This window comes from Globicephala melas, chromosome 5, assembly GCF_963455315.2.
Source record: "Globicephala melas chromosome 5, mGloMel1.2, whole genome shotgun sequence".
Lineage (NCBI taxonomy): Eukaryota > Metazoa > Chordata > Mammalia > Artiodactyla > Delphinidae > Globicephala > Globicephala melas.
In genome coordinates, this window is record NC_083318.1 from 75,577,013 (window position 1) to 76,152,021 (window position 575,009).

The 575,009-nt window shown below is 40.8% G+C and overlaps 8 protein-coding genes, 1 long non-coding RNA gene and 4 pseudogenes across 31 annotated transcripts in view; 6 read left to right on the forward strand and 7 right to left on the reverse strand.

Moving 5' to 3' along the window:
• Window positions 1-10,595, forward strand: part of PAICS (phosphoribosylaminoimidazole carboxylase and phosphoribosylaminoimidazolesuccinocarboxamide synthase) — a 52,902-nt gene extending 42,307 nt beyond the window's left edge. For all 3 annotated transcript variants that reach the window (XM_060299395.2, XM_060299396.1, XM_030880625.2), the window contains 2 exons: window positions 807-965; window positions 5,952-10,595. In XM_060299395.2, coding sequence (XP_060155378.1) covers window positions 807-965; window positions 5,952-6,118 — 326 coding nt within the window. In that variant the 3' untranslated portion in view covers window positions 6,119-10,595. The remainder of the gene's footprint in view (window positions 1-806; window positions 966-5,951) is intronic.
• Window positions 10,596-12,760: 2,165 nt separating this feature from the next.
• Window positions 12,761-40,252, forward strand: SRP72 (signal recognition particle 72). The gene is made up of 19 exons (XM_030880629.3): window positions 12,761-12,918; window positions 15,012-15,132; window positions 17,153-17,276; window positions 18,556-18,699; window positions 18,776-18,887; window positions 20,438-20,469; window positions 21,739-21,863; window positions 21,957-22,014; window positions 24,310-24,441; window positions 25,314-25,442; window positions 26,777-26,849; window positions 28,816-28,880; window positions 30,161-30,256; window positions 31,120-31,223; window positions 31,351-31,428; window positions 31,657-31,794; window positions 34,253-34,290; window positions 36,728-36,887; window positions 37,698-40,252. Exons 1-19 carry the CDS (start codon window positions 12,810-12,812, stop codon window positions 37,873-37,875), a joined length of 2,016 nt encoding a protein of 671 aa, XP_030736489.1. The 5' UTR covers window positions 12,761-12,809; the 3' UTR covers window positions 37,876-40,252.
• A 178-nt stretch (window positions 40,253-40,430) lies between these two features.
• Window positions 40,431-59,864, forward strand: ARL9 (ARF like GTPase 9). The gene is made up of 4 exons (XM_030880631.2): window positions 40,431-41,415; window positions 44,228-44,390; window positions 47,055-47,230; window positions 58,677-59,864. Exons 1-4 carry the CDS (start codon window positions 41,134-41,136, stop codon window positions 58,854-58,856), a joined length of 801 nt encoding a protein of 266 aa, XP_030736491.1. The 5' UTR covers window positions 40,431-41,133; the 3' UTR covers window positions 58,857-59,864.
• A 3,805-nt stretch (window positions 59,865-63,669) lies between these two features.
• Window positions 63,670-121,581, forward strand: SPMAP2L (sperm microtubule associated protein 2 like). Its single transcript, XM_030880638.2, has 9 exons — window positions 63,670-64,183; window positions 80,476-80,506; window positions 91,372-91,437; window positions 93,572-93,700; window positions 97,072-97,209; window positions 105,191-105,302; window positions 117,607-117,738; window positions 119,639-119,814; window positions 121,447-121,581. The coding sequence occupies exons 1-9, from the start codon at window positions 63,763-63,765 to the stop codon at window positions 121,559-121,561; spliced, it is 1,320 nt and encodes a 439-aa protein (XP_030736498.1). The 5' UTR covers window positions 63,670-63,762; the 3' UTR covers window positions 121,562-121,581.
• LOC115865661 (small ribosomal subunit protein uS17-like) lies at window positions 73,578-74,051 on the reverse strand (annotated as a pseudogene).
• A 1,717-nt stretch (window positions 121,582-123,298) lies between the features above and the next one.
• On the forward strand, window positions 123,299-407,903 carry LOC115865665 (RE1-silencing transcription factor-like). 12 transcript variants are annotated; one of them, XM_060299400.1, is made up of 16 exons: window positions 123,299-123,346; window positions 125,251-125,340; window positions 129,353-132,678; window positions 139,335-139,499; window positions 140,884-141,173; window positions 142,124-142,189; window positions 145,413-145,657; window positions 148,024-148,156; window positions 156,174-156,324; window positions 207,704-207,829; window positions 208,855-208,915; window positions 211,988-212,052; window positions 305,974-306,109; window positions 391,459-392,362; window positions 396,378-396,461; window positions 402,276-407,903. In XM_060299400.1, the coding sequence occupies exons 14-16, from the start codon at window positions 391,468-391,470 to the stop codon at window positions 404,225-404,227; spliced, it is 2,931 nt and encodes a 976-aa protein (XP_060155383.1). In that variant the 5' UTR covers window positions 123,299-123,346; window positions 125,251-125,340; window positions 129,353-132,678; window positions 139,335-139,499; window positions 140,884-141,173; window positions 142,124-142,189; window positions 145,413-145,657; window positions 148,024-148,156; window positions 156,174-156,324; window positions 207,704-207,829; window positions 208,855-208,915; window positions 211,988-212,052; window positions 305,974-306,109; window positions 391,459-391,467; the 3' UTR covers window positions 404,228-407,903. The 12 variants fall into 12 exon arrangements, 10 of the variants coding, with proteins under 10 accessions (XP_060155383.1, XP_060155384.1, XP_060155387.1 ...); XM_060299401.1 differs by having other exon boundaries at window positions 208,858-208,915; XM_060299404.1 differs by lacking the exon at window positions 207,704-207,829 and having other exon boundaries at window positions 129,353-129,681; window positions 132,496-132,678.
• Window positions 165,398-199,567, reverse strand: HOPX (HOP homeobox). Of its 5 annotated transcripts, none has more exons than XM_060299408.2 (3): window positions 199,060-199,567; window positions 172,327-172,483; window positions 165,398-166,195 (listed from the first exon to the last, which is right to left on the reverse strand). In XM_060299408.2, the coding sequence occupies exons 2-3, from the start codon at window positions 172,468-172,470 to the stop codon at window positions 166,118-166,120; spliced, it is 222 nt and encodes a 73-aa protein (XP_060155391.1). In that variant the 5' UTR covers window positions 172,471-172,483; window positions 199,060-199,567; the 3' UTR covers window positions 165,398-166,117. The 5 variants fall into 5 exon arrangements, with proteins under 5 accessions (XP_060155391.1, XP_060155393.1, XP_060155394.1 ...); XM_060299410.2 differs by lacking the exon at window positions 199,060-199,567 and adding an exon at window positions 173,143-173,301; XM_060299411.2 differs by lacking the exon at window positions 199,060-199,567 and adding an exon at window positions 172,952-173,085.
• On the reverse strand, window positions 305,734-312,410 carry SPINK2 (serine peptidase inhibitor Kazal type 2). Its single transcript, XM_030880643.2, has 4 exons — window positions 312,353-312,410; window positions 311,294-311,337; window positions 306,541-306,650; window positions 305,734-305,779 (listed from the first exon to the last, which is right to left on the reverse strand). Exons 1-4 carry the CDS (start codon window positions 312,408-312,410, stop codon window positions 305,734-305,736), a joined length of 258 nt encoding a protein of 85 aa, XP_030736503.2.
• Window positions 389,585-390,104, reverse strand: LOC115850671 (EKC/KEOPS complex subunit TPRKB pseudogene; annotated as a pseudogene).
• An 18,175-nt stretch (window positions 407,904-426,078) lies between the features above and the next one.
• On the reverse strand, window positions 426,079-432,798 carry LOC115865669 (nitric oxide-associated protein 1-like; annotated as a pseudogene).
• LOC132597359 (uncharacterized) lies at window positions 432,503-469,102 on the forward strand. Of its 5 annotated transcripts, none has more exons than XR_011377485.1 (6): window positions 432,503-432,767; window positions 443,583-443,654; window positions 453,327-453,430; window positions 453,566-453,753; window positions 454,494-454,643; window positions 466,982-469,102. It is a non-coding gene; the product is annotated as an uncharacterized lncRNA (long non-coding RNA). The 5 variants fall into 5 exon arrangements; XR_009564025.1 differs by lacking the exon at window positions 432,503-432,767 and adding an exon at window positions 433,193-433,323; XR_009564023.1 differs by lacking the exons at window positions 432,503-432,767; window positions 466,982-469,102 and adding exons at window positions 433,193-433,323; window positions 465,580-466,168.
• LOC115865707 (polyadenylate-binding protein 4-like) lies at window positions 448,684-449,803 on the reverse strand (annotated as a pseudogene).
• Window positions 469,103-498,268: 29,166 nt separating the features above from the next.
• LOC115865670 (ragulator complex protein LAMTOR2-like) lies at window positions 498,269-498,682 on the reverse strand. Of its 2 annotated transcripts, XM_060298773.1 has the most exons (2): window positions 498,455-498,682; window positions 498,317-498,373 (listed from the first exon to the last, which is right to left on the reverse strand). In XM_060298773.1, exons 1-2 carry the CDS (start codon window positions 498,680-498,682, stop codon window positions 498,317-498,319), a joined length of 285 nt encoding a protein of 94 aa, XP_060154756.1. The 2 variants fall into 2 exon arrangements, with proteins under 2 accessions (XP_060154755.1, XP_060154756.1); XM_060298772.2 differs by having other exon boundaries at window positions 498,269-498,682.
• Between the last annotated feature and the right edge of the window lie 76,327 nt (window positions 498,683-575,009).

Consider the following 575,009-nt stretch of genomic DNA (forward strand, 5'->3'; position numbering starts at 1 on the left):
GTAGGAAACAAAGGAATAACTTATGAATTTATGAAAGAATAAAATATTTATGAGGTATGTTTAAAAATATTGAAGGGTCTTAAATATTTCAGTACTATATTATTGAATTCAGTTCCTCAACTCTTATTTCAAGAAATGTCACTAAACACATATATGTGGAACCTAGAAAAATGGTACAGATGAACCGGTTTGCAGGGCAGAAATCGAGACACAGATGTAGAGAACAAACATATGGCCACCAAGGGGGGAAACCCGCCGGGGGTGGGGGTGGGGGTGTGATGAATTGGGCGATTGGGATTGACATGTATACACTGATGTATATAAAATTGATGACTAAATAAGGACCTGCTGTATAGAAAAAGATAAAATAGAAAAATTAAAAAAAAAGTGTCACTAAACCTCTAGTCTCTATTAATTGTATCTCCCATACCCTGTTGGTTGAAAGACACCAGGACAGATGCCGCTTCAGGTGGTGTCATTCTTTGCTTCAGCGAGCCAAAGTAGCAATAGTGGAAGGGGCCTTTGAACCATTCCCTCACTCACGCCCTGGTGTTATACCTTCTTTATACTACAGATCTCAAAGATGGCCCAACTTCTTGCTACTTCATTACTTGATATACAGTAAGTGGCAGAGTGAACCTTATATTTTGAATATATATTTAATAATAGTGTCAATATAGTGCTTTTTCTGGAGACTACTGTTAAAGAACTCAAGGAGTTACTACACATGGACCCTTTTTTTTTTTTTAACCTATCTTTAAACCTCTTGAGTGCTTAGCCTAATTATAAACTTGTAATTTGCCTAGGGGATGGCATTCCTACTGTATTTGTGGCAGTGGCAGGCAGAAGCAATGGTTTAGGACCAGTGATGTCTGGTAACACAGCATATCCAGTTATCAGCTGTCCTCCCCTCACTCCAGACTGGGGAGCTCAGGATGTGTGGTCTTCTCTTCGATTACCCAGTGGTAAGATAATTGAATTTTTAAAAAACGTTTATTAAAAAGTTTCAACTATGCACTGTAATAGAGAGAATAACATTATGAAATCTCACATACCCATTACCCAGCTTCAGAAATTAACATCTTGTTGCATCTATAGCCCTCTCCTGCTGGATTATTTAAAGCAGATCTGAGAAATTATGGCATTTTATACTTCAATATTTACGTATGTCTTTCTAAATGATAAAGACGCTAGTTTTAAAATCATAATGATACCATACTCACACCTAAGGAAAATTAATGGTAATTTCTTAAAATCTAATTTCCAACTAGTGTTCATTTTTCCAGTTGTCTCATTTGTTTTTACAGTTTATTCAAATTAAGATCCAACATATCCCTTATATTGCATTTAGTTGATATATCTCTAAAGTCTCTTTTTTAGTTGTTCTGTTTTTGTTTTTTGGGGGGTTTTTTTGCGGTACGCGGGCCTCTTACTGTTGTGGCCTCTCCCGTTGCGGAGCACAGGCTCCGGACGCGCAGGCTCAGTGGCCATGGCTCACGGGCCCAGCCGCTCCGCGGCATGTGGATCCTTCCGGACCGGGGCACAAAGCCGTGTCCCCTGCATCGGCAGGCGGCCTCCCAACCACTGCGCCACCAGGGAAGCCCTAAAGTCTCTTTTAATCTTCTTTCTTTTTCTTCCTCTTTCATTTCTCCTATAGAATTTTCCGCATTCTGGACTTAGCTGATTACATTCCTGGGTGTTGTTTAACATGCTCTTCCATCCCCTATTTTCTGTAAAGTGGTGGTAAAATCTGTAGTTAGATCAAGTTCATATTTGGTTTTGGGTTTTGTTTTTTTCCCCACCCAAGAATACATCATTCATGGTATTTTGTTGTTTGTTTTGTTTTGTTTTTTGTAAATGTGATTGTTACTTCTGTAGAGGAAATAAAATATTTAAAACTTAGGTATTAGAATAATTAAAACCAAGGAAGTTTCATCAGTTGGCTGGCTGAGCAGGATCTCATAAAATAACAATATTGTTGTGTGCTCATCATGGTCCAAGATAATGATCTGATCTATAAGGCCTGAGTGTCAGTACTGTTTCAGTAAGAGTCGATTTGCTTATCACTTAATATACCTCATATTTTTCTCACAGTCGTGTAAGTGTAAATCCGCTCTTGATACGTGTTAAGTAAGTGTGCCCTCTGACATGTTCCCATATGGACTGGCTTCTCTCTAGGCCTGCTGCACTGCTCGTCTTAGGATCTCTCTCTACAGCATCCTGGACATTCATTTTGCCTTTCTCTAGTCTTGGATCTCCTGTTTCCTAGGTCCCATATCTTTACCTTCTTGGTTTACTTTTTGTTGGAGAGCATTCTAGTGAACTTTCTGAGGAAAGGGTACAGAAGATAAACTTTTTGAGACCTTGTATACCTAAAACGTTTTTATTGCAGCTCAGTCTGATTTGATAATTTAGGAATAGAATTCGAGGTTGAAAACTATTTTCTGTCAGAATTTTTTCTTCTTTAAATTTATTTATTTTATTTATTTTTGGCTGCATTGGGTCTTTGTTGCTGCTTGTAAGCTTTCTCTAGTTGCAGTGAGCAGGGACTACTCTTCGTTGCAGTGTGCGGGCTTCTCATTGCGGTGGCTTCTCTTGTTGCGGAGCTTGGGCTGCAGGCGTGCGGGCTTCAGTAGTTGTGGTGGGCAGGCTCAGTAGTTGTGGCTTGCAGGCTTTAGAGCGCAGGCTCAGTAGTTCTGGTGCATGGGCTTAGTTGCTCCGTGGCATGTGGGATCTTCCCGGACCAGGGCTCGAACCTGTGTTCCCTGCATTGGCAGGCAGGAACCACTGTGCTATCAGGGAAGCCCTGTCAGAATTTTGAGGTTATTACTCTGCTGTCTTCTAGCTTCCAGAGTTATTGAGAACTCCAGGGCCCTTCCACCATTCTGGTTCTAGGTCATTTATGAATTTTGTTTCTTTCTGGAAACTTCTTGGATCTTTTATCAATCCATTATTCTTAAATTTCACGAAGATGCGTCTTGGTGAGTCTGTTTTCTTCCTGGGCTTGTAGTGGGCTCTTTTAATCTGGAACTTTGATTCTTTAGTCCTGGGAAATTTTCTTGAATTACTTAATAATTTCCTTCCGCCTCCATTTTCTTTCTTCTTTCATTTTTGGATTTACTTTTCACCGCCTTGATTTCTATTTTGTTTTCTTATTCTTTCTTTTTTTAATATTTATTTTATTTTTGGCTGTGCTGGGTCTTAGTTGTGGCATGCAAACTTCGTAGTTGCAGCACGCAGGAACTTCATTGTGACATGTGGACTCTAGTTGCAGCATGCATGTGGGATCTAGTTCCCCAACCAGGAATCGAACCCGGGCCCCCTGCATTGGGAGCATGGAGTCTTACCCACTGCACCACCAGGGAAGTCCCTGTTTTCTTATTCTTGTTGCCATACTTTCTGGAAGATCTCTTCAACTTTACATTTCAACCCATCTTTTACATTTCAACCCATCTATTGAGCTTTTCATTTTGAATGTGGTATTTTGAATTTCTTACAGCTCTTTTTTGTTCTCTGGTCTCCCCCTACCACCTCCCCAAACATCCTTTTCTTGTTTAATCTTTGCAATAACCTCCTTTATCTCTCTGAGCTTATTATTGTTCCTTTCATATTAGTTCCTTTCCATAGCTGTTTGCTAATAAGCCTTGGCTGTTTTCTCTTGTTTAAGAATGGCACTGTAAAAACCAATTGGAGGGAGTTCCCTGGTGATCCAGTGGCTAAGACTTCACGCTCCCAATGCAGGGGGCACGGGTTCCATCCCTGGTCAGGGAACTAGATCCCACATGCATGCCGCAACTAAAAGATCCCACATCCTGCAATGAAGATCCTGTGTGCTGTAACTAAGACCTGGTACAGCCAAATAAATAAATATAATTTTTTTTTAAGTGTCATAAAAAACCAATTGGAAGCTCTGCAAGTGGGTAGGGCTTGTCAAAAGTGGCCTCCACTGTGAGTGATCTTGTAGGGTCATTCTTTGAATAACCCCTCACATCAGTGTCTTTGATCTTTTCTCATGTGTTGGCCAGAATTACCCAGAGAACATTTTTAGTCTCAGTCTCCTGCCTGAGTTTGTTAACATGTGCAAACTTAATCCCATGTTTTCACTGTGGCATTCCTTACTTCACCTGTGCCCGGTTGGCACAGAAGTCTGGACTAAAGTCTGTTTTGCCTCCAGAAGAATTTAAAACTCTGCCATGGTGCAGAAGGGGCCATTGTTCAGGTACATAGAGTGGGGAGGAGGATCTGATGGCCTTACTTCTTCTTGACTTTCACTCAGTCTTCTTCTTTTTAGCCCCATTTTCAACCTGATTCCTCCCCTAAAAGGTATCTGGTGTCACCAGTTCCTCAACCTTTGAGTGGGTTCTGTAATGTCAGGCTGCTTCTCATCTTTCCCTGCTTCTAGTTAGGATTAAATTTTCTTGGTCTGCTAAGTTAGTTAGTACTCCCTTTGCCAAAATGTTATTGCTGTTATCTCTTTGTTTGTGTATGTTTATTTTCTTTATTCCCTTTACTGTTGTTTTTATAGGTTTCAGAGACACATACATCTTGTGACTAATCTATCTTTAGCTAGACTGATCTGATTATATCAACTTCCCAAGTTAAAAATCTATAACTATAGATGAAACTATACCCAAATTTATGCCAGAGGAATAGTATAGATATTATTATCCATGGAGCTTAGAAAAAGGAATTTTGAGCAAATATGTGGCAGTTTTTACCTAGTAATATCCAGGGAGAGACAGAACCTAGAATATTTTTAGATTCTGATCATTAGAATTGGGGAGAATCTTTTGAGGAGTGTTTTCACAGTGGCCTGTGTAAGATCCTGAAAACTTCGTTCCTCTTGCTCTTATGGCATGCTCACCAGGTAACTTAATTTTTTGCTAATTAGGTTTTCTTGACATCAGAAAGTGAGTCATGGGCAGTAGGCACAGGTACTTCAGTTGTTAGAGTGGAATGCTCTACCTAGTTTATTACTACTACTACTACTACTACTACTAATGGTTGACATTCATTGAGTATTTACTATGTGTCAGGCACTGCTCCAAGCACTTTATCTGTATTAACTCACTGAATCCTCACATAAGGTAGCTACTAGTTATCATCCCCATGTTACAGATAAGGACACTAAAATTAATTTGGCTGATGTTGGTTATGTAGTAAGTAGCAGAGCTGTGTAAATTGATTTATTAATACAAATTAAATCTTGTGATTTATATTTTAGTCTGTTCTTATTGGGGATAGTGAGAGTCAAAGAGCCTGATGAATTCCAAGAGTATTTAGGGAAATTGGATCTTTTGGATCTATAACCTATTTAGTCCTTGACTCTAATGACACAGACATAATAGTACCACCTCGAGAAACTGCCTGAGCAAACCTGTGGTCCCCGAGGAAGTTACTTTCTAGTCTACTGTCTTTTAGATCTTATTACTATTGAATTTATTTATAATATTTCTTAAAATTATTTTATGGATTTGACTTTTCCACTGCTTAAAAATGTTAGAATAATTCAAGTGCAAAAACAAAAGGAATAACTAGAAAATTACCAAAATAATTAACATACCTCAGGTTTGTCTAAGAACAGATGATTCTACCTCATTCCTTGTTTTATTTCTGTTGTGTTTCACCAGGGATTTAAAGGGATAATGTATGTGAAAAGAACTTTGAAAAAAGGTAAATTTCTTTGCAAGTGGATTCAGTGAGAAGAGTGATAGTTGTATATAAAATATCTGTTCCTGGCTGATAAATATTACTTATCATCTTATAATCACTTTATCACTCTAAAGAGTAAAGATGGAAACTCCTTCTACAGATCTTACTTCAGACAAGGATAATATTGTAGCTGTATTGTCTGTGGCTAACAGGGCTTCTGAGAGTATAAAATAGTTGGGTAAGTGGTATTTTCATTATTAATTTACAGCTCAATTTTCTGTCTTTTCTTTTATGAATAGGTCTTGGCTGTTCAACCATACTTTCTCCAGAAGGATCAGCTCAGTTTGCTGCTCAGATATTTGGATTAAACAACCATTTGATTTGGGCCAAACTGCGAGCAAGTGTATTGAACACCTGGATTTCCTTGAAGCAGGCTGACAAGAAAATCAGAAAGGGCAATTTATAAGAAAGAACATCATTGCATTGTTTAGGAGAAAAACTATAAATTTCTAGTTTAGCTGCAGAAAAAAGAAATCAAGCAAGATGAAAAGATTTTAAATCAATCAGAGAAAACAAAATTTAAAAGTGAATGAATGCCTCTCTAGATTCGTGAATTAGTAGAATAAATGTACATATTTATTAGTATTTCTTTATAAGTAGTGAAATTAGTATACATTTAAAATTAATCTCTTACCCACATATGGTCAGTTAGGTAGGCAGTATAATTAAATATATTTCTTAAATGATAATAATGTTCTATTATAGAGCTCTAAAGTTACTACTTCCTACATCTGAGTCCGTAAGTTTTAGAAACTTAAAATGGTTGTATCTTAGGGTGGTTAAGAGCAATATAGTCCTCTTTCACATTATGATCTTTACAAAACTCTAGGGCATGGTTTTTTATTTGCAGTCAGTATGTCAGAAAATGATGTTGTATTTATCTCTAGCTATAGCTAGAGATGATGTTTGGGTTTGATATTGCCTTTTTTAAGAAAAGCTGAGATTGACTCTGGGGGTAAGAAAGACATGAATTAAGATGAAGGGGCACTGTGGAAACCATGGAGAGACTTCTGAGAACTTCTCTGTTAAGTGTCAGGGCAATTTCCCATGGAAAAGAAATAGAGTCACCTTTGCCATTGCAAATGAGTTAGTAAATCTTACTTGGCTCTGTAGGTCATAAAATTCTTTTAATTCTGATAACACATATTTTAGCCAGACTAACAATCCCCAACCTACCATCATTATCAAAAATTGGAATCTCCCAGTTAATACCCATAACTAGTTTCTTTCTTGTAATAGTATTAAGTCTAGTATACCCAGCAAAATGCACTTCTAAAGGAGCAGTTGTTACTGAGAGGTATGATAGTTCATCATGAGTCTATAAACCATATTTGGAAATATCAGTGTTACATTACGCAGCCTTGAGGATTTTATAGATCATGAAACTTTAATCCAGGTGTCTATGAACGCCTTAAGCTTACATGTAAAATTTTATGTATATGTTCACTTCTATGAGAAGGGGGCAATTAGTTTTTACCCAAAAGATGTGTCCCCCCCCCCAAAATGTTAAGAATCTCTGCTATGAAATCTTGACAAATCAAGATGAAATCTTGACACTGGCCTACCCAGTCTATGCTTTTTCACTTCCCTCTCAACTGTTAGCAAGCTGGCATCTCATCACTGCCTTCACCTGATCTCTGTGCGGTATGACTGACCTAACTTCCTTTCTTGGGCTATACACCAAGTTGTTCCAACCTCAATCTTAATCATTCCTCATATTTTACACTTTCCCTTAAGTATTGATGTTTTCTACTATTGAGTTCATTGTTTACAAATAATGGTAGGATAATTTTAATTCTTTACAGTGAATGTCTGTAGACTTGTATTTTCAGCTGTCCATTTCTGTCTGAATGGTCTAAACTTAACTCATCTTCCACCAAGCCTATATCTGGCTGCACTCACTGTCCCAAATTAATTTTATCCTTGATGTTTTTCTCTGACCTTTCATTTCTAACTCATCACCAGGTCTTGAATTTACCCTGTTTACCCATCCACTGTACATAAACCTCAAGCAAGGGTCAAATTCTGTATTAGCCTGATCTAGGTCTTTTTTTTTTTTTTTTTTTTTTTTGGGGGGTACGCGGACCCCTCACTGTTGTGGCCTCTCCTGTTGCGGAGCACAGGCTCCGGACGCGGAGGCTCAGCGGCCATGGCTCGTGGGCCCAGCCACTCTGCAGCATGTGGGATCTTCCCGGACCGGGGCACGAACCCGTGTCCCCTGCATCGGCAGGCGGACTCTCAACCACTGCGCCACTAGGGAAGCCCTAGGTCTTCCTTCTTAACCCAACCTTTTTGAGGTTGATTGTCCAAGGACTTACAACAAAAACTCTTAAATAAATTTCTTTTGCAACATAGACTCCTTTGAAAATATGAATGCTGTTGACCCTCTCCCTAGAAAATTGCACAGTATGTTTACTAACAGGTTCCATTTGTTCCTGGGTTCCTTGAAGCCTATCCATAGTCTGTAGGTTAAGAATTGCTGTTGTAACCCATCAAGGGAACTTGCTTTCCTCTTTTTCAGACTGTTGCATATCTGTACGTTTAGTTCTTAGAATGTTCTCATTTGTCATTAAAATCTACTTGTTAAGTTACTAGAGCTTCATCTTCGCTTTCTCCATGAAACCTTCCCTGATAAACCTTCCAGCTACAGTGGCTACAAATACTTTCTCTGTTGGATTGTAAGCTCCCAAAGAGGAGAAAATGTAATTCTACAGTTTATTTCCCTTACATTGTCTTATGCTCTGATGTGCTAATGTCTGTTAGAAATGGGGGAATTATAAAAATCATGTACTGCTTTATTTTCTAAAGTTAGATCACAAGAACAATTAAAAAGATTCAATTTTAACATCTTTGAACTTGGGCTTCATAGTCTCTGAATAGTCATTGGCTGCTACTTCAACTCTTCTGTCCCTACCTAGCAAAAGCTCCACCTGTTTCTGTGCAGTACATAAAAATTTCAAACACTGATTGAGACTCATAGATAGGACTGACCTTTATCAATGGTCATTATTAGTTTCTTAATAGAGTACATATAACCCTCAGTAGTATAGTTCATCAATGCTAGAGTAAATACTTTTTGAAAGTATTTTAACTGTTATAAAAAGTAATTTACACAAACCTACCTGGTTTGCCATCTTTGGGTGTTTATACTTTCTGTGGGCTTATAGTTAAATAGAGGAAGAAAAATTGTGTCCGAATAACGCTGTACTTAAACTTTATATCTTAAAGCCACACTTAGAATTGCTTTAATGCCTCCTGAAATTTAAAACAAAGCAGCCAAATAAAAGGCAAGGATAAGCTCTTGTGTGAAGCTTTATTCATTCATCCATGTGTGAAATACATGTTTTGCCTTATTTTATTCTAGGCCCTAGGAAAGCAACACTGAACAGAGACAAGGCCCTCGCCCTCACAAAATTTACATTTTATTGGGGATAACAAACCATAAAAGATAAATCAGATAGATTCAGGGAAGTATAAGTGCACATGAAGAACAGCCAAGGTGAGAGGACAGTGATGGGGTAAGAGGAAGGTTTTTAAGGAGAGCAGGGCAATGATGTAAAAGAGGAAGCCATGCAAAGATATGGGGAAATAGTTTCCCAGACTAAAAGAACAGAAAGTAAAATAGCTTTGCCTTTTTGAGGACCTGCAAACATGCTAATATTGCTGGAGCTCTGTGAGCAAGGGTAAGAGTGGAAGGAGATATTGATGTAAGCAAAGGCTAGATAACTTAGGGCCTACAGACCACACTGAAGTGTGTCAGGAAAAACCATTGGTAAGTTTGAGCAGGGGCTGACATGATGTATTCAACAGGTTTTAAAGTATTCTCTGGCTGTTGTGTGGATTAGAGGAGAAGCAAGGAGATTAGTTAAGAAGCTACTGTAGTCCAGTTGAGAGAAGATGTGACCTTCAACAAGTTACTTAAATTTTTTGTGCCTCAATTTCCTTGTGTGTAAAGTGGGACTAATACTACCCACCTCAGGGTGATTGAGAGTTAAATGAGTCAATATATGTAAAGTATATCCTAGCACATGAATGCATTATGTAAAAATCTATTTGGCTGACTGTATAGAATGAGTAGAGTTGATTCCATGAAAATTACCTTGAATTTGATATTCCCTTCAGCTGATTTAATTTCTAAAAACAGGAAAAAAGGGCAGAGTCAGCATAATGTGACTTAAATAAAACATGACAGGCCATAGAACATCCACAATTTCTCCCTGCCATCTTCAGCCCAGCAGTCCTTGGAAAGCCAGTGGAAACGCTTACTTTTAATGGTGCCTTTTGCATTTAACTCCTCACAACCTCAAATACTTGGGGTGGGGTTGTTAACCCAGCACTGTGGTACAGTGAAAATAGCAGTAGAATGGGAATGAAAAGATTTCCTTGGGCACGTTTCTCTTTGAGCTTCAGTAACTCCTTGCACTCTGTCCTCAATCCCTCTTACCTTTCCTTACTTTTCTTCGTAGAATTTATTACCACCAAACATGGTATATATTTATTTATTGCCTCTCTCTCCCAACTAGAAAATACATTCCATGAGTACACTAGGTTGTCTTTTTGTTGTTAATTGTATCCCAAGCGACTAGTACTGATATAATGCCTGACATTGGCATTTAGAAGGTACTCAATAAATATTTGTGTAATGAATATATGTACAAATTCCCATAGGTATGGCAACATGGAACCATACATAACTAAATATTAGAGGAGTATAACATGCAAGGGGAGTAGACAGTAACAAAATATCATAAAGGACCTTACATGCTAGGCTTTGTAGTTTGGATTTCATCCGGAGGATAGAAGAGTGACATCAGGTATATGCTTTAAAACATCACTCTGGGGCTTCCCTGGTGGAGCACTGGCTAAGAATCCACCTGCCAATGCAGGGGACACGGGTTCGATCTCTGGTCCGGGAAAATCCCACATGCTGCGGAGCAACTAAGCCCGTGAGCCACAACTGCTGAGCCGGCGTGCCGCAACTACTGAAGCCCATGCGCCTAGAGCCCGTGCTCCGCAACAAGAAAAGTCACCGCAATGAGAAGCCCATGCACCGCAACAAAGAGCAGCCCCCACTCGCTGCAACTAGAGAAAGCCTGTGCGCAGCAACAAAGACCCAATGCAGCCTAAAATAAATAAATTTATTTTTTAAAAAAATCACTCTGGTTTGGAAGACACCTGTTTCAAAAGGGGCAAATTAAATCCATACATTTATATCTTGTTTGCCACAAAACCCCATTAAAAATGACAGAAGAAACAGAAACACAGGAATCCACAGCAGAAGAATTCTGAGGAAATTTCTAGAAGCTACAAAGTATATGAGATCAGACTGATACAGAAACCAAAACTGTGAATCCTTACATAAAGTCAATATTCTGAAAAGAGAGAAATGCACTACTAAGGCAGTGGTTCTTAGCTTTTGGAGGGGGAGAGGGGAGTTAGTATAAACACCTTTGGAGAATCAAATGGAAGCTACAAAATCTTTCCTCAGAAAAATTCTAATAAAATTTTGCGTATACCAAATGTCTTCCCGAACTCCTTTAAACCCTCTGAAATCCAAGCATAATTAGCTTGAAATACATGACAGTTCCACAGCTAGTAGAAGTCCACAGCCCTTCTCATGATTTTTACTAATTCACAGAGATTATAACCTCCTGAGCTAGAGCTCACTGGATCATTACTGCTGTTTCTGCATTGTACATATTAACCAGACATGAAATGTGCCAGGCACCATAGGATATAGCCATGAGCTGGACATAGTTTCTGCTCACAAGGAACTCACAGATTAAGGGAGAAAGAAGCAAACACTCAGTTAAAAAGTTGAGTACCAACTATATGCCAGGGAGTGTGCTAGATCCTAGGGATGCTACAGTGAGCAAGGCAAATATAGTCCTTGGCCTCATGGAAATTACAGTACATCTGGAGAGAGACAGGCCTTAAACGATGAGCAGTGCTCAGAAGTAGAGAGCTCCATAAGACAGTGTAATGGGGAACCTTGCAGTGTCTGCAAAGTCAAAGAGGTAACTTTTAACCTGGAACCAGAAGGATACAGAAATATTGAAGGATGAAAAGGAATTAGCTAGTTTGCTGAGAAAGAGGAGGGGGGAAGAGGCAGGAACTGGTAGGATCGTGACCAGAAATGAGCCTGCAGTAGGCGTTCAATAAAATGTCCTGTCGTTCTCATCAAGAATACTCGGTAGGTACTCGGTTTGGACAAGCACATCTTGATATTTAAGGTCTTACAAAAACTCTAAATCCCCTATGTCTCTGTGTTACTTGAGTGCTTACTATGACAAGGTGCAGGAAGTATCGTTTATCCCTAGAACAATTATATATTATCCCTATTTTACAGCCGGGAAAACTGGGACTCTGATAACACGTTCACAAGTCAGACATCTAGAGCGTCTGAACCTGGGTATTCTCACACCAAAACACATCACCCTTCCAGCCTTATTGCCAACTGCTCCTGAAATGCAGCCCAAAGGGTAGCCAGGGGGTTTTCACCAAACGTGCTTTGCACTTGGAGATTCTTTTCTTCTTCTTTGCCTTTCCTCATATTCGCTTCTCTGAACTTTACCCAGAACCAACCCCAGGTTTTTCAAGATCCCATTCAAATACCAATTCCTCTATGAAGTATTCCCAGGCAGCAAGAAGCCGTCTCTCTCCCCCTCCCCTTCTCTCCCACTCCTTCAGATGACCCCCTACGGTTTCTAGTTGGTATTTTACCACGCCATAGACCTGTTATTTATTTTCCATAGACCTTCGCCCAGCTCTGCCTCTAGGGACCTGGACACTTCTCCGCCCCCAGCGGTCGCCCCGGAAACGCACGCTGTTTTTAGCCGAATCTGTTTGGTGAATCCTTTTCAACCCCTTCCCAGGATCCGACGCCTCGTTCCTCCAGACCCGCTTCTAGAAAGGAGTATCGACTCAATCTTCGCAAATTTCTAGGTACGAGAGTGAAGACTGCGGCCTTTCACGCCAACTCAGTATTAAAGACGCTTCCGACTGCGAAACGCTTAGCAACCATCGGCTTCCTTCTCCTCTTAGGCACCTCCGAGATCCTCTTCCGGGGCAAGAGGTCGCCCCGCCTCTCCTCCAAGATGGCGAGCGGCGGCAGTGGGGGGGTTTCGGTACCTGCGCTCTGGAGTGAAGTGAACCGTTATGGCCAGAACGGCGACTTCACGCGCGCTCTCAAAACCGTCAATAAGAGTAAGTGTCCCGGCGGGCGCCGGGGCGGGGGCGGGCCCGGGCAGGTGGGAGGATGCAGCCTCCTTCCGTGGCGCGTGACCACCTCCGAGCAGACAGCGGGAGGGGAGACCCCAGCCGCCCGCTGCTAGGGCCCGAATGCCCAGTGGGCGCGGGTCGCGGTGCCTCAGCTCCCCACGGCCAGCCCTGTGTCCTGGGTAGCTTAGAGCCACGTGTACTTCCGTCTCCCCCTCCCTCAAAGCAGAAAGCGAGGGAAGGATTTAAAGAGACCGCAGCTCCCGACGTCTCTTCCAAACTGCTTTCTTATTTTACTCCGTTGTTTTCACGCCTTATTTCGCAAATACTCCACATTGCCTCCTTTTCGCTTTCCTTATAGCGGAGTGATCAAGATAGTATTGCTGAGGGAGCTTTTTCTTTTGGGTCGCAGCGGGGGGAGGAACCTGGCTGGGACACGTAATTTGGAAGCTGGCGCTGACAAGTGGAAGCTGTACAGACTCGGGGTAGAGGGAAGGGCTGGATCTGGATGTCAGGCCTGTCATTCCCACAGATAGAATCCCTCCAGCGTCCTTAGACCAGAAAATGTGTGTGTGAAAGCGCTAACATTTGCAATAACGTTGCAAAGATAAATGTTAATCCTGTTTTTTGCCCGGTAACTGATCATTTTGAGTGAACTGTCTTCGGTGTGAGGTTCAACTCATTATATTCTGTTATCCTTTACTGCCTAACTGTAATACGGCCATGCTTTTTAATGCTCTCTGTCGTGCTAAATTCTTTATTGAAGGTGTTGCCTGTATTTGTTAGGTTTGGAAATGTAATTACCAGGACAGGGTTTGACTGTTGAAAGAAGTAATAACATACATGGTATGTCTGTAACGTACAAGTGTGAATTTTCAACAAACTATTGATGGGTTAATGTGAAAAGAAATGATTGTGCCCACAGTGCACTTTTGGTGATTTCAGACATTGAGGAAAACAGCTACTAATGACAATTATTTGATTGTTAAACTTGTTTTGAATTGACTTTGGCCTTTGCTAGGCCTGCAACCAATATTAATCAGCAATGTAGTAAGTACTGTGCAGGAATTGTTTAATCAGCAAGGGCTGTCAGTTCTCCAATATATATATATATATATTTTTTTTTTTTTTTTTGCGGTACACGTTGTGGCCTCTCCCGTTGCAGAGCACAGGCTCCGGACGCGCAGGCCCAGCGGCCATGGCTCACGGGCCCAGCCGCTCCGGGGCTTGTGGGATCTTCCCGGAACGGGGCACGAACCCGTGTCCCCTGCATCGGCAGGCGGACTCTCAACCACTGCGCCACCAGGGAAGCCCTCCAATATATATTTTCTTAATTGATAGAAATTACTCTGATTCTTAGACTGAGATTTGAATTCCTATAGTTGCCCAGGAGCAAGGGGAGTGATCCTAGTCATTTTGACACTGAACAGCTGTTTAGCATTGAAATTTGGCCACCTGACTCCTTCCTTGCACTTCTCTTTAGTTATATTCCCTGAAAAGGGAAATTTTGAATGGTGTTTGGAAATATTGCCAGCAAAACAAATTGTGTTTGTATACTTTACAGCTTATAGATTTTTTTCAAAATATTCTCATGTAATTTTTTTAATAACCTTGTAAAATAGGTAATGCTTTCATACTCGTTTTGCAGATCAGAAAGTTGAGATTTGGCAATCAAATGACTTGTCCAAGACCTCAAGGCATTTAGTGACAAGCTTGTACTCAAACCTAAGTCATTTGCTGCCAAGTTTTATATGAACTTTTTTCTTTCCCTGTGAAGTAATGAAATATGTAGGATATAGCATGCATTGCAAGATGAAAAAGCAGTAGAAAACAACTTCATTCTTGCTTCTTTATCTCACTTTACTTTTTTGGTACATGCATCTTGGGAAGCTGTCTCACTGGAAAGTCTAACTTAACTCTCCTTATTGTCACTTCTTAACTTAAAAATAAAGATCAGTCATTTAAAAAAATGTTTTGACTAATCATTTCTGCTGCAGTAAAATTGGAAATGTAGTTTCCTGAGATGGGAAATGTGGAAAGGGAATGGATTTAAAAATTGCTTTCCTAAAATTGCTGTCTAGTACTGCAGATCAACAAGGATGATGTAACTGCCCTACACTGTAAAGTTGTGTGCCTTATCCAGAATGGAAGTTTCAAGGAAGCCTTGAATGTCATCAATACTCACACCAAAGTGTTTGCCAAGTAAGTGATTTAATTAGTTGTTTGTGCATGTTTACCATAGCTATAACCATTTCCCTGTTTTTTTCCCCACTATTCAGTGATTTTTGACCTTTTACTTTCCTTCCCCTTTTTTCCTTTTGCCTGCCAATGGTGCTTCTGAAACTGGAAAGAGCAATAGTAACTTTTGTTCTTTTCTGCTTTAAGGAACCTTTTCCTTACCCTGTCTTCCCTTTGAACCACTAAGAAGGGAAACTGGAGGGATGTGGGGCATAAACAAGAGTTGCAAGATTTCTTGGAGGACATAGGGAGAACAACTCAGCAGAAGTTTAATTTAAAAAAAAAGAGCAGAGAGGGCAGAACATACAGGGTAGGGATGTATTAGTCGAGGCCTCTAGGATGGTATGGCAGTCTTAGCCTGACCTCTGTGCCTGCCTCCTTTGAGAATTGTTTAGGTGAGTATGATTTTAGGCCAAGATCTTTCAGTGTCAGAGTTCTTTAGCAGCCTTTAGAATATACAGCAGTTTTTTTCAATCTACTTTTTATTTTTTTATTTATTTATTTTTGGCTGCGTTGGGTCTTCGTTGCTGCGTGCGGGCTTTCTCTAGTTGCGGCGAGCAGGGGCTACTCTTCGTTGCAGTGCACCAGCTTCTCATTGAGGTGGCTTGTCTTGTTGTGGAGCACGGGCTCTAGGCACGTGAGCTCAGTAGTTGTGCTCGCGGGCTCTAGAGCGCAGGCTCAGTAGTTGTGGTGCACGGGCTTAGTTGCTCCGAGGCATGTGGGATCTTCCTGGACCAGGGCTCGAACCCGTGTCCCCTGCATTGGCAGGCGGATTCTTAAACACTGTGCCACCAGGGAAGCCCTATAGCAGTTTTTTATTATTCTTAATCTTTTTCATTTATTTATTTAATTTATCATTTCATGAAACGTGAACTTATAATCTGAATTGGTACTGTAATTTCATTTTTCTTTACTGTTATGCCTAAGCCCCAAAAGAAATGTGTGTTGAAATGAAGGTTGCAGCATATTTATTGTTTAATGTTTATAAGGTACAGAACAGTATATTGTATACTTCCTTTTGTATAAGAAAAGGAGGATATAAGAATTTCTATGTGTATTTTTTTGTATATGCAAAGACAAACAATAGATGGAGAAACAATGAATAAAAATAGTTACTTGTAGGAGGTGAGCGGAACAGAGTAGATTTGAATAACAGTGGGAGTAAAACCCTTTCAATGTATACCTTTTTGTTTTTTTTTACTTGGGCCAACTGCATGTATTACAGATTAAAAACAAATTTTTAAACTTTATTAAAAATAAAAGGGTAATAAAAGGGACACTGCTTTCTACTAGTAAACATGTTTATGCTAAAATTCAGTGTTTTGATTTTTGGCCATTTTGTGAGAGAGGGAAATTTTCAAATAATCTTTTGTTAGGTGAATAAAGGATGTTGCCATTTGCTTGATGTTTATTTTTCCTCACAGATTATGGTTGAAACTTCAAAATGTTTCATATGTGACATTAATGTAGATGAATTTTTAAGTCTGTGTATGTAAGTAGTGTTTTTGTAGTTGTCTGTTTACCAGTTGTTTGATTACAAGTTCTATGTTCTTTTAAGATTTCTAGTTACTTTTTCTTTGCTAATTATTTGCTTCTTGACAAGTTAGAGTAGCATTATATGGCTTATCATAGGTTCTTAAATGGATTTAAGAAACTTCTATAACAACCCATTTAAAACATGTTCAGATTGTCTTTATATCTGAAACAGTTTTTAGCTAATTCAGGATTTCATTCTTATATATTCGTTTCAAAGGCCAGTAATTCTAATAAGAATATCCATGAAAGCAAGAGAGCCTAGGGAAATAGATGTAATATTTTCTGCCACTTACGAGCTGTCTGATTTTAGACAAGTCGCTAACCTTTGTCATCTGTTGTTAATGGGGATTAAATAATATGTATCAAGTGTGCTTAGAGCAGTGTCTGGCTTACAGTGGGTGCTCTGCAGTGTTAGCTAATAATCAGACATTGGTTTTTCCTTTTTCAGTAACTCTCTTTCCTTTGAGAAGGCATACTGTGAGTACAGGCTGAACAGAATTGAGAATGCCTTGAAGACAATAGAAAGTGCCAACCAGCAGACAGACAAACTAAAGGAGCTTTATGGACAAGTGGTAATTACTGCCTTAAAATCCCTGTTTGACAGTCGTCCTGCATGAACGTGATTCTACCTATAGCAAGGAGCAGGGATGAGGAACCCCAGCCCATCCTGATGCTCCATAAAACTTGCCACCAAACCAGTGCTTGAGGTTTGAACATATTCCCTCTCCTTGATCTTCATATGAACAATTGCATGTATAGTGTTCTGTGAACAAATGACTTCCTAAGGGTAATTGGAAAATTAAGAACTATCCTATGAAATTTGGACTTTTTAGTTGGAAAGATGAAGGCCAGTAAGCTTATATACTTACACAGTTTTGAAACAGTCTTCTTAGTTTTTAACTGATATTTTATTCTAAATGTAAAATAAAGAAAATCATGATGAATAAGAATTTGGATGAATTCAGATGGTTCATGAAATCCCTGGAAATATCTTATTCTAAAAGAAATTTGAGACATACAATTAAGCCTAATGTAAAATAGGGTTATTTATGATAAGAGGACAGAAATGTTATATTAGAACTAGCAAAACCCTCTTAAAATTTTTTAAAATGTCAGTTTAGGGCAAATAATGTATTGAATATATTGTCCGCAAAAGGTAGTGTGAGTTTAACAGAGATTTGGGCAAGTTCATGGATTGTAGGTCTATAAAGAACTTTTCATGTAAACTGGGTTAGCTTAGGGTAGATTCCAGCATTTTGATATTGATGAAGGGCACCCATCTCTGTCATACATGTAGACTAATTGACTCAAGTGGCAGTTCTTATCGCCCTTTAAGAACAACTTGAATGAAATAAGCAAGAATTATGTTGTGTATACTTGATACTACCCTATACAATAGTTGGTTTCTGGAAAAGAGAAATGAAGATTCAGTATAATGAACTAGGAAATAGTAAGTCCTTTTGTTAACATCTAATTTTGTTCCTGTTTACTGGGGCTTAGTAAACTTGTGGGATTGTAAGTCAGATTGGTTGATTTCTACAGAATGGTTTTCTTTCACAACCCACTTAGGCACTTACCTCACCTCAAGATGGGGGTCAATACAATGGCTTTTCTAACTGAATCATGCCTACAAATATGCAATATAGTAGAGATTCATTGCAAGTAACTTTTGGGAAGTATTAGTAGCATACAGAACTAATTGAAAAATTGTAAAGGAAAAACAATTAATTGCCCACGTTATGCTGAGTTAGGTTTCTTACATGGTGGTTCCAAAAAAGGGGTTATATGGTGTTAGGGATGTAACACAATATTTGTCTTCTCTGATTTTTTACTTGCTATTTATCTCTTCAGTTGTACCGATTAGAACGCTATGATGAATGCCTGGCTGTGTATAGAGATCTTGTCCGAAACTCTCAAGATGATTATGATGAGGAGAGAAAAACAAACCTTTCAGCAGTTGTTGCAGCTCAAAGTAACTGGGAAAAAGTGGTTCCAGTGAGTATCTCTGTGTACTTACACAGCCATGACATAATATTCCTGTCTAGTGTTTGACTGGTATTCTCTGTGACAGGAGAACTTGGGTCTCCAAGAAGGTACACACGAACTGTGCTACAATGCTGCATGTGCGCTGATAGGACAAGGCCAGCTGAACCAGGCAATGAAAATCCTGCAAAAAGCTGAAGGTTGGAAGTTTGTTAAAATGATATGTAAATGTAATGTGCATATAACTTTGCAAAGTATTTCCAAAAGTTAAAAAGTTAAAAACTTTGGGAAGTTTTTAAATGGAAATTATTGATGCAGTGGAAATTTCTCAAAATCCATCTAGCCTTTCTCTTGGGTTCTTGACTGTTGTCTCTCCTCTGTTACTATGTTATTCCTAAGCCAGTCTACTTGTCCATTTTCAGCCACACCAAACCTTAAGTTTGAGTTTTGAGGAGTAGGTTTTTGAACAACTTACTGTGAATGTTAAATGTAAATTAACCGAGTTAGTAAGCATTCGGTAAATATTATTATCATCATTATTATTGGTATTAAACAAGTACACAAATATAGTAACAATATGGTGTGCCACATTTATGCATTGATAACACTATTCAAGCACATTTTAACTCCACTTAGTATGTTTCCATATACAATATCTGCATGCTTTGAAGCTCTTAAGTGAAAAAGAAAATAATTTATTAGAGAACTTATGTCTGGTCTCAACTCCTGAAACATTTCGACTTTCTTCTCCATACATTTCCCTTGGAAGCTATAAAAGTGATGTTGTAGGGACTGCGATGAATGGTGGGAAGGAAAAATGGTGAAACGGGGTCTGTTTTATTCTTAAATATTGATGGTTAAAATAAGGGCAGAGGTTAGAGCATCATGAGGAGAAAAATATGTTTAATAATGATAATTTCTGGATCATACCCAGTATTGACAGTGGTATGGGAGGACATCCTCATATATTGCAGGTATGAATGTAAAAGTAGTAGAGGCTTTGCAGTGGGCAGTTTGGTGCTGTAGCAGATTTTGAAATTTTCATACCCTTTGATCTAAGAATTTCATTTTTAGAAATTTAAGGAAATAAGGGAATAATTAGATAACATCCATACAGATATATATATATATATTTGAATTTAATTGAAGGGATGTTCATAAGAACAAAAATTTAGGAACATGAGTTTCTGTCCTATTAGAAGACTTTATTATAATGACAGAATAGATTACCATGCAGTCATTAACAATAATCATGTTAAAAATAATAATGTAGATGTAAATGTGTTGTAACTTAAAGATGTCCACAGTATATTAAATGGGGGAAGGGAAGTTTCAAAATAGTAGACTGTCCCACTTTCATTTAAAAATGTAGCTGTGCATTTACATTAAAAAAAATAGCTGAAATGCTACAGTGGTTATCTTTGGGTGACAGGATTATTGTCCTTATTTTTATACTTTTCTATAATTGATTTTTTGCAATCAACATTTGTTACATTTATATATTTTAAATTCCCTTAAAAATTTTTTTTAACATAGGGATTGCAAGTGAAAGAAAATGCCAAAGAGCTAGAGTAATCAAGGATTGATAATATTTATGTAATATATTTGATGTTAACGATAAATTCCAAATTTGCTTGTTATTAAAATTATCTTAAATCTTCTCCCTAAGAATTTAGTTCTTGTTCTTTGGAACATGAAAGAAACGAGAGTTACCCAGCAATGTTAATTTTAAAACCATTTTCTCCTATAGATCTTTGCCGCCGTTCATTATCAGAAGACTCTGTAAGTATTCCACTGTGGTTAAACCCAGATTTTACACTTCTGCTAATATAAATTTATAGGAGCCTTCTCTGTAGTATTTACTGACTTTTTGAAATGATATTGATTCATTAGATAAGAATCACAGAAACCCTCTTGACCAGTTATTTGATGGACTCTCTTAGGGTGAGAAATGACAATACAAAATTTTATATGCCTTATGCATTTCATTTTAAATTCATATAAATTCATTCTCCTGTTTTAGATGTAGGGCTCAGGTCTTTGAGTAAGGTCCTATTCATAGGAATTCCATGCATATTCCTTACATAAACTATACATAATCCAACAGTCATGATCTCCAGGGTTTTTTCCTTAAGTATAACAATACTTTAAAGACAGTTGTGAATTAGTTTCATTACAGAGTCCTTTTTTTTTTTCTTCATTTTCTGGCTCATACCTAATTAGATCGTAATTTTCTTTAGGAACTCAACCTTTGTCAAATATTTCTGAGCATTCAACATAGTTTTCATCGAAGCAAGTCTCTTTTCTCATGCATAGTTCTTGTCTTACTGCAATACTTAAGTTTTATCATTTCTTTATCAAACACAACTGGCTTAATGGGATTGGAAACAAACAAGTCTGACCTGGTCAACATATGCTTACCAGGTGAGAGTAGGAGCGCCTGGTATGGCAAAAAAGAGCAGCCTCCTAGCCTTGAGCATTCTCTCTACGTGGGCATCAGTCAACCTCTCCAAAGGAATGGAAAATACAGATTGATCTGGGGTATCAGTTAAGAGAGCTGCTACTTTAATTACAGAATTAGTTTCAGCTTTTGAAGTTCTTTGTACAGTGATAGTTACTAGTTAGAATTTTGTAGTCTTTGGATTAGAATTATTTTAGAATTAAGAGTGAAGCATTTTGAAAATGTGTTTCTTATGAGAAAATTGTTTCCAGAATTTAGGGGTATTGTAAAAAGTTAAACTTGTATGCTGTTTTTCACATTTTTTTTTTTTTTTTAGTCTTAACTTTTTAGAGAATAAAAATGATCAGTGAATGGTATTCCTGAGCTTGTCGCCATGTCCTTCCAGAATTTGTCTTTTTGCCATTCTCATTTAAGCTTCCCTCTTTTGGTGCTATTCCTAAATTTTAACAAACTGACTTTACAGGAAAATTCCTGAAAATTGTATGTCTTCTTTAGGATGATATATCTTCTGAATGTTTGGATCACTTGGTTAATATGTGGATCAATTTGGAGAACTCACAGGAAAAAAAAATATTTCTTTTTCTGCTTAGGATGGGACTGAAGAAGACCCACAGGCAGAACTGGCCATCATCCACGGGCAGATGGCCTATATTATGCAGCTTCAGGGTCATACAGAGGAGGCTTTGCAACTTTACAATCAGATAATAAAACTAAAGTAAGTGGGTTATTAAAATGAAGTGTCTTTTATAGGGTATGAGTTTTCTTTTTAAAGGTTTATTCCTTTTTGACTGGTGCTTTTTGTTTGCAGACCAACAGATGTAGCACTGCTAGCTGTGATTGCAAATAACATCATTACAATTAACAAGGTATGGAATATCCATGGTTTTCTTACACTATTTTTTGCTGGAAGCATATTACTCCAGCCTTGTTCTAGGATAAGTTTTTCCATGACAGAGTCCAGTTGCAGCAAAATCACAATGGAGAGTTTTATTTAACTCGCATAATGATTCTGCAAGGTATATTCAAATAATAAAACTATTTTGTAGTTACATACCCTGGACTTAAAAATCTTACCCTTTTCCCATTGTTTTTTAAAGTTATTATTCTATATAATTATAATATTAATATAATTATAATATTATTTCCCATTATTATCATTATATGGAGAATACTTATTAGAGAAATAAGTTGTTTGGACTTTGATTTCTTCATCTAGTAAGTCTGAATACAAGTTTTCCGTATATAGTTTTTCTCTTTCCAGTGGTTTTTATTTTGGGGGAGAGGAGGCATGGGCAGGTTCTCTCTCTTTCTCTGCCCCCCACCCCGCCCGCAAGCCCTGTGTAAACTATTACAAGCATGTATGTAAACAATCCTAAAGAGTACTGTACTAGTCAAATTAACCACCTTTTGGAACATTGTTCTAATGGGAAGATATTTCAAGTTCAAATTTGAAATTCAAGTCAATAGAAAAGTAACATTTAGGTTCTTTTGATAGGCTATGTGATTTTCCAAGTGCCAGCTTATTTCATCCTCACAATTATCTTTTTAGGTGGCAGTACATGTCTCCAATTTATAGGAATGTAATCTGAGGCTAAAAGGAGTTAAGTGATTTGTATAAGATCACAGCCACTAAGAGGTAGAACTTGGATTCAGATTCTAGTCTCTGACTCCAATGCACTCTCCTTTCACGCCTGTGTGGTATCTCTCTCCCCCTATAGCAGAAATTCAGAGGGTTCTCAGATGTAGGATAATGGCATTAGGGGGGTAATAGATATAGGATGTTGTAGGGCATTGGCATGGTTTAGGTTTCCAAAAATTGATGCTGGCATTTGACTCTTAGCAGCAAGATGTACCTGCCTATGTTTATGAACAATTTGAAATGCCAGTGAGGACAAATTGTTTTTATCCGATATATAATGGTGGGGAGGAGAGTATGTGAAGTACTAAATATCTCAATCTAAATGTATTTATACACTGAATTTTTCTTCAGTTAACATTTATTTCTAATTTTTTATTCAGTATGGTGCTGGATGCAATAGGAAATGCAAAAATAAATATGAAACGTCGTCTTAATCATTACATAGTATAAAAAATTCTAGTGTTGAAAAAAATTGTGCACATTTAAATTTCTTGTTGTATACTTGTAACTACAGTGTTTGGTGAAGGAAGATCTGGGTTGGCTAATTTGAATAGAGCCTTGAAGGAGGGATATGGTTTGAAGGTTAAGCAACAGCATAAGCAAATGACTTATGGAGGGAAAGTGAGAGAGCAAAAGATATGAGGATACATACATGCTGGCTAGTTAAGAAAAAAAAAAAGGTTACATTGAATAATAACCAAGGTGTGGGAGACCTTGAAAAATCAAAAATGTTAATAAGTGTCATGGTAGTAAAGTTTAAGAGAAGTCTGGCAGTGGCATGCATGGTGAGTTTAAGTACTAAAATAGTGACATAGGAGTACCAACTAGAAATATGGTTTCTTGAGGATTGATTTATATGAAAGCCAGTTTCTTGCTGTACATTTAAAATAATTTCACATTGGTTTGGAGCTTCACAGTTAAAAGCAGAATTTATTTTAGATTTCTTCTTTGCCTCCTTTTAGTCTTTAAACTAGTAGAAGACATGGTTTAAAAAGCACAATGGTAACACATATTTGCAAATAATATTTAACAAAGTTAGAATACTGTGCACATAGTAGACACTTAGATGCCCTTTTTATCCTTCTCAGGGTGCAGTGTGACTTAATTGTCTTCCATTCTTATTCCATTCCATTTGCTTATGTATGATAATATGTCAGAGAGGAATAAGTTACTTTCCTCATTTGTCATCTAAATTCTAAAGATAGTTTGTAGATATTACAAATTTAGGTATCGTTGTAGTCCTAATTTCCACTGTAAGATTTGTGCAGTCCCTTTGTACTTTTCATCAAAAAGCTAAAGAAAGCAATTAATAGTAGAAAGATAAAACCAAACCAAGAAACCAAGCCAAATTTATATGTACCTTAGGAGCATAGGCACCCCAGCCAGGTAGGTGTATTATCTTCCAAGCTCTCTTGTTGTGTTTACATAAAATAACAAAATGAAAGAGGAATAAGGCCTTGGAGTGTTAAAAGAGTTGAAGTCTGAGATTGCTGTTAATGGTGAATGAACTTTTCTTTGTCAGGACCAAAATGTCTTTGACTCCAAGAAGAAGGTGAAATTAACCAATGCAGAAGGAGTGGAGTTTAAGCTTTCCAAGAAACAACTGCAAGCTATAGAATTTAACAAAGCTTTACTTGCTATGTACACAAACCAGGTAGGCAACAGACCTCTGGTTCCCCTGGCTAAACCTTTTGGAGTATGGCACATGAGGCATAATGGGTGTATCAGTCCAGTCTGTTTATATTTTTGCTTATATTTTGTCTTAGACTCATGTAGTCTTCAGAAGGTCATGTATCATAGATTTTATCTGTTAAGTAAGTAATTTGCCCAGTTCTTTGTAAAGGTCTACAGTGGTGGCTTTTAAGAAGAAAACACTATTCACGGCTGTAAATGAGAAAATTCTCTCATAACCTTATTTCTAATTTCTCTGAATTAAAGGAAAAATCATCAAAGATGCTGATCGTGATTATAAATGTAAGATCCGTCTCTTTAGTTTGTGCATAATCACATCAAGTTATAAATAAGAAGGGCAGTTCTAACTCCAATATGTGTAAATTCTAATTAAATTATGATTTTGTACTCTTCTAGAGCAGAGGTTTTCAGTGGGGGACTGAGAGGCAGTAACATTTTCATTATTTAGAACTGAGTCAAGTTGTTCCTAAATACTGTAGCAAGAAATACCTATACGTTTTGTTGCTTTGAAGCAAAGGCTGACACTTGATGTGTTCTGGGTTTTTTTAAACAAAATTCTGCAATTTAAGCATCCAAATGAATGTTTAGGACTTATTCTTTCCTAAATGCTTTAAGAACTCATAGCTTACATTCAGTAAATGGAAATCTTTTTCTTTCAGGAAAAACTTGAGGGTACTGTAAACCACCTCTCTTACCCTAGGTAGTTCTTCACTTACTATTTTGTTTCAGCTGGTTTCCTTCCACCTCCCCATCCTTTTTTCTTTTTGGTCATTCACTTAATGTTTGATTTAATTAACCGGCTTGTTTTTGTGGGGGGGGAATACTGTCTTCTAGGCAGAACAGTGTCGCAAAATATCTGCCAGTTTACAGTCCCAAAGTCCTGAGCATCTCCTTCCTGTGTTAATCCAAGCTGCCCAGCTCTGCCGTGAAAAGCAGCACACAAAAGCAATAGAGTTGCTTCAGGTAAAACAATTACTTGCATTTTTAATGAGATGTCAGGTAGTTGTAGCCTTGTTTTATTTTCATTATTAAAATAATGTACAAGCTTGTAAATTTCATGGGAAAACTAATAGGTAATATACCACTATACACATGCCAGAGTGTCACTTTAGTTAATTCTTGGGCCGCAGCTTTGTTTTATATAAATTTGCATTAGTAAATGTTTGCTGTAAACTCCGAAGAATGCTTTTCATTTGGAGATTGATGTAACACTAGTTAACGGTTTGTTTTAGACTTAAAATACCAGAACATGCTTAGCCTCTTTTTCAATAATGTATTTTCTAGTAAGTCCCAATCCAAAACCTCAAACAATTACAGAGATACTGACTTGGTTTTTAATTAAGCTAAACCAAACATTAAATCACATTCGAATTTCCTGAGAGTAGACTACGTTGGAAAGTTGGACAGCATAAAATTAGGACCATCCTGAGAGGCAAAGTTGCCAAGCAGGGATCCTCAGTAAGGAGTCGTCTTTTTTTTTTCTGAGTATCTGTCTTTAAAAAAAAAGAAAAATCTATGTAGTAATTTTAATTATTGTTTCTCTACTGGTGACTTCCTAGAGACTTGACATTATTGCAGTTTCTTTCAGAGCACAATTTTTTTTTTTTTTGCGGTACGCGGGCCTCTCACTGTTGTGATCTCTCCCATTGCAGAGCACAGGCTCCGGACGCGCAGGCTCAGCAGTCATGGCTTACAGGCCCAGCCACTCCACAGCATGTGGGATCTTCCCGGACCAGGGCACGAACCCATATCCCCTGCATCGGCAGGCAGACTCTCAACCATTGCGCCACCAGGGAAGCCCTCAGAGCACAATTTTAAGCAAAGTGGATGTCAAATAAAATTTTTCCAAATTTAAAATTTTGACCTGAAACCAGAAGTTTAATGTTTCAAAACTGGATTTAAAATTTAATGAGGGGACTTCGCTGGTGGCGCAGTGGTTAAGAATCCACCTGCCAATGCAGGGACATGGGTTCGAGCCCTGGTCCGGGAAGATCCCACATGCTGTGGAGCAGCTAAGCCCACGTGCCACAACTGCTGAGGCCCGCGTGCCTAGAGCCCGTGCTCCGCGGCAGGAGAGGCCACCGCAGTGAGAGGCCCGTGCACCGCAGGGAAGAGTAGCCCCCGCTCACCTCAACTGGAGAGAGCCCGCGCACAGCAACAAAGACCCAATGTAGTCATCAATTAATTAATTAATTAATTAATTTTAAAAAAAATTTAATGAGGCTGAAATAAGTAATTAGAATATGTGCGCTTAGTTGTGTAAATGTGATTTTTTTTCCCAACTAAAAAAATTCTAGGAATTTGCAGATCAGCATCCAGAAAACGCTGCTGAAATTAAGCTGACCATGGCACAGCTGAAAATTTCCCAAGGTAGTCATGATTATTTCATTATGATTAAAATAACCCTGTTAATGGAAACATATGATTGGAATGATTCTGAAATAGTTGTGGACTATGTGATTTTTAAAAATTTTTGCATAATAGTGAAGCATAATGCTGTTTCAAATATGAAGCTAGATTGTGTGAACTCCAACATATTTAGTAATGTTAGGAGGCCTTTTCTTGGGTTAATTCCTAAATTGTTAGAATGTTTCTCAATCCATGCTTTGAAAGTCTGTAGAAGCATAGAATTCCTCTGTTCTATACTTGAATTTCCTGTGTACGTCATGTGTAGAAATGCTTATATCTGTCACTTGGTAGTATTTGCATGAATTAAGAGTTACTTTGCTTCCTAGTTTTCAAATTTTCTTAGCCCTTTATTCTTAATTTATACTCTATAACCCATATCTTTGGTAGAGAAGAGGCAAGGAAGTTTAATGAGAACTTGTGTTTTTGAATCTTACAGAGAACTGACAGTTTTTTGTTTATAATTTTGAACCAGTGTTGAGTATCTAGAGCTGTGTTGTCCCTGTCTGGTAGCCACTATCCATATGTAGCTATTCTAAGTTTAAATTAAAATTAAACAGAATTTATTTTTTTAAAGATTTATTTATTTTATTAATTTATTTATTTTTTGGCTGTGTTGGGTCTTAGTTGCAGCATGTGGGATCCTTCATTGCAGTGCACAGGCTCTTTGCTGTGGTACACAGGCTTCTCTTTAGTTGTGGTGTGAAGGTTTTTTCTCTCATTTAGTTGTGGCACACAGGCTCCAATGCATGTGGGCTCTGAGTTGCGGCATGCGGGTTCCAGAGGGTGTGGGCTCTGTAGTTTCCAGCACGCAGGCTCTCCAGATGAGGTGCGCAAGCTCAGTAGTTGTGGCGCATGGGCTTAGATGCCCTGCGGCATATGGGATCTTAGTTCCCTGACCAGGGATAGAACCCGCGTCCCCTGCATTGCAAGGTGGATTTCTTACCATTGGACCACTAGGGAAGTCCCAAAATTAAACTAAATTTAAAATTCAGTTCCTCAGTTGTGCTGGCTACATTTCAGAAGTTTCATTGCCACATGTGTGTAGTTGGACAGCATAGATAGAGGCTGTTTCCATCATCACAGAAAGTTCCATCAGACAACTCTGGTGTAGACCATACATTCTCAGTGGAGGTGATAATTGGTTTGGTGCACAGGATTGAAAAAAATCTTAGATATTGTGATGGCTAAAATGAAAAGTTCATGGGTAGAGGGGAGAGGAGTTGGCAATTAGGAAAAAACAATGTCTAAAAAGGCACCTCAGTGGGGTAGTAATGAAAATCAGGTTGAGACCTGATAGCTACCCTATTCTCACATTTCTTATCTTCCTCCTTTGTTTCTTTTTCCTTTTCCCACCTCTCTTTCTTCTTTTTCTTGCTTTCCTCTGTATCTTCTTTTCTCATCCAGTTTTCAGTTTATTTTTGTGAGGATTATTTATCATACTAATATTACTGAGAATGAGTCTGTTACATGGTTATTGTTTTGTTTTTAAAGACTTTGGAAGGTTTGTTGAGTAGGTTTGCAATTGAGGTTTGCAATGAGTAGAAAATCAGACTTTAACATTGTAGGAAACTATCCATTGCACTCATATCTACAGTAACAATTTCAAGGCCTTTAGGGAAGGACTCCTACCTTTTAAGTTACACTCTGAAAAGGGAGAAATAGAACTCAACGGATTGGGAGCTGGGAGACTTTTTTTCTGGTAGCACCTCTGCCATTAACTTTGTGGGCATAAGCAAGATATATTGTTTCTTTAGGATTTAATTTCCTTTGTTTGTAAAATGAATAAATAGAATACATTATTCCCAAGGTCCCAAAGCTTGAGTGTTTAGAGATGTTACAAAATATGACTCTTAAATTTTTTATCTTTTTTTTCCTCCATGAGATGCTTTCTTCAATGTGATGCTGATTTTGTTTTTATTCTATTAAGGTAATATTTCCAAAGCATGTTTGATATTGAGAAGCATAGAGCAGTTAAAGCATAAACCAGGCATGGTGAGTTTATAACTAAAATATTTTAAGACTGAAAAAGTAATGGAATTAATAGTTCATTGGTATGTCTGATATTTGTTTTCACTTTAATTTCTGCTTATTTCTTTATTCAAAATGTAGAAGTTGTAGTTAAAATAATAGCTTTCTGGTGTAAATTTCATTACATTTTATGCTCTGCTTTGCATTGATTTATTATTTAGTCAAATGTGTCAGGAACTGTTTAGGCCTTATATTACCACTTGAAAGCCAACCTTAAATATCCTAAGACATATATAGGGAATTTCTTAGCCTATTATTTTATCATGTCTTCAGTGTGATTTCTTTGAGTTAAAACAATTTGGTAATAATGGCCTACGAATTTAGTTTTTAGTTCTCTGATTATTCAAGCATCACAGGTTTAGATCACTAATATAGCTGTGAGCACATCTGTTTCGAAGTAAAAACATTCTGTAGTGGTGGTATGTACATTTATTGTACAGGGACTGTTTCATTTTCCAACACAGCTTGTTTACAAATGGCACTCAATAAATGTATAATAGTATTATGGTAGTGTTTTCTCTTTTGAAGAATCATACTTTAAGACTGGGCTGTGATTATGTTAGAATCAAATATAATATCTGGCTAACAATAATGTTTCATCTAGGTTGTTGGATTTATTGGCATGAAAGTTGTTCAGATATTCCCTGTTTATCCTTTTAATATCTGTAGGACATTTTGTTCCTATTATCTTTTTTTTCTAATTAGTCTAGCCAGATGTTTGTTAATTTTATTGATTTTTCTCAATGATCTGGCTTTTTGTTTCTGTTTCCTTTTTGTCCTCATCTGCCTATGGCTCCTCCCCCTGTCACTCCACTCCAGTTACATGGCCCTCTTTGCTGTCCCTCCAGCACACTAGGCAAGCTTTCATTGGCTTCATGTAGTGGAGGCCACATGCAAGTTTAGCCTCTCTAGTGTGTGTACCTCAGTGATCATATAAACTAATTTTCTAAGTGCTTCTTCTCAACTTCTGTATTTACCTTGTTGTGTACTGGTAACAAACCATTTGTGAATGAGCTTTAGGGGAGGTATTTTTTTTACAGATAATCACCTTTGTGTTTGGAAAACACCATTGTTGTTCATGGTATTTCTAGTTATGCATTAGCAATTTTTATGATGAATTAGGTACTAGTACAGAGCCTAGCAACCTTTATTTGCTGTTTCTTTAACTTTATTCATTTTCAAAAAGTTTATTCTGAGAGAGAAGGAGGAATTCTGTTCACTAATTTATACCTTTGGCTGGGTAGGTGTCTGCATTAGTGACAATGTACAGCCATGAGGAAGATATTGACAGTGCCATTGAGGTCTTCACACAAGCTATCCAGTGGTATCAAAACCGTCAGGTAAAAAGATGGAGTAAAATGTTATGAGGGTACATTTTTGCATAAGAATAAAAAGCTGCAGCAGTGAACTCAAAATTAAGAATTGAAACATTTCAACTCACTGTTTAAAAAATGGAATGCTGTTAGACTGTCACTCAGTTTTTATGTATACCAGATCCAGATAATGTTATTAGAAGAAAGAAATGGCTACCAAAAAAAAAAAGCTCAGTTATATTTTCTGAAGCTCCTTCCTGAGTGTATGTATGTGTGTTTGTGTGTGTAATCTCAAGAAATAAGAATATTAATTGTACGTGCTTGTGTATAAGACAGCTCATCTTTAGTGGCTAGAGAGCCCATGGATGGTAGTACTTGGTACAACAGCAGTACGTAGAATAATTGTGTATCTCTATCTAATAGGAACATCTTCGTTTTTTCCAGTATGGGTCTTTGCATAGGCATTATCCAACTTATAGATATACATACACACAGGGGGCATTAATACTGTTAGCACTATTAGCAGTGAAGAGATATCAGTGTTCTAGGAAGTATTGTGTCAAATTAATGTTTGAGAACGATAGTGACGTAACTTTAAGATTTGGTTATGCAATATTTCTAGTTGTAGACAAGACAATCTAAATAGAGATGGGTTGTATACCAAATTCATAAATTGGTCTTCACTTGTACTAATTTGTCTTTCCCTCTGTGTGTGTGTGTGTGTGTGTGTGTGTGTGTGTGAATTTCTTTTTGTTGTTTCGTGCATTCAGTAAAACTTAAGATGAGAAATCTAATGGGTAGGTCCATTTTAAAGATATAATGAATATAACTTCATTGACTTGCTAGATATTTAGCTTAAAACTTTTTTTCTTTCTTTATTGAATCTATAGCCCAAATCTCCTGCTCATTTGTCCTTGATAAGAGAAGCTGCAAACTTCAAACTCAAATATGGACGGAAGAAGGAGGCAATTAGTGACCTAGAACAGCTATGGAAGTAAGCTCTGAAAGGTGGAGGTGCAGAAATCCAAGTTTTATTTGATATGAGGGAGTTATTTTGCTTGTTTATGTTACTTTCTCCAGTTTTATAAACTGTTTAGTGACTTTCTTATTTCTTCTTTTAGACAAAATCCAAAAGATATTCACACCCTGGCACAGCTTATTTCTGCTTACTCACTTGTAGATCCTGAGAAGGCAAAAGCGTATCCTTTTGATTGTTCTAGACAGCTCCCAAGTAGTGCAATAAATCCCTTCCCTTACCTGTTTTGACCAGGGCTTTTTTGTTATAAATTTCAACAAACAAAACCCCTCCTCTAACTAGTAAAAGCAAAAATGAGAATTTATTGATCAATGTGCCTGAAAAATACAGTGATAGATCCAAACATATATATGTATATATATTGTGTTCCTGAACTCTTGTTCTATCCCAGCCTTAGTAAACACTTGCCTTCGTCAGATAGTATGTCTCTAAAAGTAGATGTTGAGGCTCTTGAAAATTCTCCTGGTGCTACGTACATTCGGAAGAAGGGTGGAAAAGTTGCTGGAGATAGTCAACCAAAGGAGCAAGGGTAATGTTTTTCATTGTAACATTCACTAATGCTGATTTTAAGTTATATAAGGAATAAAAAATGCACTCTTGTAAAAATTCTATGTGAATAAAGTTTAAGTCCACTTTGTTTCTTTTCCCTTCTCTTGTGTTGTGCCCAGCTTTTTGTCCTTGTTTCCCCTCCTCCTCCCCACCCACAATTTACCTCTGATACTAATTTAGTGTGTTTACTTCCAGATCTTTTTCTTTGTGTTTGCACACAGAGCTGATGTAGAAATACTTTCCTTAGATTAGATTTTTTTTATAGAAATGGGATTATATTGTATTTAACTGTCTTCGAATTTTCTTTCATTTTAATAAGTCTTAGAGATTTTTCCATATTCTCAATGTAGACATATTTTATTCTTTTTATGCATAGTATTCCATAGGCTGGATGTGTCTTACTTTATTTACCTGTGAGATATTGATGTACATTTAGTACATCATTTAGAATTCTAGACCAAATTTCAGATAAGGTTTATTTTGCTGATTTGGAGGAAAGTTAGCCAGCTTCAATAACTTACAAGAAGTCAAATTCCAATTCTTTTCTTGTTCTCGTACATTGTCATCTCAAAAATAGCAGAGGCCTACTAAATAAACTATTTTAAGATTCTGTTTTTCACTCAGGATGAATAGAGAATGGAAGAGATATAGCACTTCCCCAGTTTTGTGACTTTCATAATTTTTCAGTTTTCTCTTTTTTCTGAATGACTTTTGAAATCTGATTTTTCATAATTAAAAAAATATATATATCAGCAACAGTATATGATTGACTTCATTATGAACTCTGTGTTTGTTAAAAAGGTATTACCATCCTCATAATAGATTTTTAAAAGTTAAATAAGAAATTACAGTCTCAGAGATATTGCATTGTTCCAATTTTCATTTTATCATGATCCCAATTTCAAGCCTTATCAAGAACTCCAAAGTAATGAATTAAAGCCAGGTCTTAGGAGATTTTCATACAATGTGTATTTAAATATTTTCAGGATTTTTTTACCTTTTCCAAAACAGGGTTGGGTAATTAGTAAGAACATACAGTTCTTTTCTAATCCTTTAATCGTCTTTATCTTTTCCATTAGACAATTATTAAGATGTACATTGACTTTAAAGCTTCTCAGTTTCAGCACAGTATTTTCATTAGGCATTATTAATGTCTTTCATTTTATGTTGACTTTTGGACACATAAAAAGGTGTAGTTTCTTTTGAAGTTAAACACTATGTTGGTGACGAAAGTAAATCATTGCTGAAAAGAACTTCAGTCTAACAGAAGGAAATATACTTAAGCAGTAATTGAAATAAAGGTTGCACGTGCTGTGATTGTGCAAGCATAGAGGAGTACACCAGAGCGAATAGTCAGTCCTTCCTGGGGACGGTGGGAGGTTAGGAGAGGCTTCATGGAGGAGGTGACTGTGTTGACTCTGGAGGAAGATGAGGATGAGATGGGCAAAATGTGAGCAAAGGCAAAGAAGTAAGAAATGGCAGAGAGTCTTAGGAAATTGCAGATATGGCTGTGTAGTATGATTTGTAGGGAGACAATTCAGAAGACTGTTGCATAGTCTGAGTGAGAGATGAAGCTCTAAAGTAAGATGCTGTATGTTGCATTTCTTATTCTTCAGGGTACCCTAAAAGAACTTTCACAATTGAATGACTTGGTAGAATGAAATTTGGGCAGACATTGTTGCTGTCTTATCTTTTTGGTTCACTGTTTCATAGTTCCCGTAGAGGTATATCACATGAGTGTATCCAGAGGGATTTTTTTAATGTCTTCCTCTTTTCTACTGTAGCTGTCAGAGTACTTAATAGTTATTTTGAAGTATTCCCCTGACTTTTTATGCTCTTTAAATACCTTTATTTATTTTTTGTCAGTGTACTTAATAAAGATTTTACTTACTTAAAAAATTCAGTAAACTCACAGGGTTCAAAGCCTGAAAGATCAAAAACGTACAGTCTTCCTCCCACCCCTGTCTGCCCTCTTCCCACCCAAGGCCACAACCAATGTTACTTGTCTTGCATATCCTCCCAGAAATATTCTTTGCATGTATGATACCTTTACATGTTCTTCTGGCAAAGAGTTTAAATTATCTGTTTTCTAGTTTTGCCAAATATAAGGTAACTTAGCATAGAACTATAGATTTTTATGCTTGTACAGATTTCTTACCTTTTTACATAGACTTAATATGTGCCAGTGTAAATGGTATCTATTTTCTGAAAACAGTTGTCACCCCTCTTTTCTAAAGTACCTTCCAAAAAGTAATGGTGTTTGAAGCTTGACTAAATTTGATTAAATTAATAAACCAACTGGTTTATTAGCTTTGGTGAGGTGACGCCAAATCTTAAACACCTTTATGACAAAGTACCCAGCTCACTCTTTTGCACATGCTTAATGCTCTATAAATATTTTATCGCAATGATGATAATGATTTTTCTTCTCTTTGTAGACAGGGAGATTTGAAAAAAAAGAAGAAAAAAAAGAAGGGTAAGGCTTTTTTTTTTAATCTTTAGATTTCTTTCTATAAGGTAAAAGCTTGAGTTTGGCCTTACATAGAAATCTTCAGACATAAACTCTCATATCTTTGAAACTGAGTTTTGTCTTGACTATAGCTAACATTTACTTAAATTTATAACTTTAAAGAGTGCAATTCTGAAGTTTACGAGTGCCTGAATTCAAATTGTTGCTCTAGTAACATTGCTCTTTGTCACTGTGACTGTGAACAGGTTAACATACCTTCCTGAGTTTTTCATTTGTAAGATGGAATATGATAGTATGTACCTCATAGGATTAAATAAGATACTACATGTAAAGCTCTTAGAACAGTGCCTGGCAACAGTAAGCTCTTCTACATTAGAGTGCTTTTGGCTACAAGTACCATAGAACTCCGTGAAACTGGCTTAAGAAAATTTACTGTTTATGAAACTGGCAGTGTAGAGGAAGGTTATATCAGGGTTAGTTTATCCAGTAGTTGTATCTCTTTGTTCTGTACACAAAAATGAATCCCACTAGAGTAATCAGATGTTTGTTGGAAACAGAGCCATATACTTGTTATTTATATCCAGCAGGATGTAAAGAGAGCCTCTGCATTTGGCAAGCCCATTAATGGGAAAGCCCATTAACCTGATTGGGCCAGTATAGGTCAGTGTCCAGCCCTGAACCATTAACCAGAGGAATGTCATGCATTGACTGGCTTACTTATTTTAATCCATGGCAAGAGAGGGTGGAATTACCATGCTTGGCTTCAACTAGTCAGAGGATATCCCTGGAGCCACCTCCCTGTTCCCGAGTCTTTGGGAAATCTGTGGTATTAATCAGTTTGCTTCTTGATTTTGCTTACTGTAAAATCAAGGATTCAGGTTTCCCAAATCTGCTAAATTTATTACCACTCCTCCATCTGTTTTCCAGCTTCTAGAATTTTACTGAAAATATCTTTTCTACTATTCTTCCTTTTAATGGGTTTATTACTATTTTAGTGGAGTTTTGGATAGTGCAGAAGCCAGTGTTGCATTCACTCCACTGTCTTTACCTACAAGTCCTACTAGTTCTTCACTTTTATCACTGTACTTGGAAATTGGTAAAAACTAAAGTATTTGTTTCATGTTGTTTTATTTATTAGTAATACTGCCAGGAAATAGCTGATAACTGTAGATATCAGTAATCTCCAGTTTCAGTTTTTCTGTTTTCGTGGTTTCCAGATGAGTATTTTTTTTAATTTACAAGAGATATGTTCATTATAAAAACAAAAGAAAATAAAAACAAAATAAAGGTAAGAGACTTCTGTCATTATAGAATGGCATAAAGAATGGAAAATTCCCTACCCCAAATTCATTCTCCCAGAGATAATTACTTAACTTTTTTTGTATATATAAACACATACACATTTACATGCTCAATTAATATTTTTACAAAACTGATATAAACAAATCAGGATAATTTGTTTTAATCTTCTACTTTAGACTATATTGTGCAGACATTTTTCCAAATTATTAAATATAGATGTATTTCATTTTTTAACTCAGTTTTATAGCTTGCTATAGTGTGAGGATACTATATTTAATCATTCTCTTATTGATAGACATTTAAGTTAATTTGCTGTTTTCAAGAATATCACAGAGAGTATTCTTAACACATATATAGCTTTGTGACTTAGGAGTTTCTGCAAGATAAATTTCTAAAAGTATAAATTTTGACTGGTACTGCCAATTATTTGCTTTCTACAGAGGCTATACTAGTATATACTTCTGCCATAGTGTTTGAGAGTTGCCCACTATCTCACAAACACTGCATATTACACTTTTTAATATAGAATTTTTTATCCTTTAATTTTTTTTTTGGTGGGGGGGGCCACGCTGCACAGCTTATGGGATCTCAGTTCCCTGACCAAGGATTGAACCCAGGCCACGGCAGTGAAAGCCTGGAATCCTAACCACTAGGCCACCAGGGAACTTGCCTATCCTTATTATTTTTAATTAGTGAGGTCATGCATCTTTTCACATAGTTAATGACTTTTATTTCTCTTGGCTTACTCTAATTACAGCTATGCCCATTTTCTTTACATGATTTACCTACTGATTATCAAGAACTCATTCTATATTAAGAATGTTAATTCGCTCTGTTACATAGTACGCAAATGTTTTCTTGTTTTGTTATTTCTCTTAAAAATTATCTTTTACCAAATGAAAATTTAAACTTTTTTATACAGATACATCTATGAAATCTTTTTATGCCTTCTGAATTTTGTGTCATGCTTAGAAATAAGTCCTTTTTCCGCTGCTAGATTATACAAATAAAACTTGCTCAGATAAGTTTATTTCAGTTTTAATGTTATTTATTCCCAGGTTTGGACACAGTGTTTAAACAAACTATCTCGAAAACATTATGGACAGATCTCTCATTTCTTTATCAATTAATTGTTAAACAGGAAAACTGCCTAAAAATTATGACCCAAAAGTGACCCCAGATCCAGAAAGATGGCTACCAATGCGTGAACGTTCTTACTACCGAGGAAGAAAGAAGGGTAAAAAGAAGGATCAGATTGGAAAAGGGACCCAGGGAGCAACTGTAGGAGCTTCATCTGAATTGTAAGTCATTGCTTCCCAGTCCTCAGGGCATAGGTTGCTTCTTTCTGAGATTGACTCAGGGTCATCATTAAGAATTTTTGAGTTATGTTTATAGTATGAGAAGTATAGTCAGATATCTTTAATAAATGTTTTGTAATATGCTTATGTAAAGGAAAGAAAACATGCTGTTTCTGGCTTGGTTGTATTGTAAATACTAGAATTGTAAGATTGTATTGCAGACGTTAGGATTACAGTACCTTCAAAAGGAAACTATATACACTGAGTAATTCAACTAACTAAATATCTAGAGAAACAGATATAAATAAATAATTTGACTAGAAAGCAGAATTTAAAATGTTACTAAATCAGTTATTTCTACATGGAAGGATTATAGGTCGTTAAAAGGTTTTTTTCTTTATTTTCTAAGCTTTCTAAAAATTGACATGTACCATCAATTACATTTTTAAAAATTATAACGCAGTAAAAATTTTATTCAAAAGAAAAATGGATAGGGAGTTGGGGAACGCACCTTAAAAGAAAATGTGTGTGGGAACTTCCGTGCAGTCCAGTGGTTAAGACTCCGAGCTCAGAGGCACTGCAGGGGGCACGGGTTCCATCCCTGGTCTGGGAACCAAGATCACATGTGCCAACCCTGATCGGGGAACCAAGATCCCGCATGCCATGTGGCGCGGCCAAAAAAGAAAGAAAGGAAGAAAAAGAAAATGTGTGTGGGAGATTGTGAGAGGTGAAATCCATGTACATACATTTTTATAGCCTTTTCCTTTGTTGAATATATGAATGACCAACACTTTCCTGATCTGATGATTTCAGGGATGCCAGTAAAACTGTGAGCAGCCCACCCACCTCCCCACGACCTGGCAGCGCAGCAACAGCATCTACATCTACAAGTAATATCATACCCCCAAGACACCAGAAACCTGCAGGGGCTCCAGCAACAAAAAAGAAACAGCAACAGAAAAAGAAGAAAGGTGGAAAAGGTGGCTGGTGATTAGAACATTCTTTTTGTAGGCTATTTTTAAACTAGTCTCAGTGACACTGGGAACATAATAAAGGTAACACAGCAAGAAGCACAGAGCTGCTCCCTCTCCCATCCCCACATTTTCATAAAATTATTTTCTTGTTCATCAAACAGAAAAGCATCTTCCTCAAACTCTGCCCAGTCAGACTTGGCCTACTTGTACCACCTTGCTTTGCACAGATGAGGAGGAGTCAGAATAGTTGGGCATTTACCCACTTTGATATCTGTTGCATCCTTTCTCTCTGTGTGCTGATCTGCTGTTTTTTTCAATTTCACAAACAAGGCATGTTATCCAAGGTTTCCTAGGATATAAACAGAAACTACTTCTGTTTCAACTAGAGTGCAAAGATATTTGTTCTATCAAGTCCCACTTTAAATTATGTCTTAGGAGGCCTTAGGAGACTGAAAGTGGAGTCTTCTGACCATTCCAAATATCTACTTAGAAATAGCATGTAATAAAAAGGGACCTTATTAATATACTGGTATTTTTCAGTTCACTACATGAGTGGCCACAGGAAAACTAAATTAAATGTCTTGATTATTCTGACTGTAAATTCTCTGCCATGTGATACTGGAATATGGGATGCTATATATATATATATATATATATATATATATAGTAATGAAAAGTATGTGTATGTATATACATATATACACATGTATATAAATTAGGACTTTTTTGTGCCCCCATGTCATTTTCAAATTATGATAACATTATGCTGATTTAGCACTATTAAAGATCTCAAGGGAAAGACATCAATGTTGCAAGAAGTTGACTCTTAGACCCAGTGCTCTGAGGTCAGATGGATTTGACAGAAATCAGAAAGATTTAAACAGCCCCTATCAAGAGCATGAACATTGACTTCCTACATAGAGAGGAGGTTAATACCAGAGTTCAGGAGTAGGCAGTATTAAAGCTTAACAGAACTGTTGGCCCAACTGATAGGTCTCAAATGATTCCTCTTTCTAGTTGGGGGTATGACCATTCACTACCCTTCTCAAAGTAATGAAGTATTGTAGTCAGTGTGTGGTATCAGTGTCGCTCTGTTCTTGCCTGGCTTATGAGTCACCTTCCCATTGAACAGGTGTGAGACAGACACACTGGGATGCCTACACTTGTTAGTATTCCTTTTATGCTGCCCAAGATAGCATTCAGTTTAGACTTATGAGTATTTCCTTGTGATCATATTGCTCTGTCCTTGTTAATAAAGTGCTGCTGTGTTTGACTCTGAACATATCTACTGAAACTTCTTCAAAGAGTTTTTTAAAAGGCTTTCCTCCTTTACAAGAGTAAGAAATGTGGTGCTGCCTTTCTGTTTAACATAAACTGTGGTAGCATCTAAACAAGAGACCTTCATATATGAATGATTTATTATGGCATTATACTTTTTGAGCTCTCAGAACAGTCTTTTGGTAAGTGACAGATATTTATTCCTTCTGAATATAAACCCCATTACAAAAATAATTGTTAGTAAATTTATGATTTTAGGATTCCATTAAATTTCTGTGGTGAAGGATAATAATTTTTTAGGTTAACTAAGCTACAGAATTTTGGTGAAAATTATCCGCCAATGAAAATTTTGACCCAAGGCACACAGAGAAATTTATAGTTCTCTAAGTCATTGTAATTGCCAGTCGTTATTATCAGTCATTATTAAGCAACTGAAACCTCAGTTCAAATAAATTGTAATTGTCAAATGAAATGTAAACACCTACATTAACTTTCTAGTAATTATTCTTTTGGACAGGTCTTTAACCAATGACCTATATACTTTGTGTATGTGTGTCTGTGTGTGTGTGTCTGTGTGTGTCTGTGTGTGTCTGTGTGTGTGTGCATTTATAAAAGTCAATATGGATACATCCATTCACTGTAGCACATTTTAAAATAAAATAATCTAGCGGTGAGTATGGATTAAGGTGTTCTGGGGTGTTGGCGTTTTACAGAGGACTTCTGTTAGTATATCTAAGAATTTTTTAAGCTGAGTATCTAAAATTATCCCCTGCCTCTCCCCCCAAAACGGGAAAACTAAACTAATGGGATTGAGAGAACCCAGTTTTAACTTGACTGAAAATTCATCATGTTGATATCTGTATGTAAACAAATTGAGGAGTATACATTTTTTCAGTTTTTAAGCATAACATTTTCAAGACTGCTTGGAAACTGCTAACCTTAAGAACTACTTAAAAACTGTTGCATCACTGAAGCTTTCTGAAACCTGCAGTTCATTCATTGTTTCCTTTAAGCCTGTTTGAAATGTAGATCTGATGAAGGTAAGTCAGTTTATTGCATTAAGATAATTTTGTTAGATTGTAAACTATACTGAAGGGTCCAATTTAACAAAATAATAAAAAAGAACCATCCATATACTTCTCAAGCAGTGTAAGCAACGTTACACCACCTTTGCAAAGCCCCGTGGGTACCTAATTTGTTACATATTAGATCATTGGGAGAGACTAGGCTATTTTGTTTAGTTGTGGTTTTAATACATGGTATTACCAGTATCTGTGATCCTGGCAGACTAATCTCCAGAGAAATTTTTTTAAGTGAAATGTAACAGATTTAAAATAAGGGAACCATTCACATTCCTGTTTTTCCTTAAGCATCCTGGATAGTTTCTCTAGACGCTGCTGGTGGACTTAAACAGGACGGAGGGCGGAGAGATCCCTAACTTCACTCTCCAGGCTTGTGACTACTGACGAGGGGAAGGCGGGGCATCCTCTGGTGCGCCTCAAGCGTTCTCCGGGTCGGAGACACGAGGGCTGGGCGGGCTCAGGGAGGAGGCGGGAGAGGTGAGAGGCTAAGATCTGGGCGTCTCGAAAGGCCTTTCTGAGACACCCTGCTCAGCCCGAGGGGATCTCCCGAGGAAGTGGCACCTGGGGACGATTTTCCTGTTTGACCAGACTTTCCGAGCTCCCGCGGCCGGGCCTCCCAGACCCCTCGCCTGGGCTCGACCCTTCTTCTGGCTACCCGCGCCTTACCCTCTCCAATTCGCCTACCGCCCCAGGGCTCGGCGAATCCGCTGCGCGCAGCCCCCGGCGAGCGAGCGCCGGACTGCAGTCGTCGCCCCTCGGGACTGGGGTGCTGGCGCCGCGTGGTGACTGCGGGGGAGTTGTACGCTGCGTGGACCTGCGTCTCCTCCTTGCGCCTCCCGCAGGGGCCACTCCTGCCGGGACCCCGCACCGCAGCTCCAGCGCGGGCGCGTGGGAGGAGGGAGGGAAACAAGGGTGATGGGGATGGAGAGGGGGAAAGTGAAGAGAGAGAAAGGAAAGGAGCCGGAGAAAGAGAAAATACGGGAAAAAGGAAAGGAGGAGAAAGATAAAAAGAAGGAGGTGGAGAAGGAGAAAATTAAGGAAAAAGAAAAGGAAAGGGGGAGGGAGGAGAAAAGTAAGAGTAAAGAAGAGGAAAAGAGGAAAGGGCGGGAGACGGAGAAGGGGAAGGAACAATTTACGGAAAAAGACGAGAAAGAGAAGGACAACAGCACGTTGGCAAAGCCGCCGCTGGAGCTGCCGGTAAGAGACGGGTGCCTCAGACCCTCACCCAAGGCCGTTGTCAGCGTTCTGGCCAGAGCGCTGGCTCTCGCGCCGGAGGGAATCCGGTCTCGTGTGCGGGCTTTGTAACCGCGGATGGAACAGGTGTGCCAAGCTGCGAACGCCATCTCCCCAGCCCCTTGCCCGCTCTCACCCCTAACCCCGACCCTGCGTCCAAGGTCTAGGTCTAGTGTTGAGGAAGGTCAGGTCTCGTCTGGTCTAGTGTTGAAGAGGAGGCTTTAGTCGGGTTCACGGGAGCGCGGGGAACAGCCCTCTTTCCAGCCCCATCTCTGTCAGACGCCCAATGCTAGCTCCCAGTCCGCCCACGACACTGAAACCAGTCCCAAACCCTCACCACACATGCGCTCTCTCTCCCAGTCTTTTCTGTTTCGTAAGTTCCATGTGGGAAGGTGCAGGGTTCCTGAATTTGTGCAGGATGTGTTTTGGGTCCCTCTGGACATTTTCTGTGGGCGCTGAGGTTACTACTTCCATTGTTTTCAGACCACCAGCGCCCAGAAGGGACGGGCACAAAGGTTTAACTGAGAGGTCTCAGAAACCAGGCACTGCAGTCACAAAAGGACATACACCTATGATTCCACGTATATGATGTACCTAGAGTAGTCAGAATCGTAGAGAATAGAATGGTGGGGCCTGGGGGAAGGGGGAGTGCGGAGTTTGAGTTTAATCTTACAAGATGAACAGTTTTGGAGATGGATAGTGGTGATGGTTGCACAATATTATGAATGGATTTAATATCACCGTATGTTAAAGAATGGTTATGATGGTAAATTTTATGTTGTGTATTTTACCACGATTTAAAAATTGAGGGGGAAGAAGGAAAAACAGGCATTATTTGGATCAGCTCAGTGGGCTCTGTGCTCCTGGAGTTCCTGAGCTCACAGCTGCTTTCTGGTTCTAAACAATGTGAATTATTAATGGAGATTTGATCTCTGGTAAAACACAGGCTACATAGGTTCACATATAGTTAAATGAATAACTTTTGCAAGGAACAGTGGTGTTGAGAATCACATTTCGGGTCTGAACTCCTGTTTTACGGTAACCCCAGCTTTTCTTAAGAGATTATAAATATGAGGAGGCTTGTATTTTAGACTAAAAAATAAGCAAAATGTAAAGCATCAGTGACTGCAGAATTTCTAGGGGTTTAGGAGCAGCGATATGGTTGGAAAGGGAGTAGGGAACTGTTTTTATTCACAAAATTTCATAGGATCTAAGGTGCCATTATTTTAGGTAACACAAACAAAGAAAAAAAATGCTGCCAACCAAAATATGACACACCATAGATTGTAAAGTCCTCATTTCAGAGATGTTAAAATGTGAAAAAAAAACAAACAGAAAACAAACAGCATCTTGGAACTGATGAAATATGTTGGGATAGCCTGAGTAGAGCCATTGGTGGAGATAATGAGGGGGACACAGTCCACATCTTGCAGCCAGTTCTTGGTGGCATCATTGCTTTAAAACATCCCCTTCATGCATCAAGTCCCTCTTCCTTACCATCACTCTCTCAGAATGACACTATGACATTTAGGTGTGGGTAAGAGGGAACGGGGAGGAAGTGGGGATGGAGAGAGGAAACACCTATGGAAATACCTTTTGCTTTAAGAGCCATCAAGAATTCACTCCAAAAACAAACATTCTGTTATTCACTAGACAGGTTTATTAAATGCTGCCCTGTACACAAGACCCTATTAGACCAGACCTTAAACCATCTTACTTTTACATAGATCTTATATATTAAAAAATAAAAAAAGAGGTGGGAGGTGGGATAGACATTTAGTGCTGTTTAGGATCACTTTTTTTTTTTTTAAAACAGAAATCCAGTCTAAGTCTAATGTCAACATTTAGTGTTCAAGCAGAAATGTATAAGATTATTATTTTTAAACCAATGCCACTGAAGACATTTATTAGTGTTTTTTATGCATGAGAAATCTCTTTAGTAGGCTGTTTGAGAAATAGAATTCCTCTGAGTAGTCTGGCTGGATTGTTGCTCATTTATTACTGTTTACATTAAAGTTTGTATCCTAAAAGTCACCTTTCTGAGCACTCTGAAATTTCTATTTCTGTCTTCATACCAGCCTGCCCTTCTTGCCCCTCAATCACTTGTCATAAAATTTTCTAAGGTTGGTATGTTGGTAGAATGCTTCTTCCTAAAGTTTACATCTAGTTCATCAGGTTTTAGCATCAGATTTTTAAATACTCAATTATGATTGGAACAGGTTTAACAGTTTCTATAATCTTCGCCTTTTCATTTATGAGGGTAACCTTGCCCTAAGAGCTTTTAATCTAGTGATTCAACTGGGAAGACAAGACAGATTAATAATATGAGACCTTAGATGCTTACATGCTGAGTGGCAAAGTCAATATATGGAACAAGTAGGCCCCAAGACCCCATACAACAAATTGAATTCTGTTGCAGTCTCCAATAGACATGAACTCAGGAAGCAAAGTGAAGTCTGAAAATTGACCCTGAAGATTTATGGTACCTCCCATAAATCCTGATATATATATTATATATATATATATAATATATATTTGATAGATTGACCAGGAGTTGGGGGATGGAGAGGGGGTATACAATTAATATCACATAACTGATGGCTGATTATATAAAATACAAACTGACTGGTACAGTTTGTTCTAGACCTATTAAATGTTTTGCGATATTTTGTCCTGGTTTACAATTCCACAATATTATTGGCAGGCACACTGCCAGGAGTCAGGAAAACCAGGGCCCTGATAGCATAGGTTTATTGACTTATCTTTTGTTTCACAGGAGAAAAATAAGCAGATCCTAGTGCTGGGCCTGGATGGAGCAGGAAAGACCAGTGTTCTCCACTCTCTAGCTTTAAACAGAGTCCAGCACAGCGTGGCACCAACCCAAGGTTTCAATGCAGTGTGCATCAGCACTGAAGACAGCCAGTTGGAGTTCCTGGAGAGTAAGCTGTCTTTCTCAGTAGTTCTGGGGATAACCGATAGCCTATAGCCACATTATTGTTATACCTTAAGCCAGATTTAATGTTATCAACATTGGGTCATTGTGAAATGAAACACTGGGTCAGATTTTCCTAGACTTTCAGAATGCATGTGTAGTTTAGTGCTTGGGTACAGTGTGGGAATCACTTTCTGTTCTTTTCATTTTCTTCTTTTTGCAGTGGTGGTGATAAAGGGGAGTTGAGGGGAAGGCTTTTGCACCCCTCCTATAACAGCCTCCCTCCTCCCTTACTACCCCAAATATAAATGCAATCTAAGTAAATACAGTGTGTTTCCTTCTCTGCAAATGCAAATAGAGGTAACCTCCAAACCTCTTGTAACCAGATGGCAACCCAGAAACCCCTCCTCTAGCAGTTCTGGAGTCACCACCTCTCAAAATATTGCTGTACCCCAAAGTTGCATTAGATCCTCTTGTCTCCTCTTTACACTCTCTCCTCCTAGGATGATTTCACCTTTCCTCTTGACATTAAATACTATCTATATGCTAATGACTCCCAAATTTATCTCTCCAGCCAAACATATCCAGATGTTGCCTGACATCTCTACCTGGCTGTCTCACTGGCCTCTCAAGCCTAATATCGTCAAGACAAAATGTTTGATATATCTCTGTATCTGTTCCTTTCCCTTGTAATCCAACTGGTCAGTAAATGTCTCCTCACCCATCAACATGCTCAAGCCAGAAAACTGGGAGTTTTCTGTACCCCCTTTTGTACCCCACCTCCAGCCTGCTAGTAAAATGCTATGAATTTTTGCTTTCATTCAGTTGCGAAGAGAAAATGGTGGGCAGAGAAATTGGTAAGCCTGCAGGCAAATCTTTATGATAAAAGCATTGTTAAGAATAGAGTTTTCAATTTCCCCAGAAGCTATGGAAGAAATAATATTTTTAATGAATTGGATGGCTAACAAAAGTCTCAAAATATAAAAAGTGAAAAGAAAAATGGGAAGGAAAGGAAAGGGAAGGAAAAAAAGAAAGGGAGATAGGAAAGAAAAAGAAAACTCCAATTTGGGGGAGAAATGGACAGATCTGCCGTTGGAGTGAGGGGTTTCAACATATCTTTGTCAATTATTAATAAGATCAAGGAGAAAAAATATCCGCAGAGATATATAAAATTTGAACACAGTCAACAAGTTCGATCTAGTGAATAATATAAAATTGTCCAAAAAAAAAAAATATATATATATATAAAATTGTCCAATTAGACAATTTTAGCCACATACAAAAGTTAAAATTCACGTTCTTCTCAAACACTCACAGAACAATTACCAGCAAAGACCGCTTACTGGGCCATACAGCAAGTCTTAACAAAGTTTTCAAAGAGGATGCATCATACAAACTGTGTTCTCAACTACATTGCTGTCAAGTTAGAAGTTAATACCTAAAAGATAGCAATCCCTGTGTAGGTGAAATGCCATGGTGTTGCCAAGAACATGGGGAACGACATGTTCATCTTTAAACTACATGTGTTAAAACCATATGAATTACTTGGATTATACACATTCTTTAAAAAAATTAAAAACACAAAATACTTCAAAGAATGACTAGCCTGGCTCTCCATACAAAAGAAAACAAAGACAAATCAACACCCTGTCCTATTCGTTTTTTAAATGGTATTGTTAAGTCCCTATAACAGGAGTCTGCACACTTTTTCTGCAGAGGGCTCGAGAGTAGCTAATGTAGACTCTGTGACCGCATGGGCTCTGTGCAGCTACTCAACCCTGCAGTTGTACTGCGAAAGCAGCCGGAGACCATATGTGCACATATCTATGTGCCTGTGTTCTCATACAACTTTATTTGTACTGAAATCCAAATGTGATATAATGTTCATGTGTTACAAAATGGTATTCTTTTTTTCCCCAAACATTTAAAAAGGTAGAATCCATTTGTTGTTCGTGGGCTGTACAAAAATAGGCAGTGAGCCAGATTTAGGCTGTGGGCCATTGTTTGTCATATTCTGTCCCAGGAGAAAAATAAAAACTGAATTCATTGTGTATGTATTATTATCATTCCAAAAAGTCTCTTCTGGGAAGAATCAGCAGAATGAAATAACCCAAAGGAATTTTTTCTGAAGCAAGTATTCCTGAATGCCCACAGGATCATATTAACTCTTTGTGCAAGATTAAGAGAGGAAATTAGTTCTGGGATTTTGACAAAGGAAAAAAGTTGTGCAAGTGAGGCTAGCCAATGACATTTAAATCAGTCCATTTAAAACTTATTTTAGAGAAATATGTGTTTTAACCCACCACCCTGAATTATTTTAGTATCCTACTCCCATTCGCTGAGCTATACCTGACAGGCAGACATTGGCCATCATGGCTGCTGTGTATAACAGATCAGGAGGCATCCACTGTAGTACAAATTTAAGATCTTTATGCTGGTCCTTTGTGTTCCAGAATGAGTGACCCGCTTGTGGAGGGTAAATATTCCCACCAATCATTTCCCCAGTAACATCGCTGAAGTTGTTTGAAGAATTGGGTAGAGTCTCACAGAGGTCTTTTATTAGAATATGTATCCAGTGTTCAGGAATTATCAAAATGTGTCTTTCCTGCCCCCCTCAGTGGACTCTCCTGAGGTTTGTGTGTGTGTCTTCCTTCTCTACTGTTCTTTGTAGTTGGTGGCAGCAAACCTTTCCGTTCCTGTTGGGAAATGTACCTGTCCAAGGGATTGCTGCTAATCTTTGTGGTGGATTCAGCAGATCACAACAGATTACCTGAAGCTAAGAAGCACCTTCATCAACTAATTGGGACAAATCCAATCCTTCCTCTGGTTGTGTTTGCAAACAAACAGGTAAAAATTGGTGCAAATATAAATTGTACTCAATAGTTTTATTATTAATACAAGAAGTAGAAATGTCTACTTTTAATAGCAAGATATTCAATAATATGTTGTATGTTCAGTTCAGTTTATACTATTAGATCTATTGGATTATACAGTCAGCCCTCCATATCTGTGAATTCAACCACCTCTGGATCAGGAAAAAAAAGATTCTGGAAAGTTCCAGAAAGTAAAACTTGTATTTGCCACACACAGGCAACTATTTACATAGCATTTACATTGTATTAGGTATTATAAGTAATCCAGAGATGATTTAAAGTATATGGGAGGATGTGCATAAGTTATTTGCAAATACTGTGCCATTTTATGTAAGGGGCTTGAGCATCCTCAGATTTTGGTGTCTGCTGGGGTCTTGCAACCAATCCCCCTCAGATACCAAGGGACAGCAGTAAATTCCTTGAGAACAGAGACTATCATTCACCTTTGTGTCCTTTGTAAAACCTAGCATAATGCCTTGTACATAGTAGGAATTCAACAAACACCTGTTGAATTTATTTTTTTTAATTTAATTTTATCTATTTATTTTTTACAGAGCAGGTTCTTACTAGTTATCTGTTTTATACATATTAGTGTATATATGTCAATCCCGATCTCCCAATTCATCCCACCACCACCCCCACTTTTCCGCCCTGGTGTCCACATGTTTGTTCTCTACATCTGTGTCTCTATTTCTGCCCTGCAAACCGGTTCATCTGTACCATTTTTCTAGGTTCCACATATATGCATTAATATATGATATTTGTTTTTCTCTTTCTGACTTACTTCACTCTGTATGACAGTCTCTAGGTCCATCCATGTCTCTACAAGTGACCCAATTCCGTTCCTTTTTATGGCTGAGTAATATCCCATTGTATATATATACAATATCTACTTTATCCATTCATCTGTTGATGGGCATTTAGGTTGCTTCCATGACCTGGCTATTGTAAATAGTGCTGCAATGAACATTGGGGTGCATGTGTCTTTTTGAATTATGGTTTTCTCAGGGTATATGCCCAGTAGTGGGATTGCTAGGTCATATGGTAATTCTATTTTTAGTTCTTTAAGGAATCTCCATACTGTTCTCCATAGTGGCTGTATCAATTTACATTCCTACCAACAGTGCAAGAGGGTTCCCTTTTCTCCACACCCTCTCCAGCATTTATTGTTTGTAGATTTTCTGATGATGCTCATTTTTACTGGTGTGGTAATACGTCATTGTAGTTTTGATTTGCATTTCTCTAATAATTAGTGACGTTGAGCAGCTTTTCATGTGCCTCTTGGCCATCTGTATGTCCTCTTTGGAGACATGTCTATTTAGGTCTTCTGCCCATTTTTGGATTGGGTTGTTTTGTTTTTGTTTTTATTTTGTTTTTGCGGCACGCGGGCCTCTCACTGTTGTGGCCTCTCCCGTTGTGGAGCACAGGCTCCGGACGCGCAGGCTCAGCAGCCATGGCTCACGGGCCCAGCCGCTCCACGGCATGTGGGATCCTCCCGGACCGGGGCACGAACCCATATCCCCTGCATCGGCAGGCGGACTCTCAACCACTGCGCCACCAGGGACGCCCGGGTTGTTTTTTTTTTTTAATACTGCGCTGCATGAACTGTTTATATATTTTGAAGATTAATCCTTTGTCCGTTGATTCGTTTGCAAATATTTTCTCCCATTCTAAGGGTTGTCTTTTCGTTTTGTTTATAGTTTCCTTTGCTGTGCAAAAGCTTTTAAGTTTCATTAGGTTCCATTAGTTTATTTTTGTTTTTATTTCCATTACTCTAGGAGGTGGGTCAAAAAAGATCTTGCTGTGATTTATGTCAAAGAGTGTTCTTCCTGTATTTTCCTCTAATAGTTTTATAGTGTCCAGTCTTACATTTAGGTCTTTAATCCATTTTGAGTTTATTTTTGTGTATGGTGTTAGAGAGTGTTCTAATTTCATTCTTTTACATGTAGCCGTCCAGTATTCCTAGTACCACTTATTGAAGAGACTGTCTTTTCTCCATTGTATATCCTTGCCTCCTTTATCATAGATTAGTTGACCATAGGTGCATGGGTTTATCTCTGGGCTTTCTATCCTGTTCCATTGATCTATATTTCTGTTTTTGTGCCAGTACCATATTGTCTTCATTATTGTACCTTTGTAGTATAGTCTGAAGTCAGGGAGTCTGACTCCTCTAGCTCCGTTTTTTTCCCTCAAGACTGCTTTGGCTATTCAGGATCTTTTGTGTCTCCATACAGATTTTAAGATTTTTTGTTATAGTTCTGTAAAAAAATGCCACTGTTAATTTGATAGGGATTGCATTGAATCTGTAGATTGCTTTGTGTACTATAGTCATTTTCACAATATTGGTTCTTCCAATCCAAGAACATGGTATATCTCTCCATCTGTTTGTGTCATCTTTGATTTCTTTCATCAGTCTCTTATAGTGTTCTATGTACAGGTCTTTTGTCTCCTTAGGTAGGTTTATTCCTAGGTATTTTATTCTTTTTGTTGCAATGGTGAATGGGATTGTTTCCTTAATTTCTCTTTCTGATCTTTTATTGTTATTGTATAGGAATTCAGGAGATTTCTTTGCATTAATTTTATATCCTGCAACTTTACCAAATTCATTGATTAGCTCTAGTAGTTTTCTGGTGGCATCTTTAGGATTCTCTATGTATAGTGTCATGTCATCTGCAAACAGTGACAATTTTACTTCTTCTTTTCCAATTTGTATTCCTTTTATTTCTTTTTCTTCTCTGACTGCTGTGGCTAGGACTTCCAAAACTATGTTGAATAATAGTAGTGAGAGTGGACATCCTTGTCTTGTACCTGATCTTAGAGGAAATGCTTTCAGTTTTTCACCATTGAGAATGATGTTTGCTGTGGGTTTGTCATATATGGCCTTTATTATGTTGAGGTAGGTTCCCTCTATGCCCACTTTCTGGAGAGTTTTTATCATAAATGGCTGTTGAATTTTGTCAAAAGCTTTTTCTGCATCTATTGAGATGACCATATGGTTTTTCTCCTTCAATTTGTTAATATGGTGTATCACATTGATTGATTTGCGTATATTGAAGAATCCTTGCATCCCTGGGATAAATCCCACTTGATCATGGTGTATGATCCTTTTAATGTGTTGTTGGATTCTGTTTGCTAGTATTTTGTTGAGGATTTTTGCATCCATATTCTGTTTTTTGCATCAGTGATATTGGTCTGTAATTTTCTTTTCTTGTAGTATCCGTGTCTGGTGTTGGTATCAGGCTGATGGTGGCTTCATAGAATTGAGATTGGGAGTTTTCCTTCCTCTGCAATTTTTGGAAGAGTTTGAGAAGGATGGGTGTTAGCTCTTCTCTAAATGTTTGATAGAATTCACCTGTGAAGCCATCTGGTCCTGGACTTTTGTTTGTTGGAAGATTTTTAATCACAGTTTCAATTTCATTACTTGTGATTGGTCTGTTCATATTTTCTACTTCTTCCTGGTTCAGTCTTGGAAGATGATACCTTTCTAAGAATTTGTCCATTTCTTCCAGGTTGTCCATTTTATTGGCATAGAGTTGCTTGTAGTAGTCTCTTAGGATACTTTGTATTTCTGCAGTGTCTGTTGTAACTTCTCCTTTTTCATTTCTAATTTTATTGATTTGAGTACTCTCCTTCTTCTTGATCAGTCTGGCTAAAGGTTTATCAATTTTGTTTATCCTCTCAAAGAACCCGCTTTTAGTTTTATTGATCTTTGCTACTGTTTCCTTCATTTCTTTTTCATTTATTTCTTATCTGATTTTTATGATTTCTTTCCTTCTGCTAACTTTGGGTCTTGTTTGCTCTTCTTTCTCTAGTTCCTTTAGGTGTAAGGTTAGATTGTTTATCAGAGATTTTTCTTGTTTCTTGAGGTAGGATTGTATTGCTATAAACTTCCCTCTTAGCAGTGTTTTTGCTGCATTCCGTAGGTTTTGGATCATCGTGTTTTCATTGTCATTTGTCTCTAGGTTTTTTTTGATTTCCTCTTTGATTTATTCAGTGATCTCTTGGTTATTTAGTATATTGATTGCCTCCACGTGTTTGTGTTTTTTACGTTTTTTTCCCTGTAATTGATTTCTAATCTCATAGCATTGTGGTCAGAAAAGATGCTTGATATGATTTCAGTTTTCTTATATTTACCGAGGCTTGATTTGTGACCCAAGATGTGATCTAGCCTGGGGAATGTTCCGTGGGCACTTGAGAAGAAAGTATAATCTGCTGTTTTTGGATGGAATGTCCTATAAATATCAATTAAATCTATCTGGTCTATTGTGTCATTTAGAGCTTCTGTTTCCTTATTAATTTTCTGTCTGGATGATCTGTCCATTGGTGTAAGTGAGGTGTTAATGTCTGCCACTATTATTGTGTTACTGTCGATTTCTTCTTTTATGGCTGTTAGCAGTTGCCTTATGTATTGAGGTGGTCCTATGTTGGGTGCATATATATTTATAATTGTTATATCTTCTTCTTGGATTCATCCCTTGATCATTATGTAGTATCCTTCCTTGTCTCTTGTAACATTCTTTATTTTAAAATCTATTTTATCTTATATGAGTATTGCTACTTCAGCTTTCTTTTGATTTCCATTTGCATGGAAAATCTTTTTCCATCCCCTCACTTTCCGTCTGTATGTGTCCCTAGGTCTGAAGTTGGTCTCTTGTAGACAGCATATATGAGTCTTGTTTTTGTATCCATTCAACGAGCCTGTGTCTTTTGTTTGGAGCATTTAATCCATTCACGTTTAAGGTAATTATCGATATGTATGTTCCTATTACCCTTTTCTTTATTGTTATGGGATTGTTATTGTAGGTCCTTTTCTCCTCTTTTGTTTCCTGCCTAGAGAAGTTCCTTTAGCATTTGTAGAGCTGGTTTGGTGATGCTGAATTCTCTTAGCTTTTGCTTGTCTGTAAAGCTTTTGATTTCTCCATCAAATCTGAATGAGATCCTTGCTGGGTAGAGTAATCTTGGTTGTAGCGTCTTCCCTTTCATCACTTTAAATATGTCATGCGACCCCCTTCTGGCTTGTAAAGTTTCTTCTGAGAAATCAGCTGTTAGCCTTATGGGAGTTCCCTTGTATGTTATTTCTCGTTTTTCCCTTGTTGCTTTCAATAATTTTTCTTTGTCTTTAATTTTTGCCAATTTGATTAGTATGTGTCTTAGTATGTTTCTCCTTGGGTTTTTCCTGCATGGGACTGTCTGCACTTTCTGGACTTGAGTGGCTATTTCCTTTCCCATGTTAGGGAAGTTTTTGACTATAATCTCTTCAAATATTTTCTCAGGTCCTTTCTTTCTTTCTTCTCCTTCTGGGACCCCTATAATGAGAATGTTGTTGCATTTAATGTTGTCCCAGAGGTCTCTTAGGCTGTCTTCATTTCTTTTCATTCTTTTTTCTTTGTTCTGTTCCATGGCAGTGAATTCCACCATTCTGTCTTCCAGGTCACTTATCCATTCTTCTGCCTCAGTTATTCTGCTATTGATTCCTTCTAGTGTATTTTTCATTTCATTTATTGTATTTTTCATCTCTGTTTGTTTGTTCTTTAATTCTTCTAGGTGTTTGTTCTTTAATTCTTCTAGGTCTTTGTTAAACATTTCTTGCATCTCCTCGATCCTTGCCTCCATTGTTTTTCCGAGGTCCTGGATCATCTTCACTATCATTATTCTCAATTCTTTTTCTGGAAGGTTGCCTATCTTTACTTCCTTTAGTTGTTTTACTGGGGTTTTATCTTGTTCCTTCATCTGGGACATAGTCCTCTGCCTTTTCATTTTGTCTATCTTTCTGTGAATGTGGTTTCATTCCACAGGCTGCAGAATTGTAGTTACTCTTGCTTCTGCTGTCTGTCCTCTGATGGATGAGGCTATCTAAGGGGTTTGTGCAAGCTTCCTGATGGGAGGGACTGGTGGTGGGTAGGGTTGGGTGTTGCTGTGGTGGGCAGAGCTCAGTAAAAGTTTAATCAGCTTGTCTGCTGTTGGGTGGGGTTGGGTTCCCTCCCTGTTGGTTCTTTGGCCTGAGGCATCCCAGCATTGGAGCCTACCAGCTCTTTGATGGGGCTAATGGCAGACTCTGGAAGGGCTCACGCCAAGGAGTACTTCCCAGAACTTCTGTTGCCAGTGTCCTTGTCCCTTGGTGAGCCACAGCCCACCCCCAGTCATCTGCTGCAGACCCTCTAACACTAGTGGGTAGGTCTGGTTCAGTCTCCTATGGGGCCACTGCTCCTTCCCGTGGGTCCTGATGCACACATTGCTTTGAGTGTGCCCTCCAAGAGTGGAGTCTCTGTTTCCCCCCAGTCCTGTCAAAGTCCTGCAATCAAATCCCGCTAGCCTTCAAAGTCTGATTCTCTAGGAATTCCTCCTTCTGTTGCCAGACCCCCAGGTTGGGAAGCCTGATGTGGGGCTCAGAACCTTCACTCCAGTGGGTGGACTTCCATGGTATAAGTGTTTTCTAGTTTGTGAGTCACCCACTCAGCGGTTATGGGATTTGATTTTATCGTGATTGCGCCCCCTTACCATCTCAATGTGGCTTTTCCTTTGTCTTTAGATGTGGGGTATCTTTTTTGGTGAGTTCCAGTGTCTTCCTGTCGATGACTGTTCAGCAGTTAGTTGTGATTCCAGTGCTCTTGCAAGAAGGAGTGAGCACACATCCTTCTACTCCACCATCTTGAACCAATCTACCTGTTGAATTTAATTCAGTGAACATTTATTGACTTTTGAATTGATTTCTACAAAATATTTGCGTGTTTAATATGTATAAAGAAGTGGTTTTAGATCAATTAGCCTGACCTGAATTTATTTCACACACATGCATTAAAATATTAAATGTTCATGAAGAAATTGGAACCCTTGTGCAGTGTTGGTGGGGATGTCAAATGGTGCAGCCACTGTGAAAAACAGTATGGCAGTTCTTTAAAAAATTAAAAATAGAGTTTTCATATAGTCCAGCAATCCACTTCTGGGTATATAACCAATAGAATTGAAAGCAGGAACTCAAACAGATATTTGCACAGCCATGTTCATAGCAGACTTATTCACAGTAGCCAAAAGGTAGAAGCAACCCAAGTGTCCATCCACAGATGAATGGATAAACAAAATGAGATATATACATACAATGGATATTATTCAGCCTTAAAAAAGGAAATTCTGACACATGCTACAACATAGATGAACTTTGAAGACATTATGCTAAGTGAAATAAGCCAGTCACAAAAAGACAAATACTGTATGATTACACTTTTTTAAAAAAAATTATTTATTTATTTTTGGCTGCACTGGGTCTTCGTTGCTCCGTGCAGTCTTTCTCTAATTGCGGCGAATGGGGGCTACTCTTTGTTGCGGTGTGCAGGCTTCTCATTGTGGTGGCTTCTCTTGTTGCGGACCACAGGCTCTAAGCATGCAGGATTCAGTAGTTGTGGCACACGGGCTCAGTAGTTGTGGCCTGCGGGTTCTAGCGCACAGGCTTAGTACTTGTGGCGCATGGGCTTAGTTGCTCCATGGCATGTGGGATCTTCCCAGACCAGGGTTCGAACCCATGTCCCCTGCATTGGCAGGCGGATACTTAACCACTGCGCCACCAGTGAAGTCCCTGAATACAGTTTTGTGAGGTCCCTAGAGCAGTCAAATTCATAGAAATGAAAAGTAGAATAGTGGTTGCCAGAGCCTGGGGGAGGGAGAAACGGGAAGTTATTGTTTAATGGGTACAGAGTATCAGTTTTACAAGTTGAAAAGAGTTCTGGAGATGGATGGTGTACAACAATGTGAATGTACTTATTTGTACACTGAACTGGACACTTAAAATTGGTTAATATGGCAAATTTCTTTATGTGTATTTTACTACAATAAAGAAAGTTAAAAAAGGTATTAGACATCTATAGCATTGTACAGGCATACCTCATTTTATTGCACTTTGCAGATATTTTGTTTTTTACAAATCAAAGGTTTGTGGCAACCCTGCATCGAGCAAGTCTATAGGTACCGTTTTCCCAAAAGCATTTCTCACTTCATGTCTCTGTGTAGCATTTTAGTAATTCTTGCAATATTTCAAACTTTTAAGATTATTATTATATTTGTTACGATAATCTGTGATCAGTGATCTTTGATGTTACTATTGCAAAAAGATTACAATTTGCTGCAGGCTCAGATGATGGTTAGCATTTTTTAGCAGTAAGGTATTTTTTAATTAAGGTATGTACTTTTTTTAGACAATGCTATTGCACACTTAATAGACTACAGTAGTGTAAACATAACTTTTATATGCACTGAGAGACAGAAAAATTCATGTGACTAGCTTTATTGCAGTATTCTTTTTTTTTTTTTTTTTTTTGCGGTACGTGGGCCTCTCACTGTTGTGGCCTCTCCCGTTGCGGAGCACAGGCTCCAGACGCGCAGGCTCAGCGGCCGTGGCTCACAGGCCCAGCCGCTTCGTGGCACATGGGATCTTCCCGGACCGGGGCACGGACTGGTGTCCCCTGCATCGGCAGGTGGACTCTCAACCCCTGCACCACCAGGGAAGCCCTGCAGTATTCATTTTATTGCAGTAGTCTGGAACCAAATTTGAAATATCTCTGAGGTATGCCTGTAATGCTAAAACCTCTCTCTTAATTGCTAGGGTTGCCAGTCATAAGAGAGCTCAGTTCCTGCCATTTCTTCCACTACTTCTATGGATGAATATTTATGGAAGTAAACTAAATAATTACAAATGATCTAAAAGTAGGAGCCTATATTAAAGTCCAGCAGAGATGCTAGTCCAGCAGATTATTTCTAAAAGAAAAGCTGGAGATTTTTTTTTAATGAGCATCTTAAGTACCACAAACTGTAAAGATTTAGAGGATCCTGGTATATTTAAGTAAGCTGTATAGTATTCCATTGCATGAATATACCACGGCTTTACCATTTTCTTGTTGGATATTTGGTTTATTTCCAATGTTTTATTGCTAAAATCAGTTGTACAGTGAATCTTCATGTATGTGTCTCCTCGTTGATGTGTACCAACATTTCTCTAGTGCATGAGGAATTGCTGGGTTTTGGATTTGTCCATATTCAACTTTGCTAGATATTACCAAGTTGCTTTCCAAAGATATTGAACTAGTTTATTTTTCCTACCAGCAGTATATGACAGTTTTTATAGCTCCACATCCTTGTCAATACTTGGCTTGTCAAACTTTCATTTTTGCCAGTCTCATGGGGATGAAATTTTATCTTATTATTCTAATTTGCATTTCCTTAATTACTAGTGAGCTTGAACATGTTTTCAGATGTTCACTGGTTATTAGTTTCAAATTAGTTTCATTCTTTGAAATGAACTTCCACATTTGTGAATTATCTTTTAATATCTTTCCCCAAATTCCTGTTACGGTGTTTATCTTTTCTCCTTTGAGTTGTAGGAGTCTTTTGTGTCCTTTGGAAAAACTTTTGTCTGTTACATACATTACACATATCTTCCACAGCAATCTATTAGCTTATGATTTTACTTTGTTTATGGTTCTCTTTTTAATGCATAGGTTTTCATTTTTTTAAATAAATTTTTTATTTTTATTTTTGTCTGTGTTGGGTCTTCGTTGCTGCACACAGGCTTTCTCTAGTTGTGGTGAGCGGGGGCTACTCTTTGTTGTGGTGCTCCGGCTTCTCATTGTGGTGGCTTCTCTTGTTGTGAAGCACGGGCCCTAGGCACGCAGGCTTCAGTAGCTGTGGCACGCGGGCTCAGTAGTTGTGACTCATGGGCTCTAGAGCACAGGCTCAGTAGTTGTGGCACATGGGCTTAGTTGTTCTGTGGCATGTGGGATCTTCCTGGACCAGGGCTCGAAACTGTGTCTCCTGCATTGGCAGGCAGATTCTTAACCACTCTGCCACCAGGGAAGTCCCAGGTTTTCATTTTTAATAGACAAATTTAGCAATACTCTCCTTTGTGGTTTATATCTCTTCATCAAATTGAATAAACAGAGCTATTTGGTGTCAAATTTATAACTTTTACTGGGGTTTAATAATAAAAGGTTTGGATATTCTAGTTTAAGTGTAATGCATCTTGGGTGATGCTCCTTGGCCAAAGTAATTTATTTTTTTGTATGACTCATTGGTTCAAGTTATTACATAAGTATTTTTAAAACGTCGACTTACTATCTTTACTCTTTGAGTGATGATCTCTATTAAGGCACAGTTATGTAAGTGTGGAATGCATCTGATATTTATCCCTGATGTGCTTTTATCATTACAAGGAGCCCCTCCTCCCACGCAACACCCTCCTTCTATTTTCTTCCTCTCCAATTCCATCAGTGACTTTTTTTTTAACTTGAGACATTGTCCACATGTTACTAGATTCATTAACACAGTTGCAAAATTCACTGCGGGCTCTAGGAATAAGTGAATTCAGGTTTCAGACAGGCAATATATTGGGAGGACCAGAAAGGTAATCATACCACATCAGGAAAAGTCTCACAGGCTCCCAGTTATGGAATTTGATAGGTTCATATTGGTACAAGAAAAAAATGACACAATATTGGACTATTTCCAGATGATGTCCTAAAGCTATGGGAAAACACTATGAAACAACAAAAAGCCAAATACAAATGCAATTTTAGGAGTGAAAATACTTAAACTTTTGCAAAGGACTTAAAAACTATAACTGAATCTGTGTATGTATTTAGGAGAGGGAATGTCAGAGGTCATTTGCATAAATAATTCTTGATGTGTGAGAGGCAAAGAAATATGTTTTGACCTTGGCATTTTGACCTCAAGGAGGTTTTGACCTTGGCATGCAGCATAAACACATGCTTTCTGTCTCCTCATTTTAATCTCTCCTCTCTCTACCTCTCCCAGTGGGTTTCTGTCCTTTAAGCCTTCCCCGCTTCTCCATCTTGTCCTTTTTCCCTCCACCTGTCCCTCCCCTCTTAGCCTCCTTTACCCACTACTCCATTTTCTAAATTCACTTCCTCCCTTATCCCTTCTCTGTCTCCCTCCATCCCTCCAAATTTGATCCAAAATTTTTTGTTCAGTAGAAATAATGGTTGCAAAGGAAAACTCACATTTGGCAAATGCTTAATCAATAAAATATGATATGGGCAAAAACCAATTAATGAATCAAATTTCTATTGTTAAGACAAATTAAAAATAATATTAGGAAAATAAAGATAAAAATGGAAAAACAAAATTAGAAGCAGATAGATTGCACTGTTTAGGAAATTGATTAAGGTATTATATCGACTTAACTTCATTCCAGAACATACTTTTTTGATGATAACTCATAAATGCTGATATAATTCCAATGAAAATCATTATATTCAAACAATCATTAAGATCATAGTAATGGGATTACAGTATCCTCCATATTAGAATGAAGGTGGGGTCATTGAGAGCAATAAATGAGAGTAATAAATGTATCTATCCAAAAAGATTGCAAAATAACCAACTTTTTCTCAATTCTTTTTTCATTCTTGGTGAAGGATCTTGAAGCAGCCTATCACATTACAGATATCCATGAAGCTTTGGCATTATCTGAGGTGGGAAATGACAGGAAGATGTTCTTGTTTGGAACCCAGGTGACTGAGAATGGCTCAGAGATACCCTCCATCATGCAAGATGCCAGAGACCTGATTGCACAGCTGGCTGCAGACATGCAGTGATCAGGCCTAGGCCCACTGTGAGGCTCATGATTTGAATGTCACCAGGGAATGTTTAGCGGCAGGCTGGAAGCCAAAAGTTTCCACTTTCCAATAAAAAATAAGGCATTTCCTATTTTCTCAATGCAGGGCATATACACATATATAAGATAATGTTAATTGATTAAGAGGATCTCTATTTATATTTTGAACTTTAAAAATATTGGTAAAACAATGTATTTAGAGGGATTTGGATTTTTTTTAAATTTTTATTTATTTTTGGCTGTGTTGGGTCTTTGTTGCTGCATGCGGGCTTTCTCTAGTTGCAGCGAGCGGGGGCTACTTTTCGTTGTGGTGCATGGGCTTCTTATTGCGGTGGCTTCTCTTGTTGCGGAGCACGGGCTCTAGGTGCACGGGCTTCAGTAGTTGTGGCACATTGGCTCAGTAGTTGTGGCTCGCAGGCTCTAGAGCGCAGGCTCAGTAGTTGTGGTGCACGGGCTTCATTGCTCCATGGCATGTGGGATCTACCCAGACCAGGGCTTGAACCCACATCCCCTGCATTGGCAGGTAGATTCTTAACCACTGTGCCACCAGGGAATTCCCGGGATTTGGATTTTTAATCAACCAAATTAAAGTGAACAGTAGGAAGCATTCATTCCATTTGTAGTTTCTCAATGAAATGAGATTTACATTAAAATATTTTAATAACTTTTCTCTTTTCAAGTAAAAATCCAGGTGTCTTTCCTTTAAGTGGATCCGTAGGGATCCACTTAAAAGTAGGGAAAGAAATATCAGGATAGGGCAATAAGAAAAGTAAGCACTATCAAACCCACATAGAAATATAAATTAACAGCATTCAGAAAGATTTAGGAAAGGCTTCTTTTTAAGAAACGATTGCACTAAAAGAAGAACACCGTGAGGATTTGTTTTTTAAATGCTTGTTATTTAGCTTTTTTATATAGATAAGCTTTCTTTACTAGAAATATTTTGTAAGAGTGATAACTCTGTTTACCTACAGACATAAATCCATCTTCGAACCTTAGTGTCCTGTCTTGATCTTTTTTTTTTTTAAAAAAAAAAGGACTTCCAGTTTTGAGCCCAGCATGTAAGAAGCTTGGAAGCCACCACTCCATTCTAACAAGTTAAAAAGCTGAACAGACTGAAAAATCAGCATTGGAGGGAGCAACAGGAGAATACAGAGATTAACAATTTACCAGAGCAGAGACTTATAGTGGGAAACTGCCCATGGGAACCCCAGGGTAGAAAAAACGGAACAGTGACTGATGAATTGCTGGTTGCTCCAAGTGGAGTAATCTGAAAGTTAAAACACTCTAGGGGAACCCAGTCATTGGAGGGGCCCCCAATTATTTGAGATTTACCTCCAGAACCTCGACCAGATTCCTATAATAAATATTGGAGAGAAATCCCCTGGTGCTTCCAAGGGAGGGGAAAAATTTTTTTGAAATATGCCAGAGCACTCTGTCCTTCTTAACAAGGCCTGCCCTCAGGGGAAACTAGTTAACCAGAGCCTAGCCTGCTGGGTTATTACCAGAGCCTAACTGACCTGGGGGAAATACCCAACTCCAGCCCACTCTAGACATTCTGTTCCACCTAAAAGGGCAGAAAACTAAGACTTAAGTTTGCAGTCCAGAGGCACTTAGTCTCTAAAAGACTAAGACCTAATCATAGGACTATAGAACGCTCCCCCTCCCCCGCTCCAACCTCACCACCACATTACTAAAGGCCTGTTTACAGCAGCTCCTTTTACCCAGTACATCATGCCTGGCTATCAAGAAAAACTACAAGACATACTAAAACACAAAACATACAGAAGAGATACCACAAGCACCATACAGAAATGAAGAATGTGTTTAGTGGGCTTGTTAAAAGGCTGGACATAGCTGAGGAACGAATCTCTGAGCTTGAGACTATCTCAATAGAAACCTCCAAAACTGAAAGTCTAAGAACAAAGACTAGAAAGAAACAGAACAGAATATACAAGGACTGTGGAACAACTACAAAAGTTGCAACATGTGTGTAATGGGAAACCAGAAAGAAAGAAAAGAAAGGAACAGAATAAATATTTGAAACAATGACTAAGAATTTCTCCAAATTAATGTCAGACACCAAACCACAGATCCCAGAAGCTCAGAGAACACCAAGGAGGACAAATGCCCTCCCCCACAAAAAAACAACAGCAACAACAACAAAAAACTATAGATAGGCATATCACTTTTAAGCTGCAGAAAATCAAAGTTGAAGAAAAAATCCAGAAAGAAACCAGAGGAAAAAACACCTTACCTATAGAGGATCAAAGATAAGTACATTAGGCTTCTCAGAAACCACACAAACAAGAAAAGAGTAGAGTAAAATATTCACAGTGTTGAGAAAAAAAAAACCGTTAGCCTAGAATTCTGTACCCTGTGAAATCCTTCAAAAGTGAAGGAGAAAAATTTCTTAGACAAAAATTGAGGGAATTTTTTGCCAGTACTTCTTTGTTGCAAGATATGTTAAAAAGAAATTCTTTGGACAGAAGGAAAATGATATAGGTCAGATATTTGGACCTACATAAAGGAAGGAAGAACATTGGAAAAGGAATAAGTGAAGGTAAAATTAAAACTTTCATTTGTCTTATTCTTAATTGATCTAACATTAGTTTCTTCAAAATAATAATAGCAACATTATATTTGACTATGTATGCTTATATGTGTGTATAAATGTTATGACAGCAATGATACAAGGGATGAGAGGGAGGAATTTGGATTATTTAGTTATTATAAGGTATTCACATTACCTGTGAAGTGGTATAGTGTTATTTGAAAGTAGGCTTGGGTTTGTTGTTAATGTATATTGCAAACTCTAGGGCAACCACTAAAAAAAATAAAAGAAGTTATAACTGATATGCCAAGAAAAGAGAAAATGAAATCAAATAAAATGCTCAATTAAAACCACAAAAGGTAGAAAAAGAATGGAAGACAAAAAGAGAAACAAAGAACAAGGACAACAGATAGAAAACAGTAAAAATATGGTAGCTATTAATCCAACTAAATCAATAATCACTTTGAAGGTCAGTGGTCTAAATGCACCAATTAAAAGACAGAAATTTCAGAGTGGATTAAAAAATAAAAGATCCATAAACACACGTCTTGCTTACAAGAAACTCACTTTGAATATAAAGAGACATATAGATTAAAATTATGTGAATGAAGAAAGATATAACACTAATCAAAAGAAAGCAGGAGTAGCTATATTAATTTCAGACACAGAAGATTTGAGAATAATGAAAGTTATCAAAGATAAAGAGGGGAATTATACCTAAAGCACAAGCAACAAAATAAAAGGTAAGTGGGACTACATCAAACTAAAAAGCTTCTACACAGCAAAAGAAACCATCAACAAAATGAGAAAACAACCAATGGAATGGGACAAGTATTTGCAGACTGTATATCTGATAAGGGGTTAATATTCAAAATATATAAAGAACACATACAACTCAATAGCAGAAAAAATAAAATAAGAAACGGAAAAGGACCTGATAGACATTTTTCCTGAATAAGATCTATAAATGGCCAACATGTACATGAAAAGATACTCAACATCACTCCTCATTAGGGAAATGCCAGTTAAACAATGAAGTATCCCCCCAAGCCTATTAGAATGGCCATCATCAAAAAGACGAGATAACAAATGCCAGCTTGGATGTAGAGAAAAGGGAATCTTTGGTACTCTTGGTGGGATTGTAAATTGGTACAGCCACTGTGGAAAACAGTATGGAGGGTCCTCAAAAAATTAAAAATAGAACTACCGTACAATCCAGCAATTCCACTTCTGAGAATATATCCAAAGGAAATGAAAACACTAACTCAAAAAGGTATCTGCACCACCATGTTCCTAGCAGCATTATTTTCAGTAGCAAAGACATAGAAACAACCTAAGTGTCCATGGATGGGCGAATGGATAAAAGAATTTGTAGTGTATATATATGTATATACATGCATACAAACATGCAAACAATGGAATATTATTCAGCCATTAAAAAACAAGGAAATCCTATCATTTGCAACAACATGGGTGGACCTTGAAGGCATTATGCTAAGCAAAACAAGACAGAGAAAGACAAATACTATATGATCTCACTGATGTGTGGAATTTAAACAAACACCAAACCCAGAAAAAGGAATCAGGTTTGTGGTTATATGGATTGGGGGGAGGGGGTCGGTTAGAGGAAGGTGGTCAAAAGATACAAACTTCCAGTTATAAGATAAATAAGCACCAGGGATGGAACCTACAACATGATGACTCTAGTTAACACTGCTGTATGCATTATAGGAAAGTTGTTAAGAGAGTAGATCCTAAGAATTTTCATCACAAGGAGAAAAAAAATTTTTTTTTATTGTATCAATATGAGAGGATGGATGTTAACCAAACTTATCATGGTAATCATTTCACAATACATGTAAATCACACCATCATGCTGTACACCTTAAACTTATACAGGGATGTATGTCCGTTATTTCTCAATAAAACTGGAAAAATAATTTTTTAAAAGAGGGGAATTACATAATAAAGAGGTCAACTCTGCAAGATGTAATGATCCTACATGCAAGTGTATGCGCTTAGAAACAGACTTAAAGTAAGGGAAGCAAAAACAGCTGATCAGGGAGCCTGCCCCTTTTCTCTTTTTCACCTGCCTCCTCTCTAAGGGGCGGGGCCCCAGGTGGGCCCCCGCAACTTGGCGCGTCGTCTTGGCAACGGGAGAACGTGCAGGGAGGGGCCCAGAGGCGGGGCTTGTTACGCGCTGCCGCGTCGCGTCTGAGTTGGGCGCGCTGGGGCGGGGCGCGCGGAGTGCGGGCCGTCAGCCCATCCTCTCCCATCTTCTAGAAGGCGAGCAGCCTCCGGTCGTCGCCCAGCGGGAGCTTCTGGGCCGCCAATGGAGAGCCAGGAGTTTTCGGGTTCTTCTGGGCTGTCCGATGGGCACGACATGGCAGAAATATCCACTCGCTCAGAAGCCCTCCACAAGCCCATTGTAGTCAGGATATTTGACGTGCTCAACCAGCCTGGGGAGTCCGAGGAGCCGGGGTTAGCCGAGGAGGCCGGCGAGCAAGACCAGCCAGGCGAGTCAGAGGGGTGTGCAGAGTCCCACCAGATCCCCAAGCCCCACAAGCCCTATGAGCTCTACCAACCCTGTGAGCCCCACAGGCCCCCCAAACCCCATGCACCTTACAAGCCTCATCCACCCCGCGAGCCCCACAAGCCCCACGAAGTCGAGTTGCTTCCCAGAGCTGGCGTGATGATCTCCCCGTCTCTGCTGACCAGATCCCCGCCACGGCTTCTGCCATCTTCCCTGAGAGGTAGGTGTTGGGGGTCCCTCTGGGGGTTCTAATGGGAAGGTTTGCCTGCAAGGAACCTTTTATTTTTTTAATATAAATTTATTTATTTATTTATTTTTGGCTGCACTGGGTCTTCGCTGCTGCGCGAGCTTTCTCTAGTTGCGGCGAGCGGGGCTGCTCTTCATTGCCGTGCGCGGGCTTCTCACTGTGGTGGCTTCTCTTGTTGTGGAGCACCGGCTCTAAGCACGAGGGCTCAGTAGTTGTGTCACGCGGGGTCTAGAGTGCAGACTCAGTAGTTGTGACTCACGGGCTTAGTAGCTCCACGGCACGTGGGATCTTCCCTGACCAGGGCTTGAACCCGTGGTCCCTGCATTGGCAGGTGGATTCTTAACCACTGTGCCACCAAGGAAGTCCCCCCCCCCATTTTGTTTTAAAGGAGGATAACACTTGTGTCATTTACCTGCTGTTTTGCAATGCCCTGTCTTTGGACCTCAAGAAGCTCTGATGGGAAATTGAGACTGGTGATGAAACAATCTCTTCACTCTGCTCTCTCTCCACCTGGGGACTTGCTAGCTGTCCTTGATTAGTCACTGTCACTAGCTGTCCTCGATTAATCACTGTCACTTCTTTTTGAAGCCCTTCTTAAGGCTTCTCTACAGTTAGTCATTGCAGTCCTCTGGGTTGCCACTTTGAACATACCTCTATTATAGCACTTAAGATTTTGGGTTATATCACTATCCTTTTCCTCAGCTAAGGGGAGGGATCCTTGAAGGGAGGATAGTTTTCTCAGTGTTTAGCACATGGTGGTGCTCAATAAATGCTATTACATTGTTAAAGATGTAGTAACAAAACACTCATTGAACAAAAATTCAAACAGTATGTTTACTAAGTGCTTGCTGTATGTTCAGTCATCAACAAGTTCACAAGCTAACAGGGCTGATGGGACTTGGGTATAAACATCCAGCTCACTTATGGCCTCTCATTGATGACTCCACCCAGAACAATTCCTTGTCCACACTGGGCTTCCAGTTCCTTGGCTGACCACGTTTCATCTCATTTTCTCCTTGACTTGTCTTTATCAGCCTTGATTCTATGGTCTGTCATGTCAGTTGCTTACTTACAACATCTTCACCTCCCCATTGGCTCTTTGGCTGTTCACCGTACTTCTCCTGGGAGAACCTCAACCCTGGTTAAGCCCACCCATCCACCCTCTACCTACACCTGAGCATCTGACTCTTCCTGTACAAAATCACACAATCATACTGACTGCTTTTATTTCAATTTCATAACCACAGATCTCAGCTGGTCACTTGGCACTGCCTGGCAAGCCCACTTTATTCACCTAATAAATTAGTTCTCCTAATCTGTGAGATGACTAAATGCCTTCTTTACTCTACTCCAGCCTTCACACCTTTGACCCCAAACAGCTGAAGACTTTGCCTCACACTTGAGAAAATAGAAGCGATGTCATGAACTCCCTTATTTTCTTACCACTAATCTATTGCCTTACTCTAACCTGCACCCATGGATTCTGCCTTTTCTCATATTTCAGGGAAGAACTGTGCCTCTTTTTATGAGTGGCAAAAGCCTCCACTTGTGCTTTGGATTCCTCTCTTGTCTCCTGAAGACCTTTGCTCCTGCAGTTATCCCCTCTCTCTCCTAACAGCATCAGTCTCTCTCTTTCTAATGAATCAGACCCATGAGCATACACATGTACTCTAGAATCTTCTATCTTTTTTTTTTTTTAACATCTTTACTGGAGTATAATTGCTTTACAATGGTGTGTTAGTTTCTGCTTTATAACAAAGTGAATCAGTTATACATGTACATATATTCCCATAACTCTTCCCTCTTGCGTCTCCCTCCCTCCCACCCTCCCTATCCCACCCCTCTAGGTGGTCACAAAGCACCGAGCTGATCTCCCTGTGCTATGCAGCTGCTTCCCACTAGCTATCTATTTTACATTTGGTAGTGTATATATGTCCATGCCACTCTCTCGCTTTGTCCCAGCTTACCCTACCCCCTCCCCATATCCTCAAGTCCATTCTCTAGTAGGTCTGCGTCTTTATTCCTATCTTGCCCCTAGGTTCTTCATGACCATTTTGTTGTTGTTTTTTAGATTCCATATATATGTGTTAGCATACAGTATTTATTTTTCTTTTTCTGACTTACTTCACTCTGTATGACAGACTCTAGATCCATCCACCTCACTACAAATAACTCAATTTTGTTTCTTTTTATGGCTGAGTAATATTCCATTGTATATATATGTGCCACATCTTCTTTATCCATTCATCTGTTGATGGACACTTAGGTTGCTTCCATGTCCTGGCTATTGAAAATAGAGCTGCAATGAACATTGTGGTACATGACTCTTTTTGGACTATGGTTTTCTCAGGGTATATGCCCAGTAGTGGGATAGCTGGGTCGTATGGTAGTTCTAGTTTTAGTTTTTTAAGGAACCTCCATACTGTTCTCCATAGTGTCTGTATCAACTTACATTCCCACCAACAGTGCAAGAGGGTTCCCTTTTCTCCACACCCTCTCCAGCATGTATTGTTTGTAGATTTTAAAAAATTTTTTTATTTTATTATTTTTTTAAAATTATTTTTTGCTGTATGCGGGCCTCTCACTGATGTGGCCCCTCCCGCTGCGGAGCACAGGCTCTGGATGCGCAGGCCCAGCGACCATGGCTCACGGGCCCATCCACTCTGCGGCATGTGGGATCCTCCCGGACCGGGGCATGAACCCGCGTCCCCTGCATTGGCAGGCGGACTCCCAACCACTGCGCCACCAGGGAAGCCCCTGTTTGTAGATTTTTTGATGATGGCCATTCTGACTGGTGTGAGATGATATCTCATTGTAGTTTTGATTTGCATTTCTCTAATGATTAATGATGTTGAGCAGAATCTTCTATCTTGAAATAACCCTTAACCCCATGTCTTCTTCAGACCCTTCCTTCTCACACCATCAGCCCCATTTTTCTGCAAGTCACTGCAGAGCTTGTCAAAAGAGTTATCTGTACTCACTGACTCCTTTTTCTTGCTTGCCATTCTCTTCTCTACCCACCTAGTTAGGCGTCTTTCTCCTCTACTCCACTGAAACTGCTCTAGTTTACTGTCTTTCTCCCACCGCCAACCCTTTTGTCTCCTTTTTGTGTGGATATTTCAGTATAGGTGATCCATTTGCCGCCTTAGTTCTTTGACCTCTTCACTTTGAATGATGGGATCCTTCACTGCATCTTAGATACCCACTGCATTAGCCTTTGATAATGTCAATTGCTGTAGCACTTCCAAAATGTCTGTTTCAAGCACTCTAATCTCTAAGCACATCTATCTTTCCAGCTCACTTACTCCTCCTTGTACCCTCTCAATTCTTCAGCTTCAAAGGGACCTCTAATCCACTGATGCTATCAACTGTTCATTATATACCACTTACTACCTTATGTCCTTCTGTCTCTCCTTACCTTAGTCCATAGTCTACCAATGGAATCACTTCCTTGCAAGTATTAGCTCCCTTGTCTCTCCCTCTTGTCATTCTTGCTTAGTTAAATCCAATTCTTGCCTGCACTTGAAAAGATGCAAAAAAAAAAAAAAAAAAAAGATGACAAGGGAAAACAAACAACTATGTTGACTGATCTTTAAATCCATGACCTTGAACTTCAAGTGTGCTTTCATTGCTCTCAGTGATTGTGTGGCAGTCATACTACATTTCCCTAATCAATTCATTTGCTAACAGGGAACCTACCAAACTACCAGGATCTATACATATATACTCTACCTTTTGTCCTGTTAATAATAGGCAAGCTGTCTTTGTTCTTACCAGAGGCCATTCTCTCAACCTGTATGTTGAATCCTATTCCACCTAATTTTAAGCTCTTTGCCCCTAAAATTAGCCCCTCTCTTTCCCACATCATTTTATTTCCCTCTCCACTGGATCATTCCCATGAGCACATGAACATGCAGCAATAACTCCTATCTTGAAGAAACCAAACCTTCCCTTAACCCCATGTACCCCTCCAGATACCACTCCTATACTCTGCTCCTTTTTAGAGGAAAATTCCTCAAAATAGTTTATGAGTTATTGTCTCCATCCTCTCTTCCCATTCTCTTGAGAACCGACTTAAGCTTTTATCCCCTCTACTTAGCTGAAGTTGCTCTTGTTGAGATCACAATGACCTCTACCTTGCCAAATTCAATGGCTAATTCTTCATCCTCATCTTACTTGTTTGACACATTCACTCCCTGTTTCTTGGAAGTCTTTCTCTACTTGACTTCTGGGATACCACTTCATTGTCATCCTACCTCATTGAATGCTCCTGACTCAGTTTCCTTTGCTAGATCATCTTTGTTTTCCCAGCCTCTAGGTTGAAGTGGGCGATAGCTCAGTTCTCTCAGATTCTTTAGAACTTTCCTTGCTCCCTGGATGATGTCATCAGTTCTGTGGCTTTAACTGCATGCTGATGACTTCCCAAATTATCTCCAGCCTCCATTTCTTTCTTGAGCTCCAGAGTTTTGTAACCAATTGTCTCTTTAACAGCCCTACTCGAATATCTAGTAGAAATGTAAAATTTAACATATCCATAACTGAACTCTTACTTCTGCCCCCAAACTTGCTCTTCCTCCACTGTTCCCCATTTTAGCAAATGGCACCACAATTCATTCATCCAGGTGCTCAGGTCAAAAACCTTGGAGTCATTCTTGACACCCGTTTTTCCCTTACACTTTGCCTCCAAGCCATTAGTAAACCCTAATTTTGAAATATGTCATGACAATGACCATTCTTTTTTTTTTTTTTTTTTTTTTTTTTTTGCGGTACGCGGGGCCTCTCACTGTTGTGGCCTCTCCCGTTGTGGAGCACAGGCTCCGGACGCGCAGGCTCAGCGGCCATGGCTCACGGGCCCAGCCGCTCTGCAGCATGTGGGATCTTCCCGGACCGAGGCACGAACCCCCGTCCCCTGCATTGACAGGCGGATTCCCAACCTCTGCGCCACCAGGGAAGCCCGACAATGACCATTCTTAACATCCAAGCATTCATCACCTTTGTAAGCCACTATCATCTCTTGCTTGGTCTGCTTCAGTAGCTTCCACTCTTGCGACATTCATGCCTTCCCCACATCATTTCCACCAGTTCATGGTTCATGTGGCAGTCACAGGGATCCCTTAGAACATAAATTACGCACAACTCTCCTGCTCTCACCTCTCCAGAGGGAGTTCTCATCTTGCAGAGTTTGTAGTCTAAAGTCCTAAGTAAGCCTACAAGGCCCACATGATCTGACCTGCCTCTCCAGCCTCGTGTCCCACCACTCTCCCCACTGCCTCTGCTCTCCAGCCACGTGGGCCTCCTTGCTCCCACCTCGATCATTCCACTTGCTTTTTCCTCTGCCAGGACACTCTTCCCTCAAGTATTTGTCACCTCCTTATAAAGGTGTACCGGATCACTCTGCCAAAAATACACTCTTTGGTCTGCTCATGTTTTTAAAGTCCCACACTTTTGTATTCAGCTGCCTACTGGACATCTTCATTTGGATGTATCATAGGCACCTCAAATATAATATGCTTTGAGACAGAAGTCTTGACTTTCCTCCCAATCTTGTTCCTCCTTTGGTCTTCCAACTGAAGACTGAAGATTTCCCCCCCGCCAAAATCTATTTCTCCCTGATTCCTTTTTCTTCACCCTCAAATCCAATGCATCCAATGTAAGTTCTCTTTGTTTTCTTTCCAGACCATTTCCTGAATTCATTCATTTCCTCTGCTACTTGCGGTCATTTACGGTCATCATCCCACTCATCCTGCTTACAGTCATTTCTCACCTGGATTTCTATGTTCTCCTCCTGAGTAGTCTCCCTGCTTCTGCTCTTTTTCCCTTTCAGGTCTTTACTACCTTAGCCAGAGGGGATATTTTAAAAACCAAATTGGATCACATCTTTCCCTTACTATATTATCCTTCCTGTGGTGTCCCATTGCTCTTAGAATAAACCCAAACCTTTTGTAGGGGTCTCTAGAGCTCCACGGGCTCTCTGACCTAACTCCCTACCACTTTCCCTACTGCTCACTCTGCCCCAGTCACACTGGCTTCTTTTCTCTTCCCCTAAAAGGCCAATCCCATACTTGGTCCTGCTTCAGAATCTGCATGGGTGGTTTTCTCTCCCTAGATGTTTATTGTTTTCCTAGGACCATCTCGTGGTTAATTCCTGTTCAGATCTCAGCCCATGTTTTTAAAGGGTGGGAAAGCCTACCTTTTAGAGGGCCTTGCCTGTCTGTGCTGCCCCACAATAGCCCCCCTGAAGTCCCGGTATAGAAAGTTTTCAGACTTTGCTTTAGAAAGGACTACTTTAAAGCTTCTATCTTCTGAATTTATCTTCTAGATTTTCCTTGTTAAAAATTCCAGTAAGTCTTTATGTTAATTCAATAAGCAGCGAGTATATTTATATATTATTTACATAAAATAATGTAAACATTAGGCCATATGTAGTCAGCATGTCACCATGCCCCTCTCACTCAAACATTCCTTCATATGAAAGACGTTTACTGAGAATATACTAAGGCACTCTTCTGTGTCCTGTGAGGGTGTTGAGATGACTGAGACATGGCAGTTTTGGTTGTGTGCACATTTAAAAAATGTATATTGTAGAGTAAGTTCCATCATTCTAACACCTTACTAATGTGTCGTCACTAATCATCACTGTCACTCTTAAACTTTATTGAGCACTTACTATGTTCAGGGCATAGGCACTGAGCTGTAGATGAATAAGACGTGGATCCCATCCTTGGACTGTCAGTGTGGTTGGGGAGGCCAAACACATCCTCAACACATCCCTGGCATAGAAAGTAAAGTGGACTGGAGTATGCTATAGGACCGTCACTTCATTTTTCTGAGTTAAATGGCAGTACTGACCTCTTTTATGGCTTCTGTATTGAATCATAATTAGAAATGTCTCTTTCTACTTCTAGGTGATGAAAGAATTCACCATGGGTTTTCTTTTCTTAAACATTGAAATCTTTGATCCACTAGAATTTATCCTGGTGTATGGTATGAGTTATAAACCCAGCTTTCTTAGTGCCTACTCAGTTGCCAGTGCTATCTTGACACAGATGAAATCAGGTGAAAATGAACATGAAACATATATTTGAAACAAGAGAAAAAGCTCACAAAAATGCAGACCGAGGGGGTGTGAGAGGAGACACAGCTTAGTAGTTAGCTTGGTGATGTGATATTTTTGAGCTCTAGTTTGCATGGAGGTCCCAGTTTTTGTTGTTGTTGAACCAGACGGAAGGGCTTGCCCTCTTCCTGCCTCTGCCTTCTCACCCTCAAGCAAAACCCTTTCCCACATTCTCCTATCTCTTGCCCAAATGACCCTGAGCTAAGGCAGTGGGGAGCTGTGCCTAGGAGAGGATTGAGGAAGAATGAATAGTAGTAATGATTATATAGCTTAATCTGTCATGTCAGAGAACATCCCAATGTTTGTTTACATGGTCATACCCAGCATAGACCTGGACTGCTTTAAGACCGGTCTTCAAAACCATAGTGTACCTAAAAACAAGCACAAATTTTACTTCAGAAAGCTTTGAGAAATAACCTAGGTCTTACCGAAGTACCTTCAAGGGAATTCTACCATCTAACACAGAGCAAATCCTGCTGAAATGTTCTTGAGGCACATCTCTTCCCAAGTCCCAGTCACCATGTCAGCTGTTCCCCACAAATACCTTTCCTCTTTCTCTCAAGCTGCATCTTGCCTCTCTCTTGCCCGCCTGTGCCCCCTAGTTCTGTCCTGAGAGGTGTTCCCTGCCTTTCCTTTATAGGTCAGTGGTATCCCATTCGTACCTGAGGCTGAGCAGCTCACACATGGGCTCCTTAAGGAGGCAGGGTAGAGGGCAAGTGGAGAGTAGTTATACTTTGACATTTCATCCTTATCGTGTTACAAAACGCTTTACTTCTACATGCAGCGGGAATCCCCGTGTAGGAGTGCCTCAGTCCCCATCAGGGAACAACGGCTTTTTAATCATGCTTCCTCCCAGCAGATGGCAGCCTTCCCCAGCAGATGGCTTGGAGCACAAGCCAGATCATCCCACTGTTGGCTCCAGTGGCAACAGGAGCAGTGTGGTTTGTTTGCTGCGGAATAAAATACAAACATCTAAAGGGCATAACACAGCCATAACGTTCTGATTATCTCTTAAAGGGAGATGCTATTCATCATTCTGCTCAGAATCCTTTAGAGGCTCCTTCCTGTTGGCCTTATAATAAGAGCCAAACTCCTCCAGGGCTCATTGTGATCTGGCCTCACCACAAATCCTGCTCTCCTCTTCCTTGCTCCCTTCCCTCCAGCCACCCTGACTGCTGTCTTGCTGCGCCTTTCTCTTAATTTCACCTCAGGGCCTTCACACTTGCTGTTTCTTGGTCTGAAATGCTCTTCCTCTCTCATTTCCCTTTCTCCCCTCTCCTATATCTGGCCCTTTCTTGTCTTTCATTTCCACAGGTAGAGTGTCACTTCCTCCGAAGACTGCCTCCCTATCTCCCTAAACTAGGTGCCCCCTTCCTTCCACGCAGTGAACGTCATGCTAGTTTATCTTCTTCCGGTGCTCACCACCGTCTGAAATTGTTCACCTGCTTATTGTCTGTCTGTCCACCTGAAAGGCGAGCTGCTTGAGGGGAGGACAGGGACTTTATCTTGACCCTTCTCTAGTCCAAAGCTTAGAACGTCGAGGTGAATTCCGCCTAAAAGTCATTCATACGGACGTGGTCTAGATTCACCCAGTCGTCGTTATTCAGCTCACAGCAACTTAGGTCCATTGAGTGTCCTACGTATTTAACACCATCTCATTTCATCTTTAAAACGACCCTTTGGTGTAAGTGCTATTTGTGTCCCCACTTTACAGATGAGGAAACTGAGGCAGAGAGGAGGTAAGTGACTTGCCAAAGGCCACACACACAGTAACAGAGCAGAGATTGGGCCCAGGCAGGCAATCCCACACCCTGCTCCACTTCACCACCACACTTCTACCTGTGCTAGGTGCTATGGGTGACAGGGGAAGTAGATAGGAAGATAGTGAGGGGAAGGAGCTCAGCACAGTGCTTGGCACATTGTAAGTGCTCAATAGATATTATAGTGTTTTGTAAATAGTGGGCCTGTCTATTCTATCTATTCAACTGTGTACGTTTTGTGCTGTGAGGACTACAAAATAAAGCAGTCTTTCCTCACATCTTTACAAGCTTAGGGAAATAATATAGACATAAACATAACAAAATATGTAGAGCCCAGATGAGTGATGTGGCCTTCAGTCCAACCATAACCAGACACTCTACCTCTACATACAATTATCTCCCATTCTTGTACCACCCTGCAAAGTTTTGTTTTGTTTTTTTTGACTGGGAAAATAATTTTATTCTGTTTGGCACAGTGGGCAGGGGTCCAGTCTTAGAACTTCTGGAATTGCATGTTGGTGCCAGCAGCCTTGGAGACCTTCACATTGAAGCATACCGTCTTGCTCAGGGGCCATCCCTCACCCACTGTGTAAATGTCGCCGATCTGGATGTCCCTGAAGCAGGGGGGAAGGTGCACGGACGTGTTCTTGTGGTGCTTCTCGAAGTGGTTGTACTTTCGGATGTAGTGGAGGTAGTCTCGGCAGATGACAGTGGTCCTCTGCATCTTCAACTTGGTCACCAAGCCAGACAGGATCCTCCCTCAGATGGAGAAATTACCAGTAAAAGGGCATTTCTTGTCAATGTAAGTGCCCTCAGTGGCCTCCTTCGGTGTCTTGAAGCCCAGACTGATGTTCTTGTTCTATTGCGGGAGCTTCTCCTTGACAGTTTCTCCAAGCAGGACCCTCTTCTTATTTTGAAAGATGGTCAGTTGCTTTCTGTAGACACGCTCAGTCTGAATGTCCGCCATCGTCCAAGCTGCCTGAAAAAAGGTTCTGCAAAGTATTTTTGTCCTCAATTTACAGATGAGGAATCTGAGACTCGGCATTTGTCTGTGGGCATGTAGTGGTGGGACCAGCATTCAAAACCCTGTTAGTTTGATCCAAAGCCTGTGAAATACTGCAGTGGCTATACAGGAGAAAAGAATGGAGAATGGAGAAAAGAAGCACTGCTGTTACTCTCTAGGAAAAAGGAGCTGGGAAATATTTTAGGAACAGGGAGTGATACTGGAGTTGTACTCAGGAAGATCTGCCCCAAGGATGGATTGGATGTTTGAAATCCTGCCCCTGCCCCCAAAGAAATGTGAATGCTTGAACACTGCCGTGCCTGAGTCACAGCTCCACCCACATACTGGGGATTTCAATTTGAGCACATAGTAGAAGAGGGAGCTTGATGCCACTGGAAAGGGCACTAAACTAGGAGGTTAGTTCTGGTTTTGTCATAGCTGCATGTCTGTTTCCTTCCTAGTGAAATGAGGATTCTAGTGCTGAGAATCTGGCTTTTAATACAGCTGCTTAATTTGATACAGCAAGATGTTGCCAAAATGAGATTACTATATATTCTTGAATATAAGGAAATTTGGAAAAACTCTAGCCAATTTGAATAGATAAACTTTTAGGAAGAAAGATAGTTAGACAAATGTTTATTTAGAAAGGTGTTAATGTATATTAACACCTATAAAATTAAAATAACATTAAAATCAATGATATAATTTAGAAATAGTTCTTATTTCTAACGTTACATTTCATGGAAAAGCCGTTTTATTCAACTTTTTCACTTGCATGCTTGACATCACTAGAGTTACCTTTTGAGTAATTTAACACTTTTTCCAGGAAAATCATTTTTATTTCTTAAGTTATTTGAGATAGAAAATTTAAGAGTTTTATTATAGAAATTTTCAAACACACCCAAAATAGAGAATGTTATAGTGTACCCCCGTATACCCATCACTTAGTTTTAATAATTATTAACATTTTGCTAATCTCACTTCATCTAGGTATTCTCTTACCAACCCTTCCTACCACACACACACACACACACACACACACACACACACACACACACACACACACACACATTTTGGGGCTTCCTGTAGGACAAGTTTTTTTGTTTGGTTGTTTTTTTAATTTATTTATTTTTCATACAGCAGATTCTTATTAGTTATCTATTTTACACGTATTAGTGTATATATGTCAGTCCCAGTCTCCCAATTCATTCCCCCCACCCCCTGCTCTCCCCCCTTGGTGTCCATGCGTTTGTTCTCTACATCTCTGTCTCTATGTCTGCCTTGCAAACCAGTTCACCTGTACCATTTTTCTAGCTTCCACATATATGCATTAATATACGATATTTGTTTTTCTGACTTACTTCACTCTGTATGACAGTCTCTAGGTCCATCCACGTCTCTACAAATGACCCAATTTTGTTTCTTTTTATGGCTGAGTATTTTTTTTTCTTGAAGGATAAATTTATTAATTTATTGAACAAATACTTACTGTACCAGGCATTGTACTTAACAGCACCGTTCCAGAGCTGCCTTGTTAGTCTGATTCTGCCTTTGCTGGGGAACCTGTCATCTGCTTGTGCAACATCACTCATGGGCCTCATCAGACAAGTTGTTTTAAAGAAAATACTAGACACCATTTCATTTTGCCCATAAGTATCTTATATGTCTTTCTCATTGCTAAGGACTTTAAAAAACCCATAAATTATCATGCCATTATTTACACTTAAAATTTACAATTATTCTTTAATACTGTCTAATACCCGCTAAATATTTAAGCTTCCTTAATTGTCTCAAAAGTGTATTTTTACAGTCGGTTAGTTTGAATTAGCCCTCACACAAGGGCCACACATCGTCTCTTCTCTGTTACTCTTTTTTTTTTTTTTTTTTGGCCGCACTGAGTGGCATGTGGGATCTTAGTTCCCAGACCATGGATGGAACCTGCACCCCCTGCAGTGGAAGCACAGAGTCTTAACCACTGGACCACCAGGGAAGTCCCTCTGTTACTCTTTAACACCTACCCTAATCCTCTCTCCCTTTTTCAAACACGTTTGTTAGAAACTTTGGGTAAAATATACCATATTCTGAATTTAATTTGTTCTTTGTGACGTCTTTAACTTGCTCTTCTAGCTCCCCTTTTTTTTGCAAAGCATATAGATTAAGAGGCTTGCTTAGACTGAAAATAGTTTCAAGCAAGAATTTTTCATAGGTGGTGCCACGCTTGGGGGCATACGCTGTCAGGCTCTGACGTTTGTGGTGGTTCTAAGATTGATGAGTGAGTTCAGGTGAGGTTGGCTCAACCCCTCCATGGTAAAGTTCCCCATCCACCTTTTACCAGGTGGTTTCAGCAGCCAGTTTCGTTCTTTGCCTAGATTCCATTATATCATTAGGGATAAGATAGGCACCTTTTGAACCTGTGTTTTATGCTGTCACTAGAAATTATGTAACAAGCCATCAGAACCCATTCATGTAATGTAACAGAACTTTAAAAAAAATTCATTCTGTAGCTGTACTTTTATCTGCACAATACAACTACCTCATTCTTTGTGTTTCTATTTTGCTTTTTAAAATGATGTTTAATTATTTAGAGCAACATCCAATGCTTAGGATTACAAAAGCATATCCCCAAGAATAATTATTAAATCTGTTTTAAATTTCTTTACTTCGTCCCTCTTTTTAAATACTGATTTAAATTTAAATTGTAGGGAGAGCTCTATAATTATTTTAGCATTAATTGAAGTTGTTTCAGGCTGATATGTTTTCGTTTCTCATTTCTTTGTTGGGAAAATAAAGTAATTGAGAAAGTGTCTCATAAGATGAGATTTATAAGAACTTGCATGCAAGGTAACCTCGTTTCTGAGGAATAATTTTTGGGAACAAAATCTTTCCTTATACTCAGTTATTTATGGTGCTCTACTGAAAACTTCTTATTTTTTAAAATTTGTCATGGTTTCATGAAACGCATATATCAAGAGTAAAGTTTAAAGAAGGAAGAAAACTAAGAAAATAGGATTCTCTTCACCTTTTCATTCTCAAGTCCTATAATTTATTTTGTGTGTGTATAACACCGTTGAGACCTCACAAGAGAAGTTTCTTTCAGATTTCAATATTAGGAAAAGTTGATGTTTTTTGCTTTCAATGGTAGAATTAGAATGTTCAGAAATAACTGTACAAGGCTTTAATTATACATTCTTCCTTTTGTTTCATTGTATTTTCCTTTCTCTTCTCCCTCCACTATTTTTCTATCTCTCCTTGAATTTTTCATCTTAAAACAGATAATATCCTATTGTAGTGTATGCGTTTATGTAAGCAATCTAAAATTCATTTAGAAATGAGGGGAGGGTATAAATACATAAGGAAACCAATGAAAATACATGTGAGTACATGATCACAATTAGGTTCTCATTTCATTAATTTTCATAGGTGGAATCTTTAATAGTAAATTATTGGGTTGGCCAAAAAGTTCGTTCAGGTTTTTCTGTAAGGTGTTGGAGAAAAACCCAAATGAACTTTTTGGTCAACCCAATACTTAAACTTTACAATTACTGAAACTTAACAGTTTACTTAAACTGTTTTTTATTTACAGAAATTTAAGCATTTAAAATTAATTAATCTTAATTTTTAAATTTTTAGGATTATAGCTATGATTTATTGTGTATTTACTATGTTTTGGGCACTATGCAGAGTGCTTTACATGTATTATCTTGTTTAACTTTCAGACAGCAACCTTTTGTTTTACATGACCGTGAGAAAACTAAGGTATGGAGAGCTTTAGTAAACTTGCCCAAGATCAGAGGTTGGAGCCAGGATTTGGTTCTAGGCAGTCTGATTCCAGAGCCAGTGGTCCTATCCATTAAACAATATTATAGTATTCCCTAAAGCTGTTTGCTTCAAAAAATACCAGTGCTTGTCCCACCCCCTGAGGTTGTGACTTAACTGGGCTGGGACCCAAAATTTTTAAAAGATTTCCAGGTGATTCTAATGTGCAGACAAGTTTGGAAACCATTGTAATACTGCTTTGCTTGGGACGTAGCTGACACAATGGCCACCTGAGAGCTATTCCTTCCTGCCAGTTGATGAGATAACATCAAAAATGTGTTTCTAAAATGAAGCATGAAAGCTCTACCTGTGGGAGAAATTATAGCATGAAAGGGCAAAAGGAAATAGCATAATTCATTCGTATTACCAGCATTTGTAGAAGTTATTTTAGGATTAACTCAGTGTTATATTGACTCTGACTTGTGTATATAAAGCTGGAAACCAAGCTTGGTGATGCATCAAAATCCACAAAACAAGTGCTGTATCTTTCATGAGGGACAGCATGACTGTGTACAAGGGCATTTTTGTAGACTACCCTCCCCTCTTCCTTACGTCTGAGTCAGTTTAGCCTTAAAAGGAGACTAATAGAAAATAGCCGAACTCAAAATTTTCATTTACTTTTTTTTTTTTTTTTAAGGTCATAGCCTATCTCCTAGTGGGCTGTAAACTCCTTGTAAAGAGAAACCAACCGTATCTTATAAATTTTGTTCTCTCAACTTTGGCACCAGGCTGCACATACTAGAAACCCAATCAATACCTGAGTACTGTGTTTCCTACAGTGCTCCTACATTGATGCACTAAAGTTGTAACTAATAATTCTACCATTCATCTACTGTCTGCATCTATTATATGCAGGGTGTTTTACATACATGTCACTAATCTTTACACACACCTACCCATTATCCTCCTATCTGAGGAGAGGAAACTGAGTCTCAGAGAAGTTAAGGAATTTGCCCAAGATTGTACAGCTGAGTAAGTAACAAAACTGGGGTTTGAGCCATGTCTGTCTGATGCCAGAGCACACCCACTTTCCTTTACCCCAAACACTCCAGAGGGTGGCCTCCCAGACGTGATTAAAAACTCCCAAGGTGAAACTGTCTGGAACAATTTGTCATAATGAGGCCTATTATAATAGGCCTTTGGATAATTTGGCCTGTATGATCGCCTATATTTTCCCATAGTAAAAAAAAAACTTCTAAACATAATTTTTTTTTTTTTTAAGATTTACTTTTATTTATTTTTGGCTGCGCTGGGTCTTCGTTTCTGTGTGCGGGCTTTATCTAGTTACGGCAAGTGGGGGCTACTCTTCACTGCTGTGCGCGGGCTTCTCATCGCGGTGGCTTCTCTTGTTGCAGAGCACGGGCTCTAGGCGCACAGGCTTCAGTAGTTGTGACGCACAGGCTTCAGTAGTTGTGGCACACGGGCTCAGTAGTTGTGGCTCACGGGCTCTAGAGTGCAGGCTCAGTAGTTGTGGCACATGGGCTTAGTTGCTCCACGGCATGTGGGATCTTCCCGGACCAGGGATCAAACCCATGTCCACTGTGCCACCAGGGAAGTTGCTCTAAACATGAATTTTAATTTGCTTCCATTTTGTCTGTTTTGAATAGTTCAGGTGTATCCAGCTTTCTACTGTTAAAGATACCACCAGTAACATTTTTGTGCATAAATCTTTGCCCACAGTTGGAATTATTTCTTTAGGGTACATGTTTAGAAGTAGAATTGGATTAAGGAGTATAAGCATTGCTGACTCGTACTACCAAATTATTTTTCACAAAGTGTACTGATTTAAATATCCACCAGCAGCATGCAAGTACTCATTTCATCTTACCCCTCCAGCATTGTTTTTTTTTTTTTTGCTGCTCCTTGTGGCCTGTGGGATCTTAGTTCCCTGACCAGGGATTGAACCTGAACCTGTGCCCCCTGCAGTGGAAGCACAAAGTCTTAACCACTGGACCACCAGGGAAGTCCCTGCATTGTTATCCTTTGTAAAAAAATTTTGCTCGTTTGATAGTTTTTAAAAATCTCATTTTTTATTTGCATTGTTTTGATTACAAGCAAGTTTGAACTTTTTCTTATGATTATTAGCCCTTTGTGTCTCCATAGATGAATTCCTCTTCTTTGTCCATTTAACTTTTGACACCTTCCTTAGTGTTTTCCTTATTCATCTATCCTTTTATACTCTTCAGTTATTAAGACTATAAAGCCTTTATCATTTTACCAAATATTTCTCCAAGTTTTTGTTCTAAGTTTTATTTTTTGACACACAGAAGTTTTGTTTTAAATATTTTAATCTGTATGTTTCCTCTGTATCTTCTGTCACCTTTAATGCAGATTAAAATCCAGTGATTAAGTAGGTATTCTCTTATTTTTGCTCTAATTCAATTTTTTTTAAATTTAATCTTTGATTTACCTGTGGTTTACTTTGATAAAGTAGTGTGATATATTTAATTTGGTCTTTCCCCTAAATAGTTACTTTTCCTAGCTCCTTTGTTTATTGATTTGTGATGGCTATTTTTATCATATATTTGATTCTTACTGAATCTAATTTTTGCTTTTACTTTTCTTTTTGCAGATCCTAGTCCCTGTGACTTTGTAAGGAAATGGTAAGACTATAGATATAGTACCATTTTCCCAGACTTTACTAGCTGAATGGGGCACTCAATCTGGGGCATTTGAGGTGAAAGCCTGTCTTGGGGGTTTTGAGAAGATTCCTATGCTTTCCCTTTGTCATAAGCCCTTTTCTCATGGTAATTCCTGTGGGAAAAAGGAAAGAAGAGAGATGAAGTGATTAAAATGAAGATTTAGGAGAACTCTTCTTATATTCACTCAGTGCTTACTTGTTTGCTCCATGCTATGTGTGTCACATAATAGGGCTGAACCTTTAAGGGACTTGGGATTCTGCACTGACAATCTCATGTCATAGATTTTGTGAAGCTCCAAGTTAATGTATCCCAGTCTCCTCTTGCCTCTAATTCAAATTCAGTAGTTAATGAAATTTCAAGAAAGTGACCTCTATGAAAAAAAAATGTGTGTATGTGTGTACATACAGTGTATAAACTAGATGCCTCCTGAAAATAGATGCGTACTCTTGGTTTGGCTAAGATATACTTAGAAGAGGTAACAGAATAGAATCATTAAAGAGAAAATACCAAGGGTTCATATCAATGGCTCATATAGATGAGAAGTAAATAATATCAGATTTTATTTTATTTTATTTTATTTTTTTGCGTTACGCGGGCCTCTCACTGTTGTGGCCTCTCCCGTTGCGGAGCACAGGCTCCGGACGCGCAGGCTCAGCGGCCATGGCTCACGGGCCCAGCCACTCCACGGCATGTGGGATCTTCCCAGAACGGGGCACGAACCCGTGTCCCCTGCATCAGCAGGCAGACTCTCGACCACTGTGCCACCAGGGAAGCCCAAGAGAGTGTTTTTAAAATGTCTTTGTTTTTACTGTTATACTACTTGTTGCTTTTGTTTTATTGCTTAATTTGGTTTGATTCTGTGAGAAAATTGTTCTATCTCCATTTTCTATCCCTGTCCCAGTCCTCTCAAACAATCTTGTTAAACAAATGTGCTGTACCTGATTGTTACAAAAGAAAATATTTTCTGAATATAAACAAAATAGTCAAGTGTAAAAGAGCATTTTGACTGACAGAGAGAATTATTTGAGTTACCCAATCAATTCAGACCTGAAATCATTTCCATAATTGTTGCTATATAAACATATATTTATTGCTCTGCACCTAAGGTAAGGATTTCCAAAACTTTCTTAGCTGTTGTCAAACTATAGGAGACTAATTATCAATGAAGACATGGAACAGCAAGGGAATCCTTATTAAAAAAAAAATTTGCCTTCAAGAGTTAAAATCCTTCGACCACATTTTCTTGTTTCTGCACAGGATCACAACTAGACATTGTGAGGTAATATAATACCTGAGAGAGAAGGGAAGCCTGCCTTAAGATGAAGAGATGTAGGTTGCAGATGTAGCTATGGTGACATAATACACAATAAGTGAATGAAAAGGAGAGATATTAATCAGACCTCCACATAGGATTAGCAGATGTTAATGAGATAATTTCCAATAGAAGTAACAATCCAATTTAAGTATCTATAGGAATAAACGAGGAAACTGTCAACTGTCTTGTGTAAAATGGTACATTAAAAGAATATTGTTTAGCTGATGAAGAAAAGGTAGGGAGGGAAATCTTGGCTTGGAGGTGATGATGGGAGCCAGAAGCTGACTTGCTTGCAAAGATTAATATATAATAAAATGTTCTGTCTGCACTAAGGCTTGCTGTTTTCCTCTACCAAGCCACCTCCCCTGGAGTTGGCTCAGGCTGTCTCAGCAGGGCTCAAACAGTACCTGCATGTCAAAACCATTGTTTTATTGAGTAAGGGTGTAGTTTTTGGGGGTTTTTTTTCCTTCTGGCAATGGACAGTGTCTTCATTGTTTCCTGACAGTAACATGTCTTAGGGATTGCATTGTATCAATTACATAGCAGATCTCAAACTTTCACCACGAAAGGATCTTTTGGTTATCTCAATCCACCACCACGATTTCATGTTTGGAAATATTTTTTGTTGTTATTGTTCATTATATTTGTTAACTTTAAAAAAAATTAAGGACATGCAAAAGTACTAAACAGAGTCTTCTATCCGCCTGAAGTAATGTATGGAGTTGATATAGTTCAGAAACAAATTTGGTGTTTTGGGGAGCCTCAACAGCCTGTTAGTGGGTGGTGTCAGATTCCATTTGATTTTCTGAGATGTTCTGAAGGTTGTGGACTCCCATTATTGTCTTCATAGATCTCCTAAGGTTTGGGGAACTTTAGGCTGAGGTAAAGCATCAGAGTAGTCCTGAGGGACAAAATGCAGATTAGGTTAGTTGCAATAGGAAAGGGGGTAGTTAGAAGAGTCCAGAATATGACACTGGGGGAAAAGGGTGTAGAAGCGGTATACTGTCCTTACTGCCTTCAAACCTGTATTTTACCTAGCAAACTCTTTGAGTGATAACACAGTTTAAACAATCTTAAATGTATTACTTTATCTGGTTTACTGATGGTTCCATGATTTTCCCTTATAAGATGCTTAAACTCAGTTTATATTTTAAACAATTAAATACCAATTCAATTCAATTCAATTAGCATTTACTGAGCATTTACTATTATACATGCAAGGTATCATACTAGGTGCTGTGAATGAGAAAGGAAAAAGGAACTAACATTTATTGAGTACTCACTCCATGGTTAGAATGTGCTAGGTACATAACCCTCCAAGATGGATATAGTTATTTTTATTTACAAATGAGGCTAACTGCACTGGCCTCCTGTTATTTTTCAGACATATAGGCATGCTTCTGCCCCAGGGTGTTTGCACTTGCTATCACTGCTTCAATGGGATGATCTTTTCTTGAAAAGTTTATATACCTTATCCTTGTTCAAATATAAGCTGATCAGTGATGCCTTCTTTGACCACCCTATTTAAAATTGCAACCCCGTTCCCCTCTACATACTCCTCATCCCCTTACTGACTTTATTTTTCTTTGTAGCTCTTATTGACATCTTATATACTGTGTATTTATTTTTTCATTATTGTCTTTCTGCCCTGACTTGAGGGCAAAGATTTTGTCTGTTTTGTTCCCCTATATACTCTCAGTCCTAGAACACTACTTGTTACATAGTAAGTGCTCAATAAATATTTGTTGAACAGATGAATGAAAGCTGAGAGAATTAAGTAACTTGCTCCGGGATAAGAAAATAGCACTTCATTTAAAAATAAGAAAACACAGAATATCCATTGTTGGTACTGGAATAATAATCTCTTACATGAGAAAAATGGTTGGATCAAACGTTCCATGTTTCTAAGATTGAGTGCTGCCACCATCACACTGGCCTCAGGGGAAATGTTCCATTGTTAATACTGTGGCCTGGGTGCGTGCCTAGAATCCTGACTTGCATTTCTCTGCTAGCACAGCTAAGGCAAGGCATTAAGGGGCAAATAAGTCATTACTAAAGGCTGAGGGACAACAAAAGTTGTTGAATTAAACAGAGAGTAACATGGAAATAGATAAACTGATTGAAAGATTTCAGCTTGATCTTCAGGATGGATGGCCCAGTTTTGTGACTGTACAACCTCGGGAGTTCCTGTTAATCCCCCCTTGCCTCCTCCCACTTTTTAAAAGGAGCTTCATGATGCATCAATCACCATTTAATTAGGAAGACTTCATGTAAGGGTTTGCCCGAATCCTACCTGACACCAGGCAGGGCCAGAGCTTATTTTAACATAAAGAGTTTAGAGCCTATTAGAGAGCTCAGGCAAGTGTTAGGGAGAATGCTTTTCCTCTCACCTGCCTTTTTGTACATAGAAGCACTTTCCTTGAATATTTCTGGCCTCTTTCCTTATCCCATAATTAGACCCCCCAGGGGGTAGAAGTGACATTTGTTTGATGGGATTGGGAGAGAGAACTGGTCACTTCTGGGTCCTCTCTCTCTGGGACCTGCTTATCTACACTGAATGATCTTTGTGATCTGCTTTCTGTCACATAGCAAACTTAGCCTCTGAAGGGGGAGGCTTGCAGCCTTGGGGGACAAGTTCAATACAGGGATGTCAGGGATCTGCAGGACTCTCTTCAATATCATCTTATCAATAACAGAGGAAGTATTTTTTTTCTACTTGTCTGACTTCTGTGCCTATTTTTCAGTTAGTTACTAATTGTGGTAGGCAAAAAGCGTTGTTATTTATTGGGTCCTTCAAACTCCAAGCAAGTACATAAATAATTATAACATGAGCTATAGTAAAATATGTGGTGTATTAGTCTGCATAGGATAGGCAATGCTGCAGTAACAAACAAGGTACAAAACTCTCAATGACTAGATGCAATAAAAGTGTATTTACCCCTCATGTCACGATCCAGTGTGAGTTAGCTGGCTGTGCTGTACAGAATATGTAGTTTCTAGGGTCACTGCAACAGGAAAAGAGAGAGGGAGGAGGAGGACACTAGTTCTCTCTCTTTTATAAAAAAATTTTTATTGAAGTATAGTTGATTTACAATGTTGTGTTAGTTTCTGCTGTATAGCAAAGTGAATCACTTATACATATACACATATCAACTCTTTTTTTTTTTAAGATTCTTTCCCCATATAGGTCATTACAGAGTATTGAGTAGAGTTCCCTGTGCTATACAGTAGGTTCTTATTAGTTATCTATTTTATATATAGTAGTGTATATATGTCAATCCCAGTCTCCCAATTTATCCCTCCCCATCCCCCCCACCAGGAAACTAGTTCTTAAGTGCATTGCCCTGGAGTGATACCCAACACTTCTGCTGAACGTAGACATAAGTGGTCACATGGCTTCAAACAACCGCAAAGGAGGCTGGGAAATGTAAAGGATCACATGGGTACTTGGGGAGCACAAAAACTGTGTCTGCTATCAGTGGATTCAGAATAGTCAGGGAAGGTCCAAGGGAGCAGAGTAGGGCAGAACAGGGGATGAGCAGTACCCAGAGTATATTTTGCCTGTTTCATAGTTTTCTCAAAGCCAGATATTCTGTCTGAAATTTATCTATACAGTCTCTTCAGAATCCAATGCCATCAAGCCATTTACAAAATTACTTAATATGAAAATTGTGGGAGTTTGCCATTAAGTGTGCATTTTACCTGGGTTCTTCTGGAGGCAATATGCTCTTGGTTATATTGTATATATATTATCTTTGTTTTATTATGTACTGTATTTTTAATGATTTTAGAAGTGAGTATTTTGGGTCCACAATATTTTTGAATACTTTGCACTTTTTAGCACTCTTCAAATCACATAAAATAGAGCATGTGGAAAGGAGGGCCTCTGGAGTGTGGAGTTGCGGACTTTGGAGAAGCTGCTGGCCTCACTGAATGATGGAACAACCTACCGAAGGCACAGCTGAAGCAGCAGCTCAGATATAATTCTTTTTGAGGATGGTGCCTACAGACTCTAGGACAAAGTATCTACTTTGAATCAAATAAATTGATGTGGTTCTGTGGCCCAATAAGAAGAATACAGTGGTGACCAGGCCCTCCCATCAGGAAACTTGCTCAAGCCTCTTAGATAGCCTCATCCACCAGAGAGCAGACAGCAGAAGTAAGAAGAACTACAATCCTGCAGCCTGTGGAACAAAAACCACATTCACAGAGAGATAGACAAGATAAAAAGGCAGATGGCTATGTACCAGATGAAGGAACAAGATAAAACCCCAGAAAAACAACTAAATGAAGTGGAGATAGGCAACCTTCCAGGAAAAGAATTCAGAATAATGATAGTGAAGATGATCCAGGACCTCGGAAAAAGAATGGAGGCAAAGATCGAGAAGATGCAAGAAATGTTTAACAAAGACCTAGAAGAATTAAAGAACAAACAGAGATGAACAATACAATAACTGAAATGAAAAATACACTAGAAGGAATCAATAGCAGAATAACAGAGGCAGAAGAATGGATAAGTGACCTGGAAGACAGAATGGTGGAATTCACTGCCGTGGAACAGAATAAAGAAAAAAGAATGCAAAGAAATGAAGACAGCCTAGGAGACCTCTGGGACAACATTAAACGTAACAACATTCACATGATAGGGGTCCCAGAAGGAGAAGCGAGAGAAAAAAGACACAAGAAAATATTTGAAGAGAGTATAGTAGAAAACGTCCCTAACATGGGAAAGGAAATAGCCACCCAAATCCAGGAAGCGCAGTGAGTCTGATACAGGATAAAGCCAAGGAGAAACACGCCAAGACACATAGTAATCAAAATGGCAAAAATTAAAGACATTATTGAAAGCAGCAAGGGAAAAACGACAAATAACATACAAGGGAACTCCCATAAGGTTAACAACTGGTTTCTCAGCAGAAACTCTACAAGCCAGAAGGGAGTGGCATGACATATTTAAAGTGATGAAAGGGAACACCCTACAACCAAGATTACTCTACCCAACAAGGATCTCATTCAGATTGGAGGGAGAAATCAAAAGCTTTACAGACAAGCAAAAGCTAAGAGAATTCAGCACCACCAAACCAGCTCTACAACAAATGCTAAAGGAACTTCTGTAAGTGGGAAACACAAGAGAAGAAAAGGACCTACAAAAACAAATGCAAAACAATTTAAAAAATGGTAACAGGAACATACATATCAATAATTACCTTAAACATAAATGGATTAAATGCTCCAACCAAAAGACACAGGCTCACTGAATGGATACAAAAACAAGACTCATATATGCTGTCTACAAGAGACCCACTTCAGACCTAGGGACACATACAGACTGAAAGTGAGGGGATGGAAAAAGATATTCCATGCAAATGGAAATCAAAAGAAAGCTGGAGTAGCAATACTCATATCAGATAAAATAGACTTTAAAATAAAGAATGTTACAAGAGACAAGGAAGGACACCACGTAATCATCAAGGGATCAACCCAAGAAGAAGATATAACAATTATAAATATATATGCACCCAACATAGGACCACCTCAATACATAAGGCAACTGCTAACAGCTATAAAAGAGGATATAGACAGTAACACAGTATAGTGGGGGACTTTAACACCTCACTTACACCAATGAACAGATCATCCAAACAGAAATATTAAGGAAACAGAAGCTTTAAATGACACAATAGACCAGATAGATTTAATTGATATTTATAGGACATTCCATCCAAAAACAGCAGATTACACTTTCTTCTCAAGTGCGCATGGAACATTCTCCAGGATAGATCACATCTTGGGTCACAAATCAAGCCTCAGTAAATTTAAGAAAATTGAAATCATATCAAGCATCTTTTCTGACCACAACGCTATGAGATTAGAAATGAATTACAGGGAAAAAAACGTAAAAAACACAAACACGTGGAGGCTAAGCAATACGTTACCACATAACCAAGAGATCACTGAAGAAATCAAAGAGGAAGTAAAAAAATACCTAGAGACAAATTACAATGAAAACACGATGATCCAAAACCTGTGCGATGCAGCAAAAGCAGTTGTAAGAGGGAAGTTTATAGCTATACAAGCCTACCTCAAGAAACAAGAAAAATCTCAAATAAACAATCTAACCTTACACCTAAAGGAACTAGAGAAAGAACACACAAAACCCAAAGTTAGTAGAATGAAAGAAATCATAAAGATCAGAGGAGAAATAAATGAAATAGAAACAAAGAAAACAATAGCAAAGATCAATAAAACTAAAAATGGGTTCTTTGAGAAGATAAACAAAATTGATAAACCTTTAGCCAGACTGATCAAGAAGAAGGAGAGGACTCAAATCAATAAAATTAGAAATGAAAAAGGAGAAGTTACAACAGACACCACAGAAATACAAAGCATCCTAAGAGACTACTACAAGTAACTCTATGCCAATAAAATGGACAACCTAGAAGAAATGGACAAATTCTTAGATAGGTATAACCTTCCAAGGCTGAACCAGGAAGAAATAGAAAATATGAACAGACCAATCACAAGTAATGAAATTGAAACTGTGATTAAAAATCTTCCAACAAACAAAAGTCCAGGACCAGATGGCTTCACAGGTGAATTCTATCAAACATTTAGAGAAGAGCTAACACCCATCCTTCTCAAACTCTTCCAAAAAATTGCAGAGGAAGGAATACTCCCAATCTCATTCTATGAGGCCACCATCACCCTGATAGCAAAACCATACAAAGATACTACAAAAAAAGAGAATTACAGACCAGTATCACTCATGAATATAGATGCAAAAATCCTCAACGAAATACTAGCAAACAGAATCCAACAACACATGAAAAAGATTGTACACCATGATAAAGTGGGATTTATCCCAGGCATGCAAGGATTCTTCAATATACACAAATCAATCAATGTAATACACCATATTAACAAATTGAAGGATAAAAACCATATGGTCATCTTAATAGATACAGAAAAAGCTTTTGACAAAATTCAACACCCATTTATGATAAAAACTCTCCAGAAAGTGGGCATAGAGGGAACCTACCTCAACATAATAAAGGCCATATACGACTAACCCACAGCAAACATCATTCTCAATGGTGAAAAACTGAAAGCATTTCCTCTAAGATCAGAACAAGACAAGGATGTCCACTCTCACCACTATTATTCAACATAGTTTTGGAAGTCCTAGCCACAGCAGTCAGAGAAGAAAAAGAAATAAAAGGAATACAAATTGGAAAAGAAGAAGTAAAACTGTCACTGTTTGCAGATTTTATTATACTATACATAGAGAATCCTAGAGATGCCACCAGAAAACTACTAGAGCTAATCAATGAATTTGGTGAAGTTGCAGGGTACAAAATTAATGCACAGAAATCTCTTGCATTCCTATACACTAATGATGAAAAATCTGAAAGGGATATGAAGGAAACACTCCCATTTACCACTGCAACAAAAGAATAAAATACCTAGGAATAAACCTACCTAGGGAGACAAAAGACCTGTATGCAGAAAACTATAAGACACTGCTGAAAGAAATTAAAGGTGATACAAACAGATGGAGAGATATACCATGTTCTTGGATTGGAGCAATCAATATTGTGAAAATGACTATACTGCCCAAAGCAATCTACAGATTCACTGCAATCTCTATGAAATTACCAATGGCATTTTTTACAGAACTGGAACAAAAAAATCTTAAAATTTTTATGGAGACACAAAAGACCCCAAATAGTCAAAGCAGTCTTGAGGGAAAAAAACGGAGCTGGAGGAATCAGACTCCCTGACTTCAGACTATACTACAAAGCTACAGTAATCAAGACAATATGGTACTGGCACAAAAACAGAGATATAGATCAATGGAACAGGATAGAAAGCCCAGAGATAAACCCATGCACCTGTGGTCAACTAATCTATGATAAAGGAGGCAAGGATATACAATGGAGAAAAGACAGTCTCTTCAATAAGTGGTGGTGGGAAAACTGGACAGCTACATGTAGAATAATGAAATTAGAACACTCCCAAACACCATACACAAAAGTAAACTCAAAATGGATTAGAGATCTAATTGTAAGATTGGACACTGTAAAACTCTTAGAGGAAAACATAGGAAGAATACTGGGGTTTTTTTGTTTTTTTGTTTTTTGCGGTACACGGGCCTCTCACTGTTGTGGCCTCTCCCGTTGCAAAGCACAGGCTCCGGACACGCAGGCTTGGCGGCCATGGCTCACGGGCCCAACCACTCCACAGCATGTGGGATCCTCCCAGACCGGGGCACGAACCCATGTCCTCTGCATTGGCAGGCAGACTCTTAACCACTGCACCACTTGGGAAGCCCAGGAAGAACACTCTTTGATGTAAATCATAGCAAGATCTTTTTTTGATCCACCTTCTAGAGTAATGGAAATAAAAATAAACAAATGGGACCTACTGAAACTTAAAAGCTTTTGCACAGCAAAGGAAACTACAACAAAGATGAAAAGACAACCCTCAGAATGGCAGAAAATATTTGCAAATGAATCAACAGACAAAGGATTAATCTCGAAAATATATAAACAGCTCATGCAGCTCAATATTAAAAAAAAAAACAACCCAATCCCAAAATGGGCAGAAGAACTAGATAGACATTTCTCCAAAGAAGACACACAGATGGCCAAGAAGCACATGAAAAGCTGTTCAACATCACTAATTTTAGAGAAATGCAAATCAAAACTACAATGAGGTATCACCTCACACCAGTTAGAATGGGCATCATCAGAAAATCTACAAACAAATGCTGGAGAGGGTGTGGAGAAAAGGGAACCCTCTTACACTGTTGGTGGGAATGTAAATTTATACAGCCACTATGGAGGACAATATGGAGGATCCTTAAAAAACTAAAAATAGAATTACCATATGACCCAGCAATCTCACTACTGGGCATATACCCAGAGAAAGCCATGATTCAAAAAGAGTCATGCACCACAATGTTCATTGCAACACTATTTACAATAGCCAGGTCATGGAAGCAACCTAAATGCCCATCGACAGATGAATGGATAAAGAAGAGGTGGTACATACATACAATGGAATATTACTCAGCCATAAAAAGGAACAAAATTGGGTCATTTTTAGAGACTTGAATGAATCTAGAGAGTGTCATTCAGAGTGAAGTAAGTCCAAAAGAGAAAAACAAATGTCGTATATTAACGCATATATGTGGAACCTAGAAAAATGGTACAGATGAACTGATTTGCAGGGCAGAAATTGAGACACAGATGCAGAGAACAAACTTATGGACACCAAGGGGGGAAAGTGGCATTGATATTGGGATTGATATATATATACACTAATATGTATAAAATGGATAACTAATAAGAACCTGCTACATAAAAAAAAAGAAAATTAAAAAAAATCACATTAAATAAGACATTGGTTTTTCTTTCTTCCTCTAATGAGATTTGTTTGAGTAGGAGTTATCTAATGTAATCATATTTGTTAAACATTCTCTTTGAATTAATCAGCTGGTATTTGTTAGTTCTTTTTCTAGGAAGAGAATTCAAGATCTTTCTAGGCCTAAGAAACAATGGGGAGCCCCAGATAGGTAAGGCAATAAATATTATGTAGTCTTGTGTGTGATGATGTATTCCTTACATTAAGTAGGTAAGTATTATTCTTACCTGTCCACTAACTGGATCCACTGAATCAATATTTTCACCTCAGTTGAGTCAACACATAGAAGGCAAACCCTAGGTCATTGATTCTCAAATTTGACAGCACACTGGAATCACCTGGAAAATTTTAAAACTGACTGATGCTTGAGTCCTGTTCCCAGAAATCCTGACTCATTTGGCCTAGGGTGCAGCATAGGCTTCAGGAGTGTTAAAAGCTCCCCAGATGATTCCAATACGCTGATGGCTAGTGAAAACACAGAGAGAAAAGCTCCCCAGATGATTCCAACCTCTGTCCCAGGGCATTATTCCACACTCACGTGAAACACTTGTGAACAAAGTTCAACTTTGTTGCTTCTAACAGCTGGTCCTGCTGTCTCTAAGCCCCTGCCTAGAGCCTATCTGTGTTCTAGATTTCCAGCAGGCTGGACCCACTGTCTTTCCACTTTTGGTCACAGGACTCCCCCTTTTCTTTTTTGGCTCCCGAGTGAAGACTGATTTTTTTTTTTTTCTTTTTTCTGATCTCCTATTGCTTTTTTATTTTTTAAATTAATAGATTTTATTTTTTAAAGCAGTTTTAGATTTACAGAAAAACTCAACAGAAGTACAGAGAAAGTTTCTATATTACCACCCACTAGTTTCCCCTGTTATTAACATTATTATCTTGCATTAATGTGATACACTTGTTACAATTAATGAATGAATATTGACACATTATTATTCACAAAAGTCTGTAGTTTACATTAGGGTTCACTTTTTGTGTTGTACAGTTCTATGGGTCTTGACAAATGCATAATGTCATATATTCATTACTACATTGTTATACAGAATAGTTTCAGTGCCCTAAAAATTACCTGTGCTCCACTTATAGATCCCTTCCCTCTCTCCCTCTTCTTCAGACCCCTGGTGACCACTGATCTTTTAACTATATCTATAGTTTTACATTTTCCAGATTGCCATATAATGTTGGAATTGTACAATGTGTAAATTTTTCAGACAGGCTTCTTTCACTTAGAAATATGCATTTAGGGTTCCTCCATGGCTTTCATTTCAGCAGCAATTTCTTTTCAGCATTGAGTAATATTCTGTAGTCTGGATGTACCATAGTTTATCTGTTCACCTACTGAAGGACATGTTGGTTGGTTCTGATTTTTGGCAGTTTTGAATAAAGTTGCTATAAATATTCATATGCAGGTTTTGTGTAGATACAAGTTTTCACCTCATTTGGGTAAATACCTAGGAGTGCAATTACTGGATCATATGGTAAGAATATGATCTTAGCTTTGTCAGAAACTACGAAACTGTCTTCCAGAGTGTGTCTGCACCATTCCCACCAGCAATGAATGAAAGTTCCTGTTGCTCCACACTGTCATCAGTGGTTTATATTTTAGCCCTTCTAATAGGTGTGTAGTGCTATCTTATTATTTTAATTTGCAATTCCATAATGACATGATGATGAGCGTATTACATATGCTTATTTGCCATCTGTATATTGTCTTTTGTAAAGTGTCTATTCAGATCTTTTGCCCACTGATCGGGTTGTTTTCTTATTGTTGAATTTTAAGAGTTCTTTGTATATTTTGAATACCAGTATTTTATCAGATGATATAGACTGAATGTTTATGTCCCCTTAAAATTTATATGTTGAAATCCCAACCCCCAGTGTGATGGTATTTGGAGGTGGGGCCTTTGGGAGTTGATTAGGTCTGACCACCTGGTACAGTGCTTTACCCAAACTGGGAGCACAGTGTAGATAAGTGGCATGCCCATTTTTTGCTGACCTGACTATAAATTACAGTGTTAATTACATGTTGGCAGAAATAGAACTATCTCTAATAGGTTCATTTTTGGTCAGCATCTTTTAAGACAGTAGATAAAACAGTCTTGTTCTTGTTTTAACTTCCATAAGTAGTTTATTCAGCTTCTGATGTCTGGAAACTGTAAAATTTTGTAATAGAGATAGTTCTTGAAGTGAAGTAAAATTAGTAGAGAAGACATCAAGAGCCATTTCTAAGATGCCAATTAGCAGTGAATTTCTTACCATTATATTTTTCTGCTTTTTAACAGAAAACTGTTTTGGGGAAATCAAGATCCTATTCGCCCTGTTTCCCGGAATGCTTTGAAGGCTCAACTGACCAAAAGACTTGAGAACCTTGCCCAGCCTAAGGAAGTCTCCCACGAATATGTACCTAACAGGTTAGTATTTGTGTGTTATCAGGAACACAAAATTTATTGGGGATTAGGGATTCTATATCTGTTTCCAATCTGATGCTACAGTAAAACTTTTCCAGAGCAACATCTAATAGTTAGCTGTTGCAGACTTGTATTATATTTTATAGTGTCTTGGCTTATCACAATTTTGATTTTTTAATAAAATAAGGTAGTATGCAAGGATACGTACCATATATAACACTGTTGTGGGTGAACTTATTTGTGCATGAAACTGTGAATTTTGTATACCACCCATGGGCGTGGTTACCATAAGTTAATTAGGGCATCTAAAGGTAATAATGTTAAGACTTTTGACGCCCATTGCAAATTTGGTTTTGGTGCATGTTTGTTGAATGACTGGACTTTCTGCTGGTTGGCTCTTTGAGGAAAGATGGTGAGGTGTAGGGAAGATGGGTACAGGCAGTGAGGGAGTTTAAAGTAAAGAAAAAAGTGAAGATGCTATTATTTATCTGAAATTTGGTTTCCATGATAATTGAGGTAGCCATTTCTCTCCTCTTTCAATATACAACTTTAGTCAAAAGTCAGCAAACTTTTTCTGGAAGGGGCCAGTTATAAAGTTGGCCATTAAATATCTGCAGCAACTACCCAACTCTGGGAAAGCAGCTACAGACATATGTAAACCGAGAATGCCTGTGTTCCAATAAAATTTTAGAATTTTTGCATCAGTGTTCATGAGGGATATTGGTCTGTAGTTTTCTTGTAATATCTTTGTTTTTTGTAATGTCTTTGTTTATGGCAATGCTGTCCTCATAGAATCAATCGGAAAATGTATAGAATTGGTATTTATTACTTCTTCTCTGTGGGCTCCAATTACACATTAGGCTGCTTGGATTTGTCCTACAGCTCATTGAATCTGTTCTCTTTCCCTCTCTTTCTGTTTTATTTCTCTCTGTGTTTTCACTAGCCATTTTCTCTGTAGTATATAATATACTATTAATCCTATCCAGGGTAATTTTTATTTCATGTGTCATAGTTTTTATCACTAGAAGTTCAGTTTGGGTATTTTTTATATCTTATCTCTACTTGCTCAATTTTTTAATCTCCTTGCCTACTAATTCTATACTATGTCATTTGTGGGTCTGTTTCTAGGGATTGATTTTTCTCATTATTGGTAATAATTTGCTGCTTTTATATGTTTGCTGCTTTTTTTATATGTGGGAAATGCTTATGCTATAATATTAAGTGAAAAAAATTAAATAGAAAACTATATTATGATATGATCCTCTTTTTATTTTTAATAATGTTTATTCATCAAACATGTCATGATCTTTACCATCTCAAGACCTTATTCATATTTCTCCCTCTGCCTGCAATGCTTACAATGACTAAGACTTTCTGGTCCTTAAGTCTCAGCATAGGTCTCAGCTTTTCGGAGGGACTTTCCTGACTGCTCTTCTCCACATAACATTCCACCTCCTCACAAACCTACTCGGAAAGCCTCTATCTCTGTTGCATAGCCAATGCCCTTCATAGCACTTATCACAACTATCTACCGAATTTTTGCTATTCTCCTCCCAACATAGAGAAGAAGCTCCAAGAAAGCAGTGATTTTGTGTCTGTCTTACTTTCTGCTCTCTCCTTAGTGCCTAACAGTGCCTGGTGCTCAATAAGTATTGAGTGTATGAGTCAGGAAATATTTTTCCAAAGTATTGTTGTCTCTGAATGGCAGGATAATATATGCTTTTTGTTTTTCTCTCTTAAACTTTTCTTGCTCTAACAAAGTTTCTATAATGAATATTTATCTCTTTTACAATGAGAAAAATGCAGAGTACTCTATATTAAAATAATATTTGAGTACTTGCTACATTGATGGAATGGTGAGACTTGGGTGTGTAAATGACTACAAGACAGGAGAAGCACCTAAAGGCAGCAGCTATACATTCTATTAATATACAGTATCTATAAGCAGAAAAGATATGTACACATGAAACTTAGAATTAATATACAAGTTAGTTAATAAAATTTTATTTGAATAGTGCTTTGTAACTTAATTAAATGACTTATATTCTCTTATTTAATCTTCATAACCACCATAAGATGTATTATTTTCTCCATCTTCTAGAATGCTCGTGTACTTCTAGTTGTTGGCAGAGTAAGGCATAAGTATTATGGTTTGATGTTAGCCACTCCCACCTCAGAGAATGTTGAATAATTGAGTTATGTCTCTGGTGTCCTCCCATCTTTCTTCTTCTTCTTTTTTTTGTTTGTTTGTTTTATTTGCTTCCTGGACTTCTACCCTTTGCCCTACTCTCCAAGAGCATCTTTCTTTTGTGCTGCTCACTCCTTCCTTCCACCCACTGTGCCCTCCTTTCTTGGGTCTGATCTCTTCCAAATGCCCCCCTGTTCAAAATCACCTCTTCCTTCTCTGTCTCCAGTTCCCAAACTGAACTCCCAGTTCCTGCAAAAGGCAAATCCCAGGTAAGTGCTGGAGGTTCTCTGCCTGTCAGAGCTTGGCTGTGTATGTGGGTGGCAGTGGCTGAGTCAGCTCTGTCAGGCAGTAGAGCCAGGGCTGCATAGTCTCAAGCCCCTTAAAAGCAGATGTGTGATGGTATAGATGGGTCTCAAGTCTGAGTGGTCAAAAGCAAGGGAAATACAGGCTTAAACCCAGACCAAGGCTTATATTAGCAACCAGCAGACAGAAGCCTGGGCAGATGAACGCAGAGCCATATCTATGAATGTCCTAAAGGAGGAGAGGTCCTTTGGAAAATAATAGAAGCAGGAGTGGGACTACGATCTAAATTAACGCCAGGTTAAAGTAGTCAATATCACTTCTTTTTCCACTAATGATAATATTTTGATAAAGGAAAGATTGAAGGGCAGGAGTGATAAGAAGAACAATATTATTATCTTAAATAAAATCTTAATAAACAGAGCCTGATAATGATTAAATAATCTATAAACCATGATCAAGTAGCATTTATTCCTAAGCTCAGAGGTCTTTAACATAAAGAAAAGCATCATGTAATTTATCCTATTAACTAAAAATTTAGTAAAAATATTTAAATTGTCTATATAGATGCTAAAGAAAATATTTTATTTAAAAAGCAGCAAATTTTCTCTTCATCAGGGTAATTTTTGGTCTATTTAGAAAATGAACTTCATTTATTACAGAAAATTGTCTGTTTTAGAATAGGATATTAGAAGACAGCTGAAAACTTGATGGCTTATAACTGTTTCTAATTTCTCCCTATGTAGAAAATAGCTCAGCAGCGAAGGGATAAACTGTCATACCCACTCCCCTAGACCTGGGGGATGGGGGTCAGTGTTGGAAATTACTATGGTAATTTGAATTCATGTCTGTTTCGTTCACTTCTTTTCTCTTTTACAACTTGCAGGGTTCAGTATTATTACAGCTGCGGTAGAGAGTCTGTAATCTGGGAGATCCCTTCTCCTGCACTGCTTGGCCAACCTTCCAAAAGGATCCAGAAGCTGGCACAGCCCAACAGATTCAAGAAAGGGTATCTAATAAATAGGTAAAGTACCTTGAGAATCTCCATAAATTCTCATCTAATTTGGTGAATGTCACAATATTGTTGTTCTAATTTTAGTGTCTGCAATTTCATAAAATAGAAGTCCACTTGTGTTTCAAAGCATCAGGGTGAAAAATCAAATATTTGCAGCAATTGTGGGTAATCAGAAGATCATCATCAATAATTACATTTGACTCAAATTGTAGTGAAGCTAAAATTCACACTAAACTTACCGCTGTCAGCCAATTTAAAAATATGCAAATGAAACATTACAGGTTTTTTCAATTCATGTTCTCTTACGCCTCTGTGACTGCAAATGCTCTTCCTTCTGCTTTAAATTCTGAAATTCTCCTTGTCTTTAAAAGACAGATTAGGAAATTCCCTGGTGGTCCACTGGTTAGGACTTCATGCTCTCACTGCTGAGGGCCTGGGTTCAATCCCTTCTGGGGGAACTAAAATGCCATAAGCCATGCAGCATGGCCAAAGAAAAAAAGAGCTTAGGTGTTACTTTCCACATGGGAGTTAAGATTGTGATAAGGTTATTGGAAAAAATGTTAGGTTGCATTAGTGGAATATGTACACTGGACACGTTCCACCAAGTGTGGAGTGTGATAGTACTACTGTACACTACTTTAATCAGAACACATTACATATATGTGTCCACTTATGGATGTTATACCTGAAGAAACTGATAATAAATTTGAGGCTATTCAGAGGTGATGAATGAGATGTTGATTCTTCTGGAAGCTGTTATATGAACAATAGTTAAGAGAAATAATATGTTTAGCTTAGAGAAGACACCTAAGTAGCAGTGATAGCTATGTTTCAAGGGTCAGCATCTGAAAGAGGAAAGGGAAGTCAAAGTAAAATTACTTAGAACTAGAAGTAGAACAAGGAATTTACAGAGCAGCTGATGTCAGCTAAGTGTAGAAAAATCTTTCTGGTAGCTATGCAGTAATGGAGGCGTTTATTTGGAAAGGTCAACTGCCAACTCCACCCAAATCCCTGAAAATGTTCAAGCACAAACTGGAATGATGACTGTACATGGATTTTAGAAAAGATTCCTGTATTCAGGCATAGGTTGAACTGGACAACTTGAGTCTTTTTCCATCATAGAATCCAGCAAAAGTGGCCCAATTCCTCCACAAAATTTGCTTATTTGTCAGTTTATTAAATAAAATCTGTTAAGTTAGTTAAAATATGCATGTAAATCTGGTAAAGATCTGTATCTGTAAACTAGAAGAATACTTTAATTATCTGTTACCAATTTTTGAGACATCTGAGATTGACATTTCATATAAGTGAAACCCCCTTGAGTGCTAAAACTTCCTGTATTTTTAGAAGTTTGTTTCCCTGCTTTCCTAAGGAGATTCTTTTGATACTGAACATACATGTAACCTTTTTCCATTGGCTTGAGATATTTATTATGAATATCAACTATCACATAATGATTTAATTTGGTAAACCTCTCAGAAAGTGTTTAAGTATGAAGCACATTGCTTAGCCTAAGTGGTCTGACCTCTTTAGATTATGATATTCACTTTTCATAGCTTTCCTGTCATTTCTCTTTTTATTGGGAGAATAGTCTGTAAGTAGCCTCTTTTCTGATCTTTTGTGCTCTGGAAACAGATAACCAAGCTTGTTCAGAATTGTATGAGGGGGAAAATGCAAGTGCTTAATGAAGACACACAGGGTTGTCCAATAAATGTACTACATGAGCCTGGACTTTGTGACATATATTTTAGCTGATTCACTAGAGGGCTCAACAGTAGATTTGAGCAGTCAGAAGAAAGAATCAGCAAACTTAAAGATAGGTCAGTGAAGATGATCAAGTCTGAGGAACAGAAAGAAAAAAGAATAAAATAAAATAAACAAAGCCTCAAAGCCCTGTAAGACAGCATCAAGGGTATTAACATATTGATAATGGGAATTTCATAAAGAGAGTAGAGAGATAAAGGGGCAGAAGGAATATTTAAAGAAACAATCGCCAAAAGCTTCCCAGCTTAGATGAAAAACAACCTTCACATCCAGGTAACTCAACAAACTCCAAGTGTGATATACTCAGAAAGATCTACAACCTGACGCATCATAATCAAACTGTCCACCATCAAAGACAAAGAGAGAATCTTGAAAGCAGCAAGAGAAGTGACTCATCATATGCAAAGGATCTGCAATAAGATTAACAGGTGACCTCTCATCAGAAACCATAGAGGCCAGAAGGCAGTGGCATGACATATTTAAAGCACTGAAAGAAAAATACTGTCAGCCAAGAATACTCTAGCTAACAAAATTATCCTTCAAAAATAAAAGAAATTAAGACATTTCCAGTTAAACAAAAACTGAGAAAATTCATCACAGCAGACCTGCTTTACAGTAAATACTAAAGGGAGTCCTTCAGGCTAAAATGAAAGGACACTAGACAATAACTTGAATCCACATGAAATAAAGAAATAAAATTGAGTTAACTACATAGGTAAACATAAAAGATAGTATACATGTATTTTTCTGTTTGTAACCCTTTTATTCTCCTACATAATTTAAAGGACAGCTGCATAGGACTTCCCTGGCAGTCCAGTGGTTAAGACTCCATGCTCCCAATACAGGGGGCGCAGGTTCAATCCCTGATCAGGGAATGAATATCCCACATGCCGCGTGGCATGGGCAAAAAAAAAAAAAAGACAACTGCATAAAGCAATAATTATAAATCTGTGTTGATGAACATACAATGTATTAAAAAACAGCCCAAAGAGGGGAGGGAATGGAGTGATATTAATCTGAATTAGATTGTTATAAGTTAAGATATACAGGGTAACAACTAAGAAAATAATTTTTAAAATATAGTAAAAGAAATAACAAGGAATTTAAAGGGTACACTAGAAAATATCTAACATGGAAGAAGGGTGGAATGGAGGAATAGAGGAATAAAAAGATGTAACATGTGAAAAACAAAAGCAAAATGGCAAGCATAAATTCCATGTTATGAGTAATTGCATTAAATGCAAATGAACTGTCCAATCAAAAGGCAGGGATTGACAGAATGGTTTAAAAGAATGTGCTCAGTAGTGTGCTGTCTATAAGACACATACTTTAGATTCAAAGAAATATATAAGCTGAAAGGAAAAGGATGAAAAAAGATATACTATGAAAACTAACTGAAGTGAGTGGATATACTCATATTGGACGATTAGACTTTAAGACAAAGAAGGACATTTTATAGTAATGAAATGGTCAATCCATTAGAGGACTATGACAATTATAAACGTATATATACCTAACAACAAGAACCCAAAATAGATGAAGCAAAACCTGGTAGAATTGAAAAGAGAAATAGATAATTCAACAAGTTCAGTTTTTCAATACTGTACTTTCAATAATAGAAAGAATAACAAGCAGAAGATCAACAAGGAAATAGAAGGCTTGAACAATACTATAAACCAAAAATATCTAATTGACATTTATAGGACACTATACCCAACAATAGCAGAACACACATTCTTCTCAAGTGCACATGGAATATTCTCTAGGATAGATCATGTATTAGGTCATAAAACAAATGTCAATAAATTTATAAGAATTGAATTCATACAAAATCTGTTCTCTGACCACAATGATGAAATTAGGAACCAATAGCAGAAGAAAAAATTTAAATATGTGTAATTAAATACACTCCTAAACAAACAATGGGTCAAAGAATAACTCACTTTGATATTAATAAAATGAAAACAATATACCAAAACTTATGAGATACGGCTAAGGTAGTGATTAGTGGGAAATTTTAGCTGAAGATACCTACATAAAAAATAAAAAAGATTGCAAATTGTAACCTAATCTTCCATCTTAAGAGATTACAAATGGAAAAGCAAACTAATTCAAACAAGCAGAAAGAAGGAAATTATAAAGATTAGTGTGGAAATGAATAGAAACCAGAAAGACAGAGAAAATCAACAAAACTGAAAGTTGGCTCTTTGAAAAGATCAACAAAACAAACCTTTGGCTAGACTTATCAAGACAACAAGACAGAAGGCTCAAATTACTAAAATCATGAAAGAAAGAAGGGACCTTTCTAAGGAATCATTTGCAAAAGAAGGGTTGCAAATTGATCTTATATAGAGAAAAAAGTATTATAAGGGATTACTATGAGCAATTGTAAGGCCAACAGATTAGATAACATAAACGAAATGGACAAATTCCTAGAAAGACAAACCACTGAAACTGACTGAATAATAGAAAATCTCACCAGACCCATAACAAATAAAGAGATTTAATCAATACTTTTTAAAAACTTCCTATGAACAGCTCAGGAACAGATACCTTCATTGATGAATTCAATGATATGCTTAGAGAAGCCCTAGACCAATCCTGCAGATTCTTCCAAAAGGTAGGTCACTTCCCAACTCATTCCATGAGGTCCATGTTACCCTGATACCAAACCAAAAAACGTTTGTAATGACAAGAGAAGAAAATGACAGACAATATCTCTTATGAATATATGTGTAACAGTTCATACCAAAATACTACCAAACCAAATCCAAATATACATGCAGCAATCCACACCAAAATACTACCAAAGCATATCAAACAATATATAAAAATAATTATGCACCATGACCAAGTTGGATTTATTCTAGGAATACAAGAATATGTTGAGTTCAACATACTAAAATCAATGTAATACACCAAATTAATAGAATAAAAAACCCCAAAACTACATGATTACCTGAATAGACTCAGAAAAAGCACTTAACAAAATTTAACACGTATCATACTCCACAAACTAGGTAGAGAAGTGAACTTCCTCAGCTTGATAAAGGGCATCTACAAAGAGCCCACAGCTATCATCATAATTAGTGGTGAAAGACTAAAACCTTTCACCCTAAGATCAGGAATAAGACAAGAACATCAGCTCTCACCACTTCTATTCAACATCATACTAGAGGTTTGAGTCAGGGCAGTTAGGCAAGAGAAAGAAATAAAGCTATTCAGGTTGTAAAGGAAGAAGTATTGATAACTCTCTACTCATAGATGACATGATCTTATATATAGAAAACCTCAGGGAATCCACATGAAAACGATTAGAGCTAATAAATTAGTTCAGGAAGGCACAGAATCCAAGATCAATATACAAAAATCAATTGTATATCTATCCGCTAGCAATGAACAATCTGAAAATAAAATTAAGAAACAGTTCCATTTACAGCAACGTCAAAAAGCACAAAACAATACGTGCAATGGAATATTAGCCTTAAAAAGGAAGAAAATTCTGACAAATGCTACAACATGGATGAACCTTGAGGACATTATGCTAAATGAAATAAGCCAGTCACAAGAAACCAAATACTGTATGACTCCACTTATACACAGTACCAACTGTAGTCAAATTCATACACAGAAAGTAAGATGGTGGTTTTCAGGGGCTAGGGGGTGGGGAGAATGAGGAGTTGTTTAATGGATATAGAGATTTGCATGACAAAAATTGTTCTGGAGGTTGGTTGCACAACGATGTGAATACATTTAATGCTACTGTACTATACACTGAAAAATGGTGAAGATGGTAAATTTTATGTTATATATATTTTAATATAATTAAAAATAAGAACAAAATACTGAGGAATAAACTTAACAAAAGAAGTGCAATGTACGTACACAGAAAGCTACAAACATTGTTGAAAGAAATTGAAGATTTAAATACATAGAAAGACATTCTCTGTTCATGGATTAGAAGTCTTAATTTTGTTATGATGACACTTCTCACCAAATTGATTGACAGATTTAGTACAATCCCTATTAAAAGTCCAGCTCTCCTTTTTGGGTAGAAATTGACAAGGTGATTCTAAAATTCATATAGAAATGCAAGAGACCTAGAATAGCAAAAACAATCTTGAAAAAGAATAACAAAGTTGGAAGACTTACAGCTTCTGATTTGAAAACTTACTAAAAAGCTACAGTAATCAAAACAGTGTTACTGGCATAAGAATAGACATATAGATCAATGGAATAGAATTGAGAGTCCAGAAATAAACCCTTATGGTATATGTCAGTTGATTTTTGACAAGGATGCCTAGACAGTTTAATTGAGGAAGAATAGTCTTTTAAACAAATGGTGCTAGGATAACTGGATATCCACATGCAAAAGAATGAAGTTGAACCCCTACTTCACACCATACACAAAAGTTAATTCAAAATGGATCACAGACCTAAATATGAGAGCTAAAATTATAAAACTCGTAGAAGAAAACATAGGCATATATCTCTATGACCTAAGCAGTGGTTTCTTAGATATGACACCCAAAACACATGTGACAAAAATACAATAAATTGGACTTCATTAAAAGTAAAAACTTTTGTGCATCAAAGGACACTCTCAAGGGAATGAAAAGACAACTCGTAAATTGGGAGAAAATATTTGCAGATCATATATCTGATAAGAGACTAGTATTCAGAATATATACAAAGAATTCTTAATACTGTTCAAAAAAGACAAATAACCCAATTTAAAAAATAAGCAAAGGACTTGAATAGACATTTCTCCACAGAAAATATACAAGGAACAAGAAGCACATGAGAAGATGCTAAATATCATTAGTCATCTTGGAACTGCATGTTAAAACCCTGAGATTCTACTTCACACCTCTAGAATGGCAATAATAATAATAAAGAGAAAATTACTTGGAGAGGATGTGGAGAAATTGAAACCCTCATATATTGCTGGTGGGAATGTAAACTGGTGAAGCTTACGTGGAAAATAGTTTTCCAGGTCCTCAAAATGTTAAACATAGAATTATCATATGATCAGCAACTCCACTCCTAGGCATGTACCCAAGACAGTTGAAAACATATGTTCACACGAAAGCTTGTACATGAATATTCACAGCATCATTCCAAAATAGCCAAAAAGTGGAAGCAACTCAAATGTTCATCAATGGTTGCATGGATAAACAAAATGTGACAAATCCATATAATGGGATATTATTCAACCATAAAAGGAAAGACATACTCATACATGATTCTTAAAAATATGCCAAGTGAAGGAAGCTAGACACAAAACGTGACTTATTTGTATGATTCCATGTATTTGAAATTTCCAGAATAGGCAAATTCATAGAGACAGAAAGTAGATTACTAGTTCCTAGAGGTGGGGAGGGGCTGGGGAGGGGGTAATAGGATGGGATTTTAATAGGTATGGGATTTCTCTTTAGGGTGTTGAAAACGTTCTGAATTTAGGTAGTGGTGATGGTTGCACAATTTTGTGAATATTCTAGAAAGCATAGAATTGTACACTTTAAAAGGGTAACTTCTACGGTATGTTAACTATATATCAAGTTTTAAAACTAACAGACTACCCCTAGAGGGTAATCATATTTATTTGAGAAAACCTTTTTCCATATTAGGTTTGTAGGTTTGTTGGTTGATAGGTTTCTGTTCTGGGAAAGGAGTATGTGGGGAAACCACCGAATATCACCATATGATAATCGGCCAGGTTGCTGGGAGTTATGTCCAGCACTATCTCAAACTGCACTGCAGAGGAGACTGGCCATCACAGAGGGTTCTTGGTAGTGACTGGAATTTTTATCTCAGGGTTTTAATAGGAGGTTTTGGTAGGAAGTGAGGTGTTTTTTAAACTGCAAGTCTCAACCTATCAGTGGATCATGAAATCAATTCCGGTTGTTGTTTTTATGAAATCAAATGAAAATTTAAAAATCAGAATGCATTGCCTAGGGAAAGCATCGTTTCATGATCATTTTGTTTCAGATACACAGATTTACATATATTGTATCACAATATAAAATGTACTTCTTACTGTGGATCATAGTAAAACAACTTTAAGAAACACCAATCTAGTAGAAAGAACACTAATGATTATGGGGAAAGATGTTCCTAAGATAGAAACAATAAATATAATTGATTGGAGGTTGATTATAGCAATGACGAATGCAGTTATTGTTCCTCCAGTGATTATAATATTTCATGTTCCATTTGCATATAGGCCCTTCAGTGATTACTTAAGAGATTCTCTTCAAATCTCTGATCCTTCTCCCCGGATATTACAACTCTCAATACCCAAAGTCACAAATCCAAACTATGTTCCTCCAAGAAGCGTAAGTGGGTCCATGTGAAAGAAACAGTTCCTGATGCACTTTGTAACATGTAGCATGTTTGTAACTGTAATGTGCTCCCCTCTTATTTCTAGATGTGTTTTTTCCTTTTCTTCATGTTTATTTTCCCCTCTTATCAAATGAATTTTTCTGACTATCTGCCCTGTGCCTAATGTATCAGTCAGGATTTGATGAGAGAAGCAGAACCACAATGCATATTATAGAATTAACCTTAAGCAATTGTGGGAGCTGATGAGAAGTCTATGGAAGACTGTTACAGCAGCTGGGACTTGGGTCTGGTCATACATAGATTTGGAGAAATGAGAGAGACTAGGGGTAGTTCAGCAGTCCCCTAGAAGATATTTACTTCAGGAGAGGCAATTATAGGAGAGTCTGGCCTGTTCAGACAAGGGAGGAAGGGCTGATTCTATTGCTAAGGAAGGCTCAGGTATGTTCAGGGCTTCAAAGTCCCCCCTTCATTGGAATGTGCCCTTATGTTCCGATTCCAATTTTTAAGGTCCAATTCCTTCTCAATCATTGCCCTAACTTTAATATAGGAGACCATATAAGTTTGGGAATTCAATTTGTGCTGTAATTCATCCACTCACAGAATTAGATTTTGAGCTTGGTTTTGAGAATTTTCAGTCCTGTGACCATTAAAGATAAGGGTTTCTTTTGGGTAAGTCACAAAAACTTTCTGGTCCCTTAACTATGCCTTAAGGTGGGAATTTAAAGGCCTGAGCTGGTAATTTCTTTCCTCAAGTTCTCCAGTGCACTTAGAAGCAATGAGCCCACCTCACTATACCTCTTTATTTCACTAAACTGATCTCTGTCAGCAGCTGCTTGATTACCAAATCTTGCTTTCTGTTTTGTCAGTGCATGCCACGGATTACCAGTGTCTTTTTTTTTTTTTTAAACGACTGGCAATAGGATCATTAATAGCTTTAAATCTAATCTGCTCAGAAAACAAATTCCAGATGGTCTAGAACCAGTACAGGCATACCTCAGAGATATTTTGGGTTCAGTTCTAGACCACCGCAATAAAGCAAATATTGCAATAAAGCAAGTCACACAAACTTTTTGCTTTCCCAGTGCATACAAAGGTTATGTTTACACTACTGTATTCTATTAAATGTGCAATAGCATTATGTCTAAAAAAACAATGTACACACCTTAGTTAAAAAAATACTGCTAAAAAATCTTAACCATCATCAGAACCTTCAGTGAGTTGTAATCTTTTTGCAATAGTAATGTCAAAGATCACTGATCACATATCAGCATAATATAATAAAAATGTAAAAGTTTGAAATATTGTGAGAATATTTCTTTTTTTTTAACATCTTTATTGGGGTATAATTGCTTTACAATGGTGTGTTAGTTTCTGCTTTATAACAAAGTGAATCAGTCATACATAAACATATGTTCCCATATGTCTTCCCTCTTGCGTCTCCCTCCCTCCCACCCTCCCTATCCCACCCCTCCAGGCTGTCACAAAGCACCGAGCCAATATCCCTGTGCCATGCGGCTGCTTCCCACTAGCTATCTACCTTACTACGTTTGTTAGTGTGTATATGCCCATGACTCTCTCTCGCCCTGTCACAGCTCACCCTTCCCCCTCCCCATAACCTCAAGTCCGTTCTCTAGGAGGTCTGCGTCTTTATTCCTGCTTTACCCCTAGGTTCTTCATGACATTTTTTTTCTTAAATTCCATATATATGTGTTAGCATACGGTATTTGTCTTTTTCTGACTTACTTCACTCTGTATGACAGACTCTAGGTCTATCCACCTCATTACAAATAGCTCAATTTCGTTTCTTTTTATGGCTGAGTAATATTCCATTGTATATATGTGCCACATCTTCTTTATCCATTCATCCGATGATGGGCACTTGTGAGAATATTTCTGACACAGAGATACAAAGTGAGCAAATGCTGTTGTGGGGAAATGGTGCCGATAGACTTGCTTGATGCAGGGTTGCCACAAAACTTCAATTTGTGAAAAACGCAGTATCTGCAAAGTACAATAAAACACAGTATGCCTGAACAAAGAACCCATCCTTAAAGTTCTGATCTGGTTATCTGTTGCTTTATACCAAACCACCCCCAAACTTAGTGATTTTAAACAACAGCCAGGGGGGAGGAGTCAAGATGGCGGTGTGGGAAGCTGCGGAGTTAGCTCTCCCCACAACTAGGGCACCTGCTGGCCGCTGGTGGGGGACTCTAACCACCAAGGAGACGGGAGGAATCCCAGAGTGAACCAGTAGGATGTAGGGGGAATGAGGGAGGAGAAGTGGAGGCCAGAGAAAATCGGCACTCCTGAGGCTGGGGAGATCAGGAGAGGCAGGCGGGAGGGACTCTCCGGGAAGAGCAGGAGAGGAGCAGCAGGTGATCACCTGGCCCACTGGGGCCACAGAGCCTGCTGAGCTCCCAAGCTGGTTCCCCCCCTCCAAAGCCCCATCCAGGCCGCGTGGGTCCTGGGGGCATAGGAGGGAGGCCAGGGAGATCAGGAGTGGCAGCGGGGAGGGGCCATCCAGGAGAAGTGGGAGAGGACCAGAGGGTGATTGCCCTGCTCACTGGGGCCTGGGGAGACTGCTGAGCTCCCAGGCCAGTTCCCTGCCCTCCAAGGCCCCCCACCATTGGTCCTGAGGGCATAGGAGGGAGGCCAGGAGATCAGGAGAGGCAGGCGAGAGGGGCCCTCCCGGACCCCAGACCGGAGCAGTGGGAGAGGAGAGGAGGGAGTTTGCCCCGCCCACTCGAGCCCAGGAAGCCTGTTGGGCTCCCAGGTGAGGTCTCCTGCCCTCTGAGACCAGGGGTACCCGGGGGCACGCCTGGGCCCTTTCTGTTCCTTGAGCCTAAGCCCCACCCCCACAGCCCACAGGGCCTTTTTCAGCCCTGTGGTTCCTGAGCATAGGCCCCACCCACCACCCAAAACTTGCCCTTGCTTAGGCCCCGCCCTCAACAGCCAAGGCCTTTCATGACCTCTTTTTTTTTTTCTTTTCTTTTTAGCATTCAGCAAGTATTATTAAAATGAAGGGAGATTTATGGATGACACTTTGTAACAATCAGGAACTGTTGATTAATAAAGTTAGTTCGTTATTCTCCTGAAACCTAGGCAGCAATGAGAATTGTCAGACGGATCATTTTACTCATTATTTTTGATTAATGCACCCAGATTCTCTGACTCTGAAGGGAAAAAAAAAACCTCCTCCTCTTTTTCACTATTGTGGTACTAACATACCTTCCGGTTATTGATTCATCTATTTTTGCATTCTTTCTAACATATCTGTTAGTTTCCTAGTCTAATTTTATGTTTTACTTTGTTATTGTTTGTTTTTTGTTACCACCCCATGTGGCTTGCGGGATTTTTTTTTTTTTTTTTTCGGTACGCGGGCCTCTCACTGTTGTGGCCTCTCCCGTTGCGGAGCACAGGCTCCGGACGCACAGGCTCAGCGGCCATGGCTCACGGACCCAGCCGCTCCGTGGCATGTGAGATCTTCCCGGACCGGGGCACGAACCCATGTCCCCTGCATCGGCAGGCAGACTCTCAACCACTGCGCCACCAGGGAAGCCCAATTCTAGCAGTTTTTGACAGTGACTTTTAAGAGTCCTAAATAATGCTCGATTTGGTTTCCAAACTTAATTAAATACCTTCAAATACTTTATAAATACATTAAATTTGATTTCTTTTTAAAGTATTTTATTTCAACCATCTACATTAACAAAACCTTCTCAAATATTAAATAATTATTAAAAATCTAATACTTTAAACTTATAAATATAGTGAACCTGAAGTTTTTTAACGTTGTAAGAATTGATACTGACTAAGGTTCTTGGACTCTTTAATCAATAGAAATTGATAAGAGGCCAGATGAGAAATTCAGGTAAGGCTTTACTGGGACTCGTGCTATAGCAGGAGGGAGGGAAAACAAGTAACACATGCCCTTGCTCACTCCCTGAGAGGAGGCGGACTGGTCCCTTAAACAGGGTGAAGATAGGGGCCAATAGGTGGATCGGGCCGGGGGGTGGCATACGTGGTGGGCCCACCCTCTTGGTGGTGCTGGGTACAGGGATCATGCATAGTACCCTACTTTTGCTCCTGGTACCTCAAAAGTGGCAGCTGGGTTTTGGCCTTTTTGTATGTTCTTATTGTTCATAATTTGCCCCAACTGCGCATGCGCGCAGTTCTTTTTAGTCCCTTTTAGTTTATTTGTATTCTGTTGCTCCAGGAGGCATTTGTCAGGGTGGAAGCACTACAGTCAAGGGTCTCAGGTCCCAGCCAGTCTCAGAATGACATAAATTTAAGATTTCAACTTAATGTCATAATTCTAAACAGTTACTCTGTTATATATTTCAAATTGCAATTGTAGTGTTATCACTCTTACAGGCCAAATTCTCTTAAAACATATACCTGCTTTTTATTTTTTATTTATTTTTATTTATTTATTTTTTTGTGTGGTACGCGGGCCTCTCACTGTTGTGGCCTCTCCCATTGCGGAGCACAGGCTCCAGACACGCAGGCCCAGCGGCCATGGCTCACGGGCCCAGCTGCTCCGCAGCATGTGGGACCTTCCCGGACCGGGGCATGAACCCATGTCCCCTGCATCGGCAGGCAGACTCTCAACCACTTCACCACCAGGGAAGCCCCCTGCTTTTTATTTTAATAATATACACTTATTTTTTGTTTTAACAATAATTTCAAATTTACTGAAAATCTGCAAAAGTTAAAGTCCATTGGCTTTATCATTCTCTCTCCTCCGTGGTGTGTGTGTGTGTGTGTATATTTAATCTTTTCCCTGAATCATTTTTGAAAGTTAATGACAGACATCATATACCCCTTTTCCTCAGTACTTCAGTGTGTGTTTGCTAACAAGAGGACATTATCTCATATAACTACCATACTGTTATCAAGGTCAGGAAATTTAACATTGGTATAATACTATAACTAATCTATGGTCCCTGTTCAAATTTCATCAAGTCTTGTACATATTTATTATTAAGACAAAGCATTAATTCTATGATTTTGATTTTCTTAGATTTTTGACAGTTAATTCTAAATCTTCTCAGAGTTTAAAAATAACACACACTCACAAAAGAAATCAAGTTACTATTACAGGTCCCTGAGGTTACTTGCCACCAGAGACTTTGTATGGATACACTGTAGGAAGTCCTTTTACCTCTATGAATGTCATACCAAGTCTCTTTTTATAATAGCTGTTAGGACCTCAAAACTTAAAAAGAAAGGGGTTGGTTTCATAGCTCACTTAATCCATAACTATTTTAATGAGATCTATTTTATTATAAAATTAGTATTTTGTAAAATAAATAATTAATATATTATGTGCAGTAAAAAAAAGGCAGCCCAAATAATGCAAGTGAATATGTAAATAAAAATCACTTTTGTTGTAACACATTTTCGGACTTTATGTGAATCACCTCAAAAATGTTCATACCTTTGATTCAGTCATTTTACTTCTAGAATTTTTATTCTCAGAAAATAATCAAGATTGAGAATGATGGGGGAGAGACATGTTGGTATAATGACCTCATGGATTAGGAGAAATTTCATTTCTCCGATTATTAATAAAGTCATATCGTTCTCTACATTTATTTGCCATGTGTATTTTCCTTTTCTAAATTTGTTCATGGCTTTATTTTTCTACTGGTCTGTTCATTTTTTATTGATTCACAAAATTCTTTACATCTTAGGGATATTAATCCTTCATCTGTTATATATGATGTGCATATTTTTCCCAGCTTGTAACTTGAAAGTTTGGGGTTATAATTTATATAATAATAATATATATAATATACTAAAATTATAATATATGTATAAAATTTTAAATGTATGGATCTTATATAGTTTAATAAGCTTTTAACAAATATATATACCCATTCATTAACCACCATAATCAAGATACAAGAATAAGTATTATTCTTGACTGAGAAGCCCAAATGATCTTTTCTCTTTATTTTGTTAATGTGCATACTTCTGTGCGTAGTTGCTTAGAGTTGGTTTTTTGGTTTTGTTTTGTTTTGCTTTTGCGGCATGTGGGCCTCTCACTGTTGTGGCCTCTCCCGTTGCGGAGCACAGGCTCCGGACGCGCAGGCTCAGTGGCCATGGCTCACGAGCCCCTCCGCTCCGCAGCATGTGGGATCTTGCCGGACCGGGGCATGAACCCGTGTCCCCTCGGACTCTCAACCACTGCACCACCAGGAAAGCCCAGACATTATGAATTTGATTTCCTAATATTTTAGTGAGGAACTTTGCATCTATGTTCATGATGGATAGTGATCTATAGTTAAAAATATATCTGTTGAGTTTTGGAATTAGGGTTATGTTGGTCTTGTAAAATGAGTTGAGAAGTATTTCTTGCTTTTTTATTCTCTGTATATTTGTGTAAGATTCATGTCATTTCTTCCTTAAATATTTGAGATAATTTACCCTTAAATCAATCTGGGCTTAGTGTTTTCTTTATGGGGAGGTTTTTAATTATGAATTAAATTTCTTCAGGTATTCCTTTAGGGTATAGGTCAAATCAGATTTTTTATTTCTTCTTGTGTCTGTTTTGTATTTTAAAAGAATTTGTCCATTCTTCTATGTTGAATTTATTTGCATAAAGTTTTTAATGGTAATATATATATTTTTCTCTTTAAGAGCTTTAAGATATATAGTGGTGACGCTTTAATTCCTGTTTGTTAATTTGTTTTCTCTTTTTATTTCTTGATCAGACCTGCTAGGGATTAACAAATTAGCTTTATTAATCTTTCCAAAGAGTCAACTTTTGTATTTGTTTATTTTTTTCTCAACTGTTTTTAAGAATTTCTTTTACCATTTCTTATAGAGTGGATCATTCAGTTTTTGTTACTCTGGAAATGTTCTTATTTTATTTTTATTTGTAAAGGATATGTTTGTTGGATATGCAAACATATTTTAGGTTGATAACGCTTTAGAGTATCTTTTCATGATCTTCTGGCCTCCATGGTTTCTGGTGAGATGCCAGCTAAAATTATAATTTTTACTCTATATTTAATGTGTCTTTTTCCTTTGGCTATTTTAAGATTTTCTCTTTATCTTTGGTTTTTAGCAGTATGGCTAAATTTGCCTACATATAGTTTTCTTGGTATTTGTCCTACCTGTGGTTCCCTGAAATTCAAGGATTTGTGGGATGTTGCTTTCAATCAAATTTTTCAATAGTTCTGCTATCATTTATTCAGACTTTTTTTCTGTGTCATTCTTTCTCTGAGGCCTCTAGTTATACCTGTGCTATATCATCATATTCTATACCATAGATCACTGAGGTTGTTTTATTTTTTTTCAATATTTTTCTCTATATGCTTTATTTTAAATAATTTATATTCACCTCTACTCAATGGCATCAGTTCTTTTTACCACAATGAACAATCTTCTGTTAATCTCATCCAATGGATTTTTAATTTAGATTCTGTGTTTTTCAGTTCTTGGATTTCCATTTGGTTTTTTAAAAATATATATAATTTACATATTTCTCTTGGACCTTTAATCTCTTCAATCATTGTATCCATCTTCGGACCCCATTCAAGTTTCACTTATTTTTCCTCTATAATATCCTTTATAGAGGAATAATCCAGTTCAAAATCATGTGTTGTCAGGTATCTTTAGTCTCCTTCAGTCTGGAATGGTTCTTCAATCGTTTTTTGCCTTGTTGACCTTGAACACTATTGAATATTACCATCCAGTTATTTTATAGAATAGCGGACAAACTGAATTTGTCTGAATGTTTCTTGTAATTAGGGTAAGATTATGAATCTTTGGTGTTTATTCATATACATACACACATTTTCATCTATATTTATTTCCATATCGATTTATATACGATTTTTCACCTTTACCTCCAATTCTGATCCAACACTACCGAGTTTATTCTTTTCCTCCCTTGCCTTATTTGTAATGCTTGTCTCTGAAAGTTAAAAACCTGGCTCCCATTACCCTTAATACATGTCCTCTCTGTGTATAATCATTCCATCTCTGCTGTCTTCTCTTTCTGCATATGGGCTCTTACACCCCGCACTATGCCACTCAGTCTCTGACACTTCATACTGGGAGGCCCCTTCCCAAAGCTCTGATCTCTTACTGGTATCTCTGATATCTCAATCCCTCTTACTTGGTCGACCCTTCTCTTGATGCTCTGGCCCTAACATCCTGCTATGGGCCACTGTGCCTTCTCCCTTCCCACCAGACTGAGACACCTACCTTGCTTTGCTCTCCCAAATGATCAGGAAGGGTTGAGGATGAACTGCTTTCCTTCTTTCAAGAGTCTTATCCTGTCTAGTTTCTGCCTACTTCTGATTTCTTTCCAGTGCCTTCAAAAAGTTCTGTTTTGTTTTGTTTTGTTTTCAATGTTTTATTCAGAGTCTCTAACTGTTATAGGTAAGAAGATTAGTTCAATACAAGCTACTCTGCTATTACTGGAAGCAGAACTTCTAATTTGCCTTTTAATTTTGTTTTGGTTATCTTGAGGTTAAAATTTTATGTGTGGTAAAACCCATAATCTTATTATTTTGAGGTTTCTTCCATTGCTTTATGATTAGAAAATTCTACCCCAAAAGAATTCAGAAAATCACCCCCAGTAGTGTGCTTGTACTGGCTCACAAGAGCTGATGGTACACATCTCTTTCTAACTTTGCATTTAGTGAGATCCATCACCTTCATAGTTTGAAATTGACCATGGTGGGAATTTTTGCACCATAGAAATTGGCAAGCACTACAAATCAGTCTTTTTTCTCTGAGGAGCTAACTGTTAAACATTTACCTGCACACCACTGGTCACCTCTATTTTCCTGTACTATTTTTGTGGTTTCTTTTTATTTTTAAAGTAGATAATTCCTCAACTTATTTGAAGTATATTTCTATGTAAAATATGGGGTAAGAATCTGCTTCTCCCCCATGATTGCCCCAGCCTTTATTTGTTCACTGCCACAGTTATTATATACCACAATGTTATTTATACTAGGGCAACGGTTTTCAAAAATGTGACCCAGGTATGCATAAAGGTTTCCCAGAACCTTTTAAGTAATCTGCAAGTTCAAAATTATGCACAAGTAGAAGGTTCACTCAATGTGTAAGATAGGCAAATGGATTTTATGGTAATGGAGTATGAAAAGTTCCTTGACAGTTTCAGATTGTACATTGCAACTCTTATGGGTTTTTTTTGTTTTTTTTTTTTGCGGTACACGGGCCTCTCACTGTTGTGGCCTCTCGCGTTGTGGAGCACAGGCCCCGGACGCCAGGCTCAACGGCCATGGCTCACGGGCCCAGCCACTCCGCGGCATGTGGGATCTTCCCGGACCGGGGCACGAACCTGTGTCCCCTGCATCGGCAGGCGGACTCTCAACCACTGCGCCACCAGGGAAGCCTGCAACTCTTATTTTTAAGAAACTACCCTTTGTCAAGTTTTATTTTAGTATCAAAGAAGAGTATCCACAACTATCTGAAAAAGCTGTTGAAATATATTCTTTTCCAGCTAGTACGGGGAACTGGATTTTCTTCATATACTTCAACCAAAAAACAGTGTCTTCTTAAACCAGATATTAAAGAGATTTGCAAAACTGTAAACATATCAGTCTTGTCACAGTTTTTTTTGTTTTGGAAAATATAGTTCTTCGTCATAAAAAATATTTGTATTTCCATGTAATGGGTTCTTTTTACTTGAAATAATAAATGTTCTTAAATGTCTCAGTCTTTGGAAGCCCTCAGTCACTTTTTAAGAGGGTAAAGAACGTTACACATCAAATTTATACAATTAAAAAAAAGTGTAAATGGGCTCTAGACCAAAAAAATTGAGAACCACTGTATTAGATAATATTTCTGAATTCTCTATTTGGTTACACTGATCTATTTTTATGCAAGTATCATTTTGCTTAAATTATTGTAAATTTAAAAATATTTTAGGGCTTCCCTAGTGGCGCAGTGGTTAAGAATCTGCCTGCCAATGAAGGGGACACAGGTTCGAGCCCTGGTCTGGGAAGATCCCACATGCCACAGAGCAACTAAGCCTGTGTGCCACAACTACTGAGCCTGCACTCTAGAGCCCGGGAGCCACAACTACTGAAGCCTATGCACCTAGAGCCCATGCTCCGCAACAAGAGAAGCCACTGCAATGAGAAGCCCGTGCACCGCAACGCAGAGTAGCCCCCACTCGCCACAACTAGAGAAAGCCCACGTGCAGCAACAAAGACCCAATGCAGCCAAAAATAAATAAATAAATTTATTTTAAATATATATATATATATATGTATATTAGAATAGGGTAGGTTATGTATACCCTTTTCTTCTTTTGGCCATACTTTCTTATTGTCCTTCTGGCTTCCCGCTTCAGTCTTTCTCCCACATGCCTGACAGATTAATCTCCAGCCCTGACCATGCTTCCTCTCCAGTGAAAAGATTTCATGGTTCTTCGCTAGCTGTGAGCAGTGCCCTCCACATCTAACCTAGTTTCAGATGTATTTGCAAGCCTGATCTCCCTGCCTGACCAGACACAATCTGCTCCATGCCTCCTTGCTTCTGTGTCCAGACTTTCCCTTCAATCTTCCTTCCTTCATTCTCCCTATCTTTTCTCCTCCCTCTACTTGTCAGAATCTGATCCTTCCTTCAAGGCCCAATTTAATATCTCTTTATCCATGAAAAGAGAATTCTTCTTGGATTCTCCCACATTTCCTCTGATATTCCTCAAAACTTTATTCTCTTTTATGGATATCAAATAATCAGTGATTTGCTTATAGGTTTATGATTCCTTCTAAGTTGAAAACTACTTTAAGGAAAGGTACTGGTTTATTATTCTTTGTTTTGTCTTACATAATATAATTAAGAGATATTTGTATAACGAATTAATGAATGATTGTTTTATTTCCTTTTTGATTGTAAGCCTTAATTGAAGGCACTGGTTGTCATATATTTTTTTGATTTTCCAAGAGGCTGATAGGGGACAAAGCTTTATTCATTGGAAATGCTTGATTAGTACTTCATGGTATTGTGTAGATAGATAGGACCTTTGTTTGAATCCCAGCTCTGCCACTTACAAACTATATAAAGTTAAATAAAATGCCAAACTTCACAATACCTTGGTTTCTCCATTAGTGAAATAGAAATAAAAATGATATGCAGGTGAGAAATAAATGAATTAATAGGTATAAAATACTGTCTGTGTTAGTATCATCATCGTCATCATTTTTATTTATTTATTTTTGACTGTGTTGGGTCTTCATTGCTGGGCACAGGCTTTCTCTAGTTGCAGCGAGCAGGGGCTACTCTCTGTTGCGGTGCACGGGCTTCTCATTGCAGGGGCTTCTCTTGTTGCAGAGCACAGGCTCTAGGCACGCGGGCTTCAGTAGTTGTGGCACGTGGGCTCAGTAGTTGTGGCTCGCAGGCTCTAGAGCACAGGCTCAGTAGTTGTGGCATACGGGCTTAGTTGCTCCGCAGCATGTGGGATCTTCTCGGACCAGGGCTCGAACCCGTGTCCCCTGCACTGGCAGGCAGCTTCTTAACCACTGCGCCACCAAGGAAGTCCATCGTCATCATTTTAAACAACATAAGAAGGGGTTTGGAACATAACTTGTGTGTTAATTTTCTACCCACAGTTAAAACCCTATTTCATTTCCAGTTATTGATTATATTCCCACCTCAAAGTTTTGTGGTAAGTTTTGAGTTTGGATATAAGTAATTTAAATAGAAGACGATGTAATTTGAACACATTTCCACAATTAAGGTAGTGAGGAGTGTCTTGGGGGACCAGTACAACATTGTCTATGGAGATATGGTTCTGTTCTGCCTTTCTTCCTCTTGTCTTTGGTTACTTTGTATTGTCCATTCCAATTAGAAGAGAGCTACTTAAATTCATTTTAAGCATGGGGATTTGTAATAATGTGAATTCCAATTTCCAAAGGGCAAGATAATTAAGAACAGAGCAGAGCTCTCCCCCTTATAGTGTTCTCATGTGATAGGGCTGAGAACTTCCCTCTTGGCTGAGTTTATTGTTCTAGTAATCAGCATTGCCATTTATCTCTTAGTCCATTTGTGTACTTGTCATTTTCTCCCCATCTTTAGTTTCACAGTAAGTTCCAAAAAATCTGGGTTGGAATTTATACAACCTAGTTTGAGAAGGATGGAAACTGATCCTTTCAGCTATGATCATAGGTTACTGCAGTATTCTCATCCTTTTTGCTGGATTTACTGAGAAGTCTGGTCCAGTGGTCAGATACTACTTTGTAACTTTGATTGCGATAGTGTTTATTGATTGATGCTTACAGGTACTGTTTTCTTTTTCTCCCCTAGACTAAAACCAAAATTGCGACGTCTGCCCTGACTGCTGTTGCAACTCCAAGAACTGTAGACCTTGCCTATCCAAGGATTAAGATAGAGGGTCTGTGCTTTGAAAGAGAAAGAATTGAAATGCCCATCCGTCCTGTAAGCCATCATTACCTTGGCATCCTTCAGCTCACTTTCTGTTTGTTCCTAGGGTGTTGTTTTGCTTCTATAGGGTATAGACCAAAGTCATTGGAAAAGAAAACCTTGAAAGAGTGGTCTGTGGCAGGAAGGAAGACCTAGCTGCAAGATATGGAGAGGGGCTGCAGGTAGAGGGTGAAGAGCATGGACTTTGGGGTCAGTAAGAGCTGGGTTCAAATTCCTGCCTCACCACTACTAGTTGTGTGATGTTGTAATAACCTTCCTGAGCGTTATTCATTCAATAAGGATTTGAATCTCTACTGTGTGCCCAGCACCGTGCCCAGTGAACAAGATGGAAAGAGACAGAAAATAAATAAGGAAACAGATAAGATAATGTCAGGTAGTGGTAAGTGCTATGAAGAAAATAAAATGGAAAAAAATAAAAAATAAAATGGGAAATGAGTGACTATGGCTGGGGGTGGAGAATAAGCTTCTTTGCATACGGTAGTCAGGGAAAGCCTCTCTTAAGGAAGGGATATTTGAGCTGAAACCTGAATAATGAGAAGGAGTCAGCTAAGTGAAGATCTGAGAAGAGAATGTTCTAGTAGAGGGAAGAGCACATGACAAAGTCCTTAAGTAGGATAGCTTTGAAGTTGGGTGGAGCAAGGTGAGCAAGGGGATTGTGAAGATAACAGTTCCCAGTTTCAGGGCTGTTCGGACTTGTGATAATAGATAAGGCAGGTGCTCAGCACAGAGCCTGGCACGCTCAGTGGATTGTTCGGGGGTTTTAAAAAATCCTTTAAAAAAGTGATGCCATGGCACATAATCATACTCTGAGAACCCAAACTAATCTGTATCAGTGCAAATATAGAACATTTTCAGGGCTACTGAGTGGTGTTTGCTGTGGTCCTCATTCTTTTGAATGAGCACTTGAGAGAGGGAATAGTAGCTATATGTCATCTTTCCTATTTTACCAGTAAAGCAACATAATAGAAAGGCCTCCTGGCGGATGTGGTTTCCAAAGTAAGACCAAAGGGAGTTGATGAGTCAGTCAGTCAGAATATATTTATTCAGCACCAGTTATACAACAGAGCCTAGTCTAGCTTTTGGCAAACAAGTACTTCTCTCAAGTGGCTTATATTCTGGTGGGGAAAAATAGACAGTAAACATAACCAACAATGAAATAAATGAGCTAAGTCAGGTGTTGTTAAGTGCTATGAAGAAGATTAAATAAGTACTGTGGAAGAGGGTAGTTAGAAAGGCTGATATATCTTGGATGGTCAGGGAAGAACTCCTTGAGGATGTGATGTTTGAGTCTAGGGACTTGAATGACGAAGAGGCAGCCATGACAAGATTGAGGAAAGAGGGTTTCAAGCAGAACTAGTAAATGCAAAGGTCCTGAGGTGGAAAGAGCTGGGCCAGAGGGGCCTTGTGTGACTAGGGTCATAGTGATTGAGGTGGGGATGGGAGGAAGGTGAGGTTGGAGGAGGGTATAGTAGGCAGATCATGTAGGACCTTCTAGGCCACGGTAAGGAGCCTAGGTGTTATTCTTAGCAAAATGGAAAGCCACTGGAAGATTTTAAACACTGTGAGTGACATGATCTGGCTTGGGCCTTGGAAAGTACTTCCCTCATGAAGTTGTTACAGTGATTGCATGGGAATGATTTAGGCAGATCGCTGAGAGCACTGTCTAGCTCATGGAATACACTTGTTAAAATGCTCCTTCTCTCCCTCAGTAACTGCTGTGTGAAGGCTGGGTTGTGGAGGAGTGAGAATGGAAGCAGGGAGATCAGTTAGGAGAGTCTGTTACAGTAATCCAGGAGAGAAAGGATGGTGACTCGATTAGGGCTATAGTTGAAAATAGAGGGAGACGTGGTGAAATTTGAGGTATGTTTTTGTGTCGTTTTGTTTTCCACTATAGATATCCTGTGCTGCCTTGCTCGCCAAACCTAGCTCTCGAATACTAGCTCTAGCTAAGCCCAGGCCTCTTCATCAAGATTATTTACCTCCCCGGGATGCCTACTGGCCAGTATCTTGTGCTGCTATCCATTCCAAGATATCTCCCAGAATTCAAGAACTAGCTAATCCAAATACAAGGTATGTCAATCTGAGGCTAAGATGGGACAGGAAAGGCAGGGGGTGCTAGGGACAGGGAAAAGTTGACCTATTAAGTTCAGTGAAATGAATCATAGAAATAGTAAAAATTTTAAAAATCATCTTATTTGTTACATTTATTGTGACAAATCTATGGTCTTCTTACCATAAATATAAGGCGACAGTTAAAGGGTTAGTGGACTAGTATTGAACTTTAGACCTAGGAGACAACTCTGTAATTATGGATATGGGATTATTTATCTAACATATATTGATAAGGATTATTTATCTAACATATATTGATCTAATAAGTTGCGGAACAGAAACATAATATGTTGTAATTTGTGTAAGAAAAAAATACATATATGCCATATATTTGCTTACATATGCCTATACTATCTCACAGGAGTATGTAAGAAGCTAGTAACAATGGTTACTTTGGGGGCCTAGGGAGCCAGGATGGTAGGAAGACTTATTTTTCACTAAATAGGCTTTTGTATTTTTCAATGTTTTTGCATCATGTACATGTATGAACTATTTCAAATAAATCAGAAAATATATTCAACAAAGAAGAAATTGCCTCTAATTCCTACTCATTTTTTAGAAGACCTCTCAACTTGCCTGAACCTCAATTCATTTTGTTACCTTCGGGGGATAATACCTGATCCCCTTTTTAAAGCACCATCAAGAAAACCTAACTGAAAAAGTAGTAGTCTTGAGCTCAGGGAATAGGAAATGTGTTTGGTCTTATATAATAAAATATTTTTAAAAAATTTTTTAATTTTTATTTTATTTTTTTAATAAATTTATTTATTTATTTATTTTTGGTTGCCTTGGGTCTTTGTTGCTGTGCATGGGCTTTCTCTAGCTGCAGCGAGCAGGGGCTACTCTTCGTTGCGGTGCGCGGGCTTCTTATTGCGGTGGCTTCTCTTGTTGTGGAGCACGGGCTCTAGGCGCACGGGCTTCAGTAGTCGTGGCTCGCAGGCTCTAGAGCGCAGGCTCAGTAGTTGTGGTGCACGGGCTTAGTTGCTCTGTGGCATGTGGGATCTTCCCGGACCAGGGCTCGAACCCATGTCCCCTGCATTGTCAGGCGGATTCTTAACCACTGCACCACCAGGGAAGTCCAGATTTTTATAATGTGTTTTTCCTTAAAAAAAAAAGTTCAACATCAAATGAAATGACATTCATTCTCTGTACACTGACAAAGGAAAGTGAGGAGTAAGACCAAGTGCTCAAGAGTCTGTCCTGGTAGCAAGATTATTATTTGGTGGTTAAGGTATTAAGGATGAAAACTTAAAAAAATTGATTTCTTTAAGTTCACCAGTGGATTGTCTGGCTTGTTTTAACATCGTCAAATTATTGAGAAATTTCCAGAATTTACTTTCTATGGAAAGAGGAAAGCCTTCGGAATCTGACACATATACACATCTAGACTTGACCACAGGTCACTCTTACAACGTCCCTGAGCCTTCATTTCCTCATATGTATAGTGGAGGTCATGATACCTGTTTTATGTGGTGCTTAAGAAAATCAAAATGAGATAATATAGTGCCTAACACATAGTGGATGCCTGAGAAATGTTAGTTCCCTTTTCTGTTCATCTTATTTTAGGTCAAATCCTTTTTTCCATTTCAGGACTCCTGTGCGTATTGTATATTACGATCCAGAAGTCTTTAAAGTCAAGCCAGCTGCTTTGAAAGCACAGTGTTCTCCGAGGATCCATGAGTTGGCACAACCTCTTACGCGTTAAGCACAGAAAGCCACATCAGTCAAACTCATTATGTTTCTAGAAGACATATTAGATGACTTAGTTCCCTTGTCTGGTACTGTCAGTTTATAGCCCCCACTCCCTCAAAGCACACGAGACCTCTAGGGAACACTACTGCTGCTGTTACCGGTAATCATGTCTTTAGCAGGTCTGGGGACTCCAGCATGCAATAAAAGAGAAAATGATAGCCTGCCTTATTATCCTTACTATCTCCTCACGTGCATCTTGGCTGTCTCATTGCTCTGACTGACCTGAAGATACATTCTTCCTTATATTTGCTGGTTTTGCTTTTCTTTTCCCCGTGAGATCTGTGTTCTCCAGTAGCTGATCTCACCTCAGTGCCTTCTCTAATAAATCCTGAGAACTGAAATCATTCCTTGTGTTACTTTTCCAACGTCCCCTCATTACCAAGAAATAACACTGAAATGGTGAAGCCTTTGTGGCTAAGTCAAAATGCTTTATATAATCTGTAGATGAAATTGAGAGAGTACGTTACCTTAAATGATCACATCTCCACCAACTTCTGTTCCTTCACTCATGCTCAGTGTCATTTATCATGAATGACAGAAGAAGCTAAACATTTGGTAAGCATTATAATGCTTTGTCAGATTGCATCTGCCCAGAGTTTTTATTTCATTTGCTTTATTCTCTCCATGGATTAGTATTTTACAAAGTAAACTAACTTTTATGGCCTACCTAGATTTACATGAAAATGAACTTGTTTGAAAACCAGTTTTACAGATGAATGAGTTCTATCTCTAAGGCCTTTATGTTAAAGAGATAACTAGTGTCGTGGAGAGGCAATACCATACAATAGTTTTGGTTGGTTTTTGTTTTAGTATTTTTTTTTTTTTTTTTTAGGTAGGAAAAAAAGGTAGGTGTATTGATTAAAATGAAGCTAAATTCTTTTCCTAGCTCTAATGAAAATAAACAAGTCTAGAGCTATTGAATTTGAATCCAACAAACAGGAAGAGAGACAGTCACTTTTCACGGTCATTGCTTTTTGAGATAGGCCCGTGGTATATTTGTCCATCCTTGGATTGCACAGCAAGTGTATTTTTTGTACTATTGGAATAAATCACCTAAATTGCCCAAATTGAACCTAGTATGTAAATTGATCACTGCAGGACAAAAAGTCCAACTGGAATTTGTCTGGGTCTAGAATAAGTCATGACATTTATAAAACCCAAGTACATTTCTGAGATACCTTCAATGTTTGTATGTTTCAGAACATGATGAAATGTATCCATTAAAAAGTACTCTGAAGAGATGGACCTCCAGCAAGGTGTCATGGGAGCTCCAGTGACCACACTCTCCAGTGAATGTTATTATTTTTTTAAATTAAAGCCTCTGGAAATGGCCCTTAGGACAAACAACAAATGAGGAAAAACATCTATTCAGGGATATCTATGAAAATTCAGTAAGAAAGGTGAGAGTCTGTGATATTCAAACTACATGTAAGCAGATTGTTTCTTGCCATGAATTACGGTTCTGTTTTTAAATTCAGATTTAAAAATTAATTTATAATTCAAATTAAATTATATTCACCTTTTGCCTATTTCCTCCCTTTGACTTGGATACAAGAATCTTAGAGCCTAATGAATGTAATGTTCAAACATGGTGAGCCCCTCAGCAAGTAAAATGCCTAGCATCACGACTAGTCATAGCAGGAAACCAAGCAATAACAGCTGCCACCATCATCACCTCCTCCGCCACCACCGCAGGAGATTGACAGCTCATCTGTGCCCCTCTTCTGCTTGGTTTCCGGTACTTTAATCTGAATTTATTTTTACTTGTTCCGTGGAGTGTATATGTGTGTGCATGTTCATAAACGTGTGTCTGTATTTGTCTTTATTACGTGTTTGCGTGTAAACTGAAAACTTCCTGAATCCGTTAAAGAAGTGGTTAAATTATAATTAAATAATCTCATTGAGGAATACTACAGAGGCCTGTGATTAACTACCAAAAGTTATAATAACTTCGCTAAGAAGCTCAAATGTCTTCTCACCCCTTTTAGCTGTCGAGTGTAATAGCTGTAAATGTCCACCTTTCTGCAGCTTTTATTCCCAGACTACTGTATTAACTGTCTCTGTTAAGCCTTGGAGTGATTTTCAGCTCCTTGTTAGGAGAAAGATGGAGAATGTTATTATTAGATTTGTGAAATTTAGGTAAGTTAAGATTGTTCATTTTGGAATATGCCATCAGTGAGACTATTCATGGTCTACCTAAACTATCGAAGGATTTTTTTTAAAGCCACTAGTTCAGGAAGGCCTGAAATTCCTCAGGACAAAAGATGAAGGTTAAAACTGTTTTTTTCTGCCTTACCTGATAATATTCCCTTCTTCCCTCCTCTGGTTCTCGAAAACAAAATGAAAGCTTAACTGAAAGTTCCCACTAGATAAGTTTAATTAAACAGCATTTTGTTATACTTGACTATCATTGTACCCCTAACTCAAGCATCTGAATAATTATTTTCTATTTTCATAACTCAGGTATAGACTAACTTCACATTGAATTAATCATTAAAGCAAAGCTCATTAAAATGCTGATATAAAATATGTTTTGTTTTGATTTCTTGAACAGTAGGAAAAATTAAATATATTCATCTAAATATTCAAAAGAGAAGGTAGTGTTAAAATTTGTATGAAGAAAGGCAACTGACCTTAAAGTACCAAAATGAATACCTCTATTTAATAAATAACAGCACATTTTACAGGGAGGTAAAAAGGAAAGCATTCCATTGTTAATGGGTGTTGTATTTTACTAAATTTAAATAGTGTACTAGTGAGTAATAATTGACCACTATTACTCTGATAGTTATAATTGAAAAGTAAGGGGCTTCCCTGGTGGTGCAGTGGTTAAGAATCCGCCTGCCAATGCAGGGGACACGGGTTCGAGCCCTGGTCCGGGAAGATCCCACATGCCGCGGGGCAACTAAGCCTGTGCGCCACAACTACTGAGCCCGCGAGCCACAACTACTGAAGCCCACGTGCCACAACTACTGAAGCCCACACGCCTAGAGCCTGTGTTCTGTGACAAGAGAAGCCACCTCAATGAGAAGCCCACGCACCGCAATGAGAAGCCCACGCACCGCAATGAAGAGTAGTCCCTGCTCACCACAACCAGAGAAAAGCCTGCGTGCAGCAACGAAGACCCAGCATAGCCAAAAATAAAATAAATAAAATCTATTAAAAAAAAGAAAAGTAATATCAAAGAAATACCTCACATTTAAGTAATAATTTTAACCTCTTTAATTCCCAAATATTATTAGTTTTACCTTCAATTACACTATAAGAAGGGATAGAGAAGACATTCTACTTTGTTTAGATTTCTTACTGAAAAACAGAACTAGAAGTTATGTACCTTTATTTAACTATAAAAGTGCTAAACTATGAATCATCCAGGTGTTGTTTTATTGTGATTTAACCATGGATTTAATGCTTTTCTTGAACAATCAATGAAATGTTCGGTACTCTGGATTTTTATCTGAAGGACTGAAACTAAACATGTTGAACAATCTCTCCAGATTGTTTTAAAAATTAGTAGCAATTCTAAATAGCTTCTTTTGGAACTAAGAGGAAGAATTTTATATAACTATATAGATTATATAATTATATAATTTTAAATATATATATATATATATTTACCTCAACCACTTTTTTTTTTTTGAGGTGAGATTGGTATATGACATCATATGGTAGATTTGAACTTGAATTTTGGAATCAGACCTGGGTTTGTATCCCACATGGATCATTTACCAGGTATGTGATTTTGAAAAAATTCCCTAACTCCCTGTGCCTCAGTTTCTTTATGTATAAAGTGAGCTCCTGTGGCATTATTGTAAAGAGTAAATAAGAACATTATGTAATAAAGTATGAATTGGAAAAAATTGTTTAAAATTTAGCTCCTTTTGCCTTCTAAGGGGGGAGTGGCATACTTCATATCACTGGGAAAAGAAATATCTTTATGGCTTGATTCATACATTAAATGAATGTTTGTTTGATGTCTTTGCTTTGCCAGGCACTGTGCTAGGCACTAAAGCTGTCATAGTAAGCCAGACATATATGGGCTCTGCTCTCATAGGCTATTTAGCCAATTGGGAGACATGGATGTTATTCACACATTCACAAATAAATGTAAAATACAGCAGTGGCAAGTGCTATGAAGGAGAGGTTATAGTGCTATAAAATGACAGAATAGAGAACTTTGACTCCCTTGGGAAGGTGAGGGAAGGATTCTTTAATGAAAGGACGTTGGGCTGGAATCTAAAAATTAAGTAGTGTTAACTAACAAAGAAAGGACAGGAAATCAGTCCAGGTAGTGGGAAATGTGGTTAGTGGATATTTGTTGATTTGGGGGCGACCCTGCACCCATTCCTCCTCCTTCTGGTAAGAACTCCCAATTTTCTTTGGGGGATTTCTCTTCATCGATAAAGGTTTATTGAGACTTTTATTCCAGGTACCCTGGCCGAGGGATGGGCATGTGACCTGAGCCAGCTCATTGAACTGTCCTCTGGGGCTTTGGATCATGGGCAGAGCGGTGCAGAGGCAGGGGTAGTTGGAGGCGGTCGTTCCCAGTAGTGGTGCCCTGATGAGACTTCACTGTTCTCCTCCTACTTTTGATACCTGGAGCTGCCCAGGCCCCCACCGCGGCCCTCCCCTGTTCATCTGCCTCAGGAGCTGTGCACAGCCTTGCAGTAAATCCCCTGTGGCAGATGGGTAGAGGTGTTGGGGATTGAAAGGCCAGCGTGGCTCAGATGGGAAGAAAAAAGGGGTTGTGTGATCAGTGAGGAGGCAGCAGATGGAAGCCAGACTGTACAGGGCCGTGGAGGCCACCTTGAAGATTTTAGTCTTTATACTAAAACCAGTGGGAGCTGTTGAAATAATTTAAGCATGAGGATAATGTAACCATGGTTGCCTTTTGAAAACATTACTTCTACAAATAAATTGGGGAGGGGGCAGTGGAGGTAGATAGACCAAGTTAGGAGGCTACTTAGTAGATCAGAGGAAAGATGAAAATAGTTTGGTGGTACCATGGTGGAGATGCAAGGAAGAGACAGGCCTTGAGAGATATTTGAGGAGGTGTATTTTCACAGGATTTGGTGACGGATTGGATGTGGGGTTGGGGAAAGAAAAGCATTCAAGATAATTCCTCGATTTCTAACTTATGAAACAATATATAGATAGTGAGGGTCTGAATATACAAGTGGACAATGGCCAGGCCACATATGACAGTAGAACTCTGACTCACCACCTGTGCAGCAACCAGGTCAGGAATCCAAACCACAGCCTCTGCAGCAATCAGCCCAGAATGGTCAGGATCTGGCCAGTGGTCCTAATTGATACCTATTTTTTGCCCCCACTTCCATCTCAGGACCAAGTAGAGAAAGCCAAATATATTCCCCAAGCCAATCGCATAGGATGCCCTGTTTCTAGTTAGGCAGTCTCCACCTTCCCCATGCCAACAGGGTCTAACAGAGTATTCCTAAAGCCTCCATCCCCTTCCCCCCTTGCCCCCCCCCCCACTATAAAGCTGTCCCACTCCTCTGCCTTTGAGTCTCTGCCAACTGCAAGTAATGGTGGCTGACTCCCTGGCCATAGCAGGCTCTGAATAAACAGCCTGGGTGTGTTCTCATTTGACTGATCTTTCCCACAACAGTGAGCCCTTCACTGACGTAGGGAACACCGGGAGATGACCAGAAGAAAAGAGTGGAAAAGCATGAGTTCAGTTCAGGACACTTAGATTAGAGGACACCTTTGAGACATCTAAAAGGAGATGGCGGCTGCAGGGCTGTATTATGACTTTCAGGGACCCTAGGCACTTTTGCTTTTCTGGTTCCTTTCTTCCTTAAAATAATATTAAAAATTATATTTTATGACTGCATTAGTATAAAGATGAATATATAAATATTATATATTAAGACTTTTTCAAATTAAAAGTTCATCTTTTTTTCTCATATAAAAAGAACTAAAAACATTTTTGTAATCTCCTGAAAATGTTATGGTCTGTAGGCAATGGGCCCACTGTGCCCAATGGAGCAGTCGGCCGGGTTCAGGTAGGCAGTCCTTACATGGGTCTGTGTTGTAGCGTCGAGACCTGAGACCTGCTGCAGGTGTACATGTGCAAGTCATCTCAGTTAGCTGTGGTTGGAGCTACGGGGTAAGAGGGAGGACCAGGACAGGGGGAATCCTGACTTGATATTTGCTGAAATTCGAGAATTGCTGTTAATTATATCTAGAAGGGTATTGGTATGGTGGTTATGCTTTTAAAAGCAGTTCTTTTAGAGATGCAAGCTGAGACAATTGTGAATGAAGTGATATCTAGAGTTTGCTTTGCAATAATCCCAACAGGGGAATGGATGAGGCTATAGAGGAAACGACTCTTGGTTGTGAGTTGGTGATTGTTGAAACTAAGTGATGGAATCCTAGGGTTCATTGTCTAGACTATTCATTCAATAGTCTCTCTTCTGTTAGATATGTTTGAAGTTTTACCTAATAAAGTGCAAGATAGGAGGGGAGCTAGGATGGACAGTTACAGGTCTCAGCAGAGGCTTGAGGGGCCTGAGCAACTCAGAACTCCCCCAACGCTGCATACCAATCAGGTCTGCTTCACTCCCACACATTCAGTGTTAGGGCTGTTTAAGGGGAGAAATCAAGGCAATGTGTCTGTATTCCATGGCTGGGGACAGTGTGGGGAAGAACTAGCACATACAAGATGGTGAGCTAGTTTATAATTTGATGGAAATAGGATCGTGGATTTACAACCCACTAGAAATAAGGTAAAACGAGATAAACTGGTGTTCCCACCCCAAATCCAGGGGAATGGGAGGGACTCAGGACTTTCCCCACACTTCTGGTGGGGGAGGGATTTTGAGTCAACTCTAATTAAATTTTCAAAGGTCAGGATACCTCTGTCGACCTCTAGGTTGCAAGTGCTTGACACACAAGATGTGAACAAGTGGGAACAGAGAAGGTGTTAAAGACTTGTTTGTTAACCTGGATTTGGTTGAAGGAAATAAAATTGGAGCACCAATATTACATGGCTTCCTGCAGTCCAGGAGAGAGGGGGTGAAGGCAATTCCATTTCTGGTTCAAGGTGGTTGGTTTGGAATGAGGCCTTACCAAGTATTAGCTGTGCAGCCCTGTACAAATTACTTAACTTCTCAATGAAAAAGGGCTAATAGTGTTTGCTGTCAAGATAAGGGAGTTTCCAGTACGTTATACCCATCCTTTCCCTGCCTGAGTTAAGAAACAATTGAGAAACCCAGGCAGATGGAGTTCAAAACAACTCATTTACAATTGGTAAAGCTGTTTGGAGAAGGTGACTTTGGTGGACCAATTGGATTTCTAATATCCCCCTCCTCCTGAACTGAACTGAGCCCCTGGCTCAATTCACCAGACACACCTGCCCCCGGAGCAGGCTGAACACACTCTGCTTATGGCTCTAAGATCTCAAGGAGGGAGAAATGCACTCCTTCTCCTAGATTCACCAGGGGAGGAGTCACTGCTCCCACGGGAGGAAATAGGGGTGGGTGAGGGCAAAAACCAGGAAGTTCTCTGGGGAATTCTCCCTCTCCACATGGAAACGGGAGCACAGTTGTTCATCTCTAACACCTACCTCACTGGGTTCTTGTGAAGTATTGTACTTAGCACAGTATCCAGTACATGGTAAGTAGGTTTTGTTTTCTTAGTCATTATTATTAGCAGATATTAAGATGCTTCTCACATCTTTTTGGATAATGGAGTTTACTTCCTCTGGTGGTACTCATTGTAGTGCCAATGAAAACACAATCCTCCTATCAAGAAGCGGAGTCCACTTCCCCATGCCTTGAGTCTGGGGTGCCTGTGACTTGCTTAGACCAACAGAAGGTGGCAGAAGTGACATTGCATGATTTCCAAGCCCAGGCCCTGAGCAGCCTTGCCTTCTTGGCATGCTGCTCCAGAACTGCATGGAAAGAAACCCAGCCTCCCTGAGAGACCTCTAGCAAGAGAAGTCCAGACCTCCCCTCTGAGCCCGGCGGCCAGCTCGCCCTCTGCTGAATGCCTCCATGTGAGTGAGCCAGCAGGACCAGCAGAAGGACTGCCCGGCCAACCCACAGAAAGGTCAGGAAGGAGAATGATGGTTTTAAGCTCCTCTTTGGGGTTGGTTTGTTATTCAGCAGTGTGGAACTGAAACAGTGAAGTAAGAGAGTAAGAGAAAGAGTAAGAGAAAGAGTAAGAGAAAGTAAGTAAGAGTAAGAGACTGAAGCCGTGGGTGGTAGGGAGGGCAGCAAGGGGTTCGGACTGCAGCCAGCTGATTTTCAGAGGTTTGTGAGCAAGTACTTGGTTAGGGTCTGCTAAAGGAGCAGGCACACACTTCTCCCTCAATTAGCTGTTTTCAGTGCCTTTATCAACTTGTGTGAACTAACCTACAGCAGACCTGAACTTAAGTGACCCCTGACTGGCCAGTAAGAAACTGCATGAATTGAGGCAGAGGAGTGGGCTGCCTCCCACCTTCCCTAACTCTCCCCTCCTTCAGAGGGCTTTGCTTCCTGAGGACCTATCTGAGGAGGTCCTGGCCTGTGACCATCCTTAGAGACATAGCACAGGCAGTAAGAAGACAGAGCCTGAAGGCATGCATTCTTTCACAGTTTGTGTTGTTTTTTGTTTTGGGGTTTTTTTTTTTTTGTGTGGTACGCGGGCCTCTCACTGTTGTGGCCCCTCCCGTTGTGGAGCACAGGCTCTGGACACACAGGCCCAGCGGCCATGGCCCACGGGCAGAGCTGCTCCGCGGCATGTGGGATCCTCCTGGACCGTGGCATGAACCTGTGTCCGCTGCATCAGCAGGCAGACTCTCAACCACTGCACCACCAGGGAAGCCCTGTGTTGGTTTTTCTTCTCAGTCTGGGAGGTGCTGCCATGTGGGAAAACTTCCCCACCCGTAGCAGCATGCATCTGCCTGCCTGCCTGCTCTCTGTTGCCAGGGCGTGGTCTGTTGGACCTGTCAGGATGTTGGGCATCCTAGGCTGGGTTGCAAGACAGGGCAGGCAGAAGGCTGGAGACAGAGAAAGGGGGCTGGGGGAGCAGGGGAGCAGAAAGAAGCAGCTGGTCTTCAGTGTGAAGTGGGGAGCAAATTCACCCCAGGATACCAGGGACACGTAGGCAGTGGGCGGGCAGCTGCTCTGTGAACAGGGAGAGGGTGATTGAGGCTTGGCCAGATGGACATGAAAGGAAAGCAGTAACAGACCCCAGGTAACACACCGCATTTTCTGTAATGCTCTAAGCAGGCAGGAGTGCCCTGGGGCTTGGATAGTTTAAAAGCACCACATTCCTGGCTTCAGCAAAGCTTAAAGCATGGCCTAGGTCAGGGAGCCATTTTAAGTTCTGGCTTCTCTGGGATTTTTAAGTGACCCGTGACCCGTGATTGTCTAGTAAGAAGCTGCATGAACTGAGGCAGAGGAGTGCATTGCTCACTGACAGAGCCGAGCCTCCCACCTTACCTACCTCCCCCCTCCTCCTTCCAGGGGGTTTTGCAACTAAGGACCTATCTGAGGAGGTCCTGGCCTATGACCACCATTGACAGCAGAGACATAGCACAGGCAGTAAGGAGAGGGAGGCTGAAGACACATGTTCTTTCACAGTTTGTGTTGATTTTTCTTGGTTGATCGCTGGTAGAGAAAGCATAAGTGACTGTATTATATGATCTCATATAATACAGGGAGGCAGTGTAGGTGTGGCCGGGAATGTGCTTTCTGGAATCAGAATGGCAGGATTTGAACCCAGGACCCGCCACTTACTAGCTCTGTGTCTTTGGATAAATTAACTAACTCCTCTGGGCCTCAATTTCCTCACTTGCAAAATGGAGCTAAGAATAATGCTGTCAAATGCTGCTCCCCAGAGCACCACCAAAGAGCTTGTGGACAAAGCAAAGCTGAGTTTATAGCTCACTGAGATAAGGGAGATCCCTACCTCAGCAGAGTTTTAGAAGCGTCTAGTAAAGACAGGGCAGTGGTGGGGTATTTATAGGTTTTCGGCTTGTTTAGGATTGTGCAAGGGCTTGACAGACACAGCAAGGTGAGGGTTTCCAAATGAGTCTTTGAGAATTGATGAGACCAGTGGAGTACTTTCATGACAATAACAAAAGTTGTATGTAACTTCATCTTCCTGGGCAAGAGTTTCCAAAAACCTATTACTGAAGGCTGTGGGTAAAAGTCATGCTAATGTAGACAGTGATCTGTGTAGGCACAGATGGTTTAGGTTCAAGTTCTCCCATTTACCTCCAGCACTGCTGTGAGGATTAAATGAGACAATGGATGAAGTGCTCTAAGTATAGTCATAGCACTTGATAAATGTTCAGTGATTATTGCTATTAGTGCATTATTTTCCAGTCCAACCCCCATTTCTCTTGCCAGTTTGCTAGTGCATAAAATTCCATCTCCAGAATTGTTTTCTCATAACCTAAGGCTTTATCCCTTTTTAAAATGTAAACACAGGCAGAAAGGGTACCTCACTAAACCTAATCAGGCATTTACACCTCAGCATGGAGGAGTTTATAAAATCCTAAACAGGAAGCCTGGAAGCTTAGAATATAAGCTTTACTAATCCCTTAGGAGAAATGGCCCCATACATCCCTAAGCTGTTCTTGAGGAGCCTTGCACGTGCCCAATTACATGCAAGACTAAGGACAGTAACACTAGGTCCAGAACATCTGAATTTCCCCCTTTCAATCTGGTGTCAGGCTGCTCCCATCTAGTAAGATGCTCTTACCTCCTTGGCATTTGTGCTTGCCCAGGGTTCTCCAGAACCAGTAGGGGATTTTCTCCCTCCCTCCCTCCCTCCCTCCCTTCCTTCCTTCCTTCCTCCCTCTCTCACTTTTTGTCTCTTTCTTTTCTTTCATCCTATCTATCTATCTAAATGGGATTTATTATGAGGAATCAGCTCACAAGATTATGGAGGCTGAGAAAGACCCATGATCTGCCGTCTGCAAGCTGGAGACCCAGCAAAGCCAGTGGTGTAATTCATTTGGGGTCTGAAGGCCTGAGACCCAGAGGAGCTGATGATATAAATCCCAGTCTGGGGGCTTGACATGATGAGATGAGATGTCCGAACTCTAGCAGTGAGGTAAGAAAAAAAGAAGGAAATTCCACCTGTTTCTGCTTTTTGTTCTACTCAGGTCCCCAGTGGATTGGGTGAAGTTCATCCACATGGAGGAGGGCCATCTACTGAGTCCACCAATTCAAATGGTTAATCTCATCTGAAAACATCCTCACTGACACACCCAGAAATAATGTTTAGTCTGGACACCCCATGGCCAGTCAAGGTGACATATAAAACTAACCGTCTCACCCAGTCATAGAGAGGAGGTGGGGATTTGCAGGTGGAAGAGGTATGCGTCATTATCTCTAGAGAAGGAATAAGGTACGTTTTTGAAATCACACACTACCAGTGAAGCTCCTTAGGTTAGGGAGTTAGTAAGCTGCCCCACTTTACCCGAAGTACCTACACTCAGTCATATCTTCTGCAGGTTTCCACATCATGCCAACAGGCTCTAGACCTGGGGAGCTTAGCCCTGGCTATACCTTAGAGTCAACAGGGCAGCTTAAGAAAATACCTAAACCAGGTCTGCCCATGCAAACCCTGACCGTCCAGCGCTCAAGCAACTGGACCAAATTGTTAAGGTGAGGCCCAGGCACTGCTCTCTTTCAGAAGTTGCCCAGGTGATGCTGATACACAGCTTGAAGAAGCACTGCTCCAGATCAGTGCTATTCAAACTTTAGCTGCACAAGAGTCACTCAGAGGACTTGTTCAAACACAGATTTTGGGCTTTCACTCCCCAGAGATTCTGATTCAGTAGGTCTGGGTTAGGGCTTGAAAATCAGTACTTCTAAGATGCTCCCAGGTGATGTTGATGCTATGTATTAGTTTTCGGAGGGCTGCCATAACAAAGGACCACAGCCTGGGTGGCTTAAACAACAGAAATTTATTTTCTCACGAGTCTGGTGTCTAGAAGTCCAAGATCAAGGTTTCAGCAAGGTTGGTTTCTTCTGGGTGTGTGGACCCCATCACTTTGAGTAGGAAGGCTCTAGATTCCACAGATCAAAGAAACAGTATGGGTTCACCAGTTAAGAGTCATTTATAAGAAATATGATCCCTAATGGAATGGCTTCTTTTATATATTCCTTTGATATTAATGAGATCTCTGAATTCTCTTTGCCCTTCCCTCTAGAGTGAAGTGAGCAAAGGGTAGAGAGGTGGACAGAGAGGTCTGAGGTCAGAGAAATAGCCAGGAACCAGGGCTTTGTAGATGATTATGAGGTCTTTTCACAGAAGGAGGAGATGAGGGCTCTCCATATTGTGACCTTCCGCTGAATATTCCAAGCTGCGGGAGATCTTCATATATTAAGATCTTCCTTTACCATCATTCGTCAGCCAACTGAGATGTTCCATGGCAAGGTGTCTGTATTTTCCCTTGCCCATTTCCCTGTTTTAGTTTAAAATGGGTTAACATTTTTTTAAAAATTTTTTATTGTGGTAAGAATACTTAACATGAGATCTACCCTCTTAACAAATTTTATATGTACAATACCTCATTGTTGACTACAGGTACAATGTTGTACACCAGGTCTCCAGAGCTTATTCATCTTGCTGGACTGAAAATTTATGCCTGTTGGTTAGCAACTCCCCATTTCCCCCTCCCCCTAACCCCTAACACCATCATTCTACTCTTTAATTCTATGAATTTGCCTGTTTTAGATAACCCATATAAGTGGAATTATGCAGAATTTTCTTTCTGTAACGGGCTTATTTCACCTAGCATAATGTCCTCAAGGTTCCTCCATGTTATTGCATATTGCAGGATTTCCTTTTTTTTTTTAAAGGCTGAAGAGTATTCCATCGTCTGAATATACTACATTTTCTTTATCCATTTATCTGTTGATGGACATTTAAGTTCTTTCCATAGGTTGGCTATATGACAGGCAACAAAAACAAAAATAAACAAGTGGAACGACCTCAACCTCAAATGCCTCTGCACAATAAAGGAAACAGTCAGCTGAGTGAAAAGGCAATCTAGAGAATGAAAGGGAGAAAATATTTGTAAGCCATGTATCTGAAAAGGGGTTAATCTGATAAGCGGTTAATCTCTAAAATATGTAAAAAGAACTCTTGCAACTCCATTGTAAAAAAAAAACAAAAAACTAGTCTACATAGGTTTGATACACATGGAGTGACTCTTGTAGAATAAAATCGTAGGCAGCACTAGCACACTAGCACACTAGCACGCACTGCAGAGTCACAGCTAAGGCCGGCTGGCTGGGATTCTGCAGCATCTATATTTACCTAAATGAATGTAAGAAGTTAGCTGAAAAATTGCTGTTTCAAAGCCTCTCCCTGGGCCTTCCTGCAGCAGCGAGTTGTAAGTCCTGCACGGGAAATGGCAGACCACAGCTACGGCCTGCCTGCAATTTACACAAAGTAACTTCGTAAGGAAAATAAAGTCATAGCCCAAGAATCAGACTGATTCTTGCACAGCCAGGGTGAAACCTCTTTAAATTAGTTGCTGTTGTCCAGCTCCTTGGAAGTTTTTCATGTTGAAAAAAAGAAAATACTTGGATGTTAACTAGACCTATTGTGATCATTTTGCAATGTATACAAATATCAAATAATTATGTGTGCACCTAAAACTAATATAATGTGTGTCAACTACACCTCAATTTTCTAAAAAAAAACAAAAAACAAAAAACACAGCTTATATTCCACACACACAAATTTTTTCTTTTTAATTATTTATTTTTGGCTGTGTTGGGTCTTCATTTCTGTGCTAGGGCTTTCTCTAGTTGCGGCAAGTGGGGGCCACTTTTCATTGTGGTGCGCTGGCCTCTCACTATCGCGGCCTCTCTTGTTGCGGAGCACAGGCTCCAGACGCGCAGGCTCAGTAGTTGTGGCTCACGGGCCTAGTTGCTCCATGGCATGTGAGATCTTCCCAGACCAGGGCTCGAACCCGTGTCCCCTGCATTGGCAGGCGGATTCTCAACCACTGCGCCACCAGGGAAGCCCCCCAATTTTTTTTTTTTGATGATCAGATAAAATGAGTTGCAGCTTTAAGGGAACAAAATAAACTTCTTGTGTTTTTAAGGCACATGACTTTCAGCGGGGCAGGCTGAGGGGTGCATTTAGTTGTGGAAATGCATTGTAAGCAAATTTGACTTTTGTGAATCTAAAATGTTAGAAAGGAAAAACTTTTACTCTACTCTGTTAGGTTTAGTGTCTGTGGGCCTGTGAGTTAAACTGACACAAGAGATTAACAGGAGAAAAAGGTTTATTCGTATGTATATGAAAACCAACAAAAGCAGTAGTCGGCTCTTTAAATAGTTAAATTTAGAGGTTTATGGACTAACTTAGTAGAGACAAGGGAGGAAAAAAGGTGTTATGGGAAGACAAATAGGTTTCTTTAGGAAAGACAAGTGGATTTTTAGGAGAACAAATGGGAGGTAAGAAAGTTGGTGATGGGCTTCCCTGGTGGTGCAGTGGTTAAGAATCCACTTGCCAGTGCAGTGCACACGGGTTCAAGCCCTGGTCCGGGAAGATCCCACATGCTGCAGAGCAACTAAGCCCGTGTGCCACAACTACTGAAGCCCGCGCACCTAGAGCCCGTGCTCCGCAACAAGAGAAATCCCCGCAGTGAGAAGCCCGCACACCGCAACTAGAGAAAGCCCGCGCGCAGCAACAAAGACCCAACGCAGCCATAAAACTACCCCAGACAGGGGATTTATGGCAGCCTTATTTCCCAAATGTTGCTGCTTTTAGTCAGCTAAGGGAAGCTCTGAGAAGGCTTCTTTCCACATCTGTTGAATCTCAAATGCTTCAGCTTAAAATAATCTTCATATCAGCTCTAGGTCCCCACAATAGTATGTCAGAAATACTGTCTTGCTGCATAAGGAAGTGACCTGTAAACTGTTCTCTATTGCTGCCTAGCACCTGGCAGTGCCCCTTTAGATGGCAAGCTGTAATCATCTTCATCCTCCGTGTCAGGAGAGCTATGGTTATTTGAAGACATCTGAAATTCTCTTTGAAATTTAGCATTTATTACATTGTTATTCTCACATATGCTATTACTATAATTTGAAAGATTTTATAAATCCTATAAAAATATTATTCAAGTTATGATATTGCTAAAATCAGGGCTTAAAAAATGCAACCATAAATCAAAAAGTTCAGAATAAAAGTTAGATAAATTGGTATGAATAAAGCCAATCAACCAAATTAATACTATGCTATTAATTTAAAGGATAGCCCTATAGGAAAAATTTTAAATAGTGCTTAAAAATTAAAAGCAAAAAAAAAAAAAAAATTAAAAGCAACATTAAAGTAAAAATGTGCTCCAATAGTTATAGATGTTTGTACTCTACAAATGCATTCCTCATACTCTTTATTCCTTTGGTAAAATGAGCTTGATTTATGAGAGATCTCCCAAAACTTGTTCCTTGAGTAAAATATGACCTCTCTGTAAGAGGGTGGACAAAAGCTAAGACATCATTTAGTTCATGAGCAAAGAATCAAACTGCAATTCAATGGCAGGTGTTTACGTAGAAGAGCTAGAAGTTGAACAAACATCTCAAAACTGTAGGGCAATTAATTCTGCAAACTCATGGCAACTATAAAGTAATTCATCCTTAAAATTATGACAAGATCAGAGATGATAAGTATGTGAACTCTGCTTGAGTTCACATAGAAATAGATTTGTGAAATAGTTCACATTGAAATAGTTCACATAGAAATAGATCTATGAAATAATGTTGATTGAAAACAATTATTGATAGAATTCAAAATAGTACAGTTATTTTAGCTATGGACAAAATACAAGCTTGTCTACTGATAAAGATGGGGACTTAATTTAAACCTATGTAAATAGGACTTATATTCATTGGGTCCTCATTTTCTCCAGAGTTGTTTGTGTTAATGATAAAAGCAAATTGGAGTGGTCACCAGCTTCGGGAGGGGAAGGGAGGAAGGATAAATTGATGGAGCACAGGGGATTTTTAGGGGAATGAAACTATTCTGCATGATATTGTAATGGTGATGTATATCATTATACATTTGTCAAACCTATAGACTATACAACACAAGGAGTGAACCCTAATTTAAACAATGGACTTTAGTTAATAATAATTATCAGTATTGGCTCATCAATTATAACCATTGTACCACACTAATACAAGATATTAGTAGCAGGAGAAATTGGGGGGTGGGGAGTAGGGGTGAGGAAGTATGTGGGAACTCTGTACTTTCCACTCAATTTGTCTGAAAACGTAAAACTGCCCCCCAATTAATAAAGTCTTTTAATTAAAAAAAAACTAAATTGGTGGACAAAGAGATTGCTGATTCTTGAATCATCCAACACAAATCAGGCTAAAACATGCTTTCGGTTCTTTATTTACTTTGCTTAAAGGTGCACTGTTTATTTTGCAAGGGTGTAAGGATTAAGAACGAAATGAGAGCAATAGAATGTCTTACACCCGTTGCCAAAATACGCTTTCCCATTTGGTTGACTATCATGAACCTTAAGTCAGTCTACTCAGAGGAATACATTTCACCCTTTATAGGAAAAGTTCCAAATCTTCTTCCATTTATTTAGGAAGTAAACCCTGTATCTTAGAAATTCTCACTACAGGATTCACCACATCAACAAACATATATGCTTTATTGTTAGTATCTTGTTGATCAGCAATCACACATTTAACTTCATCAGAACACACAGCTTTCGCTCAGGTGGTGAACCAGGTCAGTAAGCCCCTCTCGTCAGTGGAAGCTCCGTAATCCTAGAGCATTCAAACTCGCTCTCACAATCAGATCCCAGTCTCCTCCAGCCCTGGAGCCACTTGCATCCTTTCTCCTCTGGCCACTCACCACCTTCTCTGCCTTGAATCATGGGTGTAAACTCAGGTCTATGAAAAAAACATGGCTTTATTCTCTCCAACTCAGCTTGCTTTCTGACCTCAAGCTTTATTCCGCCTAGCTGGTGGAAAAACAGCCTCCCGTCTTTCCGGGGTTCCAGGAGCCTCCGAGTGCCAAGATGTTGAGTGGTGGGGAGCGGGGGGAAGATCCTCTGGGCCATGGTCCATGCAGGTTACTGCTTAGACATGTCATCCCTCTCCACATGTTCCCTGCAGGTCCTCCCGCTTTCTGCTGCTTTCCTTTGTGAGTGGCACGTGGGAGTCTTTGGCAGGGCTGCCTTTGATCCTATCTAGCTAGACACAGCCATTTTCTCTCTGGGATTGTTTCCCTTAGTAGTGACTAGTAGTGACTGTGCTGCAAAGCCAGGCACAGGTCTTTTCTGCTCCTGGAATCCACGACCTCTCATTTTTCCCTCTAGACTCCCACCTGTTAAAAACACTTTCCAGTGTGGGGATGACACGGGTTCTCTTTCTTTAATCTTCTCCACAACACCCCACCCCAAGGATTCCCTAAGGGCTTAAGTTTTTGGAACAAGAAGCAAATACTTACAAACTATATGTTTTCTCCCTTGTACATCCCTTCCTTAAGGCAATGAGGCCAGAGCCTGCTGGGATGGAAGGAAGGGAAAGGAACCCTACAGAGAAAAAGGAAGAAACCCATATTTCAGAGTATTATTTGGCCATGTATTTTATTTGTATGGAGGCCTTATCTCCCTTAGTATATTTTAGACTGTCTGATAGCATGAGTTGTTTTCTCATGTCCTCCCTAGCATTTGTGGAGTGAACAGGTGTGCCCTTGACAATCTCTGGTTGTTCTTCCTTTAGCCTTGACCAGCTTTGAGGACAGCTCTGGAGCGCTCCTGTGGGGTCGTGATGGTCACATCCCCGCCGCTACATCGTAAGACTTCCGTTCCTAGTCACTGCCAGCTATTACATTTTGGGCCACCTTTGGAGACTTTGGATACCTCTGAACACAGTTCACCAGAACAGGTGAAATTTTAAAACTTTTTTTTTTTTTTTTGTGGTACGTGGGACTCTCACTGTTGTGGCCTCTCCGGTTGCGGAACACAGGCTCCGGACACGCAGGCTCAGCGGCCATGGCTCATGGGCCCAGCCACTCCGCGGCATGTGGGATCTTCCCGGACTGGGGCACGAACCCATGTCCCCTGCATCGGCAGGCGGACTCTCAACCACTGTGCCACCAGGGAAGCCCTAAAACTGTTTTTCATCAAATAGAAAAGGTTTGGTCCAAATTATTAAGAGGATGGTGAATGTTATAACCATATTACTATGGCAGGGGGAGGGAAGGGGTAGAAACCTTCATACATTGAGTCTCCTACCCCAAAATGCCACAGTGCTTCTCCAGAATCCTCACATCAGATACTCCTCTAGGCTGAAGCACTGAAGGCCTGTCTTAAAATGTAAACGTGCTCTTTGGTGATGCTCTTAGATGACCTTGGTTACTCAGTAAAGAGCAAACCCTGAAGGAATGAGACACAGGACAGGTAAGTTTTGATGAAACAAGGTGGGAGGGGGAAAGGAGAAGACCACAGCCTCCCATGGCAGACTGGGGTGAGAAATGGAATATGAAAGGGTCTCAGAAACGAACTCAAAGGTTTGTAATTTTGTCCAAGATGGGTAGGCCCTGCATCTGTGGTAAGGGGGTGTGTGAGCCCATCAACTTTCTTTTTTGTGAGTTGTCCGATGAGCATTTTATTCATTCTCCCCTCAACTCTGCAGGGAGCCTGCAGCTGTGGTATTTAGCTCCCCCGGGGTTTCCATTGTGTGGGCTGGAGTCCCAGGGCCCTGGGTGGCTCACCACTGGGAGGGCACCACGCTGATGGAGAAGGGGGAATAAGCTCTTCTTTGCTCCAAGCACTTCTCCTCGCCTGCTTCCACTGCCTAGGGCTGATGGGGTTCTCCACGCCCCCCACCCCTCACAGCCCTGAACCTTGTCAAGGCCATTAACTTTTTTTTCACCTGTATCAATTTAAGAATTTTTATTGAGATGTAATTGACAGCTAACATTATATTAGTTTCAGGTGTGCAACATAATGACTCGCTATTTGTATGAAACACTGAGGCTGGGTGCTGAGCAGCAGATCTAGTGAGGGTGGGTCCAGGCCTCATTCACCCCTGCACCCCAGCGCCCAGCCCTGTGTCTGCCACCTCAGGGCCACTCCTGCAATGTGTGCTGTGCTGAAATGAGCTGCATTTAGTCCATGTTTGTGGAATTTGGGTCTACCTCCCCAAGCCTTTTAATATCCCCAAATAAGTCTCAGGCTCTGAAAAAGATAAATTGATTTTACTAATTGACTCAGGTGATTCTAATTCTTTGTCTTTGCTTTTCTAATTGTTCTCCGTGCTCCGCAAGTATCAAGGAGTGCAACGTGCAAAGAAGTAGAAAGAAAAAGGAAAGACCCCTTCTTATCGTCAGACCAGACTTTCATGTGCTTTTGTGGAATAAGTATTTTGTACCAGGACTGGACAACAAAGTGGGTTCCTGATGAGAGAAGATGAAAGGAATGACCGCGTTGGCCAGGATGGGGATATCAAAGGCTTTCTCTTCCCTCTGGCCAGCTGCTCAGCTCCTTGGAGCAAAACAACCCGTCTGTCTGGGATTTGTGTTAGACCTGATCCTGCTGTGGCTTTTCCTCAGACTGTGTAAGGCAAGTTCCCTGCTTATTATCCTTGTTTAGACTCAGCTAAACTCATAAACAGGACCTCTTAGGTTGCTGCTATTGTTTTGAAACTTTCTGGGCTTTGAAGATGGTCTGTGATTGATTTATTAATTACAGAAACTCGAATTCTTGGTTCATTAACCCTCACAGCTCCCAATTCTTGGTGCAAATGGAATAACTTAGTTGAAGTGCAGCTGAATTATCTAAACCTGCAAAAGATTTTAAATGGTTGCTGTTTGACCTTGTGGTATATGTGCGGCAAACTGTTCTCTGAACCCCATACAGGACATGTAAGAAAGGAGATTTGAAATCAAAACTGTCCTGGGAGTGAGACGTATGGTCACTTTATGTATATTGCATATTACTTGGTTAACGAAGTCATTTGCCTAAACTTGTTTTGCTTAGACAGATATTATAACTACTTGTATTCTGTAACCTCACACCAATTTGAAGGTATGGCAAACAGTTGTGGGTAAGAGAAAGACGGGAAGAGACAGACTGGTTCAGGTGTTCTGAATGAATGTTTTGGAGATACAGGTGCTACTGATCTAAAATTAGTTATTTGTATTTTATTATATTATTTCCATTACGTAGCATATATTAATACAATATATAAGTATATACATTATATTAAATTTAATGTCTTCTATTAATATATAATGCATTAATATGAACATATTTAATTTATTGATAAATATATTACTTTACATTTGATATATTAATATATAACATATAATGTATGTTATAGTAAATATAAATTATATATATTTAATTGGAAGTCCCTTTAGTAAATAAAACAACTTGTGCTGTGATGGCTCAGTGAATGCTGTTTGGTTAAGCACCTGAATTCCAGCTGCCTTACTTTAGAGGCGAGAGTGCCTCACGGCCAAGCTTTAGTTTAGTTTATCATTTTGCCTCATTTTGCCTTTGCAGAAAGTCATCATACGAGTTATCTATTTCTGTGTAACAAGCTAACCTACAGCTCAGTGGCTTAAAATTGTAAGTGTTTATTATCTCAGTTTCTGTGGGCCTTGAATCTGGGTGCAGCTTAGGTGGTTGCTTTAGCTCCTTGCTGGCTGTCGACTAGAAACTTCCCTCAGTTCTTTGACATGTGGGCCTCCCCACAGGGCAGTGCCCAGCGTGGCAGCAGGATCCTCAGAGTGAGCGAGAGTGAGCAAAAGAGCGCAAACAGAAGCCTGTCTTTCTGTAACCTAATCTTGGAAGTGACACCCCATCAATTTTGTCACAGGGTCTAGCCCAGTCAAGGGGAGGGGATTCCACAAGAGCATGAATATCGGGTGTAGGGATTTGAAGCCATCTTAGGTGGTGCCTACCCCAGCTAAAGAGAGAAAAGTGACTTTTTACTTATCACAGGATACTATCAAGAAAGTGAAAAGACAATCCACAGAATGGGAGAAAATATTTGCAAACCACATATGGAATAAAGGTCTAATATCCAAAATACATAAAAAGCTCTTAGAGCTCAGCAATAAAAAGACAAATAACCCAATTTAAAAATAGGCAAAGGATTTACATAGACATTTCTCTAAAGAAGGTATATAAATGGCCAATAAGTGCATGAAAAGATGCTCAGCATCATTAGTCACTAGGAAAATGCAAATCAAAATCACAATGAGTACCACTTCATACATACTATATTTTATTTTATTTTATTTTTTAATTAATTTTTTTTACTGGAGTATAGTTGATTTACAGTGTTGTGTTAGTTTCTGCTGTACAGCAAAATGAATCAGTTATACATATATCCCCTCTTTTTTAGATTCTTTTCCCATATAGGTTATTACAGAGTACTGAGTAGAGTTCCCTGTGCTATACAGTAGGTTCTTATTAGTTACCTATTTTATATAGAGTAGTATGTATATGTCAATCCCAATCTTCCAATTTATCTCTCCCTGCTCCTTCCCCCTGGTAACCATAAGTTTGTTTTCTACAACTGTGACTCTATTTCTGTTTTGTAAATAAGTTCATTTGTACCAGTTTTTACATTCCACATATAAACGATATCATATATTTGTCTTTCTCTGCCTGAGTTCTTTCACTCAGTATGACAATCTCTAGGTCCATCCATGTTCTATATTTTTTTTTAATGAAGAATAACAGATGTTGACAACAATATGGAAAAACTGGAATCCTCACACACTGAGGTATAAAATGGTGCAGCCACTGTGGCAGCAGTTTGGCAGTTCCTCCAAAAGTTAAATATAGAATTACCACATGACCCAGCAATGCCACTCCTACATAGGTATACACCCACGAGACATGAAAATACACATTCACAAAAAAACCTTGTACATGAATGATCGTAGCAGCATTATTCATAATAGCCAAGAAGTGGAAATAATGCAAATGGCCATCGACTAATGAATGTAAAAACAAAATGTAGTATATCCATGGAATGTTACTCAGCCATAAAAAGAAATGAAGCACTGATACATGCTACAACATGAATGAACCTTGAAAACATTATGCTAACTGAAAAAGGCCTGACACCAAAGGCCACATAGTGTATGATTCCATTTATATGAAATGTCCAGAATAGGAAAATCTGTAAAGACAGAAAACAGATTAATGTTTGCCAGGGGCTTGGAGGAAGGGGGAATAGGGACTGCCTGCTAATAGGTACAGAGTCTCTTTTTGAGGTGGTGGCAATGTTCTGAAATTATATAGTGGTGCTGGTCACACAACTCTGAGAATACACTAAAATCCACTGAACTGTACACTTAAAATGATGAATTTTATGTTATGTGAATTTTATCTCAATAAGAATTCTTTTTTAAGTTACTATGACCAATGGTAACAAATATTTACTGAATGTTTGGTAGCCTGCTAAGTACCCTGCTGTGTCTGGGTTCTAGAACCCAGGTCAGTGGTTTTCAACCTCAGTGGCACATTAAAATCACGTGGGAGCTTTTAAAATTTTTGATGTCCAGGCCACACCCCAGACCAGTTAAATCATAATCTCTAGGGTAGAATCCAGGCCTCAGTGGTTTTTAGGGTGCCGCATGAAATTCCATCGTGCGGCCAAGTTTGAGAACCGCCAGCCTAGAGCATCATGACTCCTCAGCAAGTTGGGTTCCCTCAAGAAGTGACCACTCTCACACCCTATCTTCTTTCCATTAACAGTAATCAGCAAAGAAAGCCGCTTGTCCTCAAGGACAGACTCCTCCTCCAAGTCAAGACAGCCCCTTAGTTTCTCCTAATTCACCACTATTTTCCTTTCTGTGGGTGACCCAGAATGTTCAGTAATTTAAAGAGGGAATATTTTATGCTTTGCAGTGTTTTTCTCATTTTGGATTAGGTTGCTGTGATTCAGCTGTGGGCAGAGAATCATTTGTTCCACTTTGGAACAAAAGTTGAATTCTGTCCAAATGGGTTGGCACTTTTGCCCTGAAAAACCTGGATTTTATAGTTTATGAAGTTCTGAGCAAAAACCTAAGATGAAATGAGCTAGAAATGTGAGGACTTTTACTGGGCCTATGTGCTCTCTTTTGTATTTATCATCTAACTGTAATACTTTAGTTTATTTAACCATCTTCTTGGCCTCCCAGAGCCTTAGCCGTTAGTGTCCTAAATCCTCCGTTGCCAGCAGCACAGCAACCTGCTTTTGCGCGGTATTCATTCTGTTTGGCAAACCCATGTGGTCTTGTGTCCCAAACCACGAGTGGTCCTAGTTAAATCCACCAATCAAAGTACTAACTTGTTTTTTCATTTGTCCCCAGAAGCTGAAGCCAATTTGTGAAAAAGATGGAAATGGGTTAAAAAAAAAAAAAAAAAAGAAGTTAGATGATTTTAAAGAGCCATAAAGAAAGGATCAGCTACAGCTACTTTAGGCTACAGGAGGACCAGTGAGGTTTTAGCTAGTAACCCACCCTGGTGGTAGGTGATGGGGGTAAATATAGTTGGCCCTCTGTACCCCGGGTTCCACATCTGCAGATTCAACCAACCATGGAACAAAAGATACTTGAAAAAAAATTCCAGAAAATTCCAAAAAGCAAAACTTGAATTTGCCATGCGCAGGCAACTATTTACATAGCATTTACATTGTATTTGCAACTATCTCTATAGCATTTACATTGTATTAGGTATCATAAGTAATCTAGAAATGATTTAAAATATACAGGAGGAAGTACACAGACTATTTGCGAATACTATGCTATTTTATATGAGGGACTTAAGCATCCAAGCATTTTGGTATCTGCAGAGGGTCCTGGAAGCAATCACCCAAGGATCCCAAGGGACAGCTGTACACAGGATCAGCTCTGGCACCACTCACAGGGACAACGAGAGAAGAACTCTGGAAGGGAGACTGATCAGAGACTAGCAACTTCCGAAAACTTCTGGCAAGAACACAGAAAATTGCAGAGGCCTGTGGAGTGGAGGAAACCCACCCAGACAAGAAAGGGCAGGGAAGTAACAAGCAGAAGCATGTGGATCTGCCCCTTGAAGGTAGTAGAAATCAGCCATCTTTCTAGAATTAAATAGAGTGCACAAGTCTTGAGTATATATAGCTCAGTGAATTTTTACACATATACACCTATGAAACCACCAGCCAAATCAATACCTAGAACATTTCTATCTTCCCAGAAAATTCTCTCATGCCCCCTCCAGCTCAGTAGCCTCCTCCCCTCACCCAGAAGTAGCCTCTATTCTTATTCATATCACTGTAAATTAGCTTTGCCTTTTCTTGATCATCATATGAATGGAATCATATAGCATATTTTCATTTGTATATGGCTTCTCTTGCATGGCGTAATGTTTTTGAGATCTACCCGTATTGTTATGTGTATCAATAGTTTGTTCTTTTATTATTGCTGCGTAGTATTTCATGATATAAATATGCCACATTGCTTATCCAGTCCTCTGTTGATGGACATTTGGCTTGTTTAAAGTTTGAGGCTATTCTGAATAAAGCTGCTATGAACATTGGGGGTACAGGCCTTTTCATAGACATACACATTCATTTTTCTTGAGGCGATATCTAGGAGTGGAATTTCTGGGTCATAGGGTAGGTATATGTTTAACTTTAGTAGATACTGCCAAACAGTTTTTCAGAGGTGGTTGTATCATTTCACACTTTCACTAACAGTGAGAACTCCAGTGGTTGTTTTTGAGATGAAAAGAAAATCAGCAAATACCTTAACCTGGGCCAACTTCCTGGCAGCATAAAATTTGGGATATTTGCGGTTGAGTGATGAAAGAAAAACAATAAAAACAGAGGCCAGGGAGGGGCCTGTAACTGTCCCACCCCAACCAGTACCAGCAGGAAGGAAACCCTACAGCTATTTTGGGATAGTTTCCTAGCAGGGACATTAGCTATTTAAAAGGGAAAGGGATTTGATAGGAAGGGAGATGCTAAAGTTGTTTCCAATTAACCTGTTGGAAAACAGTAATTAAAAAAAAAAAAGCAGGGTAGGTAGTAATGTTCCTCATACTTTACTGGGCAGGAAAATTCTGGTTAAAAATACAGAATTTGCATTTTTAAAGAGATATCCCAGGTGATATCACTGGTGTTTCAAAAACTACTCCAAAACATTGTTTAGAGGTTCAGCAATGCTAGCACATAATGTGTGCTGGGAATAAAAGTAAGAATATTCCCGTCTCACTCTACATCATAGCACCTTACTGACACTGACCTTTTTGACCATTAAATGTTTTGTTGAGTATTCTTTTAAACACATAAAAATTGGGAGAAAGCTTCCACCTTTCACTTTGCCCCCTGGGGGTCTTCTTCTCAGTAATGCAAGGTTTAAAAGTGAGAGTCGGCTTCTTTCCTCCCTTCCTTGTTGCCAAGGAGGATGATCAACCTAGGTGACCCCAATCCCCTTTTAAAAGGATTTACTGTTAGTCTCAATGTAGAGCTCTGAGGAGATATCAGAAACTACTGATACATCATTGCAAAGTTAAAGCTATTTTGGCACATAGTAGGTACCTGACACATGTTGAGAGAATTACATTTATTTCATTAAAAAATATATTAAGTGCCTGTGATGTGACAGGCATTATGCCAAAGCAAGGAATACCGTGGTGGAAAAGATAGAGGAGGTTTCTATTTTGAAGAGGTTTGGGTTCTAATGGGGAACTGTATTAGTCAGGGTGGGATAACTTCTCTAATGAAAACACACAGACACCTAATTCTCGATGGCTTAGCTCAATAAAAAATAGATTCTTCACTCGTTTCATCTCAGTCTGATTTGGGCTGATGAGAGGATGGGTGTTCTGCTCCATGCAGACCTTCGGGGTCCCAGGCTCCTTCCACATTCTTTTATGTCCGCAGAGCCCTCTCCATTCAGCCAGCAGATTGAAAAGAGAGTTAGGAGACTGCACGGGTAGTTTTCATGATACGGCCAAGCCTGGAAGTGGCAGACATCACTTTACCCACATTGCACTGACCAGGCTGAGACATGTGGCCACACCTAACTGCAGAGGAGGTTGGGAAACATAGCTGAGTATGCAGAAAAGAAAGGAAAGAGTTTGGTGAACACACACAGTCTCTACTGCAGGGGTAGACAAGGAAGTATAATCTGGTGTGGTAAGTGCTGTACTATGGGGAGGTAAAGGGTGCTTGATAATATACAGGAGAGACACCTAACCCATACTGAGCTTGGGCAGAGAATATCCTGAAGGAACTGATGCCTAAGCTGGCAGAAAAAAAGTTCACTGCTCTCTACAATATGGTAACTTGTCCCCTAATGAGATACTACTGCCTTGCATGAACAATTTGTTTAAATCCAAAAACCTTTTTTTTTTTTCCCAAAGTAACCATTAGAAAATAATAAGCCCTTTCTTGGGTTCCTCTTGTTCTCTGCTTTAAGGAGAAATGGGCGGAGTCAAGACGGTGGACTAGGAAGACGCATAATTCGTGTCTCCACACAACTAGGGCACCTACAAGGCACTGGTGGGGGACCATGGACGACTAAGGGAACGGGAGGAACCTCCAGTGACCGGGTAGGATGTGAGGCATGGGGGGAGAGAAAGGGGAGTGAAGGGGGAGGAGAAGTGGAGGCCAGGCGGGACTGGTGCCCCTGAGGGGCGGCTAGGGGAGGGGAAGGGATACCACACCCGAAGGGGGAAATTGGGGGACCATTGGGAGGGCGGAGGATCAAAAGGGAGCATGGCCAGGCTTCTCCTGCCTACTTGGGCCCCCCAGAGCCTGCTGAGATCCCGGGTCTGATCCTCTGCCCACCGAGGCCCCCTCCAGCTGGGCGGGTCCTGTGGGAGTGGGAGGGAGGGAAGGCAGAGCAAAAGTAAAGGCCGGACCTCCGAGACCGAAACCCCTGAGGGTCGGCTGGGGTAGGGGAGGAGTTCCTACACCCAGCGGGACCCACCCATGGTGAGGGGTCCAGCGGCGACGGGGGAGACCCTGGGGGAGATGGGGGGGAGGGGCACAAAGGAACGGAAGGGAACGGGGCCAGCACTTTCCCTGTCCACTTAGGCACCGGGGAGCCTGTTGGGCTCCCGGGCCTCAGATCCTCCCTTATAATAAGTAGAGCCCAAGCCCTGCCCCTACACCCCCACCCAGGGCCCCACCTCTACACTCTGTGACCCCCTCTGAGACCCCCTCCAACGCGCTGGGGCTAAACCCCACCCACACATCCTCACCCAGGGCTCTACCTCCAAACTCTGGAACTCCACACTCCGAAAGCCCCCCTTTCCACGTGCTGCCTCTCCCCTTCTGTGCAGATCCTAAGCAGAGGTCCCACCCCACGCTTGAACGGCACCCTGCCTAGGCCCTGACCCCAAAGCCTTTTCCGCCTGCGTGTGTCCCGAGCCTAGGCCCCTCCCCATGCTCAAACGTCACCCCCACCCACCCACCTAGGGCCTGCCCCACCCTAAACCCCACCCCTCCTAAACCCCACCCCTCCTAAAGTCCCCATAGTCAAGGCTTTTTTATTTTATTTTATTTTATTTTATTTTCTCCTCTTTTAGATTGGGGTTCTGTTTTACCTTGTTGATTCACTGCAGTTGATTCTTTCATATTTTTATTTTTCCTAATAAATCTTTTGTTTTTCTAATTTTATTCTTTATACTTTGTTACTATTCTCTCCTTTTCGCTTGTTCCCCCCCCTTTTTTCTTTTTTTTTTTCTGTTGTGGTTTTATTTTACCTTGTTGCAGTTGTTTCAATTATATTTTTCCTATTATTCTTTGATATTGTACTGCTCCTTTCTTTCTTTCTTTCTTTTTTTTACTGCGCCACGAAGCTTGTGGGATCTTGGTTCCCAGGCTGGAGGTCAGACCTGAGCTCCTGTGGTGGGAGCTCTGAGTCCAAACTACTGGACTAACAGAGAACTTCAAACCCCAGGGAATATCAATTGGAGTGAGGCCTCCAGGAGGTCTTCATCTCAGCGCCAAGACCTGGCTCTATCCAACTGCCTGCAAACTCCAGGGCTGGATGCCTCAGGCCAAACAACCAGTAAGACAGGAATACAGCACCACCCATCAAAAAAGAAAAAAAAAAAAACGACAAAAAATATGTTACAGACGAAGGAGCAAGGTAAAAACCTACAAGACCAAATAAATGAAGATGAAGTAGGCAGCCTACCTGAAAAAGAATTCGGAGTAAAGATAGTAAAGATAATACAAAATTTCAGAAACAGAATGGAGAAAATACAAGAAATATTTAACAAGGATCTAGAAGAACTAAAGGCAAACAAACAGTGATGAACAACACAGTTACTGAAATTAAAAATAGTCTAGAAGGAATCAATAGCAGAATAACTGAGGCAGAAGAACGGATAAGTTAGCTGGAAGATAAAATGGTGGAAATACCTGCTGAGGAGCAGAATAAAGAAAAAAAAATGAAAAGAATTGAGGACAGTCTCAGAGACCTCTGGGACTACATTAAATGCACCAACATTCGAATTATAGGGGTCCCAGAAGAAGAGAAAAAGAAAGAGTCCCAGAAAATATTTGAAGAGATTATAGTTGAAAACTTCCCTAACATGGGAAAGGAAATAGTCAATCAAGTCCAGGAAACACAGAGAGTACCATACAGGATAAACCCAAAGAGAAACATGCCGAGACACATATTAATCAAACTATCAGAAATTAAATACAAAGGAAAAATATTAAAAGAAGCAAGGGAAAACAATAAATAACATACAAGGGAACTCCCATGAGGTTAACAGCTGATCTTTCAGCAGAAACTCTGCAAGCCAGAAGGGACTGGTAGGACATATTTAAAGTGATGAAACGGAAAAACCTACAACCAAGATTACTCTACCCAGCAAGGATCTCATTCAGAGTCAGTGGAGAAATTAAAACCTTTACAGATAAGCAAAAGTTAAGAGAATTCAGCACCACCAAACCAGCTTTACAACAAATGCTAAAGGAATTTCTCAAGCCAGGAAACACAAGACAAGGAAAAGACCTACAAAAACAAACCCAAAACAATTAAGAAAGTGGTAATAGGAACATACATATCAATAATTACCTTAAAAGTAAATGGAAAGACATATGGGAACATATGTATATGTATAACTGATTCACTTTGTTATAAAGCAGAAACTAACACACCATTGTAAAGCAATTATACCCCAATAAAGATGTTAAAAAAAAACAGTAAATGGATTAAATGCTCCAACCAAAAGACATAGACTGGCTGAATGGATACAAAAACAAGACCTGTACATATGCTGTCTACAAGAGACCAACTTCAGACCTAGGGACACATACAGACTGAAAGTGAGGGGATGGAAAAAGATATTCCATGCAAATGGAAACCAAAAGAAAGCTGGAGTAGTAATTCTCATATAAGACAAAATAGACTTTAAAATAAAGACTATTACAAGAGACAAAGAAGGACACTACATAATGATCAAAGGATCAATCCAAGAAGAAGATATAACAATTGTAAATATTTATGCACCCAAGATAGGAACACCTCAATACATAAGGCAAATGCTAACAGCCATAAAAGGGGAAATCGACAGTAACAAGGAATAGTAGGGGACTTTAACACCACACTTTCACCAAAGGACAGATCATCCAAAATGAAAATAAATAAGGAAACACAAGCTTTAAATGACACGTTAAACAGGATGGACTTAATAAATACTTACAGGACATTCCATCCAGAAACAACAGAATACACTTTCTTCTCAAGTGCTCATGGTAAATTCTTCAGGATAGACCATATCTTGGGTCACAAATCAAGCCTTGGTAAATTTAAGAAAATTGAAATCATATCAGGTATCTTTTCTGACCACAACACTATGAGACTAGATACCAATTACAGGAAAAAAAACTGTAAAGTACAAACACATGGAGGCTAAACAATACACTACTAAATAACCAAGAGATCACTAAACAAATCAAAGAGGAAATCAAAAAATACCTAGAAACAAATGACAATGAAAACATGATGACCCAAAACCTATGGGATGCAGCAAAAGCAGTTCTAAGAGGGACGTTTATAGCAATACAATCCTACCTCAAGAAACAAGAATAATTTGAAACACCCTAACCTTATGCCTAAAGCAATTAGAGAAAAAGAACAAAAAAACCCAAAGTTAGCAGAAGGAAAGAAATCATAAAAATCAGATAAGAAATAAATGAAAAAGAAATGAAGGAAACGTAGCAAAGACCAATAAAACTAAAAGCTTGTTCTTTGAGAAGATAAACAAAATTGATAAACCATTAGCCAGACTCATCAAGAAAAAAAGGGAAAAGACTCAAATCAACAGAATTAGAAATGAAAAAGACGTAACAACTGACACTGCAGAAATACAAAGGATCATGAGAGATTACTACAAGCAACTCTATGCCAATAAAATGGACAACCTGGAAGAAATGGACAAATTATTAGAAAAGCACAAGCTTCCAAGACAGAACCAGGAAGAAATAGAAAATATAAACAGACCAACCACAAGCACTGAAATTGAAACTGTGATTAAAAATCTTCCAACAAACAAAAGCCCAGGACCAGATGGCTTCACAGGCGAATTCTGTCAAACATTTAGAAGAGCTAGCAGCTATCCTTCTCAAACTCTTCCAAAATATAGCAGAGGGAGGAACAGTCCCAAACTCATTCTGCGAGGCCACCATCACCCTGATACCAAAACCAGACAAAGATGTCACAAGAAAGGAAAACTACAGGCCAATATCTCTGATGAACACAGATGCAAAAATCCTCAGCGAAATACTAGCAAACAGAATCCAACAGCACATTAAAAGGATTATACACCATGATCAAGTGAGGTTTATCCCAGGAATGCGAGGATTCTTCAATATATGGAAATCAATCAATGTGATACACCATGTTAACAAATTGAAGGATAAAAACCATATGATAATCTCAGTAGATGCAGAAAAAGGTTTCGAGAAAATTCAACACCCATTTGTGATAAAAACTCTCCAGAAAATGGGCATAGAGGGAACCTACTTCAACATAATAAAGGCCATATATGACAAACCCACAGCAAGCATCATACTCAATGGTGAAAAACTGAAAACATTTCCTCTAAGATCAGGAACAAGACAAGGTTGCCCACTCTCACCACTGTTATTCAACATAGTTTTGGAAGTTTTAGCCACAGCAATCAGAGAAGAAAAAGAAATAAAAGGAATCCAAATAGGAAATGAGGAAGTAAAACTGTCACTGTTTTCAGATTTTATTATACTATACATAGAGAATACTAAAGATGCCACCAGAAAACTACTAGAGCTAATCAATGAATTTGGCAGAGTAGCAGGATACAAAATTAATGCACAGAAATCTCTTGCATTCCTATACACTAATGATGAAAAATCTGAAAGAGAAATTAAGGAAACACTCCCATTTACCATCGCAACCAAAAGAATAAAATACCTAGGAGTAAACCTACCTAAGGAGACAAAAGACCTGTATGCAGAAAACTATAAGACACTGATAAAAGAAATTAAAGATGATACAAACAAGATGGAAAGATACACCATGTTCTTGAATTGGAAGAATCAACATTGTGAAAATGACTGTACTACCCAAAGCAATCTACAGATTCAGTGTAATCCCTATCAAACTACCAATGGCATTTTTCACAGAACTAGAACAAAAAAATTGCACAATTTGTATGGAAACACAAAAGACCCTGAATAGCCAAAGCAATCTTGAGAAAGAAAAACGGAGCTGGAGGAATCAGGCTCCCGGACTTCAGACTATACTACAAAGTTACAGTAATCAAGCCAGTATGGTACTGGCACAAAAACAGAAATATAGATCAATGGAACAGGATAGAAAGCCCAGAGATAAACTGACACATGTGGTCACCTTATCTTTGATAAAGGAGGCAAGAATATACAATGGAGAAAAGAAAGCCTCTTCAATAAGTGGTGCCTGGAAAACTGGACAGCTACATGTAAAAGAATTGAACTAGAACACTCCCTAACACCATACACAAAAATAAGCTCAAAATGGATTAAAGATCTAAATGTACGGCCAGACACTATAAAACTCTTAGAGGAAAACATGGGCAGAAACTCTATGACGTAAATCATAGCAAGATCTTTTTTGACCCACCTAGAGAAATGGAAATCAAAACAAAAATAAATAAGTGGGACTAATGAAACTTAAAAGCTTTTGCACAGCAAAGGAAACCATAAAAAAAAGACCAAAAGACAATCCTCAGAATGGGAGAAAATATTTGCAAACGAAGCAACTGGCAAAGGTTTAATCTCCAAAATTTACAAGCAGCTCATGCAGCTCAATATCAGAAAAACAAACAACCCAATCCAAAAATGGGCAGAAGACCTAAATCGACGTTTCTTCAAAGAAGATATACAGATTGCCGACAAACACATGAAAAGATGCTCAACATCAGTAATCATTAGAGAAATGCAAATCAAAACTACAATGAGGTATCACCTCACACCGGTCAGAATGGCCATCATCAAAAACTCTACAAACAATAAATGCTGGAGAGGGTGTGGAGAAAAAGGAACCCTCTTGCACTGTTGGTGGGAATGTAAACTGATACAGCCACTATGGAGAACAATATGGAGGTTCCTTAAAAAACTAAAAATAGAACTACCATATATGACCCAGCAATCCCACTACTGTGCATATACCCTGAGAAAACCATAATTCAAAAAGAGTCATGTACCAAAGTGTTCATTGCAGCTCTATTTACAATAGCCAGGAGGTGGAAACAACCTAAGTGTCCATCATCGGATGAATGGATAAAGAAGATGTGGCACATATATATACAATGGAATATTACTCAGCCATAAAAAGAAATGAAATTGAGTTATTTGTAGGTGAGGTGGATGGACCTAGAGTCTGTCATACAGAGTGAAGTAAGTCAGAAGGAGAAAAACAAATACTGTATGCTAACACATATATGGAATCTAAAAATAACTGGTTCTGATGAATCTAGGGGCAGGACAGGAATAAAGACACAGACATAGAGAATGGACTTCAGGACACGGGGAGGGGGAAGGATAAGCTGGGACGAAGTGAGAGAATAGCATTGATATATATACACTACCAAATTTAAAATAGATAGCTAGTGGGAAGCAGCTGCATAGCACCGGGAGATCAGCTCAGTGCTTTGCGACCATCTAGAGGGGTGGGATAAGGAGGGTGGGAAGGAGATGCAAGAGGGAGGGGATATGGGGACATGTGTATGCATATAGCTGATTCACTTTGTTATACAGCAGAAACTAACACAACATTGTAAAGCAAATATACTCAATAAAGATGTTGAAAAAAAAGATAATACTGAAATACACAAAGCAAAAAAAAAAAAAGGGTGTGAGAATTCCCTGGTGGTCCAGTGGTTAGGACTCGGTGCTTTCACTGCCCAGGGCCCGGGATCAACCTGGTCGGGGAGTCAGGGAACTAAGATCCCGCAAGCCGCACAGCTTGGCCAAAAAGGAAAAAGAAAAAAGAAATGGCATAATGTGGCATATGCTGTTGGCTGACTGCTCAAAAGCTATTCCTTCCTTCTTCTTTGAAAAGAAAATGCAAATTTTCTTCAGCTATCAAACAACAGTGTGTTCTAGGAAAACAGATTCTATGAAATGGGCTGGAATTAGTCTACGGCAACCATGGTAGTCCAATTCACCTTTCATTCATTTGGCAAATATTTAATGAGCTCCTGCTATGTGCCAGTCTGTTCTAAGTGCTGACTATCTTTGCCAGTTATAAGCATGGGGTGGACATGTGGTGCAATTCCAGACAGTGAGGGGCAAGGGGAAGACTGCTGGGGGGCTTCTGGGAAAGGCTTTTCCTCCCTAAAACAATAAAATGAGAGTTGCCTGAAGAGAAAGGCAGGGCTTTCCTTCCTGTGTCCGGATGGTGGGTGGTGTTATGTGGGATGTGGTACTTGGAACTGGAGTAGTAATCTTGCGACCACGAAAAGAAAGAGAAGAGAATCTCAGGGAGGATGACACAGAGCTCTGGCCTAGTTAGGTGGTCAAATTTTCCAAACCTGGAATCCCCTACACTTCTTATATGAGAAAATAGAAAGCCTGATAAGACACTTTCAGTTGGATATTCACTCACTTGTAGCCAAAATCATCCTAACAAATACGTGTGGTTTTGTTGGCGTTGTTTGTTTTGGATTAGAATGAGTGAATATTTTAATAAATGGATGAAGACTCTGATATTTTTTTATTTTCCTCTCAGCTGTCCTGTTTGATCATGGAGGATTTTATATCCCAGACATCTTTATGGATAAAAATCATTTTCCTTGATCTGTCTCCTCCTTTGGCCACTGCAGATCCCCCCCACTGGAAGCTGACATGTTTGGCAGCAAAGCCACGTTCTCTTCTAGGTCCCCTAGATGTGTGCCCCTTGGGGAGCACTCCGTTATGAGGGTGTTTGGGTTTTTTAATGTGGAAGAGGCATCTTCTCATTTGAAGAATCATCTTTCTTTCTGTGAACTTGATAGGCAGGTTCGTTCCTCCCTGCCTCCCCCCCTAAATTTGCTCCCTCCCTTCCTCCCCACCCAACCTCTCTCCCTCTCTCTCCTTCTTTTACCACAGATGAACTGGGCTGTGAGCTGTACTTTCTTTGACCTGTGAGATTTTTGGAGGCTCCTTGAATCTTGTTCAAACATGAACCTGGCAAACTCCATGTCCTAATTCAAAGCGTCCTGACTGAACTCAGTGGAACTCCAGCTAAGGAATTAAGTTGGTAAGCCAATGATATTTGAAATGAATAACGGAGATATTTGGGGATAAGCTTTAATTTTGGAATAAGTATGTCAAAGAGCTTTTGCTGGAACGATTTGGCATAAAGTTGCAAATATTTAAGATGCCACTTGGCTTCTCACTGTCTTGATGATGCCAGTACAGGGGATATCTTTCCCATGCACTGTTGAGATTTGGGTGCTAATGCCTATTGTATCTCATTATTACATTGTTGATCTAAAAGATCATCGTCACCCTTTGGGGATTTTCATGTCTGCCCATTTCTTATGTCATTGGTTGTTTTGACTAATAACTATAAGTCAAGGGAGAAGTGTGGCATTGGTTAGGGTACTGACAGGAAATAGATGGCAGAAGTAATTAAGACAATTTAATGAAAGGACTCTACAAATATTTGAGGAGTTTTAAGGGAAATCAAGAAGGGTAGTGAAACACTGGGGCTAATAAGTGTTACTACCTCTAGGATTAGAATAGGTCAAGGAGAGGAAGAGGTTACTGAAAGCTGGAGAGACTTATAGCTGTGGAAAGGGCCTCGTGACAGAGGCTGTGGCCTTGGCTAGAAGAGCATAGTCACTGTCAAACCATGACTCTGGAAGGACGTAGACTGGGAAAAAATACCCTGATCTTACTCTACTCTTATCCTCTGATCTCCTCCTAGTGACTATCATTGGCTAAACCCCAGCAGAAGTCAGGGGGCAAAGGAGCCTGGCTGAGGTATCTGTAATGTCACCCTCCTTGGCCACAGAGTCGGGTAGAAAAGGATGCCGAGTGGATGTGGATGGACAAATAGGACTATCCATTTGTGTGCCTTCATTTTCCTTGTCAATAACTTTAGAATCAGTTAGTAGGTAGGCAGATCCTAGACCCATTCTTTAATCTATATGCCTTTATTGCTTAGGGTATAGGCTAGACTCTATAATAAGAGATCCCCAACACTGTGACTTAATCAAGATGTAACTTTATTTCTCTATCAGGTATAGTCCTATATAGAAGGCCAGGGTTGGTGCAATGACTTGATGGTGCTGAGTGCTTTGGTAGATTATTAGTTCTGCTGAAAAAAGTATTTTCAGTCTTCTTCCTCTGGAAATAAGGAAGAAATGTGCTCTTCTGCCCCCTTGGGGTTAGTTGTGGTCATGCAACTTGCTTTGGCCAGTGAAATGTGAGTGTAAGGTGTGTCAGAGAAGCACTTGGTTGCCAGCGCAAGGCTTTCGCACTCCTTTCCCTGTTCACTGAAATTTGTGGAAGCACTACTGATATGAAGGACAGCCATCCTGAAGAGTTTCTCAGAGCTGCAGCAGATTTGTGGAAGTGAGAAGTAAAGCATTGCTTTTAGGCCACTGAGATCAGAAGTTGGTTATTAGTGCAGCTAAACCTGCTATTTCCTGACTAATACAGAGACCCAGGCTCTTTCTGTTTTGTTGCCCTCCGGCACCTAAGGGATTGCGGTCATCTGCATGATATGAGACAACCAATTACCATAGTCACATTCTAGCTCATGGGAAGTGGGAAGGAGAAACGAGAGCACACTTAGTTTTTTAGGGACATGACCTGGAAGTAGCACACATCACCTCACTGACCACATCCAGAGCTTTAGTTATCTATTGCTGGCTAACACGTTATCCCAAAGCTTAGCAGATTAAAACAACAGACCTTTATTCTATCAAACCATTTCAGGAGCAGCTTAGCTGGGTGGTTGTGGCTCAGGGGCTGCAGTTGTCTGAAAGCTAGACAGGGGCTGGAGGACGCACTTCCAAGCTCACTCACAGGGTTCTTGGCAGACCTCTTTCCTCACTGGCTGTTTTCAGGGGCCTTAGTTCCTTGCCACGTGGACCTCTCCACATGGCAGCTGCCTTTCCCTGGAGCAACTAATCCCAGAGAGAGAGAGAGAGGCAGAGAGAGAGAGAGAAGTTGCAGTGTCTTTTAGAAACTAATCTCAGAAGTGACACATCATCATTTCTGCTTTTTTTACTGGGTCACACAGACCAACCCCTGTTCAGTGTGGGAAGGACCTATGCACATGTGTGAATACCAGAAGGCAGAGCTCATTGGAGGCTGGCTATAAAACCTAACTATATGGGAAGTGAGCAAATTTAGTCTTTAGCTGGGCAGCCATTCTCCTCAGATAAAATTACAGGAAGAAAGAGAGAAGGGCTAAGGGGACAACCAGAATTCTCTGCCTCAGCTCTCCCCCTCTGGAGAAAGGGGACATAAATATATATACATATATATACAGTTTTTCTCATACATGAACACACATTCTGTATCTTGAAAAGATTCTAAGCTTCTAGATTATGGTTCCTATGCTATGCCCCGAGGATTCTTATCCTCAGCATCACTATCCCCAGAAACTTGCCTTCTTCACTCCCAGGCAATGCCAAATTCCAAAGTAGAAACCTTTTTTTTTTAAAAAAAAGGGGTGGGGAGAGGAAGCCTCCATCTGGGAGAAAGAGAAAGAAAATCCTTCTGCATTGCTCATCTGGAATTCCAAGGATGAGTCATAGGAACTGTGAGTCAGTTTGTCATTGTATCTGGGTAGTTGGATGAGTTTTGTAAATTGAGATTCAAGTCCAATGTTTCTCATATTTTTCTTTTTTTTTCTTTCTTTCTTTTTTTTTTTTTTTTGCGGTACACGGGCCTCTCACTGTTGTGGCCTCTCCTGTTGCGGAGCACAGGCTCCGGACGCGCAGGCTCAGCGGCCATGGCTCACGGGCCCAGCCGCTCCATGGCATGTGGGATCTTCCCAGACCGGGGCACAAACCCATGTCCCCTGCATCGGCAGGCGGACTCTCAACCAGTGCGCCACCAGGGAAGCCTTCTCATATTTTCCTAAGTTTAGGTGGTGAACTCTTACAAGAAGCCACATTGAAATTTATGTTTACAGGAGTACATCCCCAGTGCAGCAGTGCTGAAATATTTGTCAGAATACAGCTGATGGTGAAGCTGAAGGGAGAGGCTCTCTAGAAACCTTTGCTTCTTCATGCCTATAATAGTTCATAGAGACCACACCATCAAAGCACCAGCCTTCTGAAAACCAAGAAATCTTATTGTCCTTCCTTGTCAACATAAACCGTGGCTCATGTCCTGCATCCCTGCCTGACTTACATGTGCTCCACTACCTCCTAGTACTTCCATCATGGGATGAGAATATGAAGTTTTAAATTATACCATTATTATTGCTAGTTACTTTGACATTGAGTTTGGGCAGGGATACATTTGAAACGATGTGAGGTTTTAAAATGACCCTTTAGTGGACGGTGGAATATGTGAACAAGATTTCTACATGGAGGTGGCCAGGGTTGAGGGCGAGTAGCCAGATGTCCCCAGGAAGGTAACAAAATCATATCTACCATATGTTTGCACTTAATTCAAAAACGTATGTACTTAATATCCATATATTATCTACCTGTTAGTAATCATCTTTTCCATTAATATGGAAAAATAATCTTTTTTCTCAAGTCCCCAGTGATTGAGAAATGTCTGGTACTCTGTCCAGTTACTTTCAGGGTTTGTTGGCCTATGTATTCCTGGCTGTCTTCTACTCTAAGTTCCTGCTTCTCCTGGATTCATAATTCCCCTAGTGGCCAATATTCCTCCTTCTACGCACTCCTCTCTTCCTTTCTTCCCTCTCCCATTAGTTAGGATTCTTTTTGCTGCAAATGACAGACACACCAAGAAGGGAATTCACTAGTTCACAGAGCTAGGAAGGCTGGGATGGCCTGAGGGAAGAGTGGACCTAGCTGCTGTCTGTCTGTCTGTCTGTCTCTTTCTCTAATTTCCATCTCTGCTTGCCTCCATTCTCTCTCATTACAGTGTAACCTTCTCTACGTGGCTGGGTAGATGGCTGCCTGCAACCCCAGGCCTCCACCCTCACAACTCTCCATGCACGAGGTTAATAGAGAACTGCCCCTCCCGGTCCAGTTGGGAAAACTCTGGTGAGGGATTTTGATTGGCTCAGCTTAGGTCAAGAGCCCACACCTTGGTTCAGTCCCTGTGTGTGAAGGGAGGTGGCTTTGTGATTGGCCAGTCTGGGTCGTGTGTCTAATTCTGAGTAGAGTGGGGAACCTGGGACACTGTGATTAACTGCTCTACCAGGACCACATGAAGTGGGAGGTGTTCCCCAAATGTAAAGGGGTGCTGTTACCCCTTTATAAGAAGAGAGCAGACAGAAGCAGAGCTTCTGCTGTCCACTGTGGGCCACAAATGTGGCCCAAGCAGCTCCTTTCCCGGCTCCCAAAGCATCACCAATGCAAGGCTATTTTGTGCAATAGTGCTTTCCTAAAGGTAGAAGATAACAAAGAGCAGTGACTGAATGGCAACAGTGGACCAGCATCGTACAGGTGTTCATTTAAAATGAATATTTGACATTTTGAAGTCTCTGAGCCAAATCCACCAGTCTTCTGAGTCAGCAGACTTGTTGCTGGAGCCTGCACGCCCATACCAGATCATTCTTCTCCATCTCTCCTCTCAGTGCCTGAGGGCCCCAGCTAGCCTCCTACCTGAGCATCCAGGGGACACAGTCCCAAGTTCCTGCTACTTTATTGTGCACAGCCACTGAATTCTTCATTTTTTTTTTTTCTCCTTCTAGACCTGTGTTTTATAGCCAACAACGCTCATCAGGACGCTTTCATAAACAAAAGAGCAAATTCTCCCTTAGGAAGAATCTTTCTAAGGATATTGTGATTCATAATAAGAAATACATATGTTTGCTCTTCATCTTACTCCTGGCACACAGCTCCTAAAACCCTTGTAATTTCCTAAGTGATAAGAGTCATGTGAGCATCTTGTGTTACAGGATTTGGTCTTTTGCCCTCAAATAGTTCCAATTTCTGAAGTATCTCCAGAGTGAGAAAGGTGAAGGGAGCATCTTGTTATTCATTAACAAGCCCCTTTCAACCACACCTGAATTTATGTTATGGGGGTGATTTTTGGAGAGCCCCTGGATAACCACTGGATGGGGACTGGTCACTGGGGGAACAAATCAGGTGATTAGAGGGTTGGAACTTTCAGCCCCACCCCTCCCCCTCTGACCTCCAGGGAGGGGAGAGGGGCTGGGAATTGAGTTTAATCGTGAATGGCCAATGATTTTATCAATCACACCTCTATAATGAAACCTCCATAAAAAACCCCTAAAGTACAGGGTTCAGAGAGCTTCTGGGTTGGTGAATAGGTGAAGGTGCTGGGAGAGTGCTGTGCCCAGAGAGGGCCTGGGAGCTCCACATCCTTCCCCTGCATACCTTGCCCTTTGCATCTCTTCCATCTAGCTGTTCCTGAGTTATATCCTTTATAATAAACTGGTAATCTGGTAAGAAAACTTTTCCTGAGTTCCGTGAGCTGCTCTAGCAAATCAATCCAATCCGAGAAGGGGGTCTTGGAAACCTTCAATTTGCAGCCAATCAATCAGAAGCACAGGTAACAACCTGGGCTTGCAACTGGCATCTGAAGTGGGGGGCAGTCTTGTGGGACTGAGCCCTTAACCTGTGGGATCTGATGCTAACTCCAGGTAGACAGTGTCAGACCGAATTGAATTGCAAGACATCCAATTGGTGTCACAGGACTGCTGCATGTGGGGGAAAAAACCCCACATATCTGGTGTCAGAAGTGAAATATTCTGAGTAGAGTGTTGTAGCAGAGAAAAACAAGAGTTTTTCATTTATACATCCTCTCAGAGCAGTGGTTCAAACAGCAGCTATCTCCTAAAATGGTTTCTTCTCCCTGTTCCCTGTGTATTTATGCACTGAAAACATGCCTACCCTCAAGAATATTATGGTTAATATTAGGGTTACCTCTGCATGGTGAGATCATGGTTAATTTTTATGGGTTTGTTTGTTTTATTGTATGTTTGTTTGGGGTTGGTTTTGCTTATCTGTTTCTACAATTAACAAATGAAACTGGTGCCATTCAAGACAAGAGAAAAGGACAGAGCCTGCTGCTTCTGTACCTTTTAGCAAGAAACACAAAACTCTTCCCCAGGACTTCCCTGGTGGCGCAGTGGTTAAGAATCCGCCTGCCAGTGCCGGGAACACGGGTTCAAGCCCTGGTCTGGGAAGATCCCACATGCCGCAGAGTAACTAAGCCCGTGCACCACAACTACTGAGCCTGTGCTCTAGAGCCGCGAGCCACAACTACTGAGCCCACGCACCACAACTACTGAAGCCCACGCGCCTAGAGTCCGTGCTCTGAGACAAGAGAAGCACACGCTTCTGCAATGAGAAGCACATGAACCACAACGAAGAGTAGCCCCCGCTCGCCGCAGCTAGAGAAAGCCTGCACGCAGCAACAAAGACCCACACAGCCAAAAAAAACAAAACAAAAAAACTCTTCCCCAAAGCCTTCTATCACTGCCCCCTCCCCCCTCCCCACACCACCACCACCACCCCTCCCCCCTTAAACCTAAACCTCATTGGCCAGACTGTGTCACATGACCACAGCTCCACGTAAGGAGGTGTAGTATTGTATTTTGGTTTTCCAGCCTCAGCAACCTTGGTAGACAAAGGAGGTAACAGAGAGAGGGGTTGGGAATAATTATCAGGCTAAGCAGCCAACAGTGTCAGCAACAGAAGTAGGACACACAGCGAAGAAAGAGGGGATTGTGCAGAGTTTTTCCCAGCCTGGGGTGGGTATTACCACTTTGCTGTGTGACCCTGGGTGTCCAGAAGAGACTCCTGATATTAAAAGTTAGTTAGAGCTCTGGGTTCTGGTTAACGCTTATCTCAGGCATCAAAATGAACCTTTCCCTGTCCTCATTAGTACTTTGTAGCAGTAGTAATTATTATTATTTTTTCAAATTTCAATCATTTATTTCATCTGACCCAGTATATCCAAAACACTATGATTTCAACATGTAACCAAGAGAAAAGTTATGAATGAGATATTTTACATTTTCTTTTTTCATACTCAGGCTCTGATATCTGGTGTGCACTTTACAGCACGTCTCAGTTTGGATTAGCCACATTTCAAGTGTTCAATAGCCACATGTGGCTAGTGGCTACCAAACTGGACGGCGCAGCAAGCTCTAAAGAGAGCTGATCTAGAGTTAGAGGGAGCTCTAAAAAGATTTTGATCTAGAGCTAGAGCGCTCTAGAGTACTAGCAATAGTAATTATTATTACTATTTACAAAGTGCTTTTTTTCTTTCAGTAGAGTATTGCTATCTTTGTATTACAGTTGAAAAAGTAAACTCAAGGAGGTTAATATTGGTAACAAATTTACATTTAAAAGGGCACTGACTCTTTCCCTGAGGCTGCCCAGCAGTGCAGAGGTGGAGACTCAGGTACATTTAAGATTTCACTCCACCTGCTGAACACTAAATCAACCTAATTAAGGTTGATGACACCGAGAAACTAGGGCAATGGGTAGGCCTCTGAAAAACTGACAGAGAGGAAAACTTGGCAAAGTGGTTGGTTGCAGTTGTGTGGTGGTTAAGGACTGTGGTATCATCAAGGAGTACTTCAAATGCAAAAATGAACAAATAAAAAACTTGGCTCTAGTTAAACATATATATTAATTGAATAATTAATTAGTTAAAGGATACCTGATCCTCATTCCCTTCCAGCACCTGCTATTTAAGGACTGTTGACTCTTGGGCCTGATAAATACAGGAAGTGATCCTTCTGTCCTAAACGTGCTTCTCAGCTCCCAGCTAAAGGCACACTCTCTGCCCAGCTGGTTAACTCTTCTTGTCTCAGATGGCTTATTCTAGAATCATGTCTCTGGTGTGCTGGAGAAAGACTTCTGAGCTGGGGCTTAGACCTGGTTTAGCATCTCTCTCATTGCCTGACATGGGCAAATCTCCATGCTCTGTCTGGATCTGCTTTGCCTACAGTCATATTAACAGCACTTTTCTTTTTTCTCTCTGTTAGTCTGTGTCTATGAAAGTGCTTTGAAAGGTAAAGAATACTCTCTCTATGCGGGTATGTATGATGTGCTCACATTCCTGTATTGTCCCCACCTCCTCCCTTCTTTCTTTCCAGAAAGTGATGTCAGTATCCAGCCCTGTGCTGACAGATTCTCAGACCACCATCAATTAGGTTGCAGAGGAGCAAGCCAGATGAGGCTGTTCTGCTCAGACTGTGGTTCACTGTGTATTGTTTAGAGAAGAATCTTGTAAACATTTGTATTCTGCATAACTGCTAGTATTTCTTATTCTGGGCTCTTTATTTTAAAGAACTGAAAAGACTGTGCCTGCGTTGTAGGTAAGAGTTCAGAAGTGCATACCAGCATCATTCTGGGCTGGGCTGGCAGACACTGCTAGTGGCTTTTCCAATATCCACCCTCCCCTTCTTTCTTACCAACAGAACCCTAATTTTTCTCAAGGCAGTACTATGTCCAATTAAAAAGGCTCACCTTCCCAACTCCCTTGCAGTTGGGAGTAGCCATGTGACCCAGTTCTGGCCAATGACATGTAGGGGGAAGTCCCTAGATGGGGGCCTCCAGGAACCTTTTTTACAGGGAAAAGTCTTAGCTGGCATTTCCCTTTGTTTTTTCCTTTTTTACTTGAAATGCATCCATCTTGTCTCCATAAACACAAGAGCCACATGCTAAAGATAGGAAAGTAGGAAGATAAAATGTCTGCAAGTTCTTGGCAATCTTAGGGAGCAACCTACCTGCTGATTTCTTATGTAAAAATAACTAATCAATTAAACAAACATACAAAAAGCCTATTTGGTTAATCCATTGTAATCAAGTTACTGCTCCATGCAATCAAACGCAATCTTAACTAATGGACTGCTAAGATGTTTAATGTGCTCTGACAGAAAGTGGATGCAAATCCACTGTAGAGTCCTTTAGAGCAGTGCTGATCAAGCTTTCATGTGCATAGACACCACCTGGAGAGCTTGTTGAAAATGCAGATTCTGATTCAGTAGGTCTGGATTGGAGTCTGAGATTCTGCACTTCTCGCAAGCTTGCAGCTAATGCTGATGACGCCAGTGCTGGACGACTCTGAGTAGCAAGGATTTAGAAAATGACAGCTTTTTTGTCAGGCGGCTTCTGTGTTGAGCTATTCTGTTTTTCTTTGATATGCTTATTATTCAGTTAAAAATCTGCAGAGGACTCAATGCATTTTCAACAAAATGTTAAGGTTTTATTTAGAAAATCATTTTAGAGACAAAACACCGTTCATTTTGTTTAGCAAAATGAATTTAACAAATGCATTTAAATAAGGTAAATTCAAGACTTCTGTGGATTTTTTTCCTTAGTTACTTGATCTTCTGCCAGTGGAAGTTTCTGTCTTCCAGCCTGAGTGCTTTCTAAGTTAATTCAGCTATAATCCAAGGAACTGCTTTATGGAATCTGAATAACTCAAATTCAGTCTGTATTCTCACTCAATCTCAATGTATTAAATGAAACACAAGGAAAATGACTTAGGGAAGTAGAATTAGAAGGAAATGTTTCTCCCTCTTGGTCATGTTACCTTTTCAACAGAGGCCTTGTCTGCTCTGAAATGGATGGTGAAAGTAAATTGTTACTGGGAGGTGATGGTCAAAAAGAAAACTTAGATGGTTTTCACACCGTCTGTCATCATGACCCAAAGGAAATGCAAGCCACACCACTTCCAGCCAAGCCACTGCTTTACACAGAAGCTGCCCATAGCTTCCTATTGTTATTTTCTTTTCTAGTTATATACATTAAAAAAAAAAATACAACGTTGTGTTAAATAGGAGGACAGCTAACAGAGGAGCATATGACACTACACTGAAAAACCAAAAGAGCTTGATTAAGTTGAGGAGAGAAACAGCAGATGGTCTTCATGCAGGGAAGCCGCCAATGACCACCATCTCCTCAGTCTGTGACGGATCTGCACTCTGAGGGTAGGCCTTCTGACAGCCGCCACTGGGCCAGGCGCTGCTTGAACCATTTCTGGAGGAGGGAAATGTGCAAAATTACCTGTCACATACTGAAAAACTGAAATGTCCATTCCCTTTCTAAAAGTAGCTTCTGTGGCCCAGCTGGAAAAGAGGAAAGCAGTCTGAGTCCCTGGGGATGGTTCATCTCATTGTGATACTTATATTTCTGCCTCAGGACCTTTGTACATACTGTTTTCTATGTTTAGAATATCTGACATTCATTATTTATCTGATGATAAATAATTCTCAGGGCTCAGCTTAAATAGAACCTTCTCAATAAGGCCTTCCCTAACCATTTTATCAAGTAGATTCTCCATCCATCTCCTATTCTCTGTGTTCATACTTTGTTACCTTCACAGAACTTTTAATATCTGTAATTAATTTATTTGTGTATCCACTTGTTTTTAATCTACATTTCCTTCTAGAATATGAGATCCATGAAAGCAGAGTCTGCATCCATCTTATCATCATTAGCCCCTAGCATAAGGGCTTAACAGAGATTAATAAATGTCTGTTGAATGAATAAAAGAAATAGAAGCATCTCCTTGATGCCCCAGATAAATCTGTATGGCTGCTATACCTCATCAATGTGTGATGATCTCAAGGGCCTTGGTCATCAGTAGCACTTAGTAAGAATTTGTTGAGTAAAATGAATGAAAAACTAAGCGCTGAACAACCTTGGGGCACTCCTTTCTGAGGATCCATGGAGTAGTCTAGACCAATCGTTCCTACTCCAGGGCCACTGAACAGTGAGAAAAGAGCAAGTGGGATTCCCAGTTTACTCAAAATCTTCTAGCTCTGTGTGACCCAAATATTCACACCTCGCAAAAGTGACCATGGATTTAGGAAAAGCCCCAGATGGGATACTTCTAGACAAGGTACCATGTGAGGGCTAAAACATATTTTACGCATTTTAAAATGCATATAAAGGTATATAGATCTGCCTTTATTATACCCCTGAAGGGCGGGGGATTCTGCAAAGTGGAGATAAGGAGACCCATGCTGGGGAATAGTCTGGGGTATGAACCAGGTTGGCCAGGAGGAATCTGGATTTTTGAACAACAACATTGAAGAGGCAATAGTGAAGAAATAGAAGCAGCAAGCATTAATCCACATGGGAGAGGATGAGTAGAGGGCTCTGTGGGAAGGCAGGACTTCCAGGCTTTATTCTCCTATGCTTCCCAACCTTTCACACATCATGGCACACTTTGAGAATGAAGACGTTTTCATGTCATACTGCTTGGGTAGGTGACCACTGGGGGCTCTGCAGTCCTGGGCCCTGCCAACAGGAAGCTTGTTGTAACCAACTGGCTCAGAACTTGAGGAAGTTAGAGCGCCAGTCAGCTCAACTGTAAATGAAGAAGTAAACTTAGGGGCTATCTACTGTCCCTTGTAGTGTTTCTAAAATTTACCTGTTCTAGGGGTCAGTAGATGAGGGGACAGAAAGGAAGCAAAAAGAACACAGTTGTGGGATGGGTGCCAGACCTGGAATGTGCTGATGGAGATGGTATGGTGAGAAACACCTTAGAGGGCTCTGACTTGGCACAGCCAGATGCAGATTCAACCTCTGAACAAACAGGGTGGGCTCTAGGGCCATGCGTGGGAAGACCTCATCTCTGCGGAGATCTAGGGAGTCAAAAGGCATTTCAGCATAAGCCCAAGATGAGAAGAAAGGGCGAGAACCACAGGGGAAGGAGTGCTTCTAAGGCTCAAGGTCTGTAGAGCTAGAAGGGAGCGAGCCCACAGCACGGCCTAGGGCTCTGCACCAATGCTCACCTGGCTGAACAGCAAGGGACAGCCTAACACCTGTCAAGATCAATTGTCTTATATACCTTTGTACTGTGGGGTGGCAGCAGAGAAAAGTAATCTAAAGCCAAGGGCAGCAGACTACTCGTAGGGAAGGCTTCTCTTTGGGGGTTGCTCTCTGGGTGCCATAGTTCACTCCTGGGGATCTCCAACCTTAAGGAGAATAGAGAGCTCATGTATCTTTGGTGGCTTTAACCAACGTTCTACTGCTAAAGGTGGGCCTATTTGCTTCTGTGATCCATGTGTGTATTTAGTTAACTCTGGAATCTGGTGTGAGAGCAGCATAGTTCCAGTTTCATTAATGAGGTAGCTCTGCAGGGGTTTCAAGGCTACGGGGTCTGATTGAACAGAATTTGCAGTTTCTAGAGCTGAATAAATGGCAGAGTTTTACAGACTGACTAATTAAAGCTTGGAGGGGGACAGGCTCATTTTCTATCAGGATTCCTTTAAGACAGAATGATTGAGCTGGCTTCATTCAGAAGAGCCACCCACACCTTTATACTAGTAATGAAGCAAAATATTAACATACAGTTACTGAAAATAACTTCAGCAATGACCAAATCTGTGAATCGGTGAGTTGGCATCCAAATGATTAATAAATTGCACCCTAGCATTGGGGGATGGGAGGAGGTTCAAGAAAAGCTCAACTGTTTTCCACAGATATATATTTTTTAAATCACACATGTATATAATAATTTAGCAAACCAGTTGCTCTCCAACAAACGTCATTAAACACCTTGCTTGCTTTTTTCACCTCCAGAGCTGAATCTTATCGCATCTCACTCACATCAATCCTAATTTTCCACCTGGCTCTCTCCTTCTCTTCTTTGTTTCAGTCATCCCCTGGGAAAGACATTCATCCCTTGCTCGCTTATGAATGGATGCCCTCATTAGCCTTGCCCATTGATGGAGGTTTATTTACTCTGAGAGAACAGATGATAATTAGACACTGGGATGGGGAAGGGGTGAGGCAGAATAATATTGTTCCTGTCCTTTTCTCTAGTAACTAACATTTCATTCTTTTTAGGAGGAGACCTTTAGAGGTCTTTATTCCATTGATAAGACATCTAACAACTAAAACTAGGGTTCTAGGAAGAGTCCCAGGACATCAAGAGGGGATAAAAATCCTGGAAACCAATCTAAGAACCAACGCCAACTATACTGGGATTGAATCAGTGATCATAGAAAATGGAAGATCATTCTAACCTCCCAAGGGGCTGATAAGACCTTTCCCAGCCCCTTCTCACACTGACTTCAAAATAATGAAAGACACAGGGGTCGAGATTCTGTAAGGTTTCTCTAATTTAAATATAGGACATATCTAATTACTGTCATGAGAAAAAACCCATTCTAGGACCCCAGCAAATGCACCTTAAAAAGTTATTTCCATTAGAGCATCCTTCACTTCATTCTGGGTTCCTATAGGTGTCCCTCCCCCCCCCACCACCCCAAGTAAAGAACATTGTCCTACAGTGGGACAGTTATAAAGAGGTCAAAGGCCCCAGTCAGAGAATATTTCAGCATTTTAGTCCCTCTTGCCTTTGCCAAAGTATCAGCAGTGTGAATCAGCTTGAGTTAACTATCTCATAGGACCATCACATGCTTATTTTTCTTCTCCTAGTGTTACTTGTTCTAGGAAAATGAATATGAATCCCATTCTGGAAGTGGGTGGTATTAGGCATAAGGGACCAAGCATATGAAAGAAATATTATTTGGGCTTTGATGACCTTTTCTCATGGAAAAGGGCAATGCTAACAAATAGAAGAAACAGGGCAAGTGCTGATACCAGACACTGCTTATGTTTAGGCCCAACAAACCTGGCCTCCATCAGTTATTTAAAGGGTCCCCACAGGGAAACCATTCTCACCCACCAGTAACATGGGGGTGAGAGGGTTGGGAAGGGGTTACGGGAATGGGAGGGAACGATGGGAAGTTGGAAGATGAGATCCAATCTGGTAAGGGATGACGGAGGGTTACCTAGGAAGCCTCTTTCCCTGAAACTGCTAAATTTTGCCTCTCTCTGAGCTCTTGGGTCTCAGATGCTTCCCTGTGGTTGATGCCGGAAGACAGAGGGGAAAGCTGAGCCGTGGCAATCTCAGGGAGGAAGAAGGTGTTAGCCTCACGGCAGGAAAAGGAAGCAAGGAGCCCTGCTATGAGGCTGACTCATTCCCCCGAATGCTTACTTCAGGGCTGAGTCTACCACTTACTCATTTGAGGATGGGAGAAGTGTGGGGGGTGGGGATGGGAGAAGGGCTGCCTGAAAGGGGCAGAGGAACCTGCTCTGTAGGGGTCTGAACTGGCTGACCTCAGTTATAGAAGGGTGCCCTCTCTTTCTTCCTGCCCCCAACCTGATCTCAGTTCAGTTCTCTCATATAAGGTGAATCTTGAGGAAAGATTGAATATAGCCTGAGATGACTGTCATTTACTGCATGGATTTTTTTTCAGTGCTTCCCTCCCACCCCACCCAGTTGTTTCCATTCCTTTTCTGTGGAGACAAAACAGCATGGTAGTTAAGCATCTGGGCCAGGGGGCCAGACTGCCAGGGTTCAGATCCCAGCGCTGCTACTCCCCAGTGGTGGTCTTCAAGTTATTTAAACTTTCTGTACAGTGGAGCCAAGAGTGCCCATCTCATAGCATTGTTGTGGCAAATAAATGATTTAGTACTCGGAGAGTACCTGGATCAATAGGCGGCACGTGTCATCTGTTACAAAGGCCAATAACCATTCTGCTTTAGGGAATGACAGTCACTTGCCAAGGGAGAATCAGGCTAATACGGGGCCCATGGTAAACCCACAGCCTTAAAGCTGAGTTACTGTCTCTGTGATCACTCCTCTTTTCTAAATATAGTGTGGGATTGTAAATGACAACAGTTCAGCAGGCTGCCTCCTGGGGAGAGCTGGGGTTCTGAGAAACATGAGCTGTTAGGCTTGGGTTACAGTACATCACCTTCCATTAAGTTCTGGTTCTGGCTAGCCAGATATCTGTTCCCTTTGCAAAAGATTGATATGCTGGACTTTCTGTTTGACCTAGGAGAGGGAGGATTTTCTATGGGCAAGTTCTCCAAAGGCTTAATTAGTAAAAACTCATTTTGGGCTTGGGATCCCAAATGGATCTTGGGGTCTTGGTTCTAGGATTCACTGGAGCACCCATTACAAGCTTTTAAGCCTCAGCTAAGTATGATTCATGGTGAGGAGAGAACAAAATGTCTGACTGCTCTGGTCTATAAGTTGGGAAGAATAAGAAAGTCTCTGCTTTAGACCTGCGACTAGAGGTGTGAATTGCTTTGGGCTCCCATGGGAGAGGTGCTAGAGGAGTTCCAAGTGGCATCATCATGCAGAACTAATTGTCTTTCCACGACCAAAGGGGAAATAGAAGAGTTTAGACAGGGGTTTAAAAAAAAAACAAAAAAAAAAGTCAGTTGAAGGAGCCAATACTGCACCTACTGTACCTAGCGGTTAAAAATCATGGGCAGTGTTGCATTCTCTACCCTAAACAATTTTCAGGATAATAGAGGAGGTTTTAAAATAGATAAATAAATCAATGCACTTATGGTGACATCTTTTTCCTGTTCCTTCAGTTGTAATGTCAGATGTCTACCTTCTCAGAAAACTCCAGAAAAGGACCCTAAACCTTAGAGCCGTGGAATTTTTAAAAACCGGAACCAAATCTCCCTGGCTCCGTGCAATTTTAGCTCTGCAGCTAACCGGAAGCTGCAGCGCGATGTGATGCAAAGAGCATGCTTAACGACCTGTGCCATCACGGCAAGTCTCTCCCTCTAAACCTCAGTTTCCTCGTTTACCAGACCTGAGCACTGAATTTATAGCTGATCACTAAGATCCCTTCCAGCTCTGACACTCCCTCTGAGAATAGATTTGAGGGCGCTGGGCTCAGAGGGCGCACACTGCACCTCTCCTAAAGGTTTCGCTTCCAGCCCAGAGGAGAAAATAAACCCGGGAAAGCGAGACAAAAGTGGGCCAAGGGACGCTGCTCCCAGCCCAGAGGGAGGAGAGAGCGTTTATCCCGTGCTGTAGGGGAGAGTGGAAAAGCAAGGAGAAGGGAGGGTGGGCGTGGGGCTTCTAAGCAGCTCCCGCGGGAGCCACCGGGCTGGGGTGGAGGGACAGACCTGGCGCCCGTGGAGCCGGGGAGCTGGGATGCTGCTGTGGGAGCGATACAGGTCTGGGCTCCCGGGGTACGGGCAGAAGCGACGAAAGAGCCGGGGGAAGGAGGCCAAGCGGGAGCCGAGGGCAAGGGCGACCCCCAACCTTCTCGAGATCTCCCAGGCGAGGGTGGGCGCGGCGGGTCCCCGCGGGCAGGAGTCGGGCGCGCGCGGGGGCTTACCTGGGTCTCCTCCTCGGAAAGGCCGGCCTCGGCCGCGATCAGGCACAGCGTGGTGGGGTCCGGGTGCTTGTTGACCTTGTTGAAGTTGTACTCCAGGATCTCCACCTGGTCCTCAGTGGGGCCGCTCGCGGTCTCCGCAGACATGGTCCCGACACGGCTGCGGGAGAGGGAGAAGCGGCGGGGTGAGCGAGGCCCCGGGCGGGCGGGACGCAGGGAGGAACGGCGATCCGGAGCGCTGCCGGGCACCTTCAGCCCCCGGGGCTGTCCCCGCCCAGGGTCGCACGGCGCACGGGTCCCCGGCGCTGCAGGCTGCTGCGGGAGCCTGCCCGGGCTCCTTCCAGGAGCGCGCACCTAGGGGTCCCGCCGCTGAGCTGCGCGTCCTTGGGCTGCGCTCCTGCCCCGAATTTTTACAAGTTTCCCCGGGGTCAGTGGTCTGGGGTGGTGGGAAGAAGCTGACGCCGCGCCCTCCCGGCCGTGAGCCTTTAAGGAAGGAGTGGAGGAAGCGCGGCGGTGATTTTGAAAAGCCGTCTTCAAAGCTTCCTCCCGGGAGAAGGAGCTGCCCTGGGCACAGTCCTGACAGATGGCGTGGCTGGGCTGCCCCGAGTCCGCGGCGGGGCCGCCTCACCCGTGCGCGCCCTGCCGCCTCTAGAGTAGTTTAGCACTTTGCAGCCCTCGCCCGGGAGGGCTGCACACCCCTACACCTCCTTCAGGGAAATGACCCACAGGACAGAAGTTACTTCTCAAAGTTGGGGAACTCGGGGGGCGCTTTTAATCTCTTCCTTTTACAGAGGTGAAGGTAGGTCCGCAGTGATTTACCCCTGCAGTTCCTAAGGCCGGGAACAGCGTAAGGAGAAAGTTCCACCTGAGGGCTTGTGTGAGTCACTCTACGATCTGCGACCTCCTTCTCCTTCCTTTCACCCCCGATTTTTCTAACTAAAGCCATGAGTCAGAGGCCTCCAGTCAACCCGGCTGTTCACTTCCCAGCGTGGCCTGGACATTGTTCCACAGGGTCCACCAGAGTCCACTGCGCTATGTTCCTCCCTAGATGAGGCCTTCCAGGATAGAGCCAAAACCCAACTGAGGAGGATCTACAGCAGCTGTCTTTGAAATCAGACATCCCCTCTAATTGTGTTAAAATTAACTGTAAAGTCAAGAGAATTGGTCGGTTACCAGCTTCAAGGTCTCTTGTATTTCCTTACTTTAGAGCCAAACGTTACTCTAGCAGATCGGGGGCAACATGACTTCCTGCTACATCTCTTATACCTAAGTAGCCTCTGAAATGGGACCAAAAAACGGCAGATGTGCACCCCTCCCCTCCCCCCAATCTTAGATGTATTGAGGTATAGGAAGTTAGACTCTAACTTCTAACTATAGAAGTTAGACTCTATCTTCAAGTTCCTGGCTGAGCACTTGAGACAGACAGGTCAGCACTTGCCATTGCTGACAGTAAAAGACAAGCACAAGTGTGGGAATCCCGTTGGTTTGTTGTTTTAACAAACAATTGCACGATCGTCCAGCACAATCCTGAGTAGGTTTTGCTGTGGTCTGTGCCTGGGGATGAGCCATACTCCACTGATCTGCCTGCATAATGTCCCTGATGCTGTGACAACCTTCTCAACAAGGACTTGCATCCTGGGCTCCCTGAATAAATGTCTTTCCCTCTCCTCTTGGTCACCTGAAGAGGCTTCTCAGGTGAGACAAGAAGCCATTCTACTGTGAGGGATTCTGGGCTTAAGCCAGTTATCAGGTCATAGTGAAATCTTCATGATTTTAGGGAGTTCTGTGCTCCCCCGCTTAATCTGTCCCAGTGATTCCTGTCACAGTGCTGAGGAAGGACGGGGTCAAGCCAGGTGGTAAATGCCTCTTCTCCTGTTGGCACCATCTCCCCCTTTCTCTGACACAGAACTTCAGAGCTGGAAAGAACCTTGGTGACCAGCAACCTAGAATGGAAAGCCTTGGCTTCAGTTTCAGTCCTGTGCTCTTCTAGACCCTTCTCAGCGGGCCATTCTGTCTTTAGTTTGGCAGAAAAAAAATCAGGAGGGCAACCGTGTAAATGCAGGCAGGGGCTTGTTGCAGTTTTGAATGGGCTTTGACTGCCCTCGTAGGACACCAATTCCAGCCAAAGCTGCCCACTGGAACCACCCACCACTGCACATTTTGCCTGAAAAAACAGAGGAGAGGGGAAACTGCTGCCTCTGATTTAATTCCTTGCCCTAGAAAGGTTCCGTCTAATTCCAGTTACACAGTTATGCTGGCTCTTCCAGGAAAATTTTTGCTGCTGCTTTGTAGACTCCCCAGTCCTTCAGAAGTGTTCATCAAAGGTACAGATTTCTAAACTGTACTCAGATTCAAGGACTGTTCTACATGTACTTCTTTCCCTCTTTTGGTTTTTTAATTGCTATTATATAATCCATGGGTGACTCATGTTCTTACATTTAATCAGGTGCATCTTCTCTTACATTTTTGCGGCTCTCCGTTAACAGGACTTTGTACAAGATTTCATGGATAGGTCCACTTGACTTTAAAGTACTCCTTGGGTTAGTTGGCTGAGGGCCATTGGACTTGGTTGGCTGCTAAGGAGACTTGTGGAAGGACAATTTGAAAGTACCTACTTCTCTAAGGTACACTAAACAAACAAACTTGACTTCTAGAAATGAGGATGGAAGATCTAACCACGATAGAGATATCTGCCTGTCATTTCTCCACAAAACTCAGTCTCTGTTATTTCAGCCCTCTTTGGTTGACATGTGTTTGCTGCTGCTTCTCCATTTCTTCCCTCCCTCTCTTTCTTTCAAAGGAAACTTATAAATCAAATCACCCTAGTAACCTTGGCCTTACAAAACTTCTCAACTCTTTCCAGTAAGGAAACTGTTGAAAAGTATCTCTGAAGGTAGTCTAAACAATGTCAGATGAAAAGAACTAGAAATATTTTAAAGCTTCTTAAACTTTAATCTGAGCACAAGTTCTATTGTTGCTGTAGTTATTCATATGAAACATTCAAAGAGTAATTTGTCCTGTGGTTGTGTTTTCTTTTGTGATTGGGGGAAGACAATGCATAAACCTTTTCAAGAGATTAGATGAAAACTGCTGGCTTTTTTCTAAATTCCAATGCCTGGGTAGACAATGTGTGCCAATAAGACAGCTTTACCTTTGTCCCCTAATCCTGTAGTCATTTATTTTAAAAGTATCTACCTATATGAACCAGCTCATGGAGAGTGCTACAAACTGGAACCTGCAGAACTCTCTTTAGGGTCACATTTACCATCTTCTCCTCCCCAACCCAGCCATTCTGACCTCTTCGTAATGCCGCTAATTCTAAACCGAGAGAAGAAGATTATCAGTGGCAGATACTCCTCATAAACAATCCCATGGTGAGCTGACCAAAAGCAAAGAAAGCAGATGGATCATTCTTTAGTGTTGTCTCCCAATTTACTTTAGCCTGAATCTCCTTTATGCTCACGGTGGACTTTCTGGAAGCAGTGGGCTCTTGAAGTATTCTGTGTTTTCTTAAGTGAGAAAAATAATATACCACCATTTCCCCGAGAGAAGCGGTGGGTCTTCAGAAGTGGATAGAGTTTCCTCACTTGTCACTCACTGAACTACTCTGGATGGGGTTTAAGGGGGGAACACGCAAGCTGTCAGTGTTTCTCAGAAATTGACAAATGGGAGTGGAATATCGATCTGCTTCCCCGGGTTAACAACAAGGCTGGTTTTCAAAGAAAGGATTTTTTTGTTTTTGTTTGTTCTTTACTTATGAACCTGGTGGTTAATATCCTTAAGCTTAGGATAGTTCTCATGCCTGGCTGGGCCTCAGAATCACCTGCAGAAATGTGCAGGCACACTGCTGACCTCCTGAACCAAAACCACATTGTAGGAATCCAGCATGGGAGAGACACAAAAAGTATCTCAGCTCTCACAAGAGTTTGCAACTTAATCATTAAAATCCACTGTAAATGTTTAGAGCTTCTTATACCTTATACCGTTAAGATGCTTTAAAATATCTTCTAACTCTGATGCTGTATATCGTCTCAACGCTTGAGTAGACAGTATGTTGAGGTAGTTTTAAAAGAATAAGCTTTTAAAAATATACATTGGAGAGGAAATTTAGACGTTATGCTATTTACCTTTTGTATATATGGTCAGGAATGTGGAAATTGTCTTTAAAATTATGAGTTATTAAGAGAAATTGCCCCACGCTTTCAAAAATTCAGAAATAATATAAAACTCTTTAAATTTTTTTTCAGAAAAACCCATTCTTTTGTCGAGATCAGAGTTTAAGAAAGCAGGTCATCAAAAGAAAAATTCCTTCCACCTTGTCATACGAATTTTCATAATTGATTTAGAAGCCAAAAATTACAGTGGAAGAGATTTGTCAACCTTGACAAATGATTATCCTCTAAATTCTTAAATTTTCCAGTGAGGGTAATGCTAAAGTTTAAGTTATGATTTATATAGACAATTTATATAATACAACTTAAAACTGAACATTAGATTATGAATGCACCATATACACATAGTATCATCGCTGTCTTCAGAGAAACAAGATTCCAAATTTAAATAGGAAAAAACATTTTTTAATGGTCTGTTGATTCCAGTTTTACATATTAAAAAAACTGGAGGAAAAAATACAACAAAATATTAACAGTGTTTATATCTACACAGTGAGACTACAGATGACCTAAAATTTTTCTTCTTTTATTGTTCTGTTTTTTCACATTTACTACCCTGAAATTAGAAATTAAAATTTTTTTCTTAAAAAATTATTCCTTTTTTAGATTAGTTCCATCACATATGTATGGATTCCTAAAAGACCTTTTCTTTTAGTTTTTGTATTTTTTAGATACATAAAAACATCATACTATATGTAATTCTTTTGTTATTGCTTTGTTCATCAACATGTTTCCAAGATTCATTCATATCTCAGCATGCAGAGAACTTCATTCATATTCTGTGCTATTTCCATTTAGTGAATATACTGCAATGTATTTATGTCTTTTCCTGTTGGTGGATATTTGGGTTGTTTCCAGTGTTTTGCTATTATGAACAATTTTCTCTGAACATTTTTGTATATATCCTCTGAAGCACACCTAGGAAGGCTTCTCTAGGAGTGGAACTGGTCATAACGTATGTGACTAGTAGCTTTACAACATTATACCAACTTCTTTTCCAAAATTGTTGAACAAAACTGTACTCCTATCAGCAGTATATAGCATTTCCTTTGCTCTCTCTACATTCTCATCAACGCTTGGATTGTCAAACTTCTGAATTTTTTCCCAAAATTGTTATGTATTCTTTTTGTCCATGAATAATATTTAAAGCTACTTGAAGCTATTTATGTTTCCATCCTGATTAACTTCTTGAGGCTAAAAGGTTCCACATGTTTACTATTTACTCTAAAAACGTATTTCCTGTTCCAGCCCAGAAGGAGATTTGAGGTGTTTTTGGAGGGTTTAGACTCTGTCTCCAGGCTAGCTTGTTATCTCCACTGGTCACCAAGAGCCATACGGAAGATATATGGAAAACTAATTACAGCAGATCTTTTGTCTGTATAATGCTAAAGATGTTACTATCTTCCCTTCTACAGATCTCCTGGGATCAGGACTTGACTCTGCACTTAAAAACTGCGTAACCATATCAATTTATTGTCCCCCGCCCTTAAAGCAAAAATCAAAGTCTCCAGATGCAAACCACAGAGATGGATTTAAAATGACTGAATAAGGAAGAAGAAAGGATGTAGGGATAGATAGGAAGTGTAAAAGAGAGAGATTATTTGGCTGTGGGCTTAAAATAGGATATAAACATATGAAATCAAATAATGTGCTCAGTGTTTGAACGGCAATACCATGATCATGGGGTTGCTGAGTTCTAGTTCAAAAGCAGGTCGCCATTCGTTCTTCCAGTTTCACTCTCAGTCCTCTCTTAGAAATCAGAATGGAATTAGTCCTGTTTTGTGGTGGAGAAAGGTTAACTAACTTACCTACAGCATCAAAGAAAGACTCTGAATTCTTTGATTCTGGCCACAGCTGTAAAGGCAGCTCTTGATGTCATGAGCATCAAGATTGATGCCTACTTCCAAAATGTAGTCTCCTTATACTCTCTTGATGTCAGAAATTCTAAGATATCACTGAATCCCCTACTTGGATCTTTGAGCTCTAATTTTAGTCATAGTCTGTCAGTTTAGTGAATAACTGGGGCTGGGGCAGCCAGGCCATTGCTGACCAACTGTGGGGTCTCCATCCTCATTCCCTTAGCGGATGCCATAGCCCAGCACTCTTGCAGACCTCCTCACATCTCCTGGGAAAGCCCTAGTATCTACTTGACACCAAGGCAACAGAGAGAAAGGGATCGCCCCTTTCAAGTTTTGTTCTGACTCCACATTTTGAGGTGCAGATACACTGGGGAAATTTGTTCAAGTTTGGTAAGATCTGAGCTCCTAACTTTTGACCCAGTGTAACAGCTACGGGCACACACAGAACCACCCGCCATCTCACAATGACAAGCACGCTGTTCTCCCAGAACATGCTGCACTTGACTCCATGGGGCAGGAAGGCTGAGATGCCAACTAGTGCTTGAATTCATGCCATTCCAACTGGTCGCCAGTGACCATACCATCCCAAGTACGTCTCATTCCCCAAGTTTTGTCAGGCACAGGTGTCATCAGATTTGGTTTTCAGTGTTTCAGCCCTGCTCAGAGGTTGCATATCTCTTAGTAGTTAAGTCAAGGCTTAAAAATATGAAGTGCTGCCTTCTTTTAAGTTTTGCATATCTGACATGTGCTTTTATATGTGCTCTGTGTAATTGCCAATTCAGCTTCGTACTTTCCAGGTCCTCCCCTTTAGACTTGCTTTCCTCTTGGCTTAAAAGCCCCTCGGTTTCAGGAAACCCAGCAGAATTAAGAGTGAGATGAAATTTGAGTTAACGTAGTGAAAAGGTCAAATAATTAGAAATCCTGAATACTAATCCTTTGAAATACCACTTTGCTGAGCCTCCATTTCTTTCATGCGAAGAGGGGTATAATAATACACACCTGAGTCTAGCTCACAGCTCTGTTGTAAAGTTCATCTGATATCATTGTAGGGAAAGCGTTTCTAAACTGTAAAGTGCTTGCTTGTGGAAGATACTGATACTGTTGTTCTTTAAATGACCATGAGCAAGGAGTTCAGTAGGGCAGGTCTTCTGGGTGGCAAACTGGTAAGAATCGTTTGTAAGTTTCACTCTTTCTGGAACAGTAACGTACAATGGTTGAAATCAGAACCTTTTTTTAAAAAATCAAATGCTGCTTCATTGAAAGATGTGTCTCTGGATGGAGCTTCTCAAGCCTAACACATGGGGGTGGCAGGTTTTCTCATTAGCAAAATTCTACACATTGTACGTTGATTTGAACTTAGTTGTTGACATTTTCACTAAAATATTTGTTTCTTTGCTCACTCCTCACCACCACTCCCTAACTTATTCTTTCCTCTCATCTACTACTGAGGAAGCATCACTAGGACAGAAGATGAGTAGTGAGGAAGTTAATAATAAGCAGGAACAATTATTCTATGAATTGGTGAGTAGATTTTTTGAGGCCATCTTGGCCTATGAGAATAATGACCTAATTGTTCTGAAATAATTTGTTCATGGCTTGTCTTCCCTACCAAATCATGTGCTCTCCTGTGGTAGATGTGTCATCTCTTATACGTTTCCATCTCTCCAGCATTCATTAAGAGTTCCACCACTTAATAGGTGCTCATTGTATGACTGTTGAACTGAATGTAACCAGTGGCATCTGGCATGACTTGATTTAGGACAAAAGTTTGGAAGACGGTGCTCTGTGTTTTCAACAACCAGGAACTGCCATGTTCAAAACCAAAACATAACATTGGGAAAAATAACGTTCTTGCCTCCTAATACCCTTTGGTCCTCACTGCCTCAAATAACACAGAGCTGATTCCTACTTTTGAATCAGATACAGAAACCTCACCTGTTATAATAATAACATCATATATTTTTTAATTGCTGTGTGCCAGGAACAGTCCTAAATGTCTTAGACATATTAACTCATTTAATCGTTAGAGGAACAGTAACACTATGTGTTAGGCACGCTTATTGTCTCCATTTTACACGTGTGTAAACTGATGGAAACATATACCTTCCCCAAGGAGATGTATATAACTTGCCCCATATCACAAATCAAGTGAGTGGCAGAGCGGGCATTAAAACCCATTAGAAAGGCATTAGAAAGTCTAACTTCTGCATCCACGTTCTTAACTACTACACTGCATTTCCTCTGTGTACCAAGTAGCTATGTAGACAGAAGAGCCTTGATGGGTGGTAGTGGAAAAGGGGCAGTAAAACTGAGTGGTGCACCTGGGACAGGAGTCAGGCAGTGTCCTCTGTCTGCTCCGGCTTCCTTGTGGGGCAGCGCTAGTCTGGGAGCAGAGCTTCCCTCCCTGTGACACGATTCTCAACCTTGGTGACCAGACGTGGCTCTGACCCAGCTAAATGGATGAGCTAGAGATTTCAGTTAATACCACCAGCACCACCAGCCAGGCTGGCTTTCTTTTCCCCACATGCTCTTCTTTAATTGGTACAGATGTAAGTGAAAGATGACATTATGTGAATAATACAGTACACAAATGAGAAAAAGTTACAGCATCTGACAGAATGGAATAGAAGAGTTGGCTTCGACCAGACCAGCTGGAGCTTAGTGACTATTGCTGCTGTTTTAATCCCTACATGTACAAAGTTTTGTTGACTTGATTGGGGAACCTCCTAAAACTATTGTTGTGACAAATCCATCAGTGGTTTAGTCTTTTTACTGCCGCTTACAGAAAATAGCAAGATATTATGAAAAGCTATTGGAAGGGAGGGTGTCCGTGACTGATTTCCAGCAGTGAATTAATCATTAATTAACCCTGGATATAAAATTCTTTGCATGCACACTGAGTTATTTTCACTGATAACCCAGCTCATGTTCTAATCCAAAGATTTGTATGTGGAAACATGGAAAAATGATGAAAGCCAATAATAAAACCTTAGACTTCTTCTGTGAAATAAGTGGAGCATTTAGTCTACCTTCTTAGAAATAAGTGGGCAAATGAAAGAGAGCAATCCCATTTCCACAATCTCCTTAGAGGAGATCGCCATCTTGTAAACAGGTCGCTTTTCCAAAGGTCTATCTCCACACGATTGTTACAAATTCAGAAAATCTTTTCTTTAGGAAGAACACTGTAAATTGTAGATAGAATCCCAGGCTAACCCACAAAAGGGAGTGTAACTGAAATGCTATGTATTCATAACTGGTAAAAAGTAGAAAATAATCCTGATGAAATATCCTAGTGAAATTTAATAAGAAATTGTTTCTTTATTTTGAAAGTAATGCTTAAGAAAAAGCAGTTTTATTGGTTGGCCAAAAAGTTTGGTTAGTGAATATGTTGTTCAATAAAGTTCTTGGTGAAAATGAAAAATGGGTCTTTTATTTTTACTTAAAACCAAACAAACTTATTGGCCAACCCAATAATTAAAATTTGACTTAGAGAGGTGAGGTTTTGGTGCAGATACTAAAGGGGTTTTCAGGGAGCTTTTGAGAATATTAGAGGTTTATAGCACAACTACGATATATGCCAAGTATACACAATAGTCCCTGACACATTGTTGGGTGTTCGGTGAATACTTATTGAATGCATGTTGGTTGAACTTCCTTTTCACTTCAAGAAATATGACTTTTCTTTATCTTGATATAAAGGCATAATAATTAGAGCTGTAGTTTTTGTGTGTCATAGATGAAATAAGGAGGTGGAAAGAGGAAGAAGGAAAGAAGGGGAATGCTGAGAAGTATTCATGTGAAAAGTAGGTCGTCTAAGATATGATTAATGATGTGAATGGTGAACGATAAAGAAAAAGCCAGAGGTTACTTTGCATGGACTTCTCCTCATCCTTCTACCCAAGGAACAAGGAAGAAGAGGGTAGGAAAGATTTTGTGCCTCATGTTTCCTGAGCCAGCCCCTAAGTGGCGCTGTCAGACAAGAACAGTTTAGTTGCTGGCCAGAGCTCTTTGTAGGTGGAAAGAGAAAGAGAAGCAGAATTAAAGTTCTTTTGAGTATATAGCATTAATTACAGAGGGAATGTTTGTATATCTGTAATAGATAAATTATATGTAGGAACTATTCTGCACTCATTAATGAGTGAAATTACTCATTAATGATTGAAAATACTACACTGGTATAGAATAATGGAAAGAGCACTGGGAAAGGAGTCAGACCTGGATTTCAACTTTAACTTCTCCACTTAATAGTCACATGACCTTGGCTGAGGTAGTTTTTTTTTTGGTTTGTTTGTTTGTTTTGTTTTTCTAACTGTAAATGCCTACTTTATTTATTTTTTGCGGTACGTGGGCCTCTCACTGTTGTGGCCTCTCCCGTTGCGGAGCACAGGCTCCGGATGCGCAGGCTCAGCGGCCGTGGCTCACGGGCCCAGCCGCTCCGCGGCATGTGGGATCTTTCCAGACCGGGGCACGAACCCGTGTCCCCTGCATCGGCAGGCAGACTCTCAACCACTGTGTCACCAGGGAAGCCCTATGTTTATTTTTTATTTACTTATTTTTTCTTCTTAGTCATCCATTTTATACACATCGGTGTATATATGTCAATCCCAATCTCCCAATTCATCACACCACCACCACCACCACCCCGCTGCTTTCCCCCCTTGGTGTCCATACGTTTCTTCTCTACTCCTGTGTCTCAATTTCTGCTCTGCAAACCAGTTCATCTGTACCATTTTCTAAGTTCCACATATATGCGTTAATATACGACATTTGTGGGCTTCCCTGGTGGCACAGTGGTTGAGAGTCCGCCTGCCGATGCAGGGGACACGGGTTCGTGCCCTGGTCCGCGAAGATCCCACATGCCGTGGAGCATCTGGGCCCGTGAGCCATGGCCGCTGAGCCTGCGCATCCGGAGCCTGTGCTCCGCAACGGGAGAGGCCACAACAGTGAGAGGCCCGCGTACCGCCAAAAAAAAAAAAAAAAAATACGACATTTCTTTTTCTCTTTCCGACTTACTTCACTCTGTATGACAGTCTCTAGATGCATCCACGTCTCTACAACTGACCCAGTTTCGTTCCTTTTTATGGCTGAGTAATATTCCATTGTATATATGTACCATGACTTCTTTATCCACTCATCTGTCGATGGGCATTTAGGTTGCTTCCATGTCCTGGCTATTGTAAATAGTGCTGCAATGAACATTGGGGTGCATGTGTCTTTTTGAATTATGGTTTTCTCTGGGTATATGCCCAGTAGTGGGATTGCTGGGTCATATGGTAATTCTATTTTTAGTTTTTAAGGAACCTCCATACTGTTCTCCATAGTCGCTGTATCAATTTACATTCCCACCAACAGTGCAAGAGGGTTCCCTTTTCTCCACACCCTCTCCAACCATTGTTGTTTGTAGATTTTCTGACGCTGCCCATTCTAACTGGTGTGAAGTGATCCCTCATTGTAGTTTGATTTGCATGTCTCTAATAATTAGTGATGTTGAGCAGCTTTTCAGGTGCTTCTTGGCCATCTGTATGTCTTCTTTGGAGAAATGTCTAGGTCTTCGGCCCATTTTGGGATTGGGTTGTTTGTTTATTTTAATATTGAGCTGCATGAACTGTTTATATATTTTGGAGATTAATCCTTTGTCCTATGATTCATTTGAAAATATTTTCCCCCATTCTGAGGGTTGTCTTTTGGTCTTGTTTATGGTTTCCTTTGCTGTGCAAAAGCTTTGAAGTTTCATTAGGTCCCATTTGTTTATTTTTGTTTTTATTTCCATTACTCAAGGAGGAGGATCAAAAAATATCTTGCTGTGATTTATGTCAAAGAGTGTACTTCCTGTGTTTTCCTCTAAGAGTTTTATAGTGCCTGGTCTTACATTTAGGTCTCTAATCCATTTTGAGTTTATTTTTGTGTATGGTGTTATGGAGTGTTCTAATTTCATTCTTTTACATGTAGCTGTCCAGTTTTCCCAGCACCACTTATTGAAGAGACTGTCTTTTCTCCATTGTATATCCTTGCCTCCTTTGTCATAGATTAGTTGACAATAGGTGCATGAGTTTATCTCTGGGCTTTCTATCCTGTTGCATTGATCTATATTTCTGTTTTTGTGCCAGTACCATACTGTCTTATTACTGTACCGTTGTAGTATCGTCTGAAGTCAGGGAGTCTGATTCTTCCAGCTCTGTTTTTTTCCCTCAAGACTGCTTTGGCTATTTGGGGTCTTTTGTGTCTCCATCTAAATTTTAAGATTTTTTTTTGTCCTAGTTCTGTAAAAAATGCCATTGGTAATTTGATAGGGATTGCACTGAATCTGTAGATTGCTCTGGGTAGTATTGTCATTTTCACAATATTGATTCTTCCAATCCAAGAACATGGTATATCTCTCCATCTGTTGGTATCATCTTTAATTTCTTTCAGCAGTGTCTTATAGTTTTCTGCATACAGGTCTTTTGTCTCCCTAGGTAGGTTTATTCCTAGGTATTTTATTCTTTTTTTTGCAATGGTAAATGGGACTGTTTCCTTAATTTCTCTTTCAGATTTTTCATCATTAGTGTATAGGAATGCAAGAGATTACTGTGCATTAATTTTGTACCCTGCAACTTCACCAAATTCATTGATTAGCTCTAGTAGTTTTCTGGTGGCATCTTTACCATTCGCTATGTATAGTATCATGTCTTCTGCAAACAGTGACAGGTTTACTTCTTGTTTTCCAATTTGTATTACTTTTATTTCTTTTTCTTCTCTGATTGCTGTGGCTAGGACTTCCAAATCTATGTTGAATAATAGTGGTGAGAGTGGATATCCTTGTCTTGTTCTGATCTTAGAGGAAATGCTTTCAGTTTTTCACCATTGAGAATGATGTTTGCTGTGGGTTTGTCGTATATGGCCTTTATTATGTTGAGGTAGGTTCCCTCTATGCCCACTTTCTGGAGAGTTTTTATCATAAATGGCTGTTGAATTTTGTCAAAAGCTTTTTCTGCATCTGTTGAGATTATCATATGGTGTTTCTCCTTCAATTTGTTAATATGGTGTATCACATTGATTGATTTGCATATATTGAAGAATCCTTGCATCCCTGAGATAAATCCCACTTGATCATGGTGTATGATCCTTTTAATGTGTTGTTGGATTCTGTTTGCTAGTATTTTGTTGAGGATTTTTGCATCTATATTCATCAGTGATATTGGTCTGTAATTTTCTTTTTATTGTAGTATCTTTGTCTGGTTTTGCTTTCAGGGTGATGGTGGCCTCATAGAATGAGTTTGGGAGTGTTCCTTCCTCTGCAATTTTTTGGAAGAGTTTGAGAAGGATGGGTGTTAGCTCTTCTCTAAATGTTTCATAGAATTCACCTGTGAAGCCATCTGATCCTGGACTTTTGCTTGTTGGAAGATTTTAAATCACAGTTTCAATTTCATTACTTGTGATTGGTCTGTTCATATTTTCTATTTCTTCCTGGTTCAGTCTTGGAAGGTTATACCTTTCTAAGAATTTGTCCATTTCTTCCAGTTTGTCCATTTTATTGACATAGAGTTGCTTGTAGTAGTCTCTTAGGATGCTTTGTATTTCTGTGGTGTCTGTTGTAACTTCTCCTTTTTCATTTCTAATTTTATTGATTTGAGTCCTCTCTCTCTTTTTCTTGATGAGTCTGGCTAATGGTTTATCAATTTTGTTTATCTTCTCAAAGAACCAGCTTTTAGTTTTATTGACCTTTGCTATTGTTTTCTTTGTGGCATGATATACTTATTTCTGCTCTGATCTTTATGATTTCTTTATTTCTGCTCTGATCTTTATGATTTCGTTTCATAAATATCATTTATTTCTGCTCTGATTTTTATGATTTCTTTCCTTCTGCTAACTTTGGGTTTTCTGTGTTCTTCCTTCTCTAGTTCGTTCAGGTGTAATGTTAGATTGTTTATTTGAGATTTTTCTTGTTTCTTGTGGTAGGCTTGTATAACCATAAACTTCCCTTTTAGAACTGCTTTTGCTGCATCCCATAGGTTTTGGATCGTCGTGTTTTCATTGTCATTCATCTCTAGGTATTTTTTGATTTCCTCTTTGATTTCTTCAGTGATCTCTTGGTTATTTAGTAACATATTTTTTAGCCTCCATGTGTTTGTGTTTTTTACATTATTTTCCCTGTAATTGATTTCTAATCTCATAGCGTTGTGGTCAGAAAAGTTGCTTGAAATGATTTCAATTTTCTTAAATTTACTGAGGCTTGATTTGTGACCCAAGATGTGATCTATCCTGGAAAATGTTCTGTGCGCACTTGAGAAGAAAGTGTAATCTGCTGTTTTGGGATGGAATGACCTGTAAATATCAATCAAATCTATCTGGTCTATTGTGTCATTTAAAACTTCTGTTTCCTTATTAATTTTCTGTCTGGATCATCTGTCCATTGGTGTAAGTGAGATGTTAATGTCTGCCATTATTATTGTGTTACTGTCAATTTCCTCTTTTATGGCTGTTAGCAGTTGCCTTATGTATTGAGGTGCTCCTATGTTGGGTGCATATATATTTATAATTGTTATATCTTCTTCTTGGATTGATCCCTTGATCATTACGTAGTGTCCTTCCTTGTCTCTTGTAAACTTCTTTATTTTAAAGTCTATTGTATCTGATATGAGCATTGCTACTCCAGCTTTCTTTTGATTTCCATTTGCATGGAATATCTTTTTCCATCCCCTGACTCTCAGTCTGCATGTGTCCCTAGGTCTGAAGTGGGTCTCTTGTAGACAGCATATATATGGGTCTTGTTTTTGTATCCATTCAGCAAGCCTGTGTCTCTTGGTTGGAGCATTTAATCCATTCACATAATTATCGATATGTACGTTCCTGTTACCATTTTCTTAATTGTTTTGGGTTTGTTTTTGTAGGTCCTTTTCTTCTCTTGTGTTTCCCATTTACAGAAGTTCCTTTAGCATTTGTTGTAGAGCTGGTTTGTTGGTGCTGAACTCTCTTAGCTTTTGCTTGTCTGTAAAGCTTTTGATTTCTCCCTCGAATCTGAATGAGATCCTTGTTGGGTAGAGTAATCTTGGTTGTAGGGTGTTCCCTTTCATCACTTTAAGTATATCATGCCACTCCCTTCTGGCTTGTAGAGTTTCTGCTGGGAAATCAGCCGTTGACCTTATGGGAGTTCCCTTGTATGATATTTGTCATTTTTCCCTTGCTGCTTTTAATAATTTTTCTTTGTCTTTAATTTTTGCCAATTTGCTTACTATGTGTCTCAGCGTGTTTCTCCTTGGATTTATCCTGTATGGGACTCTCTGCGCTTCCTGGACTTGGGTGGCTATTTCCTTTCCCATGTTAGGGAAGTTTTTGACTATAATCTCTTCAAATATTTTCTCAGGTCCTTTTTCTCTCTCTTCTCCTTCTGGGACCAGTGTAATGTGAATGTTGTTGCATTTAATGTTGTCCCCGAGGTCTCTTAGGCTGTCTTCATTTCTTTTCATTGTTTTTTTATTTATTCTGTTCCGCAGCAGTGAATTCCACCATTCTGTCTTCCAGGTCACTTATCCATTCTTCTGCCTCAGTTATTCTGCTATTGATTCCTTCTAGTGTATTTTTCATTTCATTTATTGTATTGTTCATCTCTGTTTGTTTGTTCTTTAATTCTAGATCTTTGTTAAACATTTCTTACATCTTCTCGGTCTTTGCCTCCATTCTTTTCCCGAGGTCCTGGATCATCTTCACTATCATTATTCTGAATTCTTTTTCTGGAAGATTGCCTATCTCTACTTCATTTAGTTGTTTTTGTGGGGTTTTATCTTGTTCCATCATCTGGTATATAGCCCTCTGCCTTTTCATCTTGTCTATCTTTCTGTGAATGTGTTTTTTGTTCCACAGGCTGCAGGATTGTAGTTCTTGCTTCTTGCTGTCTGCCTTCTGGTGGATGAGGCTATCTAAGAGGCTTGTGGAAGTTTCCTGATTGGAGGGACTGGTGCTGGATAGAGCTGGCTGTTGCTCTGGTGGGCAGAGCTCCGTGAAACTTTAATGTGCTTGTCTGCTCATGGGTGGTGCTGGGTTCCCTCCCTGTTGGTTGTTTGGCCTGAGGCAACCCAACACTGGAGCCTACCCGGGCTCTTTGGTGGGGCTAATGGCAAACTCTGGGAGGGCTCATGCCAAGGAGTGCTTCCCAGAACTTCTGCTGCCAGTGTCCTTGTCCCTTGGTGAGCCACAGCTGCCCCCCGCCTCTGCAGGAGACCCTCCAACACTAGCAGGTAGGTCTGGTTCAGTCTCCTATGGGGTCACTGTTCCTTCCCCTGGGTGCCAATGTGCACACTGCTTTGTGTGTGCCCTCCAAGAGTGGAATCTCTGTTTCCCCCAGTCCTGCCAAAGTCCTGCTATCATCAAATCCTGCTAGCTTTCAAAGTCTGTTTCTCTAGGAATTCCTCCTCCTGTTGCCAGACCCCCAGGTTGGGAAGCCTGAGGGGGACTCAGAACCATCACTCCAGTGGGTGGACCTGTGTGGTATAAGTGTTTTCCAGTGTGTGAGTCACCCACCCAGCAGTTATGGGATTTGATTTTACTGTGATAGTGCCCCTCCTACCGTCTCATTGTGGCTTCTCCTTTGTCTTTGCATGTGGGGTATCTTTTTTGGTGAGTTCCAGTGTCTTTCTGTCGATGATTGTTGTCAGTAGTTGTGATTCCGGTGTTCTCAAAAGAGGGAGTGAGAGCATGTCCTTCTACTCCGCCATCTTGAACCAATCCATGGTTTGTTTGTTTTTTACTTATTTGCAGCTTAGTTTTCTTCTCTGTAAAATGTGACTAAAAACTTCCTTCCTTGCCTATTTACTCCAGTTGTGAACCAGTGAGATTATTATTCTCATGAAACAATTTAGAAAACTGTAAAATAACATACACATTTCTAGAAGTGTTATGATTATTTCTTCAGCCAGAAAAGTGAAGCTATTGGGCCACATGACCTTTGAGATCATTTCTCTTTTAATATTCTGATGATCAGAATGGTCTGGGTTTCAAATCATCATGTTATTCTTCATCAACAGTTTACTGATGTCATTGACCTGAGCAAGGGGAGTATAGTGGCCTCTTTTAGCCTATGTCTCTGATTTGCTGAACACTTTGTGTCTAGTTTCCACTTCAAAGAACAACTGAGGGGCCTATGAAATATTTTGAACCAAGGTGCTTTTTAATATTCAGCCTATCTGTTAAATTAACATGACATATAATTTGTCATCACTTAAGTGAGGACACTTAATTGTAAAAGGGGTGCTGTGAATAATTACACCAGAACAACAGGCCTACATCAGAAATGTCCCAGGCAAACCTAGATATCTGGTCCCCTTATTATATGTAAAAGGTTAAATTTTTCACTTAGGTGTGGGAGAGTAAAAATGCACCTGTTGAATTTAGGCATCTGAGCTGCTGTTAGTAAGATGCAGGTCTACTAGGATCTTAGAGGACAGAACCACATACACCTATCCAAAGTAATGAACAGGAGGCTGCTTTTTGCTCTTAAGAAAGCATACTTGTTGCAGCTCTGTGGTTAAAGATAAGAGGATATACCATAGCTTCAAACTTCCTGACCTTTCATTTTTATTGCAGTTTGAATACATAGAACAGAAATTTATCTGGTAGGGTGAATAATGCTTGGGCTTCTGCCTGCTTTGGGTATTGTTAGTATAGTTGTGCTAATGCTTAGTAAGTGTGAATACCCATTACATATCAAACAGAGTTTGGTCCTATGATCAAATATAAACAAAGGAACAAAACTGGCTTGTACTAGAGATTTCCATGGTGCAGAGCCAGGGCTTTTCAAACCAGATAACACAGGAAGCATGAGACTTGTGAAGTAAATTGAATCATCAGCTCTCCTCTTTGAAAATCTCTGATTCCCTAATACACCAAGAAATTAGACAGAGTTCTGTTATTGGTTGGGGGGGTGGTGTCTCAATATTTCTAAAGAAAACCATTAAACATAAAGGGAAATTTGCACTGCTAAACCTAGATGCAAGTAACAAAAAGATCAAATTTCTAAAGAGTTTGTGGAGAAGAAAAATGGCACAAATAAGTCAAAATGGCAAATATTCTTTTTATGTTTTAGAGTATGTTATTAATTTTTGTGTGACCCATTTAGCTTCCTAATTATGTTTTATTTAGTAGAACATTAATTGTATTAATTAAGTCATTAGGGAGGCGTGTGTGTTTGTTGCATAGAAAAGGAGGGATGCTCAAAAACTTAAATGCTGATGATGGAAATCAGTCTGATATTTTAAAAATTTAGTCCCTATAAGCCACACATAGATAATTGAGAATCAAGTAGAATTGTCATATTTCTCTATGACAATTCAGTCACTTTAGAATGTTAAAAAATTAGTTTCTTTCTGAAAATGTTCTCATTCCAGTGCCTGACTCTGAAAAGGGCTGTTCATTTGTAATTCTGGGGACATGTCATCATGCTTTATTGTTTTTGAAAATGTATTCTGGGTTCTACAATATTTTTGCCTGAACCCTAATTACCGAGTAAGGAACAGTAGTTGGGGACCTGCATGGGATGGCACATGCATGATCGGTAGATGTTTAGGGTGCCCGCTCATAGGCCTTTGAAACCTGCCCATTGTAAGCAGGCATAACTTCCTCGGGTTGTTTGTGCATTTGCAGAAAAGACTCTTTGATAGAATGGAATTCTCTCTTTGCACAAATACACTTGAATCAATTATTATTTTTTATGGTCCAACTACCATTCTTATTTTATGACTGTACTTTAAGTAATGGATAAAATAACACACACCTGGTTCTTTGTAGAGCTCCAAGTTATGCCAAAGTCCAGCCATGCATGCTGCTTGTTGCCATGATACTCAGTTATATGGACCTTATTTTTTCCCCCATCGAGTGGTTTTTATGAACAGGTGTTCAACTAACGGGATAAACAGAGGGTGTGCTGCTCTAGCCTAATCATTAACATCACAAAATAATTGAAAAGGACAGATAACACCAGAAAGCTACCTCTGAACCTACAGTAGATCCTTTCTCTGAGCATCAGACATAATGTTGCAGAAAGAGGCTGGATGGAGCCTCAAAAGACCCACACTCTCCTTCCAGCAGTAGCACTTAAATCCCCAAGTGACTGTGGACAACTCACTTAATTGCTTTGAATCTCCATTTCTTCATCTATAACTGAAGCTGTTATACTACAACCACAGGGTTGTAGTAGGATTCAGTGAGATGGATTAAGTTTATGAATAGCATTATAAATTATAAACAGTATATAGATACAAAATACCATTATTAAGGTTCTAATCCAGCTTTCCCAGTGATTCAGGATATAATGTTGGGCAATTAATAACATTCGTTTTTGCAACCATTAGTGTAGCAAAACATTGTAGAAACTTCATCAAACTTATGCCTAAAAAGATTTCTTAGAACATTTCATTCGCTTTGTCCAGTAATCAGTCACCCATACGGAGAAATTAAATGCTTCTAAAACTGACCAGCCAAGTTTAAGAAGATGACATTGAGAAGGAGAGATTGCTGGGTATCACACTCTTTAAGTTCCAGAAAATTATTTTGGTCACTTTTTAAAGTCTTAGTAAAGGAACACAGAGAAGCTCCTAAATGTTTGAAATACTAGACTAGAACTTATGATGTCACGCATCTCCATTTCTTATGGACAGTTCAATATTCCATATTGCTTAAAGAAAGCGTAGGCCATCTAGCCCACACCTCTCCCTTCCCCTGTCTCCCACCAACCAGATCTAAAGGGTGGTTGAGTATACGTGCGAGTGTATTCATTATGGCATCATTGGTGAGAACTGGAGGCAGAAGACTAAAGGATTAGATAAGCCAATAGTGTATATAAGTAGCAAAGTTACTATATATATGGAGTTAGAAGTAATGCATTGGAAACATTAGAAATATAATCAGCTATGTAGGTAGACCTACAGACCTAATCAGCTATGTAGGTAGACCATAAAAATATGGTGTTGAGTTAAAAGAGAGAGCAAAAAAGAGGGAGAGTGGGAGAACAGAAGAAATAGAATGAGATGTAAAAGCTAAGAAGGGTCTTGTGTGCACTATGAATTAAGGAATGTGTTAACTCAACATGAGCCTAAAGACCAAAAAAAGGACTTGAATTAGAAATGAAATTAGAACATGAATTAGGACTTGAAATGAATTAGGACTTGAAATTAGAACACTGTTGGACTGCCCCATCTTTCAGAGCTTGTCTGTGTAATTCTTTCCAGTGTATTTTTTTCATAATGAGGGAATACTTCATGGCTCACCTAATACCCTTCATGCTGCAGCCTACACCAATCCCTGGGCTTGGTTTCTTCCCCGAAGGGCAAGGTGAATAGCTGGTCATTGTTCTCCATGACAGTACTCCACGCTTTTCAACACCATCATCAAATGGCTTTCTAGTCTTCTCTTATCCAATTTAAATAACACCAGGTCATTTTGCCACTCTTTATAGACTTTGAAAAAATTATTTCGTCATCTAGGAGCTCTTTTTAGCAGGTTCCAAGGACTCTCCTCCCTTTTAAATTGTGGACCCCTGAACCGGGTACCGTGCTAATGAAGGCAGAAGAGGCCTCCCTCTTTCTTCACTCCTGCTTCAAAAACTTCAGTTTTAGTCATTTCCAAAGGATGCTAGTCTATTGGGGCCAGCCAAAAAGTTCATTTGGGGTTTTCCATAAGATCGTATAGAAAAACCCAAATGAACATTTTGGCCAACCCAATACTATCCACAAAGAGTGTGAAGAATACACAATAAAGTGTTAGACATTTCTGGGCATAAATTATTGAATTAAAGATTTTTATAAAACAGATTCTACTCCTGAACCAATAGACTAGAAATCCGGAAAGGAGGCAGGGAATATAAGCCCTAGGGAAAATTGTTTATGTAAATTTCCTAAGGGAGAAACCTCACAGGAAGGAAATGAAAAGACATCAACAAAGACTAGACTATCTAAGCAGATCTGTCATGCTCTTAAGAATTACAGGAAATTTCCATCGTGATCCATCTAGATCTAATGGCTGGAATGACCACCATTAGTTTTCTGCCCACTGTACTCTAAGAGGTTAGAGCTGATCAATGTCTGCCTTATGTTGTTTATGACTTTGTTTTTGTTTTAACATGTAAAGATAGAATAGTTCATTCATGAAAGATCTGAGAGGATTTTTATGTTTGGTCACATTTTATCAAAACCACCAGAAGTAAATTATAAGAAATTATATGAGGGTGGGTAACAGTTAACTTCCCTACTTTCAAAAGAGCTTCTATCATGACCTAAACATGGCCATAAGCTAACAAGAGCCTAAAGCAAATATCAGAGTAAGCTGACCTTGTGATTAACGATTCCTTGAATGCCCAGCATTCATACTGAACTTCTTTTTAGTGAGCCAATATAAATAAACAGCTCTCTGTCTGGGCAGGACGGATACAGTGCTTCCCACAGGGAACCTGAGTCAAAGCGGGAGTGAGTGACTCGGCAGAGAGGCCAGAATGAGGCATGGGGAGGTCTGGGCTCAGAGTCAGCTCAGCCTCCAACTAATCCTAAGATACAGGGCAACTCTCTTTACTCTCTTGTACCTTCATATACTGTATTCACAAGTAACCATAGAGTATATTGCTCATGGCCAGGAATTGTTGAGAATGAAAGTGGCCACTATTAATAATCCACTGGGACCAGTGATGTTTTAGGCTTTTACCTCCTGCTTTAAAATTCCATTATAGCTGAAGTAGAGCTGAAAATAGGACTGGGTTCCTGACCACCAGACCCCTACTCTGCTTCCCAGGCTAGGCTGTCTACATGGGACTGTAGACCTGTCTACACTGCCAGGACCTGCCTATACTGGAGTCCTGTGGAAGAGTGTTCACCATATCACCTAAAGATCAATGAAGGCATTTTCCCAGCAATTAAAAAGGACAGCCTGACCTGCACCTGCTTTGTCAGGCACTCATACATCCCAAACCCCGCCTGTGTTCAGAATCAACAGCAATGGAACGCCAAATCCACATCAAGGTCACATGAAAGGCAGGGGAGGCCAAGGGAGCCAGGGCCAGGAAGGGGGCAGATGCAGACAGCCCCTGTGTCAGGACAGCCCCTTTTATTTGCAGCCTCAAGCCTGTTCTCCACTGGCCCGAGGCCTGTGGACAGGATGGGGTGATCCAGGGGCTGCCTTGGGATGCTCAGGTGTTGGGTTTTGGGGTTGTTTTTTTTTTTGGCCTCACCACGTGGCATGAGGGATCTTAGTTCCCCGACCAGGGATCAAACCCTCACCCCCTGCAGTGGCATCATGGAGTCTTAACTGATGGACTGCCAGGGAAGTCCCTCCTCAGGTGTTGGTTTTTAACGGGCAGATTAGTACTTCATAAATCGCTCTGGGCCACGGGCCACGTTCTGACAATTTCATCATTGCATAGCCCTGTTCACCTGGCTTTTTTAAAGTTGGAGGAAGCCATCAACAACATCAAAAAACTAATCCGTGTTAGGTCATGACACAATCTTAACAAAATGTGCCCAAGGGAAATAAGCCATTCCACACTAAGAGAATTTGGAAACAAAGATTAAGGGAAAATGTTTTTTAAAAAGTCATCCAAAGAAGGCAGAAATTCTGTCGCTGTTTTACAACCCTATTTCATCAGCGGTGCAAAAAAAATTTTTTTTTAATTTACTCATTAAAAAATACTTTTTTTTTGGTGAAACTCTGAATGGCAAGAAGAAGGAACATTTGGCTTCCGAACAGCAGCATTAAACCAATTTTGGGGTGTCGCCCTGGTGGCAACAGCCTAATCCTTTCCCCAAACACTTGGGTCCCCATATCCTTGGGACCCAGGATAATGCTTACTTTCCCCTTCCCCTCCTCACTGCTGTTCTCACCAATGAGGTCTCTGTGCCACCTGGCTCCCCACAGCCTGCAGACTCTACTTCCCCAGAGGGAGGCTAAGTGCACCCCTGACCACATCCCTCTTCAGAGGCTAGACCTACCTAGTACAGCTGCCACTTGCCAACAAGAGCTGCAGCAATCTGAGCTTTCTGTATGGAAGAAAGGGCCGTCGGAGTCACAGGAACTAAGGGGACCCAAGCTGCAGGACTGGGTCCTCAAGGAAAGAAGCCCCTTGTCACAAAGCCTGGGCAAGCTGTTCTGCCAGTGCCAGCCTTCTGCCCTGGAGAAGGAAGCTGGTAATATTTATAAAGCCCTGTGAGCAGAATGTATTGACTTTTTATCTCTACTGTAGTGACCTTAATGTGACTTTCCATTTCTCAGAAAGATAAATGAAATGCAGCCATCTCCGATGAGGACGAATGCATTTAACAAAGAATAGACTGTTGCAGAAAAAGAAATCTCTCAAGGCCCACAGTGTGCAGGGAGTTTCCTATGGGATGTGATTTGAGGATTTCTATTGAAAACTTCCAATTCTGGTATATTTTTCCCCAGCAAGCTGCTTGGGATTCTGACCAGTAGGGATTATAAATTTTGCCTAAAACTTTGACTCTCCTGATTACTCCAAATGGTAATGATATTTATATAACATTTCAAAGAACTCCCAGATAAACATTATCTTGCTGGAACCTATTAATATACCAGGGAGGGACATAACTCATTAAACAATTATTGTCTATTATAACTTTTTTTTTTTTTTTGCGGTACGCGGGCCTCTCACCGTTGTGGCCTCTCCCATTGCGGAGCACAGGCTCCGGACGCACAGGCCCAGCGGCCGTGGCTCACGCGCCCAGCCACTGTGCGGCATGTGGGATCTTCCCGGACCGGGGCACGAACCCATGTCCCCTGCATCGGCAGATGGACTCCCAACCACTGCGCCACCAGGGAAGCCCTATTATAACTTTAATTAGTTTTCCAGAGCTGGGTAAGAAAAGCCCTAAGGGGATGAGACACTAGAAATTATCGGACTTGGAGGAGAGATGGGAAGTCACTTGAAACATGATCAGCTGGCCCAGGCAGAGCAGGTGAGGCGCTGTGGCCCCAGGGGCGGCCCTACAGCTACCCCTTCAGGGGCACATGGTGCCAAGGTGAGGGACAGGCAGGAAGAACAGAAACCACAAACCTCACTCCACTCACGCTTCTGCCTGTGCTGACCCGGAAATCACGATGAAAAAACCTTGTGGTGCTGAATCAACCCATCCCAGTGCTGAGAACCCGGGCTGGCTCCGCAAAGAACCACCTGGCTGTCCCCCGGAGCAGGGCGCCTGGTGCGTCCACTGCGGATCTTTTCAACGATTATAATCTTCTGGCTTAGACCAGATATTATGTAGGAAACAAAAGGAAGCTTTAGTTTTTGTTTTGTTTTTTGCGGTACACGGGTCTCTCACTGTTGTGGCCTCTCCCGTTGCGCTCACGGGCCCAGCCGCTCCGCGGCATGTGGGATCTTACCGGACCGCGGCACGAACCCATGTCCCCTGCATCGGCAGGCGGACTCTCAACCACTGCGCCACCAGGGAAACCCGAAGCTTTAAGTTTTGAAACATCCCTTCTCACACGTTAGCACAATCCTTATATAATGTACCTTTGAGGCTCTAATTCCTCCCGCCTGCTGCCGGGAGCATGTCTGGGTTCTAAGGATTTGCTGGAAATGAGCCGGATACCCTATCCTAGCTAGAATTGGAAATGTCGTGTTGAGGACCTAGAAGTAATGGTCTTGGGGATCCCTCATCCTCTGAGGTCCTGTTGCTGTCCTCCCTGGGCCCTGGGACAGGGTGGTCGGGGGTTGTGTGGTCGTGTGGCTAAGGGCAGACCCTGCCCTCTCTCTGGGTCAAGTGAGGGGTTTGGCTGTCACCGGTTCTCATCCTCAACTGCACATTAGAATCACCTGGGGAGCTTTAAAAAGCAGTGCCAGGGGGCCACCCACCCAGGTGTTCTTATTTAATTAGTTGGGGCTGAGCTCAGTCCCAGGTATTTTTAAAAACAGTTCTCCAGGTGTGCAACCACTGCATTAGATGATCTCTGGGACCCTTCCAATTCTATAAAAGTCCACAATCCTGACGGTCTGGTCCTCCACTTTATTTTTTGAATGGATTTTTTTTTCCAAAAATACTCATTTTCAGTCTGTTGCATAGGTGAATCCTTAGAAATGCTTTTAATTGTTTAAAAAAGATGGATTGTTAAAGTATTGCTTGTTGAGTATAATTGGCATCTAATACTGCACGTTTAAAGTGTACACTCTGATAAATTTTCACATACGAGAAATGGTTGCCCAATCATGGTCGTGAACATACCCATCACCCCCAAACCCTCCTCATCCATATAACCCTCTTCTCTGGCTCCCCTTCCCTAGGTAACCACTGGCCTGCTTGCTGTTACTATAGATTAGTTTGCATTTTCTATCATTTTATACCATACAGTATGTACTATTTTTTTGCCTGGCTTCTTATTACTGATGTCCTTGTACTTGAGATTTCAAGCTCTTTAAGAACAAGAGCCACCTTTTATTTCTTGTCTCTTCCTCCTGGCCCCCAATTTATCTTTGCTCAGAGAAGCCCCTTAATCATTATTTGCTTAATGGCAATCAGACCTTTATGACCTTACAACTGAGCTTCAGTGTGGTGGCAAGAGGTGCCTCCTGTGTTAATGGTCTCAACTCCCCACTACTTCTCTGTAGCTTCCTAGTCAGCAGTTTCAGTTAAAACATAACGCATTTGTTTAAACCAGAGGTCTTCATTTAGCAGCACGGACTGCCAGGAGTCCAGAAAATGAGCATCAACATGAGTGTTGGGGGCAGGGGGCAGGGGAGCAACCTGGGAAAAGCTCTTGGATTTCCCCAGATTCTTAACCCAAAGGGAGGAACTATAGAATTCATGCCATGCTTTATTCCTTATTCTAGTCCTACATGCATTTTATGAATATGATATCTAATTATAAACCTACTATCTGCTCCCCCAACTCTTTCCTTCCTCAGTCCCCAGTACCTTTGTTTTGTTCTCTGGGCTCTGGCTATGCTTAACCCTACTCACTAAATACACTCCAGGGCCCTGTTGATTGTCAGGGCTACCTGGGAATTTTTTGCATTCCTCTTACCTTTTAGATGTTCTCACCTAAGCTTTGTGGTGTGTTGTGCCTTTAATTCTTATTCCACTTTACTTAACAACTTAACTGGATACCTGGTGCTCAAATATCACAAACCTATTATTTCCTCAAAACCCCAGAGCATGGGATTCCTTTTCACCTTAAACAAGACCGATGTTTTCGTTGTTATAACTGTTAAGCGTTATGAGAACCAGACGTAACAACAAATAGCACTGCAAATTCAGTGGAGCCACCTCTAATCAATCCAGAGACACCTCCCCTTCTGGGAGTTTTGACTCCTTTTGGGTCAAAAAATATTTTAAAATGATACTATGTCTGATTTTACAGCAAGAAGTAGAATCGCAATATCGACTTCTAAATGACAGAAATTCATATGCCTCTGGCACGGTCATATAAGCGCTGGTTTCACTGTGTCTTTCAGATAGGAGAGAGCAAGAAAGACATCTCACCTGCTGGCCCAAAGGCCAACACGGACTCCCCCCAGCTCCAAATCCACCTCCACCCCACGCAGGTTCTCAAGCTTCTGATGCCTCACACCCCACAGCATTCTCTGGCTCCCCGCTTGGGGCCGGCTCTTAACTTCCATTCTCCCTTTCACCTCTACCTTTTCCCATCAGAATAGCAAACATGGTCATGACAGCATTTCAGTCCAATCTCTATAGAAGTTCATTCCCCTGCATGAAAACAAACCTCTGAAAGTTACTTACGTGGAGGTGGCAATGGCAAGCCCTGGATTTGGAAGCTAAATTGGCTGAAGCCAGCCTGCTTAAATGGCGAGGCTGGCTGACGCAGGCTGTGGGTAGCACGTTTATTTATGCCTGTGAGTGCACACTTAAGCGGGGACCTGAAAAACCTGCAGCATGGGCAGGAGGAGAACACCTGAGAGTTCCATCTCTCCTGGTTATTCAGGTTTAGTATTCAGGTGGAGAGTTCTGAGCGTCTCATGGAACTTTCTCGGCACTGCTTCTTGTCCCTGATCTCTTTCTTAGCCGAGTCGATCTCTTCAGCAAGATCAGATGAAAGATGTGCGGCTAAGAGAAGGAAGAAACACCGGACCCTGGACCCTTGCGCTGTGCTCCTTATTTTGAGTGGGCTTCCAGTTAGATGTTGCCTCATTTCAAAACGTAGGCTTGGTGAGGATGATTTCACAGCTCTGCGGGCTGGATGCCAAGCTAAGAGCCTGGACAACTGCCCAATCAATGAAAAGTTGTTTTTTTTTTTCCCAGGCACAGAACATACAAATAATAGTTATAAGGGAGGATCAGGCTAGCATGATACAATTTTAGGTCCCCTTAGAAAGCAATTTTAATTTCTTTCCCTCTGCATCTGGATTTCCCTCCCAATTGCCCCTCCCCTTCCTTTGTTAATGAAATTCCTATCTGAGAGTTGCAAGATTCCCCAAGAGAGCTCAAATAAAAAGCCAGTGTGTGAGCAAGGCTGTGGGAAGATGCACTCTCAGGGTAAGTGTTCAGTGGCTTGTATGACCATCAAAGGAAGTGCTCCTAAGGGTGAGGGTATGTGTGTGGGCGTGGGGACCCGGTTAGTCAGTGTTTATCTGGATTTTACAGCTAGATACAGCAGTCAACAGTCAATTGCACGACACTAAACACATTAAGTGGGTTTGATTTTAAGAGGATGAAGGAAGAGAGAGAGGGTTTGGTGAGATCATTTATGGGAATATCTGTGTGTGTTTGCTGGTACACAGCACAAACTGCTAAGTGCCACCCAGATATACACATCCTATATTTTTCACTTCACTGGAGCTAGAAAAGGCCCACTTGATTCTCTTGGGAACAGCAGCTGTATGTGAAAGAACAGCAGCAATCATTCAGAATATTTCTTTCTCTCTTGGAAAAGGGAATAATGGTTATAAAACATGTGTGGGAGAAAAGCAGAGACAGGGGTCTTAGCCTACCCCAACCCTGGTTACCAGAGGAATTCTTTTGTTTCTGCCTAATTCATTGCCTAACTTTGACTTCCAAATCTGGATTCTTGCCTCCCAGACTTCCTGAATGCAGGGTCTATGTCTTGTTCATCTTTTGACACCCACAGTGCCTGGCACAAATTATTATGACAATGACGGTGAGGATGACAATGATAATGGTGATCTAGAATCTAGAGAAACTGACTACGCGCCAGGTTCTGTGTAAAACACTTTACAGAGTTTGCTTATTTAATCCTCATAACTCTATGAGTTAGCTTCTTATTGCTTATTTAATCCTCACAACCCTATGAGTTTGTTTTACAGATGAGGGAACTGATACTCAGAAAAATTAAATGACTTTCCCAAGGTCACAGCAAAGGGTAGAATTTGAATCCAGATCTATCTGGTTCCAGTGTCTAGGTTTATACTCAGGACTGATTTGAAGAAATATTTTGAAACTTGCCTAAGAATGTTTTCACCTATTCTTCTGTGCTTACCTGTTTATCATCGGTCTCCCAGAATGTGATTTCCATGACCTTAATGACCTTGCCTACTTGTCCACTCTTGTAACCCCAGCACCCAGCACAGTGTATGGCACATAGTAAGGGTTTGCTCAATAAATATGTGCTATTTACTCAGTTTCTAAATTCCTTTGAAGGCTGTGCAAACCAACAGGCAGATGGTCTGACATCAGCAGAGTCTCATCTTGTTTCAGACACATTTTTTTTGCTCTTGTATAATGCATTGGCTTCAAGCTGTTTCTCTTTATCCATGTATCATGGATATGAAACTAAAAGTGGCTAAAACCATAGAGCAGTTTTACATCAATTAAGAACTCTGCAGGTATGTGGTTTCAGGTTGTCCAGTGGTGTAATGAGGTCACCAAGAACCCAGGCTTTTTCTATCTTTCATTTTGTAGCCCCCAGTGTGGCAGTGTTGCCTCTCCTCATGGTGGCAAGGTTGCTGCAGTAGCTCAGTACATTACATCCTTAAACAGGAACATTCAAAGACAGGTAGGCCTGTCTTCTGTGGCCTACCTGTGGGCCTTCTCCTTAATATCTCTGTTAGAGAGGAAAATCTATCCAGAAGACATTAGCAGTTTTCCAGTTATGTCTCCTTACTGAGAAGTGGATCAAATGACCACCACATTGGCTAAATCCATCATCTGCAAAGAGGAAATGAATCACACTGATCAAGCTTCATCTTATGGGCCCAGGAGAAGGTTCCACATTCCCCAGACAAATTTCCCTGATATCTAAACAAAATCAGGGTTCAGTTAATAGGGAGGTAGTTGAGAAGTGCTACCAACAGTTCTGCCAATGCAAGAAATCCTTTAAAGTATGATAACCTAAACATCTTTAGTGCTTAGGCACCAATCCTGGTCTCAAAAATTGGGTTTCACAATATCAGTTCTCAATTTCTGTGTGCTTTTTTTTTTTTTTTTTTTAAGTGAGAAAACGCTTTGGCTCTCAGCAAAATTAAAACTATTTCATCGGGCTTCCCTGGTGGCGCAGTGGTTGGGAGTCTGCCTGCCGATGCAAGGGACACAGGTTCGTGCCCCGGTCCGGGAAGATCCCACATGCCGCGGAGCGGCTGGGCCCGTGAGCCATGGCCGCTGAGCCTGCGCATCCTGAGCCTTTGCTCCGCAACGGGAGAGGCCACAACAGTGAGAGGCCCACGTACCGTAAAAAAAAAAAACCACAAACTATTTCATCAACCCACAAATAAGGGAAGTAGCTGGCCACAGTGATTTTTTTCTATAGGTTTAGATCTGAGGTCTTTATATGACCACTGATTTTCTGCATATCCAAGGAATAGCACACCATCTATCAGCCTCTCCTCTTCTCCTGTGTCAAATGGGATTGAGGATGCTGTTGACGTTTTAGAAACGTCAAGTCTAATACTGCAACTAATTATAAAAGATTGCAAAACAGGCTATAGGGGTTTAAGGTTCATTTTCCTGCTCCTCCTCTTGTCTATTACATTTCGGTGGATAACATAATCCTACATGTTTGCATCTGTCTCTGCCTCAGAGCTCCAGCTACTGCCTGGGATGTGTGAACTAGAAATATATGATTGATACAGTAATTCTCACATAGTTCTTTTTCTCCTGGTGGTTAACAAACTTCCAATTAATACCTGCAGATAGGTACTTTCTTCTCTTCGCTGTTCTAGACCTTTTCCTTGTGGTAAGCTTCAGGAATTCTCTTCTCGATTGTCACAATCAAGAGAATTAGGATGAAGGATGAGGTGAGCTAGATGTTACGCTCCACAAGGAAATAGCAATGTCTGGGGGTTGGTAAAAAAAAAAAATAAGTTTTTGTTGAGTGACTGGAAGAATGGCGGAAAGGAAAGAATATGGACTTCTGAATCATTTAGACTTGGATTCAAGCCCCACCCCTGCCATTTACCATCCATGTGATCCAGGGAACGTTGTATAACTTCTCTTAGACTCAGTTTCCCCAGCTGTAAAATGGGAGTAATGACACTTATCTCACAGGTTTGCTGTAAGGACTATACATAATGTAGGTAAATTATCTTAGCATAGTGTCTAGAACATAGTACATGATCAATAATTAGTAGCTACTGCTAATACTTAAAACAGGATGCCAGATTTTCCTTAGTCTTCTTTGTAGAGCCCACACACGATGGGCACAAAGTATTTAAACCTAAAACCCCCAAGTGCTACAGCAAACAGAGGTGATTGGTAGAGCCGCATAGAAGGCAGTGATATCTGGACAGCTGTTCTCTTCTTGCCCAAAGCTAGAGATCCCTGAAGTGCAGAGAGCCACATTATGAATATGGAACATATGGAACCAAGCAGTGGTGCAGAGAGAGAAAAGCCATTCCTTGAGGGACAGAAAACTACCAAAGGCATTTAAGAAAATTCACTGTGAAGGATACAAACCTCCCAAGGGTCAAAATCTGACTCGTACAGAAGCAAATGGGGAAAAGGGGTAACCAGAATATAGAAGCATACCTGCTGAAAGTTCTGCCCCACCAGGTATGAACTTGCAGACAGAGAGACTGAGAATTCTCTACAGATGGTGTGGGAGTTCTGACTCCCAGAGTGCCCTTCCTGGTCCAGCCTGGCTGGGGTGCAGAACAGTGTGGGAAGTAGAAGAGAATCAGGAGACGACAGAGAATCTGGATCTGGAAAAAGATGCCAGCTGGCCTGGGTTGGAGGTGTTTCCATTGGCTACTCCTGGCAGTGGGTTTCACAAGTTCCCTGGTGAAGAGGGACTGGAAGTCATGACATAATCACACTCTGTATTCGTTGTAGTTTGTTGTATACCTAGTAATGATTAGGTCATCCACTCGGTGAACTGCGGGTATTTCATTCTAAGCGTGGATTCCATCCCCTTACCTAATCCATCTGTTGTCCTCATGGAGTCCTGAGTCAGCTGATGATTGGGGGTTAAGATGCTGCAGCCTATAAGCAGCGCCCATGAATGAGTGGGCCTGGGCAAGGCGGTTCCCTCTGGCGTGGCCCATGCTGCCTTTTCTTCTCATTGCATTTCGTTTCACCCAGGGAGGGCATGAGCATTGTTTTCCTTTGAAATCCCATTCATGCTAATGGTCAGAGGAGGGGAAGGCCCTTGGTAATGTGGAGCCTCCCCCACGTCTGTGGGAGGAGGGTGGAGGGAGGCATCTCTCTTCACCCATGGATGACTGGCTTCGCCCATGACTCCCTCAGCACTAGGACTGAACGCCGCTGGCAGGAGCTGCAAGAGAAGCAGTGTGTGCCATTCTCAAGGGGCGGGGCAGGGTGGTGGGGGGACGGTGGATCCTCACCTGAGAGGCTTCCTCTTCCATGAATAACTGAAGGATGTTGCAGGTCGGGGCCACCTCAGCCTGCTTGTACTCCCCTAACACACGGGTGAGGAAAGAGTGTCACCACACCCACTACTGAAATTTCAGGGATGGGCCCTGTGCTTTTAGAAAGCAGCGGGTGGGGAGCAGGAGTGAAAAAAACAAAATCCTTAGGTAAAAACTCGCTTGACTGGGTGTCAAAGCCAGACACAGTCCTTGTTCTGACTGTTGCACAGGGCGGGGGCGGGGGGGGGGATCTTTACAGCCGCTTCTAACAGCGACTCACAGAGCCCCAGGCAGGAGACGAAGAGCAGCCCCACCTCCTCCCCATGGGTCCCCCCAGCTCTGAGCTCTGTTTGTTTAAGACATTTGACTTCTGTGAATGATTTTACTTGGGAACAGAGGAAGAAGAAAGGAGGACTGAGCTAATAAAAATATATAAAGTTTGAAGACAGAACAAAACAATTTGCATGCTTTATAGAGTGGAGAAAGAAAGGGTTGAAAATAATTTGGGCTAAAATTGTGGATCAGCTGAAGGGAGAGAAGAGTTTTCATTAGAAGCTACAGACCTGGGCTTCCCTGGTGACGCAGTGGTTTACAATCCACCTGCCAACGCAGGGGACATGGGTTCGAGCCCTGGTCCGGGAAGATCCCACATGCCGCGGAGCAACTAAGCCCATGCGCCACAACTACTGAGCCTGCTCTCTAGAGCCCGTGAGCCCACAACTACTGAAGCCCGCGTGCCTAGAGCCTGTGCTCCACAACAAAGAGAAGCCACTGCAATGAGAAGCCCGTGCACCACAACGAAGAGTAGCCCCCCACTTGCCACAATCAGTGAAAGCCCGCACAGCAACAAAGACCCAGTGCAACCAAAAATAAATAAATAAATAAATTTATTTAAAAAAGAGAGAGAGAGAGAGAAAACCCCAGGGAAGGTGGGGAAAGAAGGAGGGAAGGGAGTGTAGATCATCTCTGAAAAAAATGTCTGAAGGTCTTCATTTCTGCTTTTGGCAAAAATATGCTGTGGTCTGATTTTGTTAACTAATTCAGTGCAATTCTGCTCTATGCATTTCAGCAAAACCCTGACTCCTCTGTGACCTTCTCTGAGGTCTCTGTAATGAGGCCCTGGCAGTGCAGTGGGCAGTGATTTGAGGTCTCCTGTAAAATGTCTTGTGATGTGACGCATTGCATAAACAGTGGGGTGCACCCTTGTGTCTGGTTTTCACCTCTCTGGAGAGTCAGCTCCCGGATTCATCTTTCCAATGGTTCTGAGGAGCCTGCAAGAGGGCCTCCTGTCCTGAGTTGATCTCCCAAAGCTCACACCCCTGACTTTGTTCTCTGACTCAGAGGGAAATGAACTCTGCATTCGTCATGGTGCTGCCAGTGGATGCCCCATCTGTCCCAGGGCCAGATCTCAGGCTGAGGATGATTCAGGGTGGTACCAGGGTTCAAAGGAAAGGCTTTGGAGATCTGGTTCAAACCTAGGGTGAACAAGCTTCCTGGTTTTCCCAGAACTGTCCTGGTTTTAGCACTGAAAGTCCCATGTCCCAGAAAACCCCCTAGTCCTGTGCAGACTGGGATGGTTGGTCACCCTATCCTAGTTCTCTCACTTCATAGCCAGTAATTTAAACTCTGTGAACCTTAGTTTCCCCATAGGTGAAATGAGGATAATGATAACAATATATGGTATTAGAGGACTAGGGTTGATATCCATCCATAGATTGTTCAGGAAGAAAAGAGGATTGGGTGACAAAAATTATGTCTTTCTGCCTCTGTTGCAAGAAGGAGTAGATGTCTCCTCTCCCCAAGTGTTCTTACTTTTCCCAGTGTAGGTGTGAGGACAGCACTTGAAGATTCTGGAACCATCTTCAGAAAGCCTTGCAGGCCCTGGCTAATGCAGAAGGGTGGATTAAGGGCTCTCCCAGCCCTATGATTATCTGATTAAGTGATGGCAGAAGCAGATACCTGCTTGCAGAAGTCATGTTTAGAGCTACTACTTGGGAGTCACAAATAAGGGATTATGAAGCCTTTTCTTTTCAGTTTCTTTGCTGCCTCTTGACTATCGTCTGCAAAGATTCTAAACTAATAGTCATGTTCTTTTGTTCTTTTTTTTTTTTTTTTTCCTGCATGACTGTCTCCCAGTAAGTACTGTTTCAGGGCTGAAAAAGGAAAAGAAGTCAATGTTTTCAAAGGACACCCTTGCAAGGCATTTGCAGCACAAGGGTGGATTTCACAAGCATCTTAATCCCTGGCAGTGATGGCTGAGGGCTGTCTTGGAGACCAGAAACATCGGAGCAAGAACTCAGATAACAAAAGAGAGGCGGAGGGGATTATTATTCAAATGCCCAGATAAAAGAAGGCCTTAATCAAAGACACCATAGAAAACAAGCCACAGGCTGATAGGGAGTATTTGGAACATGAAGGTGTCAAAGGGATCCAGGCTTTTTCTGAAAGGAAGGAAAAGACTGGGGGAAATGGTCCTTCATTAATTGAGCAGAGCTCTGTCAGTGCTGACGACAGGAGGGACCTCTTATTAGGAAGATGCCAAGGGCAGGGGACTATTCAAAGTGCAAACATCTTCACCACCCCAGGCCTCTCACCCCCATCGCAAATGAAGTAAGAATCATTAGAATTAGTGCCAGGTTCTGACTGAAAATAGAAGTCTTCAAACGTTGGAAAATTCAACATGCGAGACTCTGGCAGTGGTAACAAACTAGTTTGTGTCCAAGGCAACTGATGGCACAATTTTGCATAATTAGGACACCTCTGGGAATAGAGAGAAAAAAGGGCTCTCCAATCAGGAATTTACTGATTTACATAAACATTTAGTGTGACCGGCCGTTTCAAAGCCTACAGTACCTCCTTCACATTTACGTTCTAAAGTAACGAAGGGGCAGAATGCCAAGGACAGCGACATTGCTAGCTTTGGGGGCACACAAAATGGCCCACCAGATTCTGGGGAAATCTGCAATGTAGATGTTTCTAGGTTACCAGATCATCTTTTCTCTTGTGCTTCCCACTCTTTTCTAAAGAAAATTAAATTCTGGAACGGTTAGTTTAAAAGTCAAGAAACTTGAGTTTCCCTGGTGGCGCAGTGGTAGAGAGTCCGCCTGCCGATGCAGGGGACACGGATTCGTGCCCCGGTCCGGGAAAATCCCACATGCCGCGGAGCGGCTGGGCCCGTGAGCCATGGCCGCTGAGCCTGCACGTCCGGAGCCTGTGCTCCGCAACAGGAGAGGCCACAACAGTGAGGGGCCCGTGTACCGCAAAAAAAAAAAGTCAAGAAATTGGATTATCAGAGTAGCACATTAAGGCATGCCCATTAACAGCATAATAAATCACCCCAAAGCTCAGCGACTTAAATCAACCACAATTATTTTATTACATTCCCCAGTTTCTGTGGTCAGGAATTCAGGGAGGGCTTGGTGGGGAGATTCTGGTCTGGGATCCCTCATGTGGCTGCAATCAGATAGCGGCTGGAGCTGGAACAGCAGAGGGGCTAGAGGAGCTGCAGTCTTGCTGGGTATCCCTCTCTTTCTTCATACAGTCTCGGGGCCTCTCTATGTGCTCTCTTCAAAAGAACTGGTTTGTGCTTCCTCCTCACAACATGGCAGGCTCAGGACAATTAAAACTGCTCCAGTGCAAGTATTTCTGCTTCCAAGACAGCAGCCGCATCAAATTTCATGACATGGCCTCAGAAGTCACGCAGCATCTCTTCTGCCACATTCCATGGCTTACAAGTGAGTCACAAACCCACCTGGATTCAAGGAGGAATTAAACTTACTCCTCAGTGGAGAAATGGCAAGGCTCTCGAAGAGCAATGTGGGCTGGGAGATATTGTGACCATCTTTGGAAAATATAATATGCCATAAAGTATAAATAACTGACGATCATAGCCTTTAAAAGAAGTTTTTGTATTTTAAGAAAATAATGTTAGTCCAAATAAATCTCTATATTAGTGGAATAAGTATTGAAGAACCTTACATTAACTACCTTTAGTCTCTTCTTCTCCACAGTACTTATGACTATTTAGGGTAGAACAATTGGGTGTAATGTGCTATATTTGCTAGGGCTGCTATAACAAAGTACCACAAACTGAGTGGCTCTAACAACAGAAATGTATTGTCTCACAGTTCTAGAGGCTAAAAATCTGAGATTAAGGTCTTGGCAAAGTTGATTTTCCCTGAGGGTTATAACAGAAGAACCATTCTATGCCTCTCCCCTAGCTTCTGATGGTTTGCTGGTAATCTTTGCTACTCCTTGTTTTGTAGAAGCATTGCTCCAACCTCTGCCTTCATCTTCACATGGTATTCTCCCTGAGTGCATGTATCTTGTCCAAATTTCCCCCCCCCCTTTTTTTTTTTTGCGGTACGCGGGGCCTCTCACTGTTGTGGCCTCTCCCGTTGCGGAGCACAGGCTCCGGACGCGCTGGCTCAGCGGCCATGGCTCATGGGCCCAGCCGCTCCGTGGCATGTGGGATCTTCCCAGACCGGCGCACGAACCCGTGACCCCTGCATCGGCAGGCGGACTCTCAACCACTGCGCCACCAGGGAAGCCCCCAATTTCCCCTTTTTATAAGGACACCAGTCATATTGGATTAGGGACTCACCCTACTCCAGTAAGACTTCATCTTAACTAATTTCATCTGCAATGACCCTGTTAACGTATAAGGTCGCATTCCGAGGTACTGGGGGATAGGACTTTAACATATGAATTTGGGGGGGGACACAACTCAACCCATAACATGTCTCTCATTTTTTGAAAGAAGGAGCTTCTTTTGACGTGGTTTCTGAAAGTATGAATGGAAGAGCAGGGCCCAATCCCAGGTAAAATTTTCAAATATTATATCTATCTTCCCCTTTCCATGGCCCTGGCCATTCTCTTGTATCTCCTAAACACCTTCTTTAAATTTTAAGTAAAGGTTTTCATTAAGGCTTTTAATGTCATTAGAGTATTTTAGGATTAAATGTCCTTTTTGTTAAAACGCAATGATCAAATATTGCTTATGGGGTCTCATTCCCTCCCAAATTTTCTATCGTCCTAATGCCCCTAGTTATGCAACTTCATATTGCATAGCATTTTTCAAGACTTTATCCTCCTTGTAACCTGGATCTCACCTATACAACAACCTAGTTCATTTAAGGAGGCTTAAAGAGCAATTTATTGATTTGGGGGATTTGAGATTTTTCTCTCTCAGTATTAGGCAGACATTTTAAATTTTATTTCCTTTGGACGTCTAAAGCAAAAAGAAAATAAAACAGGCACATCCCGCTGCCTCATTAGGGAAGCCACAAGTCTTTGGCTTTTCTAACCTAGCACTTACCTTGCACTTGATGTTTTTAAAATACCATCCAATCATTAAATAGCCAGTTCCTACTACATCTTTGTAAGATGTGAGAATTCTTGCCTTTTTTTTTTTTTTTTTTTTTGCGGTACGCGGGCCTCTCACTGTCGTGGCCTCTCCCGTTGCGGAACACAGGCTGCGGATGCGCAGGCTCAGCAGCCATGGCTCACGGGCCCAGCCGCTCCGCGGCATGTGGGATCCTTCCCGCACCGGGGCACGAACCCGTGTCCCCTGTATCGGCAGGCGGACTCTCAACCACTGTGCCACCAGGGAAGCCCAATTCTTGCCATTTTAAGTAGAGGAAATTGAAGCCAAAAGAACCAAGGTGACCTTTGCAAGGTGAAATAACAAATGAGGAGTAGACCCAGATATCCACCATTTTATGAACTAAAACTTTGTCCTGTGCAAGCCCAGGGGTAGATTTTCATGACCACATCCTTTTCTTCTCTTCCCAGAAGCCAAATGCCCACTTTCCCCTTTGCTCTGCAGTCATTAGAGGGGCAGCAGGAAAGGCAGGAGTTAGCAGATGCCCAGCAAATAAGGATGCCTAGCAGATACCTACTGAGAGCAGGCTTGTTATTAGTGTTTGTAAAACACCCCCTGGAGAGTCCCAGAAATCTTAAGGGAAAACTTTGGAATATGAAGCCCTGAGTCAGCAGGTGGGCATCCCAGTGCAATCTCTTTTGCATTTGCTGGGTGGTGAGATCTGAGAAATTCAGGTCATATGATAATAATGAAAAAGATACGGAAGGTGTTCCTTCTAATCCTAGAAAACTGTAATCTTCTTAATCACAGACTCTATTAGAAACAGGCCCCCCAAAATACTTTGGTCTGGTCTTATGCCAATAAACGGCAATAGCAAATTTTACCCTTAATTCAAGGAAGGTCTGCAGGAAAGAATCCCAGGCATCTTGTGTGGTTGCCTCCCCAGGAAGGTCAGTAGGCACCATGATGCCCTCTGGTATTTGCAAAGTTCTCAGTTATTTCTCTGGTGAGGAAAGCTTGCATATAATTGGCTGGTCCTATCCTTGAGTGGAGGGAAATCAATGACATGCACATTATCTTGCTTAAGGTAATTCAAGATGCTACCCAGATGAGCATGTTCCTCTTAGGCAGGCCAACAAGAAGCAAGAAGCCAACTCACATCACATTCTCCTCTCCTGAGCTACCAAACACACCTGTTCCTTGTTTTTCTCTTTAGTCATTTACTTTAAAACGGTGACTAGCTTTCTACTGGGCAGAAGTATATCTAGTAAGGTATGCTTCGCTTTGATTATATGATACTTACATGGAATAGCACGTGATACGGACTTCTTTATGAGCAAGGATATAAATTGAGGCTTCTCGTTTTCATATCAAAGTGCCACCTTTGTGTCCTGCACCCATAAGTTCTAAGCATATGGATAGAAGCATTTAGGCCTGTTTTCATAATCAATACTAGGAAATTCATCCTATTTCTCATTTCACATTGGCTGCTGAGAGTCTCAGAGCCAAATTTAGTGCTCAGTTTCATTGTATATTCTTAGTTTAGGTTTTCAGGTATAAAATATTTACGATGTTTCTTATTTATCCAGTCTTAATGATTTTACTTTCAAAGAGTTTTTTACTACAAGGTATGTCAAATCTTTTTTTCTTAATAATTTAAGCATGGTATTCATAATAAATAAAATACATTTTAAAAAACAGTATACTATTCAACACTGAGAATGTCCTTAGAAAGTCATTATTTGTTTTGTGCACAGGTTGATTAGAGAACACTGGTAAGAGATAACCAGTTCTGACAGTTTGCTGGCAAACACCTATCCTGCCATACTGGAAAGTTAAGATGTTGACATCTCTCTATGAATTGTTTAAAGACACTGCCCTGAGCCTCCTTAGTACATGCCACAGCAATTTACCTCTGCCCCTTGCCTGGGACCACTCCCTCCTGCACCTTCCCCAGGATCCAGCTCTGACCTGTAGCCATTCTCTCAAGTTTGGTTGTCTAGCCATTCTGGTGATGTATTTTAATAACCCCCTTGCCTCCTTTTAGTGCAAGTATTTTAATAACCCCCTTGCCTCCTTTTAGTGCAAACAATAGCTCTGCTTATTAATATAAGGACAAGATAGTGATGGAGAATACAGACCCTCAAGCTGGACTGCTTGGGTTCAAACCCTGGTAAAGCCTCACGTTGTCCCTGTGACCTTAGTGAGTCCTGTATCTTCTCTGTGCCTCATTTCTTCCTCTCTGAGCTGGAGGTACTAGTGTTATCACCGTCACAGGACTGTTGTGAGGAATGAATGAGTGTAAGGCAGTTAGAGCAGTGCTTGTATAAGCTCCATGCGTTAGCCATTATTATTGAGCATCTACTCTGTGCCAGGCACAGTATTAACTGCTTTATGTTATCAAATCCCCCAAATCCCCCATCAAGTAGGTATTATCATCCCTAATTTAAAGAGAACTGAATCTCAGAGAAATTAAGAAATGTGCCTGAGGTTACTATGCTGGTGACAGAGAAGGAAGATTTAAATTCCTATCTTTGACCCTAACTCCATGCTTTGCCTTGTGCCCTAGATTCTTCTCTGGAGGAAGTGGTACTTTGCAGCAAAGAAGAAAAAGGAGACAACTGGCTGGTCCAGGTACCTTTGGGGAATGCTGAGTATGTGAAGATGGTCAGTGGATACAGAGACCTCAGAGGATGGGTGGAAAACAGGGTTCCCCTCTGACTAGGAGAGTCAGAGCTTCTGTTTATAACAGTACTCTCCCATCACTCCCGCTTAAAACCTGGCAGTCAGCCCCGACCCCTCCCTTTTCTTCCTCCCAAGCACCTCTGTTCTGCTCTAAAGTGACGCCTCTCACATCCCTTTCATTCCGTTCATGCCTCATGCTAACACTCCATTTCAAGTTCTCATTACCTCATGTCTAGATCATTTCAAGAGCCTCTTAGCTCTTCTCTCAGCCTCCATGTCTCTAAGACACCCTTCCCACAACCTCCGTTTTATCCCTAAAGAAACTGCTTCCATCATGTGATTTCACTGGTCAAACCTTGCCCCCTCATGACTACCCAGTGTCTCCTGAACACAGTTCAGCTTTCTGGAACAGCATTCAAGTTTCTTCTTAAGCTAATTCCAATCTGCATTTTCAGATTGCTCCCTCAGGACTCCTCTGTAAGAATCCTGTGATTTAGCCAGGACTGTTTCCTTGTTATTCCTTAACTACACCATTTTCTTCCCCACCTCCAAGACTCTACCCACTCCATTCCCCACGCCTGGCACACCTTCCTCTGTCCCATCCGTCACAGCTCAATTCAGCCCCTCCGCACTGTGACCCCTTCCCTGCTCACTCCAGGGCAAGGAGCCTCTCCCTCATCTGAATCATACCGCCCATTAGGCACTCAGCCCCTACTGCCTTATAGCATTAGGAATCAGCTTTTCATTAGCACATGCTCTGCTTTCCCGGTTACACTGTGACTGACTTCCAGCCAGAGGAGTGAAGGAGAGGGGTGGTGGGAGGGCTGTGACGCGGGGAGGTAAGTGGTGGGGCTGGTGGCTAGGCTCTTGGGCACAGAAATCAGACAAGCTGGGTCTGAACCACAGCTCTGCACCAACTAACTAAGGAGACAGTCTTATTAGGACACCTAATCTCTCAGTGTCCCCATCTGTAAAAAGAGGAGAATGACCATCCCTTCCTCATAGGGCTATTGTGAGGATTAAATGAGTTACTATGCAGAGAGCCCTTACCCAGGGCCTGACACACAGATAAAGCTCAATTAATATTAGTTATTATTACTTTCATTATCAAACAAGAGATGGTTTATGATCTACTAGACACTGTGTAAATGACCTTATTTAATTTGTATGACAACCATATGAGACAAGAAGTTCATGCCCTAGCTATGCCCAGCTGTGGAGCCCTCAGATCAGCCCTGAATGGCTAAATTGGGACTTTTACAACGAGAGGGAAATACATGCCAGTCATATTTAGTCCATGTTTAATGTCCCTGTTGCAGCTGAGCTTAATTCTAACAGGCACGATTCCTGTCTCTCTGGTGCTGGGTGTAGCAGAATTTCTCTCTGGTGGCCATTAGGAACTTCATTTCTCGTATTAAAAATTCTGGTAAAGGGGGTTCCCTGGTGGCCCAGAGGTTAAGAATCTGCCTGCCAATGCAGGGGATATGGGTTCAAGCCCTGGTCCGGGAAGGCCCCACATGCCGCGGAGCAACTAAGCCCCTGTGCCACAACTACTGAGCCCACGTGCCACAGCTACTGAAGCCTGCATGCCTAGAGCCTGTGCTCTGCAACAAGAGAAGCCAGCGCAATGAGAAGCCCGCGCACTGCAACTAAAGAAAGCCCACACGCAGCAACGAAGACCCAACGCAGCCAAAAATAAAAAATAAATAAAATTTAAAAAGAATTCTAGTAAGAGGAAATGACTCAATTTCAGTCTTTCCCACACTGTCCAGGTCTCTCTTTCGAGTGAGCTGAAAAATATGAGATTGAGGAATAAAAGAGAGTGAGAAACAGATATAGAGTCTTTCTAAATAGATGGGAGGAGGCAGGACAGCATTAAAATTGGGGACTCTAGGCTGCCACTGCCCATGACACCCTGGGGACACTGGGGCAGGTAGAGTTTCACTGTTGACACAGTCTCTTCAGAGACTCATGTAACAGCATCAGAAGTGGATGTTTCAGGCTGTGTAGATCTTAAGCCCAGCCTCAGATCAAAATGCGCCTGGAGCTGGCTATGGGTCATGGTTTAGCAATTTGCACTGTCATGACCTTGATTTGTCCTTTGTGCATCTACATCTTAGAGATAAAGAAAAGTAAAACAGGGACTTCCCTGGTGGCGCAGTGGTTAAGAATCCGCCTGCCTAATGCAGGGGACAGGGTTCAAGCCCTGGTCCGAGAAGATCCCACATTTCGCGGAGCAACTAAGCCCGTGCGCCACAACTACTGAGCCTGCGCTCTAGAGCCCGCGCGCCACAACTAGAGAAAGCCCACGTGCAGCAACGAAGACCCAATGCAGCCAAAAATAAATAAATAAAATAAATAAATTTTAAAAAGAAACATAAAACATAAAAACAATAAGTAGGTGGTCAAATCAGTGACACAACACCCCTCACCCCACCTCATTCTGACTTGCTAGAGGAGCTTGTCCTTCAGTAGAGCTGCGAATTGTAGCTGGGCACAGACATGAGACCCAGTTTAGTCCAACTGACTGGTGATATCTTCTGAGGGTCTTATGGGAAACTCCTTCTTCACTGGATATAATGTTGTTGACATGCGGTGCCTGGAACTGCTGCAGCCAACTGGTTAGTAGAAGGGAGACATGGTTGAGGTACCCAGGAAGGCAGAGCCAAGAGATGAAACATATCTGGATCCTGAAGACGTCATTGATCCAATCTTTTAAAGTTGGACTGAATCCAGACTTATTGCTATGTGAAAGAATAAATGTCCTTATTGTTTAATTAATTTTGGTTAGATGTTGTTATTTGTAGAGTAACTTACTGATGCAGTGGCCAAAAACATTTTAACATTCTAAGCTGTGATGCTACATCTTTTTTTTTTTTTTTTTTTTGCGGTACGCGGGCCTCTCACTGTTGTGGCCTCTCCTGTTGCAGAGCACAGGCTCCGGACGTGCAGGCTCAGCGGCTATGGCTCACGGGCCCAGCAGCTCCGCGGCATGTGGGATCTTCCCGGACTGGGGCATGAACCCGTGTCCCCTGCATCGTCAGGCGGACTCTCAACCACTGCGCCACCAGGGAAGCCCTGTGATGGTATGTCTTTATAGTCCACCCTAGGTCTTGCCTTTGCTGGCATGTTATTTCCCCATTTTCTGATGGGAGACAGGCTAGGGAAACACACTCTATCCACTTAATGGAAGATTCTGCAGCTAGGTGATCTGTGTTCAAAATCTGGCTTTACCTGTGTGACCTTCGGCAAATTAACTTTTCTGTGCCTCAGCTTCCTCATCCATCAAATGGCGACAAGAATTGTCCTGCCTGATAGGATTGTACTGAGGATCAAATGAGCTAATACAAACGCAACACTTGGAAGATTGCCTGGTCCATAGCAAGTCATCAATCAGTTTACATTAGCTTTGTTTTCATCCTCAGCAGCTGCACACCCTTCTGCATGTTTCCAAGGCGTTTTGCTGTCACACTTTCCACCCATATTTTCCTTTGCCAAGCACTTCTGGGAAGAGCTAAGATGTGGGACAGACATGGCCAGCTCAGTCCTCATCCTAGCATGCATACCACAAGATCATCAGAAAAGAAGCTTCATGAACAGAAAGTAACAAATATTTTGTTTGGAAACACCATATAGGAGCCAAAATTCCCTACGCTCCCCCGATCCCACGCTCTGGGATCCCACGTCCTTCACCCTTTGTGCTGAGACAGAGATAGCAGGGACTCCCAGGGCTGGTTTTCCCACAGACCCCTGGGCTGTGCCCTTGGCAATGACTGTGTTCCTCGTACGACTAAAGTCCTAGAAACTAGAAATGGGAAAACACCACAGATCCTCTTATATCACTAGCATTTTTTACTTTGCTACCTGCCATTTCTCTTTTTCGCTGGGCCAAGGATTCTTCTAGTCTTCTCCTGGGAGACTCCTTTTCCCATCCTTGTCCCCCTCGGGGACTGCAGAGGCCATTTCAGCTTCTTACATCTGTGTTATGCTTGCCAATCTAAGTCGGCTTGCAGCCAAGACTTGTGTATATCTCATCTGTAGAGCCCTTGGCAGCTTCCAAGATACTTTGGCCCAAATTGTCTAATCCTCACAAAAACCTTGTATGGTGCATGTTTTTATTCCAAACCAGACTCCTTGGGGCTTTTCTCCTTTCCTGTGGAGATCAAGGGCAGAGGGAGGTAGGACAAAAATATTCACTTTCTTTGCAATACAGACCTGAGGCGATTAGGACCTCGTCCAATTTTACCTCAGCAGTGAGCCTTTCAGGTGGAGAGAGAGCAAAGACCCTGCAGAAATCACTCAAAGTCCACCTGAAACTCGAGTACCTGGCTTTTAAAGGAAAAACAAACACCTGATACTTCTCTGGGTCAAAGGATCTGGTTCTGACTTCTCACTGGAGGTCCCGTGCAGATAGAGGGAGAGGGAGGAAGAAGGCTCTGGAATCTAAGCTGGTTTAACGAAGTGCTTCCTGGCATGAAATCTTTGGCCATTTGTTTGAGACTGAAGAAGCCCAGTACCTGGGACCTTCAGATTAAAGACGCTCTATTGCTTTGTTGACCGGAGAGGCCCTCAAATGTTTATACTGGCAGCGACTGGGCTAGAAACTGAGGAGTCCACCCTGTGCTCAAAGGACTGGAGGTTTCAATTCTCTGTGAAGAGCTGACGTGCAGGTGAGGTTTGCCCGAACAGGACTGCAGGTCTGTGGAGCTCCGCTTGCCGCATTCTGGAAGGTGGAAGGAAACGGAGGCCTCTGCGTGCGAGCTGGTACCTCACAGTTCTGCCGACTCAGCCTCTGTCTGAGCTGCCAGACTCATGGAAAAGCTCCTTTCACGTCTTCAGTTTCATTCAGTGCCAGGTTGGGAGGCCTGGAGAGGGATCAGGGTCCCAACCACTGCGTTAACCAGAGCAGTACAAGTGACAAACAAATACTGTGCTTTCTTTTTTTTCTTTTTCTTTTCTGCCTTCCAGGAAGAATTTTTAAAACCACAGAAGCAAAAGCCCAGGTCACTTTCTGCTTTCAAGCACACCCTGTTCCTTCACAAGGAAAAAAGAAGCCCACAGAGCAACATTTACTCATAAAGTCTCTATTCAGCTCTCCTTGCTTGTTTTTGACACAGGGTTCAGCTAACTGGTGCCCACACAGTGCAGACCAGCGGGGGAAGTGGGGTTTGCAGCAGAGAACAGTAAAAAGATCTGCTCTTCCAGAATGCAGGGAAAAAACGCATTATTTCTGGATGAGTGGCCCGGAACACAGTGGGGACTCTCTTCCCTATTTTCCCCTTTGGATTGGAGACTGCCCACCTGCCTATTCCTGCCTGGGACACTCTTCCTCGCAAGGGGCTTCCTCGGGGGGAAATGGGGCGTCTGCCTTCACGTCATTTGAATGGGCTCTTTTTGGGTGGCTTTCATGGTATAGCGATTCCTACCTTAGAAGGAGACAAGTGAGCCACTTTCTAGCTGCTCAGGGTGAAAATTTTGGAAACATCCTTAACTCCTTTCTTCCTCACGTCCCACTTCCAGCCCACCAGCATATCGTGTTGGCTCCCCATTCAAAAGTTAGTCCGTATTTATAACGATCTAAATCACAAGATGTACTCAGTATCTGTAACTATACATGGTTCCACAAGTGACAGAACCAGTAGGAGATTTATTGCCAGGAACCGGCTTTGACAGTTGCAGGGGCTGGTTAGGTGAGTCTGAAATCTGTAGGGTGGGCCATCAGGAAGGGCAGGAGGGAACTCTCAGGCATGAGCCGAAACTGCTGTCCACAGGTAAATCTTCTTCTTCATCAAGGAACCCTTAGCTCTGCCCACAAGGCTTTTCAGCTGATTGAATCTAGGATGAGCTCCCTGACTTAAAGTCAACTAATTAGGGCTTCCCTGGTGGCGCAGTGGTTAAGAATCCGCCTGCCAATGCTAGGGGACACGGGTTGGAGCCCTGGTCCGGGAAGATCCCACATGCTGCAGAGCATCTAAGCCCATGCGCCACAACTACTGAGCCTGCGCTCTAGAGCCTGCAAACCACAACTACTGAGCCCATGAGCCACAACTACTGAAGCCTGCGCACCGCAGCGAAGAATAGCCCCCGCCCACCACAACTAGAGAAAGCCCACGCACAGCAATGAAGACCCAGTGCAGCCAAAAAAAAAAGGGTCAACTAATTAGAGACTTTAACTATCTTCACAGCAACACCCAGGTCAGTGTTTGATTGAATAACTGGGGACTGTAGCCTAGTCAAGGTGACATATAAAACCTACTGTCACTTATCCAAATTCAACTCTCCCCTCCACAGCCCCCTCCCTTGAGCCGGGCCACCAGCATTTCTCCCCTGAATTATTGCTTTAGCCTCTTTACCAGTTTCCCTGTTTCTTTTCTTGGCCTCCCTGCCCCTCCCCACAACTGTTTTCAACAAAGCAGCTAGAGTGATCATTACTCCATTGCTCAAAGCCCTCATGGTGGGCAGAATCACGATCTCCCAAAGATGTCTGTGTCCTAATCCCTAGAACCATGACTCTGTTACCTGACATGGCAAAAGGGGCTTTTAAGGATGTGCTCAGGGTATGGACCTCGAAATAGGCAGATGATCCTGGATTACCAGGTGGGTGCAATCTAATCACATGTCATTAAAAATGGAAGAGAGAGGCCTCAGGGTGGTCAGAGACATCTGCTGTGAGAAGGGCTTGACCCTCCACCACTGGCTTTGAAAATGGAGGAAGGGGCCACGGCCAACAGCAAGGAAAGGGGGGCTTCGTTCCTACACCGGCATGGAACTGAATTCTGCTGACACACTGAACAAGCAAGAAAAAAGATTCTCGTCTAGAGCTTCCGGTAAAAAGTGCTGCCCTGCCAACCGCTTGATTTTAGCCTGGTGAGACCCGTGTTGGACTTCTGATCGATAGAACTGCAAGGTACAAATATATGTTGTTTAAGCCACTCGGTTTGAGGTAATTTGTCATGGCAGCAATAGAAAATGAATTCAGCCCTCTAGTGACTTCATGCTACGCAGGGTAAAAGCCACGCCCCTCTGATTCCCTGCGCCCTTTGCTGTGACATCATTTCCTCACACTCCCTTCTTTCTCCCCTCACCCCTCCAACAACTCCAGGGTCTGAACTAGAGTGTAGTTTGCGAGGCACAGGCCTCGACGTGCCAAAAAACTCAGTAATCAAGATAAATATTTTAGTTTAATATCAGAATTAATGCAAAAAAATCCACGAAGCACAAAATGTTAAAAGTTAGAAGAGGGACTTCCCTGGTGGCGCAGTGGCTGGGGGTCCACCTGCCGATGCGGGGGGCGCGAGTTCGTGCCCCGGTCCGGGAGGATCCCACGTGCCGCGGAGCGGCTGGGCCCGTGAGCCGTGGCCGCTGAGCCTGCGCGTCCGGAGCCTGTGCTCCGCAACGGGAGAGGCCGCAACAGTGAGAGGCCCGCGTGCTGCAAAAAAAAAAAAGTTAGAAGAAAGACAGGACCCGACCCTGCATTTGCACAGTTTGCCTCCCCCTAATCCCAGCCCTGAACCTTATTGCTCTCAAGCTTCTGGGCATACTCCATCAGCAGCACTTTTCCATTTGCTTTTGCCCCAAATATCTGCAAAGTGTCCTCCCTTACCTGCTTTGGCCTTTGCTCAAATATCACCCTCATAAGGAGCCTTCCCTGACCCTTTAAAATTGTAGTGCCCCTCACCAACTCTCCCTGACCCCTCCTTTGCTTCATACTTCCCCAAAGCACATTACACATCTAACATTCTATTTTATTTATTTTCTACCATAAGGGAGGTAAAATTTCTCCTTTACCCTCTTAGGGTTTCCACCTGGGACTGTCTTAACAAATTAACGGGAAGAAAGCATAAAAATTTCATTATCATAAAATTTTACATGTACATGGGAGTCCTCACAGGAAAATGAAGACCCAAAGAAATGTATAGGCCTAAGTGTTTATATGCTAGGTTGAACAAAGAGGGACGATTGTGGAAAAGTAAGTAAAATACATGAAGGGGCTAAAGGAAGATAAGAGTTATTTTAACAATGTCGGTTTCTATTGATTTCTCTCAGCCTCGACTCCTTGTCTCTAGTGATACGAATGTTCTTTTCTTCCTGGTATTGGGAGGGCATCTTTCACATGAGAGTTTCATCTCCTGCTCTCAGGAAGAAAATGGGAGGTCAGAGTGCCCTTCTTGCACCTGTTTTTCAAGTGCCTTTAGCTCGAAATAATCGTTATGCCAAAGTGGCATATTTTGGGATGTTGTATTCTAAACCCCTTCCCTACTTATTGTTCACTGCTGTTTCACCAAGGACTAACTGTATGTGGCACGTGATAGGTGTTCAATAAGTATTTGTAGTAGGAATGAAGGAAGGGAAGGCGGGGGGAAGGAGAGGAAGAGAGGAAGGGTAGGAAGTGCTATTTGGGTAACAAGGTGTGTATGTGTATTCAAGGATAGACTTTCCCATTGGTTTATTGAAGCCTAAAATCCCTGAAGAACTGCAGTAAATTTTAATCTGTCTGTTTAAGGAACCATCAGTTTTTAAGCAGAGTTATTTTTTTCCTTTCCCAAAGGAGAAAGCCAAAAAAAGCCAATGTGTTCTATTAGATTAATTAGCAGATTTAGGTTTGCTGTGGACTTTCTTTTCTAGGATTTTAGCTGAGATTCTGGGAAATGTTTGAAGCCCATACAGTTTGTCCAAATTCCTTTGAGATAGAATCTCTGCAGCCCTGTATTTAATAATGCTTAGAGATTTTATTCTCTTCTAGTTCCCCCTCAAATAAAAATTCGATTTTGGGGCTTCCCTGGTGGCGCAGTGGTTGGGAGTCCGCCTGCCAATGCAGGGGACACGGGTTCGTGCCCCGGTCTGGGAGGATCCCACATGCTGCAGAGCGGCTGGGCCCATGAGCTATGGTCACTGGACCTGCGTGTCCGGAGCCTGTGCTCCGCAACGGGAGAGTCCACAGCAGAGAGAGGCCCGCGTACCGCAAAAAAAAAAAAAAAAAAAAATTCGATTTTGATGATCTCCTTCCTCCAATTTTTTACGAGTGCATTCTAATAATGCTATTGTCAAATATCAGTGATAACTTGCATCATAGATAAATTGATTTTTCTGACACAATAACAAAAAATTGTATATATTTAATACAATTGTACATATGTAAATATATAAGATATATTTCAAGGTTGATTAGGATGAAAAATAGACCCAAGTTTTACCACCATCTGTTGTCTAACACCCGTAAGACTTGGGGGTTGGCTGGAATATACGAGCTGGGATTTCAGCAGAGTGAAGTTGCATTTGGTGGCACATGCTAAACTATGTGGATTGTGGGCCAGAGTGGCCAGCGTGGGCATGTGTAGGACAGGTAAGCAGGGGAACTAGGTCAGGAGAGGGAAAGGAGAGGTGCAGAGGTGAGAAAGGAGAGGTGCAGAGGTAAGCAAAGGAGAGAGAAACTGTGAGACAAACTTGAGAGAATAGCATCTGTTCCTGACAGCTGTTCCAGTTCCTGTCCTTGATTCTTTGCTTCCTGTCCATGAATACCCATGGACTTGCTCCTTGGCCTTATTTAAGCTAGTTTGAGGTATTCTCTGTTCCTTGTAGTCAAAACTGAGTAGACTGTATATTCCTGAAGATGGTTATTGAAAAAACAAAAAGTTATTTGAGCAGACTTGGAAAACCACAGCCAGAATTATGCAGTGTTTCCACTGGAATTAAAGAGTGGGTTTTGATGTTTTTAGTGTATGAAAGAAAAATGGGTTTCAACTAAATGTAGTATCTCAGATTGGATCCTAGTACAGAAAAAGGATATTGGTGAAATCTGAATAAAGTCTGGAATTTGGTTAATAATACTAATACCAATTTCTCAACTTTGACAAAGTTAAGTTTGAAAGATGTTAACGTTGGGGCAAACTGGTGAAGACCATACACAACTCTGTACTATCTTTGCAACTCTTCGTAGGTCTAAACTTATTCCAAAATACGAAGTGTATTCTAAAAATAGGCTTCAACTGACTCACTTTGCTATACATCTGAAATGAACACAACATTGTAAATCAACTATACTCCAAAAAATTTTTTTGTAAAAAATAACCTTCAATTCCTAGATAGAGAAGGAAGTAGAATGATGGACTGGAAATAGCAACTATAACAGAAGTCAGAAAAAACAGGGTCAAATCTAGAAAACCCTTGGTTCAAGTCTATGCTTGGCTTCTTCCCAGCTGTGATCCCCAGTTCTCTTGTGAATTCATAGTGTTTTTTGGGGACACAAACAATGACACCAACAATGATAGCCTGGCACAATAAGCCAGGGTGGTGGAATAGGAAGGAGAGGAAGCTGATCCAGCCCAGATACCTGAACTACATATGAATGAGTTCAACCCTAGGCTGCTGGTTGATACTTACTTTTTTGCACTTTGACAAATAAAAAAATCACCATCATGCATACCACTATTACAGCCTCTTCAGAGATGCATGTTAATGTACGTAGAAAATCACAAATCACCATGCACACACATTTCGTGGGGACCACCTTTTAGGTAACGTTATCTCATTGGCATTTTAAATGTTTGTAATTGTCCTTATAAATATTTTAACAGAAAATATAAATGTATGTATACCCGTATATATACAACATACTGGTCAAGACCATGGCTACAGAGTCAGGCTCTGCGTTTGAATCCTAATTCCACCGCTATGTGATGCCCATCCTCTCCTGTGCCTCACTTTCCTCAGGCAGAGAAAATGATAGAACTTGCTTAAAAGACAACTGAGATAGATGAATGAGGTAATGGATACAAATAACAGAGTATAGTGTCTCCCCCTCCCCATTTGGGGTCTTTGCATTTTTCTTGTCCATGTGTATGGATTCTTTATTTATTTTTTATTTATTTTTTTTTGCGGTACACGGCCCTCTCACTGTTGTGGCCTCTCCTGTTGCGGAGCACAGGCTCCGGACGCGCAGGTTCAGCGGCCATGGCTCACGGGCCTAGCCACTCCGCGGCATGTGGGATCTTCCAGGACCGGGGCACGAACCCGTGTACCCTGTATCGGCAGGCAGACTCTCAACCACTGCGCCACCAGGGAAGCCCCGTGTATGGATTCTTTATATTAAAAATAGTAGTCCTGGGGCCTCCCTGGTGGCGCAGTGGTTAAGAATCCGCCTGCCAATGCGGGAGACACGGGTTCGAGCCCTGGTCCAGGAAGATCCCACGTGCCGCGGAGCAACTAAGCCCGTGCGCCACAACTACTGAGCCTGTGCTCTAGGGCCCGTGAGCCACGACTACTGAAGCCCGCGCGCCTAGAGCCCGTGCTCTGCAACAAGAGAAGCCACCACAATGAGAAGCCCACGCACCGCAACAAAGAGTAGCCCCCGCTCGCCGCAGCTGGAGAAAGCCCGCGCGCAGCAACAAAGACCCAACGCAGCCAAAAAAAAAAAAAAAAGTCATGGGGACTTCCCTGGTGGTTCACTGGTCTTCCACTGCTAGAGGACAAGGATTTGATCCCTGATCAGGGAACTAAGATCCCACATGCCACACGGCACAGCCAAAACATAAAAATAATAAATAAATAATAACGAAATTTATTTTAAAAATAAAAATAGTAGTCCTTTGTCTTCCTGTTTGCTAAGTATTTCCCCCAATCTACTGTTTATTTTTTGTTTTGATTATTGGCTTGGAGGTCACATGGAGGTTTGGTAAACATGATTTCATAGCCTATGTAAACTAGATTTCTGCCCATTCCCAGGCTGATTTCCTTTTCTTGAGGAAGTTCAGGGGGATGTGGATAGTATCAAGACGTTGAGGAGAGGGGCTGGAATTTTGTGCTCTCAGTATCACAGTCCATGATGGTGGTGCCTTCTGAGGTGCCCTCATTACCATCTGGTCATCAGTTGTGGGTCCATGCAGGTCCCAGCCCTGAGACCTCTTCAAGTCCATTGTCTGCCAGTGCCACATCTGGGACCCTCCTGACCAGATCAGTGATCCTGTACTGTTCTGGAAGAAGCTCGGGCCTGTGGGAAATACTGAGACTCACTTGGGCCTTCTCAGCTGACACAAGCTGCATGTCACTTTTCCTCTACTCTCCTGCACTAGGCTAAGCTTCAGGGATTCTGGGGACCTCTCCAGGTGCCTTCCATTCCTCAGTTTTCAGGTGTCTTCCCAGGAGGTGCCAGGAACCTTTAGGTAGATGAACATTTGAGTGCAAGAAGCTACTAAGGAGAGGGAATGGGGAGACTTTTGGGAACAGCAGCTACGTTTGGGCCAAGGGAGAGATTGAACTGGGGTGCAGTTGCCGCAGAGGCCCCTACCAATGCCTCAGGAAGCTCTGACACTGGATGGCCTCTCAGAGTTATCCTAAGTTGAAGCAAGGGGGCTGGACCTTTGTTCTTCCACATAGAAGAATCTTTATTACTGGTTGTCCCTAGGGAGGGAACATAATCTTGGGCAAGGCAGCCTTCTGTAATACCTGGGCAGGGACTCAGGTGTGAGCCAACAGCAGTCAGCACTCCCAGAAGTTGGGGGAGGGGTGAGTGTTCAGTCCTAAAGGGGGGATTTGGGCAGCGTCCACAGCAACCCTCACCATGGCCAACCGGCCTTTGAGCTCATTTGGTGCCCCTGGCTGCTCTCTCTTTTCACTCATTATTATCTAGTCTGCAGAAGTAGCCTGGCTTTTTTATATTTTTCCTGATTCATTGTGTTTGCTTTGAGGCCTGGGATTTTGAAAGTGCAAAGCCCCAAATTAGCCTCTTTTGTAATCCACATTCTGCTGTGTCACCCCATCCCTGAGACAACAAAACAAATTGCCTAGCTTCCTAAATGTGGGTCAGGGAAAGGGTAAACAGGAAATACCAGGACAAAGCGTTCAGAAAACAACACACAACGTGTACCTAATGTTTCTTTTCTTTTTTAAAATTTATTTATTTATTTTTGGCTGCGTTGGGTCTTCGTTGCTGTGCTCGGGCTTTCTCTAGTAGCGGCAAGCGGGGGCTACTCTTCGTTGCGGTGCACGGACTTCTCATTGCGGTGGCTTCTCTTGCTGGGGAGGACGGGCTCTAGGCGCGCGGGCTTCAGTAGTTGTGGCTCGCAGGCTCTAGAGCGCAGGCTCAGTAGTTGTGGTGCACGGGCTTAGTTGCTCCGCGGCACGTGGGATCTTCCTGGACCAGGGCTTGAAACTGTGTCCCCTGCATTGGCAAGTGGATACTACCAGGGAAGTCCCCCTAATGTTTCCATGAGGCAAATGACCGAAGGTGATGCTCTAGACTCTTCTTACCCAATGAAGACACAGAGACGATGGAGGGATTCTCAAAGGGGACCAGAGCACACCTTGCTAGGGAAAAGCTTTCAGAATCTCCAGGGCATGGGGTGAAAAGGGATTGGTGAGATCTTTCTATTTAGCCAAAGGGAGTGTGGATTTATTTATAAATATGAGAACATTGCAAAAGGGTAAGATCTTTTCAGAGGCTGACAAGAGATGGGATCCAGAGACCAGAATGATTCTTGGCAGGAGGAGGGAAAGTTCTTCTCTTTTAACTGGAAGGGAAGAGGAAAAGTGGGATGTGTGTAGGAGGAATGGCTGGATACTCTGGAGTTGCCTTCAAGTGGTGTCTTTTTCACTGACAAGTTAGAAGCAGGGTCATTTGATGAGAGTGAAGGAGGAAATACTCCTGTGGAAAGAATTTTGAGAAAAGAGAAAGCCCTTCCCAGGGACATATGGAGGGATCGGTGGGCAGCACAAGAGCCCCACAGAGATTAGGCACCACTCACAGAGGTTGGGAGATTTTCTCCAGCAGTGCTGAACGGCACAGGTGTGGGCTCAGATAAGGAAGAGCGATGCTTTTTTTCTTTTTACTTTTTTACTTTTAATTGAAGTATACTATATACATAGCAGTGTGCAAACATCACATATAACATGATGAATTCACACAGAGAAGACACTTGTATATCCAGCAGCCTAGAAGCCCCTATCATAGTTTCCTAGGGCTGCTGTAACAAATTACAACCAATATGGCTTAAAACAACAGAAACCCATTCTCTCACAGTTTGGAGGCTAGAATGTGAAATCAAAGTGTCAGCTCTAGGGAAGGACCTTTCCTTGCCTCTTCCTGGCTTCCAGTGTTCCCCAGCAATCCGTGGGCCTCCTCAACTTGTAGATGCACCACTCCAATTTCTGCCTCCATTTCACACGGTCTTCTTCCCTTGGTGTATGTCTGCGTCTGTGTCTCTCTGTCTTCTTATAGCCTTATAGCCTTCTTATAAGGCTATAAGGCTATAAGAAGCCTTATAGGCTTCTTATAAGGACACCACTCATTGGATTTAGGACCCACCTTCATCCACTACAATCTCATCCTAACTGATTACATATACAAAGACCCTATTTCCAGATAAGGAACATTCTGAGGTGCTGGGTGGATATGAATTTTGGGAAGACACTATTCAAACTAGTATACTAACTTTGTGTCTCTTTCCAGTCACTAGATCCAAGTTTGTTTATCTTTATTTGTTTTGGGTTTCTGCCACAGGGTATAATGGCAGGGAAATGGAGCAAGGAAGTTGAAAGTATGAGCAAATAATTGTTGAAACAAAACATGGAGTCTCCATCACGTTGGGAAGGGAGTGAAGACAAGAGACGAATAGGTAGGGATGGATACTAAGAAGCAGAGGGGCCAGGGATTCAAGATTTTGACAAGGGTGAAGAAATAGGTCTACAGGGATAACTAAAGGAGGCTGATGGAAGGAGAGGAGATTGTGCTGAGAAAAAGGCCATTGAGTTGGACTGTTTCTACTTTAGATGGTTCCACTGAGCTACCTGTTTATTCCAGAATTATTAATATACTGTTTTAATCACTGTAACTCTAAAATAGTTCTACCCTTTAAAATGTCTAGCCCCTTCAGGGTTATCTTTTTCCAGAACTTTCTTTGATATTCTAAAATGTTTACTCTTCCAGATTAATTTTAAAATAATATCATTACAAAAATTCTTTTTAAAAAATTTTTTTTTATTGAATGAAAGTTTTAAAATTCTACAATGCTTTACAATTTTCAGAAGTTTCACACCAGGATTTCATATAATCCCATAATAACCCTTTTTTAAAATCCCCTATCCCTATATTTCTCCTCCCCCCACAAAATTCTTATTGTAATGTTGACTAGAATTGCATTAAACTTACAAATTTATTTAAGAAGAATTAACATCTTTTTTTTTTTTTTTTTTTTTTTTTTTTTTTTTGGTACGCGGGCCTCTCACCAATGTGGCCTCTCCCGTTGCGGAGCACAGGCTCCGGACTCGCAGGTTCAGCGGCCATGGCTCAAGGGCGCTGCCGCTCTGTGGCATGTGGGATCTTCCCGGCCCGGGGCACGAACCCATGTCCCCTGCATCGGTAGGCGGCCTCTCTACCACTGTGCCACCAGGGAAGCCCAAGAATTAACATCTTTAATATTTCTATCCAGGAAAATTTTTGGTCGTACCATTTACTCAAGTCTTTTACAACTCTCAATAAAGTTTTACAGTTTTCTTTGCATATACTTTTGTAATGGAATGGAATGTTTCCTTCTGTCATGGAGCCTGGACTAGATGACCTTATATCTAGGAGGAGGGTGGCTATATGGACTCAGGCGAGTAATTGTGCCTTTTGATCACTTTCTTAAAAAGAGATTTAAAGTGACCATAAGTTACTATTTTAAGACTATAATAAAAGTATGTTCAAGGAAGCAGTATAAAGACAAGGCTGTGAACATAAAAAGAAATGAACTACTGATACATACTATGACATCAGTGAATCTTAAAAATATTATTCCAAGTGAAAAGAGCCAGGCAAAAATGGCCACATATGTTATGATTCCACTTACATGAAGTGTCCAGACAGGAAAATGCATAGAGAGAAAGCAGCAGTTGCTAGGGGCTGGGAGGAGAGGGGAATGGACAATGACTGTTTAATGAGTATAAGATTTCCTTTAGGGATGATGGAAATATTCTGGGACTAGATAGTGGAGATATTTGTACAACATTGTTAGTGTGCTAAATGTCACTGAATTGTATACATTGAAATGGCTGAAATGGTAAATTTTATGTGTATTTTATTGTGTGCATATATGTATGTGTGTGCCCACACACGTAAACACACACACACAACTCAAGGCTAGGGAAAGCAGGCACAGGGTTTTCCTTTATTGCACAGTTGCGCCACCACTTCTGTCACCACCCCTGCCGGGAACACAGGCCTGACTCCACACCCTGTCCAGCCTCCTTCCCCTGGTCTTTGACCTGTCTGCACCTCTGCAGGAGGGACGTATGTGCCGTGCCCACAGGTGTGGACGAGATGGCCTCTAAGGATCCTTCCAAATCTGAGACTCTCTGATCTTATCATTCATTTGTGGGAATCTCCTTTCCTTTCTCCTTCCCACACACTCTCCTACTTAGAGATATACCAGTATGACATACTGAGGAAGGAGCAGGAAATCTGGAATCAGCTGGATCTACATTCAAATCTCTGCTTTGCCAGTGCACCTGTTATGTGGCCTTGAGCCCATGATGTCACCAAGGCTCTGAGCTTCCTTCTTCCTTGGCTGTAAAGGGGAAATCATGACCACCACCTTGCCAGGGCACTGTAGGGATTAGCAAAGGTGAATAGGACTGGCACTGAGTAAGAGCAAATCCATGGTTTTTTTGTTTTTTAAAAAATCTTTATTGGAGTATAATTGCTTTACAATGGTGTGTTGGTTTCTGCTTTATAACAAAGTGAATCAGTTATACATATACATATGTTCCCATATCTCTTCCCTCTTGCGTCTCCCTTCCTCCCACCCTCCCTATCCCACCCCTCCAGGCAGTCACAAAGCACCGAGCTGATCTCCCTGTGCTATGCGGCTGCTTCCCACTAGCTATCTGCCTTACGTTTGGTAGTGTATATATGTCCATGCCTCTCTCTCGCTTTGTCACAGCTTACCCTTCCCCCTCCCCGTATCCTCAAGTCCATTCTCTAGTAGGTCTGTGTCTTTATTCCTGTCTTACCCCAAGGTTCTTCATGACATATTTTTTCTTAAATTCCATATATATGTGTTAGCACACGGTATTTGTCTTTCTATTTCTGACTTATTTCACTGTATGACAGACTCTAGGTCTATCCACCTCATTACAAATAGCTCAGTTTCGTTTCTTTTTATGGCTGAGTAATATTCCATTGTATATATGTGCCACATCTTCTTTATCCATTCATCCGATGATGGACACTTAGGTTGTTTTCATCTCCGGGCTATTGTAAATAGAGCTGCAATGAACATTTTGGTACATGACTCTTTGAATTATGGTTTTCTCAGGGTATAGGCCCAGTAGTGGGATTGCTGGGTCATATGGTAGTTCTATTTGTAGTTTTTTAAGGAACCTCCATACTGTTCTCCATAGTGGCTGTATCAATTTACATTCCCACCAACAGTGCAAGAGGGTTCCCTTTTCTCCACACTCTCTCCAGCATTTATTGTTTCTAGATTTTTTGGTGATGGCCATTCCAACTGGTGTGAGATGATATCTCATTGTAGTTTTGATTTGCATTTCTCTGATGATTAATGATGTTGAGCATTCTTTCATGTGTTTGTTGGCAGTCTGTATATCTTCTTTGGAGAAATGTCTATTTAGGTCTTCTGCCCATTTTTGGATTGGGTTTTTGTTATTGAGCTGCATGAGCTGCTTATAAATTTTGGAGATTAATCCTTTGTCAGTTGCTTCATTTGCAAATATTTTCTCCCATTCTGAGGGTTGTCTGTTGGTCTTGTTTATGGTTTCCTTTGCTGTGCAAAAGCTTTGAAGTTTCATTAGGTCCCATTTGTTTATTTTTGTTTTTATTTCCATTTCTCTAGGAGGTGGGTCAGAAAGGATCTTGCTGTGATTTATGTCATAGAGTGTTCTTCCTATGTTTTCCTCTAAGAGTTTGATAGTTTCTGGCCTTACATTTAGGTCTTTAATCCATTTTGAGTATCCATTTTGTGTATGGTGTTAGGGAGTGATCTAATCTCATACTTTTACATGTACCTGTCCAGTTTTCCCAGCACCACTTATTGAAGAGGCTGTCCTTTCTCCACTGTACATTCCTGCCTCCTTTATCAAAGATAAGGTGACCATATGTGCGTGGGTTTATCTCTGGGCTTTCTATCCTGTTCCATTGATCTATATTTCTGTTTTTGTGCCAGTACCATACTGTCTTGATTACTGTAGCTTTGTAGTATAGCCTGAAGTCAGGGAGCCTGATTCCTCCAGCTCCGTTTTTCGTTCTCAAGATTGCTTTGGCTATTCGGGGTCTTTTGTGTTTCCATACAAATTGTGAAATTTTTTGTTCTAGTTCTGTGAAAAATGCCAGTGGTAGTTTGATAGGGATTGCATTGAATCTGTAGATTGCTTTGGGTAGTAGGGTCATTTTCACAGTGTTGATTCTTTCAATCCAAGAACATGGTATATCTCTCCATCTATTTGTGTCATCTTTAATTTCTTTCATCAGTGTCTTATAATTTTCTGCATACAGGTCTTTTGTCTCCTTAGGTAGGTTTATTCCTAGATATTTTATTCTTTTTGTTGCAATGGTAAATGGGAGTGTTTTCTTGATTTCACTTTCAGATTTTTCATCATTAGTGTATAGAAATGCCAGAGACTTCTGTGCATTAATTTTGTATCCTGCTACTTTACCAAATTCATTGATTAGCTCTAGTAGTTTTCTGGTAGCATCTTTAGGATTCTCTATGTATAGTATCATGTCATCTGCAAACAGTGACAGCTTTACTTCTTCTTTTCCTATTTGGATTCCTTTTATTTCCTTTTCTTCTCTGATTGCTGTGGCTAAAACTTCCAAAACTATGCTGAATAAGAGTGGTGAGAGTGGGCAACCTTGTCTTGTACCTGATCTTAGTGGAAATGATTTCAGTTTTTCACCATTGAGGACGATGTTGGCTGTGGGTTTGTCATATATGGCCTTTATTATGTTGAGGAAAGTTCCCTCTATGCCTACTTTCTGCAGGGTTTTTATCATAAATGGGTGTTGAATTTTGTCAAAAGTTTTCTCTGCATCTATTGAGATGATCATATGGTTTTTCTCCTTCAATTTGTTAATATGGTTTATCACATTGATTGATTTGCATATATTGAAGAATCCTTGCATTCCTGGAATAAACCCCACTTGATCATGGTGTATGATCCTTTTAATGTGCTGTTGGATTCTGTTTGCTAGTATTTTGTTGAGGATTTTTGCATCTATGTTCATCAGTGATATTGGCCTGTACTTTCTTTCTTTGTGACATCCTTGTCTGGTTTTGGCATCAGGGTAATGGTGGCCTTGTAGAATGAGTTTGGGAGTGTTCCTCCCTCTGATATATTTTGGAAAAGTTTCAGAAGGATAGGTGTTAGCTCTTCTCTAAATGTTTGCTAGAATTCGCCTGTGAAGTCATCTGGTCCTGGGCTTTTGTTTGTTGGAAGATTTTTAATCACAGTTTCAATTTCAGTGCTTGTGATTGGTCTATTCATATTTTCTATTTCTTCCTGATTCAGTCTTGGCAGGTTGTACATTTCTAAGAATTTGTCCATTTCTTCCAGGTTGCCCATTTTATTGGCATAGAGTTGCTTGTAGTAATCTCTCATGATCTTTTGTATTTCTGCAGTGTCAGTTGTTACTTCTCCTTTTTCATTTCTAATTCTATTGATTTGAGTCTTCTCCCTTTTTTTCTTGATGATTCTGGCTAATGGTTTATCAATTTTGTTTATCTTCTCAAAGAACCACCTTTTAGTTTTATTGATCTTTGCTATCGTTTCCTTCATTTCTTTTTCATTTATTTCTGATCTGATTTTTATGATTTCTTTCCTTCTGCTAACTTTGGGGTATTTTTGTTCTTCTTTCTCTAATTGCTTTAGGTGCAAGGTTAGGTTGTTTATTCGAGATGTTTCCTGTTTCTTAAGGTAGGATTGTATTGCTATAAACTTCCCTCTTAGAACTGCTTTTGCTGCATCCCATAGATTTTGGGTCGTCGTGTCTCCATTGTCATTTGTTTCTAGGTATTTTTTTATTTCCTCTTTGATTTCTTCAGTGATCACTTCGTCATTAAGTAGTGTATTGTTTAGCCTCCATGTGTTTGTGTTTTTTACAGATCTTTTCCTGTAATTGATATCTAATCTTATAGCGTTGTGGTCGGAAAAGATACTTGATACAATTTCAATTTTCTTAAATTTACTAAGGCTTGATTTGTGACCCAAGATATGATTTATCCTGGAGAATGTTCCATGAGCACTTGAGAAAAATCTGTATTCTGTTGTTTTTGGATGGAATGTCCTATAAATATCAATTAAGTTCATCTTGTTTAATGTATCATTTAAAGCTTGTGTTTCCTTATTTATTTTCATTTTGGATGATCTGTCCATTGGTGAAAGTGGGGTGTTAAAGTCCCCTACTATGAATGTGTTACTGTCGATTTCCCCTTTTATGGCTGTTGGTATTTGCTCCTATGTTGGGTGCATAAATATTTACAATTGTTATATCTTCTTCTTGGATTGATCCCTTGATCATTATTTAGTGTCCTTCTTTGTCTCTTCTAATATTCTTTATTTTAAAGTCTATTTTGTCTGATATGACAATTGCTACTCCAGCTTTCTTTTGGTTTCCATTTGCATGAAATATCTTTTTCCATCCCCTTACTTTCAGTCTGTATGTGTCTCTAGGTCTGAAGTGGGTTTCTAGTAGACAGCAAATATATGGGTCTTGTTTTTGTATCCATTCAGCTAATCTGTGTCTTTTGGTGGGAGCATTTAGTCCATTTACATTTAAGGTAATTATCAATATGTATGTTCCTATTTCTATTTTCTTAGTTGTTTTGGGTTCGTTATTGTAGGTCTTTTCCTTCTCTTGTGTTTCTTGCCTAGAGAAGTTCCTTTAGCAGTTGTTGTAAAGATGGTTTGGTGGTGCTGAACTCTGTCAGCTTTTGCTTGTCTGTAAAGGTTTTAATTTCTCCATCAAATCTGAATAAGATCCTTGCTGTGTAGAGTAATCTTGGTTGTAGGTTTTTCTCCTTCATCACTTTAAATATGTCCTGCCACTCCCTTCTGGCTTGCAGAGTTTCTGCTGAAAGATCAGCTCTTACCCTTATGGGGATTCCCTTGTGTGTTATTTGTTGTTTTTCCCTTGATGCTTTTAATATGTTTTCTTTGTATTTAGTTTTTGACAGTTTGATTAATATGTGTCTTGGTGTATTTCTCCTTGGATTTATCCTGGATGGGACTCTCTTTGCTTCCTGGACTTGATTAACTATTTCCTTTCCCATATTAGGGAAGTTTTCAACTATAATCTTTTCAAATATTCTCTCAGTCCCTTTCTTTTTCTCTTCTTCTTCTGGCACCCCTATAATTCGAATGTTGGTGCGTTTAATTTTGTCCCAGAGATCTCTGAGACTGTCCTCAATGCTTTTCATTCTTTTTTCTTTATTCTCCTCTGCAGTAGTTATTTCCACTATTTTATCTTCCAGGTCACTTATCCGTTCTTCTGCCTCAGTTATTCTGCTATTGATCCCATCTAGAGTATTTTTAATTTCATTTATTGTGTTGTTCATTGTTGTTTGTTTCATCTTTAGTTCTTCTAGGTCCTTGCTAAATGTTTCTTGCATTTTGTCTATTCATTTTCCAAGATTTTGGATCATCTTTACTATCATTATTCTGAATTCTTTTTCAAGTAGACTGCCTATTTCCTCTCCATTTGTTAGGTCTGGTGGGTTTTTATCTTACTCCTTCATCTGCTGTGTGTTTTTCTGTCTTCTCATTTTGCTTATCTTACTGTGTTTGGGGTCTCCTTTTTGCAGGCTGCAGGTTCGTAGTTCCTGTTGTTTTTGGTGTCTGTCGCCAGTGGCTAAGGTTGGTTCAGTGGGTTGTGTAGGCTTCCTGGTGGAGGGGACTAGTGCCTGTGTTCTGGTAGATGAGGCTGGATCTTGTCTTTCTGGTGGGCAGGTCCACATTTGGTGATGTGTTTTGGGGTGTCTGTGGACTTATTATGATTTTAGGCAGCCTCTGTGCTAATGCGTGGGGTTGTGTTCCTGTCTTGCTAGTTGTTTGGCATAGGATATCCAGCACTGTAGCTTGCTGGTTGTTGAGTGAAGCTGGGTGCTGGTGTTGAGATGGAGATCTCTGGGAGATTTTCGCCATTTGATATTGTGTGGAGCTGGGAGGTCTCTTGTGGACCAGTGTCCTGAAGTTGGCTCTCTGACCTCAGAGGCACAGCACTGACTCCTGGCTGCAGCACCAAGAGACTTTCATCCACACGGCTCGGAATAAAAGGGAGAAAAATTAGAAAGAAAGAATTAGTAGAAAGAAAGAAAGAAAAAAAGAAGGAAGGGAGGGAGGGAGGAAGGAAGGGAGGAAGGAGGGAAGGAAGTAAAAAAAGAAAGAAAGAAGATAGAGTAAAATAAAATAAAGTAAGATAAAATATAATAAAGTTATTAAAATAAAAAAATAATTATTAAGAAAAAAGAAAAAAATTCAAAACAAAACAAACAAAAAAAACGGACGGATAGAACCCTAGGCCAAGTGGTGGAAGCAAAGCTATACAGACAAAATCTCACACAGAAGCAAACATATACACACTCACAAAAAGAGGAAAAGGGGAAAAAATCATAAATCTTGCTCTCAAAGTCCACCTCCTTAATTTGGGATGATTCGTTGTCTAAATGAGGGAAGGAAGGAAAGAAAGAAAAGATAAAGTAAAATAAAATAAAGTTCTTAAAATAAAAAATAATTATTAAGAAAAAAAATTGAAAAAACAAAAAAAAGGACGGATAGAACCCTAGGACAAATGGTGGAAGCAAAGCTATACAGACAAAAATCTCACACAGAAGCATATACATACACACTCACAAAAAGAGGAAAAGGGGAAAAAATCATAAATCTTGCTCTCAGAGTCCACTTCCTCAATTTGGGATGACTCGTTGTCTCTTCAGGTGTTCCACAGACGCAGGGTACATCAAGTTGATTGTGGAGCTTTAATCTGCTGCTTCTGAGGCTCTTGGGAGAGATTTCCCTTTCTCTTCTTTGTTCTCACAGCTCCCGGGGCTCCGCTTTGGATTTGGCCCCGCCTCTGCATGTAGGTCGCCGGAGGGCGTCTGTTCTTCGCTCAGACAGGACAGGGTTAAAGGAGCCGCTGATTCGGAGGCTCTGGCTCACTCAGGCCAGGGGGGAGGGAGGGGCACGGCCTGCGGCGCCAGAGGCCGCCGTGATGTTGCAGCAGCCTGAGGCGCGCCGTGCGTTCTCCCGGGGGAAGTTGTCCCTGGATCCCGGGACCCTGGCAGTGGCGGGCTGCACAGGCTCCGCGGAAGAGGGGTGTGGAGAGTGACCTGTGCTCGCACACAGGCTTCTTGGTGGCGGCAGCAGCAGCCTTAGCGTCTCCTGTCTGTCTCTGGGGTCCGCGCTTTTAGCCGCGGCTCGCGCCCGTCTCTGGAGCTCCTTTAAGCAGCGCTCTTAATCCCCTCTCCTCGCGCACCAGGAAACAAAGAGGGAAGAAAAAGTCTCTTGCCTCTTCGGCAGGTCCAGACTTTTCCCCGGACTCCCTCCCGGCCACCTGTGGCTCACTAGCCCCCTTCAGGCTGTGTTCACGCCGCCAACCCCAGTCCTCTCCTGGCGCTCCAACTGAAGCCTGAGCCTCAGCTCGCAGCCCCGCCCGCCCTGGGGAGTGAGCAGACAAGCCTCTCGGGCTGGTGAGTGCCGGTCGGCCCTGATCCTCTGTGCGGGAATCTCCCCGCTTTATCCTCCGCACCCTTGTTGTTGTGCTTTCCTCCGCGGCTTCGAAGCTCCCCCCTCTGCCGCCCGCAGTCTCCACCCGCGAAGGGGCTTCCTAGTGTGTGGGAACCTTTCCTCCTTCACAGCACCCTCCCACTGGTGTCGGTCCCGTCCCCATCCTTTTGTCTCTGTTTATTCTTTATTCTTTTGCCCTACCTAGGTATGTGGGGGGTTTCTTTTCTTTTGGGAGGTCTGAGGTCTGCCAGCGTTCAGTAGGTGTTCTGTAGGAGTTGTTCCACGTGTAGATGTATTTCTGGAGTATCTGTGGGGAGGAAGGTGATTTCCGCGTTTTACTCTTACGCCATCTTCCCGGAAGTCCCATGTTTTTGTTTTTAAATCAGAGAAACTCTGAAACCCCTACTAAGAAGTAGCTGTTTGACCACTGCTGATTTGGTGGGATTTAAATTTATAAATGTACTTGCTGAAGCCCAGAAACATCTAGGCCCAATCGGACACTTAAAGGATATGTATTACCTTTGAGGCACACCTTGGCAAAGTTAGATAATGCCTAAGTAATGATTATTAAACTTTGTATGTGTCAGCCAGATTTGCCATCAATTAAGGCTGAAATTGGGGTATAATCTTATTTAAAAATCAAAGCCACACAATTACATCATCTCATCAGAAAGGCAGCAGAATTATAACATGCCACTGCCGTTTACATGAAGGACCTAAGCCCTGAACAATATTTTCAGCAAAACTCTGCTCTAACATAAGCCAATGAGATAATAAATGGGAGTTGGAAATGATTTGGAGTAAAATCCAAGATGTAGCCCTGAAGGAATGAGGCAAAGATATTCTGATACTGCTGCCTCTCCCAAGGGCTCTGCAAAACCCCTGAGGCCTTAACCTGTAATTTTCCAATAAATTCTCACGTCTCCAAACTTTACCTTATCTTAAGCTGACAAATAAAGCCCTGCAAACTGCTGTCTGAGAACAGTTAGTGCTCCCCAGATTTTCCATGAGTTCTTGTCTTAGCTTGAGTTCCCCCCAAAGCAGAATCTGACAGCAGGACTTGGTCCAGGTAGTTTACTGAAGAGGGATCCCCTGAAACAGGAATGGGGGCAGCAGGGAGAGTGATGTCAAGAAGGAAAATGTGTTATCAAGATGAGAACAGTACAGAAGGCCTCCTACAACCATTCACCTAAAGGTGAGGGAATTTATCCACTAGCTTCCATCCCCCAGTGGTTGGAAGTTGCCAAGAGAGATATTAACACCCCTGTACTTTGGGGTACTATTACCTGTAGGCTGAGCAGGGTCCTAGGGTATTGAAGAAGGCCCTGGGGCAGAACACGGAAGGCTGAGACCTCACACTGGAGGAGAAGAAATGCTGTCAGAACAACACCTGGGCTGACATAGGATGACTGTCCATTGTAGCCGTGGCTGATATCAGAGATGGCCAAAGGGATGTGATGTGGGCCACCAAATGTGTTTGTTTCCACACTCTTACAGTGCCCAGCCTCTCTTGTAGCTAGGTTGTGATCATGTGATCCTTGAGTCTGTATGGAAGATATCTGACAAACCCAGAACCATATTCTTTTTTTTTTTTTTGGCTGCACTGCATAGCTTGTGGGATCTTAGTTCCCTGACCAGGAATTGAACCCAGGCCCCTTGCAGTGGAAGCATGGAGTCCTAACCACTGGACCAAGAGGGGATTCCCAGAACCATACTCTTTCTACTCATGTCCACTTCACCAGGGAGGCAACAACCTCCAGGCAAGTGCGGGGTGGACATAGAAGGGAATTGTTTCCCAGACTCAGGCAACAGCTTCAGTAGGGCGATTGTGAGGATTAGGTGGTATTTTTCTGTCCTTTTCCCTCTGAGGAGCTATATCTAACAACAGATAGATATGTCCATAGAACCACTCACCTCCTTGTAAATGTACACATAAGCATAGGATTTGTTTTAAAGTCCTGGGTTTGAATCTCATTGCTTTGGTTTAAATCACAGGTCCATCCCTGTGGCCAAGATGTGGAAAACTCTGATGGCCAGTCCTGGATCATGTGACATATATATGAGGTGAGCATTGTCTACACCCCGTAAAGGTAAAGGACAGTGGTAAATCAGGGTTAATTACTTTAAGAAAAGGACAAAAAACTGCTGGATAGCAAAAACAAAAGCTATCTATAACATACTCTTCTTTTTTTTTTTTTTAACTCTTTATTGGGGTATAAGTTAAAGACAGTGAAATGTACCAATCTTAAGTGTATAGCTGGATAACTTTTTACATATACTCTTGGGTAATCACCACCCAAATCAATATTTAGATATTTTCAGAACCCTCAGATTTTCCCTTGTGTCCCTTCCCAGTCATAACTCTGCAAAGATAACTCTGCAAAAAGGGTGTAGACACCATAGATTATCTTGCCTGTGCTTGAACTTCACATAAGTGGAATCATACAGTACATGTTCTTTTGTGTTTGTCTTCTTTCAACTCAATATTATGTCTATGAGATTCATCCATGTCATTATGTATAGCAGTAGTTTATTTTTTATTGCTATGTAATATTCTATTGTATAAAATACTATCCAATCTACTATTTTTTAAAATAAATTTATTTATTTGTTTTTGGCTGTGTTGGGTCTTCGTTGCAGTGCACAGGCTTCTCATTGTGGTGGCTTCTCTCGTTGTGGAGCACGGGCTCTAGGCGCGTGGGCTTCAGTAGTTGTGGCATGTGGACTCAGTAGTTGTGGCTCACGGGCTCTAGAGCACAGGCTCAGTAGTTGTGGTGCACAAGCTTAGTTGCTCCGCGGCATGTAGGATCTTCCCGGACCAAGGATTGAAACCCGTGTCCCCTGCATTGGCAGATGGATTCTCAACCACTGCGCCACCAGGGAAGCCCGTATCCAATCTACTATTGGTGGACATTTGAATTGTTTCCAGTTTTTGGCTATCATGGATAAAGCTGGCATGAACATGCTTGTACATGTCTTTTGGTGGACATAAGCACTTGTTTCTCTTGGGTGTTTACCCAAGAATGGAGTTACTGGGTCAAAGTATATATAAATATTTAGCTTTAATAGGTATTGCCAAACAGTTTTCACTCCTCCCTGCAGCGTATGAGAGCTTCAGTTGCTACACAGTCTTGCCAGCTCTGGGTTTTGCCAGTCCTTCTAATTACCTACTCTTTTTGATTTGTCAAATACCCTTCTATTATACAAAGAGATACAGATATTCACTAGTGGACTAAAACTCCCAGGCATGGGAAAGTTTCCATAGATCAACAGTTAGAGGTTGGGCTTCCCTGGTGGTGCAGTGGTTAAGAATCCGCCTGCCAATGCAGTAGACATGGGTTCGATCCCTGGTCCGGGAAGATCCCACATGCCGCAGAGCAACTAAGCCCGTGCGCCACAACTACTGAGCCTGTGCCCTAGAGCCTTCGAACCACAGCTACTGAAGCCTGCGCGCCTAGAGCCCGTGCTCCGCAACAACAGAAGCCACCGCAATGAGAACCCGTGCACAGCAACGAAGACCCAACGCAGCCATAATAAATTAATTAATTTAAAAAAAAAAAAAAACAGAGGTTGAACTTAAGTGCTTGGTCCTGACCCTAAGGGCAATAGGAACTCAGAAATGGGAGAAGTCAGCATGGACATGGCGTTAGGTGATAGATACAGCCTGAAATCATGCAGGGGGACGTGTAAGGTAAAAAGGAAAGAGGGACAAGGACAGTGCCATGGAGAACACTAGGCTTTAAGGGGTATGTGAACAAAAGTCGCCCCAGGGAAGAAGACAGAGGAGCAGTTAAAGAGATAGAATAAAGCCAGAAGAAATTTATACTGTGTGAGGGCCATTTCTCCTTGTTCATAATGTACCCAGACCTCATAGAAGTGTCCGGCTCATAGCTGTTGCCTGAATGAATAAACAATTGAGTGGAGTGGTGTCATAAAGATAAGGAGGCATTTCTAGAAGAGTACACACTCCAGTGCTGCAAAGAGGTCAATGATGCAAGATGAGAACTAAGTGTTCCCAGGCTGATAGGCACTTGAACAGGAAGCCCTAGGATAGCCTCAGCCACTTCATCCTGAAGGGCTCTGCCTGAGTTGCTCTCCTCCCCACGTAGATGAGGGTGTGCTCTCCCCAGTGTGACAATAGGATGCTCCTTCAATGGGGACTCTCACCCTCAAGGCCTCCCCAACTTCCACCCTCATATCCTAGAGCTGGGTCTCTGGGTTCCCAAGTTCCTCCTTTGGTACATTGCTGAATTAGTTATCTATTGCTATGTATCAAAATACTCTAAAATGTAATGGTTTAGAACAACACACATTAATTATCTCACAGTTTCTGGGGTTAGGAATCTGGACATGGCTTAACTGGGATCTCTGCCTGAGTCTCTCAAAAGGCTGAAATCAAGTTTCAACTGAGGCCGGATCCATTTCCAGCTCACTCAGTGGTTGTTGGCCGTCCCTCACGGGCTGTTGGACTGATGGTCTCAATTCTTTACAGGCTGTTTGGCCCCAGGCTTCCCCCAGTTCTTTGCCGTGAGGGCCTCCCCACCAAGGCAGCTTTAGCATCATCACAGCCAGCAAGAGAAAGAGCCTGCTAGCAAGACCAGAATCACAACCTTTTGTAACCTAATCACGAAAATGATATCCTACCATCATTGTCATATTCTGTGAGTTATACACAAGTCACCAGGTCCAGCCCACTCTCAATGGGAAATGGATTACACAAGGGTGTGAAAACCCAGAGGTGGGGATCTTTGGGTTTCATTTTAGAAATCCACCTATTACAACTGCCTAGAACCTCCATTCCTTCCCAAAAGTTAGGATCTGTTTTACTGAGAATAATTCTTCTCTGACAGTCATCTACGCCATCTTGGTTGAACCAAGGCAGAAAAATCTCATGACCTCAAATTTTCCTGTACTACTAATAGCTAATGCTTATGTAGGGCTAACTACATGTTGGGCCTTACATGAGCTTTACAACTATCAACTCATTTAATCCTCACAACAGCTCTCTGAAGTAGATACTCTTGTTAACTCATTTTGCAGACAAAGCAACTGAGTCACAGAGAATGAAGTATCTTGCCAAAGGTCACACAGCTATTAAGTGGTAGCAATGGGATTTGAGATCCAAGAGTTTGGTCCCAGAATTCCTGCTGTTACGCTGGAATACAATATTGTCTAGTCTAAGCATGGTATGACATAAAACCAAAACATTAAAAACATAAAACATTAAAAGCTGTGAGCAGCCAAAACCGAAATTGCAACATTTAATTAGTATTAAAAGAGATTCAATCCATACTATACAACAACATATTTTCTATCTCGGAGCCTTTCATTTATCAAGACTCCCCCTGCAAATGTTCCCTGAAGCCCAGCCCAAAGTATTTTTCTTTTTTTTTTTTTCCTACTTCTCTCTTAGGTCCGTATTATATGGGTTGACTTGATCTTCTGGCTTCATTCTTTAGTATCTAGTCGATACAGTCCTTGACGTGAATTTTACAGAGAGAAGGGTAACCCTGAACTGGAGCAAGCCATCAGAATTTTATCCCTTTTCCTAACTGTCCAGTCTGGTTTCTCTCTCCCTATTTCTGTATCACAAGAAAAACAGGATCAGTAGACGGAATTCTTCTTAGAGAGTAGAGGAGGGGAAGAAGCTAAGCAGTAAAAAAAAAAACTCTCTAATTGGTGGAGGGTGTGGAGGGGAGAAAGGACAGTAGGTTAAGAACACGTAAGCTAATAATCTGGTCGTTGTCACATTCCAAGAGATACATGACTGTTGTGCTATGTTTTTATTATCACAGATGAGGGTGCCAAGCCTCATCCTGTGACGTGGGGCTGTCCAAGCAGAACTGAGAACCTGGGGAGGGGCGGGGAAGCTTCCTTCTCACAGCTCGCTCCTCTAGCTCTTTCCTCTGAGGCCGGGCTAAAGCACATGGAGCACCAAGGAGAATAAAAGATGCTTCCAGCTCTCCAAGCCCCTCTCCCAACCTACAGACCCGGGGTCCACACTTTGCTTCCAAGCCTGGGGTCTTTTCACCGGAAGATAGTGAGAGTTGATTTGGGAAAGATGAAGCATCCAAACTTCATTTTCTCTCCAAGTAAAACAAGGGAACTGACTTAAATCCTATCGTAGTTACCTCAACAAAGCCTCTCCAATAGGCCCCTCTTGCCCATTCCTGCTGCCCACACCCTCGTTCGTAATTTCTTCCCAGATCCACTTCAGCTGCTCCCTAAGTCATCCCCCACTTCCTGCCGTGCTCCACCTCAATCCCTTTCACATAACACTGCTAGTTTAATTTTCCCCATTACCAGTCTGATCACACGACTTCCCTGCTCAAAATCTCTCAGTTGCTCTCCATTCCCTATAAATCTTCATCTGAACCTCAAGGCCCTCAAAGCCCTCTTTCTAGGCTTATTCTTCTACGTGTATTATATGATCCACCTAAAATAGATGACTCACTGATTGCCAAGCACGCTATACTTTGTTCCTCTCATTCCCCCTGCCTCTAATCTACTTTCCTCCCCTACCCCATGGTACCAAATGCAAAGACCATCTGGAAGGGTACCTCTCTTGAGAAACATAACCAGATAATTAGAGCTGAATGTAATTTCTGCCTTCTTTCATTTCCCATATTGTTCATTTGATCATCTTTATGGCATTTTTCTCATAGTAGCATATCTATATGCTACCCATTTATTAGAAAGTATATGCTTTGAGAGAAGAGGTGTTTTCTTGCTAATCTTCAAATTTCCAACAGTGCCCAATGAAGAGCCTTAAATGTTAAACATTCAATAAATAGTAGAAGTTTGAACTGAAATGAAGTTTGCAGGGCTGATATCTCTCCTGTCCTAATTTATTATCCAATTTATCATTTTACATCTTTCACTGGAATAAACAAAACACATTCCTTTGAAGAGGGAGGGCATGAGGGAGAGCACAGTAGAGGCCCTTGACCTGGGTCATATACATTCCATAGCATGAATTTCATCAAACTCCATGAGCATTTAGTCTCGGTGTTACCTAGTGGACAACGCCTTTAACTAGCCTGACCTCATGCTTTGTGACCCTGTCACCCATCAATGTGGGAGTGTGGCATGTCAAACAGGAAAAGCATCTATATCAAATCAAGTCTGCAAGCATCCATTCAGTACGTACTAAGACCAGCACTCTGTTAAGTGCTGGGGAGAGAGGGATGAACAAGAAAGACATGGTATGGGACCCTCCGGAGTATAATTCCAGCTACCATGTACTGATAGCTTACTCTACTAGGCCCTGGACTTGCATTGTCTCACTTAATCCTCACAGCAATTCTTAGCATCACCCTCATTTATAGATGGGAAAATGGAGGCTTAAAGAGGTCAAGTATTGTGCCCTGGGTTAGCAGGTAGTGGAGCTAGGATGTAAACCTCGGGCTTATGACTTAGGTGCATTCTTAGAAGCACTAACTCTGCTTCCTCAGCATGCTTTTGTTAGGCCCCAGCTAGATTCTTTCTTCATTCTTTGAGTCTTGCGATGTGGCTTTGGGTGAAGTAATGTATAATATAAACAGTCTTGTCTTCCTTCGCCTCTGGAGCTTCCACATGTTCATAGAGCAATCTTGCTCTGGATTTCTCTGACATTCCTTCACCTACAATGCTCAGGTTGAGAGAGCCCATGGACAGAGGCAGTGTCTGCTCATATATCTTAAAGGTATCCCTCCCACCTTTCTCTGCCCTGATACTCTTGACTATGTATTTTATCCTTTTCTATTGTATAGGTTTTTGCAAATCTTCTCAAATCCTTTGTGGAACAGGTAATGTATAAGTAAATCAAATATGCCTTATGCCTATTGGCTGCTCAGTATGTCACGTGAATGTAGACTCATTGATGCTTGACATGTGAAGGAGCCTTAGAGCAGCGGTCCCCAAGCTTTTTTGGCACCAGTTGCATGGAAGACAATTTTTCCACAGCCAGGGGCGGGGAAGGGGGGGTGGTTCAGGCAGTAATGCAAACGATAGGGAGCCATGGGGAGCCGCAGATGAAGCTTCGCTCACTTGCCTGCCATCACCTCCTAACAGGTACCGGTCTGTGGCGGCCCGAGGTGTTGGCGACCCCTGCCTTAGAGAACATCTTATCCAGTTTTCATTTTGTTCCATAGAGACACTCTTGGGGTTACTGGACTCCTCGCCCCCACTGCTTTGGAGCACTCCACTCTAAATGTCTTTTGCATATAGAGCATCCTGGAACATTTCTTCTGAAAAATGGATTCTCTGACTAATAAAAGTTCAATGTTTTATTGGCACCCTTGTGCATTGCTGATGGGAATGTAAAATGGTACAGCCACTATGGAAAACAATTTGGTGGTTCCTCAAGGAATTAAACATAGAATTATCGTATGATCCAGCAATTCCATTTCTGGGTACATAGCCAAAAGAAGTGAAAGAAGGGACTCAAACAAATACTTGCACACCCATGTTCAAAGTAACATTATTCACAATAGGCAAAAGGCGGAAGCAAACCAATCAATGGATAAATGGGTAAACAAAATGTGGTATATACATACGATGGAATAGTGTTCAGACTTAAAATTCTGCCGCATGCTACAACATGTGAACCTTGAACATAGATAAACCTTAAAGACATTATGGTGAGTGAAATCAGTCAGTCACAAAAGAACAAACACTGTATGATTCCACTTATATGAGGTACCTAGAATAGGCAAATTCATAGAGACAGAAAGTAGAATGGTGAGTGTCAGGGTAGGGGAGAGGGAGGAATGAGGAGTTTCTGTTTAACAGGTATGAAATTTCAATTGGGAAGATGAAAAAGTTCTAGAGATGGATGGTGATGGTTGCACAACAATGTGATTATATTTAATGCCACTGAACTATATACACTTCAAAATGATGAAAGTGATAAATTTTATGTTACATATATTTTACCATGTTTTTTTAAAAGTTCAAATTCTAAGTCAGACAGAAAAAGATAAATAGTGTATGTGGAAGCTAAAAACAAAAAAAAACTAGTGAATATAGCAAAAAAGAAGCAGACTCACAGATATAGAAAACAAACTAGTGGTTACCAGTGGGGAGAGGGAATGGGGGAGGGGTAAGACGGGGGTGGGGAGTAAGAGGTACAAACTACTAGGTATAAAATAAGCTACAAGGATATATAGTACAACACAGGTAATATAGCCAATATTTTATAATAACTATAAATGGAGTATAATCTTTAAAAATTGTGAATCACTATGTTATACACCTGAAACGTCTATAATATTGTAAATCGACTATACCTCAATAAAAAAAAAAGTTCAGTTTCTCATTTAATAGAAGAAGAACCCACGTTTCAAGGTGAAGTGGCTTGTCCAAGGTCACTCAGCAAAGCGAGGAGCACAGTTGAGAGCAGCAGAACCCAGGGCTGCTGGCCGTCAGGCCAAGGCTCTCCCTGTTGTAACATACTCCCTCCTCTCCGGGAGGAGGGGTCCAAAGGAGACCCCAGGGAAACTCTGGAGATCATCACCCTCTAGAGCCAGGAAGTGTTTCCACAGCAGCCCTTCTCCCTTGCCCGTGGCCTTGTTATCTTCATTCTACTCTCCTCTCCCTTTTCACCCTGAACTGAATGTTCTTTTTTTTTTTCTGCTGCACAGCTTGTGGGATCTAATTCCCCACCAGGCATGGAACCTGCCGCCCCTGCAGTGGGAGCGCGGAGTCTTAACCACCACACTGCCAGGCAAGTCCCTGAACTGAATGTTTTTGATGGTCAATGCAAGTAAGGTCCTCACGGCAAAGCCCTGGAGAAACAAACACAGATGGAATGGCTCCAGTGAAAATGTATGTGTCGATGGGAGTTTTCCTGTTTTTTCCAACTCTCTTGGCTCTTGTTGGGATTTCTTTCAAAGTGGACTTTCCAGCCCCAGGTTGGCTCCCAAGTTAAGAGTTTTATTTTTCCATGTGCATCTCTCCTGAGCTTGCTGGTCGTCTCCTGTGGACGCTCCTGGCTGCCACGCTCCGGCGGCTCAGTTGAGCTTGAGCAGTGCCTGCATTTCTGGAGAAGCGTGCCCTGGCAAGCTCTGAGGGCACATCCTGTCTGACTGGGAGAGGGCACACCCTTGAGAAACAGGTTGTTTCACCCACTGAGAAAACATCTGCTCCCTTAGAGTGCTCAGTGTACCAGGGGAGAGACCTCAGAGAGACCCGAGTCAAGACTTTGTTTGGTCTTTGGATGGATGAAAGGCTTAGCCCAGGGCAGGAAGGCAACAAAACATGTTGAGAGTTTGAAAACCACTCTGAGAGCTAAGATGAACCTTCTACCAATACAGCAGCTAGTGCCCTGAAGGGAAACAATTCTTTCAGTCTTTGCTCACCAAATATGTGTTGAGCACCTCCCACGGGCTGGGTACTGTCTTAGGAGCTGGTATATGCTGGTGAATGAGAGAAATAAGTCCTCTGCCTTCATGGAGTCTACGGTCTAGTGGAGGAAGCAGAAGCTAAGTAAGGAAACAACTAAATAAATAAGAACGTTATAAACTAAGACGTACTAGGGAGGAAACAGTGAGATTGATGGCAGGTAAAAGTGGCAGGAGCAGAGGTTATGCTGCTACTTTACATGAGATGGTTAGAGGAGGCCACACTGAGAAAGCGACCGTAAGCTGAGACCTGAAACATAATAAGAAGCTGAATCTGTGAAAAGCCAGAGGAGCAGCATATGCAAAGACTACAAGAAAGGAAGGGGGTGGCATGTGTGAGGACCAGAAGGGTCACCAGTGTGGCTGGAGGACGGGGAGTGGAAGAGAGATAAGAGACCAGGACATGCAAGTCCTGCTGGGCTACAGTAAGGAGTCTGGCTTTTATTCTAAGGGAAGTAAGGAAGCCTTTGAAGGTTTAAACATAGATGGATATCCACACATGTCAGGTCTATAGTCCTCCGCTCTACCAGCTGAGCTCTCAAAGGGTGCATGGAAGGTTTTAAACATAGATGGAATTGGTTGTGAACAGACCTCACCTCCTTGGCTCAGACCTCCTTATCCTGACCATTTAACTCTCCAAATTACTGGGCCCCGGTTTTGTTTTTTTTAATATAAATTTATTTATTTTATTTTTGGTGGCGTTGGGTCTTCGTTGCTGTGCGCGGGTTTTCTCTAGTTGTGGTGAGCGGGGGCTACTCTTCGTTGAGGTGCGCGGGCTTCTCATTGCGGTGGCTTCTCTTGTTGCGGAGCATGGGCTCTAGGCATGCAGGCTTCAGTAGTTGTGGCGCATGGGCTCAGTAGTTGTGGCTTAGTTGCTCCACGGCATGTGGGATCTTCCCGGACCAGGGCTCGAACCCGTGTCCCCTGCATTGGCAGGCGGATTCTTAACCACTGCACCACCAGGAAAGCCCTGGGCCCCAGTTTTAAATAAGCCCTTCTCTGCCCTCATACTAAAGGGTAGAAACTGGGCTGTCAGAAATTCCAGAGACCCATGAGATTCCTGAAAGACCTGGGCCATGTTAAATCAACTTTCCTAAGTTTCCATCCCTTTGTCTGCTTTTAAGGTGTTGGAATTCAGCATTAAAAGCCTCCTCTTGTCTGAGGCCTGACAAAGCAGAAGAGAAGCACAGAGCATATCACTGATCTCACTACATCTGAAATAAAGATCAAGCCAGCTGCTCTTTAAATTCAAAGTGCAGATTTCCTTTCCTGCCTCCTCTCATTTAACAACTAAAGTTAAGCAACAGGCATTGAACTGGTGAATGACACATTCATCAAAAATCTACCTGGGCGTATTTTCATTATTTATTTACCAAAGCTACAATTAACCCTAATTAAGGCTCATCCATCTTCTCCCCATTGCCCCACCCCACCCACAGAGAAAAACCCAACCCTCTCCCCACCTGTTACCCAGAAAAATAGAAACTGCTTTATGAGGGCATGTGGACCCAGAGCCCTCTTACAGAGTCATCATCTGTGTTTTGTTCCATATACTGGCCTGGACCATGGAGCATGGAAAACAGGTTGACATCTGTAAGAAATGTAGGGAAAGTGTCTGTCCCAGCTGGAAAGGTGGGATTCTGGCCCGTTTTCCTTCCTACTGACGGATTGTCTTTCTTTGGCCCCTTAAAGGATTCCTGGCTCCTGCTTGACTTCTTTCTTTTCTTTCATTTGTCTCATGAATATTTATTGAGCAGTTAATATATGTCATGCAAAAATGTCTTGTATGAGTCTTCTCTCTAATGATACAGTAGAAAGCCATGAATTCTGAAGTTAAAAGACCTCACTGTTGGGCTTCCCTGGTGGCTCAGTGGTTGAGAGTCCACCTGCCGATGCAGGGGACACGCGTTCGTGCCCCGGTCCGGGAAGATCCCACATGCCATGGAACGGCTGGGCCCGTGAGCCACGGCCGCTGAGCCTGCGCGTCCGGAGCCTGTGCTCCGCAACGGGAGAGGCCACAACAGTGAGAGGCCCGCGTACAAAAAAAAAAAAGACCTCACTCTTGAGTCTAGGAGGTTTCACTTGCTGGAGCAAAACATTTTACTTCCCAAAGTTTTGGTATCAGCTCTGGCAACCTAAAGGCTGCTCTGAGGATCAACTATAGTGATGAGTATGAAAGCTCTGTAAGTTATAAAGTACTGCAAAATAACAGTTGGTTTTTGAGGATATTGCATTTGTTTTAAGATGGATCTCCTCAGGGTCACTTACAACCTCTAGCCAGGGGAAGCTCATGGAGGTTAAGCTTCACTTGTACATGCCCCATCCAAGGCCCATTGAGCAGCCCTAACAATGTATTCCAATGGTCTCGCGTCTTTATAAAGTTTGGGAAATAAGGATATTTTAACAGCAACGGTTTAAGACGACTGTGTCTTTCCTCTCCGACTTTCTCATCATCAGTCTTCTCCTACTGAACAGTGATGTGTGGCAGTAGGCATTTTTGGTAACTGGCTAAAGAGAAGTTGAGTTGAGGATACATGAAGTTTGGACTGACTGGCATATATATCTGTGATTTGTAGTCACTTCCAGGTTTGGTCATGTTATCACAGGCCTCCTGGTATAGAAATGGCTTCTAAGAATACTCCTGACCCTCCCATGCCAACTCATCGGGCACCATAACATAAAAGTGCAGAGCCAAGGGCAAAATAGTGGTATGAACATGTCCCAAGGTACCCAACACCAGAAATAGATGTAAGTAATGGAGGAGAAATAAGGTTTGGAAAGTAGGGGACCAAAAGCTAGTCTTCAGGAAGTTCTTCCAATCATTAGATGTGTACAGTTGTAAGTGGAAGGCTCAGTTCTCATTGAAACTTACTTAAAAGTTTGCTACTTCAGAAATATACTTGATGGTACAATGTACACAATTATTAATGCATCATATATTGTTTCTTTTTTGATGGAAATCTTGCAAAATAGAATTGATCACAATTCCTAGGTTTATAGGGCATGTACCTGTAGCAGTATTGTCAATGACAAGCACATCTGTGTATGAAGACTCATGTTTTATGCATCAGATCAAATCAGATTACCTCTTAGCCTACCGGGTGCTTCTTGTGCTGACAAAGTCTATCAGTTGATGAAAACAAACACAACATTACCATAGACACAGGAAAATGGCCTGAAGAAGCAAGGGTTCCTGTATCAAAAGTCCCATACACATTCCATTAATAAGTCAATGTAAGTAATATAAAAATAATTTGATTACATAATTATGGAGATCAATACAAGAAGCAATTTTAAATTGCTCTTCTATATACCTTAATTTCAGATTAATTTTGTGTATTTTTTGACAATTGCTATGATTTCTCTCCTCATTCTAAATAAATATTTATTTTGTGTTCTTGATACATAGTTAATTTTGTATTCATAATTTTGTATTAGTTTTTTTTTAAAGAAGGCTCCCAAATTGTATAAGCTTCAGGCACATAAAAGCCTGGATCTACCCTGCCTGACCAGTGCAAAATGTGGTTACTCCACCATGCCATAAACACGAGTCCAGTATCCCTTCCCTACTCACTGCTCCCCCTTCACCAAGAGCTCCAAGCCCAGCCATACACATTGCTGATCCTAGGACCTTCCACCCAGGACCAGAAGCAGAGCATCCCAGAGTCTGCTAATGAAAAGATTCTCATTAGCGAGCTCCTGAAAGTAAGGGTTAGGGTAGAGTGCCAAGAGAGGCTAAGGAAGGAAGAAATCTGCAGAGGTTACCAAGGCAAATGCCTCTCAGATAAAAGCCATACAGAGCCATCTCACAGTAAAGATATTAAAAGATTGTTTACACATCTCACCCTGCACTATTTCAAGCAATGCTAGCCATAGGGAAATATTTCTGTGGTGTAGAATGCTAGTTGTCTGCCAAAATCCATCTCCCCCTCTTCCATAGACATAGATTTTAGGCCAAGCATAGGGACACTTGTGTAGAGATTCCACTTCCCAGCCTCCTTTGCAGCTGGCTGTAGCCCTGTGGCTAAGTTCACCAGTGGAACATGAGCAGGAGAGATGTGTGTAACTCATACCTGGTTTTCTTTTTTAAAAAAATTGCTTCCCTGGACTTTCTCCTCTCCCCTCCCTGCCAGCTGGCAAGTGACAGGTCTCACGTTTAAACATGTGGATGAGAACAATGCACTGAGCCAGAAGTTCCCAAACTTTCCAGTTCATAGCATCCCCCTAGTGTCTCAGTAATTTTATCATGGTGCTCCTGGGGCAAAAGAAAGAATAGTTCTGTATTTTAAGTAGTTTTGTCCAAACAACCTAACAAGTACTTATGTCCTAACCACTTAGTGTCAAGAACTGTAAAGAGTCTGAGGTTTTATCCTATTTGTAAACTAACAAGTTAGCCAGCCACAATTTCATGGGTGTTGGCAGAAGACGGGAGACTCTTGGATCAGAGATAATGGAATGCATTACTCATGGCAAGAGCAATAGTCAGCGTGTCAGCACTGGCTTTGGTTTCCTGAGCCCCAGTTCCTATGGGGCTCTGTGAAGAGGGTGGTGTGACACCTGCATAGGCAGCAGGTAGCGTTACAGGAGAGGTGACCTGAGTCTCTCGTTACCAAGCTTTGGCAACCTGAATCTTTTGTAACAGGTAGTAAGCCTGCCTGATCTTTGCCCTAGAGGGAAACGTTATTTCTTTTTTTAAAAAAATTTTTATTTATTTATTTTTGGCTGTGTTGGGTCTTCGTTTTTGGGCGTGGGCTTTCTCTAGTTGCGGCGAGCAGGGGCCACTCTTCATCGCGGTGCGCGGGCCTCTCACTGTTGTGGTCTCTCTTGTTGCGGAGCACAGGCTCCAGACGCACAGGCTCAGTAGTTGTGGCTCACGGGCCTAGTTGCTCCGCGGCATGTGGGATCTTCCTAGACCAGGGCTCGAACCCGTGTCCCCTGCATTAGCAGGCAGATTCTCAACCACTGCACCACCAGGGAAGCCCAAGAGAAACATTATTTCTATTATACTAGACAGTAAGTAGACCCACTCACCCTTTGTTCCAGAGACAGTCACTATCTCTGTCTTCCAAGCCTATTAGTTATACAAGCATCCTTAAAAAGATAGCCTGGATCAATGGCAGTCAATGCTTCTGCTTACAACATATGCAAAACAATGAGAGATCCATGGAGAATTGTCTCCCAACATTTAGTAGACGTTTGTAACAAATAATATGCATAAATTGAAAGAAAAAAATTTTACTTTAAACAACTGCAGTCACTTGATGATGGAATGTGTATACCTATGGGGCACTGCACAACTCCTCAAACCTTGGAATCAGATTGGACACCACTACCCCATTCCCTGTTCCACAATGATTTTCTTAGAGGACTTGCTTTTTATCACGGCAACCACCAAAAACTTAGATTCAGAAATATGTCATCAAAAGGAAAGCAGTGCTATCTGATGTTGAAACTGTGAAGAACCTCAAGCTAGTAGTTTATGTGGTGTGTATCAGATGTTGAGGATTACTGTGTTTTCCTCAAAAATCTGACACGTCCCATGGTGCTCCTGTGAGCTCACTGAGGCTCTTTGGGCCAACTTGGGAACTGTAGCCCTAAGCAGTGGTGGAAGAAGCATTGATTCTAAATGATCACACAGAGTAGTGCTGTCTTGGTAGCCTAGAGTAAATGGTTGTTATATCAGAGAGAAATAAACTTCTATCCTCTTCCAGTCAGATCTGTGGATGTTTTTGTTGCAGTAGCATAGTCTCTATCCTAACTAGTACAATCTCCTAATAAATTCGGCTGCGTCTCATAATGTAGTATTTGATGACATGTCCTTACATTGTGAAAACAGTAGTCACTATGTGTTTCTTTTGTCTTTCCAACCTCAGTCATCACCTCAGTCCACACTTACTGAGCCTCTGCTATGCCCTGGCAGTGGGTTAAATCAAATCCAAGTCCACTTCTATGTTCCTCAGTCCCCTCAGCTGCAGGCCAGCTGCTCTTGATCATTCAGCCACATCTAAGCAAGTCCCCTCCCCATTTAGCATATAGGGTCTGGAAGTTGCACTGATGCTTTACTCCCAGGAGTAGGTGGTGTGCCTTCATTGCTGGCTGGGCTTGGACCTGGAACTCAATGAGGAGAACTTGGGTGATCTGAACTGAAACACGTGCATCAGTCCTTTTTGGCCAGTCTGGTTAGAACTAAGAACCTTTGGACCGAAAGCCAATCTGACACATCCAGCAAGACAGAGAATGTGTCCAGAAAGAAGCAGGCAGGCAGCAAGATAGAAGGTACTTGTTTTCACTACCAGTGCTGAGCTGGCCTGAACTGCTGCTGGGGTAGTGAGCACTGTGTGTGTCTGTGCAAAAGGGAAGCAGGAAGGAGAACAGACTCTTGGCCTGTCAGTGATTGAAGGGAGAGAAGAGCCCAAGAGCTGGCCTTGGGTAGCATTGGGATAAGCAGGCCCTATGTCTACTCACTATTTTGCAACCTGGGGCGCGCGCACACACACACACACACACACACACACACACACACACACACACACACACACACACACACACACACACACACACACACACACACACACACACACACACACACACACACACACACACACACACACACACACACACACACACACACACTGAGCTAGGAATGGGCCCTGATACCCTCCAGTTCTGCAGCATGGAGAGAAGAGAATGCTGAAAGAGTTTCAGTCTTCCCACACCCAAAATGAGTGACGTGTTTTTTGTTTTTTGTTTTTTGTTTTTTTTATGAGTGACGTTTTAATGTACATTGATCGCTAGTAAATTTGATCCAATAAGAGTCCTAGAGGGACTTCCCTGGTGGCACAATGGTTAAGAATCTGCCTGCCAATGCAGGGGACACGGGTTCGATCCCTGGGCCAGGAAGATCCCACATGCCGCGGAGCAATTAAGCCCCTGCACCACAACTACTGAAGCCTGCTTGCCACAACTACTGAAGACTGTGCGCCTAGAGCCCGTGCTCCGCAACAAGAGAAGCCACCACAATGAGAAGCCCGTGCACCGCAACGAAGAGTAGCCCCCCTCACTGCAACTAAAGAAAGCCCATGTGCAGCTATGAAAACCCAACACAGCCAAAAAAAAATTTTTTAAAGTCCTAGAATTTGAACAATCCATACCAACTTTCTTCTTCTTTTTTTCTTCCTTTTTTTCTTCCTTTTCTTCTTCTTTTTTTTTTTTGCGGTACGCAGGCCTCTCACTGTTGTGGCCTCTCCCGTTGCAGAGCACAGGCTTCGGACATGCAGGCTCAGCAGCCATGGCTCACGGGCCCAGTCGCTCCGCAGCATGTGGGATCTTCCCGGACCGGGGCGCGAACCCATGTCCCCTACATCGGCAGGCGGACTCTCAACCACTGCGCCACCAGGGAAGCCCCCAACTTTCTTCCTGATGGCAGCACAGGGAAGAGGAGAAAGTTGATGGAGGGGGTGCTTTGCCTCTCTTAAAGCATATTCTGTGTAATACTCATGGACTTATTATAGTAGGAAGAGTCCATTTACCTAAGGATCTCAGAAGGGTTGAAATAAAGCAAGATTTTAGGTAAACTTTGAATAAATGAGAAAATTTGTCTTTGATTTCTGGTTTCAAAATCCACTGTTATATGTTATCATTTTTTAACTTGTAGATTGGCTTAAACTACTGTTTTATTGGAAATACTATTATTTTATTGAAAGATAAATATACAACCAATAAAAAGAATCAAGCAGTACAACTCTTAGCCAATAAGACAGGTGAAAAGTGACATCTTGTTTGGTTTTGGCCTCATTGGGTTTTCATTGCTGCACGCCAGCTTTCTCTAGTTGTGAGGACCGGGGGCTACTCTTCATTGTAGTTCACAAGCTTCTTATTGCAGTGGCTTGGGCTTCTCATTGCCATGGCTTCTCTTGTTGCAGAGCATGGGCACGCGGGCTCAGAAGTTGTGGCTCGCAGGCTGCAGGGCACAGGCTCAGTAGTTGTGGGGCACGGGCTTAGTTGCTCCGTGGCATATGGGATCTTCCCTGACCAGGGGTCGAACCCGTGTCCCCTGCACTGGCAGGTGGATTCTTAACCACTGCACCACCAGGGAAGTCATGTGATATCTTGTTTTTATTTGCACTACTTTAATGATGAATGAAGTTGAGCAACTCTTCCAATGTTTAAAAGCTTTTTCTGTGAACTGCCTCTTCACATCCTTCATCCATTTCTTTTCTTTTTATGCTATTGGTATTTTTCTTATTGTTTTGTAACAGTTCTTTGTATATAAAGGAAATTAGCATTTTGTCTGTCATAACTGTTTTTAGTATTTTTCTGGGATCTTTTACTTTGTTTAAGGTATTTTTTCCATGCAGAATTTTTTTTTTTGCCCGTGCCACATGACATGTGGGATCTTAGTCCCGTGACCAGGGATTGAACCCATGGTCCCTGCAGTGGAAGCATGGAGTCTTAACCACTGGACCACCAGGGAAATCTCCACCATGCAGAAATATTTGATAATTTAATGTTCTTTTTTATGAATTCAAGGTAACATGTCTTTTTCCATTCTGGGATTTTAAATAATTTTTCCAGTGTCTTCTTCTAATAATTTATAGGCTAAACTCTTTAGGTTTGCATCTGTTCTCCATTTGGAATTTGTTTCAGTGTATAGAATTAACTGGAGACTTAGCTTTGCTTTTCTTCAGGTGGCCAGCCAGTTGCCCCAGCACCATTTAAAAATCCTTGTTTCTTATGATTTGAAATGCTACCTTTATCATAGCCTAAATTTTCACAGTTTTGGGTTGATTTCAGAGTTCCCTTTCCTGAGGCATTCGTTTGACTGTCTAGTCAGAGTCCAGTACCAACCTACTTTAATTAGATAGCACCTATATTAAATTAAAAATACATATTATTTATCAGATGTGCAAAGATAATAATAGCTTACATTTATTAACACTTGCACTGAACCCTGTGCAATTGCTGATTTTTTTTTTTTACCGTTTATTAATTTCAAATGGCTCAACCTGAAATATTCAGGTTCATTGCTAAGCACTTTACAAAAATTAATTCACTGAATCTGTACAACAACCCAAAAGTACATATTATTACACTCCTTGTATTATAGATTATGTAACTGAGGCACAGAGATATTAAGTAATTTGCTCAAGGTCACACAGCTAGAAAGTAGCAGAGCCGTGATTCTAATTTAGGTACTCTGAAGCCATAGCTTATGCTCTTAACTACCATACTTTACAGACTCTGTAAAGAAAAAAAAAACAGGGAGGGAAGCTGTCAATGTGCAGTGTAGGCAGGGATGTAAGAAAAACACACTCATTAAATATATAAATTGTTACCAGTTTTCTAAAAAATAATTTTTCAATATGCATCAACATTTAAAATACACCTACCTTTGACAGCAGTTCAACTCCTAAGAATTTACCATAATGATCTAAGAGTTCAGAAACACAGAGGAGTGTCTATTGGGATGTTCACACTTTACCACAGTGCTCTGCTTCTTGATCTCTTCCCCAACAAGGGTTAGGAGCCCCTCAATTTGTGAACGTCATGATTTTGCCCTAAATTGGCCCCGGTCTTGTCTCTATGAATGTTAAATATGCATGTTTAACATGAATGTTTAAACGATATGTAACGGATAATCTCATGCTGTCATTAGAGCGAGAAACTGCCTCCCCAACAGACCAAATCACAAACCATTTTTCTACGAACTGGAAAGAGAAAAAGTATTTGACCTGAGGGCTTATCTTTATGTGTAAAAGACATAGGAGATGAGATGCACTTGGTGAATTTTAATCAAGCTGTTATAATGCGTGATATCAAAAAACTTTTTTAAACACATTTATTGTTAATGAATTTGAAGAGCAAGTACTTGAAGAGCAAGTGACAACTAAATAAAATGTGAACATTTTATTCCACAATAATTCTTTGCACTTAAAGCATAAGCTCACTATTAAATTACTCAGTTGTTTCCCACATGGACATCAAAGGATTAGAATATGTTATCAATGTTACCTGGGAAAATTATACTTACATTCTTGCTGAAATGTTTATGACTCAACTACAGATGAAGAATTTTTACTTTTCTTCAGTAGCTGGAGGTAGCTTAAATAAATTTCTCTATTCCTAGTTTTTCAATGGCAAAAGCTGGAAAACCATTAGACTTGGCAGGCAGAGCAAATGGCCTTGGGATTGGTCCAGGATAATGGTTCAGTCGTGGGGTCAGAAGGACTAACTGGTGCTTCTGGCTCTGCACCACTCCCTGCAGCCCCTCATCCCCCAGGTCATGGGGGTCATTCAACCTGCTTCTCTGCCCTCACAGTCCCATCCTGTGGGGCATTTGGTGGTTTACGGAATCTGGTTTCTCTATAAAGCAAATACATTTATTATTATAAGTCAATATATTTTTTGAAGATAAGTTTTTTGGGTTTTTTTGTGTGTGGTGCGCGGGCCTCTCACTGTTGTGGCCTCTCCCGTTGCGGAGCAAAGGCTCAGGACGCGCAGGCTTAGCGGCCATGGCTCACGGGCGCAGCCGCTCTGCAGCACGTGGGATCTTGCTGGACCAGGGCACGAACCCGTGTCCCCTGCATCGGCAGGCGGACTCTCAACCACTGTGCCACCAGGGAAGCCCCAAGATAAGATATTTTTAAAACATAATTTTTTCATTAGAAAATATTTTACTAATGTACTGAGATCCTATGAAATTAGTCCCTGTTTTGTTAGAAGCACATATTACTTTTTTTTTTTCTTTCAAAAAAAGTGATTATGCCTACTTTATTTTTTTTTTATTTTTTATTTTTTTAACATCTTTATTGGGGTATAATTGCTTTACAATGGTGTGTTAGTTTCTGCTTTATAACAAAGTGAATCAGTCATACATAAACATATGTTCCCATATGTCTTCCCTCTTGCGTCTCCCTCCCTCCCACCCTCCCCATCCCACCCCTCCAGGCTGTCACAAAGCACCGAGCCAATATCCCTGTGCCATGCGGCTGCTTCCCACTAGCTATCTACCTTACTGCGTTTGTTAGTGTGTATATGCCCATGACTCTCTCTCGCCCTGTCACAGCTCACCCTTCCCCCTCCCCATAACCTCAAGTCCGTTCTCTAAGAGGTCTGCGTCTTTATTCCTGCTTTACCCCTAGGTTCTTCATGACATTTTTTTCTTAAATTCCATATATATGTGTTAGCATACGGTATTTGTCTTTTTCTTTCTGACTTACTTCACTCTGTATGACAGACTCTAGGTCTATCCACCTCATTACAAATAGCTCAATTTCGTTTCTTTTTATGTCTGAGTAATATTCCATTGTATATATGTGCCACATCTTCTTTATCCATTCATCCGATGACGGGCACTTAGGTTGTTTCCATCTCCGGGCTATTGTAAATAGAGCTGCAATGAACATTTTGGTACATGACTCTTTTTGAATTTTGGTTTTCTCAGGGTATATGCCCAGTAGTGGGATTGCTGGGTCATATGGTAGTTCTATTTGTAGTTTTTTAAGGAACCTCCATACTGTTCTCCATAGTGGCTGAACCAATTCACATTCCCACCAGCAGTGCAAGAGTGTTCCCTTTTCTCCACACCCTCTCCAGCATTTATTGTTTCTAGATTTTTTGATGATGGCCATTCTGACTGGTGTGAGATGATATCTCATTGTAGTTTTGATTTGCATTTCTCTAATGATTAATGATGTTGAGCATTCTTTCATGTGTTTGTTGGCAGTCTGTATATCTTCTTTGGAGAAATGTCTATTTAGGTCTTCTGCCCATTTTTGGATTGGGTTGTTTGTTTTCTTGTTATTGAGCTGCATGAGCGAAGCACATATTACTTTTAAATATAGGTTGTTGCTAAATGTCTATCTTAGGGCACAAGTAAAAAAAAAAGTTGTTATTTACATAATGGAATACTACTACACAAAGAAAGAATAAGGGCACTCAAAATATGGATACAAAAATTTCTCTGAGATATATTGTAAAACAAAACAAAAGCAAGTTGCAAAAATAGTATGTATAACAATGGAATATTAATTAAGCACCAGTGAGAATGACTAAATTACAACTACATCTGTCAATATGGAAGAATCTCACAAACATAATGTTGAGAGAAAGAATCCAGGCACAATCTTACTGAATAATTCCATTTATGTAAGGTATACATAGACTGCAAAAGTAATGCATGCTGTTAAAAGTCAAGGTTGCCCTATTTATATAAATATAGCAAAAGTATACTGTTAAAAATGAGAATAGTGGACTCTTGAGGGATGTAGTGACTGGAAGGGACATTGAGGACATTGAGGGGGCCAAGGGGTTCAGGTAATGATGTTTCTTGATCTCAGTACTGGTAACATAAATATGTCCAGTGTATGAAAATTAATTGAGGTGTGCATTCCTTTTTGTTTTTTTTTTTGTTTTTGGCCGCACTGCACAGCTTGTGGAATCTTAGCTCCCCGACCAGGGATTGAACCCGGGCCCCAAGCAGTAAAAGCACCGAGTCCTAACCACTGGACCACAAGGGAATTCCCTGCATTATTCTTTATGTTATTCTTCAGTTAAAAGGTTTTTAAATTTTAAACTGTGCATAGGTTGCCACCATTTGTGCAGAAAACATCTCTGGAAGTATAATAAGAAACAAACTGCCCCTCTGTTTCCTGTGAATAAGCAAACTGTGTAGTACGGAGAGAGACTGGATGACTGGAGGATAGAAACAAGAGGAAATTTTCATGTTTACACCCGTTTATACTTTTTGACTTTTGAATCATTTGAGTGTATTACCTATTCAAAAAAGTAACTTTTTTCTGATAGTTTTTTATTTTTTTCCAATAGCTTTTTTTTTTAATTAATAAATGTATTTATTTATTTTTGGCTGTGTTGGGTCTTCGTTGCCGTGCGCGGGCTTCTCATTCTGGTGGCTTCTCTTGTTGTGGAGCACGGGCTCTAGATGTGCGGGCTTCAGTAGCTGGGCTCAGTATTTGTGGCTCACGGGCTCTAGAGCGCAGGCTCAGTGGTTGTGGCGCAGGGGCTTAGTTGCTCCGCGGCATGTGGGATCTTCCCGGACCAGGGCTCGAACCCGTGTCCCCTGCATTGGCAGGCGGATTCTTAACCACTGTGCCATGAGGGAAGCCCCCTGATAGCTTTTTAAAAATTATTTTAAGAGTAAATTTACACTGACCAGGGACTTCCCTGGTGGCCCAGTGGGTAAGACTCCATGCTCCCAATGCAGGGGGCCTGGGTTCGATCCCTGGTCAAGGAACTAGATCCTGCATGCCACAACTAAGAAGTCTGCATACTGCAGCTAAGACCCAGGGCATCCAAAATAAATATTAAAAAAAAATTTTACACTGGGCATGCTGCTCAATATAATCATGTTGTTTTAATTTTTTATTGAAGTATAGTTGATTTACAATGATGTGTTAGTTTCAGTGTATAGCATAGTGATTCAGTGAATATATATATATTCTTTTTCAGATTCTTTTCCATTATAGGTTTTTATAAGGTATTGAATATAGTTCCCTGTGCTATACAGTAGGACCTTGTTATTTATTTTACATATAGTAGTGTATCTGTTAATTCCAAGTTCCTAATTTATCCCTTGCCTCCCACTTTCCCATTTGGTAACCAAAAGTTTGTTTTCTATGTCCGTGAGTCTCTTTCTGTTTTGTAAATAAGTTCATTTGTATCATTTTTTTAGATTCCACGTATAAGTGATATCATATAGTATTTGTCTTTCTCTTTCTGACTTACTTCACTTAGTATGATAATCTCTACTTGCATCCATGTTGCTGCAAATGGCATTATTTCAGGTTTTTTTTATGGCTGCGTTGTATTCCATTGTATATATGTACCACATCTTCTTCATCCATTCATCTGTTGATGGACATTTAGGTTGTTTCCATGTCTTGGCTATTGTGAATAGTGCTCCTATGAACATAGTGGTGCATGTATCTTTTTGAATTAGAGTTTTGTCTGGATATATGCCTGGAGTGAGATTGTTGGATCATATGGTAATTCTATTTTTAGTTTTCTGAGGAACCTCCATACTGTTTTTCATAGTGGCTGCACCAACTTACATTTCCCCCAACAGTATAGGAGGGTTCCCTTTTCTCCACATTCTCTCCAGCATTTGTTACTTGTAGAGTTTTTAATAATGGCCATTCTTAACAGTGTGAGATGGTACCTCATTGTAGTTTTGATTTGCATTTCTCTAGTAATTAGCGATGTTGAGCAGTTTTTCATGTGCTTATTGGCCATCTGTATGTCTTCTTCAGCGAAATGTCAATTTAGGTCTTCTGTCCTTTTTTTTTTTTTTTGCGGTACGCAGGCCTCTCACTGTTGTGGCCTCTCCCGTTGCGGAGCACAGGCTCCGGATGCACAGGCTCAGCGGCCATGGCTCACGAACCTAGCCGCTCCGCGGCATGTGGGATCTTCCTGGACCGGGGCACGAACCCGTGTCCCCTGCATCGGCAGGCGGACTCTCAACCACTGCGCCACCAGGAAAGCCCCTTCTGCCCATTTTTTGATTGGGTAGTTTGTTTTTTTGTTGTTGAGTTGTATGAGCTGTTTGTATATTATGGAAATTAAGCCCTTGTAGGTCCCATCGTTTGCAAATTTTTTTTTCCAATCCGTAAGTTGTCTTTTCATTTTGTTGATGGTTTCCTTTGCTGTGCAAAAGCTTATAAATTTGATTAGGTCCCATTTGTTTACTTTTGCTTTTATTTCATTTGCCTCAGGGGACTGACCTAAGAAAACATTGCTGGTGAATTCCCTGGAGGTCCAGTGGTTAGGACTCGGCTGGGGCCTGGTTTCAGTCCCTGGTTGGGGATCTAAGATCTCACAAGCAGTACACTGCGGCCAAAAGAAACCCAAAACAAAACAAAACAACAACAAAAAAGGGACTTCTCTGATGGTGCAGCGGTTAAGAATCCACCTGCCAACGCAGGGGACACAGGTTCAAGCCCTGGTCCAGGAAGATCCCACATGCCTCAGAACAACTAAGCCCATGTGCCACAACTACTGAACCTGTACTCTAGATCCTGCAAGCCACAACTACTGAACCCTCCTGATGCAAGTACTGAAGCCCACATGCCTAGAGCCCGTGCTCCGCAACAAGAGAAGCCACTGCAATGAGAAGCCCATGCACTACAATGAAGAGTAGCCCCCGCTTGCCACAACTACAGAAAGCCTGCACACAGCAACCAAGACCCAACACAGCCAAATAAATAAATAAATCTTTTTAAAAAAAAACAGAAAACAAAAAAGACCATTGCTACAATTTATGTCATGAAATGTTTTGCTATGTTCTCTTCTAGGAGTTTTATGGTGTCATGTCTTATATTTAAGTCTTTAAGCCATTTTGACTTTATCTTTGTGTACGGTGTGAGGGAGTGTTCTATCTTCATTGGCTTAGAACCAGTGAAGTGCTATGGCTGTTCAGCTTTCCCACCACCACTTGCTGAAGAGACTGTCTTTTCTCCATTGTATATTCTTGCCTCCTTTGTTGAAGATTAATTGACCGTAGGTGTGCAGGTTATTTCTGGGCTCTCTATTCTGTTCCACTGATCCAATCATATTATTTTATTTTATTTTTTATTTTTATTTATTTATTTATTTGTGGTACGCGGGCCTCTCACTGTTGCGGCCTCTCCCGTTGCAGAGCACAGGCTCCGGAGGCACAGGCTCAGCGGCCATGGCTCACGGGCCCAGCCGCTCCGTGGCATGTGGGATCTTCCCGGACCGGGGCGCGAACCCGTGTCCCCTGCATTGGCAGGCAGACTCTCAACCACTGCGCCACTGGGGAAGCCCTAAATACAATCTTTTATTTAGGAATTTTCTACAGGAATTTATTCCTGTACAAAATTTATTAGGAATTTTGTAAACTGTGGCTTTTGTAAACTGTAATTTATTAGGAATTTTGTAAACTGTGGCTCAGGGTACCTTTCCTTAAAAATTGCTACACTCTGAGATAACTGGTTCTCCAGATGAAGAATATATTACAGTACAAATTGTCAACAGAAGAAAAATTTTCAGAGTTTTCCATCTTGTTGAAGTCTGAGGAGGAGAATGTTTTAGGCAATGAAGACCATTTCAAGAAACTGAAGGGCAATTGGAATACAGTTTGTAATGGAATTTCATCTTATGTCCTCTAAAAAGATCAGCTTGTCCTGCTCTCTTTGTGCATTTTAATCTGCTAGGCACCCTGGCAGACAAGCTCTCTACACTGTGTGTATGCAGGCCTGTGGACCCATGTTATTTCCAATTTGAGTTCAGTCTCCCGCCATCATCAAGATCTTCACCTGCCATCCATGTGAGTTGCTGGTGGCCCATCTGAAGTCCCCATGCCTGCCATGAGGGGCTGAGGAAGCCCTTGGAGAGGACTGCTCCTAAAGGAAGAGGGAACCAGACAGGACAAGTTTGTGCAGAAGAGAGATGTGATGTCAAGTAGAGTTCGGGGGCTGCCATTCAGCCTGGTGTCTCAGCCTGGGATCCCCATATAATCGTGTCTGAGTGCTATGGGAGCAACAAATAAAAGATCTTTCAGTTAAAGAACACTCAATTAAAACAAAACCAAAGACCTCTGTGAGACGGTGAAAGAACATAAGCAACGCTGTTCGTGTTCATTTCCTAAGGCGGTTGTAAAAAGTTACCACTACTGGGCTTCCCTGGTGGCACAGTGGTTGAGAGTCCGCCTGCCGATGCAGGCGACACGGGTTCGTGCCCCGGTCCGGGAGGATCCCACATGCCGCGGAGCGGCTGGGCCCGTGAGCCATGGCCGCTGAGCCTGCACGTCCGGAGCCTGTGCTCTGCAACAGGAGACGCCACAACAGTGAGAGGCCCGCGTACCGCAAAAAAAAAAAAAACCACTACTGGGTAGATGAACACAAGAGAAATTTATTGTGGCACAATTCTGAAGTCTAGAAATCAGAAATCAAGATGTCAGCAGGACTGTACTCCCACTGGAGGTCCTAGGGGACAATCCATTCCTGCCTCTTCCATCTTCTAATGGCTGCCTTAGCATTTCTGGGCTTGTGGCCTCATCATTCCGAATCTCTGTCTTCATATTAGCTTCTCCTCTGTCTGGCTCTTCTCCTCTGTGTCTGTATCTTATAAGGATACATATGGTTGCATTTAGGGCCCACTAGGATAAGCACCTCCTCTCAAGATGGGTAATTTAATCACGTCGGCAAAGACCTTTTCTCCCCAATAAGATAACATTCACGGATTCCAGGGATTTGACGTGGATATCTTTTGGGGGCTATTTTTTGGCTTACTACATGACTCTTAAATACCCTAAAAACAGAGTAAAATTTAAACTAAGAGACAAGGTACTCTCCCCCTGCTTTGCCCTGCACCACAGTAGTGCAGGGGGACAATGCAGGATGCTGGCAGCAGAGTCCAGGGACATAACATTGTAACTCAGCTGATTTAATCCTAAGGACCCAAGAGAAGGTCCCTGTGGGCATCCAGAATTATTTAAAATGAGGAGTGGGGAGAACTTTGCAGGGGGCTGGGATCCTGCATTAGCAGGAGAGGCAAGAACACCCTAAGACTTTACTATTTGAACAGTTTGTAACAAGACCAGTACACAAAACCTGTGGCTGGCTTGGAGGAGGTCCAGAAGAGGCTCCCTGCACCCCCTAGTTTGCAGCTGTTAATCTGACAGGTCAACCTGTTCCAAGGGACTCAACTCTTGGCCTCTAGGGCTGCAGCGTGCTCTGCCTCTGGGGGAATAGCCAGCTTGGTACTTGTGAAGTCTTCACTGCCCGACCCCAGGCAGCTTGGTCCTTCAGGCTGATTCTGGGTCTGGATGGTGTGTTCCAGGCCCAGCCTGGGCCAGTTTCAAAGGTCACCCCTGTGCCATCTCAAACCAGCTTGGACTCTGGGAGATGTAGGATGGAAATGGCCAAAGATCCAGGGTGTACACCAGGCCAGAGGCAAAATGCTGGCAGTCTGTGGGCTTATGCAGTGGGAAAATACTCAGACATAGTGCAGTGGGGTCCTCCATACCCAGACCTTGCAGGCAGCACCAGCGTATCAAACAGTCTGAGAGCTACGGGCAGCTAGGGTATGCTGGTAGGGCTGGATGGGCTTGACATTGTTAAACACCTTATTTATTTGGTTGCACTGGGTCTCCTTGCAGCTTGCGGGCTCCTTAGTTGTGGCTTGCAGCCTCCTTAGTTGTGGCTCACCAGCTCCTTAATTGAAGCATGTGGGCTTCTTAGTTGAAGCAGGCAGCCTCCTTAGTTGAGGCAGGCGGGCTCCTTAGTTGTGGCTGGCGGGCTCCTTGATTGTGGCATGTGAACTCTTACTTGCGGCATGCATGTGGGATCTAGTTTCCTGACCAGGGATCGAACCTTGGCCCCCTGCATTGGTAGCACGGAGTCTTATCCACTGTGCCACCAGGGAAGTCCCTTTTGTTTTTCTTTTAAGAAAGTACAAGTACAAATTATGTTATTGTCTTTTTCCCTGCTGGCCTGCCTACTGATCTGTTGCTTGAGAGAATCCAGTGCATTTCCCACAAATACTCAAGTAGCTGGGGAGTGTCCTGGCACCCAACCTTCTGTTCTGCCCTGTTAGTGTGAAGCCCCTGCTCAGGCTGTCAAGGGGGAGGGACACAGGTTGAAATCTGGCATCTCTGGAGCCTTGGGTTTGGCACTGAATTAGGCGAGACCGTTAACAATGGAAAGCCTGGGACAGGGGTTCAAGGGCTAACTGCCAGGATTTGACTTTCAGTGATAAGACATGGAGGTGGGTGAGTTTAGTGCAAAGAACTGGGTTTTACTCACTAGGAGCCTATTCAGCTCTGCAGGGGCTAAACCTAGGTGCTTTTTTTTTTTAAATATGGTTGTTTGTTTTGATCTCCAGCTTCCTGTAGTATCAGTTTCTGTCAGACTAGTTTGTTAAAAAAAGCACTTTGAGTAAATACCAGGGGCCAGGATGAAAGTCAAATAAGGAGACTTAAAAAAATGTTTTGTTTTCACATACCTTGAATTTAATTCCCACTCAGGGTTAAACAAACTTCTCTTCAGAATAAAGAATGCCCATTGGCTTGGGCGAAGTTTCGGAGCTGGGGGAGAAACAAGCTAGAGCCCTGGAGTTGGAGACCCACCCTATGGTATTGCAAGCATTTGGTTGCATCTGCGGGCTTTAAAACACTAAGAACAAAATTAGAGAAGAGTTGTACCTTTTGTTATAAACTAGCTTTGTTCCTGAAAAATTATATGAAAAATTTCTAAACGGACTCCTATTCATAGTGCAATAGATGAGCTCTCCAAAGAACCTTCACCAGAAAGTTTCATAAAGCAAGCCTCAGGACTTCCCTGGTGGTCCAGTGACTAAGACTCCATGCTCCCAATGCAGGGGTCCCAGGTTCGACCCCTGGTCAGGGAACTAGATCCCACATAACGCAACTAAGAGCCTGCGTGCCGCAAATAAGACCCGGCACAGCCAAATAAATAAATAAATAAAAGCAAGGCTCTTGCAGGGGCAGGATTAGAGTGAAGCAAGTAAGGGGTGGCCAAAATACTTAGCAATCAAGATGAATAATATGTTAATGTAATATTCTAACAAATCAAAATTAAGGCAAAAAATCCATGATGAACAAATCGTCAAAATTTTAAATGAAGACAGGTCCTGTCCATGACTCTTTTTTTTTTTTCCAGCAAGTTAAAAAGATTTATTACCATTCCAGGTTTCATATGAGTCCAGAACCCAGGGCTAGTCATGGGTGATTACATTGTGTTTGTGACACTTTCTTCTCTGAGGTTTCAAGCACCTGCAATTGCTTCAGGTGAGGATAAGGTTACTTCTTCTCTGATTGAGGGATGGAGAGAAATTTTCAGGTGTCAACCCCCATGATACCCTCATCACTCACTACCTTGTTAAAAGTGACCCCGTCCTTTTGTCTCCACTGAATGCAAACACCTTAACGACTGCTTATGTATTCAATTACTGTGCATGTGGATTTTATCACATGTTCTTAGTATCTCTATCAGTGTTGCCTGGATTAATTTGAAAGTCTCCCTGAGATAGACTTTCAACTGAAGTCTGCAGTGGACAGTGACCCTCACGATTAGACATATGGACTGGATGACAGTGATGATGATCAGTGGCATCCTAGTAACCACCAGATAGAGAGTAGAATTGTTTCGTGAAAACTACGTGCAGGATCACCGTGTGATGAGCCGTACGGGGACCCAGGGGGGTGCAGAGTCAGAAAAGAAAATAGGAGGTTAAATCCACTTTGACTCTATGTGGGAGCCTGGGATGACATTCTGAAGAAGTACCACTGATATTTACTTTTTTCTTTGTTTCCTTTTGCCCAGTGGGTAGACAATCCCCTCCTTGGGCAGACGCTGCTGCCCTGGAAGACCAACTGTGCAATGATGAATAAAAGGGTGGTGTGCTGGGTATTTTCCATTCTTTCCCACCAGATGCACTTTCTGCCCCACTCTGTGCTTAAGTAGGACGGCCTCTATAAACTGTATCAACAAGGATCCCTGGTGCCCTGTCTTTGAGTTGGGTTAGGAAAATGGGAGGCAACAGCAGAAGATAGAGGAGGGAGAAGAGAAGGGTTGGGGTATTTAGTGCCCTGGCTCCCTTCCAGCTGGGCTTCAGATTGGCTGCATTCCTCCACTGAAGGGTCCAGCTGTTCAGTGCCTCTTCTCAGTTGTTGTCTCTGAGCTTTGTAACTACTCCCTGACCCGTCTCTTTAGACCTGGGGTAGGGGGTGTTCTAGCCCTGAGGGGTCTCAGCATTCCTCATTTGTTTCCTTAACCCTACCCACACCTTGTAAATAGCCTTATATTAAACCCGCTTCCTCCATTGACCTCTGTTGATGTGGCATCTGTCTGTGGCAGGACCCTGACTGATGTCAGTCGTAGGTGCCTATCACCCAGCAAAGGTGGGGCACAGTCCTGGCCTCAGGACCCTTGACTCTGGCAGTTACCTTTCCCCTTAGAGAATAAAGCAGCCCTGCCTGGCATTTCCTGGCTATAGATCCTGTGCACAGTCAGGTGCACCTGTGAATGAGTGAGCTGCAGGAAGTTTAAAGAATGGAGGATTCCCATTAGCATCATCTCTGTCTCTTTGGATTTAAAATATTTATTCAAGAATTTGAAGCTTGACCTCATTCCCAAGGACGACATCCAATCACCTGCCACTGAGAGGGGACAGCCCTTAGTCAGCATAAATAAATACAGCCCCAGCAATTGTGTTACTATTAAGCTTTCTTCCTTGTTCCAAAGTACTGGGAAGAGCAGACATTTCAGGCCCCAGACAAGATGCTCTGTATCTCTGCAGCTGTGAAGATGACAGGCGACATCAAAAGATCAAGGGACTTTGCTGCGCTTACTGAGGTACCATCTGCATCCTCCTGTACCTTTAACTTGGTGTCTCATACCTAATGGTTCCCGGGACATCCCCAACCCCCTTTTGTACCACCTTTCTCTCCAGGTATGCCTCAACAAGGAAGCACTGTAGCCCTGATAACTTGGGCAGGTAACTTACAACTCTAAGGAAAATCGACCTTAGGTGAAGCTAAGGACAATGGAGTAGAGGAGTGGAAAGAGCCTGAGTTCTTTTTTAAAAAAAATTTTATTGGAGTATAGCTGATTTACAATGTTGTGTTAGTTTCAGGTGTACAGCAAAGTGAATCATTATACATATAGACGTATCTACTCTTTTTTAGATTCTTTTCCCTTATAGGTCATTACAGAGTATTGAGTAGATTTCCCTGTGCTATACAGTAGGTCCTTATTAGTTATCTGTTTTATATATAGCAGCGTGTATATGTCAATCCCAATCTCCCAATTTATCCCTCCCTTCCCTTTCCCCCCCGGTAACTATAAGTTTGTTTTCTACATCTGTGACTCTGTTTTATAAATAAGTTCATTTGTATCATTTTTTTAGATTCCACATATAAGTGATATCATATGATATTTGTCTTTCTCTGCCTGACTTACTTCACTCAGTATGATAATCTCTAGGTCCATCCATGTTGCTGCAAATGACATTATTTCTTTCTTTTTTTATGGCTGAGTAATATTCCATTGTGTATATCTACTACATCTTCTTTATCCATTCCTCTGTCAATGGACATTTAGGTTGTTTCCATGTCTTGGATATTGTAAATAGCGCTGCAATGAGCATTGGGGTGCATGTATCTTTTTGAATTTCTCCAGATACATGCCCAGCAGTGGGATTGCTGGGTCATATGGTAGTTCTATTTTTAGTTTTTTAAGGAACCTCCATGCTGTTCTCCATAGTGGCTGTACCAATTTACATTCCCATCAGCAGTGTAGGAGGTTCCCTTTTCTCCACACCCTCTCCAGCATTTATTGTTTGTAGATTTTTTGACGATGGCCATTCTGACCAGTGTGAGGTGATAGCTCATTGTAGTTCTGAGGATGTCACTGAGAAACTGATGCACACTGTTACTGCAGCCCATCCTAATTCTGGACTTACACTATAGTGACACAGTGAGATCCCTTTTGGTTTTCATCAGTTTAGTCAGGGTGTTCTGTTTCATTCAGTCAAAAGCAACATAACTCAGGAGTATCTACAAAAAATCCATATCTAACCTTATATTTAATGATGAAAGACTGACTGCTTTCCCTCTACGATCAGGAACAAGGATGTTCACTCTCACTATGTCTATTCAGTATGTTTGCATACACACACACACAGTACTAATAAACACGTTCAACAAGGTTGGAGGATACAAGCTCAATATATCAAAATCAATTGTATTTCTATGCACTAGCAAGACTAATCCAAAAAGGAAATTAAGAAAACAATTCCATTTACAATAACACAAAAAAGGATAAAATATCTAGGAATAAATTTAACAAAAAAGGTACAAGACTTGTATACTGAAAATTATAAAACATTGTGGAGGGACTTCCCTGAGGGTCCAGTGGTTAAGACTTCACCTTCCAATGCAGGGGGTGTGGGTTTGATCCCTGGTCAGGGAGATAAGATCCCACATGCCTTGCAGCCAAAAAACCAAAACGTAAAACAGAAGCAATATTGTAACAAATTCAATAAAGGCTTTAAAAATTGTCCACATCAAAAAAATCTAAAAAAAAATTTGTGGAAAGAAATTGAAGAACTAAACAAATGGAAAGACATCTGTATTTATGGATATGAACATTTAATATTAAGACAGCAATATTCCCTAAATTGATCTGAAGATTCAATGCATTCCCTACCAGAATCCTAGCTCTCTTGTAGAAATTGACAATCTTATCCTAAAATTCATATGGAAATTCAAGGAACCCAGACTAGACAAACAACCTTGCAAAAGAACAAAGGACTTTGAAGGAGTCCCTGATTTCAAAATTTATTACGAACCTACAGTTATCTGAAGAATGCAATACTAACATAAGGATAGGTCTATAGATCAATGGAATCGAATTGGGAGTCCAAAAATAAACCCTTACATTTATGACCAACTGATTTTCAACAAGAGTGCCAAGATAATTCAGTGGAAATAGAATAGTCTTTTCAACAAATGGTGCCGAGACAAATAGATATCCACATGCAAAAGAATTAAGTTGGACCCCAAAATCACACTGTATACAAATATTAATTCAAAATTGATCAAAGACTTAAATGTAAGAGCTAAAACTATAAAATTCTTAGAAGAAAACGTGAACACATCTTCATGAACTGAACTTTGGCAATGCTTTCTTATACATGGCATCAAAAAACACAAATGATGAAAGAAAAAAATAGATAAGTTCGATTTCTTCAAAATTAAATACTTTCATGAATTGAAGGACACTACCAATAAAGTAAAAAGAAAACACACAGAATGAGAGAAAATATTTGCAAATTGTATATCCCATAAGGGACTTGTATCTAGAATATATACGGAATTCTTCAACTCAATAACAAAAAAGACGAATATATCAATTTAAAAGTGAACAGAAGATTTGAATAAAGTGAACAAAAGATTTCTCCAGGGAGTTCCCTGGTGGTCTGGTGGTTTGGACTCTGAGCTCTCACTGCCGAGGACCCAGGTTCAATCCCCGGTTGGGGAACTAAGCCCACAAGCTGCGAGGTGCGGCCAAAAAAATTATTTAGAAAAACCCCACATTTCTCAAAAAAAGATACACAAATGACCAACAAGCCCATGAAAAGATGCTCAACATCATTACTTGTTAGGAAAACAGAAATCGAAACCACAATAAGATACCACTTCACACCCATTAGGATGACCATTATCTAAAAGACTATAAGAAATGTTGACAAGGATGTGCCTTTCTCTAAGAATCTCCTTCAAAACTCTTTGTTTTAGACTCTTTGTCTAAAAGCTCTATTCATTCCTATGAAAACTCAGGCTTTAACTACAAGGAGGGAGCTCACTCCTGGAGCGATTTACCTGTTCACATTCAGTGTATAAAAACTTTCTGTCTCAAAATGCACCTTGTGTGGATGCTGCAGTGTAGTCCCTGGGTCCCCTTCTGGAATGAAGGACTTGCCCCTGCTGTGGAAATGTGGCCAAAAGACAGCTCTCGCCTGTCAGCCCTCTCTTTGAAGACTGCCTCTAACGATAAAAACTGCCTTGTCCCAAGTCAACCTCTTTCCAAGGGTAGCACACATACAATGACTAATCAACACAAGGGTGTAAAGGCCCAACCCCCTCACTCTGACTTGGGGCATCTCTGCAGGACCATTTCAGACCCGAATCTCCCTGTGGGGTTGGTTAAAGCCCTTTGCTGGGTCTGCAGCACAACTCAACTTCTCCCTTTGTCCCCATCCTGCTTCCTCTCCTTCCCTTTCACGGGTGTTGGTTGCAAGAGCACTGTGATGCCCTACACGAACACACACACACACACACACACACACACACAGGCTTTATTTATTTATTTATTTATTTATTTATTTTTGGCCACCCCTTGCGGCATGTGGGATCTTAGTTCCCTGACCAGGGACCTGTGCCCCCTGCATTGGAAGCATGGAGTCAACCACTGGACCACCAGGGAAGTCCCCATGTAGGCTTTCAATATTTATTTATTTATTTAGGCTGTGCCGGGTCATAGTTGCGGCACATGGGATCTTTTTTTTTCAGTTGCAGCATGCGGACTTCTGCGTGTAGGATCTAATTCCACAACCAGGGATTGACCCGGGCCCCCTGCTTTGGGAGCGTGGAGTCTTATCCACTGAACCAGCAGGGAAGTCTCCCCACATGGGCTTTAATATGATGCTCCATGTCCCTGTTGCAAAACATCAAGGGCATTAAGGGGTAGGGAGCTGGGGCCTCTAGATCTCAAAGTCAGTGGGACCTATGTTCTTCTTATAGGATTTGTTTTCAGTAATTCACCAGTATGAGCTGCATACACACTGGTTTCTTTACCAGTGAATACATTTAGTTAAATGAATAAAATGTACAGCCATACTAGAAAGGACATATTCAGCAATTCTCATTTAGGTCCTTATTTTCATGAGGGGAACACTTTCCCTATTCTTTGGAAAAGAATTCTTTCCTCATCTATAAAAGGGAATAAATAATCTCTTCAAACAGTTGTAGAGTAGTGAGTTGGTATATGTGCCCAGCATGTTGTGAGTGCTATGCTTACCAGAATAACAAAGACATGAGAGTATTTTGAATAGCAGCTCCCTTTGTTATCCCAGGACTCTCAGACTTAATGGTTAAGGTTCTGCAGTTTCTCTCTGTGGGAGGAGGGTTGCCAATTCGTTCATCTTCACTTGAGACATTTTACGTGCATATGTGGGAGGGGCTCTTTCCCATAAATGCGACAGACACTCCGTGCTTCACGATAACGCATATTACATTCCCCGTGGAACCCACTGCAACATCATCATAGAGGTATGTGCCTTGTGAATCTTGAAAGGGTACATATTTGTATTTGTCCATGAAATCCACCCCCTCCCTTGGTTTCTGAGTCATACCTAGGAATTATTTCTTGAATAGTGTCCTGTGAGACACATTTCTGGAATCCCTGATCTCTTCCAGGTGATTCTATTAATTTGGGAGGACGTTTTCCCCAAATAACAGCAGGGAACCTGCTTTATGTGTCGGGTACCAAGCATTGTCCTGAGAGCTGTACAAGCATCACCCCTTTTAAATCTCTCAATAGTTTTTTTAGAGATGGCCCTTTAAAGCCCCACTTTAGAGATGAGGAAATTGAGGAGCAAAAAGGTTAAATAGCTTGTCACACAGCAAGTAGTGGAGCCAAGATTTAAATCCAGGTCTATCTGACTTGAAAGCCCATGAATTTCAATTTCTGGTTTGAACATGGTGATATAAAGGTAGCATCTCTCTTTTCTCTTCATTGAAATCAGCCAAAAGCAACAAAGAGATAGAGAAACAAAGATACAAAATTCTTTTTCTTAGAACATAGGAGATAGTTAAAACCCCAGGTCCCCATTTATTTGGAAGGGCTGCCAAAACCAGTAAAAACCAAGGGGACATGTGGGAACAAGAAGAGAAAAAACCTACAGCAAGGGGACACGGGGGCTGTTTATCTCAGAAAGAGCTGGATGCACTTCTCCAAATCAAGGGGCAAAACCTAACTCTCTTGTTTGCTATATTCGGGTAAATATGTGTCTGCTGGTATCAAGAATTTCCCTGCACCCTGTTTCATATCAAAAGACAAAGATAAACCTTCCTAGGAACCGGAGATTAGCCACATTTGGGAGAAACCCTGTCTTTGTGGCAGCACAGAAGAGTCTTTGTGTTGTAAAAACTTCACAGCTGCTCATCTTCATTGCTTAGGAGATGCAAAAGCTAAACGAACTCACTTAAAACCCCAAATAAAGAAAAGTTGCAGCTAGCCTGACCCTTCTCCTACACAAACCTTCTGAAAACAGCTCATCAAGGAAAAACTCATATCCTGCAAGGATGAATAATATAAAAGAAACCAGTACAGGAAGCTACACAAAAATACTATAAGAAAAAAAGTGGAAACGGGTAGGAAACCACATAGTAGACAAAGAATACAACCTGGTATGTTGCTATGAAGCAGATAATAGATGTGATCAAATTTTTCATCAGGAATTTTTAAAATTTAATGAAGCAATTGCCTGTGTGAGACCAGCACACAAAGCAAGCAATGCCAAAGGTCAGGAAGGACACAGTGAGATGATGGGATAAAATGAACTGGCAGAGCTCAGATGTCAGCGCAAGCCCAGTAACAAAGCTCACCTGTTCTTCTACATACATCACTAGTAGAGCACAAAAAGGATGATGATAGCAAATGGAAACAGGGTAGGTTTCTCTTATGACCAGAGCATAATTGGAGGGGAAATCTGGGGCTAGATGAGCTCACCTCCAGAAATCCAAGATGGTCTGTTATAGTTTTTGGTACAGCTAGCTGTAGGGCTAACTCTGACTACAACTTTCAACAGATATGATGTATTCATGGAGATGTAAGGTAGAAACTAAGTATCAATAGATTGTGTCAAAGTTTCTCTTGGCTGTCAATTTTTTTTTCTTTTTTTAAATTTTATTAATTTTTTAAAATTTTATTTTATTTATGTATTTTTTATACAGCAGGTTCTTATTAGTTAATCTACTTTATACATATTAGTGCATATGTGTCAATCCCAATCTCCCAATTCATCCCACCACCACCACCCTGCACCCCTGCTTTCCCCCCTTGGTGTCCATACATTTGTTCTCTACATCTGTGTCTCTATTTCTGCCTTGCAAACCGGTTCATCTGTACCATTTTTCTAGATTCCACGTATATGCGTTAACATACGATATTTGTTTTTCTCTTTCTGACTTACTTCACTCTGTATGACAGTCTCTAGGTCCATCCATGTCTCTACAAATGACCCAATTTCGTTCCTTTTCATGGCTGAGTAATATTCCATTGTATATACGTACCACATCTTCCTTATCCATTTGTGGGCATTTGGGTTGCTTCCATGACCTGGCTATTGTAAACAGTGCTGCAGTGAACGTTGGGGTGTTTCAAATTGTTGAATGGGGAATTTAGTTTGAAAGAATCATGCCAAGGAATGATTGCTATGGGAAAATAGAGGAATTCTTAAATCCTTTAACACACACATACACACACACACACAGACATGCATGTACACTAGATAGATAGATAGATAGAAAGACAGACACACACGTATGTCTTAAATAGACTCTAAATGTGTAGGCCGAGGCCTTTCCCACCAGAGACCACAAAACTGCCACATTTTCCTCTCATTGCCAGGTATCATTAGCTTAAGCCCTCATTTCACTTGCCTTTAGGAAATCTAGTGTTTTTTGATTGTGTTTTCCACACCAAGTATCACTGAAATTCCTGGAAAATGCGTACTTCTGAAATTCATCTTGGTTGTCCCTTTCCTCCTCAGCAGTGACTAATCACCTCCGAGCCATCTTGGGCCACCATCTCTTCTGCCAAATTCTTCCCCTGGAAGTTCCTAAAACGCCCTCCCTCTGGTTGCTGCTGCTTTCCCTTCTACCGCTTCATCCCAACCAGGCACAGACCTCTCCCTCATTTCTACAGAGCACCAGTGGAAACCAGGCTGTAATGTTTAAAAAAGATTTTTCTAGAAGCTGGTGTCTAACATGAGGGAATTATAACACAGGCCTAGAATCTTCACAGTCCTTGAATGCTTCACAGGAGTTCCTCGTGGAGCATAGCTTTACTTAAACCCCAGCCTGCAGTCACATACTGAGGCTACTAAACATCATTTTTCTCCTGAGAAGATGCATGAGGGAGTCACTGGGTACATTTTCTCTTCCAAGAGTTCAGGTCCAAGTAGAGGATGGAATTGCCCACTCACACCTGTGTAAAGCCTTCTTCCAGAAGCCTTATCTCATGTTCTAGGACCTACATTTTCCCAGAATGATTGACAGTAGAAATGTCCCCTCCCCAACCAACAGGGCTAACCTTGCCCCAACTGGGCAAGCAGTTTCTCAAGAGGTCCAGCTAATTCAGTACTTTATAGGATCACAGTCTAGTGCCAGGTCAGGCACAGCTAGTCCAATCAAATTTATTTTTTAGAATCTCCTTTAATTCAAGAGAATAAACGCTCCAACTGTTTTCAGAGTCTTGTGTCTTGATTTCCTGTTTGCACAGCAATACATATGCATACATTTACCAAAAATGAGAAATAATATATTATCTATACCTTACACATTATCATTCAGGGCATTTTAACTTCTTGGAGCCACACATATCAAATCCATCCATTCTAGAAGATATGGTAGCCAGTCTCTGAATATACCCCCCAAAAAACCATACCTCCTGGTACGAAATCCTTGTGAAGTCCTCTCTAACACGAAATCTTGGCTAGCCTCATGACTCACGTATTCAATCGAACGAGACAGAAGTGACATTGTGCCAGATCTAGGCCTAAGGCTAAAGAAGGCCAGGAAGCTTCTATGTTTGAACTTTTGGGAGCCCTGAATCACCACATAAGTCAGATTACCCTACTGAAGAGACCATGTAGAGGGAGAGGGCATGTAGATAGAGGTCCCAGCCTTCCAGTCATCTCTGCCAAGGCTGCAGACATATGAATGATGCCCTCTTGAAGGTTCCAGCCATTACCACTCTCCCACCATTGCAGCTGGTTGAGAGGCCCCAAATCACTATGTTCTGGAGCGCATTGTTACGCAACTATAGATAATTGCGACTTAACCTGTTGTCATACAAGAAATTCACAGGAAAAAAAAAAGGTAGTTTACTCCAAAGGCGAACTTTTTAAAAAATTTATTTTATTGAAGAATAGTTGATTTACAATGTTGTGTTAATTTCTGCTGTACAGCAAAGTGATTCAGTTATACATACACATATATACTCTTTTTCATATTCTTTTCCATTATGGTTTATTACAGGATACTGAATATAGTTCCCTGTGCTATAGAGTAGGACCTTGTTGTTTATCCATTCTATATATAATAGTTTGCATCTACTAGTCCCAAACTCCCAATCCATCCCTCCCCGACCTCCCCTTTCTTTTGGCAACCACAAGCTTGTTCTCTATGTCTGTGAGTCTGTTTCTGTTTCATATATAAGTTCATTTATGTCATATTTTAGATTCCACATATAAGTGATAACATAGGGTATTTGTCTTTCTCTTTCTGATTTACTTCACTTAGTATGATAATCTCTAGGTCCATCCCAAAGGTGAACTTTTTAACTGTCATCTCTTATCTGCTTCAAGTTGTAAAATTTTAATTGTTTCCCTTTTGATATTTCAAATATTTTAGGAACAGTATGTAAGATTTGAGCTCAAAGTACCATCACTTTCTTATCCCCTTAGCAGTCTCAGTGTAGCTCATAGCTTTCACAGGTCAGTTTAAGCCTGAAATTAGGGTACAGGATCTCTTTCCTCCTTCCATGCTTAACTCCAAAGGTCATGGCCTTTCTCTATTACAGTGAGTGAGTTAGTTAAATTAAACAAAGCTACTTATGAAAGAGCATGCATTAAAAGTTTTACAAGTATAAAAAAACACATGAAATTTAAAAACATTAAGCTAGAGATATAGGGATGGAATGAAAGGTAAATGTAATAGAATGGAGTATATTGTACACCTAGATTAAAATTAAAATTTTATTCTAATCTGACCTTACAACATCACAGTTAGTATAAGGCAATTCCATTTTTACCACTGCCTAAGGGAATCACTACTGAGTCATTGGTTATTTTGTGTGGCCATCTTACCTAAAATATGTTCTTGCGACATAGAGCAAGAGGACACTATTTTATCTCCACTTACTCAAATAGCCAATTCCCAGTTACCCAAAAGCAATATCATGGGTATAATATCATATGTTGCTGACAAGTCTCCTTCTGCCAGTTAGCTCCCTTCTCGTCATCCCCAAGTCCATTATCTTGGTCTTTGTAATGGCCTTCTACTCCTGGCTCACAAGGTCTATAGGAAGACAATTCATATCTATTCATTCAATCATCCATTGATTGAACAAATATTCACTGAGTACTTACTATAGGATAGATACCCTTCCAAACACTCAAAATAGGGTAAAAATTCTAGCTGCCCTATCACTGCTGCAACAATTACAGAACATTTTGTAGTTTACAAAGTGTATTCAAACATATTACTTCCTCTGCTTTATTAAATTGGTCACCAAACATTTAAACCTCTCAAAATGAGGCTCATTCTACCCACCCATCTCTAAGTTGGTAGGATTTTTTTGGCCTAACTTCAGCACCATTTAGTGAGGGTTACTAGTGCCCTGAATTATTCCAGACATAAAGAATGATAGTGATATCTCTGCAGAGAGGCCTAATAGAAGTTTCTATCAATAAGTGGTCACAAATGTAGGTGATGATGTCATTGTAAAATCACAATTTATTGTATAAATAATACAATGCAGTTGAAAACTAAGTGCAACTCTGAAAAACAGAAATGACGCAAGCCGACAGAAATAAATGACCAGTGTGTTATGATAATAAGTGCTTTATAAATACCTACTTACCTCATATTAAACTTGGGTGGAAAATGGGGTTGGGGGAAGCTATACTCACATGTGTCTCTCTCTGGTTCCTGAGTATTTCTCAGGCTTTTCCTTACAAGGTGGGCACACAGTTTTAAACTCCATGTCTTAGGACAATGTCCAAATTTCCTTAGGTGGACCTGATATATTATTGAATAAGCTCAAACAAATGATAATATTAAATATTTTATTAGTAGCAAGAAAAGCATTTTGAACACGTAGCAACATTTTCTTAAAATAGGTGATTTCTAGAATCTTCAGGCTAAAAAAACTATTCAAAAGATAGTATGGATTTCTCAGATTTAAAATGGGGGCATTAACATTGTATTTGCGAAAATTTGGTTGTCTATTTCAATATATAAAAAATAATTTGAACACATTTGATATGGGTGGCTGAATGATAGTGGTCATTTGAAACATGTTTCTCAGAGGCTGTATCTAGGCATCAAGAAATTTAAGATCTAGTTTTGTTTTTCTGTCCAGAGTGAAGGTAACAAATGTTGAAAGCTATTAATTTTACAGATGATGGAAAAATGATGAGAAAGGAAAATGAGAATCCCGTTTCCCTATGACTTCAAAGAATCCTGTAAACATAGCTTCATTCATGTAAGAAAAGAACCCTGCTAATTATATTATATGTAATTATATTATTATATATAATAAGTAATCTCATAGTTGCCTGTTTTATAGAAAGAGAAGTCAAGCCTTGGGAGAAGAGTTGTGCAAAAGTGGAAAAACCAGAATGAAGCCCCTAGGTTTTCTAACTTTTTGGCTCAGACTAACCCTCCATGTAAATGGAGATGCGTTTTCCTCTTGGTCTAACTGGTTCAGTGGGTTGTGAGCTCCTCCCTAGTGGGAATGTATCTTCTTCACCTCCCTGGTTTCCATGTCACCACTCACCCACTTCGTTTCTCTTCCTATCTCTCTAGTCACTTCTCAGTCTTCTGTAGGTTTCTCTTCTATCATGTGCCTCCTACATCTTGCAGCTATTGGTCCTTCCTTGGCCCTTTTTCCTTTTGACGTTATTCATTCTCCCTGGGTAAATTTTTCTTTCCCATGTCTTCAACTACCAACCATATGCAGATGGGTTTCAACTTTAATCTCCAATACCAGCTTCTAACCTCCAAGCCTATCTGTCCAGCTGTCTACTGAGTGTTTCCTGGAGTTCAGCATATCCAAAGCTGAGATCCTCATCTTCCCCTGAAGACCTGGTCTTCTTCATTTCCCCCCATCTCAATGGATGTCACACCATCTACTAAATGTTGAAACCAGAAAACTGGGAATCGTCCAAGATTCCCTTTTCTTTCACAGACTCTACATCCAAACCATCAAGTCCTGACCACTAGTCCCTGAAATCTTTCTCAGGTTTGCCTTTGTCTGTCTGTTCCTATTGTTGCTGCCTTTTTTTTTTTTTTTTTCAAGTTTTCATCCCTTCTCGCTTGGATGAAACACTAGCCTCCTTTACTGGTCTCCCTGACTTCAGACCCATTTCCTGGCCCCCCCCCGCCCCCGCCATCCACCATAGTGTCTCCAAAGCAGCTCTAGATATGAATTCTCTGTTAACCTTCAGTGGATCCTCATCCAGGACAATATAACATGGTCCCTCTCTATCTAAACTTCCTTGTCTTACACCAATTTCGTACTTTCATAAATCCTTTCATGCTGCATTTTATGCTCTAAGAACATCAAACTCTTTGTAACTCCCCAAATGTGCTAGACCTCCCTGCCTTTGCATGGCCTTTCCTCTCTGCCCTACCCTGATGTCCAGCTGGCAATGTGCACAAGCCCTTCATGTCCTGGTTCAAGCATTCCCTCCTCTGTGAAAGCCTTCCCTGACTCTCCAAGGCAGGTTTTATCCTTCCTCCTACAACTGCGGCAGCCACAATACTGTTAGAGCATTCATAACATAGATTGTGAGGCAGGAGCATGCTTTGATATAATGAATTGGAAAAACTCAGTCTTTCCCTCGTATGTGTCTCCTTTACCACCACAAAACACTTCACTTCTCGTTACTAAACATGTGCTGGTTTTTCCCCCACCACACCAAGGAATCCTCTTTGACACGAGCTAGGTGTCCTACAATTTAACTCAATTCTAACACTGTTTAGGTGGAGATAGTGTCAGATCCCATAGGTTAAGTGCTCAGTCCCATTAAGACTGCTACCAAGCTGGGAATGTAAATTGACACAGCCACTGTGGAGAACAGTATGGAGGTTCCTTAAAAAGCTAAAAATAGAACTACCATATAATCCTGCAATCCCACTCCTGGCCATATATCTGGAGAAAAACATGGTCCAAAAGGATACATGCACCCCAATGTACATTGCAGTATTGTTTACAATAGCCAAGACATGGAAGCAACCTAAATGTCCATCGACAGAGGAATGGATAAAGAAGATGTGGTACATATATACAATGGAATATTACTCAGCCATAAAAAAGAATGAAATAATGCCATTTGCAGCAACATGGATGGACCCAGAGATTGTCATACTGAGTGAAGTAATTCAGACAGAGAAAGACAAATATCATATGATATTGCTTACATGTGGAATCTTTTTTTTTTTTTACATGTGGAATCTTTAAAAAAAAATGATATAAATGAACTCATTTACAAAACAGAAACAGACTTATAGACTTAGAAAAAAACTTATGGTGACCAGGAGAGAAGGTTGTGTGGGGAATGTTAGTTAGGGAGTTTGGGATTGACATGTACACACTGCGATATTTAAAATGGATAACCTGGGACATCCCTGGTGGTCCAGTGGTTAAGACTCCACACTTCCAGTGCAGAGGGCATTGGTTCTATCCCCAGTCAAGGAAGTAAGATCCCAGTTGCCTCACGGTGTGGCCAGAAATGTTTTTAATTAAAAAATAAAATAAAATAAATAAAATAATAAAAAAATAAAATGGATAACCAACAACAGGGAACTCTGCTCAATATTATATAACAACCTAAATGGGAAAAGAATTTGAAAAAGAATAGATGCATGTATATGTATAACTGATTCACTTTGCTGTACACCTGAAACTAGCACAACATTGTTAATCAATTACACTCCAATATAAAATAAAAAGTTAAAAAAAATGTACCACCAGAAAACCAAAACAAAAAGACTGCTTCTACCCTACATTAGATGCCGATCACAAGTAGTAGGTCCCCAGGTTACCCACAACTTCTGCCCGATTTGCCTACAAACAAGGGTTCCCATGACCCCCTCTTCAGGTTCAGTTAATTTGCTAGAGCAGCTCATAGAACTCAGGGAAGTATTTACTTATATTTACTAGTTTATTAAAGGGTATGATAAAAGATAAAGCTGGACACCAAGATGAAGAGTGATATATAGAACGAGGTCTGGGAGGGTCCCAAGCTCAGGAGCTTCTGTCCCTGTGGATTTGGGGTGTGTCACCCTCCCAGTGTGTAGATGTGTTCACCAACCTGGAAGCTTATCGAACCCCATACTATTGGGATTTTTATGGAGGCTTCATCATGTAGACATGATTGATCATTAACTCCATTTTCAGCCCTTCTCCCTTCTCAAGAGAATGAGGGGCAGGGCTGAAAATTCCAAGCTTCTAAGTATGGCGTGGTCTTTCTGGAGACCAGCCCTCATCCAGGAGTCATCTGGGAGCCCACCCAGGGTTAAGGCAGGTGGATTGTACCTTTGCCTCCATAGTGTGATTTTAGGGACCTGAGCAGCTCCCTACAAAACCTTCTTACCTGCTCGTTCTAGGTGACGCCTGGAATTCCATTGTCAATACTCCATTCCCTTAACCAGAGATTTTGATCCTTACTAAAATGGAGGCACATTCGGGAGAAAAAATATTTTGAGGTACTATCAATATTTGGGGTGACCAAGAGAGTTGAGGAATTTTTTAAAAAGAGGTGATAAGGTGGAGAAGAAGAGAGTTAACAGGTACCTGGAGATTGGGAAGGGGACTCCATGAATAGAGAAAAAAGACAGAACAGAGAAATGTGGGGTGCAGATTCTTGGTGGACTTTGCAGTGCTGCCTTGGACCTACTGTACCTGTGCATGGATAGGATTTGGTTCTGGATCTGGGAAGGCTGGGACAAGAGGACAGAGATGCTTTCCCCTTCCCGCCACTTCCTGACAGTAGTCATTGGCAGTGTGGGAATTATCCTGGCCTGCTCGGCAGCAGTTTTCTGTCTTGGATCAGTTGGTGCTTTTCTAAGCACGAAGAGAGCTGAATTGGACTAAATAGACGTAAACACTAGGGCATGCGCCAACTCACCAAATTGCTTCCTGAGCCTGTGATGCAGAGAACTATGTAATTATGAGACTAATACGTATATGTTGGCTTGAAGAAATTAGACATATACACCCAATTGCCAAGAGCAATGAGAAAACATGGACTTGTTGGAGCCAAGTGAATGGTGTGGAGACAAGGACCTTGGAAGCTTGGGTTTTCTGATGAGAAGATACTGCTGAATTAAATCTAATTGCTGCAGGAAGTAGCTCTCACTTTCCAAAGCAAAGAAACAGTCATGGCTGTGGCATGGCTATGACAAGCAGGACCTGAAGGTGTGTCTCAGAATTTCCTAAGATTGACTGCCAGAGCAGCCCATTGTCCTCCTGTTTCACTGGGTCTTCTCAAATGGGGTGAAGATCTGTTTCTCTCCAAGTTCATCTCAGCTGTGCTTCTGTCCCAGTTATTGAACAAGTGATGTACCCCTGCTGTTGCTTAGAAACAACTGTACAGTCATTGATTGTAACTTAGGTGTCTCTGGAAACTTAGCACCTCTTTGCTCTTCACCCTTCCTGCCAATGGCTCTGCCAATTTCTCAGCCTCTGAGTTGGTAAATAGTAAAGTAAGCTCTTGCCAAGAGCCGAGGAAATGCTTGTTGATTCTCCATCAGGAAAACAATGCAATCACTAGTTCATTTCAGTATAGGGATAGCAGGACCTTAGTACTAGAGCTTGAAATGCAGTGGGTAAGTAGGCCCCCAGGGACTCTTCTTGCAGGTTGCACAGGGGGGTAAACAACGGGGGTGAAATGTCCCTTCACTGTGCTCGAGAGATAATTGCAGGTACGAGAATGAACGGGGGGCTTCCCTGGTGGTGCAGTGGCTGAGAATCTGCCTGCCAATGCAGGGGAGACGGGTTCGAGCCCTGGTCTGGGAAGATCCCACATGCCACGGAGCAACTGGGCCCGTGAGCCACAACTACTGAGCCTGTGCGTCTGGAGCCTGTGCTCCGCAACAAGAGAGGCCGCGATACTGAGAGGCCCGTGCACCGCGATGAAGAGTGGCCCCCCGCTCGCCACAACTAGAGAAAGCCCTTGCACAGAAATGAAGATCCAACACAGCCATAAATAAATTAATTAATTAATTAAAAAAAAAAAAAGAATGAACGGGTGTGTAAGAATAAATCCACGCTAATATCTAGACAGAAAAAAATATTGAAAAGAAATCAAGAGAAATTTGCATTGCTGGGATTGACATCTTAGAATCAGGATAATGAAAATATCAGCAGTTCCCCCCAAAGACCACTGTATTAGCCAAGGTTCTCCCGAGACAGAACAAATAGGATAGACAGAGATAAAGATAGAGTTAGAGAAAGAGACAGAGAGAGATTTGTGGGGATTTCTTATGATGAATTGGCTCACATGATTATGAATGCTGAAAAGTCTGAGAAGATCTGCTGTCTGTTAAGCTGGAGACCCAGGAAAGCTAGTGGTGCAATTTAGCACTGTTCCCAAAGACACCTAAGTTACAATCAATGACTGTACATTTGTTTCTAAGGTACAGCAAGGGGTACAACACTTGTTCAATAACTGGGACAGAAGCACAACTGAGGTAAACTTGGAGAGAGTGTTTCCTGTTATTTTTTTAGTTTAGCACCTTGAAATATTTCCTCCTTCACTTGGGTTTATGTGGTGAATACAGAGTATTCATCAAAAATTTATCTTTAAATTTGGATTTACTTTATAAACATTTTCATTTACCAACAACACTCTGAGGATATTTTTCAAGTGATGGCAAGTTGCATACCTTAAGGAAGGTGGGAAGGAAATGAAATGTGAAGGGAAGTCCCCCTCCCAGGCAATGGGAATGGGTGGCTGGTGTGAATGGAGGAAAGCAAATATTACAGAAGAGAAGGGCCCTGCACAGTCTGTCGATGCGAATGTGTTCTGAGATAAGGTGCCTATTCACCTCAACTCTGCACCTGGTGTCTTGAAGAAAAGAGATTAGCGGGTGGGGGTGAGGAGGGGAGAGGAGGAAGATAAAGGAAAGCAATGCAAAGAGTTATTGTCAATAATCCTACAAAACTCTGCAGGATGACACATGGATAAAATTCATCTGGCATCAGCTGACCCAGGAATCCATGACAGCTCTCCTAGGCTCAAATCTTCCCCATCTTGCCAGAGTCCGACTTCACTTGGGGGGCTCTCCAATGTCCAACAGTACGGTAGCCAGTGCCCTGGGGATGACTAAGGCGAATTCTCTGCTTGCGGTACCTTTCCCTGCAGATGTGAACAAGAACCCCATGGCGCTCCTGCCGGAAGTACACGGGCTGCTGGCCAGCCCTCATGTCTCAAATCCAAACACTAGATTCCCTTTCCAGATCCTCTGTCCTGGGCTTGGGCTTCCACCCAGCGAGCTTCAGGGCCTGGATCAGTCTTTACACAGCTGTCCCTTTTAAGACTCAGTAGACCTGACTGCCTGTTTAGGTTCTGTTCTCCCTGGGGGCAGATTGCTGGCTTCCTTCTTCCTCTAAGCAGAGGTGCATAAAATTAAATGTTAAGCAAAACATCTGTGTTGTGAAAGAGAGATTTGACAGAAGAGCCATGCAATAGAAGCCTCAGGAGGAGCGCAGTAGGCTGCCACGTGGGTAACCCCAGATGGACCAGGGCTCCTGACATTCGCACCCCGTGTAGACCCCTCTCCTTGACTCTCGATGGCCCTGTGACGTGCTTGTCCCCCAAAAATGAGGCATAAGTGATGCCGGGCCAGTTTGGGGCCTAGAACTAAAGAAAGCCTGGGAGCTTCTGCTCTGACACTCGGTGTTCTGGGGGAAGCCAGCTCCTAAGGAGGAGGGCTGATTACCCTGAGACCATCATGCTGGGAGGGAGCCCGCAGATTTTAGGGTGGTTTGTCACCCAACACGAGATAACCAAAACAAGGAGCTACTATATACATTCTATTTAGGGTTTAAACCTAGAAAGACTTTGGAAATCTTTCTATAGGAAATAGAAAGATTTAGAGGGAAAGGTAGTATTTCTTCACTTGAAATCTTTCTATCGAAAATAGAAATAGAAAGATTTAGAGGGAAAGGTAGTATTTCTTCACTCAAGGGAAAGAGAGTAGTTTTTTTTTTTTGTACGCGGGCCTCTCACTGTTGTGGCCTCTCCCGCTGCGGAGCACAGGCTCCGGACGCGCAGGCTCAGCGGCCATGGCTCACGGGCCCAGCCGCTCCGCGGCATGTGGGATCTTCCCGGACCGGGGCACGAACCCGCGTCCCCTGCATCGGCAGGCGGACTCTCAACCACTGCGCCACCAAGGAAACCCAAAGAGAGTGGTCTTTTGACAAATGGTCTTCCAACCCAAGCTTAAGAGAATGTGTGCTACTGCAGAGCTTCGTGTGAATACTAAGTTCATCTCCCCGCTCATCTCCTTCCCTCCTCCACCTCCTCTACGTATGCCATTCCCTGTCCCGTGGATTTGCGTTATGCTTCTCCCACTCCTGTGGTTGGCCTGTGCTGTACCATCCACCTGTAACGGCTCCTCCCTTCCTCACTGCGTATCAAAGTCCCACCAGGTCTTGTAACCATTGTGAAGCTGGGCCACTTTATGACAGTTTCCCAGTGAGGGCTCTTCCTTTCCTCTGAACTCCATTCCCAGAGCAATTCTGAAATGGAAAACTTAAGGGTCATTAGTCATTTTGTACCATCATTTCTCTTATTATCTTGAACTGACGTGTAAATGTATTTTGATTTAACTTTATACTGGTTCATTTCTTGTTCCTCAAATCAGATTGTAGCTTATCAAGACAGGAACATGTGTGTCTCCCCTCAAAGGATAGTCAGTAAATATCTATTGATTTCTACTATACTTTCCAGTTATCCCCAATCCAAGGGACCCAGCAGTTGTATTTTCTTTTTCTTACTTTTTTTTTCTTTTGTATGAAGCTTGAAATAGTGCTTTTGCAACATGCAGGTTTTAATTTATTTTTTTCTTGTGATATAATTGACATATAACATCATATTAGTTTTTATTTGAAGTATAGTTGATTTACAATGTTGTGTGCACAGCAAAGTGATATATATAGATGCAGATATATACATATACGTACATATTCTTTTTCATATTCTTTTCCATTATGGTTTATTACAGGATATTGAATATAGTTCCCTGTGTTCTATAGTAGGCCCTTGTTGTTTATCTATTGTATGTATAGTAGTGTGTATATGTTTGTCCCAAACTCCTAATTTATCTCTCCTCCACCCCTATTCCCCTTTGGCAACCATAAGTTTATTTTCTATGTCTGTGAGTCTGCCTCTGTTTCATAAATAAGTTTATTTTTATTGTATTTTAGTTTCCACATGTAAGTGATATATGGTATTCGTCTTTCTCTGTCTGACTTACTTCACTTAGTATGATAATCTCTAGGTCCATCCATGTTACTGCGAATGGCATTATTTCATTCTTTTTTATGGCTGAGTAGTATTCTATTGTAACATTATATTAGTTTTATCTTTTCTTTTTAAAGCTTCCATTTCCCATCAAAACAGTTGTGGTGATTTTAAACTCTTGCCCGAGACTGAGGAGACTCCTGGGAGGTAGGACCTTTAGTATTAAAACTGGGAAAGTCTCTTGGCTACCCTCCTTCTATAAGTTATTGCCACATCTAATTCATTTGGCGTCCCACCCAGAGTTTCAACTGCAGAGACTGCAGAACGGTTGCCCAATCCTATTTTTCACATAAAGTTCAAGCAGATGGTCTCCTAAATGAGTTTCACTATCATTTACATTTGATAGGAAGGTTTTTGAAAACTACTTGTGGTAATTACATGTTAGCATAATGGTGGTTGTTTTCATAGTAGCAGCTATACAAAGGAAGATTAAAAACTTGCTGAATTTTCTCCAGCGTGCTTCTAGAGAGGGAAGCAATATGACAAGCACATGCAGTCCAGAGTCCAGAGAGTTTACCATAGTCCATGTGGCAGTAAAGAAAGTCCAGGACTTCACTCATACCTTCATTATAGCATTTATTACATTGCATTGTATTTGCTTCTTCACATGTCACTCTTTATGCCTCAGTACTGTGAGCTTCTTAAAGACACAGACAGGTGTATTTATATGACAGTATTTATAAAACATATATAATATGCCAGATAGTATTCTCTGCTTTTTACAAATGTTAACTCGTTTAATTCTCATATCTCTCTTATAAGATAGGTGCAATTTTTATTCTCATATTACAAGTGAAGAAACCGAGGCACAAAGTAGTTATGTAACTTGCCAAGCTAGTATGTGACAGACTTCAGACTTGATTGAATTCAGGCAATCTGGCTCCAGAATTGCTTCAACTATGACACAATCCTGTCTAGTCCTTATTTACTTTTGTATTCACAGCACCTAGCCCCATCCTTGGCATAGGACTTAATAAGTATGTACTAAGGAATTAATAAATGAACAACTCTGATATGTAAGACAATCATATGTCCAGGATATTCTTGGAGAGTTCTAATTTTAAACGTTCTGCTGTATTTTCAAAGCATGTATTTAATCTATACATCAGGTGCTCGCTTTGGCAGCACATATACTAAACCATGCATCAGATGATGCATCTAGATTTGGGGGTCAGAAACTGTGGCACAGTTTCCATAAGTTTATAAATTCCATTTATTCTAAGTTCAAACTGATATTCTAAGTCCAAAAAATCGTGATGCCCTGGATAACAAGTTTCAAATACCAGACATTGGAAAAATATCAAGTGTTCTTCATTCCTATTTGCAAGTTTGAAGCTGAAACAGTAATGAAAATATACATTATATATGATTTTGCAAGGGTTTGGGTCAAAGAAAGGATTGGAGGGAGGATGTAAGAAGGAGTCTTCTTAGATCTGTTATTATTAGATGTAAAAACACTTGGAAAACCTTAGAAGGGTTGCCTGGCCAGGAATGCACTTTGTTAAGATACTATCTTATAAAAGGGGCTGCTATCTCAAGTTTCAATCTGGTCTCCAGAATATTTCAGCTAAGGACTCCCAGGTCCAGAATATTATCTACAGCAGTGATTCTCAAAGTATGCTCCCTAACCAGCAGCATCAGCATCTCCAAGGAACTTACTAGAAACACAAATTCTTGAGCCCACCCTAGACCTATAGAATCAGAAATTCTGGGGGTGGGGTCCAGCAACCTGTTTTTTTAACAAGCCCTCCTGGTGATTCTGATGCAAACTAGAGTTTAAGAGTCACAGATCTCGACTCCCCTGGTGGTGCAGTGGTTAAGAATCCGCCTGCCAATGCAGGAGACACGGGTTCGAGCCCTGGTCTGGGAAGATCCCACATGCGGGGGGAGCAACTAAGCCCGTGCACCACAACTGCTGAGCCTGCGCTCTAGAGCCCGCAAGCCACAACTACTGAAGCCCCATGCTCCGCAACAAGAGAAGCCATTGCAATGAAAAGCCCACGCACCGCAACAAAGAGTAGCCCCCACTCACTGCAACTAGAGAAAAGACCGCGTGCGGCAACGAAGACCCAACGCAGCCAAAAATAAATAAATAAATAAGAATCACAGATCTACAATAATGAAATTTGGTTTGTTTCTAACTTTATTCTTTCAAAAAGAGGAATGTTTTGAGAATAAGTGAACTGGTCTTTGAAGTGAACTAAACACAGAATTGTTGAATTAGTAATGTAAACAAACATATATACACACCCATAGGTGACAAGTGTGACCCAAGTTTCAGAAGCCGCATAGGGTTGAGCAGGTATTCGTCTCACATTTAATCAGAGTCCGTAGCAAAAGCCTTCCATCTGTTTCAATGGCCCTGTTATTTCATGACAACCCACCAAGCAGAAAAGCGTTCCCAAGACTGAACTTGTGGCTCCTTATGACATGGTTCTTTCTTTTCTTTCCTTTGCACCATGGCTTCCTCTTCCCAGGCAGGTGTGCCATCCCTGGAGGAGCTGGCAGCTAAGGTAGTTAAGACCAGCTGCCCCTAGAACACTGCTTCCTTGGGACAGTCTCAAGTCCTGATGCTCAGTCCAGCTGGCTCTACTAGAAGGTCCTACTTTCTCTCCTTTTAGTCCTTTCTTCTAGGGTCACAGTCCATAGGTACAATTTCTACATGTCTGAACTGCGACTCTACTGGGTTCCACTTCTTTCCCACAGGGTTTCTAGACCGCATGTGAAATGAGGGGTATGTTTGGGTATTTATGTTAATTCATATCCCTGAGTGTGGCAAAATGGTTTAAAAGCTCTCAGAATATTCTCTAATACTCAGGAGACTGACTTGTCTAAACCTCATAGAGGTCTTGTACAGGATAGTGTTGCCTCAACTAACCTTACCTAAATGACCTGTCAGACATATCCATCTATCTATCATCTGTCCATTTGTCCATCCATCCAAAAACACACATAGGCACATGCATATCCAGGTGCTTTAAGTCCTTTCTAGAAAAAGGCAAAATATTTTTTAATACCCATATCTATAAGTGTGTCTAAGAATGAAAAACACATAAATACTATAAAATATGACTTTCAAAAAATATGATTTTTATATATAGAATATGACTACTCATCACTAAGGAACAGATGAAACCTTAGTTAGGTGAAGCTAATGTAAATATTTCTTCTTTCTTGGTCCAGTATGAACCCTCCACCCCATTTTTAAAAAATAAATTTGTTTATTTTTGGCTGCGTTGGGTCTTCGTTTGTGCACGGGCTTTCTCTAGTTGAGGCGAGCAGGGGCTGCTCATCGTTGCAGTGCACAGGCTTCTCATCGTGGTGGCTTCTCTTGTCATGGAGCACGGGCTCTAGGCACACAGGCTTCAGTAGTTGTGGCACGCCGGCTCAGTAGTTGTGGCGCATGGGCTTAGTTGTTCCACAGCATGTGGGATCTTCCCAGGCCAGGGCTCGAACCCGTGTCCCCTGCATTGGCAGGTGGATTCTTAACCACTGTGCCACCAGGGAAGTCCCACCACCCTATTTTCTGGCAACTAAATCTATATTTTTTGCTAATACTCTTCAGTGGCTACATCATTCTGTTTTGAAGACTTTTTAAAAAAAAATTTTTTTGGTCGTGCAGCACGTGGGATCTTAGTTCCCTGACCAGTGATCGAACCCGCAGCCCCTGCAGTGGAATCGCAGGGTCTTAACCAGTGGACCACCAGGGAAGTCCCCATTCTTTTTTGGAAGGAACAATGCGAGACTTTTATGCTCACCACTGAATATTTGGTCTCTCCGCAATAATCTAAATGTTAGACCAAGAACAGAATTGAATGTACCTTCACAGCCCTCACTATTTTGTTATTATTTATTAGGAGCTTCCTTCACTTTCAAGGTGCTTTCTGGAATGTGTCAGCTGCAGCTGGCCCTCTCTTAAAAGGACTTCACTCTCTGTATGATTTTCGCTCTGCTTTTATATTATGGGGGTCATGGAGACTGACTTTTGGTAGGAAGAGAACAAATTCAAGGTAGTTCAAGCAACACAACACCTGGAAAATCTCCCCCAGTGTGCAGGAGACATTGACCTCATTGTTTTTTTTCTGGGTGACACCATCCAACTCCCCTTGGCAGTAGCTGCTCAACATTTTCCGTTCAATTTCAGGCCCACTATGTGTGAGCTTCACTTGGCTTAGGGATAGAAGAATATCTGTGTGCAAGTCTTGATGAATGAGCTGATTGGAGATGGACAGTTACCCATTTAGGAAGGCCTGACAATATTCCACTATTATAAAGTAAATGTCCCACAACTTTTATTTTGTAGATCAGCCACCCTGGTTTTTTATTTCTGCTATTAAAGTAGTATCGGGCAAAGAGCCTGGGGTGACATTGTGATGTAGAACAAGCTTGACCTTAATAGCTCCTCTCATACCCTTATTATCCAGTTTCCCTGCTTCTAGAACCTACCAAGGGGATATTGTATTATCAATCTATTCAATTTACACTGCTACAGGAGGGATGCCAAAGAGGCTTCAGCTCATCTGCCACCTTTGATTAGCCTGGATAGGCTGCCAGGAGCACTGTGTTGAGGATTTAACTCCAGACTCCTTGAGAAAGCGTGCATGTCTGCCATAGACCGGAGTGTGCCAGGAGATTTGCCTAGAATTTGCCATCCCTGTGTTAAGAATTTAATATATTACCTTTCTATGGGATATTTGCACATTAAAAGAAGAATGTGAAAGAGAGAGCAGTTTATTACGATGGATAAGTGGATGTTCAGGCATTTGTAGAAGGTCAGTGGGGTATGTATTTTGGGGAGTCCTTAGAAAGAGTGCTGAAGAAAGTGAAAGGAAGATCTGTCCCAAAAGAGAATCAGTTTGAAAGGGTGCAGAGAAGTTGCTAATCCTAGCCTTAAAAACTACGATTTTATGGACCTAACATTAACTCTAAATTTTGGTTAAGTGTATAAAATGTGTCCAAGGTGCTTTGATTTACTTTGCTGCTAATGTGATTTCTATTTAACAACAACTTTCTAAGATTCACATTACACCCCTTGGTCTGTTGCTTATTTTATTCTCTGTCTGTGATATGAGCCAAGGAGCCTGAGAAGGTGGCTTATAGAAGGCACAGACTGTACCATGCGTCATTTTACCGGACCGAGCACATGCTTGATTCTCAACACATAATAAACCACCCAAGTGCTGCCACCTACTTAGAGACCAACTTTTTTCCCAACAGGGTCTAAGTAAGAAAATCCTCACTCAGCAGCACTGAAAACACCAAATGCTGGGAATTCCCTGGTGGTCCAATGGTTGCTTAGGACTCAGCACTTCCATTGCAGGGGGTACGGGTTTGATCCCTGGGCAGGGATCCTGCAAGCCACGTGGTGCGGCCATAAAAAAAAAAAGAATGAGAAAACACCAAATGCTTTTGGAGCCTTAGTTTTTTAGGTTCAGAATTGGAAAACAGTAGCCACCAAATCCGCTGCAGAGAGATGAAGCAAAAGTGGTCTGGTGATAGGATTTCCTTAACAGAGAGATATTTTCAGAGCACAGTGATTTAAAAAAAAAAAAAAAGAATCCCAGATTTAGAGTCAAAAGATCTGCTGTGCCCTTTGATTGACCATGACACTTAACCTGTTTCAGATTTTCTCCTAAACCATAGAATAGAAACACAACAACCCCCAACTTTCAACCAAATCATTCCTGGTTGACAATCAAAAGAGAAGCCATCATGAATTTACCCTGAATTCCTATAAGCACAATGCTGTTTCCTATCACAAAAATTATAAAATTGATCACAAAAATAGAACAAAAAGAACCCCTCCAAATATATGTGCCTTTATTAAATATGTAAAGCCACACAGCCTTCAAAACTAGGTAGTAGATGCTTCTTTTGTGAGATTCTTCTGCATAGCTTAGACTTGTTGCAGCTTATCAAAATATATGGTTTAGGAGGACAAGTTTCCCTAATAACTCACCCTATGGCAAACAAAGGATTTCTTCACTCCTCCAAAGATGAACATACGACATTGCAAGTTAGGGTCATCTGTCTCACAAATATTCATTGTCGATTCCATGCGCATGGATGCCTCTGAAAGTCTTTGAGTGGCAAATGCTTCTACAGTGCCACCTTGCCCTTCCTTTTCAGAAAGGAATTCATTCCTGAGCTCCCTAACCCAGATTCTAACACTTCCATTCTACCCACATCACACCGTTTACCCTGCAGCTTGGTCCGTGTTTCCAGGCTAATGCGATGTCCTTGGCACTTGGTTCCCAGCTTTTCATTGGTTTTTGGGGATTAGCTTTGGTCAGTATGATGGAGTCTGTTTGCAATACTAAAGTTCACTAAAAAGTGGGTGTCAAAAGTCAAAGCATTTCAAATGGTGGGTGATAAACATACATGAAAGTGGTTTATAAAGTAGGAAAGACTGTGGAAACTGTAAATAGCCAAGCTAATATTGGATATTACGGATTTTCTGAATTAATGGATATGGTTACCAGGGCAGAAGTTTTAGTCAGCATGGAAGACATTGAACCAGAGAGGGACAGGAGGCAGAAAACCTAGAGAAGAAAGGTTGGAAGCTTCTTCATAAACCTGCCCCCCGCGCAAGAGCGGTCTTCTCTTAGGCCTGTCGGGCCAGAGCTTTTTGCTCAGGTCACCTAATCTTGCACCCTCCTCCTCTGGCAGCTTTTCAAATTCCACCCTTTCCAGCCACAAACTGAGAGCATTTGCCTGACCCCTACTCCAGAGGGTAAAACTGTTTATTTGTCAGCATTTCACCTAGGTCCTTGACCCCGCATGAGCTCCAACTGGACCATTCTTTCGGTGTTATTCATAGAAACAGTGTCTTCAAAGAATCAAAGCAGGAGTCTTTAAAAGCAGTTTGCAAGTGAAATGTGACTCTCCCAGGCCAGTGGCAATGCACTAGAGACACATGACTGAGCCGGTTTCAGGCTGAGCTGCATGATTTGCTGGCAAGTGCCAGTTCCCAGGGAGCCGCTGCCCCCTTGTGGCTCAGCACTGGCCAGGAATTATTCCGTGACGGGGAGAACACTTGGCAAAAGTCTGTAAAAGATTATTGGAGGGGGCTTCCCTGGTGGCGCAGTGGTTGAGAGTCCGCCTGCCGATGCAGGGGTGCCCCGGTCCGGGAAGATCCCACATGCCGCGGAGCGGCTAGGCCCGTGAGCCATGGCCGCTGAGCCTGCGCGTCCGGAGCCTGTGTCCGCAACGGGAGAGGCCACAGCATTGAGAGGCCCGCGTACCGAAAGAAAAAAAAAAAAAAAGATTATTGGTGGGCTCTTTCTGGCCCTTAGATTTGTTGGTTCAAATAAAATTTCCTTTCATCTCATGGATTTTTAAATTAAAATCTTTCTTCTTTCTTTAAAAAAAACAAATTTTAAAAGTAATATTTTATTACAATTATCAAAGTAGTGTATACTCCTTGAAGAAAAATTTGTGTAAAATTATTTAATTTTGTTAATGTTTTGATGTATTTCTTCCCTGACTTTTTAAATCTTTTTCCATATAAGGAAACCTAATTTTACTTCGGGACAGAAAAAAAGCCACAGAACTATGAAATCTAATTGTATCATAAATGTTATGTAAACATGACCTCTTCTCCACAGTAAGAAAATAGGCTTTTGAATATGATAGAGTACTATGAAACAGAATTGACTTTTTTTCCTACAAAATTTTAAATGTAAAGGACAGCATTTTAGATCATAGAATTTCATAAAGTTTGCTTGTAATTTCAATTCTATGGATTAAGAATACTGTAGTGAATGCAACTATTAGACACATTAAATTAAATGTTATCTCATTTTCAAGATAGAAAAATAAAACTCCTTGCTCTAAAGATGGACTGTGGGAGTTATGGTAATTTAGCAGTGTAAATGATCCAGTCACTGACAAATGCTTCAGATGTTGGTCATATTTCTAAATACTGTATAGATATGTTGCTTCCCCCCAACTATGGAGAATGTAGAAACAAAGGCATTATAAGAAGAGCTGAGGGGCTTCCCTGGTGGCACAGTGGTTAAGAATCCGTCTGCCAATGCAGGGGGCACTGGCAGAGCCCTGGGCCGGGAAGGGTTCGAGCCCTGGCCCGGGAAGATCCCATATGCGGTGGAGCAACTAAGCCCGTGCACCACAACTACTGAGCCTGCACTCTAGAGCCATCGAGCCACAACTACTGAAGCCCGCGCCTCGAGCCCGTGCCCTGCAACAAGAGAAGCCACTGCAAAGAGAAGCCTGCGAACCGCAGCTAGAGAAAGCCCGCGCGCAGCAACAAAGAACCAACGCGGCCAAAAATAAATAAATTAAAAAAAAAAACGAGCTGAGAATGAGTCATTTGTGTCTCCAAGTACCTTTCCTTCTATATCTCGTTTGCTGTATGTGTCATCTAGATGTGTATATAACACAGTATAAATATGGGTGATGGTGTCAAAGGGAGTCTGTGGACAAGTCCTAGAATGGGCTGGGAGGAAATTGACCATATCTTTAGCTGCTTTATCTGATTCTTTATTTTCTCAAGAGTTCTCAATCTTTTTGATCCGCAGATCATTTTAATTCTACAGGAAAAATGTCCACAGTCCACCTACTTCTTGTGTATCACTTTTATAAAAACGTATATGAACATTTTATCACTTTCAACATAGAAAAATGAAACTTCCTAAAAACTTCCTTCAGTAAGAAAGCCAATGGGAATTATGTAATTTGGTCATTTAAATGACCCAGTTATTGGCGACTGCAAATGGCTATTACTATGCATACATACAAAATAATGCTGTATAAGTTTAAACAATTTTACCAAAAAGTCTATTGAATATTAAGCTATTAATTATAATACCTCAAAGTCTCTTATTGTTATTACACATTTCTACATGTTAACATCCTTGTAATCCATGCCCTATTTTTGGTGCTCTTCTTTTTATTTATTTATATTAATTTATTATTTATTTTTGGCTGCATTGGGTCTTTGTTTCTTCACCCCTTGGAGGGAGGGGGGCTGGGGGGACTACTTTACATTGCGGTTGCACGGGCTTCTCATTGCGGTGGCTTCTCTTGTTGCAGAGCACGGGCTCTAGGCGCGCAAGCTTCAGTAGTTGTGGCTCCCGGGCTCTAGAGCACAGGCTCAGTAGTTGTGGCTCACGGGCTTAGTTGCTCCACCGCATGTGGGATCTTCCCGGACCAGGGCTTGAACCCGTGTCCCCTGCACTGGCAGGCGGATTCTTAACCACTGCGCCACCAGGGAAGCCCTTATTTATTTATTTATTTATTTATTTATTTATTTATTTATTTATTTATTCTACCTAATTTGACTTATAATGAGGCCAAAAAATGATACAATGGAGAGTTAACAAGAGAGTGAGGAAATGGGCACTCTTGCTCTCCTTCAAGGTCACAAAGCTGGGAAGAGGGCAAAACAAAATCAAAGCCAAAGTCTTATCAGAGTCCCAAACAAAAAGATGTGTTCTCTCTCCACCAGTACTCACTGCCTCCTGGGCTTGGAATCCTGTCTCTTGAGTAGAACCAAGGATGATGTCATTCACCTTCAGATTGTAGGGGAATTAATGAATGTAACCTCCAGTGAGTGTCAATCGATGTCCTTCCTGGTGAACACACTGCTGTAGCCTCTTCTTATCCTCTGAAACTTCACAAAGTAGCTTGAATAAAGCGTTTTCAATGGGCGATGACTGGATTAGACCAATGTCATGTGGATCGTGCAGGGTCTGGCCGTGTGATCCGGTTGTTTTTATTCTCACTCCAACTGCTGGTCCAGCAGAGCCTTCAGCTCGGCACTTTTGTGGTCACGCTGACTTTCTGAGGCTCAGCTGGCATCACATGCAGATTCCCCAAGTCACGTGCATCTCTGATATTACCCTAAGCTCCAAGCTTCTCTTCTCTCTTCGGGGGAGGCTTCGGAAGTCTGTATGTAAAGCAACTCCTCCCGCAAGACTGGCCAGGGCCGGCTCACTTCCAAGCTTCTAGAGGATGCTCCGCCCCCTCCCTGTGATGGGGAAAGCAGGAGGTCCTTCCCTCCTTTAGAAGGAGGACAATCTCCAAGTTGAACCGAAATACAGTTAAAGGAAAGAAATGTTCATTTTGAAGAACTTTAACATGTAATGGAAACATATGTCTGTTCAATTTTCTTTTAAAACCCTAAGGGTGGTGCTCTTCTTTTTTAAAAAAAAAATTATTTATTTTTGGCTGCGTTGGGTCTTCGTTACTGTGCGTGGGCTTTCTCTAGTTGCGGTGAGCAGGGGCTACTCTTCGTTGTGGTGCGTGGGCTCCTTCTCATTGCTGTGGCTTCTCTTGTTGCAGAGCACCGGCTCTAAGCATGCACGCGGGCTCAGTAGTTGTGGTGCACAGGCTTAGTTGCTCTGCGGCATGTGGGATCTTCCCGGACCAGGGCTCGAACCCATGTCCCCTGCATTGGCAAGTGGATGCCACCAGGGAAACCCTGGTGCTTTTCTTTTTTTGTTGTTTTTTTTTTTGCGGTACGCGGGCCTCTCACTGTTGTGGCCTCTCCCGTTGCGGAGCACAGGCTCCAGACGCGCAGGCTCAGCGGCCATGGCTCACGGGCCCAGCCGCTCCGCGGCATGTGGGATCTTCCCAGACCGGGGCACGAACCCGTGCCCCCTGCATCGGCAGGCGGACGCTCAACCACTGCGCCGCCAGGGAAGCCCCAGTGCTCTTCTTTTTAAATTCATTTTTATTCTTTGAAATATATGAGCTTCAAATCTAGATCAAGATGGTGGAAAATATATATCCCGCATATTTTAGTGGGATTTGCATTTTAGACTACTCTAAGGAGATAATCTGAAGGGTCCAGAGAGATCTGCTTGACCAGCACTGGTGGAGTAGAGTGCTCTACTCTAGGGCATGCGAGGGCAGAGTAAAAGATGGGGCGCACACTTCTCGAGATGCATGTATGGTCAGGCCACTCAAGATGGCTCTTCTATTCCTCTGTACATCCCCTGCTCGACCGGTCCCTGCTTCACTCACAGGACTATCCAATCCTCTTAATTACAGGACTTAATCAGTAACTAATTGTGCGCTTGCCCCTTCCGCAACCGCTGGTTTCCCTGGTAACTGACGAGCCAAACCGACGTCAATTCCCCCTATTAATGGTAGCCTCCTTCTCCCGCCATGTCCCGCCTGCAGTCAGCCGTCCACCGTAGGGTGTCACTCCAGGACCCTTTTGCTTCTGACACGTAAGCTCCCCTGTCTGATAAACGGGATAAACGGTTGATGGCTGTGTCACTGTCTCCCGGTTCTTTATTCAGTCTCGAGGCTGGGCAACTACAAGGGTGCAGACCTGCGGGGTGCAGCCCAACAACGCAGCTCATCAGAGCTGAGGATACAGAAATCCAACCAAGGCCACAAGTAACTGTATCAGGTTCATGGCTCTAATCCTAATCTAATCTAATTCTGGCTTGTGGTTTCTCTTGCCATCTCAGTTGAGCGTTTCACTCTGATAGAGACTATTAGAAAGAATCCCTCATGCCCCAAGGAATTTTGCAATTGTACTTCCCAACTATCACCTCTAGCTCTCTGCTATCCTTGCCTGCTCCTAAAGGGGGGGAAGGGGAAATTACAAAACTGAAAGCTAATGCCAAGCCAGTGATTAGCGATCATTATCACTGTGATGTCTACCAATCAGATCCAGAGAGACAATGCCATTTTGGGCAACTCTCAACCCAGTTGCTCCTCAGTTTACTCATCTGTAAATGACATTGGTCCAGTTATACTTCAGTCTGTACTAATTCAAACTCTAGGAATATGTATTTAATACTTGGGCTTCACAGGCAGAAAGTGTTTGGTTTAGCCAAGAAACAACAAGTGTGTCAAAATAACTTTATATCGGCCACCCCAATACCTTAAAAAACCAAATAAAACCAAGTACTTCCTTAAAAATAAATATTGTTGATCAAATATTCCAATAAACTAGGACCTAGATCACTTAAGTCAAGGCTCATGGCCTTGGTGCACGTCCTGCACCTGGTGAGGAAGTGGCTGTCCCTGGAGGTTGAATATGAGTGATTTCTTTGTGACTATTGCAACCTGCTTTACTGCCTGAATTTCAGACTCTCCTGCTGTTCAAAATACTCTTACCTTCCTAAATCTGGCCATAGAATACTGAAGCCAACAGAATGGAACTGACTTAAGGTAGCCAGCCCACAAATAGGTATTAAACACTTACTGTATGTCAAGCTAGGAATATAGTAGAGAAGATGACAGGTAAATGTTCTAGCCTCATGGAATTTATAGTCTATAGCAGACATCAGGTTTTTAGTTTCCAGAAGTGAGGGTTGTTTCCTTTTCAGAGGAACTTAAGAATATGATCCTATAGGCTCTGCATGAACAGGGCTACATTTCGTTCATCACTGTAGACCCAGTGCTCGGTACATGATATCCACAAATGTTCATGGCATAATTGAGGGAATAATCAGATATAAACTGGATACTTAACAAAAGACCTAAACCAAGTTTGAGGTACGCTCCAAGAATCGTTCAAGATCACCTGGACATTCAGTCCCTTTTTCAGAATAATAAAGGAAAAAATTGCAATTCACTGTTGGCCAAGAGTCAAAACCTTGTTTCCTTTGTGGTGTGTGGGGTGTATATTTGCCTGTTTTCAAGGAAGAAGGGAATTCAGGGAGGTTAGTGGTTTTGTTGTCATTATTTTGTGAAGCCTCCTGGGCTATTTTTTTCTTCCTTTAATCAACAAATATGCACTGTGCTAGGCATTGTCCCAGGCACTGAAGAAACCATGATGAGCAGGACTGGCGAGAACTCTGTCCTCTGGGATCTTCTATTTCAGAACTCTCCATGGACTGGTGAGCTATTCTTTTCTCCACTTACTTTGGGTGACTCTAATGATTACATATCACTTTTATAATGAGAGCATTTTTAAGAGGGTATAAAAAGAGACTTCTTCAACAAAGGATGGATACAAATCTGAGTTTTCAGTACAACTCTGAGTGAGCATATTTGGGCAGCACTGCTTCCATTGCACAAAAAGAAAAGAAGACCAGGCACTAGTTTACCACAGAGAATATGTAAATAGGCACAACCTTTTCAGAAAGAAATTTTGCAGTCTCTTTCAACACTTTAAATTTGTTTGTCTTCCAACCAAGTGATTCCAGTCTTACGAATTTATCCTACACATTGCTTGCAAAAATAAAGAAGGATATATGTGAAACATTATTTGTGATGGTGGAAAATGAAAAATAACCTAACTGTCCATCACAGGGGAACTGCATAAATGGATCATTGTATGTCTGTATAATAGAATACGATAACGTTCTTCTTAAAATGAAGTAGTAACATATACACACTAGTATATATAAAATAGATAACCAACAAGGACTTACTTTATAGCACAGGGAACTATACTCAACCCAGAGAATTCTCATAAACAATTCAAATACAGAACAGAGACTGAATAAATTACGACACAATAATATAATGGAACACTATGTAGCTTTTACAAAGAGGAAACTGTACATTAATATGAAAACCTAATATAAGGGAGAAAAGCAAGTTTACAGGATGTATATATATAGGTGTTTTATAATAATAGAAGGTTGTACAGAAAAGCACAGAAGTATTGATAGTTCCATGTCATAAAAACAATACTGCAGGGACTTCCTTGGTGGTACAGTGGATAAGACTCTGTGCTCCCAATGCAGGGAGCCCTGGTTCAATCCCTGGTCAGGGAACTAGATCCCACATGAATGCCACAACTATGAGTTTGCATGCCACAACTAAGGAGCCCTGGAGCTGCAACTAAGGAGCACACGTGCTGCAACTAAGGAGCCTGCCTGCCACAAAGAAGACCCCATGCAACCAAATAAATAAATAAATATTTTTAAAAAAACCACTGCAACAAAATCTTTATAACACATGTTTACACATTTGAGTTTCTTTTTGAAATACCATTATTATCAGGTTTTTTCCTGAATATAAAAGTCTTCCATGCTCACTGTAGTGAGCAATAATTGTTTTATCACCTCACACACTTAAGAATTGCTTGAATTTATTAGTAGATGAGTTTCTTTTAACAACCCAACTCAAACTGCTACAAGCAAAAAAGAAGAAGGAGAGGAGGAGGACAAAGAGGACAAAGCGGAAGAAGAAGGAGAAGAAAAATAAAAAGGAAGGTGTGGGGGGGATCCTGAATGGGCAGCGGGCCAGCTCACAGATTCAAAGGAAAAGTTGACCAACTAAGAATGAGCCATGGGAAGGTAGAAAACAAGGGTGCTCCAGGAACCCTAATGCCTGGAACCAGACTTTTTAAAATTTTATTGAAGTGTACTTGATTTACAGTGTTGTGTTAATTTCTGCTGTACAGCAAAGTTATTCAGTTATACATATACGTATATATATTGTTTTTCATCCTCTTTTCCATTATGGTTTATCACAGGATATTAAATACAGTTCCCTGTGCTATACAGTAGGTCCTTGTTGGTTATCCATCCCATATATAATAATTTGCATCTGCTAATCCCAAACTCCCAATCCTTCCCTCCCCACTTCCCCTTCCCCTTGGCAACCACAAGTCTGTTCTCTATGTCTGAGTCTGTTTCTGTTTCATAGATATATTCATTTGTGTTGTATTTCAGATGCCACATATAAGTGTTATCATATGGTATTTGTATTTCTCTTTCTGACTTACTTCACTTGATATGATAATCTCTAGGTCCATCCATGTTGCTGCAAATGGCATCGTTTCATTCTTTTTTATGGCTGAGTAATATTCCATTCTATATATGTGCCACGTCTTCTTTATCCATTCATCTGTTGATGGACATTTAGGTTGTTTCCATGTCTTGGCTATTGTGAATAGTGCTGCTATGAATATAATGGTGCATGTAACTTTTTGAATTAGAGTTTTGTCTGGTTATATGCCCAGGAGTGGGATTGCTGGATCACATGGCAACTCTATTGTTAGTTTTCTGAGGAACCTCCATACTGTTCTCCATAGTGGCTGCACCAATTTACATTCCCACCAACAGTGTAAGAGGATTCCCTTTTTTTCACACCCTCTCCAGCATTTATTATTTGAAGACTTTTTAAATATTTATTTATTATATTATTTATTTTTGGCTGCATTGGGTCTTTGTTGCTGCACGTGGACTTTCCCTAGTTGCGGCAAGTGGGGGCTACTCTTCATTGCAGAGTGTGGGCTTCTCATTGTGGTGGCTTCTCTTGTCGTAGAGCACGGGCTCTAGGTGCGCGGGCTTCAGTAGTTGTGGCACGTGGGCTCAGTAGTTGTGGCTCCCAGGCTCTAGAGCACAGGCTCAGTAGTTGTGGTGTATGGGCTTAGCTGCTCCACATCATGTGGGATCTTCCTGGACCAGGGATCGAACCCATGTCCCCTGCATTGGTAGGTGGATTCTTAACCACTGTGCCACCAGGGAAATCCGTTTGCTGACTGTTTAATGATGGACATTCTGATTGGTGTGAGGTGGTACCTCATTGTAGTTTTGATTTGCATTTCTCTAATAATTAGCAATGATGAGCATCTTTTCATGTGCCTCTTGGCCATCTGTATGTCTTCTTTGGAGAAAAGTCTATTTAGGATTTCTGCTCATTTTTCGATTGGGTTGTTTGGTTTTTGTTATTGAATTGTATGTGCTGTTTGTATATTTTGGAAATTAAGCCCTTGTTGGTTGCATTATTCGCAAATATTGTCTTCCAGTCCATAGTTTGGCTTTTCATTTTGTTTATGGTTTCCTTTGCTGTGCAAAAGCTTATAAGTTTGATTAGGTCCCATTTGCTTATTTTTGCTTTTATTTCTATTGCCTTGGGAGACTGACCAAAGAAAACATTGATACAATTTATGTCATCGAATATTTTGCCTATGTTCTCTTCTAGGAGTTTTACAGTGTCATGTCTTATATTTAAGTGTTTAATCCATTTTGAGTTTATTTTTGTGTATGGTGTGAGGGTGTGTTCTAACTTTACTGATTTACATGTGGCAGTCCAGCTTTCCCAGCACCATTTGCTGAAGAGACCATCTTTTCCCCATCATATATTCTTGCATCCTTTGTCAAAGATTAACTGACCCTAAGTTTGTGGATTTATTTCTGGGATCTCTATTCTGTTCCATTGATCCGTATGTCTCTTTTCGTGCTGATACCATGATGTTTTGATTACTTTAGCTTTGTAGTATTGTCTGAAGCCTAGGAGGGTTATGCCTCCTGCTTTGTTCTTTTTCCTCAGTATTAGTTTGGCAATTCTGAGTCTTTTATGTTGGAACCAGAATGTTGAGCTCCACCAGGACTCTCTGGGTCTCGGGTCTCTGTTCTCTGTGGCATGTTGGCCTCATGCTGTCCTACTGCAGTCTTTCTCTGTAGTGAGGGATCATGGCTTCCAGCAGCTTTCACTGACAAAGACTCTCAATCCCACCACCTAAAAGGAAAAGGGCTCTTCTCTGAGGAAGGACTCTGAATGGTCAGAAACCCACTGCAGACCAACCTCTGTGACCAGGGTAGGGGGAATTATTACTGGTCATGACTGGTCTAATTTGGACCAGGTGCTCACCCTTCAACCTATCACCAGGGTCAGGGATACAGGATCTTGTAAGAAGGCGGCAGCTCCATTCGGCCAGAAGTCTGGAGTGGAGTGGAGAAGAAGAGTGGGAAGCAGAAACAGTGCTTTTTTGGAGCAAAAGAAGGAAGAGCTGCTGGGCAAAACAGGTGATTAGTGTATGCTACATGAGCATAATTTTCTTCTAAATATTTTAAGTTATTTTCATCATGTGTATATATACATATAAACATTCAAGTGCCAAGAATGTATTATAAGGATATTCTCTGAAATAGTTTTATAATCATTAAAAACTGTAAGCAGCCTATAGTTAACATCTACTGATATTTTGTCTTCTTGAATTTTTCCCTCTGGGAACATTGCACCCAAGTGCTCATCTCAGCTGAACCAATCACATATCACCGTACTTCCTGTGACTACAGCAATTGGCCTGAAGGGTGGGTGTGTGATCCAGCGTGAACCGATTTGTCTTGGCCCAGAAAAGGGTCATTTTCTTTTCAGGTAGTGAGGCGGTGGGGCTGTGACTCAGGCAGACTTTTTCACCTGGAGCTGTTACAAAAGAGTCATCTCCTGTCAGGTCAGGAAACTGCTAGGATACGATCTGGAGCCGCCAATTCTGCCTCCCACACAGGGGGTAAAGCTAGTCTATAAAGGAAGCTGTTTATGCTGAAATAAACAGAGATGAGACACGAAGAGACAGGGAGTCCTGATGGGTTAGAGGCCCTGGTCCCAGGCACCCTCTGAGGCTAACGCGCCCCCGCCCCGTCCCTCCACTCTTCTGCAAATATGACTAAATGGGCCAATTTCCTCCTTACCTAAGGCTAGTTTGAATTGGGATTCTTCCAGTTTCAACCACGAGACTCCTAATATCTGACTACAGATCAATAGAGCTGGGTAACTTATGGCACAATAAAATACTTTTAAGTGTAGCTTTTAAAAAGAGAAGACTACATATATTGACGTAAAAAACAAATATAAGGAGAGAAGCAAGTTTACAGGGCAGGGGTGTGTTTCTGTGTGTGTGTGATTTTATATACACCACATACTTACGGAGACTGTGTTCCGAAAGGTTAATATTGGTTACCTCTGGAGGCTAGTATGGGAAAGACTTTCAATTTTTAAATATATTTCTGTGGGTTTTTTAAAATAAATTTATTTATTTATTTTTGGCTGCGTTGGGTCTTCGTTGCTGCACGTGGGCTTTCTCTGGTTGAGGCGAGTGGGGGCTATTCTTCATTGCAGTGTGCGGGCTTCTCATTACGGTGGCTTTTCTTGTTGCGGAGCACGGGCTCTAGACTCACAGGTTTCAATAGCTGTGGCACGCTGGCTTAGCTGCTCCACAGCATGTGGAATCTTCCCAGACCAGGGCTCGAACCCGTGTCCCCTGCATTGGCAGGCGGAGTCTTAACCACTCTACCACCAGGGAAGCCCTCTGTGTACTTTTTTAACTTTCTGAAAAATCATACATCACTTTTATAAAACTTTTAAGCCAAAAATAACTACAGGACATAATGTAATTGTGGCACATTTATGTTATACAACTTCCCACTTCATTGCCTCTATTTCTTTTAAGAACAGAGGTCTGGGAATTCAGAGACCAGGCTTCTAGTCCAGACTGTTTTGCATGTATTCTATAACCTTGGACAAGTTGGTTTGCCTCTGCAGGCCTCAGTTTCTTCCTCCCTAAGAGGGGTACTTAAGTAACAGTGCCTATTTCAGTGGTTTCCATGTGCCAAGTGCTGTGCTGAGCAGTTTCCTCACAGCAGCTCCATGGGCTGAGCATTATCCCCCTTTTCCAGATAAGAAAACAGAAGCTCAAGTAAGTGTTGGAATCAGAATTCAAATTCACGTTTAGCCCACCCCCCAAAGCCATGTTCTGTTCACTACACACTCTCCCAGCCACCTCTTGCCTCACGGTCTCACAGTTTCCTGGCCCTGGAATGAACTTAAACCCAGGACTTGACTCAAAATCCTCTATCTGGAAAACACTATCTTTCTAAATTAACCTTTGGTCACTTTTGTTATTACTATGTCTGTTCTTTATGTAGCATCAAACTCTAAGACAGGATGTCTCAACCTCAGCACTACTGACATTTTGGACTGAAAATTTCCTGATTGTTGGGAGCTGGATGTCCTTGGCAGCATCCCTGGCTTCTACCCGCTATATGTCAGGAGCACCCACCCTTCCACTTGTGACACCAAAAATTCTTCCAGACATAGTCGCAAATGTCCACTGAGGGATAATCACCCAGGGTTGAGAATCAGTGTCCTAAAAAAAGGGAAAAGGCAAATTCCTGCATTAACCCTGAAGGAACACTGTTTTGAAAGGAGTTATGGAATCTTATAAGTATTTTTACCTGCATGATTCTTAGACTCTACCAGCTCAGACTAAATTCTCATCTCACTTTATTTGCTCTGTGCAGAACACTGTACCAGTTACACATACATTACCTATCCAAGATTTAGGGAAATGGGGAAGGAGAATAAACTTTGCCCTCTAAAAGAATGACTCCACTTCTCCCTTAGTGAAATTCACTTTTGCCTCAGAGGGAAAGAGCCACATGAGGCTGCTGAGTGAGAATGGATATTCACCAGGGAATAGTGGTAATTGAATATGATGCTGATTTTATTCCAGCTAAATAAAGCAGCACATAAGTCATCTGGGCAATAATCTTAACTCAAGGGGCAAAAGCCAAGAAACAAGTATTTTTGTTTGTTTGTTTTAATTATTAGTCACAGTCCATGGCTCTCTTCCATACCTCATCTCAGAAAATGTGGGTTAACGTATTTCACGCAAAGTAACATAGGAAAAGAGAAAAAGGGAAGATGAAATGCATTTAGTGTGCAGTTAAAGGTGGTTTCTCCAATTTCTCTTCTGTGAACTGTTCCATTAGCATGGTCCACTTTGGATTATTTTAATATCATGACCATCTTCCCTGCAAAATGAACAACCATAAAAACACATTTATTACCTACCATATTGAAACTGTCCGCCTCTTTGTATTAAAAAGAGCCATGTCATTATACATTAGATTCTTTCCAGGGTGACACTTAATTAGTCATTTTTAAAGCTAAATCTAGGAAATTATGAGGGCGAAAGCCCAACTCTGCCATTTTTTTCCTAACCCAGTGGCACAAGGAACTATCCCCAAAGAATCACTCTGAGAAGACCTAGTAATTTCCTAAAGACTGAGTTCAGAGAATGGACCCCTGAAATACAAAGCAGCATACCTGGAGGGGGAGTCATGATCACCTGAGCTGGTCAGGTATGTTACATGAAGGGCATCAGGTATAATATCAATACACTTATTACTGAGCATTCTAACAGATCTGTTTTCCGACCAGTAGTGCAGGCTGTGTAGGTCGCCTGTACATGCCCTCTGAATTTAATAGAACATTTACTACTCCACAGAGTTTGACTACTACATATATTCTTAATTTTGGGAAACTACCCATCCCTGGATAGTAACATCACTTCATTATTTGGTCTATAATTGATTAATCACTCACCTCGTTCTCTAACCTTGACCTAGAAAATGTACTGAAGGAGTCTGTGTCTTTTTCAATGTCAGTCTTAAAATAGAACTACTTATGTCTCATTTGATTCTTATGTCCAAGAGTCACAACTTCCTAAGTAATAAAAATGCAAGATAAGAACTAAAGAAAACTTGGCTAGTTTATACTGTAAAATTGTTACCTGATTTTCATGCACAGAGTACACTCATTGGGATACGTGGACATGTCGCTTCCACACACGGGGTTAAAGTCCCTGGGACATCCTGGTAATTTATACTGATCGCAGTTTGGCTAGAAAAGGGAAGGGAAGACAGAAATTGGAGAATAACTTGAGACGTTCTCATCACAAAATAGCTGAGGGGAGGACAAAGTCCCAAGTTTCCCTAGATTTCCTAGAAACGGCCTACAGAAAGATTTCTATTTTCCACACACAAAAAAAGTTTTTCTAATGCAAAAATCAGATGCAGTATTGAAGCAATGGGTCAAAACCTGCTATGTAAGAAAAGGACCTCAGAGGAAGGTTCTGTCTGGCTGATTTTTAAATGAAAGTCCAAGACATGTCACCAAACCTACTTTACTATCCTCCAGCTTCATAATTTGCTCTTCACTACCACCTCCATGAGAATGTCCTGTTACATTCCACCTAGTCCCTGGGCATAATGCCCAGACACACTCGGGAATCCTGTCTGGACTTTTAAGATACTGGCATTTAAGCAACAGCATTAAAGAAAGCAGTAGGTTCAGAATTAGATCTCAGGGGTTGTTATGGGTTTAATTGTGTCCACCCAGAAAGATAGGTTAAAGTCCTAACCCCCAGTACCTCAGAATGTGACCATATATGGAAATAGGGTCTTTATATAGGTAATCAACTTAAGGTTAGTAGAATTGACCTTAATCCAGTATGACTGGTGTCCCTATAAAAAGGGAAAATTTGGACACAGAGTCACACACAGAGGGAAGATTGTGTGAAGACATGGAGAGAATGTCATTTACAAGCCAAGGAATGCCTGAGGCTACCAGATACTAGGCGAGAGGAAGAGAACTTCCTCTCTCCGAAGGAAGCAACCCTGCCAACACCTTGAGTTTGGACTTCTAGGCTTGAGAACTGTGAGACAATCCATTTCTGTTGTGTAAGATACTCGGTTTGTGGCTTTATTACGGCAGCCCTAAGAAACCGATATGGGGTCATGGAACTCAATCCTCAGATTTCATGGAATTGAGGCCAGATAGGTAACATGTCTTGTGCACAGCCACTAGTCTCTAGCAGGACCAGGACTAGAAATGGTCACAATGGTCACACCATGGTGTACAGAGTCCCACTTTAATAACAGGTTAAATATATGGCCTGCTGTGTTTCTGTTTTGTGTGTGCGTGTATGTTTTAGTAAATAGTGATTACCTTTCCTCACTTCAGAGTAAGTCACACTGTTTAGCACTCTTAATAAATGAATTACACACTTCTACTGACATTATCTGGATTTATAAGATGCTAAGCAGGGCTGGCCTTGGGCCAAACTCTGAAGTAAAGAAATTTTTTGACCCTTTCCATCCTCCGTTCAGCCCTCTATCTCCATTTCGGAGCCTGATGTGTTTCTTGCAGCTCCAGGCTCACTAAGATGATGCCTTCCAGGGCTTCCACAGGAGAGTAGATGCCCTCTTATCCAATGAGATTGGGACAAGTGGTTCTTGGTCACTTAACTGAAAAAGTCAATTAAAGCACGTAAACAGTAACAAAAAATATAACATACCCTAAATATTTTATCTTAAAACATATAAATGAAAATAAAATTGCCACTCTTTTGCTGTAAGGCAAAGACAGGGCACATGGCCAGCTGTAATGCTACCTACACTAAGATAACCTCCCTTGCAGCTAGGTATGACCACATGATCAAGATCAGGCTGATGGGATACCAGTGGAATTATTGTGTAGTAGCGTCTGGGAACCTCCTTTAAAAGAAAGTTGGTACCTGTCCTCTGCTTCTCCCAATTTTTATTCTCCTTTGTCCATTCCTCCATCCTACTCCTGGGTGCATGGAGCTCTACTTTTTATCTTACAGACCAGGAAGACAAAAGCCACATCCTAAGATGGCAGCTCTGTGAGCTGTTATTTTGAGTCGTTGTTTCTTGCAGCTGACTCTAATCCTACCTGACACAAGACATAAGACTTTTCCTATGAATGTTTCAACTAGAGTTTTGTGTACTAACACTGCAAAAATCATACCCACAATAAATCACCTATGATTTCTTGTTTTGATTTCTTTAAAATGGGATTTCTCAACCCCATTCATATTTTGGACCAGATAATTCTTTGCTGTGTGAGGCTGTGCACTGTAGGATATTTAGTAGCATCTCTGTTCTCTATCCACTAGATGCCAGTGACAACTCCCTGGTCATGACAATCAAAATGTCTGCTGGGGGGTAAAACTGCCCCTTTTTAAATATGGTGAGACTTTATAGACACTGGCACAGCAAGGTAATATACAATTTTAAAAATTAATTCCCCAATTATTTTCAGTTGTTTTACCTACACCTAATTCAATTTGTTTTTAGCATTTTGTCTTTCAGCAAGTCTTTCAAAATCATTTGACTCATTTCTCATATAAACAGCTTTATTTCTCTACACTCATGTTTATGCTGTCTTTACATTTTTAATTAAAATAGGACTGGCAACTGGCATAATAGGCTTGTGAACACACACACCTGAGTCTTGGTCAGCACATAACACCACTGATGGAAAATAAGCTTTACTGGAATACAGGAGAGTAGTTAAGCAAGAAGGTAACCTGTGTATAACCAGTGAGTAATCGATCTGCTGTGGGAATCGTTCAGAGAGAAAGGAGAGGGTCGTATGTGAGTCTGCTTAAATGCAGGATGCCTGATTGAGTTTCTGCTGTTATTATCCCCCATTTTCTGAAAGAAAATGAAACACAAGAAAACTGAGTCATCTGAGCAAAAGTAATATTGGGCACCCATTAAGTGCTGAAGACTGGGTATCAAATAACAAATAAGACATCATCCATGACCACAGGAGTATACCGCCTACTAGGGGAAGACAGGCTATTACAATTCAGTGCTATGATGGGCTAGTGAAGAGCACCAATCTGGAGTCAGAATGCCTGGGTTGGACCCATAGTTGCACCATTTCCATGTGACCTTGCAAGGGGATAATAATGGTACCTACTTCATAGTGCTGTGAAAAGTTAAATGAGGGAATTCCCTGGTTGTCCAGTGGTTAGGACTCCACACTTTCAGTTCCAAGGGCCTGGGTTCAATCCCTGGTTGGGGAACTAAGATCCCACAAGCCTTGCTGCGTGGCCAAAAAAAAAAAATTAAATGACTTATTCTATATAAAGAATTTAGAACAGTGCTTGGCACATAGTAAATGGTATCTAAACATTTAGTGTTGAAGAAAACCAGAATGTCACCCCCAAAATATGGCTCTATGACATAAAAATTACTTTGAGCTAAAGGCAGTTAATATGCAGCTCTCTCTCTCTTCCCCTTTTCTGCCTAAAGGCAGGATATAAATTCTCCTTTAGTGGAGATGACTCTGGACTCTTATCAGCCCAGAAATGGCACCTGAGGAATCTGCAAACAAACCTTACTTCATTAGTTCCCTCCCACTATTTTTCTTCCCACTGTTTGCCACCCTTGGAAGCCTAAAACCATTTTCCTTTGTCCTGTCCTTTATCTACAAACTTATTGCTCTCTGGTAAAGATGCTATATAAGGCAGATTTCTAAGCCACCTCTTTGAGTTACTCATCTCTTGAGTGCTCCCATGTGTATGCACAATGCACTTGTTAATAAACGTTTGTTTATTTTTCTCTTGTTAACCTGTCCTTTGTTATAGGTGCCCCAGCTGAGAACTTAGAAGGGTAGAGGAAAGATTTTTTTTCCTCCCTACACTAGCATGGTGATGATGATGATGCAGTATAGTTTGAATGGAAGCATGGAGAAAGTGCATTTATATCTGCTTTGGAGGAAAAAAAACAGAGTGGGAAGATTTCCTGGAAAAGGTCTACACTGAATTGAATACTCAAAGTTACCTAACCCACGGAGGTCAGTATCCCCATATGTAAAATAATAATATCTATCTATCTTACAAGGTCATTGTGAGAATTGAGAGACTGCATATACAAATGGACAGTGTCAGACCACATATTAAAATAGAACTCTGACCCATAACCTGTAGCAACTTGCCTAGGAAACCAACCCATTACTTAGAATAACCAACCCAAGAAGCCAACCTGCTATAAATTAGACTCGTCAGAAGTCAGATGGTTATCTCTAGTGACAGTCCAATAAGCCAAAGAGTAAACTCTGTAACGATTGGCCAAAATGGCCAGGCTTGATTAATAACTGATAGTTTCCCTAAATTTTTGTTCCTGCTTCCAACTTAGGACCAATCAGAGAAAGCCAATATGCCCTCCTAACCAATCACATAGGATTCCTGCCTTTAGTTACCCACCTACAGCCTCCCCATGCCAACAGCCTTGATCAGGGCACACCTGATGCCTTCCCTTTTTCCCACTTTAAAGCTTTCCCACTCCTCTGCCTTTGAGTCTCTGCCAAAATGCAGGTGATATGCCTGATTCACTTGCTTCAACAAGCTCTGAATAACTAGCTTTTGCTGCTTCTCATTTGCTCGACCTTCGCTTGCTTACACAGAATTTAATTTGATCATATACATAAAATGTCTAGTACAAGGTGTAACTATTAGGGAAACAAAGCCCTGAGGCCTTCAAGGCCTGAGCTATTGTCAACCAAATTTTACATCGTGATCCGTATCAAAAAGCCTGCCTGAGAATCTGGTTTCTAAAGAAGCAGTCCACTGTTTCGAAAGTGGCAGGTCAGACCTGAAAACCAGCCCCCAACCCAAACTCTTGAGGGCTTCGCTGTATCAGTAGAAACAATACAAGTGGTTTCCTACTTACTGTTCTGTATTCTGAAGGGTGAGCAAACTGAGTGTTCAAAGAGGCTGCAAGAAGGAAACAGACACTTTAAAGCATGGGGTTAATAAAGGTCAATTCTTGTTCATAAGGGTTTTTAAAATTCAGCTTGTGATTTATACGGGCCATGTGTTTCCCTTTCCCTCCGATGCCTAGCTTCTTTGAACCCCCCCCTAAGAAGTATGTTCAGCTGTGTTCTGGCACCTCTCCTAGCAGGCACACAGAGAACATTTGGTACCGGTTCCGTAACTGACCACCCTAATAGAATTGCTTGAGAAACTTTGGAGCTACCGAATAAAAGTTAGAGAAGAAACTCAATAATTCACGATGTTCTTTTCCTCTGTGGCTCAAGGTAATAAATGCAAAATTTGACATTAGGTGTTACCACTTTAACTCCATTTTTTTTTTTTTTTTTTCTGGTATGCGGGCCTCTCACTGTTGTGGCCTCTCCCGTTGCGGAGCACAGGCTCCGGACGCGCAGGCTCAGCGGCCATGGCTCACGGGCCCAGACGCTCCGCGGCATGTGGGATCTTCCCGGACCGGGGCACGAACCCGTGTCCCCTGCATCGGCAGGCGGACTCTCAACCACTGCGCCACCAGGGAAGACCTCAACTCCATTTTAAATGGGCATCAAGTCTGGCTGGACTAAGTAAGGCCCCTTTCTCATGAGCCCCAGAGTGCCCGGCGCCCTTGGCGTTCACAATTCCTGATTCCTGTACATCTCCCGCTGAGGGCCCCTGGTACATAAAAACCCAACTCCCGATCTTGGGCTCCAGGAAATCTGCTTTAAGGGAGAAAGAGCAGACAGCAGGGTCACTAAGAAGATGCTGGGACTAAAGAGGGTTGCTGGCTTCACAACGCCAGCCCCGCACACCCCCAAGTTCGTGTCCCTAGACAACCGCGGGGCGGGCCTGGAACCGCCAGTAACGGCTGCGCGGAGGGACACCGGTGCCCGGATCCGGGCAGGGGCAGTCGCCAGCGAGACCCCCTCTCGGTAACTCCTCGGCTGGCCCTCCGCGGAGCAGGCCCACAGGTGAGCGTTACCTGCCGAGTCCCAGCAGACCAGGAGCAACAGCCCCAAGCGCAGTGCCTCGAGCGCCATCCTCCCTCCGCGGCCGGCGGTCGGGTCCCTGCGCTCCAGCGCCCGTGCGACACGGAGAGTGCCCTCGGGTCGGACACGCGACAGGGTGGGGTGAAGGAGAGGCGAGTAAGAGGAGGAAGAACAGAGCAGGTAGGAGGAGGGGGGAGGGGCAGGAAAGGCGCGTGGGGGGGGAGGGGAAGGCAGAGGAGGGGTGGTGGCTAGCCCCCCATCTCCTCACCCCGCTGAGGATGAGAGTAAGCAGTTAGAGGGCCACCTCTCCCTGCAGCAAACCAGAACCTTGTAAGAGCCCTGCATAAGCTTGTGGGCTCTCAGTCAACCTCAGTTTCTTCAGCATCTGCTCTGTACCAAGCAGTGTTTGTGGCTGAACTTAAAAGCGTCCCTGCTGTCTGGAAGCTTTCCAGTGTAGGTGTTGGGGGAGAGGTAACAGAGGGAACTCCAAAACAAGTGAATACAATAATTTCGAAAATTAAGTGCTAAAGAGTTGAGAGTGGGGAGAAGACTTTCCATTGGGAGGTCAGGAAAGGCCTTTCAGATGTAGTTGAGCTGAAAGCTGAAGGATGAGAAAGAAGCCTGGTGAAGACCCTGGGGACAAGTATTCCAGGCTCAAGGAAAAGCGAGTGCGGAAAACTAGAGGCAGGAACCAACTCAGTGTGTTCAGCTGGAGCCCTAGGTGAGGGAGGGGGAATGGGGAGGGAGATGGAACCACAAGGTCATGAACATGTGTGGTCATGTAGGCCATGATAAGGGGTTTGGATTTGTTCCTGTTGCAGTGGGAAGCCAGTGGAGGCTTTTAAGCAGGGGCATGGCCCTGATACTTACGTCTTAAGAGATTGGATGAAGAATGGAGGAGATACGTAAGAGTGGAGGTGGGGGGGGAGAAATTCGGTGGCTTTTACAGTAATCCAGGCAAGGGATGGTGGCAGCTTGAACTGGTTGCTAACAGGGGACTGGTGAGATGTGGTCAGATTCAGGATGTCTTTTGGAGGCAGAACCAATTGGAGTGAAGAGAAGAATTAAGGATACTTCCTGGGATTTTGTCCTGAACAGATGGGTGTGTGGTGATGCCATTTCTGTGATGAAGAACTTTTGGAGAGGGTGCCTATTAGACCTCCAAGTGGACATGTAGACAAGGCAGTTGGCATTACAAATTTGGAGCTAGAGATATAAATGCAGAAGTCATCAGCATATCAGTGGTATGCTGACCCAAAGCCCAGGGGAAGAGTACCTCGTGGGTCAGAGGTCAGAGCCCTGGGGCACTACTTTGTGCAGAACTCTGACAGATATGGAGAACAAGGAACAAGCCAGTGAAGAAGGAAGAAAACCAAACTAGAGTCTGGGGTTGCTGAACTGTGGAGCAGCAGTGCAACCATGTGAGTTGCTGCTGCAAGGTTGGGAATTAGGAGGACTGAGCATCATCATGAGCTTTGGCGAGATTGTAGTCACTGACGACCCTGATAAGATCTTTTTAAGAGAAGTGATGGGTTCCAGAGCCCAAATGGCTTGGTTGAAGGGATGAGGTGAGAAAGTGGTGACAGAGAGTGTAGACAGTCCTTGTGAATTTTGCTATGAAAGGGGAGCCAGAGGTGGGCAGTGAGTAGCCTATGAAACTTCCGAGTCTTCTGGGGATCAGGTCAAAACCTCTCAAGTATCTTCCCACCTCCGTTGTCTTAGGAGGAAACCAAAGTTCTTACTATAGCCGCCAAGGCCTCTGCTGGTCTCTTACTGCTCTCCCCTGACTCACTCTTCCCCAGCCCCACCCTGTTCCCACCCTAGTGCCTTTGCACTTGCCTTTCCCTCTGCTTACATATCTATGGAGCTCCCTCCATCCCTTCCTTCTGTTGCAGCTCACATGTCCCCATATCAGAAGTGCCTTCCCTGACCATCCTATAAAACCATAGTGCCCCACCTTTCTATTCTCCTTAGCCTGCCTTATTTTCCCTCCCCCATAGGGTTTATCTCAACTTGACTTTTAAAAAAAATTTATTTATGACATCCTCATGTCAGTTCCTAAAGGGGAGTGATTCTTTTTTGGTTCATGGCGTATTTCCAGCACCTAGAAGAGTACTGCTCAACAAATATTTGTTAAATGAATAAATGGATTCCTACAGAGTCGGGACCTTAGCTTACCTAAAAGTATGGTCCACAGAAAAAAAAAAACAACAAACCACCAGCATGCATAAACAAAATGGCTCTTTGGTTAAGAAGGAATTAAACCTTGATTTCTGGTTTTGCATGCATTCATTTCTTAGTATAACATGGCTATAAAGAGTTTTGCAGTCAGATACTTGCTCTGCAAGTTACTTTACAAGCTCTTAATCCCAGAGCTTCCACTTTTGCCTTCCCCCTATAAAACGGGTATTATAATAATAGAATCTTGGGAGTATTAAATGAGAACATGTACATAAAGAACTTAGGACACAGTGGACTCAATAAATTTTTGTCTCTTGCCATCTTCTCCACGATGGCATCTGTAACAAAGACAGTTATTCAGTTTGTAAGTGATTATGTACCTGCCCCGAACTCACATAACATTGGCCACTGTGTTGTTACAGAGCTGGACATCACGAGCCTATAGGCAGTGACATTTTCTATTTCTCTTACTTCTCTAACCCTAGTGCCTAGCACTGTGCCTGACACAAGCTCAAAAAATATTTGGTGAATAAGTAAATCTTTGAAATATTAAACTGACATCACAACAGGAAAGTAGACCAAAAAGAGGAAGACATAGGACCCAGGAAACAGGAATTCCAACCCAAGAGAGAAGCAAAGGAATTAGTAGGCAGCAGTATAGCAGTCCTAGAGTTCAGCCAATCCAGAATGGAACAAGCAAGAGGCCCCTGGAGGCAGGTTCTAGAGGAGGAAGTAGATAGAGTAAGAAATGTGTCTTACAGTAATTGAGATGAGATTGACATCAAAGGGGTAAAATTTAGGGATTGATGTGCAACAAGTACATAGAAAACTAAGCAAATAAAAAAGACAGTAATTGGCTTCAGGAAAAACAAAGTTGTTCAGTCATTGATCTATCCAAAAGTATGATTCACTATTTTGGGAGAATGGGAGGCGAAGAAGTGTGTATGTGGGTAATGCGAGTGATGGGAGGTATGACAGAGTTATGTCTTTCATAGTAAAAATCAAGGGATGAAATCTAAACCTGAAAAACCAAGAAGAAGCATTATATACATATTATTTAGAGATGGGAAGTTAACTGCTCAAATAATTAGTTAAAAGAGTACAAATTGGAGGGGCTTCCCTGGTGGCGCAGTGGTTGAGAGTCCGCCTGCCGATGCAGGGGACGCGGGTTCGTGCCCCGGTCCGGGAGGATCCCACATGTGGCGGAGTGGCTGGGCCCGTGAGCCATGGCCGCTGAGCCTGCGCGTCCGGAGCCTGTGCTCCGCAACAGGAGAGGCCACGGCAGTGAGAGGCCCGCGTACCACCAAAAAAAAAAAAAAGAGTACAAATTGGATTCTTCCAGGAATTGGAAAATGAGGCAGGAGGGATGGAGTACAAGCAGCCCACTGCTACTTTCTTAACAAACAGTGCATGTGTCATGGGCTGAACCGGGTCTCTGCCCCAAAGTTACATTGAGGTCCTAACACCAAGTACCTCAGAATGTGACCATATTTGGGGATTTAATTAAGTTAAAATGGTGTCATTAGAGTGGACCCTAATCCAATATGACTGGTGTCCTTATAAAAATATATTAGGACACAGACAACACAGAAGGATGAGCATGTGAGGACACAGAGAGAAGATGGCCATCTGAAAGACAAGGATGGAGGCATCGGAAGGAAACAAACCTTGATCTTTGACATCTAGCCTCCAGAACTGTAAGATAATACATTTTTGTTGTTTAAGCTACCTGGTCTGTGATATTTTGCTAGGACAGCCCTAGCAAACTAATACAACATGTACAGTGTTTAAAAAATTAAAAGTATCATTTTGTATTACAAGAATAATATTTTAAGAAATTAGCAAAAAAAAGAAAGGTTATTCTGAGACTCATTCATCAATGACCTCTAAAAGTAACTAGTATAGTATGAGAACATTTATTTACTGATTATTTTTTTTTCCCTTGAGAAACTCCCTTTGACATATTGACTGATTCTACAATACATACAGATTTTTGTGGCTATTCAGCAAACCTTAATGAGAGGTTTAGAGATGAGAAATAATTTGCCCAAGGAGGCACAACAAGTTAGTACATTGGCAGATCTGTTTCTTTTCTGCCTCCTATATCTGTGTGTCAGTGTTGATCTGTGACATACTCCCTGGTTCAGTCCAGGTCTAGTCTGGAAAATACAGTCTACATCAAACAAAAAGATTCCTAAGCCCAAGCAGGTAGTTCACTCATTTGAAATAACATATGCCCTTCATCCACATTTCCGCATAATCACAGAAGTGGGACTAGGCCAAGTAAGTAACTCTATGAAAACTATCCTGTATTTCCTCCCTCAGCTCTTTGTTTAGTTGGGCTCAGCTCTATTTTGTGATGTCTACTGCCATCTAGTGGAAATGAATTGACATTTTTAACTAGTGCCTCATTTTTAGGGTACTTTAGTTTTCGAAGAGCTCTCTTTTTATCTTCACAATAACCTATGAAGTAGACATTGTTATTCCATTTTGCTTTAACTTTTTAGAAACACTTAATATTATTGAGCTTATTGTGCTTCAGACACTACACATGAATGATCTTATTTACTCCCCGTATCAATTTTTTTTTAATTTATTTATTTTAGGTTGCATTGGGTCTTCGTTGCTGTGCGCAGGCTTTCTTTAGTTGCAGCGAGCGGGGTCTACTCTTCGTTGTGGTGTGCGGGCTTCTCATTGCAGTGGCTTCTCTTGTTGCGGAGCACAGGCTCTAGGTGTGCGAGCTTCAGTAGTTGTGGCACGAGGGCTCAGTTGTTGTGGCTCACAGGCTCTAGAGCGCAGGCTCAGTAGTTGTGGCGCAAGGGATTAGTTGCTCTGTGGCATGTGGGATCTTCCCGGACCAGGGCTCGGACCCGTGTCCCCTGCATTGGCAGGTGGATTCTTAACCACTGCGCCACCAGGGAACCCACCCCCCTTATCAATTTTGTGTGATCTGTGCATATTGCCTATGTTGTTATCCCATTTACAGATGAGCAATCTAAGGCTTAGAGAATTTAAGCCTTAGATTTAAACCTCAGTAGGAATCAGGATTCAAACCCAGGAGAGGCACACATCACTAATCAAACCTTCTCCCCCTCCTTCTCCTTCTCCTCTTCCCTTTCCTCCTCCTCCATTTTCTTCTCCTCTCTCCTTCCCCTTCTTCATCTTCATCTTCATCTTCATTATTGCCAACATTGTGATTATGTGCCAGGCATTTTCCTAAGTCCTGTACAGGTATTATATAACTTAATCCTCACAACAACTCTTATGAATTAAGTATAATTATTATTCCCATTTCATAGATGAGGAAATCAAGGCACAGAGCAGTTAAGCAAGTTAACTGAGGTCACCAGCTAGTGAAAGCGTAGCCAGAATTGGAACCCAGAGAATTTTGGGTTTTATTTTTATTTATTTATTTATTTATTTTTGGCCACGCCGGCACAGCTTGTGAGATCTTAGTTCCCCGACCAGGGATTTAACCTGGGCTCTGGCAGTGAAAGTACCAAGTCCTAACCACTGGACCACCAGGGAATTCCCTGTTTTAATATTTTGTTTTCTAGCTTTATTGAGCTATCACTGACATATAACATTGTGCAAGTTTAAGTATACAGTGTGATGATTTGATACACATAATATATGTGAAATGATTACCACAAAATAGTTAACACATCCATCACCTCACATAATCACAAATTGCGTGTGTGTGTGTGTGAGATGAGAACATTTAAAATCTATAATCTCAGCAATTTTCAAGTATATGATACAGTATTGTTAATCGTAGTCACCATGCTGTACGTTAGATCCCCAGAGCTTTCTCATCTTATAACTGGAAGTTTGTACCCTTTGACCAACATCTCCCCATTTCCCCACCCATACAGCCCCTGGCAACCACCATTCTTATTCTCTATTTCTATGAGTTTGGGTTTCTTTTATATTCCATGTGTAAGTGAGGTCATACGGTGTTTGTCTTTCTCTGTCTGAATTGCTTCACTCACAACACCACAGGGCCCTCAGGGGAACCCCAGGGAGCATTATATTATTCCAGACCCCATGCTCTCAACAGTAAGCAGTTTCAGAAATAAAGTTAATTTGTCTCCTCATTACAAAATTAATACATATTTAGAAAACCAGAAAGAAAAAATTCACTCAAAATTCTGTCTCCCGGGACTTCCCTGGTGGTCCAATGGTTGAGACTCTGTGCTCGTTCCCAATGCAGGGGGCCCGGGTTCGATCCCTGGTCAGGGAACTAGATCCCACATGCGTGCTGCAACAAAGATCCCGCATGCCGCAACTAAGACCCGGCACAGTCAAATAAACAAATATTTAAAAAATAGGGCTTCCCTTGGTGGCGCAGTGGTTGAGAGTCCACCTGCCGATGCAGGGGACACGGGTTCGTGCCCCAGTCTGGGAAGATCCCATGTGCCGCAGAGCGGCTGGGCCCGTGAGCCATGGCCGCTAAGCCTGCACGTCTGGAGCCTGTGCTCCGCAACGGGAGAGGCCACAACAGTGAGAGGCCCTCGTACCGCAAAAAATAAATAAATAAATAAAATAAAAAATTCTGTCTCCCAAACACAATCAAAATTAATATTTGGTGTTTTACTCCTAGTCATAATTCTAAGCTACTTTGATTTTAATATAGCTGTAATCATACTATAAAAACCATTTTGGGCTGTTTCTTTTATTTAACGTTTTAACTTAGGCATTTCCAATATCCCCAAACTCTTCATAATTGTTACTGTGAATAGGTCCTTTATTAAGATTATAACTTGTGTAATGCCTTCTATGGGTCAGGTACTGGTGTAAGGAATTTCTATGTATTTATTCCTTTAATCTTCACAACAAACCCCTTAAGATAGAGAGTATTTTTAGCCCTATTTAGATGGGGAAACTGAGACACAGCTGGTAAGTGACGCAGCTTGGATATGAACCTCCACAGTCTATGCCATCATCTAACTGAGGAAGCAAGGATTTAAATTGTTTATATTTTGAATCAGTTACTAAAAAGCACATGGAGAAGCACTAACAGTTTTACCATTAAATTGTAAGAAACATTTATGCAAAAAATAATAATGATGGTGATTAATGTGTCGCTTATTAAAGAGGCAAAATTTGCATATAATTAGATAAAGCCCAGAAAATAGAGGAGAGTATTAATAGTCACCATTTATCAAGTAATAGCTATGTACTTTTACATATGTTATCCCTAATCTTCACTGTGACCCTGTGAAATAGTTAATATTATTTCCTGTTCATATGATGAGGAAAGGAAAACAGAGAGGAGTAATTTGCTCAAGATCACAAAGCTAATACGTGCTGAAGCTGGGTTCACTCACAGATTTTTTTTTTTTTTTTTTTTTTTTGCGCGGTACGCGGGCCTCTCACTGCTGTGGCCTCTCCCGTTGCGGAGCAAAGGCTCCGGATGCGCAGGCTCAGCGGCCATGGCTCACGGGCCCAGCCGCTCCGCGGCACGTGGGATCTTCCCGGACCGGGGCACAAACCCATGTCCCCTGCATCGGCAGGCGGACTCTCAACCACTGCGCCACCAGGGAAGCCCAACTCACAGATTTTTTTACTTTAACCTTAAGTTCTCATCTGCAAGCTAAACTCTAGCGCTGCATTTTCTAATACTGTAGGAATTAGCCATGTGGCTGTTGAACACTTGAAATGTGGCTGGTGTGAAGTGAGATGTGGTGTAAGGTTAAAATACACGCTGAATTTAAAAAACGTAACAGAAAAAGGAGTGTAAAATATTTCAATGATTTTTATATGGATTACACGTTGAAATTATAACCGTTTGTATTTATTGAGTTCAATAACTATGATGACAATTAATTTCACATGTTTCTTTTCACTTTTAAATGTGGCTGCTAGAAATTTCAGATTACACACGTGGCACACATATTTCTATTGCTTACTGCTGCCATAGACCAGCACCCCTTAAACTTTAATGTGCAGATGAATCACTTGGGGATCTGAATTAAAATACAGATTCTGGGCTTCCCTGGTGGCACAGTGGTTAAGAATCCACCTGCCAATGCAGGGGACACGGGTTCGAGCCCTGGTCCGAGAAGATCCCACATGCCGCGGAGCATCTAAGCCCGTGGGCCACAACTACTGAAGCCCGTGGGCCACAACTACTGAAGCCCGCATGCCTAGAGCCCATGCTCCGCAGCAAGAGAAGCCCGCGCATGGCAATGAAGCGTAGCCCGGGCTCACTGCAACTAGAGAAAGCCCGTGCGCAGCAACTGAAGACCCAAAGCAGCCAAAAAAATAAAAAACAATAAATCAATAAATTAAAAAATAAATAAAATACAGATTCTGATGCAGGAAGTCCAGGGTAGATTCTGCGTTTCTAACGCACTCTCAATGAAACCAATGCTGCTGGTCCAGGTGGAACACGTTGAGGAGCAAGGCTCTAGATGGGAGGGAGGCGGGGGAGATCAGCATTAGAACCCTTAGCAACACCTGTGTTTGGGGGACTAAAGGGAGGCTCCGACGCAGGGAAGGGGAGAGGTGGCCTGAGAAGATGCTTGCAGAGCCAGGACGGTGTGTTGTTGGGGAGGCCAGGGTGGCAGCATGTCAAGGCGAAATAATCAACAGCAACGCCTGTGGAGAGACTAATCGGGGCCTTGCTGGTTTGTCGACGAAGACGCTACTGATGAATGCAGCGAGGACAGTTTCCGTGAGTAATGAAAACGGAACGCAGATGTCAGAATGTTGGGGAATAGGACAAGTGGAGCTGGTCGCTCTCTTTTTTCCTAGAACGACAGGGAAAAAACAGTAGCTAAGGCTGATGTCAGGGGCAAGTGAGAGAAAGTGGGATGAGGAGTGTAATGGATTATGGGGACACTTGCTTGGTTTGATTTTGCAGGGGGGAGACCTGAGTCTATGACTCATGCAGAAAGGGAACGGTGTGAGGGAGAAGTTGGCCCAGAGAACATGGGCAACTTCTCTCCTAAGTAAAGGAACGGCCTCTCTGAATGTCAGCTGTGAGGCCGTGCCAGGAATAAATATGACACAGCCTCTAGCTTCGAGGATCTCACAGTCTCGAGTACTAAGAGACCTGTGTGCCCCTTCCGTGAAGCCCTGAGAAGGCAGTAAAGCTGGCACGGATTAGTGATGAGCTATGTTTTCTAAATGAAGCCCAATTCAAAAAAAAATATGGTCCCCAATTTTCCTCACAGTTACATTTAAGCATTCTATATTTCTTGTATGGTCAGGCCACCCAAGATGGCTGTTCTCTTGCTCTCTGTACATCCCCTGCTGACCAGTACCTGCTTCACCTATACCCTACTCACCTGACCGACCTTCATAGGTTCTTGCCGGGGCCCCAGCTGGTGATTGTTCTTATCAAAGGGGCAGTGAGGGGTGGGCCTCTCTGCTGGTTTCCCTGCTGATGAGCCAGCCTGACTTAATTCCCCCTGTAACTGGTAACCTCCCTTCCCCCTCCCCATGCAGTCTGTCACCACGTCCTGCCCGCCGTAGGACACACAAGGTGGGGGGGGGGGTCACTCCAGGACCTTGCTTCAGATGCATAAGCTCCCCCCATCCATTAAATCATTGATGTCTGTCGCTGACTCCGGGCTTTTTCTTTGGTCTAGAAGCTGGGCAAGTACAGGCCTTGTAGACCTGAGGGGTACAGCCCAACATTCTCCATCACATCAAAATGAAGGGTTTTATGTTTTAGGCTAAAATTTCACAAACAACTTCACTAGTAACACCCACTGCAGTGACCTTGGTGACAGTGAAACTGTGCACCTCAGATTGGGACTTGAACCCATGTGGCCGGTACTCGAACCCAGCCAAAACCCACGGTCTTCCAAGTGAGATCACACACCTGTTTTCAGGACTTAATGAAGCTCAGATTCCTGATGTCTCATCACAGAAAGAATTCAGTGAAAGACAAAGTGATAGGTAAGAGGTGGATTTATTTAGAGAGAAACACACTCCACAGATGGAGTGTGGGCCATCTCAGAAGGTGAGAAAGGCATGGGGAGAAACACACTCCATAGACAGATGTGAGCCATCTCAGAAGGTGAGAAAAATACCAGGGTATGGGGTTGTCAGTTTTTAGAGGGGTGGGTAATTTCATAGGCTAATGAGTGGGAGGAGTATTCCAGCTATTTAGGGAAGGGGTGGGGATTTCCAGGAATTGGGCCACCGCCCACTTTTTGATCCTTATGATCGGTCTTGGAACTGTCATGGCGCCTGTGGTGTGTCATTTAGCTTGCTGATGTATTACAGTGAACATATACTGAGGCTCAAGGCCTATTGGAAGTCAACTTGTCCGCCATCTTGGACCCATTTGGTTCTAATCAGTTTGTCTTGTCCTCCCGCTATGTCATTCTTTCAAAGGTTGTGCCCTGCCCCCTTCCCTCCTGTTTCAACAACACCAAGTCTTTGAAGAAATGTTGAGTGAGGTGACACCACGTGGGGTTGGTGAGGTTATGACATAGAGGCAGGGAAGAGATTTGGCGTCAGGATACCGTCACAGACCAGGAACGACCAAAAACCTCTGGCCCCTCGGAAAAGGCTACTTTTGGTGGCAACTGGAGGAGGCGGGGGTCTTGTCCTTTTAGTGGGAGCACATGGCGGGTATGGAGTCAAGTGGCAGTGTGCCAGGCCAGAGTGAGGGGGAGGGGATGCTGGTGCAGGCGCAAAAGAGAGATTTCTCCCTCCCTTATCTCCTTGTCAGCCGCCTAAAAACAGTTAAAAGAGAAATCCATATCAGGCCCCACCCAGCCCATCTTCTGAATAAGCTCTGCAGTCCATTCAGTTGCTGTAGAGATTCCTAGAAGGGTTAAAGGTCAATCCTCCAATTCTGTCCGGAAACCAGCCCACCTGGTGGTTTGTGTAACTATTGTCCCATTGTGTCACATTCTTATGCAAATATTCTGAAGCACAGCAATCAAAGAACCAGCCACAGGGAGTAAACAAACTTTAAACACACAATGAAGATGCTCATCCCTCTTCAGGATTTTGTTTTTTTAAATTTTTATCGGAGTATAGTTGCTTTACAATGTTGTGTTAGTTTCTACTGTACAGCAAAGTAAATCAGCTATACGTATACATATATCCCCTCTTTTTTGGATTTCCTTCCCATTTAGGTCACCACAGAGCACTGAGTAGAGTTCCCTGTGCTATACAGTGGGTTCTCATTAGTTATCTATTTTATACATAGTATCAATAGTGTTTATATGTCAATCCCAATCTTTCATTTCATCCCACTGCCCCTTCCCCCTTGGTATCCATAAATTTGTTCTCTACATCTGTCTCTATTTCTGCTTAGTAAATAAGATCGTCTATACCAATTTTTTCAGATTCCACATATATGCATTAATATACGATATTTGTTTTTCTGACAAGAGCACAGAATCATGGAGCTCTTTGGAGATTCACCTCCAGCGTCTTGGCTTCCTGGGGGCTCAACTGCCTCCTAGCCCTGGGCCAACCCTTCTCTGCCAGCTCTCTGGGTCCTTCTTCCTCCCTGAGACAGTCTGAGCCTTTTTTTTTTTTTCCGGTACACAGGCCTCTCACTGCTGTGGCCTCTCCCATTGCGGAGCACAGGCTCCGGACGCGCAGGCTCAGCAGACATGGCTCACGGGCCCAGCCGCCCCGCGGCATGTGGGATCTTCCCAGACCGGGGCACAAACCCGCGTCCCCTGCATCCGCAGGCGGACTCTCAACCACTGCGCCACCAGGGAAGCCCCAGTCTGAGCCATTTTAAAGCAGCCTGGCTCAAATAAAGGAAGAGCCATTCCTGTTCTTTCCCTCAAGGATGAGTGTTTACACAGGCAGACATGGAGCGTTTAGAAGTGGTTCTTTTAACATGTCTGTGGAGAATCACCTACTTCTGTAATGACCTGTCCAACACACCAAAGAAGCCCAGCCACTTATGCACCTTCAACAGTTTTCTGACACCTTAATAATTAAGGCCCATGCACCTCACCAAGGTGGTTTTAAAAAACCTTTGTTTCCTTGAAACTTTCCTGCTTAAAGCCACTGTCTCACCCTGGTTAAGCTTCCTCCCCTCAGCCTCCTCCCCAGCCTCCTAAGTGCACCTTCATCTCCAAAAACCAGGCTCCAGTTTGCCAGCGTGTAAAAGCCCTGCCAAGCCCTGGCCCTTCCATGAAGCGTGTCTGAAATTTCAACATTCTCCAAAAGGCACACCTAGCCCTCATGAATGACTTCTTTCTCTTCACTCCTATGGTTATTTTGTAAAACGTCCACACTCACAGTGGCTAATTCAGAAAATATAAGGCTTACTGCGTGCCTGGAGATTTTTACGGTGCACTAACAATTCCAAGATGTATAAAGTGGTCAGTCCTATTCCCAAGGAGCTTGAAGATCACTGAGGGAAAATGACATGTAAACATATTACTGTATAGTAGGTGCTATGTTTGGGATATTCCCCAAGTACCATGAAAATCCATCCCAGCCTGGAGGGCCCTAAAAAGGCTTTCTGGAAAGGGAATGGGGAAGAGCATCCCAGGCAGAAAGTAGACAGGCAAAGGCCTAGAGAGGGGTCTTAGCCTAGCTAAGAACACCATTGGGTCAGCTAGGCTGGAGGGCAAGGGGAGGGTGGGATGAGGCTGGAGTGGAACTCAGGGTCCAAAGGGTGAAGGATCTTTTCAGCCACGTTCAGGAGTTTGGTCTTGATCCCTCAGGCATGTGGGCCATTTAAGAAAATTCCTCTGTGGTGGGCTGAATGCATTGGTTGGGGTGAGGGGACTGCAAGAATGAAGGTGCATCACATGGGATCTGACACAAATAGGAACCAGGCGAGTATTTCTTCCACAAGGAGGCAGCTAGAAGCCTGTGAGGTTACCCAGATGAGAGATGACTGAGGCCTAAGCTCAACAGATGACTGTCTTCAGAGTATTTGTTTCTTCACTTGTGTATGCGTGTGTGTATGTTTCTCCTTCATTGGAATGGAAGCCCTGAGATGGCATTTCTGTCTTGTTTACTGCTTATTATAAGCCCAGGACTTACAGTGGCGCCTTGACCCTAAGAACCCCTCAGTAAATAGGTGAATGAAGGAATGAGAGCAGCTGACAGTTGATTTGACAGGTGACTGGTTGGGGTTGGGGGAGAGGTAGAGGGAGGCAGGACTGCCTGCGGTCCCTGCCCCAATGCGATGACCCCTGAAATGAGGCCCCCTCAGAGTTGGCGACTATTAGTTTCCTATTGCTACTGTAACAAATGACCACATGCTTAAAGCAACACATACTTGTTCTCCTCCACTTCTGGAAGTCAAATGTCCAAAATCAATTTGACTGAGCCAACACAAGGTATTAGCAGGTCTGGCTCTTTCTAGGGATGTAGGGGAGAATCTAACTTTTCTAATTTCTGGAGGCTGCCTTCATTCCTTGACTCCTGGCTCCCTCCTCAAATCGATCCAACCCCTTGTTTCCATCCTCAGGTCTCTTACTTGCTATTTTGTACTCAAATCCCCTTCTGCCCGCCTCTTATAGAGACACCTGACTATGTTCAGACCCATCTGGATAATGCAGGATAGTGTCTGCCTTTCAAAGTCTTCTATTTAGTCACATCTGCAAAGTCCCTTTTGCCATATAAGGTGACATTCACAGGTTCTGGGCATTAGGACGTGGATATCATTGGGGGCCATTATATCAGCCTATGACAGTGACCAGCATGTGAGGTGGTTACTGGGTGCTTGAGTTGAGCCCCCGTTGAGGTTGGTAGGACTGAACCTCTTCACCTGAGAGTGTTTAGGAGCACAGCCTGGAGCCAGACTGCCCAGATTCAAAGCTCTGCTATTCATTAGCTGTGTGACCTTGGGTAAGTTACTTAACCTCTCTGTGCCTCAGTTTCCTCATCTGTAAAATAGAGACTAGCTGCCACACAAGGTTGCTGGGATGAGTTAATACAAAAAAAAGGCATGCAGGTAGACTAATGCTAGTCACACAGTAAGCCCTCAGGAAGTGTTGGCTACTTGGGATAGACCAAGGGAAAACCTGCGGATGCCCTGATCCCACTTCTCAGCGTGAGGTGTGTCAGCAACTGAACCCTGAAGAAGCAAACTACCCTGGGCATCTGAAGCCTCTCCTATGCTGGGGAGATTGAATGACTTGGAGGTGGCGAAGCAGGACATTGCTACTCAGAACTCCTCCATTGAATCTCCCCATTTCAGATAATCTTTCTATAATAAAAGTCAACACAAATGTATGCCGCGTGCTAACTTAAGTACTTTTAATATTTTGAATCCAGGTAATTCTCACAACAACGATATGTTATAGGAACTGTGATTATGTCCATTTTACAGTTAGGAAAATTGAGGACCAGAGACCAAGATTCACTGCAGGAACAGTCTGGCCAAAAAGCTGCCTTTAGCTCCCTCTACTGTGGGATACTCAGAGCAGCCACTGTGAAGAATCATTTCTCAACGATCGATCCCTACATCTTTAGGTCACTAAATCCCAGGCTGTTTCTGAATAGGCTGAGCCCACACGTGCCCATATTCTCGAGGAACTGAGGGCAGGCCATGTCTGGCTCTTTTCAATAGCCTTAATGGAGGCTGAGCCACGCCTTCTACCAAAGCTCAGATAATCGGTGAATTGCCCCTGGATTAGTTCCCTTTTCTGTGTAACAAATTACCCTAAATCATAGCAAGTCAAAACAACAAAACAAACATCATTTCAGCTTCTGTGGGTCAGGAACCTGGATCCGGTGTCGTTGGGTCTTTTGGCTCAGGATCTCTCACAAGGAAGCAACTATATTGTCAGGAATGTAGTCATCTCAAGTCTTGACTAGGTGAGGATCCACTTCTAAGCTCACTCGTGGCTGTTGTTAGGCTTCTGGTCTTTGCTGACTGTCAGCCAAGTCAATAGTTCCTTGTCATGCAAGTGTTTCCATAGAGCTGCTTACACCATGGCAGCTGGCTTCCCCCAGAGTAAAGACTGAGAGAGAGGAACATGAACACCTCCTCAGTACAATATTTAGGAGGAGAGTAGAGAAGAGCAGACAGAAGGAATTAAGGTAGGAGGTGAGGACAACCCAAACGACTGGTGAGATGGCTTGATCCTCAACATTTTTCTTTGTATAGTTTAGGCAGACTCAATATGAAAAAACTATATAACTTTAAAGGAAAAATAGCACAAAGTTCAGGAATCCACCATGTAGCAAGAAATGAACAGATTCTCAATATGAAAAACATGCAAGCATAATTTTTAAATGGATAAAACTGAAGAAGTCTAGGGGCTGCCGTGAAATACAAGACCATTGGAACAGACGGAAATCATCAATGACATTATGCAGCAGGTGGAGAAAGGAAAGTTAACCCCTGGAAAATATGAGTCAGAATTTGAAGGCTGTAAGGCTGTGGTATACATTTTAATGGAGAAAAGTTGTACCTTCCTGTTTTGGTGTTAGGGTCCACAATTAAAGATACTCTCGGGAGTCATTTGTGTGTACAGAATTACATTCTATGTACCCTGAGTCCTGTGCACTAGTGGCTTTCAGACACTTTTGAAGTGGACAAAGAGTTAGAAATACATTTTACACGGCAACTGAGGTGCACACACTCACACATGTAACAGGGAAGAGCCAATCAGACTGCATGTTGGATCTGTTTCTTTTACTTTAACCTTCGCTTTCTGTGCTTTTGTTCACTAAAAGGATACTGTCTCTACATAATGGCCTGCCTCGGGGAACCCTGCCCCTCTGCCTGAATGTTAAACCAAAGTGCCTTTGTGCAGGGAAACATCCAGACCCTGTCCACCTGTGGGTGGCTGCAAGAAAGAAGAAATTAACACATCCCCTCCCCGAGGCTGGCCATTCCAGGGCATAGTTGCAAAACTTAGTGCCTTTTTACTTTACTTCCTCATCTGCTCCCCCTCTCTGAGCTGTAAAAGAAACTGGCATCCAAACCCCGATAAGATGGTTATTTTGAGACATTAGTCTGCCATCTTCTCGGTCTGCTGGCTTTCCGAATAAAGTCGTATTCCTTGCCCCAGCACCTCGTCTCCGATTTCTTGGCCTGTTGTGTGGCGAGCAGAGGGAGCTTAGACTTGGTGACACACACACAACAGAAGTACAAGTTTTATGAAAACAATATTTACCCTTATTATGTGCTCAGATTTTTATATTCTATTTTAAAATTCTGGTCAAGATCCACTACACAGATTTCATGAACATTTAATAGATTGTAAACATGCAGGTTGAAGAATACTACTCTTGGGAGAATTTTAGCCAGTTTCATCCTGAATTATAGAGAATGGTCAGGATAAAGCCACAAAGCCCATTTACATTAACTGACTTCCCCATAGGGAAAAGGAAAAAAATCAGGTGTGAAATAAACATTTTATCTTAAACATTTTTTTTCATTTTTATTCTTTTTTTTTTTTACCATTTTTAATTGAAATATGGTTACTTTACAATGTTATTTTAGCTTCAGGTGTACAGCAAAGTGATTCAATTATATATACATTATATATATTATATAATGTATATATAATTCAGAGTCTTTTCCATTATAGGTTGTTACAAGACATTGAATATAGTTCCCTGTGCTATACAGTAGGTCCTTGTTGTTTATTTTATACATAATACTGTGTATATGTTAATCACAAACTCCTAATTTACTTCCCCCCCACCCCCTGCTATCTCCTCTGGTAACCATAAGTTTGTTTTCTACATCTGAGTCTATTTCGGTTTTGTAAATAAGTTCATTTATATTATTTTTTTAGATTCCACATATAAGTGATATGCTATAATATTTGTCTTTGTCTGACTTACTTCACTTAATATGACAATCTCTAGGTACATCCATGTTGCTCCAAATGGAATTATTTCATTCTTTTTCATGACTGAGTAATATCTTTTAATAATGCATAAAGTTGAACCAAGTACTTAAAAATGTTTTTCTATATCTGTGCTTATTTCCCCATTCTAATTTTTTATTTTGTGTATCATTTTGTTTTCTTTTTTCTTTGGTTAGCAGTTTATTGCTTTTCAAAGAATTCAGTTCTTGGGTTTATTTATTAGTTCTATAATTTTTCAGTTCTCTAATATGTTAATATTTGTATTCATCCTTTATTTTTGCTTTCCTTAGGTTTATTCTGTTTTTCTGTTAAATTTGAAAAATTCAATGCCTAATTTATTTAATTTTTCTTGTGTGAGTTATCTATTGCTAATTATTGCTAATAAATTACCCTAAAACTTGGTGACTTAAAATAACATACATCTATTATCTCACAGTTTCTGTGGGTCAGAAATCCAGGTTTCACCTGCCCTCTGCTCCAGGGTCTATTGTGAGGCTGCAATAAAAGTGTCAGCCAAGGACACAGTCATCTCCAAGTTCAGCTGGGACAGAACTTCCAAGCTCACCCAGTGGTTGTTGGTAGGAATCAGTTCCTCTCTGGCTGTTGGTCCAAGGTTTCCCTTAGTTCCTTGACAGGAAGCCTTCTCCATCAGGGTAGGCATGGGAGAAAAGCCAGGGACAAAAACACAGTAAGATGAAAGTCAGTCCTTTGTAATGAAGAAAGCAAGAATTTGTCATCCCAAAATATTGTCTCTTTGATATAAAAATCATTTTGAGCTCAAGGCAATTGAGAAGAAGCAAATACAGGAAAAGCTCTCTGCCCTTCCCTTATTTTCCTAAAAGCAGGACATAAATTTTCAAAGGTGTCCCTCTCCTCTCTCTACCAGGAAAGATAAAAATTATCAGAGACAGCTTTAGGCTCATATCAGCCTGGAGCTGGCACCAGAGGAATCTACATAACCAACTTTACTAACTAGCCTTTATCTGCCATTGGTTCCTCATATATTTACCTTTCCTTGGAAGTCTAAAACAATTTTCCTTTGTCCTGTCATTTCTCTACAAATTTATTGTTCTTTGTTGAAGATGCTGTGTAAGCTAGATTTCTAAGCCACCTTTTGGAGTTACTCTTTCCCTGAGTCTCTCCCAGGTATATATGAGATATACATGTTAGTAACTTCAGTTTTTCTCTTGTTAATCTGTCTTTTGGTACAGAGGTCCCAGCTAGAATTTAGAAGGGTAGAAGGAAAAGATTTTTTTTCCTCCCCTACAGAAACCTAATGACAAAAGGAAGCTTCAGTCCATCTCTGTCACCATGTTGTATTCATTAAAAGGGAATCATTACGTGTAGCCCACACTCCAGGGGAAAAGATTACACAAGGGTGTGAATTCCGGGAGGCAGGGACCACTAGGATTCATGTCAGAACTCCCTACTTCACTTATATACAATTGATCCTCAGGCACTTTTGCCTGAGGCTGTACAAGAAGGCTGTACATCATTCACAGACATGCAGAGCAGCAAAAAATTTGAGTCAGCTGATATGTTTGTTCCCAGATGGGGTTGAACAAGGTGAAACTCTGCCTTCTTGCTTTAGCTCTCATACTATAAAGTGTCCCTTCCACAGTCTATTTAGTGCCACATTTTTGTGTTTTTTGGTGGTGATTTCCATATTTATGCCCCCCCCCATGTTAAGTACTGAGCTATTGCCTAGTATTCCCAAGTACAAGAAACTTGTGATGACCTTAAGGAGAAAACACATGTGATAGATGAGCTCTACTCAGGCATGAGTTATAGTGCTGTTGAACATGAGTTCAATGTTAATCAATCAAAAATGTATACGTTAGGGGACTTCCTAGCGGTCCAGTGGTTAAGACTCCAAGCTTCCACTGCAGGGGGTGCAGGTTCGATCCCTGGTCAGGGAACTAAGATCCCACATGCTGCACAGCCCCACCCCCGCAAAAAAAGTGTATGTTAAAAAAGGTGTCTTTAAACATAAACACCCATAAAACTAGTTTATGTATTAATTGTTTGACAGAAATGTTGTGACCAGAGGCTCATAGGAAACTAACCCTGTATTTTCCCTAGAGCAATGGTTCAGTATTCACTAATGTAGCGTTTGTGGCCACTTTATAGAACATAGCTACTATAAATAATGTGAATAGGCTCTATGAGTGTTTGTATTTAAGACGATGATTTTCTTCTGAGGTGGGCTTTTTATGCATCTCAGAATTCTGATATGTGGAGTGTGCCTGTTACTAAGCTTTTATCAAACCCAGAAAGAATTGCTTTCCAACTAGCTTGAATCCTATATGTTAGTAGTTTTGAAAGCTCTGTGCTGGGCTTTGTGATGGCGGGACTAGAACTCTACAGCTTACATTCATTCTTTGTCAGCTGGCTGCTGTTAGGTTCTGCCAATAGGGGGCACTATAGGGAGACTTGAACGCAGGAGGAGGAAGCAGGAACTTTGGTCCGCAATGCTCCTTTACCCTGGCAGAAGCAGCAGCTAGTTTCAGCCTCCAGACATTTTTCCAGGCTCCCTGAACCACTGTAGCCCTCAGAGCCCTGAGTCTCAGCTCTGTGGAGCCCTTCCTAGAACATGGCAGATACTACCTGCAGGCTTTACCTCAGAGTTACCTCAGTGTCCCTTTCCTTTTTTTCAGACCTTTAAGGTCTGTATAACTAATTTAATTTCCAAGTTAAATTCTCTCTGTTGAGCTACCTAGTATGGTTTCAATTTTCTTGGAACTTAATTGATACATAGAGGTTTCTTTAACTTTTTACTTTAAAATAATTTTATACTTACAGAAAAGTTGCAGAATAGTACAGAAAAATTCTGTATACCCTTTATACCCTTTACTCAAATCCATCATTTTGTTTCATTGAGGTGAAACTCACATAATATAAAAATAACCATTTTAAAGTGAACAAGCCAGTAGCAATCAGTACAGTAAAATGAATCGATCAACTTTTATCATTTTCCCACGTTTGTTTTATAATTCACTATCTATCTCTATAAAGCACATATGTATGGATGCATAATTTTGCATAATATTATTTCTCCTGAAACATTCGTAAGTTGCATACATCACACTCCTTTACCTCTTACTACAATTACATGTACTTTTTAAGAATATATTTGTATATAACCATTGGTACATTACTTGAATCTATAATCCATATTTTGCAAAATATCCCAGCAATATCGTTTACAATATTATTTTTCCCCATTAGTTCAGGATACAGTCCAGGATGACACATTGAATTTAGTTGTTATGTCTCTTTTATTTATTTATTTATTTATTTTGAAGGTTCACGTCTTTATTTAAGCACACGTACACCTTTTGTAGGGTTGCAAAATTCAGTTTTTGATGCACGCAATTTTTGCTCCCTTTTTACCATTACTGCGGTTGTGATTTGTAACCCATTATGTCCATTAATAACTGTGACTTTTTCTTTTTTTTCTTTGATTTTTTTTAACATCTTTATTGGAGTATGATTGCTTTACAAATGGTGTGTTAGTTTCTGCTGTATAACAAAGTGAATCAGCTATACATACACATATATTCTCATATCTCCTCCCTCTTGCGTCTCCCTCCCACCCTCCCCATCCCACCCCTCTAGGTGGTCACAAAGCACCGAGCTGATCTCCCTGTGCTATGCGGCTGCTTCCCACTAGCTATCTATTTTACGTTTGGTAGGGTATATATGTCCATGCAACTCTCTCACTTCATCCCAGCTTACCCTTCCCCCTCCCCGTGTCCTAAAGTCCATACTCTATGTCTGTGTCCTTATTCCTGTCCTGCCCCTAGGTTCATCAGAACCAGTTTTCTTTTAGATTCCATATATATGTGTTAGCATACGGCATTTGTTTTTCTCTTTCTAACTTACTTCACTCTGTATGACAGATTCTAGGTCCATCCACCTCACTGCAGATGACTCAATTTCATTTCCTTTTATGGCTGAGTAATATTCCATTGTATATATGTGCCACATCTTCTTTACCCATTCATCTGTCAATGGACACTTAGGTTGCTTCCATGTCCTGGCTATTGTAAATAGAGCTTCAGTGAACATTGTGGTACATGACTCTTTTTGAATTATGGTTTTCTCAGCGTGCATGCCCAGTAGTGGGATTGCTGGGTCATATGGTAGTTCTATTTTTAGTTTTTTAAGGAACCTCCATACTGTTCTCCATAGTGGCTGTATCAATTTACACACCCATCAACAGTGCAAGAGGGTTCCCTTTTCTCCACACCCTCGCCAGCGTTTATTGTTTGTAGATTTTCTGATGATGCCCATTCTAACTAGTGTGAGGTGATACCTCATTGTAGTTTTGATTTGCATTTCTCTAATGATTAGTGATGTTGAGCATCCTTTCATGTTTTGTCGGCAATCTGTATATCTTCTTTGGAGAAATGTCTATTTAGGTCTTCTGCACATTTTTGGATTGGGTTGTTTGTTTTTTTGATATTGAGCTGCATGAGCTGCTTGTATATTTTGGAGGTTAATCCTTTGTCAGTTGCTTTGTTTGCAAATATTTTCTCCCATTCTGAGGGTTGTTTTTCTGTCTTGTTTATGGTTTCCTTTGCTGTGCAAAAGCTTTAAAGTTTCATTAGGTCCCATTTATTTATTTTTGTTTTTATTTCCATTTCTCTAGGAGGTGGGTCAAAAAGGATCTTGCTGTGATTTATGTCATAGAGTGTTCTGCTTATGTTTTCCTCTAAGAGTTTTATAGTGTCTGGCCTTACATTTAGGTCTTTAATCCATTTTGAGTTTGGTGTTAGGGAGGGTTCTAATTTCATTCTTTTACATGTAGCTGTCCAGTTTTCCCAGCACCACTTATTAAAGAGGCTGTCTTTTCTCCATTGTATACTATTGCCTCCTTTATAAAAGATAACATGACCATATGTGTGTGGGTTTATCTCTGGGCTTTCTATCCTGTTCCATTGATCTATATTTCTGTTTTTGTGCCAGTACCATACTCTCTTGATTACTGTAGCTTTGTAGTATAGTCTGAAGTTTGGGAACCTGATTCCTCCAGCTCCGTTTTTCGTTCTCAAGATTGCTTTGGCTATTTGGGGTCTTTTGTGTTCCCATACAAATTGTGAAATTTTTGTTCTAGTTCTGTGAAAAATGCCATTGGTAGTTAGATAGGGATTGCATTGAATCTGTAGATTGCTTTGGCTAGTATAGTAGGTTTCACAATGTTGGTTCTTCCAATCCAAGAACATGGTATATCTCTCTATTTGTATCATTTTTAATTTCTTTCATCAGTGTCTTATAGTTTTCTACCTACAGGTCTTTTGTCTCCTTAGGTAAGTTTATTCCTAGGTATTTTATTCTTCTTGTTGCAATGGTAAATGAGAATGTTTCCTTAATTTCTCTTTCAGATTTTTCATCATTAGTGTATAGGAATGCACGAGATTTCTGTGCATTAATTTTGTATCCTGCTACTAAATTTACCAAATTCACTGATTAACTCTAGTAGTTTTCTGGTAACATCTTTAGGATTCTGTATGTATAGTATCATGTCACCTGTAAACAGTGACAGTTTTCCTTCTTTTCTGACTTGGATTCCTTTTATTTCTTCTTCTTCTCTAATTGCTGTGGCTACAACTTCCAAAACTATGTTGATTAGTAGTGGTGAGAATGGGCAACCTTGTCTTGTTCCTGACCTTAGTGGAAATGGTTTCAGTTTTTCACCATTGAAAACGATGTTGGCTGTGGGTTTGTCACATATGCCTTTATTATGTTGAGGTGAGTTCCCTCTATGCCTACTTTCTGGAAGGATTTTAACATAATTGGGTGTTGAATTTTGTCAAAACCTTTTTCTGCATCTATTGAGATGATCATATGGTTTTTCTCCTTCAATTTGTTAATATGGTTTATCATATTGATTGGTTTGTGTATACGGAAGAATCCTTGCATTCCTGGGATAAACCCCACTTGATCATAGTGTATGATCCTTTTAATGTGCTGTTGGATTGTGTTTGCTAGTATTTTGTTGAGGATTTTTTTTTATTATCATTTATTTTTGGATGTGTTGGGTCTTCCTTTTTGCGTGCAGGCTTTCTCTAGTTGTGGAGAGCGGGGACTACTTTTCATTGGGGTGTGCGTGCTTCTCATTGTGGTGGCTTCTCTTGTTGTGGGGCATGGGCTCTAGACACGTGGGCTTCAGTAGTTGTGGCTTGTGGGCTCTAGAGCACAGAGTCAGTAGTTGTGGCACACGGGCTTAGTTGCTCCATGGCATGTGGGATCTTCCCAGACCAGGGTTCGAACCCATGTCCCCTGCATTGGCAGGCAGATTCTTAACCACTCTGCCACCAGGGAAGCCCTTGTTGAGGATTTTTGCATCTATGTTCATCAGTGATATTGGTCTGTAGTTTTTTTTGTGACATCTTTGTCTTATTTTGGTATCTGGGTAATGGTGGCCTCATAGAATGAGTTTGAGAGTGTTCCTCCCTCTGCTATATTTTGGAAGAGTTTGAGAAGGATAGGTGTTAGCTCTTTTCTGAATGTTTGATAGAATTTGCCTGTGAAGCCATGTGGTCCTGGGCTTTTGTTTGTTGGAAAATTTTTGATCACAGTTTCAGTTTCAGTGCTTGTGGTTGGCCTGTTTATATTTTGTATTTCTTCCTGGTTCAGTCTCGGAAGATTGTGCTTTTCTAAGAATTTGTCCATTTCTTCCAGGTTGTCCATTATATTGGCATATAGTTGCTTGTAGTCACCTCTCATGATCCTTTGTATTTCTGCAGTGTCAGTTGTTACTTCTTTTTCATTTCTAATTCTACTGATTTGAGTCTTCTCTTTTTTTTTTTTGATGAGTCTGGCTAATGGTTTATAAATTTTGTTTATCTTGTCAAAGAAACAGCTTTTAGTTTTATTGATCTTTGCTGTCTTTTCCTTCATTTCTTTTCCCTTTGTTTCTGATCTGATCTTTATGATTTCTTTACTTCTGCTACCTTTGGGGGTTTTTTTGTTCTTCTTTCTCTAATTGCTTTAGGTGTAAGATTAGGTTGCTTATTTGAGATGTTTCTTGTTTCTTGAGGTAGGATTGTATTGCTATAAACTTCCCTCTTAGAACTGCTTTTGCTGCATCCCACAGGATTTGGGTCGTCGTCTTTTCATTGTCATTTGTTTCTGGGTATTTTTTTGATTTCCTCTTTGATTTCTTCAGTGATCTCTTGGCTATTTAGTAGAGTATTGTTTAGCCTCCCTGAGTTTGTATTTTTTACAGATTTTTTTTCCTGTAAATGATATCTAGTCTCATAGCGTTGTGGTTGGAAAAGATACTTGACAATGATTTCAGTTTTCTTAAATTTACCGAGGCTTGATTTGTGACCCAAGATATGATCTATCCTGGAGAATGTTCCATGGGCACTCAAGAAGACAGTGTATTCTGTTGTTTTTGGATGGAATGTCCTATAAATAGCAATTAAGTTCATCTTGTTTAATGTATCATTTAAAGCTTGTGTTTCTGTATTTATTTTCATTTTGGATGATCTGTCCATTGGTGGAAGTGGGGTGTTAAAGTCCCCTAATATTATTGTGTTACTGTCGACTTCCCCTTTTATGGCTGTTAGCATTTGCCTTATGTATTGAGGTTCTCCTATGTTGGGTGCATAAATATTTACAATTGTTATATCTTCTTCTTGGATCAATCCCTTGATCATTATGTAGTGTCCTTCTTTGTCTCTTGTAATAGTCTTTATTTTAAAGTCTGTTTTGTCTGATATGAGAATTGCTACTCTGGCTTTCTTTTGATTTACATTTGCATGGAATATCTTTTTCCATCCCCTCGCTTTCAGTCTGTATGTGTCTCTAGGTCTGAAGTGGGTCTCTTGTAGACTGAATGTATACAGGTCTTGTTTTTGTATCCATTCAGCCAGTCTATATCTTTGGGTTGGAGCATTTAATCCATTTACATTTAAGGTAGCTATCAATATGTATGTTCCTATTACCATTTCCTTAATTGTTTTGGGTTTGTTATTGTAAGTCTTTTCCTTCTCTTGTGTTTCCTGCCTAGAGAAGTTCCTTTAGCAGTTGTTGTAAAGATGGTTTGGTGGTGCTGAATTCTCTTAGCTTTTGCTTGTCTGTAAAGGTTTTAATTTCTCCACTGAATCTGAATGAGATCTTTGCTGGATAGAGTAATCTTAGTTCTAGGTTTTCCCTTTCATCACTTTAAATATGTCCTGCCACTCCCTTCTGGCTTGCAGATTTTCTGCTGAAAGATCAGCTGTTAACCTTATGGGGATTCCCTTGTATGTTATTTTCCCTTGCTGCTTTTAATATTTTTTCTTTGTATTTAATTTTTGATAGTTTGATTAATATGTGTCTTGGCCTGGTTCTCCTTGGATTTATCCTGTATGGGACTCTCTGCACTTCCTGGACTTGATTGACTATTTCCTTACCCATATTAGGGATGTTTTCAACTATAATCTCTTCAAATATTTTCTCAGTCCCTTTTTTTTCTCTTCTTCTTCTGGGACCCCTATAATTCAAATACTGATGTGTTTAATGTTGTCCCAGAGGTCTCTGTGATAGTCCTTAATTCCTTTCATTCTTTTTTCTTTATTCAGCTCTGTGGTAGTTATTTCCACTATTTTATCTTCCAGGTCACTTATCCATTCTTCTGCCTCAGTTATTCTGCTATTGATTCCTTCTAGAGAATTTTTAATTTCATTTATTTTGTTGTTCATCATTGTTTGTTTGCTCTTTGACATAGTTCTTCTAGGTCCTTGTTAAACGTTTCTTGTATTTTCTCCATTCTATTTCCAAGATTTTGGATCATCTTTACTGTCATTACTCTGAATTCTTTTTCAGGTAGACTTCCTATTTCCTCTTCATTTGTTTGGTCTGGTGGGTTTTTACCTTGCTCCTTCATCTGCTGTGTATTTCTCTGTCTTCTCATTTTTCTTAACTTACTGTCTTTGGGGTCTCCTTTCGCAGGCTGCAGGTTCATAGTTTCCATTGTTTTTGGTGTCTGCTCCCAGTGGGTAATGTTAGTTCAGTGGGTTGTGTAGGCTTTCTGGTGGAGGGGACTGGTGCCTGTGTTCTGGTGGATGAGGCTGGATCTTGTCTTTCTGGTGGGTAGGACCATGTCCAGTGGTGTGTTTTGGTGTTTGTGAACTTAAGATTTTAGGCAGCCTCTCTGCTAATGGGTGGGTTGTGTTCCTGTCTTGCTAGTTGTTTGGCATAGGGTGTCCAGCACTGTAGCTTGCTGGTTGTAGAATGGAGCTGGGTCTTATCGTTGAGACAGAGACCTCTGGGAGAGCTTTTGCTGTTTGATATTACGTGGGGCCGGGCGATCTCTGGTGGACCAATGTCCTGAACTCGGCTCTCCCACCTCAGAGGCTCAGGCCTGACACCTGGCCAGAACACCAAGATCCTGTCAGCCACATGACTCAGAAGAAAAGGGAGGAAGAAAAAGAAAGAAAGGAAACAAATAAATAAAATAAAGTTATTAAATTTTTAAAATTATTAAAAATTAAAAAGTAATAAAAAAAGAGAAAGAAAGAAGAGAGCAACCAAACCAAAAAACAAATCCACCAATGATAACAAGCAATAAAACCTATACTAAAAACAAAACAAGACCGCACCGCTGGAGGGACCCAGCCTATCCCAAGTGCGCTGTTAGCCAGGGGTAGCCGAAAGAGACCGGGCAGTGGGGGAGAGCTGCAGAGGGCGGTGGAGCCCGCCCCGCACGCCCAGAGAGGGAAAGGGGAGAGAGGGAGGCAGAGTTAAGCAAGGAGCGCGAGTAAGTGAACTTGGGTCCGACTTGAGCTCGGGCTCAAGACTGAGCCTGGTGGGCCAGGCCCCCAAGCCAGCGTCACACCCCATCTGAAGAAGACAGGCAGTCACGTGGCTTCGCCATTCCTGCCTGCGGGAGCCACCACGGGTGACAGCGGCGGAGAGCTAAGCTCGGGGGACGACTCTGGGGATATGGAATCCCTCCAAAGCCCGGAGACCAAGGCCTCCTAAAGCCTGACAGAGCTGTTTGAGAAGGCTGCCACGCACTTCCAAGGCCTGGTTCAAGGGGCCAGCAGGGAGCAGCTCTTGTACCTGTATGCCCGGTACAAGCAGGGAAGCATGGAAAGCACTTGGTGATTCAAGCCCCAGCCGAACAATGCAGGAGTATATTGCCGTAGTTAAAAAATTAGATCCAAGTTGGAATCCTCAGCTTCTTGAAATGGAAACTTAAATTACTATGTTCTTTTGGGAATTAAAAATCACTCAAGGACTTCCCTGGTGGCGCAGTGGTTAAGAATCTGCCTGCCAATGCAGGGGACACGGGTTTGAGCCCTCATCTGAAAAGATCCCACATGCCTCAGAGCAGCTAAGCCCGTGCGCCACAACTATTGAGCCCAAGCTCTAGAGCCCGTGAGCCGCAACTGATGAAGCCCGCGTGTCACAACTACTGAAGCTCGCACTCCTAGAGCCTGTGCTCTACAACAAGAGAAACCACCGCAATGAGAAGCCCACGCACCGCAATGAGGAGTAGCCCCCACTTGCCACAACAAGAGAAAGCCCGCGCGCAGCAACGAAGACCAAACACAGCCAAAAAAAAAAAACCACTCAAGAAGAAACTTACTGAGGATAAATATCCAGATATATTCTTAACTTTTACTGGATTCTGTGGCTTTTCACTTGAAAAAAAAGGCCGAATTTGTTCTTGTTTCATCAAACAGGATGTTGATGAATAGAAAGAAAGGGCTCAAAATAAAAATTTCCTTGCCTATGTAAGGCTAATCTTATTTAAGTATAAGCTAAAAACAGACCGACAGACGGTTTATCTCAGGACTGCAATACATGGGGCATAGAAAGATAAATAAAGTAACATTTCCCCAGGGAGTATATTTTAGACCCCCGACAATAATCAAAAGTATCTTAAGTAACTGTCTCTGACCCATGCAGATATTGCAGAATAACGTTAAGGAGGAATGAATAGGAATTGTTTCTTTCAGTTAACTGAGTAGTTCACTCCTTTACCAATTTAAAGTCCTTATTCACTAAACTTGTCTTGCCTTATCAGTCTCTGCACCTCTTTTTCATGAAATCATCCATTTTACTAAGATAGTTGGTTGAATGGAGGCAAAAGTAATGGAAAAGAGAATGGAATGGAAACAGTTTAGCAATACTAATCTATTCATTTGTGTATTCCCATTCAGGGAAGCATGGAAAGCTTGGTCTCTTGCCAAGTAATGGTCTCTTGCCTCTTCGGCAGGTCCAGGTCAAAAATCATTCAGAGTTATTGGAATTCGGCCATGATGATAGTGGTTGTAGCACAGTTTTTGAATTTTCCCGAATCCTTAACAGAATAACTAGGATAGCGTAACCAAAAGCACTTGGGCAATATCTGTAACAAACCCTAGTTGATCAGAGAAACTAGAGACAAACTATCAACAGCTCCAAGATTTGTGTAGCATTGGCATCTCTGTGGGAGGAAGCAGAGGAAACACTAGGGAGTCTAATTGACCTGAGAATGGCAGAAGCCTAAAATTGTCCACAGGTGAAGAGTACAGGGGGTTCATGGTAAGGTTTTCTAGAGCTGTCTGGAGCTCTAGAGTTCCAAAATGAAGCAGCCAAAACTTCCCTTCCAGTACACAGCCTCACACTGAGAGGAATCTGCAGGACAAGTCAAGCAGGACAAGGACAATGAAGACAAAAGGAAAAAGAAACCAGATAAGCGTGGGAGAGGGGACCAGAGCCAAGTGATCTTGAAAGTATCCTAGGGGCCAGATTTTTAATTACTTCATGAAAATAACAGAAAAGGGACTTATATACCTAAAACTATATCCTGATTCACATTTCTATCTTAAAAATTCAAAAACATTAATTTCACATAAAGATGAGCAACAGAAAAAGTATTACGGTTGAAACCTATACAAAGTTACTATAATTCAGAATTGTATCTTTTTTCTTATAATATCCAGAAGCTGTATTAATGGTTAAAATAATGAAAGTGTGCTAATATTTTTATGGGTCTTGGTAGGATTGCAATATTCCTTTCCAAAAGAGTAATACCATTTTACAAGAGCATTAGGGCCATTAACTTAGTATAGTGCCTGTTTCACTACAGTTTTACCAATTTGGATAATTTTGTTACCCTAATGGAATTAGTTTAAAATCTGTTGCTTGTTGTTGTTTTAATTTGCATTTTCTTAAATGATTATGAATGTTGAACTTTTTTCCAAGTAGTGATATACATTATTGATATTTTTGTATGTACGTGAATAAAATCCTAAACCTCTGTGTCACTTCAAAAAAAAAAAAAAGGAAAGACAGAACCCTAGGACAAATGGCAAAAGCAAATCTATAGAGACAAAGAACCATACACATACACACTCACAAAAAGAGAAAAAGGAAAAAATATATATATATATATAAAAAGGAAGAGAGCAACCAAATCAATAAACACAAAGATAATAAGCTCTAAATACTAAACTAAGGTAAACATAAAACCAGAAACAAATCAGATGCAGAAAGCAAACCCCAAGTCTGCAGTTACTCTCAAAGTCCACGGCCTCAATTTTGGGATGATTCATTGTCTAGTCAGTTATTCCACAGATGCAGGGTACATCAAGTTGATTGTGGAGATTTGATCCGCTGCTCCTGAGGCTGCTGGGAGAGATTTCCCTTTCTCTTCTTTGTTCACACAGCTCCAGGGGTTCAGCTTTGGATTTGGCCCCGCCTCTGCATGTAGGTCGCCTGAGGACGTCTGTTCCCCTCCCAGACAGGCCGGGGTTAAAGTAGCAGCTGATTAGGGGGCTCTGGCTCAGGCCGGGTGGAGGGAAGGGTACGGAATGCGGGGCGAGCCTGCGGCGGCAGAGGCCAACTTGACGTTGCACCAGCCTGAGGCGCACCGTGTGTTCTCCCAGGGAAGTTGTCCCTGGATCACGGGACCCTGGCAGTGGTGCGATGCACAGTCTCCCGGGAGGGGAGGTGTGGATAGTGACCTGTGCTTGCACACAGGCTTCTTGGTGGCTTCAGCAGCCTTAGCATTTCATGTCGGTCTCTGGTGTCCGCGCTGATAGCCGTAGCTCACACCTGTCTCTGGAGCTCGTTTAGGCAGTGCTCTGAATCCTCTCTCCTTGTGCACCCGGAAACAATGGTCTCTTGCCTCTTAGGCAGGTCCAGACTTTTTCCCGGACTCCCTCCCGGCTAGCTGTGGCGCACTAGTCCCCTCAGGCTGTGTTCACGCAGCCAACCCCAGTCCTCTCCCTGGGATCTGATCTCCAAAGCCTGAGCCTCAGCTCCCAGCCCCCACCTGTCCCGGTGGGTGAGCAGACAAGCCTCTCGGGCTGGTGAGTCCTGGTCGGCGCCGATCCTCTGTGTGGGAATCTCTCCGCTTTGTCCTCTGCACCCTGTTGCTGCACTCTCGTCCGTGGCTCCGAAGCTTCTCCCCTGCCCATCCCCCCATCTCCACCCGCGAAGGGGCTTCCTAGTGTGTGGAAACTTTTCCTCCTTCACAGCTCCCTCCAGGAGGTGCAGGTCCCATCTCTATTCTCTTGTTTCTGTTTTTCCTTTTTTCTTTTGCCCTACCCAGGTACGTGGGGAGTTTCTTGCCTTTTGGGAAGTCTGAGATCTTCTGCCAGCATACAGTAGGTGTTCTGTAGGATTTATTCCACATGTAGATATATTTTTGATGTACTTGTGGGGAGGAAGGTGATCTCCACATCTTACTCCTCCACCATCTTGAAGGCACCTCTAGTTTCTTTTAATGTGGAACAGTCGTTAGCTTTTCTTTGTCTTTCATAACTTTGAAATTTTTTAAAGAATACAAGTCACTTATTAGAAAATGTTCTTCAGTTTGGGTTGCCTCATGATTAGATTCTGGGTTTACATTCCCACAAGTGATTTGTGTCCTTTTCATGGTGTCACAATATGTCTGTCTGCCTCTCATTGGTGATTTTAATTTTGATCATTCAGTCAAGGTGTTGCTTAGTTTCACCACTTGATATTATACTTTTACTCCTTGGCAACAGATCAACAATCCATGCAAAGTCACTTTGAGGCCATGTAAATATCTAGAAATTTTATATTTATGTTCTGTACATTTTTCAGTTTGGTCTTAGATTTCTCTTTGAATCAAAATTGTTGTAAAGATAGCTTTAAAATGTCCAGGTGTTAGGGTAAAATGTATAACTCCACAATTCTTGTTTATTATTTCCTTAAAGGAAAATATAAATCATATTATTAAGGAAACTGTTGGTTATGCCTATTTTGTTATGTGTTAAAATTCTCAATAGTTTCAATTTTCACAAATTCTTTAAAATTGTCGATATAGGGACTTCCCTGGTGGTGCAGTGGTTACGAATCCGCCTGCCAATGCAGGGGACACGGGTTCAAGCCCTGGTCTGGGAAGATCCCATGTGCCGCGGAGCAATTAAGCCCGTGCACCACAACTACTGAGCCTGTGCTCTAGAGCCTGCAAGTCACAACTACGGAAGCCCGCATGCCTAGGGCCTGTGCTCTGCAACAAGAGAAGCCACCGCAATGAGAAGCCCACGCACCACAACAAAAAGTAGCCCCGACTTGCCACAACTAGAGAAAGCCTGCATGCAGAAACCAAGACCCAATGCAGCCAAAAATAAATAAATAAGTTTAAAATTGTTAATATAGTTGAAAACTCAAAAGATAAAAAGAGCATACACTGAGAAGTCTCCTCACCAGCTACTCAGTTCTCTGAAGTAACCAACACTGTAATTTTCTCTGTGTCCTTCTAGAGATAGTTTCTGCATATAAAGCAAAATCATATATATCCCCACCACCACTACCCCATATAAGTTGACTTTTGTCTATACTTTCCACACTGTTCTGCATTTGGCTTTTTTCATTTAACTATATATCCTGGAGATCATTAATATCAGTACATTATATGTTAGCTTCCTTATTCCAATGGCTGCTTACGATTCCATTGTATACATATACTGTGATTTATTAAGTTAGTCCTCTATAGACACTTAGGTTGTTTCCATTCTTTCCATATAAACTATGGTGCAGAATAACCATGTACATATATCAGTACATGTGCAAGTATGTCTATAATATAAATTCCTGAATATGAAATTTGAGTCAAAAAGTTTGTAGTTTTGTATTATAACTTTGATAAATGTTTCCAGTGTATCCTTCATCAAGATTTCACAGAGACGGTACCAATTTACAGGGAATACATTTTAGCACAGTTGTTTCTTTCTTTTTTTTTTTTTAAATTATTTATTTGCGCCAGGTCTTAGTGTCCTAGCTGAGAGAACTCAACTAAGTGTCTTAGTGTCTTAGTTGCGGCACGTGGGATCTTCGTTGAGGCATGCGGACTCTTAGTTGCGGCATGCTGGATCTAGTTTCCTGATCAGGGATGGAACCCAGGCCCCCTGCTTTGGGAGTGAGTACAGAGTCTTAACCACTGGACCACCAGGGAAGTCCCTAGCACAGCTGTTTCTTTATCTTTGTTTTACTCTACGTAATGGCTGTAAGAAAGGTAATTTGAAAATAGTGTTAACCCAAGTAGATTCAAAAGGTGTGGCTTTTCCAAAAATGATACCTTCAGTATTGCAAAATATAATTCTTAGGGTTCAAAAAACTTACCTTATAGTTGAGGTTGGAATTTTAGTTTAATTCTTATACTTGTAAAGTACAAGTATTTCCTTGTTTCTCTCACTCTGAAGTCTTGCTATTGGCTTAATTTTTAACTTTATGATGCATATTTCCAGGTCTGCTGTAAACAGCTGAGCAAAAACTCAGGAAGGTAACAAATAGTTCATCTGTTTTACAGACATGAACCCTGGCAGAGGGAAAGAGGAAAAAGGGCTCTCAGCTGGATTCTTCTGCAGACTTTTACTGTCCTTGAGGCATTTTCCCTGCCCAAATATGAAGGAAAATTGTTTTCCAGTCTTAAGTTGAATGCCAAAATTATTCTTGGAATTGCTCCCTTAATCTGTCAGTTTCTCTTTTTCCTATGGAGGTGTGATCAGGGCGGCCAAACCTTCCCAGTCAGAATCTGAGTTAGAACTTGATTGTCCCCACAGACAACTGGTTTGGAAAAACTCCCTGCAAGGTGATTTCAATTAGTGACCAGAAATATCAGAGAGCTGGTACTAGGATCTGAAGTTCTAACCTTACATGTGACTTCAGTCTTTCTACAGAGCTAGTGACTAACAGAGATACAAAGGAATTAATCACCTCCAGGGATTTCTTAGGAAAGAAAAGACTGAGGAATCAAATTCCAAAGCTCCTTAGTGTTGGTCTCTAGCCCATTTCCCAAGTTCTTCATTTTCATTCTTTTTCCCACTCTGCTCTAGTCAAGAGTGTGGGCTTTGGTGGTGGATACACCTCAGCTCACATCCAAGCTTTGTCCTTTGCTGGCTTGGGACCACAGGTGAGCTAGTTAGCCTCCCAGAGACAAAGGGTCCTCACCGATAAAACTGGGATCACACTACCTTCCTTGCAGTGTTGATGTGAGGATTAAAGGAAGTCAAGTGTATGGGCACAGTGCCTAGCTCAGTCCTGAAAAATTAGCCTCAGTAAATGTTAGTTTTTTCCTAGTATCACCTTTCTACCCCTCTCACCAATGGATTAAAACTCATTCTTCTGGAGTTCATAGTCTTAACCAGTATTAAATTATTAGAAAAGAAACATTATTGGGAACTCCACTTTGCTGTACAGTAGAAACTAACACAACATTGTAAAACAACTATATCCTAATAATAAAAAAAAAAAAAGAAAGAAAAGAAAAACGTTATGGTAAGACAATCTGAGTGAAAACTCCAGGCTTTATCTGGGCCTAACTTAGAATTTAGAAATTTTTTAGATATCCATTCTTTTCTAGGTGGTAAGTTTCAAACCCTCAGAAATGCATTTTGCAGCATTGACAGCCACACTGTTAGAAAATCCACACCTTTGGGGGCAACTCTGGCAGGTTTTGTAATCAAGTCAAACTATAGTTTATATGTAAACATTTCACAATCTTGTAAAGCAATTTAGATACAAATGGAATTTTTACAAAAATCATATTCAAGTTTCTCTTTTCTTTCCTCTCCCCAGAGAATATAGAAGGCAGATCTTAAGAATAGGGAATGGTTTTATCATAGATGGAGACTTTGGAAATTCTCTGAAATAAATGGTTTCCAGATTTTATAAACACAAATATACAGGAGTGAATGATTTTACTCTGAACTCTTTATTTATAGATATCTAACAGAGACCAACTTATTTAACCACAGTGGCAAAGATAAGCTAGCTGTTTACTAAACCCTCTTCCTTCTCCACCTAGATACACCCCTGAACTATATTTCCAAACGTCCCTTGCCCTTAGGTATGCCAAGTGGTATGTGGTCAAAAGTGATATGTAGCACCTCCAGGCCTGGCCCATTAAAACTTCCATGTGCTATCCTCTATGCCCTTGAACCCTCCCAGGTGATGGGAAGGGAGATGACTCCCAGGGCAACCTTGGGAACCACATTTTGGAATGTGGAAAGAGCCACATATGGAAGGAGACTGAGTCCCTGAATCAATACTTGGAGGAAAACTGCCCAACCAGGAACATCTGCATTAGACTATTTTGTGAGTGAGAAATAAGTTCTTTGTGTCAAGCTACTGAGATTTGGGGAGGTTTATCTCTTATAGCAGCTAGTATTACCAATACAGTCTGAAACACAAAATACCATCTCAAAGTCCTCAAATGTCTTTATACCAGTCCCTTTTTTATGTAGTGTTGAGCTAGAGACCAACATTAAGGAGCTTTGGAATTTGATTCCTTCCACCTCTCCTTTCCTGCCTCCCTCCCTCCTTCCCATCCCACCCTCCCTTCCCTAGTACTAATTGAGCAACTAGTACATTCCTTCCAGGCACTATTCTAGGCACTGGGGATTTGGGTGAACAAAGCAGATAAACCTTTGCCCTTGAGAAGCTCACATTATAATGGGTGAAACAGGCAATAAATAAGTAAGTAATATGGTTTCAAGTGTTGAAAATTGCTTAGAAGAAAACTAAGAAAGAATTAAAAAAAAAAAGTGAGAGTGACAAGGAGGATCTTTTAGACAAGGTGGTTAGGAAAGGGCTTTCTGAGGAGGTAGCATTTGACCAGAGACCTAAATAATACAAAGAAACCAGTCATACAAAGATCTAAAAGGACAAAGAACTGAATCATTTCTGTAAACTCAGTGACCTGTAGGAGAAAAACAAACATAATAATACAAAAGGAAAAACCGAAATGACATAACTTAGTCAAAGATGGTCAAAGAGATGTGAAACTCAAACTCCAGATTTATGTATTCCTAACCTAACTTTGCCTTGGGCCAAGAAACTTAGCAGTGTCAGTAAACTCTTTCATTCTTGGCTGACTAGTTTCATATCTCCCAGTCTTCAATATGATGTTTGCCCATGTATTCAGGCAACTCAAAAAATACAGTAATATGTCAGGCTCCATCCTTAGATATTTATAAACACTGGGAACTCCAGCAGGTTATTTAACTTCTCCAGTTCTTAATTCCCTCCTCTTTAAAAATGGAAAGAGTCCTAGTAACTAAGTTACTTCATAGGTTTGTTCTGATGATAGATGAGGTTGTACACATAAAATGCTAGCACAACATAAGTACTAAAGAAATGTTTTTATTAATTTTAACTTAACCTGTTGCATGTCTATCAAATACTTGAGTCCATATTCTTAAAACACCGAGATATTTCTGCCTTCTTTAGGGTCACACTCCAATTCAATCCTGATCTAAAGGGAAAGGATAGTCTTCCCCAGAGCCTTGGTCAGTGGAGGCAGCCAACAGTTGGCTCTGCAGGAGCCAAATTAAAAAGAAAAAAAGACAAATAACCAGAAGAATACAAAAAAAAATGTGTCGAACTCAATAAATTTTTACAGAATGGACACACCCGTGTAGCCAACTTGATGTGAAAAAACAGAATATTGCTAGCATTTCAGAAACCCTCTATGCTCTATGCAGGAACCTTTATCTTAGGGATGCTTATTCACAAGCAGCTGATCTGAGATACCCATCTGGCTATCTAAGGCAAGATCACCACCAGCCACTGTCTTATACAACCCCATTGGGCACCATTCATATAGAATTGTGAGTTGTAATCTGTTTGTAGGTTGGGAAATCAATTTGTGGATCATGGCTGGCATCTTTTAAAATGTTGTTGAAGCATAACCTAAAAGCAGAAAAGTGAACACATCAAAAAGTGTCGAATTCCATGCACCCCAATGTTCATTGCAGCACTATTTACAATAGCCAGGTCATGGAAGCAACCTAAATGCCCATCGACAGACGAATGGATAAAGAAGTTGTGGTACATATATACAATGGAATATTACTCAACCATAAAAAGGAATGAAATTGGGTCATTTGTAGAGATTGGATGGATCTAGAGACTGTCATCAGAGTGAAGTAAGTCAGAAAGAGAAAAACAGATATCATATATTAACATATGTGGAACCTAGAAAAATGGTACAGATGAACTGGTTTGCAGGGCAGAAATAGAGACACAGATGTAGAGAATAAATGTATGGACACCAAGGGTAGAAAGTGGTGGTGGGGGGTGGTGGTGTGATGAATTGGGAGATTGGGATTGACATGTATACACTGATGTGTATAAAATGGATAACTAGGGCTTCCCTGGTGGCGCAGTGGTCGAGAGTCCGCCTGCCGATGCAGGGGACACGGGTTCATGCCCGAGTCTGGGAGGATCCCACATGCCGCGGAGTGGCTGGGCCTGTGAGCCATGCCGCTGAGCCTGCGCGTCCAGAGCCTGTGCTCTGCGATGGGAGAGGCCACAACAGTGAGAGGCCCGCATAATGCAAAAAACAAACGAACAAACAAACAAAACAAAAAATGGATAACTAATAAGAACCTGCTGTATAAAAAAATAAAATAAAATTCAAAAAAAATCCTATGATAAACCGTAATGGAAAAGAATATGAAAAAGAATATATATATGTATAACTGAATCACTGCTCTACAGCAGAAATTAACACATTATAAGTCAACTATACTTCAATAAAAAAAAAAAGACAAATAGCCAGAAGAATACAAAACCAAAAAAGTGTCGAACTCAATAAATTTTTATAGAATGGACACACCCGTGTAGCCAACTGGACGTGAAAAAACAGAACATTGCTAGCATTTCAGAAACCCTCTTCACGTGCCCTGCCAGTCACTGCCTCCCTCCAAAGCTAACCACTGGGCTGATTTCTAGCACTAAACATATGTTTTGTCTTCTTGGAATTTCATATAAATAAAACCTTATGGTATATATTCTCTTTATTTGGCTACCTTTACTCAGCATTGTATTCGTGAAACTCATCCATGTTGTTGTGTGTATCAGTAGTTCTCATTGCCATAGAGTAGTCCATTTTAAGAATATACTGCAACTATCTGTTCTACTATTAATGAACATTTGCGTTGTTTTCAGTTTGGGACCATTACAGATAGTGGTGTAAAAGAAGGACCATCTTATCATGTTTGCAGATTCTATGAATCAGGAGTTTGGAAAGGGCACTCTGAGGATGGCTTATCTCTGCTCCAGTGAGGTCTGGGGCCTCGGCTATAAAGGCTCAATGGTTGGGGGTGAGTTGATGGTGGCACCAGCACACATCTGGCACCTGGACTAAGAGGACTCTAAGACTGAGTACTGTCAACTGGGTCACCTACGTGTGGACTCTCCTCGTAGTTTGGCTTCCACACAGCATGGTGGCCTCAGAGCAGCTGGACTTCTTACACAATGGCTCAGAATTCCAAGCATGACCGTCCCCAGGAACAAGGAGGAAGCTGCGTGGCTTTTTCTAATGTAGGGGAGGAAAAACTGTTTTGCCTCTACCCATCTTAGGTTCATTGGCTGGAACCCTGTAAATTAGGTTAACAAAAAACAGATTAAGAGAGAAAAACAAAAGTTTTTTATCACGTGCATCGCACATACACATGAGAACACTCCGTGAAGAGCAACTTAAAGGGCAGTTGGAACTTGGGTTATATAGCGTCTTAACAAAAGAACAATAAATTTTTAGAGAAGTGACAAGAGAAATGAAAAGGACTTCAGGTTTTTAGGACAGCAAATTGTGGGAACGTAAATATATGGGGGAACTAATGGGAGATAAGGGCTGGACTGATAGGTCTACCATTGTCTCTGGTGATTATTAACTTCTGTTCTTCCTGGTAGAGAGGAGAGAGAGGACATCATTACAAATTTATGTCCTGGGCTTCCCTGGTGACACAGTGATTAAGAATCAGCCTGCTAATGCAGGGGACACGGGTTCGAGCCCTGGTCCAGGAAGATCCCACATGCCACAGAGCAACCAAGCCTGTGCACCACAACTACTGAGCCTGTGCTCTAGAACCCACAAGCCACAGCTACTGAAGCCCGCACGCCTAGAGCCCGTGCTCTGCAGCAAGAGAAGCCACCGCAATGAGAAGCCAACGCACCACAACTAGAGAAAGCCCATGCGCAGCAACAAAGACCCAATTCAGCCAAAAATAAATAAATTTATAAAATAAACAAAAACAAATTTGTGTCCTATGAAAGTAAAAGACAGAGAGCTTTTCTTATATTTGCTTTTTTCTCAATTACTTTCAGCTCAAAGAATCCTAATGTCCAGTGGCACATTGTTAGGTGGCATATTCTTCTACCCTCCATTCACTTAACTTTAGAAGTCACATGGTATCACCTACACACCACTCTATTGTTCCAGATGAGTCACAAGCCTGCCTAGGTTCAAAGGGAGGAGGCAGAGACCGTACCTCTCCTAGGGAAGAGTCTCCAGGTCACATATAGGAACGCATATGCAACAGGAGAGATTTTTACAGCCGTCTTCGGAAAATAAGATCTGCCTCAGCTGCTATGAGCATTCTGGGATATTTTTCGTAACCCTATGTACATTTCTGTTGGGTATGTACCTTGGAGCTCAATTGCTGAGTCAAAGTGTATATGTGTACTAAGCTTTAGTAGATAATGCTAGTTGTTTTTGGCTTGTGCCAATTTATACTCCCATAATGTATGAAAATTCCAGTTGCTCCATCTTTGCTAACAATTGGTATTGTTTTTGTTTTTTTTTAATAAATTTATTTACTTATTTTTATTTTTGGCTGCATTGGGTCTTTGTTACTGTGCACGGGCTTTCTCTAGTTGCGGAGAGCAGGGGCTACTCTTTGTTGTGGCGCGCGGGCTTCAGCAGTTGTGGCATGTGGGCTCAGTAGTTGTGTCTCGCGGGCTCTGGAGCGCAGGCTCAGTAGTTGTGGTGCACAGGCTTAGTTGCTCCGCAGCGTGTGGGATCTTCCCGGACCAGGGCTAGAACCCGTGTCCCCTGCATTGGCAGATGGATTCTCAACCACTGCGCCACCAGGGAAGCCCAATTAGCATTGTTTTTCTCAGTTTAGCCATTTGGTTGGGTATACAGTGGTATTTTGCATTGTGGTTTAAATTTGCATTTCTCTGATAACTAATGAAGTTGAGGTACTTTTCATATGTTTATTGGCTATTTGAATATCTTCTTTTGCGAAATGCGTGTTCAGAGGTCCAGTATATTTTTTAATAGAATAGAATAGAAAATATCAGAATATATCACACATAGCAAGAGTAGATATATTTTCCTGAAACATAGTTTTAGTTTCATATATTGTAGTAGGTGCTGTAGTGTTCTCCCCAGATTTTTCCATCTGTGATTAAACACACACTCCCCAGTTCCCAGGAATGTTGCCTGCTGCTGACTCACTGCTTAGAATTGCGTCCTTCCCCAGAAATTTCCCTTGGTCTGAGGAAGCTGAGTTACCCAGGGTTAAGGTCCCTCCCCAAGGAAAGCCCACACCCAATGACTGGTCAATTTGGGAGGTAGGTACAGAGGTCCAGCCTTCTAGATGTATTCTGGCTTGCCTGGGGATTTTGAAACTGAAAGTCCTGTGTCCTGGGAGACCTCTCAATACTGGACAAACTAGAATGGTTGGTCACCCTACTCTTGCCACAATGTGGGACACCACTGACAAGCCAACTTCAGAACTCTGTGTAATCAACTGAAGCTTCACTTAGGTTGCAGGAGCATCACAGTTCAATTTCTCCCTCTGCCCAATCCTGTGTCCCTTGTTCTTTCACAGGTACTGCTTCTAGAGCACTCCCCAATAAACAAGCTGCATGCAATTCTCGATCCAGAATCTGCTTCCCAGGGAACCCAAAGTACTATATACATGTAGTGTTTCCTAATGATAAAATGCCTTTTCTTGCTGGCTCAAAAAGGTAATGGAAGCCACTGATAGAGTAGATATTACTGTTTTGCCCACCCAGTACTCCTCTCTTCCTTTTTTGACAGCATCCTGCTTCTTTGGCGGAAGTAGTACACCTCTCACTCAAGTCAGGGGTTCTTGTAGGCACATCCAATTTAAGTACCCCCATCCTCTGCCACAATCACAGGAGTGGGTCTGTGACTTAATCCAGGCCAATCAGAATCCCTTCCCAGAATTTTTCTATTCAGCATTAGAGAAAAAGTCCTTTCCTGGGTCAGCCTCCGCACTACAATACTGAACCAGAGGCTGTATAGACCACATAAAGAGAGAAGAGCAGGAGAAACATGGAGAAAGGGATTCCTGTGACATTACAGTTTGGTTCCAAGGCAGCCCTGAGACACATTTGCACCTCTACCCTTCCCTGATTCTCCTCCACTTTGGCTTGTGCCATTTGCAACCAAAAGCATCCTGATTAGTGCACAGGCTTTTAAGAAGGGCAGATTATGATAATTCATCGGGCAAATAATCAATAGCTGTGCTGCTGCTTCTATCTAATGTTTTTTTCTGTCTTCTATTTATCTGTCTTCCTTATTTTGTCTTCTTTTCTCTACTTAAACCAAACCCCTCCTTCAAGATTTGTTTGAATGCCCCCTGCCCAATGAAGTCAAACTTTCCTGACACTCCCAATTTACATGAATGCAGCCCACAAACATTATTGAGCTCTTGCTACTCTTCTACCTTAAGCACCGTCGTGCTAGCACTGAGGCCCAAAGACAGGACAGGGCATAGCTCAGGCCTCCAGGTGCTTTAGTATCATAGTGGGGGAAGCTGACTCATAAACAGATAGTTACCATATGAGGTGGCAAGTGCAATGACAGTTATTAGAGAGTCCCTAGGAGGGGAAGTACGTGGCAGCTAGCCTCCAGGATGGTCCCCAATGATCCCTGCCTCCTCTTATTCATACTCTGTATAGTCCTCTCCCACACTGTATCAGGGTTTATCTCTATAACCAATAGAATACCATGGAAGTAATTGTGCATGACTTCCAAGGCTAGGTCAAAAGTTGACAAATGTTTTTGTAAAGGTAGTAAATATTTTAAGCTTTACAAGCTATAGGGTTTCTATTGTAACTACTCACCTCTGTCACTTTAGCATGAAAGCAACCAATAAGTAAATGATGACTGCAGCTGTGATCCAATAAAACTTTATTTCCAAAAATGTAGCAGGGTGGCTTTATCCATCACTTGTAGTTTGCCAACTCCTGGTCTAGGTCATAAAACACATTGCAGCTTTTGACTTGCTCTCTTGGATCCCTTGCTCTGGGGGAAGTCAATTGCCATGTCATAAGGACGTTTGAGTAGGTGAGGAACCAGTGCATCTGCCAACAGCCAGTACCAAGTGGGCCACTCATATGAGTGGGCCATCTTCTAAGTGGATCCTCCAGCTCCATCAAGCCTTCAGATGAGGTTGCAGCCCCAGCTGACATTTGACCACAACTTCATGAGAGACCCCAAGCCAAAAGCACCCAGGTAGAGCTCTCCCAAATTCCTGAAATTGTCTGAGCTAGTTTGTATTTATTGTTGTTTTAAGGCACTAAGTTTTGACTTTGTGCAGAAATAGAGAACTAATACCAAAGATTTGTCCTCCTACTGACTCCTGAGATAACCATTAAGAGACAGTAGGCTGGGCTTCCCTGGTGGCGCAGTGGTTAAGCATCTGCCTGCCAATGAAGGGGACATGGGTTCAAGCCCTGGTCTGGGAAGATCCCACATGCTGCGGAGCAAATAAACCCATGCGCCACAATTACTGAACCTGAGTTCTAGAGCCCGCGAGCCACAACTACTGAGCCCGTGTGCCTAGAGCCCGTGCTCCACAACAAAGAGAAGCCACTGCAATGAGAAGCCTGCGCACCACACAAAGAGTAGCCCCCACTCGCCGCAACTAGAGAAAGTCCGCGCTCAGCAACGAAGACCCAATGCAGCCAAAAAATAAGAATAAATTTATTAAAAAGAAAAAAAAAAAGAAACAGTAGGCTGTTGGCACAACATTGTAAATCAACTATACTTCAGTGAAAAGAAAGGAAAAGGAACAGGCCGGCTGTAGCCTTTAGTTAAGTCATTTATTTGAATTACAAATACATAAATACACACTCATGGTAAAAGATTCAAATAATACAGAAGTACAGAGACCAAACAAGTAAAGCCTTCTGTATCAACTCCCAACTGTGAATGAAGAATTTCACTTGTCATATCAGTAAACAAAGGATGTTGGGGCCATCAAGCCATCAGCCACTTCAGCCATCCCCCCACTGTGGACCCTGAGGGAATTCAGGATGGAGAAAAGCAGGATCCAGGCCCTAGATAGCTAAGGTTCATATCAAAGGAATGATTTCAGTGAGCCCAGACTCTTGCATCCTCCCATACATAGAAAAGCACCATATTCATTAACTTGAGTTGTCAGGTTTTCTTTAATTAACAGTAATCTTTTGATGTTCCAACTACCTGGGGTTTTTTGTTTGGTTGGTCGGTTGGTTTTTGTTTTTTTTGCAGAAACTCCTATATATCCTGGCTTCTCCCTTACCTCTTCGGAACAGTCCCTCTGAGCTATATGACAGGCTGTCTCCTGGGCCTAAGTCCTCAGCAAATTTACCGAATAAAACATAATTCTCAACTTTTTGGTTGCGCATTTTTTTCATTTGACACTGCCCTCCTCAGCCCCACATCCACTGCCCTTAGAGGATGTATTGGCATTTTTGTGTATAATCTTTCAGCCTGTTTTCTGTAGCATGGCTGCCTAATGGCTTATTCCCTTCTTATTTCCTCAGCACCTTGTGCATTTCTCAAGAGTTTATTTCATTCTATTTTGTCTTAATGATTTGTTGTTTTCTTCAGGGACAGCTTCATGGTTGTATGACCAGTGCAATCACATGGGGCCCCGCAATTAGAAGATCCTAAGCTTGATTTTATGCTCTGTTGTCACTAATTTGAAATTCTTAAAAATGTTGTAACAAGGGGCCGCACATTTTCCTTTCGTATGTGCCTGGTTTTCAGATTTATCTTCCCCAAGATTACAAAGACAGGGACCCAGGGCAGCAATATTGTCATGGACATCTTTGAATTCCTCACAGCACCTTGAGAATACCCACAGTAAATATTTGTTAATATGAAGGGAAATTTTCTTATCTCTGAAGGACTTTTTTTTTGCTTTTTGTTTTGTTTTGTGCAGCCATACACAGATATCTTTAATGATGATCAACAAGCACAGAAGAATCCAAAGTTCTTATTATTGAGGTGGAGTCCCATTTTCTCTCTGATTTTTGCATGCTACTCTGAACTTCATTTGTTCCAGGCAAAGAACAAAGAAGAATGCTGTTCTCTGTTTCTCATTTAGAGAGATCTATAAACACATTCTCAAGAAGAAAGAACTTCAGCCCCTTGCAGCCTATAAGTTCCATGTTTCCACAATATCTGTACTCAAAGAAGGATTGTGAGTCAGGCATAATGAAGTTCATGTTTGCAGGCAAGCAGACAGCAGGAATGAGTGAATATGTAATGGAGCTTAGAACTAAGATATTCAAATTTTTTCATCTGTCCATACATCCGTCAGTGATTCTTCTGGTCATTTCACGTGTTGGATGTTCCTTGAATTTCAGTCATTGGGAAGATTTACCATAATTTCCTGAAAAAAATAAAAGTTAGATTTCAGGTTGTTCTGGTTAACTTTTTAGAATAGCTTATATAAAATCAAATTCTCTACTTTTCCAAATTTACATTTGGAGATCATTCGGGTCTTTCTCTAATCCATGTCCCCTACATGCGAAAATAATATTTTTCTCCAATTTTTATTACTCAAATATTTTATGCTTTTGAGAGTGTATTTTTTTTTGGCTGCATTGGGTCTTAATTGCTGCACTTGGGCTTTCTCTAGCTGCGGCGAGCAGGGGCTACTCTTCATTGTGGTGCACGGGCTTTACATTGTGGTGGCTTCTCTTGTTGAGGAGCACAGGTTCTATGTGTGCAGGCTTCAGTAGTTGTAGCACGCAGGCTCAGTAGTTGCAGCATGCAGGCCTTAGAGCACGTAGGTAGGCTTCAGTAGTTGTGGCGGGGAGGCTCAGTAGTTGTGGTGCACGGGCTTCGTTGCTCCGAGGCATGTGGGATCTTCCTGGACCAGTGATCGAATCTGTGTCCCCTGCATTGGCAGGCAGATTCTTAACCACCATGCCATCAGGCAAGTCCCAAGAGTATATCTTCTATATTATTTTATTTATTTTTTTGGCCACACAGTGTGGCCTGCAGGATCTTAGTTCCATGGCCAGGGATTGAACCCATGCCCCTGCAGTGGAAACGCAGAGTCCTAACCACTGGACGGCAGGGAATTCCCCTATTTTATTTTATTTATTTATTTATTTATTTTATTTTTTTTAAACACATCTTTATTGGCGTATAATTGCTTCACAATACCGTGTTAGTTTCTGTTGCACAACAAAGTGAATCAGCCATATGCATACACATGTCTCCATATCCCCTCCCTATCCCACACCTCTAGGTCATCACAGAGCACCAAGCCGATCTCCCTGTGCTATGCTGTTTCCCACCAGACAACTATTTTACATTCAGTAATGTATATATGTCGATGCTATTCTCATGTCGCCCTCCCACCCCATGTCTTCAAGTCCATTCTCTATGCCTACCTCTTTATTCCTGTCCTGCAACTAGGTTCTTCAGAACCATTTTCTGTTTTTAGATTCCATATATATGTGCTGGCATACAGTATTTGCTTTTCTCTTTCTGACATACTTCACTCTGTATGACAGACTCTAGGTTCATCCACCTCACTACAAATAACTCAATTTTGTTTCTTTTTATGGCTGAGTAATATTCCATTGTATATATGTGCCACATCTTCTTTATCCATTCATCTGCCAATGGACATTTAGGTTGCTTCCATGTCCTGGCTATTGTAAATAGTGCCGCAATGAACATTGTGGTGCATGTTTCTTTTTGAATTATGGTTTTCTCAGGGTATATGCCCAGTAGTGGGATTGCTGGGTCACATGGTAGTACTATGTTTAGTTTTTTAAGGAACCTCCATACTGTTTTCCATAGTGGTTGTATCAATTTACATTCCCACCAACAATGTAGGAGGGTTCACTTTTCACCACACCCTCTCTAGCATTTATTGTTTCTAGCTTTTTTGATAATGACAATTCTGACCAGTGTGAGGTGATATCTCATTGTAGTTTTTTTTTTAATTTATTTTTTTATTTTTTATTTTTTATTTTTTTGCGGTACACGGACCTCTCACTGTTGTGGCCTCTCCCGTTGCGGAGCACAGGCTCCGGACGTGCAGGCTCAGCGGCCATGGCTCACGGGCCCAGCCACTCTGCAGCATGTGGGATCTTCTCAGACCAGGGTATGAACCCCTGTCCCCTGCATCGGCAGGCGGAGTCTCAACCACCGCGCCACCAGGGAAGCCCCTCATTGTAGTTTTGATTTGAATTTCTCTAATAATTAGTGATGTTGAGCATCTTTTCATGTGCCTCTTGGCCATGTGTATGTCTTCCTTTGTGAAATGTCTATTTAGGTCTTCCACCCATTTTTTAACTGGATTGTTGGTTTTTTTGATATTGAGCTCCATTAGCTGTTTGTATATTTTGGAGATTAATCCTTTGTCTGTTGTTTCATTTGCAAATATTTTCTCCCATTCTGAGGGTTGTCTTTTTGTCTTGTTTATGGTTTCCATTGCTGTGCAAAAGCTTTTAAGTTTAATTAAGTCCCATTTGTTTATTTTTGTTTTTATTTCCAGTTACTCAAGGTCAAAAAAGATCTTGCTGTGGTTTATGTCAAAGAGTGTTTTTCCTATAGAAGTTTTATAGTGTTTCGTCTTACATTTAAGTCTTTAATCCATTTGGAGTTTATTTTTGTGTATGGTGTTAGGTAGTGTTCTAATTTCCTTCTTTTACATGTAGCTGTCCAGTTTTCCCAGAACCACTCATGGAAGAGGGTGTCTTTTTTCCATTGTATGTTCCTGCCTCCTTTGTCATAAATTAGGTGCCCATATATGTGTGGTTTATCTCTGGGCATTCTAACCCATACCATTGGTCTACATTTCTGTTTTTGTGCCAGTACCATACTGTCTTGATTACTGTAGCTTTGTGGTATAGTTTGAAGTCAGGGAGCCTGATTCCTCCAGCTCCGTTTTTCGTTCTCAAGATTGTTTTGGCTATTCGGGGTCTTTTGTGTTTCCATACAAATTGTAAGATTTTTTTCTTCTAATTCTGTGAAGATTGTCATTGGTAGTTTGATAGGCTTGCACTGAATCTGTAGATTGCTTTGGGTAGTATAGTCATTTTCACAATATTGATTCCTCCAGTCCAAGAACATGGTATATTTCTCCATCTGTTTATGTCATCTTTGATTTCTTTCATCAGTGTTTTATAGTTTTCTGAGTAAAAGTCTTTCGCCTCCTTAGGCAGGTTTATTCCTAGGTATTTTAATCTTTTTGTTGCAGTGGTAAATGAGAGTGTTTCCTTAATTTCTGTTTCTGAATTTTCATTGTTAGTGTATAGGAATGCCAGAGATTTCTGTGCATTAATTTTGTATCCTGCAACTTTACCAAATTCATTGATTAGTTCTAGTAGTTTTCTGGTGGCATCTTTAGGATTTTCTATGTACAGTATCATGTCATTGGCAAATAGTGACAGTTTTACTTCTTCTTTCCCAATTTCTATTCCTTTTATTTCTTTTTCTTCTCTGACTGCTGTGGCTAGGACTTCCCAAACTATGCTGAATAAGAGTGGAGAGAGTGGACATACTTGTCTTGTTCCTGATCCTAGTGTAAATGCTTTCACTTTTTCACCACTGAGCATGATGCTTGCTGTGGGTTTGTCATATATGGCCTTTATTATGTTGAGGTAGTTTCCCTCTGTGCCCATTTTCTGGAGAGTTTTTCTCATAAATCGGTGTTGAATTTTGTCAAAAGCTTTTTCTGCATCTATTGAGATGATCACATGGTTTTTATTCCTTAATTTGTTAATGTGGTGTATCACATTGATTCATTTGCATATATTGAAGAATCCTTACATCCCTGAGATAAATCCCACTTGATCATGGTGTATGATCCTTTTAATGTGCTGTTGGATTCTGTTTGCTAGTATTTTGTTGAGGATTTTTGCATCTATGTTCATCAGTGATATTGGTCTATAATTTTCTTTTTTTGTGATATCATTTTCTGGTTTTGGTATCAGGGTGATGGTGGCCTCGTAGAATGAACTTGAGATTGTTTCTCCCTCAGCAATTTTTTGGAAGAGTTTGAGAAGGATTGGTGTTAGCTCTTCTCTAAATGTTTGATAGAATTCGCCTGTGAAGCCATCTGGTCCTGGACTTTTGTTTGTTGGAAAATTTTTAATTATGGTTTCAATTTCAGTGCCTTTGGTTGGTCTGTTTATATTTTCTAATTCTTCCTGGTTCAGTCTTGGAAAATTGTACCTTTCCAATAATTTGTCTATTTCTTTGTGGTGGTCCATTTTATTGGCATATAGTTGTTTGTAATAGTCTCTTATAATCCTTTGTATTTCTGCAGTGTCAGTTGTGATTTCTCCTTTTTAATTTCTAATTTTATTGATTTGAGTCCTCTCCCTTTTTTTCTTGATGAGTCTGGCTAAGGGTCTATCAATTTTGTTTATCTTCTCAAATAACCAGCTTTTAGTTTTATTGATCTTTGCTGTTCTTTTCTGCATTTCTCTTTCATTTATTTCTGCTCTGATCTTTATGATTTCTTTCCTTCTACTGACTTTGGGTTTTCTTTGTTCTTCTTTTTCTACTTGTTTTAAGTGTAGTGTTAGATTGTTTATTTGAGATTTTTCTTGTTTCTTGAAGTGAGATTGAATTCCTATAAACTTCCCTCTTAGAACTGCTTTTGCCTCATTCCATAGGTTTTGGATCATCTGTGTTTTCATTGTCATTTGTTTCTATGTATTTTTTAAATTTCTTCTTTGATTTCTTCAGTGATCTCTTGGTTATTTAGTAGTGCACTCTTTAGCCTCCATGTATTTGTGATTTTTACAGGGTTTTTTTTCTGTAATTGATTTCCAATCTCATAGCTTTGTGGTCAGAAAAAATGCTTGATATGATTTCAATTTTCTTAAATTTTCCAAGGCTTGATTTGTGACCCAAGATGTGATCTATCCTGAAGAATGTTCCATGTGCACTTGAGAAGAAAGTGTATTCTGCCACTTTTGGGTGGGATGTTCTATAAATATCAATTAGATCTATCTGCTCTATTGTGTAATTTAAAGTTGTGTTTCTTTATTTTCTGTTTGGATGATCTGTCCATTGGTGTAAGTGGGGTGTTAAAGTCCCCTGCTATTATTGTGTTACTGTCGATTTTTCCTTTCATGGTTGTTAACATTTGCCTTATGTATTGAGGTGCTCCTGTGTTGGGTGCATAAACATTTATAATTGTTATATCTTCTTCTTGGATTGATCCTTTGGTCATTATGTAGTGTCCCTCCTTATCTCTTGTAACAGTCTTTGTTTTAAAGTTTATTTTATCTGATACGAGTATTGCTACTCCAGCTTTCTTTTGCTTTCCCTTTGCATGGAATATCTTTTTCCATTCCATCACTTTCAGTCTATATGTGTCCCTAGGTCTGAAGTGGGTCTCTTGTAGACAGCATATATATGGGTCTTGTTTTTGTATCCATTCAGCCAGTCTGTGTCTTTTGGTTGGGGTATTTAATCTATTTACATTCAAGGTTATTATCGATATGTATGTTCCTATTACCATTTTCTTTTTTTTTTTTTAATAAATTGATTTATTTATTTATTTTTGGTGGTGTTTGGTCTTCGTTGTTGAGTCTTCATTGCTGTGCATGGGCTTTCTCTAGTTGTGGTGAGCAGGGGGTTCTCTTCGTTGTGGTGCACGGGCTTCTCATTGCTGTAGCTTCTCTTGTTTCGGAGCTCAGGCTCCAGGCATGTGGGCTTCAGTAGTTGTGGCACTTGGGCTCAGTAGTTGTGGCTCACAGGCTTAGTTGCTCTGTGCCATGTGGGATCTTCCCAGACCAGGGCTTGAACCTGTGTCCCATGCATTGACAGGAAGATTCTTAACCACTGTGCCACCAGGGATGTCCCCATTTTCTTAATTGTTTTGGGTTTGTTTTTGTGTGTCTTTTTCTTCTCTTGTATTTCCCACTTAGAGAAATTTCTTTAGCATTTGTTGTAAAGCTTGTTTGGTGGTGCTGCATTCTCTTTGCTTCTTTTTGTCTGAAAAGCTTTTGACTTCTCCACCGAATCTGAATGAAATCCTTGCTGGTTAGAGTAATCTTGGTTGCAGGTTTTTCTCTTTCATCACTTTAAGTATATCCTGCCACTCCCTTCTGGTCTGCAGAGTTTCCACTGACAAATCAGCTGATAACCTTATGGAGATTCCTTTGTATGTTATTTTTTGTTTTTCCCTTGCAGCTTTTAATATTTTTTCTTTGAATGTAATTTTTGTTAGTTTGATTAATATGTGTCTTGGTGTGTTTTTCCTAGAGTTTATCCTATTTGGGACCCTCTGTGCTTCCTGGACTTGGGTGACTATTTCCATTCCCATGTTAAGGAAGTTTTCCCCCATAATCTCTTTGAATATTTTCTCAGACCCTTTCTTTTTCTCTTCTTCTTCTGGGACCCCTATAATTCGAATGTTGGTGTGTTTATTGTTGTCCCAGAGGTCTCTGAGGTCGTCTTCAATTCTTTTCATTCTTTTTTCTTTATTCTGCTCCTTGGCAATTATTTCCACCATTTTGTCCTCCAGCTCACTTATTCGTTCTTCTGCCTCAGTTATTCTGTTATTGATTCCTTCTAGTGTATTTTTCGTTTTGGTTACTGTGTTGTTCATCTCTGTTTGTTTGTTCTTTAGTTCTTCTAGATCTTTGTTAAACATTTCTTGTATTTTCTCAATCTGTGCTTCCATTCTATTTCCAAGGTTCTGGATCATCCTTACTCTGAATTCTTTTTCAGGTAGATTGCCTATTTCCTCTTCATTTATTTGGTTTTGTAGGTTTTTACCTTGCTCCTTCATCTGTGATCTATTTTTTTGCTGTCTCATTTTTTGTTTTTTTATGAGTGGGATTGTGTTCCTGCCTTACTGGTTGTTTGGCCTGAGGCTTCTAACACTGGAGTTTTAGGCTGTTGGGTAGAGCTGGGTCTTGGTGCTGAGATCAGGAACTCTGTGAGACCTCACTCCAATGAATATTTTCTGGGGTCTGAGGTTCTCTGTTAGTCCAGTGGTTTGGACTCAGAGCTCCCATCGCAAGAGTTTCCACCCAACCCCGGGCTCACAAATCAAGATCCCGCAGGCCACACGGGGTGGCAAAAAAACAAACAAACAAAAACAATAACAAAGTAAAAAATAAAATTATACTAGGAAACTAACAGATATGTTAGAAAGAATGTAAAAATAAAAATGAATCAACAACTGGAAGGTACATCAGTACCAGAATAGTAAAAAAGAGGAGGAGGGAAAGGAAAAAAAAGGGGGGGGGACTTGGCTGTGGAGAGCGGGGCCTAAGCATGGGCGAGGTTTGGACGGTGGGCAGGGCCAGTGCTCAGGACCCACAGGGCTGGAAAAGGCCCTGGGGCTCTGTGGGGTGGGGCTTAGGCTCAAGGATCAGACGGGGCCCAGGCGTGCCTCCACCCCAGGTCTCAGAGGGCAGGGGACCTCACCTGGTAGCCCAGCAGGTTTCCTGGGCTCGAGTGGGTTGGACAAACTCCCTCCTCTCCTCTCCTGCTCCTCTGGCCTGGGGTCTGGGAGGGCCCCTCCCACTTGCCTCTCCAGATCTCCCCAGCCTCCCCCCTATGCCTCCAGGACCAATGTTGGAGGGGAAGGGGAAGGGGGAGCCTTGGAGGGCAGGGTACTGGCCTGGGAGCTCAGCAGGCTCCCCACGCCCAGGTGGGCGGGGCAATCGCCCTCCACTCCTCTCCTGCTCCTCCCCGACGGCCCCTCCCACCTGCCTCTCCTGATCTCCCCCGGCCTCCCTCCTATGCCCCCAAGGACCCACGCAGTCTGGAGGGGGCTTGGAGGGCAGGAGATCGGCCTGGGAGCTCTGTAGGCTCCCTGGGCCCCTAGAGGGTGGGGCAATTGCCCTTCGCTCCTCCCCGAGGGTCCCTCCAGCCTGCCTCTCCTGATCTCCCCAGCCTTCCTCTTATGCTCCCAGGGCCGACGCAGCCTGGGTGGGGCTTTGGATTGGGGGTACTGGCTTGGGAGCTCAGCAGGCTCCCCAGCCCGAGTGAGCCAGGTGATCGCCTGCCGCTCCTTTCCTGCTCTTCCCGGAGAGTCCCTCCCACCTGCCTCTCCTGATCCCCTCCACCTCAGGGGTGCCAATCCTGTCTGGCATCCACTTCTCCTCCTCGCTCTGTCTCCCTACATCCTACCGGTTCACTCTGGGGTTCCTCCCATCCTTTTGGGGGTCAGAGTCCCACACTAGCGTCCAGCAGGCGCCCTAGTTGTGGGGAGAGCTAACTCTGCATCTCTGCACACCGCTATCTTGACTCCTCCTTTATTTTTTTAATTTATTATTATTTTTTTTGGCTGCGTTGGGTTTTTGTTGCTGTGCACGGGTTTTCTCTAGTTGCGGCAGAGTGGGGGTTACACTTACTTGTGGTGCACGGGCTTCTCGTTGCAGTGGCTGCTCTTGTTGAGGAGGACAGGCTCTAGGTGCGGGCTTCAGTAGTTGTGGCTCATGGGCTCTAGCGCATAGGCTCAGTAGTTGTGGTGCAGGGGCTTAGTTGCTCCGTGGCATGTGGTATCTTCCCGGACCAGGGATCGAACCTGTGTCCCCTGCATTGGCAGGTAGATTCTTAACCACTGTGCCACCAGGGAAGCCCCTCCTCTATCTTATTTATTTTTATTTATTTATATTTTTTTGCAGTACATGGGCTTCTCACCGCTGTGGCCTCTCCCGTTGTGGAGCACAGGCTCCGGACGTGCAGGCTCAGCGGCCATGGCTCACGGGTCCAGCCGCTCCGCGGCATGCAGGATCCTCCCGGACCGGGGCACGAACCCGTGTCCCCTGCATCGGCAGGTGGACTCTCAACCACTGCGCCACCAGGGAAGCCCCCCTATGTTATTTTAAAATGGAGTAATCCACAAGTTCAGAAAAGTAAAATAATAAAAATTTAAATAAAGTAGTTATATCTTAACTTTTTTAAAATTAATTTTTATTGGAGTATAGTTGCTTTACAGTGTTGTGTATACCTTAACATTTAAAGTGAATTTTTTGTTATTCATTCAATCATTAATTTAACAAATATCTATGAAGTTCCTACTATTTGCCAGGCAGTGTTTCAGACCTGGGGAGCAGCCGACAAGTTCTCTGCTTGCATTATGGTGAGAGAACATGACAGTCAAGAGAAATAGGGAGAGGATGGATAAGCAACATAATAGAATGTTTCATTTTAGCTAGTGATATGTAGTATGAAAAAAAAATACAAGTTTGGATATTTATTGATTTGAAAAGATCTTTAGAGTATAGTTGACCCTTGAACAACACAGGTTTAAACAACACGTGTCCACTTAGGTGTGGATTTTTCAGTGAACATGTACTACAGTACTGCCCAATTCGTGGTTAGTTGAATCTATGGATGTGGAACCGTAGATACAGAGAGCTGCCTTCAAGTTATGCACGGATTTTGACTGCACAGAGGGTCGGTGTCACTAACCTGAGAATTGTTCAAGGGTCAACTATATACTGGTAAATGAAAAATGAGAGTTGCAAAATAAGGAGGTTTTTGGGATCTCAGTTTTAGGGATCTCAGTTTTAGGCATATGTAGGTGTCTTACCAAAAAATGTTGAGAAGTATATACACTAATATATAAGTATATAAGATACTGAAAAAAAAAAAGAGAGAGACCATTTGAATTAGGGATCTATTTCCCAATATTAGGAACAAAGAAAATAGGAGGAGCTGAGTTCTCTGGGACCTTCAAAACATCTATCAGATTATATGGCCACCTAGGGAGAAATTTTTCCTAATGGTCTGGAGCCATACTGACAAAAATTATTGACAGGGTGATAATTTAAGATCTCTTGTTTGCATTAATGTGTTCCCCTGCCCACTTCTATGGTCATTTTTTTTTTTTTTTTTTTAGCAGTGCTGTGCAGCTTGTGGGATCTTAGTTCTCCCACCAGGGATTGAACCTGCGCCCCTGCAGTGGAAGCACAGAGCCCTAGCCACTGGACCACCAGGGAATTCCCTATGGTCAAATTTTCATATTACCTGAAGAAATGCTTTGCAGGTAGTAGGTGCTTCATAGCTATTTGCTGCAAATTGGCAGGAAGGAATGTATGAACTTACTATGGAATGAAAAACAGATGTCACTATTTTGGAAATGTAATCAAACAGCTTTTGAGGTACCAGGAAGGAGCATATTTGCAAATCAGGAAATACTCAACCCCAGGAAGCATGTGCTAGTATGCTTTTGGTCAAAACATCTTCATAGAAAGCCCTGGGTCACATTTTTACTTTGGTGACTATTAAAATTTTTAATCTGTCCAGGGAATTTATTTCCAAAATGACATTCTGAGTGACCGCTTCCATTCAGAGCAAGCTGGGTTTCGTGATAATTGCCTTTGATGTCTGTTCTGTGGCCTTCCTCCCTCTCCTAAACCGTGTAGCTGTCAATTACGGTGGGAGGCTGCGCATAACAATGGAGACTACTGCCTCAGTAAAGGCGGTATCCATGGTGCCAGAGGCTGCAGGCACTGCTGAAGGCTATACTGAGTGCAAAGGGAACTTCCAAGTGTTTGCTTACACTGAAATATATGATTTTCCTTTCTAAAACCTATGCCCATCGTCACATGGTTTTGGGTAGCAGTTTCATCTCAACTCTTCACAAGCTGTGGGCAAAGTGATTCTTAATATTGCAAGGCTGCATCTGGAGAATTCAGAGGGCAGGTAGAGAAAAAAGATCATCCCTAGGGTGTTAACAGTGCCCCAGGGGCTGTTTTTCATAAACCATTTCCGCCTTCCACAACCAGCATCTTTCTTGAAGGATTAAGATGTTTTACCACTACCAGAGAAAGGAACTAACATTTACTGAGTAATGATTATGGGCTGTTGGCTGTATGGATCAGTTTTAATTCTACCTTATTTAAGAGGTATTATCAATCCACTTTACAAATGAGAAAAATGAGTCTCCTTTAGGGTGTATACTCAGATTTCTTGACTCTAAAAATCATGTTCATTCTACTTACAAGGAGCTTTGAGAGAGTAGGGGACGGGAGTCAAGATTACTGGGTTGTTTGGGGCAGTATGCTCAGTAAATGACACCAGGACAGTGCTTCACAAGGATGAGCATAAAGTAGTCTAATCCAACATATTAGTTTAATTATATTGGAATAAAACACTCACCTTGAATGCATCCTGATTTGGGGGAAATAACTGAAATTTTAAGACAATTGAAAGTGCCTCTTTATGAATTTTTAAACAGTTTAATAGGTGTCCTGATCCCCAGCCCATCACACCTCTACAATGAGTCAAGGATCAAGGACTCCTTTTTCAGATCCTAATGCTCCAGGTTTCCACTCTTGGCCATTTCCCAGTAAGATAAAGGAAGATGCCAGCCATACTGGGATAAAGTTGTACTTTGGGCTCCCGCTGACTTCCATAATTCATCACTTTTCAAATACGCCCATGTTAGTGTAAGCTATGCTCATCATCATGAACTTCTCAATGTCTTTCTGAGCCTACCACCAACATTATTTAAAATTGACAAAATGTTTCCTAGACATGAAATTAAAATGTACTCACGGGTTTCCCTGGTGGCACAGTGGTTAAGAATCCACCTGCCAATGCAGGGGACACGGGTTCGAGCCCTGGTCCGGGAAGGTCCCACATGCTGTGGAGCAGCTAAGCCTGTGCACCACAACTACAGAGTTTGCACTCTAGAGTTGTGATCCGCAACTACTGAGCCCCTGTGCCACAATTACTGAAGCCTGCGCGCCTAGAGCCTGTGCTCTGCAACAAGAGAAGCCACCGCAATGAGAAGCCCTCGCACTGCAACGAAGGGTAGCCCCTGCTTGCTGCAAATAGAGAAAGCCTGCGCACAGCAACAGAAGACCCAATTTAGCCAATAAATAAATAAATAAATAAAATCTATAAAAAAAGAAAAAAAAATGTACTTGCAAACCTGACAAATAGAGTTGCAGGTAGAAGTGGATACAAATAATTCCTTGAAACCCAGAAGTTCATAGAAAGGAAATTTAAAAGTTATCAAACTCTTGGGACTTCCCTGGTGTTCCAGTGGTTAAGACTCCCGCATTTCTACTGCAGGGGGCGCGGGTTCAATCCCTGGTCGGGGAACTAAGATCCCCATACTGCACAGCCAAAAAACCAAAACCAAACAAACAAAATTATCAAACTCTTGATTGTGTGGAATAGTATAAGAACAAATTGTCATAGAGAATGCTAGGTTGTCTACAAGCAGTGAAAGATGAGTTCTTTAGAAATAGAAAATGTTTTCAAAAGTAGATACCATTGATTCTGGAAGGAAAAAAAGAAGATATGGCAAGAGAAGCCATTTCAAATCTTCTACTTGAATCGTGTTCTTGGAGATGACTTTTTCCCAGGGCTGAGTCTAAAATAAAGAATGTGTCTTTTCCATTGTCATTATTTAAGTCCTACTTATGAATATGAAAGTCCAGCTCTCTGAAAAAAGTTGAATACTTTAAAAGGAGCTTCAGCTCTTTAGCAAGTCACTGGTATGAGTATATCACATGTCACAAATTCTGTTTTGAACTTAAAATCTGATTTTGAAAAAATCTGATTTTGGAAAAATTTCAATGGTAGATTTAGTTTTAATTTGCCCTGCTTTAAGAGATTTTGCACAGAAAAATTCGCCTGAAGTTTTTCTAAGTTCCTTTTACCTCTTTTATAACAGTGCCTCTTAAATTTTAATGTGCATGGACAGCTTGTCAAAATGCAACTTCTGATTCAGTAGGTGTGGGTTGAGTTTCAGATTTCGCATTTTTAACAAGCTCTCAGGTGATAACAGTGTTGCTGGCCCATGAAATACATTCTGTGTGAGACTTTAGATCACAGAATTCTTAAAACTTGGTGGGACCAGTTCTCAAAAGCAGGGACTAAATGGAAGACTTTTTTTCATAAGGAGACATTTAAGAATGAAAAGAATATGAATAGAAACTATCTTAAACCAGGACTCAGTGAGGGCTTTACTGTGGAGAAACAATGATAGGTTTTAAACAAGGAGGAACTTGGTTAGATTGGTTTACTATCACTCCTTTCTTGCTAAGTAGGAGTCTACATTAACAACACACAAGCCCCCACTGGGGGAAGTAGCCAGAAAACTGCAAAAAGGCCCTAGCGAAGTTTTTCTTTCTCCCTCCCTCATGGCAGTTATATGCAAGTTGAGAAATTTCATCAAGCATAGGATAATAAACTTTGCTCAAGATACATATGATCTCAAAGTTACAAACTCCCAGGGCTTTACAGTTTTGTAAAATACAAGAAAAATTATTTAAGGAAGCTTTCTGGATTCCATAACAAACTGCAACATCTTTCCTCTGATTCTTTTTAAGCCTTGATATCTTTGCAGTATATTCTCATAGGGTCATCATGAGACAAAACCATGTAGTCCTTGGGAATTCCCTGGTGGTCCAGTGGTTAGGACTCTGTGCTTCCACTTCAGGGGTCACAGGTTTGATCCCAGTTCGGAAAACTAAGATCCTGCAAGCCCAATGCCTGCTTTCATCATGACACTTAATACCTTGTATTTATAAATCTCTTTATATAAATCTCCTTACTTAAACTGTCTCCTTGGAAAAGATAATAAAGGTAACCTTTATTCATCACTTACTATGTGAAGGCATATTCTAAATACTTTTTATCATTACAACAGGCTAATGAAGTAGATGCTGTTATCCACGCCCACTTATAGATGAAGAAACTGAGACAGAGTTGTAGTAATTGCCAAAGTCATTGAGCTAGTTAGTGAAAGGGCTGAGATTTGAGCCCAGGCAGTCAGGGTCTAGAACCCACATTCCACTTCAGTAGAAGCTTCCTCAAGTATTGCTGTCAAGAATTCTATAACATAGCACAGTGTGGTGTGTACCAGGCATCTAATCTTGTTGGATTTCACTTTGGTGAGATCATCAAGATCCTGCTAGGAACGTAATTATTGTTTGTAGAGTCTAAATCTCTTCCAGAAGTCTCAGGTACCTCTGTAGTATAAGTTTTCTACTTGTACTGTCTCCACATCTTCAGCTTCCATTTACCCTTTAACCCATTCACATCCAGCCAGGCATCTGTCCTCATCATTCCACACTAAGCGACCTTTTTAAAGTCCTGGCTGTCTTCCATGTTGCCATATCTAATACATGCATTCTACTCCTTATCTGACACAGCCTCTCAGCAGCATTTGACCCAGCCCTCTATTTTCCCTGACACTAGACTGTTTTGTTCTCTGATGTCTCTGTTCCCTCTCCAGTCTCCTTTGCTATCTCTTCATCCTCTGTGGGTCTCTAAATATTGGAGTTCCAATTTGATATTGTATCACGTCAACTACTCTGTGTCAGTCTTTATTCCTTCTCTCATTCTTTTCCCCACTCCTTCATCCCTCTCTGTTTATCCTCATGACTGTAAATACCTTATTTTTAAAAAAATTATTAGTTTTATTTATTTATTTTTGGCTTCATTGGGTCTTTGTTGCTGTGCACGGGGCTACTCTTCGTTGAGGTGCGCGGGCTTCCGTTGCAGTGGCTTCTCTTGTCACACGGCATGGGCTTTAGGTGCCCGGGTTTCAGGAGTTGTGGCTCCTGGGCTCTGGAACACAGGCTCAGTAGTTGTGGCACGTGGGCTTAGTTGTTCCACAGCATATGGGATCTCCCTGGAGCAGGGCTCGAACCCGTGTCCCCTGCATTGGCAGGTGGATTCTTAACCATCTGCGCCACCAGGGAAACCCTGTAAATACCTTCTTGTTGATGCAAATGACTCTCAAACTTACATTGTCAACTCAGGCCTCTTCCCTGAACTCTAAGCTTAGAACTTCCTTAACATCTCCACTGGCGTGTTTCATGGGCATCTTAAACCTCGCATGTTCAAAATTAAACCTGATTGTATTGTATAAGAAGAAAAAATAAGCACCATAAGCTGTGGAGACTGGGCAAATCTTGTGCCAAAGAAAAGGTCTTTTCTCACATGACATTGACTACAAAGAGGAAACCAAGGGGTAAGGAAAATGATGTTTATTAGATACTTGCCCAAATTTAAAATATGACTCCCAGAGGTGTGTGTGTGTGTGTGTGTGTGTGTGTGTGTGTGTGTGAGAGAGAGAGAAAGAGAGAGAGAGAGAGAGAGAGAGATTTGTTTAACTTATCAGCAAGGGAACTGGCAGACAATAAAGCTGTTTCAAAGACCATTTGAAGAATACAGATTTGTAAAGTCAGCCAGGAAAGACATGCTAAATAAATTTGCTAGATGACAGACACAACTAGTTAATGTCCTACAGGGCACTAAAATTGTAGCCATTTGGAGGTATTGTTTCAGCTGGAGAGGAATCATTTGCCCCTCTATCAGGCAAAAGTCTTCACATTAACATGTAATTACCCAGAGCCTGGGCCTAATCAAAATAAAATAGCATGACAAAAATTGGCCATTTCCCTAAAGAATTAAATCATCCTTGGGTGGGCCTGTTAAGATAGACCTGAAGTGTGACATTGGAATGATACACAACCTTCTTTTTGCCTTATTTCCATGTTTTGGATAATTTTTCTTAACAAGTATCAGAATCTTTACACACTTTTTTCTTTTTTTTTTTTTTTGCGGTACGCGGGCCTCTCACTGTTGTGGCCTCTCCCGTCGCGGAGCACAGGCTCCGGACGCGCAGGCTCAGTGGCCATGGCTCACGGGCCCAGCCGCTCCGCGGCATGTGGGATCTTCCCAGACCAGGGCACGAACCTGTGTCCCCTGCATCGGCAGGCGGACTCTCAACCACTGCGCCACCAGGGAAGCCCAACACACACTTTTTCTTGAGCACACAGTTTATAATAAATGGACAGAACTGGGATTTTTATTCCAAAGCTCACATTTCTTCTACCATATACCATTGACACATACCTTTTATTTAGGTTGCTTTATTTATCTTATGACAGGAGGTCCTGGTAAGGAATGCGGAACTAACAAGCTACCATCAACCAGGAGAATTTGGGAAAGGTCAAAAGGAGACAGGAGACGCCAGTCCATATGTCCTACCAACCTTCCAGAACCCTTCTGGCTGGAATCCATCTTAGCTGAGCGATATGCGCGCCACCAAGAAGGATCCTGAGTCAGAGTGATTGGCCAGAGACAACCGGGAAACTAACCCCAATACCATAAAACCCAAGACTGCGAGCCACGTGACAGAGCAGTTCTCCTAGCTTCCCTTACCCTGCTGCTCTCCGCCCGGGTGCCCCTTCCCGATAAAGTCTCTTGCTTCGTCAGTACATGTGTCTCCTCGGACAATTCATTTCTGAGTATTAAACAATAACCCACTCCTGGGCCCTAGAAGGGGTCCCCCTTCCTGCAACAAAACGACAAAAATAATACAATTTAGTAATGAGTTCGATGAACTGTATTCAAGGGAAAACCATCCCTGGATTGGGGAGTACACTGCCTCACAGAGAGTGGAGCACTTTTCCCAAGGAATTTTGGGCTACAGTGAGTTTTACAGAGCTTAGAAGAGGCAACAGGAAACAAAGCAAGATTGCCTAGGAGGTCAGCGATTTCTTTATAAGTCTAGAGGGTCCTATTTTCCAGGGTAAGGTGCGCTAGCTAAAGCTCAGCTAGAGGACTGTGATCTGTGTGTGTTAGGTTTCCTTGAGAGTGCGGCGTTTCCTGGAAGTGCAGGCTGACTCAGGTTTAGATTTGTGACCTGGGCCGAGCTGCTGGGGCGGCCTCCATTTTCTGGGTCCCCATACATGAATTATCTTTATCCATACTTCCTATACAGGGGATATTGTGAGAACAAAGTGAGTCTGTGTTGGTCCCACATTCCCTAATCACTGAACGTCATTTTTTCTTAACTGTTCCTTGACGTTGAGTAATCAATGTCACCACAGCTGTCTGCATAAACCACCAAGAGTGACCACATAGTTGTCTCTTTTTGAGTTATATTACATGTTAAAAATAAACTTGAAGAAGTTCCGGGTTTGTTTTATTTAAGCTGGGGACTGTTACTCATTTAATAGCTTCCGAATATAGAAAGCAAAGATAACAGTTTATATTCACTAAAACAATTATATGGAAGGTGAGTGAGTGGTGAGGTAATTCGATTGACTTTCAGTCTGAAACCTCTGGATCTTGGAGGGTGGTGGTTGACAGTTAAAGGAGCTAGCTTTAGCTTTCAGTTTCTTTTCGGAAGAAGCTGGTGTGGCAGGCCTTCCCTAGGATTGTGATCAAGGATCTCTTCAAATAGCACCCTCTATTTTATCTTCTACCCTGTCTTTCTGCACCCTGTAGATTCCTTGGTACCCACAAAACATTCAGTTAGTCATCTCCTTATTTTCTCTCCTTTTACAAATTATTTTTTCATCCCAATCTTAGATTGGTGAGAGAAGATTCAAAAGAGTAAAACCTGACACACTGTAAGTACCGAATAATTGTTAAGTGAATGAGGCAATTTATAAGCAAATTTGAACCCTATAATTTGAATATAACATTATAAGCTGCATAATATAGAAATGCATATTGTTGAAAGTACCCTCCCATAAGCCCATTTCACAAAATAATCCTGGTTAATATTTTGACCACTAGTTTTACTAAAAACACTGAACTGAGCATTCTTATTTATCTCTTTGCACCGTAGGAGGTTATGTTGGGTGAAAAGGTTTCTCGCTCTGTGTGTGTGTGTGTGTGTGTGTGTGTGTGTGTATTCTGGTAGTGCCAACTTATTCGCCAAAAAGTTGTAACAATTTTGACTTCCCTAAACAAAGTGTTGTAAAATGTTCCATGATGAATTTATTTTACTTGAAAAATTCTTATTTTCTAAATTATAAAAGTACACACATCCTTTAGGAAGAGTTGAATAATTTGGGAGCATAGAAAGTAGAAAATTAAAGTATTTCCCACCCTCTATCCAATTTTTGAAATAATTTTACAATGAGATGACAATATGGTCAATGTAGTAACCTCCCAAAGTCAATTATAGTTTTTTTTTCTTCTTTTTCCTCCAACACATGTAAACAACTTATGTCACTCCTAAGGAATTCTGGGAAAGAGCAGCCTAGACCTCTGAGGTCTCAGGCACTCTTGCATTTTGAAAAGGAAAACCCTACCTTACATCCTACCAATCATCTTCAAATGCACCCACATCAAATATATATAATACAAAAGAGTAATAATTTAACATTTTTCTCTGAAAATTACTTGACTATAAGTAACTTATTTATCAGCTATGATTTTTCAATAATTATTCAGCATACTCAGGGTTTTTTGGAAAGTAAGAAAATCTAGCCTATAAATTTTTTAAAAGATATAATGACATTTAATAAATGCTAAATTTATGCATTAAGTTGACATAATGTATTTATAGCCTTTTCATTCAACCATTGTCAATTTGTCTTAGAATTCATTTTTCTTTTTTTTTTGCGGTACGCGGGCCTCTCACTGTTGTGGCCTCTCCCGTTGCGGAGCACAGGCTCGGGACGCGCAGGCTCAGCGGCCATGGCTCACGGGCCCAGCTGCTCCGCGGCATGTGGGATCTTCCCGGACCAGGGCATGAACCCGTGTCCTCTGCATTGGCAGGCGGACTCTCAACCACTGCGCCACCAGGGAAGCCCTAGAATTCATTTTTCAAAGCTTGGAGCATAAACCTTTGTAGTGTTGGTTGATCTGGCTTAGAATTGAAGAGAAATTTATTCTCTCACATTTCTTGAGGCTGGAAGTCCAAAACCAAGGTGTCAGCAGAGCCATGCTGCCTCTGAATGGCCTCTAGGGGAGGATCCATTCCATGCCTCTCCTAAATTCTGGTGGTTGCCAGCTTCCTTGGCTTGTGGCCACATCACTCCAATTTCTGCTTCAGTCTTCACATTGCCTTCTCTGTTTTCCCCTCTGTGTGTGCTTTATAAAGACACCTGTCATTGGATTTAGGACACAACCAGATAATCCAGAATGATCTCCTCATTTCAAGATCCTTCATTTAAGTACATCTGCAAAGGCCTTAAGACAGCACTATGCAAGGCACGTGTGGCTGGAGCCCAGTGAGTGAGGGTAAGAAAAGGAAGAGATACAGTAAGAGACGTTAGGGGGAGAGTAGGAGGAGGAGATGCAAAAATGAGAATACTAGTTGTTAAATGACATAATTGTCGCTTGAAATCAAAGTATGGACGATATATGTTATTAGCTATTAAGTGACTTTGTGAGTATGGACTTAATGTCAGGAGAGATAATCTTCACATCTATTCTGAGCCAAAAAAACCAAGTGAACTTGAGCTTGTCCTAAACCTGGATGATGCACCTCTATCTGCCAGATTCAGTATCTCAATGCTCTGTGGACTGTGTTAGGTAAACAGTGCCAGTTTCCCCCCCTTTGTTTTCCTCTTTTCTAGGTTACATGCAGACTGGCTTCTTATGGAAACAGTCTATCTTCTGATAGAATCTATCTATCTTCCACAACACAGGAATTTAGATTTCATTTTTGTCCAAATCAGTATACTGAATTCGGATAAGGTTTCATGGTGTGACAACCACAGCTGTGATTGGATTGTAGTGGTCTGGTTTTGTTTTCCAAAGAGACTTCATCACTGCTTATTTAAGACTTCCTTGGAGCAAGCCAAGCCTATGCTTAAAATGGTATCTGTTCTAGACTGATGCCATACACTTTATCTTCAGTCCTGATTTGCTCCAACCCCAGGTGCTTTGCCATTCTGGTTTACTTGAGTTTCCTGCATCCCTTCTCCTGCCTCTTCATCTTTCAGCAGAGGACCAGGCTCCCCTCCTCTCGGATGACACATTAAGAATGACCTTAAGGGGACTTCCCTGGTGGCACAGTGGTTAAGAATCCGCCTGCCAGTGCAGGGGACATGGGTTCGAGCCCTGGTCTGGGAAGATCCCGCATGCCTCAGAGCAATGAAGCCTGTGCGCCACAACTACTGAGCCTGTGCTCTAAAGCCCGCGAGCCACAACTACTGAAGCCCGCGAGCCACGACTACTGAAGCCCGCGCGCCTAGAGCCCATGCGCCGCAACAAGAGAAACCACCGCAATGAGAAGCCCGTGCACTGCAGCGAAGAGTAGCCCCCGCTTGCCGCAACTAGAGAAAGCCCGTGCACAGCAACAAAGACCCAATGCAGCCAAAAATAAATGTAAAAAATAAAAATTAATAAATTTATTTAAAAAAAAAAGACCTTAAGGTAACGGATCTCTAGACTTTGGAGTTTTTGCTTATAAACTGCCCATGAGTTGCTTACTTTCCTGAAATAAATACTCCTCTGAAGCTTTGCCTAGCTAGAAGCCATTTCTCCTCCAAACTCTAAAAACTCTTACTGTTTGTGCTTTTACTAAAGCAGGGTATGTTTTATTTCCCAAACTAGATCATAAGTTTGGTGAAGGTCAAAACCTATTTTATACTTCTTTACTTGCCCTCCACCCCCATACCACTTTTTACCTTAAACAGAGAAGATGCTTTATAAATACTTGTTGAATAAAGCAGCTTTAAGGATAAGAAGTAACTTTATAGTATAAATTAGTAGAGACTCTATCAGGAGGAAAATCAACATCCTTGGATACAATATTTTGTGAAAAGATTTGGAACACTTACCAAAATAATGCAAATAACTAAAACACCCCAATAAATCAAGTCTCCATTGTTTATAGTTACATTTTTTCAAGTTAGGTTTATTGAGGTATAATTTGCATTTAGCAAAATTTACCCTTTTAAGTTATTCATGTCTATGAATTTTGAGTAATTTTTACAGTTAGGTATCCATTACTACAGCCAAGATATAGATCATTTACATCACCCCCCCAAATTGCCTCGTGCCTTTTTATAGTCAATCCATTTCCCTCACCACCAGCTCCTGGCAATTACTAATCTCATTTGTATCTCTAGAGCCTTTCCCAGAATGCTGTATAAATGAAATCATAAGGTAAGTAGCCTTTTGTATCTGGCTTCTTTCACTTAGCATAATGCTTTTGAGATTCATCTGTGTAGTTGCCTCTATTAATAGCTAGCTCCTTTTTATTGATATTTAAAGGGTCAGTAATACCCACTCACTGTGGCATATAAAAATTACTTTTAGCAGAAGGCATTTGAGTTCCTAAAATTACTTATCTTCCTAAAAACAGAACTAACATGAACTCAAATCCCCTCCACTAGAGGCCATCCCTGGGATCCGCCAGGGATGATTGACTCTTATCAAGAGCCATGAGAAGTCTCCACACCACATGTAAACAGACATTGTCACAAAACTATCCTATCTCCCATCTGTTCTCCTGAGGCTCATTTATCTTTCCAGAAATTCATTTGTTTTCCCATGAGTTCCCTTTCTCCCTCCCTTTCGCTTATTGAGAACTCATTTGTTTGCCCATAATTGTCTTTCTCTCCCTCCCCTTCCCCTATTAAGATGGTATATAAGCCCCAAATTCTAACTACCCCTTGAGTCACCCTTTTCTCTGCACCCTCTACATACCTTAACAAAAATACGATGATTGAATGTTATCTTTTGCTAATCTGTCTTTTATCAGTTGAATTTGAAAGATCCCAATCACTAAAGAGAGTACAGGAAAAGTTTTAATTCCCTGAGACTTTATTCCATTGTGTGAGTGTATTAAAGTTGTTTTATCCATTCACCAGTTGGACTTTTGGGCTGTTCCCAGTTTTTGGACACTTCCCTACCAGGTCTTTGCATAGCATGAAATTTCAGTTCTGTTCTGAAATGGGATATCTAGATTATATGCGACATGTCTCTATAGGAAACTTCAAGACTGTTTTCCATAATGGTTGTATTGCAGGAAAGAGAGTGGGGCAAGAGAGGATGGTCATGTTCCAGGTTGCAGGCGAGTCCCTGGGATGGCCACCAAGTGTGGGTTCTTGGCTTTGTGCAGGAAAGAATTCAAGAGCGAGCCATAGTAAAGAGAAAGAAGGTTATTCAGGGAGATACACACTCCACAGACAGAGTGTTGGCCATCTCAGAAGGGGAGAGCGGTTGTCAGTTTTTACAGGAGTGGATAATCTCATAGGCTAATGAGTGGGAGGAGTTTCCAGCTATTTGGGGGAAGGGGTGGGGATTTCCAGGAATTGGGCCACCGCCCACTTTATGACCTTTTCTAGTCGGCCCATAGTGCCTGTGGGTGTGTCATTTAGCGTGCTGATGTGTTACAGTGAGCATATACTGCGGCTCAAGGTCTAGTGGAAGTCGACTTGTCTGCCATCTTGGACCTAGCTGGTTCTAACCAGTTTCTGTCGTGTTCTCAGGGTATGTCATTCTTTTAAAGGTTGTGCCCTGTCCCCTTCCTGTCTCATTTGTAACAGTTTGCATTGTCATCATTAATATATGAAGTTCCAGTTGCTTAGCATCCTCGTCAGCACTTTATATTGCCCGCTGTTTTACTTTCAGCCATTCTGGAAGGTTAAGTGATAATTTGAAGACAAATAAGGAAAACATACAGGTTCACTCATCAAAGAAACATTTATTGATAAAACCAGTTAACTTTGGCTGGGTTGCTACACTTTGTCAGATGTTTGATTTTCTTGACTGTCAGGAATAAGATCATGTGGAGAACGGATAACACAGTTCTTTATCTCAAGGTCCTCATGGTCATGTCAGAAAGACATGGGAAAGAAAGTATGTGCACAAGTACATTTCCCATGGCACTTTGGGAGCACATTTTGCCTGCTTCTCAATGTAACAGAAAGGCTGAGAGAAGTTGTATTTTGAGTCAAGTCCCCTTTCCCCTAAACTGATGATGAGCTTTGTACATTAAAATGTCAATCCTGGCTCTTCAGTATTTTAAAAGCAATAGAAGACAATAAGACCTCTCCTAGCCAGAAGATAATTAATTTTAACATAAAACTATACTTAAAAGTTAAGAAAATGTGGTCTGAAGAGACTTCTTACCTCAAATACCCTGTCTGTACAGCCATTGAACAAAGTAGCTCAACAGGCCCAGAGGAGTTTTCAGAAAGGAGTGCTGCTGGGGTCAGGAAAGAACAGAGGAAGCCTGGAGAGTTTGAGAGAGGTAGAAAGGTCAGCAGACTGGTTGGAAATCTGTGTCCCTGGATCCAAGTTCCAGCGGTGCTCTAACTAGTTGTGCAAACTTGGACAAGCCAAATGCTTGCAGGCCTGTTTCTTTTCATCTACAAAACAATTTGGACCTCTAAGGTCTCTTTCAGTTGTGACATTTTCTGGTCTGCATACCATATGGAGGGAGAATCCTAGGAAGAAGGATAATAGGGAAGGCAAGAGCAAATAGATGGAATGCAGGGGAGGGGCAGGGCTGTGCAGGGAGAGGGTTATGGCTTGTATTTAAACAGGGGCAAATGGAGGGACCCTGGAGGCCCAAACGGACTCTTAAATTTCACTAAGGAAAATCCAAGGAAAGACTGGTGTGTGGAACTAGGAGTGTGCTAGGAATACAATATGCAGAAGAGCAGGAAGGGAGATTTTTGACAGGAAGGCAGCGCACAGGGACCGGTGATCTGAGAGCATTTATTTGTCCATTCAACAAACAGCTATTGAAAAGGGGATATTTTAGGGGCCATTCAAAGAAGCAGGCCAGCATTTAGCATGAGGGAAGTCTGTGATGGGTATTGAGCTGGGGGTACCAATGGGGATATGAGGGGCCCCATTTTGAGAGACTGTGACACCAAGCTAGGATCCTGTAAACTTAACGAACACATGTTGAGTAACTACCATGTTACAGGCACTGGACATAAAGACTAATTTCTCTGCCCTTCTGCACCTTGGTTCTAGTAAGGAAAGATAAACAATAAAATGGTAAATAAAATGAATAAATAAAATACATGGCATGTTTGTTAGTGATAAATGCTAATAAGAAAAACAAAGCAGGGAAGGACAGTAGGATTGGGTGTAAAGGGACTGGGGCTGTAATTCTAAAGAGTGCGACCACTGAGAAGATAACATTGGACCCAGGAGGGGAGGGAGTGAGCGGGATGGACAGAGAGGTACTGGATAGTCTTTCAGAAAAAGAACAGCAAGTTGGGAGAGTAGCCAGGGTTCAACAAGGCCAGTGAGGTGAAGGGAAGAGGAACGAGGGGAGAGTAGTTCAAAATGTGGTCTGGGCTCCATGAGGAGGCAGGAAGGATCCCGGCTCATTCTGGAGCTCCCTTGCTCACCTCCTTCCCGTCCCTCAGCATTTAGGGAACACCTCTGTGGCTCAAGCTGCAGATACTGTCATGGATAAGACACTGTGTTCCAGTTGCCAGAACCAGAACAGAAGGTCGAGGCCCAACTGGCAGCGAGGGGAGATGAAGCTGCCATCAACAGCACTAGATCAGGCTGTAAATCCCTGTCTTCAGACACCATCATTCTTGAAGCCAGTGTGGCTCAAGACCTACTGGTGGGTCTCCCCACAGAGGGCAAAAGAAGCTACAGAGAAGAAACTAGGGTATATTGAACTAAAATATATATATAATTTTTCTAGAAAACACCTGCAGGAGATTCAAAATTTAACAGAATAAAAAGCACCTCAGATTTCTAAGCTGCTGAGAATTTTAGACATCACTAGTGCAACCTCTTCATTTTTTGGACAAAACTCAAGAGATGTTCTTTCTTTTTTTTTTTTTAATTTTATAGAAGTATAGGTGATTTACAATGTTGTGTTTAATTTCTGCTGTACAGCAAAGTGACTCATTTATACATATATTCTTTTTCATATTCTTTTCCATTATGATTTATCACAGGATATTGAATATAGTTGCCTGTGCTATACAGTAGGACCTTGTCATTTATCCATTCTAAGAGAAGTGATTTCTCAAAGCAACAGAGGAAAGGAGAAACAGTTCTCTAGCCTACATGGCCAGTACAGTGTCTAATTTATCACCACTTTTTAAACTTCACCAAAAGTTTCAGAATAAGGTTGTAGAGAGCACAAGCAATATTCTAAATTATGTTGTAAGTTCACTGTGACCTAAATGAGAAATAGAAATTGTGCTGACTCAGAGGACAAAAATTTCAGAGCCAGAGTTCAATTCCTATATGATCAGTTATATCAGGAGGAGATTCCTGGAGGGACAAGCATTGACAGGTACTATTGGAAATGTAGGGAAAATGGGAGAAAGGCACCATGCATAAGTCCCTAACAGACCAAAGCCAGCTCTGGCTGGTGACAGCAAGAATAGACCTGAAACCCAACAACATCAGGATGGAGATGTTGTACTCTTATTTTTAAATAGCACTAACTTTATGTAATATGTAACATTTAAAGCAGATTGTTGTAATTCAGTGTAACATTAACATAAGTTCAGTCAAGATAAGCTTTTTTCTAAAGGAAAAAATGAAACATGGTAAGGAATAAAAAGTACATGGAAGCTCAAAAACAATATTAAACCGAACTTATGAAATAAGTCTCTAGAGAAAAATATTACTAAGAGCATATGATAATTAATTTTTTTGTGTGTGTGTGGTACGCGAGCCTCTCACTGTTGTGGCCTCTCCCGTTGCGGAGCACACGCTCCGGACGCGCAGGCTCAGCGGCCATGGCTCACAGGCCTAGCCGCTCCGCGGCATGTGGGGTCTTCCCGGACCGGGGCACGAACCTGTGTCACCTGCATCGGCAGGCGGACTCTCAACCACTGCGCCACCAGGGAAGCCCTAAATTTTTTTTAATGATGAATTAAATATATGGGAAAAAATCCATATTCTCAAAATAAGAAAACCAGAATTCATTGACATTTTAAAGTCTTTATTTTGAAGAAGATCTTAAATTTTGCTTGAAGCAAAGTAAAATACAACCTCTTGAAAAACAATTAAGAATTCAAGTTTATAACACTAGTTTCCCCCAAGGAGAGTTCCTATTGATTTGTAACTTGGCCTTGAATTTGACCTGTGGCCCCTTCATGTCAGGATAATTTGGGTCACTCTGAATATGCCATCTCTTGAACAAGGGCCTCTACTAATTTTAAATGAATGCAGCTGCCGATTTGCCATTCATTTATTTGCATCACAATATGTGGGAATAAATTTGCAATTAATAAAACATTTCCAGTAACAGTCAGACTGAGGAAATGAACATTTATCTAGTAAGTTTAAAAAGATGTTTCAAAAAAAAAAAAGATGTTACATTTTTGCCTTTCTGGACATGAAAAAAGGAAAGAAAGTATATATCTTTGAGGTATTGATTGAGGCCAGAATTGTTCCCTGGGCTACAGCATCTAAAAAAGCCATGCAACCTCAAATTAGATTTTAGTTTAAAAAAAAAAGAATACATTTTTTAAAAAAGAATAAATGTTGAAAATTTTGTACCAGTTCTACAAAAGTTTTTTTCTCCCTTTTTTCCCTCCTTCTTTCCTTGTTTCCTTCCTTCCTCTCTTTCATTTTTCTTTCTCTTTTTCTTTCTTTTTTCCTTCCTTTCTGCATTTCTTTTTCTCTTTGGTTCAATGAAAATGAATAGTTCTCAAGTTTGATTTATGGAGAGGGCTTGCATTTGATATTAAGAATCAAAACCTTTGGTAAACACATTGGGGCCTTCATTCCATCTTGCATCTGACACTACAAAATTAATAATATATTGTCTAGATTTAGGGAAACAGTTCTACTGAGGAGTAGACCAGGGGAGTAAGGAGTTTGGAAGCTCTCGAAAAAGCCAGACAAATGAAGGAACTTGAAAAGAGAAGGAACTGGGGGAGCTCCAGAAAGAGTTAGGGAAGCCTCAGCGGATGGGTTTTGAGGCTTGCTGCTTTCACCGTGTGAAATGTTCCTTCCTCTATTTTCCACCTGTTGAAATTCTAATTCTCCAGGACCAGACTGGATAATCACCTACGGTGAGAAGTTTCTAGATCCTCTTGGTTAGAAACTATCTTCCTACTCTGAAGCCTCCTAGTACTTGCTGCTACCTTTACAGCATATTACTATGTACCAGGTAACATGCATGGTTACCCCACTTTATAAACGTGGAAGCAGGTTACTATGGGACACTTGCTCATGAAGCAGCCGCCATGTGTTTAACACCCTTTTTACCCTCTATAATCTGAGGGTAATTGCTACACTGAAATAGTGCTTCGAAGGTTCAGCAATGACCTGCTACTTTCTGTGTCTAGGAACTTGTCCCCTCTGTCCTCATCGTGAATTTTGGGTCCACGATCTTCCCGAAACATTTTCTTCTTACAACTCACTGATTGAGGTTTTTTTTCTTACATATATACATATATATGCCTTCCAAATTTTAAACAGTAAGAAAAAAACCTCAATCAGTTCATATATATATATAATTTTTTTGTTTTTTTCTAAAGAAGCTTAAAACAAAGCTTAATTGGTTAAGGGTGGCTATGGATGGAGACTTGAAGAGATTCTGAAAGGTATTTTTGAGCGCTTTAGACTTGAAAGGGCGGGTGACAGTCCTTCTAAAGAGAATGGTCAAAGTCTGTAGATTTTTCTTTTAACAGCGCCTTTCTCGTGCATGCACTCCAGGGCTGGGGGATAACTTTTCTGTTGTTAGTTTATGAAGGAAATCAAGAATGGGAGCAGAGCGCTCTTCTCTTTAGACCTAAGGGTCAGAGTTGGGGGTCTGGGGAGATTACGGACCTCCACCTCTTGGCGCGCCCCCAGCACAGCCGGGGCCCAGAGCAACCTCTTTCGTCCAGGGGCGGGGCGCGCCAGGCGGCCACGCGCGGGGGCGGTGGAGGGGGCGTGTCCCGCGGGCGCGCGCGGGAGGCGGAGGGGGCGTGTCCCGGGAGTGGCGGCGGCGGCGGCGGCGGCGCGGGCCGGGTGCGCGTTGCAGCCTTCTGTGTTGGAATGTGCGGCTCCCGAGAGCTCACGGCGCAGGAGCAGAGCAAGCGCCGCCGAGGCCCGGGGCCCCAGGCGGCGGCGGCGGCCGGGACGGCAGGGCGAGAGCCGGAGGCCTGAACACTCTCTGCAGCCCCTCTCCTGGGTCTTCGCGGGCCTCGACTGCCCCAGCGTCCAACTTTTCCGCCCTCTCCCTCCCCTCCCCCGAAACTCCAGCAACAAAGAAAAGTAGTCCGAGAAGGAGCGGCGACGCGGGTCTTCGCCCCTCCTCGCCCAGGAAGGACGGTAAGCGTGGCGCGGTCTGGGAGACGGTTGGGTGGGGGCGGCGGGCCGGCCGGGCGGTCGTGGCGGCGGTTGCCGCGGGAGGGGGAGGGCGCGGAAGGACGCGGAGCGAGGCGCTGTCCAGGGCTGATTTGCAGATACTGTGGCTCCGGCGGTGGCGGCCGCGTCGGGCGGGGACTGGCGGCTGAACGGGATCGGGTTACACCGTCGCGGTCCGGGGGCTGGGCCGGGGGCGTTGGTGGGGAGCGGCGCGGCGCCGGGACCCCCTCCCCAGTTGAGGCCGGGCCGCCGCCTCCGCGCGGGCCCGGGCGTCCCTGGGAGTCTTGTCCTGAGGCCAGGAGCGGAGCTGCTTGGGGCCCTAGTTCTGAAACTTCCTCTCGTGCTCCTGCTCCAGGTCCCGCCGCAGCTCCTTGCTTGCCGGCGGTCCTCCCGCCCCCTCCCTCTGCGGCCTCTCCCTTTCGCCGGAAGGCGCCGTTGAGTGCGGCCGGGAGGGTTGAGTCAGCCTGGGGGCTCGGGTGGTTCTGCCAATGGGGCTGGACAGCGATTTCTGCGATCGGGCCGCCCCGCCGCCGGGGCCCTCTGCGTGGGGCCACCTAGCCGCCGCCGTCGGCGGGGCCGGGGCGCGCGTCCCGCGGGGCGCCGTGGGGGAGTGAACCCGCAAACTTCCGGGGCGCGGGGGGCCCCCTCCGGCGCTCGGGGCCCGGCGCCTCGGGAGGGCGCTCGCGGCGGCTCCTCGGCCCCCTGCGGAGGGCGAGGCTGGGGCCGGCGAGCAGCCGGGACGGCGGCGACGCGGTAACTTTCCTCCCTCTTCCCGGACTCGGGCGCGCGGGCCAGGAGGGGGCAGCCTGAACTGGGGAAGACTTGACCTGGCCCAGCGGCACCCCGAGTTTGCCCGTCTTGCAGTCTTTAGTGTTGGGGAGCCTAGGGAAAGGTTCAGGACGAGTGTGGCGGCAACTGGTGTGTCAGTGGTGCAGTGAGCGGGCCGAGCCGAGAGGAAGCGAGAGCTCCCGAGTTTGCAAAGAGCTGCTTTGTGTTTGGTACGTATTTTGAGAAAATGGCCGAATGCCTATTTGAGTTAGGAATGCCGCCGCCGAGGCAGGCGCTGGTGGCAGCAGCACGTAGGAATTCGCGTAGCACGTTGGGCTTTCGGACTGTGCTTGGACAGTCTTCCCGACCAACGTTAAAATCCCTTTGGGGATGGTAGTTAGGGTTTGGGAAGAATTAGAAATTACCGAGTAGTCTGGGCTGTTAAACCCTTGGACAGCGTTTGCTTTGTGTGATGGCATTTGATTCCAACTTTTGTTGGTACCTGTGACTCAACCGGTTTGTGTTTATGCACTTGGGTGAGACAGGATTACTTTTTGTATTTTGGGTTTAACATTTTTTTTTAGCCTTTGCCACCTATTTTGCAGGAGAACACCTAATTTGTGAATAACACCTTTTAGATTGGAAAGTAAAGTGTGAAGACGGTTTATAAAAAGCCCAATATGTTTTCAAGGTGATCTTGTAATGGCTCCGGTAGGCAAGTGAGCCAAGTCAAGCGCAATGCAAGAAAGTTGCTGATTGCGGAGATGACTTGATCGGCTGTTTTATATGGGGATTTGAAAGTTTCTTTACTTTGATTTGTGATCTCTTAAATACACCAAACTTCTCTTTTCACAGGAGGAAAGGTCCGTAATTTTTTTTTACTTTTTAACAGGTCGTCATCACAAAAAAAAAAAAGAGAAAGGGAAAGAAACTAAGTGGTACTTTTATAATATAGTTGATCCTTGAACAATACATGATTGAACTCTGAGGGTCCACTTATACGTGGCTTTTTTTCAAGAAATATATTGTAATTTTTTGGAGATTTGCAATATTTTGAAAAAATTAACAGATGAACCATGCACCCTATTAATATAAAAAATTAGGAAATAGATGTTATTAATATGTAAAATATATGTAGATACTAGTCTCTTATCATTTACTGCCATAAAATAACAAAAATCTAATAAAAGGTAAAATTTATCAAGACTTAACGCACACAAACTCATAACCAACCACACGAGTGCCATTCACAGAAATGCAAACATAAAGATTCATTATTAAATCATAATTGCTTAAAATTAACTGTAGTACATACTGTACTAATGTAATAATTTTGTGGCCACCTCTTGTTAATTTTGGTGAGCTCAAGTGTTGCAAGTATCTGCTTAAAATGCCAGGTGAGGTAATCATCTCCACGTGAGCAGTCTCTCCAGTAAATTGTGTGGCAATAAAAAGTCACCACTCACGGTTCTCGCATATTTTTCATCCTGTTCAGTGCAATACCAGAAACCTTGAATAACATCATGGACCCCATAGTGCCACTTGTGATGCTGGAAGTGCTCCCCAGAAGCAGAGTAGAGTCAAGACTTTACAAGAAAAAGTTGAATTGTTTGATGTGTACTGGGGTAGATTGATATCCGCACTTGAGGTTGCCCACCATTTCAAGATAAATGAATTGACCCTAAGGACCAATGGTTAAAAAAGAAAAAAAAGGAAATTTGTGAGGTCATCACTGCATCTACGCCAGCAGGCCTGAAAACCTTGCATGTTTTGGGAAATACCTTTTTATCTCGAATTAAAAATTCAGTTTTTACGTTGGTGCAGGATTGCTATAAGTAAGGCATACCTATGGACTCTAAATATGATTTGAGAAAAAGCAAAGTCATTATATGATGACTTAAAGCAAAAGGAAGGTGAAAGATCTAAAGCTGGAGAATTTTATGCCAGCAAAGGTTGTTTTGATAATTTTAGGAAGAGATTTAGCTTAAAACATGTCAAGATAACAGAAGTAGTGTCTGCCAATCAAGACGCAGCAGACAAGTTCCCAATCCACTGGTGGCACAGTGGATAAGATCAGTGCATGGGGCCCAAGTTCGATCCCTGGTCAGGGAACTAGATCCCACATGAATGCTGCAACTAAGAGTTTGTATGCCACAACTAAGGAGCTGGAGAGCTGAAACTAAGACCTGGTGCAACCAAATAAATAAATAAATAAATATTAAAAGAAAGTCGTTGATCACAACATTGTAAATCAACTATACTTCAGTTAAAAAAAAAAAACCTGTTCAGGCTGCTATTCTTTTTCCTCAATGACTTTTTTTTAAATTGAAGTATAGTTGATTTACAATGTTGTATTAATTTCTGCTGTACAGCAAAGTGATTGTTATACATATATATAAATTCTTTTTTTAATATTCTTTTTTATGGTTTATTGTAGGATATTGAATGTAGTTCTTTGTGCTATACAGTAGGACTTTGTTTATCCATTCTATATATAATAGCTTACATCTGCTAACCCCAACTTCCTACTCTGTCCCTCTCCCAACCCCCCCCCCCCCCCCCCCCCCGGCAACCACAAGTCTCAAGGTTTTTAATGCAGACAAAAGTGCCCTATTATGGAAAAAAATGAGAGGACATTTATTAGGAAGAGGAATGAGCACCAGGATTTAAGACAGGAGGGGTTAGGCTAACTCTTCTGTTTTGTGCAAATGCAGTGGGGTTTAGGATCAGGACTGCCCTTATAAAGCTGCTAACCCCCGAGCCTTGAGGGGAAAGCATAAACACCAGCCACCAGTCTTTTTTTTTTAAATTTATTTATTTTATATATATTTTGACTGCGTTGGGTCTTCGTTGCTGCGTGTGGGCTATCTCTAGTTACAGTGAGTGGGGGCTGCTCTTCGTTGCGGTGTGCGGGCTCTAGGTCGCAGGCTCAGTAGTTGTGGCGCACGGGCTTAGTTGCTCTGCGGCATGTGGGATCTTCCCAGACCAGGGATCGATCTGGTCTGGTCGATCTTCCCAATACAGGGATCCCCTGTATTGGCAGGTGGATTCTTAACCACTGTGCCACCAGGGAAGTCCCCAGCTGCCAGTCTTTTGGTTGTACAACAAGAAGGCCTGGACAATGAGAACCCTTTTTCTGCATTGATTCCATTGATACTTTGTCTCTGAAGTCAGGAAATACATTGCCAGTAAGGGACTGCCTTTTAAAGTAGTTTTGATTTGGACAATACCCCTGGCCACCCAGAACCCCATGAGTTCAACATTAATGATGTTGAAGTGGTCTGCTTTCCCCCAGACAGAACTGTCTCTAATTCAGCCTCTAGATTAGGGAGTCTTTAAAGCTCATTACACATGGTAGTCTATGGAAAGATTGTCAGTGCTGTGGAAGGGGAACCCTGATAGAACATCATGAAAGTCTGGAAGGATTACATGATTGAAGTTGGCTGTTGTTATAGGAAAAGCTGTGAAGACTGTCAAGCCCCAAACAGTAAATTCCTGCTGGAGAAAACTGTGTCTAGATGTTGTGCATGACTTACAGGATTTACAACAGAGCCAATCAAGGAAATCATGAGATTCTGGATATGGCAAAAAGAAAAAGAAAAAAGGTGGAGGGTGAAGGGTGTCAAGATAGGGATCTTGGAGAAATTCAAGAGCTAATAAACACATCAGAGGCATTAAGATGACTTGATGGAGATGAGTGCTTTGGAACCAGCGCCAGGTGATGAGGAATAAGATGCAGAAGAAGCAGTGTCAGAAACAAATTGACAATCTGACCGAAGGGTTCTGATTATTCAAGACTGTTTTTGACTCCTTTCACAGCATGGACCTTCTGTGATACAGGCACTAAAACTAAAGCAAAGCGTGGAAGGATTGGTACCCCATGGAAACATTTTAGGAGAAATAAAAAAAGCAAAAAAGTCAGACAGAAAAATTAGGATGTATTTCCATCAAGTTACATGAGTGTGCCTGGCTCTCCTGCCTTACCCTTCATCTCCTTCACTTCTTCCACCCCTTAGACAGCAAGGCCAACCCCTCCACTTCCTCCCCTCAACCTACTCAGTGTGAATGACAACTATTAGGATGAAGACCTTTGTGATGATCCACTTCCACTTAATGAATAGTAAATAATCATCATACTGTACAGTTAATGAACTAATCTGTTGTGTGTGAGTGTCTTGTGAAAATCTAGTAACTTTATGGCAAGAACCCTGAGACGTTATTGTGTCATCATCTTTATCGCCTACAGGTTCATTGTGTAGAACATGGTGTGCAAAACCTGTATTGACGTGGATAGCCTATCCTTACATTGGTATGAGGTGACTGATATTTAATATAAAATTAATTATGTGTTAGTTTTCCTACTGTTTTGTAACTTTGCTTTCAAAAGTTATAGTACCATACAGTATGCCTTTCTCTCTCCTACTTGGTCAAATTATGTATCAGCCTGTCATCTCAGGTAAGTGGCTTTTTAAAAAAAATGTGACATTTCCAATGCTGTATGATGAATATAACTGTAATACTATATGCCATAAATTTTAATAAAGATTCATTTGCATGTACACTAGACTACCGGGATGCAATCGTGTTGATGGTATTAGGTTACCATAAAGCAATCATATTGCTGCTTCTTTGTTGTCAATGCATAAATGTTATACCTGTAAATAAGTATGAATTTCTTTTTCATATTTTTGATGTCTAGTGTTAGTAATATGTTTAACATCAACAGTATTTTGTATCGTATAAGACAAGATAGATGTCTTATACACATGTTGTACACAAACTTATGGTATCAATAAATACAGTACTTTAAATATATTTTCACTTATGATTTTCTTTTTTTTAGTGCTGAAAAATTTTAATATTTCTGTCATTTCACAAAACATCTTTTTTTTTTTTTCCAATTTATATTTTGGCCACGCTGCACAGCATGTGGGATCTCAGTTCCTCGAGCAGGGATTGAACCCATGCGCCTCCGCACCCCGCCATTGGAAGCGCAGAGTCCTAACCGCTGGACTGCCAGGGAAGTCCCCATTTCACAGAACATCTTTTGTTGACATTCTACAAATGATACCATCCAATAATGTCCCAATACTTTCTTCCTGTGAAGATAGTTCATATATCTTTTTGACTTCTGTAATATGTGTTATTTCTGGGAGATTTTTCAGAGAAACTTTTGACCTTCTATCAGAGATATTAGGTCTTCTTGATTTATTTGTTTTTCCCCTTCTTCAGTATAAGCAGTTAGAATTGATGTGTCATTTGCCGAGGTACCAAATTTTTTCAAGGCCTCTGAAGTATTGTTATTTGGGGAAAGATTGAAAATAATTTCAGTAGATAGAGTTCTTGTCTTCATTTTTCCCAGTTTGTAGAGGTGAACTGCTTTGTTTGCTGCCACAAGTATCTGAAATGGATCGACAGTCACTGTAGGGTTTATTAACGAGCCATCAATGTCGCCTTCCATGGCCTTTATTCTCAAGCATTTTTTACATCATTAAATAACAGAAGGGTCACCCTGTGTTTGGGAAATAGGTCCAGCTGATGTGTTAACTGCATTTCATAGATAAGCAGGATTCAGCGGGCCCAGAACCCCAGGACTAGCTCCCTATTCTGCAGGCTACTTTGTCACAACTTTGGTGAGTCAATAGGCTTATCAGGATGATGTATCGCTGCTATGCTGTCAGCCCTCAAAGGGAGAGACTGAGCTGATTATTGCCAGGCTGCATCCCAGGGCCAGGCCTCGGAAGGTGTTGGATAAATGAAGGCGTCAAGAATCACAGGCATCACCTGGAAAATCACGGTCATGGGTGCTGGGGTTGAGTCTCCTATTCCCGCTCAGCCCAGCCCGGCCTGGCCCCTCTTTTGATTTTCTTTCTTTTTTTTTTTTGCGGTACGCAGGCTTCTCACCATTGCGGCCCCTCCCGCCGCGGAGCACGGGCTCCATACGTGCAGGCCCAGCGGCCATGGCTCATGGGCCCAGCCGCTCCGCGGCACGCGGGATCTTGCCGGACCGGGGCACGAACCCGCGTCCCCTGCATCGGCAGGCGGACTCTCAACCACTGTGCCACCAGGGAGGCCCCTGATTTTCTTAATAACATTTTCTTTTCTCAGCTCACTTAATTGTAAGAATACAGTACGTAAGAATACAGTATATATAATACATGTAACATGCACAGTATGTGTTAATCTACTCTTTATGTTATCGGTAGACTTCTGGTCAACAGTAGGCTGTTGATAGTTAAGTTTTTGTGGAGTCAAAAGTTATACTCAGATTTAAGACTACACCAGGGAGTTAGTGCCCCTAGCCCCTTGCTCAAGGGTCAACTGTAGTTTATTCTTTTGGAGGTAGTTGAGTTCATATGAGATTTAATCCACTGGCCAATTATTACAGGCTTCTACTTTCCAGACTATACTTAATAAGTGCACAGTTGGCTTTTGAATTTTTCCCCTTTCTGATTCAGACCAGTAAGCTGTTGAAGCAGGAGATGGGAGGACAGCATGTTTGGAATTTATGTATGGAATTCATGTATGGAATATAAAATATAATTTTAATTAACACTAAAAATGAAGGTTACTTATATTTTTCTACCAGAGAAATTAAAAGTGCTTGAGGGAAGGCACACTAGTGGTAAACCTAGTTGATGGATGAGTTGTGTCAAACGCTTGATAGAATTTTTTGTAGGGGGTCATAGAAATTTTTTTGATGACTACAGTAAAGAGAATTTGGAATTACAAAAATATTGTAAAGGCTTATTTTCAGTAGTTAATGAGGCTGATTGAGTTTAAAGATTATATGGGAAAATGTATTTTTTTTAAATTACGAAGAATTACAGTGATGTTGTGGTTTTAGACCAGTAAAAGTTGTGTTTAAAGTGGTGCTTTCGTGTTATTTGTTTTGTTTTGAATGCAGAACACCGTTATGGCCACCCAGGTAATGGGGCAGTCTTCCGGAGGAGGAGGTCTGTTCACCGGCAGTGGCACCATGGGCATGGCCTTGCCTAACGACATGTATGACTTGCCTGATCTCTCCAGAGCTGAACTGGCTGCGCCTCAGCTCATCATGTTGGCAAATGTGGCCTTAACTGGGGAAGTAAACGGCGGCTGCTGTGATTACCTGGTTGGCGAAGAAAGACAGATGGCAGAATTGATGCCTGTTGGGGATAACAACTTTTCAGATAGTGACGGAGAAGGACTTGAGGAGTCTCCTGAGGTAAAAGGCGAGCCCAGTGGGCTGGAAAACATGGAACTGGAGAGTTTGGAACTCAGTGTTGTGCAACCGCGGCCTGTGTTTGAGGTGTCAGCTGCCTCAGAACCGTACAGCGCAAATAAAGATCTTCCTCGGGAAACACCTGTAGCAGAGGACAAATGCAAGAACTTGAAGACCAAGCCCTTTCGCTGTAAACCATGCCAGTATGAAGCAGAATCTGAAGAACAGTTTGTGCATCACATCCGAGTTCATAGTGCCAAGAAATTTTTTGTGGAGGAAAGTGCAGAGAAGCAAGCCAAAGCCAGGGAATGTGGCGCTTCCACCGGGGAAGAGGGAGATTTCTCCAAGGGCCCCATTCGCTGTGACCGCTGCGGCTACAATACCAATCGCTATGATCACTATACTGCTCACCTGAAACACCACACCCGAGCCGGGGACAATGAGCGAGTCTACAAGTGCATCATTTGCACGTACACCACAGTAAGCGAATATCACTGGAGGAAACACTTGAGAAACCATTTTCCAAGGAAAGTATACACATGTGGAAAATGCAACTATTTTTCAGACAGAAAAAACAATTATGTTCAGCATGTTCGAACTCATACAGGTAAGAGGACCTTTCTTGTTTATAAGTGTATGCTACCCCCCAAATAAAACACTTTAAAAATGAAAAATTTCAGGGCTTCCCTGATGTCGCAGTGGTTGAGAGTCCGTCTGCCGATGCAGGGGTCACAGGTTCATGCCCCGGTCCGGGAAGATCCCACATGCTGTGGAGCGGCTGGGCCCGTGAGCCATGGCCGCTGAGCCTTCGCGTCCTGTGCTCCGCAACGGGAGAGGCCACAACGGTGAGAGGCCCGCGTACCGCAAAAAAAAAGAAAAATTTCAAACATCTCAGAAGTAAAGAGAATGCCCCACTGCACCCATGGGTCCCCATCACCTATACTCAAGGGTTATTAATATTTTGTCATATTTGGCAATTCAGTTTTTTAAATAACAGCTTTATTGAGATGTACTCCAATGTAATGTAATGTAAGATATTTTTAGATTCTAAAAATGTAAGACGTTTTTAGAATTGTAAGACATTTTTAGAATTAAAAAAAAGGAAAATGGAGAGAACTGGAAAAATTTCGGTTTTGTTGTATATTTCCAATTTTTCATGTATACTTTATGTATACTTTTTTTTTTAAATAGGATCTCTACTTTTTGCCATTTAATTTTTTTTCTTATAGTGGTTTATTTTCACTTACTTACAGTCCAGGTGACTAATTTTAATAGCTGTATTTTATATACTTCATCATTCATTTTTTTTCTCCACATTAAAGTTGATATTTCCACAATAAGGTTATGACTTACATAGCTAACATTGGTTGTACATATCTCATTTCACATTTTAGTGTTAAACTTACTTGGACTTAATACATTTTTAAAAAAAATTATTTATTTATCTTATTTTTGGCTGTGTTGGGTCTTAGTTGCAGCATGTGGGATCTTTCGTTGCCATGCGTGGGCTTCTCTCTAGTTGTGGTGCAGGGGTCCAGAGCACGTGGGCTCTGCATTTGTGGTACACGGGCTCATTAGTTGGTGGAGCTCAGGCTCAGTTGCCCAGTGGTATGTGGGATCTTAGTTCCCGGACCAGGGATCGAACCCATGTCCCCTGCATTGGAAGGTGGATTCTTAACAACTGGACCACCAGGGAAGTCCCTGTCTTAATACTTTTTAAAAGCTTTTCCCCCCGGTATTACCTAATTTGTGGTTTTTTTTAAAGAAAAAAATTTCAAAACAAGTTGTTGGTGTATACACAGAAGGATAGTATTTTGATTATGTAAATTCTGAGAGTATCAGTGGTATTAAATGCATGGTTCTGAAGTTGTATTTATTGAAAAATTCAGCTAGTGCTAAAGAGCAGAGATAAGAAATGATCGTCAACAGGAATTGCTTGTTTCTTATTTCTTACTTAGGTAGCCTGCTTTTCAAGTTCACTTAGTGGGTCTCTTATGTTCCTGTATTGAGGGCTCAGTGTTAGGTGCTTTCTTCTACTCTCTGCTAATCTTCAGAACAATTTACTGAGGAAAACAGGGTAAGTGTTTACTGAAAGCCTAAAGTGATGTGCTCAGGGTCACATACAACTAAGATTCAAAGTTCCAAATCTCATTTCTATAGGTAGTTATCATGGTAGGGGGCTGAGGATTTTCATTTGAGTCTTCAGTCAAAAGATTTTTCAGTTTGTAGTCTCGATATTTAACCAGTTCACAAATTCTACTTTTTTTAAAATCAGTTTTTATTGGAGTACACAAATTCTACTTTAAAAGATGACATTAAAAAAAAAAAGACATTTTTGCCTATATGTATGACTGAAAAATTACTAGTGTTTCTAGAGTATTTATGCCTTTTTTGGTGAGTTGCACAGATAGAAGCAATCTATTTTGTTATGAAGAATTTTAAAGTAAATTGTCCTTAGTGGATTCTTCATGTTAATCTGTAAGGGTATTAAATTTTTCTTCCATTAACTTATTTATTTATTTACTGGCTGCATTGGGTCTTTGTTGCTGCACGTGGGCTTTCTCTAGTTGCGGTGAGTGGGGGCTACTCTGTTGCAGTGTGCAGGCTTCTCATTGCGATGGCTTCTCTTCTGGAGCATGGTCTCTAGGCACCTGGGCTTCAGTAGTTGCAGCATGTGGGCTCAGTAGTTGTGGCATGCAGGCTCTAGGGTGCACGGGCTTCAGTAGTTGTGGCATGTGGGCTGTAGAGCGCAGGCTCAGTAATTGTGGTACAGGGGCGTAGTTAGTTGCTCTGCGGCACGTGAGATCTTCCCGGACCAGGGATTGAACCCGTGTCCCCTGCATTGGCAGGCGGATTCTTAACCACTGTGCCACGAGGGAAGTCCGTATGTATCTTCTTTACAGAAATACATTCAACAATTTTTAAGCTGTTTTAAAATTATTCTAGGTCAAAGTAGGCATTTTGTTGCTATAATGTATTTACAGCTAATCTATAGCTGCTGGCTATAGATTAATAGTTACTAGGTTACAGCTGAATAGTTACTAGGAACACATTTCACAGTCATCAACACATTCTGTTTGTTTATTTATTTATGGTTGTATTGGTTCTTTGTTGCTGCTCGCTATCTTTCTCTAGTTGCAATGAATGGGGGCTACTCTTCATTGCGGTGCGCAGGCTTCTCATTGCAGTGGCTTCTCTTATTGCGGAGCACGGGCTCTAGGCGCGCGAGCTTCAGTAGTTGTGGCTCGCGGGCTCTAGAGCACAGGCTCAGTAGTTGTGGCTCACGGGCTTCGTTGCTTCGCGGCATGTGGAATCTTCCCGAACCAGGGCTTGAACCCATGTCCCCTGCGTTGGCAGGCGGATTCTTAACCACTGCGCCACCAGGGAAGTCCCATCATCAACACATTCTCTTTTTTCTTTCTTTTTTTTTTTGTACTCGTCTTTTCCTTATCCCATTTTTTAGACACATCTATTACTGTAACTTACAGTGTAGACAAAATAATAACTGATGGTTATTGAGGGCTTTTATGTGCCAGGCACTACGTTAAATGCTCTGGATATATTATCTTGATTTAAATTCTCACAATTCTAGGAAGTGAAGGTACTATTACTTTTACAGATGAGGAAGCTTGCCTGAGGTCATAATTATTACCTTGTGGTTAAAGAATATACGAAAACAAATTAGCAAGCTGGTTTTTTGATATGTTTTGTGGTTGACACGTGTTTCCAAAAAATACACGTTTCCTGCCTTTGAGTCTTAAATTCTTTATTAAATCACTGGCCTCTCATCTTCAGTTGCTCTCAGTCCCTGTGGCCTTATGATTATAATTTGTTTTAACACTGAGCTGACTATTTTATAAAAGTTTTATCTACCACTTGAAATTTTTAGCTTACAACAACAGCTTCCCCACTCAAAAATGTTATTGCTTTAAGCTAACAATTTCAAATGGTAGATTTATCATTTATAAGGATCAAAAAAATTACCTGGGCTTCCCTGGTGGCACAGTGGTTGGGAGTCTGCCTGCTGATGCAGGGGACATGGGTTTGTGCCCCGGTCCAGGAAGATCCCACATGCCGCGGAGCAGCTAGGCCCGTGAGCTATGGCCGCTGAGCCTGCGCTCCGCAACAGGAGAGGCCACAATAGTGAGAGGCCCGCGTACCGCAAAAAAAAAAAAAAAAGTTACCTAAGTCATAGCATCAGAAAATTTGGGTAGTTTATTTTTTTAAATTTTATTGAAGTATTGTTGATTTACAATGTTGTGGATTTTTTTAAAAGGATAATTTTTAAATTTTTAAAAGGATAATTTTATACCTGATCTAAGATACTTTTTCAGTTCTTAATATTTAATGTAATAACATGTAGCATTACTGTGAAAATTAAAAGGGCTGTGAGAATTCAGAAAGCCAATGGTATTTTTTGTCAGCAAAGCTAAAATAATGTAGTTAGTTGTATTCTGAATAATCTTTCTAATACATGATAAAAATCGATCATTTTGCCAGGGACAGGAAAAAAGAAATCCTTGTTAAAAAATGCTCAATACTGAATGATGTGTATATTGTTAGTGAGAATCGTAATTGCATTATTTTATCATATTTGAACATTAATCATTATATTTTTGTAGGAGAACGTCCGTATAAATGTGAACTTTGTCCTTACTCAAGTTCTCAGAAGACTCATTTAACCAGACATATGCGTACTCATTCAGGTTGGTAAGAAATGGGAACGTTTCTATCATTGGTAAACTACCATTATAAGAAAGTTCTTCTAGACTTGGAACTGGTTCCTTATTTATAGTTCATTTATAATATGATTTTGAAATTAGAGTTAAAAATTCGTGGTCTACTAGTGTGAAGCTGTATTTAAATGGAGATTCCTAACCAGGGAGTCTGTAGGTGGAATGTCCAAAACTAAATGTAAATGTATGTGTGTACTTTTTCTGGGAGGAGTGTCCTTAATTTTCATCAGACCTTCATCAAGTTCCATGATGTAATAAAAGTTGAACTGCTATCATAGACCAAGGCTGGTTTATCCTTTTTAGAGCAACCTCTGCCTTCTTATACTCCTTCCCGACTCTCCCTCCGCATCCCCAACAAAGTATAACACCAAGTTTCATAGTGTGTGGTTGCCAGGTTCCAGGGGTTCCTTATTAGCTACCTGCTCAGGTCCTGAAATTTGGCTTTATTCTCTTGACAATTGATAAGGCATCTGAGGACTGATTTATAAAAGCCAAACTTTAAAGAATGATAAATAATCCAGGATCCCATTTTATTAACCTATAATAGATAAAATGCAGGGCTATAACAAGTGGGAGATTTATATCCCCTCTAGTGACTGAAATTATCATGATCACCACCAGAATTGGTCCCCATTATCAAAATATGTAGGTAAATGGCAAAGATAAAAAGTCGAAATATGTAGGTAGATGGCAAAGTTAAAAAGCATAGTGGTCTTGAATGGATAATTATTTCATTTTGGCCACACTGACCCTGGGTGAACAGTCACATCTGATCAGAGTATTCTCTTCCTAAATTTAGAATATATACCCCTGTGGGGGAGGTATGCTAAAATCTTGCTGTTTACCAAAGTGTATGTAGACCCAGCTCCCTTAAGTTAACAATTACCAATTACCTTAAGTTAACAGTTTGTGCTGTCTAATTGGATAGCCACTAGCCACATGTGAAATGTGGCCGGTTTGAATTGAGATGTATAAAACAACACACCTGAATTTAAACAGTATGAAGAAAATTATGTAAAATATCTATTTTTTAATATTACACGTTGGCATGATACTGAATATATTGGGTTAAATAAGTAGTAAAGTTAATGTTACCTCTTTTTTACTTTTGTAATGTGACTGCTAGACAATTTAAAGTTACCTATGTTGCTTGCATTTTATTTCTATTGGGTATTGCTGTTTTAAGTCAGTGATTGAGTAAGACTTGATTATAGTATGAATTCTAATTTGAGCAGCTATGAGGGCTCACAGCATGCTTACTGGCTCAACTTGACCTTACATGCTTGTCAAGTTTTATACTTTGAATGTTCCTTCTCAGTCTCCTAAACTATTGAGTCACTTAACCAGAAACCTGTTTTTAGTATTACTTTTGGGTGCTTCCTGGTTTCATTTTCTGTGGGTAATATGGTTGCTTTATTGAGGGTAGGCCATCATATCCTACTGATACTTGTGCTCTAACCCTTAAATAAAATATTTAAGAGCTTTTCATGAGTTGGATCATTTCCGTTTTCATAACTGTCTCATGATGAGTAAGTTCTGTTATTGTCCCCATTTTACAAATGGGGAAACTAAGGCCTTGGAGAAATATGGCCATTTTTCCTCTGGAATGTCCCCTCTTCTGGATTTGTGTTAATTTGCTTTCTCATGGTATCATTTAGTTTTTCCTCTGTCCCTGTGCCTTGTATAACTTGTACACTGGAAATTAAATCTAAATGCTTGAATTGTAGATAATAATGTGTCTCACTTGAAGTCATATCTGGTTGACCTAATATTAGTGTCACTGGATCAGAATGACAACACACTTGTATTTTTTTCATTGAATCGATAATACTTTTGTCACTGTATAAATTTTTATCTATGGTGTTTTACACCAGACAATAATGATTGCCTGAATGATTTTGCATTGGTTACTGTTATCTTTTGTCTGCTATATTTTAAAGGTGATTTTTAGTAGTTGCTGTTATAGTACAGCAAGTATTTAAAAAGTGTCATAATAATGAGTAGCAGTTACTATTTATTGTATGCATGCTGGGTACTGAAAAATTGGAATTTGTTATCTATAATCTTAGTACCTCTAGAATACTTAAATCCCAGTTTATAGATTACGACACTGGCTTAGAGAAGATAAGTGTTTTATCTAAGGTTAATTGTCATTCTTCCAATTTAGAAGAGCTCGAGTTTGGCCTCGACTCCCACCCTCATTTTCAGTCATCAGCAGTGTTTAAAGAATATTATGGCTCAGAAAATGGCTCAAGAAACTACAGCATAGCACAGAGTATGGAGAGAGCAGAGCCATTGTCTTTTATTGTATGCCAATAATTTGTGAGTCACAAACAGGAAACAAACATGGTTAGTTTGTTTTGTGTATAAGTGTGCTGAATTATTTCGAGCCGATCCTATGTTTTAGTACTTCTCTTAGAAGTTGCTGATAACACTTGCAAATTAAGTGAGGCTAAGTGTGGTCAAATTGGGTAGGTAGTCTTTCTGACTGGGTTGCATGGAGTGAATATCTTGGATGCTTTCTCTGTGGTCTTGAGTCTGATCTTTATAGATCATCTTGTGCATTCACTTCCTTGTTCATGTGAATGTATTTTAGGGAAGAGAAGTGTATGCTCAGTCTCTTATTTCTGGAAGAGACTAGGCTCTGCTGAGTTGGTACATTTTAGCTAAAATGACAAATTGGTTTATAAAGCAAAACCACATTGGTTATTTCCTTGGAGCACTTCCATTAGGGTAAGTCTTCTGAGGCTAAAGTAAGAAGGGATCAGAGTATTGGTTTGGTGAAATATACAGACACACTAACCTAATCTGGTGTTATTCTGCGTTTTATTGGTGTTTGTAACTAATGGTTTTCAAGTATCCTCACTTGGGTAGTCTAGAGATACTGACATAATCCACAGCTCTCCATTTCCTATTCTGAGTGGATATGCTACCATTTCATCCTGGAGGAAATACATCCAGTTTATGATGTTTTTGTAGATATCACACTGGATAGTTCTCCCGTCCTGCCAGCATAGGAGTTCATTTTGATTATTTTCCCATTATGAGTATAATGGATGTTTGTTAAAGGAAACTAACAACTTGCCAAGTTCCACCTCCATCAACTACTCTTTAAGATGGAAAAATATTTTTTTCAGCAAAAATTATTTTCCTTTCACCAAGTATTTGAAACATGTTATGATTTGAGGGTCTTTTTGTGAATTTTAGAATAATTTAAAAAATAGTATTAAGGTTTAATTAATACACATGAAAATGCACACATGTTAGGTATACAGGTCAGTGACCTTATGTATGTTTTCTCTTGTTTGACTACCATCTAGGTGAAGACATGAAATGTTTTACCACCTTCAGAAAAGTTCCCTCCTTACCCTTTCTAGTCAATACTCCCATAGTCTCCCCTCAACTGATACTCTGACTTAAATGTAACATCCTTCTGTAAAGTATTTTTGAGATTCATTCCATGCTGCATTATCAGAACTTTGTGTTTATTGCTGAGTAATATCCCCCTATTACTCTTTAATTAAAAGTTCCCTTGTTACTCTTTCTGGGCTCTTCTTGATAAGAATGTGTAAAGCTTGTAAAACTCCCTTTTTGAATTTCCCTTATCTCTGTAAATTAATTTAGGAAGAATAAAATAGACATCTGACACATTTATAAAGATCAAAAACAGGTAAATATTACTGTTGGTTCAGGGCAAAAGAATTTTCATTCAGCTAGGTATTAATAAACTAAACTTGATGAATAGATCTTTCAATACAAGAAAGGTTAACGGCAACAAAGCAAAAATGTGGGTAGGGTGAATGAAGCAACTAAATGATGCCATCCCTGTTTAAAGAGAGTCCTACGAACTCCCATTCCCTGACCATTTCACAGATGGAGGTTTGCACCTTGCTTGATGCTGGCTGTGTAAATACCCTCATTCATTAGGACTTAAAAATGACCATTTTCATTTTAATTACTTTATGAGCACAAATACTTTCCTAAAGAGATCAGCTCCATTCATCAGCTCTTTGTTTACTGAGAGGTAGGGTTTATATGGTAAGGCAGGATAAACACGTGAAATCTTCTCTTTTGTTTACCCATTCTAAAACTTACCAGCCATTCCAAAAGTGATGCATTACAGGTAATGTGTATTGACTGCTTGGCTATCTATCCTTTGCTAAGAGCTCTATGTGGATTAGATTATTTATAGTTCACAACACTTAAGAATATTTTACAGATGAGGAAATTGAGCCTTACAGAGTTTTCAGTACCTTGCTCAAGACTTCACAGTAATTTGCAGAGCCCATATTTGATCCCCCCAGGTATTCTTACTGTAGAATAAATTCCTAACTGTTATGTCACATATCTTTTCCCCATTCTGTGTCTATATATGTTAAGTAAATGTTTGTCTCCTTTGAAGTCATTCAATGGAGAGGACAAGATAGGGCCAGGTGTAGACTAATGCAGCATGTTGTTAGAAACCTCCATTTATGAATCTATTAGTGGACTCATGTGGAGAAGAGTTGTCCAGTTAGCTACGTTTACAATCTGACATACGTGGTTAAGTTTTTGTTTTTGTGATCGAGTATTCTATCATCAGACATTTTTTAATCATGTAAAGCTTACCATCTATATGGTTTTACTTCATGTCTGAGTAGTTTTGCTTTATGAAAACATTAAATAAGATTTGATGTGAATTTGAGAATGTTTGAGAGATGAATTTTCATAAATGTCAATTTCCATTTTTCTGCTATGCATTCCATTGGACCAGTGGGGTATGGATACCATTTGGTAATATTTGCTAGAGTGTGATCTAGATGGGTATGTATTCAGGTAGAATGAGTTAATCTTAATGCCTTTAATTTGGGGGTTGGGGGTGGGCTTCTGGTCTTGTATGTATCTGTGATTATGACTTTTTGTGCTTATTTTATATACCATATATATTTGTATGCCCCTTTTCGTTTACCTAGTTTCTTTGCCCATTCTTTAGAAGAAGGTGAGAGAAAATCAAGAAAAGATTTCTCACTTGTTTTATTTTTGCTGTGGAATAGCAACTCTGGCAGTGGAAAAGTTTGCTGAGTGAAACTTGACTCAGCTCTTGCCACGATGGACAAAAGGGTTAAATTTAAAGAAAAAGCCTTTTGTTCCCTGAGGCCAAGAATTGTTTTAAAACTTTCACATGGAAGGTCTGGGAGTGTAGCCTATAGTGTATAATATTTCTTTTGAAGTCTCAAGGTTTATCTGAAATGTATGGGAGTTTTATGTTCTACTCCATTATACATTTGTTTTATCTAAACATGAAAACTTTAAAATTACCTTCTTTTTTAGTGCCCTTGTCCCCAAATTAACATCAAGAGCGCAAGTCACTTTGCCAGTAATTGTTGTGTACTTCTTTTTTTTTTTTTTTTGTGGCCACGCCACTCAGCATGCAGGATCTTCCCCGACCAGGGATCGAACCCGTGCCCCCTGCATTGGGAGCGCAGAGTCTTAACCACTGGAATGGTAGGGAAGTCCTGTTGTGTACTTCTTGATGAATCTGTATTTGATGAACTTTTTAGAAGATGATGATTAACTGAGATAATTATTCCTCCATTTGATATGAGAATCTATGTCAAGGGATAGAGAAAAGATATACAAATAAATATGGTAAATATGAGTTGCATGATAAAGTCTTCAAGAAATAGTTTCTGTCAGTTTTTTTTGTTTTTCAATATATATCCAATTCCTTTTAAGTATGCTTGAGTAAATCTTGAATTCATTTCTTAATGTATGCCTTCTGCAACATCTTTTGTTTACCTTCAGGTGAGAAGCCATTTAAGTGTGACCAGTGCAGTTATGTGGCCTCTAATCAACATGAAGTAACCCGTCACGCAAGACAGGTTCACAATGGGCCTAAACCTCTTAACTGCCCACACTGTGACTACAAAACAGCAGATAGAAGTAACTTCAAAAAACACGTGGAGCTACATGTTAATCCACGGCAGTTCAACTGCCCTGTATGCGAGTACGCAGCTTCCAAGAAGTGTAATCTGCAGTATCATTTCAAATCTAAGCATCCTACTTGTCCTAATAAGACCATGGATGTCTCAAAAGTGAAGCTAAAGAAAACCAAAAAGCGAGAGGCCGACTTGCCTGATAACAAAATCACCAATGAGAAAACAGAAACAGAGCAGACAAAAATGAAGGGGGATGTGACTGGGAAGAAAAACGAGAGGTCTGTAAAAGTGGAGAAAAAAGATAATGTTTCAAAAGAGAAAAAGCCTTGTAGTAATGCCTCAAGCCAAGTGACTACGAGAACTCGCAAATCGGCACTGGAAGCTAAAGAGATGGATGTGCACCCAGGAAATAATGCAGAAAAAAGCTGTAAAAGCAAGAAAAGCAAAAGGAAGACAGAAGCTGAAGCCCGTTCCTTACAAGAACGTGTGAATGATGAGGAACCTGTGACAAAAAAGAAAAAGAAGGCAGAAAGCAAATCCAGAAATAGTCAGGAAGTGCCGAAGGGTGACAGCAAACTAGAGGAGAATAAAAAGCAAAGTAGTTGCATGAAAAACAGTGTAAAGAAGAAAACTCTGAGAAGTAAATCATGTAAAAAAAGCGGCAAGCCTGCTCAGAGGAGGCCCACTCAGATAGAGCCTCCTCCTCCCATGGAGTCTGCTGAGGGGGGGCCTGTTCAGACGGAGCCTCCTCCCGCCGCCCCCCCATCTCCTCCTCCTCCCCTTGCCCCCGAGCGGCATGCTGAGGTCGAGGTTGTTCAGATGGAGCGGCCGCCTCCTCCTCCCCCTCCCCCCCCATCCCCTCCTCCACCTCTTCCCCCCGGGGGGCATGCTGAGGTCGAGGTTGTTCAGAAGGGGCCTGTTCATGCGGAGCCTCCTCCTCCCGTGGAGCCGATCCCCAAAAGGTCTCCTCACAAAGATAATGGCAAGGAAAAGACCAACATGCAGAGTGAAATGGCGCAGAAGGAGCAAGTCCTTATTGAAGTTGGCTTAGTGCCTGTTAAAGACAGGCAGGTTCTAAAGGAAAGTGCCGGTGCACAGGATCTCTTACCACCATCACCACCTCTGCCAAAGGAAGACTTAAAAGAGGAAGAGTCAGAAGACCAAAAATTAGTCCCTGCAGGGGAAGGACATAAAGAAGCTCCTCTTCAAAAAGTGGAAGCAGAAGAGGCAGATAAGAGTCTAGCTGGTCTTGCTGCTGTTACCAAGGCATCTGCCAGTATTTCATCCTCTGAACAAAACTTGAATATGCCAGAGGGTGAAACTTCAGATGGTAAACGTCAGGCTGACGCTATGCTTTGTGAAATGAAGATGGACGCTGATGAGAAGAAAACAGAGAATCCCCCCGGCAGAGACTCGGCGGTTGAAGAACCAGCTTCACCACCACTTCTTCCTCTACCGCTAGAAAAATGTGAAGCAGTGTCCACAGCTACTGTGGCATCACCTCCTGTCACCGTGGCAGTAAATGAGTCTCAGGAAATGGATGAAGACGAAGGCATCCACAGTCATGATGGAAGTGACCTAAGTGACAACATGTCAGAGGATAGTGATGACTCTGGATTGAATGGGGCTCGACCAGTTCCACAAGAGACTAGTAGAAAAAATGGAAAGGAAGCCTTGGCAGTCAAAGTGGCCGAGGGAGATTTTGTTTGTATCTTCTGTGATCGTTCTTTTAGAAAGGAAAAAGATTACAGCAAACACCTCAATCGCCATTTGGTTAATGTATACTTCCTTGAAGAGGCAGCTCAAGGGCAGGAGTAAATAAACTTTGGGCAAGGCTTCAGTTCTTAGTTTGTAAGGTCTGTGACATTTTGTATTCATTTGTAGTAGTAGACAGCCTTTTGTTTTTTAAAAATTGCTTTAATTAGTATCCAATCTTGATTTTTAAGTGGCATTCTTTTCCTTAGGAATCCGTGTACCTAATGATGTACAAATTTTAGCAAATCCAAGGGAGTTAGTGTAATAAACCAGCTAAATCTATTAGCTTTTGCTTTTAATTGAACCAAGAGGGCCAAGGTGGTATTAGAGCATTCTGTCGATTTGTTCAACTATAACTATTGAGTTTTTTCCCCATGTCTACTCCTGTTTCACTTTAGTTTATTCTTAGTTCCTTGTTTAGCTCTGTAAAAATTGGCATACTTAAATAGCAAATTACTTGAAGAATTTGCCTGCTTTATATAAAGTTAGCACTTTAAAATTGTTTTAGAAATGAAAAGAGACATTTAAATTGAAGAGAAGTTCTGCCAACAATGGACAGTGTATCAGCCCAGGTATTTACTTCCTGAGTTTTGATCAATACATATTTCTTATTTGTGTATATGTTAATTGTCATAAAAACATTGATTTTGGTGTGTTTTTTTATTTGGTGCTTTAATAGCTTAAGATGTTGCACATTGTTTTTTAATCTATGCAGTTACATTTTTTTCTAGAACTAGCATTTTTGTTGAACAGTAACACTTTATACATATATTTGCATTTTATTTTTTCCTCTTTGGAGGGATGCTTTTAATCTTGTTTGCAAAAGGGCAGTTTTCTTTTTTCCTTTGCTGCAATTGTCGTTTTTGCAGAATATTAATGTGTGCAAATTTCTGAGCAAATGAAACATGCAGGTTAAATTCATTGATTTTGATATTCATATCTATGCCAGAATCTGCATTTCATAAGTTATTTATTTTAAATGCGTATAATGAATTCATAGCTCTCAGTTTGAACTTTACAATAAATAAGCCACTAGGTCTATACTGAATGGATTTTTTTTTTTCTGAATGGATTTTTATCTCAAATACCAACCATAAGTAAACTTTTGGCCTGTCTTAGTACATCTACTTCCTAAATGTACAGTGTTAAATCGTATTTTAGAGGGAAACCTCTTTCATAGATGGTTGGTGTTTTTATGTCTACTCCGCTGAATAAAGAACTGTAATTTTTATTTGGAAACTGCAAATCTGGAATTAGGAGGCATAATTTACTCCTTCAAGTTATACAGAATATCAGTTTGTGAGATTCCAAAGCCATAGCGATTTTACAGAAAACCTATGATGAGAAAGGTAGTATGAGTGCTGGTAGACCAGCTGCTACTTCCTGTGAATACAGTGAAAAAGGCTGGTGAAAGTTAAATTCAGTCCAGATTTAAAAAATCACACTTTCTCAGGGATCTCCACCAACTAGTGGGTGTCCTAGCTGTTCCTGTGACTGCCTTTTTCTACAGGCGAGGACTCAAATGAGCTGCAGCTATTCTCGTGTTCCTGTGGGGCACTTTGTATGGAAGAGTATGTACTTCCAAACTTTGTTGGTAGGTTCTTTGGCCAGTCACCAAAGAATATGAAAGAATCCAGTAAAGGATTTTTCTTGTTGACAGCAGTTATTCATTGTAGTCCAATAAAGTATGATCCCCATAGGGAACCCTGAACAATTCCAGTTCTCCCATGTTCTATTCTGAAATAACCACTTTATATTTCATTGATTTTCTTCTGTCTGATGACCTCTGAAGCAGGTTTCAGAGTTTGGCAATGCAACAGGAAAGATTAGGAAAAGTATTGAAGTATGGGTGGAAAACTTGTTAAAATTCTGAGAAGTCCAAGTTAAAAGACATTTGAACTTGGAATTGACTGGGAGGCCAAAGATTTAAAGAAGCGGAAGATTCTCTCAAGACATGAGGAGTAAGTTGTGTTACTGGTGTGTGTTTTGTGTGCACGTTGGGGATTTGTAAATGATGTTGAATTCTAAGCTCCGACAATCATTGTCAATGGAAGATTAAGCTGCAAATATTTATGTTTTAAAACTTAAATTATAAGGCTAGTTAAATCTAACAACTATTTTTTAATATTCATGGGTACATTTTATATAAGTTACCTTTTACAGTATACATGAAAAGATTCATGTTAAGTACAAATTACAGATTGGGAATCAGTTTTGGGAAGAGGTTTTGTGGATTCTTTTGATACTTCAAAAGAAAAAAATCTGACTTCTGGGGAATTGGACTAATTTTCTTGTCTAGATTTTAAGACTAGAATGCCAAAAACAAAAATGTGAAGGAAATTAAAACTCCTTATTATGAAAATGATCTGTGAAAACATTGTTACTGGAAATTGAATGAACTTGAGGCCTTTCTTCCAGAAAACAAGGACTTGATTGTCAGGCCTATATTAGGTTCTGAACCTTAATGCCATGTATTTGTTCTTATTAAAAATTGTTTCAATGAAAAGTGCATTAGTAATAAGAACTTCTGGTCTAGTTGGGAGTTCTTCCATTTGAAAAATGTGATATTTGCATGGAACTGTTTGAATCTTTTTATTTTCTCAGTATACCCTCCACTGGATAGGATTGAAGCTAGAATTTTCCCTTTTGATAAAGGAATGAAAAGTGAACATGTTATTTGTAGATTGATGTTTAGTACTAGAGCAAAAGTTGAAATATTAGAATATAAGCCTAGTCCTTGGTAGTCTTATAAAAATATATCTTTTAACTATCTTCTGAACCTATATTCACATTGGTTTTCAAGGTATTTTAAGTTATATTTTCTTCCTCTTTTCAGAGCTGCTTCTATGGGGCTGCCTTTTTTTCTTTTTTAAAGTTAAATTGAGGTGTCATTCACAAAGGGCTGCATTTTTTGTTAAGGTTTCTTATGACTATGGCTGGGTGTTTTACTCTGATCTCCCAAGAAGGGCCATTTTATCTTTGTCATGACTTTAGATTCCCTCTAGAGTCACTTCTAAAGTCATGTGGTCTTTAACTTTGGGAACTATTTCTCATCTGAGTGCTAATTCAGATTTAAGCTTGAGTCATCGCCTATCACCCCATGAATGTTGACAGTGGAAGGAATACCTTTCCTGTAGTTTCAGTTCTAGACTGAAAACCTGGGGGAAGAAACTTCATTTTCTTTTTTGCACAAATCAGAAAAACAGCTACTGTGCAGTTTCCTTGTTGACCTCAGCAGATGAACTGGACTGGTAGTGTTAATTCAGATTTAAGAAATTATCTGAATCTTGATTTGAGTAAACTTGTGATCTACATGCAATATTAACTAGATTGGATTGCTTTTATATTTTCACACGTACACATAGGCTCTCCCCACCCTCATCAACATCCATTAGTTATCGAACTTTGTGAACTGGCATTGAAACATTACAACAATGTTTTGTTGCACCAATTTTATAAACTTTTACAGTGCAATACGTGTTATTTTTCAGAGACAAACCAAAGTTTAATTTCTCAAGGTTCATGCTGTTTGCTTTAGCAGCATTTGATGGTGGATCTTTTATATACATTTGTAATAGATGGAAAAATAAACCAGATTGCAAATGCTTTTTCTTTCTTTTTTAAAGCAAACCATGTACCAAGTTTTTTGGTCCAAATTGTGTAGGATAAGTTAAATTGCGTTCTAATAACCAATATGAGTGTATTTCTGTAAGTATAGTTATGTTGAAATAAAGTTTTAAAAAGCATTTTATGCCTTTGTTTATTATTGGTACATCAAGTATCAAGGAAGTCAATTTATTTGGCTGGAATTGCAAGTGTATTAATTTTCAAAATCTTTTACCCCAGATAACCCATGGTAGGTAGAAAGGTTGTGGCAGATGTTTTTGTTTGAGTTAACAATCCCAGTGGGTAGTAGTCTAAAGCCCATCTTTCTATAATTTGCTTTTTGGGAGGCAGAGGTGAAGGTTGGGAAAAAACAACCTGCAGACAGTTTATAGGAGATTTTACGTAGTAATTCCTTCCCAACTACAGGTCCCTTTAACAGTTTTAATGTACACATCCGTTCTCAGTTGCAGGCCTGGTATTAGTAAATTTTGACTCATAATTGGAAAAAGATGCACTGAAGAGAAAATAAAATGAGTTACATTGAATGTTCACAGAAAGCCCGGGCACTATTTTAAGGATTTTACTGTATTCAGTGGAAGTCTGAGAAGAATATGAAACCCATGAAAAAGTGATAAGCCACATTCTAGTAAGGTTCTCTTTCCTTTGTTAGTTCACATAAACAGTGGTGCTGTATGTTGAAGGCTTAGGTGTTTTTGTGGACTTTAGGGAAAAGGGAAAGCGATGCAAAGCATCAAAACAACTGGATTGCATCCTGTCCTGATGCAGCAAGTGACCTGGAAGCTGTCAGGAAAAGATAGATGTTTCTTGTTGAACCGATGAGTGTGATTCACTCTCTTCCCCCTCTTGCTTCCGCCTCTTGCAAGAGTCCTTATCATGAACAAAGCAAAATGAGTTTCCAAGCATTTGTTTTATTGGCATGGTAGAATCAGTGATGAGGAGCTGTAAGTTTCTGCCTAATGCAAGGATATATGGGAAATTTATCATGAATATATAAATGTTACTGATGTGTGACTTGGTTTGTTATTTTAAGGAATGAAAGAATTGTTATTAGTGTGTTTCTCCAGTCCCTTGCTACTCCTTTCTCAGAGGCTCACCCTGTTATGATTTTTATATGTATCATCCGTTTACGCTTAACTTTTGGCCATCCTTTCTTTGTATTCTGCCCATGGTCTCAGTCAGGGCTTAACACTAGTTTGTAGGTAGAGTTAACGGTACAGTAGTATGATCTCTAGGGTACGTTACAGCTCTCATCCTCAGCTCCAAAAAGGCAGGTTGGTGAAGCTGCTAAAACAATGTGCTAATGTTTAGTAATCAGGGAAGGTTTGTGGTACGAAATTTCCTTTTTAAAGGATTTCGATGTTTGCTGTATGAGGTGCTCTGTGGCCCTTGCAATTAGAGCTGGGTTCACAATGGGCCTCTCTTCCTTACTACTATAACTGGGCAAATCATTTTTAACTTTATTAAACCTCTTTCTTCATCCAGAAAATGGGGGCATATGGTACTTCTGTCCATAGAGTGGCTTTGAGTGTTAAATGCTTATTGAGCACTTAGCCTAGTGCTTGGCATGTAGTTTTAATATTAAGACATTTTCCACTAGATAACAGAGTAAGTATCCTTAAATATATAGTGTGCTTCCTGTATTTGACATTACTAAATTGTATAATCCACCTGCTTGTCTTCATGTCTTGCAAGATAGTGGAGTTTTAATGTTATATGTGGGCTTTTGTGTCCGCTACTTTACTCAACTATATTGTAATCTCCATTAACAGTCAGAATGCTTTTGTGTGCACTGCTTTCCTCAAGCACCTAAAACAGTATCTGGCCCGTGGAAAGGCAAATAGTTTTTAATTGCCCAGGCCAAGGATAATTATTTGTGTGGTGTCTTGGTGTGTGTGTGTTTCCTTGATTTCAACTAATAATACAATGGTAGTGGTAATTTTAAGATTTTGATAATGCAGAAATCTCTGTTCATAGAGTAGGATTTTTTTTTCTGGGTGCATTAACAAGTCAAGGAGAGTTCACCCAAGTAGCAGGAAATAGTAAGTTTTGAGAAAGAGACTTAGTGAAGAAACTTTATTTTGGGACTTCCCTGGTGGTCCAGTGGTTAAGACTCTGTGCTCCCAATGCAGGGGGCCCGGATTTGATCCCTGGTCAGGGCAGTAGATCCCACATGCTGCTATGAAGATCCCGTGTGCTGCAGCTAAGACCCAGCGCAGCCAGATAAATAAGTTAAAAAAAGAAACTTTATTTTGAGAAAGGTTCAGACTTACAGAGAAGTTACAGAAATGGTACCCTGAATTCTTGTGTACCTCTTATTATTTTTTAAAATTTTAATTTAATTTTATTTATTTGGTGGTGCCAGGTCTTAGTTGCAGCATGTGTGCTCTTTAGTTGCGGCTCGCCAGCTCCTTAGTTGTGGCATGCCAACTCTTAGTTGCAGCATGCATGTGGGATCTAGTTCCCTGACCAGGGATCGAACCCGGGCCTCCTGCATTGGGAGCTTGGAGTCTTAACCACTGCATCACCAAGGAAGTCCCTTGTGTACCCCTTATTGTGATCCACTACTCACATTTGCTTTCTATTATGTACGTATTATGTGGTGGACCCCCAGAAATTAAGTTGCAAGCATACCTGTTCATCTCTGAATACTTCAGTTTATCTCTTAAGGATTAGGGCATTCTCTTACAATGGTGAAATTCAGGACTTTAAAGATGGGTGTAGTCTTTAATACACAGTCTATATTCAGAGTGTGCCAAATGTCTTAATATTAACCTTCAACAATCTCCCTGTTCCTAATCCCTCATCGCATTTAGTTGTCACATCTCTTCAGTTTCCTTTAATTTGGAACAACTCTATGCTTTTGTCCTTTACAACATTAAGAGTTTGAAGAACGTATGCCAGCTGTTTAAAGAATGTTCCTTAATTTGGGTTATTCTAATTGTTTTCCTCATGCTTCATTTCAGGTTACGCATCTTCACAGGAATAGTAAGTACTGGTGCATTACATCAGAAGGCATATGATGCCATTATTGGTTGTGTTAACTTTTATTATTTGGTTAAGGTGTTGTCCACCACATTTCTCAACCGGAAAGTTTTTTTTTCCATTTATAATTAATATTCTGTAGGATGATATAGTGAAACGATCTTATTCTTCAACACAGCCATTGATTTTAGCATCTACTGATTTTTGTTTAAGTCAATTATATATCTTCTATGGTAACTGGTATTCTCTATCAAAAACAGCTTTCTCTTTTCCCCATAGACCTAGGTTCTTGTTTCATGTGCTGAGTTATTCACTTTACCCCAGTTCGGGGGGGGGGTGCCCTTTTAAGCTAAACGAGACTATTACAGTTTGAGTATCACACTGAACGACTGAAACTCAGAAATACTACATTACTCTGTGCTGAAGTCGTAACAGTCAATTAAAGTTATGAAAGCTTGATGGAATGCCTTAAGGGATAAACTGCAAGTAGAAATTTGCCAGTGGTAGAGATTCTACCACCAGAAGGCAATTTTAGAGAATGATGTTTTAATTCTTTTATTGATTTTAAAATACCACACCTTTCATTTCTTTTTTGGTGTGCTCTAATTTTTAAAAGACATAATGCAAGTACAACTACATACTCAAAATTCAAGCAAGTTAAAATTCATCCCGACTAGCTCTCTTCCTACTAATCCTCTTACTTTCATTTGTTTCTCCTCTAGAATTAACTACTGTTAATGATCTGCTGTTAACTCTTAACCTCCATATGTGTATGCATATTGAAATGCTTGATTTCTATGCTTTTTACATAATTCAGGTTATTGATATTCTGCAGTGAGTAGAATTTGAGGATCTTTGTCCTAGTTAAGGACCTTCCTTATTCTTTACAACTGTTGCATAATATTTCATAGTATCATGATTTAATCACTGATTATAGTGAAAATTGACCATCTGGAAGTATTTTGAGAGTGGACACCAAGTGGAGTGAGTGGTTCAGGGGATCCAAAGGATCTTATAACCTTGCAAGTTATGTTTTTTGTTTGTTTGTTTGTTTGTTTTTTGTGGTACGCAGGCCTCTCACTGTTGTGGACTCTCCTGTTGCGGAGCCTGTGCTCCGACGCGCAGGCTCAGCAGCCATGGCTCACGGGCCTAGCCGTTCCGCGGCATGTGGGATCTTCCCAGACCGGGGCATGAACCTGTGTCCCCTGCATAAGCAGGCGGACTCTCAACCACTGCGCCACCAGGGAAGCCCATAAGTTATGTTTATGCTTATGTTCTTAAAGTAGAACAACTTTTAGATTTGCTAATAGTAATCAAGTCTTGTACCCTATTTCAAGGTGGTTTTTTGGTTTTTTTTTTAAATACAGAAGATGGATGTTTAATTTAGTGTTGCTTAAAGTAACAGAATGATGAGTAACATTTTCATTTAACATTCACCATTGATGTGATAGGGGAATAGCACCTTGGTACTCAGCTAATTTTACTGGGGGGAAATGAATTCTCCATATGATGGTATATTAAGGAATTGCAAGTTAATAAGACAGAGGTCCCTGCTTGAGCACGAGCTACAATGGTAGCTGGAATTTTGCCATGTCTAGTGGACCAGTGTGGGGATCCCGGCAGGAGTTTTATCTGCATGGCAGGACAAAGATTTTTTTTTCTTTTTTTCCCTTTCAATTCGTTTAAGACCAAAGATTTTTCTGATGATATACAGCACATCTTACAGATACTGAGAATAAGGTAGGCAAGTTTGCCTAGTAGCAAGCATGAGGCCTTGCAGTTAACAGTAGCAGAGGTAGCTGTAGTGATTGCAGTACCCAGGGACCAGAGAGAGGCAAGGGCAGGAATCTGCACTAGTGTGTCAGAAGTGCTGAGATAGCCTCTTTGGTAGGGACACTAATGAACATGATTTTTCTGTAGGTTAGTAGCAGCAGCAGTGGAGTGGTGAGACTTGCATGTTTCTGCTCTGTGTCCTGTGTGCACAAGTATGAATTTCCACTGAAGGGAGCTGTTGTTGGGGAGGAAGGAAATGGCTGACTTCACGTAAGAGCAGGCTGGCCTTATTCACGACCCACGGGAGCCAACCCTGGGGACACCGGAAATAATTGGGAAACATTTTGCACGGAACTGGAGATCCCACATTAGCATCTAGGAGTAGTCCTTTTCTAAGTACCAGGCACTCTTCTAAGCACATCCCATTAACTCTGAATCCTCTCAACATCCCTAAAAAGTAGATTGTTATTCCCACTTTGCTTCCTACAGACAAGCCAATTGCCTGAAGTCACACAAGTAGGAAGTGGCAGGTCTGTGTTACACTGCTTTTCTGATTAAGTGAAGAATTTTATGTGGGGAAATTAGGAGTGGTGGTGAAAAGGATTTCAGCCTGATCTGAATGTTCTCAATTTATGATAATGTATTAATTATATTAACATGATATAGAGGTCACTCTTTAAGCAGCCTTTCTCTATCATAACATCTAACCAATTTATATTTACTGACGATCATGAGTAGTTTACTAGCAGTAGTGAGATGAACTTCACCTTTTTGAGATGAAAGTGAAGTAGGGTAATACACTTGTTCCCTGATTCTACTTATGCCCGGTTCTGAGATAGCATAAGCTGGCATTTTTAGGTAAGCGACTATATTATGTGGGTAGTTATTTTTTAAAAAATAATTAGTATTTTTAAAATTTTTTATTGGAGTGTAGTTGATTTCCAATGTTGTGCTAGTTTCTGCTGTAGAGCAAAGTGAATCAATTATACATATTTCCACTCTTTTAGATTCTTTTCCCATATATGTCATTACAGAGTATTGAGTAGAGTTCCCTGTGCTATACAGTAGGTCCTTATTAGTTACCTATTTTATATAGTGTGTATATGTCAATCCCAATCTCACAATTTATCCCTTCCCCTCTTCCCTTTCCCCTTGGTAACCATAAGTTTTTCTACTGTGTGACTCTTTCTGTTTTGTAAATAAGTTCATTTGTATCATTTTTCAAGATTCCAAATATAAGCAATATCATATGATATTTATCTTTCTCTGTCTGACTTACTTTACTTACTATGATAATCTCTAGGTCCATCCTTGTTGCTGCCAATGGCATTGTTTCATTCTTTTTTATGGCTGAGTAATAATTCCATTGTATATATATATACCACATTTTCTTTATCCATTCCTCTGTCGATGAACATTTAGGTTGCTTCCATGTCTTGGCTGTTGTAAATAGTGCTGCTGTGAACATTGGGGTGCATGTACCTTTTCGAATTAGAGTTTTCTCTGGGTATATGCCCAGCAGTGGTATTGCTGGATCATACAGTAGTTCTATATTTAGTTGTTTTTTTTTTTTTAAAGGAACCTCCACACTGTCCTCCATAGCGGCTGTACCAATTTGCATTCCCACCAACAGTGTAGGAGGGTTCCCTTTTCTCCACACCCTCTCCAGCATTTAATGTTTGTAGTTTTTTTTTAAATTAATTATTAATTATTTTTGGCTGTGTTGGGTCTTTGTTGCTGCGTGTAGGTTTTTCTCTAGCTGCGGTGAGTGGGGGCTACTCTTTGTGGTGCACGGGCTTCTCATTGCGGTGGCTTCTCTTGTTGCGGAGCACGGGCTCTAGGCGCGTGGGTGCTTCAGTAGTTGTGGCTCGCAGGCTCTAGAACGCAGGCTCCTGTAGTTGTGGTGCGCAGGCTTAGTTGCTCCATGGCATGTGGGATCTTCCTGGACAGGGCTTAAACCCATGTGCCCTGCATTGGCAGGCGGATTCTTAACCAGTGTGCCACCAGGGAAGTCCCGTTTGTGGAGTTTTCAACGATGGCCATTCTGACCGGTGTGAGGTGATATTTCATTGTAGTTTTGATTTGTGGGTAACTATTTGAAAACAGAAGAACATATAATTTAAAGAGAAGAGCGGCATTTATTTTTAAATGTCCTTGGTTCTTGGGCCCTGTGAGCCTGCTATATTGTAGGCCCAGATATTTGTCCCATTTGATCCATTTATTAGAATATCACTTGAGTTGCAGGCACTTGGCATCAGGTGCCTGTCTCCTGGTCTCTCAGAATCCATAGGGAGTGGTGGAGACATACAGCAACAAATGTCTCCACGTGGGTTTCTGTCTCCTTGTTTGGCGTCAGAGATGGAGAAATGCTGGTAGGTGGCCAATGCTAAGAGCAGGATTCTGAAATCACTTTCAACCCCATGTCACTCTACTCCTCTCCCTGGTTGTAGAGCCAGGAAAAGAAAGGAAGAGTTTCTAGGGCCTCAGGATCCTAAGCTTGGATTCTGCCTAAAACCTCCTTTCTCCTTCTTGGAGAGTAATAGGGTACTACTTTGAGATACTAAGTTCCTTCATTTCTGTGTCCTCATTACCTCCCCTAACAGAGACTATGCAGATAGCTGACTTCCTGATTTAGCTTTCTGATAGTGTAAGTGCTCCATGAGGGTGGGTCAGGATGGGAGTAGAGATTGCCTAGGTTTGCACCTGAACGGATTTGTTTTTTCACTTTAAATTTATGAAAGTAATACATGCACAGTTAAGACACTATTCCTAAAAGATTCATGATGAAATCAAAATCCCACAGCCTTGTGTTCCTTCCTTTCCTCAGTCATGAGCTGTTCTATGTATCTGACTCCTGAGGTAAATTTAAGTCAGCATCAAATTTCTTATTTGATAAATTTACAGTGGATTTTCTTCACATAGGTCAGAATATATAGCATGTTATACTGCCTTTTCCTCAAGGGGATGAACATGCTGAAACCTTGTGGTGGATGAAAGTGGCTACAGATTCTTTGCAGCCCTTCCAGTCAGCTTGAGTCTGTGCTGCCATTGCAACTTGCTTTGACCAGTAGAATGCAGCAGAGTGACATTGCGTGATCTCTGAGCTTCAGAGGCATTGCAGCTTCTACTCTCATGCTTTTTCTGAACACGATGACCTTGTGAACAAACCTGAACTGGCCTACTTTGGGACGATATTCTAGGTAGAGAGAGGGACCCATGGAAGAATGCCCAGGTTTCCAAGTTATTACAGCCATCCCAGCTGAAGCTCCCGACATGGAGTGAGATCTGCAAATACATATCCCCACAGAGTGGGAGAACCATTGAGCTGAGCCCAGATTAAACTGCCAAACTAAAGAGCAAATAGAAGCTTGTTTGAAGTCACTAAGTTTTGGGGTGGTTAGTTATTCAGCAACAGATGTGGGTAGAAACCTAATTATGCCTTCAGTCTAGTTAAAAAAGAAGCATTTCCTATTGACAAATGAGCAAGTGTACCTAGAACTGATAGAAGCCAGGCTGAATGGGGGAGTTAGTGGGTAAGTGGGACTGTTAAGCATTGTTTTCTTTTGTTGAATAGTTTCATCCAAGTTCCCATGCTGTACATTTTCAGTACATTTCTTGGAATTAACCTTTACATAATAGCTTTTTCATCCAGTGAAAAAGACATTTTCCTTAGCAAGTGTTTCAGTAAAATATATATCTAGTATTTAAGGGAAAGAGGTCACCATATCTAATTTTTCTTCCAGTTGAATATTTAACCATAAAGTTTAAAGTGAACAGTGGAAAATGAGAAATCTCTTTAGGCTACATGTTAAATGTTGAGAAAACTGGAGATAATAGAAAGCTTTTAGTTGGGCAACTAAGATCCCCTTTTAGTGAAAATCAGTTAAGATGTGAAAAGGAACAGGAAACAGGATGAATGCTCAAGCAGAAAGGCAAGGCCATTTAAACAAGTTCAGAACCAAATTAATTTGGTTTTTGAAGGTATTTGATTTGCGAATAAATAGGGACAACTAGTTCTATGGCACTTATAGGATCAGGACTTTATATATATATTTTAACATTACATTAGTTTACTTAAAATACAACTACAGAAATTTTTAAAATTAATCATCTCCGTTTCATTGATAAGAAACTTAATGAACTTCCTTTTTTCTCCTTTACCATCAATGGTTTTTCTTTTTTTTTTTTTTGGTAGGTTCTTATTAGTCATCAATTTTATACACATCAGTGTATACATGTCAATCTCAATCGCCCAATTCAGCACACCACCATCCCTACACCCCCGCGGCTTTCCCCCTTTGTTGTTTATACGTTTGTTCTCTACATCTGGGTCTCAACTTCTGCCCTGCAAACCGGTTCATCTGTACCATTTTTCCAGCTTCCACATACATGCATTAATATACGATATTTGTTTTTCTCTTTCTGACTTACTTCACTCTGTATGACAGTCTCTAGATCCATCCACGTCTCAAGAAATGACTCAATTTCATTCCTTTTTATGGCTGGGTAATATTCCATTGTATATATGTACCACATGTTCTTTATCCATTCGTCTGTCGATGGGCATTTAGGTTGCTTCCATGACCTGGCTATTGTAAATAGTGCTGCAATGAACATTGGGGTTCATGCATCTTTTTGAATTACAGTTTTCTCTGGGTATATGCCCAGTAGTGGGATTGCTGGGTCATATGGTAATTCTATTTTTAGTTTTTTAAGGAACCTCCATATTGTTCTTCATAGTGGCTGTATAAATTTACATACCCACCAACAGTGCAAGAAGGTTCCCTTTTCTCCACACCCTCTCCGGGATTTGTTGTTTATAGATTTTCTGATGATGCCCATTCTAACTGGTGTGAGGTGATACCTCATTGTAGTTTTGATTTGCATTTCTCTAATAATTAGTGATGTTGAGCAGCTTTTCATGTGCGTCTTGGCCATCTGTATGTCTTCTTTGGAGGAATGTCTATTTAGGTCTTCTGCCCATTTTTGGATTGGGTTGTTTGTTTCTTTAATATTGAGCTGCATGGGCTGTTTATATATTTTGGAGATTACTCCTTTTCCGTTGATTCATTTGCAAATATTTTCTCCCATTCTGAGGGTTCTCTTTTGGTCTTGTTTATGGTTTCCTTTGCTGTGCAAAAGCTTTAAAGTTTCATTAGGTCCCATTTGTTTATTTTTGTTTTTATTTCCATTACTTCAGGAGGTGGATCAAAAAAGATCTTTTTGTGATTTATGTCAAAGAGTGTTCTTCCTATGTTTTCCTCTAAGAGTTTTATAGTGTCCGGTCTTACATTTAGGTCTCGAATCCATTTTGAGTTTATTTTTGTGTATGGTGTTAACGAGGGTTCTAATTTCATTCTTTTGCATGTTGCTGTCCAGTTTTCCCAGCACCACTTATTGAAGAGACTGCCTTTTCTCCATTGTATATCCTTGCCTCCTTTGTCATAGATTAGTTGACCATAAGTGCGTGGGTTTACCTCTGGGCTTTCTATCTTGTTCCATTGATCTATGTTTCTATTTTTGTTCCAGTACCATATTGTCTTGATTACTGTAGCTTTGTAGTGTAGTCTGAAGTCAGGGAGTCTGATTCTTCCAGCTCCATTTTTTTCCCTCAAGACTGCTTTGGCTATTCGGGGTCTTTTGTGTCTCCATACAAATTTTACAATTTTTTGTTCTAGTTTCGTAAAAAATGCCATTGGTAATTTGATAGGGATTGCATTGAATCTGTAGATTGCTTTGGGTAGTATAGTCATTTTCACAGTATTGATTCTTCCAATCCAAGAACATGGTATATCTCTCCATCTGTTAGTATCATCTTTAATTTCTTTCATCAGTGCCTTATAGTTTTCTGCATACAGGTCTTTAGTATCCCTAGGTAGGTTTATTCCTAGGTATTTTATTCTTTTCGTTGCAGTGGTAAATGGGAGGGTTTCCTTAATTTCTCTTTCTGATCTTTCATTGTTATTGTATAGTAATGCAAGAGATTTCTGTGCATTAATTTTATATCCTGCAACTTTACCAAATTCATTGATTAGCTCTGGTAGTTTTCTGGTGGCATCTTTAGGATTCTCTATGTATAGTATCAGGTCATCTGCAAACAGTGACAGTTTTACTTCTTCTTTTCCAATTTGTATTCCCTTTATTTCTTTTTCTTCTCTGATTGTTGTGGCTAGGACTTCCAAAACTATGTTGAATAATAGAGGTGAGAGTGGACATCCTTGTCTTGTCCCTGATCTTAGAGGAAATGCTTTCAGTTTTTCACCATTGAGAATGATGTTTGCTGTGGGTTTGTCGTATATGGCCTTTATTATGTTGAGGTAGGTTCCCTCTATGCCCACATTCTGGAGAGTTTTTATCATAAATCGGTGTTGAATTTTGTCAGAAGCTTTTTCTGCATCTATTGAGATGATCATATGGTTTTTATTCTTCAGTTTGTTAATATGGTGTATCACATTGATTTGCATATATTGAAGAATCCTTGCATGCCTGGGATAAATCCCACCTGATGATGGTGTATGATCCTTTTAATGTGTCGTTGGATTCTGTTTGCTAGTATTTTGTTGAGGATTTTTGCATCTATATTCATCAGTGATATTGGTCTGTAATTTTCTTTTTTGGTAGTATCTTTGTCTGGTTTTGGTATCAGGGTGATGGTGGCCTCATAGAATGAGTTTGGGAGCGTTCCTTCCTCTGCAATTTTTTGGAAGAGTTTGAGAAGGATGGCTGTTAGCTCTTCTCTAAATGTTTGATAGAATTCACCTGTGAAGCCATCTGGTCCTGGACTTTTGTTTGTTGGAAGATTTTTAATCACAGTTTCCATTTCATTACTTGTGATTGGTCTGTTCATATTTTCTATTTCTTCCTGGTTCAGTCTTGGAAGGCTATACCTTTCTAAGAATTTGTCCATTTCTTCCTGGTTGTCCATTTTATTGGCACAGAGTTGCTTGTAGTAGTCTCTTAGGATGCTTTGTATTTCTGCGGTGTCTGTTGTAACTTCTCCTTTTTCATTTCTAGTTTTATTGATTTGAGTCCTCTCGCTCTTTTTCTTGATGAGCCTGGCTAATGGTTTGTCAATTTTGTTTATCTTCTCAAAGAACCAGCTTTTTAGTTTTATTGATCTTTGCTATTGTTTTCTTTGTTTCATTTATTTCTGCTCTGATCTTTATGATTTCTTTCCTTCTGCTAACTTTGGATTTGTTTGTTCTTCTTTCTCTAGTTCCTTTAGGTGTAAGGTTAGATTTTTTATTTGAGATTTTTCTTGTTTCTTGAGGTAGGCTTGTATAGCTATAAACTTCTCTCTTAGAACTGCTTTTGCTGCATCCCATAGTTTTGGATTGTTGTGTTTTCACTGTCACTTGTCTCCAGGTATTTTTTGATTTCCTGTTTGATTTCTTCAGTGACCTCTTGGTTATTTAGTACCGTATTGTTTAGCCTCCGTATGTTTGTGTTTTTTATGTTTTTTTCCCTGTAATTGATTTCTAATGTCATAGCGTTGTGGTCAGAAAAGATGCTTGATATGATTTCAATTTTCTTAAATTTACCGAGGCTTGATTTGTGACCCAAGATGTGATCTATCCTAGAGAATGTTCCATGCGCACTTGATAAGAAAGTGTAGTCAGCTGTTTTTGGATGGAATGTCCTATAAATATCAATTAAATCTATCTGGTCTATTGTGTCTATTTAAAGCTTGTGTTTCCATATTAATTTTCTGTTTGAATGATCTGTCCATTGGTGTAAGTGAGGTGTTAAAGTCCCCCACTATTACTGTGTTAGTGTCGATTTCCTCTTTTACAGCTGTTAGCTATAAATACAAAAAGCAGTTGCCTTTTGTATTGAGGTGCTCCTATGTTGGGTGCATATATATTTATATTTGTTATATCTTCTTCTTGGATTGATCCCTTGATCACTATGTCGTGTCTTTCTTTGTCTTTTGTAACATTCTTTATTTTAAAGTCTATTTTATCTGAGTATTGCTACTCCAGCTTTCTTTTGATTTCCATTTGCATGGAATATGTTTTTCCATCTCCTCACTTTCAGTCTGTATGTGTCCCTAGGTCTGAAGTGGGTCTCTTGTAGACAGCATATAGATGGGTCTTGCTTTTGTATCCATTCAGCAAGCCTGTGTCTTTTGGTTGGAGCATTTAGTCCATTTACTTTTAAGGTAATTATCAATATGTATGTTCCTGTTATCATTTTCTTAATTGTTTTGGGTTTGTTTTTGTAGGTCCTTTTCTTCTCCTGTGTTTCCCACTTAGAGAAGTTCCTTTAGCCTTTGTCGTAGAGCTGGTTTGGTGGTGCTGAATTCTCTTAGCTTTTGCTTGTGTGTAAAGCTTTTGATTTCTCCATCGAATCTGAATGAGATCCTTGCCAGGTAGAGTAATCTTGGTTTTAGGTTCTTCCCTTTTATCACTTTAAGTATATCATGCCACTCCCTTCTGGCTTGTAGAGTTTCTGCTGAGAAATCAGCTGTTCACCGTATTGGAGTTCCCTTGTATGTTATTTGTCATTTTTCCCTTGCTGCTTTCAGTAATTTTTCTTTGTTTTTAATTTTTGCCAATTTGAGTACTATGTGTCTCGGCATGTTTCTCCTTGGGATTATCCTGTATGGGACTCGCTGCGCTTCCTGGACTGGGTGGCTATTTCCTTTCCCATGTTTGGAAAGTTTTCAGCTATTATCTCTTCAAATATTTTCTCTGGTCCTTTCTCTCTCTCTTCTCCTTCTGGGACCAGTGTAATGTGAATGTTGTTGCATTTAATGTTGTTCCAGAGGTCTCTTAGGCTGTCTTCATTTCTTTTCATTGTTTTTTTATTTATTCTGTTCCGCAGCAGTGAATTCCACCATTCTGTGTTCCAGGTCACTTATCCGTTCTTCTGTCTCAGTTATTCTGCTATTGATTCCTTCTAGTGTAGTTTTCATTTCAGTTATTGTATTGTTCATCTCTGTTTGTTCTTTAATTCTTCTAGGTGTTTGTTAAACATTTCTTGCATCTTCTCAATTTTTGCCACCATTCTTTTTCCGAGGTCCTGGATCATCTTCACTATCATTATTTTGAATTCTTTTTCGGGCAGGTTGCCTATCTCCACTTCATTTAGTTTTTGTGGGGTTTTATCTTGTTCCTTCATCTGGTACATAGCCCTCTGCCTTTTCATCTTGTCTATCTTTCTGTGAATGTGGTTTTTGTTCCACAGGCTGCAGGATTGTAGTTCTTCTTGTTTCTGCTGTCTGCCCTTTGGTGGATGAGGCTATCTAAGAGGCTTGTGTAGGTTTCCTGATGGGAGGGACTGGTGGTGGGTAGAGCTGCATCGATGGTTTTGTTCTCAGATCAAGTACAGACCTTCATGAGAAGTGGTAAATTCTGAGTAGAACATATTTTCCAGCACAGTTATAGGCACAAATGTAGAAGTCAAGCTGCTGCCTGCTGACCTCTCTTCTGGCTCTGTAACTGCAGATGACTCCACTTTTTAAAGCATCAGGATCAGGACTTTATATCAGTTTTTGTTTTTTAGGATACTTTACTGGTGTGTTTCTTTGGATGTTTGCATTCCAAATTTCCTGTATATGTAATTTCCTATTTTCTTCATCAGAATTGTGGGTCAGGATCTCCACTCATGCTGTGATCTGTCCGTGGTACTTGACAAAGCTCACTAGCAATGTGAAAAGATTCCCAGCCAGCCATGAAAGCACTTTCAATTTAAAACTACCTGAGATGGTAAGACAGCATGGAAATCACAGTGAGACACTTTAGGATTGGGCAGCAGTGCTGAAGTCAGACAGCAAGGGTGCAGCACATCACACCCCCTAGCTCTGAGGAATGTTCTCAGGCTGGGGTTGTATATGGGAGGGTTCAAAGGAAGATAGAAAGAGAACTAAGTGGCAGTAACACAGGGTTTCCAAGGAAATTGTGTCATAACCTTTGAGGTCTTCAACGTGGGTTGCTTTTCTTTTCTAAGATAACACGTTTACCTCTTAAGGTTGAAAAGTTCTTGCCTTCTCGCCTTTAGCCTTGTAATGGGTTCTAGTATATAGAGGAATTATTATGTGGTGGTTAAAACCTGGGTGCTGGTGGAACTGTTTTGTATCCTGATTATGGTGGTTGTTAATTAACTTGTACATATATTAAAACTCCATAGAACTGTACATCGAAAGGGGAAAAAAAAAGTCAGTTTTACTGTATAATTAAACAAACCCACAGGGTGCTGTGGCTAGGCTGCTGGGGTTTGTTTGAATCAGAGATCCATCACTCCTTCATTGTGTGACCCTGGGCTGGTTACATGTTCCCTAGCTTCCTCATCTCCAAATGCAGGTAATAACAGTACCACCTGCATGGGATTGTTTTGAGGATTCAGTTAATCATGTAAAGTGCTTAAAAGCGCCAGCTTGCTTAAATAAGAGTTAGCTATTATTACTATTATAAGAATGTAAAGGAATAAAAAGAAGCTATATGGGCTATCATGATCATAGCAGCTGCGAAGTCTCACATACAACTGTCCTGAGGTACTGTCTTTAGGCAGTACAGGAAGAAACCCTAGAAAAATGTCAAGTTACTAAGCAAATTTAAGTCTGCTCTATTGCTATTTTTCAGGGAAGGCAAAAACCAGCTCCCAAAACAAAAAAGTCCCCTCTTCCTCCTAATTCATTCATTCATGCATTGAATGCTGGCTATTTTTGAGGGACTTACTGAAAAATTAGAAAGGATCTTGCCAGTTTCTCATGTCCAAAATCATCTGATGATGTGTTCTCTAGCATGTGTGTCTTTGTGTGTGTGTGTGTGTGTGTGTGTGGCCTCAGTTTTCTCAGATTTACCACAGTTACTGGCCAGAGGTACTGACTGACTGTGATTAAGCATCATACCTATTGCACCTACCAGTGAGAATATTATGACCAAATTCTTCCACTAGGTTGATTAGCCAGAAGGTAAATTCTGACAATTGTTTGAGAAGCAAAAGGAAGCTTTTGCAAAACTGTTTTAAGGATGGTCTAGACTTAATAATCAGATCATGAAACTCCTGTATTAAATGAGAGAATATTGATGGTCTTTGACATGAAGGGGAAAAGTGAGGCATCATTCCTACATGATGTTAAAATGTTAATCTTTAGCCATTCCCACCCACTACAGGGCATCAGTGGGGCAGACAACATGACAGAGACATTAAGAGCAGGCAGAGGTGCTATCTATTGGATTCACGTGAGTCTGAAGTTTTGTTTTTATTGTTTAAGCACTACTCTTTGACAGTTGAGAGAAAACAATCCCCCGGGGAGGAGGAGAGCAGCCAAGAGAAAATGGAACATTCTGAGAAAGAATGGAAATGATTCTATTGCTCCACAAGACAGAGCCAAGCGGGAGGGATGCCAGGGTAAATGGTCAGAGGCCATCGACAAAACAGCTCGCCTCAGCTTCAGTGCTGGGTTCCTACTCAGTGATTAACAGCTCTGCCATGTCTGGCACAGGTGGAGCTCCAAGTTAGTCATCTGCAGGAAACTAGCATTGATTTCCATTTTGCAAAAGCGTCTGAGTGATCAAGAAACACAAGCACACAGGATTGCATCTGTGCTCCACTTTTCCTTGGTTGTCATGGGAATTGTTGCAAGTAACATAAACAAATTTAGACTCTGCGGAACTACACAGTAAAGACCTAATGATTAGTAGGGCTTGCTGTTTATGGTGATTAAAAATGCAAAATGTTTAAACTTCACTTTGTCTCAGTAAGTTTGAAGGAAATGCTCCTGTTTTAAAGAGGGGAAGAAAGATATGGAACTTTAAAAAATAAAAATGCATATTTAATATCACATTGAAGTCAAAAAACTCTTCGATGGCACATATTTTCTTCCTTTTAAGGTGTCATGAATACAAAAGGGGTGACATGCTGAACACAACAAGGCTGCAGAACCAACTGGTATAAAGTTACTAAATCATTTTCTAGCCCCTCAAAACAACTTCTGTTCTGTGGACATGAGGGGGCTGTACTGACACCTTGCCATTAATTTCTACTCTTTACTAATTCCTGCATGCTGTCATAGTGTAAATGATTAATGATGGGAGGGCACTCTTCACACTAAGATCGATGGATTAAGGAGTATCAGTAAGCTGACGTATGCTCAGAAAACAACACAGTAAGAGAACTTTCTTAAAGCAAAATCCATTGTGGGTCAATTGGATAGAACAGCAGTGATCCTGGGCTGCATTAGGTTGGCAGAATGTGGTGTAAATTAATAGCAGATCCTAGCACCAGTTCTCAACTGTCTAGGCACAGTTGTCTGAGGTCTGAGGGCCTTTTCTGTCTGAGGTATTGTAAACACCGTTTCCTGGCTTTCCTGCCTGTTTTTGCTGAGAATCATAAAATGTTAGGACTGAAATATCTGCTGTCATTCCCCCCATTTTACAAATGAGAAAATGATGACCCAAAGAGACTAAATACAACCAGGGAGACTGAAACTTACTTAGTAAATTGCACTGTTTGAAATTGCAAGCAAAGTACCTTGGAACATTTTTAGATATGCCTCAGTCAAAACATAACCATTGAATTTTACAGGTAAGAAAAACCTGAGAATATAAGTTATGAACATTTAAAAATGGAATCTTTGCTGGTTGAGAGGTCTAAAAGCCTAGAGAGAAGATAAGGAGGGAGAAATATTCTGCTCTCTAAAATACATTATAAGTTTTCAGGGTAAATACAGTATCAGTTTTTGGATTCTGTATTTTTCCACAGATGCTGTTTACCATATTTTCTTCATTTTATCTAAAGATTCAGGCCTAGCTCCAAACTATAAACAGTAGATAGAAATATAATGGTCACAATTTTAACTTGTAAAATTAACTATTTCACTCTCTCCAAAATAAACTAGAAATCGACTACCAATCATTTTCTCAACTTGGGAAGCTACCGCCCTCTAGAGGGTGGGTCTGGAAACGTCAGGGGTACTTCTCAACTATCACGATGAGGGATGGGGCTGGGAAGTTGCTCCTGGCCTTTCATATCTGGGAATGAAGGATGCACATAAAGAACTACCTTTCCCAAGATGTCAATAGTATTCACTTTGAAACCCAATGAAAGTGAAATCTACAAAGTTTTGACAAGTTGCATTTTAAAACACTGACCGTTTATCCTTACTTAGTGAGAAGGGAGCTAGAGTGTACTCGTTGACAGAGAACATGGGACTATTAAGAAGTTCATGCTAGGGCTTCCCTGGTGTCTCAGTGGTTAAAAATACGCCTGCCAGTGCAGGGAACCCGGGTTCGAGCCCTGGTCCAGGAAGATCCCACATGCCACGGAGCAACTAAGCCCATGCACCACAACTACTGAGCCTGCGCTCTAGAGCCTGCGAGCTACAACTACTGAGCCCACGTGCCACAACTACTGAAGCCCGTGCGCCTAGAGCCCGTGCTCCGCAACAAGAGAAGCCACCACAATGAGAAGCCTGTGCACCGCGATGAAGAGTAGCCCCCGCTTGCCCCAACTAGAGAAAGCCCACACGCGGCAACGAAGACCCAGTGCAGCCAAAGATAAATAAAATAAATTTATTTTTTAAAAAAGTTCATGCTAAACCTGAGTCTATAGGAAGCTCATGGATCTGCGTTTCAGGCCAGCTTACTCCACGAGCTTTTATCTCAACATTGGGATCTGGGACTTGACTGGCCAGTGCATTGTCCACAGCTCTAGTGCCACTTACTCATTTAGGAATACATAAAGGTAAAGACTTCTGACTGATGTAATGTTATACAGTGTTTACAGGCAAATGTTGATAAAATGGTTAAAGTGCTCTGATCCTTGCAGAAGAAACTGAATGCCAGAAAAACATAACATGAATTCTTTTCTAAGATTTTCAGGCCCTTTTAGATTATGTAAGGGAAACTTCTACTTGTTTTCCAGTTTCTATTCTCCCCTTCTTCCCTTAAGTAATACAAGTCCGAAATCCCCATTTCCCTCTACATCCTCCAGCTTCCCCATGGGGGGTGTGGCCATGTAAGTGCTGACCAATGGGCGCTGTGATGTGGGCAACTTCCAGCACTTCCCCCTTCTTTTCAGTAGGGGAGCTGCACGCTCTTCACTCTCTTCTCTTTTTGCCATTGCGAAAGGATGACAACTTGAGCAACCACCTTAGACCCAGAGATGGAAGCTGCGGCATGTTCCCCCGGTGGGGTCCCTGGATGACTCTGTGGAGCAAAGCCACTTACTCGCTTCTATCTCATTTCAGCCCATGTATTTTGGAGACATTGATTTTCTGCCATTTTTTCATATGCCAACTGCTAAGCTGCTCTCTCAACTAGACTCCAAATTAGAAATGCCATCTGGTTTCATTAAAAATATAGTGGGAGAAACCTGAATTCAACAGAACTCCTTTTTAGGTATATCTGAATCACAGATATACACATATATGTACCCAGCAAAAAATAACTTCTGTTTACAAGCTCAATTCATTAAAAACTGGCACGGTCCTTGGTAGCTTAAAAAGGGTGGCGGAAGGTTTTATTATAGCAATATTTAATGCTATACAGTATGTTGTATATCGTTAATCTTCAATGTGAACAGTCAGCTTCATATATTTATCTTTTTTTCTTTTTCTGCAGATTGTACACAAGGGCAGGAGGCTTTTTGGTTTTATAGGCCACGCTTCTCCAGATACGCTCTCCTTTGATGTTAACTACATGTGGCAAGAATGGGTGCCGGACCGTCAGAACTGTTCCTTGAGGTGTGTAGCCTCGGAGGTGCAGTTTGTCCTTAAACTGCGGCGTTACTGCTACCCAGCCTATGCAAGAACATGGCAGAACACAGGTGGTGTTAGCAACTATCTTATTAAAAACACCAAACACAGCTCAAAATGGAAACCCAAGGGAGGCTACTGTTGTCTTTCACTCTATTTTTTAAAAGCATACAATGCATTTGTGAAAAGGTACAGATTTATTTTCAGAGTAGGTTACATCTTATGAATAATCTAGTATGTATTTCTTAAAATATTCAGCTTATGTCAGTTAAGGCACATCTGTATAAAAATATACTAAAAGTCAGTAAGGCTACTTTATTCACCTTTTAAAAAGTGCTTGGTGTAGGGACCTCCCTGGTGGTCCAGTCGATAAGACTCCGTGCTTCTATTACAGGGGGTGCGGGTTCGATCCCTGGTCAGGGAGCTAAGATCCCACATGCCGCGTGGTGCGGCCAAATTAAAAAAGAAAAAAAAAGTGCTTGGTGTAAAGTTACCTGCAGAGGAGAACTTGATGTCAGCCACTGCTTCAGGTTCCCCAAGTCCTTCATCTAATGTGATGTCTTCAGCAACAAGAGGAGGAAATCCTGCCATTCTTTCTTCTCCACCCATTGGAACCTTCCATTGGAAGGAGATGAAGATATTTGGAGGTTCAAATTAAACCCCTGATAACTCTAATATTAAGTAAGGCACTGATAAGATAATACTGTACAGGTATCAAGAATAAAATCCTTTTAAACATTCAACTGTTGAAAAAACCTCAAATCACTTCTAGATCAAATGAAAAACCTGGGAGCTCTGTGATGGGATGAAGCCTATAGATCCCAGTGACAAGGGCCCCATGTGGGCATCCAACTGGTGGTAACCTCCAGACAGCAGAATCTTGCTTTATTAACTTACAGTTTTTACAGTCCTCCATAAAGCTTTAGACACAATAATTTTGGGCAATTAAAGCAACGTCCTTCCAAATACCTTAGTTCTTACAGGCCTGGCTGGACACAGAGATTAATCCCTGCCTCATCACCTCTCAAGGGTACATGGATAACGGGTAAGATTCAGCTTCTATGTTTACATGAATTGGAAGTAACTGGATAATAATTTACCTGTTTATTAAGAGATCTCTCCGTGTTTAGCACTAAGGACACAAAGATAGCTATTACAATATGTTCTATATGGTCCCTACCCCCAAGGAGATCAGAAGGTGGAAACAGCAAGTAAATAAATTACAAGGTAAGAAACGTGATGAGAGGCATCTACTAAGTACTGTGATTGTGAAGGAAGTAATGAACGTGGTTTGGTCAAGGAAAACATTAATGAAGAGCAGAATTTGAAAAATAGATTAAAGTTATTCAGTGGGAAGGTATCCTGGGTTAGTATCATGTACACAGAAATTGGAAAAAGGATAATGAGTTCAGAGAACTGTAGTTTAACTGTGCAGAGTATGTTATGTGTGTGTGTGCATTAGTGATGAGGCTATCAGTTTAGACTTCTCTCAGTAATGTGGAACTACCAAGGAATTATAAGCAGGAAAGAGAAAAGAATCAAAAAAGAATACTGTGGCCTGCTTTGTATTGGAAAAATCTGCGTAGTGCAGGGTTTCCTAACCTCAGCACTATTGACCTTTTGGGCCAAATAATTCTTTGTCTCGGGAGGCTGTCCTGTGCATTGCACAATTTTTAGCAGCCTCTACTCAGCATCCACCAAGTTGTGAAAACCAAAAATGCCTCCAGTCTTTGTCAAATGTTCCCTTGGGGTAAGAGTCAACCCTGGTTGAGAACTACAGCTGTGATGGGGTGAGGGTGGGCAGAAGGCAGTAAAACTGGGAGCTGGGAAAATACCTCAAAACAGGATCTCAAAACAGCCTAAAGAAAGTAGATTACAGTTTGGACTATGAGGCTGGACTCAGTGATAATTAGGAGGCAGGATTGACTTTGACTTGGGAGGTGAGTAAGAAAACCAGAAGGCAAGGATGAGCCACAGAGCAGCCCAAGAAGCCATTTGTATTACACCGGGAGAGAAGCCTCAGTGTTGTTTTGTGAACTATCAGTGAGTCCACTCTGAAGACTACACAGATGCATGGGGGTGGAGCCCTACCCTGAAAATCCCACATGTCTCTGGAGTATTAACTTTAGGGCAGTTATTTCGATGGAGTTTTAATTTCACTCTGGCTTTCTTAGGAAATCCAGAGAGAAAGAAGCATTTACTTCCCAAGTCAGGTTGGTTTTATCCTTGTTGAAGGGCGGGTGTGTATTTTGTGTTTTGACTTATTTTCAGTTGTATGAGCATTAATTAATGGTAAATCACCTCTGCATTGGACGTACCTGCTATTTTTGCAGTAGGTATGTCCCATAATCTTCATCACCACAAATACTTACGTAGCAGTGACAGCAGTCCCCTTGCACTTGATCTTCTCCACAACCTCGTGGTGTAGGTACAACAGAGAGAGGTAAAGGAAACTTACCTAAAGTCACACAGCTTTGTTAAGTGGTGGAGCAGAGCAGGATTTGGACCCAGCTTGGCTCCAGAGATCTTAACTATCATACACTACACACCAGCCAACAGTGTATACCCATGTCTGGTTAAAGATCTGTAAGCAGGCCCCATTCAGTCTCTGGTGAACTTGGAACAATTTCAGTGGCATAGAAAGGGCACAACAGGGACTGCAGAGCATGGGACGTGAGGAGTAAGCTTGATTGTAAAGAGGTGGAACGAGTGGGACACTGAGTTTTGTTTTGTTTTTTAAAGGTCAGAGAAATTTTAACACACTCCTTAACAGGTGAAAGGAAGGAGCAAGTAAAGCAGGAGAGAAGAGGTACAATAACCTCTAAGTGCCTGGGATTAAGAACCTCGGAGGAGAGCTTTTCCACTCATACAAGGGCTTCGCAACTCAGCACTACTCATATTTTGGACCAGATAATTCTGTGTTGTGAGGTACTGTCTTGTGCATTGCATTATGTTTAGCATCATCTCTGGCTTCCACCCACTGGATGCCAGTAGCATCACCCAGTTGTGAGAAAATCTGTAACTTAGAGCTCTTCACTCACATTATCCAGTACAACTTTCTGCAATGATGTGACCGTTGGGCAGTTGAAAAGTGGCTAGTGCAAGGGAAGGACTAAATTTTAAAGTTTATTTCATTTTAATTAACTTATTTAAATAGGTGCATGGCGCTACAATATTGGACAGTGTCACCTAGAGAAAACCCAGCTCTGTCACTATTCTAGGATCAGTCCAATCCAACATCACTTTTCTATAAGAGCCCACCTCAATTTATAGCCAAAATCCTCAAGGTGAACAAGGTCGGGGAGAGCTAGCTGATGGTGTAACAAAGTTGGTTCTGTCCAACAAGTCTTTTTTAGCAGGGTGTGTTAACCTAACTATACAACCATCAAAGCATGTTGCCTCACCTTGAGTAACGTATGACCCCCGTGCTTCTGATATACAGTGTCCACCTTGTCCAGTGAAGTAATGTGAACGGGAAGGAAGTTGGAAGCCACAACTGTAAGCACCGTTCACTGATTTTCCTTAAGAAAGGAAGAAGGAACTTATTTTATACAATGAAAAACTACCAACCAGTATAAAACTGCTGTGTGTATAAGTCAACTAAAGTTCTCTACAGAGAAAAACAGCTTTTCAAAGTTAAATACTGGTTTCAAAGGAACAAATGAAGTATTTAGTTTTGCCTTCTATGGCAAACAGGGCCATAGAAGCACCCATTCTGCAGTTTCCACAGACGTTTCTTAAAGCCACATATTTGACATTTGACATTCTTCTCAGCGAAGCCACACATCATATTGCATTAGTGAATTATTCAAATGTTAAATCTGTATAGTAATCTCATGAGTAAACTCAAGATATGAAGAGAAAGTGAGGGGTGAAGCTAGGTGTAGAAAGTGAAAGAAGGATTTTCCGGAGAAATATACAAAGAACTAAAGCTACGAGGGAAACCTCCAAGATAACAGAAACTACTTTGTCATCTGGTTCACATACAGTGCCTAGAAGAGGGACTGGTACATAGAAGTACTCTAATTATTTATGTTGGAAAGTTACTACAACATATACTGAATTTCCAAGCACTAAACTGACACAGAAGAGAAATGTGACCAAAGTAGGTAGATAATTTTTAAAGTGAAGGCTCCAGCCAGTCCCTGGTGGACATTAATGAAAGATATAGGATTAGGTGCCTGAACCACGATCAGACTCCCAGCGTCTCAGAAAACGATGGGGACTGGCGCCCTAAGGCTCACCATCTGGTCTATAGCTTCGGCGCCCTTGGCGATGCAGTAATCGGACTCCAGAAGCGTGTAGAAGAGAGTGCACTTGCCAGCGTTGGTGGCGCCAACCACGTAGACGTCGCCGCGGTAGCGTCAGGAACGCTGGAGCGCAGAGATCAAACTCTGACTCCATAGCCAGTCTTGAAGCTGATGAGCCGCACGTCTCTGAGCATCGTGCTGGACTTGGGCGAAGGATTCGCTTTCTCCTGCTCGTCCCGTGGCCGGTCCCCGCTGGGGTGTTGTGGCCTTCGGTAGCCAGGGGGCGGCAGGAGCCCGGCGCGGGCACAGTCGTTCCACTGTCGCTCCTGGAGCCGCTGTCGGTAGCCGGGAGTATCCAGGGGCAGCAGGTTCACCTTGTTTCCCAGCAAGATCAGCTGCTTGGGGCCCACCGGCGCGGGCAGGTGCGGCAGCAGGGCGTCGGGCAGATCAAGCAGGTCCATCATGTACAGCACCAGGGCGAGCTTGGGCCTCCGCAGCGCGGCGGTCACCAGCTCCAGGTACTACTGCTCGCGGCTCACCTGCAGGTGCAGGGCGCGCCGGTGAAACACCAGCAGTCAGCAGCGCTGGCACACGGTCTGGGTGCATCTGCCGGGAGTTCCGTAGTTCCTGCTGCCACCGCTCCTCCCGCCGCTGCAGCACCGTAGCTCCTCCTCTTCCTGCCGCTGCTGCAGCTCCCGCAGCTGGTCCTGGAGGGTCACTGCGGGCTCCGAATCCGGGACGTACTCGGGGAACACAAAACTCTCCTCCATGTCAGCCCTTCCTTGGTTATCCCCAGTCGCTGTCGCGCCACGGGGAAGCCCACATCCCAGGCCGGATGGGTACAGGGAGGAGGAGTTGGCCGCACATCTCCTCTCGAGGAGCGTCTCCCGGAGGCCATGGCGCGCTATCGTGGGAGTGGATCCCCGCAGGAAGCTGCATAGCAGCCTATGAGTGAGGCCCGTGGGCAGCATGAGAAACGCGGGCGTGGGCAAAAGGGGCTGAGCCACCTTTTCTCACGTGCTCTGTGGCCCCAGATGTGCGCAAAACAGTAGAGACTACCTGAGAGCTGTCATTTGTCAGCGTCTCACTTCGGCTCCTCCTCTCGCTCTAATCTCGTAAGTTCTCGCGAGGAAGGCTCTGTGGCCTGAGAGCCCAGTTGAAACCGAGATAAAGGCACCGGGGGCTTAAGACTACGGTTGAATAGGCTAGCGAGTGAGGGTTTGTTCACTTTCAGGCTTCTTCAACGCGCCGCCGCTGGCACCATCTGCTGGTAAGAAATCACATTTTTAAAATCTTCGTGTTTTTTTTGTCTTTGGAACTGGAAAAAAATAGAAAATCGAATGCCGCAGACATATGGCCACAATAAAAACTTTTTAAAACATCTTTATATTAGAGTATAATTGCTTTACAATGGTAAAAACCTTTTATTAATACATCTTCTTGGCTTTTTTTCCATGTGTCATTTGTGCAACAGCATTAAAAAGCAAAAACTTTCATTGGCTAGATCCAAAGCTTGAGAGTGTAGAAGCAGACCCTGCTTCAACCGCTTGAGGCTTCAGCCCACAACTTGCGCATGTGCAGTTCAAGCCGTCAGCAAAGCTTAACCTACACTTTGCGCAGGCGCAGAATTAATATTGGGCTTTTTTTTTTTCCCCGCTCCCCCTGCCCCTCCCGCGCCGTGAGACGCAGAGTATTCTGGGAACGCCCGACACGGAAATGTTTTCTTTCGACGCTGCGTAGGTCTGTGGGCGCTTGGCTTTTCTCTCTGTGGTTTTGAGAGTTAGCTTCTCGTGAACCGTTTGTCAATATGTGTGACGCACACGAGGGTAGGTGACCACTCAGAACACTCCGCGGCGACCCATCTAAGGGGGGAAACGTGGGTAGCTGGACTAATTGAGGATTTGCGGCCTCCTCCCCGGCCCGCCGCACCACGGCCCCAGTCGTTTCCCCACACTCCCGAGGCCGGGAACGAATCCGGGATTTTGAGAGGTGGAGGGTGCAGGGAACGTAGCCTTTATCATCTCGGTCAGGGTGACTCGTGTTCTCTCCTCTGTCTGCCCCTGGGTGAGTCTGACACTCCCTTCCCGTGTTGAAAATAGTGCGCAGAACCATGCGACAGGTTCCGTTGTTCCGACTTTGAAGCAAAGGACTCCTTTCTTGATTTCCCTTAAGGCCAGAGTTAATGAATTTATGAATAGTTGAATTTTTGAGCATCAGCCTGTGCCAGGCATTGTGCTAGGCTCTGGAAATACTCCGGGGACAAAGAGTATTGAGAGGAGGGGAGCAGGGATTAGTCTGTTTTGGCGTTCCTTCATGCTGTCACGTGCCTAAGTAAATTATCTTAAAAGATGACTTTTCCATTTCCTCTTTCCACAAGATGACACAGTTCTAGGTGGCGTGTGTTTCACTGAACAGGACCAATATATCTTTTTTTTTCTTTCTATATGTAGAATTCTTAGTCATGTCTAGTGTATTTTCATTATGTATTTTTAAAGCTCCCAATTCCATTATCTACAGCTTCTATTTGTACGTCGTTTTCTTCTAGCTCCTTATACCGTGTTCACCCCTCACATTTATCCTTATTTTCTCAGCTGCTTCGTGGAGAAAATAGAAGCAGAAGCTTAAACTCTACTGTTTAAACGTCTGTCACTTTTAATCTTGAGTCTATTAGCATCATTATTATATTCTCTCTTTTTTTTTTTTTACATTCTCTTAACTTCTGTGTTGGAAAAAAGTGAAAGTTTTTTTAGCTTTATTTTTGAGTAGGTAATATATTCTCATGGCTCACAAGCCATGAAAATGTAAAGTGTAAGGTCTTATTCTTGTCCGCCATCTCTCCTGTGTGAGCCCTCTCCATCATAAGTAACCACTGTTCTTTAGAGTCATAAGTAACCACTGTTCTTAGATTCTTAGCTCTCCAGATGCTTTATTTATATTCAAGGAAATACAAGTATAGTATTCTTTTTTTTTTTTACAAGTTTATTTATTTATTTTTGGGTGCATTGCACATGCTTTGTCTAGTTGTGGCGAGCAGGGGCTACTCTTCGTTGAGGTGTGTGGGCTTCTCATTGCGTTGGCTTCTGTTGTTGAGGAGCACGAGCTCTAGGCGCACGGGCTTTGTTGCTCCACGGCATGTGGGATCTTCCCAGACCATGGATCGAACCCGTGTCTCCTGCATTGGCAGGTGGATTCTTAACCACTGTGCCACCATGGAAGTCCCTACGAATATAGTATTCTGTTTTCCCCCTTTTTACAGACAAAAAGTAACTTCACATTTTTCTGCACTTTTATTTTTTGCTTTATCTACTATATCCAGGAGATTTTCATATCAGTACATAGAGAACATTCTAATTTTTTTTCACAGCTACTTAGTTTGTCTGGATATACCATAACTAAAGTTGTGTCTTGATGGATAGTTGGGTTATTTCCAGTCTTTTTCTGCTTCAAACAATGCTGTAATGAGTAATCTTGTACATATCATTTTGTCCAATACAAATATATCTGTAGGATAAATTTTTAGGTGTAGAATTGTCAGGTCAGATAATGTATACATGTTACACAAAATATTAACATTTTGCTAAATGGTGCCAAGTGACCACTGTAGTGATTATGCTAATGAGTATTCTCTTAACAATGTATAATAATCCTGTGGGGAAACAGTTAACGTTATCTCAGTTATCAAGTTTGCTCCAGCGTTGAGTCTCAATTCCAGTCCTGCTTGTGTCCTTTGATCATTATTTGATATGCCCTCATCAGTTTTTAGACACTCTTTCTTCAGCTGGCTTCTTTCTGTGTGAAGTACTAGATCTCTCTTGTCCTCAAGAAAGCAAGTTGAATGGTTTATTTCCTTTTTCTTCCAATATTTTGAGAAAATGAGTGACTTCTCAATTGATAGATGGACATTTTTTAAACCTTATCTAAACCCTGTGGCAGTCAACACTTGATGACTTTCTCATGGAAAGTCATTCCTTCTATCTGCAACATCACTCTCACTTAATTCTTCTTACCTTTGTGGCTTTTTTTCTCTTTCTCTTCTGCTATTCACATTATCCCTGGATGATTTCATCCCTTCTCCATGGCTTCAGTTTCCATACGTGGATGACTTCTGAGTACAGTCAGCCCTCCATATCAATAGGTTCTGCATCTGGGAATTTAACCTCAGATGGAAAATATTTGGGAATACAGTGCCAGGAAGGAAAACTTGAATTTGCCTTGAGCTGACAACTATTTATAGGTGTGCCTTGTTTTATTTTGCACCTCTTTTTGTGCTTCACATTACTGTTCTTTACAAATTTAGGTTTATGGCAACCCTGGATTGAGCAAGTCTGTTGATGCCATTTTTAAACAGCATTTGTTCACTTCATGTCTCTATATCAGATTTTGCTAATTCTTGCAATATTTCAGACTTTTTCATTATTATATTTGTTATGGTGACCTGTGATCAGTGATCTTTGATTTTACTACAGTGAGTCTCTGAAAGATCAGATGATGGTTAGCAATTTTTCACAAAAAGTATTTTTTAATTAAGGTATGTACATAATTTTTTAGACATAGTGCTATTGCATAATTAATAGACTATGGTGTAGTATAAACATAACTTTTATATGCCCAACAGGCTTTCTGTCTTGTTCAATTGATCTGTATTTGTTTTTGTGCCAGTACCATACTGTTTTGATTACTGTAGCTTTCTAGCATAGTCTGAAGTCAGGGAGCCTGACTCCTCCAGTGGCATTTTTCTTTCTGAGAATTCCTTTGGCTATTCGGGATCTTCGTTGTTACCATACAAATTTAAAAAAATTTTGTTCTAATTTTGTGAAAAATGTGTAAAAATGTGTAATTTGATAGGGATTGCACTGAATCTGTAAATTTCCTTGGATAGTATACTCATTTTGACAATATTGATTCTTCCAATCCAAGAACAGGATATATCTTTACATCTGTTTGTGTCATCGTCCATTTCTTTCATTAGTGTCTTAAAGTTTTTGGAGTACAGATCTTTTGCTTCCTTAGGTAGGTTTATTCCTAGTTATTTTATTCTTTGGATGTGATGGTAAATGGGATTGTTTCCTTAACTTTTCTTTCTGATCTTTCATTGTTAGTGTATAGAAATGCAAGAGATTTCTATGTATAAATTTTGTATTCTGCAACTTTAGCAGAATTCTTTTTTTTAATTTTTCAATTTTATTTTTATACAGCAGGTTCTTATTAGTTATTTGTTTTATACATATTAGTGTATATATGTCAGTCCAGTCTCCCAATTCATCAGACCACCACCACCTCCCCCCCACCACTTTTTCCCCTTGGTGTCCATACGTTTGTTCTCTACATCTCTGTCTCAATTTCTGCCCTGCAAACCAGTTCATCTGTAGCATTTTTCTAGGTTCTACATATATGCATTAATATACAATATTTGTTTTTCTCTTTCTGACTTACTTCACTCTGTATGACAGTCTCTAGATCCATCCACGTCTCTACAAATAACCCAATTTCATTCCTTTTTATGGTTGAGTAATATTCCATTGTATATATGCACCACATCTTCTTTATCCATTCATCTGTTGATGGGCATTTAGGTTGCTTACATGTCCTGGCTATTGTAAATAGTGCTACAGTGAACATTGGGGTGCATGTGTCTTTTTGAATTATGATTTTCTCTGGGTATATGCCCAGTAGTGGGGTTGCTGGGTCATAGGGTAATTCTATTTTTAGTTTTTTAAGGAACCTCCATACTGTTCTCCATAGTGGCTGTATCAATTTACATTCCCACCAACAGTGCAAGAAGGTTCCTTTTCCTCCACACCCTCTCCAGCATTTCTTGTTTGTAGATTTTCTGATGATGCCCCATTCTAACTGATGTGAGGTGATATCTCATTGTAGTTTTGATTTGCATTTCTCTAATAATTAGTGATGTTGAGCAGCTTTTCATGTGCTTATTGGCCATCTGTATGTCTTCTTTGGAGAAATGTCTATTTAGGTCTTCTGCCCATTTTTGGATTGGGTTGTTTGGGGTTTTTTTTTTTTTTTTTGGGTTGTTTGTTTTTTTAATACTGAGCTGCATGAGCTGTTTATATATTTTGGAGATTACTCCTTTGTTGATTCGTTTGCAAATATTTTCTCCCATTCTGAGGGTTGTCTTTTCATCTTGTTTGTAGTTTCCTTTGCTGTGCAAAAGCTTTTAACTTTCATTAGATCCCATTTGTTTATTTTTGTTTTTATTTTCATTACTCTAGGAAGTGGATCAAAAAAGATCTTGCTGTGATTTATGTCAAAGAGTGTTCTTCCTGTGTTTTGCTCTAAGAGTTTTATAGTGTCCGGTCTTACATTTAGGTCTCTAATCCATTTTGAGTTTATTTTTGTGTATGGTGTTAGGGAGGGTTCTAATTTCATTCTTTTACATGTAGCTGTCCAGTTTTCCCAGCACCACTTATTGAAGAGACTGTCTTTTCTCCATTGTATAACCTTGCCTCCTTTGTCATAGATTAGTTGACCACAGGTGTGTGGGTTTATGTCTGGACTTTCTATCCTGTTCCATTGATCTATATTTCTGTTTTTCTGCCAGTGCCATATTGTCTTGGTTACTATAGCTTTGTAGTATAGTTTGAAGTCAGGGAGTCCGATCCCTCCAGCTCCGTTTTCTTCCCTCAAGGCCTCATTGGCTATTCGGGGTCTTTTGTGTCTCCATACAAATTTTAAGATTTTTTGTTTTAGTTCTGTAAAAAATGTCATTGGTAATTTGATAGGGATTGCATTGACTCTGTTGATTGCTTTGGGTAGTATAGTCATTTTCACAGTATTGATTCTTCCAATCCAAGAACATGGTATATCTCTCCATCTGTTTGTATCATCTTTAATTTCTTTTATCAGTGTCTTATAGATTTCTGCCTACAGATCTTTTGTCTCCCTAGGTAGGTTTATTCCTAGGTATTTTATCCTTTTTGTTGCAATGGTAAATGGGAGTGTTTCCTTAATTTCTCTTTTAGATTTGTCATCATTAGTGTATAGGAATGCAAGAGATTTCTGTGCATTAATTTTATATCCTGTAACTTTACCAGATTCATTGATTAGCTCTAGTAGTTTTCTGGTGGCATCTTTAAGATTCTCTATGTATAGTATCATGTCATCTGCAAACAGTGACAGTTTTAGTTCTTCTTTTCCAATATGGATTCATTTTATTTCTTTTTCTACCCTGATTATGGTGGCTAGGACTTCCAAAACTATGTTGAAAAAAGTGGCGAGAGTGGACATCCTTGTCTTGTTCCTGATCTTAGAGGAAATGCTTTCAGGTTTTCACCATTGAGTGTGATGTTAGCTGTGGGTTTGTTATATATGGCTTTATTATTTTGAGGTAGGTTCCCTCTATGCCCACTTTCTGAAGGTTTTTATCAAAAATGTGTGTTGAATTTTGTTAGAAGCTTTTTCTTCATCTATTGAGATGATTGTATGGTTTTTATTCTACAATTTGTAATGTGGCGTATCACACTGATTGATTTGTGGACATTGAAAAATCCTTACATCCCTGGGATAAATCTCACTTGATCATGGTGTATGATCCTTTTAATGTATTGTTGGATTCGGTTTGCTGAGATTTTTGCATCCATGTTCATCAGTGATATTGGCCTGTAAGTTTCTTTTTTTGTGATATCTTTGTCCAGTTTTGGTATCAGGTGATGGTGGTCTTATAGAAGGAGTTTGGGAGTGTTCCTTCCTCTGCAGTTTTTTGGAATAGTCGCAGAAGGATGGGTGTGATTGAGGTGCTCGTATGTTGGGTGCATATATATTTACAATTGCAATATCTCCTTCTTGTATTGATCCCTTGATCATTATGTAGTGTTCTTCTTTGTTTCTTCTAACAGTCTTTATTTTAAAGTCTGTTTTGTCTGATATGAGTATTGCTACTCCAGCTTTTTTTTACTTTCCATTTGCATGGAATACCTTTTTCCATCCCCTCACTTTCAGTCTGTATGTGTCCTTAGATCTGAAGTGAGCCTCTTGTAGACAGCATATATGTAGGTCTCGTATTTGTATCCATTCAGCCAGTCGGTGTCTTTTGGTTGGAGCATTTAATCCAATTACATTTAAGGTAATTATTGATATGTATGTTCTTATTACCATTTTGTTAATTGTTTTGGATTTGTTTTTGTAGGTCTTTTTTCTTCCCATTTTCTTTTGTTCTTTTCTCTTGTGATTTGATGACTACGTGTTTTTTTTTTAATATATAAATTTATTTATTTATGTATTTATTTTTGGCTGCATTGGGTCTTTGTTGGTGCACGCGGGCTTTGTCTAGTTGTGGCACACTGGGGCTGCTCTTCGTTGTGGTGCACAGGCTTCTCATTGCGGTGGCTTCTCTTGTGGTGGAGCACGGGCTGTAGGTGTGCAGGCTTCAGTAGTTGTGGCTTGCAGGCTCTGTAGTTGTGTCTTGTGGGCTCTAGAGCACAGGCTTAGTAGTTGTGGCGCATGGGCTTAGTTGCTCCACAGCATGTGGGATCTTCCCGGACCAGGGCTCAAACTCGTTTCCCCTGCACTGGCAGGCGGATTCTTAACCACTGCGCCACCAGGGAAGTCCCATGACTATGTTTAGAGTTGTGTTTTATAGCTTTTTCTTTTTTGTATGTGTATCTATTGTAGATTTTTGGTTTGTGGTTATCGTGAGGTTTTTATATAGCAGTCTCTCTATATATTTTTATATGTGTGATTGCTTTAAGTTGCTGGTCTCTTAATTGCAAATGCATTTCCGATATCTTGCATTTGTACTCTTCTCTTCTCATGATTGCTGGTTTTGACTTCATATTTGTGTGTAGATGATTTCCTACCTTTACTGTATGTTTATCTTTACTGGTGAGCTTTGTCATTGGTAATTTTCTTTTTTCTAGTTGTGGCCTTTTCTTTCCCATCTAGAGAAGTTCCTTTAGCATTTGTTGTAAAGTTGGTTTGGTGGTGCTGAATTCTCTTAGCTTTTGCTTGTCTGTAAAGCTTTTGATTTCTCTGTCAAAGCTGAACAAGAGCCTTGCTAGGTAGAGCATTCTTGGTTGTAGGTTTTCCCCTTTGATCACTTTAAATATATCATGGCACTCCGTTCTGGCCTGCAGAGTTTCTGGGGGAAAAAACAGCTGATAGCCTTATGGGGATTCCCTTGTATGTTATTTGTTGCTTTTCCCTTGTTGCTTTTAACATTTTCTCTGTTTTTAATTTTTATCAGTTTGATTAATATGTGTCTCAGAATGTTCCTCCTTGGGTTTATCCTGTATGGAACTCTCTGTACTTCCTGGACTTGAGTGATTGTTTCCTTTCCTGTGTTAGGGAAATTTTCAGCTATTATCTCTTCAAATATTTTCTCAGGCCCTTTTTCTCTCTCTTCTCCTTCTGGGACCCCTATAATGCGAATGTTGGTGCATTTAATGTGTCCCAGAGGTTTCTTAGATTGTCCTCATTTCTTTCCATTCTTCTTTCTTTATTCTGTTCCTCAACAGTGATTTCCACCATCCGTCTTCCAGTCTCGTTTATTCTGCAATTGATTCCTTCTGGTGTATTTTTAATTTCAGCTATTGTATTGTTCATCTCTATGTCTTTGTTTCTTAAATTTTCTAGCTCTTTTTTTTTTTTTTTTGCAGTACGCGGGCCTCTCACTGTTGTGGCCTCTCCCATTGTGGAGCACAGGCTCCGGACGCGCAGGCTCAGCGGCCATGGCTCACGGGCCCAGCTGCTCCGCGGCATGTGGGATCTTCCCGGACCAGGGCACGAACCCGTGTCCCCTGCATCAGCAGGCGGACTCTCAACCACTGTGCCACCAGGGAAGCCCTGAATCTTCCAGCTCTTTATTAAACATTTCTTGTATCCTCTCGGTCTGTGCCTCCATTCTTTTTCTGAGATTTTGGATCATCTTTACTATCATCACTGTGAAATCTTTTTCGGGTAGATTGACTATCTCCACTTCACTTAGTTCTTTTTGGGTTTTGTCTGGTTTCTTTGTCTGGAACATATTTCTCTGCCATCTCATTTTGTCTAACTTTCTGTGTTTGTGGTCTCTGTTCCTCAGGCTGCAGGATTGTAGTTCCTTTTGCTTCTGGCGTGTGCCCCCGGTGGGTGAGGTTGGTTCAGGGGCTTGTGCAGGCTTCCTGGTGGGAGGGACTGGTGCCTGCCCACTGGTGTGTGGAGCTGGGTCTTATCCTTCTGGTGGGCAGTGGTGTGTTTATAAGCAGCTGTTGGTTCAGGACAACTTTAGGCAGCCTGTCTGCTGATGGGTAGGGCTGTGTTCCCACCCTGTTGGTTGTTTGGCCTGAGACGTCCCAACACTGGAGCCTGCAGGCTTTCGGGTGGGGCAGGTCTTGGTGCCAAAGTGGCAACCTCAGGAGAGCTCACTCTGGGACCTCTACCACCAGTGGCCTTGCCCCTGGTGTGAGCCCCAGCCAACCCCCTCCTCCCCGGGAGACACCCCAAGACCTGCAGGTACATCTGGCCCAGACTCCTATGGAGTCACTGCTTTGCCCTGGGTCCCAGTGCATGTGAAAACTTGTGTGCTCCCTCCAAGAGTGGAGTCTGTATTTCCCCCAGTCCTCTGGAGCTCCTGCACTCAATCCCTGCTGACCTTCAAAGTCAAATGCTCTGGGGGCTCCTCCTCCTGTTGCCAGTTCCCCGCTGGGGAGCCTGACGTGGGGCTCAGAACTCTCACTCCTATGGGAGAACCTCTGTGATATAATTATTTTCCAGTTTGTGGGTTGCCCGCCTGGCAGGTATGGGATTGATTATATCGTGAAAGCGCCCCTCCTACCATCTCATTGTGGCTTCTTTTTCTTTGGATGTAGAATATCTTTTTTGGTAGGTTTCCATCTTTTTTGTTAGTGGTTGCTCAGTTAGTTGTGATTTTGGTGTTTTCATGAGAGGAATTGAGCTCAAGTCCTTCTACTCCCCCATCTCGTCCTTATCTCCACAACACACTTATTCTTTTACATAAGAAGATGAGATTAATATTAGGACCAGTGCACACTAATTTTTACAATGCCCTGTTGTTTAAGTACCTATTATTGCGTAACTACCCCAAAATGTGGCTGTGTAAAAATTAATTTAATATGTTCATGGATTCAGTGGGTCAGGAATTTGGACAGCATAGTAGGAATGGCTCGTCTGCTGCCTGATGTCAGTGGTTGAACTGAGAAGTCTCAAAGACTAAGTGTTGACAGCTGGGGGTTGGGTGATCCTAGAGTATTTACTCACATGTCTGGCATCCAGCCTAGGAAAACTCAAAGACTAGGATTGCTGACTAGAGCATCTGTAAGTGGCCTCTCCATATGGTTTGGGCTTCCTCACCCAAGTATACCAGCCTTAGAGTAGTAGAACTTCTTAATGGCAGCTCAGGGCTCCAGAAGAAAGTGTCTCAGCAAACAAGGTGGAACCACATTGTCTTTCCTGACCTAGCTTCTAAAGTTATGTAGCATTGTTTTAGCTGTATTCTCTTGGTTATACGAGAGTCAAAAATCCACTCACATTCAAGGGAAGAAAAGATAGACTCTCATATCTTCGTAGTAGGAGTGTCAGTACGACTTTTATTATTATAAAGGAGCATGTGAAATGGACGATATGGATGTGATCATCTTTGGAAAATACAGCCTGTTATCCCTGTCCATGTATGAAATGTTGCTGTAATAGACAGCCCACCTTAAGGTATTGCCTAGCTATTGGAGTCCTTTGCTGGCTGTACCCTCTTACCCAAATGTCTCCAAGGAGCCTATTGGTCAGAGGACTATGACCTTGTTCCTAGTTATCAATAGTTAGCTATTAATGAGAATTACATGGACTTTCTGGAGAAGATGGAATACTTAAAATTCACACAGTTTACACTGAACCTTTGTCATGAAGCCTCTTAGTGTTTTGGGAGAATACCTGTGTGACACAGACATATGTATACATAGACCTATGAATATTATTTCATTACAATTTAGTTAATGTAGTTGAAATTTTAGAAAAGTGGGGTAAAAGGATTGTTTTTTACTTAGGAGATAGTTATGTGTTTCTGCTACATCATATCATAGGAGCAAGATGTTAACTGGTTGCATTTTACTGAAAGTGAGAATATTTTTGTTTTTTGTAGGTATGCAGTATGAGGAGGAGGAGGATGAAATCCCCCAGATTTGTGGCAAGAGGCATGCTAGATTGTAATCAGGTAACTTTTTAGACCAAACTGAATCAACTTGAAAAGCACTATAACCTATACAGGGATTTCCTGCTAATTCTGTTTTTGAAAATTAAATGTTCTATATGAATATGCTACATGAGAGCTGGTTTCTCATTTTATTTATTTATTTAAATATTTAACTTTAACTTTTGAAGTATTTCCGACCTACACAAAAGTTACACAAAGAAATCATGTATGTACTTCACCCAGATTCCATAAATGTTAACCTTATATTACATTTTCTTTGTCTTTTCCTTTTTCTCTCTCTCTACGTATATTTTTTTTCTGAAACATTTGAGAGTAATTTGGTTACATAAGAACATTCTTTTACATACTCATAATAGAACTCATCAAAATCAGGAAATTAAATATGAATACAGTTATCTTATTTAATTTAGAAACCATATCCAAATTCTGCCAGTTGTCCTACTAACGTTGTTTATAACAAAATAAAAAAAATTTTTTTGATCCTGGATCCAACATAAGAGCACATAGTGCAGTTAGTTTCCATGCCTTATTTTTTTGTCTCCCATAATCTACAACAGTTTCTCACTCTTTTTCTGTTTTTCCTTACCTTGACATTTTTGAAGAATACAGACCAGTTACTTTTTAGAATGCCCCTCAGTTTGGGTTTCCTCATAATTGGATTCAGATGATTACTTTTGGAAACAGTGAATTTTCTGCTCTTAGTGCATTATATCAGGAGGCACATGATGCCTATTAGGTGCTGTTAATTTGATTCCTTTGTTTTCTCATTATTTTAAATGGATGAAGTTACATTAGGTGGTAGTATTTCAACACAAATTCCCATTCAATTCTGAGTATAATTAACTGTAGTAAAAGTCAGTAAGAAGCCTTACATATAGGTAAGAAGAGTAACTTTTAACTAAATAAAGTAACATCCTGCTACAGGATGTAAAATGTAAAAACTCTCCTCTCTTACCAAACTGACAGTTGCTTTGTATATAGTAACATTATGATGCCTCTTTGAGCCTTGCCATCTCCAAGATGCACATCCTCTCAGTTGACCCTTTCTCCTTTTTCAAAGAACACATGCTTCTGACATTCTACTAGTTGTATTTGGAGGATAAGTGAACCTGTCTTGAACATTGTTTTGTTAAAAATCTATTGAGTTTTTGGTGTGTAAATACATATCTATTTTCCCTATTAAACATGACTATAAAAACTTCTTACTGAGATATTTTGTATTTTCTATGATGTTTGAGTATTAAACACCAAGAGACATTTTATTAGTAAATGCCTATATTCTGTAGGCTATGCCTAAATTCTGTAATCTCTAGGGAGAAAGAATATTTTGATCTTAGCCAAAAGAGAATTGTTTTCAATGTATGTGACAGGTTGCTCAAGGATAAAATACTCTATTTGACCAGTCATTGCATTTAACATTTGTTACAAAATAAATTATTAGATGCTTATACTTGAATTGATTATAGGTGCTTTGGCTATTGTGAGATGACATTTTGTTTTTTCACTGTTTAACATCAAGTGATCTGTCCCAAGCATTGTGAATGTGATATTACTTAATATAACCAATGCTTTCAATAAGATGATTTCTTGTACAATTATGATGGTAGATGGCATAAATATGAACTATTCATAGAGTTTAGGTGTTTAAAGAATAGCATTTGAATGAAGTACTACTGTTCTAATGATTTGGGGGAAACTAACTATGGTTCAGCTCCGTGGGGGACTGAAACTTGTTCATAGTTTTGTAAAGATTTTTCATTGTAAATTGTCCATAAAAACCATTGCTATTTATCTTACGGACAGTGCCTTCTAGGTGCTTCTTACATATCAATGGCTAACCCAGATCATTGTGAGAAATTTTTCTTTCCTGTCAGCTCACAGTCTCTACTGAAGGAAATTGCACCCACCATTCTCGAGGCCATACCTTGTACAGGGATGATTGTGTACTGTGTTCTCTACCATAGCATCTGACTTCTAATATTGGTGGCCATGGTGGATTGAATCAGGGTGGGACTTTGACCCAAAGCCAGCCAATCTGTAGGCTGGCCAGTAACCTGTGTGGTAATCTGATGATGTCAAAATGGGAGGCTGATGATTAGTTGGGCTACACATGTTGTTTCAGAAAATTAATCTGAGGATGGGGGAGTTAGTTACTAAGGAGAGGAGGCTAGAAGCTGAGTCCAGCTATGCAGCTCTTCCTGTGTGGTGGTGAGGGGAGAGATTCCTCTTGCACTTATATCTACTTGTATCTTCATTGTATAGCTCCTTCCCCATCCCTGACATGAACAAGTGTCTATTCCTTATAAACAGTACATCTACTCTTTTAGATTCTTTGTTCTTCTTTAAGGCATCATTCTGTGATTTCTCTCTATCTACACTACTAATTCTGATCTCTCACTCTTGCTCCATTTGTTATCATCAGTCATTTGCTGAATATTTTCACTTCAGTGACTTATTCTCATCTTACCTTTAACATATTCAAAATAGAATAATTTTAACCTAAAGTTGAAATTCTTACCCATTCCATATTTTAGTCATTGATATCATCATCTTCACGGTCATTCAAATAGAGGGTTTTTTTGTTTTTTGTGTTTTTTTTTACAAGAAACGCTGTTTAACTTTTGAGGTGATAAAAAAGTAAAATAACAATGAAATATTTTGTTTTTACATGTCATGTTGAATCAGACAACAACTTAAACAAAATCGTTTGTTCTTAGAGTATATGGAAATGAGCAATCCTCCATACTCATAGCAGAAATATTAAGTGGCACAAATCTCTGAACAGCATTTGGGCAATTTAAATATTAAACGTTAATTCCAATGAATCATACATTTTCTGAAGAAAATAATTATATACATCAGCTTTTAAGAATTTGCAAAGGGTGTTTATCTCCAAGTTGTTTATGATAGAGGAAAAAAAAGGGAGGAAACAATCTAGCAACCTATATGTTTATCAAGAGGAAATTGTTATATTATGGTACAAACATTAAAGGAAAGATAAAAGTCATTAAAATTATAGTGCAAATAATTATTTGTGGTCATGGAAGTTGACTATGGCGTATTGTCAAATTAAGAAAGCAGTTTCAAGCAAGGTTTATAGCATGATTCCATTTTTGTTAAATCATGTGTATAAATATAGAGAAATTTGGGAGGAGATGCAAGAAATGTTAACAGAAGATCTGTCTGCATAATAGGATTATGTGTTGCCGTAATTTTTTCATTGTCCATAATTTTTTCATTGTCTAAAGAGATTTTAAATTTAGAAAATGTACAGTGAATATACATATAGTTCATACAAAAAAAACAAACAGATTTTCTCATTCTTTCATAGCTAAAGTATTGCCACGGAAATATTTTAATATTTCTTTTGTACTGGTAATATATGAAACAGAAGACTTGAATATATGGTTACAGGAAACAACAAAGCAGAGTAAAAAAAAATAAAACAACAACAACAAAACTATTTTTAGACACCTTTGGTATGAGAGAATCAGAATTTTAAAAGTAATTACTTAAATGTAAATAAATAACTCTTGCATCTATTTCCGAAGTGGATTTCAAACAGCACACAGTAAAAGTCAGTATAATAAAACCCTTTTTAAAAAGTATAGAGGAGCTGAGTAATATAGAGGAAAGGCAGAAGAGAATAAAAGATCTGGGAATGGGACTGAAATAAAAATCATGCTGGAAAGCAGCCTAAGTGATACAACTTCCATTTATCAGAAAATCAATTAGCGAACTTCTGATCAATCAAGGCTAAAAGTGAGCCTTCATAGGTTACATAGCTCTTAAGGTCTAATAAAGGAGACGTGGAGTTCATAAACTTTTACTGTTTTGAACCCTGAGACAATATCACTACATGTTACAACGTATAACAGAGATTAGAAAATACAGTTGTTAAAGAGAATGTCTGTGTTTTCTATATATGACTTTTGTAATGTTGGTACCTGGTTCAAAACTTAAAGCATAATTTTATGCTGTATATGTATGAAGAGAATTAAGAGTAGGCCAACTTTTTTTTTTTTTTTTTTTTTTAGCAGTACGCGGGCCTCTCACTGTTGTGGCCCCTCCCATTGCGGAGCACAGGCTCCGGGACGTGCAGGCCCAGCGGCCATGGCTCACGGGCCCAGCTGCTCGGCGGCATGTGGGATCCTCCCGGACCGGGGCACGAACCCGTGTCCCCTGCATCGGCAGGCAGACTCTCAACCACTGCGCCACCAGGGAAGCCCCTAGGCCAACTTTTTGACCTGAAATGATACAGGCTTATAACTTAAGAAATGTGGAAGTTAAGGTTTTACTATTCAAGTCACAATTTTGATAACCAGCAAGCACCTGGATTATGTCAACCAATGGAAAGAACAGTAAAATATCCTATAAAGCAGGTTTGTAGGCAACATTAAAAAACTCCATCATTAATTTCAGCCATCAGAAAAACACCATTTCAGGATATAAATTGAAAGGAAATTCAACTATTTCCTAGTATTTTAAACATTAATTCAAAATGAAATTAGATATTGAGTTTGTAGTAGCAATTTTTAAACTTTGGTTTCTTTAAAAAAAATAGGTGAGAAATTAGAAGATTTCTGTTTGTAACAATAAATTACTTTGCAATCCTTGGGTATAAGAACTACTTTGGGCATATTTTCATGGAAGAAATTGAAGCTAGCAATATTATTAAAATAAGTATGCAATAAATGCAAATAATTACCACACTTCAGTTGGTTCAAAATGCAGTAAAAATATATCTAATTATACTTATTGCTATTAGCACTACATCAAAATCAGAAAAATATACCATATTATAATTAGATGGTGTGCCTCTATAAAAAGAACCGAGGTTCTAAGATTCACTTATTTTTCCTCCAAAGAAAAATAAATAGCTTTGTATACAAAACCTTCGATCCTAATGTTTACTAAACTAAGCACCCATCAGTTGGGATTTGAAATTTACTGAGGAGGATTCAGGCAGAGATCACTAACATCCCCCAAGCTGCTACAAACACTGGCTGGTGCATTAAGTTTTCCTCTCCTACAGCCTCTGGGCCAGGGCGATGTTGAGCGGCTTGGAGCCCAAGATGCGGCCATTCATCTCAGTCATTGCTTTAGTGGCCTCCTCAGGAGAGGAGAAGCAGATCAAGCCAAACCCTTTGTTTCGCCCTTCTTCCTGCATTACCTTAACTAATCTCTGCTAATTGATCCAAATGAAGAAAATTCCCTCCGTAGCTTTTCATCATCAGTGGTCTCATCCAGGTTCTTAATATAGAGTTTTGCCCCCCAGCACTGCCGAAATCTTTCCTGTTTCAGCTGTTCAGACATTTGCTTTAACTCAGCCTGTCACTCTGCTTTCTTTTGTGCCCGGCCTACAAAAAGCAGTTGTCCATTTATGTCCTTTCCATTCATTTCTTCAGCAGCCTTTTTGGCAGCCTCATGGCTATCAAAACTCACAAAGCCAAAAAGCCTTTGGATTTCCCACTGGAATCTGTCATCACCTTAACATTCAGGGTTTTCCCATATTTGCTGAAAACTTCCCTCAGTCTCTCATCATCCATGTCATCTCCGAAGTTTTTGATGTAAACATTGGTGAACTCACTGGCTTTGTTTTGGAGCTCGGCTTCCCGATCTTTGCGGCTTTTGAATCTGCCAACAAACAGCCTGCAGTCCTTAAGCAGTGCCCCATTCATCTCCTGGATGGCCCTGTTGGTGGCAATCTGGTTCTGAAAGTGTACGAACGCATAGCACCTGGAGCTGTGATCATCACTCATCATCTTGGAGGACAGGATCTTCCCAAAAGATGAAAAGTGTTCATAAAGGGTTTTGTTATCAATGGATTTGTCCAGATTCTTGATGAACACGTTCCCAATTCCAGATTTCCTCAAGTAGGTGTCACGCTGAGACCACATGAGATGGATGGATTTGCCCTTTATAGGGTCAAAGTTCGTGGTGTCCGGGGCCTTCTGGGCATCTGCCAGCTGCAGAAAGTTCACGTAGGCATAGCCCAGAGAGCGGCAGGTGACCAGGTCCCTGCAGATGCGGATAGACAGCACGGGCCTCACAGCACTGAACTTCTTAAACAGCAGGTCCTCGGTGACATCCGCGTGGAGGTCACCCACGTACAGGGAGGCCTGGCGGTACTTGGCACCTACATGCATCTCCTGGCTCCTCACCACCACAAGCCGGTCCCTAAGGAGCGCCTGTTGTGACTTCTGCAGGAGGGTGGCCCGGGCTCATGCGTGGTGGCCTCAGAGTCAGCGCTCTGAGGCCAGGCGATGCGGTTCATTCATGTACAGCTCCCCAGGCTCGGGCAGCACCCTCAGTCAAAAGCCCCTCAGCAACCAGTCCGGCCAACCCTGGAAGGGGGCGACAGAACCTTGAAATCTCAAAGAAGGATTCCTAGGTCAAGCCGGTCCTTCCCGGCCACTTGGTGAGGAATCTTCAAGTGGCGGGCTGGCCCTCCATCTCAGCGTTCTCCACAGCCATTCTCCGGTGGCTGGCTTCTGACTAAAAATAGGCCTCGCTCAGGCCGGTTTAAAGTTACAGCCGCCGGGGGAAAGAATTCCACAAGTGGCGTCTGAGGCGGCGGCCCGGGACGCGGCGCGCGGCCAGCGGGCGCGGGGCGCCGGAGCCCCGAACCGACCGGGACCGGGTCGTGCAGGCGCCACCGGCCGCATGCGCCCTGACCAACCCCGGCCGCTCTCCTCCCTGCAGACCCCGCCTAGAGTTCTTATTTTATCTTTTTTTAATCCTTTTTAAAAATTATATAAGTTTCAGGAATACAGCATTATAGTTCAACATCTGTATATACAACAGAGTGATCACCACCGTAGTCTAGTTACCATCCATCATCGTACAGTTGATCCCATTCACCCATTTCAACTACCCCTCAACTCCCTTCCCCTCTGGTAACCATTAATCTGTCCTATATCTGTAAGTTTGTTTTTCTGTTCTTTTGTTTGTTGGTTGGTTTGGTTTGGGGTTTTTTTTTAGATTCCACATATGAGTGAAATCATATGGTATTTGTCCTCCATCTGACTTAGCATAATTATCTAAAGGTCCATTCATGTTGTTGAATGCTAGTAGAGCATGCTAGTAGAGAAGTTGAAGAACCAGTAAAATGGTTATTCTAATAAAGTAACATAAATAAGAGTATTGATTTGAAATTTCAGTCCTTAACTCACCTGGCCTAACAGTTAAAAAAAAAAAAAAGAAGAGGGTCTGTAGGTGTTTTTAGTAGTGTTCTTCTAGTATCATCAATCAGCTCCTGATTTATTCTTACTAATGAAGAGATGCATTTTTGCAAGTAATGTAAAACCCTAATCCTTATTCAGATAGTAAGTATTTAATAGCCAGTAAGACAGAACTCAGAGATATGATAGACTACTAAGAGAAGCAAGCCAGAAATAGTTATATTGCTTCGGAAAAACCTCACTTTTTTTCTTTTACAGTGTAAGGAATCATAAAAGAAAAAGTATGTGAAGGACTTTTTCCCTTGATTATTTGTTGCATGAAATACATTATCATAACAATAGAAGATATAATAAAGGAAAACCATCAATCATATTAGCTGTTTTAATTTTTCTAAGTTCATTGTAGTCTCTGTTTTCATATGCATGTTTTTTTAGCATTGTTAAAATCATAGCAAGGCTATAACTTTATTTAACTTATTTTTTATATAACTTTATTTATTTTTGGCTGCATTGGGTCTTTGTTGCTGCGCGGGGGCTTTCTCTAGTTGCAGTCAGCAGGGGCTACTCTTCGTTACGGTGCACGGGCTTCTCATTCAGGTGGCTTCTCTTGTTGCAGAGCACAGGCTCTAGGCATGCGGGCTTCTGTAGTTGTGGCACGTGGGCTCAGTAGTTGTGGCTCACAGGCTCTAGAGCACAGGCTCAGTAGTTGTGGCACATGGGCTTTGTTGCTCCACAGCATGTGGGATCTTCCCGGACCAGGGATCAAACCCATGTCCCCTGCATTGGCAGGCAGATTCTTAACCACTGCACCAACAGGGAAGTCCCAAGGCTATAATTTTAGAATCTAGTTTTACATGAATAATAATGACTGACCCTAGTTTTTGAGTAGAGAGGCAGCATGATGGGCCTTGAGGGACAGGGAAAACTGAAAAACAAGGGGAAGTAGGGAGAGCCCCAGAAATAGAATTAGACAGAAAGAGAGAATATTACTTCCGGCCAGTTCAGTCCCTCTTTTCTGTAGCTTATCTTGTAAGGGCTGATGTATTATTCTCATTCTGACTGGAGGTGCTGCACAGATTTCTGCTGTTAAGAACAAAAATAATTGGCACTTCTGGCACTGTGTTGGAAAATGGGCATAAAATGCCTTTTTTATACTTAGAGCATTTTCTCTTCGTGGTCTTTGCAAAACAAGAGAGACAACAATATTATAATGTAGCATTTTCAAAGTGCCAGTGTCATAAGTACTTATGGAGGAAGAGATGTCTCAAGCTGGTATATCAGAGCCTACAGGAAGAGATGGGAGGGACTTTAACTCTGAAGGGCAGGGTAGGACTTGTCTTAGTAGAGAAAAGATACTTAATCATTTCAGCAAATAAATACTTGGTATATCAATATTTGGCTTGGGGATAGATTTTAGGGTCTATAACAGTATATGATTTTTGGTTTGATTTGTTTTTGATAGGTATTAGTAGAAGATAAGATGAAACCAGATTGTCACAGCCTTTGGATGTCATTGGATGTCAAGGGGAATTGTGGAAAGATTGTCAAAGAATGTGCATGAAGCATTATTTTAGAAAGGTTACTTTGGAGATCATGTTTACTTGGCGTGGAGAGGCTGGAGTCAGATTAAAATCTTGGTATAGCTTGGGTTTCAGATAATAATGTCCTATACTAGAGTGATAGTAGAAATGAGTAGTTGGATGGCTGGCTTCCATTTGACTCATTATCACCACCAGTTCTCTATGCTTTTTTCCTACTCCAGTTTGGGAAGCTTGGGTGTCAACAATTTACCTTTAATGGTCTGCTTACTCTCATCTTCTCCTCCTCTGAGAATTGATCTAGAGAGAAATACACTATCCATTTATAATTGGAAAGTTTTCGTGGGTCTTGTTTTATTGGGCAACAAATAGATATGTTACTGAAAACTTTTTTTTTCTGCTAAGGGCTGAGCTATAGTCAGCCAGGGCTAGAAGTATTCAGTCCTTTATGTAGAGTAGTAATTAGGATTTTCTTTATGTTTAATTGAAGAGTTAGGTTTAGTTTTTCTATGTTCTATTGATGAGATTAGAGTATAGTTCTAATTGTCCAAATTTATCTTTTCTTTTTTTCCTGGTAACTGTACTTCTGACCTGAATGAAGGAGAGGGCACATGAAACGGCTGTGTAGATCATTAGTGCAAATCCATTTTAATTGTTTCATATAAATTCAGAGCGTATGATACGTGTATAGTCTTACTTACTTGCGATATATTAACTCTTGATAAATGTTGCTTTTTGTCTTACACCTTAAGAAAGTGATGAAGTATAAAACTTTATGTCTGTGAAATATGGCTGTTGACTTTGGAGAGTACCCATATTAAAGTGGATTGATTTAGTCGGTTTATAGAGTTTTTTCTACTCAAAATGTTAATGGTGGTTTAAATGGAATCATCAAAAGTTTTATGGAAAAAAGTTATTCACCCTTTTCATGTTTTTTGGTTTCATTTTAGCCAAGATATTTGCTGAAGTTTGAACAGCTTTACCTCTCCAAGCCCATAAGAGATGGTGCTGCTTCACCAGTGTTGCCACGTGAAGCCAGATTAAGAAATCTCACGTAAGAAAGAGTTATTCCAGCAGCTGATATTGAAATACAGTTTAGAAAATGCAGTTTTAACCAGTTGAGGGTTTTAACAATTACCTTACTATTAACTTGTGATCTGCTTTTATTTTCTGCTCCACTTTATAACAGAAACAGTCATTAAAGAAGGTGAAGAACAACTTCAGATGCAGCATCAGAAAACCTTTATTGGTAAAGTTCCAGTTATGTTGCATTCAATTTACTATCTACTAAATGGCTTAGCAGATCATGATCTTTGTGAGTTACATGGATGCCTCTTGGATCCTGATGGCTACTTCATTATTAATGGATCAGAAAAGGTATAGTAGCGTTATTTTTATAAACTTATTTTATTTGTTTATTATTTTTGGCTGTGTTGGGTCTTCGTTGCTGTGCACAGGCTTTCTCTAGGTGCGGCGAGCGGGGGCTACTCTTCGTTGCGGTGCGCGGGCTTCTCATTGCAGTGGCTTCTCTTATTGCGGAGCACAGGCTCTGAAGTGCGCGGGCTTCAGTAGATGTGGCGTGTGGGCTCATTAGTTGTGGCTCGTGGGCTCTAGAGCGCAGGGTCAGTAGTTGTGGCGCACGGGCTTAGTTGCTCCGCGGCATGTGGGATCTTCCCGGGCCAGGGCTCGATCCCATGTCCCCTGCATTGGCAGGTGGATTCTTAACCACTGCACCACCAGGAAAGCCCTAGTAGCATTATTTTTTAAAAATTACACAATTATCATTAAGATTTAAATTATGAAAGTTGAAATTAAAAAGTAAGCTTTTCTATAGAATAATCTGAAAGTGGTAGTTGAATTATTTAGGGGGGTGACAGCTGAATTTATATAAACCAAAGTTTTATTTAGCTGTATATAATACGCACTAGAAATTTGGTCAGTTGTTCAAACTTGTATGTTTCTGTGGAGCATTTTTGCAAAATGGAGTTTGTAAAGTTCAAGAATTGATGTTTCAGTGAGCCTGTATGATGAGATTAAATTAAGATGCAGATTTCATGCTTCTTTCTACTTCAAGGACCTTGTGGGTTTTATGGCTGTAACTTTTATTGTCCATGTAGGTTCTGATTGGTCAAGAGAAAATGGCAACAAACACAACCTTTGTGTTTGCCAAAAAGGATTCTAAATATGCCTACAGGAGAGTGTAGATCATGTCTGGAGAATTCTTTTGACCCACTATCTGGGTTAGCATGCTGGCAAGAGGAGGACAGGTATGGACTATTACATGATATTGTTTGGGTTTATTCCTGTTGGTCTAGTTTTGTAAGTTACCAGACTGCATGTTTAGTCAAAAAGTTTTTCTGGAGCATATTATCAGTGTTATATGCTAGGTATTTTATTATTTACTTACTACTGTGTAATAAATCACTCCAGTAGCAACATTTATCATCTTACAGTTTCTGGATGTGGCTTAATTGGGTCCTTTAGCTAAGTATCTCTCACAAGGCTTCAGTCAAGTTATTTGTCTGGGCTGCAGTCATCATCTTAAGGCTCGTTTGCATGGTTGTTGGCAGGAATCAGTTCCTTGCTGCTTGGCTCCCCTCCATACAGCAACTGATAACATGGCAGCTCACTTTGGCAGAGAGAGTAATTAAGAAAATTTGTAGAGCATAAGGGCAGGATGGTAGTCACCTTTTTTTTTGTTTTTCTTTTTTTTGGCTGCGCCTCGAGACTTGCAGGGTCTTAGTTCCCCAACCAAGGATTGAACCCAGGCCCTGGCAGTGAAAGCGCCGAGTCCTAACCACTGGATTGCCAGGGAATTCCTAGAAATCACCATCTTTTTATACCTTAATCTTGGAAGCAACATCCTATCATTTTTACCAAGTTCTATTTATTAGATGCAAGTCAGCACATCCAGTCCATACTTAAGGGAGGGGATTATACAAGGCAGTAATAGTAGGCAGGGATCATCGAGCACTATCTTAGTAGCTGCCTACCCTAGGCATGTTGCTTATAATACTGTAATATAATAACAGCTAGCATTTCTTGAATATTTGCTATGTGCCAATTATGTTACTCAGTTTGCTTGATTTAATCTTTACAACTGTATTGGAAATTTGTTGTAATCAACTCTTATTTAATTTCATGTACATTTTTTATTAAATTGTTTTGAATAAGGCACATGTGCACATTAAAATAGTTCAAAAAATTACAAAAAAGGGTACACTATAAAAAGTAGTCTTCCTTTGATCCCCAGATTTCTTCCCCAGCGGTAGCTGTTTGTTTATTTATGGCTGCGTTGGGTCTTCGTTGCTGTGCGCAGGGTTTCTCTAGTTGCGGTGAACTGGGGCTACTCTTGGTTGCAATGCGTGGGCCTCTCATTGCTGTGGCTTCTTTTGTTGCAGAGCACAGGCTTCTAGGTGCGCAGGCTTAAGTAGTTGTGGCTTGCGGGCTTTAGACCACAGGCTCAGTAGCTGTGGCTCATGGGCTTAGTTGCTTCGCAGCATGTGGGATCTTCCCAGACCAGGGCTCGAACCCGTGTCCCCTGCATTGGCAGGCAGATTCTTAACCACTGCGCCACCAAGGAAGTCCTGTGGTAGCTGTTTTTGATAATTTCTCATGAATCCATCCAGAAATAGTCTTAACACAAAATTATAAATGGGAGCATAACATATGCACTGTTTGAAGGTTGCTGGTATCCTTTAAAAATATATTTAGATCAGCAATTGATCATTGTTTTTGAGCTGTGATATTCCATGTGTAGATGTAGCATAATTTTTTGAACCATTTCTTTTTTGATGGACATTTAGGTTTCCAGTCTTGTGCTCTTACAAACAGTTCTGCAGAGTCTAATATCACTTTTATAAGTTTTATAAAGAAGGAGTCTTGAACATCAGAGATGTTTAAGTGCCTGAAGTTAAAATCCCATGTAGAATAGGTGTTTTAAAGAATTAAAATGGTTTTTACTTGTGAATGGGGGTAGAACGGGGCCCAAGCACAAGGGTTTGGAAAAGATCCCCAGGTGACTGTGATGTGCATTTTTTGTTGATAAGCATTGGCCTGGATTATGGAGGGCAAAAGTAAGAACCCAGTATGTTAGACAGATTATCATGGCAGCTATGGGCAAAATGAATTAATTAGTGGCAGAGAAAGGAAAATCATCCAGATATAGTGATAAATTTGATATAATATGAGAATGAGTCGATTAAGATTGTATGGTTCTTACTCTGAGGTCCTAGATAAAATAGAGAACTCCCAAGAATTGGTTTTTAGAGTGAACCTAGTGAGTTCATTTTTAGACAAAAGATTTTGGGTGGTGCATGATGTAGGCATTCTGCTTTAATGTTTTGCTTATTCAGAAAATTTTTTTTGATGAAACAAATAATAGACTGAATGGAATAATTGGTATCTAAGTCGAAAGAATGAAATAGCAATCGGAGACATGAGGGTTGACGGTACAGGAAAAAGATCAAGATGAAGATTTGCATATCCTTTATGTAAAGTTGTTACTGAACATCCGTGAGATGGGATGAGGTTTCTAAGGAAGAAGGCCTGAAGTAGGAGGAGGAAGACAACAGAAACTTTTTATTAGATGGACCATGATAATGTAGGGTTATGAGGCCAAGAGAAGATAGAATTTGATATTGAAGGAAAGAAATTTGATTAAAACTGAGAAACCAGGTGTTGTGTAATGCAGTGTAAGCTAGTAACTTTTATTTCATTTCTGTCTGTGTTGCAATTAAAGGGGGAAAAATTGGAAAAGAGACGCTTATATGAGAGAGGCTGTTTGTTAATTTTGAAACATTGTTCGTATGTGGAGATACCTCACAGACCAACTAAGAGTTAATATTTATTTTTCATTTTGTGCTTAGCTTTTCCCACATTTGTCTATCCATATTCTCTCTTATTTTGCCCTCATTTCTTTCTTTCTTCCAAAGTTTTTAATTTTTTTGGTTGGGGGAAAGGACTGGGGGTCTGTGTTTTGCAGCCAAAGGTCATTTCCAAATCCAGCCTTGGGGAATTCTAGAGGATCTTGGCAGACAGAGAGAGTAGATAATGCAAGTTCTCTCAGGTCCAAATGACCAGTCTGTCCATCAAATGAGTAAACCTGTTCCATTGGTTTGAAAAGCAGCCATAGGACGTTCCTTAAAATATGAGAGGCATGCTTCTTTTGAAATACATATAATGAACATGTATATGAAATGGTTCTTATGATGTTTATATATGGCTACGATCTCTGTGTCCTCATATTCTAATGATGTTTTTTTTCCTAGGGTGCAAAAAGAGTGCTATTGGTCAGCACATTGTGGCAACCCTACCATATATTAACTCAGACATTTTCATCATTAATTTTTTTAGAGCGTTAGATTTTGTGTCTGACAGAGATATTTCAGAGCGTATTATTTATGATTTTGAAGATCCAGAGATGATGGAAATGGTATTGCACAAGCAAAATGTATTCATAGTATTTTCATGAGATTTAAAGTTATTGACTGTTGCTAATCCTAAAACACAGTACAAAGCTGCTCTGAAGATCATTTTAGCTGTTGCAAACCCCATGCTGTTTACTGTGTAGTGCAAGCCTTCAGCCCTGCCTTGCCTTCTCTCCTGACAATTCTCTGTAAAATAGACATGAAACCTAGAGGCAGCCAGAGTTCATTGACATCAACAAGAAGAAAGAGTAGTAAGGAAAACCATAAAAGCATACTAGTCTGGCGCTATTTAGTATAAAGGGAAAAAGAGTAGTTGATACCGTTTTTTTTTTTAAACCTTTTACTTTGAAATCATTTCTAATTTGTAGGAAAGTTGCAGATAACCCTCCTATACTCTGCACCCAGAATCACCAGTTGTTACCTTTGCCTCATTTACTTTAGGATTCTATTATCTATATATACGTTTTATTTTTTTCTGGACCGCTTGAGAGTAAGTTTCAGGCATTCATGCCCCTTTAATCCTAAATACTTCAGTGTATATTTCCTAAGAACCAGGACATTCACTTACCCAATTGTAGTATAATTATCCAAATCAGGACATTTAACTTTGATACAACACTGTTAGCTTTGCCATCTTATTCAGGTTTTTGCCTGTTGTGCTGATCATGTCCTTAATGGCATTTTTTTTTCTGGTTCAGAAATCTAGTCCACGATCATGTATTGCATGTTGTTTTTATGTCTCTTTAGTCTCTTTTTATCTTCCCTTGTCTTTATTTATTTATTTATTTTTGGCTGCTTTGGGTCTTTGTTGCTGCACGCGGGCTTTCTCTAGTTGCAGCGAGCGGGGGCTACTCTTCGTTACGGTGCATGGGCTTCTTGTTGCGATGGCTTCTCTTGTTGCAGAGCACGGGCTCTAGGGGCGTGAGCTTCAGTAGTTGTGGCATGCAGCCTCAGTAGTTGTGGCTCATGGGCTCTAGAGTGCAGGCTCAGTAGTTGTGGTGCACGGGCTTAGTTGCTCCGCGGCATGTGGAATCTTCCCAGACCAGGGCTCAAACCCGTGTCCCCTGCATTGGCAGGCAGATTCTTAACCACTGCGCCACCAGGTAAGTCCCTGTCTTCCCTTGTATTTATCCTCAGTGTTTCAGAACACTGAAATTTTTGAAAAGGATAGGCCATTTATTTTGTAGAATATCCTCAATTTGGGCTTTTCCGTATTTCCTTATGATTAGATTCAATTTATGCATTTTTTGGCAGGACAAATACAGAGATCATATTGTGTACTTCCCAGGGCATCACATCAGGAGTCACAGGGTGTCATTTTGTCCCATTATTGGTAATATTAACTTCACAGTGGCATCTGTTAGGTTCTTCCACTGTGAAGTTACTATTTTTGTGGAAAGGTTTGTTGAGTCTAGATAAATATGCATTTCCTTATCAATTTTTTCCATTGATGATCCTTGTCTCAGGAGTAATTGATATTCTTAAAGTTGTCCTGAATTGTCCAGAGTCTTTAAGACTACAGAGAAGTAAGGTAATGTAGACCAAACACTAGTCACAGAGTTAGAAAGTGGAGTATATTTTAGTTATTAGAGTATTTATTGATATGGTTACATGACCCAAATGGATTCTTTAAATCCAACAGAGAATGAAACAAACAAATAAAATTCCCCACCCTTGTGGAACTAACATCCTAGTGCTTGGAGATAGACCATAAACAAAACATTTACGTGGTATGTTAGAACTATATGTCATGTATTTGCCATCCCTGCTATAAGGGTCAGTTAAGTTACAGGGGTGAATAAGATTATCCAGGGCAGGATGGAGAAAGGAGGGATGGGGACAGTTGAACACTGAGTGGATTATATGTAAAAATATGACTTTGCTTCATTCTAGTATTTGCCAAAAACACGATAGTGTGAGTAACAGAAATGCCCAAACTTTAAAGATTTGCTATTGTTTTCTAGGTATTTAAACTGCCTGACTTTTGCATCTACTCTTTCTCACCTGTGTTGTTTAAATCCTTCCATTGGTAGAGATGGCAAGCTAGCAAAACCAAGACAGTTGCATAATACATTGTGGGGAATGGTGTGTCCTGCTGAGACTCCAGAGGTAATGCATTAGAATTTATGTTCAGGATAAAAAGTCTGACAGTAATTATGTAGGGTATAATTATTTTTAGAAGCAAATTTTTATTTAATTGTGTAGTGTAGTTTAGAACTAAGATATTATTTATAATTTTGTTCTTAGGAAGTAAGAGTACATCCTGAGGTCAAATTGAAGGAAAAATATTTTTGGAAAAGAATTTCGATAGGCATGTTAAATCAGTATGAGTAATATGTACTTTATTTATTCCAAGGGCCATGCTGTAGGACTTGTGAAGAATTTAGCTCTGATGGCTTATATTTCAGTTGGATCTCAACCATCTTCAATTCTGGTATTTTTAGAAGAATGGAGTATGGAAGTTTAGAAGAAATTTCTCCTGCAGCTGTTGCTGAGTGTGTATAGATGCAAAAAACTATTGTTAATCTTTAGTTATAGCTTATTATAGGGTTACTAAGTACAGAATGCTTTTGGTGTTGCATTTTAGTGCAACCAATATTTTTGTTAATGGCTGCTGGGTTGGAATACATAAAGATCCTGAACAACTTATGAACACTCTATGGAAATTGTGGCATCAGGTAGACATCACTGTGTCTGAAATAAGAGTCTTTAATTAACTAAGACCATGTGATCTGTGAGATTTCCAAATGAGGTATAAGACTAGTGAAAGTTATCTTTGCATTGGTATCTTTCTTGAACTGGTTTCCTTTGAATTGTAAAGTATATTGTCAAAATTATCGTTGATGTTTTGAGCTAAATTTAATTATAAGGTATTCCTTGCTTTAATGCCTTAGATATATACATCTACATGCATTGAGAATCTTTTTGTAAAGCTGACAACAGTACTTTTTTTTTTTTTTTTTGCCGTACACGGGCCTCTCACTGCTGTGGCCTCTCCCGTTGCGGAGCACAGGCTCCAGACGGGCAGGCTTAGCGGCCATGGCTCACGGGCCCAGCCGCTCTGTGGCATGTGGGATCTTCCCGGCCCCGGGCACGAACCCGTGTCCCCTGCATCGGCAGGAGGACTCTCAACCACTGCGCCACCAGGGAAGCCCCTGACAACAGTACTTTAAAAAAGGGAATGAGCATCTCTGATTTCTCCTTTGTCTGATTCCAGAGATTCATTCATGAAATGTGATACACCTCTATTAGATCTTCTTATGTTTAGAGGCTGTTGAAGGACTCTGGGATTAGGATGAATTTTTTTTAATCATTAAAATAGAGTATGAGTTCTAATACTCCCTGAAAATAGGGCTTTTGCTTTTAGTGTACTGTATTGAGGGATAGGGCTCAGGCTTTTGATTCTCTCAGATATACACCTTGGGGTCTGTCTAGGTGAAAGTAGGTTTGGAGAGAAACTGTAACACACTTCACCCAGAGCTGGCCTCCTGTCTACGTAGCAAAGCAGAGAATCGAGGTTTGGCTGCTCCAAAGCAGGCAGACCCTGGGTTTTGATTCGGGTGTATTCCTACCTTGAAGTCAGGAACAGCATGCTTCACCTGAGGGCAGGCAGGGCTAAGAGAAAGCCTAAGAACCAACACTGGCTGTGTTTTTTATGATTGAGAACTCATTGTTAATGCCATGTGTTTCTGCTGAGAGCTGCCTTCAGCTTTTCTGTGTTCTCTAGGGTAAAATTGAGTTCTTTATGCTGTTTTAGGCCTCTTTGCCTTTCCATGGGCCCATTCCCTCAACTTGGAATGTCCTGTCACCCATGCCTCCTCAAAAATGGGTAATAGGGAAAAGGGTGCTTATTACTTTTTTCAGGTAAATCTCACGTATTCTGCAAAACTTATATTAACTCTCATCTCCTTCAGGATACCTTACCTGACCCCTCAATTTGATTTAGACCAGAGGTTGGCAAACATTTTCTGTGAAGGGTCAGATATTAAATATTTTAGTCTTTGTTTACCTTACCTGTTGTGTGTTGAACTCTGTTGTGTAGTGAAAAGCAGCCATAGACAATACGTAAACCAATAAAACTTTATTTACAAAAGCAGATGGCAGATGAGGGCAGATTTGGCCTGCAGGCTGTTCGCTGAGCCCCTGATTTAGATCTATCCTTGTGACTATATATGGCATATTTTCCTTAAATAACTTCTGACAGAATGTGTATACCAGATAGTAACTGTTGATTTACATGCCTGCCTCACTCACTACACTATTCAGTTTTCAGAGGCAGGGAACATGTCTTAATATGACTTTGTATTTTCAGCTCTGAGAATGGTGCCTGACATGCAGTGTCTGACACTGAGTGTGTGTTTGTTGAACCTATAAGTGGATCCTGTGTCCTTGGACTAGGCTCTTTAATCTTCTGTTGGGGAGTGTTGTTGGGATTTTATGAGTGGGAAAATTGTATTTTTCAGGAGTCTAGTAGTTTTCTTTTACTTCATATTTTCTGATAACCAGAGGTCCTCATTTTGCCTGTTTCTGGTAGGGTTTCCTGTCAGTAGTCCTCTCTAGACCTACTAAAGAACCCCTGTTTCGTTTGGAACACAAGATACTATTTGGCCTTTGAGGAGACACAGCTCAGTTTATGTCTTCCTGTTAAGACAATAGAGCTATATTCTATTAGCTATATTGTAATATAATATTCTATATTCTATTAGGAATTCTCTAAGGATTGAAGGCAAGCATTTGAAAATGTCACTCATGCTGTTTTTGCTCACAAACAGTGTTTCATCTTAGATTGTTTTCTAAGGACAGGAAGTGGGCTAAGAATGTGGGGCATTTTCTGTTTCTTGACTTCTGACTCTTTGGGAGAACTTGATGTTTCTGATCAACCTTTTATGATTTACTGTTGTTTTTAAACTGAGTAATAAGCCAAAGCTTTTCCTTTCTTAAATAAACCTGATCTTTTTAAAAATAAAAGTGTCCAGATGTGATTTTACTTTTTTAAAGTACTTTTGTGGAGAAATACCAATCTATTTTTCCATTTCCCAACTAACTGGCAATTCACTTCTTAGTTGACTTCCACGATTATACATTAGATATAGATAATTCACTGGAAATTCTTAATTTACTTTTTGACTTATACCTTTATATATAGGCACCTCAAAACCTGAAATGCTTTTAATAATTATTATGTCCTATATTGCATATTTTCCCAAAATATTTTTGATATTTTCACGGAATATATTTTCTAGTGCTATCCAGTAGAAATATAATGTGAATTACATATGCAGTTAAAAATTTTCTAGACACCATATTAAGGTAAAAAGGAAATAGATGGGACTTCCCTTGTGGTGCAGTTGTTAAGAATCCGCCTGCCAATGCAGGGGACACAGGTTCAATCCCTGGCCCAGGAAGATCCCACATGCCGCAGAGCAACTAAGCCCATGAGCCACAACTACTGAGCCTGCGCTCTAGAGCCCATGTGACACAACTGTTGAAGCCCGTGTGCCTAGAGCCTGTGCTCTGCAACAAGAGAAGCCACTGCAGTGGTAAGCCCTTGCACCACAACTAGAGAAAGCCTGCACGCAGCAACGAAAACCCAATGCAGCCAAAAATAAATAAATAAATTTATATTTAAAAAAAGGAAATAGATGAAAGTAATTTTAATAATATTTTTATTTGACCTGATACATCCAAAATGTTATTTCAACATATTATCAACGTAAAAATTATTAATGAGAATTTTATATTTTTGTGTGTGTGAGATATTGTCTTTGAAGTCCAGTGTGTAGTTTATACTAACAACATATCTCATTTCAGAATGGCCATATTTCAGGTGCTCAGTAGTGACATGTGGCTGGTTACTGCTGTATTAGACAGCTAGGCTAGAAGCCATTTGTCTGATAGGCAATTGTGAGAAGTCAGGCTTATAACTGGGAAAGCCTGATCAAGGCAGAGTGATATAGGACTGGATACTGAAAGGTTACAGAGTGAAGTATGTATAATTATCAGAGAGGCAAAATAAGAAATTATCAGATACAATTGACCCTTAAACAACACAGGTTTGAACTGCATAGTTCCACTTATATGTGGATTATTTTCAGTAAACATTTTGGAAAATTATTTGGAGATTTGCAACAATTTGAAAAATTCACAGACTAACCATGTAGCCTAGAAATATTGAAAAAAATAATAAAAAGATATGTCATGAATGTATAAAATATGTATAGATACTAGTCTATTTGATCATTTTCTACCATAAAATATACACAAATCTATTAACAAGAGTTAAAATTTATCAAAACTTGTGCAAAGACTTATAGATAGTACATGGCCCTTTTGCAGTTGAGAGAAATATAAACAAGCATAAATATGCAGTATTGAATCATAAACTGCATAAAATTAACTATAGTGCATATTGTACTATTATAATAGTTAACCTCCTTTTAATATTGTGGTGAGCTCAAGTTTTGTGGGTATCCACTTAAAATCCCATGTGACACTAATCGTCTCCACGTGAGCACTTCATCTTTCCACTAAACTGCTTATCACAGTAAAAAGTGATGTCTTACAGTTCTTGCATATTTTTCTTCGTGTTTAGTGCAATACTGTAAACCTTGAATAACCCCATGGGACTCATTAGAAGTGCCACTAGTGTTGCTGGAAGTGCTCCCAGGAAGCAGAGAAAAGTCTTGACATTTCAAAAAAAAGCTGAATTGCTTGATGTATACTGTAGACTGAGATCTGTAGCTGCGGTTGCCAGACATTTCAGGATAAATGAATCCAGCATAAAGACCATTGTAAAAAAAAAAAAAGAAAAGAAAAGAAAAGGAAATACGTGAAAGCATCACTACACCTATGCCAGTATACGTGAAAATGTACTTTTTGTGAAATAACTTTTTATTTTATATTGAAAATGTAGCTTTTTTGTAGGTGTAGGATTGCTATAAGAAAGGCATACCTACTAATATGATTTGAGAAAAAGCAGTCATTATATGATGACTTCAAGCAAAAGGAAGGTGAAGAATCTAAAGCTGGAGAATTTAATGCCAGCAAAGGTTGGTTTGATAATTTTAGAAAGAGTTTTGGCTTTAAAAAAAATGTCAAGATAACAGGAGGATGACCAAGAGAGAGCAGACCAGTTCCAAGGCACAATTAAAAAAATCATTGAGGAGAAACAATAGCAGGCTGAACAGGTTTTTAATGTAGAAAAGAGTGCCCTATTCTGGAAAAAAAAAATGCCACCAAGGACATTTACTAGTAAGGAAGGGAAGCGAATACTAGGATTTAAGACAGAAAGGGATAGGCTAACTCTCCTGTTTCGCACAAATGCAGCGGGGTTTAGGATCAGGACTGCCCTTGTCTATAAAGCTGCTAACCCCCGAGCCTTGAGGGGAAAGATAAACAGCAGATGCCAGTCTTTTGGTTGTACTACAGCAAGGAAGCCTGGACATTGAGAACCCTTTTTCTAGATTGGTTCCGTCCATGCTTTGTCCTTGAAGTCAGGAATTACATTGCCAGTAAAGGCCTGCCTTTTAAAATTTATTTGATTTGGACAGTACTTCCCTGGCCACCCAGAACCCCATGAGTTCAACACTGAAGGCACTGAAGTGGTCTTCTTGCCTCCAAACACATCTAATTCATTCTGTAGATCAGGGGATCTTAGGGACCTTGATGGCTCATTACACATGGTACTCCATGGAAAAAATTGTCAGTGCTATGGTAGAGAAAGATCATGGAAGTCTGGAAGGATTATACCACTGAAGATGCTGTGTTATTATAGGAAAAGCTGTGAAGACCATCAAGCCCCAAACAATAAATTCCTGCTGGAGAAAACTGTCCAGATGTGCGCGACTTCACAGGATTTAGGACAGAACCAATCAAGGAAATCATGAAAGAGATTGCAGATATGGCAAAAAAGGTTGGCTGTGAAGGGTTTCAAGATAGGGATCTTAGAGAAATTCAAGAGCTAATAGACAGGACTTCCCTGGTGGTCCAGTGGTAAAGAATCCGCCTTACAATGCAGGGTTCAATCCCTGGTCAGGGAACTAAGATCCCACATGCAGCGGGGCAACTAAGCCCGCGTGCCACAACTAATGAGGTCACGTGCCTCAGCTAGAGCCCGCGTGCCACGAACTACAGAGCCCACGCACTCTGGAACCCCCGCGACACAACTACAGAGCCCACGTGCCCTGGAGCCTGTGCGCCACAACTAGAGAAGAGAAAACCCGCACACCACAACTAGAGAGAAGCCCACACACCACAACAAAGAGCCCACGCGCCGCAATAAAGAGCCGGCATGCCACAACTAAGACCCAGTGAGGCCAAAAATAAATAAAATAAATAATAAATAAATCTTAAAAAAAAAAAAAGAGCTAATAGACACCATACCAGAGGATTTAACAAGAGATGACTTGGACAGGAGTGCTTCTGAACCAGTGCCAGACAATGAGGAAAAAGACATGGGAGAAGTAGTGCCAGAAAACAGATTGACATTAGACACTCTGGCAGAAGGGTTCTGATAATTAAAAACTGCTTTTGACTTCTTTTACAACATGGACCATTCTATGATACTGGTGCTGAAACTAAAGCACACAGTGGCCGAAGGATTAATACTTTATAGAAACATTTTTAGAAAAATATAAAAGCAAAAAAGTCAGATAGAAATGAGGATGTAAGGACTTCCCTGGTGGCACAGTGGTTAAGAATCCGCCTGCCAATGCAGGGGACACGGGTTTCAGCCCTGGTCTGGGAAGATCCCACATGCCGCGGAGCAACTAAGCCTGTGTGCCACAACTACTGAGCCTGTGCTCTAGAGCCTGCAAGCCACAACTACTAAGCCCACGTGCCACAACTACTGAAGCCCATGCACCTGGATCTCGTGCTCCGCAACAAGAGAAGCCACTACAGTGAGAAGCCCATGCACCGCAACGGAGTAGCTCCTGCTCGCCGCAACTAGAGAAAGCCTGCGCACAGCAACGAAGACCCAACGCAGCCAAAAATAAATAAATAAAATAAATAAATAAATAGCTCCTCTATACTACATTAAAAAAAAAGAAATTAGGATGTATTTTTGTCAAGTTACACCCTGTGTGTGTACCTCTCCTGCCTCCCCTCCAACCTCCTCCACCTCTTCCACACCTGAGACAGCAAGACCAACCCTTCCTCTTTCTCTTCCTCCTCAGCCTACTCAATGTGAATCAAGACTACTAGGATGGGGCTTCCCTGGTGGCGCAGTGGTTGAGAGTCCGGCCTGCCGATGCAGGGGACGTGGGTTCGTACCCCGGTCTGGGAAGATCCCACATGCTGCGGAGCGGCTGGGCCCGTGAGCCATGCCTGCTGAGCCTGCGTGTCCGGAGCCTGTGCTCCGCAACGGGAGAGACCACAGCAGTGAGAGGCCCATGTACCGCAAAAAAAATAAAATAAAGCAAAAAGACTACTAGGATGAAGACCTTTGTGATGATCCACTTCTACTTAATGAATAGTAGGCAGTCATCATGTGCTACAGTTAATAAACTTATTTGTTATGTATGTGTGTGTCTTTCTATGAAAATCTAATAACTACTGCAAGAACCATGAGACATTGTGTCATCACCACCATCATCATCATTGCCTAAATATCATCATGTAGAACATCATATTCAAGACTTGTATTGAAGTGGCTAGCCTACCTTATATAGGAATAAGGTGATACTTAATATAAAATTAATAATGTATTAGTTTTCCTACTGTTCTATAACTTTGCTTTCAAAGTTATATACATTACCATACAGTATGCCTCTGTCTTCCCTTCTAATTGGAGAAACTGCGTATCACGATGTCACCATAGGTAAGTGGATTTTTAAAAATGTAAGTGTTTCCAACACTGTATTATGAATATGACTGTATGCCATAACATTTTTATAAGGATTCATTCACTGTATAAGCTAAGCTACTGTGAAGCAATTGTATCAATTACACTAAGCTTACCATGAAGTAATCATATTGCTGCTTCTGTATTATTATATTATATATATATATAAATATATCTGTATATAAATATGAATTTGTTTTTACACATTATCTTTTCATTTGTGATGTCTAGAGTTAGTAATTCACATAGTATCTACAGTGTTTCATATCATATACAATAATATGGATGTTAGGTACTGACATAATCTCATAAACAGATGACATTAACTTGTATTGATATAGTCTCTAGTTTATTGTAAGAGTACAATAATATTATATATAGTATCATGTATTTTGTATAACGGTACTATTATCATATAGTAGTACTATTGTATAATAGTGTATGTGTAGCATATAATATTGATACAAGTAACATAAAATATGTGTTAATTGACTATATTATCGGTAAGGTGGTCAGCAGTAGGCTATTGGTTGTTAAGGTGCGGGGGAGTCAAAAATTATATATGGATGTTTGACTGCACTGGTGTTGGCACCCCTAACCCCCATGTTGTTCGAGGGCCACCTGTACAAGCATCCTTGAAAAGATAGCCTGGATCAAAGGCAGTCATTGCCTCTGCTTACAACATGTGCAAAACCATGAGAGATCCATGGAGAATTGTCTCCCAACATTTAGTAGACATTTGTAACAAGTAATATGCATAAACTGAAAGAAAAATATTTTACTTTAAACAACTGCAGTCACTTGGTGATGGAATGTATATACCTATGGGGCACTGCACAACTCCTCAAACCTTGGAATCAGATTGGACACCACTACCCCATTCCCTGTTCCACATTGATTTCTTAGAGGACTTGCTTTTTATCACAGCAACCACCAAAAACCTAGATTCAGAAATATCTCATGTCATCAAAAAGTAGTGCTATCTCATGTTGAAACTGAACTACCTCAAATTAGTAGTTTATGTGGTATATATCAGATGTTGAGGATTACTGTGTTTTTCTCAAAAATTTGACACATCCCATGGTGCTCTTGTGAGCTCACTGAGGCACTTTGGGACAACTTGGGAACTATAGCCCTAAGCAGTGGTGGAAGAAGCACTGATTCTGAATGACCTCACAGAGTAGCGCTGTTTCGGTAGCCTAGACTAAATGGTTGTTGTTATACCAGAGAGAAATAAACTTCTATCCTCTTCCAGTCAGATCTGTGGATGTTTTTGTTGCAGTAGCATAGTCTCTATCCTAATTAGTACAATCTCCTAATAAATTGGGCTGCGTCTCATAATGTAGTATTTGATGACATGTTCTTGTATTGTGAAAACAGTATTCACTGTGTGTTTCTTTTGTCTTTCCAACTTCAGTCATCACCTCAGTCCACATTTATTGAGCCCCTGCTATGCCCTGGCAGTGGGTTAAATCAAATCCAAGTCCACTTCTATGTTCCTCAGTCCCCTCAGCTGCAGGCCAGCTGCTCTTGAGCATTTAGCCACGTCTAAGCAAATCCCCTCCCCATTTAGCAAGTAGGGTCTGAAAGTTGCATTGACGCTTTACTCCCAGGAGTAGCTGGTGTGCCTTTGTTGCTGACTGGGCTTGGACCTGGAACTCAGTAAGAAGAACTTGGGTGATTTGAACTGAAATGCGTGCATCAGTCCTTTTTGGCCAGTCTGGTTAGGACTAAGAACCTTCAGGCAAAAAGCCAATCTGACACATCCAGCAAGACACAGAGTGTGTTCAGAAAGAAGCAAGCACACAGGCAGCAAGATAGAAGGTACTTGTTGTCACTGCCAGTGCTGAGCTGGCTTAGACTACTGCTGGGGTGGTGAGCACTGTGTGTGTCTGTGCAAAAGGGAAGCAGGAAGGAGAACAGACTCTGGCCTGTCAGTGATTGAAGGAAGAGGAGAGACAAAGGATGGCTGGGCTGGCCTTGGGTAGTGTTGGGAGAAGCAGACCCTATGTCCATTCACTATTTTGCAACCTGGGGCTCGCGCGCGCACAAACACACACAGCTAGGAATGGGCCCTGACACCTTCCAGTTCTTCAGCATGGAGAGAAGAGAATGCTGAAAGAATTTCAGTCTTCCCACACCCAAAATGAGTGACATTTTAACGTACATTAATTGCTAGTAAACTTGACCCAATAAGAGTCCTAGAATCTGAACAATCCATGCCAACTTACTTCTTGATGGCAGCACAGGGAAGAGGAGAAAGATGATGGAGGGGGCGCTTTGCTTCTCTTAAAGCATATTCTGTGTAATACTCATGGACTTCTTATAGCAGGAAGAGTTTATTTACCTAAGGATCTCAGAAGGGTTGAAATAAAGCAAGATTTTAGGTAAATTTTGAATAAATGAGAAAATTTGTCTTGATTTGAAACCAGGTTTCTGGTTTCAGAATCTATTGTTATATGTTATTTTTAACATGTAGGTTTGCTTAAAGTATTTTATTGACAGAGAAATATAGATGCAGTAAAAAAAATCAAGCAGTACAACTCTTAGCCAACGTGATGGGTGAAAAAGTGATACTTTGGTTTTATTTGCACTTCTTTAATGATGGATGAATTTGAGCATGTCTTCCCATGTTTAAAAGCTTTTTCTGTGAACTGCCTAATCATAGCCTTCATCCATTTTGTTTCTTTTTCTGTTGGTATTTTTCTTATCGTTTTGTAAGAATTCTTATGTGAAGAAAATTAGCATTTTGTCTGTCACAATTGTTTTAAGTATTTTTCTAGGGTCTTTTAGTGTATTAAAGGTATTTTTCCATGTAGGAATTTTTAATCAGCTTGGTGTCTCATCCCAGGATCCCCATATATTCATGTCTGAGTGCTGGGAGCAACAACTAAAAGAGCTTTCAGTTAAAGAACACTCACTCAATTAAAACAAAAACCTCTGTCAGACAGTGAGAGAATATAAGCAACACTATTTGTATTCATTTCCTGAGGCTGCTGTAAAAAATTACCATTACTGGGTAGATGAACACGACAGAAATTTATTGTGGCACAATTCTGGAGTCCAGAAATCAGAAATCAAGATGTCAGCAGGACTGTACTCTCACTGGAGGCCCTAGGGAACAATCCATTCCTGCCTCTTCCATCTTCTGATGTGCCTTAGCATTTCTGGGCTTGTGGCCTCATCATTCCAAATCTCTCTTCATGTTACCTTCTCCTCTGTATGTCTGGTTCTTCTCTGTGTATTTATCTTATAAGGATACAGATGGTTGCATTTAGGGCCCACTAGGATAAGCACCTCCTCTCAAGATTGGTAATTTAATCACATTGGCAAAGACCTTAACAGATTCCAGGGATTTGATGTGGATATCTTTTGGGGGCTATTTTTTGGCTTACTACGTGACTCTTAAATACCCTAATAACAGTAAAATTTAAAATGGGGAATGAGGTGCTCTCCCCCTGCTTTGCCCTGCACCTCAGTAGTGCAGGGGGACAGTGCAGGATGCTGGCAGCAGAGTCCAGGGACATAACATTGTAACTCAGCTGATTTAATCCTAAGGACCCAAGAGAAGGTCCCTGTGGGCATCCAGAATTATTTAAAATGAGGAGTGGGGAGAACTTTGCAGGGGGCTGGGATCCTGCATTAGCAGGAGAGGCAAGAACACCCCAAGACTTTACTATTTGAACAGTTTGTAACAAGACCAGTACACAAAACCTGTGGCTGGCTTGGAGGAGGTCCAGAAGAGGCTCCCTGCACCCCCTAGTTTGCAGCTGTTAATCCGACAGGTCAGCCTGTTCCAAGGGACTCAACTCCTGGCCTCTAGGGCTGCAGTGTGCTCTGCCTCTGGGAGAATAGCCAGCTTGGTACTTGTCAAGGCTTCACTGCCCAACCCCAGGAAGCTTGGTCCTTCAGGCTGATTCTGGGTCTGGATGGTGTGTTCCAGGCCCAGCCTGGGCCAGTTTCAAAGGTCACCCCTGTGCCATCTCAAACCAGCTTGGACTCTGGGAGATGTAAGATGGAAATGGCCAAAGATCCAGGGTGTACACCAGGCCAGAGGCAAAATGCTGGCAGTCTGTGGGCTTATGCAGTGGGAAAATACTCAGACATAGTGCAGTGGGGTCCTCCATACCCAGACCTTGCAGGCAGCACCAGCGTATCAAACAGTCTGAGAGCTACGGGCAGCTAGGGTATGCTGGTAGGGCTGGATGGGCTTGACATTGTTAAACACCTTATTTATTTGGTTGCACTGGGTCTCCTTGCAGCTTGCGGGCTCCTTAGTTGTGGCTTGCAGCCTCCTTAGTTGTGGCTCACCAGCTCCTTAATTGAAGCATGTGGGCTTCTTAGTTGAAGCAGGCAGCCTCCTTAGTTGAGGCAGGCGGGCTCCTTAGTTGTGGCTGGCGGGCTCCTTGGTTGTGGCATGCGAACTCTTACTTGCGGCATGCATGTGGGATCTAGTTTCCTGACCAGGGATCGAACCTTGGTCCCCTGCATTGGTAGTGCAGAGTCTTATCCACTGTGCCACCAGGGAAGTCCCTTTTGTTTTTCTTTTAAGAAAGTACAAGTACAAATTATGTTATTGTCTTTTTCCCGCTGGCCTGCCTACTGATCTGTTGCTTGAGAGAATCCAGTGCATCTCCCACAAATACTCAAGTAGCTGGGGAGTGTCCTGGCACCCAACCTTCTGTTCTGCCCTGTTAGTGTGAAGCCCCTGCTCAGGCTGTCAAGGGGGAGGGACACAGGATGAAATCTGGCATCTCTGGAGCCTTGGGTTTAGCACTGAATTAGGAAAGACTGTTGCAGTGGAAAGCTTGGGATGGGGGTTCAAGGGCTAACTGCCAGGATTTGACTTTCAGTGATAAGATGTGGAGGTGGGTGAGTTTAGTGCAAAGAACTGGGTTTTACTTCCTGGGAGTCTGTTCATTCTGCTCTGGCTGAACCTAGGTGCTCTTTTTTTTTCTCCTATATGGTTGTTTGTTTTCGGCTTTAGCTTACTGCAGTATCAATTTCTGTCAGAGTTTGTTAAAAAGGCACTTTGAATAACCAAAGGCCAGGATGAAAGTAAAATAGGGAGACTTTAAAATGTTGTTTGTTTTTACATAACTTTAATTCCCACCCAGGGTTAAACAAAGTTCTGGTCAGTATAAAGAATGCCCATTGGCTTGGGCAAAGTTTTAGAGCTGGGGGAGAAGCAGTGATAGCCCTGGAGTTGGAGACCCACCCTGTGGTACTGGAGGTATTTGGTTGCACCTACGGGCTCCAAAACACCAAGAAAAAAAAAAAAAAAGAATTGTAACTTCTGTTATAAACTAGCTATATTCCTGAAAAGTTATATGAAAAATTTCTAAACCAATTCCTAGTCACAATGCAATAGGTAAGCTCTCCAAAGAAACTTCACCAGAAAGTTTCATAAAGCAAGGCCCTTGCAGGGCCAGGATTAGAGTGAGGCAAGTAAGTGGTGGCCAAAAAAACTCAGCAATCAAGATGAATAATACGTTACTAATCTAACAAATCAGAATTAATGCAAAAAATTCATGATGAACAAATTATTAAAATTTTACATGAAGACAGGATCTTTGCATTTCTGAGGACAGGATCTTTTCCAGTCTGAGATTTCAAGCACCAGCAATTGCTTCAAGGGGGGGTAAGTCCACTTCTTCATGATGCAGGGATGGAGAGAAATTTGTAGGTAACAGGCCTCATGTGCCCTTATTCACCACTTTGCTCAAAGTGACGCCATTTCTTTTGTCTGCACTATAGGTAAACACCTTAATCATGGCTTGTATATTCAGTGACTGGGTGGGAGTGTTCACCACCTTTTCTTAAGATCTTTATCAGTGTTGCCTGGGTTAACTTGAAAGCTTCCCCGAGATAGACTTTCAGCTGAAATCTAAAATGGCCCTCACAATTAGACATATGGGCTGGGCAACGGTGATGATGATCAGTGGCACCCTAGTAACCCCCAGAAATAGAATAGAATTGTTTTGTGAAACCTGCATGCACGACTACTATGTGATGAACAGTGCTGGGACCCAGGGGGGTTCAGAGGCAGAAAAGAAAATAGGTTAAATCCACTTTGACCGTATGTGGGAGCCTGGGTTGGCATTCTCAAGAGGTACCACTGGTACTTAATTTTTTCTTTGTTTCCTTTCGCCCAGTGGGTAGAAAGTCCCCTCCTTGGGCAGACACCAGTTGTGCAATGATGAATGAAAGGGTTGTGTGCTGGGTATTTTCCATTTTTTCCCACCAGATCCACTTTCTCAACAAGGATCCCTGGTGCTCTCTCTTTGAGTTGGGTTAGGAAAATGGGAGGCAACAGCAGAAGATAGAGGAGGGAGAAGAGAAGGGTTGGGGTATTTAGTGCCCTGGCTCCCTTCCAGCTGGGCTTCAGATTGGCTGCATTCCTCCACTGAAGGACCCAGCTGTTCAGTGCCTCTTCTCAGTTGTTGTCTCTGAGCTTTGTAACTACTCCCTCCCCCTGTCTCTTTAGACCTGGGGTAGGGGGTGTTCTAGCCCTGAGAGGTCTCAGCATTCCTCATTTGTTTCCTTAACCCTACCCACACCTTGTAAATAGCCTTATATTAAACCCTCTTCCTCCATGGACCTCTGTTGGTGTGGCATCTGTCTGTGGCAGGACCCTGACTGATGTCAGTCGTAGGTGCCTATCACCCAGCAAAGGTGGGGCACAGTCCTGGCCTCAGGACCCTTGACTCTGGCAGTTACCTTTCCCCTTAGAGAATAAAGCAGCCCTGCCTGGCATTTCCTGGCTATAGATCCTGTGCACAGTCAGGTGCACCTGTGAATGAGTGAGCTGCAGGAAGTTTAAAGAATGGAGGATTCCCATTAGCATCATTTCTGCCCCTTTGGATTTAAAATATTCAAGAATGAGAAGCTTAGTTAGCTTAGATGCAAACTATTACATATAGAACGGATAAACAACAAGGTCCTACTGTACAGCACAGGGAACTATATTCAGTATCCTGAGGTAAATCATACTGGAAAAGAATATTTAAAAAAGTGTGTGTATGTGTGTGTGTGTGTGTGTGTATATGTAACTGAATCACTTTGCTGTACGGCAGAAATTAACAACATTGTAAATCAACTATACTTCAATTAAATAAAATAAAAAAAAACAATGAGTGGAAAGCCCCTAGTTAGCTCAAATAAATACAGCCCCAGCAATTATGTTACTATTAAGCTTTCTTCCTTGTTCCAAAGTACTGGGAAGAGCAGACATTTCAGGCCCCAGACAAGATGCTCTGTATCTCTGCAGCTGTGAAGATGACAGGCGATATCAAAAGATCAAGGGACTTTGCTGCGCTCACTAAGGTACCATCTGCATCCTCCTGTACCTTTAACTTGGTGTCTCATACCTAATGGCTTCCAGGACATCCCCAACCCCCTTTTGTACCACCTCTGTCTCCAGGTATGCCTCAACAAGGAAGCACTGTAGCCCTGGTAACTTGGGCAGGTAACTTACAACTCTAAGGAAAATCGACCTTAGGTGAAGCTAAGGACAATGGAGTGGAGGAGTGGAAAGAGCCTGAGTTCTTGAGGACGTCATTGAGAAGCTGATCAACACTGTTACTGGAGCCCATCCTAATTCTGGACTTATCCTACAGTGACACAGTGAGAGGAAGCTGTACAATCAGCCTTTTACACTGGTGCATTAAAAAAAAAAAAAGCTGAGTGGTAAATTTAATGTGGCATAGACATGGTGGTCACCAGCCAGCAGTGGAAAGCAGTGGAATCAAATACTGCATGTGAAAGCCTGGTGCGCAGGGCTTGGGCCATCAGAGCTGCTTCACTGTTCACTCAGCCTCACTGAAAGCAGGTCTTCTGTAGCAAGAAGACCTGATTCCTTTTAGAAAGAGTGCCACTGCTTAGGTTGATTTCTTTCTTGCTTTGAGAGTTCTCACAAGCAGCAATATTAATAGGGTTGTTTTCTTTTTCTTTCCCAAGCTAGCACTGAAAGTGCTGATGAATATAAATAAAAATGAACCAGTCAACAAAATCTAAGTGATAGCAGTTAGAATGATGAATACCTTCAGGTGGTAAAGAAGATGGGTGTGTGTGTGTGTGCACGCGTGTGTGTGAGTGCACGCGTGTATGTGTGTAAATTCAAGCTCTACACTAGATTTTGCATGTATAGATTGCATTTCAATTTCATTTTTAAAAATAAGTCATATGAGATAGGCTAGCTGATAAGTGATACTGTGTATAAAAAAAATTTCTTCCGGGCTTCCCTGGTGGCACAGTGGTTGAGAGTTCGCCTGCCGATGCAGGGGACACAGGTTTGTGCACCGGTCCGGGAAGATCCCACATGCCGTGGAGCGGCTGGGACCGTGAGCCATGGCCGCTGGGCCTGCGCGTCTGGAGCCCATGCTCCACAATGGGAGAGGCCACAACTGTGAGAGGCCCGCGTACCGAAAAACAAAAAACTTTCTTCCTACTCCTAGCTCTGCCATGGATCTGTCTTCCATACTGCTGATCACAGCTTGAAACTCTAATATGTAACCCACTTGATAGAATTTTAAATAGATTCACAGAAAGTTGCAGCTAAGGCTAAAGAAGGCCTGGAATCTTCTATGTTTGAACTTTTGGAAGCCCTGAGTCACCACATAAGTCAGGCTACCCTACTGAAGAGACCACGTGGAGGGAGAGGTCATGTACCAACAGATGGAGATCCCAGTCTTCCCGTCATCTCTGCCAAGGCAGAGATGAATGATACCTTCTCGAAGGTCAAAAAATTCCAATTATATGTATATTAAGTATGTAAAACAACACAGCCCTAAAAACTATGTAACACATGCTTCTTTTGTGATATTCTTCTCCATGGCCTAGATGTTGCAACTTATGATTTATTTTCCTAATAAATCAACCTTATGGCAAACAAAGGATTTCTTCACTCCTCCAAAGACTAACATATGACATTGCAAGTTAGAGTCATCTGTCTCACAACTATTCATTGTCAATTTCACGTGCATGGATGCCTGTGAAAGTCTTTGAGTGGCAAATGTTTCTACAGTGCCACCTTGCCCTTCCTTTTCAGAAAGGAATGCGTTCCTGAGCTCCATACCCCAGAATCTAACACTTCCATTCTGCCCACATCACACTGTTTACCCTGCAGCTTGGTCTGTGTTGCCAGGCCAATTCAATGTCCTTAGCACTTGGTCCCCAACCTTTCACTGGTTTTTTTATATTTGGTCAGTATATGGACTCTATTTCCAGTTAAAAAAAAAGTTAATTTGGGCTTCCCTGGTGGTGCAGTGGTTGAGAGTCCGCCTGCCGATGCAGGGGACATGGGTTCGTGCCCTGGTCCAGGAAGATCCCACATGCTGCGGAGTGGCTGGGCCCGTGAGCCGTGGCTGCTGAGCCTGCGCATCCGGAGCCTGTGCTCCGCAACGGGAGAGGCCACAACAGTGAGAGGCCCACGTACCGCAAAAAAAAAAAAAAAAGTTAATTTAAGTCAGGGTCAAAAGTCAAAGCATTTCAAATAGTGGGTGATAAACATACATGAAAGTGGTTTATAAAGTAGGAAAGACTTTGGAAACTGTAAATAGCCAAGCTAATATTGGATATTATGGATTTTCTGAATTAATGGATATGGTTACTAGGGCAGAAGTTTTTGTCAGCATGAAAGACGTTGAACCAGAGAGGGACAGGAGGCAGAAAACCTAGAGAAGAAAGGTTGGAAGCTTCTTCATAAACCTGCCCACCACGGAAGAACAGTCTTCTCTTAGGCCTGTCGGGTCAGAGCTTTTTGCTCAGGTCACCTAAGCTTGCACCATCCTCCTCTGGCAGCTTTTCAAATTCCACCCTTTCCAGCCACAATCTGAGAGCATCTGACCCCTACTCCAGAGGGTAAAACTGTTTGTCAGCATTTCACCTAGGTCCTTGACCCCGCATGAGCTCCAACTGGACCATTCATTCGGTGTTATTCATAGAAACAGTGTCTTCAAAGAATCAAAGCAGGAGTCTTTAAAAGCAGTTTGCAAGTGAAATGTGACTCTCCCAGGCCAGTGGCCATGCACTAGAGACACATGACTGAGCTGGTTTCAGGCTGAGCTGCATGATTTGCTGGCAAGTGCCAGTTCCCAGGGAGCCGCTGCCCCCTTGTGGCTCAGCACTGGCCAGGAATTATTCCGTGACGGGGAGAACACTTGGCAAAAGTCTGTAAAAGATTATTGGTGGGCTCTTTCTGGCCCTTAGATTTGTTGGTTCAAATAAAATTTCCTTTCATCTCATGGCTTTTTAATATGTAATATTTCTTCTTTCTTTTAAGAAAACGAATTTTTAAAAGGCATATTTTATCATAATTATAAAAGTGGTATATACTCCTTGAAGAAAAATTTGTGTAAAATTATTTAATTTTGTTAATTTTTGATGTATTTCCTCCTTAATTTTTTTATTTCTCCATATAAGGAAACCTGATTTTACTTGGAGACAGAAAAAAAAGCCACAGAACTATGGAATCTAATTTTATCATAAATGTATAAACATGATCTCTACAATAAGAAAATCAACTTTTGAATATGCTAGAGTACTAAGAAACAGTTGCCTTTTTTTTTCACAAAATTTAAAATGTAAAGGGTGGCATTTTAGATCATAGAACTTCATAAACTTTGCCTGTAATTTCAGTTCTATGGATTAAGATTACTATAGTGAATGCAATTATTAGACACATTAAATTGAATATTATCTCAATTTCAAGACAGAAGAATGAAACTCCTTGCTCTAAAGATAGCCTGTGAGAGTTATGGTAATTTAGCAGTGTAAATGATCCAGTCATTGGCAAATGCTTCAGATGTGATTTCAGATGTGCTTTCAGATGTGATTGGTCATATTTCTAAATGTCATGTAGATATGTTGCTTCCCCCAACTATGGAGAATGTATAAACAAAGGCTTGGATCTGGGCATTATAGGAGGAGATAAGAATGAGTCGTTTGTGTCTCTAAATTACTTTCCTTCTATATCTTGTCTGTGTCATCTAGTTGTGTATACAATATAATATAAATATGGGGGATGGTGTCAGAGACAGTCTGTGGACAAGAACAGGAATGAGCTGGGAGGAAGTTAAACATATCTTTAGCTTCTTTATCTGATCTTTTATTTTCCTTTGAGACCCTGTGACTAAGAGAATATTTCAGTGTGGGTCAGGATCAATCCCGATTGGGGGTTTGGGGAGCAACAGGGGAAAGGAGCCCTGTAACAAGAGTTCTCAATCTTTTTGATCCACAGATCACTTTAACTTTTTTCTATAGGAAGAAATTCCACAGTCCACCTACTTCTTGTGTATCACTTTAAAAAAATGTATATTAACATATTACCACTTTCAACACAGAAAAAAACAGAACTTCCTTATGTAAAGACAGCCTTTACAGAATTATGGGGAATTATGTACTTTGGTCATTTAAATGATCCAGTTATTGGTGATTGCAAATGGCCATTACTATGCATACATACAAATTAATACTGTATAAACTTAATTTCACAAAAAAGTCTGCTGAATATTAAATAAGTATAATACCTCGAGGCCTCTGATCACTGTTATTATACATTTCTATATGTTAACATGATTAATCGGTGCCCTATTTTTGGTGCTCTACGTTTTAAATCTACTTTTATTCTTTGAAATATGTAATATTCAAATCTAATTCATGGTGGAAAATATTTATCCCATATATTTTAGTGGGATTTGCATTTTAGACTCATCTATGGAGATGATCTGAAGGGTCCAGAGAGATCTACTTCACCAGCTTTTTATAAAAGTAGTAACATAGGGTGCTCTACTCTAGGGCATGTGAAGGCAGAGCAAAAGATGGGGCCCACGTTTCTCAAGCTGCAGTTCATCAGAGCTGAGGATGCAGAAAGCCAACCAAGGCCACAAGTACCTGTGTCAGGTTCACAGCTCTAATCCTCCTGGCCTGTGGTTTCTCTTACCATCTCAGTTGAACACCTTCACTGTGATAGAGACTATTGGAAAGAATTCCTCATGCTCCAAGGAAATTTGTTAGTTTTACCTCTCATCTATCTACTCCAGCTTTCTGCCATCCTTGCCAATTTCTAAAGGGAGAAGAGGAAATTACAAAACTGAAAGCTAATGCCGAACCAGTGATTAGCGGTAATTACCAACTTGATGTCTACTGATCAGATCCAGAGAGACAATGCCATTTTGGGCAACTCTCAACCCAGTTGCTCCTCAGTTTACACATCTGTAAAGGACATTGGTCCAGTTATACTTCAGTCTGTACTAGTTCAAACTCTAGGAATATGTATTTCATACTTGGGCTTCACAGACAGAAAAAGTGTTTGGTTGAGCCAAGAAAAACAAAACAAAACCCAGTGTATCAAAATAACTTTATACCTTAAAAAAAAGATAAATAAATAGTGCTTTCTTAAAAATAAATACTGTTGATCAAATATTCCAATAAACTAGGATGTAGATTACTTAATGTCAAGACTCATGGCCAGGTGAGCCACGTCCCGCACCTGGTGAGGAAGTGGCTGTCCCTGGAGGTTGAATGAGAGTGATTTCTTTCTGACTGTTGCAACCTGCTTTACCGCCTGAATTTCAGACTCTCCTGCTGTTCAGAATACTCTTACCTTCCTAAATCTGGCCATAGAATACAGAAGCCAACAGAACTGACTTAAGCTAGCCAGTCCACAAATAGATATTAAACACCTGCTGTACGTCAAGCTAGGAATATAGTAGAGAAGATGACAGGTAAGTGTTCTAGCCTCATGGAATTTATAGTCTATAGCAGACATCAGGTTTTTAGTTTCCAGAAGTGAGAGTTGTTTGCTTTTCAGAGAAACTTAAGAGTATGATCCTATAGGCTCTGCATGAACAGGGCTATGTTTCATTCCTCACTGTAGACCCAGTGCTCAGTACATAATAGATATCCACAAATGTTCATGGCATAATTGAGGGAATAATCAGATATAAACTGGATACTTAACAAAAGACCTAAACCAAGTTTGAGATATGCTCCAAGAGTTTGTTCAAGATCATCTGGACATTCAGTCTCATTCGCTTTTTCAGAGTAATGAAGGAAAAAATTGCAGTTCACTGTTGGCCGAGAGTCAGAACCTTGTTTCCTTTGTGGTGTGTGGGTTGTGTATTTGTTTGCCAGTTTGCGGGGGAAGGAAGGAATTCAGGGAGGTTAGTGGTTTTGTTATTATTTTGTGAAGCCTCCTGGGCTATTTTTTTCTTCCTTTAATCAACAAATATGCACTATGCTAGGCATTGTCCCAGGCACTGAAGAAACCATGATGAGCAGGACTGGCGAGAACTCTGTCCTCTGGGATCTTCTATTTCAGAACTCTCCATGGACTGGTGGGCTATTCTTTTCTCCACTTACTTTGGATGACTCTAATGATTACATACCACTTTTATAATGAGAACCTTTTTAAGAGGGTAAAAAAAGAGACTTCTTCTACAAAGTATGGATATAAATCTGAGTTTTCAGTACAACTCTGAGTGAGCATATTTGGGCAGCACTGCTTCCATTGCACAAAATGAAAAGACTAGGCACTAGTTCACCACAGGGAGTATGTAATTAGGCACAACCTTTTCAGAAAGAAATTTTGCAGTTTCTTTCAATATTTTAAATTTTTTTATCTTCTAAGTGATTCCAGTCTTTTGAATTTATCCTACAGAGTGCTTGCACAAATAAAAAAGGATATATATATATATACACACACACATATATGTGCAACATTATCTGTGATGGTGGAAAATGAAAAGTAACTGAAATGTCCATCACTAGAGTATTGCATAATAGGTAATTGTATGTCCATATAATAGAATACAATACTGTTCTCTTTAAAATGAAGTACAGGGCTTCCCTGGTGGCGCAGTGGTTGAGAGTCTGCCTGCCGATGCAGGGGACACAGGTTCGTGCCCTGGTCCAGCAAGATCCCACATCCCGCAGAGCGGCTGGGCCGGTGAGCCATGGCCGCTGAGCCTGCGCATCCGGAGCCTGTGCTCCGCAACGGGAGAGGCCACAACAGTAAGAGGCCCGCGTACTGCAAATAAATAAATAAATAAATAAAAATAAAATGAAGTACAGACTTGGGAAAATATGATATATTGTTATAGGATCAGGGATAAAGCCAAAAAACAGCGGGGTTTTTTCTTAAAAGTATAGTTTTGTATAATATAGCCAACATTTCAGGTGTTCTGAGCTCCTTACATATATCTTATTTACATCTCACAACAACCCTATGAAATAATTACTATTATCATCCTCACTTTCCAGGTGAGGAAACTGGGTCAAATTGTAACTTGCTTAATGAACACAGATACCTGACTTTGAGCTCACGTACTTAGTCACTCTGCTATATCCAGGATCCAATTACACAATTCTCTCTTTAGCTTAGACTAGTTTCAGTTGGGATTTTCAACTTTCAACCAAGGGAGTTCTCATAAACAATCCAAATATAGATCAATAAAAACTAGATAAATTATGACACAATGATATAATGAAATGCTATGTAGCTCTTAAAAGGAGGAAGCTACATATATTAACATGAAAACAAACAAGGGAGAACAAGTTTACAGAATATATATGTGTGTGTATATATATATATATTTACATCTTTATTGGAGTGTAATTGCTTTACAATGGTGTGTGGGTTTCTGCTTTATAACAAAGTGAATCAGTTATACATATACATATGTTCCCATATCTCTTCTCTCTTGCGTCTCCCTCCCTCCCACCCTCCCTATCCCACCCCTCCAGGCGGTCACACAGCACCTGAGCTGATCTCCCTGTGCTATGCGGCTGCTTCCCACTAGCTATCTACCTTACATTTGGTAGTGTATTTATGTCCATGACTCTCTCTCGCTTTGTCACAGCTTACCCTTCCCCCTCCCCATATCCTCAAGTCCATTCTCTAGTAGGTCTGTGTCTTTATTCCTGTCTTACCCCAAGGTTCTTCATGACATTTTTTTTTCTTAAATTCCATATATATGTGTTAGCTTATGGTATTTGTCTTTCTCTTTCTGACTTACTTCACTCTGTTTGACAGACTCTAGGTCTATCCACCTCATTACAAATAGCTCAATTTTGTTTCTTTTTATGGCTGAGTAATATTCCATTGTATATATGTGCCACATCTTCTTTATCCATTCATCCAATGATGGACACTTAGGTTGTTTCCATCTCTGGCTATTGTAAATAGAGCTTCAATGAATATTTTGGTACATGACTCTTTTTGAATTATGGTTTTCTCAGGGTATATGCCCAGTAGTGGGATTGCTGGGTCATATGGTAGTTCTATTTGTAGATTTTTAAGGAACCTCCATACTGTTCTCCATAGTGGCTGTACCAATTCACATTCCCACCAGCAGTGCAAGAGGGTTCCCTTTTTTCCACACCCTCTCCAGCATTTATTCTTTCTAGATTTTTTGATGATGGCCATTCTGACTGGTGTGAGATGATATCTCATTGTAGTTCTGATTTGCATTTCTCTAATGATTAATGATGTTGAGCATTCTTTCATGTGTTTGTTGTCAGTCTGTATATCTTCTTTGGAGAAATGTCTATTTAGGTCTTCTGCCCATTTTTGGATGGGTTGTTTGTTTCTTTGTTATTGAGCTGTATGAGCTGCTTATAAATTTTGGAGATTAATCCTTTGTCAATTGCTTCATTTACAAATATTTTCTCCCATTCTGAGGGTTGTCTTTTGGTCTTGTTTATGGTTTCCTTTGCTGTGCAAAAGCTTTCAAGTTTCATTAGGTCCCATTTGTTTATTTTTGTTTTTATTTCCATTTCTCTAGGAGGTGGGTCAAAAAGGATCTTGCTGTGATTTATGTCCTAGAGTGTTCTGCCTATGTTTTCCTCTAAGAGTTTGATAGTTTCTGGTCTTACATTTAGGTCTTTCATCCATTTTGAGCTTATTTTTGTGTATGGTATTAGGGAGTGATCTAATTTCATACTTTTACATGTACCTGTCCAGTTTTCCCAGCACCACTTATTGAAGAGGCTGTCCTTTCTCCCCTGTACACTCCTGCCTCCTTTATCAAAGATAAGGTGACCATATGTGCGTGGGTTAATATCTGGGCTTTCTATCCTATTCCATTGATCTATATTTCTGTTTTTGTGCCAGTACCATACTGTCTTGATTACTGTAGCTTTGTAGTATAGTCTGAAATCAGGGAGCCTGATTCCTCCAGCTCTGTTTTTTGTTCTGAAGATTGCTTTGGCTATTCAGGGTCTTTTGTGTTTCCATACAGATTGTGAAACTTTTTGTTCTAGTTCTGTGAAAAATGCCAGTGGTAGTTTGATAGGGATTGCATTGAATCTGTAGATTGTGTATATGTTTTATAATAGAAGTTTGTACAGAAAACACAGAAGTATTGATAGTTCAGTGTCATAAAAGCAGTACTGCAATAAAATCCTTATAATACAAGTTTACACAAATGAGTTTCTTTTTGAAATACCATTTTATCAGTTTTTTCCTGAGCATAAAAGTCTTCCAAGCTCACTGTAGTAGGCAATTATTGTTTACTTAGGAGAGGAGAATGGGACTAGAACAGGGAAACTCTTTCACCTCACACATTTCTGAATTGCTTGAATTTATTAGTAGCCGAGTTTATGTGATGAAAACCCAACTTAAACTGCTAAAAACAAACAAAAAATGTGTTGTGGGGGATATTGAATGGACAGCATGCCAGTTCACAGAATCAAAGGAAAAGCTGACCAACTAAGCATAAACCGTGGCAGGGTAGACAACTGGGGCGCCCCAGGGACCCTACGGCCTGGAACTGGAATGCTGAGCTCCACCAAGACTCTCTGGGTCTCGGGTTTCTGCTCCCCATGGCATATTGGCCTCATGCTCTCCTACTGCAGCCTTTCTTTGTAGTGAGGGATCATGGCTTCCAGCAGCTTTCAGTGACAAAGACTCTCAATCCCACCACCTAAAAGGAAAAGGGCCCTTCTCTGAGGGAGGACTCTGAATGGTCAGAAACCCACTGCAGACCAACCTCTGTGACCAGGGTAGGGGGAATTATTACTGGTCATGACTGGTCTAATTTGGACCAGGTGCTCACCCTTCAACCTATCACCAGGGTCAGGGATACAGGATCTTGTAAGAAGGCGGCAGCTCCATTCAGCCAGAAGTCTGGAGTGGAGTGGAGAAGGAGAGTGGGAAGCAGAAACAGTGCTTTTTTGGAGCAAAAGAAGGAAGAGCTGCTGGGCAAAACAGGTGATTAGTGTATGCTACATGAGCATAATTTTCTTCTAAATATTTTAAAGTTATTTTCATTATGTGTATACATACATATATACATTCAAGTGCCAAGAATGTATTTATAAGGATATTCTCTGAAACAGTTTTATAATCATTAAAAACTGTAAGCAGCCTATAGTTAACATCTACTGATATTTTGTCTTCTTGAATTTTTCCCTCTGGGAACATTGCACCCAAGTGCTCATCTCAGCTGAACCAATCACATATCACCGTACTTCCTGTGACTACAGCAATTGGCCTGAAGGGTGGGTGTGTGATCCAGCGTGAACCGATTTGTCTTGGCCCAGAAAAGGGTCATTCTCTTTTCAGGTAGTGAGGCAGTGGGGCTGTGACTCAGGCAGACTTTTTCACCTGGAGCTGTTACAAAAGAGTCATCTCCTGTCAGGTCAGGAAGCTGCTAGGATACGATCTGGAGCCGCCAATTCTGCCTCCCACACAGGGGGTAAAGCTAGTCTATAAAGGAAGATGTTTATGCTGAAATAAACAGAGATGAGACACGAAGAGACAGGGAGTCCTGATGGGTTAGAGGCCCTGGTCCCAGGCACCCTCTGAGGCTAACGCGCCCCCGCCCCGTCCCCCCCACTCTTCTGCAAATATGACTAAATGGGCCAATTTCCTCCTTACCTAAGGCTAGTTTGAATTGGGATTCTTCCAGTTTCAGCCACGAGACTCCTAATATCTGACTACAGATCAATAGAGCTGGGTAACTTATGGCACAATAAAATACTTTTAAGTGTAGCTTTTAAAAAGAACAAACTACATATATTGACGTAAAAAACAAATATAAGGAGAGAAGCAAGTTTATAGGGCAGGGGTGTGTTTCTGTGTGTGTGTGATTTTATATACACCACATACTTACGGAGACTGTGTTCCAAAAGGTTAATATTGGTTACCTCTGGAGGCTAGTATGGGAAAGACTTTCATTTTTTAAATATATTTCTGTATATATTTTTTAAAATAAATTTATTTATTTATTTTTGGCTGCGTTGGGTCTTCGTTGCTGCGCATGGGCTTTCTCTAGTTGAGGCGAGCGGGGGCTACTCTTCATTGCAGTGCACAGGCTTCTCATTGCGGTGGCTTTTCTTGTTGCGGATCATGGGCTCTAGACTCGCAGGGTTGAGAAGCTGTGGCACGCGGGCTTAGCTGCTCCACAGTATGTGGGATCTTCCCAGACCAGGGCTCAAACCCGTGTCCCCTGCATTGGCAGGCGGAGTCTTAACCACTGCACCACCAGGGAAGCCCTCTGTGTAGTTTTTTTAACTTTCTGAAAATCATATACCACTTTTATAAAACTTTTAAGCCAAAAATAACTACAGGACATAATGTAATTGTGGCACATTTATGTTATACAACTTCCCACTTCATTGCCTCTATTCCATTTAAGAACAGAGGTCTGGGAATTTGGAGACCAGGCTTCTAGTCCAGACTGTTTTGCATGTATTCTGTAACCTTGGGCAAGTTGGTTTGCCTCTGCAGGCCTCAGTTTCTTCCTCCTTAAGAGGGGTACTTAAGTAACAGTAGCTACTATTTCAGTGGTTTCCATGTGCCAAGTGCTGTGCTGAGCAGTTTCCTCACAGCAGCTCCATGGGTTGAGCATTATCCCCCTTTTACAGATAAGAAAACAGAAGCTCAAGTAAATCTTGGAATCAGAATTCATTTCACGTTTAGCCCATCCCCCAAAGCCATGTTCTTTTCACTACACACTCTCCCTGCCACCTCTTGCCTCACAGTCTCACAGTTTCCTAGACCTGGAATGCACTTAAATCCAGGACTTGACTCAAAATCCTCTATCTGGAAAACACTATCTTTCTAAATTAAACTTAGGTCACTTTTGTTATTGCTATGTCTGTTCTTTTTTTTTTTTTAATATTTTATTTATTTATTTGGCTAAGCCAGGTCTTAGTTGTGGCATGCAGGATCTTTAGTTGCAGCATGCGGGATCTTTCAGTTGCAGCATGTGGGATCTAGTTGCCTGACCAGGAATCAAATCCGGGCCCCCTGCGTTGGGAGCGCAGAGTCTTAGCCACTGGACCACTAGGGAAGTCCCTCTGTCTATTCTTTATGTTACATCAAACTCTAAGACAGAATGTCTCAACCTCAGCACTACTGACATTTTGGACTGAAAATTTCTTGGTTGTTGGGAGCTGGATGTCTTCGGCAGCATCCCTGGCTTCTACCCGCTATATGTCAGGAGCACCCACCTTTCAACTTGTGACACCAAAGATGTTTCCAGACATAGTCGCAAATGTCCCCTGGGGGAAAATCACCCAGGGTTGAGAATCAGTGTTCTAAAAGAAGGGAAAAGGCAAATTCCTGCATTAACCCTGGAGTAAAATTGTATTGAAAAGAGACATGGAATCTTGTATTTTTACCTGCATGATTCTTGGACTCTACCAGCTCTGGCTAAAGTCAGCTCCAGTGTCTCACATTATTTGCTCTGTGCAGAACACTGTACCAGTTACACATACATTATACATCCAAGATTTAGGGAAATGGGGAAGGAGAATAAACCTTGCCCTCTCAAAAATGACTCTACTTCCTTAGTGAAATTCACATTTGGCTGAGAAGAAAAGAGCCACATGAGGCTGCTGAGTGAGAATGGATATTCGACAGGGAACAGTGGTAATTGAATACAATGCTGATTTTATTCCAACCAAATAAAGCAATACATAGGTCACCTGGGCAATAAGCTTAACTCAAGGGACAAAAGCCAAAAAACAAGGATTTTGTTGTTGTTTTATCAGTCACTGCCCACTTACACAACTCATCTCAGAAAATATGGGTTAAAAAATCTCATGCATAGAAACATAGGAAAAGAGAAAAAGGGAAAAATGAAGTTCATCTAGTGTGCAGTTGAAGGTGGTTTCTCCAATTTCCTTTCTGGTCCATCAGCATGGTCCACTTCGGATTACCTTAATATCATGACCATCGTCCCTGCAAATCGAACAACCATAAAAACATTTATTATTAAATTTCCCCCTGTACCCATCTTGAGTTCTTGTGGCTGGACTAAAAATAAAATGGACACAAGACAGATTAACAGGAGAAAAAGAAATTTTCATTCCTGTGCACGGAGTTCTCATAGAAATGGGACCTAATAAGTGACCAAAGCAGGCAGATTTTATACATTTTAGACAAAGAAACAATAAATTGGTGAGGAATTGACAAAGAAACTTAGGCTCTGGGAGCTTAATTAGTAAAGAATCTAAAGAGAGCTTTGACTTGGGGTAGTAAATTAAAGAAGTAACAAGGTTTGTTTATACAGGCTTTTCAGCTCTGAATTCCCTATGTTTGGTGATAAGAGTGTCCTTCTACCTCAAGAAGCAGGGAGTGCATCTTTCATATGATTTATTTCCTCCTCTCAGGGAGACAGAGAGAAGGGTCAAAGTGTAACTCTTGCATCGGCTCTTTCTTAAGTAAATTTAATTCAAAATAATTAATATGGCATTGAGGCATATTTTGGGGTGGCTTGCCCTGGGCCTCAACAGTTCCCTCTTCTAAAACTTCCTTGGCAATCTCACATATTAAAAGTCAAGCTGATAGAGTGTTCCATCCCACTAAACCAGTCTCTCAGACTTGACAGTAAGTCAGATGAGTTAAGCTCATTTCAGGTGATGCAGGTGGCATCCCAAAGTTAGGCCTATGCTGCAAGCAATCAGGCATTAATAAGAGGCATGTCGGAACTTCCCTGGTGGTGCAGTAGTTAAGAATCTGCCTGCCAATGCAGGGGACACAGGTTCGAGCCCTGGTCTGGGAAGATTCCACATGCTGCAGAGCAACTGAGCCCATGCGCAACAACTACTGAGCCTGCACTCTGAAGCCCACGAGCCACAACTACTGAGCCCTCGTGCCACAACTACTGAAGCCTGTGCACCTAGAGACCATGATCTGCAACAAGAGAAGCCACTGCAGTGAGAAGCCCGTGCACTGCAATGAAGAGTAGCCCCCGCTTGCTGCAACTAGAGAAAAGCCCCAAAATAAATAAATAAATAATTTAATTTAAAAAAATAAATAAGAGGCATGTCTATGGAAACAAAGGAAAAACAGAGGTTAATGATTGGAGCAGATTATAAACCAGTTTCTGCGCCCAGGGGTCAGTCAGTTAAGATTTCTAGATGTCAGGGTCACAGCATCTTTTGCAATTTAAAATGTCTCTGATGATGTCATCAGGTGTTCAGGTAAACTTTCTGAGTTGCTTATACAGCAACAGGCACAAAGATTGTTTAAATATGAGCTTTTGAAGTTTATTTCAAATTGTCTAGCTTCAGTTTGTAGGGCTTCATAAAAAAAAGGGCAGTTTTAGTTTTCAGTGATTTCAGATAAAAAAATAATAGGACAAATTTGGAAAGGATAGTTTGGAGAGTAATAGCCTGATATAGGAGGAAACTTGAAGAATTCAGGATATAGTCTAGTTTACAGGTAAATAACAAAACCCTCAAAGACAATGAACAGAACTAGAATTTGGTGTCTACAAGTGTGTATTATAGTTTCTGCTGAAACATAGTTTTCTCTCTACAATTACCCCCAGTTTTTACCAAAGATAGCCAAATTAGACTAATTTGTTTGCAAAATAAGTCTAGATTCAATAACCTTGGCCTGGTTGTTTACATAAGTACAGCAAGAATAGTGATTGAGCATATGGACTATTTTAAATCTGCTTTGCTGGAACTTTTTATGAGGAATCTCAGATTGAATTTTTTTTGTTTTAAGATTTTTTTGATGTGGACAATTTTTAAAGTCTTTATTGAATTTGTTACAATATTGCTTCTGTTTTTGTTTTTTGTTTTTGGCCGTGCAGCATGTGGGATCTTAGCTCCCTGACCAGGGATCAAACCCACACCGCTTGCATTGGAAGGCAAAGCCTTAACCACTGGACCACCAAGGAAGTCCCTCAGATTGAATTTTTAATAGCCTCTCAAGGCTAAGAAGCCAAGCCAAACATTCGCCAACAGACTTTGCCTGCAATAGGTATAGATTTGGGGGAATTCCTTTCTTCACGAGGTCCTCAAAATAAACTATTTCCTGGGTCTGCCAGGAAATGACCCTCCCTATTCACCTGGTAAGACTGCTGGGAACCCTGAAAGTAAGGTACTAGGCTGTTTTTCCAAGAGGCTTTATTGGCTACATAAAGTCAACCTTAGTTTCTCAAAGCTGTCTGGTCATATATGAGTCTATGCATGTCTCTCTCCAATATGACATTCCAGTCAAAGCATTGATAATATTATATAATCAATGTTTCCAATTGTGTTTTGTTATAAGAAAAACAGATTCTTACTGAACTTATGCAAATAACTATATTGCCAGGAAAATAAGAGTACTCACTGAGAGTTTCTGAATTCTGGAGGGATCCAGTAGAGAGAAAAAGATAAATGTTCCAATGCTGCTTAGAAACCTATAATGGACCAAATTGTTCTAAGTCACAGCTTAAGAGAAAAGAGAAAAAAGTCTCCTTAAATCTGGAGAAACAAAAAATTTTAAAAATCAGCAATGTTTCAAATTTTAATAAATCATAAAAAATTATAATTATCTTCCTCAGTTTATTTGGTCCCATAATTAATTCTTGTTCCACTTGATCTTTTGTTAGAAATTTTTTGAAGCCATCAGTTTCTCCATTAGGGTTCTGTAAATTCTTACCCAGGTATGATTTGAAAGTCATCAGAAACTTATATTCTAGAATAGTTGTTAGATTGCTTTCCATGAATTCCCCTCAAGATAAAACACATTTGCAGAAAGCTTTTGTAAAAGCATGTGAGTAAAACAGTAACTGTGTGTAGATGATAAAAGACTTTAAAATGTCCGTTATTGAAGATCTGATTCATTATAATGGAACTGATAAAGAAATTTAGTTATCTCTGAGACACATATTATTTTAAGATAACAACTAGAATTATGGCTAACATACTAGGACATATCCAAAGCTTAGGATTTTCAGTTATTTTCTAGAACATTTATGTTAATAACATTTACCCATACAATATGACCTAAGAAGGTTTATCATCATTTACTTGACAATGCTTCCTATGTAATTTAACATACAAAATAAACCTAATTAATTTATATCTCTTTTATAAGGAGAGAAAATAAATTTTTGAGGTGTTCCAGGGGCCCTCTGGAAAACCCCAAAATTATTTCCAGTTCAATAAGACTTCATTTAGAATTTGTTTTTTTGTGCAGTTTGTCAAAAATATCAAACGTTTTTAAAACACTTGGTCAAATAGGATCATAGGTCACTGTGAAAGAATACTGAGCTGCCCATTTAATCAAAGTGACAAAGACATCCCTGGCAAATACAGAAAGTTAAATAGTTGTAAAAAGCCTTAGTTCTTTTAATATTGAAAAGACTTAGATTTGTGTGTGTGTGTGTCTTCTAAGTGATCAAAAATCTGATAAAGACAGAACATAGAATCTGTTTTCCTAGACAGATTAAAGGTAAAGAAAACTCTTTTTCTTACAATTTCTTATTAAGACTAGACCAATAATCTAAGAAAACTTTGTCCTTTTAACAGATACATACCAAATTTTAATTTTGCACCAGTTTACTTTTGATATTAAAACTCATTTACTTAATTAAATTCATTTCAGTCTTAGCCAGTCCTGATCACACATAAAATTCCTAAAGATTCTTTTTTTCATAAACCTTTTATAATTTTCTATGTTCATTTTATTTGTCCCTTGTTTTCTTTCCCATTTAGAAATAGCCAGCTTTAGGAAAAAATCGCTTTCTCTTTCCTTAACAAAAGCACCTCTTTACCTTTTTTTAGTCCAAAACACTTAATACTTCTTTTTTTATTTCTGGTACCTTTAACTACATATATTAATTAGAATTCTTAATCCTCTGAAATCTTAATTTCGGGGGGAAATAAAGAAGTAAACTGTGAACTGTATTAACATTTTGCAGCTTGGCAAACGTAAATACATTTCATAATTTCTAGAAATATATGCCACTTCATAGCACAGTATTTCAATAAAGCACAAGCTATATCTACTAACAGACCCAAACATAACACATTAAAAGTAGGTAAACTTAAACTTGTTTAGCAATTAATGTTTCTGTATTTTATCTTATTTGGAAATGATCTAGACACCCAATGAATTCCCATCATTTAATTTAACTTAGCAAAACTCTAAGGTTGTAAATTAAATTACCAAAGAATTTAGAAAAATAGACGCATAATAAAACAATTATCATTAAAAGCCTCAGCTAAAAATTCTTATCTAATTTACATCTATTTAATTCATTTGTTTTTAACAATCACACTTAGTTTACTTATGAAAATTTAATGAGTCATTAAAGCAGCTATTCATTAAGGTTTTCTTTCTTTTTTTTTGCTGGCAGAATTTGCAACAGAGACAACATAAGCCCATTTGACTAGCAAAACTAGGTAGAACAAAATTTTTTATATGCATTATATTTAATGCTTGTAACTCTGAAGACATACCTATATTAATTAAACCAAAAAGCCTAAAATTAGCTTTTATTTATCAAAGATTATCCTAGAACTTGAAAAAATTTTGGGTTCTTATTATATGTTTGAGAATTTTAATGTAAGTGCTTGTTTGTTTAGGCCAATTAAGTGGAACTCTTCTACAAATTAATTTTGGCAATACCATCTAGAGGTAGAAAAATATCTATAATGTACCCATATAGACATATACACAACCAGAGATCTCTTAGTTTTCATTTTAAAACTTTAGTCATGAGCAGGTACAATAGAAAAGTCACTAGTTTATAAATAAAGTTGAAATAAATTAAGTTTACTTGCTCAGATGGCTAACATCTTTTATTATTTGTGGAGAAGACTTAAGATCTGTATTTGCCCTTGACAAATAATTGCAGAAGGGATGTGATTTACTAGAGTTTGGGCAAGAGATCCTTTTAGCAGTTTGTGTTTTAAAAGGCCTCTTTCCCTTTTTTTTTGGTTTCAGGTTTTACCAATTCAGCTAATCCAGGCTCAGTCTCAGGCAATGTGGGCTGTGTTTACATTTCAAAGACATGATAAGATTTATAGCTTTTAGGGCCAAAGAAAATGTTAGGTTTTCTCCTAGGAGTTCTGGAGTATATTTATCTATTTTTTATATATATATATATATATATATTTATTTATTTATTTATTATAAGTCTTAGGGTAATTATTATTTTAAATAATTTTTAAAGTACAGGACAGTTTTGCTCCAATATCCTGATCTTTTATAATATCTAGAAAGCATTTTGAGAGGAATAGGTAAGGACTGGGAATTGGTAAAGGCAAGTGGAACTTGACTTGTTTCTACAGTTGCATTTCTCATTTTGTAGAGTTTTGCAAGACAAAGAAAATTGTTTCTATTAAACCCTTGAATATTGGCTTCCAGCTGATTTACTTCCTGATTATTTGCAGGAGGCACTGGGGAATTATAGAGGAGATGGGCGATTTTTTTTAGAAGGGGAATTTATGTTGCCTCTTACTTTAGGTCTAATTTCTGTTTTTTCATCTTTATAAGGGCCTACCTAAAGCTCACCATTATACTTTTTTTTCCTTTCAATTTGATCCTCCCATAAGTATCAATATAAGTTATTTATGATGAGAGCTTTCAAAATTTTTTTCCTCTTAAATATAGCCAACTTAAAGGATCCTTTTTCTGGCCATTGATGAGTAGGATCTTGTATTAATTTCAAATACAGACTCAAACCAATAAGCCTTTTTTATGGCTTAACCAAAGATGAAAGAAGTATCTCACAAGAGTATATAGCCCTCACATGATCAACAAAGTTCACTCCCATAGTTAGTCTAAGAAAGTAAGGCAATGAAGGTTGAGACAACAGCCCATTAAGACAAACTCTCCTGAGAGCTGGTATGGCCAGAGTGCTGACTTTCTGTTTCAAAACCCAAGTCTATTCAACTGGCCACCAGATGCACCTTCCAAATGGCCGGGACCAGAGAGAATATTCTCACTGGACACAAAACTGAGATCTCAGGACATAAAGCAAGGTGGAAGGACAAACTTTATCTGGGTTTATATGGAAGATCCACAGCAAAGTTTGTTTAAGTAGATGCAGGTCTGGTGAGAAACATTAACTCACCAGTCTATGAGGGTGGCTCAAACAGCAGGCTTATAGGAAGGACCTATGCCTGCATTCTGCCCTATGGTTCTTCCTCCTTATGGCAAACAATCCAACAGACAGAGACGAAGAAAAACAGTGACCATCTCTGGGAAGAAAAGAATTCCCAAGAGTTGCTAAGTACAAGGAACTAGCTCAAAAATATTTTCTCCTGCTAATCTAAATTTAGAGAGGGAGTAAGGAACTCTCGCCACTTTCCCTTCCACCAGACCTTGCAGACAGAGATCCAGGAAGCTGAGGTGGTAAGAAATCTTACCTTCTGCTGGTCTTTATCAGATGTCTCAGGATCTCTCATCTGCAGTAGCCTCAGGGCGGGAAGCAGGTTCCAGCCAGGCTCCTGCCTGGCTCACCAACTGTCAGGTTGAATAAATTTCCCCCTCTACCCTCTTGAGTTCTTGTGGCTGGACTAATAATAAAATGGACACAAGACAGATTAACAGGAGAAAAAGAAAAACTTTTATTTATGTGCACAGAGGTCTCATAGAAATGGGACCTAATAAGTAACCAAAGCAGGCAGCTTTTATTCTTTTTAGACAAAGAAACAATACATTTGTGAGGAATTGACAAGACAAAGAAATTTAGACTTTGGGTAGTTAATTAGTGAAGAATCTATACAGAGTTTTGGCTTAGGGAAGTAAATTAAAGACGTAACAAGGTTTGTTTTTACAGGCTTTTCAGCTCTGAATTCCCTATCTCTGGCGATTAAGGGTGTCCCTTCTACCTTTCAGATGCAGGGAGTGCATCTTTCATATGAGATTATTTTCCTGCTTTCAGGGAGACAGAGAGGAGGGTCAAAGTGTCTCTCTTACTGGCTCTTTCTTAAGCAACTTTAATTCACAATAATTAACATGCCATTGAGGCACATTTTGGGGTGACCTGCCCTGGGCCGCCATATTGAAACACTACCTGCCGTATTGAAACTGCCCCACTATTTGTATTAAAAAGACCCATGTCATTATACATTAGATTCTTTACAGGGTGACAATTAATCATTTTTAAAGCTAAATCGAGGGTGAAAGCCCAACTCAGCTATTTTTTTTTCCCTAACCCTAGGGCACAGGGAACTATCCCCAAAGAATCACTCTGAGAAGAAAGACCTAGGTAACTCACTTAAGACTGAGGTCAGAGAATGGACCCCTGAAATACAAAGCAGCATACCTGGAGTAGAAGTCATGGTCACATGAGCTGGTTAGGTGTTTTACACTAAGTGTATCAGGTGTAATACACTTATTACTGAGCATTCTACCAGATGGAGTTATTAAGACCTCTTTTCCAACTAATAGTGCAGGGTGCATAGGTTACCTGAATATGCCCTCTGACTTTAAAAGAACACTTAATATTCCACACTTAATATTCCACAGAGTTTAACTACTAAATATATTCTTTTTTGTTTAATTTTTATTTTATATTGGTGTATAGTTGATTTACAATGTTCTGTTAGTCTCAGGTGTACAGCAAAATGATTCAATTATACATTACATATATCCATTCTTTTTCAGATTCTTTTCCCATATAGTTTATTACAGAATATTGAATAGAGTTCCCTGTGCTATACAGTAGGTCCTTGTTGATTACCCATTTTATATATAGTAGTGCATATATGTTAATCCCAAACTCCTAATTTATCCCTCTCCCACCTTTCCCCTTTGGTAACCATAAGTTTGGGTTTTGTTTTTTTTTTTTAATTTATTTATTTTTGGCTGCGTTGGGTCTTCGTTTCTGTGCGAGGGCTTTCTCTAGTTGTGGCAAGCGGGGGCCACTCTTCATCGCGGTGCGTGGGCCTCTCACTGTCGCGGCCTCTCTTGTTGCAGAGCACAGGCTCCAGATGCACAGGCTCAGTAGTTGTGGCTCACGGGCCCAGTTGTTCCACGGCATGTGGGATCTTCCCAGACCAGGGCTCGAACCCGTATCCCCTGCATTGGCAGGCAGATTCTCAACCACTGCGCCACCAGGGAAGCCCCATAAGTTTGTTTTTGAAGTCTGTGCATCTGTTTCTGTTTTGTAAATAAGTTCACTTGTATCATTTGTTTTAGATTCTACATATAATATCATATGATATTTGTCTCTCTCTGTCTTACTTATTTCACTTAGTATGATAATCTCTAGGTCCATCCATGTTGCTGCAGATGGCATTATTTTGTTCTTTTCTATGGCTGAGTAATATTCCATTGTATATATGTACCACATCTTCTTTATCCATTCGTCTGTCGGTGGACACTTAGGTTGCTTCCATGTCTTGGCTATTATAAATAGTGCTCTAATGAACACTGGGGTGCATGTATCTTTTCAAATTATGGTTTTCTCCAGATATATGTCCAGGAGTGGGATTGCTGGATCATGTGGTAATTCTTTTTTTAAGGCACGTCCATACTGTTCTCCATATTAGTTGTACCATACATTCCCACCAATAGTGTAGGAGGGTTCCCTTTTCTCCACACCCTCTCCAGCATTTTTTTTTTTTTTTTTTTGCGGTACACGGGCCTCTCACTGCTGTGGCCTCTCCCATTGTGGAGCACAGGCTCTGGACGCACAGGCTCAGCGGCCATGGCTCACGGGCCCAGCCACTCCGCGGCATGTGGGATCCTCCCGGACCGGGGCACGAACCTGTGTCCCCTGCATCGGCAGGCAGACTCTCAACCACTGCGCCACCAGGGAAGCCCCCTCTCCAGCATTTATTGTTTATAGACTTTTTTTAAAAATTAATTATTTATTTATTTACTTGGCTGAGCCAGGTCTTAGCTGTGACATGCGGGATCTTTGTTGTGGCATGATGGATCTTTAGTTGAGACATGTGGGATCTAGTTCCCTGACCAAGGATAGAACCCAGGCCCCCTGCATTGGGAGCACAGAGTCTTAACCACTGGACCACCAGGGAAGTCCCTATAGACGTTTTGATGATGGCCATTCTAACTGGTGTGAGGTGATACCTCATTGAGGTTTTGATTTGCATTTCTCTTAATAATTAGTGATGTTGAGCACCTTTCCATGGGCTTTTTGGCCATCTGTATATCTTCTTTGGAGAAATGTCTATTTAGATATTCTGCCCATTTTGGATTGGGTTGTTTGTTTTTTTGATATTGAGCTGCATGATCTGTTTGTGTATTTTGGAGATTAATCCCCAGTTGGTTGCTTCGTTTGCAAATATTTTCTCCCATTCTGTGGGGGTTTTTTTTGTTTATGGCTTCCTCTGCTGTGCAAAAGCTTTTAAGATTAATTAGGTCCCATTTAAAAATTTTTGTTTTTATTTTCATTACTCTAGGAGTTGGATCCAAAAAGATATTGTTGTATTTCATGTCAAAGAGTGTTCTGCCTATGTTTTCCTCTAAGAGTTTTATAGTATCCAGTCTTACATTTAGGTCTTTAATCCATTTTGAGGTTATTTTTGTTTTTGAGGTTATTTTGTTTATTTTTGTTTTGTTTATCCATTTTCAGGTTATATTTTGTTAGAGAATGTTCTAATTTCATTCTTTTTCATGTAACTGTCCAGTTTTCCCAGCACCATTATTGAAGAGACTGTCTTTTCTCCATTGTATATTCTTGCCTCCTTTGTCATAGATTAATTGACCATAGGTGCATGGGTTTATTTCTGGGCTTTCTATCCTGTTCTATTAGTCTATCTTTCTATTTTTGTGCCAATACCATACTGTTTTAATTACTGTAACTTTGTAGTATAGTCTGAGGCCATGGAGCCTGATTTCTCCAGCTCCATTTTTCTTTCTCAGGATTGCTTTGGCTATTCGGGGTCTTTTGTGTTTCCATACAAATTGTAAAATTTTTTGTTCTAGTCCTGTGAAAAATGCCATTGGTAATTTGATAGGGATTGCATTGAATCTGGAGATTGCCTTGGATAGCATAGTCATTTTGACAATACTGATTCTTCCAATTCAAGAACATGGTACATCTTTCCATCTGTTTGTGTTGCCTTCACTTTCTTTCATCAGCATCTTATAGCTTTCAGAGTACAGGTCTTTTGCCTCCTTAGGCAGGTTTATTCCTAGGTATTTTATTCTTTTGATGCAATGGTAAATGGGATTGTTTCCTTAATTTCTGTTTCCGATCCTTCGTTGTTAGTGTATAGAAATGCAAGAGATTTCTGTGTATTAACTTTGTATTCTGCAACTTTAGTGAATTCATTCATGAGCTCTAGTAGTTTTCTGGTAGCATCTTTTTTTTTTTCAAGACAGGAGTTGAAGTTATTCTTGGGAAGAACAAAGTCCCCCCAACCCTCCACATCCAGGAAGGCTTCCCCAGGAGGCCCTGCCCCTCCAAATGGTCGTCTCTCTTTTCTGAACCCCTGCTTCCACCAACACCCATTATGATGCTTCTACTTGGGTGAGAGGCTCCTTCAGGTACTGCACCAAGGCCTGGGCCTTGGCCTTGAGCATTCCAAAGCCAACAGTCTCCTTGGCATACATACACAGTGGAAGGTTGGCCACTCGAGTGATGGCTACCCGGCCCTCCATGCAGTCCATGAGGATGAATTTGAGATTGTCTTCATTAAACTCTTGATTCCCATTCTGGTCGTAGGCCGCCCAGATGTTACTGGTGATGGCACCAGTGACCTGGGCGTCTGTATCCCCGTAACCGGAGTAGACCAACAGAGATCCCTCGTTATTCAGCAGCAGGGTGCTCTGGTTGGCCAGGCTTAGCACCTGGGTCAAAGCCTTGGGACGCAGCATGCCTGCGGCTCCTATTCCTGGGCTTTTGCACCCAGATCCCCGAGTTTCCTACTGCTGCCCTCTGCCTGCCGCTTCCCATAGTCCAGCTGCCCTGCTCCGGAACGCCCTTAGCATCTTTATGATCTTCTATGTATAGTATCATGTCATCTATAAAGAGTGACAGTTTTACTTCTTGTTTTCCAATTGGGATTCATTTTATTTCTTTTTCTTCTCTGATTGCCATGGCTAGGACTTCCAAAACTATGTCGAATAAAAGTGATGAGAGTGGACACCTTGTCTTGTTCCTGATCTTAGAGGAAATGCTTTCAGCTTTCCACTGTTGAGTATGATGTGAGCTGTGGGTTTAGCATATATGGCCTGTATTATGTTGAGGTAGGTTCCCTCTATGCCCACTTTCTAGAGAGTTTTTATCATAAATATGTGTTGAATTTTGTCAAAAGCTTTTTCTGTATCTATTGAGATGATCATATGGTTTTTATTCTTCAATTTGTTAATGTGGTATATCACACTGATTTGCAGATATTGAAAAATCCTTGCATTCCTGAGATAAATCCCACTTGATCATGGTGTATGATCCTTTTCGTTTGTTTGTTTTTTTTTTGGTGTATTATCCTTTTAATGTATTCTTGGATTTGGTTTTCTAGTAATTTGTTGAGAATTTGTGCTTCTATGTTCATCAGTGATATTGGTCTGTAATTTTCTTTTTTTGTGGTATTTTTCTCTGGGTTTGGTATCAGGGTGATGGTGGACTCATAGAATGAGTTTGGGAGTACTCCTTCCTCTTCAATTTTTTGGAATACAGTAAGTCCCCTACATATGAATGAGTTCTGTTCTGAGAGTGCATTCATAAGTCCAATTCATTCATAAGTCCAACAAAGTTAGACTAGGTACCCAATTAACACAATTGGCTATATAGTACTGTACTGTAATAGGTTTATAATACTTTTCACACAAATAATGCATAAAAGACAAACAAACAAAAAATAAAGAATACATTTTTTTTTTGGCTGTGTTGGGTCTTTGTTGCTGCACGCAGGCTTTCTCTAGTTGCGGTGAGTGGGGGCTAGTCTTCGTAGCAGTGCATGGGCTTCTCATTGCGGTGGCTTCTCTTGTTGCAGAGCACAGGCTCTAGGTGCGCAGCCTTCAGTGGTTGCAGCACATGGGCTCGGTAGTTGTGGCCCTCAGACCCTAGAGCGTGCGGGCTTCAGTAGTTGCGGAGCATGGGCTCAGTAGTTGTGGTGCGCAGGCTCAGTAGTTGTGGCGCACAGGCTTAGTTGCTCCATGGCATGTGGGTTCTTCCCAGACCAGGGATCAAATCCATGTCCCCTGCATTGGCAGGCATATTCTTAACCACTGCATCTCCGCAGTGGAAGGGAAGTCCCAAGAAAACAATTTTAATCTTACAGTACAGTACCTCAAAAAGTACAGTACAATACCAGCTACATCATTGCTGCTTTTACGCTTGCTTCTGGACATCCTGGGCTTGAAATAAAGATACTGTACTACTGTACTCTATACAGTACTGTACAGTAAAGTACACAAAAGCACACCACTTGTAGAGGATGCACACATGTGACAATGTACGCCAGATACGTGAACTAACTCATGTGATTGGACATGCGAACGCATGTTCACATCTTTGAAAGTTTGCAACTTGAAGGTTTATATGTAGGGGACTTACTGTAGTTTCAGAAGGATAGGTGTTAACTCTCCTCTGAATGTTTGAGAGAATTCGTCTATGGAGCCATATAGTCCTGGACTTTTTTTTGCGGGGGGGTGCTGCATTGGGTCTTTGTTGCTGCACACAGCCTTTCCCTAGTTGCAGCTAGAGATTTGGGCTGCTCTTTGTTGCAGTGTGTGGGCTTCTCATTGCAGTGGCTTCTCTTGTTGCACAACACGGGCTCTAGGCATGTGGGCTTCAGTAGTTGGAGCATGCAGGCTCAGTAGTTGCAGCACGCAGGCTCAGTAGTTGCAGCACACAGGCCCTAGAGTACGTGGGCTTCAGTAGTTGTGGTGCATGGGCTCAGTAGTTGTGGTTCACAGCCTCTAGGGCACGTGGGCTTCAGTAGTTATGTCACAAGGGCTTAGTTGCTCCACGGCATGTGGGATCTTCCCAGACCAGGGATTGAACCTGTGTCTCCTACATTGGCAGGCGGATTCTTAACCGCTGCACCACCAGGGAGGTCCCTGGACTTTTGTTTGTTGGAAGTTTTTAAATCACAGTTTCAATTTCAGTACTTGTGATTGGTCTGTTCATATTTTCTATTTCTTCCTGGTTCAGTCTTGGAAGATTATACCTTTCTAAGAAATTGTCCATGTCTTCTAGGTTGCCAATTTTATTGGCTTGTAGTTGCTTGTAGTAGTCTCTTATGATCCTTTGTATTTATGTGGTGTTAGTTGTAACTTCTCCTTTTTCATTTCTAATTTTATTGAGCCCTCTCCCTTTTTTTCTTGATGAGTCTGGCTAAAGGCTTATCAATTTTATCTTTTCAAAGAAACAACTTTTAGTTTTATTGATCTTTGCTATTGTTTTCTTCGTCTCTATTTCATTTATTTCTGCTCTGATCTTTATGATTTCTTTCCTTCTACTATCTTTGGGTTTTGTTTGTTCTTTCTTTAGTTGCTTTAGGTGTAAGTTTAGGTTGTTTGAGATTTTTTTGTTTCCTGAGGTAACATTGTGTTGGTATAAATTTCCCTCTTAGAACTTCTTTTGCTGCGCCCCACAGGTTTTGGATCTTTGTGTTTTTGTTTTATCTGTAGGTATTTTTTGATTTCCTCTGATTTCTTCAGTGATCCATTGGTTGTTTAGTAATATATGGTTTAGCTTCCCTGAGTTTGTGTTTTTTACAGTTTCTTTTTATTGTAGTTGATTTCTGATCTCATAGCACTGTGTTCAGAAAAGATGCTTGATATGATTTCAGTTTTCTTAAATTTACTTAGGCTTCCTTTGTGGACCAGCATGTGCTCTATCCTGGGGAATGTTCCATGTGCACTTGAGAAGAATGTGTATTCTGCTGCTTTCAGATGGAATGCTCTATAAATTTTAATTAAGTCCATCTGGTCTAATGTGTCATTTAAGGCCTGTGTTTCCTTATTGATTTTTTGTCTGGATGATCTGCCCATTGATGTAAGTGGGATGTTAAAGTCTCCACTATTATTGTGTTACTGTCAATTTCTCCTTTTATGGCTGTTAGCATTTGCTTTATATATTGAGGTGCTCCTATGTTGGGTGCATATATATTTACAATTGTTATATCTTCTTCTTGGATTGATTCCTTGATCATTATGTAGTGCCCTTCTGTCTCTTGTAACAGTCTTTATTTTAAAGTCTATTTTCTCTGACATGAGTATTGCTACTCCAGCTTTCTTTTGCTTTCCATTTGTATGGAATACTTTTTTCCATCCCCTCACTTTCAGTCTGTATGTGTCCCTAGATCTGAAGTGGGTCTCTTGTAGGCAGGGTATATATGGATCTTGTTTTTGTATCCATTCAGCCAGTCAGTGTCTTTTGGTTGGAGCATTTAATCCATTTACATTTAAGGTAATTATTGATATGTATGTTCTTATTACCATTTTGTTAATTGTTTTGGATTTGTTTTTGTAGGTCTTTTTTTTCCCCTCTCTTTTGTTCTTTTCTCTTGTGATTTGATGACTATGTTTAGAGTTGTGTTTGGATTGCTTTTTCTTTTTTGTATGTGTATCTATTGTAGATTTTTGGTCTGTGGTTATCTTGAGGTTTTTATATAGCAGTCTATATATGTATTTATATATACGATTGCTTTAAGTTGCTGGTCTCTTAATTGCAAATGCATTTCCAATATCCTGCATTCGTACTCTTCTCTCCTCATGATTCCTGGTTTTGACTTCATATTTGTGTATGGATGATTTCCTACCTTTACTATATGTTTGTCTTTACTGGTGAGCTTTGTCATTGGTAATTTTCTTGGTTCTGGTTGTGGCCTTTTCTTTTTCATCTAGAGAAGTTCCTTTAGCATTTGTTGTAAAGCTGGTTTGGTGGTGCTGGATTCTCTTAGCTTTTGCTTGTCTGTAAAGCTTTTTTTTTTTTTTTTTAATTTGGCTGTGTTGGGTCTTAATTGTGGCGTGCGGGATCTTGGTTGCGGCATGCGGGATCTTTCGTTGCAGCATGTGGGCTCTTCATTGTGGTGTGTGGGCTTCTCTCTAGTTGTCGCACATGGGCTCTAGAGTGCACAGGCTCAGTGGTTGCAGCACACGGTCTCTCTAGCCGTGTAGAGCTTTTGATTTCTCTGTCAAATCTGAACAAGAGCCTTGCTGGGTAGAGCATTCTTGGTTGTAGGTTTTTCCCTTTCATCACTTTAAATGTATCATGCCACTCCCTTCTGGCCTGCAGAATTTCTGGTGAAAAAAACAGCTGATAACCTTATGGGGATTCCCTTGTATGTTATTTGTTGCTTTTCCCTTGTTGCTTTTAACATTTTCTCTTTGTCTTTAATTTTTGTCAGTTTGATTAATATGTATCTCAGAGTGTTCCTCCTTGGGTTTATCCTGTATGTAACTCTCAGGGCTTCCTGGACTTGAGTGAGTTTTTCCTTTCCCACGTTAGGGAAATTTTCAATTATTATCTCTTCAAATATTTTCTCAGGCCTTTTGTCTCTCTCTTCTCCTTCTGGGACCCCTAATGTGAATGTTGGTGCACTTAATATTGTCCCAGATGTCTCTTAGACTATCCTCATTTCTTTTCATTCTTCTTTCTTTATTCTGTTCTCTAGCAGTGTTTTCTACCATTCTGTGTTCCAGCTCACTTATTTTTTCTTCTGCCTCATTTATTCTGCTATTGATTCCTTCTAGTGTATTCTTAATTTCAGTTATTGTATTGTTCACCTCTGTTTGTTCTTTATTGACTTATTTTAAAATTTTATTTATTTATTGGCTGCGTTGGGTCTTTGTTGCTGCGTGTGGGCTTTCTCTAGTTGCAGTGAGTGGGGTCTATTCTTTGTTGCAGTGCACCAGCTTCTCATTGTGGCTTCTCTTGTTGCAGAGCATGGACTCTAGGCATGCAGGCTTCAGTAGTTGCAGCACGTGTTCTCAGTAGTTACAGCATGCAGGCCCTAGTGTGTACGGGCTTCAGTAGTTGCAGTGCATGGGCTCAGTAGTTGCGGTGCACAGACTCTATGGCTCGCAGGCTTCAGTAGTTGTGGTACACAGGCTCAGTATTTGTGGCTCACAAGCTCTAGAGTGCAGGCTCAGTAGTTGTGGCACGCAGGCTTAGTTGCTCTGAAGCATGTGGGATCTTCCCAGGCCAGGGATTGAACCCATGTTGCCTGCATTGGCAGGCAGATTCTTAACCACTTTGCCATGAAGGAAGTTCCTCTGTTTGTTCTTTAAATCTTCCAACTCTTCGTTAAACATTTCTTATATCTTTTGGTCTGTGCCTCCATTCTTTTTCTGAGATCTTGGATCATCTTTACTATCATTATTCTGAATTCTTTTTCAGGCAGATTGCCTATCTCCACTTCACTTAGCTGTTCTTCTGGGGTTTTGTCTGGTTCCTTTGTCTGGAACATATTTCTCTGCCATCTCATTTTGCCTGACTTTCTGTGTTTGTGGTCTCCGTTCCTCAGGCTGCAGAATTGTAGTCCTTGGTTCTGGTGTCTGTCCCCTGGTCAGTGAGGTTGGTTCAGGGGCTTGTGCAGGCTTCCTGGTGGGAGGGACTGGTGCCTGCCCACTGGTGTATGGAGCTGGGTCTTGTCCTTCTGGTGGGCAGGGCCATGTCAAGGGGTCTGTTTATAGACAGCCGTTGGCTCAGGACAACTTTAGACAACTTTGCTGATGGGTGGGGCTGTGTTCCCACCCCGTTGGTTGTTTGGCCTGAGTCGTCCCAGCACTGGAGCCTGCAAGCTGTTGGGTGGGGCCAGGTTTTGGTGCTGAGATGGCGACCTCCAGGAGAGCACACGCCCGATGAATATTCCCTGGGGCCTCCGCCACCAGTGTCCTTGCCCCCCACAGTGAACCACAGCCGACCCCTGCCTCCCCAGGAGTCCTTCCAAGACCTGTAGTTACATCTGGCTCAGGCTCCTGTGGAGTCACTGCTTTGCCTGGGACCCAGTGCACATGAAACCTTGTGTGCTCCCTCCAAGAGTGGAGTCTCTATTTCCCTCAGTCCTGTGGAGCTCCAGCACTCAAGCCCTGCTGGCCTTCAAAGCCAAATGCTCTGGGGACTTCTCCCAGTGCCAGAACCCCAGGCTGGGGAGCCTGACATGGGGCTCAGAACTCTCACTCCTGTGGGAGAACCTCTGTGATATAATTATTTTCCAGTTTGAGGGTTGCCCAACCAGCAGGTATAGCATTTGATTATATCGCGAAAGCACCCCTCCTCCCATCTGGTTTTGGCTTCCTCTTTGTCTTTCAATATAGAATACCTTTTTTGGTAGGTTCCCATCTTTTTTGTCGATGGTTGTTCAGCAGTTGGTTGTGATTTTGGTGTTTTCGTGAGAGGAGGTGAGCTCAAGTCCTTCTACTCCCCCATCTTGTCTCCTGAGGGACAATGCATTCTGAGGGAACTTGATGCTCTGGGACATCCCTGTTCCCCTTCAAGTTGTGCCAGGATGGGTAGGGTTGTTTATGGGCTGGGGTCTACATGGCAGGGCCTCATCTCCATGACCTGCCTCAAAACCCAGAAATATCTACCATTCCCTTCCTTGTTTTCTTTCATTCCTCTGAAGACACACTGATTCATTACTCTGGAACTGTCCCTAGACACTGGGTGGCAGACCCAGGTCTTCTTTCTCAGTGCCCAGCACAGGCTCGACCAACGGGGCTGCAAAGTACACTGCAGCTACAATCCTAAATATATTCTTAATTTTTGGAAACTACCCATCCCTGATAGTACATCACTTAATTATCCGGTCTATAATTGATTAATCACACACCTTATTGTCTAACTTTGGCCTGGAAAATTCACTGGAGGATTCTGTGTTTTTTAAAATGTCAGTCTTAAAACAGAACTACTTATGTCACATTTGATTCTTGTGTCCAAGAAAAGAGTCACAACTTCCTAAGTAATCAACTAAAGAAAACTTGGCTAGTTTATACTGTAAAATTGTTACCTGATTTTCACACACAGAGTACACTCATTGGGATAAGTGGACATGTCGCTTCCACACACAGGGCTAAAGTCCCTGGGACATCCTGGTAATTCATACTGATTGCAATCTGGCTGGAAAAGAGAAAGGAAGACAGCAATTGGAGAATACCGTGAGACTTTCTCATCACAGAACAGCTGAGAGGAGGCCAAACACCCACATTTTCCTAGATTTCCTAGAAACAGCCTACAGAAAGATTTCTATTTTCCACAAAAAAAAAAAAAAGTTTTTTCTAATGCAAAAATCAGATGCCGTGTTGAAGCAATGGGTCAGTACCTGCTATGTAAGAAAAGGACCTCAGAGGAAGGTTCTGTCTGGCTGATTTTTAAATGAAAGTCCAAGATATGTCACCGAACCTACTTTACTATCCTCCAGCTTCATAATTTGCTCTTCACTCCCACCTCCATGAGAATGTCCTGTTACATTCCACCTAATCTCTGTGCATAATGCCCAGATACACTCGGGAATCCTGTCTGGACTTTTAAGATACTGGCATTTAAGCAACAGCATTAAAGAAAGCAGTAGGTTCAGAATTAGATCTCAGGGGTTGTTATGGGTTTAATTGTGTCCACCCAGAAAGATATGTTAAAGTCCTAACCCCCAGTACCTCAGAATGTGACCATATATGGAAATAGGGTCTTTATATAGGTAATCAACTTAAGGTTAGTAGAATTGGCCCTAATCCAATATGACTGGTGTCCTTATCAAAAGGGAAATATGGACACAGAGTCACACACAGAGGGAAGATCATGTGAAGACACCAAGAGAATGCCATTAACTAGCCAAGGAATGCCTGAGGCTACCAGATACTAGGGCAGAGGAATAGAACAGATTCTCCCTCTGAAGGAAGCAACCCTGCCAACACCTTGAGTTTGGACTTCTAGCCTTGAGAACTGTGAGACAGTGCATTTCCATCGTGTAAGATATCCAGTTTGTGGCTTTATTACGGCAGCCCTAAGAAACCGATATGGGGTCATGGAACTCAACCCTCAGATTCAATGGAATCGAGGCCAGAGACATAACATATCTTATGCATAGCCACTAGTCTCTAGCAGGGCCAGGACTAGAAATGGTCACAATGGTCACACTATGACGTGCAGAGTCCCACTTTAATAACAGGTAAATATATGGCCTGCTGTATTTCTGTTCGTGTGTGTATGTTTTAGTAGTGATTACCGTTCCTCACTTCAGAGTAAGTCACCCTGTTTAGCACTCTTAATAAATGAACTACACACTTCTACTGATATCTGGATTTATAAAGAGCTAAGCAGGGCTGGCCATGGGCCAAACTCTAAAGTAAAGAACTTTTTTGACCCTTTCCATCCTCCATTCAGCCCTCTATCTCCATTTAGGAGCCTGATGTGTTCTTGCTGCCCCAGCTTCATTAAGATGTTGCCTTCCAGGGCTTCCACAGGAGAGTAGATGCCCTCTTATCCAATGAGATTGGGACAAGTGGTAATTGCTCACTTAATTGAAAAAGTCAATTAACAGGGAAACAATAACAGAATCTCTTAAAACATAAAAGAAAACAGATGCCAATCTTTTGATGTAAGGCAAAGACAGGGCACATGGCCAGCTGTAATGCTCCCTACACTAAGATAACCTCCCTTGCTGCTTCCCCCAATTCTTATTCTCCTTTGTCCATTCCTCCATCCTGCTCCTGGGTGCATGGAGCGCTACTTTTTATCTTACAGACCGGGAGGCCAAAGGCCACGTCCTAAGATGGCAGCTCTGCAAGCTGTTATTTTGAGTCATTGTTTCTTGCAGCTGAATCTAATCCTACCTGACATAAGACATAAGACTTGTCCTATGAATGTTTCAACTAATTAGAGTTCTGTGCACTATCACTGCAAAAATCATACACATAATAAATCACCTATGATTTCCTGTTTTGGTTTCTTTAAAAATGGGATTTCTCAACCCCATTCATATTTTGGACCAGATAATTCTTTGTTGTGTGAGGCTGCCCTGTGCATTGTAGGAAGTTTAGTAGCATCTCTGTTCTCTATCCACTAGATGCCAGTAACAACTCCCCAGTTAGACAATCAAAATTACTGTCTAAATGTCTCCTGGCAGGTAAAACTACCCATTTTAAATATTGTGAGCATTTAAAGACACTGTTACAACAAGGTAATATACAATTAAAACATAATTCCCCAATTATTTACCATTGTTTTACCTACACCTAATTCAAGAGCAATTTTTTTGTTTTTAGCGTTTTGTCTTTTAGCAAGTCTTTCAAAAGCATTTGACACAGTTCTCATATAAATGGCTTATCTCTTTACACTCATGTTTATGCTGTTTTTACATTTTTAATTAAAATAAGACTGGAGACTCACATAACACGCCTGCGAACACACATACTTGAGTCTTGGTGAGAATACAACTCCACTGATGGAAATATTTGACTTTACAAGAGAGTAGTCATACAAGACAGTGGTCTATCTACAACCAGTGAGTGAGTGATCTGCTGTGGAAACTGTTCAGAGAGAAAGGAGAGGGTCGTATGTGAGTTGCTTAAATGGAAGATGCCAGAGTGAGTTTTTGCTGTTATTATCCCCATTTTTCTGAAAGAAAATCAAACCCAAGAAAACTGAGTCATCTGAGTAAAAGTATTATTGGGCACCCATTAAGTGCTGAAGACTGGGCACCAAATAACAAGACATCATCCTTGACCACAAAATATACAGTTTACTGGAGGGAGACAGACAATTACAATTCAGTGCTCTGATGGGCTAGTGAAGAGCACTGGATCTGGAGTCAGAATGCCTGGGTTGGAACCACAGTTCCACCATTTCCATGTGAACTTGACCAGGGGGATAATATTGGTACCTACTTTTACTGCTATAAAGGATTAAGTGAGTTATTCTATACAAAGAATTTAGAACACTGTCTGGTATCTAAGCATTCACTGTTGAAGGAAACCAGGCTATGTCACCCCCAAAATATGGCTCTTTGATATAAAAATTACTTTGAGCTAAAGGCAGTTAATATGCAGCTCTCTCTCTCTCTTCCCCTTTTCTGCCTAAGGGCAGGATATAAATTCTCCTTTACTGGAGATGACTCTGGATTCTTATCAGTCCAGAGGTGGGACCTGAGGAATCTGCAAACAAACCGTACCCCATTAGTTTCCTCCCACTATTTTTCTTCCCACTGTTTGCCACCCTTGGAAGCCTAAAACCATTTTCCTTTGTCCTGTCATTTATCTACAAACTTATTGCCCTCTGGTAAAGATGCTATATAAGGCAGATTTCTAAGCCACCTCTTTGAATTACTCATCTCTGAGTGCTCCCATGTGTATGCACAATGCACTTGTTAATAAATGTTTGTTTATTTTTCTCTTGTTAACCTGTCCTTTGTTATAGGTGCCCCAGCTGAGAACTTAGAAGGGTAGAGGAAAGATTTTTTTCCTCCCTACACTAGCATGGCGGTGATGATAATGCAATGTAGTTTGAATGGAGGCACAGAGAAAGTACATGTATGTCTGCTTTGGAGGAAGAAAACAGGGTGGGAAAGTTTCCGGGAAAAGGTCTGTACTAAATTGAATACTCAAAGTTACCTAACCCACTGAGGTCAGTATCCCCATATGTAAATAAGAATATCTATCTATCTTACAAGGTCATTGTGAGAAATGAGAGACTGCGTATACAAATGGACAGTGTCAGACCAGATATTAAGAACTCTGACCCACAACCTTAGCAAGCTGCCCAGGAAACCAACACATTATTTAGAATAACCAGTCCAGGAAGTCAGTCTGCTAGAGTCAGACTGGTAAAAAATCAGATAGCTATCTGTAGTGACATCCAGGGAGCCAAACAGTAAGCTCTGTAACAATTGGCCCCAAATGGCCAGGACTTGATTAGGGAAGCTGATAGTTTCCTAAATTTTGTCCCTGCTTCCAACTTAGGCCCAGTCAGAGAAAGCCAAATATGTCCTTCTAACAATTCACATAGGATGCCTGCTTCTAGTTACCCACCTACAGCTTCGCCATGCCAATAGCCTCAATCAGGGCATACCTGATGCTTTCCCATTTTCCCACTTTAAAGCCTTCCCACTCTCTGCCTTTTAGTCTCAGCCAAAATGACGCAAGTGACATGGCTAACTCACTTGCTACATCAAGCTCTGAATAACTAGCTTTTTATTATTATTAACCTTTTAAAAAAATTGAAGTATAGTTATTTACAATGTTGTGTTAGTTTCAGGTGTACAGCAAAGTGATTCAGATATATACATACATACATATATATATATATATATTCTTTTTCAGATTCTTTTCCATTATAGGTCACTACAAGACATTGAATATAGTTCCGCATGCTACACAGCAGGTCCTTGTTGTTTATCTATTTTATATATAGTATTGTGCATATGTTAATCCCAAACTCCTAATTTTTCCTTCCCTCCCCCTCCCTCTTGGCAACCATAAGTCTGTCCTCTGTCTGAGTCTGTTTCTGTTTCATAGGTAGGTTCATTTGTGTCATATTTTAGGTTCCACATTTAAGTTATATATGATTATTTGTCTTTCTCTGTCTTACTTCAGTTAGTATGATAATCTCTAGGTCCGTCCATGTTGCTGCAAATGGCATTATTTTGTTCTTTTTTATAGCTGAGTAGCAGTATTCCACTGTATATAAGTACCACATCTTCTTTATCCATTTGTCTGTCGATGGACACTTAGGCTGCTTCCATGTCTTGGCTACTGTAAATAGTGCTGCTATGAGTACTGGGGTGCATGTTGAATAACTAGCTTTTGCTAGTTATTTGGTTGGTCTTCCTTACTTCCACAGAATTTAATTTAATGTACATAAAATGCCTAGTATAAGGTGTAACTATTAGGCTTAGGATCTTCTAAATCATCAAAGGGAACATTAAAGGAAACAAAGCCCTGAGGTATCCAAGGCCTGAGCTATTTTCAACCAACCTGTACATTGTGATCCGTATCAAAAAGCCTGCCTGAGAATCTGGTTTCTAAAGAAGCAGTCCACTGTTTCGAAAGTGGCAGGTCAGACCTGAAAACCAGCCCCCAACCCAAACTGTTGTCAGCTTCACATATCAGTAGAAATGATACAAGTGGTTTCTTACTTACTGTTCTATATTCTGAATGTTGACCAAATTGAGCATTCAAAGAGACTGCAAGAAGAAAACAGACATTTTAAAGGATGTAATTAAGGTCAGTTCTTCTTCATAAGGGGTTTTTTAAATCCAGCTTGTGATTTTTTTTTTTTTTTTTTTTTTTTTTTCGGTACGCGGGCCTCTCACTGACTCAGCCTCTCCCGTTGCGGAGCACAAGCTCCGGACGCGCAGGCTCAGTGGCCATGGCTCACGGGCCCAGCCGCTCTGCGGCATGTGGGATCCTCCCGGACCGGGGCACGAACCTGTGCCGTGTCTCCTGCATCGGCAGGCGGACTCTCAACCCCTGCGCCACCAGGGAAGCCCCAGCTTGTGATTTATACAGGCCACACCTTCTCCTTTTCTCTCCCACGTCCAGCTGTTGAAGAACTCCTAAGAAGTATGTTCATTTGTGTTCTGGCACCTCTCCTAGCAGGCACACAGAGTACATTTGGTACCAGCTCTGTAACTGACCACCCTAATAAGTTTGCTTGAGAAAGGAATTTGGAGCTACATAACGAAAATGAGAGAAGAGGCCCTGATTCCGTCCTCAGATATGTTTGCAGGGTTGGTCATACCCACCCCGCCCCTTGCCCCAGCTGATTCCTGAGGAGCCAGTGGAAGTTCAGAGATCAGAAAGAACTTCCCCTGAGCCTCAGCTGGAGAATGCTTACCCAGCCCTTGGAACAACAGCAGAAGAGGCCGTGTCCCAAGGTCCACCTGCTGCTCCTTGAGGGGGGCTCCCGAGACAAGCATGATGGAGCTTCAGCTGAGACAGAACTTTGGGCAGCTGCAGTCCCCCCAGAATGGGTCCCTATTATCCAGCAGGACATTCAGAGCCAGCGGAAAGTGAACCCACAGCCCCCACTGAGCGACATCTACCTCAGTGATAGTCTTGCCAAGAGATGCAAGCTCCGGGCTGATATACAAAAGCCGCTGCAGGAAGACCCTAACTACGGCACCCCGCGCTTCCCTAATGCCCACAGGACCTCTGCTGATGATCCCTACTCTTTGCTCCATGGCCCTCCATCATCAGGGGACCATTTTGCCCCTCTTCCTTCACAGTATTTAAGAAATAAAAAGTCAGATTTTCCTGGCTAAAAAAACCCAAAAGTCAGAGAAGTAATTCAGTAACTCACGGTATTGTTTTCCTCTGTGGCTCACGGTAATAAACACAAAACTTAACACTAGCGGTTACCATTTTAACTCCATTTTAAATGGGCATCAAGTCTGGCTGGACTAAGGCCCCTTTCTCATGAGCCCCAGAGTGCCCGATGCCCTTGTCATTCACAATTCCTGATTCCTGTACATCTCCTGCTGAGGCTCTGTAGGGCCCCTGGTACATAAAAACCCAACTCCCGATCTTGGGCTCCAGGAAATCTGCTTTAAGGGAGAAAGAGCAGACAGCAGGGTCACTAAGAAGATGCTGGGAACGAAGCCCAAGCAAGAACTAAAGAGGGTTGCTGGCTTCACAACGCCAGCCCCGCACACCCCCAAGTTCGTGTCCCTAGACAACCGCGGGGCGGGCCTGGAACCGCCAGTAACGGCTGCGCGGAAGGACGCCAAGGCCGCCCGGACCCGGGCAGGGGCAGTCGCCAGCGAGACCCCCTCTCGGTAACTCCTCGGCTGGCCCTCCGCGGAGCAGGCCCACAGGTGAGCGTTACCTGCCGAGTCCCAGCAGACCAGGAGCAACAGCCCCAAGCGCAGTGCCTCGAGCGCCATCCTCCCTCCGCGGCCGGCGGTCGGGTCCCTGCGCTCCAGCGCCCGTGCGACACGGAGAGTGCCCTCGGGTCGGACACGCGACAGGGTGGGGTGAAGGAGAGGCGGTTAAGAGGAGGAAGAACGGAGCAGGTAGGAGGGGCAGGAAAGGGTGCGAGGAGGGGGTATGGAGGAAGTGGGGAGAAAAAGGTAGAGGAGGGTGGTTACTAGCCTCCAACCTCCCTACCCTTGCCCCAGTCCCACCCCTACTCCACTGAGAATGGGAGCAAGCAATTAAGGGGACCATGTCCCCTGCAGCAGACAAAAACCTTGTAAGAGCCCTGGATAAGCTTGTGGACTCTGTCAATCAACCCCAGTTTATTCAGCATCTTCTCTATCCCAGGAACTGTTTTGGGGATGAACTTAACAAAGGTGTTCCTGCTGTCTGGAAGCTTTCCAGTGTAGGTGTTGGGGGAGAGGTAACAGAGGGAACTCCAAAACAAGTGAATACAATAATTTCTAAAATTAAGTGCTAGAGAGTTGGGAGCGGGGAGGAGAAGACTTTCCATTGGGAGGTCAGGAAAGGCCTTTCAGAGGTGGCATTTAAGCTGAAAGCTAAAGGATGAGAAGGAAGCCTGGTGAAGACCTTGAGGACAGATATTCCAGGCTCAAGAAAAAGCAAGTGCAGAGATCTGGACAAGGTCATGAACATGTGTGGTCATGTAGGGCATGATAAGGGGTTTGGATTTGTTCCTGTTGCAGTGGGAAGCCAGTGGAGGATTTTAAGCAGGGGCATGGCCCTGATATGACTTACATCTTAAGAGATTGGATGAAGAATGGAGGAGATAGGTAAGAGCGGAGGCAGGGGGACAAATTAGGTGGCTTTTACAGTAAGGGATGATGGCAGCTGGAATTAATGGATAATAGGGGACTGGTGAGAAATAGATTCAGGATGTCTTTTGGAGGTGGAACCAACTGGAGTGAGAAGAACCAAGGATGCTTCCTGGGATTTTGTCCTGAGCCGGTGGATGTGTGGTGATGCCATTTCTGTGATGAAGAACATTTGGAGAGGATGCTATTAGACCTCCAAGTTGGAATCACAAATTTGGAGCTGGATATATACCTCAATAAAAAAATTAAATTATATGCATGTATCATTAAAAATATTTTAATTGAGGTATAGTTGATGTACAATGTTATATAAGTTTCAGGTATACAGCATAGTGATTCACAGTTTTTAAAGGTTATACTCCATTTATAGTTATTATAAAATATTGGCTATATTACTTGTGTGGTGTGATATATCCTTATAGCTTATTTATTTATTTATTAAAAATATTTTTTTTGGCTGTGTTGTGTCTTTGTCGCTGCATGCAGGCTTTCTCTAGTGGCAAGCAGGGGCTACTCTTCGTTGCGGTGAGTGGGCTTCTCACTGCAGTGGCTCCTCTTGTTGCGGAGCATGGGCTCTAGGAGCACAGGCTTCAGTAGTTGTGGCACACAGGCTCAGTAATTGTGGCTCACAGGCTCTAGAGTGCAGGCTCAGTAGTTGTGGCACACGGGCTTAGTTGCTCCACGACATGTGGGATCTTCCCGGACCAGGGCTTGAACCTGTGTCCCCTGCATTGGCAGGCGGATTCTTAACCACTGTGCTACCAGGGAAGTCCCACTTATTCATTTTATATGTAGTAGTTTGTACCTCTTAATCCCCTAACCCTGTCTTGCCTCTTCCCTCCTCCTTCTCTCCACTGGTAACCACTAGTTTGTTCTCCATATCTGTGAGTCTTTTTCTTTTTTGTTATATTTACTAGTTTGTTTTATCTTTTAGATTCCACATTTAAGTGATATCATACAGTATTCATCTTTCTCTGACTTATTTCACTTAGCATAATATCCTACAAGTCCATTCATGTTTTCGCAAATGGCAAATTTTTATTCTTTTTTATCGCTGAGTAGTATTCCATTTTATATATGTACCACTTCTTCTTTATCTATTCATCTGTTGATGGACATTTAAGTTGCTTCCATATCTTGGCAATTGCAAAAAATGCTGCTAAGGGGCTTCCCTGGTGGTGCAGTGGTTAAGAATCCACCTGCCGATGCAGGGGACACAGGTTCGAGCCCTGGTCCGGGAATATCCCATATGCCGTGGAGCAACTAAGCCCGTGCACCACAACTACTGAGCCTGCGCTCTAGAGCCATGAGCCACAACTACTGAGCCCACGAACCACAACTACTGAAGCCTGTGCACCTAGAGCCCATGCTCTGCAGCAAGAGAAGCCACCGCAGTGAGAAGCCCGTGCACCGCAATGAAGAGTAGCCCCTGTTCGCCACAACTAGAGAAAGCCCTCAGGCAGCAACGAAGACCCAACACAGCCAAAAATAAATGAATAAAGTAAGTAAATTAAAAAAGAAATAATAATGCTGCTATGGACATTGGGGTGCATGTACCTTTTTGAATTAGTGTTTTCATTTTTTTTGTATAAATACCTAGGAGTGGAATTGCTGGATCATATGGTAGTTCTGTTTTTAGTTTTTTGGAAACCTCCATACTATTTTCCACAGTGGTTGCACCAATATACATTCCCACCAATGGTGTATGAAGGTTTCCTTTTCTCCACAACCTCCCCAGCATTTGTTATTTGTAGTGTTTTTGATGATAGCCCTTCTGGCATGTATCATTTTTTATTAAAATAATTAAAATTTAAGAAATTTAACAGGGGACTTCCCTCGTGGCGCAGTGGATAAGACTCTGTGCTCCCAATGCAGGGCACCCAGGTTCAATCCCTGGTCAGGGAACTAGATCCCACATGCATGCCACAACTAAGAGTTCACATGCCACAACTAAGGAGCCCGCATGCTGCAACTAAAGAGCCTACTTGCCACGACTAAGGAGCCTGTGAGCCACAACTAAGGAGCCCACCTGCCACAACTAAGACCCAGCACAACCAAATTAATTAATTAAGTTTAAAAAAAAAGAAATTTAACAAATAATGAAAGGTTATTCTGAGACACATACATCAATGCCCTCCAACAGGACCTCATATAGTATTTCAGAATATTTATTTACCGATCTTTTTCCCTTGAGAAGGTCCCATTGACATATTTACTTATTCTAAATACAGACTTTGGTAGTTATTCAGCGAATATTAATAAGTTTAGGGAAGAGAAATAATTTGGCCAAAGAGGCACAACAAGTTAGTGCATAGATCTGTTTCTTTTCCAACCCTTATGCATATGTGTCAATGTTGATCTGTGACATACTTCCTGGTTCAGTCAGGGTCTAGTCTGGAAAACACAAGCCTCACTAGGTATTTCACCAGAGAGAATTTAATATGAGAACTTGGCCAGGCTAGAATTGGAGAACTGAAAAAAGCAGAAAGGGAACCATGAGGTAACACACAGAGATAGTAACTTCAGAATATGGGCATCATCCCTAAGTCTGGGGGAACAAAGGGAAGAAATTTGGGATTTGCAGAACCTAGCAATTTGGAGGAGAGGCCCTGGAAACCTGGAACTCAGACCTCTGAGCAGGGGTGCTACCTGGCTGGTGCTGGTGGGTGTAAGGGCCATGATGAGACATTTTGTTTGTTTTTTTAAATTTCTTTATTTTTGGCTACATTGGGCCTTTGTGGCGGCGAGCAGGGGCTACTCTTTGTTGTGGTGTGCGGGCTTCTCATTGTGGTGGCTTCTCTTGTTGTAGAGCATGGGTTCTAGGCATGTGGGCTTCAGTAGTTGTGATGCACGGGCTCAGTAGTTGCAGCGCACGGGCTTAGTTGCTCCACAGCATGTGGGAGCTTCCCGGACCAGGGCTTGAACCTGTGTCCCCTGCATTGGCAGGTGGATTCTTAACCACTGCTCCACCAGGGATGTCCAGTGAGGCAGTTTTGAGAATGTGTGACAAAGCTGGAGACTGGAACCAGCTGCTATTGCCAATGGCCATAGCTGGGGCACCACTGAAAGAAACAGCAAGTCCCTCCTCCATCCCCTTGACTTGCAGTCACCCCCTGACACATCCCTATTGGCAGAAGAAGCCAGCTAGCAAAGCAGATGGGAGGTCTGCAGAAATCTATCATCACAGAGTCTGGAAGGCTGGTTTTAGAGCTGACATACTACAACCTAATGACTGGCACTGTCACATGCCCTACCCCTTGACTTTAGCAACCTCAGGTACAGGGACAAGAAGACAATGTGCAGTTTTGTTTTTGTTTTTGTTTTTGTTTTTGCGGTACACGGGCCTCTCACTGTTGTGGCCTCTCCCGTTGCGGAGCACAGGCTCCGGGCGTGCAGGCTCAGTGGCCATGGCTCCCGGGCCTAGCCGCTCTGCAGCATGTGGGATCTTCCCGGACTGGGGCACGAACCCGTGTCCCCTGCATCAGCAGGCGGACTCTCAACCACTGCGCCACCAGGGAAGCCTGACAATGTGCAGTTTTAAACTCTACCTGGAACTGTGCATAGCTAAAGTTCTGGCTAGTGTCCTATTGAGGTCAGAGCGTAAATTTGAAATGGATGTTAATACTTTTCTGAGATACGTAATGTAAATTCTTTGAACAATGGTCATAAAATGGAGATGACTTATTTTGCTGACTTTCATACAAAAATATTTTCTTAAATTTGTGGGATTTCTATTACCAAATAACATAGACACTTGCTTATAAACACCTTCACATTTGATGTTCAGGAACACAAACTGAAATCTGAGCACAGACTCAGGAACAGCACTTAGAGTTGTGTTAGCAGGAATTTCAGCTTCAAAAAGAAAGCCATGTACCCCTCAAGGTAGATTTCTTATAAATTGATGTGGGTGGACGCTGCTGCCTTTATGTTATTTTGTTCCAAACAGTTGATATCACACCTTAGAAATATTTTATACGAGGGTGCTTTTCACCTAGTTGTGTCAGCATTTGTCAGCTAAGAATAAGAGTTGACAAAAAATTTTCTGTAAAGGGCCTGAGAGTAAGTACTTTAGACTTTCTGGATCATGCAGTCTGTCACAACTCATCACTTCTGCCATTCTAGTGCAAAAGCAGGCAGATTATGTATGAGTCAGCAAATGGACGTGGCTGCATTCCAGCAAAACTTTGCAGAAACAGGCATCAGGCCATATTTAGACTGTGGACCATAGTTTACTGACCCCTGAACAAATATGCTGAACAAAAATGGCCAATGCAACCATTGTCATGTTAGTAACACAAAGAGCAAGGTAGGAGATTTGTTCTGCAGTTCTGTGGTTAATGCTTGTTGCTTTGTTTTTAGTCCTTCTTTAGGTATTCACTACTGCTTAGGTCTCCACAGCTCCAAATGAATGAACATTTGATAAATTACCTAGGCAATGTTGGCAAAATAAAAATTTTTTTCAGCCCTATATATGGTCCCTTCATTCAAAATCATTTTTCTTCTATCCTGAATCATCTGGTCGATTGTGCCTCTAGGAAGTGTGACATTTAACTTTAGTGTCTGTCACTTGCTGCTCTTCTGCCTCTGATTACAGGTGCTGGTGAATCTTCTGAAATTATGCAGTCTGAAGGTGCTTTTACTGTTTCTAATGCTACAACCAAATAAGAAATCTTACATACAAACCCCACCATAGGATATCATCCAGTCCATATTTAATTATTGATACTAGGCTTTTAAAAGGCATCTATAAGCATAAAAAGGAAGTCTTGTTACACTAAAATTAACTCAAAATGGAATGTGGATTTAAATGTAAAACGTGAAACTTTAAAATTTTAGAGAAGGGCTTCCCTGGTGGTGCAGTGGTTGAGAATCCACCTGCCAATGCAGGGGACATGGGTTCGAGCCCTGGTCCGGGAAGATTCCACGTGCCGCGGAGCACCTAAGCCCATGTGCCACAACTACTGAGCCTGCGTTCTACAGCCCTTGAGCCACAACTACTGAAGCCAGCGCGCCTAGAGCCCGTGCTCTGCAACAAGAGAAGCCATCGCAATGAGAAGCCTGCACACCACAACGAAGAGTAGCCCCCGCTCACTGCAACTAGAGACAGCCCGCGCACAGTAACGAAGACCCAATGCAGCCAAAAATAAATAAATAAGATTTTAGAGAAAAACATAGGAGAAAAATTTCAGAACCTAGGCAAGGAGTTCTTAGACTTGACATAAAAGCATGGTTCATAAAAAGACAAATTTATCAATTGGACTTCATCAAAATTAAAAACTTCTGTTCTGCAAAAAAACCCTGTAAAGAGAATGAAAAGACAAACTACAGATTGGGAGAAAATATTTGCAAACCACATATCCAACAATGGACTTATATCTAGAATATGTAAAGAGATCTCAAAACTCCAGAGCAAAACAACAATCTGATTAGAAAATGGGCAAAAGATATGAACAGACATTTCACTGGAAAGGATATACAGATGGCAAATAAACACATGAAAAGAGGTCCAACATCATTAATCATTAGGAGAATGCAACTTAAAATCACAGTGAGTTGTCATTATATATCTATCAGAATAGCTAAAATAAAAAATATTAGTCACATGAAATGCTGTCAAGGATGTGGAGAAGCCAGATCACTCGTTGGTGGGAAAGTAAACTGGTACAGCTACTCTGAAATATAGTTTGGCAGTTTTTAAAAAAATGAAGCATACAAGTACAATACAATCCAGCAATAGCGCTCTTTGGCATTTATCCCACAGAAGTGAAAACTTATTTTTACACAAAAATCTATACATGAATGTTTATAGCAGCTTTATTGCTAATAGCCAAAAACTGGAAACAACCTAAATATCCTTCAGCAGGTTAATAGTTAAACAAACTGTGGTACATTCATACCATGGAATACTACTCAACAAAAGGAAGTGACAACTGATATAGGTAACAATTTGGATGGATCTCAAGGGCTTTATGCTGAATTTTAAAAATCCAGCTTCAAAAAGTTACTTACTGTAGAATATTTACATTTGACCCTTGAACAGCTCAGGGGTGCTGACATCCCATACAGTTGAAATATAACTTTACCCACCTTTTTATCCATGGTTCTGCATCCATAGATTCAACCAACCACAGATTGTGTAGTACTGTAGTACTTGTTTGAAAAAAATTTGTGTATAAGCGGACCGATGTAGTTCAAACCCATGTTATCAAAGGGTCAACTATATATAACATTCTTGAAATGATGAAACTAAAGAGATGATAAACAGATTAGTGATTGGCAAGAGCTGAGGTTGGGGGTAGGGGTAGGAAAAATGGCTGTGGCTCTTTCAAAAGTAGCATGAGAGATCCATGTGATGGAATTGTTCTGTAGATTCAGTGGGTCACAGGAATCTAAAGATGTTATACAATTGCATAGAATTCAATGCACACATGCAAATGGGTATGGATAAAACTGGTGAAATCTGAATAAAGTTGGTGGATTGTATTAGTGTCAGTTTCAGGTTTTGAAGTTGTACCAAAATCATGCAAGATGTTACCACTGGGGCAACCTGCACAAAAGGTATATGAGAGCTCTCTGTATTATTTTTTACAACTGCATACACATCTATAATTATCTTAAGTTATAAAGCATAAAAAGAAGTGAAGCTCTAAAAATTGAGGAATCTGAATAGTAAAGGAACATCATCATTAGTTAAATTAACCTGAATAATTAATGTTGATCTAGCAAATTGTGGTGGCTTTAACTCTGTGTTGAGGATATGTAATTTTATTATTCTCCATAAGGAAGGGCAGTTTGTTAAGCATAAAGTAATATGATATAATGTTTAATGTGACTTAATATTTAGACTTTTCTAAGACTTTCAACTAAACAGATTCATAAATGCATATGAAAACAATCTTTTGTCAAAGTGTATCCTGATTATTTTACAGAACACAATCACCACAAACAAAATGACTGTGTGACTTAGAAATAAATAATGCTAAAATACCTTAACTTTTTCCCCGCTTTACACAGAGTATTGTGACATTATGTGTTCTGATGTTTTTAAGTTAGTTTCTGGTTAGCTATATATGCTTCTAGTTAGCTGGAAAACAGAGAAATATAGCGGTCAAAACTGAGAATTTATCAAAAACATTTTTGCTAGCTTATTACATACATGGTTCTCAGAATTTTTAAAAAACTGATCATCAGGGACTTCCCTGGTGGTGCAGTGGTTAAGAATCTGCCTGCCAATGCAGGGGACACAGGTTTGAGCTCTGGTCCCGAAAGATCCCACATGCCGCAGAGCAACTAAGCCTGTGTGCCACAGCTACTGAGCCCACGTGCCACGGCTACTGAAGCCTATGCGCCTAGAGCCCGTGCTCCCCAACAAGAGACGCCACTGCAATGAGAAGCCCGTGCACCGCGACGAGGAGTAACCCCTGATCGCTGCAGCTAGAGAAAGCCTGTGTGCCGCAACAAAGACCCAAAGCAGCCAAAAAAAGAAAAAAACAAAAAACAACAAAAAAACTAATCATCAGTAAAGTTAAATTGTATATCTTTGGAAAGAATTCTCAAATATTTATGACTTTTACCATGACTTTTTTTTATGACTTTTGAGAGTCCCTTCCCCCACTTTAAAAAAAATAAATGTATTTTATTTTTGGCTGTGTTGGGTCTTCATTTCTGCATGCAAGCTTTCTCTAGTTGCGGCGAGTAGGGGCTATTCCTCGTTGTAGTGAGGAGGCTTCTCATTGCGGTGGCTTCTCTTGTTGCTGAGCACAGGCTCTAGGTGCACAGGCTTCAGTAGTTGTGGTGCGTGGGCTCAGTAGTTGTGGCCCGCAGGCTCTGGAGCGCAGGCTCAGTAGTTGTGGTGCAGGGGCTTAGTTGCTCTGCGGCATGTGGGTTCTTCCTGGACCAGGGATTGAAGCTGTGTCCCCTGCATTGGCAGGCAGATTCTTAACCACCACACCACCAGGGAAGCCCCTCCAACTTTTTTTTAAAGTGGGCACTCTGCATGATCACAATTTGCAAATTACAGAAAAAGAATTTTTTTAAGATAAGTAATTACTTTTGAATGAAACCATCCCTACTATCCAGAAGGATAAATGATCCTAGAAACGTCACACTCATTTCATACATTCATCCATTCCACAAATATTTACAAATTATTTATATATGCAGTCCTAAGAATCAGATTTAGCAGTGAATAAAACATACATCAGAATCAAAATCTCTGCCCTCTAGGAGCTTACATTCTAGTGATATTACTGTGATAAAAAACCCAGTTAAAACAACAACAAAAGACTCTTCAAATATAGTCACAATCAATGTATAACCTACTCCTAATTGATTATACAAGAGCTATGGATCAGAGAATTTTTTTAAAAATTTAATCAGTGTAGTAAATCAGGCCGTATAAATACCAAAAAATGTATGTTGTCGCTCCTAAGCCCATCTTGGACCAGCATGTTATCAAATCTCACCTAAACAGAAGTTATGGAAGCACCAAAGTCACTGTGGAAAACTTTAACTGGCTCCGCTGAATCAAATCCAAACCTTTGTGGGGTTTTGGAATATACAATTACTTTTCACAAAAATTTTGTTATTTATGTTAACAAGTAATGAATTGTTTATTATTTTAAATGACTTAATATTTTCTAAATTTCTTAGTTTTAATTTCTAATAGTATTAAATATTGATAGACACAACAGGAAACACTCTTCAGGATCTTCAATAATTTTTAAAAATATAAAAATTTGATTTTGGAGACCAAAATATTAGAGATCAATTGCCAAATGAAATAAATGCTATCCCCATTTTATAGTTAGAGTAAATAGGCCCAAAAAGATCAGGAAGATGTAAAAGACAAGGCTAATTCAATCTTGTTTTCCTTTCTATTCAGCTCTGTGATGGAGATATTCACTTCATCCTCTGAAACTAACATAAGTAGAATTCTACTATATTAAGTCAGCTTTGGCAACCTGACATGCGTACTTCTATTGCCTCTGTCATCAAATTTAAATTTTTAAGAAAAATTATCCAAAATGTGGAAATAAAGCAAAATATTACTATGTGCTTTTGCAAAGTCATACTAGAGCATTGTCTAAGAATCCTGCAAGGAGATCGTGAGATTCTAGGAGCTATGATCTTATATGGCTTATTATTTACTACTGATAGGGTCTAGAGTCTATAAAGTTAGATCTTAATTTGTAGCTGTTATAAATGACTTTGTCAGGTAGAAAAGATTATGCCAAAGGTTACTGTTTTATTGATCTCTCGACAAAAAGCAGTGTTCCATTTAATTTTCATTCTTATTCCAACATTCTTTTTTCCATAGACTGTATATTTACCAGTCTCCTCTCTTCTCCTTGAACTGGGTTTACCATCCTGCTGGTTCCCTCACTAATGAGTTAAATAAGAGGAGTAAATAAGAGGCCAGTTTGCCTAGCATATGGGGAAGGGAGTGTTTCCCATTTGGGAAGACCAGCATGTGCAAAAGCTTCATGACTCCTTTAGAGAATTCCAAGAGGTTCAATGTGGCTAAAACTGTGCTTCTCAGACTTTGATATGCATGTGAATCACTTAGATTCAATAAGTCTGGGATAAGGCCCAAGGTTCTATATTTCTACAAGTTCCCAGGTGAAGCTGATGCCATGAACCACACTTTAAGTAACAAGGGGCTAGACCAGAGCATAGGTGTATGTGAGAATGTCCAGAGCTGAAGAGGGAAACTGACCATCTGCATCAAACAAAAGATTCCTAACTAAGCCCAAGCCGGTAGTTCATTCATTTGAAATAATATATCCCTCCGGCCCCATTTCAGTATAATTACGGAAGTGGGACTAGGCCTAGTAAGTAACTGCATGAAAACTGGCCTGGTTTTTTTGTTTTTGTTTTTGCCCCATGGCTTATGGGGTCTTAGTTCCCCGACCAGGGATCAAACCTGGGCCCACGGCAGTGAAAGCATCCTAGCCATTGGCCCGCCAAGGAATTCCCATTAGTCCTGTATTCGTGTTCTCCCTCAGCTCTTTGTTTAGTTGAGCTCAGCTGTATTTGGTGATGCCTACTGCCATCTAGTGGAAATGAATTGACATTTTAACTAGTGCTTGATTTCTATGGTACTTTAGTTTTCAAAGTGCTCATTTTATCTTAACGGTAACCTGTGAAGTAGACATTGTTTTCCAGTTTGTTTTAACTTTTTAGAACTAGTTAATATTAATGAGCTTACTGTGACCCAGGCCCTGTACATGAATGATCTTACTTATTCCCTGAATCAATTTCGTGCGATCCATGGATATTGCCTGGGTTGTTATTCCATTTACAGATGAGAAAGCTAAGACAGAGAATTTAAGAAACATGCCCAAACTCCAACAGCTAATCAGGATTCAAACCCAGGGGAGGCACACATCACTAACATAAACCTTCTCCTCCTTCTCTTCCTCCCCACCCCTCCTCCTCCCTCATCTGCATCTTCATCATCTTCATTATCACAAACCGTTGTGATTATGTGCCAGGCATTTTCCTAAGCCCTTTACAGGTATTATATAATTTAATTCTCACAACCACTCTTATGAGTTGAGTATAATTATTATTCCCACTTCATAGATGAGGAAATCAAGGCACAGAGGAGTTAAGCAAGTTATCCAAGGTCACCAGCTAGGAAAAGCATGGCCAGAATTGGAACCCAGAGAATCTTGGGTTTTGTTTTAATATTTTAAAAAATTTAAATAAAATTAAAATTTGATTCTCTGAAGTCTATGAAATGAATCTTTTCTTCCTCATTTCTTGTTTTCCAGATTTATTGAGATATCATTGACATATAGCATTGTGCAAGTTTAAGTATACAATATGATGATTTGATACACGTAATGTATGTGAAATGATTACCACAAAAAAGTTAATTAACATATCCATCACCTCAATCACAAATTTTATGTATGTGTGATGAGAACATTTAAAAATCTACTCTCAACAACTTTCAAGTATATAATACAACATTATTAATTCTGCAGTCACCATGCTGTTCCCCAGAACTTGTTCATCTTATAACTGGAAGTTTGTACCCTTTGGCCAACATCTCCCCATTATCACTACCCATACAGCACCTGTAAATCACCATTCTATTCTCTGTTTCTTTGAGTTTGACTTCTTTTTAGATTCCACATGTAAGTGAGATCATACAGTACTTGTCTTTCTTTGACTGACTTATTTCACTTACCATAATGCCCTCAAGGGAACCCCAGGGAGTATTATTCCAGAGCCCCATACTCTCAACCAGTAATCGATTTAAGAAATAAAGTTAATTTGCTCCTCCCACTTACAAAATTAATACATATTTAGAAAAGCAGAAAGAAAAAAATCACTCAAAGTTCTGTCTCCCAAACACAATCAAAATTAATATTTGGTGTCTTACTCCTAGCCATAATTCTAAGCTACTTTGATTTTAATATAGTTGTAATCATACTATAAAAACCATTTTGTGTTCTGCTTCTTTTATTTAACATTTTAACTTAGGCATTTCCAATGTCCCCAAACTCTTCATAATTGTTACCGTGAATAGGTCCTTTATTAACATTATAACTTGTGTAATGCCTTCTGTGGGTCAGGTACTGGTGCAAGGAATTTCTGTGTATTTACTCCTTTAATCTTTACAACAAACCCCATAGGATAGAGAGTATTTTTAGCCCTATTTTAGATGAGGAAACAGAGGCACAGCTGGTAAGTGACATAGCTCGGATATGAACCTCCACAGCGTGTATGCCATCATCTAACTGTGGAAGCAAGGATTTAAATTGTTTATATATATATATATTTAAATATTTTATTTATTTATTTATTTATTGGGTTGTGCCAGGTCTTAGTTGTGGCTCGCCAGCTCCTTAGTTGTGGCATGCGAACTCTTAGTTGCAGCATGCATGTGGGATCTAGTTCTCTGACCAGGGATCGAACCCGGGCCCCCTGCATTGGAAGCTCAGAGTCTTAACCACTGTGCCGCCAGGGAAGTCCCTAAATGGTTTATATTTTTAATCAGTTACTGAATACCACATGGAGAAGCACTAAGACGGTCTTTAACCATTAAGTTATAAGAAACCTTTATGCAAAAAAATACTAATAATGATGATAATTAATGTGTTGCTTATTAAACAGACAAATTTTTCATACAATTAGATAAAGCCCAGAAAATACAGGAGAGTACTAATAGTCACCATTTAGCAAGTGAAAGCTGTATACTTTTACATACTTTAATCTTCACTGTGACCCTGAGAAATAGTTAATATTGTTCCCTGTTCACGTGATGAGGAAAGGAAGCCAGAGAGGGGTAATTTGCTGAAGATCACAAATCTAATACTTGCTGAATTGAGGTTCATACAGTGATTTTTTTCACTTTAAAAAAATTCCTTAAGTTCTCACCTGCATGCTAAACTCTAGAGCTGCATTGTCCAATACTGTAGCCACTAGCCATGTAGCTATTAAACACTTGAAATGTGGCTGGTGTGAAGTGAGATGTGCTGCAAGGGTAAAATACACACTGAATTTCAAAAATTTTCTACAAAAAAAGGAGTGTAAAACATTTCAGTAATTTTTATATGGGTTACACGTTGAAATTATAACACTTTGGATATATTGAGTTGAATGATACGATGACAATGAATTTCACTTGTTTCTCTTCACTTTTTAAAATGTGGCTGCTAGAAATTTCAAATTACACTTGTGGTACACATTATATTTCTGTTGCTTAGTGCTGCTATAGACCAGCACCTCTTAAACTTTAGTGTGCAGATGAGTCACTTGGGAATCTGAATTAAAATGCAGATTCTTTTTTTGAAATTTATTTTATTGAAGTTTAGTTGATTTACAATGTTGCGTTAATTTCTACTGTACAGCAAAGTGAATCAGTTGTACCTATACATACATTCTTTTTCGTATCCTTTTTCATTATGATTTATCACAGGATATTGAATATAGTTCCCTATGCTATACAGTAGGACCTTATTGTTTAGCCATTATATATAATAGTTTGCATCTGCTAATCCCAAACTCCCAATCCATCCCCACTTGGCAACCACAAGTCTGTTCTCTATGTCTGTGAGCCTGTTTCTGTTTCATAGTTAAGTTCATTTTTGTCATATTTTAGATTCCACATTTATACGGTATGGTATTTGTATTTCTCTTTCTGACTTACTTCACTTAGTATGCTAATCTCTAGGTCCATCCATGTTGCTGCAAATGACATTATTTTGTTCTTTTTTATGGCTGAGTGGTAGTATTCCATTGTATATAGGTACCGCATTTTCTTTATCCATTCATCTTTTGATGGACATTTAGGTTGTTTCCATGTCTTGCCTATTGTAAATAGTGCTGTAATGAAGAGGGTGCATGGACCTTTTCAAATTATGGTTTTCTCCGGATATATGCCCAGGAGTGGGTTTGCAGGATCATATGACAATTCTGTTTCTAGTTTTTCGTGGAACCTCATACTGTTTTCCGTAGTGGCTGAACAAATTTACATTCCCACCAACAGTGTAGGAGGGTTCCCTTTTCTCCACACCCTTTCCAGCATTTGTTAATCTGCAGACTTTTTAATGATGGCCATTCTGACTGGTGTAAGGTGGTACCTCATTGCAGTTTTGATTTGCATTTCTCTAATAATTAGTGATGTTGAGAATCTTTTCATGTGCCTTTTGGCCATCTGTATGTCTTCTTTGGAGAAATGTGTATTTAGGTCTTCTGCTCAAAAAATACAGATTCTGATGCAGGAAGTCCAGGGTAGATTCTGCGTTTCTAACACACTCTCAATGAAACCAATGCTGCTGGTCCAGGTGGAACACGTTGAGGAGCAAGGCTCTAGATGGGAGGGAGGCGGGGGAGATCAGCATTAGAACCCTTAGCAACACCTGTGTTTGGGGGACTGAAGGGAGGCTCCGACGCCGGGAAGGGGAGAGGTGGCCTGAGAAGATGCTTGCAGAGCCAGGACGGTGTGTTGTTGGGGAGGCCAGGGTGGCAGCATGTCAAGGCGAAATAATCAACAGCAACGCCTGTGGAGAGACTAATCGGGGCCTTGCTGGTTTGTCGACGAAGACGCTACTGATGAATGCAGCGAGGACAGTTTCCGTGAGTAATGAAAACGGGAAGCAGATGTCAGAATGTTGGGGAATAGGACAAGTGGAGCTGGTCGCTCTCTTTTTTCCTAGAACGACAGGGAAAAAACAGTAGCTAAGGCTGATGTCAGGGGCAAGTGAGAGAAAGTGGGATGAGGAGTGTAATGGATTATGGGGACACTTGTTTGGTTTGATTTTGCAGGGGGGAGACCTGAGTCTATGACTCATGCAGAAAGGGAACGGTGTGAGGGAGAAGTTGGCCCAGAGAACATGGGCAACTTCTCTCCTAAGTAAAGGAACGGCCTCACTGAATGTCAGCTGTGAGGCCGTGCCAGGAATAAATATGACACAGCCTCTAGCTTCGAGGATCTCACAGTCTTGAGTACTAAGAGACCTGTGTGCCCCTTCCGTGAAGCCCTGAGAAGGCAGTAAAGCTGGCATGGATTAGTGATGAGCTATGTTTTCTAAATGAAGCCCAATTCAAAAAAAAAATATGGTCCCCAATTTTCCTTACACTTAACATTTAAGCATTTCTTATTTCTCCATCACTGGAGGGTTTCATTTTCAGGCTAAAATTTCACAAACATCACTAGTAGCACCCACTGCAGTGACCTTGGTAACTTGTATTTGTATTGTATTTGGTGACAATATCAAGTCTTTGAACAAATGTTGAGTGAGGTGACACCATATGGGGTTGGTGAATAGATTAAGACACAGAGGCAGGGAAGAGATTTGGCAACAGAATACAGTCACAGACCAGGGACAACCACAAAAACTCTGGCTCCTTGGAAAATTGTACACTTGGTGGCAGCTAGAGGAGGCAGGCTGCCGTTTCAGTGGAAGCAGGTGGGAGTTGTGGACAAACGTGGCAATGTGCAGGGCCAGAGTGAGGGGAACAGAGAGGCCGATGCTGTTGAACAATAATCAATATCAAGGCTTCATAAAACAAAGAGCTTTATTTGGGGTTTTAGGAATTGCGATTCAGGAGGCACATATTTGGGTAAAAACAAAAGAGTGTTGCAAGGAAGAGAAAGAGGGGCTTATAAAGTGAAAAACCACTACGTTTTTAAAGTTGTCTGGCAGAAATTATGATTGACTTTGATGCGTGAAGGAAATATTTGTCCTTAGGGATAGGCTGACATGCGTTATTTTAGGGTAAGGGTACAATAAGTATCTTGAGTTTCTGGAATATTGGGCAGATGTTCTGGATGCCTGCATTAGTATTCCATCTGAGCTGAAATGTGCATAAGTCTTACTTTCTGAATGGTTTCCTGGCTCCATTTTTAATTTTTCAAATATTTATTTATTTGGCTGCACCTGGTCTTTGTTGTGGCACGTGGGATCTTCCTTGCCACGTGCAAATCTTGTTGCCATGTGTGGGATCTTCGTTGCGGCATGTGGGATCTTTAGTTGTGGCATGTGGGATCTGATTCCCTGACCAGGGATCAAACCTGGGCCCCCTGCATTGGGAGTGTGGAATCTTAGCCACTGGACCACCAGTGAAGTCCCTCCTGGCTACGTTTTAGAGAACTCTCTTAGCAGTACCCACTCCATTTTTTTTTCCTTTCATATTTCCCCCCTTTTGATGAAGATATTCCTTTTGGAAAGCATCAGTATTCAAACATTTGGTCATTTGGCATCAGCGTCTATTCCTTCTCACTGGGAAGACTCATTCCCAGAGAGTCATGTCCCACAGAGGAGGGAAAGAGGCCCAGATGGCCACCTTTGAGCAATAAGGGGCCATCTGGGAAGTGAGTCTTAGGCAGTGATCAAAACAGGAGAAATTCACAGACCTTCATTAGGAGGAATCGCATAGGAGTGATTAATTATCTCCAGACATCAAGCTATCATTATTCTTTTTAGTATTACTCCAAGACTGGTATTGGGTCATTCACAGCATTTGCTTTTTTCATGTAACTTATTAAGTGGGTGACATTAGATGATTTATCTGATATAAAACACAACATTCAGTTTGTATTATAGCACAGGTACTGCCTTGAGAGGCTATAGTAATGTCAAGAGTCATCCAGTTTTATAAGATTGCCTTTCCTATGAAATATACTTCAGAATTTAAAAGATTGATATCTTGTTGGCTGTCATTTAGGGCTTGTTGGGTAAATTCGGTTAAAACTTCTATATCAGTAATGACATCTTCAAGTCTCAGTGAGGGAACAAAATTAGCTGCCACATGATCATACCAGTGAAAGACTGACCTAGCCCATCTTGCTTTTAATAAGGAGTAGTTTGCAGGGGCCGTGTTGAGGGTTATGCAAATATGCCCTTGAGTCCAAGGAAATTCTAAAGTACAATGTCCACTTGGGAGGGAGCCAAGGCCAGGGTTTAGTTCCACAAAGCCATTGGGTTCCATCTGGGGCTACCCAATAAATATTGGACAGTCTATTCCAGTCAGTTCCAATACCAATCACTAGCTTTTTAAGTGATAGTCACGGTACAAGAATCATGTGGTGCCCATAATAGATGTTGGGTATTATTAGGTAAGTTCATCTTTGTATGGTTAAGCTATTCCCCACATGCAGGGGCTTTGGTACCTAGATGTTCATAATCCTGTGTTAAGCATATAAATCTGTCCCATAATTGAGGAACAGTACCCCCTAAAAAATGAAAGGTGACATTCTTCAATTCTGGTCTAGTTCTTTCCCGTGTTTGGGCCTTGGTAGCATTAAGAGAAAACAAATTCCTATGCCTAGAGTCATTTAAGGTTTCATTGATGGCCATTCATGTGTGTTCCAATTAGTGATATCTGTGGTTTCTAGAGTACTACTGGTGTTTCTGTCTTTTAAAATGAAACTTATTAAAGCCAACAAGTCAAAACCTTGTAGTCAATTAACTAATATTTGCCAGTTAACCCAGCAGTGCTGGATGAGGCAGCAATCCAACAATTGGATTCACTTTTTTTAAAATAGATCTTTATTGGAGTATAATTGCTTCACAATACTGTGTTAGTTTCCGTTGTACACCAAAGTGAATCAGCCATATGCATACATCTGTCCCCATATCCCCTCCCTCTTGAGACTCCCTCCCACCCTCCCTATCCCACCGCTCTAGGTCATCACAAAGCACTGAGCTGATCTCCCTGTGCTATGCGGCTGCTTCCCACAAGCTATCTGTTTTACATGTGGTTGTGTATATATGTCGATACTTCTCTCACTTTGCCCCAGCTTCCTCCCCAACCCCGTGTCCTTAAGTCCATTCTCTATGTCTACATTTTTATTCCTACCCTGCAACTAGGTTCATCAGTACCATTTTTTTTTTTAGATTCCATATATATGCATTAGAATACGGTATTTGGTTTTCTCTTTCTGACTTATTTCACTCTATATGACAGACTCTAGGTCCATCCACCTCACTACAAATAACTCAATTTCATTTCTTTTTATGGCTGAGTAATATTCCATTGTATATATGTGCCATATCTTCTTTATGCATTCATCTGTTGATGGGCACTTAGGTTGCTTCCATGTCCTGGCTATTGTAAATAGTGCTGCAGTGAACATTGTGGTACATAACTCTTTTTGAATTATGGTTTTCTCAGGGTATGTGCCCAGTAGTGAGATTGGGTCATATGGTAGTTCTATTTTTAGTTTTTTAAGTAACCTCCATACTGTTTGCCATAGTGGTTGTGTCAATTTACATTCCCACCAGCAGTGCAGGAGGGTTCCCTTTTCACCACACCCTTTCCAGCATTTATTGTTTCTAGATTTTTTGATAACAGCCATTCTGACTGGCATGAGGAGATACCTCATTGTAGTCTTGATTTGCATTTTTCTAATAATTAGTGATGTTGAGCATCTTTTCATGTGCCTCTTGGCCATCTGTATGTCTTCCTTGGTGAACTATTTAGGTCTTCCGCCCATTTTTTAATTGGATTGTTTGTCTTTTTGATATTGAGCTCCGTGAGCTGTTTGTATATTTTGGAGATTAATCCTTTGTTGTTTCATTTGCAAATATTTTCTCCCATTCTGAGGGATGTCTTTTTGTCTTGTTTATGGTTTCCTTTGCTGTGCAAAAGCTTTTAAGTTTAATTAAGTCCCATTTGTTTATTTTTGTTTTTATTTCTGTTACTCTAGGAGGTGGGTCAAAAACTACTTGCTGTAGTTTATGCCAGAGAGTGTTTTTCCTATGTTTTCCTCTAACAGTTTTATAGTGTCTGGTCTTACATTTAGGTCTTTAATCCATTTGGAGCTCATTTTTGAGTATGGTGTTAGGTAGTGTTCTAATTTCATTCTTTTACATGTAGCTGTCCAGTTTCCCAGCACCACTTATTGAAGAGGCTGTCCTTTCTCCATTGTATGTTCTTGCCTCCCTTGTCATAAATTAGGTGACCACATGTGCATGGGTTTATCTCTGGGCTTTCTATCCTGTACCATTGATCTATATTTCTGTTTTTGAGCCAGTACCATACTGTCTTGATTACTGTAGCTTTGTGGTATAGTTTGAAGTTGGGGCACCTGATTCCTCCAGCTCCATTTTTCTTTCTCAAGATTGGTTTGGCTATTCGGGGTCTTTTGTGTTTCCATACGAATTGTAAAATTTTTTGTTTCAATTCTGTGAAGAATGCCATTCGTAGTTTGATAGGGCTTGTATTGAATCTGTAGATTGCTTTAGGTAGTATAGTCATTTTTCACAATATTGATTCTCCCCATCCAAGAACGTGGTATATTTCTCCACCTGTTTATGTCATCTTTGATTTCTTTCATCAGTGTTTTATAGTTTTCTGAGTACAAGTCTTTTGCCTCCTTAGGCAGGTTTATTCCTTGGTATTTTATTCTTTTTGTTGTGATGGTAAATGGGATTGTTTCCTTAATTTCTCTTTCTGATTTTTCATTGTTGGTGTATAGGAATGCCAGAGATTTCTGTGCATTAATTTTGTATCCTACAACCTTACCAAATTCATTGATTAGTTCTAATAGTTTTCTGGTGGCATCTTTAGGATTTTCTATGTATACTATCATCTCATCTGCATACAGTGACAGTTTTACTTCTTCTTTTCCAGTTTGTATTGCTTTTATTTCTTTTTCTTCTCTGATGGCTGTGGCTAGGACTTCCAAAACTATGTTGAATAAGAGTGGCAAGAGTGGACATCCTTGTCTTGTTCCTGACCTTAGTGGAAATGCTTTCAGTTTTTCACCATTGAGTATGATGCTTGCTGTGGGTTTGTCATATATGGCTTTATTATGTTGAGGTAGGTTCTCTCTATGCCCATTTTCTGGAGAGTTTTTGTCAAAAGCTTTTTTTGCATCTATTGAGATGATCATATGGTTTTTATTCCTTAATTTGTTAAGATGGTGTATCACATTGATTGATTTGCTTATATTGAAGAATCCTTGCATACTTGGGATAATTCCCACTTGATCATGGTATATGATCCTTTTAATGTGTTGTTGGATTCTGTTTGCTAGTATTTTGTTCAGGATTTTTGCATCTATGTTCATCAGTGATATTGGTCTATAATTGTGTGTGTGTGTGTGTGATATCTTCTTTTGGTTTTGGTATCAGGGTGATGGTGACCTCGTAGAATGAATTTGGGAGTGTTTCTCCCTCTGCAATTTTTGGAAGAGTTTGAGAAAGATCAGTGTTAGCTCTTCTCTAAATGTTTGATAGAATTCGCCTGTGAAGCCATCTGGTCCTGGACTTTTGTTTGTTGGAAGATTTTTAATTATGGTTTTAATTTCATTACTTGTGATAGGTCTGTTTATATTTTCTAATTCTTCCTGGTTCAGCCTTGGAAAATTGTACCTTTCCAAAAATTTGTCCATTTCTTCATGGTTGTCCATTTTATTGTCATACAGTTGTTTGTAGCAGTCTCTTATAATCCTTTGTATTTCTGCGGTGTCAGTTGTGATTTTTCCTTTTTAATTTCTAATTTTATTGATTTGCATCCTCTCCCTTTTTTCTTGATGAGTCTGGCTAAGGGTTTATCAATTTTGTTTATCTTCTCAAAGAACCAGGTTTTAGTTTTATTCAACTTTGCGCTTGTTTTCTATTTCATTTATTTCTGCTCTGATCTTTATGATTTCTTTCCTTCTACTGACTTTGGGTTTTCTTTGTTCTTCTTTCTCTAGTTGTTTTAACTATAAGGTTAGATTGTTTATTTGAGATTTTTCTTGTTTCTTGAAATGAGATTGAATTGCTCTAAACTTCCCTCTTAGAACTGCTTTTGCTGCATCCATAGGTTTTGTATCATCATGTTTTCGTTGTCATTTGTTTCTATGTATTTTTAAAAATTTCTTCTGTGATCTTCAGTGATTTCTGGGTTATTTAGTAGTGCACTGTTTAGCCTCCATGTATTTCTGTTTTTTACAGTTTTTTTCCTATAATTGATTTCCCATCTCATAGTGTTGTGGTCAGAAAAGATGCTTTGTATGATTTAAATTTTCTGAGGCTTGATTTGTGACCCAAGATGTGATCTATCCTGGAGAATGTTCCGTGTGCACTTGAGAAGAAAGTGCATTCTGCCACTTTTGGGTGGAATGTTATGTAAATATCAATTAAATCTATCTGGTCTATTGTGTCATTTAAAGCTTGTGTTTCCTTATTAATTTTCTGTTTGGATGATCTGTCCCTTGGTGTAAGTGGCGTGTTAAAGTCCCCTACTATTATTGTGTTACTGTCGATTTCTCCTTTCATGGTTGTTAGCATTTGCCTTATGTATTGAGGTGCTCCTATGTTGGGTGCATAAACATTTATAATTGTTATATCTTCTTCTTGGATTGATCCTTTGATCATTATGTAGTGTCCTTCTTTGTCTCTTGTAATAGTCTTTATTTTAAAGTCTATTTTATCTGATACGAGTATTGCTACTCCAGCTTTCTTTTGATTTACATTTGCATGCAATATCTTTTTCCATCCCTTCACCTTCAGTCTATATGTGTCCCTAGGTCTAAAGTGGGTCTCTTGTAGACACAGTATATATGGGTCTTATTTTTGTATCCATTCAGCCAGCCTGTGTGTTTTGGTTGGGGCATTTAATCCATTTACATTCAAGGTTATTATCGATATGTATGTTCCTGTTACCATTTTCTTAATTGTTTTGGCTTTGTTTTTGTGGGTCTTTTTCTTTTCTTGTGTTTCCCACCTAGAGAAGTTTCTTTAGTGTTTGTTGTAAAGCTGGTTTGGTGATGCTGAATTCTCTTAGCTTTTGCTTATCTGGAAAGCTTTTGATTTCTTTGTTGAATCTGAATGAGATCCTTGCTGGGTAGAGTAATCTTGGTTGTAGGTTTTTCTCTTTCATCATTTTAAGTATATCATGCCACTCCCTTCTGGCCTGCAGAGTTTCTGCTGAAAAATAAGCTGATTACCTTATGGGGATTCCTTTATATGTTATTTTTTGTTTTTCCCTTGCTGCTTTTAATATTTTTTTTTTTGAATATAATTTTTGTTAGTTTGATTAATATGTGTCTTGGTGTGTTTTTCCTAGGGTTTATCCTGTATGGGACTCTCTGTGCTTCCTGGACTTGGGTGACTGTTTCCTTTCCCATGTTAGGGAAGTTTTCCACTATAATCTCTTCAAATATTTTCTCAGACCCTTTCTTTTTCTCTTCTTCTGGGACCCCTGTAATTCGAATGTTGTTGCGTTTAGTGTTATTCCAGAGCTCTCTGAGATTGTCTTCAATTCTTTTCATTCTTTTTGCTTTATTCTGCTCCTCAGCAGTTATTTCCACCATTTTGTCTTCCAGCTCACTTATTCGTTCTTCTGCCTCAGTTATTCTGTTATTGATTCCTTCTAGTGTATTTTTCATTTCAGTTATTGTGTTGTTCACCTCTGTTTGTTTGTTCTTTACTTCTTCTGGATCTTTGTTAAACATTTCTTGTATTTTCTCCATCCATGCCTCCATTCTATTTCCCAGATTCTGGATCATCTTTACTATCATTACTCTGAATTCTTTTTCAGTTAAGTTGCCTATTTCCTCTTCATTTATTTGGTCTTGTAGGTTTTTACCTTGCTCCTTCATCTGTGACATATTTTTTTTGCCATCTCATTTTTTTTTCATTTTTTTTTAATGAGTGGGATTGTGTTCCTGTCTTACTGGTTGTTTGGCCTGAGGCTTCCAGCACTGGAGTTAGTAGACTGTTAGGTAGATCTGGGTCTTGATGCTGAGACGAGGACCTCCAGGAGACCTCACTCTGATGAATCCCTGGAATCTGAGTTTCTCAGCTGTCACGGAGCTCCCACTGCAGGAGCTTCGGCCCGACGCCCTGGGTCATGAACCAAGATCCCACAAGCTGTGTGGGGTGGTGAAAAAAAAAAAAAAAGAGAGAGAGAACAATAACAAAGTAAAAAATAAAATTAGACTAGGAAGCTAACAGATATGTTAGAAAGAATATAAAAATAAAAATATAGGTGAAACAACAACTGGAAGGTACAACAGTACCACCACAGTAAAAAAAGAGGAGAGAAAAGAGGGGGAAAAAAAGGAAAAGCCCTTGCCTCTGGAGGGCGAGGCCTAAGCAAGGGTGAGGTTTGGGAGGTGGGCAGGGCCTATGCTCAGGACCCCCAGGGCTGGAAAAGGCCCAGGGGTCTATGTGGGGTGGGGCTTAGGTTAAAGGAACAGAAGGGGCCCAGGCATGTCCCCCATCCTTGGTCTCAGAGGTTAGGGGACCTCACCTGGGAGCCCAGCAGGCTTCCTGGGCTTTAGTGGGTGGGGCAAATGCCCTCCTCTCCTCTCCTGCTCCTCCTGTCCCAGAGGGCCCCTCCCATCTGCCTCTCCTGTTCTCCCCTTGGCCTCCTTCCTATGCCCCCAGGGCCAGTGTGGCTGGTGGGGTGGGCCTTGGAGAGCAGAGGACTGGCCTGGGTGCTCAGCAGTCTCCCTGGCCTGAGCCGGTGAGTAAACACCCTCCACTTCTCCAGGAGGGTCCCTCCTGCCTGCCTCTCCTGATATCCCTGACCTCCCTCCTATGCCCCCACGGCCCACATGGCCTGGAGGGGTCTTTGGAGGTGGGGTACTGGCCTGGGAGCTCAGCAGGCTCCCCAGGGCCGAGTGGACCTGGAGATCTCCCTCTGTTCCTCTGTTGCTCCTCCCGGAGGGCCCCTCCTGCCTGCCTCTCCTGATCTCCCTGGACTCAGGGGTGCCGATCCTGTCTGGCCTCCACTTCTCCTCCCCCCTCTGTACCCCCACGTTCTACTGGTTCACTTGGGGGTTCCTCCTGTCTCCTTGGGCGCCACCGTCCCCCACCAGCAGCTGGCAGGCGCCCTAGTTGTGGGAAGACGCTAACTCGGTGTCTTCCCACACTGCCATCTTGACTCCTGGATTCACTTTTTAAGTTAGCATAGAATTGTAGCCATAGGAGAAAAAACATTTGAATCAAAAGCATTGATATGTGGAAAAAGGCATATGAAAAGGAAGATTATAGAGGCCTGGTCCTGAATCTTGGGAAAGCTGTCCACAACAGATGTCATTTGTTTCATTATCCCCGCCTTTTTCTGGTTAATTTTAGTTTCAGTTCTCTAGCCAGTTAAGTCTAGGTGTCTTCTTTAAATGAGAAACATGAATCCATGAGTCAATGTCCTTAAGTTTAGTGGCACAAAGGTTAGTTAACAATGCCTGGCAAGGTCACTTCCAGTGAGGTTGGAGGGCATCTTTGTGAAGATATCATTTCCAGTAGATATAGTCACTAAGTTGAAGGTCATGATGTTGTAGGTCTTCATCTCCTGGGAATGCACTGTGAAAAGACGCTCTATGAGCTTTGCATGTATTTCAAGGGCTTTAGTTAATTCTCGGCAGTAGGTGAGAAGGTCTTCTTTAATCAGAGTAGGTTCATATATTCCTTCATCTAGTTGCATGGGCCTGCCAGTAACAATTTCAAATGGTAAAAGTATATTTTTCCTGAGGAAGTGGATATGAGATTAAGCAAAACCAAAGCCAATGCTTTGAGCCAAGGAAGCTTAAATGATTCAACTAATTTTGCTGAGTTCTAATTATTCCAACAGCATGTTCTACCAATGCAGAAGCCTGAGGATGCTTAGCACAGTGAAAATATTGCATTACTGGCCAAATATTACAGACAGACTGTAAAATTTGTCCTGAAAGTAGGAGCCTCTGTCACTATGTATTTCAGAAGGAATTCCCCAAGTTGGGCTGCTGTGGCTATAGCTCTGTGACAAGGAAATGCTTCTACCCAGTGAGAAAACATGAAGATCATTACCAGAACATATTTTTACCCTTGAGAGGGAGACAATTGGATGAAGTCCATTTGCCATATCTCCAAGGGTCCCCAGGGGAGAGGAAAATGTCCCAAAGATGCATGAATAGGTTTTCCTGGGTTATGTTTAAGACAGATTTGCCATCTCTGAACTTAGGAAGCCATCAGTAATTCAATGAGTTAATTCATGTATGTAATTCAAGACTATTCTTGTATTAAAATCTGATTCATTATAATGGAATTGACAAGAAAATTTGGTTATCTCTGTGACACACATCATTTTAAGATCACTAGAATTATGGTGATAACATTGTACTAGGACATATATATCTAAATTTTAGGAATTTCATATATTTTCTAATATATTTATATTAATAACATTTACCCATACAATGTAACTTTAAAAGGTTTATTATTGCTTATTTGACAGTGCTTCCCATGTAATTTAATTTACCAAATAAGCTTAATTACTTTAATATCTCTCTTTCATAAGGAGAAAAAATAAATCTTTTGAGGTGTTAGAGGGGCCCTTTGGGAACCCCAAAGTTATTTCCAGGGCAATAAGGCTTCATTTAGAATTTGATTTGGGTGAAGTTGGTCAAAAATATCAAAAGTTGTTAAAGCATTTGATCTAATTGGATCATAGGTCATTGTGAAACAGTATTTTAATCAAAGTGACAAAGACTACATAGGTGAATACAGAAAGTTAAATAGTTGTAAAAACCCTTAGCTACAAAATATAGAATCTTTGTTTTTGTAGGTAGATTATATTAAAGGTAGAGAAATTGTAACCATTGTTTACAATAATCTAAGAAAATTTTGTCTGTTTAGCAGAGATAAACCAAATTTTAATTTTGCACCAGTTTATTTTTGATATTAAAACTCATTTACTTAATTCATTCTAATCTTAGTCCTGACCACAAATAAACTTCCTTTCTAAAGATTCCTTTTTTCACAAACCTTTTACAACTTTGTGTCCATTCTACTTGTCCCTTGTTTTCTTTCCCATTTAGAAATAACCAACTTTAGAACAAAATCACTTTCTTTTTCCTTAAATGTATGTCCATTCCTTATGCCTTTTAAAAAATTTTCTTGTGTACAAAGATGTTTTCCTTATTAATTTTAGTAGTTTTAATTACATGTATTAATTAGAATTCTTAACCCTGAGAAACCTTAATTTCTAGTGAAAACTAAGAAGTAAGCAATTGTGAACTGTTCGTTATACCAGTATTTTTTTTTTGGATTGGCAAACTTATGAATACATTTCATAATTTTTAGAAACATACATTTCCTCATAGCATTCTTTTTCTTAATGTGGTACAAGACATGCTTCTAATAAACCCAAACATCTTTAGTTTTTCTATAATAAGACAAAACTAGGTAAACTTAGACCTGTTTAGCAATTAATGTTTCAGTATTTTATCTTATTTGGAAATGATTTATACATTCAATGAATTCCCATCATTTAACTTAACTTAGCAAAGCTCTAAAGAATCATGTTAGCAGAAATATTTAAGAAACTAATTTTAAGTAGACATACCATAAAACATAATTATTCTTAAAGAGTTTATCTAAAAACTCTTATCTCATTTACATTTAACTTACTTATGAAAATTTCATCCTAACAAGTTATTTTTCTTGCTGAAAATTTTTGTAACAGAGATAAAATAAATTTATTTGGCTTTTAGTAAAGCTAGGTACAATAAAAGTATCATACTTAATGTTGATAACTCTAAAGATGTGTCCATATTAATTAAAACAACAAACAAGCTAGCTTTAATACCAAATACTTTCCCAGATCACGTGAACCTGAAATTCTTTGGGTTAGTTTCTATTATATTTCTGAGACTCTTATATAAGTAGTTGTTGTTTAAGCCAATTAAATAGAGCTCTTTTACAAATTAATTTTGACAATATCGTCCAAAGGTAGAAAAATAGCATTACTATAGCATACTTAGATAGACACAGAGAGCTCATAATTTTCACTTTACTTTAGTCATAAATTAGCTACAATACAAAACTCACTAGTTTATAAATAACAGAATAAATTAAATCTACTCACTCAGTTGGCTAAAGTTTTTTATTATTTGTGAAAAAGATTTTTATGATCTGTATTTGCCCTTGACAAGAAATTTTAAGGAAACTATTTGGGCAAAATTGTCCATTTAAGAGTTTGTGTTTAAAAGGGCCTCTTTTCTCTTTTCTTTTCTCAGTCTTAGGAATTGGAGATGGTCTAGAGTTCCATTAAGAGTTCCCAGAGAGATTACAAGCCTTTTGAGATAAATAGGGGGGGTTTGGGGGTTGATGATAAGGAATGGGTGGAATTTGAACTGTCTATAGGACTGCATTTCCAGTTTTGCCAAGATTTTTAAGATTTAACTTAAATGATAGGTTGATCCACCCATCCAACTACATTATACCTGATTTTAAAAGGAGCTGTCACTACAGAGTGGGGTGTGTGTGTGTGCAGTATGGCTAGCCATCTGTGGGGCATCAATCTTATTGTTATGAAAAAAAGAGTTCAGAGATATAAAGGAAGAGAGCACTGCAGTAGACATTTAGAAGAATGGGGAGGAGCAGAGAGAGCCAGAGGGAGAGAGTTCTCAGAAGACTTGGAAGATTTTTCCAACTTGGAAATCCTTTGAGATAATTGTGTTAGTTTCTCTGAGGAAAGCAATTATGGATTTAGTAGTATATTTGGAGGCTGAAAATGACAATCGAAACGTGCTTCCTATTCCTGTTGTCTTATTCTATAGCTTTTCTCCAATTGAGTGTGCAAATAAACTAATTTAGGACTCTCAAATAAGCCCCATGTGGGCCAACAGAGTTTCAAGTAGTCGTGGTTGATTTTAGTCCAACACAACAGAAATTTTCAAGAGGAGGGCCCATCAGTTTTAAACATGAGCCGAGGTCCAATGGCAGCTGCCTGTCAGCACTGCCCTTAGAAACCAAATTCCCCATAACTGAATACTCACCAAGATGAAGGATTCCCTTCCTAGATGAAGACAGCAACAGAGGACACACAAATAAAGGCTCAGAACCTCTAACAAACTGGTAGGTTTGGAATCAGGAGGAGTTACCCCCATGACCCAAGGCCACCAAGGAGAACATCGGAGTGCAAGGGAGTCCCATAAACACCTTACTCACCTTCACAGCAGTGCTGGAGGTAGAGGTGAGTCACTTTGGATCCCACTTCTGACACCATGTAATGTCAAACAATAATCAATATCAAGGCTGCAAAGAACAGAGAACTTTATTTGGGGTCTTAGGAATTGTAATTAAGGAGATACAGATTCGGGGAAAACTGAATAAGTGATTCAGGGAAGAGAGAGTTGGGAACTTATAAGGCAAAATCCACAAGGTTGTTAAAGTTGTCTGTCAAGAATTAGTATTGACTCTGATGCAGGAAAGGAAATATTTGTTCTTAAGGAATAGGCTGTCATGAGTTGTTTTAGGGTAAGCGTTTAACAACTATCTTGAGATTCTAGAATATTGAGCAGATGTTTCAGATGCCTGCATTAAGATTCCATCCATGCTGAGACATGCATAGGTCACACTTCCTCCCTGGCCTCCCAGCTCCATTTCAGAGAACTCCCTTAGAACTCCATTTTTATTTTCCTTTAGTAGTGTGAAAGAGAACCGTCATCCTCCCCTATCCCCTCTCAGCCCAAAAATAGTTAAAAGAGAATACTAATATTCAGGTCTCACCCAGTCTCTCTTCTGAATAAGCTCTGTAGTCCATTAAATTGCTGTAGAGATTCCCAGAAGAGTTGAAGGTCAGTCCTCCTCCAGTTTTGGTCCAGAATTTACACCAGCCCACCTGGGGTTCTGTGTAAATACTGTCCCATTGTATCTCATTTTTAAGCAAATATTCTGAAGCACAGCAATCAAAGAACCAGCCCCAGGGAGTAAACAAGCTTTAGGCACACAATGAAGATGCTCATCCCCCTTCAGAATTTAAGAGGGCCTACAGGAGCACAGAATCATGGAGCTCTTTGTTTATTCACCTCCAGCATCTTGGCTTTCTCGGGGCTCAACTGCCTCCTAGCCCTAGGCCAACCCTTCTCTGCCAGCTCTCTGGGTCCTTCTTCCTCCCCTGGGCAGCCTGAACCATTTTAAAGCAATCTGGTTCAAATAAAGGAAGAGCCATTGTATTTAGAAGTGTCTCTTTTAACATGTCTCTGGACAATGATCTTCTACTTCTGTAATAACCTGTCCAGTACACCAAAGAAGCCCAGCCAGTTACGTACCTTCAACAGTTTTCTGACACCTTAATAATTAAGGCCCATGCACCTCACCAAGGTGGTTTTAAAAAACCTTTGTTTCCTTGAAACTTTCCTGCTTAAAGCCACTGTCTCACCCTGGTTAAGCTTCCTCCCCTCAGCCTCCTCCCCAGCCTCCTAAGTGCACCTTCATCTCCAAAAACCAGGCTCCAGTTTGCCAGCGTGTAAAAGCCCTGCCAAGCCCTGGCCCTTCCATGAAGCGTGTCTGAAATTTCAACATTCTCCAAAAGGCACACCTAGCCCTCATGAATGACTTCTTTCTCTTCACTCCTATGGTTATTTTGTAAAACATCCACACTCACAGTGGCTAATTCAGAAAATATTTATGAAGGCTTACTGCATGCTTGGAGATTTTTACGGTGCACGAACAATTCCAAGATGTATAAAGTGGTCAGTCCTATTCCCACAGAGCTTGAAGATCACTGAGGGAAAATGACATGTAAACATATTACTGTATGGTAGGTGTTATGTTTGGGATATTCCCCAAGTACCATGAAAAACCATCCCAGGCACCTATGTAGATTTTTATTACCTTATATTAAAAAAATGAATAAAAATATTTTGCCCACCTAAAAGCTTACAGGTGAAACAAGATGATTTTTTGATTATGATTGTTGATATATTGAACTCAAGTGTCATTTTAGAGTACTTTATTCAAGTATTGGTCTGTTGGAATTCATTCTGGTGCACTCTTCTTGTTGAATTTTTCAATCCACTCTTAAAATTTTTGTCCTCTCACCTATACGTAATGTAAGAATCTATATATTTTAGAAATAAGCCAGTGGTTTCCAAATTTATATTTTCAGAGTCTAAACATTTCTTCTGAGCTCGAGGATTACTTATCTATCTACTTGAGCTCCATACTTAAATATCTAATAAACACCTAAAATTTAAAAAACAAAAAAAAACCATCCCAGACTTGGGGGCCCTAAAAAGGCTTTCTGGAAAGGGAATGGGGAAGGGCATCCCAGGCAGGAAGTAGACAGGCAAAGGCCTAGAGAGGGGTCTTAGCCTAGCTAAGAACACCATTGGGTCAGCTAGGCTGGAGGGCAAGGGGAGGGTGGGATGAGGCTGGAGTGGAACTCAGGGTCCAAAGGGTGAAGGATCTTTTCAGCCACGTTCAGGAGTTTGGTCTTGATCCCTCAGGCATGTGGGCCATTTAAGAAAATTCCTCTGTGGTGGGCTGAATGCATTGGTTGGGGTGAGGGGACTGCAAGAATGAAGGTGCATCACATGGGATCTGACACAAATAGGAACCAGACGAGTATTTCTTCCACGAGGAGACAGCTAGAAGCCTTTGAGGTTACCCAGATGAGAGATGACTGAGGCCTAAGCTCAACAGATGACTATCTTCAGAGTATTTGTTTCTTCACTTGTGTATGCGTGTGTGTGTTTCTCCTTCATTGGAATGGAAGCCTTGAGATGGCATTTCTGTCTTGTTTACTGCTTATTGTAAGCCCAGGACTTACAGTGGCGCCTCGACCCTAAGAGCCCCTCAATAAATAGGTGAATGAAGGAATGAGAGCAGCTGACAGTTGATTTGACAGGTGACTGGTTGGGGTTGGGGGAGAGGTAGAGGGAGGCAGGACTGCCTGCGGTCCCTGCCCCAATGCGATGACCCCTGAAATGAGGCCCCCTCAGAGTTGGCGACTATTAGTTTCCTATTGCTACTGTAACAAATGACCACATGCTTAAAACAACACACATTTGTTCTCTTCCACTTCTGGAAGTCAAATGTCCAAAATCAATTTGACTGAGCCAACACAAGGTATTAGCAGGTCTGGCTCTTTCTAGGGATGTAGGGGAGAATCTAACTTTTCTAATTTCTGGAGGCTGCCTGCATTCCTTGACTCCTGGCTCCCTCCTCAAATCAATCCAACCCCTTGTTTCCATCCTCAGGTCTCTTACTTGCTATTTTGTACTCAAATCCCCTTCTGCCTGCCTCTTATAGAGACACCTGACTATGTTCAGACCCATCTGGATAATGCAGGATAGTGTCTGCCTTTCAAAGTCTTCTATTTAGTCACATCTGCAAAGTCCCTTTTGCCATATAAGGTGACATTCACAGGTTCTGGACATTAGGACGTGGATATCATTGGGGGCCATTATATCAGCCTACGACAGTGACCAGCACGTGAAGTGGTTACTGGGTGCTTGAGTTGAGCCCCCGTTGAGGTTGGTAGGACTGAACCTCTTCACCTGAGAGTGTTTAGGAGCACAGCCTGGAGCCAGACTGCCCAGATTCAAAGCTCTGCTACTCATTAGCTGTGTGACCTTGGGTAAATTACTTGACCTCTCTGTGCCTCAGTTTCCTTATCTGTAAAACAGAGATAATAATAGCCACCCCAAAGGGTTTCTGGGATGAGCTAATGCATAAAAAATGTGTGGGTAGATAAGTGCCAGTGACATAATAAGCCCTCAGGGAGTGTTGGCTTCTTGGGATAGCCCACAGGGAAGACCTGGGGATGCCCTGATCCCACTTCTCACCATGAGGTGTGTCAGTGGCTCAACCCTGAAGAAGTGAACTACTCTGGGCATCTGAAGCCTCTCCAGTGTAGGGGAGATTGAATGACTTAGAGGTGGCAAAGCAAGATGTTGCTACTCAGAACCCCTCCATTGAATCTCTGTCTTCAATATCACCATCTCCCCATTTCTGATTATCTTTCTTCAAGTTTCCTAAGGGCAAAGGTGAAAATGAGTCCCCTTTTGCATATACCTCTTTCCCAGTTTTTAATAAGAGTTCCAATGCTGGCAAATTACTTCTCTGGCTCATCGTTTTCTCATGAATAAAATAATAAAAGTCAACACTAAAATAGCACTTGCTGGATCCTGGTAGAAAATAGCAGGCAGCTGAGGCCTGGGTTTCTGGGCCACAGCTGAGGTGGCCTATGTCAAGTGGTACCCATGACTGGGAGGGCTCTCTGAGGTGGGAGTGAGCATGTTGACGGCCTTCCTGAAGCCACACCATGGAGATCATGGAAGACCCAAGTTTGTTGCCTATACCCAAGTCCGTATCAGGTCCAAGCCCACCCAAGTCCGTATCAGGTCCAAGCCCTTTCCTGGGGGAAATGGTATCCGTACTGTATTCCATTACTCTCATGTGAATCCACTTCTGACCCACTATGAAGATGAATAAAGAGAAACTGGGCCACTTCCCAGTGGGGACCACAGCACTGGTTTGGACCATTATTCTGCATATGGACCAGAAAAGTTTAGAAGACCTCAAGCTCAGCTTAGGCAAGCATGCCTCATCACCCTGGTGGCAGCAGCAGCAGCAGATGGGTTTCAGCCTCCAGGTTCTTTTCCAGGCTCCCTGAAGCAGCCCCACTCTACCCCTCAGAGGCCTGAGTCTCAGCTCTGTGGAGCCCTTCCTAGAACATGGCAGATGCTACCTGCAGACTTTACCTTGGAATTACCTCAGTGTCCCTTTGCTTTTTTCAGTCCTTTAATATCTCTTTAACCGATTTAATTTCCAAATTAAATTCTCTACATTGAACCACGACTATGGTTTCCATTTTCCTAAGACTAACTGCATAGAGGTTTCATTTAACTCTTTCTTTGAAATAACTTCAAACTTATAGAAAAGTTGCAAGAATAGTACAGAGAAATCTTGGATACACTTTTATATCCTTTACTCAATCCATCAGTTTTTTCATTGAGGTGAAATTCACAAAATACAAAATTAACCATCTTGGGACTGCCCTGGTGGTCCAGTGGCTAAGACTCTGCGCTCCCAATGCAGGAGGCCTGGGTTCAATCCCTGGTCAGGGAACTACATCCCACATGTCGCAACTAAGACGCGGTACAGCCAAATAAATAAATAAATAAAATATTTTTAAAAAATTAACCATCTTAATGTGAACAAATCAGTGGCAATCAGTACATTCACAATGAATCCATCAACTTTTAACATTTTGCCATATTTGCTTTATAATTCACTATTTATAGCTATACACACATAATTATGCATAATATTTTTATGAACCATTCATAAGTTGCACACACCACACTCTTTTACTATAATTACAGGTACTTCTTTAGAATATACTTCTATATAACCATTGGTACATTACTTTTTTTTTTTTTTTTTTTTTGGCGGTACGCGGGCCTCTCACTGTTGTGGCCTCTTCCGTTGTGGAGCACAGGCTCCGGACGCGTAGGCTCAGCAGCCATGGCTCATGGGCCTAGCCGCTCCGCGGCATGTGGGATCTTCCCGGATCGGGGCATGAACCCGTGTCCCCTGCACCGGCAGGCGGACTCTCAGCCACTGCGCCACCAGGGAAGCCCAGTACATTACTTTTATCCAGTCTATAATCCATATACCAATTTTGTGAAATGTCCCAATAATATCCTTTACAATATTATTTTTCCCATTAGTGCAGGTCCTGGTCTAGTATGACACATTGAATTTAGTTATGTCTGTTTAGTCTCTTTTAATGTGGAACAGTCCTTAGCTTTTCTTTGTCTTTCATAACATTGCCTTTTTTTTGGCCGTGCCATGGGCCTTGTGGGATTTTAGTTCCCCAACCAAAGACTGAACCTGGGCCCCTGGCAGTGAAAGCATGGAGTCCTAATCACTGGACCACCAGGGAATTCCCACTTTGACATTTTTTAAAGAATACAGGTCAGTTATTAGAATGTTCTTCAGTTTGGGTTGCCTCATGATTAGATTCTGGTTTTACATTCCCATAAGTGATCTGTGTCTTTTTCATGGTGTCACAAGGTCTGTCTGCCTCTGATTGGTGATATTAATTTTGATCACGCAGTCAAGGTGTTATCTAGTTTCTCCACTGAATAGTTACACTTTTGCTCCTTGGAATCAAACAAGAAATCTGGGGAGAGTCACTTTGACACCATGTAAATATCTAGAAATTTTATTATATTTATCTTCTGTACATTTTGAAGTTTGGGCTTGGATTTTTCTTTGATTCTAAGTTATTATAAAGAGAGCTTTAAAATGTCCAGATGTTAGGGTGTGATGTATAACTTCACAAATCTTTTTATTTTTTCTTTAAAGGAAAAAAAACCATACTGTTAAAGAAACTGTTGGTTATGCTTATTTTGTTATGGTGGTTTTGTTTTTTGTTTTTTGTTTTGCGGTACGCGGGCCTCTCACCGCAGCGGTGAGAGGCCCGCGTACCGCAAAACAAAACAAAACAAAAAATTATCCCGTTAAATTGCTAATATAGTTCAAAACGCAAAGGTACAAAGAGCATACAGTGAGAAGTCTCCTCGCCAGCTACCAGTTCTCTGAAGTAACTTTTACAGATTTCTCTTTATCTTTCTAGAGATAGTTCCTCCATATAAAGCAAAAACGTATATATTCCCCTATCCCCATACAAGTTGACTTTTGTCTATACTTACCACACTGTTCTGCATTTGGCTTTTTTTGTTTAATAATATATCCTGGATCTCATTAAATATCAGCACATTAAATGTTAGTTTCCTTATTCATTCCAGTGGCTGCTTACTATTCCATTGTATACATGTACTGTGATTTATTTAGTTAGTCCTCTACTGAAACTTAGGTTGTTTCCATTCTTTTGCCTTTATATAAACTATGATGCAGAATAACCATGTTCATATATCAGTACCTATGCAAGTATTTCTACAATATAAATTCCTGGATGTGAAATTTCTGAGTCAAAAAGTTTGTAATTTTGATAAATGTTGTCAATGTATCCTTCACCAAGATTCCACAGAGACTGTATCAATTTACAGGGAATATATTTTAGCATAGTTGTTCCTTTATCTCCTTTGTACTCTATGCAATGGCTGTGAAAAAGGTAATTTGAAAATAGTGTTAACCCAAGTAGATTCGAAAAGTGTGCTTTTGCAAAAATGATACATTCAATATTGTAAAATGTAATTCTTAGGGTTCAAAAAACTTACCTTATAGTTGAAGTTGGAATTTTAGTTTAATTCATGTGTTTGTAAAGACTACTATTTCTCCCACTCTGAAATCTTGCTATTTGGCTTCATTTTTTACTTTGATGATGCACATATTGCCAGGTCTGCTATAAACAACTGAGTAAAAACCCAGGAAGGTAGCAAATAGTTCATCTGTTTTACAGACATGAGCCTTGGCAGAGGGGAAGAGAAAAAAGAGCTCTCAGCTGGCTTCTCCTGCAGGCTTTTACTGTCCTTGAGGCATTTTCCCTGCCCAAATAAAAAGGAAAATTGTTTTTCAGTCTTGAGTGCCAAAATTATTCTTGGAATTGCTCCCTTAATCTGTCAGTTTCATTTTTCCCATGGAGGTGTGATCAGGGTGGCCAAACCTTCCCAGTCAGAATCTGGGTTAGAACTTGATTGCTTCCGCAGACAACTGGTTTGGAAAAACTCCCTGCAAGGTGATTTCAGTGAGTGACCAGAAATATCAGAGAGCTGGTACTAGGATCTGAAGTTCTAACCTTGCATGTGCCTTCAGTCTTTCTACAGAGCTAGTGGCTAACAGAAATACAAAGGAATTAATCACCTCCAGGGATTTCTTAGGAAAGTAAAGACTGAGGAATCAAATTCCACAGCTCCTTAGTGTTGGTCTCTAGCCCATTTCCCAAGTTCTTCATTTTCATTCTTTTTCCCACTCTGCTCTAGTCAAGAGTGTGGGCTTTCTGGTGGATATGTGGGACTCGAGGGACATTGTTCCAGCTAATGATTAAGAACTCTCCAGACAATAGGGGCTTCTTAGACAATGGGTGAATTTCCAGGATGTCCGGCCCCCTTCCGAGAAGGAGGGAGATAACAAAATGTAAAAAAGGTGTCTGTCAAAGACCAATCAGACAGCTGGGGAGAAGGAGGGAGATAACAAAATGTAAAAAAGGTGTCTGTCAAAGACCAATCAGGCAGCTGGGGACAAGTTCCTTCTCTGGTCCGAGCCTAAGCCGGGACCAATCAGCAGGAGAACACAACCAAATCTATAATTTACATACGGGGAAGTGGGAACCTATAAAACTGACATATTCGCGCCCAAAAGGGTTCCTTCTTCGACCTCCTGCGTGAGGACCAAGGAACCCCGGTGCACCGGCCTTCAATAAACCTCTTGCGTTTTGCATCGACTTCCGACTCTTGTTGTTTCCTGGGCGAGTCGCAACTCCTAGGAGACCGCGCAGGTCTAACAGATACACCTCAGCTCACATCCAAGCTTTGTCCTTTGCTGGCTTGGGACCACAGGTGAGCTAGTTAGCCTCCCAGAGACAAAGGGTCCTCACCGATAAAACTGGGATCACACTACCTTCCTTGCAGTGTTGATGTGAGGATTAAAGGAAGTCAAGTGTATGGGCACAGTGCCTAGCTCAGTCCTGAAAAATTAGCCTCAGTAAATGTTAGTTTTTTCCTAGTATCACCTTTCTACCCCTCTCACCAATGGATTAAAACTCATTCTTCTGGAGCTCATAGTCTTAACCAGTATTAAATTAGAAAACAAACATTATGGTAAGACAATCTGAGTGGAAACACCAGGCTTCATCTAGGCCTATCTTAGAATTTGGAAATTTTGAAAAATTCATTCCTTTCTACGTGGTAAGATTTCAGTACCTCAGAAATGCATTTTGCAGTGTTGACAGCCATGCTGTTTGGAAATCCACACCTTTGGGGGCAACTCTGGCAGGTTTTGTAATCAAGTCAAAACTACAGCTTTTATGCAAACATTTTATTAGTTGTGTGTCTAGGAGAAGAAGGAAGTGGGTTTGGTAAAATTGCAAAGCAGTTTAAATACAAATGGATTTTTATAAAAATCAAGTTTAAGTTTTTCCTTTCTTGCAGAAATAAAAGGCAGCTCACAAGAATAGGGAATGGTTTTGTCATAGTTGGAGACTTCGGAAATTCTCTGAAACAAATAGTTTCCAGATTTTATAAACACAAATATACAGGAGTGAATGATTTTACTCTGAACTCTTTATTTATAGATATCTAACAGGGACCGACTTATTTAACTACAGTGGCAGAGATTGGCTAGTTGTTTACCAAACCCGCTTTCTTCTCCTCCTAGACACACACCTGAACTATATTTCCACACCTCCCTTACACTTAGGTATGCCAAGTGGCATGTGGTCAAAAGTGATATGTAGCACTTCCAGGCCTGGCCCATTAAAACTTCCTTGCATTATCCTCTATGCCCTTGAACCCTCCCAGCTGACGGGAAGGGAGATGACTCTCCCAGGGCAACCTTGGGAGCCACATTTTTAATACGGGAGGAGCCTGGATCCCTGAATCACTACTTGGAAGAAAACTGCCCGAACAGGAAGATTCCTTGAATTTCAGTCATGGGAAGATTTACCATGACTTCTTTTTTAATTTAAAAAATTTAAAATTTTTACTATTTTGATTTTAATTATGTTTTATTGAACAGAATATTCTAAAAGATTCGAATTTTGAATACAATTTATAAACCTTACGCTTGTACTTAATTTTCAGTTGATTGAACTATCCTCATAATAAAAGCAAAAAGGTTAAACATAGCTAAGTGATCATACGTATATCATCTATTCTTCTCAAAACTTAACATAAATGTCAATAAAGACGTGGATTTTATAAAAATTTTGTTATTTTTTATTGAAGTATAATTGACCTACAACACTGTAAGTTCCAGTGTACAACATAGTGATTTGACATTTCTACACACTGCAAAATGAATAACATGACAAGTCTGGTTAGCATCTGTCACCATACAAAGTTATTTTAATATTATTGACTATATTCCTCATGCTTTTCATTTCATCCCCATAACTCATTTATTTTGTAATTGGAAGTTTGTACCGCTTAATCTCTCTCACCCATTTCATTGAACCACCTACATACATGCCCCTGGAAACTACCGGTTTGTTCTCTGTATCTATGAATCTGTTTCTGTTTTGTTATTTTTATTCATTTGTTTTGTTTTATAGATTCCAATATAAGTGATAACATAGAATATGTCTTTGTCTGATTTATTTCACTAAGCATAATACCCTCTAGGTCCATCCACGTTGTTACAAATGGCAGAATTTCATGCTTTTTTATTGTTGAGTAATTTACATTTTGTTATATCACATCTTCTTTATCAGTTCATCTATTGATGGAAACTTAGGTTACTTCCATGTCTTGGCTATTGCAAGTAGTGCTGCAATGACCATAAGGGTACATATATCTTTTTGAATTAGTGTTTTTGTTTTACTTGGAAACATACACAAAAGTAGAACTGCTGGGTTGTGGGGTAGATCTATTTTTAATTTTCTTTTAGGAATTCCCCATACCATTTTCCATAGTGGCTGTACCGATTTACTATCCTACCAGCAGTGGACCAGGGTTCCCTTTCCTCCTCATCCTAGTAAACACTTATTTGTTGTCTTTTTGATAATAGACATTCTGACAGGTATGAGGTGATATCTCATTGTGGTTTTGGTGTGCATTTCTCTGATGATTAGTGATGTTGAGCATGTTTTCATGTATCTGTTGGCAATCTGTATGTCTTTGGAGAAATATCTAGTCAGGTCCTCTGCCAATTTTTAATCAGGTTGTTTGCTTTTTTGATGTTGAGTTTTATGGGTTCTTCGTATATTTTGCATATTAACCCCTTATCAGGTATATTGTTTGGAAATATCGTCTCCCATTCAGTAGACAGCCTTTCTGTTTTGTTGATCGTTTCCTTTGCTATGTAAAGCTTTTTAGATGAATGTAGTTCCGTTTGTTTGTTTTTGCTTTTGATTCCCTTGCCTGAGGAGACACAGCAAAAAATTATTGCTGAGACCAATGTCAAAGAGTGAACTGCCTGTGTTTTCTTCTAGGAGTTTTATGGTTTGGGGTCTTACATTTAAGTCTTTAATCCATTTTGAGTTTATTTTTGTATTTGGTATGAGAAAGTAGTCCACTGTGATTCTTTTGAATGTAGCTGTCTAGTTTTCACACCACCATTTATTGAGGAGGCTGTCTTTTCCCCATTGTATATTCTTGGCTCCTTTGTCATAGGTTAATTGACCATATAAGTGTGGGTTCATTTCTGGGCTCTGTATTCTCTTCCATTTATCTATGTGTCTGTTTTCATGCTAGTACCATACTTTTTGATTGCTAAGCTTTGTAGTATAGTTCGAATTCAGGGAGTGTAATACTTCCAGCTTTGTTCTTTTTTCTCAAGATTGTTTTCACTATTTGGAGTCTTTGGTATTTCCATACAAATTTTAGAATTAGTTGTTCTATCTAGCTCTGGAAAAATGCCATTAGTATTTTCATCGGGATTGCATTGAATCTGTAGATTGCCTTGGGTAGTACGGTCATTTTAACAATATTAATTCTTCCAATCCATGAGGATGGTATATCTTTTCATTTGTTTGTGTCATCTTCAGTTTCCTTTTTTTTATTTTTATTTTGGAAGAGAGAAAGGCTTATTGCAGGGCCAAGCAAGGAGAATGGGTGGCTCATGCTCAAAAACCCTGAACTCCCCAATGGTTTTCAGGGAGAAGTTTTTAATAGGCAAAATTTGGGATGAGAGCTTCAGAGTGTATGACTTTCGTCTGATTGGTTGGTGGTGAGGTAAAAGGGCAGTGTTCCAGGAATCTTGTGCTCAGCCTGAAGTTACCATCCTCCACCTGGGTGGGGGCCTTAGTTCGATTTTAGGTGCTATCCCTTCCAAGGTAGTCTCCCAGCCAGGTGTTAGTGCCCAAAACGTTGTCACAAAGAAATACTGCAGAAGGTGTCTCCCACAGTGTTAACGATGAGCAGGAGTTGGTCTAGCTTATTGCTGTCCCTTTGTGGCTCACCAGCTGGTCTCAGGGACTAATGAAGCTCAGCTTCTTTATGTCTCAGTACAGAAGGAAGTCAGTGAGGGGCAAAGTGATAGGTAAGAAGTGATTTATTTAGAGAGGCACATATTTCATAGACAGAATACAGTCCATCTCAAGAGGCAAGAGTGGCACTGGGAGAAACACTTCACAGACAGAGTGTAGGCCATATCAGAAGGTGAGAGTCCTTCAGTTTCTTACATCAATGTTTTATAGTTTTCCAAATATAGGTCTTTACCTGCTTGGGTAGATTTATTCCTAGGTACTTTTTTCCTTATGATGCAATAGTAAATGGGATTGTTTTCTTAATTTCTATTTCTGATAGCCTGTTGTTAGTATATAGAGATGCAACAAGTTTCTATATATTAATTTTGTATTCTGCAGCTTTACTGAATTCATTGATGAATTCTGATAGTTTTTTGACAATTCAAATGATATGTTTACTTTTTTGTATTTTAAAAAAAGGTGATAATCCTAAAATTTATATCAGACCATAAAAGACCCAGAATTGCCAAAGAAATCCTGAGGAAACAGAAAAACCTGGAGGCATAACCCTCCCAGACTTCAGACAATACTACAAAGCTACAGTAATCATAACAGTGTGGTATTGGCCCCAAAACAGACATATGGATCAATGGAAGAGAATACAGAGCCCAGAAATAAACCCACACACCTATGGTCAATTGCTCTTCGACAAAGGAGCAAGCATATACAATGGAGAAAAGATGGTCTTGTCAGCAAGTGGTGTTGGGAAAGCTGAACAGCTGCATGTAAATCAATGAAGTTAGAAGAAATCCTCAAACTGTACAAAAAATAAACTCAAAATGGCTTAAACACTTAAATATAAGCCATGACATCATAAGACTCCTAGAAGAGAATATAGGCAAAACACTCTCTGCGATAAATCGTACCAATGTAGGAATGAGAAAGACAAATACCATATGCTGTCACTTATATGTGGAATCTAAAATATGACACAAATGAAATTATTTACAAAACAGAACCAGGCTCACAGACATTGAAAACAAACTTATGGTAACCAAATGGGAAAGGAGGTGGTGGAGGGATAAATGAGGAGTTTGGGATTAGCAGATACAAACTACTATATATAAAATAGATAAACAAGGTCCTACTCTATAGCACAGGGAACTACATTCAATACCCTGTAATAAACCATAATGGAAAAGAATATGAAAAAGAATGTGTGTATGTGTGTATATATATATATATATGTGTGTGTGTGTGTGTGTCTATATATATATGTGTATATATATATATGTATGTGTATATATATATATGTATATAACTGAATTGCTTTGCTGTACACCAGAAACTAACACAACATTGTAAATCAACTATAATTTAAAAAAACATGTTCTGTGATCCTTTTCATGTATTATTGAATTCAGTTTGCTAATATTTTGTTGAGGATTTTTGCATTTATATTCATTGGTGATATTAGCCGGTAATTTTCTTTTTTTGTGTTCTCTGGATCCATCCACGTCTCTACAAATGACCCAATTTCGTTCCTTTTTATGGCTGAGTAATATTCCATTGTATATATGTACCACATCTTCTTTATCCATTCGTCTGTCGATGGGCATTTAAGTTGTTTCCATGACCTGGCTATTGTAAATAGTGCTGCAATGAACATTGGGGTGCATGTGTCTTTTTGAATTATGGTTTTCTCTGGGTATATGCCCAGTACTGGGATTGCTGGGTCATATGGTAATTCTATTTTTAGCTCTTTAAGGAACCTCCATACTGTTCTCCATAGTGGCTGTATCAATTTACATACCCACCAACAATGCAAGAGGGTTCCCTTTTCTCCACACCCTCTCCAGGATTTGTTGTTTGTAGATTTTCTGATGATGCCCATTCTGACTGGTGTAAGGAGATACTGCATTGTAGTTTTGATTTGCATTTCTCTAATAATTAATGATGTTGAGCTGCTTTTCATGTGCTGCTTGGCCATCTGTATGTCTTCTTTGGAGAAATGTCTATTTAGGTCTTCTGCCCATTTTGGGATTGGGTTGTTTGTTTTTTTAATATTCAGCTGCATGAGCTGTTTATATATTTTGGAGATTAATCCTTTGTCCAATGATTCATTGCAAATATTTTCTCCCTTTGGAGGGTTGTCTTTTCATCTTGTTTATGGTTTCCTTTGCTGTTCAGAAGCTTTTAAGTTTCATTAGGTCCCATTTGTTTATTTTTGTTTTTATTTCCATTACTCTAGGAGGTGGATCAAAAAAGATCTTGCTGTGATTTATGTCAAAGAGTGTTCTTCCTATGTTTTCCTCTAAGAGTATTATAGTGACCGGTCTTACATTTAGGTCTCGAATCCATTTTGGGTTTATTTTTGTGTATGGTGTTAGGGAGTGTTCTAATTTCATTCTTTTACATGTAGCTGTCCGGTTTTCCCAGCACCACTTATTGAAGAGGCTGTCTTTTCTCGAATGTGTATCCTTGCCTCCTTTGTCATAGATTAGTTGACCAAAGGTGCGTTGGTTTATCTCTGGCCTTTCTATCCTGTTCCATTGGTCTATATTTCTGTTTTTGTGCCAGTACCATATTGTCTTGATTATTGTAGCTTTGTAGTATAGTCTGAAGTCAGAGAGTCTGATCCTTCCAGCTCTGTTTTTTTCCCTCAAGACTGCTTTGGCTATTTGGGGTCATGGTGCCTCCATACAAATTTTAAGACTTTTTGTTCTAGTTCTGTAAAAAATGCCATTGGTAATTTGATAGGGATTGCATTGAATCTGTAGATTGCTTTGGGTAGTATAGTCATTTTCACAGTATTGATTCTTCCAATCCAAGAACATGGTATATCTCTCCATCTGTTGGTGTCATCTTAATTTCTTTCATCAGTGTCTTATAGTTTTCTGCATACAGGTCTTTTGTCTCCCTAGTTAGGTTTATTCCTAGGTATTTTATTCTTTTTGTTGCAATGGTAAATGGGAGTGTTTCCTTAATTTCTCTTTCAGATTTTTCATCATTAGTGCATAGGAATGCAAGGGATTTCTGTACATTAATTTTGTATCCTGCAAGAATATCAAATTCATTGATTAGCTCTAGTAGTTTGCTAGTGGCATCTGTAGGATTCTCTATGTTTAGTATCATATCATCTGCAAACAGTGACAGCTTTACTTCTTCTTTTCCAATTTGTATTCCTTTGTTTCTTTTTCTTCTCTGATTGCCGTGGCTAGGACTTCCAAAACTATGTTGAATAATAGTGGTAAGAGTGGACATCCTTGTCTTGTTCCTGATCTTAAAGGAAATGCTTTCAGTTTTTTGCCATTGAGAATGATGTTTGCTGTGGGTTTTTTCTTATGTTGAAGTAGTTTCCCTCTATGACCACCTTCTGGAGAGTTTTTATCATAAATGGGTGTTGAATTTTGTCAAACACTTTTTCTGCATCTATTGAGATAATCATATGGTTTTTCTCCTTCAATTTGTTAATATGGTGTATCACATTGATTGATTTCCGTATATTGAAGAATCCTTGCATCTCTTGGATAAATCCCACTTGATCATGTGTATGATCCTTTTAATGTGTTGTTGGATTCTGTTTGCTAGTATTTTGTTGAGGATTTTTGCATGTTTATTCATCAGTGATATTGGTCTGTAATTTTCTTTTTTTGTAGTATGTTTGTCTGATTTTGCTGTCAGGGTGATGGTGACCTCATAGAATGAGTTTGGGAGTGTTCCTTCCTCTACAACTTTTTGGAAGAGTTTGAGAAGGATAGGTGTTAGCTCTTCTCTAAATGTTTGATAGAATTCACCTGTGAAGCCATCTGGACCTGGACTTTTGTTTGTTGGAAGATTTTTTCTTTCTTTTTTTTTTCTTTTGCGGTACACAGGCTTCTCACTGCCGTGGCCTCCCCTGTTGTGGAGCACAGGCTCCGGATGCGCAGCCTCAACGGCCATGGCCCATGGGCCCAGCCACTCCGCGGCACGTGGGATCCTCCCAGACCAGGGCACAGACCTGCGTCCCCTGCACCGGCAGGCGGACTCCCAACCACTGCACCACCAGGAAAGCCCTGTTGGAACATTTTTAATCACAGTTTCAATTTCATTAGTTGTGATTGGTCTGTTCATGTTTTCAATTTCTTCCTGGTTCAGTCTTGTAAGGTTATACCTTTCTAAGAATTTGTCCATTTCTTCCAGGATGTCCATTTTACTGGCATAGAGTTGCTTGTAGTAGTATCTTAGGATGCTTTGTATTTCTGTGGTGTCTGTTGTAACTTTTCCTTTTTCATTTCTAATTTTATTGATTTGAGTCCTCTCCCTCTTTTTCTTGATGAGTCTGGCTAATGGTTTATCAGTTTTGTTTATCTTCTCAAAGAACCAGCTTTTAGTTTTATTGATCTTTGCTATTGTTTTCTTTGTTTCTATTTCATTTATTTCTGCTCTGATCTTTCTGATTTCTTTCCTTTTACTAACTTTGGGTTTTGTTTGTTCTTCTTTCTCTAGTGCCTGTAGGTGTAAGGTTACATTGTTTATTTGAGATTTTTCTTGTTTCTTGAGGTAGGCTTGTATAGCTGTAAACTTCCCTCTTACAACTGCTTTTGCTGCATCCCATAGTTTTGGATCGTCGTGTTTTCATTGTCATTTGTGTCTAGATATTTTTTGATTTCCTCTTTGATTTCTTCAGTGATCTCTTGGTTATTTAGTAATGTATTGTTTAGCTTCCATGTGTTTGTGTATTTTACGTTTTTTTCCCTGTAATTGATTTCTAATCTCATAGCGTTGTGGTCAGAAATGATGCTTGATATGATTTCAATTTTCTTAAGTTTACTGAGGCTTGATTTGTGACCCAAGATGTGATCTATCCTGGAGAATGTTCCATGCACACTTGAGAAGAAAGTGTAATCTGCTGTTTTGGGATGGAATGTCCTATAAATATCAGTTAAATCTATCTGGTCTATTGTGTCATTTGAAGATTGTGTTTCCTTATTAATTTTCTATTTGGCTGATCTGTCCATTGGTGTAAGTGAGGTGTTAAAGTCCCCCACTATTATTGTGTTACTGTCAATTTCCTCTTTTATAGCTGTTAGCATTTGCCTTATGTATTGAGGTGCTCCTGTGTTGGGTGCATATATATTTATATTTGTTATATCTTCTTCTTGGATTGATCCCTTGATCATTATGTCGTGTCCTTCCTTGTCTCTTGTAACATTCTTTATTTTAAAGTCTATTTTATCTGGTATGAGTATTGCTACTCCAGCTTTCTTTTGATTTCCATTTGCATGGAATATCTTTTTCCATCCCCTCACTTTCAGTCTGTATGTGTCCCTAGGTCTCAGATGGATCTCTTGTAGACAGCACATATATGGGTCTTGTTTTTGTATCCATTCAGCAAGCCTGTGTCTTTTGGTTGGAGCATTTAATCCATTGACTCTTAAGGTACTTATTGATATGTATGTTCCTATTCCCATTTTCTTAATTGTTTTGGGTTTGTTTTTGTAGGTCCTTTTCTTCTCTTTCGTTTCCTACTTAGAGAAGTTCCTTTAGCATTTGTTGTAGAGCTGGTTTGGTGGTGCTGAATTCTCTTAGCTTTTGCTTGTGTGTAAAGCTTTTGATTTCTCTATCGAAGCTGAATGAGCTCCTTGCCGGGTAGAGTAATCTTGGGTGTAGGTTCTTCCCTTTCATCACTTTAAGTATATCATGCCACTCCCTTCTGGCTTGTAGAGTTTCTACTGAGAAATCAGCTGTTAACCTTATGGGAGTTCCCTTGTATGTTATTTGTCATTTTTCCCTTGCTGCTTTCCATAATTTTTCTTTGTCTTTAATTTTTGCCAGTTTGATTACTATGTGTCTCGGCATGTTTCTCCTTGGGTTTATCCTGTATGGGACTCTCTGCACTTCCTGGACTTGGGTGGCTATTTCCTTTCCCATGTTAGGGAAGTTTTTGATTATAATCTCTTCAAATATTTTCTTGGATCCTTTCTCTCTCTCTTCTCCTTCTGGGACCCCTATAATGCGAATGTTGTTGCATTTAATGCTGTCCCAGAGGTCTCTTAGGCTGTCTTCATTTCTTTTCATTCTTTTTTCTTTATTCTGTTCCGTGGCAGTGAATTCCACCATTCTGTCTTCCAGGTCACTTATCCGTTCTTCTGCCTCAGTTATTCTGCTATTGATTCCTTCTAGCGTATTATTCATTTCAGTTATTGTATCATTCATCTCTGTTTGTTCTTTAATTCTTCTAGATCTTTCTTAAACATTTCTTTCATCTTCTAGATCTTTGCCTCCATTCTTTTTCTGAGGTCCTGGATCATCTTCACTGTCATTATTCTGAATTCTTTTTCTGGAAGATTGCCTATCTCCATTTCATTTAGTTGTTTTTGTGGGGTTTTATCTTGTTCCTTCATCTGGTACATAGCCCTCTGCCTTTTCATCTTGTCTTTCTTTCTGTGAATGTGGTTTCATTCCACAGCCTGCAAGATTGTAGTTATTCTTGCTTCTGCTGTCTGCCCTCTGGTGGATGAGGCTATCTAAGAGGCTTGTGCAAGTTTCCTGATGGGAGGGACTGGTGGTGAGTAGAGCTGGCTGTTGCTCTGGTGGGCAGAGCTCAGTAAAACTTTAGTGTGCTTTTCTGCTGATGGGTGGGGCTGGGTTCCCTCCCTGTTGGTTGTTTGGCCTGAGGCAACCCAACACTGGACCCTACCCGGGCTCTTTGGTGGGGCTAATGGCAGACTCTGGGAGGGCTCACACCAAGGAGTACTTCCCAGAACTTCTGCTGCCAGTGTCCTTGTCCCTTGGTGAGCCACAGCTGCCCCCCACCTCTGCAGGAGACCCTCCAACACTAGCAGGTAGGTCTGGTTCCGTCTCCTATGGGGTCACTGCTCCTTCCTCTGTGTTCCGATGCGCACACTACTTTGTGTGTGCCCTCCAAGAGTTGGGTCTCTGTTTCCCCCAGTGCTGCTGAAGTCCTGCTATCAAATCCTGCTAGCCTTCAATGTCTGATTCTCTAGGAATTCCTCCTCCCGTTGCCAGATCCCCAGGTTGCGAAGCCTGATGTGTAGCTCAGAACCTTCACTCCAGTGGGTGGACTTCTGTGGTATAAGTGTTTTTCAGTTTGTGAGTCACCCACCCAGCGGTTATGGGATTTGATTTTATTGTGATAGAGCCCCTCCTACCATCTCATTGCAGCTTCACCTTTGTCTTTGAATGTGGGGTTATCTTTCTTGGTGAGTTCCAGTGTCTTCCTGTCGATGATTGTTCAGCAGTTAGTTGTGGTTCCGGTGTTCTCGAAAGAGGGAGTGAGAGCATGTCCTTCTACTCTGCCATCTTGAACCAATCTTCCTGTTTTATCCCTCTTCTTTTGCTCTCTTCTCTTATGTTTTGACGACTATCTTTAGTGTTATTTTGGATTCCTTTATTTTTTTGTGTGTATCTATTATAAATTTTTGGTTTGTGGTAATATTATATTTTAAATATACATATATTTAAAGTTGATGATCTCCGGAATTCCCTGGCAGTCCAGTGGTTAGGACTTGGTGCTCTCACTGCCAGGGCCCTGGGTTTGATCCCCGGTTGGGGAAATAAGAAATAAGATCCCGCAAGCTGCATGGTGGGCAAAAAATAAATAAATAAATAAAAATTGATGATCTCTTATGTTCAGATGCATTCTAACAATGCTGCATTTTTACTCCCCCCACAACACACATTTGATAGTTTTGCCTTCGTATTTTACCTCTTTTTGTTTTGTGTATCCCTTAACTAGTTATTGGGGATATGGATGACTTTACTATTTTTGTCTTTTAACCTTCCTACTATCTTTGTAGGTGGTTGATCTACTACCTTTACTGTGTATTTGCCTTTTCCCTTTCATAGTTTTAATTTTTATAGCTGTGGTCTTTTCTTTTCCACTTAGAAAAGTCCCTTTAACATTTCATGTAAGGCCCGTTTAGTGGCGCTGAACTCTTTTAGCTTTTGCTTGTCTATAATTACTTTTTTTAATCTTTATTAGAGTATAATTGCTTCACAATGGTGTGTTAGTTTCTGCTTTATAACAAAGTGAATCAGTTATATATATACATATGTTCCCATATTTCTTCCCTCTTGCGTCTCCCTCCCTATCCCACCCCTCCAGGCGGTCACAAAGCACCGAGCTGATCTCCCTGTGCTACGCAGCTGCTTCCCACTAGCTATCTACCTTACGTTTGGTAGTGTATATATGTCCATGCCTCTCTCTCGCTTTGTCACAGCTTACCCTTCCCCCTCCCCATATCCTCAAGTCCATTCTCTAGTAGGTCTGTGTCTTTATTCCTGTCTTACCCCTAGGTTCTTCATGACATTTTTTTCCTTTAAATTCCATATATATGTGTTAGCATACGGTATTTGTCTTTCTCTTTCTGACTTACTTCACTCTGTATGACAGACGCTAGGTCTATCCACCTCATTACAAATAGCTCAATTTCGTTTCTTTTTATGGCTGAGTAATATTCCATTGTATATATGTGCCACATCTTCTTTATCCATTCATCCGATGATGGACACTTAGGTTGTTTCCATCTCTGGGCTATTGTAAATAGAGCTGCAATGAACATTTTGGTACACGACTCTTTTTGAATTATGGTTTTCTCAGGGTATAGGCCCAGTAGTGGGATTGCTGGGTCATATGGTAGTTCTATTTGTAGTTTTTTAAGGAACCTCCACACTGTTCTGCATAGTGGCTGTACTAATTCACATTCCCATCAGCAGTGCATGAGTGTTCCCTTTTCTCCACACCCTCTCCAGCATTTATTGTTTCTAAATTTTTTGATGATGGCCATTCTGACTGGTGTGAGATGATATCTCATTGTAGTTCTGAGTTGCATTTCTCTAATGATTAATGATGTTGAGCATTCTTTCATGTGTTTGTTGTCAGTCTGTATATCTTCTTTGGAGAAATGTCTATTTAGGTCTTCTGCCCATTTTTGGATTGCGTTGTTTGTTTTTTTGTTATTGAGCTGCATGAGCTGCTTATAAATTTTGGAGATTAATCCTTTGTCAGTTGCTTCATTTGCAAATATTTTCTCCCATTCTGAGGGTTGTCTTTTGGTCTTGTTTATGGTTTCCTTTGCTGTGCAAAAGCTTTGAAGTTTCATTAGGTCCCATTTGTTTATTTTTGTTTTTATTTCCATTTCCCTAGGAGGTGGGTCAAAAAGGATCTTGCTGTGATTTATGTCATAGAGTGTTCTGCCTATGTTTTCCTCTAAGAATTTGATAGTTTCTGGCCTTACATTTAGGTCTTTAATCCATTTTGAGCTTATTTTTGTGTATGGTGTTAGGGAGTGTTCTAATCTCATACTTTTACATGTACCTGTCCAGTTTTCCCAGCACCACTTATTGAAGAGGCTGTCCTTTCTCCACTGTACATTCCTGCCTCCTTTTCAAAGATAAAGTGACCATATGTGCGGGGGTTTATCTCTGGGCTTTCTATCCTGTTGCATTGATCTATCTTTCTGTTTTTATGCCAGTACCATACTGTCTTGGTTAGAGTAGCCTTTGTAGTATAGTCTGAAGTCAGGGAGCCTGATTCCTCCAGCTGTGTTTTTCTTTCTCAAGATTGCTTTGGCTATTCGGGGTCTTTTGTGTTTCCATACAAATTGTGAAATTCTTTGTTCTAGTTCTGTGAAAAATGCCAGTGGTAGTTTGATAGGGATTGCATTGAATCTGTAGATTGCTTTGGGTAGTAGAGTCGTTTTCACAATGTTGATTCTTCCAATCCAAGAACATGGTATATCTCTCCATCTATTTGTATCATCTTTAATTTCTTTCACCAGTGTCTTATAATTTTCTGCATACAGGTCTTTTGTCTCCTTAGGTAGGTTTATTCCTAGATATTTCATTCTTTTTGCTGCAATGGTAAATGGGAGTGTTTTCTTGATTTCACTTTCAGATTTTTCATCATTAGTGTATAGGAATGCCAGAGATTTCTGTGCATTAATTTTGTATCCTGCTACTTTACCAAATTCATTGATTAGCTCTAGTAGTTTTCTGGTAGCATCTTTAGGATTCTCTATGTATAGTATCATGTCATCTGCAAACAGTGACATCTTTACTTCTTCTTTTCCGATTTGGATTCCTTTTATTTCCTTTTCTTCTCTGATTGCTGTGGCTAAAACTTCCAAAACTACGTTGAATAAGAGTGGTGAGGGCTTCCCTGGTGGCGCAGTGGTTGAGAGTCCACCTGCCGATGCAGGGGACACGGGTTCGTGCCCGGTTCGGGAAGATCCCACATGCCGCGGAGCAACTGGGCCTGTGAGCCATGGCTGCTGAGCCTGCCCGTCTGGAGCCTGTGCTCCGGGATGGGAGAGGCCGCAACAGTGAGAGGCCCGCGTACCGCAAAAAAAAAAAAAAAAGAGTGGTGAGAGTGCGCAACCTTATCTTGTTCCTGTTCTTAGTGGAAATGCTTTCAGTTTTTCACCATTGAGGACGATGTTGGCTGTGGGTTTGTCATATATGGCCTTTATTATGTTGAGGAAAGTTCCCTCTATGCCTACTTTCTGCAGGGTTTTTATCATAAATGGGTGTTGAATTTTGTCGTAAGCTTTCTCTGCATCTATTGAGATGATCATATGGTTTTTCTCCTTCAGTTTGTTAATATGGTTTATCACATTGATTGATTTGGGTATATTGAAGAATCCTTGCATTCCTGGAATAAACCCCACTTGATCATGGTGTATGATCCTTTTAATGTGCTGTTGGATTCTGTTTGCTAGTATTTTGTTGAGGATTTTTGCATCTATGTTCATCAGTGATATTTGCCTGTAGTTTTCTTTCTTTGTGACATCCATGTCTGGTTTTGGTATCAAGGTGATGGTGGCCTCGTAGAATGAGTCTGAGAGTGTTCCTCCCTCTGCTATATTTTGGAAGAGTTTGAGAAGGATAGGTGTTAGCTCTTCTCTAAATGTTTGATAGAATTCACCTGTGAAGCCATCTGGTCCTGAGCTTTTGTTTGTTGGAAGATTTTTAATCACAGTTTCAATTTCAGTGCTTGTGATTGGTCTGTTCATATTTTCTGTTTCTTCCTGATTCAGTCTTGACAGGTTGTGCATTTCTAAGAATTTGTCCATTTCTTCCAGGTTGTCCATTTTATTGGCATAGAGTTGCTTGTAGTAATCTCTCATGATCTTTTGTATTTCTGCAGTGTCAGTTGTTACTTCTCCTTTTTCATTTCTAATTCTATTGATTTGAGTCTTCTCCCTTTTTTCTTGATGAGTCTGGTTTATCAATTTTGTTTATCTTCTCAAAAAAACAGCTTTTAGTTTTATTGATCTTTGCTATTGTGTCCTTCATTTATTTCTGATCTGATTTGTATGATTTCTTTCCTTCTGCTAACTTCGGGGTTTTTTTGTTCTTCTTTCTCTAATTGCTTTAGGTGCAAGGTTAGGTTGTTTATTCGAGATGTTTCCTGTTTCTTAAGGTAGGATTGTATTGCTATAAACTTCCCTCTTAGAACTGCTTTTGCTGCATCCCATAGGTTTTGGGTGGTGGTGTCTCCATTGTCATTTGTTTCTAGGTATTTTTTTACTTCCTCTTTGATTTCTTCAGTGATCACTTCATTATTAAGTAGTGTATTGTTTCATCTTTATTTCTTCTAGGTCCTTGTTAAATGTTTCTTGCATTTTGTCTATTCTATTTCCAAGATTTTGGATCATCTTTACTATCATTATTCTGAATTCTTTTTCAGGCAGACTGCCTATTTCCTCTTCATTTGTTAGGTCTGGTGGGTTTTTATCTTGCTCTTTCATCTGCTGTGTGTTTTTCTGTCTTCTCATTTTTTTTTATCTTACTGTGTTTGGGGTCTCCTTTTTGCAGGCTGCAGGTTCGTAGTTCCCGTTGTTTTTGGTGTCTTTCCCCAGTGGCTAATGTTGGTTCAGTGGGTTGTGTAGGCTTCCTGGTGGAGGGGACTAGTGCCTGTGTTCTGGTGGATGAGGCTGGATCTTGTCTTTCTGGTGGGCAGGTCCACGTCTGGTGGTGTGTTTTGGGGTGTCTGTGGACTTATTATGATTTTAGGCAGCCTCTCTGCTAATGAGTGGGGTTGTGTTCCTGTCTTGCTAGTTGTTTGGCATAGGATGTCCAGCACTGTAGCTTGCTGGTCGTTGAGTGAAGCTGGGTGCTGGTGTTGAGATGGAGATCTCTGGGAGATTTTCGCTGTTTGATATTATGTGGAGCTGGGAGGTCTTTTGTGGACCAGTGTCCTGAAGTTGGCTCTCCCACGTCAGAGGCACAGCACTGACTCCTGGCTGCAGCACCAAGAGCCTTTCATCCACACGGCTCAGAATAAAAGGGAGAAAAAGTAGAAAGAAAGAATTAGTAGAAGAGGAAAGAAAGAAAGGAATGAAGGAAGGAAGGAAGGAAGGAAGGAAGAAGAGAAAGAAAGAAAGGAAGAAAGGAAGAAAGGAAGAAAGGAAGAAAGGAAGAAAGAAAGAAAGAAAGAAAGAAAGAAAGAAAGAAAGAAAGAAAGAAAGAAAGAAAGAAAGAAAGGAAGGAGGGAGGGAGGGAGGGAGGAAAAAAAGAAAGAAAGAGGGCTTCCCTGGTGGCGCAATGGTTGGGAGTCCGCCTGCCGATGCGGGGACGCAAGTTCGTGCCCGGTGACTGGTGAGTGCCGGTTGGCACCAATCCTCTGTGCGGGAATCTCTCCGCTTTGCCCTCCGCACCCCTGTGGCTGCGCTTTCCTCCGCAGCTCCGAAGCTTTCCCCCTCCGCCACCTGCAGTCTCCGCCCAGAAAGGGGCTTCCTAGTGTGTGGAAACCTTTCCTCCTTGACAGCTCCCTCTCACTGGTGCAGGTCCCATCCCTATTCTTTTGTCTCTGTTTGTTCTTTTTTCTTTTGCCCTACCCAGGTACGTGGGGGAGTTTCTTGCCTTTTGGGAGGTCTGAGGTCTTCTGCCAGCGTTCAGTAGGTGTTCTGTAGGAGTTGTTCCACATGTAGATGTATTTCTGGAGTATCTGTGGTGAGGAAGGTGATCTCTGCGTCTTACTCTTCCGCCATCTTATCTCTCCATCTATAATTCTTTATAGCTCCTTCAGATCTGAATTATAGCCTTTGTGAGTTGAATATTCTTGGTTGTGGGTTTTTTTCCTTTCACTACTTTGAATATGTATGGCTAGCTGTGAGGGCTTCAAAGCCAGGTATTCTGGGGGCTCATCTTCTGGTATAGGACACTTAGACTGGGGTCCTGTAACACAGGACCCTGGTCTGATCCCCACATTGGGAGCCCAGTGTGGGAATCAGACCCTTTACTACTTGCGGAGAATTTCTGCAGTTGTGATTATTATCATGTTTGTGTATATCTTCTTTTTTTTAATTTATTTATTTTATTTATTTATTTTTGGTTGTGTTGGTTTTTGTTGCTGCACACGGGCTTCCTCTAGTTGCGGTGAGCGGGGGCTACTCTTTCTTGCGGTGCACGGGCTTCTCGTTTTGGTGGCTTCTCTTGTTGCAGCATGGGCTGTAGGCATACGGGCTTCAGTAGTTGTGGCATGAGGACTCTAGAGCACAGTTTCAGTAGTTGTGGCGCATGGGCTTAGTTGCTCCGTGGCATGTGGGATCTTCCCAGACCAGGGCTCGAACCTGTATCGCCTGCATTGGCAGGTGGATTCTTAACCACTGCACCACCAGGGAAGGCCCTGTGTATATCTTCTTTGGAAAAATATCTATTTAGGTCTTCTGCCCATTTTTGATCAGGTTTTTTTTTTTTTAAATTAAGTTATATGAGCTGTTTATATATTTTGGATATTAATCTCTTATTGGTCATGTCATTTGCAAATATTTCTCTCATTCAGTAGGTTGTCTTTTCATTGTTTTCAATGGTTTCTCTTCTACGGTTATTATTTTTTTAAGGGGTTGTTTTGTTTGGTTTTTTTTTTTTTAGGCTTTGCAGGGTCTCTGTTGCGGCGCGCAGGCTTCTCTAGTTGTGGCATGTGGGCTCTAGAGCGCGTGGGCTCAGTAGTTGCAGCGCGAGGGCTCTCTAGCTGTGGTGTGCAGGCTCAGCTGCAGTATTTGGGATCTGAGTTCCCCAACCAGGAATCGAACCTGGGCCCCCTGAATTGGGAGTGTGGAGTCTTAACCACTGGACCACCAGGGAAGTCCCTACATTTATTTTAAAATTGAGTAAACCACAGGTTCAGGAAAGTAAAATAGTACTTATGTGTTTTTTTAAAAAATAAATAAATATATTTATTTATTTATTTTTGGCCACACTGGGTCTTTGTTTCTGTGCACGGGCTTTCTCTAGTTGCAGTGAGTGAGGGCTTCTCTTGTTGAAGAACACGGGCTCTAGGCACACAGGATTCATTAGTTGTGGCACACAGGCTTAGTAGTTGTGGCTTGGCAGGCTCTAGAGTGCAGCCTCAGTTGTGAGCCTTAGTTGTGGTGCACGGGCTTAGTTGCTCCACAGCATGTGGGATCTTCCTGGACCAGGCCTCGAACCCGTGTCTCCTGCATTGGCAGGCAGATTCTTAACCACTGCACCACCAGGGAAGTCCCAAAATAGTAGTTATATCTTAAAGTAAGATATTTTTGTTATTTATTCAATCATTCATTTAGCAACAACTGTGAAGTTCAGACTATGTGCCAGGCATCGTTTCAGACATGGAGAACACAGAAAACAAATTCTCTGCATTCCAGAGCTTAAATTATGGTGGGAGAACATGACAATCAATAGAAATAAGGAGAGGATAGATATAAATATAACAGTAAGCTTAATTTTAGCTAGTGACGTGATATAAAGAAAAAATACAAATTTTATTGATATGAAAAGATATTTAGAATATGTTGTTAAATAAAAAATGGGAGTTGCAAAAGAATAAGGTGTAGGGGTCTCAATTTTCAGCATATGTAGGAGTACTACTAAAAAAAGGAAGTTGAGAAGTATATACACTAAAATATAAGCATATAAAATACTAAAAACAAGACCATTTGAATTTTGGATCTATTTCCCAATATTAAGAGCAAGGAAAATAAGGGGAGCTGAATTCTCTGGGACCTTCAAAACATCAGATCTATCAGATTTTATGTCTACCTGAAGAAGAATTTTTCCTAGTGGCCTGGAGCCATTACTGACAAAAATAATTGACAGGGTGATGATTTGTGTAAGATCCCTGCTTTGAATTAATGTGCTCCCCTGCCCACCTCTATCAAATTTTCAAATTACCTTGAAGCAAAGCTTTGCTCGTAGTAGGTACTGCAGGACTATTTACTGCAAGCTGGCAGGAAGGAATGTATGAACTTACTGTGGAATGGAAAACAGATGTCAGTACTTTGGAAATATAATAAAACAGCTTTTTAGGTACCAGGAAGGAGTGTATTTGCAAATCAGGAAACACTCAACCCCAGGAAGCAGATGCTAGTGTGCTTTTTGTCAAAACTCTGGGGTAACATTTTTACTTTGGTGACTATCAAATTTTTAATCTATCCAAGGAATTTATTTCCAAAATGACATTCTTGGTGACTGCTTCCATTCACAACAAGCTGGGTTTTGCGATAATTGCCTTTGATGTTTGTTCTGTGGCCTTCCTCCTTCTCCTAACCCCTGCCACTGCCAATTACTCTGGGAGGCTGCCCACAACAATGGAGACTATTGCCTCAGTAAAGGCGGTATCCATGGTGCCAGAGGCTGCAGGCACTGCTGAAGGCTATACTGAGAGCAAAGGGAACTTCCAAGGGTTTGCTTATATAATGTTCCTTTCTAAAATGTATGACCATCGTCACATGGCTTGGGGCAGCATTTTCATCTCAGATCTCCACTGGATTCACAAGCTGCCTCTGCTGTGGGCAAAGTGATTCTTAACATTGCAAGGCTGTAGCTGGGGAATTCCAAGGGCAGGTAGAGAAAAGAGGAGATCCTTGCTAGGGTGATAACAGTGCCCTAGGGGCTGTCTTCCATAAACCATTTCTGCCTTCTACACCCAGCAATATTTCTTGAAGGATTAAGACATTTTAGACAGTGCCAGAGAAAGGAACTAACATTTATTGGTTCATGATTACGGGGCACAAGTTGTACAAATCCATCTTAATCCTAGAACATTTAAGAGTCCCAGTTTATAGATGAGAAAAAAAGTGAAGCTCTCTTGGGATCTAAACTCAGATCTCTAGACTCTAAAATCATGTTCTTTCTACTACAAGGAGCTTTGAGAGAATGGGGAAATGGCATTCAAGATTACTGGCTTATTTGGGGCAGTATGCTCAGTAAATGATACCAGGACAGTGGTATTCACAGGGATGGGCATAAAATAGTCTAATCCAATATATTACTTTAGTTACATTGGAACAAAATGATCACTTTTAATACATCCTCATTTGGGGGAAATAACTGAAATTTTAAGACTATTGAAAGTACCTAATTATAAAATTTTTAACAGTTTAATAGGTGTCCTGACCCCCAGCCCATCACACCTCAACAATCAGTCAAGAACCAGGGGCTTCTTGTTCAGATCCTAACTCTCCAGGTTTCCACTCTTGGCCATTTCCTGTAAGATAAAGGAAGATGCCAGCCATACTGGATAAAGCTGTACTTTGGGCTCCCAATGCCTTCCATAATTAATCACATTTCAAATAGGTCCAAGTAGTATATGCTATGCTCATCATAATGAACTTATTAATATCTTTTTGCGCCCACTCCTAACTATTTAAAACTGACAAACTGTTTCCGATAAATGATATAAAATGTACATGCAAACCTGATGAATAGAGTTGCAGGTAGATGTTGTTACAAAAAATTCCTTGAAACCAAGAAGTTCACAGAAAGGGCATTTAAAAATTATCAAATTCTTGTGTGGAACAATACAAGAACAAATTGTCATAGAGAATGCTAAGTTGTCTACAAGCAGTGGAACATGAGTTCTTTAGAAATAGGAAAAGAAGATTTTAAAAAGTGGCTACCATTGATTCTGGAAGGAAAAAAAGAAAATATGGCAAAAGAAACCATTTGACCTCTTCTATCTGACACATGTTCTTGGAGATGACTTTGTCCCAGGGCTGAGTCTAAAAATAAAGAATGTGTCCTTTCCATTGTCATTATTTAAGTCCTACTTATCAGTATGAAAGGCCAGCTCTCTGAAAAAGTTGAATACTTAAAAAACAGTTTAAATATTCAGCTGTAGCAAGTCACTTTAATGAGTATACAAAATGTCACAAATTTTATTTTGAACTTGTACATCTGATTTTGGAAAACATTTCCATGGTACATTTAGTTTTAATTTGTCCTACTTCAGTGCAAAAATTCTTGGATCCCTGAAGTCTTCCCAAGTTCCTTTTACCTCTTTTGTAACAGTGACTCTTAAATTTTAATATGCATGAACAGCTTGTCAAAATGCAATTTCTGATTAGTAGATTTGGGTCGGGCCTCAGATTCTGCAGTTTTACTAAGCTCTCAGGTGATGACAGAGCTGCTGATTGATGGACTTACACTCTGTGAAGCAAGACTTTAGATTACAGAATTCTTAAAACTCAGTGGAATGAGATCTCAAAAGCAGGGACTAAATGGATTAATAGAGGAAAACTTTTTATAAGGGGACATTTAAGAATAAAAAGAATATGAATAAAAACTATCTTAAACCAGGACTTGAGGACTTTACTGTGGAGAAACACTGACAGGTTTAAAACAAGGAGGAAGTTGGTCAGATTGGTTTACTATCACTCCTTTCTTGCTAAGAACAACACACAAGGCACCACTGGCGAAAGTGCCTAGATAGCTACAACAATTCCCTAGCCAAGTCTTTTTTTCTTTTTTTTTGGCCATGAGGCATAGGGGATCTTAGTTCTCCAACCGGTGCCCCCTGAAGTGGAGGCGCAGAGTCTTAACCCCTGGACCACCAGGGCCCTAGCCAAGTCTTTGTCTCTGTCTCGACCTCCCTCTCTCCCTCATGGCAGTTAAGTGCAAGCTGAGAAATTTCAAGCATAGATGACAGACACAGTCTTTTTTTTTTGGCTGTGTTAGGTCTTGTTGCGGCACACAGGCTCTTCGCTGTGGCATGGGGGCTTCTCTCTAGTTGTGGTGTGTGGGTTTTCTCACTCTAGTTGTGGTGTGCGGGCTCCAGAGCATGTGGGCTCTGTAGTTTGCGGCACGCGGGCTCTCTAGTTGTGGCGGGCAAGCTCAGTAGTTGTGGCATGCGGGCTTAGTTGCCCTGCGGCATGTGGGATCTTAGTTCCCTGACCAGGGATCAAACCCACATCCCCTGCACTGGAAGACAGATTTTCTACCACTGGACCACCAGGGAAGTCCCACAAACACAGTCTTTATTTGAGATATTATCTCTACAGCCGACTTATGAAGCAGGTGCTACTAACTATCCCTATTTTACAGAGGAAGAAACTGAGATTCAGAGTTGTAGTAATTGCCAAGGTCATTGAGCTAGTTAATGAGACAGCTGGGATTTGAGCCCAGGCAGTCAGGGTCTAGAACCAACATTCCACTTCAGCAGAAGCTTCCTCAAGTATTGCTCTCAAGAATTCTATAACATAGCACAGTGTGGTGGGTACCAGGCATCTAATCTTGTTGGATTTCACTTTGGTGCGATCATCAGGATCCTGCTAGGAACGTAATTATTGTTTGTAGAGTCTAAATCTCTTCCAGAAGTCTCAGGTACATCTGTAGTATAAGTTTTCTACTTGTACTGTCTCCACATCTTTTTTTTTTAAATAAATTTATTTATTTTATTTATTTATTTTTGGCTGCATTGGGTCTTTGTTGCTGTGCGTGCGCTTTCTCTAGTTGTGGTGAGCAGGGGCTACTCTTCGTTGCAGTGCGTGGGCTCTAGGCGCGTGGGCTGCAGTAGTTGTGGCATGCAGGCTCAGTAGTTGTGGCTCGTGGGCTCTAGAGCACAGGCTCAGTAGTTGTGGTGCACAGGTTTAGTTGCTCTGCGGCATATGGGATCTTCCTGGACCAGGGCTCGAACCTGTGTCCCCTGCATCGGCAGGTGGATTCTTAACCACTGTGCCACCAGGGAAGCCCTTTCTCCACATCTTCAGCTTCCATTTACCCTTCAACCCATTCACATCCAGCCGGGCATCTGTCCTCATCACTCCACACTAAGTGACCTTTTTAAAGTCCTGGCTGTCTTCCTTGTTGCCATATCTAATATATGCGTTCTACTCCTTATCTGACACAGCCTCTCAGCAGCATTTGACCCAGCCCTCTAGTTTTTCTAACACTATACTGTTTTATTCTCTGGTGTGTCTGTTCCCTCTCCAGTCTCCTTTGCTACCGCTTCATCCTCTGTGGGTCTCTAAATGTTGTAGTTCCAATTTGGTATTGTATCATGTTAACAATTCTGTGTCAGTCTTTATTTCTTCTCTCATTCTTTTCCCCACTCCTTCATCCCTCTCTGTTTATACTCATGACTGTAAATACCTTCTTGATGATGTAAATGACTCTCAAACTTACATTGTCAGCCCAGGCCTCTTCCCTGAACTCTAAGTTTAGAACTTCCTTGACGTCTCCACCGGCATATTTTATGGGCATCTTAAACCTCTCATGTTCAAAACTAAATTTGCTTGTAAGGTATAAGCAGGAAAACTAAGCCCTGTAACCTGTGGAGACTGGGCAGATCTTTTGCCAAAGAAAAGGTCTTTTCCCATACAACACTGAACACAAAGAGGATATTTATTAGTTACTTGTCCAAAGTTAAAATATGGCTCTCAGAGAAATGTGTGTGTGTGTGTGTGTGTGTGTGTGTGTGTGTGTGTGTGTGTGAAAGATTTGTTTAACTTATCAGTAAGGGAACAGACAGATGGTAAAGCTCACCATTTGAAAACAGAGACTTACAAAGTCTGCCAGGAAAGACATGCTAAAAAATATTTGCTAGATGAGAGACACAACTAGTTAATGTCCTATAGGGCAATAAAACTATAGCCTTTGGGGATATCTTTTCTGATGGAGAGAAATCATTTTCCTCTCTATCAGACAAAAATCTACAAGTTAACATTAACTTCACAAAGTCTGTGCCTGATTGATAGTAAATAGCATAGCAAAAGTGGTCATTTCCCTAGAGATTTAAATCATCCTTGAGCAGACCTGTTAAGATAGAACTCAGACATGACATTGAAAAGGTACACATGCTTCTTTTTGCCTTATTTCCATGTTTTGGATGATTTTTTTAAAGACGTATCAGAATCTTTACACACTATTTCTTAAGCACACAGTTTATAATGGACAGAGCTGGAATTTTGATTCTAAAGCTTGTATTCCTTCTACCATATTCCTTTGACACATACCTTTTATTTAGATGCTATAAAGATTTTCAGGTTCTAGGGCTGACAACTGAATATTCATTACCAGAACCAAGTGCTCTCAGAAAGCTGAGCATTGTTTATGGATTTTTTTCAAGCCTACTCTCTTGGGTCCCATTGAGTTTTCTGTTCCCAGAGACCTAGTAAGTATTTCAGGTTTATATCATTCATTTCCAAGGTTACCCAATGTTTCATTTTTTGATATTTATTTCTATGTACATATCTAGTCTTCTCAAGGAGACTGTAAGCCTCTCAGAAGGAATTTTTCCTTCTAAATACATTGCTGTAATTAGAGCTCCTTGGATATGCTCTACAACATTCAGTAAGGATTAGCTATAATGAACCCATATATACATGAAAATGAACGCTAAAGAAGTTGAGTTAAAGGAGACATATTGTAAAGTAAAATAATATGAAAAACGCAATGGACAGAAGGAATCTGAATTTAAACTAGAAGAGAGAATGGATTTGTACTGATATACTAAGAAAGATTTGTAATGATATACTAAGAAGGCCATACTTAGCCCTGAGGAGAATTCCTAAGAGTAGGAATTTCCAATGATACCTCCTGGAGGAATGTTGTTTCATGAGCAATAATTTATTCATTTAGCAATTTATATTGAGTGTCTGCTATGTATTAGCCACTGGGATACAGCTGTGAGTAAGTCAGACATGGCCCAACTTCATGGAGATTATAGTGTACTGGGAAAAACTAGTACTAATTTTTCAAAGAGAATTAAATTACTATTAAGAAATTATTCTTAAATAAACAGTTTCCTTAAAAAAATAACATCCGACAATGTACCTGACCAGTACTCCTCAAACTGTGAAGGTCATCAAAAATAAAGAAAGTCTGGGACTTCCCTGGTGGTCCAGTGGTTAAGACTCCGTGCTTCCAATGCAGGGGGGCTGGATTCGATCCCTGGTCAGGGAACTAGATCCCACATGCTGCAACTAAGAGCCCACATGCCACAACTAAGACCCGGTGCAGCCAAATAAATAAATAAATATTAAACACACACACACACACACACACACAAATAAGGAAAGTCTGAGAAACTGTCATAGCCTATGGAGACATGACAATGAATAAACATAATATGGTATCCTGGATGGGATTCTGGAACAGAAAAAGGACATTAGGTAAAAACTAAGGAAATCTGAATAACTGTGGACTTTACTTAATACTAATAATGTGTTGAAAGAAATGAACACATACTGGTTCATTAACTATAACAAACGTGCCATTTTAAAAGTAAGATAATAGGGCAAACTATGTTGGGAGTGGAAGTGTATGGGAATTCTGTACTATCTGCTGTATTCTTCTATAAATCTAAAACTATTCTAAAAAAATAGTCTAGAAATTTTCAAAATGCTTTTTCTATAGATAAAAAGAAAAATTATTTATGATAAACACTAAGAAGGCAAAAAACTGGTGTTTGTTGTTAAGAGTCTCTAAAAGTGGCAAGAAAAGGCTTCCTGGGAAATCACATAAAAGCTGAAACTTGAAGTTTGAAAAGGAGTTGGACAAGAAAAGAGGACATTAAGATCCTTCTAGGCAGGGAATTCTAAGCCTGAGAAAGTTAAAGCAAGTGAGTGTGACCCCAGCAAGAGCCGTGGGCAAAGATGATAAGATGAGGCTGTGACTGCCCCAGATAGGCCTTGGATACCAGGTTAAGAATTTTTAAATTTATCCCCAAATGAAAGAACCATTTACTCATGAACCAGTATTATCAGCATGCCTATGTGAAGCTCTGCTAAGCACTGGCCCTATAGCAGTGAACAAAACAATAAAACTCCTGCCCTAGGAAGCTCCTTGCTTGGTCAGGCCATTCAAGATGGCTGTTCTCTTGCTCTCTGTACATACCCTACTCACATGACTGACCTTCCTACCTACTTGCCCCAGGCCCAAGCTAGTGATTGGGTGAGGGGCGGGCCCCTCTGCTAGTTTCCCTGGTAGTCCATGAACCAACATGATGTCAATTCCCCCTGTAACTGGCAATCTTC

Coding starts and splice junctions, on each gene's coding strand:
- SRP72 (XM_030880629.3), top strand. CDS start 12,810: ATGGCGAGCGGCGGCAGTGGGGGGGTTTCGGTACCTGCGCTCTGGAGT. Junction 20,470..21,738: donor GTTCATTATCAGAAGACTCT/GTAAGTATTCCA, acceptor TTTTCTGCTTAG/GATGGGACTGAAGAAGACCC. Junction 31,224..31,350: donor GACCTAGAACAGCTATGGAA/GTAAGCTCTGAA, acceptor TTCTTCTTTTAG/ACAAAATCCAAAAGATATTC.
- ARL9 (XM_030880631.2), top strand. CDS start 41,134: ATGGGGATGGAGAGGGGGAAAGTGAAGAGAGAGAAAGGAAAGGAGCCG. Junction 44,391..47,054: donor CCAGTTGGAGTTCCTGGAGA/GTAAGCTGTCTT, acceptor TGTTCTTTGTAG/TTGGTGGCAGCAAACCTTTC. Junction 47,231..58,676: donor TTGTGTTTGCAAACAAACAG/GTAAAAATTGGT, acceptor TTCTTGGTGAAG/GATCTTGAAGCAGCCTATCA.
- SPMAP2L (XM_030880638.2), top strand. CDS start 63,763: ATGGAGAGCCAGGAGTTTTCGGGTTCTTCTGGGCTGTCCGATGGGCAC. Junction 91,438..93,571: donor CAATGGGGAGCCCCAGATAG/GTAAGGCAATAA, acceptor GCTTTTTAACAG/AAAACTGTTTTGGGGAAATC. Junction 97,210..105,190: donor AAAGGGTATCTAATAAATAG/GTAAAGTACCTT, acceptor ATTTGCATATAG/GCCCTTCAGTGATTACTTAA.
- HOPX (XM_060299408.2), bottom strand. CDS start 172,470: ATGTCTGCGGAGACCGCGAGCGGCCCCACTGAGGACCAGGTGGAGATC. Junction 166,196..172,326: donor TTTCCGAGGAGGAGACCCAG/GTAAGCCCCCGC, acceptor TCCCTCCTCCAG/AAATGGTTCAAGCAGCGCCT.
- SPINK2 (XM_030880643.2), bottom strand. CDS start 312,410: ATGGCGCTCGAGGCACTGCGCTTGGGGCTGTTGCTCCTGGTCTGCTGG. Junction 311,338..312,352: donor GGTCTGCTGGGACTCGGCAG/GTAACGCTCACC, acceptor TCCTTCTTGCAG/CCTCTTTGAACACTCAGTTT. Junction 306,651..311,293: donor ACCCTTCAGAATACAGAACA/GTAAGTAGGAAA, acceptor TCCCTTTTCTAG/CCAAACTGCGATCAGTATAA.
- LOC115865665 (XM_060299407.1), top strand. CDS start 383,472: ATGTGCGGCTCCCGAGAGCTCACGGCGCAGGAGCAGAGCAAGCGCCGC. Junction 383,559..383,678: donor CGGCGGCGGCGGCCGGGACG/GCAGGGCGAGAG, acceptor CCGAAACTCCAG/CAACAAAGAAAAGTAGTCCG. Junction 396,462..402,275: donor ACATATGCGTACTCATTCAG/GTTGGTAAGAAA, acceptor GTTTACCTTCAG/GTGAGAAGCCATTTAAGTGT.
- LOC115865670 (XM_060298772.2), bottom strand. CDS start 498,682: ATGCTGCGTCCCAAGGCTTTGACCCAGGTGCTAAGCCTGGCCAACCAG.